Genomic DNA, 576,716 nt, shown 5'->3' with positions numbered 1-576,716 from the left:
GGCTCTACCATCTTAACAAAATAATATGAACATAATTTTAGGGTCTTAATAATGACTTTGAAACAATGTGTGGAAACTCCCATTTTAAAGATATTGCTGGATTAATTCCGAAACTTGTCTTAAATTCCGTGAGTCAACAATATTTCCAAAGCTGTGGAGAGTTTAATGTTGTTATTAAAACTTTATTAGTATTAATTCACCTGAGGCATTTGGGATTCAGCTGTATCTTTATAACGTTATCTTTGGTCTTTTAACGTTAGCTGAAGTACTTCACTTTTGAAAACATTCTTCATATTACTTGTTATGCTGCATCCTTCGCCAGTATATGATACATTTTGCAATTAGCAAAATGAACACTTCTCCCAATAAACCCATTATCTTACAGCGATATTTAGAATTTACATATGCTCATTTCATGGTAGCATTGTATAAAATAATACATTTATCTGTTTTCAACATTGGAAATACGGATTCCTTACAGGGATCTCAAATACGATTTAAGAGAGATTGTATGGTATCTATGAAATCAGCAATCAAACAACAATGTCGTGCTGTTGTTAAAAATGTGTGATATGTAACAAATAGAAATTGAGAATCATCCGAGTAGATGAGGATCATTGAGTCTGTTGCAATGTGGCGTGGTCAACCTTACTTCAGTAATGGATAATGGATTACTTCCAACATTTCTCAAGTCGTCGCAGATCGTTTCTGTCATATCAACAAAAATTAATGCCTCGGCTCGTTTAAATATTCATGGTGGCATGTTAGAAACATTAAGTGTAAAAACCACGTGGAATAATTATATTGCCAACAGGGCAACATTTACGTATTTAACTGTTGTGTCCGCCATTACTAGATGGTAACCAAGAGTCTCAAACTTACGCACGGTCGCTGCCTAGATGGTACTTACAACATGGAACACCACAAGACCCACATATAGACAGTTCTGTCAGCCTATAGCTGTCACTTGGCACAGAGAGCTCCTACAACGGGAACTACTCTGTGCTTCCAACAGACTTCCTGCGTCAGATTACTCCTACAATCACCGATAAATGGAGATGTGCTGCCAAACTCAGCCAGTTGCGTGTTTACTGTTGCCGTCGCAGTTCGCCCATCAGCCCTTCCTGAATGCAGTTATTATCAACTGAGATAGATCAAGTTTTGGTGCCTTAATAGCAAGCCGGTATTTACGAGTAATCGTCTCGCAATTAAACACTAAGTATCTAGTGAAATTCAGACTTAAGAACTTTACTTAATAACTGACAGAGGCAGAAGTCCAAACATACCTCTGTAGATTACACAGTTCCTTCCACTGTGTTATGTAGGAAGGGCAGATGACTTGGACACCAGCAACATGCACCTTTCAAAGCGAGGTTGGTAGTTATGTCAGTCGTAAATAATGTAGCGAAAGGTAACGATTTTGATGTAAAAAAGTTAGAAAAAGGAGGTTCTAAGCTATATATTACAGTCACCTACCACCAAGATTATGTTTGGTTATTTGTACTGCTTCATTACTAACGAATTAAAGTACCCCGAAGTGACAAAGGCCATGTGATAGCAATATGCACATATACAGATGGCTGTGGTTTGTACACACGAGGTATAAAGGGGCAGTGAATTGGCATAGCTTACATTTGTACTTAGATGCTTCATGTGAAATGTATCCCACGTGATTATAACAGCATAATGGGAATTAGAAAATTCTCAATGCGGAATGGTAGTAGGAGCTATACGCATGGGGCATTCCATTTAAAATATCGTTACAAAATTCAATATTCTGAGCAGATAATTTTAAAACTAGGGCAGCCATATAACTGACTGACCAATTCATACAGTATAACAGGAGTTAAAACTATTAAAATGTAACATTCAATGAAAAGTCCAATAGTCTGCAATAGCTGTTTTTAGTGAGTTGATTGGAGAGTCACGCAACCAATTTCGCATCTTGTAGGCTGCATCTTCTGGTATGTATCTGAACAGAAAATTTTTGTAAATCGGTACTTTGAACTGCGGAAATGAAGTTATCTGAAATATATTAAAGTACTGATCGAACAGACTTAAACAAGAAGAAAATCTTGTGCAATTAGTTAGAAAACTAGATGTGGATCACAATACCCCACAAACAACGGGGCTATTCGTATATAACAAATAAGATTTGTAATTTCGTGCCTAGAGAAGGTTATTTACAATGTTATGTCATATGATATAGACATATATTAGAGAATCCCGCAAAGTAGCAGTTGGCATGGCTACATAAAGTTCTCAATCTCCTTCAGTTTGTAAACCCAATCAATGATGAATGTCCCGTCTATGAAAGCGAAGGAATGGAATTAAGAATCCCATATAAAGTGGAATAACTGTCCTGTCTTGAAATCATTACTTGTCATCATGTCACTAGTTTAGTGGCTGATTTCGAATATCTGAAATTTTGATGTATACGTGTCTTAATAACTAACTTGTTCGTTAGCCTATTACAGTTTTTTTGTGTTAATAGACAAATTTACTCATAATGTCGGCCCACATGTAGGTCATATAATCCATTTAATGGTACACTGCTTTAACGTGGCAGAAATAAGTGGCAATCTTTAAAAAAATCACCTTATTAACATTAGTATATTTTTAGTGCCCACGTTCTGTTCTTATGTAATACGGATAGCCCAGCCAAATATTTTGTGTGGCTATCGCAATTTCTCAATGGAGCACTAGCAGCGACTTTGTCTTATATTCCGTGTTGTCGGTGTTACTTCTCTTTACTTAACAGTTTTAGTACCCGGATGACAGCCACAGCACACGCTCCGGTAACACACTGTGGACATCTCGTAGCTTGTGCTGTCAGCCGCTGTGATTACTGTTATGTTGGTGACAAAGACACATAAGCGTCCGGTAAGTTTGGCATTCAGCATAGTCTGCTTCCTTTCAGTCACTGCTGACCCCCAAACTACGTTAAAAACAATTTTTTCAGGGAATTTGTATACATTAATTTTACTAGTTTTCATCATTAACTTTATTTTTATTCTTCTATCAGTTCAGGGTCCAATACTTTCCTGGACAACGTTTACGAAGCTCATAGTCTGTACCTTGACATAGGCCCACAGCAACGTGTTTTAGTTCGTGAAGTGACGGCAGTTCGTAATTTTAACACAAGTTAGCTACGTTTATGGCAGTTGTTTCAAGTCCCCATCTCTTCTTTTCATTTTAGTTACTGCTTCACTGTTTTTAGTCAGTCATCAGTTTCTGATTCCTAAACCCATTCCTTAGCTTTTATAAATTGGACATTCATCATTGTTGCTGGTTTTACCGTTCCTCACAAGCATCTTCTAACCAAGCTGCGTGCCTATGGAATATCGTGTCAGCTGTGCGACAGGATTCGTGGTTAGTAGTAATAGACGGGAAGTCATCGAGTAAAACAGAAGTAATATCCTGGCGATCCCCAAGGAAGTTTTATAGGTCCCCAATTGTTCCTGATCTATATTAACGACATAGGATACAATATGAGTAGCCATCTTCGATTGTTTGCATATGATGCTGTCATTTACCGTCTTGTAAAGTCATCAGATGACCAAAACGAATTGGAAAATGATTTAGATAAGATATCTGCGTAGTGCAAAAAGAGGCAGTTGACGCTGAGTAAAGGAAAGTGTGAAGTTATTCACATGAATACTAAAAGAAATCGCCTAAATTTACGCGATACGTCAAACAAATCTGAAGGCTGTAAATTCAACTAACTACCTAGGGATTACAGTAGCAAATAACGTAAATTGGAATGTTCACGAAGATAATGTTGTGGGTAGAGGAAACCAAAGAATGCGATTCATTGGCAGAACATTTAGAATGTGCAACAGGTCTACTAAAGACACTGCTTATACCAAGCTTGTCCGCCCTATTCGGAGTATTGCTGTGCGGTGTGGGATCCGCATCGTGTGGGACAGACGGATGACATCGAAAAAGTACAAAGAAGGGCAGCTCGTACCACAGACGTGATACTTAAATTGGAATGGTACTCAATAAAGCAAATGTTGCGAAAGGAACCTCTCATGAAGTTTCATTCACCAGCTTTCTCCTCCGATTGCGAAAACATTCTGTTGGCACCCACCTACATAGAGAGAAATGGTCATCACGATAAAATAAGAGAAATCAGGCCTCGCACAGAAAAATTTAAGTGCTCGTTTTTCCCGCACCCCGTTAGAGAGTGGAACTGTAGAGAGACAGATTGAAGATGGTTCATTGCACTCTCTGCCAGGCACTTTACTGTGCATAGCAGAGTTATCACGTAGATGTAGATGTGGGTGGAGAAGGCAGAAAACTTTGCTTAGCCACAGCTCTGTGAGATTCTATAATAGCTTCCTATACCATAGCACTGTAAGTGGACATCTTTTGCATGAAATTACAGCCTTATTCTACTGCATACGAGTAGGCCCGTTCTTTCTGCGCAGTATGCCGTCCACGCCTGGTTTTCTAGCTAGAGGCATAATACTTTCTTCGTTGTTCAAGTCTGTTCACTCAGTACTGCGAGTTATCCCAGATAACTTCGTTTCCACGTCTTCAAAGTATTAATTTGTAAAACTATTATGTTCAGATATACACCAGAAGATGTTGTGCTTTTACCAAGGAGAAAGCAGTGTCCGACGGACTTTACTTAAATACCGAGAGCAGCGGCGTTGGCTCAGGGTTGTCAGTTCTAAAAGATAAGCAACACTGCGTGAAATAACCGCAGAAATTTACGTGGTAAGTACGACGAAGGAATCCGTTAGGACAGTGCGGCGAAATTTGCGTTAATGGGCTTTAATGGCATTACTAACAGCACGACATCACCTTCAACGAGTTTCCCGGACTCGTGACCATATCGTTTGGACACTAGGCGACAGGAAAACCTTCGCGTGGTCGGATGAGTCCCGAATTTTCATTGATAAGAGGTGGTGGCAAAGTTCGAATATGGCGCAGACGCCATGAAGCTACGGTCCCAACTAGTCAACAAGGCACTGTGCAAGTCAGCAGTGCCTCCATAATAGTGTGGGCTTTGTTTACATAGAATGTTTTTTGTCCTCTGGTTCGACTGAACTGAACACTGAATGGAAATTCTGATGTTGAGCTACTTGGAAACCATTTTCAGCCATTCATGGACTTCATGTTTCGAAACGATGGAATTTTTACGTATGACAATACGCCCTGTCACCAGGCCATAATTCTTCGCGATAGAATTGGAGAACATTATGGACAAGTAAAGCGACTGATTTGGCCACCCAGATCGCCAGACGTGAATCCCGTCACAATCAGTATCCTACAGTGGCACCTCTTTCGCATAGAGACAGTATAGCTCAGTATTTCTGCATCGGACTTTTGACTTGTTGCGTCCATGCCACGTCGAATAGCTGCATTGCGCCGATAACAAGGAGTTTAACATGATTTTAGGAAATATCTTCTGACTTTTGTGACTTCAGTGTAAATGTTTTAAAGGAAAACCCCCGTGAGAACATACGCTGTAAGTGTGCTAGCTAGCTACCTTGTACTGCAACAATTATTCTGTGGTAGGGTGTTTGCTTCCTACTACCTTGGATGTTGGGTGCTAGACAGGACAAAATAACGACGAGGTGAAACTACGTTTTCTAACACTACACCTCAAAATGGTGACGAGGGAGGCCTAGAAGAGGTGTCACAAATGGCGACGAGAAGAAACCAAGGATTCCAGCCGTTTTTGCGAGTGCGCAACTAAACAATTTTTGTGGCAATATGTTAGTATTTGCTCGATTGCTGTAAAGTATTTATGGACTACCAACTTCCTTTACCTGTCCAGACAGCAGTACATGTATAGGTGCCGCTTGCAGCTTTGGAAAATGTGCTGGCCTCGGATCGAATTCACTCGGTGGGCTAATGACGAGGGACTGGCCAGCCTGGGTGTGGTTTTTAGGAGGTTTGCCTCATCCGACTGGGTGAATATCACAGTGGTTCCAAAGTCCTGCCTCAGTTACATGATTCACAAACATTTATTATAAGTTCTGTGATCTGCCCAATCGTCTAGGAAACCTGCCTTCTCAGATCACTATACAACAATTCAAGCAAATCGTATTAATGAGATTCTATTACAGTAAGAAAACTCACAATACTTAACTTGAACCTTTTACAATGGTGTGTCGCAAGCAATTGGTGATAGTCAAATAAGAAGTCTCTTCAGTGTATACAGCTCCTAATACAAATGAAAAAAATACAGTTAATAAGCCACTGCTGTAGAGCTCGTAGAACTGCTAGTCTTCGAGTGGGCCGCGGCCAGGCGGCGCGGCGCTTACGTGCTCTTAGTGTAGATGGCGCTACAGTCTCGTCGTCCTAGAGAGGGGTCGGTCAGCGTGCTATTGTCTGACGTCGTCTCACAGCCCTCTCTGCTCTAACGTTCCTGGCCGACGTGCCGGCGTTTGACTTTACACCGGAACAATAAGTGTCGGACTTTTTCACATGTGCAGACAACTGGCGTACACATGTGTGCCAGGAGTAAGGCTACAGGAAGGGTATCTGGACATCCAGAAACCAATGGTAACCCGTGGGACAGCAGCCGGACAAGAAGTGTTTGAATAATAATAACTGAAACCAACAGCTGTATTGTAATCCAAAGTCATTTATTCAGAATATGCTAAGAATTTCGACACCGAAAATCTTCATCTTCAGGTCCTTGTATGTGAAAGCATAACGTCGCATCACAGTAAAGTATGAGAGTACTGACAACAAAAAATCACAGATTGTGATTAAAATAGGGATAAATCACATCATAAAATCACGCAATAAAATATACCAGTGCGAGTCTACAGTTATGATCAGCCAATACAGGGCAACATTTTCCACTGTAATAGCACGCCACTGCTTACGAGTGATCGTTGGGAAGTTAAGTGCCGAGTGTTTGGTGAACATGTGGTTCAAAGACTGAAGTTAGTAACTGTCATAGGCAGCAGTTCAGACAGAACTCTGTACTCATGGATTAACCTTTAGTGTGTTACATTAGGTAGCTTATAACTTAGACTTCACGGGGATGTACCTATTAAAGCTAAGTACTCTGTATAATTCTTCTTACAAGGATCTGTTGCATGTTTCACTCTGTGTCACACATGGTAATTGTTTCAGAGAAAACACCACGTGAATACATGCACTGCAAGCCAGATACCATAGACTACGTTGATTACTCTGGGGTCGGAGGTTCACTTCCTAGTACCTTTGATTTGGAAGCTAGACTTGGTTTAATGAATTCAACAACAATTTAGTTACAACGTGAATCTGTGTGGCTGTGTGCACACCCACACCCTCCCACCCACCCATACACACACACACACATTATTAATGTACGTAGTAATACATGTTCTGTTTCAAAAACTCAGTTAGTATCTTAGCTGAACTATCACATGTTTTATTGAGGTGTACAGGCAGAAGATTTAGACAGAGGCCATTTAGATCGAAAGATACAAAATCAGGGAAACCACGTGGTCAGGACATGGATAGCCCATCGCAGGATTAATTGCAAAAGGAAGTAAGACAGAATAATTTTAATTTCTGCTTTCTATCTTCGTGTAAAGCAGTTTACATGAAACACGTAATTGGCCAATTGTCTTGCACCCCAAAAATTCTTTTAGGATGTTTCAAATATGTTAAGTACAGATTAGTAGCATAAATAGTATGGGTTCGTCCTATGAACTAAGAACTGTTACCTACTGCGTGCTCTTGATTAATCAAAAGCAAAATGCGTTAAGAGAATTGATTTTGTCGTTTTTGCTTTACAGATCACTGATGGAGAAAAGTGCTTGCCATTTCACTTAACATGCAACCTTAGTTAGATGCAATACTAAATCACAGTCAGATTAAATATAAAACATTAGTCATTTACACGTGAGTGTACACTGTTAGTGAGTTGCACGTAATAGGCGGATGTGCCTGAATACTTGAGATCAGTCAGATGCTGCTTTCAACATTGCCAGATCTAAGAACAATACCCAAGAGCAGCTTACAGGCAACACACATGCATAAAAAATGTGTTGGCGTTCTCTTCGTAACTTTCAGTTATATTTTCGAAAATATGATTCCTAATCCTATATAACGGAATAGTGGGACAAAAATGAGAAGCACGGGAAAGGCCTCGTAACCCAGGAAGCCTGATTAACTATATTTTGTTGTTTTAGGTTCAGTAACGAGTAAGTGTGAACGACGTATTTCGAAGAATAGTAAGTAACCTTATCTTAGAGCTGCAATATTAAAATTTAAGTACTTTGTCGTTGAAGTTCTACTTTCTCGTTGTAACTACTGTATTATCAGTGAGAATTTTCAATTATTATTAAGGAATCGGTTCACAATAATAATTTTTACCAAGGAATGTCATATAAACTACCCCCAATTTTACATTCTATTATTACTTAGAAGAACATGCAGTAAATTACTTCATTAATTACTGAAGGCTGACAAGAATCTTTTCCAGCAATAAGGATCTACCTAGTGATTAACTGTTCAAATGTAAAGGACTGGAATACATCCGACAGATCGTTGGTACAAGAAGGAATGGAGGATGTTCCTACTTATAATTTGTTATACATGTTGGTTCCATGATGATGTAGGGGATGATGGAGAAGGGTAAATGTATCAGTTTATTAGATTTACAGAACCCTGGTCCAAAAAACTACCGAGCTGAAAGTGATAGGCGAAAATCGTTCTGGTACCTAATTATAATTTGTTATACATGTTGGTTCCATGATGATGTAGGGGATGATGGAGAAGGGTAAATGTATCAGTTTCTTAGATTTACAGAACCCTGGTCCAAAAAACTACCGAGCTGAAAGTGATAGGTGAAAATCGTTCTGGTACCTCTGACATTGGAATACATGGACCAGTAATTTTATTCCTAAGATTGTAGGCTACGCAACTTCCACATATGGTAGTATGAACAAAAACAAGAAAAAAAAGTCCGGGTAATATGGTCTCGAAAGCGCATACCTTAAGAGTTATCAGCAACTGTTCAGTAAAAGAGATGTGTTTCAAGTAGAGTAGATGAACACTCTCTTAAGATTTGAACTTTACAGCTCTTGTTTACTGGACACTTTCTTCTTGTTTTGGTGCCTACTATCACCTATGACAGCTACGCAGCCTAAAATCTTATCAACAACATTACCGGTCCAATTATTACCCTGTCAGAGGTATCAGAACGATTTTCGCTTGTAACTTTCGAGTCCGTCATTTCCAGACCATGGTCCCTTACCCCTAACTGATACATTTATTCTTCTCCTTAACATATTCGTGAGATCATCCTGTATAATGACAATGAAGTATGATAAGGACATAATTTCACTCAAATGACAAGTGCTTAAAGATGAATTGGCCATATAGCTCAATGTCCAGAAAGTTATGGTGAGAGACTGTGAGGTGGCCATACCTCAATCGAATTATCACTGTGGGTTAACAACCCTTGGACTGCCACACTGGCAAGCCTGAGTGTGGATTTTCAGCGACTTTTCAAGCTCGTTTAGACAAATTCTGTACTGGTGACCAATCTTTCCCTAAGTAAACGCGAAACACATACAGCTGAAACACAAATAAAAAAGAGATTAGTTCGGACGATTATCAGGCAGATACAACACACAGTGTCCCTCCCTTATGTGAGTATCTATTCTGAAGGTAGGAGGTGAATCCGGTGGCAAAGTGAAGTGGAATTAAATTTACTAAATCATGAGAAACAGCAGTCCCCATACGACGGGACAAACCATAAGAAAGACGTTGACTAATGAGAAGTAGATTAGAATAAGAGCACCAGTGGCACATGAAATTCAAGCATGGGAGAATATTCTTTGACGTCTTGTCACCTCATTTCAGATTAATATCTCGAGCTTTCGACTGACTTGTCAGGAACAACTGATAGCCTTGGTTGCTGCTGTGGAGGCCTTATGTAGATGGTGGACGACTTCTGATATATCGGTTATCAAATCGTGATGCCACAGACGTACCAACATCTACACTGGTGGTACCACTGCTCCTGCAGTAGTGTTAACATTGTGGTGAATTTCTCTGCTTCTGTGAAGTTCGCTTCCATGCACTTCTAAGATTATATTATATTCTCCCTCAGTCGAAGTTGTCCTCACAGCCCCCTGTTTCTATAGTCTTTTTAATAACAGAATCCCAGTATTTAGAACCGTAGGATAAAAATTTTGTTTCATCGAACAGTATTACGTGTTTATTTGTGAGACTGTTCTCAGCAGTTACAGATCTCTGATGTTCTCGATTTTCAATGTACTGTTGGTGTTCAGCACAGTGTTTGAGAACGGCGCAGATGGACTGACCGATATAGCTGCTTCCGCATTCACTTATAGATCCAATGGACCCTGAGGCCGAGAATATCCTCAACTGGGAGCAGCATCTCCATCTGCTTAGATCGTCGAAAAATAGATCTTACTCCTCGTCTTCGCAGGATCCTGCCAATGTTGCTGTAAAGAAAGGAACACAACCAGTTGCTCATTCACTTGTGTTTTCAATATCTTGACGTTTCCGTTTATTGTAGATTGCTGACTATATGTCACTTGAACCATAGCTATACTTTCGCAAGATGAACTACATATGATTATCTTCAGGATACAAGTGGTCCTCATCAGAAAGATTAACTGTAATTCTGTAGATCTATGTATTTTAAACGGTTCTCTTCTGGGCTTTATGGTGGAAACTCTGCGCACTGAGATACAAACGAGACTGCCAGAAGATCTAACAATGGAAACTTTCCTTCTCTCTCTTTCTCGAGAACGAAATGGGTGCACATTCTTCATATGTTCAAGGAACTGCCCAAGATCTTCGACGCTATGTGACCAGACCATAAATGTGTCGTCAAAATAAGAACAAAATGAATATGGGTGGAATGGAGCCAAATTTAAAGCGCATTGCTTGAAATGTTCCATTAAGAAGTTGACCACTGCTTCAAACGAGAAAGAGCCCGTAGCCATTTTGTCCATTTACCGCCATACAAGAAACACGAGGTGGGGCAAATAAAGTTGGCCAACACGAATGGATATGACAGGACGTGACAGTATGGATATATCGACACCTCATGAAATGCATACAACGTATAACACCGCCACGTGATCCACAGCGGTTCAGAGTGTAGTGCGGGCTGTGTCATCGTGAGTGTACGAGTGCAAAGGGGCTGATGGTAATCAAAGTTGAGTAACGGGTGTTCCTTGTGGGAACTTACGTGGCAACTAAGTCGTGGAAACGGTGTGGTGAGTTGTTTGCTGATAAGTTTAATGGCGTGAAAGTGCCAGCAAAGGCGTCAGACAGTATGCGTTGTGAACAAGTCAGAAAATATTCCGAAACGTGGCTGTACGTCGGAAAATGTGGCTGCAGTTTACCAGAAAACGCTCCAGGGTCCTACCACATCAACCCAACGCTTGACGCAAGACACCTTCATATCAAGTCAAACATGCAGACGAATACTCCACCTGGACCTGCACATGGATTCCTACGAGTGTCTCTTGAGTATGCGTTCAATGAGATAACAATGAATCGTTTGGACATGAATCTGTTCTTTATGTCCGATGAAGCGTGGTTTCACCTGAGTGGTTAGGTCAATTCACAGAATCACAGGTTCTGGGCAGCAGAGAACCCACACAATTTCCATGAAAAACCCCTGCGTGATGTAAAGGTTGAGCTTTGGTGTGCTGGGTCTGCATGCCGCATTGTAGGTCTCATATCCTTTCATCAGACGCTGACTTCAGCGCGTTGCATTGCCAACATTTTGAAACTATTTGTAGAAGCGAAGAAACGAAGAAGAAAAAGATCTACAGTTACTTCCAACAGGATGGTGCAAGTGCCCATACAACTGGCGAAACCGTGGAACACATTTACACAATCTCACTCCTGACAGAGTTGAATTGAGAGGTCCGTCTGGTCGTGGCCCTAGTGGCCACCAAGGTTACATGATCTCTGAGGGTGCAATTACTTTGTGTGGAGAGCATTAAAGTCTAAGGCGCATCGTAAAGAATATCATAGTCTTCAAAAACTACAGCAGAACATTACGGACGAGATTGCAGCAATTCCAGCTGTCCAGGTTCGATCCGTCTTCAACAAGTTGCTGACTAGCGCCCAAGCATGCCAAGGGATGAATGATGGTCATTTTCAACTTCTTCTGTATTTCCTTTCGTCTGCTGTGTTTCCCTGTACCCTGGAAATCGGTTCTCCAGGCCATTTCCATTTGCCCTACTCTATAGAAGGTCATCGTAGCATATCAGTACAAAGTTACTGTTTCAGGGCAAAGTGCTCTGGCAACAGTTTCGTTTTATTTTTATTTATTTATTTATTTATTGTTCCGTGGGACCAAATTAAGGAGAAGTCTCCATGGTCATGGAACGAGTCAATGCATGAAATTATAACACGATAGTACAAACAGATAAAATGAAATACGAAAAACGTATTCAGACGACAACTCGTAAGTTTAAATAAAGAAAATCAACAATGTAACACTGAAATTTGCTTAATTTTTCAGCTCTTCCAGGAGCTCCTCGACAGAATTGGAGCGAGCCATGAGGAAACTCTTCAGTTTAGACTTAAAAGCGTTTGGGCTACTGCTAAGATTTTTGAGTTCTTGTGGTAGCTTATTGAAAATGGATGCAGCAGAATACTGCACTCCTTTCCGAAAAAGAGTCAAGGAAGTGAATTCCACATGCAGATTTGATTTCTGCCTAGTATTAACTGAGTGGAAGCTGCTAACTCTTGGGAATAAGCTTATATTGCTAACTGCAAACGACATCAAAGAAAATATATACCGTGAGGGCAATGTTATAATTCCCAGACTATTGAATAGGGGTCGACAGGAGGTTCTCGAACTTACACCACATATAGCTCGAACAGCCCGTTTTTGAGCCAAAAATACACTTTTTGAATCAGAAGAATTACCCCAAAAAATAATACCATATGACATAAGCGTATAAAAATATGCGAAGTAGACTACTTTTCGTCTTGAACTCTCACTTATTTCAGATACTGTTCTAATGGTAAATAAAGCAGCATTTAGTTTCTGAACAATTTCCTGACATGCGCTTTCCACAACAGCTTACTTTCAATCCGAACGCCTAGGAACTTGAACTGTTCCGTCTCTCTTATAATATGCCCATTCTGTCTGATCAAAATATCAGTTCTTGTTGAATTGTGAGTTAGAAACTATAAAAACTGAGTCTTACTGTGATTTAGCATCAAATTATTTTCCACAAGCCTCGAACTTATTTCATGAACTACATTATTTGATAATGTTTCAATATTACACACAAGATCCTTCACTACCAAGCTGGTGTCATCAGCAAACAGAAATATTTTTGAATCACCTGTAATACTAGAAGGCATATGATTGATACAGGGTGTTACAAAAGGGTACGGCCAAACTTTCAGGAAACATTCCTCACACACAAATAAAGAAAATATGTTATGTGGACATGTGTCCGGAAACACTTACTTTCCATGTTAGAGCTCATTTTATTACTTCTCTTCAAATCACATTTATCATGGAATGGAAACACACAGCAACAGAACGTTCCAGAGTGACTTCAAACACTTTGTTACAGGAAATGTTCAAAATGTCCTCCGTTAGCGAGGACACATGCATCCTCCCTCCGTCGCATGGAATCCCTGATGCGGTGACGCAGCCCTGGAGGATGGGGTATTGTATCACAGCCGTCCACAATACGAGCACGAAGAGTCTCTACGTTTGGTACCGGGGTTGCGTAGACAAGAGCTTTCAAATGCCCCCATAAATGAAAGTCAAGAGGGTTGAGGTCAGGAGAGCGTGGAGCCCATGGAATTGGTCCGCCTCTACCAATCCATCGGTCACCGAATCTGTTGTTGAGAAGCGTACGAACACTTCGACTGAAATGTGCAGGAGCTCCATCGTGCATGAACCGCATGTTGTGTCGTACTTGTAAAGGCACATGTTCTAGCAGCACAGGTAGAGTATCCCGTATGAAATCATGATAACGTGCTCCATTGAGCGTAGGTGGAAGAACATGGGGCCCAATCAAGACATCACCAACAATGCCTGCCCAAACGTTCACAGAAAAAATGTGTTGATGAAGTGATTGCACAATTGCGTGCGGATTCTCGTCAGCCCACACATGTTGATTGTGAAAATTTACAATTTGATCACGTTGGAATGAAGCCTCATCCGTAAAGAGAACATTTCCACTGCAATGAGGATTGATACATTGTTGGATGAACCATTCGCAGAAGTGTACCCGTGGAGGCCAATCAGCTGCTGATAGTGCCAGCACACGCTGTACATGGTACGGAAACAACTGGTTCTCCAGTAGCACTCTCCATACAGTGACGTGGTCAACGTTACCTTGTACAGCAGCAACTTGTCTGACGCTGACATTAGGGTTATCGTCAACTGCACGAAGAACTGCCTCGTCCATTGGAGGTGTCCTCGTCGTTCTAGGTCTTCCCCAGTCGCCAGTCATAGGCTGGAATGTTCCGTGCTCCCTAAGACGCCGATCAATTGCTTCGAACGTCTTCCTGTCGGGACACCTTCGTTCTGGAAATCTGTCTCGATACAAACGTACCGCGCCGTGCTAATCCATACATCAAATGGGCATCTGCCAGCTCCGCATTTGTAAACACTGGAATGACTGCAAAACCACTATCGTGATGAACACTAACCCGTTGATGCTACGTACTGATGTGCTTGATGCTAGTACTGTAGAGCAATGAGTGACATGTCAACACAAGCACCGAAGTCAACAATACCTTCCTTCAGTTGGGCCAACTGGCGGTGAATCGAGGAAGTACAGTACATACTGACGAAACTAAAATGAGCTCTAACATGGAAATTAAGCGTTTCCGGACACATGTCCACATAACATCTTTTCTTTATTTGTGTGTGAGGAATGTTTCCTGAAAGTTTGGCCGTACTTTTTTGTAACACCCTGTATAAATGAGAAATAGCAGCGGCCCCAGCACCGACCATTGCGGAAGCCCCACTTAACAGTGCCCCATTGGGACTGAACATCACTACCACTCTCAGTATTGCGGAGAATTACCTTCTGCTTTCTGTTCTTAAAGTAAGAGGCGAACCAATTGTAAGCTACTCCCCTTACTCCATAATTACTTCACAGGAACATTTGTAAGTAGAGGTCCACATCAAGGCTGACTGACATATTCTTTGTGCCAAGCGTAATTAGAACTTTCAATAAACTTCTGAGAGTTTTTAACGCTACGATTCCAGCGGCCAACCATTGGAGGTATTAACTTGATTAGATATTTGGCTAGCCTCTAGATGGGAGAACCAATAGCGCGTATGATGGGACTCAGTTGCACGCCTCATTTGTGGATCTCAGGCAATCTGTACACCCTGGGAAGTGTAGATGCTCAAGCTATGGTGTTTTTCATGAGGTTCTCTTGTAGACCAAAATTCATCAGAAGCTCCACGGCTTTTCTGCAGTGTGATACAGTAGGTTCCCATTTTAACCATTTGTATGTCTTATCCTTTAATGACGATGACAATTCATTACGATATTAAGTACCGTTGAGCACAACAGTGGTATTTCCGTCGTCAGCCTGAAGTCCAACGAGATTTTCATTTCTCTGCAATGCTCGATGTCGCTCTAACTCTTGATTTACCGATTTTCACTTGGGAGACTTGGCTGTGGCTGAAATGCGACAGGTGGCAAGTCTTACATCATCAACGTCGTCCTATGAAATATCCTCCACTACCTGTTGCACTCCACTAATGATATCCAATATAAGTACAGCACCTAGTGTAAGAGCGAATCTCAATCCCCTTTTCAGGCTGAAACGGCTTCTTCGTGTTGGTTCCGATCCAACTGGCTGATAATAGAACATACATTTCAGTCAGTTTTCGTATAACGGCAAGATGCTCGAATTCTTTGTTTATTTTGCCGTTGTACTGTTGTGATGAACTCTGTGATGAGCTGCCGTCGAGATAACAAACCACTCCCAATCGAGGAGTAATGGAAACTTCACCCGAAGAAGCCCCTTAAGAGCCAACTGTACTGACTGACCGTCATATCATCCCCTGCCAATTGGAGTTATTGGATTCGGATATGGAAGGACATGTGGTCAGCACTCCATACACCTGGCTTTTGGTCAGTTTTAGTGAGCAGAGCCACTACTTCCCAATCAAGCAGCTCCTTAAGTGGCCTCACAAGGGCTGAGTGCACCCCGCTCGCTAACAGCGTTCGGCAGATCCGGACGGTCACCCATACAAGTGCTAGTCGAGTCCCAGAGCGCTTAAATTCGTAGATCTAACGGGAACCAGTATGACCACTACGGCAAGGCGGTTGGCAGAAGTAAGAGTACTGCAGATAAAAAGAGACGACAATTATATAAACCATGCATTATTATCCAGTTTGAACCTTGTGTGTCGTATCTTTTCCTGAACGATCGCCAAGCTAGTATTCCGCTAAATATTGTTCACTCCTTCCGATCTTAAGTGAAGTTTAACCACAGCAAACGTGGGCATGGTTTCGACATCTGGACAGAGTTGTAGGAACGCCAAGTGGTGCCCAATCCCAGACACTCAGAACCTGTCAATGGGCTATATAAGCGCACCAGAGAACCAGCCAAGACAGTCAGTCGCTCCTGACGAAAGATTGGGTGGCATTCGTCGAAAACTCGTGCTTTTATTCTGAATTGACGCGGCAAGAAGCTCGAGAATATTTTATACAAGAATGTCGTTGCGATAGACTTCTTTTTTGTGCGACATCACGTACTTAAACCAAGTTAGTATGACCAATGACTGCGCTGCATCTTGTGTGCTATATTCTTTCGTGGGTAACAGTCATCCTCCATACTGGTTACGTACGACCAATTAAAACTCTGTGGGACATCAGGAGTCGATCCCAAGTTTTTGTTTTTCGTGGGCAGTGCAACTAGATAAGCCCCACATCTCTCCTTGTAAACTGAGGTCGCCAGTTTTGTGCTCTGGTAACGCAATTAGTATCATAGTATCTGTGGAAGCCACGTACATAAGTTGCAGATGAAAGCATTCTGTTTTCATATAGTTTGGCCGTGTGTGCAACACCCACGATTAACATTTCACTAGTAGTCTTTCTACCATTTTCCTCTTTGTTGCATTATAATACAATATATGCTTATATATTTTATAAGATTGTGTTTCCATTTGTAATTTATTCGTGAAGGCCTTCGGTGCATCTCAAAGGTTTTATCCCGTTTGGCTGACTGCGATCACCCGACTCAATTAATTTTGTGACATTAATATCCGAATGAACTGGTAACTCAAATTAACTTCCAAGAGATTAATCCCTCTACAATCGATAAAATTATGGTTGAAGTAATAGATCTCTCCTGTATTTCCTAGATTTTTATTCACAGATTCCTAATTAATGACATTACGTACGATTTATATTAAAATGCTTTATCTTTCCACATGCAGCATAAGTTCTCATTGCCTCGTTTATTTCGCATTTTCATTAATTTACGACGGCAATTACTTTTAGTTATCTATCCGTTCTTCTCTCTTCTTTACTAGCTGTGCCGCTGTCTTTAGTTGGTTCCCTACACATTTTGTATTTCTTTTTTTTTTTGTTGTTAATCTGAATGACTTCTTTAAGTAACTGCCAGCTTTATATTTGCATACATCTTGAATATAATGGTTTTCTCTAGAACCACAAAATAATTTGTCCTAAAACGCTGCCCACATTACTTTTTCGTTCAAATACCAACTAATATTTCACGTTTTCGTAGTAATTAGGAAATAATCTGAATCTATTTGACTACGTTATAAAGATTTTAGGTTCACAAACTAGTTACTAAATTTTTTGGGCCTCTTAGATGATGTAGGCGTTGTATTTCTGTACCTCAGGATTATTTTTCTAGAATAAATCGGTACTTATGTGACACCATGCGCTACATAATACGTACCAACACGCCACACTCAAGAATAGTACTCTTGTTGGCCTCATACCTCGAGATCTACTGATGATAGCGAGGTAGGGTTAAGTGTTTCGGATAGCCCTTGTGCTAAGGACCACTTTTGTGCCAAAGAGAAGGATCGCTTTGGTGTCACTATCCTACAATACAAGGTCACAGTATGAATATTAAATACGTCCTCCTGCTTAGGCAAATGGAGCAAATCGGTTCGTTCTTTTCGCATTTGATGTGGTCTATGGTGAGCCTTAACGGGCTTATGGAGAAACCATTAATTGGAGAAAGCATTAATTAATGTGTGGTTCCTAAGAAATCCCTCGAAAAGATTTTTTACCATATTTTCATACCAAAACAGAGCCGTTGATTACAAGACGGCTATGCAAAGCAAATGGCTAAAAGTTTTACTATAAATTCCTAAGATCCAGACCCCGAAAAACTTTGGAAATGTTATTGACTTCCTTAGCCATTTCCGTGAAACATAGTTTCCAAATTACTTTATATGTACACGTAAGATATTCTAGTAAAATCCGGTGAGAGGTGAAATCTAAATAATAAATAAATGCAGTAAATTAATTAAATTTTAACGTTATATTCTCTAGGAATTTTTCAAAATGTAACATTTTTCCATTTTGAAAATTAGTTATTCATTATTGTGAAACATCCCAAATTCATTGCTTTTGGGTATCAAAACCGAGCCGCAGATTCCATGACGGATACGCACAGAAAATGAGTGTAATTTTGACGATGTATATCTGAGACCTCGATTTCGAAAATCCCCGAAAATTTTCTTGATGTCTTTACCCGTTTTCGAGATACAGAAGCTCAAAGTTACCATACTTCTACACGTAAAATACACATCTTGTAACCTCGCAACGAAAATGTGACTCATATATAACCTTTCAATTATTAACTGACTGCGAATCTAAAGTGGAAAATCTAGACGTCAGCAATGCTGCATCATGGCTCTGAAAAGTCACTCTTAATAAACTGAAGATTCTTACCTCAATAATGTCGCCGGATAACGTGTATATATCTGCTCCTATAAGAAATTTTTCTGTCACAGCCCAGTGCGATGCTGGCCGATAGATTTTGTTATGTATGAAAAACGACTGATTTTTTTTACGATAATTGCCATGACTATGCAGAGGAAAAATTAGTTAAAAACAAACTTTAAATTCAGGTGAATGACTGTCAAAAGTTATCATTATAAGAAAGAGCATTATTGAAAAATTATTTAAACGTGACTTTGATATAAAAATAGTAAAATATGAGTTGTTGCAAATCATCTATGCGCTTGGCAATAAATAATAATAATTTTTGCTTTTACCTCATACTACATCGCTCAGGTACCGCCCTCGTTCTTCACAACCGGCCTTGGTAATTCCACGCAGGGCACAAGTGCTCTCTGTGAGCTATACAGCTATACAACTTGACAACTGGTCTCTAAGAGCGACCTGACCCAACCGCCCGACTGCGAGCTACTACTCCTACTGCTGCTACCGACACTGCTCTCTGGTCTGCGATTCTATTGTAGCATTCATATCGCAGGCAGCGCGTGAGAAATCCATCGAAGTTACATCTGCTCGAGTGCGCCAGCAATAAATTCTTCAGTCATGGACCTCTTACAATGTAAAATTCGGTGTGAGGGGAAAATGTAACTTATAAAATGGTGTAGTATAAAAAATACGCTGCAAACGTGTCTCCATTATTATCAAAGGGTTTCGGTCACTCCACGTTGTAGTACAAGCAAAGATTTAGTACACTTGAAATCCGGTATGAGGTGTAAATTTAGTTTTGGTTATTTCAATTTCACTTAAACTATCAAAATTGTCGTGACTCGTATAGTTCTTTTAATATGAGTTAAATGGCATGCCGTTGCAAGGAAAAGAATGGAATCAGATGAAAAATTCTCCTATCAGAACACAAAAAAGGCGACCGTGCTCCTGTCTAAAAGACTAACTGAAACTGGAGTACCAGCAGCCTCTTTCTAACTTCCTCAGCACTTTTAAAAATTTTGGAATGCGAACATATTGGCTCTTTTAATGCAGAGACGAAAGACGACAGTGGCACTTAGAAAAAGACGGAAAAGTAATAAATACTGGGACATTGAAGATTGTGGTATTGGCAAAGAAACAGCGAAGTAGGCAATGACAGTATGAGGTGAAGAGAGGGACGCAATAGCAGTGGTACATAGCTGCCAGTGACAGAACACTGCTAGGAAAAGAGTAATGGAGACAGTGCCAGAGGGAGAGGAATAAAGAGAAGGAGAAAGTGAGTGAGAACCGGTGATAAAGAGTTGCAGAGTCTAATACAAGGACAATGAGGAAGAGAGAGACAGCGACAGAAAGAAGAGAAAGTAGTAGTAGCACAGAGCGAAGGAGACTGTGGCTGAGGAACAAGAGACAGTGGCCGCTTGAGAGACACAAAGAGATAACGGTAACGAATTGGGCTCAATGAATGAGTGTGAATGGGCAGAAGGAAGTGGATATAAACGAATGCGAGTAGCAGCGATAGACGAGTGGGTGTGGGCGAGGTACAGTTTGGGGAGCCTCCTGTGGGAGTGTTAAATGACCTGAGTTGCATCATCTTTAAAAAAAAAAAGAAAAAAAAAGGAAACCGTTCACATTTTCTGTGCTTACTATTTCATCTTCCATACATTTACAAGTAATATCATCTTCATGTACTTCCAGTCCCATGCACCCTCCTAATTATCAAATTATTATTTCGATTTAATCATTTAGTTAGGTCTAAAATGTGGTCGCATGTTATATACACTCCTGGAAATGGAAAAAAGAACACATTGACAGCGGTGTGTCAGACCCACCATACTTGCTCCGGACACTGCGAGAGGGCTGTTCAAGCAATGATCACACGCACGGCACAGCGGACACACCAGGAACCGCGGTGTTGGCCGTCGAATGGCGCTAGCTGCGCAGCATTTGTGCACCGCCGCCGTCAGTGTCAACCAGTTTTCCGTGGCATACGGAGCTCCATCGCAGTCTTTAACACTGGTAGCATGCCGCGACAGCGTGGACGTGAACCGTATGTGCAGTTGACGGACTTTGAGCGAGGGCGTATAGTGGGCATGCGGGAGGCCGGGTGGACGTACCGCCGAATTGCTCAACACGTGGGGCGTGAGGTCTCCACAGTACATCGATGTTGTCGCCAGTGGTCGGCGGAAGGTGCACGTGCCCGTCGACCTGGGACCGGACCGCAGCGACGCACGGATGCACGCCAAGACCGTAGGATCCTACGCAGTGCCGTAGGGGACCGCACCGCCACTTCCCAGCAAATTAGGGACACTGTTGCTCCTGGGGTATCGGCGAGGACCATTCGCAACCGTCTCCATGAAGCTGGGCTACGGTCCCGCACACCGTTAGGCCGTCTTCCGCTCACGCCCCAACATCGTGCAGCCCGCCTCCAGTGGTGTCGCGACAGGCGTGAATGGAGGGACGAATGGAGACGTGTCGTCTTCAGCGATGAGAGTCGCTTCTGCCTTGGTGCCAATGATGGTCGTATGCGTGTTTGGCGCCGTGCAGGAGAGCGCCACAATCAGGACTGCATACGACCGAGGCACACAGGGCCAACACCCGGCATCATGGTGTGGGGAGCGATCTCCTACACTGGCCGTACACCACTGGTGATCGTCGAGGGGACACTGAATAGTGCACGGTACATCCAAACCGTCATCGAACCCATCGTTCTACCATTCCTAGACCGGCAAGGGAACTTGCTGTTCCAACAGGACTAGGCACGTCCGCATGTATCCCGTGCCACCCAACGTGCTCTAGAAGGTGTAAGTCAACTACCCTGGCCAGCAAGATCTCCGGATCTGTCCCCCATTGAGCATGTTTGGGACTGGATGAAGCGTCGTCTCACGCGGTCTGCACGTCCAGCACGAACGCTGGTCCAACTGAGGCGCCAGGTGGAAATGGCATGGCAAGCCGTTCCACAGGACTACATCCAGCATCTCTACGATCGTCTCCATGGGAGAATAGCAGCCTGCATTGCTACGAAAGGTGGATATACACTGTACTAGTGCCGACATTGTGCATGCTCTGTTGCCTGTGTCTATGTGCCTGTGGTTCTGTCAGTGTGATCATGTGATGTATCTGACCCCAGGAATGTGTCAATAAAGTTTCCCCTTCCTGGGACAATGAATTCACGGTGTTCTTATTTCAATTTCCAGGAGTGTATTATAATTATTTAGCAACATCAGATATAAATCATACGAATCCGTCGTGCAACAGGTGTTTCGTCTTTTCATTCGCTCGTAAGTTTTCACGCCCTTCAGTTATTATGTAGCTATTTAACTCCTCTCTTGATAGCCCCATCTTAGACAGAAATTTCCCGGAATCAGTACTGAGGAATTAATTTTCCTCTTTTTAAGCCGCTGTCGGGAAAAGAGATGACGTTATACTCGAGAAGATTTTGGCCGACTGCAAACCAACGGTAATAAAAATAATGTGTTGAATTTTAGCTATGCATCTCAGATTTTCACAGTACCACAGTACGCTAATTCCCCTCCGAAGAATGTGGGAGACACAGCAGATGTCTTTACCCGTTGGCAATTCACGTTCTAAAATCCGCGTCCACGGTTAAAAGTCTTTTGCATTTAAAGCGTCAATGACACTGTTAACTCTCAGTCGTGACTACATTTTAGGATTATCAGAAGATGCTTTGTATTTCTTTCTACGAATACGTTTTGGAACCGCAGCACTTTCAGTTTTGTGCTGTAGGTTCACGTCCCCTGCTTAGTATGCAAATTTTGCAATCTGTTGCCGTCTCATCCGCAAAATGAGCAAGACGCGGAAGCCATAGCCAATGCGCAACAAACACGCCTCTTCACCTGGCATTACTTTCAAGGGTATTTCTTTCCTCGGCCATTCATTCTGTACTTTACTGAACTCGTTCAAGGACTCCGCTTTGTCGAATGCTATTTCACAGGCAGTTCCGTGGAAGCAAATGTGACTTTAAGTTCTCGTTCTACAAGTTAGAAGTTATGTTTCACTTGGTGTGGTTCGCTACGTTTTCAATGAATCATATGTTATACATTCATTATGATGTGGAATTCTGATGATATGAAGTAAGTGCGCCAATACATCTTTTAGGTAGCCACATGGCTACATGCTGGCTATTCACCTTATTATTATTATATTTATCCTACGGGTTTTTAACATTAAATTAATGCTAGATTTGACAGGTTAGGAAGAAACGAACACAAATTTATACAGCATATCTCCTAAAAAAAGTCTTACATGTAGCAGAATAAATTGCCACAGTGAGGATGAAAAATAGTTTCGACAATGCTTGTACAAATTTTACTTTTACTAGGTGCGGAGGTTTCTGATCTATGAGTGAAAGCTTCAACAAACATTCAGTGAAAAAAATAGTGCGAAGCTATATTAAATGTATCATCTATTCAGAGAGACATCACACATTATCTTTATTGCATGTCTCTGACCAATGAATGATTTCTTCATGAACTAAGACGATTTTCATCAAGGTATCAGACTACAAAAAACGAAGGAATACTCGTATTAATTGAGTATTGTAGCCCCAATTTCAGATTGCTCCCACAGTCGCTGCACTCAAACGTATGAAAACACGTAAGGCTTAATATAAAGGGTCAAACTAAACATTCTATGGATACAGTTCAATGACGTAACAACTAGCAGTCACGTTAATGTTTTCCGGTAACTTCATTAGCTAGGCTAAGTAGTACAAAAATATTATTTATCGAACTGTTAATGGTCACTCACAGATCACAGACTTCGTCGCTATCGTTGAAATTTATTTTGTTGAATTAAGTGGTGAACTGTCGTTGCAACTGCAGAAAACAACATTCAATAATGCATCGTGTCCTGACTGTTTATGTTTGTTCTGTAATATGATACACTGAACAGTAATATTCAAATGTTGTCTTACGCTATTTTTTATATTTATTTATCGGTGTTTGGTGGACATATCATGCATTGAAACTTCCAGCTCATTGCTCACTTACCTCCTCAAGTTCCAGCAATCCGTTGACTGATCTTGGACAACAAAATTTACTCAGTTCCTTCATCCTAAACGTTCTCACTAACAGTCGCACTCTGTATCGACAAAAAACCTAGTGATTTGAAATCGTGACAAAACCAGTGTACTAACAGTCTGGTGTTCGCTGAACTATTGTCTATATTTAAAGTCTGCATAATATCCCATTCAGTATTACAACTTTTACTAACAATGTCAATTCTCACCTTAGCTAACAAAAATTAAATAAATTAAATATATTGTGTATTAATGATAACGTCCGCTTTGTACAGTGTTGTATCGCATTGTTCCTGAACAAAAACCATTACTAAGTAGAGTATCTGAGTTTGTAGAGTTACTGGAGACACATCCTTACTCTATCAGAACTAGATCGTATTTGCTTCTCACTTTAGTCGAAGCAGTCCCCAGAATGCGATTGTCTCAGACAAATTATGGCCAGTGAGCGTTGTAGCCTATCCTTTATATCTAGGTACTTCACCTACTAGACCATTTCTAAGTCTTTGCTAAATACCCATAACCTACCAAAATACATTATCTAAAAATGCAGAACAAACTTTAACTAACTATATCGTTATTTGTCTAATGCTCTAAAATGAACATATTAGTTATTACTTGTTAACTAGATCGAAAAATGAAGCTGGAGTTGTGCCTAACGGAGAAGTGAGCGTCAATGACGATAATGCAAGCCTATTCCGCACTGAAGTATATGAGATGTCAAAACCGCTGACATGTTTCGCAGTAACTCCAACATACGTCATACCTCTGCCAACATTAAAATTAGGTCAAGAGCAACAGCGAAGAAGTAAAAGCACAGAAAGAGTAAGGCAACGATACTAATGTCGAGCCAAAAAAAATGAACTGTTAGAAGATAAGCTCAAAAAATGTAAGAAGGTCAACAACAGAAAAAGGGAACCAGTAGATATCGAAGGAGAAACTAAAAGGTCAAATTCTGTTGCAGTGAACAATAAGAAAACAAAGACCAACAACGAATGGAACTAGTAAAGTACAAGAAGCAGCTTTTTGGAGGATATAGTGAAAAAGACAAAGACACTTAATGTCTTATTGTAGCGAAACTCTCTCTAAGGACAACGAAGGATAAACTGGGTGCCCTAATAGCAAGGAGAAAGGTTGTGCTGGTTGTGCGGATGTTGATTACATGTTTCTGTGTAAACGTGGTATTAATGCGTGCTTTTTTAACCTAAATCGTCTTGGAACATATGATAATTGTGACTGTATAAATCTATTAACATTTTGCATAGTTTGGTAAATGATTTACATACTTTTTCTCAAATTTAAATCACTTCATTCTATAACTATGTATCCTCATTTCGCAATCTATTCCTATTCTACGTGTCCCAAAATCTTCCTCTGTGTATTAATTTTTTTCTTTTCTCTGTCTCTGGCGACTTTGTCCTTCCTATCGGCCGACGTGACCATTTTGCAGAGGTTCACTTTAATGCTACAGAAGAAGGATTTTAATAATAACAGAATTACTTCATACTTACGTATTCAGTTCATACAGACTTATTTCGTTCGCCTCTCTGTGGAATAAGTTAAGAGGAAAATAGAATTTTCCACAGGGAGGCCACTTTACCCACCCTTCCCTTATTTCACTATTCCCATGGATTTCATCAGTCAGTTTCGTCTTCTTCGCAGGTGACCTTCAGCGCGATTCGACATGCTGTCAACTGCTATCTCAGCTCCGACTTCCTAATTTTCTTGCATTGATTAAATTCATCGATTTACAAATGGTTCAAATGGCTCTGAGCACTATGGGACTTAACATCTGTGGTCATCAGTTCCCTAGAACTTAGAACTACTTAAACCTAACTAACCTAAGGACATCACACACATACATGCCCGAGGCAGGATTTGAACCTGCGACCGTAGCAGTCGCGCCTAGAACCGCTAGACCACCGCGGCCGGCCATCGATTTACAAGAAGACCATGACTAGGATTATTCGAAACCTCGAACAGTCACACACCCTGACTCTCCTTGAAGACAGCTGCCACCCGCCATGGCATGGAATCCATTTGGGGAGACTCATCGAGGACATGTTAGAGCTCGATCCATGAAAAATATCAATCGTTTTGTCTTGTAATAGATTCCAGTTTTGTTCAGTAGCGCAGAGGCGAATTGATCTAGGGTGGGGAGAGGGCGGTGGGGTTGAACACAAACCAGAACGCAGTCTTGTAGTGATCCTTAAACCATTCCAACACAGTGCGATGGGTTGGGGCATTGTCTTGCTGAAGTTACAAGCCACTGCGGTGTGCTGTAGTTGATGAATCGTAGTGCTGACTGGAGGTCATGCGTCACACGCGTGTGAAAAGTGACACTGGACGTCTTTGAGACCCACTTTTTGTCCGTACACACGTTTGTCATACCCATAGAGCGTCGTCAACATTCTCAGTTGTGCTTTGTTTGAAAGTGAAATATTTCTTGCCATATGGTTTTGACGTAACTCTGTACTGCTACTGACACTCCAAGACATTCTTCTCCACATTTTGAACATCCATTGACCTGCAACATGTGCTGCTAAGAGCAACGTCAGAGACGGTGCCTTCTCTGCCTCACAGTGATGAGTTGCCGTGTATGATAACTACTTGTGGCTGCACAGCATTAAAATGAAAAATGACAAGTGATTCTCCCGAATACTCCGTGATGCTCTACGATGTTAATGAGTTCCTGCCTACGGCAAATGATGCTGTCACTGGATGTATTCTTCGAATGGAGATATCAGCATCTGCATCTACACTCCTGGAAATGGAAAAAAGAACACATTGACACCGGTGTGTCAGACCCACCATACTTGCTCCGGACACTGCGAGAGGGCTGTACAAGCAATGATCACACGCACGGCACAGCGGACACACCAGGAACCGCGGTGTTGGCCGTCGAATGGCGCTAGCTGCGCAGCATTTGTGCACCGCCGCCGTCAGTGTCAGCCAGTTTGCCGTGGCATACGGAGCTCCATCGCAGTCTTTAACACTGGTAGCATGCCGCGACAGCGTGGACGTGAACCGTATGTGCAGTTGACGGACTTTGAGCGAGGGCGTATAGTGGGCATGCGGGAGGCCGGTTGGACGTACCGCCGAATTGCTCAACACGTGGGGCGTGAGGTCTCCACAGTACATCGATGTTGTCGCCAGTGGTCGGCGGAAGGTGCACGTGCCCGTCGACCTGGGACCGGACCGCAGCGACGCACGGATGCACGCCAAGACCGTAGGATCCTACGCAGTGCCGTAGGGGACCGCACCGCCACTTTCCAGCAAATTAGGGACACTGTTGCTCCTGGGGTATCAGCGAGGACCATTCGCAACCGTCTCCATGAAGCTGGGCTACGGTCCCGCACACCGTTAGGCCGTCTTCCGCTCACGCCCCAACATCGTGCAGCCCGCCTCCAGTGGTGTCGCGACAGGCGTGAATGGAGGGACGAATGGAGACGTGTCGTCTTCAGCGATGAGAGTCGCTTCTGCCTTGGTGCCAATGATGGTCGTATGCGTGTTTGGCGCCGTGCAGGTGAGCGCCACAATCAGGACTGTATACGACCGAGGCACACAGGGCCAACACCCGGCATCGTGGTGTGGGGAGCGATCTCCTACACTGGCCGTACACCACTGGTGATCGTCGAGGGGACACTGAATAGTGCACGGTACATCCAAACCGTCATCGAACCCATCGTTCTACCATTCCTAGACCGGCAAGGGAACTTGCTGTTCCAACAGGACAATGCACGTCCGCATGTATCCCATGCCACCCAACGTGCTCTAGAAGGTGTAAGTCAACTACCCTGGCCAGCAAGATCTCCGGATCTGTCCCCCATTGAGCATGTTTGGGACTGGATGAAGCGTCGTCTCACGCGGTCTGCACGTCCAACACGAACGCTGGTCCAACTGAGGCGCCAGGTGGAAATGGCATGGCAAGCCGTTCCACAGTACTACATCCAGAATCTCTACGATCGTCTCCATGGGAGAATAGCAGCCTGCATTGCTGCGAAAGGTGGATATACACTGTACTAGTGCCGACATTGTGCATGCTCTGTTGCCTGTGTCTATGTGCCTATGGTTCTGTCTGTGTGATCATGTGATGTATCTGACCCCAGGAATGTGTCAATAAAGTTTCCCCTTCCTGGGACAATGAATTCACGGTGTTCTTATTTCAATTTCCAGGAGTGTACATACATATTTCCCAAGCCACCATATGGTGCATGGTGGAGTGTACTATTTAGCACTACTAGTCACTACGTTTCCTGTTAAACCCGCAGGTTGAGCGAGGAAACAACGATAATCTATAATGCAATCCGCATGAGCCGTCATTTCTCCTATCTTGTTGTCACGGCAGCAGCAGTATAATCGCCATACAGTCTGTCGCAAATGCAGGTTCCAAAACGTTTCCAAACAGTAAAAGTTTTATTTTTTATTCTTATCAGAATCGACACCAAACCAACACCGACAACGTTAGTTCAGGTATACATGCCGATGTCGCAAGCTGAAGATGAAGAGACAGAGAAAGTGTATGAGGATATTGAAAGGTAACACAGTACGTAAAAGAGGATGAAAATCTAATAGTCATGGAGGACTGGAATGCAGTAGAAGAAAAGGTTACGGGAGAATATGGGCTTCGGACAAGGAATGAGACAGGAGAAAGACTAATTCTGCAACAGGTTTCAGCTAGTGATTGCAAATACCCTGTTCAAGAATAACCTTGGAAAAGGCCAGGTGATACGGGAAGGCTTCAGTTAGAATTACTCATGGTGAGACATGGATTCCGAAATCAGATACTAGATTGTAAGGCGTACCCAGGAGCAGACATAGACTCAGATGACAATATGGTAGTGATGAAGAGTAGACTGAAGTTTAAGGCATTAGTCAGAAAGAATCAGTAAGAGAAGAAGTGGAATACTGGAGTACTAAGGAATGACGGGATACGGTTGAAGTTCTCTAAGCCTATAGATACACCAATAAGGAATAGCTCAGTAGGCAGTAGAGGTGAAGAGGAATGGACATCCCTACAAGGGCCATCACAGAAGTTGGAAAGGAAAACATAGGTACAAAGAAGGTGACGGCGAAGAAACAATGAGTAACAAGAAATTCTTCAACTGATCGATGAAAGGAAGAAGTACAAAAATGTTCCGGGAAACTCAGGAATTCAGAAATACAAGTCGCTGAGGAATGAAATAAATAGGAAGGGCCAGGAAGCTAAGACGAAATGGCTGCAGGAAAAACGAGAAGACATCGAAACAGAAATGTGAGAGTCAAAACAACCTTCGGTGACATTAAAATCATGGGTGATAACAGTAAGAGTGCAACGGGAATTCCACTGTTAAATGCAGAGGAGAGAACGGATATGTAGAAATAATACATTTAAAGCCTCTATGAGAGGGAAGATTTGTCTGATGTGATAGAAACAGGAGTCGATTTAGAAGAGGTAGGGGATCCTGTATTAGAATCAGAATTTTAAAAAGATTCTGGAAGACTTAAGATGAAATAAGGCAGAAGGGACAGAAAACATTCCATCAGAATTTCTAAAATCACTGGTGTAAGTAGCAACAAAACGACTTATCACGTTGGTGTGTAGAATGTATGAGTCTGGCGACATACCATCTGACATTCGGAAAAATATAACCCTCACAGTTCCGAGGATTGCAAGAGCTGATAAGTGCGAGAATTATCGCACAATCAGTTTAACATCTCATGCATCCTAGTTGCTTACAAGAATAATATACAGAAGAACAGAAAAGAAAATTGAGGAAGCGCTAGATGACGATCAGTTTGGCCTTATAAAAGCTAAAGGCACTTGTGAGGCAATTCTGATGTTGCGGTTAAAAATGGAAGCAAGACTAAAGAAAAATCAGGTCACTTTCATAGGATTTGTCGACCTGTAAAAAGCATTCGACAACGTAAAATGGTGCAAGATGTTCGATATTCGGAAAAACGTAGGGGTAAGCTATAGGGAGAGACGGGTCATATACAATATATACGAGAGCCAACAGAGTAGGGGCGAAAGGCTACGTCCTTGTCTTACACCCTTTTTAATCTTCCTGGTCGTCCACTCTAATAAGAGTGGTGTGTATCTGTACATCGAGGAAGCAGTGATGGATATCAAAGGAAGGTTCAGCAGTGGAATTAAAATTCAAGGGCAAAGGATATCATTGGTACGATTTGCTGATGACATTGCTATCTTGAGTGAAAGTAAAGAAGAATTACATGATCTGCTGAACGGAATGAACGGTATAATGAGTACAGAGTTTGGATTGAGGGTAAATCGAAGAAAGATGAAGGTAATGAGAAGTAGCAGAAATGAGAACAACAAGAAACTTAAAGTCAGGAATGATGCTCACTAAGCAGATGAAATTATGGAATTCTGCTAGCTAGGCAGTAAAATGACCAGTGATGGACGGAGCAAGGAGGACACCAAAAGCAGGCTAGCATTGGCAAAGAGGGCACTCCTGGCCAAGAGAAGTCTACTAATATCAAATATCGGCCTTCAGGAAGAAATTTCTGAGAATGTACGTCTGGTGCATAGCTTTGTATGGTAGTGAAATATGGACTGTGGGAAAACCGGAACAGAAGTGAATCGAAGCATTTGAGATGTGGTGCTACAGACGAATGCTGAAAATTGGGTGGAATGATAAGGTAATGCATGAGGAGGCTTTGCGCAGAATCGGAGAGGAAAGGAACATTTGGAAACCACTGATAGGCAGAAGGGAGAAGATGATAGGACATCTGTTAAGACATGAGGGAATGACGTCCATATTACTAGAGGGAGCTGTAGAGGGCAAAAACTGGAGAGGAAGACAGAGATTGGAATACACCCAGCAAGTAAACGAGGACATAAGTTGCAAGTGTTACTCTGAGATGAAGAGGTTAGCACAGGAGAAGAATTCGTGGCGGGCCGCATCAAACCAGTCAGAAGACTGATCACAAAACAGAACAAAAATGCAACAATGCTGCTATAACGATAACTGTATTCATGTATAAGGGCAGTAACTCATCTTTGGTTATTGTTCAGTTTTAATTTTAGTACTAGCTGTTCCCAGTTACTCATAGCCGTATCTAATTCTGATTAAATGGATAAGAAGGAATGGAAATGAACGTTTGGCGTCATTGGCCGGAAGGCCCCTTACGGGGCAGGTCCGGCTGGCTTGGTGTAGGTCTTATTACATTCGACGCCACATTGGACGACCTGCGCGCCGGATGAGGATGAAATGATGATGAAGACAACACAACACCCAGTCCCTAAGCAGAGAAAATCCCCGTCCCAGCCGCGAATCGAACCCGGGCCTCTCAGGACGGTAGTCCATCACGCTGTCCATTCAGCTATCGGGGTGGACAGAAAGGAAAGAAAATGCGCATGTTTCTAATATGTATTGGAAGTAGGTATACCTTCTAATCTCCTCCTTCCCTCCTGCATCTCCTCCTCCTCCCCTTTCTTTCTGTCCGTCTCCTCCTCCCCCTCTCTCTCTATCTCCTCCTGCTCCCCCCTTCTCTGGCCTTGAGCCTTTCCACTATTATTGCTAATTCATATTTTGCGGCAGCAGTCTAATCATAAGCTTAGAAGCCACAAGTGCAATCTTTCTGTTTGCTGACAACGTTTCGCTATTAAATATTCTACATTTATTTAGATATTAAAAATTTTATAGCCTGTATTTGTCTATACCTTTATTACATCAATGTGTCAAAATTTAAATTACATTGGTTTGGTACTTTTTGAGAGTCTTGGCAGCAACGTTATCGCTTTGTATAACACATGTTTATTTATATGTACTACATAGTTAAAAATGTGGAATAAAACACATGAATTTTCGAATCCACTGTTGTGTCAAAATTTCAAAGCAATTGGCGAAGACCCTAGGGAAATTTACGATTGCTTACAAAGGTATATTTACATTTTTTTTATTTGTACACTACTGGCCATTAAAATTGTTACAGCAAGAAGAAATGCAGATGATAAACGGGTATTCATTGGACAAATATATATACTAGAACTGACATGTGATTACATTTTCACACAATTTGGGTGCATACATCCTGAGAAATCAGTACCCAGAACAACCACCTCTGGTCGTAATAACGGGCTTGATACGCCTGGGCATTCAGTCAAACAGAGCTCGGATGGCGTGTACAGGTTCAGCTGCCCATGCAGCTTCAACACGCTACCACAGTTAATCAACAGTAGTGACTGGCATATTGTGACGAGCCAGTTGCTCGGCCACCATTGACCAGACGTTTTCAGTTGGTGAGAGATCTGGAGAATGTGCTGGCCAGGGCAGCAATCGAACATTTTCTGTATCCAGAAAGGCCCATACAGGGCCTGCAACATGCGGTCGTGCATTATCCTGCTGAAATGTAGGGTTTCACAGAGATCGAATGAAGGGTAGAGCCACGGGTCGTAACACATCTGTAATGTAACGTCCACTGTTCAAAGTGCCGTCAATGCGATCAAGAAGTGACCGAGACGTGTAACCAATGTCACCCCATACCATCAACCCGGGTGATACGCCAGTATGGCGATGAAGAATACACGCTTCCAATGTGCGTTCACCGCGATGTCGCCAAAAACGGATGCGACCATCATTATGCTGAAAACAGAACCTGGATTCGTCCGAAAAAATGACGTTTTGCCTTCGTGCAACTAGGTTCGTCGTTGAGTACACCATCGCATGCGCTGCTGTCTGTGATGCAGCGTCAAGGGTAACCGCAGCCATTGTCTCCGAGCTGATAGTCCTTGCTACTGCAAACGTCGTCGTACTGTTCGTGCAGATGGTTGTTGTCTTGCAAACGTCCCCATCTGCTGACTCAGGGATCGAGACGTGGCTGCACTATCCGTTGGAGCCATGCGGATAAGATGGCTGTCATCTAGACTAATAGTGACACGAGGCCGTTGGGATCCAGCACGGCGTTCCGTATTACCCTCCTGAACCCACAGATTCCATATTCTGCTAACAGTCATTGGATCTCGACCAACGCGAGTAGCTATGTCGCGATACGATCAACTGCAATCGCGATAGGCTACAATCCGACGTTTATCAAAGTCGGAAACGTGATGGTACGCATTTCTCCTCCTTACACGAGGCATCACCAGGCAAAGCCGGTCAATTGCTGTTAGTGTATGAGAAATCGATCATGTCAGCACGTTGTAGGTGTAGCCAACGGCGCAAACCTTGTGTGAATGCTCTGAAAAGCTAATCATTTGAATATCACAGCATCTTATTCCTGTCGGTTACATTTCACGTCTGTAGCACGTCATCTTTGTGTAGCAATTTTTATGGCCAGTAGTGTATATTTGTTTATGAGTCTGGTTGTTGAAAATCTTAAATCTCCATAGGTTCTTCCCTGATTCTTTTGAAATTTTGATGCAAGATGTGTTTTTATATACCTGTGGGAGTGGAATATGGTATACGGTGTTTCAGTTCATATATAAAATACGAGTGTATGAAAATACAACAATGTGGCGAAATTTCAAAGCAATCGGTGAAGAACTTGCATAGTAATAGGATTTTGAACAAACGAATACTAACGTTTTTATTTATATGGATTATCGGTTTCAAGTTGCCTGGTGATTCATCATCAGAAGGTACACGCTTTTTAAAACTGTTTTTAGCATTGTTGGAGTCGTTGTATAAAGTTACTGTAGTAGCATCCATATATTCAATCCTGAACACATCACTTTCGAAATCAGACTTTATGTTTTCCAGTTATACAGCTCCAAGAGAAGTAAAACTTCTGCCCTACAAGACATGAACAAACTTGCACATTCCCTGCTTGACACACAATTACGCAATTATAATGTCTACCGATTAATCCGAAGGACATATGCGAGTGGCCGGTGACAAATGGAAAGAAAATAGGAAAGCGTGGAGCTACGTATCCGACTAGATGATGTGTCCGCTAACGGAGGGCAAGCCCCTGGCTGAGTGGTCGCCTGCTCTCACCGGCGACTCTCGCGGGCAGTTACGGCACCAGAGAACGCCGACCGCCGCTTCAAGCGAACCGTGGTACCCTCTCTCTCCGTTTCCCGGATTGCGTCCTTTTGAAACGACGTCTTGAGACGCTAAGACACTGCGAAACTAGTTCGGACTCTCACTTCCGCTATGTGCTGGTAAAGCGGTTCAGAAAGTTGGGGCTTCGACCGTTTTGTTCTTGTCAACTTGGTTTGTGTCGACATACGAAGCCACATAGACGTCTCTGGGGGAAAAAATCCGTAGCACTACTAAAAGCTCCACGATTTGATGATGCATGTAAGTAATTGTCAGTCTGCTGTACGAAATCTGTGTCACAGGACTACATTTTATTTGTTGCTTTCGTGACTGGAGCACTAGCGATAGGCATCTCTTGTCGCTCACTGGAGCTAAAAAACAAAAAACAGCCATAACCTAGAGAGAAGTGAGTTTGGCACTCTTCACACTTTCTTCGGAAAACCTGGGGCGTCTGCTAGTATAGTTAGTCTGCAAAAGTGCAAGGGCAACCATCTTTAAAGGCGCGCGTGACTCAGCGCTATTAGTGAAAGTGATGATGTAACAAAAACGTGTGCAACTTCTGATGTGTCTTACACAGCTGTAAAAATAAAAATGCGGAGTAATTTTGCAGGTGTGGAGAATAATTATCAGTTCTATAAATAAACATACCGTGTTCAGTAACTTTATATCAAATTATCATTCTGAAAACCTTTTTTTTTTTCATTCATGAAGGTAGGAAAAAGTTGTGCGTTTAACCGCACTCAACCCAGTTTAGTAGTAAAATACGCAGTAACAACTTTACAGATCTCAAATAAACTGCTGTCCGCAATGCCCCATAATATACGAGGAGACCTCAAAAAACATGTTGTAATGGTTCTTTGTTCACGTGACCATTACGGCACTCCAACCCCAGTTCTCGATACCAGTAATATCGTACTACTTTTCTGCGAAGTAACAGGCATATTTTTCTGACAATATTCACATTTGGTTTTATTGATGTATAGGTACTCCGATGTATCGCTATATATTACAGTGATATGGTTCTTGTGTGTATTCATTTCTGTGAGACTGTCGTAATCTTTGACTTACTTGTAACCGTTTTGGCGCGAATGCGCACAGAGCAATCTTTGTTTCACTTTGCAGAAGTTAAGTTGTTATTTCTCTTTGTAAAAGAACAGTCTTGTGTTTCGTTAAAGTGGAAATTAAATATATGAAGATTGATACAAAACTCTTTTCTTGATGATGTGACAAATAAGAAGAAGTATATGTGATTCACAAGAAGAGTAATAAAAATGTGGATCGTGAACACCAAGTCAAACGTTATTTCTACCATACCACTGTTCTGGTCTGGGATTGTTTGATCATTCAGAAATTCCTGAAAAACGCATTTGGTAGGTCTTCAAATATTGCTAAAATATAGATCTGGACCTTCTAGCAGTCAAAGTGGAATCACACTAGAATCAACAAGATGAGCCATAACAACTTCGACGAAATCTACGTGGGAATCCATTCAAGATAAGTGCCAAAATCAATTACTTTTTTACAGTGACGTCATTATTTCCATTCTCATGATACCATCCACAGTCAGTAACTTTATTGTTGCTCAAGAAAGTGAACATATGCTGCGTGAGCAACATTATTAATCTGATTTCTAACCTACTTTGCAAGTGGTGGTATTGTTAGAAAGTTACACATTATTACGCCAGCCCAAGTATCGGTTAACGATTGCTGCACGACATTTCAAAGTGGCAGAGATAGATAAAGTCACTGTAAACAACAATCAGAATCTGACACCAATAGTTCAATTATTCGATGATAGTAATCCGGGTTTTGATCACAGCGGCCGTGGAACAGCGGTGAGAGAACGTTTCTCGTCGGTGCAAAATCTATTTCCCTCAGGTCTTCTTTCAGCTTGCCGAATACATGGAAGAGGATGGTGCCAGACATGGACTGTATACGCATGCAAAAAACCTCCGACGAAAACATTGAAAAGTAATTTTAGATGTATAAGGCGTGTGGGGTGTTGCACTGTTGCGCAAGAGAACGATACATTCCTCAACTTTCCCCGCCTCTTCTTCTTTTTATGAGGTTGCGCAGCGATGTTAGTATGTCAGTGCTCCACGGCATAAGTCGGCTTTCAAGGTTATACGATTTTCCACTCTTTCACAGTTTTAGGTAATGGTGGCCATGACATTACCTACTGATGGCGCAACTTTGATTTTCTTCAGCGGAGGCGAAGAGATGTGTCTCCATTCCACAGACGTTCTCTTTGTTGGTGAGAAGTGATGAAATTATGTTTCATAGCCCGTTTGATGCGTCTTAAGATGCCGCTTTCTTTCACAGAGCAAAGTTAAATAAGTCCGGAGACGCCATAAGCCTCGCCTCTTTGTGTGTATTTAACAGTGATCGCAGAACCCAGCGCGAAAACAATTTCCGATACTGCAAACTATCTCGGACGATGGAATGAGCACCGCCTATTGAGATCCCCAGGTGCAGATCGTTGCCCGCGATAGTCACTATGCGAATGCTGCAAATCAGTTATTGAATTTGCTGGAAATTGTCGTCTCCGGAAGATGTCGATGGCCATCCTCCCAGAACAACTTCACCCACTTCTGCACAGCCCTGGTCAGATTGGTGGCACTGATTCTCTACGGCTGGACGGGGTATTGCGTTTGGTCCAGATACCAACAGAACTTCACGGTTGATCTGTGTGCAGTTTTGATGTTTCGTCTACAACGGTCTTACTGTCCCGCGAACTTTAGCTCTGCAGTTAGTTTCCAAATGCCGCGCCATTTCACTCGCCCACTGGCAAGGGAAACTGCTCATCGCAAACCCCTCAGATTTAGTGGTAAGATGTGCCAGTGGACAGCGTCAACAACTGAATACGGATCAAGCACGAAAACAGAAAGAAGGTGTACTGAGCTGTGAAAAAAGATGTAAAAACAAAAAAAAAAGAACAGCGAACGTTCCAAGCTTAAGATCGAGCAAACTGGAATAGCAGCCCGTCCGGTCATTGACGTGTCTGTGTCGTAGTGCAACGTCCGCTTGCAACAGCGAGGAGTAAGAGCGAGACGTCCAGACACACGTACCTCCTATTTATTTGTTTCACAGAAGTACCACATGTTAAGACTCTGGCATTCCGATTTGGAAGTTTTGTCTCTTGAATTCCTTTGGTGTATCATAGTTCGCCCATTTATTTGTTGTTTTCATTTCTGTGAGAGGTCTATGCGGCATTTCGCCTGCTCTCACTACCCATAACATTTACTTGAGACCGTAATATTTTCTTACCATATAAGTCGCATTCTATAACCAATATGTTGTATGACGATTGCTAAGACTGTAGAAGGAGAAGAGACACATCAATTACCCGACGGACAGTTCATAAATTTGTGAAAAAACAGAAGCCACCAGGGGAGGTTTGAACACAGACCTCCCTCGAGGCGGTCCCACACGGGGGCCATACAGCTATGACCCTGCCGTAGTTGCAGTTCGTTCGATGTTACACAACTTCAGATTCGACTCTTCACTGTTTCTATTTCGCATCTTTTTTCACGCTTCACTACACATTTTTCCAGTTTTCATGTGTGAACTGTGCTCGGTTTTTAACGGGCTACCCACAGGGCCAATTTAGCACTAAATCTGAGGAGTGTACGATGGCGACTCTCCCTTGTGAGATACACTTGCTATCATTACCGCAGCAGAATTGCATCAGCAGGGTGCCGCAAAAAGGTATACGCTTGTGACTCTGCACTACTCCTGTTGCATAACGGTCTTCGTGTTGGACAACACGTGTAACTTACTTTCTGAATTACCTATGTGTCAAAAATTATGTGTGTGATTAGGATTTCCCGTCCGGTACCGGTCGCTGGCGGTGTCTTTATAGTTGACACTACTTCCGCGATTTGCGTATTTCAACATCACTGCGTGTTGTTAATATTCTGATGTATAGTTTATATTTCTTGCTTTTTGCATTATGAGGGAACGCTTTCGTGACAGTATAGCTCAATGTTACAATCGGCACACGAAATATGTAAATGTAGACGTGCTTGACTTTGGTCGGTATGTTGTTTCCTCCACATTCTGCTGCGAGGTGTTGCATTACTTATGTCGAACATGGACCTCGACTCGGCATTATATGGGTGTGAATGACACAATTTTCGCGCATCCACTTCATGATGGGAACTAACGCTCTTATACTAGTTGTGAAATGAAGAAATCGAAATTCAATGGCAGAAGTAGAACATCTTTCTGTTTGTTATCATATTCATACCGTTCATTGCTCAGAAGGATATAGTCAGTATTGCTACGTCCTATTCTAGACCCTAAATGGTGTAGGTGGATTAGAGAATCAATCCAGTTTCAAATAGGGCTACTGCCGAAATAGGACTAATCGTTAATAAGTTAGTAGTAATGCAAGTGAATTACTGTGACCAACATAGCGAACAAATTTTCGTAGCCAAGATGGACACAAAGCCACCACACACCTCAGTAACACAAGTTGAGCTTGTGAATGTCTCATAGCTCCGCAGATGATAAAGGATACCGAGAAAAATGTATGATCAGGTCTCTCAGTTAAACGAAAATTTAATTGTGACGTTCAACTAGAATTCGACGGTAGGAGAAAGAGGAATACACGGTGTTTATAAATCAGTTATACAAAAGTAACCTTTCGTTGTCAAAATGTAAATAATTTACAGAAATGTTTCATACAGCACTGAAAGCAGTATATCTTCAACTTTTATTTACAAATATTCAATGTGGTTACCTTTTGTAACATGACAAATGTGTCCTCTGTAATCAATTTCTTGCCAAATCCCATGAAGCAAGTCTTGACATACGCTCATAACTACTTGTGTTATCTGTTGTCATAGCTCGTCCACGTTTCCCGGCAGAAAAGGAACAAACAGTCTGTCTTTAATGTAACCCCATACACAGAGGTCAAATGCGAATAAATACTGTGACCGTGGTGGCCAGGATATTGTTCCACCTCGTACAATCCAAGTCGGCACATTCCTATAGAGATATACGACAGCTTCACAATGATAAAGTGGTGGCGTGCCTTCTTGCTGGAAAATAAGTTCTGTGCCCAGATCCTGTTCTAATTAAAGCATTAGAAGATGCTCAAGTACGTCCAGATACGATACACAAGTTACAGTTGACTCGGCAAAAAAGAAAGGACTGTCAATCTTATTAAGCTAATATGACAAGGAACAATTTATGTTAGGAGAGTCCCGTACGTTTTCGTTCACGTGACATGAATTCTGTTCATCTCACATCGTAAGATTATGCCCAGTCTCATTACTGCAGGCGTGGAAGATGGCTTGGTCACAGAACACAATTTTATTAAAAACTCTACATTTTGTTAATAAATTCCACACGATACAGCCCGTTTTTCTTTGTATCTCTCTCTGAAAGCTTGCGACATTCCCAATTTGTAGGGACTGAATAACAGACGTTTCTGTAGTACCTTCCACACAGAAACACTATGTATATTCAATCCTAAGCTGCACATGTCGTTGATTTATTCTGAATACGAATCTAAGACTGCTGGCCAACCCTAACCCGGCATCCTATGTGACACACAGCCAGTTTCGGTCAAACGATCGTACCAATTAGTAGTAGTTCATCTCTGAGGTGGTGGCTCGCGATATTTAGTCCTGAATTGTCTCTGAAATGTAACAGCAGATTTGGATTCATGAAATCATAAACAACACTGCGTAAGCTCTGCACCATCATACGACTCCATGATGACTGCTGGAATAACTAACCCGTGCATGCTACCTAGCGGCAACGACGGGAACTAACAACGTTAGATGAGAACAAAATTTGAAAATTTACTGCATTCGGTGTTCTTAAACATTTCTGTTAGTTATTTACGCTTCTCACAATTAAAGGTTGCTTTTGTATAACCAATTTCTGAATACCTTACATTAGGAATATAATTACTATGGGAACTTTGTATAGAGTAGATTGCAAACAATTTGTTTAAGAATCACGACAGAAGATTGTACACGTGGTAGAGGCCTGAAGACGTCGTACAGTTTCTGATTCATTGTATAATGAAAAGAAAGAGATTTTGATAACATATTTTAAACTGAAAAACTTATACAGGGGCGGATATGAAGTGCAAACACAACTGAATTAATTAAAGAAATAGTGAAATAGGGAGATGGGACCCTGATAATTTGAAGAGCTTTGAAAATGGTGTGGTCAAGGCAACATAGAAGCCGTTGGAAAAAAGACGAATCCCGGTAGAAGTTCCTGATTGGCGGACCAATTTAAAAGCGCAGGAGACAGAGTAGGAAAAGGGAAAATTTTTGGGTCATCAGTTTTCTGTCTGTTGTGATGCGGCCCCCACGAATGCCTCTCCAGTGCAACCGTTTCATCTCAAACCAGAAATGAGAGTCCACAGTCTATAAAATTAGACTGACAGGAAAAGCAGACTGCAAAGTGGGAAAGACTAGAGGAGAGATAAAAATCTGTATAAGTATGCATTACTACCAGAAAGATATCTGCTGCTTGGAAAAGTATAGAAACCTTCGGGAAAAAAACTGGGTAAATGTATGATTGTTTAAAGCTTAGGTGGTGAGAGGAATCTGACAGCGCACTGAAGATATCTGAGACAGACGAAATACACCCAAACATGAAGAAAAGGTAATAAATCCAAATCCAAAGCAGGCAAGCGCTGACAAGACCGTGTATTACGAAACTGTCAGTTTAATAAAATACAGTTACGAGACACTGACACGAACTGTTTACAGGCGAAAAGAAAAATTAGTAGAAACCTACCATCAGTTTGGGTTCCGGAGAATTGGTCCTGAAATTCAGCTGTTCACAGAGAAATGATAAATTACTTCACCGAACAATGAATGCTGCTTTCATTTCAAGAAATTTCCACCATTTAACAGTTAACTGTTTGTTTATTTTACTCAATGATACCTTCGGTTTTGTAGCCATTCTCAAGTCCATGTTCAAAAGTTAAAATATGTCCTACCTGTCTGTTATATGTCATCACCGAAGGAACATTTTTCTGCTCTTATAGCCCAGTTGTCGTATTACAGGATACGAGTACATATCAAAGGTACGTAGTATTGCTGACATTGTGCACAGTGAGAAATCATTAACATGCAGTACGGTGCATTTAACAGCAAACACGTTCCTGTGACCTGTATTCATCACCTCTACTGATGTTCGTACATCTGTTTCTCCGAGGTGAAACATGATGAGGTTAAAAAAATGAATACGATACGTACTCTTACATTACAGCCACGACTTGTTCAAACGGTCACCGTAAGTAGTGGGTAATTTTTCTGATAAGAACGATAAAACCAAATTAAAGAAGCCGCCGTTTAACCAAAGGAGCCCTGCTAAAATAACACAACATTATCATCACACGTTTACCTGGACCCTGGGTGACGAAGTGCTCAGGTGCGCAAAAGCAGGACCGAAGAGTAAAACCAGAGCTGATTTCTGACGTAGCTACCAGTGTGGTACGTCTTATTGTCTTGTGTAACAACACAAGAAACTACGAAGTGGGTTGACTCTTTAATGCAGTTGTGACGTGAAATAGTGGTATTACGCAGTAGTAACGTATTTAGTACTTGGTTAGGAGTTGAAGAAATCTGGCTATTCGTGAATTTGCCGCCCTTTGGCACATAAATCATACTCTCCTACAGAATATCTGACGATTGATGAATAAATCATTCCATTTCGGAACTGTTGTTCGTATTTAGTAGTATGTGCCTAAAAGTTCGAGAAATCTGGAATAAATGTCGTTTGCTACAGCAAACTATAGGAATTTCCGTTTTGTATACATTTGAAGTATATGAAGCAATGCAGCCTGACGGTCTGTTCAGGTAGTGTAATCATCTTTCAGGTGTTCTTAAACACCTTGTAACTCACACAAAAGACCCGGGTAGAAAACAACCGTTGATAACTGGCATAATGGTATCCCATTTGCCAGAATTTTGATCGTCTTTAATTTGACTTTAGTGGGAGTATCACAAATAAATATACTGAAATTTCTGCTCAGTTCCTGCCAAATAAACACAGATACTTTGAATTCAAATTTTCTTGCTTTTACGAGACAAATGTGTATGTGGTTTTACGTTCCGGCGAAGTCTCACTGTTTAGTTCTACCTAATATAAACAATGCGAAGTAGTGACAACATCCATATCTCTAAAAATGTTACTTTTTACAACTTCACTGATGGAGGACTGGAAATGTGCTGACATCTATGCAAGATGTTTTGTGTTTGGCGCAAAACAAGAACATAACCCGTTGCTTTGCTGTATTTGTTAAATTGTTGCCCTTTTATCTCCTATGTTATTTACAAAATGAATACTAGTAACGTCACAAAGAAGAATATTTCTCAAAGAGCGTAAAACTAACATAGCATGGAAATAGTTATTAGGAACTTGGTGATAGCTACATATCTGACTGGATTAGTGAGAATGTAGTTGTTTCTGATTTATAGAGGAAATGAAGTACCACTCAGCCGCAGTACAAGCAGCAACGAAGACACGAGGACAACAGGGCTAGCATTGCAGAAACTGAAGTGACGTCACATCCGCCGTGGTACAGTGTTAAGCAGCGTTCTCAATATTGCCAGAGAAGTGTAACATGTTTCCCAACGTTGTGTGCATAAAATGTTTAGCGAAGTGTAGTATTTTAATGCAACAAAAGTTCTATGCTACAAATCTGAAACAGTGCGTACTAATTTAGATTCTTTTATATTTCAGGTAATAATTTCGGTGTCATTAAGTGCTTGTCAGTAAATGCCGTTTGTACCTGCGGGAGTAACATTTTCATAATTATATGGTTTTTTATCGATGAGCAATTGTTCTTATTGATTAAAATAAATATATTTTCAGATAAAATTCGTTGTTGCAGAAATATCATTTAAATAAAATACACGAACATGAAACGACATCGCTCAAGAGGATAATAGTAAAGAGAAAAGACAGATGGCCAAAGTTTGTAAGACCAGTCACTGGTTAGCTCAAAATCGAAATTTACTTCTGCATAAGGTACTCAAAAAGCACCAGACCAAAACGACATGAAATAAAATGTCGTAAAATTATCTCAGTCAGAGAGTAAATTCGCGGATAACAAAAGTCTGAGAGAAATAACGAAAGTGAAGAATCAGTTAGAGAGGACATTCACTTTGAAACTGAAGGGCTCAAAGAAATGCAGAAAGTCTTGGACATAATTGTAACGTATATGTAAATAGATTGGTCCATAGTGTACCAATGTGAATAAAGGTGAAATGACTAAAAACAGTAATTCTGTGACATCTCTCCATGGCCTTTCCCTGTTCCAGAACATCTAAGGATTGACTTCGGTAAAGTGGAGAGTGAAGTATTACAAAGCAAATATGGACATTTGTTTCTCCTAAGGATATGATGAAAGGTACTAATCGACAACTGACGTCTGACTGGTTCTATATCAATCAGCGAAATGGTCAGGAAATTCTGAGAACTTGGTAGCATACTCAGCGAAAAACCAAAGTTACATTGTTTTTGCTGTCCACAGGTTGCAACCGTGAAACCTCAGAGAAACATCAAGCTTGCTGTAAAACATGGAAAATCTTAAGAACAACTTTAACTGTCAACACAGCAGTCGATCATGTGTGACAGACATCATTTAAAACAGAAGGAAGAAAACGGAGATAAATTTTTAAAACACTATTCAACGTCAGTGAAAAAAAATCCTTCAATTCTGTGGCCACAGAGAGCATATTCTGGCGAAAATAAAAGAAATTTTCTGCAGATAATCAGCCACTTATCGAAATCTCACGCTGTACTAAAGAAAACTTGATCAAAATAGCTCTACTGAGTCACAATCGGACAAAATATTTACAAACTATTTATATCCTGTACACGAAACGAAATTATCTCACTTCTGAGCTGAATTGTTGAGAAAGAGATGGATGATTAATAAAAATTTTGAGTACTTTGTATCATCTTTGAAGTCACATCTGTCATAGACCAAATAATTGTAATCATTCGTTACGCTGAAGTAGAAGTAAAGGAATAATTTCTATGTTATCTTCAGCAAACTAGAAATGAATACATTACATAATGGAAGATATTTTACAAATTGATGGACAGGAGTGTCTCGATGTAGTAAGTCCCACGGACAAGGAAAAGACAACACTTCTACAGAGGTTGGAGTGCATTTGGGGGTTGGGGGTTCAAAAAGAATTTTTTTTTTTTTTTTTTTTTTTTTTTTTTTTTTTTTTTTTTTTTTTTTTTGTCATCAGTCTACTGACTGGTTTGATGCGGCCCGCCACGAATTCCTTTCCTGTGCTAACCTCTTCATCTCAGAGTAGCACTTGCAACCTACGTCCTCAATTATTTGCTTGACGTATTCCAATCTCTGTCTTCCACTACAGTTTTTGCCCTCTACAGCTCCCTCTAGCACCATGGAAGTCATTCCCTCATGTCTTAGCAGATGTCCTATCATCCTGTCCCTTCTCTTTATCAGTGTTTTCCACATATTCCTTTCCTCTCCGATTCTGCGTAGAACCTCCTCATTCCTTACCTTATCAGTCCACCTAATTTTCAACATTCGTCTAAAGCACCACATCTCAAATGCTTCGATTCTCTTCTGTTCCGTTTTTCCCACAGTCCATGTTTCTCTACCATACAATGCTGTACTCCAGACGTACATCCTCAGAAATTTCTTCCTCAAATTAAGGCCGGTATTTGATATTAGTAGATTTCTCTTGGCCAGAAATGCCTTTTGCCATAGCGAGTCTGCTTTTGATGTCCTCCTTCCTCCGTCCGTCATTGGTTATTTTACTGCCTAGGTAGTAGAATTCCTTAACTTCATTGACTTCGTGACCATCAATTCTGATGTTAAGTTTCTCGCTGTTCTCATTTCTACTACTTCTCATTACATTCGTCTTTCTCTCAAACCATACTGTGTACTCATTAGACAGTTCATTCCGTTCAGCAGATCATTTAATTCTTCTTCACTTTCACTCAGGATAGCAATGTCATCAGCAAATCGTATCATTGATATCCTTTCACTATGTATTTTAATTCCTCTCCTGAACCTTTCTTTTATTTCCATCATTGCTTCCTCGATGTACAGATTGAAGAGTAGGAGCGAAAGCCTACAGCCTTGTCTTACACCCTTCTTAATACGAGCACTTCGTTCTTGATCGTCCACTCTTATTATTCCCTCTTGGTTGTTGTACATATTGTATATGACCCGTCTCTCCCTATAGCTTACCCCTACATTTTTCAGAATCTCGAACAGCTTGCACCATTTTATATTGTCGAACGCTTTTTCCAGGTCGACAAATCCTATGAAAGTGTCTTGATTTTTCTTTAGCCTTGCTCCCATTATTAGCCGTAACGTCAGAATTGCCTCTCTCGTCCCTTTACTTTTCCTAAAGTTAAATTGATCGTCACCTAGCGCATTCTCAATTTTCTTTTCCATTCTTCTGTATATTATTCTTGTAAGCAGCTTCGATGCATGAGATGTTAAGCTGATTGTGCGATAATTCCCGCACTTGTGAGCTCTTGCCGTCTTCCGAATTGTGTGGATGATGCTTTTCCGAAAGTCAGATGGTATATCGCCAGACTCATATATTCTACACACCAACGTGAATAGTCGTTTTGTTGCCACTTCCCCCAATGATTTTAGAAATTCTGATGGAGTGTTATTTATACCTTTTGCCTTATTTGACCGTAAGTCCCCCAAAGCTCTTTTAAATTCCGATTCTAATACCGGATCCCCTATCTCTTCTAAATCGACTCCAGTTTCTTCTTCTATCACATCAGACAAATCTTCACCCTCATAGAGGCTTTCAATGTATTCTTTCCGCCTATCTGCTCTCTCCTCTGCATTTAACAGTGGAATTCCTGTTGCACTCTTAATGTTACCACCGTTGCTTTTAATGTTGCCAAAGGTTGTTTTGACTTTCCTGTATGCTGAGTCTGTCCTTCCGACAATCATATCTTTTTCGATGTCTTCACATTTTTCCTGCAGCCATTTCGCCTTAGCTTCCCTGCACTTCTTATTTATTTCATTCCTCAGCGACTTGTATTTCTGTATTCCTGATTTTCCCGGAACATGTTTGTACTTCCTCCTTTCATCAATCAACTGAAGTATTTCTTCTGTTACCCATGGTTTCTTCGCAGCAACCTTCTTTGTACCTATATTTTCCTTCCCAACTTCTGTGATGGCCCTTTTTAGAGATGTCCATTCCTCTTCAGCTGTACTGCCTACTGCGCTATTCCTTATTGCTGTATCTATAGCGTTAGAGAACTTCAAACGTATCTCGTCATTCCTTAGTACCTCCGTATCCGACTTCTTTGCATATTGATTCTTCCTGACTAATGTCTTGAACTTCAGCCTACTCTTCATCACTACTATATTGTGATCTGAGTCTATATCTGCTCCTGGGTACGCCTTACAATCCAGTATCTGATTTCGGAATTTCTGTCTGACCATGCTGTAATCTAATTGACATCTTCTCGTATCTCCCGGCCTATTCCAAGTATACCTCCTCCTCTTGTGATTCGTGAACAGGGTATTCGCTATTACTAGCTGAAACTTGTTACAGAACTCATTTAGTCTTTCTCCTCTTTCATTCCTTGTCCCAAGCCCATATTCTCCTGTAACCTTTTCTTCTACTCCTTCCCCTACAATTGCATTCCAGTCGCCCATGACTATTAGATTTTCGTCCCCCTTTACATGCTGCATTACCCTTTCAATAACCTCATACAGTTTCTCTATCTGTTCATCTTCAGCTTGCGACGTCGGCATGTATACCTGAACTATCGTTGTCGGTGTTGGTCTGCTGTCGATTCTGATTAGAACAACCCGGTCACTGAACTCATCTGACCAGAAATCCTTGTCTTCCTTCCACTTCACTTCACTGACCCCTACTGTATCTAGATTGAGCCTCTGCATTTCCCTTTTCAGATTTTCTAGTTTCCCTACTGAAGTGGACTGACAAGGCAGCCAGTCCACAGTGACGGGTAGCCGAAAGAAAGGCACGCGTACACACACACGCCGACGGGCGTCAAGTACTGGAACAGGCTACGTAATTAATGCTATGAAGAAAAGTACGTAGCTGGATTAATACTTATCTTTAATCAATCATTGTGGTACATCGCTCTTGACTATACACAGGAGACTTTAATTACAATCACTGTAAGGTTAATGGCGCCTTGCTAGTTCGTAGCCATTAACTTAGCTGAAGGCTATTCTGTCTCTCGGCTAATGAGAGTGAAAGGCTTCGTACATCTAGTCGCTAGCTAGGTCGTCCGTCCAACTGGGCGAGTGCTTGTTCGTATCACGAGACCTGCCTTGTGGTGGCGCTAGGTCTGCTATTACACTCTGGCGACACGCGGGTCCGACTTGTACTAAATGGACCGCGGCCGATTTAATCTACCACCTAGCAAGTGTGGTGTCTGGCGGTGACACCACACCTACCACGTTCAAGCTTCTGAAATTCCACGTCCCCCCACTCGTAGAACGTTATCCTTCCGTTGATTATTCAATCTTTTTCTCATGGTAACCTCCCCCTTGGCAGTCCCCTCCCAGAGATCCGAATGGGGGACTATTCCGGAATCTTTTGCCAATGGAGAGATCATCATGACACTTCTTCAATTACAGGCCACATGTCCTGTGGAGACATGTTACGTGTCTTTAATGCAGTGGTTTCCATTGCCTTCTGCATCCTCATGTCGTTGATCATTGCTGACTTTTCCGCCTTTAGGGGCAATTTCCCACCCCTAGGACAAGGGAGTGCCCTGAACCTCTATCCGCTCCTCCGCCCTCTTTGACAAGGCCGTTGGTTGAATGAGGCTGACTTCTTATGCCGAAAGTCTTCGGCCGCCAATGCTGATTATTTATCAAAATTTAGGCAGTGGCAGTGTTTTCCGGAAAGACAATTACCGGAACAGTTTACCTAGACATGCTCCAACAGTATTCGAAACCACAACTGCAGCAGGATTTGATAAAAGACCCTGTTGTTTGCCAACAAGATGGTGCACCTCCGCACTTCGAAATCCTCGCCAGGGATTACTTGGAGGAAACGCTTTCTGGTAGATGGACTGGCAGCGCATCACCTTGACTATGGGCTGCCCGCTCTCCTGGCCTCATCCCCTTGATCTTTTTGGTTTGGAGTTTTATAAAGTCAGAGATAAGGATTAATAGCTTAGAACATTTGATACAGCGAATAAACGATTCTGCAGTAGCAATAACACAACATGTTGGCGACTGTGTTTCTGCCACACAAGACAGATGGGAGTTGTGCGTAGATTTTCAGAGTCAGCACACTGAAATACATTGATGTGTGTTCCCCACGTGTTGTGTAACGCAGCTGTAACTTCCATTTTATGAATAAACCTGTGTTTAACCAAAATGCCTAGGGACTTTTGAATCATCCTCTGTAATGCTCCTTTATAGTTAGCCTATTGGTTAGTATTTTCAGTTTTGTAGCATTACGTTGCTAAAAAGAGTAGCCATATATTAATCAAGATAACTGTGCCGATAATTACAATTGATTCTTTACTGGTAACCCAGTCTTTCCTGTGATATGCTGAGGTTGACTTCAGTCTTGAACAGAGGGGAATGTAAACACACTTACTTTGGGACCGTTAACGTAATTTCCCATACAACTGGGCATACAACACTTACGTTGAATTTTGAAAAGACACTAAGTAATACTCCAAGGCGTGTGTTTCAACCGTGACCTACAATACTTCCACTACAAATGTTACAAACGTAACGACTACGAATCCTTGCTTTCAAACTGCCGCAGAACGATGATATCAGCGAGCTCTCAGACGTATACGTGTGTAGGCTTTCTCTAGAGAGGCGTTGCTGTAGATTGCGAGGCAATCGGAAGATTGAACACAACCCAAGATATCCCGAACTGTGACTTATACTGTTCGAACAGTTCGACTCGTGCTTAAACACGGCCATAGTTGTCTTTGCCCTTTCCAGAGATGTAGTGTAACACAAAGACGCACCTTCGTGCCGCGTCTACGTTGGAAGTTAGCTCTATGACGCTGCAATGATCTCTGAGTCTAGTGCTAAACCGCGAAAGATGGCAGTCGAACACAAAGAGGGATTTCTTCTTGCTGTATTGTAATTAATTACATATGAAAAACAGTTTTCGACCTTCGCAGGGAAAAGATGTTATTTTCGATATTCTGACCATGCCTCAGATTTCTGTAGCGGTATGAAGTATCAAGATGGAGATTTAAGGCTGAAATGCAGGTGAAACGGCGTGTATCTGGGCACGAGGTGTATAAGCCCGCATCCAGTTTGTTTTTCTTGGACGTGGATGTTCACGTAGTCTGTGGTCATAAACAAAATCTGCGAACGGCCCTTACAGTTTCTTTTGTAATGTTAACCTGCTGCTATCATGCTCTTAACCAATAATCGTTTGCATCTTCGATGTCCTACACCATGGTTCTGAAAGCCACGATTTATAGTCTAACGTTGTTCAAAACAGCTATGTCACCGGTCATAGTTCTCTTTTTCTCGTTCTACTAATTCGTTTTCTTCTTTTCTCATAATGCATATCTGTAATCTAAATTACCGATGTTGGTCTCCTTTAATAACGGAATGGTCTGCCATTTGCTGAACGATACGTTACAACAAATTGCGTTTCCATAGTGTTCAAATCGACTCCGTTCAACAGAATCATTTGCAACGATTATCTTGCGTGTCTTTCAAAATATTTCCCTGCACCTGTCAAGCCTTCACTTTAAATTCCCGCACCATGGAATTAAAGTTTTCGCAATTAGCGCGCGCCTTCTCACACATACGCCAGCAAGGCCACCAACAGTCTCTTGTTTTTACAGTCACCTTCAGCTGTAGTAAAATCTTAAAGACGTTACTGATGTGCCTAACTGGGCAACCGGGTAGCATTAAATAGAGAGCAGATTACTTACGTCATACGTTGATGTAACTATAACGGAAACTTAAACGAACACTGTCAATATTGTAAATATATTAAAATGAGATCAGAAATTAGTATGATACATAGATAGATACGCAGACAACTCGTTAATTTAACACAAATGCGCATAAAATGTCCTATATTAGTCACAGCAGCGATGTTTCTCGAACAGAAACCCCTTTTGGTTGACTTTTACGAAATTCATGGATTACGTAAGCATCAGTGCTATCAAATTTTGCGATCTTTTTGGGAAATATTTCCTCCAGGAAACTGATTAACAAAAGTTTAAGACTGAATTACTAGCGTAAGTAAGTTGTAACAAGCCTCGATTTGGAAATCTATGCCCTTTCATACACAAATTCAGGAGAATTTTATGCGAAGTTTGTGTGGTAGGTGATGGGGTACTAGTGGAACCACAGCTATGAGGCTGGTCGTAAGTCTTGGCTGGAGAACTGCGTCTGTAGAGTACATTTCCAGAGAAAGCAAAGGTTCCAGTGTATTCAGATTTATTATTTTTTTTGTACGCTTTGAAATTTAGCTACATTTCATGCGCAGCACTTACTAACCTAAAGAACAGCAACTGAAAAGTTGAAGCAGTACTAACTAAGTAGGTGGTTTATTGAGATTCTTAAAGAAGGAAACAGACATGTTCCGGATTTCCCTGACACCTCAAAAATAGTGGATGAAATGGAATTCAGAAATCCTAGTGGAAGACTAGAGAAAATTTCCAAAGACTTGTGCTAATGGTTAGGGGACACATTTCGAAAAAGAGAGGACAGTTTCAGACTGTCAATTTCCGCTTCCCTCACATTTGCAACCGCAATTCGTGCTCACAATTCACTGTACTTTCTTCGAATAATAGGAATTACATAACTTCGAAGTACGGTAAGCAAATTCGAGAGGACCTGCACAGCGAATTCTGTGGTTCTAATTTTTTATACAAGAAGTAAAACATTTTCGGAAAATTGCTTCAGCAATGGATGCACCTTTGATTCGTTTACATGACGAATGCTTTTTCAGAACCGTAGCAGATGACAGAACTTTCAGCTTTCTGACTCCCGCCAATCAAAGCGAAATGCAGACACGATTCTTCGCGTGATATGTTGAATAAGTCTGCCACAAGGTACCTGCGACAAAGAATTATGGCAATCATTCTGAACAATTAATCGATGAGTACGAAGATTTACGAGACGTGTGCTGTCACGGGGTACACATATACAACGGGCATGTTTCTTTCTGTTTTATTTTCTTTTATTTGTTGTCCACAGACATGATCCACTCAGCCACTCAGCCAGCCTCCAAATTCAAAGTCATATCTAATCAACACACTCACACGCACACATCCATGGAATTCACAGAACATTTACACTGGTAGTACACATGTTAAGTAAATCATTACTTGCTCCTATCTTTGCCACCAGTTTTCACTCCAAACGCGAATTACTAATGACGGGTATACTGAAAGAAGGAATTTATCGACGTTTACAAAGTTTGTGGGAAAAGGATTTTAAACATACAATTTTTCGTAGAACTTGTGTCTCTACAAAACATTCATGTGTCTTTATGCCAGGTGTTCCAGCAGGTTAATTGTAAACATGTAGAAAGATCTAAATTCAGCATAACACGAACGGCACAGATAATAAACAACTTTACACTGAGGCGCCGAAAGTCATAGGATAGCGATATGCACATATACAGATGACGCTAATATCTCGTACACAAGGTATAAAAGGGCAGTACAATGGCGGCGCTGTCTTTTATACTCAGGTGATTCATGTGAAAAGGTGACCAACGTGGTTATGACCGCACTGCAGGAATTACCAGACTTTGAATGCGGCATGGTATAGGTGAGCCAGACACATGGGACGTTTTATTTCGGAAATTGTTAGAAAATTCAGAATTCTGACATCCACAGTGTCATGAGTGTGCCCAGAACACCAAATTTACGACATTGCCTCTCACCACGGACAGCACAGTGGCAGACAGTCTTCACTTAACGACCGAAAGCAGCGGCGTTTGCGTAGAGATGCCACTGCTGACAGACTAGCAACACTGCGTGAAATAACAGCAGAAATCAGTGCGGTACGTACGACGAACGTAACCGTTAAGGGCAATGCTGCGAAACTTGGCGTTAATGGGAAATGGCAGCAGACGACCGTCGCGAGTGCCTTAGCTAACAGCACCTCGTCGTCTGCTTCGCTTTTTCTCGTCTTGTCATCATACTGGATGGACCCTGACGACTGGAAAATCACAGCCTGTTCAGACGAGTCTTGATCCCAACTGTTAAAAGCTGACGATATGGTTCGAGTGTGGCGCAGACCTCCACGAAGCCATGGACCGAAATAGTCAACAAGGCACTGTGCAGGGTGTTGGTGGCTCCATAGCCGTGTGGGCTGTGCTTACATGGGATGGACTGTGTCCTCTGGTCCAACTGAACCGATCATTGACTGGAAGTGATTGTGTTCGGCAACTTGGAGACCATTTTCAGCTACTCATGAACTTCACGTTCCCTAAACAACGGTGGAATGTTTATGGATGACAGTGCGCCGTGTCACTTGCCCTCAATTGTTCGCGACTGGTTTGAAGAACATTCTGGAGACTTCGAGCGAATTATTTGGTCACCCAGATCGACCAACGTAGATCCCATCGAACATTTGTAGGCCATAATCGAGAGGTAAGTTCGTGCACAAAATCCTGCACCGGCAACACTTTTGCAATTATGGATTCCTGTAGAGGCAGCAGCATGGCTCACTATTTGTGCAAGGGCTTCGTTGTGGAGTTCATGCCACGTCGGGCTGCTGCCCTACACCGGGCAGAAGGCGCTCAATATTAGAATGTATAGCATGGCGTTTGTCATCCCTGTGTATACTGATAACTGCACAATTTTATACCATAAAATGGCACGCTGCACAGTGTCATATTTCTTAATTCCTTCATCTTCACCTTAAATTGAAATAAGTTGATGTACTCGTTCTAAACCTTAAGTTTGTCTTGAAGAACCCTTAGTTAATTTTATTTTGTGGAAGATTTGAAAAATATTCGTATCCTTCCTCTCCACTAAATATAATTAACTGTTTCAGATCCCTGTACTTTTCATGAAAAATGGGACAGGCCCGAAAAAGAAATTACTTTATTAGACTGATTGCAAATGGCGCCCTTAAATTAGCTTGGGGGAATTTTGGTTTCACTTAAATGTATGAAATTTTTCGTGGTAATATCAGATAAGAAATAAAATTGCTGCCTTCATGCGCAAAATGAGGAAACTGTCCATCAAGAAGAGTGGAAGTAGCGCCTCTGTTTCGTGTTACTGATAAAGAATCACCCCCTAGAGTCACTGCAATCAGTCCGGAAGAATAACAGCGAATCCCTCTGAATTTTAATCTCTCTTACTGGTTGGGATGGAAAGGGTGACACTTTTTGCAATACCTCTTATCCAAGATTGTTGTCGAAACTCTAAACTTGCTGTGGTTAACAAATTCTAGATCGAAGGTTGAGGATTTCTGAAGGCCATCTTTGACAGCAGACATCCAGTGCTGTATTCTTTGCTGCAGATTTCTGTCATTTTAAGAAATGTATGTCCTTGTGTACGGAAGGTTATTTTGACTGCCTCTTGTTTTTTTTTTTTTTTTTTTCAACATTCTCCAAATCATAAATGAACCAGAAGAAAGTGAAGTTCTTCTGCTGCCCACTACATGAGTTGCAGAACATACTAAGAGGAGTTACATCGGAACTGAAAATGTTTTAAACAAAGTGATGCAACAAGGAGCAACTATCATCATTCAACATTTTCCTTTTATACTATTCATAGAATACACTTTGGAAAGTGAACAGGTACGTGGATACTGAATGCGAATCCGGATAGTTGACTTTTATCGTCGTATTAGGCATTTTTAAGTTTTTTAATCTAAGTAGATTGTTTCAGATTCTCTCAGTTTTTTCTATTTCTCCTTATCAGACCGTTTCCTCGAATAAATTACTAACTTTTTTCCTGTTCCAGATGTCGACGAACGTCAGTTTGTTTATTTGATAATACAAATTTATTTTTTCTTGGGTTGTCTTTAATTGCCTCTTTGCATCTAAACTTTTGACATTAGCATTTGGGTACCCAAATGATATGCTGAGGTTCCTAGAAAATATGTCCCTTTATATCTCGCAGCTCACTTTCTTTCAAGACATCCCTTGAAAGTTTGGAACATTTTAGTATTATTCAGTCCTTCCCACACATACAATTTTGAAGAATCATGTAAGCTATAGTGGCTTTGACGAGGAAGGAATTTGAATACTACCATATATATCTTAGTCTGATTATTACGTTTTTGGTGGTGATTGCCATGTTTCTCACGGATATAAGCTAGTCCACAGTCTGATCATTGTAGGCTCTTCACAAGATATTCAATTTTCTTTTTTTTTCCAAGAGTAGCCACAAGGGCTTTGCGACGTACCTGAAATTCTTTTACACATTCTGTCCTGTCGTCGTATGCAACTGACCCAAGAATTTTGTACAAATTACGATGCACCAAAATTCTGAGGAACTATTTCTTTTGAAAGTCTGTTTACTGGCAGCACAGAAAATAAACCGCAGAGGTAAAATAATATTCTGGTCATGATTTGATTCAAGGCAATTGAAGTAATTTAAAATCTCGTATCCCGTTTCTTTTGGTAGTGATTCAAAGCACTGCCTCGTACATTGACAGTTATCTCCCATGTAACTGCAGATTCAATTTTATTCGCTGCTGAAAATCATACGAACGAATTACATTTTTTACTTATTTTTTGTTTTAGTTTCCATAAATATAAAATAATTTATTCTCACCATCTCTGCCATACAAAGAGTGAATAATGAGCGCATGCAACTATGTAATGCTAGAGAACAGAATATAACAATGTGCTATTACCTCACCACATGTTATGACCGTTAGAAAGGAAAATTCAATCAGCCAAGAAATGTCGATTGGGCCAATTGTTCTCTCTATGGGTTTTTTCCCTATGTCATTTTCCCCGTAAGTAACCCCTTTTTTCACAATAATATTTGTCCATATTGAGGTAGACATTGACGTCAACACATGGTACTCAGATCGGCAATCCGGAAAAAAATATGTATGATCCCCTTCGTTGCGTGTTCTCCTCGTCTGGAACAGGTAACATTCCTGCTGCCTAAGAAGTTTTCTGGCGTGCTTTGCTTAGGTCGTTTCTGTTATATGTAACTAATGACATTCAGTTGCGTAGGCCTAATACTGTTGTCAGAATTTTATGCCCACCACAACGCAGCGTCCCTTAAACAAAAATATCTCTGACAGAGACGTCGCCCTTCCGTAGGTAGTTGACACTGGACTCGCATTCGGGAGGACGACGGTCCAATCCCGCGTCCGGCCATCCTGATTTCGGTTTTCCGCGATTTCCCTAAATCGCTCCAGGCGAATGCCGGGATGGTTCCTTTCAAAGGGCACGGCCGACTTCCTTCCCCGTCCTTCCCTAATCCGATGAGACCGGTGACCTCGCTGTCTGTTCTTCTTCCCCCAAAAACAACCCCAACCCCAACCACAACCGTAGGCAGTTGGAGCTACTCGTGCGAAGCCAGAGCCGGTCGCTAGTAACACACAAACACTGCACCACGTTTAAGAAAAGTTTCTTGGTGTCAAAAAACTTTTTATGTCAAATACACATTTCACTCACACTTAGATAAGAGACAAACGCAACGGATGCTGCTGCTAAAAGCCATCACTTATTTATCGCCAAGAAACCTTCCTTAAACCTGATCTGTAACTGGAGGATGGTCCCTTAAGCGAAAAAACTTTTCTGCAAATAAATATTCGGTACATTAGTTTTTGGTAGTTCCATGCTGATGTTATTTGTCATAAAACTACAATTTATGTTCTTTATAGTTTCAGAACATTATATATGTTGATGTGGTAATTACATAATAGTATTATCTTGTGTTTAGTGGCAGATCCAAAGCATTTAATTGTGCTTAAGAGACTTACCATCTTCACCAGAAACTTCAGCATTTATTGAATTCAAGTAGAGAGAGAGGGGTGGCAAATGTGCCTCTTTCAATCTTTAACTCACATGACATTTTTGCGTTAGAAAGTTGACTACTTATCCTCCCTGTAAATATAAAATGGACTGCACTTTCGTTTCTTGTACTCTGCTGCTGCACTTGGTAGAGCTTTGTTTCCTTGTTAAAGTCTTCCAAGCAATTTTACTACCGCCAGTCTTGTCTAATTTTTCTAGTGGCTCACTTCATTTCTTCTATCTTGCTCCCTTCACTTCATATGCCAGTGATTCTTGACACTCGATAGCCTTTTTAGTAGTAAAAGGATTCTTTTTAAGGCATTTCCCATACATTATTGAGTCTTTTATGTCATTATTCATACCGTTTAAGTACTGATACCTGTAGCTTCTACGAATGCTTCACTAAGGCAGTATTCTCAAAGTTTCAACGCAGGTACTGTACCTGAGTAGGTTCACGGTAATGTTAAATTTAAAAGTGCTTGTATCCAGGTATTGCCACCAAAACTGAAAATACTTACAGGTCAAAGTTCTGACTTGGGAATAGCGATAAATTTCTAATTATTTACATATTAACAATTTTAACGTGAAGATAATCTGAAATAAATTTTGTCTTAATGGGAAATACGTTGTTTTGCGCTTGAATTAACAAGGTGCTGTTGTCTACGTTTCATTACGAAATCACCTCTTAGTATAACAATGTGGTTTGCCTTCCATGGGCAACGTAATTAAAAAAAGTATCATACAGTCTGTCATAGAGCGGCTTTTCGAAAGCCTGTTACTCCTTTTATCACATAATGACGATCACATTACAGGGAAAGGCTCAGCACACTTAGAGTTGACGATGATGCCGATTGATGCTTTTAACCTCTAACGTGCTTCAACCAAGGCAACGACTATCTGACGACTGTCGTGTCACGAAAAGTCAAATAAATATTGTAAATGTCCTGTAGTGATTTATTTGGGCGGTAATAGCTACGGTCGTTACGTCCAATGTCGTCGATGCATGGTTTTGCCAAGTTATACTCGCGTGCCGAATTCACTCGCTATGCATTTAGTGATATAATGCACATTATCAATTATCGAGAAATTTTTTACTTACATTTTACTTACATTTTGCATATGTAGGAAGGAGAATTTTGCATTTTAATCCAAAAATATTTATATCCTTTTCGTTCTGGTATACATTGATTCACATCACCATCATCAGAGCAACAACATTATAAAGCGAATAATGTCAGTATACACTATCAATATAAAGTACACAAATTTTAGAGTGGTTCTTTTTCACACACCACTACTTAGCGCTACGACAATTTTTATTGGCAAGTTTTGTTATTATTTTGCATAGTGAAAGAAGATTACCAGCACGATTCTTGTTCTGCAATGTCTGTAATTTGCTGAATTCCCAGATATCCTAGCAACTACCAGCACTAGATCTGGAGATTAATATGTGTCCAAACTTTATGTAAATTTTTGTTAACGATTATCACAGTTCGTGTAAACTAATTTTGTTTACTGTTATTGTGAAGTCATATTTTTGTGCTTGGTTTGCGCAACATACGACATTCGTTGTTTATCAAAAATGCGCGCCCCTCAGATTGCCTTTTTCGTTGGTTCGTGGTGTCGGATTCTTCCCCCGTGAACAAATATACCACAATTTTAGACTTCCCACGTGTCGTTTCTTAATAATGCATTTCATCTTTTCTAGTTAATGATTTTACGTTTTTCTTTTTTGTTTGTCCACTGATTTATGTGACAATTGTGCAACACTATCTTCCAAACGCGCCCATCTACCACTTGTCAAACCAGGTAGTCCTCTATTCTTCATTTCGTGCAGGGCTGTACTCCATCAAAATTATGGACGCTGTTTCCTTATTCGGCTGAATTTCCCACTCAAGATCAACAGTTTAGTCCATACTTATTCATATTGTGTAACTGGAGTTCCCAACACACAAAATTACTTCTCTCATTTGCAGTAATATCGGCTCCTCCTGTGTCTTTGACCTTATTTCCTCATATTTTTCATTGCAATGAAATTGAAATCGGTTATATTGTTTCCAGAAGAAGAAAGTCGTCACTCCTCTCCCAACTGAGTCCGAAATAATGCACTCACAACTACAGAGAACAATTTGAAAGAAATACTCCGCGCTGGGTGGAGAATATTATTTATTAAAAGTCACAATCGGCTTCGTGTCACTATCAGCCTTAGACCCAGTCTTCACCATGCACGTCAGCAATATGTCCAAAATTATTTATGTATCGAAAGATTTAGTCCCATGTACAAAAACATTATAAGTAGACAATGAAAATGCAATGTATTATAAAAACTTGACTGATAATATGCAGTAAATTCTCTCTTTCACAAATAAAATTTATAAAATTTTGAAGTGCATAGTTAAAATTCAAGATATTACTAAAGCCTGAGTGGTAGTACCAATTCCCTCTTCCACAACTCAACAGCCTATTATTGGACAAGCGCAAAGGACTAGTCTGGGAAGCTTAAGTGCTATAGTGGGCTATAGGAGTAATGCCTAGACAGTCAAAATTTGCTAAGAGACCCTTACGCATTCAAGGTAAGATCAGGGAATGTTTTTAGAGTACGGCAAATCTCAACTTCTAAAAAAATAAGGCTATTGCCTTTGCTTTAGGGATGTAATACTCGCATATTGTTTCGGATATCGGTGACGAAGTGACCAATTTCGCACAAATGTGCGCTTAGTACCGACTGAGCTGGAATGGTTGACGAGCTCTCTAAAGCGTGTTCCGAAGTTTCTTCACATCTGACCTATATATTGAGCATTACAGTAGTCAATAGTGACACTGCCTCTCCCCGATGCCATAAAATTATCCCATGTTGCAGTCTCCCTGTGCCTGAATTTTTGACCATAATTCTTTCGGATGTAAAAAGCTGGAGTTGTGTCTTTCACAGTCAAACATCTGCCGATTCTGCTGGAAATATTACCGTAGAACGGTATCCTATGGGTTTTATTATTAGCAAACGATCTGCTATTTGCTGGGGCAAGGAGAGTCAAAGCTCCAGAACTCAGTGGAGCATGAACGGTATTATGCTTTGCATTCACCTGCTCTGATATATTTCTGTTGGTTTTACCGACAAAATTAGCGTCATATCCATTTGAATATGCTTTGAATTGTGTTGCAGTTGAACTTCCTGATAACGACACTGGTTAGAACGACAACTCGGCTATAACTTGGTGATTTCTGTGGTGCAGCTATATTCCTCGTACGGAACATACCTCTCACCCTTGTTTAATACAACAAATGTATATGCGTGTATGTCATTTTCAGCTTCAGTTAGCAGCAAGATTTTCCAAGAATCAGTGCAATGTGAAAGTAAGTATGTTGTTGTAATATGGCAACCTTGTATGTTCTGCTCTCTGCCCTTCAGTCAACAATAGATACACTATAGACTCGTCATCTCAGTCTTACCATAGCGCGCTCACACAACAGTAGCGGTGACATTCACAGAACTCGTCAACACTACACGCGATGTCAGTTTCGCAACAATTTGTTACGAAGTGCACACATTTTAGATCAGCAAGATTTTAACGCTCGAAGTAACAGTGAAAGTGATTCATGAAATCGAGGAGAATGGAGCTAAAATGCTGACTTGTGTTGTCAATCTGCACACGTAAATTGCACAAGACAAAATTGTTACTATGTTTGAACAAAATTGATCTCTAATTAAGTGGCTACAAATAGTTGAACGGAACGACACCGATGAAGGGCTGCTGAAGTGATTTAAACGATAGAGGAGCGAAAATATACACATTAGTGAACCTCTCCTTATGGCTAAAGCAGAAGAATTCGCCAAGATATTAAAATATGAGGAATTTACGTGGAGCAGTGCCTTGATTGACAGATCCAAGCAACAGCATGGCATTAGTTTCGGCAAAGTGAGCGCTGAAGCCATCAGTATGAATACCGAAACAGTCCAACAAATCGTGAAGCATTTGCAGCTTGTGTCATCTTTAATGTAGATGAGACAAGCGTTTTCGTTAAATTGCCACATGAGAAAACCCTGAAATTCAAGGGCAAAAAATTGGCTGGTCGCAAGTTATATAATGAACGAATAATAGTTCTGGCTCATGTTAACACATTTGGAACTGAGAAGAAAAAATTGCTCGTCGTAGGTAAATCAAAAAATTCTTGGTGATGTGCATGTAAAAACCTCCCAGCGCAATATAATGTTAATAAAAAGTCCTGGATGACCTCAGAACTCTTCGAAGCTGAAATAACGCGTTGAGATCGGGAGCTTAGAAGTCAGAAAAGGGAGATACTGGTTTTTGTTTCTGCAACTGTCCAGCACATCCTGCACTCTCTGGTGTTGAGAATATTAAGCTTGTTTTTCTTCTTGCAAATTCGACAATCTTAATGAAGCCCACGAATCAAGAAGAAATTAGGAGCCTGAAATGCCACTGCCGCAAGCTCATTTTACTGAAAACTATACAATGCATTGAGAAAAAGCAGGCTTAGTATATTACACTGATGGTTGCGATCAGATGCATACCAAACTTGGAGCCAGGTAACAGCTTAAACCATCAAGGACAGTCTCCGTCAAGCAGAAATCACAACTGTAGAAATAAATGTCGTAGAAGCTGAAGACACATTCGGTGACACTGATGATCTGCCGCTTTCAACATTTCTGCCAGAAATGAAATAAGAAGTTCTCCATCAGTGTGACTATGAAATGTATGCAACAACAGATGACGACCTTGTTACGACCGAAGCCGAAACTGAAGACGAAATTGCAAATGAAGTGAGGAATCAGGCCCACAGTGAGCATGAAGTGAGCGAGGGGAATAAAGAAGAAGAGGAAGAAGAAATAAATACAGTGCCTATCCCTATTGCGAGTGACGCTTTATAAGCCATTAGAATTGTGAACATGTTCCACAAAGCTAGGGAAGGGAACAATGAAATTGCAAAGCAAATAATGAACATAGAACGTAATTTACAAAGTGTATATTGAGCAAAGAGACAGGAGAATGAAATGAATGATCATTAAATGCGGAAAGAAAGTTGACACTCGGCGCGGTGTCTGATGGATGCCATTGTATACGGCAAATGGCTTTACAGATGCTCTCAGCAGCCTCCGGGCCGAGTGTCAACTTTGTTTGCAGATACAGTACTTCTAAGAAAAGAAGTTTGGTGAATACTCGACACACTGCTGTGTATACTGTATTCCTGTAAGCTTAGGAGTTAATACTGTACATAGAATGAGACAAGGCTAGATAAATTTGTTCTTTACCATTTGCCACCTCAATAGACTGATAATACGAATTTTGGTTACAAAGACACGTGTTTATAACAACACGATTTTCGACAGCCTTTGAATGCTTTTACAGCCAGGTTCCACTGTATTTTGAATCTCCGATTATGAGCTTCTCAGGATAATGTGACACTGCATAATCTGTGGACCACAGCCCTGAATGCTACCTTTTTGAATTGTTATGGGTGGTTAGATGTTTTGTGTATGACGACGTCAGAAGTGGTCGGCTTCTTAAAAAATATCGTAACTAATGGAACAACCGTCAATTTTGACAAATAGATCCAAAAAGAGGAGGGTACCATTATTACTTTGCACTTTAGCGAACTGGATCTTGTCATGCAACTCGTTCAGCTCAAGCAAAAAATATCACAGTCTTGAAACGAACGTTTGTATAGCAGAATGATGTCATCCACATATCTCACACAAAAAAGAAAATCTTACTAGAAAATCTGCTAACTTCTGCGTCATAATATGCTCGAAAAAAGTCATAAAAATGTTGGGAAGGCAGTAAGACGGAGGTGAGCCTCTTTCCAAACGCACTTTTTGTACATAATTGGTGTCCCCAAATATAGCGCGCTATTTGTTTATAGCTTGACATGAATAGTTGGGGCTGGCTAGGATGCAGTTACTTTTCGGTGATGACTTGTTAAACAGAATCCGTGTAAGTAATCTTCAAGCACAACTCTTTTATGTATCTCTTTATTCTTTACACCATTGTTATGAATTCGTTGTAAAATAACTTTTCCTTATTATTTGCGCAGAGCACCTGAGGATGCGTCCTCTAATGACACGAAACTGACAGTGACTTTTAATGAAAAGTATACCACAGACAGTGCGCATTCTTTCTTTCAAAAGGTGGAATTTGGCTGCGGTTTCCTGTAGTTTAAAATGAAATGCTCAAGACTGCCTAGCACAGCTAAACGGCTGATTTACAGAGTCTTAAATTTAAAGAAAAATGTAGTAGAGATATCCACTAACATCAGTTTAAAAAGCAACGTTTAAAAGAGAACTTTATTCCAGATTAAAATAACAAACAGCGAACACTATCCTGACCACGAATGGCACTCGCATCGTACCGAGGACTTTGTAAAGGAACCGTTCGTGTTCAAATACAGCAGCATAAGTTGCAGGCTTGAATAGAATCTGCATTTACGTTCAAACATGCACTTCTTGCAATGTTTCCATGTTGTTGTCCAACCTCTGTTAACATGTTAGCTTTTAGTTTTGAGGGTCGATTGCTCTCCCTGTCCCTGTCTCCTTCCCTCTCCATCTTTCTCTCTCTCTCTCACTCTCCCTATCAAACCATTCTCTTTCTCTGCCTCTGATATGTTTTGCTGTTCGTAGGAGTAAAGTCGGAGAAGACTTGAATACATTCTTAAAATTCCAAACCTTTGGAAGATCAATTGTAGCCATAGAAGCAGCAAAAAATATTTTTCTTCGTTAACATATTTCTGTTGCGTATTAATGGATAATTAAAAATTAAAGCGTATCTGAGTGTTTGAGTTTTTATTTTGTCGATAGAAGCAACTAACGTTGCTGAATCCAGTTGATATCTAGTAGATAACAAGAAACCTGCTTGTATAAACAACTGGCGGATATTGGCCTCCTTCCCTAACTTCTGCAATTATTCGAAATGTAGCATCGAACCCACAAGCTATCGAACGTTGCACAGCAGTCACACATGTCTTCCCATTTCGGTTACACGTCAGCGACAGAAACACATCATCGGTACGTTGCAGTCGTTATCAACAGATTTTATAGAATACGCATGGTATCAAGGCAGCAAATATTTAGCATTCTATTTTCATCCACTTGCAGCCTCTCTTAATTGTGCTTCCGATACTCTGTTACGTCAATATGACGCACTAGAAATATGCCTGACGCTGATACAGAGAAAATGTTCCACAAGAATAATAGCAGGAAGTTATGAAAGAACTGCGCGAAAAGATTTCACAACTGAATCACCGGAAGGACTTGCCCGTATTTCTGTTTCTCGCCTCCTGCCGTCGCAAGTCACTGATCAACTCGGAATTAGCAAACAATGACCATAACTCTTACACAGATGTTGGGAAAATTTCGCACCTCAGTTGCTCCTGTGGTTTTAACTACGAAACTCACAGGATTTCGTAGGACACCATACCTAATAACGTTACAACTCTCGGTCTCTGTTACTTCACGTTTCAGATTTTCCTCCGTTCGAGAGAACATGCTGCGCTCAGACGCCATCTGCAGGTCGAACTACGGAATATCTGCTGTCACGCTTCATTGATCTGCCCGATCGACTACAGATGGCAGCAGCATACTTCGGCCGCCTTCGCTGCTGAACGAGACGCGATCTTCCGATTGGCATTTCTTTACTAGCAATAGGCGTAGCTCTAAAAGGCGACGACTATGGAATAATCTCGGCTTTCACGGTTTTATAGAATCTACATGTGGCAATAAGATGGCATTCTCAATAAGCTAATAACATTTTAAAAAAGGGGGTAGAAGTACTGCCACAGGCAAACTGAATACAAATATGGTTGATTAGCTCAACTAACAAAACTTCAAGTTAACCCTCGTAAAATCTTCGGGTCTGTTTCAATTAACAAGGATTAGTGATGGTCTATAATTTTGAAAATATTTGTTTTTAACAAATTGCCTTCATTGACTTTGTTAGTGAAGTGTATTCCGGCAGAAAAAAAATTATTTTCGAGCTTTAGTTAAGCTTCCACAGAAACAGTACTTCTTAAGCAGTTAGAGTCTTTTTAGATTTTGTGTGTTTGAACCTTCATTATTAAAGCAACTCCGAAAATATACAAATTTGCCAGGAATGGAAAGTGTGGGTGCCGTGAGGTGGGTATAAAGAAGTGAAGCTATTATTCTTTTGAACAATAGAATGTCTATTTCTGTGAAAGGAGGGAAGAGGGAGTGTGATTCATTGTTTCTTCCCGTAACCAAATAAGTTTGTGAAGTGATTCACTTCTACTGAGGTCGCTAGATTCCTACCTTTACAGTTCATATATTTTGCAAGTTCCTTCTCAAGATAATGGCCTCTTCGCAAGGCGATGAAATAACAGACCTACTGATGAACATCTGGTACTGATGAAGTAGTTTCGAAGGATGAAGGTCATTTTCTGAACGTAGTTCTTCATCTTCACTAGAAGGCGCAAATGATATACCTGGACAGCAAATAGTGAGCTGTTTAATAATGATGTCAAAGGATAAGTTAAATGAATGGAAGGCAGAATCCCTTACTTCAACCGGAACGGCATGCAGCATGTAATATACTGCACCCGACTCCAGGGCCAACAAGGTATATTGTTCCTTCTTCCATCAACTGAACATATTACACTCGCCCATTATAATGCTAAAGGAACGCTTTTATATGGAGATTAGTGTAAAAAATGAGATATTCTTGACCTAGGTGAGTACATAGTTCCGTTGCTATTAGTAGGAGTTTATAAGTCACATAATGAGTCCACTTTGAGTTTATGGCGTGCGTTCCAAGGTCGCCCAGTTACCAGAGTTACAGTGTCACAAGAAACGTTCAAAAAGATACCAAGGGTTATTCTATTTAGTGACCGTGAGACAAGATTACAAAGACATGAACAAGATAAGTTTGCACCTATAATGAAAATTGGTAGAGATATTACCTAAATTATACAATCCCACCATGTTTTTTACAGTGGCCAAACAACTTGTTGCATTCAGGGGAAACTTCTCTTTCCACCAGTATGTGTTGTTGTTTGGCTTGATGTAGCTCTCCATGCTGCTCTACACTGTGCAAGACTCTTCATCTCCGAGTAACTACTGAAACAACATCCTTCTGAATCTGCTTTGTGTATTCATCTCCTCGTCTCTCTCTAAGATTCTTAAACTCCTATCATCCCTCCAAAACTAAATTGGGGATCCCTTGACATCTCAGAACGTGTCCCACCAACAGAGACTTTCTTCTAGTCAACGTCTCCCTAATTGTACTCAGTACCTCCTCATTAGTTACATGATCTCCAGCATTCTTCTGTAGCACCACGTTTCGAAAACTTATATTCTCTTCTTGCCTAAGCTATTTATCATCCATGTTTCACTTTCATACATAGCTACACTCCATATAAATACTTTCAGAAAGGACATCCTGACAGTGAAATCGATACTGGATGTGAACAAATTTCTCTTCTTTCCTTGCCATTGCCAGTCTACAGTGTATATCCTCTCTACTTCGACCATCTCAAGTTATTTTGCTTAACAGATAGAAAACTCATCTACTACGTTAAGTGTCTCATTTCCTAACCTAATTCTCTCAGCATCACCTGATTTAATTCGACTTCATTCCAGTATCCCCCTTTTGTTTTTATTGATGGTCATCTTATATCCTCCTCTCAAGACACTGTCCATTCCGTTTAACTGCTCTTCCAGGTCCTTTGCTGTCTTTGAAAGAATTAGAATATCGTCGGAAAACCTCAAAGTTTTAATTTCTGCTCCATGGGTTTTAATTCCTAATCTAAATTTTTCTTTTGTTTCCTTTACTGCTTGCTCAGTGTACAGACTGAATAACATCGAGGATAGGCTGCAAACCTGTCTCACTCACTTCTCAATCACTGCTTCCCTTTCGTGCCCCTCGACTCTTGTAACTGTCACCTGGTTTCTGTATAAATTGTAAATAGCCTTTCGCTCTCTATATTTGACGCCTGTCACCTTCAGAATTTTAAAGAGAGTATTCCAGTCAACATTGTCAAGAGCTTTCTCCAAGTCTGCAAATTCTAGAAACGTAGGTTTGCCTTTCCTTAATCTACCTTCTAAGGTAAGTCGTAGGGTCAGTGTAGGCTAGCGTGTTCTAACATTACTATCGAATCCAAACTGATCTTCCCCGAGGTCGGCTTCTACCAGATTTCCATTCGTCTGTAAAGAATTCATGTTCGCCTTTTGCCGCGATGACTTATTAACCTGATAGTTTGGTAATTTTCACACCTGTCGACACCTGCTGTCTTTGAGATTGGAATTATTATATTCTTCTTGCAGTCTGAGGGTATTTTGACTGTCTCATACATATTGCTCGTCAGATGGTAGATTCTTGTCATGGCTTGCTCTCACGACGCTATCAGTAGTACTAATGGAATGTTGTCTACGCTCGGGGCCTTTTTTGACTTAGGTCTTTCAGTGCTCTGTCAGATTCTTTACGATGTATCGTATCTCCCATTTCTTCTTCATCTACATCCTCTTCCATTGCCACAATACCTCTATATACTCCTTCTACCATATTCGTCCAGATTGTTCTCTTTTCTCCGAAAGTCTCTTTAAATTTCTTGCTGGCGGTATAGTGATGTATGCTTCTACAGCCTTTCATTTGTCCTCTAGCCATCCCTGATTAGCTATTTTGCACTTCCTGTAGATCTCTTTCTTGAGACGTTTGTATTCCTTTTCGCCTCCTTCATTTACTGCATTTTGATATTAGCTCCTTTCATGAATTGAAGTCAATATCTCTTCTGTTACCCAAGGATTTCTACTATTCCTCGGCTTTTAACCTACTTGATCCTCTGCTGCCTTCACTATTTCATCTCTGAAAGCTACCCCTTCTTCTTATACCGTACTTATTTCCCCTGTTTTGTCAATCGCTCCCTAATGCTCTCTCTGAAACAATCTACAACCTCTGGTTCTTTCAGTTTATCCTGCTCCCATCTTCTTAAATTCCTATCTTTTTGCAGTTCTTCAGTTTTAATCTACAGTTCATAACCAACAGACTTTGGTCAGAGTCCACATCTGTCCCTTGAAATGTCTTACAATTTTAACCTGGTTCCTAAATCTTTGTCTTACCATTATATAATCTGTCTGAAACCTTCCATTGTCTCCAGGCCTCTTTCACGTACACATTCTTCTTTCATAATTCTTAAAAGCAAGTGTTGGCTATGATTAATTTGTAACAGTAAAAAGGAAGAGAAACAGATGGCCTATTGTTTACTACTGAGTAAACTGTAAACTGTGCGCTACGATTTATTTCTGGACGTTCTAACAGAGATTTCGTTTGTTCAAAAGACGTATGTCGATCAGACGCTGTCGAAACAATTGCGTGTACACAATATCAGATTTGAACCTTACGAGGACTGCGCTTTGTGAAGTGAACAGGCTTTCAACTTTGTCATCTCACACAATGAACAGATACTGCTTCGCGGGTGACACGGTGTATGACATAGTACAGACAAATACAATCCGAAAAAGAAGTGTCGGTGCCCTCGAACTACAGCCCGCGACATCAACCTGCAGACGACAGCTGTGACCGTGCGTTACTACCTCGAACAGGTATATAACGAATCCGGAAACATTATTGTCAATGTAAAGTCGTAAAAAATAAATTTAGGCAACATCGTCCGTAGGAGAACAGTGATCTTGTGCTATCGTTTAGTTAAAATAACAGTCTAGAGTGCAATGATACCTCTTTCTTATTACCAGTCTTAACTTTAATAATTCATCTTCAGACGTGTACTCGACAAGGGTACGAACAGCAGAGTCACAGGGAGTACTAAAATGTATGCCTTTACAAGAAAATGCAGAAACTATCTATTATTTACCCTATGTTTGGTGCTGGCGACTTCTCAGCTGTTCTCGTGGCTGCACTATCGCCACTGTAACTGATAACAACTAGTTAAACAGCGGGCAATTACGCCTCTGAACATGGATAACGTCAGCACCAGCCAATGGAAAACGCTTCATAGAAAGTGAAATGTCCATGTTATATGAAATTTACAAACGCAGTTTTCATAGCCAGGTACAAATATGACGGCTTTCCAGAAACAAGTACAAAATTTCAGCTGGAGGACACGTTGGATATACACGGTTGTCCATTGATCGTGACCGGGCCAAATATCTCACGAAATAAGCGTCAAACGAAAAAACTACAAAGTATGAAACTTGTCTAGCTTGAAGGGGGAAACCAGATGGCGCTGTGGTTGGCCCGCTAGATGGCGCTGCCATAGGTCAAACGGATATCAACTGCGATTTACATATTCGTGTAGTCCGTAAAGAAATATGAATGTTTTAGTTGAACCACTTTTTTCGCTTTGTGATAGATGGCGCTTTAATACTCACAAACATATGGCTCACAATTTTATACGAACTGTTGCTAACAGGTAGGTTTTTTAAATTAAAATACAGAACGTAGGTACGTTTGAACAGTTTTTCAGTTGTTCCAATGTCAGACATGTACCTTTGTGAACTTAACATTTTTCTGAGAACGCATGCTGTTACAGCGTGAAGACCTGTTAATACCACATTAATGCAATAAATGCTCAAAATGATGTCCGTCAACCTCAATGCATTTGCCAATATGTGTAACGACATTCCTCTCAACAGCGAGTAGTTCGCCTTCCGTACAGTTCACATATGCATTGACAATGCGGTGACGCATGTTGTCAGGCGTTGTCGGTGGATCACGATAGCAAATAGAAATCAGGGGACGTCAGATCCGGTGAACGTGCGGGTCATGGAATGGTGCTTGGACGACCAATTCACCTGTCATGACATATGCTATTCAATACAGCTTCAACCGCACGCGAGCTATGCGCCGGACATCCATCATGTTGGAAGTACATCGCCATTCTGTCATGCAGTGAAACATGTTGTAGTAACATCGGTAGAACGTTACGTAGGAAATCAGCATACATTGCACCATTTAGATTTCCATCGTTAAAATGGGGGCCAATTATCCTTCCTCCCATAATGTCGCACCATACATTAACCCGCCATGGTCGCTGATCTTCCACTTGTCGCAGCCATCGTGGATTTTCCGTTACCCAATAGTGCATATTATGCCGGTTTACGTTACCGCTGTTGGTGAATGACACTTCGTCTCTAAATAGAACGCGTACAAAAAATCTGTCAGCGTCCCGTAATTTATGTTGTGCCCAGTGGCAAAATTGTACACGACGTTTAAAGTCGTCGCCATGCAATTCCTGGTGAATAGAAATATGGTACGGGGGCTATCGATGTTGATGTAGCATTCTCAACACCGACGTTTTTGAGATTCACGATTCTCGCGCAGTTTGTCTGCTACTGATGTGCGGATTAGCCGCGACAGCAGCTGAAAGACCTAGTTGGGCATCATCATTTGTTGCAGTTCGTGGTTGACGTTTCAAATGTGGCTGAATACTTCCTGTTTCCTTAAATAACGTAACTATCCGGCGAACGGTCCGGACACTTGGATGATGTCGTCCAGGATACCGAGCAGCATACATAGCACACGCCCGTTGGGCATTTTGATCACACTAGCCATTGATCAACACGATATCGATCATTTCCGCAGTTGGTAAACGGTCCATTTTAAGACTGGTAATGTATCGCGAAGCAAATACCGTCCGCACTGGCGGAATGTTACGTGATACCGCATACTTATACGTTTGTGACTATTACAGCACTATCTATCACAAAGCGAAAAGAGTGGTCCAACTAAAACATTCATATTTCTTTACGTACTACACGAATATGTAATAAAAATGGGAGTTCCTATTTAAAAACAGCGGTTGATATCGTCTGACGTAAGGCAGCGCCATCTAGCGGGCCAAACATAGCGCCATCTGGTTTCCCTCTTCAAGCTAGACGAGTTTTGTTCTTTTCAGTTTTTTCGTTTGATGCTTATTTCGTGAGATATTTGGCCCGGTCACTATCAATGGACCACCCAGTAGACAATCATTTTAAATATACGAATATGGGGTCACTGACTCGTAGTTAGTGCACCAGATAACCCCATAGTGCATTTGCTTTGCCTGGAGGAAACATCGCTCTACACTGTGATTACCGCAGTAAATTTTTAGAAGTGTGCGCCACCGACATGTTAGCATAACTAAAGTCGTTGAACCGCGGAACGGTGCACGTGGGGTAATGTTTCGTTGGCTGGGTCTCGGACCTTCCTGCAGCTACAGCAACTCCAGGTACGTGTTTGATACCCAAGAGCCTTAATGTGGCTACTAAGATAAACATCAAGTGGTGGTCGATCTGTGGATCTTGCAGGCCAGCGAACAGGTGCGTTACGTCCTATACAGCGTTCAGGGTATTATCTGTTCAAGAATCTTCTCACGCGGTTAATGAAATGGGGAGGTGCCCCATCATGCTAGAAGAAAATTTATCTTTTGGTTTGAAGCGGTACGTCTTCGACCAGACCTGGAAGTACGTGTTCGAGGAATGCGCGGTGTGGAAGAATGTACCGCCCTAGTACTTGGTTGTGAATAATTCCGGCACAAACATTAACTGAAAGTCGTTCCTAAAGATGGAGCGCAGCTGTATCTCGGGGATTTTCACGAGCACATAACATGGGAGTTGCGACTGTTGAACATTAATCCGCGGTTGAAAGCCGATTCATCAGTCAACGAACAAATGTTTGCGAAGTCGGGAGTTAGCATTCTTTGCTGTAAAAACCACACGAGACAGTCGTTAGGAATTTAGAAGGTCCTGTACTTTACAAAACATCCTTGTAGGGATGATGATGATTTTCAAACACTCCTGGAACTAGCATCTAAAGCATGAGCAACGCAGCTTACGCCTCCTGAAGGATTGTAGTCGATCATTTGTAGTACTCGTTTCTCGAAACTAGGATTGCGTATTCTGCTTGGTCGACCTAGATTATGGAAATTTCCCTCTAACGTGCCCCTTTCACTGAGATAACGATCCACTACAGAATGTGTTCTATGATTAGATATTCGTTTGTTTCGATAACGTTCTGAGTACAAACGCTGTGCTCCTCTCATAGTTTCTGCAGCACCAAAGGCCAAATGCTCGTCTGCAAGTTCATTGCACGTTAAAAATTCCATGTCCTGCCCATGATAACACAGATAAACAATCTTTTCACATTTGCAAGGGCATACCATTGTTCCATAATACACTTATCTCTGGTACAGCATTTGATTACGAATTACGTTGAGGTGGAAGCGTGGTATGCAAACGACATCTTACTTCGGGTAAACAGCACCGAATGAGGAGAAAGGAAACTGGCGCAGAGTTTCCTCGTTAGAGCACGGGTAGCAATGAAAGCAAATGACACTAGACATCCAAACTTATGGATACATGTAGTCAATTATCGCACCACCAGGCGGACCGATGACTTTCGCCTACCGTCGTAAATATGCGTCACAAATCCCATTTTCGTATACTTTAAGTTTTTTCTTATATCCAACCTACCATCCCACAAAAATTCTGTACTTATTTCTGAAACACCCGGTATAAACCATTACAAATCATCATACAGAATGAGCGAGAAATCAGTGTCAACTAGTGAAAGTGATATGAATGATAGAAACATCGTTTATGTCAATATTTTGCCGATAAACAAGTGAACTACAAAAAAGTAATATGCACACGAAGATATCACCTGAAAATATAATTAGGAAGTTAATTACACTAAAATGTACATCAATTAAAATACAGGATGTTCGGAAATTCCCGCTACATTCTTCTAGGAGTTATAGAGTGGAGTGAGTACATAATATTTTGAATAGGAACCCGTGTCCGGAAATGGGCCGTTTCCATTCTACGACGGTTTCAATTCACATGAGTGACGCATCCATGTCTGCAGAGGGAAAGAGAACCGTTCCAGAGTTCGTGTGTCCAGGTATCCAATAGGGTAGACAGGAAGACACGTACTACGTCAGACAGTCACCTGATGTCACGGAACCTCTGCGTTGCTGAGACCTGCTGTAATGTTATGTGAGCCTCACTGCCCTTTCTTTTTTTTTTTTGTTTTAACTAATTTGTGACTGATTTTATTCTGAGAAGCTCAGTAATGAATGTAAATACCGTAAATATAAATGTGATTCAAAAAGTACTTGAAATGAAGTGAAGCGCAGCTGGACAGCAAGAAACTCTTTAGCGTGCAATCCCCGCAATGATAGTAGCTGTCAATCGTTGAGTATGGACTCTAAAAAAAAAAGACTATTGATTTATTAAAAAAAGAGCACCGTTAATCTGTATCTTGTGGAAAGAGGACGTGTTGTTAGGCCGTCGCTCAGAACGTATTGTTACATTTAATGAACATAGATATTTTAGTGACAAAACGGAGTAAAGCATGTGTAAGAGTTACCATACATTTATGTATACAAATTTTCTGGAAGTGATGAATAGTCCATGCTCAAAGATTCACAACTACTTTCGTTTCGGGGATTGCGCGCTAAAGAGTTTCTTGCTGGCCAGCTGCGCTTCACTTCAGTTCAAGTACTTTTTGAATCACATTTAAATTTACGGTGTTTACATACATTACTGAGCTTCTCAGAATAAAATCAGGCACAAATTACTTTAAAAAAGCGCAGTGAGGCTCACATAACATTACACTGTTCAATGCTTATGCGACTCCGGTGCAGCAAACATGGTTCGGTACACATTTTCGGAATATACGGACATGCTCTTTGTGTGCGACGAAGCTCGAGGTAACGGAAGAGCTGCTAGTCTGACTGTATGACGAATGTTTTTCGCAGCGTAATACACCATCGCACAAATCCTTTGCCCAAGTTACGCAGCAGCTCCGAGGAACAAGTACCTTCTCATTGAGAAGGCAGGACTGTGGTGCTCCAGGGCGAAGTCGCATGCCCGAATTTGAAGAAAGTGTAGTTACGGCACCGACTTGAAGAGCACCCGTCGACGAGTACTCGAACAATTGCGCTTGCAGTGGGTGTTAATCACAGTATCGCCTACGGCGTTCTTCGTGAGCACCAATTAGATCCGTACCACTTAGAAAAAGTACACTTTACCGGTGCAGCTGAATTTCCACAACGCGCTTCTACTGCTCGTGGTTCCTACACCGCTGCATCGACAAGCCCCCGTTTTCACGTCGAGTTCTGTTCACAGTTGAATGTAAATTCACTAGGGACTGTGTTCCGAATTGTCGAAACAGACATGTATGGTCAGACGAAAAGCCTCTAGCCACGCATGTTCACGGATTTCAGCAGCGATTTGGTTTTAACGTGTGGGCAGGTATACTGGACGGTCATGTGATTGGGCCATACCTCCTTCCACTCAAACCAACTGGTCCTGCATACCTGTTCCTACAAAACGTACTGGACCCGCTCTTCTAAGCTGTGACACTACACGTCCTTCAGAAAATTTGGCTTTCAGTGCGATGTTGCACCACCTCGCTTCTCACGTGTAGTTCGGAGACATCTCCATTGGCAATATGGTCAAAGATGGATAGGCCGTGTGGGTCCAAATCCGCGGCCGCAGCGATCGCCGGATTTAACTCCTGCGGACTGCTTCTTGTGGAGTCGTATGCAAAATTTAATTTACGGGGCTCCTATAGAGACAGAGGAAGATCTCCTGGTGCGAGTTCTCGCCGATGCACTACGAATTGAAGAGACATCAGTTGGAATGGAGAGTGTGTACCAGAACAATGTCTATAACGACGCTGGTGGTCGCCACATCTGGCCTCTGCCGTAAAGCATCAGTGCTGTTCTGTACGTGCAATATATTGGGCTCGTTTTTGTTTTGGAATAATATAAACACCTATTGTTTAAGTAATGATAAAAAAATAGATGTTTTGTTATGTTTCGTTTCGAATGTTACCTAATAATTGTACTGCATTTTGCCTTGTCCAATTCGTCAAACAGAAGTTAAACATCTGAACTGTAACCGTGATAGAACGGAAACGGTACGTTTCCGGACATGGTTTCCTATCGATCCAGATCGATATCCTCAACGACGGTTTTGTGGACGACACATAACATAGTTGGTTGGTGGAACTGAAAATCATCGTTCCGGCATCATGACGTGTGGCTGATAGTTTGGCGTACTGTTACTCGAAAGTATAATGACAAACTAGGTACTAAAACGGAAAGAGATTACAGAAATCCTGTAAAATTGCCACATTGTGCATTCTAGTGATATACTGAGCACTAGACGAGATGCTGTTGACAGGATGCCATATTGACAGACAGGCAAAAAGAAAACTACGCTTAGTAATGCCGATTTTGGCAATTGTTACGGTAGAAAGTCCATATCCTCAATCACCTCTAAGTGGAAGTTTTCATGGCATGGGCTGCTAGGAATCTAAATACGAGTACGTTTTGGACGACGTGTCGTTAGTAATCTATCTGAAGTTAAAAAAAAATAAAAATACAAAGGTCGAACTGATCAAAATAGAATTACAGTAAGATAATGTTTTTTAGTAATTTGTTGTTGTTGTGGTCTTCAGTCCTGAGACTGGTTTGATGCAGCTCTCCATGCTACTCTATACAGTGCAGCTTCTTCATCTCCCAGTACCTACTGCAACCGACGTCCTTCTGAATCTGCTTAGTGTATTCATCTCTTGGTCTCCCTCTACGATTTTTACCCTCCACGCTGCCCTCCAATACTAAATTGGTGATCCCTTGATGCCTCAGAACATGACCTACCAACCGATCCCTTCTTCTGGTCAAGTTGTGCCACAAACTTCTCTTCTCCCCAATCCTATTCAACACCTCCTCATTGGTTATGTGATCTACCCATCGAATTTCAGCATTCTTCTGTAGCACCACATTTCTTCACTTCCATACATGGCTACACTCCATACAAATACTTTCAGAAATGACTTCCTGACACTTAAATCTATACTCGATGTCAACAAATTTCTCTTCTTCAGAAACGCTTTCCTTGCCATTGCCAGTCTACTTTTTATATCCTCTCTACTTCGACCATCATCAGTTATTTTCCTCCCCAAATAACAAAACTCCTTTACTACTTTAAGTGTCTCATTTCATAATCTAATTCCCTCAGCATCATCCGACTTAATTCGGCTACATTCCATGATCCTCGTTTTGCTTTTGTTGATGTTCATCTTATATCCTCCTTTAAAGACACTGTCCATTCCATTCAACTGCTCTTCCAAGTCCTTTGCTGTCTCTGACAGAACTACAATGCCATCGGCGAACCTCAAAGTTTTTATTTCTTCTCCATGGATTTTAATACTTACTCCGAATTTTTCTTTTGTCTCCTTCACTGTTTGCTCAATATACAGATTTAATAACATCGGGGAGAGACTACAACCCTGTCTCACTCCCTTCCCAGCTACTGCTTCCCTTTCATGTCCCTCTACTCTGATAACTGCCATCTGGTTTCTGTACAAATTGGAAATTGCCTTTCGCTCCCTGTATTTTACCCTTGCCACCTTCAGAATTTGAAAGAGATTATTCCAGTCAACATTGTCAAAAGCTTTCTCTAAGTCTACAAATGCTAGAAACATAGGTTTGCCCTTCCTTAATGTAGCTTCTAAGATACGTCTTAGGGTCAGTATTGCCACATGTGTTCCAGCATTCTACGAAGTCCAAAGTGATCTTCCCCGAGGTCGGCTTCTACAAGTTTTTCCACTCGTCTGTAAAGAATTCGCGTTAGGATTTGGCAGCCGTGACTTATTAAACTGGCAGTTCGGTAATTTTTGCATCTGTCAGCACCTGCTTTCTTTGGGATTGGAATTATTATATTCTTCTTGAAATCTGAGGGTATTTAGTAATTTACAGGAATGAAAAGATAAAGCATTAAGACGATAAATACATGCGCCAGTACATACTAACCTAGATGGTGCCAAAGTAAATGACAAAACGTGTATCTGAGACAGAAGACTTGTCTATTACAAAAAGTAGCGGTGAAGTACAGGTAAAATAAAAATATTATAATTTGATTTTCCTAAAACAAAAGTAAGATGAACGCAAGACAAGAGTTATAGACCAAAAGAGGTAAAGCAGCATAGAAAAAGCGGTATAGACAGCAGTATAGACATTCTCAAACAGCCGAAACGTGCTGTATCTCGGAATTGTACGCATTCACTGAGAAAGAGAGACAGGTCGTGCTTCTGGTCAACAAAATACTGAAATTTTTCCGCGGTATCTAACAGAAAGCATTTTTGGACCGTGTGTTGGATTTGCAGATTATGTTCTATATCACATTCTGAATGTTTACCCTCAGTCAGATGTTGCCCAAACACTGGCTTCTTATGTGATGAACCGACCATACGCTCTTTGAATCTTGTTTTAAATCTTCTACCGCCGGCCGGAGCGGCCGAGTGGTTCTAATCGCTTCAGTCTGGAACCACGCGACCGCTACGGTCGCAGGTTCGAATCCTTCCTCGGGCATGGGTGTGTGTGATGTCTTCAGGTTAGTTAGGTTTAAGTAGTTCTAAGTTCTAGGGGACTGATGACCTCAGGTGTTAAGTCCCACAGTGCTCAGAGCGATTTGAACCATTTGAAATCTTCTACCAGTCTGCCCGATGCATGTTCAAGGCAGTCCTTACAAGCTAAATTATGTAGCACGGCTATTGAGAATGGATATTTGGAGTTCTCAACAGTGTGTTTCAATTTATTTGGCAGGATATTTGTGGTAGGGCTGCTGATATATGTCAGTATATTTACGTATTGGCCACAGCACTCATAGTTAGGCCATCTTCTTGTAAAAATAGCGAGTCATTAAAAGGAAATAATTAATAATAATAGTATTAGTAATAATAATAATATTAGAAACAAAGTAAGTTTTCATTGACATCAATTGGTTTCCTAATTCTTGCTTGGAATTTTGGAAGTGGATCTTTATTTATTTCGTTGGTATTATTTTCTCAAAGAAGTGTTGTAACTTCCGAGGTATAATCATCCTCAGTACTTACAGCGAGGCTATTGTCTTCGTCTGCATTCTTTATTAAGACTGATATGTGGTAAGTTTGTTACTGATTGTTTTAAGCAATGATATCTGGTGATTATTTACAGTTTTTTTCCTTTTTCTTTTTCCACGATCTCTTTTGCTTTAAGAGCAACTTCATACACTGATAATGCAAAACATGACCACTTTCCACCTTGACGTTGGATGGCGCCTGGTGGCGTTGTGCGGACGTGACGCGGTAACAAAAGTATGCAATTGAAGCAGATACTGGCGGGGGATGACCCAAGCGAAGATATGGGTTGCAAATATGGAAATCTATTGCGACAAGCGACTTTGACAAAGAGCAGATTATTGTTACGCAGAGCCTGTGAACGAGGATCTCGAAAACGGAGAAGCTGGTCGATTGTTTACGTGCTACTGTCGTGAGCATCTACTGAAAGAGGTAGATGGACAGTGGAACTACCAGTTTGCGCTAAATGGTTGGACTGTCGCGACTCTTCACAGAACGTGGGGTTCGGGGGCTAGCCTGCTCTGTAAAGTAGGATAGAGGGTGGTCTGTGACACAGCGCTGGTGCACGTACAAGTGTTTGGGAGCACACCGCCGAGCCGAGGGGAGGCACCAGCAGTGGTAGCACCAGCATTTGTCTAACACACAGTAATTTAGATTAATTTCTGTTTCTTTTCTTTTTCTCACGTGGTTCTGAAAGAAGTGAACTACAACTGTGTATTTTACTGTGTAGAGTAGTGGTTAGCAAATTACTTAAAGTTTTCTTGTTTGCCTAATTCTTGGTGCATATCCTTGTGCAAAGCGGCTTCCTAGTGTAATTTTCCCGCCGCCAGAAGCTCCACGTCACGCCAGCAAGTTTAAATCTCGTGCTGGTACACAGCATATGTTTTAGATCAGTGCGTTCTATTTTGCATACTTCCTTCGCTTAGTAGCTTTCGGGTAAGTAGAGTTTATAGTGACTGGTGACTGTAGATACATCCACTTCAGGAGAGAAATTTATCTCCGCTTAAGATCTTGCCGTCTGAGGATATTGTGAGAAATCTGCAGATCAGTTTTTAGTGTTTCTTTGTTGTCCTCATTATATTCTGCGTACATTCAAATCTCAGCAGCGCCATTTGAGATGTTATATCCACTTTTACGCATTACATCTGGGATAGGGACTGTGCTTGATGTCTGCGGACACAAGGAGAATTGGCTGCTGTCGGTAAAAAGCTAGAACCTGTGTTGGCTACTTTCGGGTAAGTAGAGTTTCTAGTGACAGGTAACTGTAGATACATCCACTTGAGCAGACAAATTTATCTCTGCTTAAGAGCTTGCCGTCTGAGAATATAGTGAGAAATCTGTAGAGCAGTTTTTAATATTTCTTTGTTGTCCTTATTATATTCTGTGTACATTCCAAACTCAGCAGCGTCATTTGAGATTTTATATCCACTTTTACACATTACGACAGGGATAGGGACTGTGCTTGTGGTCTGCGGACACAAGGAGAATTGGCTGCTTTCGGTAAAAAGTTAGAGATCCTGCGTTGGCTACTGCCGACATGCTTCTGGCTTATGCTCAAAATTGCGGCGACAATGGGGTACTGGTGACGAGACCTGCTACACGTTTGGTGCCGTTGGAACCCCTTGATATCCCGGGTGTCGCTGCACCTTTTGATCGGTTTGTCCTCATTCGAGAATGGGTGGCAGATAGTGTGGGGATTCCCGCGTCACTGGGCGGAAGGCGGAAGAGGGAGCAGATCGCGCGGCTGGCTCTCAACGCCTTAGAAACCGGTACGAGGTGCTCCCAGTGTGGATGATATCTCTGAGTCAGCACGGGATGCCTCTCCCGTTGGGCCAACGGCCGATTTTCATGCCCAGTCCGCACAAGCGCAGAGGGTGGGTATGCTTGTCATTGGGAGCTCCAGTGTTAGGCGGGTGATGGAGCGCTTCAGGTAAATAATGGGCAAGGCGGGAAGAATACCAGAGTGAACTCGGTATGTTTCAAAGGGTTGAAATGACTAAGCACTACGGGACTTAACGTCTGAGTTTATCAGTCCCTTAGAACTACTTAAACCTAACTAATCTAAGGACATCACACACATTCATGCCCAAGGCAGGATTCGAACCTGCGACTGTAGCAGCAGCGCGGTTCCGGACTGAAGCGCCTAGAACCGCTAGGTCACAGTGGCCGGCTCTCGGTATGTTTGCCGGAAAGATCTCATCCGTGATGTGGAGGAGGCCCTGCTGGCAGCTATCGAGCGCACTGGGTGCGACCGGCTGCATAGTGGGACATGTCGGCATGAATGGCGCTTTCCGTTTGGGTTTTGCTGGCGCCCTCAGCTCGTTTCGGAGGGTGGTTGATTTGGTGAAGCCAAGCAGCATCCAACGCGGGGAGCACGATAAGCTGTCTATTTATAGCGTCGTACTGAGGGTCTATCACGGTCTTCTGGTTTGGAATAGAATGAAATGTCAGAGGCTCAGACGTGATCAGATGTAAATATCTCGGGTACAGAATTGTACGGTTACCCTTAATCGGTCAGGCATGCACTAGATGCAGGAAGAGGCTATTGGGTAGCAGAGTAGGCGTGGCGTGCACGTTGGGCTTTTTTAGGTTAGGGGAAGCGCTCTTTGGCACCAGAGACGTTTGCCTGGTAAATTAACCACAAAGACCTCAGACAATGTTCATCGTCCTGTATCAGAGATATAAATGGTTGATATGACTTTAGTAAACTGCAGCAGCATCCAAGGATAGGATCCAGAATTCGTATCGCTTACTGCAGGTTATTGTGCACATAGAGTATTAGAAGGAGAAAGTTGCTTGAAACTGGACATTAAAGACAACGAAGCTCAGACTGGAATATTTATCGTAAAAATAGGTTAGTTGCTAATGGTCGCGGCGTTATTGCAGTAATGAATTTGATAAAATCTAGCGAGGTCATCACCAATTCTGCTTTTGAATTAATGTGGTTTAAAATAAGTATCAAAAATCGGCCAAAAATACATGCTTTTAAGATCTCCTGGATCAGGGTCTCTAGTGGTAGAGCGCACGCATCAGACAACTGGCGCCAGGAAGAAGAAGTAATGTAACATCGTTCTCGATGTCTTGTCCGAAAATTGATTTGTGCAGGTAGTTAGAGAAACAATTCGTGAGAGTTACGTCTTAAACCTCCTGGCAATAATCATAAATAAATCTGAATTTATCAAACCAGTCAGCGGAGAGCGGGATATCAGTGATCATAAGGCTGTGATAGTATATGATGACAACGGGTCTTACAAAGAATACTAAGAAAGGTAGGAAGATACTTTTGCTTAGCAAGAGTTACAGGACATTAATTTCAGAATACTTGAGCAGTCAGCATCAGATATTCGAGGATGAGGACAAAGCTGTGAGAACAAATGTAAAAATTTGAAGTCATTGTGCAGTAGACCCTAGACAAGTATGTTGCAAGTAAGGTGTTAAGGGATGGGAAAGACCCACTATGGTTTAATAGCCATGTTAGGAAATTGCTACGTAAACAAACAGAACTTCATCTCAGATTCAAGAGATGTAAGAGCAGTAAGAGAAGCCATGTCTCCGCAATATCCTTTCTTTCAGGATAGCTAGTTCTGCTAGGTTCGCAGGAGAGCTTCTGTAAAGTTTGGAAGGTAGGAGACGAGATACTGGCAGAAGTAAAGCTGTGAGTACAGGGCGTGAGTCGTGCTTCGGTAGCTCAGTTGGTAGAGCACTTGCCCGCGAAAGGCAAAGGTCCCGAGTTCGAGTCTCGGTCGGGCACACAGTTTTAATCTGCCAGGAAGTTTCATATCAGCGCACACTCCGCTGCAGAGTGAAAATCTCATTCTGGAAACATCCCCCAGGCTGTGGCTAAGCCATGTCTCCGCAATATCCTTTCTTTCAGGAGAGCTAGTTCTGCTAGGTTCGCAGGAGAGCTTCTGTAAAGTTTGGAAGGTAGGAGACGAGGTACTGGCAGAAGTAAAGCTGTGAGTACAGGGCGTGAGTCGTGCTTCGGTAGCTCAGTTGGTAGAGCACTTGCCCGCGAAAGGCAAAGGTCCCGAGTTCGAGTCTCGGTTGGGCACACAGTTTTAATCTGCCAGGAAGTTTCAAACAGTGGGAATGTCAGAAACCAGATTCAGATTCATAGGAAGAATTTTGAGGAAATGTAACTCATCCACGAAGGAAGTGGCTTATAAGACGCCTGATTGACTGATTCTTGAGTATTGTTCATCTGTCTGGGATCCCTAACAAAAAGGACTGAGAGAAGAGGTAGAGAGGATGTAACGAAGAGTGCCGCGTTTCGTCACAGGACCGTTTAGGCGGAGCGAGTGCCCTTCGGTGATATTCAACAAACTCCATTGGCGGATGTTACAAGAGATGCGTTGTGCATCACTGAGAGCTTTACTGTTGAAATTTCGAGAGAGCACTTTCGGGAAGAGTCGGATAACATATTACTTCCTCCTACATACACATTCATTCTTGCCACGTGCTATTCGCTAGTGGAACAGGGTCGGAGGGTTCAGTTAGTGGTTTTCGGAGTAAGACGTAGATGTAGATGTATATTGTCGACCACGGAGCTCCGCAGTAAACCACTCCTACGTGTTCTCATGTCGACCAAATGATATCGTCGATTACGACTCCAGTAGGACTAGCGGGATTCGACAGTCGATCAATGGAATCGTGTCGGCCCTTCGAGTGACTCACATTTTTGCTACACCAGGTCGCTGGTCGTCTCTACAAACGCCGTCATCGAGGTGAACGGCGTTTCAAATCGTGCAGTGCGTCACGTCACGGACGCAGGCCGGTGAGGCAGTATTATGCTATGGCAGACATTCTCCTTCGTTTGCATGGGACGTGTAGCAGTAATCGAAGGCACGCCGGCAGTTGTGAACAACCTGCATCCCTCCATGTTTGATTTATTCCGCGACGGCGATGTCTTTTTTGATCGGTATAATTGTCTCGGAGACCAGACTGTGGTACAGTGGTTTGAGGAGCGTTATAGGGAACTCGCGATGTCTCGGTTACCAAATTCGCCAGATTTAAATCCCATGGAACCCATGTGGGTCGCTATCGGGTGCCATCACCGCGTCCGCAAATCAGAGACCCGTTATTTACGCGAATTACATGACCTGAGCGGACACATCTAGTGGTACATACCTCTACAAACCTATCAAAAAACTACCGGATCCCTGATACGCAGGATAAATAATGTATCTCTTTCCAAAGACGGAAAAACAACGTATTAAGCAGGTGGTCATAATGTTTTGGCTCATCAGTGCAGGTATCGTGTACTGAAGTTCAGCTCTTTCTGCTTCAACCATATACCAGCAACAATACGTTTAGTAATCATATCATTTAAAACAAACATTCACTCAGGAGTGCATTTCAGAGGCAGTGAGCTGAATACGGGTTAAATTAACAACCCGTGGATAAATGTTACGGTGCTGTTGATATGACTCTATTGGCGCATCTAGTTGCTCGTTAACAAGAGCATTAATTTTCTTTTGTCAAGTAATATTAATGCATTTATATATGTAATCTATTTTCTGGGCTACTATTATGTTAATAACAGTAGAAAAAATAACGGGTGATAGTGATTTAGTTAATGAGAGGTGTAATTTATACATCCTAGTGTTCACGAAATTTTTCTGTTTAAAGCCATCCCTAATTTAGCATCTGATTCAGAGGACACGGCTTTTCTTTTGTACGATTTTATTAACTTCAGATCTCATGTTACCTATCGTTTCGTATTTCTTTCAAATTTAAGCACTCTTTGTGAAAATTAATTTTAGAATTTAACATCATATTTTAGTTGTGATCTTCCTCAGTGTCTTTAGATCTCTTAGCAGCTGTCTCGGCGAATTGTTCATAAATGTAGACAATAGTGTCTAGGAGAACAGCTACCTGGTGCTATAATCTGGTTAAAATAAGTCTAGATTACAATAAACTTTATTTATTATGTTCAGTTACGACTTTAAGTTAAAGTAATCTTCATACTGTGGGGCCGGCAAGGGTAGGAACAGCAGAGTCACAGGGAGTATTAAAACGTATGGCGCTACAAGAAAATACAAAACCGATGTAGTATTTACCCTACGCCTGGTACTGACGGCTTCTCGGCTATTCTCGTGGCAGCACGATCGTAATTGCGACTGGCCGCATTTTTTTTTTCTTTATTGTATTTCAATTCCCCATTGGGGCGGGCTGGCAGCAGCATAAGCGCTGCTCTTCAGTGGAAAAACATAGAACAAACAATAGAAGATATTTAAAAAGAGCAAGGGAGAGAATATGGTGAACATAGATATAAAAAAGGGGGAACATCATGGAAGGCAATAGACAAAAAACGGGGTGACGGTAAAGTGGAGATAAAAAAACTGTTAAAACTGTTAAAAAGTAGCACACACAAAAAGCCACACACTGCGACAATTAAAACATCACAAGGCACAGTATGACTGGAGCATAAAAGGTATCGATGGATGGCGTAGCACATAACAAACACTGACGGCGAACCTCAAGGCAGTACACAATTAAAATCACACCTCTTGATGCACTGCAGAAACAGCACTAAACATAACACTGATGTGGCACACTGATGATGATCAAAACAGAGGATCTGCCAGGCGAAAGGAGATGAGGGAGACTGGAAGAAGGGAGGGAGGGGAAGAGATGGGGGAGATGAGGGGGGGGGGGCGTGCTGAAGAGGGCCAGGTAGGGAGGGATGTGGGAAGAAAAGAGGCAAGTATGGGGTGCAGGGTCTCAGGGGAGGGGGGGGGGGGAAGGAGGAAAATCCCCTCTGGGAGAAGGAGGGAAGAGGAAAAAAGTGGGCCCTGAGGAGGGGGGGGGGAACAAGGCCAGGTTGTAGTTGGAAGGAAGGGTAGATGTCACGGCGAAGTTCGTCATCCGGGACGGGGAGGCATTGGAATTTGCCCACATGAAGGAGATGGAGGATGTGGAGGTGGAGAGAGGGAGGGATACAGCGATAGATGCACGGCAATGGGCGGGGGGTGGAAAGGAAGGAGGAAACCAGAGGGTGGGGGGGACAAGCCTGTGGACAATGTAAAGGATGCAGAGATGTTGGAGGAACAGGAGGAGGTGGGGGATGGGGCTCAGTTCATACAGGAGCCGTGTGAGGGAAGGAAGGCGGATACGGAAGGCAAGGCAGAGCGCATGGTGTTCAAGGATTTGGAGGGCCTTGTAAAAGCGTGTGGGGGCGGAGATCCAGGCGACGCTGGCATAACAGAGGATAGGATGGATGAGGGATTTGTAGGTATGGAGGATGGTAGAAGGATGCAAACCCCATGTGCGGCCAGACAGGAGTTTCAGAAGGCGTAGGCGGGAATGGGCTTTCTGCTGGACGGTCTGGAGATGAGGGGTCCAGGTGAGGTGTGGGTCGAGGGTGTGGCCAAAGTATTTCAGGATGGGGGTGAGCTGGATGGGATGACCATAAAGGGTGAGGTAGAAATCATGGAGGCGAAAGGAGCGAGTGGTGTGGCCTATGATGATTGCCTGGGTTTTGGAGGGGTTGAGATGGAGGAACCAGTGGTTACACCAAGTGGTGAACTGGTTAAGGTGGGTTTTGAGGGTACGTTGAGGCCGTTGAAGGGTAGGATAGAGAGCCAGGAAGGCGGTGTCATCAGTATCCTGGAGAAGGTGGACTAGTGGGGGTGGCTTGGGCATATCAGCTGTGTACAAGAGATAAAGGAGAGGGGAGAGGATAGAACCCTGGGGGACGCCAGCCATGGGATAAAAGATACGGGAGTCGGTGTTGTGGAGGGTGACATAGGAAAGACGGTGCGAGAGGAAGGAAGCGACCAGATGGACAAAATTGATAGGCAGGGCGTAGCTTTGGAGTTTAAAGAGAAGACCTGGATGCCATACACGGTCATAGGCATTTTGGAGGTCAAGGGAAACAAAAATGGCGGAGCGACGAGAGTTGAGCTCGAGGGACAGAAGGTGAACAAGGTTGAGGAGTTGGTCGTCAGCAGAGAAGGAGGGTCAGAAGCCACACTGGGTAAGGGGAAGGGGGTGGTGTTGAGCAAGGTGCTGATGGATACAGTGGGAGAGGATGGATTCAGGGGCCTTATTGAAGACGGAGGTGAGGCAGATGGGACGATAGGAAGAGGTGGCAGAAGGGGGTTTGTTGGGTTTGAGGAATAAGAGGATGCGGGTGGTCTTTCACACGTCAGGGTAGAAGCCAGTAGAGAGGATGACATTATAGAGATGGGCGAGGACAGTCAGGAAGGAATAGGAGCTTTCTCGAAGGTGACGGCAGGTGACACAGTCGTGACCAGGGGCCATGTTGCGTTTGGACTGGAGGATAAGTTTAATGTCTTGTGTTGTGATGGGAGTGTTTATGTTGGAGGGGGGCAACTGCCCCACGTACTGGAGACTAGGATCAAGTGGAGCGACCGAGGTATCGGCACGTTCCATGACGGTGGGGAAAAGAGAATAATCAAAGTGGGGATCATCGGGGATGGAGAAGACCTCAGAAAGGTGGGAAGCGAAGTGGTTGGCCTTACTGAGGTTGTCAGGAAGGGGGCGATCGTTATGGAGAAGGGGGTAGTGGGGAGTGGTAAGGGAACCAGTAAGGCGATTGAAGGCGGACCAGTACTTGGAGGAGTTGATAGGGAGGGTGGCATTGACGACTGGCCGCCAGAGAGCCACGCGTTAGATAGCGTGCAAGTCCATAGCCGAATATGGATTACGTCAGCACCAGCCAATGGCAGACGCTTCACAGAGAATGTAATGCCATTCTAAATTTAAAAACTAACTTCTAAAACCGATAAACCGCAGGGACGAATTTCTGCCGGGAAACGGAGGAAAAAGTGTTCTATGAACATGTGTCCGAAATGCATCAGTGTCATGATAGATGGCGCTGACGAATGATACTTTCTCTGATCACATGCCGCGTATTCCTTGTATGTTACAGGCTGCGTTATTGATACAGCGTATTGTAAACTGCAGAATGGTCCTATATTCATGTCGCGAACAAGCCGAGATGGTGTTTGTGTATGACTAACCAAATGGAAACGATCGATAAGCAGCACTAATCTACCAGGACAAGTAGCCAATCACATCACACAACATTTGAAGCTCTTTTTTGCGGTAGTATGATCACAGGCGCTTTCAAACTGACGAACGTGCGGAGAGGCGGCAGAGTGTGCGGGGGGCCGCGTTCCACAGGATATTGAAGCGAACCCTGGTACAAGCTCCAGGCAAGCGACGGGCTAACATGGTATAGGCGAGAGTACGAATACGAGTAACCTGCATGACAATCGCTACTGTCCCTATCACCTGCAACGAGTGCAACGGTTATTAGCTGCGCAGTGGCTTCTTCGGAAAGGAATTTTTGATGGTATTTCCACCAAACCAGCACAATTATGGGATTTCTGTCGTCAGTCCTCTTTACCTACGAAGCAACCTTTACCAGAACTGGTATCACCACTCTGCATAATCATCAGGTGTGAGCTCGGGGAATGGCTAGGCGCTCATCAGCGTCGGTGCAGCAGCAATGTGTGGACAGGCAGTCTTGGCGACTACATATTTGGACCGACAGAGAAACGTACCAGGACTTTCTGCAGAAATTTCTTCCGAGAATGATTGAGAATGTGCCTTTGGCAAGATGGCAGATTGTGTAGTTTCCGCATGAAGGAGCACCACCCCACTTCAAAAAATGGTTCAAATGGCTGTAAGCACTATGGGACATAACATCTGAGGTCATCAGTCCCCTAGAACTTAGAACTACTTAAACCTAACTATCCTAAGGACATCACACACATCCGTGCCCGAGGCAGGATTCGAATTTGCGACCGTAGCAGCAGCGCGTTTCCGGGCTGAAGCGCCTAGAACCGCTAGGCCACAACTGCCGGCCTCACCCCACTTCCGCATTACAGTTCACCGACACCAAGTTATCTTCTCCAGACGTTGCGAAGGCCCTGTAGCATGGCGGATTTAAACCCCCTGGTACCTCAGGGGGTAACTGACAATTGTTGTGCCAGCCGTTGTGGCCGAGCGGTTCTAGGCGCTTCAGTCTGGATCCACGCGACAGCTACGGTCGCAGGTTCGAATCCTGCCTCGGCCATGGATGTGTGTGATGTCCTTAGTTAGGTTTAAGTTGTTCTAAGTTCTATGGGGACTGATGCCCTCAGTTGTTAGGTCCCATAGTGCTCAGAGCCATTTGAACCAATATTTGAAAATTGTTGTGTATGCTGAACTAGTTCCTGATGTGCAGCACCGTCCGTTTCCGAACACATGTTTATTGTGTTTTTTTCCTCCATTTCCAGTGAGGAATCCGTTCCTGCAGTTTTTCGGTTTTAGTGACGTTCACACTGTGTAAGAAGTTGAACCATTACAAATCATCAGACAAGTAGTTTTTCATGTTAAAAGTAGGCGAAATTACAGAATGAGCGAGATTGCAGTGTCACTTAGTGATACTAGTATGAATGACAGGAACATCGTCCTTATCAATATCTTGCCAGTAAGCATATGAACTAGAGAAACAAAATTATATGCAAGTGCAGATGTCATGTGAAAATACAATTAGGAAGTAAATTACATCAAAAGATATGCCCATTAGAATTTGTACTTGCCGTCTATTTGCTAGACAGTGCTTTCTATTCGAAGACGGCGTCCTTGTCAAGGCAACTCAGAGACGAAGATGGTAGCCCCGAAATCACAGAACAGTGTACTCAAAGGGACGCCTTTGTCATGATTACATGGAAACCAATATTGCAGCTCATAGTACACATGTACACATAGTACACATAGTACATATAGTACAAAGTACACATGGGGACGTCGATTGTGGTCGTGATAACGATCCCGGTCGACTTCTTCAACGATGATTCTGCGAACGACTTATAACAGAGTTTGCTGGGAGGTTGGACCGACAGAATTGTAGCTGACTGCCACAACATTACTAACATATAAATGCAGTTTTTACCACACGCCGCTCGCTACATTTTTCTGGTAATTTGTGACATAGTAATCACAAATGTTTCCACTCTTTTCGTATATAATAAATAATTTAAATTATAAATTGATGAGAACGGCAAACCGCGATTACACAGTGTGCGCACTATCCTATAACAAATGAGATTTATTCTGACACGTCGAGAGGCGCTGTAGTCGTTGCACTGAATTCTGACAGCTGCTGTACATGTGTTCGACGCTGGTCTGCTTGGAGTTAGACAAGATGCATGGCGTGGTCCTGTCAAGGTAGTTTGACCTACTGAGTGCATTTTGGGCTACGTACATAAGTCCACTTATTATTCAACAACTTCGGTAGCCTATACTTATGGGACCTCTATTTGATGAAAGAGAATGATGTTTATTGAATTTTCTTGATCCGCTATTTGCGAACTTGAGTAAAGGTACAGGACGAGTAGGTGAGTGCAGGTTTATTCGTTGTGAGTTGGATAGTAAATTTAATACCATTCTTTTCATCTCTGAATCCCAAACAAGGAATTAAGCACTTTTATTCAGTGTAACATGACGAGATTAGCCCACAATCTAATCACATGCTCATTTACACTACCAGTACTTGAATGTTGGTCGACCAAGCAAGGATACGGCTCTTAGAGGCAAATATCCAGTCTGAATTATGAGAACGCTGGATATTATTGGTTCGGTGCACAAGTTCGTAGCGTTTACGTTTTTCATGTGGTATTTCGGTTGATATGGGTTTATTTATCGATTATCATTTTATATTTACAATTAACTGTTGCATTTTGGGTTAATACATTGTCATTTTGTTATCTGGAGATAGTCAGTGGAGCTGTGGACACTAGAAAATGAAGTAGCAAGTGGAGAAATCTGAACATTCCCGACATATTCTTCTGTTTGAATTCAGTAGACGGGCAACAGCGGCGGAGGTATCCAGGAACATTTAGACCATGTGTGATGGCAGAGCACATCATGAAAATGGATTTCTCGTTTTAAGCAGTGTGGTTTTGACATCAGTGACTCCCCACGTTCAGGAAGAAATTCGAGGTTTGATGATGATCATTTAACGCATTAATCCAGAATCATCCGCGTCAGGGTACTCGAGAACTGGCAAATATCATGAACTGTGATCATCCTACCTTAGTGCGACATTTGCTGTCAGTGAGGAAACTTCAAAACTCCGGTGTATGGGTACAACGTGCTCAAAGGCAAAATCACAAAAATCAGCAGGTGCCCGTACGTGCAACTCTGCATACTCGACATCAACTGGTTTGTGAATTCACCTACCGTTCCTATCTTGTACCGTTCCTGGTGAGGAGAAATGGTGTCTTTACGCTAACATAAGGAAAGACAGAAATGGTTGAGTGCAAACAAAGGAGCAACTGCCCGTACAAAAACTGTCCGAATCCACAAAAGGTGCTTCTACGCATCTGATGGAATAGCGATAGATGGTTTACTATGAAGTGCTTTCCCTAGGTGTAAACATCACTCGTGACATTTGTTGTCAACAGCTGAGACGTTTTGCAGGCGAAATCCAAGAACAACGACCAGGAAGACTGGGGGAAGTGATGCTATTCCTCGATAACGACCACCTGCATTCTTCTAGACTAACAAAGACACGATACAGGGGTTGGGTTCGATTTTCAGCTTTTCCGTCCTCTGTCAAACAACCTTCAAGGAACTTCTGGATGAAAATCCGTTAAGAGCACAGGTAGACGTGTTCTTCGTCTCAAAACCATGTGGTTTCTACAGACGCGGAATCGAGAAGTTTCCCCAGCGTTCCCGGGTTCGATTCCCGGCGGGGTCAGGGATTTTCTCTGCCTCGTGATGACTGGGTGTTGTGTGATGTCCGTAGGTTAGTTAGGTTTAATTAGTTCTAAGTTCTAGGGGACTGATGACCATAGATGTTAAGTCCCATGGTGCTCAGAGCCATTTTTTTCCCTCAGCGTTGGCAGAGTGGTGTAAATAGTGAAGAAAAATATAATATTGATGACTAAAATCTCCGTTATGCGTATCTGTTGTGGAGGAAAACCGGTATGAACTTATACATCAACCTTATAGAATATGTTTTCAGAAGGTGGTGCTCCAAAGTTCGCAAATATTTGGAGAAAGTATGATTATCGCAAATTTGTGGTGACACAATGTCTTTATATGACAAGCATTTTCGGTCCACAGACCATTATCAGGTTCTTAGAAGAATTTACTACATCACGTTAGGAGTTATAATATCATGTTCCTAGCTCTATTGCTGACTGTTGATATAGCTTGAATAATTGCACTGTCTTGCACAGTTTATCCTTTTCATGGCCACATTTTTCTGCGGTTGTTGCAGGTGACAGTTGGTGGTTCAATCAGTTGCTATGAAACACTTATGCCATACCAAGGAAAACGATACTATAAATTTTTTAGGATCATTTTATTATAAAAATTGACACTGCAAAGCAAAAAAAAAAAAGTATATATATAATTGCTAGACAATCTTTCATTCACAAAATATTAAAGAAAATTTAATTAGTGGATGATACGGAACAGTCTGAAACATGGATATACACACAAAGCGCTATTGCAATTGGAACACATTATTTTTGTTCTTTTTTCTTATTGTCTTGTACTGCACATGCGACAGCGCCTATACTTCAGAATTTGCGGCAGAGTTTCACCCACATCTGAAATTGTGAGTTCATCAGGAACGCTATTGCTGTCTGCTTTTTTTTAAAATAAATACAGGTGGACGCCCACGTGGTTTCCGCAATGAGAATCCTGACAGTAATTCTTTTGCTAACTGTAAACTCTTTCAAATTCTGAAGGTGTCAGGAGTAAAATATAGGGAGCGAAAGGCTATTTACAATTTGTACAGAAACCAGATGGCAGTCATAAGAGTCGAGGGGTATGAAAGGGAAACAGTGGTTAGGAAGGGAGTGAGACGGGGTTGTAGCCTCTCCCCGATACTATTCAATCTGTATACTGAGCAAGCAGTAAAGGAAACAAAAGAAAAGTTCGGAGTAGGTATTAAAACCCATGGAGAAGAAATAAAAACTTTGAGATTCGCCGATGACATTGTAATTCTGTCAGAAACAGGAAAGGACTTGGGAGAGCAGTTGAACGGAATGGACAGTGTCTTGAAAGGAGGGAATAAGATGAACGTCAACAAAAGCAAAACAAGGATAATGGAATGTAGTCGAATTAAGTCGGGTGATGCTGAGGGAATTAGATTAGGAAATGAGACACTTAAAGTAGTAAAGGAGTTTTGCTATTTGGGGAGCAAAATAACTGATGATGGTCGAAGTAGAGAGGATATAAAATGTAGACTGGCAATGGCAAAGAATGCATTTCTGAAGAAGAGAAATTTGTTAACATCGAGTATTGATTCAAGTGTTAGGAAGTCGTTTCTGAAATTATTTGTATGGAGTGCAGCCATGTCGGAAGTGAAACGTGGATGATAAATAGTTTAGACAAAAAGAGAATAGAAGCTTTCGAAATGTGGTGCTACAGAAGAATGCTGAAGATTAGATGGGTAGATCACATAACTAATGAGGAGGTATTGAATAGAATTTGGGAGGAGTTTGTGGCACAACTTGACTAGAAGAAGGGATCGGTTGGTAGGACATGTTCTGAGGCATCAAGGGATCAGCAATTTAGTACTGGGGGGCAGTGTGGAGGGTAAAAATCGTAGAGGGTGATCAAGAGATGAATACACTAAGCAGATTCAGGAGGATGTAGGCTTCAGTAACTACTGGGTGATAAAGAAGCTCGCACAGGATAGAGTAGCATGGAGAGCTGCATCAAATCAGTCTCAGGACTGAAGTCCACAACAACAACAACAACAAACTGAGTGTTAGATACTCTCCATTTCCTGTGACTGCTACGTGCATTATAAACACATTCACAATGGCAGCATCAACTGTGCCACCATTTTAGTTATTGCCGTCGAACTTCATACCGTTCTCTCTTCTGATCGAAGAGTTCCACACCACCCCTTACATTGTTGTACAGATTTATGGTCCTTGGACAAGCTATGCTATACATGTGGCCATTTCTTCCTTATCTGCAAACGAATGTTACATCGTTGGGAGATGTCGCTGCAGACAAAACTATTACTCTTCTCGTGTCTTGCCACTTTATCGAAAATACTAAATCTTTGGTCTGCGTCTTGAACTCGCCTCGTAAAATTTCGTAATTTTTTTTTTTCATGTATTCTGGAAGACCTTCACGGTTGACTCTGACAGCACCTACAGAATATATTACATTATCCATATGTGTTTAATTAGGATTTACGAAGTGAAATAGTTGTCAAATGCAACAATATATTCACTACTTTTCAAGTTGAACGCAATTCAAGAACAACCCTTTCACACAATAGATCTGGAACTTCAGTGATATCCTACTTTAACGTCAGCCAGGCACCAGACCTTCTTCCCTCTTTTTTACAGGCTTCACGGGCATATATTGTTTTATGCTTATACTTCCCTAGAAAGACAGCCTCATCAATGGATAATCTGTCTGAATGATTATATGCCTCTAAGAACATACTGCATCAGTCAGTGGCCCCACTCTATATAATTTAACATATACAGGAGTACCCATCCCCAATGCCTTCGAATTATCGCTGAAATGAAGATTTTATATAAATTTTTTTAACCTTTTTTAGAGTCATCACTTTCGACACTGCTTCAACATGCTTAAGAGGATTTATGGATGCCTATATTGATGAGCAACCCAATAAATGTTCTGATGTGTCCACCCAGTTCCTTGTTGTGACAGGTGTTTCAGAGCTCATTTCATAATTTTGTCTCTCTTGGGATGCATACAAGTTTGTTTGTTCAACAATATTCTGAATTATGATATCATTGAAGATATAAAGAAAATTCTAGTATGGACGATTTTTTTTAGAGGATGATCTTTGGTAATGCTAAGCTTTCTCCAAGAGGCTCTATGTCTAAACACTGAGGCAAGGCTTCATCGCACTCAATTTCAGTTTTTGTCGACTCTGTGGAAAAACCTGCAGATACCGAACGTACTACATGGACTGAAACATTATGTACTATTGAGGGCTCTTGTTGTTGAAAAGTTGTAGGAAACTGTCGGTGGATGTTCAGTACATTATTTTCTTCATCTGCTCAAACATTGTCTATGTCGGAGAGTGACCCTTCCTTAGGAAGTAAGAAGAGATACCCCAACACATCTTCCTATCTGCCAAAGTAATTCTGTAATGAAATACCTCACATAAGTCAATGTGCCTAGTAACACCTCAATAGACAGGCATATTGTCTACACTAAAAGTGTGAAACAGTGCTAGATGTGTGACCAGCTTGGACAGTGGGAGCAAATATTCCCACACACGTTTACAAAAAAAGATGTGTTGGTATGACCTAGAAACTTTCTTTCATACCTCAACATCAAGAAAACTGCATTAAATACCGAATAAGTACCCAGGAGTTACTTACAAACGCCACTGTCTGCAGATTTTAAAAAAATAGAAAAAAAAACACAAAATGACACCAAAACGACGTCTTTCTCTCTCCAAACTGAGCACAACAGACAAGTAATGCTCCTTCAGTTGTAGCCAATGCGAGTGAGACATTGAAGTATGTGGGAAGATATCTTCGCATTGCCCATGAAAAAGTTATAATTGACGCTGTAATTTATATCATTATGTGACAACAGTGACGAACTCGAAAATTTTGTTTTATTATCTGATGCTGTTATGATACTGTAAATGCTTTTAGAACGTGATGAAGTTATGTGAAGCGAAGCCGGTTGTTCAATAAAGAAATTTTATCAGCTGGTCTTTGCGGTAATCATGATGTTCTTCAACGTATCTCACTTACAGCGCCGTTATTTTGACTGAAATGTAACTTAATACTTTGATCAAGACATCGGTCGCAACTGAAAAGGACCAGGCCATATAGCGAAAAATGCGACGAACATTATCTAGGCAAACAAGAAAAGAAATGAAGAAGAAAAGAAACGAAGAATGAAGTTTTCCAAAGTGTGGGCAGTGTCAGTTTTGGTGTACTGCTCACACACGAGGGTAACAAATGTGAAATACTGTATTAAGACACAGGGATCAAAAATGAGAGTCCAGACATCCGTGAAACACAGCACCCCCGGCGGAGATCCGTGTCCTCCCTCGGGCACGGGTGTGTGCGTTGTCCTTAGTGTAAGTTACGTCAAGTTAGATTAAATAGTAAGTGGTAAGTAGAACATACCACAAATTTCCAAAATTTCCATCCGTGAAATTCTGCACGACACTAGATAGATTAAAAACGATGACGTGTCAAGTAACTTAATATTTTTAAAACACAACTTAAAATCAAAGGAAATAAAAAAAGGATGCCTCAGTGTTTTGTGGTTTTGAAGGCTGAAATACAACATTTTAGGAGAGTTGTATCAATTAATTGTCACAATATATAGATTTTTAAGTGCATGCAAATCAATTTGTCACTTGCCTTACGTCATACCTAAAGAAGAAATATTTCACTGCAGAGGAACGCGCTTAACTACACCACGAAAGTCATTGACGAAACCAAAGATGTCTTTGAGTACTTTGAAATGTTCAACACCAGGCTGAAGAAAATAAGAAGAGGTTGCCACGTTACCTGACATGGCCACTGTAACTGTCTTCACCCTAGTGCTATTGACACCTTTTCTGAGCAACCAAGGTACTGGAGGACTACTGAAAAACTGTTAAATATGCTGCTAAACCTACTCCCATGAACCATGGACCTTGTCGTTGGTGGGGAGTCTTGCGTGCCTCAGCGATACAGATGGCCGTACAGTAGGTGCAACCACAACGGAGGGGTATCTGTTGAGAGGCCAGACAAACGTGTGGTTCCTGAAGAGGGGCAGGAGCCTTTTCAGTAGTTGCAGGGGCAACAGATGATTGACTGATCTGGCCTTGCAACACTAAACCAAAACGGCCTTGCTGTGCTGATACTGCGAATGGCTGAAAGCAAGGGGAAACTACAGCCGTAATTTGTCCCGAGGGCATGCAGCTTTACTGTATGGTTAAATGATGATGGGGTCCTCTTGGGTAAAATATTCCGGAGGTAAAATAGTCCCCCATTCGGATGTCCGGGCAGGGACTACTCAGGAGGACGTCGTTATCAGGAGAAAGAAAACTGGCGTTCTACGGGTCGGAGCGTGGAATGTCAGATCCCTTATTCGGGCAGGTAGGTTAGAAAATTTAAAAAGGGAAATGGATAGGCTGGAGTTAGATATAGTGGGAATTAGTAAGTTCGGTGGCAGGAGGAACAAGACTTTTGGTCAGGTGAATACAGGGTTATAATTACAAAATCAAATAGGGGTAATGTAGGAGTAGGTTTAATAATGAATAAAAAATAGGAGTGCGGGTAAGCTACTACCAACAGCATAGTGAACGCATTATTGTGGCCAAGATAGACACGAAGCCCATGCCTACTACAGTAGTACAAGTTTATATGCCAACTAGCTCTGCAGATGATGAAGAAATTGATGAAATGTATGATGAGATAAAAGAAATCATTCAGGTAGTGAAGGGAGACGAAAATTTAATAGTCATGGGTGACTGGTATTCGTCAGTAGGAAAAGGGAGAGAAGGAAACATAGTGGGTGAATATGGATTGGGGGAGAGAAATGAAAGACGAATCCGTCTGGTAGAATTTTGCACAGAGCATAACTTAATCATAACTAACACTTGGTTCAAGATTCATAAAAGAAGGTTGTATACATGGAAGAATCCTGGAGTTACTAAAAAGTATCACATTGATTATATAATGGTAAAACAGAGATTTAGGAACCAGGTTTTAAATTGTAAGACATTTCCAGGGGCAGATGTGGACTCTGACCACAATCTATTGGTTATGAACTGTAGATTAAAACTGAAGAAACTGCAAAAAGGTGGGAATTAAAGGAGATGGGACCTGGATAAACTGACTAAACCAGAGATTGTACAGAGTTTCAGGGAGAGCATAAGGGAACAATTGACAGCAATGGGGGAAAGAGGTACAGTAGAAGAAGAATGAGTAGCTCTGAGGGATGAAGTAGTGAAGGCAGCAGAAGATCAAATTGGTAAAACGACGAGGGCTAGTAGAAATCCTTGGGTAAAAGAAGAAATATTGAATTTAATTGATGAAAGGAGAAAATATAACAACGCACTAAATGAAGCAGGCAAAAAGGAATACAAACGTCTCAAAAATGAGATCGACAGGAAGTGCAAAATGGCTAAGCAGGAATGGCTACAGGACAAGTGTAAGGATGTAGAGGCTTATCTCACTAGAGGTAAGATACATACTGCCAACAGGAAAATTAAAGAGACCTTTGGAGAAAAGAGAGCCACTTGTATGAATATCAAGAGCTCAGAAGAAAACCCAGTTCTAAGCAAATAACGGAAAGCAGAAAGGTGGAAGGTGTATATAGAGGGTCTATACAAGGGCGATGTAATCGAGGACAATTTTATGGAAATGGAGGGGGATGTAGATGAAGATGAAATGGGAGATATGATACTGCGTGAAGAGTTTGACAGAGCACTGAAAGACCTGAGTCGAAACAAGGCCCCGGGAGTAGACAACATTCCATTGGTACTACTGACGGCCTTGGGAGAGCCAGTCCTGACAAAACTCTACCATCTGATGAGCAGGATGTATGAGACAGGCGAAATAACCTCAGACTTCAAGAAGAATATAATAATTCCAATCCCAAAGAAAGCAGGTGTTGACAGATGTGAAAATTACCAAACAATTTTGTTTAATAAGCCACAGCTGCAAAATACTAACGCGAATTCTTTACAGACGAATGGAAAAATTGGTTGAAGCCGATCTCGGGGAAGATCAGTTTGGATTCCGTAGAAATGTTGGAACTCGTGAGGCAATACTGCCCCTACGACTTATCTTAGAAAATAGATTAAGGAAAGGCAAACCTACATTTCTAGCATTTGTAGACTTAGAGAAAGCTTTTGACAATGTTGAATACTCTCTTTCAAATCCTGAAGGTGGCAGGGGTAGAATACAGGGAGCGAAAGGCTATTTACAATTTGTACAGAAACCAGATGGCAGTTATAAGAATCGAGGGTCATGAAAGGGAAACAGCGGCTGGGAAGGGAGTGAGACTGGTTTGTAGCCTGTCCCCGGTGTTATTCAATCTGTATATCGAGCAAGCAGTAAAGGAAACAAAAGAAAAATTCGGAGTAGGTATTAAAATCCATGGTGAAGAAATAAAAACTTTGAGATTCGCCGATGACATTGTAATTCTGTCAGAAACAGAAAAGGACTTGGAAGAGCAGTTGAACGGAATGGAAAGTGTCTTGAAAGGAGGGAATAAGAGGAACATCAACCAATCAAAACAAGGATAATGCAATGTAGTCGAATTAAGTCGGGTGACGCTGAGGGAATTAGATTAGGAAATGAGACACTCGAAGTAGTAAAGGAGTTTTGCTATTTGGGGAGCAAAATAACTGATGATGGTCGAAGTAGAGAGGATATAAAATGTAGACTGGCAATGGCAAGGAATCCGTTTCTGAAGAAGAGAAATTTGTTAACATCGAGTATTGATTCAAGTGTTAGGAGGTCGTTTCTGAAATTATTTGTATGGAGTGTAGCCATGTCGGAAGTGAAACGTGGACGATAAATAGTTAAGAAAAAAAGAGAATAGAAGCTTTTCAAATGTGGTGCTATAGAAGAATGCTGAAAATTAGATGGGTAGAACACATAACTAATGAGGAGGTATTGAATAGAATTGGGGAGAAAAGGAGTTTGTTTCACAACTTGACTAGAAGAAGGGATCGGTTGGTAGGACATGTTCTGAGGCATCAAGGGATCAGCAATTTAGTACTGGGAGGGGGGGGGGGGGCAGCGTGGAGGGTAAAAATCGTAGAGGGAGACCAAGAGATGAATACACTAAGCAGATTCAGAAGGATGTAGGTTGCAGTAGGTACTGGGAGATGAAGCAGCTTGCACGGGATAGAGTAGCATGGAGAGCTGCATCAAAGCAGTCTCAGGACTGAAGACAACAACAACAAAAACAACAATATGCTGCTAATGTCGAGCTGGAGAGGGAAAATAATTTTCTATGTCGAGGCATCAGTGTTCTGACTATGATGCGGCCCGCTCCGACTTCCTATCCTGTGTCAACTTCTTCATTTCAAATTAGTACTTGAACCAATGTCCTCAACTATTTTTCGATGCACTCTAGTCTCTATCTTCACCTACAGTTTTCATCTTTATAGCTCCCTTTTTCGCCATGCGAGTTATTCCTTGTCCTATCATACTGTCCAGTCTTTCCCGCGTGATCCTCTCCTCCCAAGGTCTTCAAAGATCCTCCACGTTTCGTATCCTATCAGTACATCCAGTTGTTAATAACCTTCAGTAGCACCTACACTCAAACGCTTAGATTTTCTCCTTTACGGGTTTTCCAACAGTCGATTATTTATTTCTATACTGTGTTCCGCTCCAAACGTACAGTCTCACGGGTTTCTCTCTCAAATGATAATCGATCTTTGATACTAGTAGATTTCTTTTGGCCATGAATTCCCCTTTTGTATGTGGTGGTCTGCATTTTATGTCCTCTTTACTTCGCCGGTGCTGTGTTATTTTGCTTGCGAGGTGCCGGGGCTAGCAGTGCATTTAACACTAAATTCTTCTAGAATCTTCATATGTAAATGATGCTCTAAATCCCCCCTATTCTAACTCCGACTTTTGCGGTTGCACATGGATTAAGAAGAAACGCGAACTGACTGTAATCGACCTTGCAAGTGGAGTAGAAAAGAGTTTGACACCTGCAATAATTTAATTTGATAGAAATTAATTAAATAAAGGAAAGTTTCATTAACATAGTGAGATATGATAGGGTTGCTCTACCGATTAACAGAATTAAAGTCCTGTCCAAAATAACAATATGATTTATTATGACTAAACTCAAAATAATAAACAAAACGCATGAAACGCTTACAATGCATCAAATTGGCTCAAATTGGATACTCAAAGATTAGATTAGATTAGATTAGATTAATACTAGTTCCATGGATCATGAATACGATATTTCGTAATGATGTGGAACGAGTCGAATTTTCCAATACATGACATAATTAGGTTAATTTAACAACATACTTAAGTTAATATAACTACTTTATTTTTTTATTTTTATTTTTTTATTTTTTTTTATTTTTTTAATATTTTTTTTCTTAATTTATATCTAAAAATTCCTCTATGGAGTAGATGCTGTGAAGGAAGTTGTCCCTAAACTAGATTGTTACATTTATGATGAAGTGGTATGTGGAGCCAATCCCTTGCAACTCAAATCTTAAGAGAAACACACAGCCAACCCAACATTAATTGCTGCTACAGTAGCGAGAATGAACACCCAAGACAGAACAAAGAAAAGACGAACAGGCGCGCTCTGCTGAGCTCTGATTATCACCTACCAAATCCCTAATCTGCTGTTGCTGCGGACATACATTACCAAGATGTTTTCTTAACTGCAAGATCACGATCTGGCGTACCGGAGGCCATGGCTGATTGCTTCGACGTCCCGTCGTGATGATGATAATGTTGCGAGTATAACCCGAAACAAATTATCCTGGTCTTGTTGTACTTCTTAACAATCCAAATGCCCCTCTGATGGAGACGAAGAAGGCTCACCACACAATCACTGACGGTACAGTGATTGATTTTAACAAACGAAGTCACACAGTAACCCCGATACAGTCAACGTTAGCCAAAACTGCTCAAGACAGACAAAATAGGCCGCTTGTACACAGAACGCACAAATACCAACTGTACTCGGAAAGTTACGTTGAAGTCGATACTTCAGTAACTTCGTCAAACAGTTACAATTAAATAAAAGTATATTAGACAGCCAACGGAAGGCAGGCTGTCCAGAGCAGCGAGAGCTCAGTCTTGTAACCTACTCCGACCGAAAGGCGAGAGCCGACCCTCTCAAGAGCACTCGTACAAGCCGAACACAGAACATTGCCGCCTCCACGACAGTGGTCGTGGTTAAACGTTCCAATCAGAAAATCGAAAACCGGCGGAAAATTCCCCTCTATTGCCGACGCAGTACTATTCCACTAATGGAGAGACTTGGCGCCAATTTCTGCGCCGATTTTGCTACCTCACGGAGCTATTCCCTGAGCAAGCCAATCACAGTTATGATTTTGCAGAAAACGCGGCAATTTACCCGCCAAGACTGCCTGGGAGCACAAGTCATTCCCACACGTCGCTGGTAGCGCGCCGGAAAGTGTTTTCACTAAGTTTCTGTGAAGTAACGGAATCTCTAGCCCAGCCGCCCCTTCTGGCTCCTCTGGGCGTGTCGCTCCCGCTCTTATGACAATGTCTGCATCTGGAAAGCATCCACTCGACTCCCTCACATCCGCCGGCTTAACGCTTTCACGTTCAGCAGAACTCGCCTGTCACCGGACCACCCAGGTGACGAGAGACGCTGCGTGGGAAGTCCGCGTGTGAAGGAATAGCGACTTTTCACCGCATGCAATTAAAGAGGAAAATCGAATTACTCAGAGTAAGATAGAAATATCAGAGGGGGCTCACACCACCTCTCATGCTTCCATTGTAGCAGAGTTCTTTCACATCGTCTCCTTCGCCGTTCTTCTCATGAATCTTATTTGCGGAGATTCTCATTACTATCTTCGGTTTACTTTCAGTCCATATTCTGTACTTATTATGTCCATCATTCCATGTAACAGGTCTGCAAATATTACATACTCTCATTGACGATAGCAATGTCATCAGTGAATGTCATTGGCATACTTTCACCCTGAATCCCACTCTTGAAGCTTTCTTTCATTTCAATCATTGCTTCTTCGGCTTTTAGATCGACAATAAACGCAAAAGACTGCACCCTGTCTTATAACACTTCGATCTTGGTTTTCCATTCGTATTGGTGCCCCTTCGTCATTGTACAGTCTGTATACTTCACGCCTATCCTACAGCTTATGCTTATTCTCCTGAGAATTTCGAAAATCTTGCAGCATTTTAAATAGATGAACGCTTTTTGTTGGTCGAAAAATCCTCTGAACGTCGTGACTTTTCTTAAGTCTAGCTTTCGTTATCAAGTGCGACATCATAACTGCCTCTCTGGAGCCTCTACGTTTCCTAAAGCCGTCATATAAGAAATTTTCAATTTTCTTTTCCATTCTTCTGTATATTGGACTTGTCAGCAACTGGGATGCACGAGCTGCTAAGGTGATTGTACAATAGTTCTCGCACTTATCTGCCCGAGCTTTTTGCTGAATTGTGTGGATGTCATTTTCAAGAAAGTCTGACTCACAGATTCTGCAAACTTGAATGGTTGTTTAGGTGCCACTTCCGAAAATACTTTTAAAAATTTCGAAAGAATATTATCGATGCCTTCCGTGTAGTCTGATACCATGCCAACCAGAGCTGTGTTGAACTCTAATACTGTATCCACTATGTCTTCCACATCGATTCATAAAACCGCTTAACGTCATCCTACGGTTCCTTTCCCACGTAGAGGCCTTCCATGTACTCTTTTCATCAATGGCCTCTCTCCTCAGAGTTTAACCGTGGAATTCGTCTTACATTCTTGATATTGCTTTCAATTTCGCCGCAGGTTGTTGTCAATTTCGAACGAATGTTATCGATGCTTCCGACAAAAATTTTATTGATTCTTACCCTTTATCGAGCTGCCGTTTCGCCTTGGATTCCATTCAGTTCCTATTTATTTATTTCCTAAATGACTTACTTCCTGTATTACTGTCCTTTTACAAACTACCTACTTCCTGTTTTTATCGATCAGTTGAAGTATTACTTATGTCATCCCCAAGTTACCTTACTTGTACTTAAATTTGTCTGTTCAACTTCCCAAAATATAGCAATATCTACACCCTTAGAAATCTTTAGACACCCCTCACCTTTCGTGATTACTTCAGTAGCTCATATCTTTGACTTTTAATGATGAGTCTTTTAAACTTCAGATTAAGATTTATAATTTAGTGATCCGAAAATCATATTCTTTATCGCGGAAATTTTCACGTTTATGACAGATCATTTCGTGACTGTTTTTTCTTACGAAGTAAGCAAAAGAGAGAACGATACGCTACACATTCCTTTGCATCTACAATCATAGTTAGCAATCCACTGTGAAACGCATGGCACTCAGCACCATGCTACAAGCTAGCGTTTTTCTTCTTTCCAAACGCGTATGGAGCGCTATAAGAATAAATGCTTAAATACGCCTGTACTCTCCATAACAGGTCCAATATTGTCCCCATTGCCCCTGTGGGATGGAAGCGTAGTCGGCTAAGTATATGTCTATATTCTTAATACTGGATCTCAAGAATTTGTTAGTAGGCTTTCACGTTACAAATGGCTTCTATTTTCAAGCGTCTGCCGATTTCAGGTAAGACAAGGAAACCAATCAAAATCCTGACACACCGTTCATTGAACACGTTCAGATCCGGGCTCCACGCATTTGAGCAATATTCTAAGATGGAGCTCATTGCGGTGTACCACTATCCAGCTACTGAATTCCAAATCTGTCACTGTCTTTGCCTATGAGTGAGCTCATTTCAGCACTCCACTTAGCGATCCTATAAATTTCACACCCAGATATCTGTATGCGTTTACTGATTCCAGCTGTGAATCACTGAGGGTTTGGTTGTGGGACGTTATTTTTGTGTGGTATATAAAGAAAACAATTTTACATTCCTGTATATATAGGGCAAGTTTTCATTCTTGAAACTAATCAGTATCTGACTGGGTATTTGTACAGTTTCTTTTCATATACTGCTTCGCTACAGATAACTACATCATCTGCAAAAACCTGTAGTTACCATTACATCTACATCTACATCTACATCCATACTCCGCAAGCCACCTGACGGTGTATGGCGGAGGTTACCTTGAGTTCCTTAATCGGTTTTCCCTTCTATTCCAGCCTCGTATTGTTCGTGGAAAGAAAGATTGTCGGTATACCTCAGTGTGGGCTCTAATCTCTCTGATTTTATCCTCATGGTCTCTTCGCGAGATGTACGTAGGAGGGAGCAATAGACTGCTTGACTCCACGGTGAATGCATGTTCTCGAAACTTCAACAAAAGACCGTACCGAGCTACTGAGCGTCCTTCATTCAGAGTCTTCCACTGGAGTTTATCTATCATAGCGATTTCAGGTCTGCCGCAGGGGATTTTCGTAGGGCCGTTGGTATTCACAATATATATAAATGCCCTTGTGGATAACACCGGAAGTTCACTGAGGCTTTTTGCGGATTATACCGTAGTGTAACAATGGAAAATTTTATTGAAACGCAGGAGGACCTGCAACGAATTGACGCATGGTGCAGGGAATGGCAATTGAATCTCAATGTAGGCAAGTGTAATGTGCTGCGAATACACAGAAAGAAAGATCCTTAATCATTTACCTAAAATATAGCAGTCAGCAACTGGAAGCAGTTAATTCCATAAATTATCTGGGAGTAGGCATTATGAGTGATTCAAAAAGGAATGACCATATAAAATTAATCGTCCGTAAAACAGATGCCAGACTGAGATTCATTGGAAGATTCCTAAGGAAATGCAGTCCGAAAACAACGGAAGTAGTTTACAGTACACTTGTTCGCCCACTGCTTGAGTGCTGCTCACCGATGTGGGATCCGTACCAGATAGGGTTGATCGAAGAACATACCTTCACCGAGGATTCAAGCAGTATATTGCTCCCTTCTACGTATATCTCGAGAAGAGACCATGAGGATATAATCAGAGTGATTAGAGCCCACACAGTGGCATACCGACAACCTACCTTGCCACGAACTACGAGACTGGGAAAGGGAAAACCTGTAGAGGTACTCAAGGTACCCTCTGCCTCACTCCGTCAAGTGGCTTGCGGAGTATGGGTGTAGATATAGATGTAGACTCGACCGACGCACGCCATTCTCTGCTGCTAAATGCTGGACTTGGAGCTGCACTTCCAAACCAGACAAGAAACTTTAATGCTTTGCGAGCCGGTGCTCTCAGTCAGAATCTTCAATCAGACTGGCTTCCAGTGTACACCCGTAAGTCGTCCTGAGACGCTTGACCTAAACCCAAGTGTACGTGGGTCCATTGCGACTGCCACACAATAAATTCCGACAGTCTGGCTACAGCTCCTCCCTGGTAGACCCATCTAGCCTTCCTCCTATCCTCATAAAATGCGAATCCTCGTCTTTTCCACGACTTCCAAACATGTGAATCCTCTTAGTCTGCTCTGTTAAGTGCCTTCTGAAACCATGTGCTTCATGCGGAGCTGCTGCCAAAAGCACAATCTACCAATGGGAGGGTGTGGACGGTCTTATCTGTGACTCACATATTTTTAATGCCTGGTACTGTTTCCCTCCAACAAAGGGGCAGATCCTTTTTGACCAGTCCTCTCCCTACCCCAACATTAAACACGAATCCTCTGGTACGTGCCTTGTCATCACGGTCAGTATGCCACACAGAACATCGCTTCTTAGTTAACATGGGAACAATGGTATGGGAGGCAGTGCATCTAAGAAGGAATAAATGGGTGAATTTTTGAAACACCTGGACGCTGGACGTCAAGCCAAACCAACTCATTATGGTGACATAAAAGAAAAGGGTTTCCTTTCATAGGTGAAAAGGGCGTTCTCGAAAAGGCTCACGGATAAAAAGCGTTGTCGGGGCTATCCGTGAAAGCTAAGGAGTGCTGTCTCCTTTGCAGACATCAATTATTATTGCCCGGTGCAAACGCGATTGTGTGAAGGTGCCGTAAAACCTCTGACGCCGGCCTCTGCACTGTACTGTCTCCTGTCCCGCTAAGTACATGTCCATGATGGGGGCGGGGAGTCATGTCTGTCCCCCACTGCTGGGACACACCTGGCACCGTTGGACTTGCAGGGGGAAGCTGTGACAGAGACTCTTTGCCCTGTCAGCATGCTTGCCTGAGCATAGCCCTTTGCAATTTCTAAATTGCTTGCGTAAATTGGTTATTTTGATATCTACACCTTCAGCGGCCACTTCTCCCAGCACCACCCTTAGCTGCCCACGAGGAAAATGCGTTTCCCACATGAGCACAGTTCATTCGCGTCACAATGCACCATACAAAACTACATTATAATCAACACCGTACTTAATCACTATCGGCCCTCCATACTGTTCATTGAATATATCACCTTAATGTGACATGAGAGTCCTAAATTGTATATAGACCATACCTGGTTAGCACACTGGACTCGTATTTGGGAGGACGATGGTTAAAGCCCGCGTCCGGCCATCTGAACGTTGATTTTCCATGATTGCCCTAAATCGCTTCGGTCAAATGGCAGGATCGTTCCTTTGAACGGGCACGGCCGATTTCCTTCCCCATCCTTCTCTAATCTGAGCTTGTGCCCTGTCTGTAATGACCTCATTGCCGATGGGACGTTACACACTAATCTCCTCCTCCTCGATCATAACCGAGATAAACTAGACGAAAGAGAAGCGAACTCAAAAGACTAGCCACTTTTCAACTGGATTTTCATTCGTGTGGAGGTCTGTTCTGATCTCGTCCGGCAATGCAATGCGCATTTCTATTTTTCATCCTGGCTTCGTTAAATCGATGAAGACGAATTACAAAATGATTAATTTGAAGACAGTCAAATAATCTTCTGGTTTTGTTCAGTCCACGCTCTTGCTCCTTCGCTAACGACCTCCTCCTTTTCTCTTCAGGATTATGGAGTGTCCATAGAAGATGTGCAGTCCATGCAGACATAGCAACATGATATATGACTTGACTCTACTGGCTCGTCGATATAGAGGACTGCACCTAAAATGCTCTCTGGCAATCACCATAAATTAGACGGCATAGAGTATTTTTCAAGGAGTCTCTTTCTGTTTCATTACCGAAAGCAGCGTGGAAATAATGATTTCTTTTACAGTTTACACACTTGCTACACACCGTTTTACATCATCATAACATTCACACGGTAGAAAAATATGTATAATTTTGCCCTTTGAATGTAGCTGCACGAAATGTGGAGGGAGTGGAGTGAGTAGATGTACACCCATTATTGTAGTACTTGATATATTTTTAAAAGTATTGCTTTTGAGTTGTGGGTAAGGACAACACATATAATAACACAGATTCATCATTATAAAATTTATTTTAAAATAAAAGAAGTAATGATCCAAATTACACTTTATTTTTCTTATGTATTATCTATTGAAAGTATAATGTGTAATCGATATACTCTAAAAATTTGTGAAATTTTCTTAAATATGTTTCACGTCAAACTTTGTTATTCATTGTTTGCTTATCACTATCCTGATTGTTTATTGTAGTTGGTTTTATTAAATAAATTTCATTTTAAAAAATATCATTAAATGGCGATACTTATTGCCTAGAATAATCACACTTTTCACAAAACCTACTTGTCTGAAAAGTTATTGATGACAAAACCTTTCGCGTTCTGGAATAGTGTATCCTAAATTTAGGACGATTTGAATAATTTCGTGAATCCTCAGTTCTCAGGTTTCTAGTAACTATACTTTTGCAAAAATTAACGCATTAATTATGATATTATTGCAATTAAATAGTTTTTGTTTCGATTACATTCTTGCTGGAAATGGGAAACCATAAATACGGACACTAGACGTAAATTCGGAGTGTCTTCGTTCAGGTTTTGACCTGAGAAAGTAAATGCCAGAGTCAGTCTGTGATTAACCTACTCTCTCACAGATATTAGGCCACTTGTCAGAAGATATTTGTCATTTGTATCACTTGTTTGTGGAAGTTGTGTCACGAACAGAAGATATGATTTTAATAAATGGCGAGAAAACAGAAAAAAAAGGGGTTTCAGTCATCGTATAAGAAACTTGACGTGAAATAACGGGCAGGCAGCAGGAGAGAAAAATGAGTAAAATATATTTTGTTTGTATTTTATTCTTCTCACCTAAAATTGAGGGCTGCACCCTCGTCTTCTATCAATTTTAATGAGAGAACTTTGTTCTTGCTCTTCCATTCTTACCGTTAGCTCTTAGTGCTTCTACATTTTATATATTATTCCCCTTTCCCTATAGCTTCCTCTTGTTTTTCTCAGACTTTCGAACTTCTTGTACTATTTTACAAATTTGAAAGCTTTTTCCAGGTCGACCAAACTTAAGGTTGACAAACCTTATAAAGGTGGCTTCATTGTCCTTGGTCTTCCTTCCATTATCAATACCCACGTCAGAACTACCTCCCTAGTGCCCTTAACTTTGCGAAAGCCAAACCAATCATCAATTTCACGTATCCTCAATTTTCTTTTCGAATCTTCTCAGCAACTTGGATTACTGAGTTGTTAAGTTACTAGTATCCCATCAATAAATACTACCCTTGCATTTTCTTTCCTTAGGAGTGAACTTCTGTCACCGTTCCTCTTCAAGTTTCTACTTATCGTTACTCTCAGTTACTTGGTTCATTCGAATGACGTAAGTTGTAGTCCTTTAATCGTACAGCGAAGTACATAACTTCCCGTTTCCGTAGACTAGAAGCACTTTTCAACTCTCTGTAACATGCTGGCATTTTTAGTCAATATCTAAGTGAATATTACTATACATTTTGCGTGCTGAAAATTCCTTACATATATCTGCATCGTCTCTGAAGTGTTTGAAGCGACTGTTTATGCTATCAATTAAATCACTAATGTGTAATATAACTAGCAATGGACGGAGTACAGTCCTTGAGGCATTCCAATTACAATATTCGTCTCCACGCGATCGCTTAGGATAACTTGCTGCTTAGACCTTCAACAAGTTTCCAGCCCAGTCGCAGACAAGTAGATATTCTCCACAAATATAGTCTCGTTAATCATGTGGTGCTAAGTAAAAAGCGTTTTGGACATTTAAGGACACCAAATTCACCCAGTTGGTCCGCGTCAAACGTCTGTGATAGATGATGGCATTTTTGGCTGCTTTAGCGTCGGTTTATGTACGTAGTGAAGGGAGAGAACGGCAGTTGTTATGATGGGACCAAGGAATCATTACGGCATACACATAGAGTGATTCAATCAAATGAATGAAAACTTTGATCACAATAGCGGAAGGATACTATAGCAGTGGATTTGTAAGTAGAAGAGGCAGGGATGTGGACTGTGCAAGATTGCAGTCGTGTGCTGTTTCGGTTCCTCACCACAAGACTAGTGCGGTATGTCTCCAGCTGCAAGGGCTTCATGTTCCTACTACGTTTACAAAAAACGCTGATTAAAAAAGAAACATGTAATCTTTTCTCATCAATACAGGATTCTCCTTTACTCGTGTTTGTCACAAAACGTGCACGTCAAGTCTTCATTCACACAAATATGCAGTGATGTGATATCGTATTCAGCTTAGTTTTTGCGCATTTCTAAACTTCATTTACTTTTTTTTTTCATTTTCTTTCTCGGATATCTCGGAACTTCGGAAAAGCCATCAGAATCTCATCAAACTCTCCTAACATAAAGTTTGCTTTAACTTTGATGAGGCTGCTCTCTGTTTCTTCCTCTGCCGCGTAATCTTTCCTTGGCGTGCTAACGCACTCGGATACGCACGCACATACAAGCATAATAGCTGTCGGCATTCATCAGTCAGTATGAACAATTAACAGCGAGTGACGAAAGACAATAATCAGAATTAAAATGGGAAGGTCATTATCTTTTCGTCTTTAACAAAACAAGATCCGCAGAAAACATATTTTACCACGCAGAATTTGAAGAACGTTGTGATAGGTTCACTTCACAAACTATAAGCTAGCCTCTTTTTTGAAAGTAACATCTTTATAAAATATGAGACCCTACCTTGCTACTTACATTTTAATTTTGTTATTGCTAAGAGGCTATGAATCCGATTTCTTATGCCCTGAAACATTACAGGTACTAATTTACACTAAATCTGACTTAAATGTGAATAAACACAGTCTTAATGAATTTAAGTTTCCTAATGGCAAGGATTAAATCAGAGTCCTCACCTTAGGCTATAAAGGAATTGCATCTGACAGATACAAATTGTGCAATGGAACTACTTTTCCAATTGGAAAACTTTGAGCTATTGTGACAGTGGTATTTATCTCGATGCCTCAGTCTGCATTGGCTTATGTCTCGAGGTTCAGTAACAACACAAACACAGATGAATAGCTGATAATTTTATTTAATCAAGCTGCCATCTCTGCTAATGGCTAGGTATTTCCTCAGAAATATGAATGTAATTAAAGTGAACGTGGTCTACTTCCATAACGTGGTGCTTGCATGAACACATGTGGGAATATGGAACATACGGTAGGTTGATTTGAACAAAGAACTTGGGGAGTGATAATAACCTCCTAAAAATACCAAATTATGTTGAACGTAATACAATGGCCGACATTTGAGTTCAATATAGCATTACGAATACAACTGAGCGGTACATCTGTCTCTACATTTGCATCCCCACACGTTCTAAACGAGCAGAAACACCAAACAAAGACCTAACGAGTCCCACATTATACGCTACTGCAAAACGTATCGCAGACAGAAAGCTAATTCTCCGTTTTCTGAAATCCCAAGTAATGTACAGCCACTTAAATGCAGTGCTAATGTGCACCATAATCTAGAACAAGGTCGAATGAATTGACCCGTTTCACTACCATAAGACAAACCGTCTATACGACTAGTCAGGTATGACGAATGTGCCACTGTGTGTCGGTCATGAGGCCTCGTAAGCCGCGCGGGATTAGCCGAGCGGTCTTACGCGCTGCAGTCATGGACTGTGCGGCTGGTCCCGGCGGAGGTTCGAGTCCTCCCTCGGTCGTGGGTGTGTGTGTTTGTCCTTAGGATAGTTTAGGTTAAGTAGTGTGTAAGCTTAATGACTGATGACCTTAGCAGTTAAGTCCCATAAGATTTCACACACTTTTTTTTTTTTTTTTTTTGATGCGTCGTAAAAACGAATTCTGCGTCTGCAGATGACATTGTTACAAATCTCCCACAAGGTCAACGTAAACCTCGCTCTCCACTCTATCTTCCCTCTCCCTCTCTTATCTAGGGCTACTGGTATAAGTGGCAGGAAATTCGAAATGGAAGCCAGATTTTCAGAAACCTTATAAACTAATTTATTACCCAATTAGTATAATTTATGACCCACATTTAATGTCTAATCAGTATACCTTATGATTCAAAAATGGCTGAAGGCAACCAAGATTTTGGATACGTAACGAGTTGTATGATGTCACATCTGAAAATTAGAGAAAAAAATAGTTTCTGTTGCAGCAGTATTACGTTAACAACCATGATGCCGACATCACCAGCGTTATGCTAATTGTAAAATGCTAGATCGTTACTCACTATGGAGGAGAATTTGAAAATAGAGGGAAAAGCCAAGATTTAAATGATAATTAGTTAAAACCCTCAGCTGCCGACAGCTGTTGTTGATATACCTCAATGGAGACAGCTGAAAATGTGTGCCCTCACCGGGACTCGAACCCTGCATCTCCTGCTTACATGGCAGACGCTCCACCAACCTGAGCCATCGAGGACACAGCTGAATAGCGCGACTGCAGGGATTTATTTCTTGCACGCTTCTCGTGAGACCACATTCCCAACAGTCTACAATCTAAATACGAAATGTTCGTAATGATCCAAGATTTGTTGCCTTTTTTAAGGCCAAATTCAAATTTCGTGTAGTCCACTTATGTTTGCTAGGCACAAGTTTTAGAAATGGTGGGATATTCTTAAGACTGAAGATACCTCAACGGTTTTATCTTTTAAAACAACGGTCTACTCTATTTTACGATCACCACTACCAGACATAAAGCAGGAGCTTTTACGCAGGGTGTCCCAGGAGGCATGGTTAGTATTCCAGAATATGACAGGAACAATCACCCAAAGCAAAATTGTTTGGTAAATATGGGCTCTAACATTCACGTCTCGTGTGCTATGTGCATTCTTTTTCTTCGATACTGTGAAACAAATCTCTTCTACTCCAAGCTTTTTGCTTTCCATATTTTGACAGGTGGTAGAATGGGCGAAACCTAGAAAAACAACGACTCTAATGCACATACCTTAAGAGTTAAGAGTATTTCTTCATCTTTTCGACTGTGAAACCCATTTCTTCTACTGAACAAGTGCTCATAGCCCTTAAGGGATGCAATTTAGATTCAATGCTTACTAGAATTTTTGTATCGAATGATAGTTCCTGTTATATCCCAAAACACTGACATTTCCTCTCGGGACAGCCTGTATACACGGAAATGGACCCAGCAATTGCAGTCACTTTAAAAAGGTGTATTTAACGTCACCCGACACCAGAGGTGCGTTGTCTAATATCTGAACCATTACGCAAAAGTCATACACGCTTCAGAAATCACCGTTAACACTTTCTTTATATAGTTCACGGCAGAGGCCGCGGCTGACCACGGCGCGCCCCGATAGCACCTGAGTCAGAGGAGACCAGAGCTGTAGACAGTCACCTGCTGTCACATCTGAAGGCTACATTCCAGTTTGTGGCTGCGCTGCTTAAGGAAGGATGTCGGCAGACATGGACGGATTTCTGAGAGGTGAGTGACTGGTGAGAACAGAGTGGAAAGGAAACGGGGTGCCAGAGAAATTGGAAGGAAATAATGATTTCCAGCCGCAGAGGGCATTGGGTCTATGCAACAGTGAAACTAGAAAATTTGTGACAGACCGGGACTCGAACTCAGATGCCACGCTTCTCTATAATAATTGCCTTAACCGCCTCATCCATCCGGACACGCTTTCCAACTACTCACTGTTCCGCATTCAGACAGAGCAGACACAGTTTACGGAGCAGATGGGACAAATACACTACGTGATCAAAAGTATCCGGACAGCTGGCTGAAAATAACATAGGAGTTCGTGGCGCTTTCCATCGGTATTGCTGGTATTCGAAACGGTGTTGGCCCACCCTTAGCCTTGATCACAGCTTCCACTCTCACAGGCATACGTTCAGTCAGGTGCTGGAAGGTTTCGTGGGCAATGGCAACCCATTCTTCACGGAGTGCTGCACTGAGGAGAGGTATCGATGTCGGTGGGTGAGGCCTGCCACGAAGTTGGTGTGCCAAAACATCCCAAAGGTGTTCAACAGGATACACGTCAGGTCTCTGTGCAGGCCAGTCCATTACAGGGATGTTGTTGTCATGTAACCACTCCGCCACAGGCCGTGCATTGTTAACAGCTGCTCGATCGTGTTGAAACATGCTATCGCCTTCCCCGAATTGCTCTTCAACAGTGGGAAGCAAGAAGGTGCTTAAGACATCAATTTAGGCCTGTGCTGCGATAGTGCCACGCAAAACAACGATGGGCGTAAGTCCCCTCAATGAAATACACGACCACACCATAACACCACCGCCTCTGAATTTTACTGTTGGCGCTACACACGCTAGCAGATGACGTTCAGCGGATATTCGCCATACCCACACCCTACCGCGTTTCGGCACTCCACACAACGTTTTTCCACTGTTCATCGTCCAATGTTTACGCTCCTTACAAGCGATGCATCGTTTGGCATTTACCGGCGTGATGTGTGGCTTATGAGCAACCGCTCGACCATGAAATCCAAATTTTCTCAAATCCCGCCTAACTGTGATAGTACTTGCAGTGGATACTGATGCAGTTTGGCATTCCTGTGTGATGGTCAGGATAGATGTCTGCCTATTACACATTACGACCCTCTGTCGGTGGTCTCCGGCAGTCAACGGACGAGGTCGGCTTGTACGCTTTTGTGCTGTATGAGTACCTTCTCGTTTCTACTTCACTATCAAATCGGAAACAGTGCACTTAGGGGTGTTTAGGAGTGTGGAAATCTCGCGTACAGGCGTATGACACAAGTGACACCCAATTATCTGACGACGTTCTGCTGTCTCACGATGTCTAATGACTACTGAGGTCGTTGTTGTGGAGTACTTGGCAGTAGGTGGCAGCACAATCCACCTAATATGAAAAATTTATATTTTAGGGGGTGTCCGGATACTTCTGATCACATAGTGTACATTCTCTGACCATATTATTAGACACACTTGTTTTTTTCACTGAAGTCATTTATTTCTGTGGATTGGTTTTGTAAACTGGGTCACCAATCGATATTTAATATGCTGAATATTATTAAGGAGCTACTGTTGAAGGAAATGAGCCCATTCGTTGTGCTGCATCATTCCTGTGAGGGCCGATTGTTGATGAACAGTTGGCAGTTACAGTTTTGAAAACAGCAGGACATCACATGTTTGAAGCGTGAGTGCTTTGTTAACATCTAATGTTGTTTGGTTTCCTAGTGTATTTGGCTTCTGTAGTGTATAATGACAAAGTTTGCCGATTACGGAGTAGTTTTAGATAGAAGAAGATACGAAAAAATGGGTAAAGTAAATGATCGGACACGTCCCAAGACTGCGGAGGTAAAAACACTGAATGACACCAATCGGAAGATTTCTGAAAGATTGGGCATACGTATCAGAACCATCCGCAACGAATGCATAGAAGAGCATTGATTTTGGAGAGGAATTAGTACCTCAAAGGAATAACAAGCGTGCCAGTAGACTAATATTTTCACGTAGGTCTGAGAGCTCTTTGAAAAAGATGTGCGTGAGAACGAGTTTGTTTATACTACAGAAATTTAAAATGAAGCTATAACACAGTGGTGTTATTGCTTCTGAAAGAACTGTAAGACTCAATGTTTCACAAACGAACTTCAAGGTTCGTATGGTTGCCCAAAAGCTAAAACTATCTGCGCTACGACGTTAAAACACTTTGCAAGGCCAGAAAAGCACAGGCATCGTGATTTGAACTTCTGGAAACCAATGAGTTATTTGCCTTCATACTGTAATGACAAATTTTCTGATGTCAAGGCTAATCCTAAAGCAAATTTTAATCGCTTTAGAGATGAGTCCACATTTGGAATTTTGGTAAATAAATCTCAGTCTGCACGAAGGTGCCCTGGTAACAAATAAATTTCCCGAGTTCAATCCTAAAGCAAATCTTAATGGCTTTTACATTTCGTTTCAGGTATGTTTTAGCGATGAGTTCACATCTGAAATTTTGGTAAATAGATCTCTGTATGAAGGCACCCTGGTGAAGAGAACCATCCCGACTGTATTGTGCAAACTGAAACATGCCACCAAAGTCATGATAATATCTGACATCAGTGGCAAAGGCGCTGTTCGTCTGTACTTGTTAAAGGGAACAATGTGACAAGACCAGCACAAGGAAGTTTTAAGAAGGAGGCTACTACCACAAGAATTGATCCCTATAGGAGAGCTCCCTGACATAAAACACGATCGGTAAAAACCGTTTCATATCTTGGCCAGAAAATTCGCCCGACATGAATTCAATTGAAACTGTTTTGGAGCATGAGAAAAGCCAAGTAGTTTAGGAAACAATAATCACAAAAATTTGTCTCACTGCAAAAATAGTATTCAACTCTGGTGTTCATCACTAACAGATGCAAGACAATGTCGAAGCCTGTATTAACAGCACGACAAGATGAAATGACGCATCAGCAGCTGTTGAATGCAGCGTGATAAAGTACGAGTATTAAGAATTTAGGCATCGTTTCGCCTACAAGATGCTCTTTTTTTATAAAAAACAGCTGTTTGATTTATGAGTAATTAATAATCTGTAATATTTAGAGAAATTAAATCACTTTCTTTAGACCGACCAAGATAATCTTTGCAGTTTCTTGTGCTTCCTAGACTCGTTTTATACTAAAAACGCAAGATGCGTCTGATAATGTGGCCACGGACGGTACATAAAAATTTTGGGGGAAAGGATTGGGAAGGACATGGGATGGGAAAGAGATAGATAGGAAATGACGACTTCCAACCACATAGAGCATTTTGCCTATGGAACGGCGATAGTTGAAAATTTGTTTCATAATTGGAGCTAAAACCGAATGCTTAGAATCTTTAGAACGCTTGTCTTAAATGCCTTGGTCGTCTGGACACGCTTTCCACCAGACGATATTCCAAACTTACCGCTCGTCGCACTGCAATGACCCCCGCTCTTTAACCCCTTACTGGAAGAATTTTGATTGCAACAGTACTTCGGATGTTGGTTGTGCATTCGTACTGTAACTTTTTTATCAGCCGTTACGTCCATAGAATTGTAAATATGAGTGGCGTCTGCAGCGTCGGACATGTCTGAAAGATCAGACACAATCCATATCTATATGTCTGAGGATTGCTGATATAGTACACGCCGCTGTGGTCTGCAGAACACGATGCCAGCCCACACTGGCACTTCCTTAAGCAGTTCGGCAACCCCCCCGCCCCCCCCACCACCTGACCCTGATCCTGGCCACCCACCTGCTTTCCCCCGCCACCGCCCCCCCCCCCTGCCCAACACTTAGTGTTAAGAATATAGCTGGATATTCGATAAGCATTAAGAGGCATGGAATATTACACTAGGCTTACTCGAAGCAACTCGCTTAAATACCGCAGAGGAGCATTTTGTTTCCATTTCTCGAGCCGTGTTATGTTGATCTAGTCTGCCGGCGATAGCGGGCTCTGTTGTTGCTGCCCTGCCCTCCCTGATTTTTCCCTGAGTTGTGAATTTGTACCTTCTTGTAAATTTGGATGCACCTTAGTGTGGTTTGTATCGCTTATAGAAACTGTTTGAGCCCGCCCATCTCGGTGTTCGTTGGGCGCCGTGTGTTGCTTTCTTGAAATGTAACTTAGTTGTGATCCGCAGGTGTGACGATTGTGGTTTTAATAGTGTTTCACCTTGGCAAATGATGACTAGCATTATTACTGCCACCGTCTGTACAAGCGGTGGAAATGTGACGGCATTCGCTAGGGCTTTTGGTGGTGTCATGGACATTTATGATTCAACATTTCGCGGCCCTGTCAGCAACTGTATAAACATTAATTTTTATTTTAATAATGAACAGCCTCAGTTGCACCGTTTACCTATAATTTACCTAGGTTTCAGTCGGGATAACCCAACCCTATTCAGAATAACGGTATCTATCGTTTGTCCATAGTGGACATCGTCCAGCTAAAACTACAAACGATAATTAATGGATTTGTAGTCTTGATGATGTCCACTATGGACAAACGATAGCCTGATTGGATCTGCAGGCCGTCTTGTAGTGGGGTGTGACCATTATATCATTAATAGAACCATGATTCCAACCCGGAAGGGAAGTTCAAAATTGTTATTTAAAATCTGTTGAAACATTGTTTGTAGCCTGGTTGAGTTAACATACTCATTCTCAGATCTCGCATGTGTTTAAACTGCATTGTTCTCGAAATTCTTACTTTAAGCTGTTAATCGCCATTGGTTGTACCATGTGGATTGCCCGTTCAGGCAGCTATTTGCTGAAAGTGTGTTATCGTACTAATTGACCTGTTGATACTTCTAGGCATATTATTGTCACATGGTGCTTATTTTACGAGTGTCCAGCTATTGCCTGATGGGTCAGCTACCGTTTCTGCAGTCTATGCGTGGAATTGGCCTGGCCAGACAAGTTTGAGCGTACCGGCGGCACACTATATCACAGACCGGCACTTGGGATTCGCCGCTGCCGTTACCGGCTGCGTGAAGCTGTTCTATGGCACGGAGACTGCTGCTAAGGTTTTCTTTCCTTGGCTCCCCTGGGCCTAAATATTTTCAGAGTTCGCGTATTTTTGTCTTATTGCTAGGATCTCTTTTTAGGTGTGATGTCCTTTCTATATCAAGTTTTTCCCTAGTCAGCCAGGCCATTTTCTGGCCCTGGTGTCGCTTAATGGGAGTTACAACGGAATTTTTTTTGACATTTGCGGCTTTTTATCCCATTATAAAATCTGCAAATATTTCGAATAAAATGATATATGTATGACTTGTAAACACACATGAGAAGTATTTTAATTTGGATCGGTGTAAAATTTTAAAATTTTTATGTGCATTACTTCAATATCTAATAAGCTTTTATATAGAAGGCTTTGGATTGCTGTGTTATAAAGGTAAAATAACGTGTTTGTATTGGTAGCACTGCCAAAAACAGCATCGTATCGTTTCATAGTAAAACACCAGTCGTACGTCGAAGTGCTAACGTTTCTCCGAGGAAAAGTGACGAATAGATTGGTAAATCTCACAAAAAGTAAAGTAGGACCCCAAAACGAAGTGTTTTTAAGAAACGTGGGTTTCATAATGATAGATTTTCGAATAAAGGGAAACATTGCGGTCAAAATGTGGCGTGTGAAGTTAAAGACAATGAAATACAGGCAAACTCGTTAGCATCCAGAGAAACAACCATTAGTGCTTCGAATATTAAAATAAAACGTTGTGATACACAGTTTTCTCAAAACGAATGTTATGTAAATGGTAGGTTATATTCTGGTAGATTTACACATCCTAAAAGAGGTGTTAGCTGAATGTGTGTGTTGTAAAATATGTGGAGGGTCAGTTAGTTGACATGGAGACGGTGAGGTATCAAATGGACTAGGCAGGAAACTTATCGTTCATTGTGCCAGTTGTAAACATACTCATTCATTTTGAAACTGTGATAAGTGTAAAGATAATTATTTTGAAGTAAATGTTGGGTGGTTTTATGGATTGAAATCTATTGGCAAAGGACACACTGCAGCAGAAATAATGTGTGTCGTGATGAATACGTCACGCCCCCATTGTAAAATCGACAAGTATGCAGGATTTATTGGATCTGCTGTGAGATTTGTTGCATGTAAGTCAATGAAGGGTGCTGCAAACGAAACTGTTGAAATTAATGATGGTATGACTGACATACAAGTAGCTTTTGATGGAACTGGGGAGAAGTGCTGCTACAATTCTAAGAATTATGTTGCTGCGGAGAACAGTGTGGATACTGGAAAGATTTTAACCAAGCATTGTTATTAGTGTAAATCAGGGAATAGAGGAGGGCATATCTGTGACAGAAATTATGAAGGAACAAGTGGTGGTATGGAGGCCTCTGCAGCTACTGAAATTTTCAGTTGATATGTGAACCGAAGGGGAGTGTGTTACACTAAGTTCTCAGGTGATGGATACTCACAAGCATATAACAGTGTAGCAGCCGCTCGGCCTGATGGTGAGAAGATTATTACAAAACTGGAATGTGTTGGTCACGTCCAGAAGAGGATGGGCACCAGATTGAGGAATCTGAAGCAAACTTTGAGAGACAAGAAACTTTCTGATGGTAAAACCATAAAGGGATGGCTGACATACAAAAGATTGATGAAGTAAAGTAGTATTATGGGATGGTCATTAAAAATAATACTGAGGACTTGTTGAAAATGAAGCAGGCAGTATGGGCTACCTTCTTCCACAGACTGTCAACTGATGAAAACCAGTACACCACCTTTGTCCTCCTGGACCTGATTCATGGCGCAATTTCCACAATTCCCAGTAGTCAAACAGTTCATACAGCAATAAACATTACATCCCAGCCTCAGGAACGGATTTCATAAAACCTATTTACAGAGACTTGTCGAATCCTGAATTACTGAAGAAATATCTGCATGATCTGTCTCAAAATCCCAATGAGTCGTTCAATAATGTTATATAGACTCGCTTACCAAAAAATGTTTTTGTTGGAATGAAGATACTAAAATGGGGAATCAGTGATGCTGTTATTGCTTTTAATGATGGCAACATTGGTACAGTGAAAGTACTACAACATATGGCAATTAACCCTGGAGCAAACTGCTTCAGAGAACTAGAACGGATGGACAAGTTTCGCATTGATAAAGCAGAGTATGCAGCACAGTTAGCCACTAAGCAGTCCAGAAATAAGAAAAGAAGAAAAAAACTTGGAAAAAGATCAAGATGATGATATGCAGTATGGTGCGGGGTGCTTCTGAGTGACTGCAAATTAAAAAAATAAGCATATATTAAGTTAGTTACAGTCTTTTGAAACTTTAGAAGCCGTTCCGGAAAATTTACATTTTCTGTTCCATTTTTCCCTAAATTTCAGAAAGCACTTCAAGTGGCGTATTCAAATTTTCAGGAAGCAATAACATACATGTCCTGAGTCTACTGAACAAAAGAATAACATAATGTTATGTATAATTAAAGTTATTTAAGATAATGTACAAAAAGTACACAAACTTTTAACTATGTAATTAAAAAGTTGTATTACCGATAACAGTGGCTAAAGTGCAATTATTGTAGCTCAGTAGACTTAGAACATACAGTTTAATGTCCTGTAAAAGTTTCATGTCAATGGTTACAGTGTTTCCTGAAATACAGGGAAGCCAAGTCAGTAACCTTAACATTGTCGGGATAGGGCGTTCCAACTCGTTTTAAATTCGCTAGTTTTCTCAAAGATTGTGTTAAATTTTGATGTGTAATTTAAAACCGTTCTGTTAGGTCGGACATTTAAATTTGGTCAAACATTTTACTTGTTACTAAATTTGTACTAGTCGCTGCTGCATTTGATTTTCAAAAAATTTGATCTGTAAATTAAAACCATTCTGTTAAGTTGGGGCATTTAAATTGTTTAAGCAATTGTGCTACTTGTTACATTTGATGTTCAAAAATCTTGCTCTTTAATTAAAACCATTCTCTTCGTTTGGGATACTTAAATTTGTTTAAACCTTTCACCTGTTACTAAATTTGTGCAAATCGTTGATATATCTGACCTCCAAAAATTTTGCTTAAATTGTTCAGGTCAGTTAAAGGGCCACGTTAAATCTTGGGTCCTTAACTTAAAACCGTTGTGTTAGCATGGTACCATTTCGCTACTGTTGTTAAATTGTTAAAGTCATGCTGCTCCTCTGAATTGAAAGCATTCCAATCATTGTCCTAAGAGCTGATGATTTCTAAAAGATTATTTCATTATGTTTTAGTACTAGTATTGTATTTTAAAACAAACTGTTTAAGAAATGCGAATCACTTTTCAAATAATAAGTTATGTCATAACCTGGGGCCTAGGCCTACCATGAGTTTCTGTACTCTGGCCTGCTGAAGTTCAGGAACACATTTAAGTTCATACAGAACTCTTTCAAGTTGAATGGTGTTAACACTGATGTAACTTACTGCTCAAATTCCACCTGTTCACAAGAATGGGATTTAGTTTTGGAATGAAGTAAATCAAAGTAATGCCATTTATAATGCTGAGATGAGAAACCAGCCTGTGAATTGCATATGCTGATGTCAGAAAATATTCTGCAATGTGTTTGTCTAACTACAAAACAAAGGTTGTAACACATTCAACTATCAAGCTTCAACCGCTTTTCAGCATTACGTAGTTATCGATTTCCATCAACCAAATCACACAAAACACACATGTAGATCATCATACATAGGAGACTTTTAGGATTTTTGGCAGGGTAACAAATGAGAAACAAATATTCTCATGCAAGTACGTTTATCGGTTTTTTCATACACATTTATACACAGAAACTAATACTTATTTATTTTTCTTCGACGTAGTTTTAATAGTATCTAGCTAAATTTTTAACTTCTAACTTAAATCTGCATCTTTTTCCAACTAGTAATTTCACTATATAAAGAATGTATAATTTCCATTTCTAATAGGTATCTAATTTTTTCCTGCAAAATATATTTTATGGCTTTTTACAGTTATCTCTGTCCCGTCTTGCAAATTTTCCACTTGTGAGCATTTAGGGATTTTAATTTCTCCTTTTATCTCCTACATGACACTATTGCTAAAGCATTTCACCTCTTCCTCAGTGTACACTACCAGCTCGTCTCCTCCACATTCTTTCAGAATTTCCATACAGAAGTTACAGTTAACAACTTGTGCAAATGAGCACCAATTCAATGTAGTTATACGTCCAGTTTTAAACTCAATAACTTGTTGTTATGTTCCTAGCTGCACGATGTTTAGTCCACCCAACTTAGATAGAATGTATTCATCCTTTTTAATTTGATCGAAGTGGGTGGGAAGGTATGTGTCTGAACAGATTTTTTGTGTATTCTTCAATACTGCAAACGTCCTTGGATCACAATTTTCTGCAAGTTCTCCAACATGTTACCACTTTCCACTGCTGTGTAAATTTGTAAGTCTGTACAGGGTGTTACAAAAAGGTACGGCCAAACTTTCAGGAAACATTCCTCACACACAAATAAAGAAAAATGTTATGTGGACATGTGTCCGGAAACGCTTAATTTCCATGTTAGAGCTCGTTTTAGTATCGTCAGTATGTACTGTGCTTCTTCGATTCACTGCCAGTTGTCCCAATTGAAGGAAGGTAATGTTGACTTCGGTGCTTGTGTTGACATGCGACTCATTGCTCTACAGTACTAGCATCAATCACATCAGTACGTAGCATCAACAGGTTAGTGTCCATCACGAACGTGGTTTTGCAGTCAGTGCAATGTTTACAAATGCGGAGTTGGCAGATGCCCATTTGATGTATGGATTAGCACGGGGCAATAGCCGTGACGCGGTACGTTTGTATCGAGACAGATTTCCAGAACGAATGTGTCCCGACAGGAAGACGTTCGAAGCAATTGATCGGCGTCTTAGGGGGCACGGAACATTTCAACCTATGACTGGCGAGTGGGGAAGACCTAGAACGACGAGGACACCTGCAATGGACGAGGCAATTCTTCGTGCAGTTGACGATAACCCTAATGTCAGCGCAGAGAAGTTGCTGCTGTTCAAGGTAACGCTGACCACGTCATTGTGCAGGAGAACCAGTAGTTTCCGTACCATGTACAGCGTGTGGAGGCACTATCAGCAGCTGATTGGCCTCCACGGGTACACTTCTGCGAATGGTTCATCCAACAGTGTGTCAATCCTCATTGCAGTGAAAATGTTCTCTTTACGGATGAGGCTTCATTCCAACGTGACGAAATTGTAAATTTTGACAGTCAACATGTGTGGGCTGACCAGAATCCGCACGCAATTGTGCAATCACTTCATCAACACAGATTTTCTGTGAACGTTTGGGCAGACATTGTTGGTGATGTCTTGATTGAGCCCCATGTTCTTCCACCTACGCTCAATGGAGCACGTTATCATGATTTCATACGGGATACTCTACCTGTGCCTTTACAAGTACGACACAACATGTGGTTCATGCACGATGGAACTCCTGCACATTTCAGTCGAAGTGTTCGTACGCTTCTCAACAACAGATTCGGTGACCGATGGATTGGTAGAGGCGGACCATGGCCTCCACGCTCTCCTGACCGCAACCCTCTTGACTTTCATTTATGGGGGCATTTGAAAGCTCTTGTGTACGCAACCCCGGTACCAAACGTAGAGACTCTTCGGGGTAGTATTGTGGACTGCTGTGATACAATATGCCGTTCTCCAAGGCTGCATCAGCGCATCAGGGATTTCATGCGACGGAGGGTGGATGCATGTATCCTCGCTAACGGAGGACATTTTGAACATTTCCTGTAACAAAGTGTTGGAAGTCAGGCTGGTACGATTAATGTGATTTGAAGATAAGTAATAACATGAGCTCTAAGATGGAAAGTAAGCGTTTCCGGACACATGTCCACATAACATATTTTATTACTTTGTGCGTTGGGAATGTTGCCTGAAAGTTTGGCCGTACCGTTTTGTAACACCCTGTATAGAGGGTGGCAGCTACTGAGGGAGTGTCAGCTAATGACTAACGTATAGAACAGCTGCTGTGGTGTTTAACAGAGATCTGTTGTGTTTCTACTGTGGCGATAAAAATACCCTCAAGCTGACTGGCGTACAACTAAACTTTCCAGATTATTAAGAGCAATAAAAGATTCTAAACTATGTTCTGTTTGCCTATAGTCTTAATTATGCACGTGTATGCTATGTTAGATTTTTAACACAGATTCCACAAGCACGATGGAAGTATTATACGGACGTGCTTTATTAAAGCAGGAGAAACATGTCTTTCTCAGTCCAAAACACTGTACTCTCCACTGCCATTTAATACAAATATTGCCAAATTAGGGATGGTTCCCAAAAACAAAATTATTCCTCAGGTATTACGAAAAGAACAATCTGGCCATGACTTGGTAATACAAGATATCAGCATTAGCTGTAAATGACAGTGGTAAGCGGTGACCTATTGGAGTATTCACAAAACTCAGCGGATTCATTGAAGTTTACTATATTAATGGATACATGAAAAGTCAGTTTACAGACTTCCATTCCCATTTGCATCGAGTTAAAAAGGGTGGTTCCGTTGTATTTGAACGTGGTGGAGTGGGCACTGCACATCTAGCAACAGAACAGCTATTTGCAGAGTTTAAAGCTGATGTAATAACTAAGTTTAATGGGAATTGATTTGCAAATGTTGTGAACTTGAAGCTCTATTCGGAAGATTTGCAAGAACGTGCTCCAGAAGAGTTTTCGGCATACACTCGCAAAGATGCGGAATGCTTTAAAATTGTGTTATTCGGAAATTAAACGCAAAATTGAAACTTACGAATGCTCTTGGCTAGAAGGGTTGTAAGAACAAACAAAGCTAATAGTTAAAGCCATAAAAGAGTTCAACGCAAAAAAATTAGATACATATGGAAATTCGAGAACATAACTTCTTTGTACTTCTCAAATTACTGGTGGGCGAAAGAATTAGTATTTCCTAAAACAGTTTTAAATTATAAGTTAAAATTAAAGTTGGATGTTATTAAATCAACACTAAACAAAAATAAAGGAAGAGATGTTTTCTGTGCGTAAATTTATATACAAAAATTAATAAAAGCTTTTGTAGCACAAGAATAGGGCAGGTGGCGGTAAACTTACACGTTGGGCAAGAGTAAAAATCAAGTTTTCAGGTCGGTAAAGCAAAAGTTCATCACTTTCCCACCAGGCAGAACATAATTCATCACCCCCTCAGTTCCCTTCCGAAACCTAGTGTTAGCTGGAAGCTTATAACTGGAGAAAATTCACTTTCATACGATTTTGACGAATAATTTGTATGGTTCTGATTGAGTGTTAGGTGGACCTAAATCTATTTAAAAATTAGACAAACTTGGGTAGCGGAACTGGCCACTATAATATTCCGTTATCCTTCTTTCCATTATCCTCCTTGATCTCCACAATTTTAGTTTTCGTGTTATCTGTAGACTGCCCAAAAAAATAACAGAACGGGGTTAAACTTCGCAGGTCCACTGGGGTACACATTCGCAGGATGTACTTTTACACCATCAAGAAACTATTTGCGAACTTTTATCCCGTTCCCTGTACTTCGACTTTTATGGTCCCTCCTAGAATATTCAAGCAATTTTGTTCTCTTTATTTACTGCAGACACCTCATTATTCATCTCAGACAATTTAAATTAAGTTCTCTTTTCTGTAGCTTTTCTATCTTTGGGTATTGTTCTTTCCAAACATGCTTAGCTCTCATACATAATTCGAATACAATAATTTTTTTCGTAGTAACACTTTTTTCCTAAAACCGACCAAAAACATTAACTCGACAGCCATTAACAGAGCACCTCTACAGTCAAGCTCTTGGCCTCAATGAAAATTGGAGCTTAATATGGCACGAATCCAAAGCTGCGTTTTCAGAGGTTGCCTTAAGATACGTCTTAAGACCGGCAAAGCTAGTGAGCACATCGGCCAATTCACAAAGACTTTTTCATTGGAGAAAGGGGAACCAATAGAGCAGCACCGAATTTCCCTCGATAAACTTACCGAAAAAAATGATCTAATTTGTTTTTCCATGAATTCTTTTCATTTTTTTCTGTTTGGTGGAAAAACATAAATTATAAATCGTTGGTCCAGACCCACATAGCTCTACCCGACAGCATAGGGTAAGAGTACACAAAATTACTTTTTAGGAAAGCTTTTGTTACTGATCTGCATCAAGACCATACGCCGCAAGCCACCTAATGGTGTGTGGCGAAGGCTACTTTTTGTACTATTAACTGAGCATCTGTATTTTCTCTAATTCCCGAAGTTTCTCCTCATCTACATCTACATTCTACATTTATACTCCGCAAGCCACCCAACGGTGTGTGGCGGAGGGCACTTTACGTGCCACTGTCATTACCTCCCTTTCCTGTTCCAGTCGCGTATGGTTCGCGGGAAGAACGACTGTCTGAAAGCCTCCGTGCGCGCTCTAATCTCTCTAATTTTACATTCGTGATCTCTTCGGGAGGTATAAGTAGGGGGAAGCAATATATTCGATACCTCATCCAGAAACGCACCCTCTCGAAACCTGGCGAGCAAGCTACACCGCGATGCAGTGCGCCTCTCTTGCAGAGTCTGCCACTTGAGTTTATTAAACATCTCCGTAACGCTATCACGGTTACCAAATAACCCTGTGACGAAACGCGCCGCTCTTCTTTGGATCTTATCTATCTCCTCCGTCAAACCGATCTGGTACGGATCCCACACTGATGAGCAATACTCAAGTATAGGTCGAACGAGTGTTTTGTAAGCCACCTCCTTTGTTGATGGACTACATTTTCCAAGCACTCTCCCAATGAATCTCAACCTGGTACCCGCCTTACCAACAATTAATTTTATATGATCATTCCACTTCAAATCGTTCCGCACGCATACTCCCAGATATTTAACAGAAGTAACTGCTACCAGTGTTTGTTCCGCTATCATATAATCATACAATAAAGGATCCTTCTTTCTATGTATTCGCAACACATTACATTTGTCTATGTTGAGGGTCAGTTGCCATTCCCTACACCAAGTGCCTATCCGCTGCAGATCTTCCTGCATTTCGCTACAATTTTCTAATGCTGCAACTTCTCTGTATATTACAGCATCATCCGCGAAAAGCCGCATGGAACTTCCGTCACTACGCGACTCGTAAGTGGGATGGGGACGGGGGAGGGGGGGAGAGTAATATGTTGAAATTGCTCTCTCAAAATTTCAATTGTAAATCTCTTCGTGATGCACACCGCCGCCGGTCGGTGTGGCCGAGCGGTTCTAGGAGCTTCAGCCTGGAACCGCTGGACCGCTACGGTCGCTGGTTCGAATCCAGCCTATGGCATGGATGTGTGTGACGTCCTTAGGTTAGTTAGGTTTAAGTAGTTCTAAGTTCTAGGGGACTGATGACCTCAGATGTTGAGTCCCATAGTGCACAGAGCAATTTTTTGCACTCCGCCTCTCTTGCAATTCCTGCCAATGGAGTTGTTTGAGTATCTCCATAACGCTATCGCACCAGGAAATCGATCCCGTAACGAAACTTGGCTATCGTCGTTGGATCCTCTCTATCTCTTCTATCGGTCCTACCAGGTAGGGATCCCAGAATACTCAAGAATCGATCGAACAGTTGCCTTATAAGCCACTTCCTTCGTGGATGAGTCACATTGCCTTGAGATTCTTCTTTGAATCTGAGTTTGGCATCTGAATTCTCCACGAACTGTTTTATGTGGTCATTCAGCTTAAGGCCGCTCTGGATAGTTACTACCAAATATTTTATGGTAGATACTGTTTCCAGCGGTTTGTCATCAACAGTGTAGCCTTGTAGTAGTGGATTTCTTTTGCTATTTATCCTCAATATGTTACATTTATTTGCGTTCAGTGTCAACTGCAAGAGCCTGCACCACACACCAATTCTCTGGAGGCCATTCTGCAAATCTTTACTATTTTCTGCGTTGCTACTTTCTTATAGACAACCGAATCCTCTGCGAATAGCCTTAGAGAGATCCGACGCTTTCTACTAGATCATTGCAAATGTCCTAACACACTGCCTTGGCGTACTTCGGAAATTGGGTTTATATCTGTCAATTTTGTTGCTTTAACAGCGATGTGTTGAGTTCTATCTGCAAGAAAGTCATGAATCCAGTCACAAATCTGCTCGATAAGACAATTTTTTTTTCGCTAACCGTCAGAGCGGAACGGTGTGAAATGCCCTCATGAACTCAAGGAACACGGCATCAACCTGAGCCCCATTGTCTACGTCATTGTGGAGCTCATGGAGGAACCGAGCGAGCTGAGTTTCGCAAGATCTCTGGTTGCGGAATCCATATTGATTTTTATAGAGGAGATTTTCGGTCTCCAAAAATGTCATACCGGTAATTCTTGTGTATAAATGTGTTCCATAATTCTACACCTGATTGACGTCAGTGATATATGTCTGTAATTGTTTGCAACTGACCTGCGGCCCTTCTTAGGAATGGGAATGACCTGCGATTTCTTGCTCAAAAGACCTACGATAAATTTCTGCTAGAAGGGCAGCAACTTCTTTCACACAGTACCTTATAGGTATCTGATCTGATCCTGACGCCTTTCCACTACTATGCAGAGATAGTTATTCTTGTAGTTATTTTTCTATTCTGCTATCGGTTATCTCAATATCTGCCATTTCGACGTTCGTACGCCGACTGAGAGCGGAGGCCGTGTTACGTTCTTCCGCGGTGAAACAATTTCGGAATACCCAATTCATTACGTCGCCCTTCTCTCTGTTATGTCCCGTTTCGGTGCCAGTATGATAACTGAATGAAAGAATAGATCATTTTACCGACATACTGATTTCCCATACGACCAATACCTCTTCGGGTTTTTACTAAGTTCGGTTCTTTCAAAGGCATTGAACGGTTCTCTCATTGCTCTCCTTACGCTCACTTTCGCTTCGTTCAGCTTTTGTTTGTCAGCTAGTCTTTACTTCTCTTCAATCTGAGACGAAGTTCTCTCTGTTTACGCAGCAAACTTCGAACGCGGCTATTAAACCATGGCGGATGTTTTCCATACCTTAAGACCTTACGCAGAACATACTTGTGTTGAGTATACTGCAGTATGTCTTTGAATTTTTTCTGTTTGTTTTTCACATCTTTGTTCTCATCACCGAATATTTAAAGCTGACTGCTCATATACTTTGAAATTTGTGTCCTGTCGCTCTTGCTAAACAAAAATATCTTCCTATCTTTGTTAACAATCTTTGCCAGACCCGTTGTCGTAGATCAAAACCTTATGATCACTGATACATTCCTCCACGTGAACTGACTCGCTAAGTGCAGGTCCGTTTGTTGCCCGGAGGTCTAAGACATTACCCTCACGAGTTGGTTCTTGAACTATCTGCTAGAAGCAACTTTATGACAAGACATCCAGAACAATCTTACAAATTCTTGTCCCTGATAGGAGTTTTTTAGTATGACACTCACAATCTCTATCTGGCAAGTTGAAGTCACCCCGTGTTACAAATGCAAGATCAGGAAACTTATTAACTATATTCTCTGAGTTCTGTCGGAAGTGATCTATCACCAGGGCTTCTGACCCAGTCAGTATATTAAAGCATCCGAATACCGTTTGTGACCTATGTTCGATACTCAACTTCCCCCAGATTAATTTGTAATCGAAATCCGTGATAACGTCGCTAGATTTTATCGAATTCCTTACTGCAATACACTCCCCGCCGCCATCGCGACTAACCTATTTTTACAATAAATATTCCAATCTAAACTTAGGATTTCGTTGTCATTAAAGGCCGGTTTCAACCGGTTTTCTCTTCCTGATACTATCTGTGCGCTAGAACACTCAGTAAGCGATGTTATTTATGGGACCTTCCCTTGGATGTTTCTGCAGTTTACTGTTCTGTCTCTGACCTGCGTCGATGAACATTCTCCACACTGTGGCTTATTTATCAGGCAAATCGTCTTGCATCCCAAGGAAGGGGTCCTCTAACCTTGAAAGGCCCCATCTGCACGCCTCAGGTAGTCTGCTAGCCTAGTACTCGTTTCCTGCGTGTAGTGCATGCCTACAATTCTGCTCCCGATATGGGAGGGTCTGAAATTAGCACCCGATACTGTCGCAGAGTCGCCTGAACCTCTGATTTAGAGCTTTCACTCTGCGCCAAACCAGAGGGCCGCGATCAACCCTGGGCACGATGCCACAAATAGACAGCTTAGCCTGCACCCCAAGTGGGATGCTACTTGTCTTTAAGAAATCAGCCATCCGCCGAAAGAAGCCGAGGATACCCTCAGATCCTTCCTCCTCCTGTAACAATAATGTGATGGCAGTGAAAATATTACACAGTGCTATCAAGATGTCAAAGTTTGTGTTGCATTCGCCATTGATATAATACTACTGCAATTTTTTTTTTAAATTTAATAAAACCAAAAATGTGCACTTTTACCCCCACCTACCTTACTTATTTTAACTTGCTACCTTATGTAAAATCCCAGGAAGAATACTCTATCTGTCTTCTGGATGCAGTAAGTAGGTAGTTGGGTGACCTTGAAAAGTGGTTGAAATTGGGTATTTGAAAGAGTAGCAATGCTCATTTCATATGTATTTGATAAGAGTCCTAGAAATCGACATGCAGCCTGGGCTGCAATGCCACGTTCCCCATTTAGAATTTCCCACCATTTATATCTCGCTCTGGGAAGGTGACCTTGATCTTGTGGGAGACTTGGGAACCATGCAGCGTGGACCTGGACCAGCTGTGTTACACTACTACAATAGAAGACACTCAGGTGCCTACAAATCTCCGAGGACAGACAAATGTCTATCGTTAGACACGTCAGTATGTAGCAGGAATATTAATTTGCGTAACAACAGACTCCTTTTGAATACGTCATACATAAACGCTGTTATACTAATTAATGTATCTGACGACCGTAAAATAGGCCATAGGAAACCACAAGCCACAACAATGACATTACTAGACTTTGTTGTTGTTGTGGTCTTCAGTCCTGAGACTGGTTTGATGCAGCTCTCCATGCTACTCTATCTAGACTTAGCATTTCATTTGTTCAACTTTGACATATAGCAAGCGAAAATGGGAAAACTTAAACTTTTATCTAGTGCATTGCTGTGCCTAGAAATCTACTTGACAGACAGACAGTTGCTTGTTTGTGAGAAATAAATGTCGCAGGAAGAAGGAGGCTTCTGAGAAGCATCACAGGGGCAAATTCTGGACCCACTATTGTTTCTTTGTATGTCAATGAAATGTAAAGAGCATACCTTAAAGCTAAGAGGGCTTGTTCATTTTCACTGTTGCGAAACGTCTCTTCTTCCGAAAAAGTGCTCGTAGCTCTTAATGTATGTAGTTTAGGACTCATATTCATCAGACAAGTTTCCCTTGTTTTTCTCTGTACTACTTCCTCCCAGAATATGGAAAGCAAAGAGCGCGCACAGGAAGGGATCTGTTTGAGAGCGTCGAAAATGAAGAAGCGCTCATAACTCTTATGGAATGAATTTTAGTACCCATGTTTACAAGACTTTTGCTTCGAATAACTGTTCGCGTTATTTCCCTGAACATTGGGCATTCCTCCTGGGACACCCCATGTAACCCAACATGGCGTGAGTAGAGATAACTCTAGAACTGGCAATGAATTTCTGGTTGTGTTACGACTGCTACAACAACTTGGTTACCATTCACTAACTCATACTCTCTGTTAAGACGGTTGCCATTGTACAAGTTCCGTGAGTCCCATACCGTGAGTCTACTTCATCGGCTGCACTGTGTGTAGAATCTCAAAGTGCAAATCAAGTGCATGTCATCTCATCATAGCTACAATATAATACCTCACTCACAAGCATCTGCCTCTTAAGACTTTACAAACGGCCACCAGATGGCACTATTGAGAAGAGACGTTATTATCACTTCAAATTTTCTCATTTGTTACTGTTTAAGTATTGGCAGCCAACATAATAACTCATAAATGAGCTCTTAGGAAGCGGTGCTGTGGAGAGATGGGAATTTCACCTACAGGTTTATGTGAGATGAGTTAGCATGATTTTCTTTACAGGTTCAGTTTCAGATCCACTCCTTTATATGCGTGAATGATAACTTTCATGAAGCAGAACTGGTACCTGAACAGCTAAGAACAGCATGCAGTATTCACCTGCGGTCGTCCTTTAGGTTTCAGGCATTTTAACTGGACCATCCACACACATACATTTTTAACTGAAATTTGTCGTAAATAATTTATCACACTTGGAAACGAACAGTGCTGGCCATTAAATTAAAGAAAAAAATTACCTTTATTATCGATGAATAAATCTGTTGCTGACTCAGAGAGGAGTTCAATTCGCAGCAGCAAAACATTTCCAGCATTTGTACCATAACATAAAATGTCTGTCTGACAGGTAGCTAAACAAATTTTAAATCTGGCTTAAAAACGTTTCCCCTGGACAACCCCTTTTATTCTGTGGACGAGGTTTTATTTAAAATTGTAACGCTAGTAGCCTGAAAAAAAAACTAGTTTTTATGTGTAGTTGCATCTGTAATGCTAAAAATAATACGTTCATTAATGTTAATACTAATCTTGCATACGTATCCCGTAAAGCGACTTATCCACATTATTTCGATGAACGAATCCTTCAAATGATCTATGGAAGATGTAACTAACTAACTGAAAACAGTGCTTCATTCAACGTGCGGTATTAATCAGTCCCCTTCAGAGAAAACTTTATAATTGGTGTCCGGAATTTCATCATGCTTCATCGACAACTACACGCAGAACTTCTGCATGTATCGATGTTTCACATAAAGAGTGTCGAATCATCCAAAGATCGCGGTGCCACATCGAAGTCGGCAATGCGAATCGATTACAGAGACATTGGTGAGGGATCGCTACTGTCCGCAACATACAATGGGAAGCAGTCTGGCACACCACGCCTCCCTCCCAGCACAGCAGCCCTCTCACGCTGAGGTCAGTTCATGACCTAATCTGAAGGAGTCAACATCATAGTGCTGGACCGACAAGTTGTTAAGGTTTCAGATCAAATAGTACTGCCGTAAATGTTACATTTTGTGCTGCAAGAGTACAGTTTGTTAATCTATGCATCAAGTGATCCTCGCACGGCCAGTGACAGTTGCTAATTATCAAACAAATCTGTGGCGAAGAACTGTGTGGAAGTTAAGTAAGTCTTTTGTCCATTAATGTGTAAAAGTAAACTAATATTTTCTATGTTGTAGTTACGAGCAACCTTCTCCCAGAGCAGTCAAAGAAATCACAGTTGGAGCCAGCTGGAATTAGTTTCGTCTTGTCACAATAAAGGCTATGAAGAATTTTACGTGTGCACGTCTGTTAGCTTTACCAGTTCCAGGACATTCAACGCCTTCAAGAAGGAGATGATCGGAATTTTATGGTTGGGTAATTGCTAATCGGTGGCCTGACGAAAACTCGCATGCCTTTTTGAAGATACATTATCCAGAACGCTTCTCTGTGGTATGACAGAGTATCAGTTGATTGGGCCCTTGTGTTGGTTTTACAGGACCCTGTTACCTTGATTTTCTTGATAAAGTACTTGCAGCGTTATTTGAAGAGATACCATTGGCTACAAGCAAAGGCATGTTCTTCCAACATGATGGTGACAAATCAAAATCTAACATCCGCCGACACATGGATAGGCAGAAGGGCTCACGTTTCATGGCCACCAAGTTCCACAGACATCATACCCTTCTGATTTCTGCCTGTAGGGTGGTTCAAAGTCGACATCTATATATAAAAAAAGAGAAGACAAGAGACGAATTAATCGGTTGTATTGTCAACTGCACTGCCCTCATAAAAGAATTCCAAGATGTCCTGGTGTTGTCAAGAGAAAGAGTGAGCGAATTAAAATCGATGGTGATATTCATAAAAATCATGTTTGAAGGTAATCATTTACAGCTCTTAAAAACTTCTGTGAGTATTTATTAGGTTACACTCTAACAGCAATATTTCTGTAACCAATGAAAGTGAATCAGATGTTCTGTGGCATATTTTATTAGAAATAGTATTAATACCACCTCTTGAAACAGTTTGTGTAGATAGCTGCAGGCGCATCTCGAGACAAGACTGTTACAAGATTACGCAGTCGTAAGTAGCATCGTTAGCATACAGCGGCCACAGTTGCTTACGTGCTCACTATAGGGGAATAGTTGTGCCTGAGAATCCATCACACTACCCGTTAGACAGTCTATATTACACATATTCCGAGCTGCTCAAGAATGACCTAGGTACTTAATAGAAACAGAAGGGCAAACGATCGAGATGGAATAAATTTGTAAATCGAGAAAGGTAGACGTTTGGTGGAAACTGGCTCGTTTCAAGTTTCATCGAACTCCTAGCAGGAGTCGCGTCACTGACAGCTCTCTACAGCCAGCCGTCAGTCGCAACCTAATTGGTGGAATGGGGGCGAAATAAACAAGTTGGAAACCCTGCCAGCAATTATTATGAACCTCGGCAGCAACTTGGCGAGACCAAAGGAGAGTCGTTTATCTCTTCCCGCAGTAATTAAATTCCGGCCAGCGCCACACAAAACAGTAATTTAGTGAGGGATTTATGGGGCCCTGGAGTCCGAACAGCAGACCCACCGCCGCCCAAAGGTGTGGATGAACCACTCGAGTCTCCCGTCTTGCGGAATATTTCTGGGGTGTGGGGGAAAAAGAGTGGGATGAACGGGGTTGGAGGGAGGGGGGAAGAAGGAATGGAGCCTGCTCCGTGGTCGCTGCAGAGGCAACTTTTATTTAATTATCACGTGGGAGAACTGTAGAAGATGTTAACTCTAACAACTGCCCTCAATGAAATTGCAAGTGCTGTACTTAAAATGTTTCAGCAGCTTATATGATAAATGAACTAAATATAACTCATCGAAATATTCTGTTAATAGCGAATTAGACCAGTCTTTTTCATTTGATACTTTGAAATCTCTCTCGTACCTTTAGATTTATGTCGTACAAGTAGTGAATGTCAAAAGCTTGAACGTGATATGGAAGCTAGAAAATCTAGAAAGAGCAATACAAAGACTCATTCTAGTTGCAGTAGGCGTCAGTGAAGTGAAATAGAAAGAAGACAAGGATTTCTGATCAGATGAATATAGGGCGATATCAACAGCAACAGAAAATATTATCAAGGAAGTAGGATTCGTTGTGAATAGAAAGGTAGTGCTGAGAATGTGTTACTGTGAAAAGTTCGGTTTTAGGGTTGTTATTCTCACAATCGACAGTGAACTCACACTGACAATGATAGTTCACGTATACATGCCGACCTCGCAAACTGAACATGAAGAGATGATGAGAGTACATGAGGATGCTGAAAGGGTAATTTAGTACGTAAGAGAGACGAAAATCTAATAGTCATGGGGGACTGGAATGCAGTTGTAGTTGAAGGAGTCGAAGAAAAGGTTGCAGGAATGAGCTAGGCACAATGAATGAGGGAGGAGAAAGACTAATTGAGTTCTGCAATGAATTTCATCACGTAATAGCGAATACTCTGTTCAAGAATAACAAGAGGTGAGTTATGGTCTGAAAAGGCGGGTGATACGGGGAGATTTCAATTAGACTATATATTAGTGAGACAGAGATTGAGAAATCAAATACTGGATTGTAAGACGTACTCAAGAGCAGATACAGCTTCAGATCATAATGTGGTAGTGATGAAGAGTCAGGAAGACTCAACATGCAAAGAATTGGAATACGGAAATACTAAGGAATAAAAAGATACCCTTGAAGTTCTGTAAGGCCATAGATACAGTAAAAAGGAATAGTTCAGTTGAAGACGAATGGACGTTTCTAAAAAGGGCAGTCACAGATGCTGGAAAGAAAAAGTAACTGCGAAGAAATCACGTGTAACAGAAGAAAAAATTCAGCTGATCGAAGAAAGAAGGAGGTACAAAAACGTTCAGGGAGCTTCAGGAATACAGAAATGCAAGTCACTGAAGAATGAAACAAATAGGAAGTGCAGGAAACTAAGACGAAATGGTTGGATGAAAAATTAGAAGAGGTCGAAAAAGAAATGACTGTCGGAACGATTGACTCAACATATAGGAAAGTCAGAACAACCTTCGGCGAAATTAAAAGCAAGGATAGTAACATTAAGAGTGCAACGGGAATTCCACCGTTAAATGCAGAGGAAAGAGCAGATACGTGGAAAGAGTTCTCTGAAGGCCTCTATGAGGGGAAAGATTTATCTGATGTGACAGAAGAAGAAGCAGGAGTAGATTTAGAAGAGAAAGGGGACCCAGTATTAGAATCAGAATTTAGGAGAGCTTTGGAGGACTTCCCAATAAGGTAGAAAGGATATACAACATTACATCAGAATTTCTAATATCGTATGTGAAAGTGGCAACAAAACGACTATTCACGTTGGTGTTTACGTAGAATGTTGAATCTGGCGACATACCATCTGACTTTCAGAAAAATATCATCCACACATTCTGAAGACTGCAAGGGATGGCAAGTGCGAGAATTATCGCACAATCAGCTTAGTAGCTCATGCATCGAAATACTTACAAGAATAATATACAACAGAAAGGAAAAGAAAATTGAGGATGCGTTGGATGACGATCAGTTTGACTTTAGGAAAGGTAAAGGCACGAGAGAGGAAATTCTGACGTTGCGGTTGATAATGGAGGCAACACTAAAGATAAATCAAGGCACTTCGTGGGATCTGTCGTCATGAAAAAGTATTCGACAATGCCAAATTGTGCAAGATGTTCGGAATTCTGAGAAAAATAGGGGTAAGCTGTAGGGAGAGGCGGGTAATATTCAATATGTACAAGAGCCAAGAGGGAATAATAAGAGTGTTCGGATTAAAAAGGGTGTAAGACAGGGATGTAGTCTTTCGCCCCTACTGTTTAATCTGTACAACGAAGAAGCAACTAGTCCAGAACTGTGATAATTGATTAATTCTCTGGATACTAGCGTTGTGATGAAGTTCACGTCCGAGTTGGTCCCACACGTGTTCTATAGGGGATTGATCTGAGGATGTTTCCCGCCGCGAGAGTACCTCAACATCACGTAGACACTTCTTCGAGACTCGTGTCACGTGTGGTCGAGCAATATGCTGTTGAAAAGTGGTACCACGGTACTGTTACAGAGAAGGTTACACTTGGGTTTCAGGATGTCCGCGATGTACCTCTGAGTTCAACATCTACATCTAAATGTACATCTATACCAGGGGCGGGCAGGAATCCTGCACATGTGCGGTGCACTTGCACGCGTGCAATTAACAGGTGTTCCGCGTGCACACAGGAGCAAGCTGGCCACCCGCTTATCTCCCATCAACACCATACCTTCTGTCCGCTCCTTCCTCTGTAATGCGTTTTGTTTCCTAGCTTACTTTATTGAGTGAATGAATAAGGTTAGTAGGAGCGCTTGAAAGAAATCATGGTTTGAAAGAGTACCTATTACCTACGATACGTTTTATTTAATTATCACAGGTGGACTTTACAATACGTTTAATATCTGGAACAAAATTTCTACATACAGACAAACAGAAACAGGTACGTAAATTTTCATCACTGATGTTTACTCTTAACCAAGACTTATTAATTCAGCAAACGGTTTTCCAGCTCTCGCTATATTAAGCGCAGTCTTATAACTTGAACATACCGCTGGGCTATTATTGTTGTCGTCCTGAAAACTTGAAAACAGTGCTCCATAAAATTTTAAATCAGTTAGATGAGAGACATGACGAGAGAAAGTCGCAGATCTCTCGTGACAACAGCAACTACGACAAATTCAAATGGCTCTGAGCACTATGGGACTTAACTGCTGTGGTCATCAGTCCCCTAGAACTTAGAACTACTTAAACCTAACTAACCTAAGGGCATCACACACATCCATGCCCGAGGCAGGATTCGAACCTGCGATCATAGCGGTCTCGCGGTTCCAGACTGTAGTGCCTAGAACCGCTCGGCCACTCCGGCCGGCCTACTACGACAGATTCATCTGGTATCGTCAGATCGCTCTTCTTAAGCTCAGTCAATTCCCCATCCGCTCAGAATCCGACAATAAATTGTACTCGTCCTTGTGAAATTTATTATAATGGCCTTCAATACTAAACTTCCGTTGACCAGCGAGAATACTGCCACATATTAAACATTTCGAATTTTAACGTTTTTGCACAAAGAAAAAATGATTCTCCCATTACTTTTTAAAAGATAGCAAATCTCCACTTCTCCGTTTCTTGAAATAGAACGTTCACTACATAGTGCTCGCTTCGCGTCAACGTCCGCAGCTTAGCCTGGCACTACACTGCCGCAACCTGCCGGCTGTCTCCACAGCCCCGGTCGACGCCTGCACGCGAGCAGGACACGTGCAGCGCTGTGCGCTCGTGAGCCGCGTGCAACGTTTGCCCGCCCCTGATCTATACTATGCAATCCACCTTTTGGCGCGTTTCTGCCCTCTGGGACATCCCGTACCATTATTAGTCATTTCCTTCTCCGTTCCACTCGCAAAAAGAACGAGGACGAAACGACTGTCTATGTACGAACCCTAATTTCTCGTCTCTTGTCTTCGTGGTTCTTACACGAACAACACAATCGTTCCACGGTCATCTGCCCTCAGTCACTACAAGCTATATAGCTATAGCTATATAGCCCCACATTACGACACCAGTAGCAACGCGACAACGCCTGTCCATGACATTGGAGGAATGGTACCTCTCGTCACATCGCGGAAAAAATCGCTGATGATGTTGATCCGGCATAGAGCAGAAACACGAGGCGCTGGTGAGTACAATGTGACGCCCTGTATCGGCAGACCATATTTCCCGGTCACGGCATCATTCCAAAAGCAGCAGTTTGTGTTGTATTGTTAACGGGAGCCTATGCAAGGGGCAGTGATCCCTCAATCGGTGTGGTACTAGTGGGTTTCGTCCCCAACGATCTGCAGTTGATACGATATTCACATTCCGGCAAATTCAGGAAAATTACCGAGAGCAGAAAACCCTTCTGTTCATTGCCTTTGTCGACCTAAACAAGGCTTTCGACACAGTTAGCAGAGATGGACTGTATGCAGTACTTTTGAATATAGGGTGCCCTCCAACGCTGTTAAAGATGATCAAGGCGTTTCACGAAGATATGCAAGATGCTGTAGTCCTCAACGGAATCACATCTGACTCGTTTACTGTGAAAAGAGAGGTTGTCAAGGCTGCGTATTGGCTCCCACTCTGCTCAATATTTTTTTCTCAGCGCTCCTCAAAGTAGCTTTTGGTGAAACTAACCTGGGCATTCATCTGCATACCAGAGCTGAGGGGAAGCTCTACAACATTTCTCTACTCAGATCTAAGCGATTCCGAGAAGACTTCCTTGTAAATAGCCTTTTATTTGCTGACGATGCTGCATTTGTAACGCATATTCAAGACGATCTGCAAGAGCTTGTGGATAAATTCCGTACTGCATGCAAGCTCTTTTCCTTGTCTATATACGTGAAGAAGACTGTTGTCATGGCACAGGGATACACAGATCCACCTGGCATCAAACTGGACGGCTCCTTGTTGAAGGTAGTCGATAAATTCTGCCATCTTGGTTCAAAAAATGACAGAAGATCTCTCCCTGGGTGACGAGATAAATGCAAGAATAGGAAAGGCTGTCTGCACTTTTGGAAAGTTCCGCACACGAGCATGTGACAACAAACATCTTACATTGTCGACAAAAACACTTATGTATCAATCATGTGTGGTGAGTACTCTCCTGTATGGAGCTGCGACTTGGACGTCGTATTCCAAACAGGAACGAACGCTCAACGCCTTTCACCTGCGGTGCTTACGGAACATCTTGGGAATATCATGGAAGGATCATGTGAAAAATGATATGGTTCTGAAAACTGCAAAACAACAGAGTATCACTGCCACGATCAAGCAACGACACCTGCATTTTATGGACCGCTTACGTCTGCCCCGGCGCACATTACTCAGTGAAATAGCAGGAGCAAAGAGACCGCATGGAAGACCTTCACTACGCTTTAGGGATTACGTCAAGCGTGATGTGTGCGCATTTAATATTGACAGTGACAAGTGGGAGCAACTCGCTGATGTTCACAGTAAATGGAGGAAACTGACTGCAGATGGAAGCAAGATGCATGACGAAGTATGGCTAAACAACTTAGCTGCAGAACGATCACGCAGACATGAGCAGATGGCTAATCCTCCTGCTGGAGTGACTCATATTTGCCTCGCTTGTGGGCGCCAAATCGGGCTTGTTGTCACCAGCAAAAATGTGTCCAGGATGCCACATGAATCTTCCGACAGGAAGCACCACGCCATAACATACTAGTGTTCGATCAGTGCTGCAGCTTGACACAGAATGTTGGAGGGAGTCTACTATCTGTCCTCGAATGGCAGGCAAAGAAGTGAAGTGGTTACAGGGCACGTGTTGCACAATATGGTGACCCTCTCTTGTGGTTTCCGAGTGGAACCTTGGCAGCGAGTATACGTGTCTACAAGTTCACATGCAATCCAAGATTGGGCCACTGTCACACCTGAACGCGGCATACATCTGGATGTTGCACGATCCGATCAGACGGCCAAGTGTACATCCATAACGCACCTCCTTTAAATTCTGCTAGGTGCTGGCAATGCACGAGTACGCGGCATCTTCGCGTCCTTAACAATCATCATTCCAGTGTGCTCCCTGCCGCCGTTGGATAAGCAGCTGCAGCAGCCAGTCGTATACTCCTAGCTCACTCATTTGTTACGTAGTTTAATTCTTAATTTCTTTGCGTGTTTTTGGTACTTGCATTGTTTAATTCATAAATTTCGGGCGTATTATAGTATTTGAGAGTTGTAGCATCGCGTTTTAGTACCTGAATAGTGTAAATTCGCGTAGTCTCTTTCCACCGCCAAGCAGTGTCAGCAGTGCGCAAGTAGCAGCATTACTGCATTTACTAGGCAATCTTGTATTTTAATAACCGTTTAAATTTTGTCGATTTGTTTGCGCTCTCTGTAGATTAGTTCAGACGTTCTTTTCAAAACAGTTTTTTAGCATGGATAGGGACTGCAACTGCTGTGTTCGGATGCAGGCTGAGTTGGCATCCCTTCGCTCCCAGCTTCAGGCAGTGTTGGCTTCGGTCACACAGCTTGAGGCTGTTGCCAATGGGCATCGCTGTGGGGGTCCGGATGGGGGTTTGTCGGGGACGGCCAGCTCGTCCCACGCATCCCCCGATCGGACTACGACTGTGGTTGCCCGGGATACTGCCCGCATTGAGGCTGATCCCTCACCTGTGGTAGAGTGGGAGGTCATCTCAAGGTGTGGCAAGGGGCGAAAGACATTCCGGAGGGCCGAACGGAAGGCCTCTCCAGTTTGTCTGACGAACCGGTTTCAGGCTCTGTCTCAGGCTGATACTGATCTTCGGCCTGACATGGCTGCTTGTCCTGTTCCAGAGGTTGCCCCTCAGTCTGCAAGATCCGGGCGGTCGCAGAGGGTGGGCTTACTGGTAGTTGGGAGCTCCAACGTCAGGCGCGTAATGGGGCCTCTTAGGGAAATGGCAGCAAGAGAGGCGAAGAAAACCAATGTGCACTCCGTGTGCATACCGGGGGGAGTCATTCCAGATGTGGAAAGGGTCCTTCCGGATGCCCATCTGCAGGTGATCGCTCATGTCGGCACCAATGATGTGTGTCGCAATGGATCGGAGGAAATCCTCTCTGGCTTCCGGCGGCTATCTGATTTGGTGAAGACTGCCAGTCTCGCTAGCGGGATGAAAGCAGAGCTCACCATCTGCAGCATCGTCGACAGGACTGACTGCGGACCTTTGGTACAGAGCCGAGTGGAGGGTCTGAATCAGAGGCTGAGACGGTTCTGCGACCGTGTGGGCTGCAGATTCCTCGACTTGCGCCATAGGGTGGTGGGGTTTCGGGTTCCGCTGGATAGGTCAGGAGTCCACTACGCGCAAAGAGCGACTACACGGGTAGCAGGGGTTGTGTGGCGTGGGCTGGGCGGTTTTTTAGGTTAGATGGCCTTGGGCAAGTACAGAAAGGGCAACAGCCTCAACAGGTGCGGGGCAACGTCAGGACATGCGGGGACCAAGCAGCAATCGGTATTGTAATTGTCAACTGTCGAAGCTGCGTTGGTAAAGTACTAAAACTTCAAGCGCTGATAGAAAGCACCGAAGCTGAAATCGTTATAGGTACAGAAAGCTGGCTTAAGCCAGAGATAAATTCTGCCGAAAGTTTTACAAAGGTACAGACGGTGTTTAGAAAGGATAGATTGCATGCAACCTGTGGTGGAGTGTTCGTCGCTGTTAGTAGTAGTTTATCCTGTAGTGAAGTAGAAGTGGATAGTTCCTGTGAATTATTATGGGTGCAGGTTACACTCAACAACCGAGCTAGGTTAATAATTGGCTCCTTTTACCGACCTCCCGACTCAGCAGCATTAGTGGCAGAACAACTGAGAGAAAATTTGGAATACATTTCACATAAATTTTCTCAGCATGTTATAGTCTTAGGTGGAGATTTCAATTTACCAGATATAGACTGGGACACTCAGATGTTTAGGACGGGTGGTAGGGACAGAGCATCAAGTGACATTATACTGAGTGCACTATCCGAAAATTACCTCGAGCAATTAAACAGAGAACCGACTAGTGGAGATAACATCTTGGACCTACTGATAACAAACAGACCCGAACTTTTCGACTCTTTAAGAGCAGAACAGGGAATCAGTGATCATAAGGCCGTTGCAGCATCCCTGAATATGGAATTTAATAGGAATATAAAAAAAAGGGAGGAAGGTTTATCTGTTTAGCAAGAGTAATAGAAGGCAGATTTCAGACTACCTAACAGATCAAAACGAAAATTTCTGTTCCGACACTGACAATGTTGAGTGTTTATGGAAAAAGTTCAAGGCAATCGTAAAATGCGTTTTAGACAGGTACATGCCGAGTAAAACTGTGAGGGACGGGAAAAACCCACTGTGGTACAACAACAAAGTTAGGAAACTACTGCGAAAGCAAAGAGAGCTTCACTCCAAGTTTAAACGCAGCCAAAACCTCTCAGACAAACAGAAGCTAAACGATGTCAAAGTAGGCGTAAGGAGGGCTATCCGTGAAGCGTTCAGTGAATTCGAAAGTAAAATTCTATGTACCGGCTTGACAGAAAATCCTAGGAAGTTCTGGTCTTACGTTAAATCAGTAAGTGGCTCGAAACAGCATATACAGACACTACGGGATGATGATGGCATTGAAACAGAGGATGACACGCGTAAAGCTGAAATACTAAACACCTTTTTCCAAAGCTGTTTCACAGAGGAAGACCGCACTGCAGTTCCTTCTCTAAATCCTCGCGCAAACGAAAAAATGGCTGACATCGAAATAAGTGTCCTAGGAATAGAAAAGCAACTGGAATCACTCAATAGAGGAAAATCCACTGGACGTGACGGGATACCAATTCGATTCTACACAGAGTACGCGAAAGAACTTGCCCCCCTTCTAACAGCCGTGTACCGCAAGTCTCTAGAGGAACGGAGGGTTCCAAATGATTGGAAAAGAGCACAGGTAGTACCAGTCTTCAAGAAGGATCGTCGAGCAGATGCGAAAAACTATAGACCTATATCTCTGACATCGATCCGTTGTAGAATTTTATAACATGTTTTTTGCTCGAGTATCATGTCGTTTTTGGAAACCCAGAATCTACTATGTAGGAATCAACATGGATTCCGGAAACAGCGATCGTGTGAGACCAACTCGCTTTATTTGTTCACGTGACCTAGAAAATATTAGATACAGGCTCCCAGGTAGATGCTATTTTTCTTGACTTCCGGAAGGCGTTCGATACAGTTCCGCACTGTCGCCTGATAAACAAAGTAAGAGCCTACGGAATATCGGACCAGCTGTGTGGCTGGATTGAAGAGTTTTTAGCAAACAGAACACAGCATGTTGTTATCAATGGAGAGACGTCTACAGACGTTAAAGTAACCTCTGGCGTGCCACAGGGGAGTGTTATGGGACCATTGCTTTTCACAATATATATAAATGACCTAGTAGATTGTGTCAGAATTTCCATGCGGCTTTTCGCGGATGATGCTGTAGTATACAGAGAAGTTGCAGCATTAGAAAATTGTAGCGAAATGCAGGAAGATCTGCAGCGGATAGGCACTTGGTGCAGGGAGTGGCAACTGTCCCTTAACATAGAAAAATGTAATATATTTCGAATGCATAGAAAGAAGGATCCTTTATTGTATGATTATATGATAGCGGAACAAACACTGGTAGCAGTTACTTCTGTAAAATATCTGGGAGTATGCGATTTGAAGTGGAATGATCATATAAAATTAATTGTTGGTAAGGCGGGTACCAGGTTGAGATTCATTGGGAGAGTGCTTAGAAAATGTAGTCCATCAACAAAGGAGGTGGCTTACAAAATACTCGTTCGACCTATACTTGAGTATTGCTCATCAGTGTGGGATCCGTACCAGGTCTGTTTGACGGAGGAGATAGAAAAAATCCAAAGAAGAGCGGCGCGTTTCGTCACAGGGTTATTTGGTAACCGTGATAGAGTTACGGAGATGTTTAATAAACTCAAGTGGTAGACTCTGCAAGAGAGGCGCTCTGCATCGCGGTGTAGATTGCTCGCCAGGTTTCGAGAGGGTACGTTTCTGGATGAGGTATCGAATATATTGCTTCCCCCTACTTATACCTCCCGAGGAGATCACGAATGTAAAATTAGAGAGATTAGAGCGCGCACGGAGGCTTTCAGACAGTCGTTCTTCCCGCGAACCATACGCGACTGGAACAGGAAAGGGAGGTAATGACAGTGGCACGTAAAGTGCCCTCCGCCACACACCAATGGGTGGCTTGCGGAGTATAAATGTAGATGTAGATGTAGATGTACTTCTGAGACTGTTGATACCTTTTATGTTCCGTACTGCCTCTGGTAACAACACCAAACATAAACAACGCTAAGGCACTGAGATGGCCATTCTGTGAGCCACAGAGTATTTCATTACCTCGTGGTGGATATTTGCAACAACCAATTTCGAAAAGGTTTGAAATGATGTTAAACCGAGCAGTAGTGTGTAGGTGTGTGGTATACCCCTTACGACGAATTTCTGTAATTAATTGCTTGCACTGCTTTGTGGTTCCATGTAGCTGCTACGAGATGTCAGCAGACTGGTACAGGGTGTTTTTGTAACTTCAGTTGAGAATAGGACTTCGTGAGATGCTGTTGAAGCAAGTTTGAGCAGGCTGGAGTTTTTGAAAGCCCAACACACCGCTCTCGTCTAAAAAGCAGAAAAAGTCAAGGTAGCTATTTTATTGCATTTTTGCGCGTATTTAGTATAAGGAACGATATCTGATCGTACAATTAGTAGCAGGGGCCATAAGTAGCAAATGGTGGGCATTGATTCATCAAGTATTTGACGAGGGGCTAATTGATTGCGATAATGGTGATGAACAGGATGCCGTTATTGTCAGTGACCGCAACACATTATCAGAATAGGAAGAAGACGAAAACGATGAAGATGAGGTCAGTGATAGTTACTGCCTGGGAAAAGAATTTTCACGACGTAATGTTTGAACAATGTCGTATATCTACCAGGCGTCGTTTGTCATGCAAAACAGTACGCTACATCATTAAAGTGCATTTTATACTTTCTTATATTATTGAAGAAATTGATTTGTTTACAAATAAAATCGCATAGAGAATCAGAGAGAGATGTATCACGAGAAAACTTACTAAAACTTCTAACGAAACAGGAACTCATCGCAGTGGGTGCCTCTAGTTAGTAGGAACCTACAACGCAAGTAAATTGAATCTGAAAGATATTTAGGCGTCTGATGGAACTACTATAAAGATTTTAAGGGCTACTGTCTCCCCCTCCAAATATTCAAATTACTTTCGCGCTGTGCTCGATACTCGAGCAGTCAGGGAGGAAGTAGAATCATTGGTTCCAATTAGAGGCGTCCTTGAACAGTTTCTGAGTAACTGTACGAAACATAACCGTCAGTGAATATGTTACATTGTATGAGAAATCAGAAGCATATGACTCAATATTTGTATCTGGTATCTGACTAATAATTAATAAATTACATTCGATTTTATTATTATCACTGTATCTTAATATTATACAACAATATTGATCCACAGTAGTAGCTTACAGTTGATTAAACCACTAATTTCAGGGTTACATTATTCTAAATGTGGAAAAAACTGGATGTACTACCCCTGACACACCACTAGCGTTAGAATTCCAGGCCACACCACTGCCTGGTTGAGACATGTTGCTCGATAAACATTGTCTGGATAATTTGAAGGGCCGTGATTTGCACCGCCTCACGGTATATACAGGAGTTTTAACTTTAATTATACTTCACTTATTGTGTTAAGCCTTCAGTGTACGATCACACTTTTTAATAAGTATGACGTCATTTTAAATTTTTAAATCGAGTCAGTAAATATATGTTATACTGACAGAAACGGGATGAGGGGACCATCATTTTAACCGATCAGTAATACATGTGTCATCCAACTCATTCGTTTTTGAAAAATGTTGGCTTTACTTCTGCCATACGTAGGTGGCCTTTTTGTTACTAATCCTTCATACACTGGGGTGATCAAGTAATGGGATAGCTCCTAACATCCTATCGGACTTCCTTTTGCCATGGTGTCGTGCAGCACCTCGACGTGGTTTGGTTTCAACGAGTCGTTGGAAGTCCCGTGAAGAAATTCTGAGTCAGGATGTCGCTATAATTGTCCATAACTGCAAAAGTGTCGTCGGTTCAGTATACTGTGAACCAACTGACGTCTCGACTATGTCCCATAAACGTTCGATGGAGTTCATGTCGGGCGATCTGAATGGCCAACTCATTCCCTCCTGTTGTCCAGAATGTTCTTCAAACCAATCGGGAACACTTGTAGCCTGGTGACATGGTGCATTGTCATCCACAAAACATGGTGTCGATAAATGACTGAAAATGGTCTGCAAGTAACCGATCAAACCATTCCCAGTTGATAATCGGTTCAGCCGGACCAGATGACCTACTCCATTCCATGTGAACACAGCCCACACCATTATGGAGACAGCACTAGCTTGCACAGATATCCATCTGCCCCATAAAACACGTCAGGCAGGTGACGGAGTGGCGTCGAATGTGGCAAATTTAATGTTTAATAATGTCAAAATAGGAGTTGGTAGGGTTCCTGCACATAAGTTAGGATCCACTTAGCAACTAATAAATACACGAAATCCTCCGTGGCCAAATTTACCTTTATTGTAATTTTAATTAACGTGGAAGCCATAAAAACACCAAACATGTAGGCAAAATGTACTCATCTAAAAGTTACTTTAAAAAGGAAGAAAATCACTTAAATTTGTTTCCACAAGAGGAGAATACAACGTCCCAATTCTGACCTCGCTAACACTTACGTTTTACTGACATTAATTATAACAAGATAAATAATCATACATGTGACGAGAACAAATGAATAGCACTGTCAATCTTTACAGATGAGAATACGACTATATCCACGAAGGTTCACGCCCTGGCAAGGGAGATACTTAACTTCAACATATAAGGTGATTACAGTAAGCCCTAATTCCATTCGACAAACGTAGTAACCATATAAGCGAGACAAATGTACTGAAGGAGGATAGCCGGATATGCCGTAGTAAAAAGGGCCACTATCAACCCCGTCAGGACGTGACCCACATGAACACGTCAGTTTCAACTACCTGCAACATACACAGAGTCATTTGCAGCTTCTTAAAAACAATTAACATGAAAAGGCACAACGCGTAACATACTAATAAAATATAAACGACTACTTCACAGAACTAGCTCCTCTTTAGACAAAGCAACCAGCAGAATATTAATAACACGTAAAATACTTCTAATCTACAACGAACTAAGGTACCTCGTAATAGAATATCGTTTTGAGCACATAGAATACTCAGTCTGACTTGCCTGTTTATAGGTCTTACAATTCAACAGTGTCAGCTTAAGCAAACCCGCGAATACAAAACTGAAAATATGACAGGAATAATGATTGAACCCACTGACAATGCTACGTTGCCACACAGAGGAGACAATAGTAATTTGCAGCGGCACACAACCGACCATACATCTCCAATTTAGTATAATCAGAATAAACAATTTTGTGTATAATAATTACCTACAGTACCATGACAACCTCGGAATTACACTTATTACCCAAGGTAGGTGCTGGTATCGAAAGACACCTTTAGTAATACAGAGTTCGAGTGTATTGACTTATTGGAAGGTTTTCAACTTTACATCCCTTTCCACATAGCTCTCTGTTTACATACTTCTATAACTTCTGCAACTAAAGAAGGGCATATAAATGCACATATAACTGACACAGATTTAAGCAGAATAAAACAGTACCTTAGTATGGCGCAAATGGCTTTGCTTTACACGTGGGATATCTTCACCATTCAGTAATTCCGAAATATATTCAACAACGCGTGAGAGCAAGACGTCGCCGTGGTATCAGCTATTTACTTCACATAATTTCCTGCACAGACACAAGGCAGACGAAGCATTTTCACATGCAACAGCGGCGGGCATCACACATTTCCTCCGTAACGCCATAGACACATCTCAATTTCAATGACCAGTAACAAGAACCTATACATTCCCTCGCAGCAGAAAAGCCCCAAAACACAACAGTGCACCAGCGCGATACCAAACCCGAGTTCCCATCAAGTCACTGCCGAGATCTCTCGCTGACGCTGCCCATAGCGCACAGGCGTCGTACCACAAGCCTCACGGTAAACGTTCAAAATGGTTCAAATGGCTCTGAGCACTATGGGACTTAACTTCTGAGGTCATTAGTCCCCTAGAACTTAGAACTACTTAAACCTAACCATCCGAAGGACATCACACACAACCATGCCCGAGGCAGGATTGGAACCTGCGACCGTAGCAGTCTCACGGTTCCAGACTGTAGCGTCTAGAGCCACTCGGCCACACCGGCTGGCCACGGTAAACCTCAGCAAGCCACCTCCGACACTGCGAATCCACTCCCCTGTCTCTTTTCTCTCTCCGTTAACCACCCGACCACCGACCTGAATCGCGGAAAGAAAAGATGGTGACCCTATAATCGATGGCAGCGATGCCATTCTAAGTGCGAGAACACTGCCGACAGCCGCGTCTCGGCTCAGCAGTAACTGGTTTATTTCACGATAGGGATAATCGATCTGGAAAATCGGTTGTATTAGGACTTCCTTTTGTTATTCTCTTCATTTCTCAATAGGGACAGATCGATGAGCCTAAAGTATGCCTTTCTTGTCTTCAGTATGATGACTGATTTAACGCAGCTCCCAATGTAAGCCGACACTGTGAAATCCTTCCATCCCTCCATAACAAATGCAGCTTACACCCACTCGAAACAGCTTCCCTCAACAGTTTTTCACCCTCCCTCTCCCAAAATTATGTACATTATGGAATTAACTATCCCATGATACGTCATCGTAGGCAAAAAATATCTTTCCTCTAAGATCCGACTGGACTCCAGTTCTATAGTTACCCAATCCACCCATCTAATTTCAGCATCTTTCTGTAACACCACATTGCAAACACTTTCCAGTCTCTTCTGCTAGTAACAATTTTCACTTTCTGACCAATACTTTCAGGATACACATAGTGAAATTTATATTTTCCTTCGATGTTAGGAATTTTTTCTTAGTATTGCTTATTTGCATATTATATCCTCTTCCCTTCTACCAGTATCTGTCATTTTGCTACCCCAATTGCAAAATATCTCCAATGATTTAAGTATCTAATCGCCTTAGAACAACCTAATTTAACTACTTTTCAAGCCTCTTCCATTTCGTTCAACTGATGTTCCCAGTCATTTGCCGTTCCTGATAGGATTTCAGTGTTATCAGCAAAATTTAATATTTCTATTTATTTTACTGAAGTTTAGTTTCTTTTCTGTTACTCTCTTTAGCTTCCATTAATGCTTGCTCAACGAGCAGACTGAATAACATGAAGTGCTAGGGTCAACAACCTTGTCTCTATCTCTTCTCAAATACTATTTACCATTCATGTCATTGGCGTTCTCAAACACTATACTGGCACATATAAAATTCGTTGAATTTCCCGGGCTCCATATACTTCTGCCCACCGAAAACTTCACATTGACAGATATTTAATTAAAATAAAGTTTTGGAAACATTTTCTTTGTCCATTCTGAAATGAAAATGGTTATCGAACAGATGTTGTTGCCATGTTGTGGTGATGAACTGATTAACACTGTGTTAGCCGCGATGTGCTGATAGATACAAACGCATTGCGATGGTAAAAACGTTAAAAAACGTAGGGATATGAAAACAACATGTGTATATGTTAGAAAATTTTTAGATGTTGACAAATTTGTACCACTTGACCATGGCCGCACGACCGAAATTGTAATAGCAGGTAAATAACTTTTTTTCTTTTGATGTGCAGTATAATAAATGTCGGCTCGCCCGGTTAGCCGTGCGGTCTAACACGCTGCTTTCCGGGCGGGAAGGCGTGCCGGTCCCCGGCACGAATCCGCCCGGCGGATTAGTGTCGAGGTCCGGTATGCCGGCCAGTCTGTGGATGGTTTTTAAGGCGGTTTTCCATCTGCATCGGCGAATGCGGATTGATTTCCCTTATTCCGTCTCAGTTACACTCTGTCGGTGATTGCTGCGCAAACACTTTCTCCACGTACGCGTACACAATAATTACTCTATTACACCTGTCCTGTGAGAGACGAGGGGAGGGAGACGGGGTCTGTACGATGTGACAGTAGTTTGACCGTTCCACTGTTGCGACGCTATAAGTTTCACATAATCTTTGTAGACATATGGCGTCGTAAGAGTGAAACTGTCAAACTATTGTCACATCGTAATTAACATTTTATTTTCAACATCTAAACATCTTCACCATCTTATTAAATGAGTGATAGTTGTAAGACAGTCCATTAACAACGGATTACGGACGTATCACCAATCCAGATGTACTTGAAAATGGCGATCAAGCCATTACAGTCTGTCGTAAATAAAGATTACTTATTGCAAGCAGCTATTTTGTGCATTTACTCTAACAAGCAAGTAAGTAACTATTATAGTCAATGCTGGATATGATACCTTCTACAAAATTTTATGACTTTAAAAACGAAACACGAGAAATTACAGAATTTTTCGTGAATATTTTGCTAGTTTTTTTTCCTAACTCGCTTGATAACCTGTACTTCATGATATTGTAATGTAATTTTAGATCATTGAATCAAAACCTAGTCATCTTATTCACTATACACTTCGTATATATTAATGTATACACTTGCCATTTAGATATGATACCAATCAACGTGAGAAATTCTAGATTAACGATTTACAATTCTTCGAGAAGAATATAAGAAGAATATAATTATTCCAATCCCAAAGAAATCAGGTGTTGATTGAGGTGAAAATTACCGAACTATCAGTTTAATAAGTCACAGTTACAAAATACTAACACGAATTCTTTACAGACGAATGGAAAAACTAGTAGAAGCTGACCTCGGGGAAGATCAGTTTGGATTCCGTAGAAACGTTGGAACACGTGAGGCAATACTGACCCTGAGACGTATCTTAGAAGCTACATTAAGGAAGGGCAAACCTATGTTTCTAGCATTTGTAGACTTAGAGAAAGCTTTTAACAATGTTGACTGGAATACTCTCTTTCAAATTCTGAAGGTGGCAGGGGTAAAATACAGGGAGCGAAAGGCTATTTCCAATTTGTACAGAAATCAGATGGCAGTTATAAGAGTCGAGGGACATGAAAGGGAAGCAGTAGTTGGGAAGGGAGTGAGACAGGGTTGTAGTCTCTCCCCGATGTTATTCAATCTATATATTGAGCAAACAGTGAAGGAGACAAAAGAAAAATTCGGAGTAAGTATTAAAATCCATGGAGAAGAAATAAAAACTTTGAGGTTCGCCGATGACATTGTAGTTCTGTCAGAGACAGCAAAGGACTTGGAAGAGCAGTTGAATGGAATGGACAGTGTCTTGAAAGGAGGATATAAGATGAACATCAACAAAAGCAAAACGAGGATATTGGAATGTAGTCGAATTAAGTCGGGTGATGCTGAGGGAATTAGATTAGGAAATGAGACACTTAAAGTAGTAAAGGAGTTTTGCTATTTGGGGAGCAAAATAACTGCTGACGGTCGAAGTAGAGAGGATATAAAATGTAGACTGGCAATGGCAAGGAAAGCGTTTCTGAAGAAGAGAAATTTGTTAACATCGAGTATAGATTGAAGTGTCAGGAAGTCATTTCTGAAAGTATTTGTATGGTGTAGCCATGTATGGAAGTGAAACATGGACGATAAATAGTTTGGACAAGAAGAGAATAGAAGCTTTCGAAATGAGGTGCTACAGAAGAATGCTCAAGCTTAGATGGGTAGATCACATAACTAATGAGGAAGTATTGAATAAGATTGGGGAGAAGAGAAGTTTGTGGCACAACTTGACCAGAAGAAGAGATCGGTTGGTAGAACATGTTCTGAGGCATCAAGGGATCACCAATTTAGTATTGGAGGTCAGCGTGGAGGGTAAAAATCGTAGAGGGAGACCAAGAGATGAATACACTAAGCAGATTCAGAAGGATGTAGGTTGCAGTAGGTACTGGGAGATGAAGAAGCTTGCACAGGATAGAGTAGCATGGAGAGCTGCATCAAACCAGTCTCAGGAGTGGAGACAACAACAACAACAACATCAACAACAACAATTCTTCGAGGTAGAACAAGTTTTGTGCACATTTCAAATTTGAATTTTCCGGGCGTTAGATCTACGTCGTCGAACCTATTAAAAAATTACCAGACGCTAGTAGGACTGAGAGTTCCGTGCAACACCTGTACTGTTAAACCTTGCTTCTTGCCAAATTTCACGATTCTATATCAAAGGGAAGCATCATATCGGTTTTAATGAGTGGGTTTGGGAGTATCAAACTATATGACATAAATCGCTGTATCTTTTGATTACAGTGATCTAAAAGCTTAAACTTCTTCCAGCACCAAAATACCATAGACCACAGTATGTGACTTAAATTTCTGCTCAATACGTCAACCCCTTCCTGAGGAAAAGGGCCTTAACAGACGGATGAACAATAGGCAGTCTGATAACAAGTGAAAAAAATTTTTGCTTGTGATATAAATACAAATTAACGATTTTCTGGTTTTTCCTCTCGTTTTACTGTGAAACCTTACTTAGTGCCAAATTCCAAGATTCTCAGTCGATCTGAAATACCTTATCGTTTTTGATGAGTGTGTTTTCGAGAGTCAAAATACGTGACATGAATGGGTTCATTGTCTTAGAAGCTTACCTTCTTTATACCGCCAAAGTCCTCTGGACCTTAGTATGTGACTTAAATTTCAACTTGATATCGACTACCTGTTCCTGAGAAAAAGGGTTTTTAACAAGAGTGCAGACAGTCAGAGAGACAGACAAGAAAGTGATCCTACAAGGTTCCGTTTTTAGAGACTATGGCACAGCGCCCTAAAAATGTCGGTTTTAGAATCTTACCTGTGTTGGACGAGTACCTCTAAAAGCCCATGTACGTAGGGCTTTAAAGGATATCGACGATTGTGCAACTACGTAAAAACATGAAACGGATCAGCTGGATCTGCTTCTTGAATGGTAGGCTCATTTGGTGTCCTAGCGTATTATTCCTCTAGATATTTCGCTCTGTGGTAGCTATACGTGATCTACGGAAATGGGAGGACCTATTTCGATTACTCACCTTTGAACAGCACGTTTGCTTCCCACTCAATCTAATAAATGTGTGTGCATTTGACACACAGAGTGTTTACGGCTACTACAAGCCACGCCACAAGTTGGGAAACGGGGCCAAATTTCTAGTAGTTTATTGTCGAGATTTTCACAAATGTTTTATTCGTATCTTACAGAAACTAGCAGTACGGCAATAGCCGGCCGGAGTGGCCGAGCGGTTCTAGGCGCTACAGTTTGGAGCCGCGCGACCGCTACGGTCGCAGGTTCGAATCCTGCCTCGGGTATGGATGTGTGTGATGTCCTTAGGTTAGTTAGGTTTAAGTAGTTCTAAGTTCTAGGGGACTGATGACCTCAGCAGTTAAGTCCCATAGTGCTCAGAGCCATTTTGAAGTACGGCAATAAACAGCATTTTAAACACGCCGCTAACGGCAATCAAGTAATTTATAGCAATACAATAATTTAAATATTTTTTTTAAAACAGGATACTAAAGTAAATACAGAACTTTGTTAATAAGGTACGGTGAGGTAGTGAAGCTACCAACACCGCCATTAAAAAAATTAAACAGGTCTTAGCAAACACACGATTAATGGCAATAAAAGGAATTTACAAACTTGGAGGAAGTTAAAAAAATTTTGAACAAAAGTGTCCTGGAATATCATTAGAACCTAACAGATAAGACGGACGCGTGTAAGGCGGCCACAAATCACCCACTCAGGGATGCTCAGGCTAGACAGAATACTGACCAATTTAAATACGCCCGTAAACACAACTGCCACTCTCAGGCTGGTCACTGCACCGACTTTTAGCCAGCGAAAACTTGTTATAAGATGGCTTAACTTGCTGACAGAATTAGAGCCAGGGACAGGAAACCCGGTCGCCGGAGGCCACAAGGCAGAAGAGACGCTGGTTACACAAAATTATTTATTAATGATTAAATCTTCCACGAACTTAAATTGCAACTATGCTCTAACAGGCAGTACACAACCTCTGATGGTTAAGGATCCACACATCCGACCGCGCACACGTCGCCAGCGTACCCAACACGCCACGGTCACGCGACAGCGCGCTCTGTCACCGGAGTTCACGTCTTCTCTGCATTATTGACGGGTAGTGACCACTCCTTCATCTTAGGTGTCTCCTTTTAAACTGTAGTGTTGACGGAGGATTTAAAGAAGCTTGTTAACGTCCCACCAAGGCGAAATGAACAGCAACTACTCGTGGGGCGATTCTGTATACAACCAACACGCGGGGAGCTCTTCCGTCAACTCGACCCGCTCATTACACACAAGCGACATACATCACGTGGCGACTCGGTACAACCGACCACGCCTGCTTTGCGCTGGAGAGCCACACTGCCCTCAGGTGTCCACCACACTCTCTCTGCGCGCAACGCCCCTACTTCCGCGCCACCACACGATGTTACAACCGGTCAAAGATCTCACTTCCTCCGTAGCAGTTTCTCGGAAGCAAAAACGCAGATATCGATAGCAGAGGGAAAAGACCATGGAGGTAAGAATAAGGGGAGATGGCGCTACGTATCCCAGCCGTACTACGTTTTGAAGCCATGGGGGCGTGGCTCGCTGCCATGACACTCTGACCAAAAGATTGCCAGTGTGCTATAGCGCTGCGTGTATTACAGTCGCTAGTTGCACCATATACGCATGTAACGTCATCAGATTGGTTGTTTCAAAGTTTTTGTTTAAAATAAAATCTCGTAAAGGCGAAATTCCGCGTTTCTTCTGATTAAAAATAGTTTTTAATGTAATATTACGAATAGCTAGCCTTCAATGTAAACTATACAATTTTGTTAATTCAGTAATAAATGTGTATCACAAACTAAATAATAGAAACTGAAAACTAAGTTAGCTATATCCTCCCTCCAAAGCGCCATAAATACATCTTGTTCGTAATACATACTGGGACATTTCAGTTACGTTACACTACTGGGAAACACTGTTCGTTACCACCAATATTTACTGAAATACGGTACATAGAATGGCAAATCTACACAGTGTCCTGTTTAGGCCTATACTTTACGCCAGTTAATGTAGTGTTAACTTTTAATTTGGTACATGTATTATACTGAAACGTGAACTTGAAAACTAAGAATTTAATTCTTTGAATTAACATACCTTTTGCAAATATTTTGGGTGTGTAGGGAAAACTGATGGTACAGCATTTTCTCGGAGCCTTACTGTTGAAAGGGAAGTTCGGTCTATGTCCTCTTCTCGGAAATGCTGAGAACATATAGTGCTCCATTTAGACGCACGCCAATTCTTCCTCCTCACGGCATTCTCCCACAGAGCTTTCCGACTTTCATTTTTAGGAAATCTAAAATCATACAGGAGAAAAACACGCTATAGTACAAGTACCGATGTAGCACACGTTCATTCACAATGAATTTGTAAAATCACACTTAACGAGACAACTTACACATGAAATGTTATTCCCTTCGATTTCACATCACAATCAAAACGATTCGTACGTCCGAACACCACACAAGTCACCATAATAGCGCAAAATCCTTCCAAAAGCGAGCGACAAGCCTATGCACACAAGCTTACAGCAGCAATGTTTTGGTCGGATTGAGATGGCTACCCTCGGCTTCACATAGCTTCACAGCTGTGACGTCACGGCGTCTCCCTCTATTCTTACCTCCATGGAAAAGACAACCAAGCAGCCACTTAATGACAGACAACATATCAAACAAACATGTCAGTGGAAGAAAAGGAAAACCATTGCAATCTAAACACGAGGTGTAGCACGAGTCGATACACGGCTCAGCATTAGTGAACGCGATGGTGAGAGTATTTTAAAGATGATTCCAGTAGGGTCTGTCTAGAGTTCGTAGAGCGGTGGGCTAGCGTTACCAACCTACAATTGTAAATGAGAAGTGCAGGGACCAGAGATTTGCAGTCAGCGGCAGGGGCGGAGGCTAGGCTACTACAATACAGGAACGTGGTAGGCAATCCGCCTTGAGAACATCTCCCACCACTGAACGCTGAGGCGACCGTTCGAGTGAGGGCATCTTTCAGCACTTTTTACTGTAAGGGCGTAGAGGTCGCTTGGCCCTCTGGTAGCGTGGATAAAGGTATTGGCATTGCTTAGTTCATCTCGAGGCTGTGATTAATTTAATTAATTTCGGTTTGCGATGCATAAGCAACGGTCTCGTGTCCCCCCTTTCTTTGCATTTTCACTTAATTACATGTACCTGTATGTAACAGTGAATGGAATGCTTTCTTCTGATGGAGAAGACACTGTGTGAGCATGTCTCCCATTCACCAAAACGTAAAAATACCTTCACCGATATTACTGCCGATTTGATTCTATTCTGTAGTGGTCAGTGCGCCCAGCTGAGAATTGTCATTTTCCATTATCTTGTTGGAGGTATCTTCTTGTATTGTGGTGTAACATTTGATCGTTGCCCCCACTTGGCTTAAGTTCGCTGCCGCTTTTAAACAGTGCTGTTCATTTTATGGATCTTAAAACAAAAAAACAATAAATATCTATATGCGTAAGGGACTATAGAGCAATTTCAATTTTACTATTTTTATCTGATTGTACACTTTAGCCAACCATGTGGTCTAAATTTAGTTACTAAGGCTATGTTTAACTTCGGACTTTACATTCTTATTTCATTTTACATAACGGTTCCGGACACACTTCCCCAGGCCCAACAAGTGTCCTAATCGCTCTTTGCTGAATTCTCTAAGCATCTGAATACAAATGAACTGAGCTTTCTCCTCTTCCCTGCCACGTCGTCTCTTACTTCTTGAAGCTGACCTGTGTTTGTTTATGTTTGCTGAATATCCTTGCCCGAGTGCATGTTAGGGGGTGACTGAAAGATCCATTTGGCAAAGTATTCATTTGTTGTTTTGGATGGTATATCCACCTTGATGTTGTAAGTGTATAAACATGTGTTATTCGATTCAGTGCTTGAGATATACAACGTTTGTTTGTTTAAAGTTTTATTGAATATAAATACACAGAGCTCTATATTAGCTGAGGTATAAGTCACACATAGACACAATTGTAAATAATATTCAAAATCAATAAATAATGTTTTCATTTAAAAGCACTACCCACTGATGCTGTACCACACGATTTGGTAAACATGCACTCTGTCAAGACTCCAAATTGGATTGGGGGGGGGGGGGGAGGGGGAGTGGAGTAGGTCTGTTTCTTCACAGAGTAGAAGGTTTTTTCTCGACAACTATGATTTTATTTTACCAATGGAAAATCTGAGAGTTCTTAACAGTTGTGGCCACTGCGAAATACCTCAACAGGTTTCGAAGTGCGGTTCACAATGGAGGTTTGTAGAAACAGATAATACTACTCGAGTATGAGAGGACGCCAGATTTACAAGGAGCAGAGATTTTGCCTGGCCAATTGGTAAACTACACGTCTCGCAGTGCGGTTCACAAAGAGGATTTTTAGGTCTCGATAATATTATTATTGCACATGAAGGCAACTGATCTGCGAGGCGCACAGATTTTGCCTGCACGTTTGTTAAAGTGACAAAAGATAAAGATAGTTATTTTTTAGTTTAGATCACGAAAGCTGGAAATTAATATTCTTGATAGAAAACATTATGTCCAATGTTATGCTCATCACATCAACTATTCTAAAACCTGTTTCACATTATTACCGACGTGACAATGAATTTTGATGCACAATCTTCAGAAACGGCAGCTATTCTTTGACAATTATATGGCTATTGAAAAAGTGATGATTTTTATTCTCAAAGGACAGAATTATAATCCCATTTGTGGGTGCTTGAGTGTGAAATAGAACACCATGACACTCAAAATAGCTCCACGTCAGTCTCACAGAATATCTGTAATTGACAGTAAAACAAGGAAGATTGTGTTCTAAACACACAAATAAATAATGAGGTACCATTATAGTGTATTCAACAGGAACTTCAAGAGGAGGTCCATAGCGAGATTCCCGAGGGCCTTCAAGATCGGTTTCAAGAGAGCGGTTCAAGACAGTGTACAAGAGGTTTTTGGTGCTTGAGTGTAAAATTGAACACTATGACGGTCAAAATATCCACATGCTAGGCTCACAGAATATCTGTAATTGGAATTAAAACTATATTCTAAACACACTAATAAATAATGTGGTACCATTTTAGTGTAATCTACAGGGACCTCAAGAAGGTTCTTCCATAAGAAGGTTCGTGAGGAAGTTCAAGATTGGCTTCAAGAGATAGGTTCATGACAGTATACAAGAGACTGCATAGGAGAACGTACAAGAAAGGATACAATAGAGGAGTTCAAGACATTGCTTCAACTTTTGGGTATCTAACACGATTTTGACACAGGGCTTCAACAGAGGGGTTGAAGAGAGTATTCGGGAGGATATCCATATTGAGATTCGTGACAGTGTTCAAGGGATGGTTCAAGAGATAGTACAAGCAAGAGAGGAGTTGAACGCAGAGGTTCAAAGGAGGGGTCAAGACAGGAATTCAGATGGGGGCTTAGAACTAGTTTCCGAGACGGTGATTCCCGAGGTATTGAAGACGTTGTAGTTCAAGAGACAGTACTATGGTGGGTACAAAAGCATGTGCAAGAGATGAATGTGTTACTTAGAAGTTCTATTAAAAAAGCAAAGCTGTAACCAAAATGCACAAAAATAGCCCAGAGAAAAATGGCGTGCGTCCAACAGCACAGCCACAGATGTGCTCGTCCCAACATGAACCCCAACAGAGCTGAAGGGGACCCAGGCGATATGGTCGCTCAGTGGACGAAGTCCCCCCAGGTGGTCCACGTGTTGTTCCAGCGCGCAGGGTCCGCATTATCGTCGGCGTCGACGTTGAGCGGCTGCCGGGCTGTCCGCCTGTAGAGGTCCAGCACCTCCTCGAAGCGGCGGCCGAAGCGGCCGTCCGGTCCCCTGTACAGGTTCCGCCTCTCGCAGGGGTCCGCCTCCACGTCGAACAGGCACGGCTCCACCAGCGGGTCGCACTCGACTGCCTGTCCGTCGTCACCAGGGCACTCCACCAGGGCGGCGCTGCGAGCGGCCGCCACAGTCTCCCCCGTCACCTGCCAAAGTCACGTAGTTGTTGCAGTGGTATCGTATGGCGCATAGGTAATGAACATGTTAACGCAGGACGAACATACACCAACGTAGTAAAAAGTAAATACATGACAGACATCAGAGAAAGTGATGGGACGATGACACCAAACGGTAATAAATAAGTCGCAGTAAACCACTTTCCAGCTCTTTACACACAAGAAGAGAAGAAACGAGGGGAGAGCAGTAACCGTGTGACATGAGGAATTCATAAATATTACAAAATTGGATGTGTATGTGTTTTTGTGTGTGTATGTTGGTATGTGTGTGTATGTGTGTTCCATGTCCACTGGACCGATTTCAACCAAACTTGATACACATATTTCTTACTGTTAGCCAATAATGGCTGCATTGGGAAGAACGAGCTACCTATGAGAGTCCTGGAGATATGACGTCATGAAAAAGGAGATGTGTGGAAAAACTGCCGCATCATGCATGACGTTTAAATTTATTACTCCTGCGTTACTCCATTCGCAATAAATTTCGCTGACAGTATCCGAACATGCCGCTAAATGCATCTACAAAATGCACGGTAAGACACATAGTTTAGGAGATACGATGTCTTCAACAATGAGATGCATGAAGCTCAAATATACCGAAGCGCTAAAGAAACTTGCATGGGCATGCATGTTCAGATACAGACAGAATTTGGCGCTGTGGTCGCCAACAGCTATATAAGACGACAAGTGTCTGTCACAGTTGTTAGATCTGTTACTGCTCCTACAATGGCAGGTTATGAAGATTTAAATGAGTTTGAACGTCGTGTTATAATCGGCCCATGAGCAATGGGACATAGAATCTCCGAGATAGCGATGAAGTTGGGATTTTCACGTACGACCGAGAGTACCGTGAAAATCTGGAATCCGTCAAAACATCATATCTCCGACATCGCTGCGGAAGGAAAAAGATCCTGCAAGAACGGGACCATCCCTTCCGCGAATTGCTCCTGCTTTCAATGCTGGGCCATCAACAAGAGTCATCGTGCTAACCATTCAACGAAGGCCCTCTTGTGTACCCTTGATGACTGTACGAAACAAAGCTTTACGCCTCGCCTGAGCCCGTCACCTCCTACATTGGACTGTTGGAAACATGTAGTCTAGTCCGATGAATCTGGTTTCAAATTGTATCGAGCGGATGGGCGTGTATGGGTGTGGAGGCAACATCGTGAACCCATGGGCCCTGCATGCCAGCAGAATAATGGTGTAGGGAATGTGCATTTGGAGTGATACGGAAATTTAAGCAGGACAATGCGACACCCAACATGTCCAGAATTGCTATAGAGTGGCTCCAGAAACACTGTTCTTAGTTTAAACGCTTCCACTAGCCACGAAACTTCCCAGACGTGAACGTTATTCACCACATCTGGCTCGCCTTGCAACGTGCTGTTCAGAAGAGATCTCCAGCCCCGCGTACTCTTACGGATTTATGAACAGCCCTGAGGATTCATGTTGTCAGTTCCCTCCAGCACTACTTCAGACATTAGTCGAGTCCATGAAACTTCCAGGCAGATTAAAACCGTGTGCCGGACCGAGACTCGAACTCGGGACCTTTGCCTTTCGCGGGCAAGTGCTCTACCAACTGAGCTACCCAAGCATGACTCACGCCCCGTCCTCACAGCTTTACTTCTGCCATTACCTCGTATCCTACCTTCCAAATTTTACAGAAGCTCTCCGGCGAACCTTGCAGAACTAGCACTCCTGAAAGAAAGGATATTGCGGAGACATGGCTTAGCCACAGCCTGGGGAATGTTTCTAGAATGAAATGGCAGAAGTAAAGCTGTGAGGACGGGCGTGAGTCGTGCTTGGGTAGCTCAGTTGGTAGAGCACTTACCCGCGAAAGGCAAAGGTCCCGAGTTCGAGTCTCGGTCCGGCACACAGTTTTAGTCTGCCAGGAAGTTTCATATCAGCGCACACTCCGCTGTAGAGTGGAAATTTCATTCTAGTCGAGTCCATGCCACGTCGTGTAGCGGCACTTCTGCTTGCTCGTGGGGGCCCTCCACGATGTTAGGCAGGTGTAAAAGTTTCCTTGGCTCTTCAGTGTACATGTGTTGTTCATTACATAGGCCAGTCAAATAGTAGCTTTCTCGTACCATAATTGCGGAAGTTTGTTGCTCGACGGTTCTACATCGTTTCAGGGGTGCTGAATCCCAATTTGATGTTTGTTGCGATGCAGGACTTTGGCTTGATGACGACAAACGAAAAGAAACCCAAAATATCTGCCCTTTTTGGGTTTTCCCTTATATCTATAAAATTCCGCCATGGTCGAAGATGATACAACATTAAAGGAGATAAAATGTCCTACAAAATGCACTATTCAGTGCTGATTGTCTGACGAGTGGTATCCGCGCTAGAGCGCGCTAAAAAGCGAAAAGCGAAAAGGCTAAAAACGCCAACTCCCACCCACTACAACTCGATTAATACACTTGTTCTCATCGAATACCTCTACACCACACGGGGCATCAAATTTCCTACAAGGGTGCAGGAAGCAAGGAGAGAAGAACGAAAAATACCGTCTGACCCCTGTAGCCACATGACTGTTTACACTCCGCTATCTTCATCGTTGCTGTACTTTCGATGTATTACGCAGAAAAGAGGTTATTTTCAATGACTGGAGATGAATGTGATGAATACATTACCAAATTTACAACATATTAGGTAACTGACACTGAATAGAAAAATGAAAATGAAAAGTGTACGTATTAGCATACATGTGTCATGGAACGAAGGCATTTTGAACTCAGAGATCGGTCATCACATCGAGTAGATTATATCGAAAACAAAAAAGCATTTAGTGATGGGGTGTGGATATAACAGATAGATAAGTTATATAGTGAAAGATCAATGTATGAAGAAATACCTATACTTATATGCACAGTTTGCTTGTCCCCGTTCCACTGTTGGTGGCCTATGCCATGTTTCTTGAGCACTAGAAGGTCCAGGTGAAGGTTCTTGGGTAATCGAAGGTGCAGGATAAGTAGCAGGGGTATGGAAACACCTGCATGAACAGTGAGTTTTTGGTGATCTTCCACCCAAGAAATTGTAATTGAATGATCGATGGTAATTTATTACGATAGAGAAAGATTGATTATTAGAGATGCAAAAATATTACACGAATTAATATCTTCAATCACCTTGGATGTTTCGGACAGTGGTACTGTAAGATGCTTATCCAGGTAATCTTCGTCTTCTGTATCGAGATTGTTGTTGATGTTGCAAAACGATCCTTCACTTTACTGCCACATTTCCGAGAAAACAGTTATGCTCGCCTATCCACATAACGACGTTGGGACTCTGATAGTACTCTCGGGAGAGAGGGTTTTCTGTTTGGAAATGGATGCCAACACATTTTTGGTCAACTCCGACCATAACGTGAAATGAAATCTCATCTCTGCAAGCTTGACTAATAAAAATTGGGCACATATTAAGTCAAGTGTTTCATTCAGTACTGCCACCTCCTGACATGTGTGCTACTCCTGCACACTGTAAGGATAAAAACATGAAAGAAGTAGAAAACGAAAGCTGATGTCGACGAGAAATTAGAAAGAACCATCCACACATGCAGGAAGTTGCCAAACCCAGATGGATTTTTATTGCTGTTAGGATACGCAGATGCTATTCTTCAAAGAAATGTGTCAGAATCTGAGACACCCGCTAAACCCCCTTGGCATAACAGCTGATTAGGATTTTGGAAAGGACCAAATAAGGTTTGAGTCAGTTTCACCTTAAAATTGTAATTTATTGTAATTTAATAACACATTTACAACCAAAGCGGCACATAGCCGAACTTTTACAAGTACGAGTTTTCACGGCTGAAGGCCCCCAAACAAGAAATCTTAAAAATCAACAAGGTAAATTTCAAGTGAGTGGAAACAGTCAGCTACAATTACAAATAAAGTAACACATATATATATATGCGATGAAAGCCTCAAGACAAGGGTGGAGAGATAAACATAAACAAGATGAAACATAAACGGCTGAAGGCCCACAGTAAAATTTTCAAGATTATAAAATAAATTACCATAACCTTTCAAAGACAGAAGGCCGCAATGTTTAAGCTTAAAAGGTAATTTTAAGCATAAGGTTCCAAGCCGTAATGTTTAAGCTTGAAAGGTACTTTTAAGAATAAGGTTCCAAGGCTGAAGGCCCACAATTAATTTTCCGAAATAAAAAAAATATATATATAACCACAAGCCTTAAGTTTTAAGCAGCTGAAACCGCACTGAAAGAAAAGACAACACAACGTCAATAACCTTTCAGCAAATATCCACTTGCCGGAATTAAAAATTATTTACATAAAACACTATAAAACCAAGAATTTTTCTTTTATTGGCTATGATAGATTATAAACACACAGTTAACACCGGTGAGAAAGACAGTAAAGACAACTGCACTCAGAAGCCCCCAAGGAGTTGGTCTGCCCTCATTCTCTTTGGTGAGACAGGTGGTGAGCCCAACTACACTTGATCCGTCGGAACCTAACCAAGCGACAGCCACGGACCGCCTGACAAACGACTTGCTTGACACCAATCGGTACATGAGAATTCAAACACAAAATGTTATGGGAGTGATTATCCACAGTCAAATATGTATATGTATTAAGCTGTCAAAATTACACACCGTGTTGGACTGCGACAACAGGTGAGGAAGGGACACTGCCTGAAATTAAGTTACTGGCCAGGGCAGGTAACTGTAACACTAACGGCAACAGGGCAGAAAATTCCGCTGGTGCACTTGAACTGCAATCAACCAATATAGTTAATTCCACCACATGGCGGCTAAATTTGAGCAATACCAACACTTGGTATTGCTCACAGGAAAACCTCCCCAACAGCGAACCACCGAAACGAACCACACAACACGAATAGACGTGGCTTGGGTACTTGAAACCACTACTCAACTTTGACGTCCTGGGTCGGTGAACCACGAAGCTCGTAGCGATCGGACAGCTCCACACACTTTCTGACATTGCGCAGGGACCGCCAGCGGATCCAGCTGACTGCACCTCGTGGAGGTAACTTCCCTGGTCCGCAGCAATCGACCGACTGCCCTCAGACCCCTAGCCGGAAACAATATGCACGATTCTAAAGGTGGTACACGGTGCAAATATCGATACACATCGCTGCTGCCACACATAGTAACAAGAAGAACCACAGCGTAACTGCAACAAGGGCGATATACCAAACACAGATAGTCAGCCAAATTCACGAAAACGCATAGTCGGCGAGCAAAAACTGATTTTCTTTTTCTTGCAGTGTCACGGCAATTAATTCACGCACTTGGTGATACCGGTCATTACGGGCCACCTTCAGATCATTTAAGCTTATTGTCGAGTGGCATAGCAACTTTGTACCTACGTACAACAATCCCAGAATTAGCGAACAGTGGCGGTAGAAAGAGTCTTCGTCACCATCATACGTCATATAAGCCTCTTCCAGACTTTTCGTTAGCTTTCCACTTCCAGAGTTGTCCTGTTTGTTCTTTATGTCGACAGTTTTGCTTCCGTCAGTTCATCCACTATGTCGTTTCTTATCACGTTGTAGTGACCACAGAATTCTCTTAGTTCATATCCAATCACCTCGTCTTGCTAAACGCCTATGCCCATTTCGCTATCATAATAGTGTAAGGGGTACGACTGTCGGTAGTGGTACGACATGATTACGCACCGCAGGTTCTCTGGAACCTTCAGAGCTTTGCACGCTTTTTCCGGCAGGGGGCGAGGCTATGGAATATTCCTTCAAATTTCGCGTTTCGCCTGGAACAGTGGTACGAAGCACAGCCTCACCAAATGTTATGGACAGGCCGACGGCGGAAATGCCACTTTATACGCGTGGTCACCGTAACAACTTCGGCCGTCCGTCTACGCTTCCCATCCGATCCAAATTCACAACCCGTTACACACTCGCCCACACTTAGGTTTTCCCTGATCTCGCGAAATCGCTCATGGCAAATGCCGGCGTGGTCCCTCTGAAAGGGCGCGGTAGCATTTCTTCCCCATTCTTCTACATCTACAGCTACATCATACTTCCACAAACCACCCAACGGGCTCTGGTGGAGGGTACTTCTGGGATCACTAACTCATTCTCGCTTTCGTGTACCACTCGCGAATGGCGTGTGGGAAGAATGATTGTCGGTAAGTCTCTGTATTAGCTCTAATTCCTCAGATTTTCTAGGGGTGGTCATTTCTCGAGATGTTTGTGGAAGGGCGTTACATGCTTTCCAACTCCACCCCAAAGTATTCTCTCCAAATTTCAATAGTAAATCCTTTGTGATGCTTAACTCCTCTCCTGTACCGTCTGCCACTGGAGCTTGTTGAGCATCTCGGTAACGCTATGGCGTCGACTAAACGCAATCCTGTGAAGGAACGCGCCGCTCTTCGTTGGATCTTTTCGGTTTCTTCTATTAGTCCTACCTGGTAAGGATTCCACACTGATCAACAATACTCGAGATGGGTCTAACAAACGCTTTGTAAGCCACTTCCTTATAGGTGATCAACATTTCTTTTTAATATTCTTCCTACGAATCTCTGTCTGACATTTTCTTTCCCTACTATTTTCTTTGTGTGATCATTCCACTTAAGATTGCTCTAGACAGTTAGGTTCAAATGGCTCTGAGCACTATGGGACTCAACTGCTGTGGTCATTAGTCCCCTGGAACCTAGAACTACTTAAACCTACCTAACCTAAGGACATCACACACATCCATGCCCGAGGCAGGATTCGAACCTGCGACCGTAGCAGTCGCACGGTTCCGGACTGCCCGCCTAGAACCGCGAGACCACCGCGGCCGGCTCTAGACAGTTAGTCTTGGATATACTACAGTAGATATAGTTTCAGTTAGATTCTCATCAACAGTGTTGTTTTACAGTAGTGCGTTTCTTTTCTTATGCATGCTCAATATATTACGTTCAGTGTCAACTGCTAGTGCCTACACCATCCATCTATCCTCTGCAGGTCGTTCTAGAAATCGATACCGTGTTCTGGAGTTGCAACTTGTTTATACACAACACCGTCCTCTGCGAACTGTGTTAAGGAGCTTCCGACTCTTTCTATTAGATCATTTATATACTGAGTAAACAGTAACACTGCTGTCACACTTTCTTAGCGTGCTCTTGAATTTACCTTTACATCCGTTGATTTTGTTCCGTTAAGAGTGACATATTGAATACTATCTGTAAGAAAGTCTTGTTTCCAGCGCAAATCTGGTCAGGTACTCCGTAAGCTCGTATTTTTTTCACCAATCGGTAATGTGCGTCGGTGTCAGATGCCTTCACGAAGTCATGGAACTCGTCGTCAAGCTGTGCGCCGTTGTCTACGGCATGCCTCGATGTGAAAGGAACGTTAATCTCCCTCCCTTCCTGTTGATTAGTCTTCATGCCTTTGCTCACATCCCTTCTGTCACCACCTCTACAGCACCCGTGCCTTAAGAGTTTGCCCACAGGAAACCGCTGACCTGAACACGTTATCCTCAACATGGCACTAAAAATAACGTGAATCATGGCTACGTTTGGTCAATGTGATAGTCGTGATGTTTGTCCGTCTTCACTGTTCCATCTGTCTGGTAACATTACATCCAAGAACTGACGAACCTTCGTGCTGCGGTTCACCATTTGGTGAATCATCACCCGTGGTAGAAAGCCTTGTAACCGCTGCAGCGTCTGCGACGGAAGAGATGTTCGCGGAGACGTGGAAGGAAACTGAGCGTCATCTAGACGTTTTACGGGCAGCAAACAGAACGTTGCACATCCATGAAAAACTTGGGAGCTAGCCTAAAATTTGCAACAAATCGGGTAGCTGCAGTTCCTTAGAAAAAGTTTTTTGTAGTCAGAGTAGGACTTTAGAGTCAACTGTAATGTACTTTAGGCGGCAGTGAACCGAATATTGTGACTGTTTAATATGAGTAGCGAAACAACAAAGGCAGATTTCGATGTGAAAGTGGAATTGAATTTAAATGTTTGTGTAAGCTTGGTTGCGTCTAGCTATTGCTACGCACAAATTCAATAAACGAAAAAAGTACACTCAGGTGACAAAAGTAATGTCGACATAATAGTTTTCTTTGTATGGCAGCGCGTCATAATGTATAAAATGACCCAGAACAAGGCCGCCGCAACCGTGGGCGAAACGCTGTTTTTTTTTTTTTTTTTTTTCTCCAGCAGCAGTAGTTTTATACATTATGACGCGGTACCATACCCAGAAAACTTTTATGTCGACTGACTCTGGCCGCGTGAGCATACGCAATTATAAAAGTTATGTAGCAGTGATATGAACATATTCAGACGGCCGTAGTACGGCATACTCAAGGTATAAAAGGACAGTGCATTGGCGGAACTGTCATTTGTACTCATATGATTTATGTGATCAGATTTCCGAAGTGATTATGGCCGGAAGACGGGAACTAACAGACCTTGAACGCGGAGTGGTAGTTGGAGCTAGACGCATAGGACATTCCATTTCGAAAATGGGGCGCTTGTCCTCGCTTGTTTGGTCCCTTTCCGCAAATCACCCAACCTATTTCGGAAATCGTTAGGGAATTCAATACTCCAGTATCCACTATGTCAAGAGTATGACGAGAATACCAAATTTTAGGCATTGTCTTTCACCACAGACGACGCAATGGCCGACGGCCTTCATATAACGACCGAGAGCAGCGGCGTTTCAATTGAGTTATCAGTGCTAACAGCTAAGCAACAATGGGTGAAATACCGGCAGATATCAATGTGGGCCTTACTACGAAAGTATTTGTTAGTGCAGCGCTGCGGAATTTGTTGTTAATGGGCTGTGGCAGCAGACGACCGACTCCAATACCAGTGCTGACAGCACGACATCGCCTGTAGCGTATCTTTGGGGCTCGTCACTTTATCAGTTGAACCCTCGACGATTGGGCACCCGTGGTCTGGTCAGCTGAGTCTCGATTTCAGGTTAGAACTGAAGCAAAGTTCGAGTGTGGCACAGATCCCACGAAGCCAAGAACCCAAGGCTCTGTGCAAGCTCGTGGTGACTCCATAAAGGTGTGGTCTGTGATTACATGGGATCTTGGTCCTCTCTTCTAAGTGGACCAATCATTGACTGGAAATATTTATGTTCGGCTAGTTTCAGACCACTGGCAGCTATTCATGGACTTCATGTTCCCAAAAAGCGATGAAATTTTTACAGATGAAAATGTGCCATGACACTCGGCCACAGTTGTTCGCTATTGGTTTGAAGAACTTTCTGGGCAGGTCGAGCAAATAATGTAGCCACCCATATCGCCCGTCATGAACCCCATCGAACATTTATGGGAGGTAATTTCGTGCATAAAATCAATCACTGGCAACACTTTCACAATAATGGATGACTATAATGGCAGCATGAATCAGTACTTCTGTAGAGGACCTCCAACGACTTTTGAGCACGTGCCATATCGACCTGTTGCGCTATACCTGGAAGAAAGAGGACTGACACGATATTAGGAGGTGTTCCATGACTTTTGTCGCTTCAGTACGTTATGAAATGTTATCATTTTCATTTAAATGGGAGAAGACTTCATGGTTCGTAAAGAAAAGAGACATGGTTTCTTTTGGTCAACACTGACGGGATTTACGCTGAGCTTGTTTTCTCTACGAGCCTCGCCTTACCCACGCCCGATCGCCACAAGGAAAACGGTTCCAGTTAAGAATCAGCAAAAATACAGGGCCAGGAATGTTACAACAGTCTCTATTACGTCGTCAGCTTCTCGATTTTGACTGATTAGTTCGTTTGTTTTTCTGCCCTTTCTTGTTATGGCCAGCATGCAGCACTCCATTCCTCGTTAAACTACCCTCGATTTTTGAACTGTCTGCGAATTTAACGTTCAAGTTTCAATTACAGTAGTAAGTCAGTACGGTATTGATAGTTCGTTGGCTATAGACATTTCGTTGGAGTCATATTGGGAATTTACAAACGAACACAGCGTTCAGTTTCCCATATGAAGTCCTAGCTATTCCTACGCTAATGTTTACTTGTTAAAGCATTCATCCGCTTATCGTTTTCACTTGTCTAAAGTATATTAATTCCTCAGCTGTGTCTATGGCATAATCAAGAATCTCTACTACTCCGTTATCGGTGTACCAATTACTGTTTTCCCAGCAGGACACCAATTGTTCATTATTTTGGTGTTATTGAAATTAATCTACAGGCTTGCTGTCATATCTACATCATTTATTTCCTCCATCCTCTGCTGGAGTTTTTATGGATCCTAAAAAATCGAAACAAAAGTCTTCAGCCAATCAGATCTCGCTTAGATAACAAATATTGATATATATAATCCTTCTTCGTCCCAGTACGATGATTTAAAGACGTCTTGTAAAAACTGCAAAAACTACTTTTGTTGCAATAAAGTCACTTTGGTTAGCTCCTTTGTCAATTCTCAACTTGTCATTCTCTTGATGTAAGTTATTGGAGGCTGCAGCCTCGCTGTTTTATACATTGCGCAACAAACTGACATGCATTTTCCTTCGGTTCTCAGACGCTAACAGCATATATTTCATTTTGATCATAGTTTATACATCCGATACAAAGTGGTAACTAATATTCGTGGCTTCTTTTTGTGACTTCGTTGACAGAAGAGGGTTGGTCTACTATGCTATACATACTTTTAAAGCAACAGCTCACGAATGGTTTGTGGAATCGAATTTCAAACCGGCACACGCATTTAATACAAAGAAAATTCATACACTGTTGCTGTTCCTACCATAGTCTATGGATTCATAGCGGGCAGTAGGGTCAAACAGGCCAGTGAAGTAGTTCCGAAAACATTTTCCAGAAATTCTCTTGAGCAGATGATTCGACAACCTGCTCGCAAAGGAAATATTTTGTACCTTGTAGCTACAAACAAGCCGGCAGTGACACTACAGTGAGAGAGATTAGTGGCTATGGTGTCATCGTAGGGACGATAGTTACTAGCTAATAAATCAGTCAGTTAGGCTGCAAGAGGTAAAAAATTTCAAGAATCATTGAGTTCAAATATGATTGATGTAGAGGCTTTATGGTCAAAGTTTATATCGACTGCAAATCGCGCTCTACAGTAGTATGAGCCGACCAAGTGGATTATAGTCGCAAAAAACCCACTGTGGTTTAATACAGAAACTCTGAAAGTGCTGAGTAAGCATATTGTTCCAATTTCGGTTAAAAAGACACAGAAATGTTGACAGACAAAAGTTAATACAAACCGGTGCGTCTATAAGAATATCGAAGAGCGAAACCACTGCATTGCCGACATATGTTAGCAAAAGATCTTGCTGACAACCCGAGAAAATTCTGGTCTTCTGAAAAATAAATAAACGAGTCAAAGGCTACTATTCAGTCACTCGTCGACCTGTCTGATGTTGCAACACAACGGAGTATACAGATAGCTCAAGTATTAAATCCTTCGACCGTCGCACAGAGGGCGTTCGGAGGACGTAGAAAAAGACATCTCTATCGTTAATAACTAATTGAAACAGTTGTAATTACGTAATTCATCTGGTAGGATGGAACACCGATTCACTTTCACACAGAGTACTGGACGATATTGGCTTCTTACTTTATCGCGAAGCTCTCGTCCAGCGCAAACTTCCAAGCGACTGGAAAAACGCAAAGGCGATTCCTGTGTATAAGAAGGGTAAAAGAACTGGCCCGAAAAATTGAACACCAGTACCTTTTAGCGTCGGTTTACTACAGAATTCTTGGCATTTCTGAATTCGAATACAATAAATTTCGTTGGGACAAATAATTTGTCCACAAATCAGCTCGGATTTAGAAAGCATCACTTGTGTGAAACTCAATTGACTTTTCCTCACACGGCACCGTATGCTGCGAACCATGGATGAAGGGCAACAGACTGATTCAAATTCCTAGATTTCTGGAAAGCAGACCACTGCACTACTGCTGACTATTTACGAAGGACAGAGTTAGGTTCTTGGATACGTGAGTGACTTTGAGACTACTTAAGTAATAAAAGCGAGTACGATATCCTGGAGTGAAAGTGTTCATCAGGGAAAAGGATATCGTCAGGCATGACCCAGGGGAGTGCGATATAGAACACTTTTGTTCTCTTTAAATACAAATTATCTGTTAGTGTGAGTTGAAATCAGCTACTGTCTGCTGATGACCCTGGGGCATACGGGAATGTGCCCTTTCTGAGCGATTGCAGGAGGATAAAGGACGCCTTAAGCAATTTCTATTTGGTGTGAAGAATAGGAGCTTGCTCTGAATGGAGAGAAAAATAAGTTAATGCAGATGAATAGCTAAAACAATCCTGTAATTTTCAAATTCTGTATTAGCGGTGTGGTGCTTGATACAGTCACGTTAGTTAAGTACCCGGGCGTAAGTTGCAGAACGATATGAAATACTAAGAGCTCGTAAGGCCGGTAGTAGGAAACGAGGATGATCGACATCCGTTTGTTGGCAGAATTCTGGGGATGTGTTGCTCATCTGTAAAGGAGTCCGGGATCAGAACACCAGTTAGAATCGTTTTTGAATACTGCTCGCGTGTTTGGGATCACCAGCAGGTCGGATTCAGGGAAAACATCGAAGCAATTAGGAGGTGTGCTGCTAGATTTGTTACCGGTGGGGTCAATTGACATGCGAGTGTTACCGAGATGCTTCGTGAACTCAAATGGGGATCCCTCGAGAGAGTACGACGCTCTTCTCGAGGAACACTATTGAAAATACTTAGAGAACCGGCATTTGCGCTGACAATAGAACGATTCTACTGCCACCGAAGTAGATATCGCGTAAGGACCATGTAGAAACGGTAAGTGGTACTGGAGATCGTACGGAGGCGTGTAGACCATCGTCTTTACTCTCACTCTCTCTGTCTCTCTCTCTTTCTCTCTCTTTGTCTCCATCTCTCCATTTGCGAGTAGATTAGGAAAGGGGATTACCGTCCGTGGTACAAGGTACCCTCCGTTATGCACCGCATAGTGGTTTGTTGAGTATGGACGTAGATATAGGAGTGAGTCACGATATTGCAGTCAACCTTCAATCATTGGAGTACCTTTATTATCTTTCATGTTTAGAAAACAGTGCAGAACAGTGTCTGAAATCTCCGCAACATGGCACAAATTTCACAAGATGCGAATGGAACAGTGACCCGAAAGTGTAGACTAAATTTCTTTTGCTTCACGTCTATCGTCACCAATTTGTAGATACTCAGACTCCCGGTTACGGTAGCAATAACCATCTGCAGATCTTTCATTACGTTACTTTTGATGTCAATTAGTTTTAAAATGTTCAAATGTGTGTGAAATCTTATGTGACTTAACTGCTAAGGTCATTAGTCCCTAAGCTTACACACTACTTAACCTAAATTATCTTAAGGACAAACACACACATCCATGCCCGAGGGAGGACTCGAACCTCCGCCGGGACCAGCCGCACAGTCCATGACTGCAGCGCCTGAGACCGCTCGGCTAATCCCACGAGGCTTAATTAGTTCTGCTTCTCGTCTCCATAAAGTCAATTCTTTAACAGTTTGGTACTAAAACACGTAATCGCTAGTAAACAAGGTGAGCGTATCGGAGCCGGCCGCGGTGGTCTCGCGGTTCTAGGCGCGCAGTCAGGAACCGTGCGACTGCTACGGTCGCAGGTTCGAATCCTGCCTCGGGCATGGATGTGTCTGATGTCCTTAGGCTGGTTAGGTTTAAGTAGTTCTAAGTTCTAGGGGACTGATGACCACAGCAGTTGAGTCCCATAGTGCTCAGAGACATTTTTTTTCTTTTGTGAGCGTATCGGTTACTAGCAACGAATTACATCTCTGACTTTTTATAGAGACGTGCTGCATAACTAATTAACGTCGAAAGTAAGGTGAGGAAAGATCTGCAGATGGTCATTGGTGACCCAAACCGGAAATCTGAAGACCTACAAGTATGTGACAATAGACGTGAAATAAAATAAATTTATTCTAAAAATCGCTACGAGTTATGTTTATGATTATGACCAATAAAGTCTTGTAGCGTGTGTGTACACCTTTCGTCAGCGATTAAGCTTTTGCGAATGAGAGAAACTCGTACATTTGAAATCATGAAAAGCCAGCATTTCTTGTGGCGTAAGCCATGCGAGCGTAAAGCGCGCTCCGTCCAGGTAACAAAACGTTTCCCCCGGAAACAGCTGCCAGGAGATCCCTGAGGCTGCCGTTAGGAGAGCGCGTGCAGATACGATCGCGGCACTTTGCAGATGGCATCGCGCTTGCGTAAGTACGCAAAGTGACGTGGCTGCGAGGCGAGCGTCTGCATGCAAAGCAGCCGACCGCACAATTGCTCGTTATCCTCGCTGTTTCCTACAACTGCCAGTTTGCCTCCTAATGATCGAGCTTCTGGAGGATTAACGATGCGTAATACCAACGCACCGAATGGAGTCTCACTCGTTACACTGGTGGGTCGTCTACTAATTAAAATAAAGCTAAGTAGACTATTTCAAGTGCACGTTTACATTGTATAAGTATAAACATATATTACGTACTTTGTACAGGGTGTTCCAAAATTTCTGTACTAAAATATAAGCCAAAAACTGTCTGCGCCGCTTGTTACTGTTATTCGTATTATCGGATTCCACTCTTACACGCAAGTCCGTCTTTGATGTCGAACTGCTATTCACAGTTTCTGCATAAGTAAGGTGACAGTAACTTTGGGAGCATCAGACATCATCACCTCACGTTTAACTCACATTTTATTAGTTCTTTCGAGACGTAAACTAATGTTTGAATTTGCCTTGAATTCAGTTCTCCCTATGATTTCATTTTTTTGTTTAAAACATTACTATGACAGAATTAAGCGTGCAGAAAGGTATTGTGCTCGTAAGTTTATCATGTAAGAAAGGATGTTATACTACTGTGGCATTTACGCGGTGTCCACGTGGTAAGAGTGTGACGTGCATGTTGAGACAAGGGACGTCAGTGGGGCGGTCGGATTGTGGGGATTGTCGCAAAGGGGCAGAAAGGAGAGACATGCGGGAGGACAACAGTGAATGTCGAGCGGTCACGATCGACAGTGTCTCCACGGAAACGACAAAAATTAACAGTTCTAAAAACCATGTGGAGGGTGCAAGAAGGCCTCGAGCTTTGTGAGTAAGTAATAGCTGCAGTACTGGATATATTACAGTGTCTGCCAAAGTATCTAACATGATTGAAGTAGATGCATTTGGTACTAACTCTGTAAAATAACTTTTGGTGCCGAGAACGTAGGTGATTAAAACTAATCTATAGTTGAAGAAGAAATACGGTTGTGGGATTCTTCTATAACGTAATCGACGAATTTTACGTCGTAAATTTATAGTGATGTCACCGTTATGGGAGCGATGCCCTAAAGCACGTTCTTTCAACATGAGTACAATGGACTCAGTACTCAAGAACAGACATGTTGCCGTGAATTAGTGATTCATTGCATAATTGAAGTTTTGCCACACATGACAGTTAGTACCAACGGTGGCGTTGCTTTCCTGGAGTGGTAGTGTGTGTCCCTACTACAGAACTGTCCAATGCAGGCACCCCCCCCCCCCCCCCCCACCGCACCACCGCCACCTTGCACAAATCCTAGACAATGATCAGCGTACAATGACAGCTGAAAGGAGTCGGTAGTGGAACAGCGAAGCGAAATCATATTAGATGGGAACTGGACAGTAGCAGGCCAAGACTCTGCGGGTGTCTGGGCCATGGCTGGCATGTCATCTGGTCTTGTATACGCCCCGCCATGGCAGGCACAGGGGTTTGGCGTGAGACCGGTGGCACCTGGAAGGATGGATGTTAAACAACATACTTCAGGTACTTCACATATAGCTTGTAAGGGGTTCACTAGCCTGCTGGAGCAAATGTAATTTCGTCAGACCAGGAATATATGAAGGGCTTATTTCAATAGTAGTGCAACGGACTTGCCGCAGTGGATACACCGGTTCCCGTGAGATCACCGAAGTGAAGCGCTCTTGGGCGTGGTCGGCACTTGGATGGGTGACCATCCAGGCCGTCATGCACTGTTGCCATTTTTCGGGGTGCACTCAGCTTCGTGATGCCAATTGCGGAGCTACTTGACCGAACAGTAGTGACTTCAGTCATGAATACCATCTTAACGGCCAAGAGAGCGGTGTGCTGACCCCACACCCCTCCTATGAGCATACTCCACTGAGGATGACACGGCGGTCGGATGATCCCGGTAGGCCACTCGTGGCCTGAATACGCAGTCCTTCGTACTTATTTCAATAGTGGTACAAGTCCATTGTTCTTCATTCTGAGATATAGAGTCTTAAATGAGCGCTGAAAAATCTGCAGTTGAGATATTCAAGTGGTCAAGGGAATTACCGTCCCATTCTACGTGGTAGTCGCGGCTAGAGTCTACTACTTTGGTTCAATGGGCTATGAGCACTATGGGACTTAACTTCTGAGGTCATCAGTCCCGTAGATCTTCAAACTACTTAAACCTAACTAAGCTAAGGACATCACACACATCTATGCCCGAGGCAGGATTCGAACCAGCCTAGAACCGCTCGGCCACAGCGGCCGTCTAATTAAAGTTATCAAGCGTTTCCTGACGGTTAGAAGATTTAACATGTTTAAAAATTTTCGCAAAAAATTAAAAAGAGAACATAATTCACTGAAGATTGATGAACAATTCTCATTCCGTATGTTTGTACATGGCTATATTCTTGCATCCAATTGACTATTATTTGATTATGAACTGTCCATCGCTGTAACTTTTACTGTTGTATTTTCAGCCACATTTATATCATTGTAATGTAGAGAACATATGGTATTTTGTAATAGTATTTTGCTGTGTACTGAAATGTAGTTTTGCATTTTCAAGGCATTTGTCAGGGCAAAGAAAATTAAACTGGAAGATGTATTTTAAAGAATGTTACACCGAAGGGGATCATCAGTATTCATCTAAAGGAAACAACTGATAAAAATTTTGGGACTTGCATGAGTGATACAAACAGAAAAGAAGAGTATACAGAAACTTTTACCCTCTTCTTGTAATGTAAGCATTACATAAATTTTTCCTTTAAATTGAATTTTTTTATGTCATGATATTTACTTTCAATATTATAAAATGACCTTGTGTAAATCAATTTGCCAATTAAAACTTTCTTTTAAGGTTACGTAATCTTTCCTCTTACACCAACAACATTTGATAAAAATGCAATTTAGGGACATAATGGATCTAGGTAAGCAATAGTGAGTGACAACATGAATCTCAAAAGCCGAAGATAGAACAGACAGGATGACTTTCGCTCTCCATTACTGTTAGTGTGATTGAGGAGTTTAATTTTCGGTTCAAAAATTGTTCAAATGGCTTAACTTCTGAGGTCATCAGTCCCATAGAACTTATAACTACTTGAACCTAACTAACGTAAGGACAGCACACACATCCATGCCCGAGGCAGGATTCGAACCTGCGACCGTAGCGGCCTCGCGGTTCCAGACTGCAGCGCCTAGAACCGAACGGCCATTTCGGCCGGCTAACAACTTTATGAAAAGGATAGTTGCTTCTCACCATGTAGCGAAGATGCTGAGTCACAGATAGGCACAACAAACAATGGGAAAGTGAGCTTTCGGCCAACAAAGCCTTTTTCGAAAAATACACACACACACACACACACACACACACACACACACACACACACAAGCAAACGCAAATCTCACGCACATGCAAGCACGAAGACAACCACTGATATTTTCCTGAAATCTAAGCCCAGGATGGAGACTAGCGAACCTCGTCTTATTGGTAGCCCACCAATGGAATGTCTCCAGACAGGTCTTCGGCTTGAAATCTCATTGATTGTGTTGAACCGTCTTCAGTGACGAGTCCCAGTCACAACTGAGCCCTGATGACCAGTGAATACTTGTCTTGAGGCTACTCGGTAGTAGTAGGCTAGCATCAGGACAGTCGTCCATCATATGTCCCAACAACCATGAGTGATGGTCTGTGGTGACACTTCACTACACTGGAGGAACCCTTCGGTTGTCATCTGCGGCATCATACAGCATAGCGGTACGTCGAAATTTTACATCCCGTTTTGTTGCCCCTCATGGTAAGCCATCTTGAGCTTACATTTCAGCAAGATAATGACCGCCTGCCCACGGTGAGAGTTTCAATTGGTTGTCTTCGTGCTTGCCAAACCCAACTTTGACAAGCAACGTGGCCGGATCTCCATCAAATTGAGAATGTTTGGAGCATTATGGGCAGGGTTCTTAAACCAGCTCGGGGTTTTGATGATGTAACGCGCCAGTCGGACTGATTTTGGCAAGATATCTCTTAATAGGACATCAAACAACTCTCTCAATTAATGCCAAGCCGAATAACTGCTTGCATGAAGGCCAGAGGTGAACTAATGCACCATTGTCTCGCTCAATTTATGAACGTCTCTCTCCTCTTGAATAAATCATCAATTTTTTCTGAAATAGTGTTTTTTTTTTTTTTTTTTAAATGTACATCACATCTATCAGATTCCCTCCCATTCGGTTAAATACTTCGTGGTGCGCTGTTATCTTTCAATGTGTGCACCTAAGGAATGAATACAAACATTAGGCGCCCGCATCTCGTGGTCGTGCGGTAGCGTTCTCGCTTCCCACGCCCGGGTTCCCGGGTTCGATTCCCGGCGGGGTCAGGGATTTTCTCTGCCTCGTGATGGCTGGGTGTTGTGTGATGTCCTTAGGTTAGTTAGGTTTAAGTAGTTCTAAGTTCTAGGGGACTGATGACCTAAGATGTTAAGTCCCATAGTGCTCAGAGCCATTTGAACCATTTGAACCAAACATTAGGCATCGGAGTATAGACGAAGGACATTTTGTAATTATTGTATGAGCCTACAACTAAGAAAAATAAATGTCAGTTATTTGTTGCTCAAATTGCAAGCTGTTGTAGTTCAGGCAGTGATTCAGGTGTAACAAATAATGTTAAACATCTCAAGAAACGTGAAATGAAATCTGTTTGGTTACAAGGCCAATAGCCTGAGTTCTAACTGCACCAGATGTTTTGAAACGAGGATTTAAGTTTAACATGAATGAAATTAAAGGTATTACGTTCAGCGTATTTTGGAATTGTGTATGTCGTACTCCATCCAATCCTTCATTATATTTGTAGTTTTGATGATAGATCACACTGCTTGATGTATGTACCGCTATCGTACTAGTTTTCCTTTTTCTTTTATGAGGCTTAATAAATGATTTTAAAAGACTTCAGATCAAAGTACTTTTTTCTAGGTGTTTAAAGCTACTTTGTTTTTTTGAAATACACGGAGCTGACGAAAGTCATGGAATACCTTCTAATGCCATGTCGATCCTCCTTTTGCCTCGCTTAGTGCATCAGTTCGAGTGGGGTGGACACGGGAAATAGTTGGAATCCACCTATAGATATAATGTTGCCGGTGCAGGTGTTTGTGCACGAACTGACCTCTTGATTACAACCCACAAATGTTCTCTAGGATTCGCATCGTGTGATATGGCTCGCCAAATCACTCCCTCAATTTGTCCAGAATGTTCTTCAAACAAATTGCGAACAATTGTGGCTCTGTGACATGGGGCACTGTTATTCAAAAAAATTCCATTGTTTCCAGAATGAGATTTTCACTCTGCAGCGGAGTGTGCGCTGATATGAAACTTCCTGGCAAATTAAAACTGTGTGCCCGACCGAGACTCGAACTCGGGACCTTTCCCTTTCGCGGGCAAGTGCTCTACCAACTGAGCTACCGAAGCACGACTCACGCCCGGTACTCACAGCTTTGCTTCTGCCAGTACCTCGTCTCCTACCTTCCAAACTTTACAGAAGCTCTCCTGCGAACCTAGCAGAACTAGCACTCCTGAAAGAAAGGATATTGCGGAGACATGGCTTAGCCACAGCCTGGGGGATGTTTCCAGAATGAGATTTTCACTCTGCAGCGGAGTGTGCGCTGATATGAAACTTCCTGGCAGATTAAAACTGTGTGCCCGACCGAGACTAGAACTCGGGACCTTTGCCTTTCGCGGGCAAGTGCTCTACCAACTGAGCTACCGAAGCACGACTCACGCCCGGTACTCACAGCTTTACTTCTGCCAGTACCTCGTTTCCTACCTGTTCTGCTAGGTTCGCAGGAGAGCTTCTGTAAAGTTTGGAAGGTAGGAGACGAGGTACTGGCAGAAGTAAAGCTGTGAGTACCGGGCGTGAGTCGTGCTTCGGTAGCTCAGTTGGTAGAGCACTTGCCCGCGAAAGGGAAAGGTCCCGAGTTCGAGTCTCGGTCGGGCACACAGTTTTAATCTGCCAGGAAGTTTCAATTCCATTGTTGTTTGGGAACATGAAATCCATGAATGGCTGCAAATGGTCTCCATGTGGTGGAACATACTCATTCTCAGTCAACATTCGTTCACTTGGACAAGAGGACCCAGTCCATCCCACGTAAACACAACCCACGCCATTATAAATCCACCACCAGCTTGCACCGTAACTTGTTGGCGACATGGGTACATATCTTCGAGGGATGTGCGCCACACCTCCTGCCAACTAATATCGGGACTCATCTGACCAGGCCAAGGTTTTCCAATCGTCTGGGATCCAACCGATAAGGCCACGAGCCCAGAAGAGGCGGTGCAGGCGATGTCGTGCTGTTAGCAAAGGCACTCGCATCGGACATCTGCTACCGAATAACATTGACATCAAATTTCGCACCACAGTCGTAACGGATAAGTTCGTTGTACGTCCCACATTGCTTTCTGCAGTTATTTCTCGAAGCATTGCATGTCTGTTAGCACGGACAACCCTACACAAATGCCGCTGATTTCTGTCGTTACGTGAAGGCTGCCGGCCACTGTGTTGTCTGCGGCGAGATGTAATGGTTGAAATTTGGCATTTTCGGCACACTCTTGACACTGTGAGTCCAGCAATACTGAATTACACTAAAGATTACCGAAATGGAATGTCCCATGCGCCTGGCTCTAACTACCATTCCGCGTTCAAAGGCTTTTAACTCCGGTCTAGCACTTTAATCACGTCGGAAACGTTTTCGCATTGTTCACCCGATAGCTTCGCCAATGCTCAGGCACTTTATACCTTGTGTATGCGATACTACCGCCATCTGTAAATGTGCATATCGCTATCCCATGACTTCTGTCACCTCGGTGTAATGTATCTTAAGACGTGCAGGATTGGCATCGTCTTCCCCAGGCGCGGTCAAGGCAGGCAGGGTTGCCTATCTTACCTTGCATTAAACATTCTCTTGGACCGTTTCAATTTGCCCACTCTGTATACCGATAAAGGACAAGGTGTAGATCGCCACCACACTCTCGACGGGTTGTGTGCTCTGACATTGTGCGCTGAGTGGCAGGGAGCCCTTATCGCAGCACAGTACCTTGGTGTAGCGGGACAGCGCCCTCCACGCCGGGCTGAGGTAGACGCTCGTGACGTTGTAGTGGCCGCGGCGTCCCGGCGACCCCTCCCAGCCGTCCAGGAACCCCAGAAACGCCGATCCTGAGGGCACGCACAACACCACAACACATACCGTCAGACGTCTGCAGCTGCTCTCACTACTGTGTCGCTGCTGTCCGTGAGGAAATTACTCGTGACAGAGACTGCAGCCTCATCATGACATACAGGATGCCAGTTATTCAAATATATGAAATACCCTCATAACTTCTAAGCGACTTGCGTTGTGACGTTCAAACTGCATGATTGGCCACGGGGCATTATGGGAATTAGTATGTGCAAGTATAGTTTGGTTTTGCGTTGATGCCCACATTCATTTGCATGGAGTCGTCAATAGGCAAAATGGGCACATTTGGGGGACTGAGAATCCGCATTTCGCGATCGAGAATTCTCTTCACCCTCAACGGGTGACTGTATGGTGTGCAGTGTCCAGTCACTAAATAATGACTGAAATATTCCATGATGGCTCACTGACTACCGAACGATACGTGAAAGGTTTGGAAGATAATTTCATCCCTATTATCCAGAGTGACCCTCATTTAGTCAAGATGAGGTTCACGCAAGATGAAGCTTTGCCCTATCGAAACAGATAGGAGGTTACAGCTAGGTGGTTTCTTATTCTATGACAACACAACTGTGTAAGCTGTAATGGCATTGCTTAATATTGCAATTTTTTCACGGAAATACACGCTCTATACAATTTACAAAGTGACAAGACTGTTGTCAAAATGACGCATCTCGGCCTCTGAAAGTGAACTAATCCTAAACACAACAATATTAAATTGTAGCACTCAGAAAGTTAAATAAACCTAAACACAGCTATATTAAATTCTAACTAGAAGTTTCTTTACAAAATTATTCTTACGATTATGTTACGATGTTGGCCAGTACTACGATAGATCATCCGATTCTGGTTCAAAGTTCGGTACTGTTTTTAGGATGACAATCAAGTCTGCGGAGGATCGTCAGTTTTGTGACAAGTTGACCAAAAGATTACCCAAGGTCGCTCGAATTACAGTGGACGCAAGCTGGTGAACGAATAAGTTTATGCCTCTGCACGCAGTATTTACCTTAGCTGCGATGAGTTGTTGTCTGCATGGCTTCTCTCGCCCACTGAAGTACCCATAAAATCCAGTTAAGCCTTTGCTGAATTTTCCAGCACAAACTCTCCCTATGTTTCTCGATATGCGAGAAGAACTCATCAATAGTCTCAAACTATGGTGATATACACACACATGGCGGGCGCAGCGTGTATATTATAATGCCTTGTCAGTTCTCGCAACAACAATTAACTACCTGGCTTTTTCGTTTCTCCACAGTTGGAGATCAACGATGCTACAGCTAATTTCTAGCTGGAGATCAGCTGCTGTGAACGCAGTGTTCACACAAATTTCTCCCCTGTGTCGTACAGTGCATTATGCATCCCTTTCTGCACTTGACGCCAGTTGAGAGAAGAGTCCCCGAAAATTTTCGTCTTGTCTTCCCCGTAGGTGAACTCTCCCCATCTGGGTTATTTTGCTCTCCACGTCACAGCTTCTTATCGACCAGTAGGAGCGTTCCTCTTATTTTGTGGAAAGTCTCTCTACCAATTACAAGGTCCTACTATTAAACTGCGTCGAAATATCGGCACTTCACTCCTTCCCGTTGCGTTTCAGCCAATTGAACGTTTTGTGTCGGCCCCAGATGATTAAAAAGTTACATGTGTCTATCACGTGTGTACCACTTGCTGTTCGCGTGATCGAATGCGTCACTGGTTTCGTTCATATCCCTTTGGCATTCTGTCCTACTACTTCTGGCGGCCCCATTCGTCGCCCTGCAGTATGCGTGGCCTGTCTGGTCGCTGACTCCCGCCACAGGACCCCCCCCCCCCCCCCCTTAAGAGCTTTCTGTAGTGCCTCCCGGGGTGCGGCCTCTGCGCCTGTCTGCACTGGCTTCCACTCAAAACGTTTCCTCTCGCTGCTTGTTTCACCTTCTGATCATTGGCATGCATTATGTAGGAGAGGTGTGTTAATACCATCGATTGAGTGTCATCCCTTTTGCATTACATACATATAGGCAAATCTGCACATTACCGCTAATACAAGTTAGGTGTCATATTCACCTTCCCGTTACGATGTATGAACTCGTATGGAAGGTGCGCAGTTGACCTTCATTTAATCTGCCAACTTACTCAGAAGAGAGTTTGTTGTCCTGGAGGAGCACATTGCGGACTGTATTGTGGCTCAGGGGTACCCAGAGGGGACTGGAATGGGCCTCGATTGGCCACCGGATCTGAACATATACGACTCCTTTTTATGGGACTGTATTAAAGACAAGGTGTACTTAAATAGCCCCAATACCATTACTGAGCTGAAGACAGTCATTGAGGAGATCAGTGACAGCATCGATGTTCTGACCCAGCGGGTCATGCAGAATTTCGCTATTCGTCTCCGCCACATCGTCGCCAGTGATGGCAGGTGTATCGAACATGTCATAACCCAAATCCGAATATCTGTAGTGACGTTCACATATTGAATAAAGTGTGTGCACGCCGTAGTTTGCAACTAATTCACGTTTCTTTACATAGCTGAATAATTGTCACCCAGTATTCACATATACAGAGAGTGGTAATAAGTAAACAGGTGGTCTTCCGAGTGCTGCTGTGCAGCACGCTCAAACATCGTCGATATGTTCATTAATCGGTGCGCTCGAGGAGTATGCTGAAAAATAATAGTTCCACTTTATGACACCAGGTGAAAATATGGCACTATTAGTACTGAGAATGTGGTGTGGATGCAGAAAGAGGGGAAGAATGATCGAACACATGAAAACGGCGCTTCTGGCACGTTTGTCAGTACGTATGCAAAAACATGCGCTACCTAATGTGTTACAAGACATAGCGCTTATAAACAGGGTTGTTCTGGAGCTCGTACCTAAGGTTCTATTGGTGGTAGAAAGGTAGCGTCGAGTGTTCTGGGTAGCTCTTGGGTTACAGACCATCTGTATATCCAACAGAAGTATACTCTTATTGTCACTATCCAACGGTACAGAGTAAAAAATATGAATATTCACTTTCTCCTGCTTAGGCTAATGGAGAAAATGATTTGGTTCCTTATTAAATTAGATGTGATCTACGGTGGGCCATGAGGGGCGTCTGGAGGCACCTTTAGTTCATCGGAGGATCCTTAGGAAAACGAAAAAACATGTTAATTTCAATTATAATAATCAACAGACTCAGTTGCACTGTTTACCTAGAATTTACATAGGTTTCAGTCGGGATAACCCAACCTTCTTCAGAATAACAGTAACTACCGTTCGTACATAGTGGACATCGCAAGCTAAAAGTACGAATCCATAAATTATCGTCAGACTGTAAAACGTATCTGGAACTGCGTAGGCGTAGGCCACACTTCACGACCGCGATGCGGCAGCCACGAGTGCTGTACTGAAACTCTTGATGATTCTGTTAGACAGCCCTTCTCTATAAATTCACCCATTAATGCGACGCACATTCCCCACCGATGGATGACTTGATGCGATCGAGCTCCATCGACTTCTACAGTATATACATAGTCCGCAAACCACCGTACGGCTTATGACGAAAGCTACCTGGTACCACTACCAGGCATACCCTTTACCATTTCACTCGCAAATATTTTTTTTTGGTCATCAGTCTACTGACTGGTTTGATGCGGCCCGCCACGAATTCCTTTCCTGTGCTAACCTCTTCATCTCAGAGTAGCACTTGCAACCTACGTCCTCAATTATTTGCTTGACGTATTCCAATCTCAGTCTTCCTCTACAGTTTTTGCCCTCTATAGCTCCCTCTAGTACCATGGAAGTCATTCCCTCATGTCTTAGCAGATGTCCTATCATCCTGTCCCTCCTCCTTATCAGTGTTTTCCACACATTCCTTTCCTCTCCGATTCTGCGTAGAACCTCCTCATTCTTTACCTTATCAGTCCACCTAATTTTCAACATTCGTCTATAGCACCATATCTCAAATGCTTCGATTCTCTTCTGTTCCGGTTTTCCCACAGTCCATGTTTCACTACCATACAATGCTGTACTCCAGACGTACATCCTCAGAAATTTCTTCCTCAAATTAAGGCCAGTATTTGATATTAGTAGACTTCCCTTGGCCAGAAATGCCTTTTTTGCCATAGCGAGTCTGCTTTTGATGTCCTCCTTGCTCCGTCCGTCATTGGTTATTTTACTGCCTAGGTAGCAGAATTCCTTAACTTCATTGACTTCGTGACCATCAATCCTGATGTTAAGTTTCTCGCTCTTCTCATTTCTACTACTTCTAATTACCTTCGTCTTCCTCCGATTTACCCTCAAACCATACTGTGTACTCATTAGACTGTTCATTCCGTTCACCAGATCATTTAATTCTTCTTCACTTTCACTCAGGATAGCAATGTCATCAGCGAATCGTATCATTGATATCCTTTCACCCTGTATTTTAATTCCACTCCTGAACCTTTCTTTTATTTCCACCATTGCATCCTCGATGTACAGATTGAAGAGTAGGGCGAAAGGCTACAGCCTTGTCTTACACCCTTCTTAATACGAGCACTTCGTTCTTGATCGTCCACTCTTATTATTCCCTCTTGGTTGTTGTAGATATTGTATATGACCCGTCTCTCCCTATAGCTTACCCCTACTTTTTTTAGAGTCTCGAACAGCTTGCACCATTTTATATTGTCGAACGCATTTTCCAGGTCGACAAATCCTATGAAAGTGTCTTGATTTTTCTTTAGCCTTGCTTCCATTACTAGCCGTAACGTCAGAATTGCCTCCCTCGTCCCTTTACTTTTCCTAAAGCCAAACTGATCGTCACCTAGCGCATTCTCAATTTTCTTTTCCATTCTTCTGTATTTTATTCTTGTAAGCAGCTTCGATGCATGAGCTGTTAAGCTGATTGTGCGATAATTCTCGCACTTGTCAGCTCTTGCCGTCTTCGGAATTGTGTGGATGATGCTTTTCCGAAAGTCAGATTGTATATCGCCAGACTACACACCAACGTGAATAGTCGTTTTGTTGCCACCTCCCCCTATGATTTTAGAAATTCTGATGGAATGTTATCTATCCCTTCTGCCTTATTTGACCGTAAGTCCTCCAAAGCTCTTTTAAATTCCGATTCCAATACTGGATCCCCTATCTTTTCTAAATCGACTCCTGTTTCTTCTTCTATAACATCAGACAAATCTTCACCCTCATAGAGGCTTTCAATGTATTCTTTCCACCTATCTGCTCTCTCCTCTGTATTTAACAGTGGAATTCCCGTTGCACTCTTAATGTTACCACCGTTGCTTTTAATGTCACCAAAGGTTGTTTTGACTTTCCTGTATGCTGAGCCTGTCCTTCCGACAATCATATCTTTTTCGATGTTTGCACATTTTTCCTGCAGCCATTTCGTCTTAGCTTCCCTGCACTTCCTATTTACTTCATTCCTCAGCGACTTGTATTTCTGTATTCCTGATTTTCCCGGAACATGTTTGTACTTCCTTCTTTCATCAATCAACCGAAGTACAGGGTGATTCAAAAAGAATACCACAACTTTAGGAATTTAAAACCCTACAACGACAAAAGGCAGAGCTAAGCACTATCTGTCGGCGAATTAAGGGAGCTATAAAGTTTCATTTAGTTGTACATTTGTTCGCTTGAGGCGCTGTTGACTAGGCGAAACAGATGAATCTTTCGTTTCAAAGATTGTGTTTAGTGATGAAGCAACTTTCCACACTAACGGGAAAGTCAACCGTCACAATGTCTGTATATGGGGCACTGAGTATCCGCGGGAAACAACCCAGTATGAACGTGACTCGCCTAAGGTGAACGTTTTCTGTGCCATTTCAGCCAATAAAGTTATTGGTCCCTTTTTCTTCGAAGGTGCTACTGTAACTGGGCTACAGTATCTGGAGATGTTAGAGAATTGGCTGTTCCCTCGGCTCGAACAAGAAGCACAACAATTCATATTTCAGCAGGATGGAGCGCCACCACATTGGCACTTATCTCTCCGTAACTACCTGAACGTCAACTACCCGAGGCGATGGATCGGCCGCCAGGCAGCCCGTGACAGAGCACTTCATCACTGGCCTCCAAGAAGCCCTGATCTTACCCCCTGCGATTTTTTCTTATGGGGGTATGTTAAGGATATGGTGTTTCGGCCACCTCTCCCAGCCACCATTGATGATTTGAAACGAGAAATAACAGCAGCTATCCAAACTGTTTCGCCTGATATGCTACAGAGAGTGTGGAATGAGTTGGAGTATCGGGTTGATATTGGTCGAGTGTCTGGAGGGGGCCATACTGAACATCTCTGAACTTGCTTTTGAGTGAAAAAAAACCTTTTTAAATACTCTTTGTAATGATGTAGAACAGAAGGTTATATTATGTTTCTTTCATTAAATACACATTTTTAAAGTTGTGGTATTCTTTTTCAATCACTCTGTATCTCTTCTGTTACCCATGGTTTCTTCGCAGCTACCTTCTTTGTACCTATGTTTCTTTTCCCAACTTCTGTGATGACCCTTTTTAGAGATGTCCATTCCTCGTCAACTGTGCTGCCTCTGCGCTATTCCTTATTGCTGTATCTATAGCGTTAGAGAACTTCAAACGTATCTCGTCATTTCTTAGTACTCCCGTATCCCACTTCTTTGCGTATTTATTCTTCCTGACTAATGTCTTGAACTTCAGCCTACTCTTCATCACTACTATATTGTGATCTGAGTCTATATCTGCTCCTGGGTGCGCCTTACAATCCAGTATCTGATTTCGGAATCTCTGTCTGACCATGATGTAATCTAATTGAAATCTTCCCGTATCTCCCGGCCTTTTCCAAGTATACCTCCTCCTCTTGTGATTCTTGAACAAGGTATTCGCTATTACTAGCTGAAACTTGTTACAGAACTCAATTAGTCTTTCTCCTCTTTCATTCCTTGTCCCAAGCCCATATTCTCCTGTAACCTTTTCTTCTACTCCTTCCCCTACAACTGCATTCCAGTCGCCCATGACTATTAGATTTTCGTCCCCCTTTACATACTACATTACTCTTTCAATATCCTCATACACTTTCTCTATCTGTTCATCTTCAGCTTGCGATGTCGGCACGTATACCTGAACTATCGTTGTCGGTGTTGGTCTGCTGTCGATTCTGATTAGAACAACCCGGTCACTGAACTGTTCACAGTAACACTCCCTCTCCCCTACCTTCCTATTCATAACGAATCCTACACCTGTTATACCATTTTCTGCTGCTGCCGATATAACCCGATACTCATTTGACCAGAAATCCTTGTCTTCCTTCCACTTCACTTCACTGACCCCTACTATATCTAGATTGAACCTTTGCATTTCCCTTTTCAGATTTTTTAGTTTCCCTACCACGTTCAAGCTTCTGACATTCCACGCCCCGACTCATAGAACGTTATCCTTTCGTTGATTTTTCAATCTATTTCTCATGGTAACCTCCCCCTTGGCAGTCCCCTCCCGGAGATCCGAATGGGGGACTATTCCGGAGTCTTTTGCCAATGGAGAGATCATCATGACACTTCTTCAATTACAGGCCACATGTCCTGTGGATACACGTTACGTGTCTTTAATGCAGTGGTTTCCATTGCCTTCTGCCTCCTCATGTCGTTGATCATTGCTGATTCTTCCGCCTTTAGGGGCAATTTCCCACCCCTAGGCAAGAGAGTGCCCTGAACCTCTATCGGCTCCTCCGCCCTCTTTGACAAGGCCGTTGGCAGAATGAGGCTGACTTCTTATGCCGGAAGTCTTCGGCCGCCAATGCTGATTATTTATCAAAATTTAGGCAGTGGCGGGGATCGAAACCAGGACCGAAGACGTTTTGATTATGAATCAAAGACGCTACCCCTAGACCACGGATCACGACCTTTCTAAATATACTGAGTGAAATATGATTGTCTAAAAGTCTCCATGTGAATCATAATTTCCTGCATCTTATCTTCATGATCCTTACGGAAATTATACGTTGGCGGCTGTAGAATCGTTCTGCAATCGGCCTGAAATTCCGTGTCTCCAAATCTGCGTAATAGTGCCTTCCGGAAAGAGTCTTCCCACCCATATGCGTTCACGGAGCATCCCCTTAATACTTGCGTACCGAAAGATCTCATTTTTTTTTCTTTTTTTTTTCACAAGTCCTCTGACTGATTTGAAACAGCACTCCATAAATTTATCTCCTGTGCCAACCCTTCCTTGAAATCAACATACTCAACTATTTCCTGGATGTACTCCCTTCTCTGTCTTTTCTATGGTATCTACACTCCTGGAAATGGAAAAAAGAACACATTGACACCGGTGTGTCAGACCCACCATACTTGCTCCGGACACTGCGAGAGGGCTGTACAAGCAATGATCACACGCACGGCACAGCGGACACACCAGGAACCGCGGTGTTGGCCGTCGAATGGCGCTAGCTGCGCAGCATTTCTGCACCGCCGTCGTCAGTGTCAGCCAGTTTGCCGTGGCATACGGAGCTCCATCGCAGTCTTTAACACTGGTAGCATGCCACGACAGCGTGGACGTGAACCGTATGTGCAGTTGACGGACTTTGAGCGAGGGCGTATAGTGGGCATGCGGGAGGCCGGGTGGACGTACCGCCGAATTGCTCAACACGTGGGGCGTGAGGTCTCCACAGTACATCGATGTTGTCGCCAGTGGTCGGCGGAAGGTGCACGTGCCCGTCGACCTGGGACCGGACCGCAGCGACGCACGGATGCACGCCAAGACCTTAGGATCCTACGCAGTGCCGTAGGGGACCGCACCGCCACTTCCCAGCAAATTAGGGACACTGTTGCTCCTGGGGTATCGGCGAGGACCACTCGCAACCGTCTCCATGAAGCTGGGCTACAGTCCCGCACACCGTTAGGCCGTCTTCCGCTCACGCCCCAACATCGTGCAGCCCGCCTCCAGTGGTGTCGCGACAGGCGTGAATGGAGGGACGAATGGAGACGTGTCGTCTTCAGCGATGAGAGTCGCTTCTGCCTTGGTGCCAATGATGGTCGTATGCGTGTTTGGCGCCGTGCAGGTGAGCGCCACAATCAGGAATGCATACGACCGAGGCACACAGGGCCAACACCCGGCATCATGGTGTGGGGAGCGATCTCCTACACTGGCTGTACACCACTGGTGATCGTCGAGGGGACACTGAATAGTGCACGGTACATCCAAACCGTCATCGAACCCATCGTTCTACCATTCCTAGACCGGCAAGGGAACTTGCTGTTCCAACAGGACAATGCACGTCCGCATGTATCCCGTGCCACCCAACGTGCTCTAGAAGGTGTAAGTCAACTACCCTGGCCAGCAAGATCTCCGGATCTGTCCCCCATTGAGCATGTTTGGGACTGGATGAAGCGTCGTCTCACGCGGTCTGCACGTCCAGCACGAACGCTGGTCCAACTGAGGCGCCAGGTGGAAATGGCATGGCAAGCCGTTCCACAGGACTACATCCAGCATCTCTACGATCGTCTCCATGGGAGAATAGCAGCCTGCACTGCTGCGAAAGGTGGATATACACTGTACTAGTGCCGACATTGTGCATGTTCTGTTACCTGTGTCTATGTGCCTGTGGTTCTGTCAGTGTGATCATGTGATGTATCTGACCACAGGAATATGTCAATAAAGTTTCCCCTTCCTGGGACAATGAATTCACGGTGTTCTTATTTCAATTTCCAGGAGTGTATTTTTCTCATCATAATGTCCCCTTTGTCATTCGCCTCACGGCGACCGAAATGGGGGGCGAGTCCGGAAAATGCTGCCAACGGTGAGATCATCATGACATTTTTAATTACAGGTCGCATTTCATATCGTGTCATGTCATGTCGTTACTCATTATTTGTCTTTAACTCCGTAACTACCATTGCCTTCGGCATCCTTATCCCATTGATCAATGCTGATCCTTCCTCGTACAGGTAACAAACCAAGGACCCCGCCTCTTAATTTGCACGACGTCTTCCATTAATCCCACCTGGCGGGATCCCAAACACTCGAACAGCGGTCAAGAACGGATCGTACTAGTGTTCCGTACGACGTCTCCTTCATAGATGAGCTCCAGTTTCCAAAATTTTCCCAATAAAACGAAGTTGACCATTCGCCTTCCCTGCTAGCAACCTGACGTCCTCATTCCATTTCATATCGCTTAGCTCTGGTACGTAATCGAAATGACTATGTGAAGCTGCATACTGCTAAAGCGATATTCAAAACTTACAAGACTGTTTTTGCTACGAATACGCATTAAATTCCTTTTCCTACATTTAGCGCAAGTTGCCATTCATCTCACCAACTAGACATTTTGTTTATGTGGTCTTGTATATTTCCACAGTCACTCAACGACGACATATTCCAGTACACTACAGCGTCATCAACAAACATCCATAAACTCTGCTCACGCCGTCCGTCAAGTCATACAGCTATAAAGAGAGTAAGTGGTCCTATCACACTTCCCTGGGGCACATCTGACCACACCCTTGTCTCTGATAAACACTCTCCTTCGCATCGTACGAGTTGAGTTCTATTACTTAAAAAGTCTTCAAGTAACTCAAATATCTGGGAACCTAAACCGTGTTCTTCGACCTTCGTCAACAACAGCAGTGGGGTACCGTGTCAGCTACGTTCTGGAAAACTAGGAATATGCAATCTGCTGTCGCCCTCCATCCACGTTTTGTAGGATATCACATGAGAGGAAGGCGAGCTGAATTCCGCATGAGCGATGCTTTCTAAATCCGGACTGTGGAATGAAGCTTTTGTGTCTCAAGGAAATGACATCACGGAGATTCTGGTCACGCATCTCTGCTTCTTGGCCGATCAGGAATCATTCTACTGGGAAAACCGCCTCGTCGCGTTTCTAAAAATGCCTGACACGCAATGATTCCTTCTTCTGAGGAATGAGGAAGAAGTCACTCGGTGCTATAAGAGCAGTACTAACGGAATGTTGACTGCACCCTGCTCATGTTGTGCTGACGCAGTGTCGTGTTGCAAAAACAGCCTCTTGGACAGCTTCCGCCTCTCTTCGTCTTGCAGCCGCCCGCATCGTCAGGAGTACGGTCCTGAGGCGGTTTGCTCCCTTCGAGTATCATCTGTCAGCACCACACTCTGGCAGCCCCAAACTCCACTGAGTATCACCGACTGTTTCCATGGTGGTGTGTCCACACGTTTTCACAGCTTGTTCGATGCTTCCTCTCGGGGTCACACCGTGCACCCAGCACTCTTCCATGATGATTAGGCGGATAAAGGAGTCATATGAATTGTCATGCAAAAGTTCCGCCTTATTTTTTGAATGGCGTGGGTGGCGATCTGTGTCGCGTTCCAAATGTCACGTAAGACGCTGAAAACTGACCCATAATTGATTTTCACTTTGTCCATTATCGCTTCCGTTGCGATACATCGTTCTTCGAGAGCGTAAAGTCTCCCCTTCCCACGACATTCACTGTTCGTCACAGTTGCTTGTCTTGCCACTGCCGTCTTCATGATTCACACTTCTTTGACCACGCTGGGAAAGTATGCACCACCTGACCACTGTGTCATGTTATGGCCCAAGATTGCTGTCCACTTCCAAAATGCGGCATACATGGGATGTAACAGGCATAAGTGCAATCTGAGTACCCGTCTTAGATTGTTTGCAGGTGATGCTGTTATTTACCGTCTTTTAAAATCATCAGATGATGAAAACGACTTGCAAAATGATTTAGATAAGATATCTGTATGCTACGAAACGTGGAAATTGACCCTGAATAAAGAAAAGTGTGAAGTTATTCACACGAGTACTAAAAGAAGTCAGCTAAATTTCGATTACGCGATAAGACACACAAATCTGAGGCCTGTAAATTCAACTAAATACTTTGCGATCACAATTACAAATAACCTTAATTGGAAGGATCACATAGGTAATGTTGTGGGTAGAGCAAACCAAAGATATAGTGGCAGAACACCTACAAGGTGCAACAGGTCTACCAAACAGTCTGCTTACACCACGCTTGTCCGCCCTATTCTGGAGTATTGCTGTGCGGTGTGGGATCCGCATCAGGTGGGACTGGCGGATGACATCGAAAAAGTACAAAGAAGGGCAGCTCGTTTTGTATTATCGCGAAATAGGGGAGATAGTGTCACAGACATGATACGTGAATTGGAGTGGCAATCATTAAAGCAAAGGCGTTTTTCGTTGCGACGGGATCTTCTCATGAAATTTCAATCACCAGTTTTCTCCTCCGATTGCGAAAACATTCTGTTGGCACCCACCTACACAGGGAAAAATGATCATCACTATGAAATAAGAGAAATCAGAGCTCGCACAGAAAAATTGAAGTGCTCGTTTCTCCCGCGTGCCGTTGGAGAGTGGAAGGGTAGAGAGACAGCATGAAGGTGGTTCATTGATCCCTCTGCCAGGCACTTTATTGTGAATAGCAGAGTAATCACGTAGATGTAGATGTATTTCTGTTGGTGACTGATGACGGGTACTAAACAACGTTGCAGCAGTATCTGCGTCATTTGCAAAGTAACATTAGGTTGGTGCATATGTTCGTGTTTTGCATGTTGGTATTCCGAATGCTACGGATGTACTAACAGATTGTCATTATTTATTTATAATTAACTGTAACCATTTGAGTTTAGACACCGTCAATTTGTTGTTTTGAGACAGTGACCAGTGCTGTGGACGCTAGAACAAGGTATACCAAGTGGAGAAATGGTAACATTTCCGACATATTTTTCTCTTTGAGTTCAATAAAGGGGTGACAGCAGCGAATGCAGCCAGAAACATTTGCTCTGTCTATGGAGATAATGGCATTGGACGGATCACAGCAAGAAAACGGTTTTCTCGGGTTGCGCAGGATCGTTTTGACATTAGTGACTCTCCACATAAAGGAGGACCTTTAGGGTTTCATGAAAATCGTTTAAACGCGTGAATACACGATGATCACTGAGGGTGCTGATGCAGTGTTTAGCACACTGGACTCGCATTCGGGAAAACGGCGGTACAAACCCACGTCCGGCCGTCCTGATTTAGGTTTTCCGTGATTTCCGTAAGTCGCTTCAGGAAAATGCCGAGATGGTTTCTTTGAAATGGCACGAGCGACTGCCTTCCCCATCCTTCCCCAAACCGATGGGACCGATGACCTCGCTGTTTCGTCCCCTCCCGCAAATCAACCAACCAACGATCCAACCAAACCACAACGATCTACGTCAGAGTTTTTGAAAACTGGCGAATGTGATGAACTGTGTTCGTTCCAGCATTGTGCGACATATGCATGCAATGGGGAACGTTAAAAAATCAGATGTATGGATACCGCATTTTCTAAGCCATAATCACAAAAATCAGAGGGTCATATGTGCATCTCGGCTTACTCATCATCACGTACCTCGTGAGCAACACCGACCATTCCTATCCTGCGTCGTTACTGGTGACGACAAACAGTGTCTTTATGCTCACATAAGGCAAAGAAAGGAAAGGTTAAGCCCAAACGAAGCAGCAACTCCCTGTAAACAGACGTCCGCAATCCAAAAATGGTAATGTTATCCATCTGGTTGAACAGCATCTACATCTAAATCTAAACCATAACCCGCAAACCACCTAATAGTGTTGGCGGAGGGTACATTTTCTACCATTAACTGAGCCCTCCAACCCTATTCCACTCGCGAATAGCACGTGGAAAGAATGATTGTCGGTAAGCCTGCGTACTGGCTCTAATTTCTCGAATTTTCTCCTCATGGTCATTACGCGAGACGTATGCAGGGGAAGTAATATGTTGTTCGACTCTTCCCGGAAAGTCCTATCTCGAAATTTCAATAATAAATATCTCCGTGATGCACAACGCCTCTCTTATAACGTCTACCAACGGAGTTTGTTGAGCTCCTCCGTAACGCTTTCGTGCCCACTAAACGATCCCGTGACGAAACGTGCCGCTTTTCTTAGGATCTTCTCTATGTCTTCTCTCACTCCTATCTGGTAGGGATCCCAGATAGATGAACAATACTCAAGAATCGGTTGAACAATCGCCTTATAAGCTACTTCCTTCGTGGAAGAGTTACATTTCCTTAAGATTCTTCCTAAGAATCGGAGTCTGAAATCTGATCTTCCATTATTTGTTTCATGTGACCTTTTCACTTATGGTCGCTCTGGTTGATTAGTCCAAGAAATTTTACGGTAGGCACTGTCTCCAGAGGTTTTTCATCAATAGTGTAGCTATACAGTACTGGATTTCTTTCCCGATGTATGCGCAATATGTTACATTTACTTACGTTCAGGATCAACTACCAGAGCCTGCACCATTCATTAATCCTCTGGAGGTCATACTGCAGATCGTTTCTATCTTCTGGCGTTGTCACTTTGTTATGGACAACCACATCATCTGGGAACAGCCTTAGAGAGCATCCTACGTTTTCTACTACGTCAGTTACCGAAAATCTGTCGATGTTGTTCCATTAAGAGCGACGTGTCGAGTTCTGTCTGCAAGGAATCGAGTCCTAAATCTGTTCCGATATTCGATATGCTCGGCATTGCGGGACGGAGTCAAATACCTTCCTGAAGTCGAGGAACACAGAGTCGCTCCTCGTGGAGAAACAGAGCGAGCTGAGTTCCGCAGGGTCTCTGCTTCCGGAGTCCATGTTGATTTTTATAGATTTTCTTTCTCCAAGAACGTCGCAATTCTTGAGCATTGCACGTGTTCCATAATTCTACAACAAATTCAAGTCAACGAAATAGGTCTATAATTGTGTGCATCTGTCCAACGGATCTTATGAAAAACAGAGTTGACCCGCGCTTTCGACCAGTCGCTAGAAACCTTTCGTTGCTCAAGCGACCTACGCTAAATTACTGCTAGAAGGGGAGCAAGTTCTTTCACATACCCTTCGTAGAATCTTACAGGTACCTCATCTGGTCCTGACTTCTTTCCACTACTAAGTGATTATAGTTGCTTTACTATTCCGCGATCGGTTTTCTCAATGTCTGTCATTTCTGCGTTCGTACGAGGACTGAAAGGTGGGACCTTGTTACAATCTTCTGCGATGACACAATTTCGGAGTACCGAATTCAGTATTTCGGCCTTCTGTTTGTTATCTTCCGTTTCGGTACCAGTATGGTCACTCGAATGAATGAATGATTTCTTAGGGTTTTCAATCAGATCGGTTGACAAAGTTTTACTTTCAAAGTCACTGAGCGCTTCTCTCATAGCTTTCCTTACGCTTATTTCCACTTCTTTCAGCTTTTGTTTCTCAGCTATGATTCTGCTTCTCTTGAATCTGTGATGAATTTGTCTTTGATTACTTACCAGATTTCTAAAACAGCTATTAAACCGTGGTGGGTCTTTCCCTACCCTCAACAGCTTGCTCGGAACAGATTTGTCTCGGGCACATTCCGTCGTTCCTTTGAATTTTTTCAATTTGTTTTCCACATTTTCCTTCTGGTTTCAACCAAATTTCTGTTCCTAACACGGCTGTGTACTACGCTTTGCTTTCCCGAGGTCTAACCATCACTGCAGACATTTATTGCCAACAAGTGAGACGTTTCGCAAACGCAATCCAATAACAATGACCAGGAAGTGATGCTAGTCCACGATAACGCCACCAACCTGACCAACCTGTCCCCCCCCCCCTCCAAAAAAAATCCCCGATTTCTGCTATAGTGATAAAAAACGCTATACAAGGGCTGGGTTGGGAAGCCATTCCGCAGCCACCTTATTCATCTGATCTTGCACCCTCTGATTTTCACCTTATCCGCTCTCTATCGAAAAACCTTCCAAGAACCCCATTCCGGATGAAAATGTGCTCTGGATATCGCTCAACGGGTCGTTTGCCTCAAGATCATTCTATTTCTGCAGCAGCGAAATCGAAAAGTTACCCCGCATCGCCAGGAAATATATTATTGATGACTAAAGTCTCTCTTATGTATATCTGTTGTGTTTATTGAAGTTACGGGAAAACACTACGAACTTACGAACCAGCCCAATAATTTTGTCTTCGTACATCAATAATTAAAACGGACGACTTGGGACGTCAGCTGGTGTAATATACCGGGTGATCAAAAAGTCGTTATAAATTTGAAAACTGAATAAACCACGGAATAATCTAGATAGAGAGGTACAAATTGACACACATGCTTTGAATGACATGAGGTTTTATTAGAACTAAAAAAATACAAAAGTTCAAAAAATTTCCGACAGATGGCGCTTCATCTGTTCAGAATAGCAATAATTAGCATAGCAAAGTAAGACAAAGCAAAGATGATGATATTTACAGGAAATGCTCAATATGTCCACCATCATTCCTCAACAATAGCTGTAGTCGAGGAATAATGTTGTGAACAGCAGTGTAAAGCATGTATGTAGTTATGGTGAGGCATTGGCGTCGGATGTTGTCTTTCAGCATCCCTAGAGATGTCGGTCGATCACGATACACTTGCGACTTTAGGTAGCCCCAAAGCCAATAATCGCACGGACAGAGGTCTGGGGACCTGGGAGGCCAAGCATGACGAAAGTGGCGGCTGAGCACACGATCATCACCAGACGAAGCGCGCTAGAGATCTTTCATGCGTCTAGTGATATGGGGTGGTTCTAATAAAACCCCACATCATTCCAAGTACGTGTGTCAATTTTTACCTCTATCTACATTATTCCGTGGTTGATTAAGGTTTCAGATTTATAGTGACTTTTTGATCACCCGGTACGTTAAAAAATGATGTAATTCCTCCAGCTGTATTAAGGTGTTGGTTTTGTTGGCAACTAGTTTCGATGTTGTTACAACATCTTCAGGCACATACTTGATAGTAACCGTATGTGTCTAACACTAGTAGTCAGTGGTGAGATAGGCGTGTTCCGTGCGCATGGAACACGCCTCTCACACCACTGACTACTAGTATTAGACACATACGGCTACTATCAACAAGTATGGGCCTCAAGATGTTGTAACAACATCGAAACTAGTTGCCAACAAAACCAACACCTTAATACAGCTGGAGGAATTACGTCATTTTAACAAAAATTTTGTGGTGGTGGTTAAGTTCCTATGGGACCAAACTGTTGAGGTCATCGGTCCCTAGGCTTTCACAGTACTTAATCTAACTTAAACTACCTTACGCTAAGGACAACACACACACACCCATGCTGGAGGGAGGACTCGAAGCTCCGACGGGGGCAGCCGCGTGAACCGTGGCAAACCGCCCTAAACCAGGCGACTACCCCGCGCAGGAATCCAATAATTATAGCCATTACAAGTAATATGTTTTTAGTTGGATTATTACCTCGAAGAACAAGTGGCAAGAGCAAGCCATTAACGCTTATTTTTCTCTGGGTAGTAGCTAAGGTGTCAAAGTGTGACAAGTGGACGCAAAACAGTCTATGCTAACAGGTATAGTCCACTTGATGGCACAATATAACCGTACAGAGAACATAATCCCGTAAATTTTGTGACATGTTTGTGGGAAGGCTGTTCCACGCAGAGAAAAAACAACCATCACAGTGAACTGTGTACATGTTAAGGTACCATGTATAAAAATAGCTACACTTGTAGTTGCAATGCTGTTTCCTAAAGTACAGAAAACGAATATCACACAATACTCTACTTTGTCAATGGGTATTTTGGCTCCTCTAACAGCGTACTATGGTGTTTGACTAAGGTTTTCATTGCACACCAATACATCAGATGATTATGACTGCATTTTTTTAAAGTGATAATTGATAGTTTATGAATGATCCTTGTATGGTGTTCGAAGCGCTTTAAAGGAATTTTTGAAGTTGTTTAGCCTCGCGATTTCGAGATTTTCTAGACTGTACAGAAAAAGCAAATTTTCATTACAAATGAAGCGTACAAGTTCAGTGACCTCTTGGCAACAGTCTGTAAGGCAAAGAGGCACTGAATGATCATTATTTAGAACGGATAGTATAGTGAGCAACTGCGTGTAACCTTCACAAAGAAACTCTTCATACAATGCTTCTCAAAGACCGTTTAATAAATAGGTCATGTTTTTGTCGATACAAATTTTAGTGCCGAGTATTTGACAATGTTCTGCTTCGATCCTAAGATGAAATACGTCATTCCCTACGTACACAAATGAAACCCTGGTGAAATCACTGAAAAACCATTATTGCCAGTAGAAAGGAGGATATAAAGCAAGGATGTCTGAAGAAAGACACTGGTTTAAAGTGAAAAAAGTCGGTCTGCCACAGATTTCTTGCCTCCCAATTTTTTTCAGTACCTCCTCTTTAGTTATATGATATTACCCACGTAAGGCCGGCCTGGGTGGACGAGCGGTCCTAGGTGCTACAGGCAGGAACCGCGCGACCGCTACGGTCGCAGGTTCGAATCTTGTCTCGGGCATGGATGTGTGTGATGTCCTTAGGTTGTTTAAGGTGACTGACGACCTCAGAAGTTAAGTCCCATAGTTCTCAGAGCCATTTGAATCATTACCCACGTAATCTTCAGAACGCCTCTGTAACACCACAATTCATAAGCTAAGTGGTTTATCGTCCATGGTTAATTTCCAAACATTACTACATCTCAGACAAAAACCCTCAGAAAAGACTGATAACAAATTTCTCTTCTTCACAAACTCTTTTCTAAACATTGCATCTATATTTTATATCCTCTGTACTACTTTGGCCAACATCAGTTATTTTGTTACACAAATAGCAAAGCTCATCCGGTACTTTAAGTGTCTCGTTTCCTAACCTAATTCCCTCAGAATCACTTGATTTACTTCGACCACATTACTTTATCTTTTTTTTTTGCGGTGAAAGGGGGGGGGGGGGGGGCTTTGTTAATGTTCATCTTCTATCTTCCTTTCTAGACATTCAACTGCTCTTCCAAGTCTCTAGCAGAACTACGTCATAGGCAAACCGCAATGTTCTTATTCTACCTGAACTTCAATTTCTACCACAAATTTTTATTTATTACCTGATCTGCTTCCTCCATGTATAGATTGAATAACATCAGGGATAGGTTACAATCCTATCTAACTCCCTTTTCGACCACTGCTTCCCCTTGGTGCCTCTAGACTCTTATAACTGCCGTTTGGTCTCTGTGCAAACTTTAAATAGCCTTTCGCTCCCTGCATGTTACGCCAATTATCTTCTAGATTCAAAGCGATTATTCCAGTCAACGTTATCAAAAGGTTTCTGTAAGTCTATGAATGCTATAAACGTGGTTTTTCCTTTTCTTAAGCTATCTTAGAAGATGTGGCGTCAGTATCACATGGCGTGTTGTAACCATTCTGTGTAATCTAAACTGATCTTCCCTGAGACTGGCTTCTACCAGTTTTCCCGTTCTTCTGTAAAGAATTCCTCTCATTGTTGTGCAATTGTTACCTTTTAAACTGATATTTCGAATCGGGCGCTAAAGGCTACACTGTTGAGCGCCCATAACACCATATCCATATCCTGATATTTCGATAGTATTCACACCCGTCAGCACCTGCTTTCTATGGAACTTGAATGATTATGTACATTTTTCTTGAAGTCTGAGGATAGCTCGCCTATCTCGTATATCTTGCACATGAGATATAATGCTTTTGTTATGGATGGCCCCTCCAAGGCCATCACTGGTTCTGACGGAATGTCTCCTAATCTCAGGGCCTTGTTTCAACTTAGGTCTTTCAGTGCTCTGTCAAATTCTTCTCACAGTATCATATTTGTCATCAGATCTTCATCTGCGTCATCTATTATATTTCGTCCAAGTTCATACCCTCTATATATTCCTTCCCTCTTTCAGGCTTCCCTTCTTTGCTTAGTACCGGTGTTGTATTTGAGCTCTTGATGTTCATGGAAAGCTGCTTGTCTTTTCTCCAAAGCTTTTAATTTCCCTGTAGGCAAGCTAGTAGGAATACGAGGGTTAATAAGGTAATCAAAAATGAATAATAACGAGCTAGTCAAATTAAAGTCTCAAACGTCTAGGGTTAGCAAAGAATTAAAATTTTAAGTGGCGCTGTACGAAAAAAAAAATAAATAAATAAATATTGAGGCTCTTGTGAATACATAGTGAGGATCCACAGACAGCCGACCACGTGATGCTGCGATACAGTGAGGTGAACTCCTGGAAACCCAGCGAGGATTGCACGACCGCGCAGATACAAAAATGATTCATAGCATAATTCATGATCAACTGTCAGCATAGCTGGCCAAGCGGTTCTAAACGCTGCAGTCTGGAACCGCGCGACCGCTTCGAATCCTGCCTCGGGCATGGATGTGGGTGATGTCCTTAGGTTAGTTAGGTTTAAGTAGTTCTAAGTTCTAGGGGACTGATGACCTCCCATAGTGCTCAGAGCCATTAGAAATGTCAGCATAGATTTTATACGCGATGAGATGCGTTTCCGAAAAGGAGTTTTTATTTATTTATTTATTTTTTTTTTAACTCAGCTGAGTCTGCTTTCCGCCAAATCCTCGGAAGGCACGATGTAGCAGATTGACGTTGCATTCATTATATTTTCTTGTTGCCACAAGTATTTTTTCTTCGAATATCTCTATGTCAAGTAGCACCCATCGAGTTGTTAGAAGGAAAGTGAGTACAGATTGAGTGAAAGAGCAATTGTAAGACATTCAGGATTCACCAGTATTGGGACTGATGGCCCTTGTAGTCTGGTCCCTTCAATCCCACACACCAAACAACCAACCATCGGCATCATTTTCTTTGGGCCTTTGTCCCACTTCTACGCGGGGTTGGCCGTGTTACTGTGGATGTGGCAATATTGGTGGCAGGGGGATGGTCGGATGCCCTTCCTGTCGCCATCCCTTATCCCCTGGGACGAAATAACGCGGGGTTGGCCGTTTTACTGTGGATGTGTCAATGTTGGTGGCAGGGGGTTGGTCAGATGGCCTTCCTGTCGCCATCCCTTATCCCCTGGGACGGAATAACGCGGGGTTGGCCGTGTTACTGTGGATGTGGCAATGTTGGTGGCAGGGGGTTGGTCGGATGCCCTTCCTGTCGCCATCCCTTATCCCCTGGGAGGGAAAAGCGCGGGGTTGGCCGTGTTACTGTGGATGTGTCAATGTTGGTGGCAGGGGGTTGGTCGGATGCCCCTCCTGTCGCCATCCCTTATCCCCAGGGACGGAATTAGTGTACGACAGCTGTCTATGTCTAGTGTAAACTGTGAAATAGTGCGAACATTTTCAAATGGCTGCGAGTTGTGTAATTGAGGCTTGACGTGGGGACCACCCCAGTATTCACCTAGTGGATGTGGAAAACCGCCTAAAACCCACATCCAGGCTGGCCGGCACAACGGTCTTCGTGGCTAATCCGCCTGGCGGATTCGATCTGGTGCCGGCGCGCCTACTTGAGTCCAGGAAGCAACGCTTTAGCGCTCTCGGCTAACCTGGCGGGTGTAAGACACTCAGGATTAAAATTTCAATTCTGTATTAATGCAAGTAGTTTGTTAAATTTATTTGACTGCTCGTTAATATTCCCTATTTACTACCTTATTAACCAACGTATTCATGCCAGCTTCGATACGGAAATAGCTTCAAACCTGATGAACGCGTTCGGGAATCGAAGTTCTCTCCTGGATAGTCAGCTGACTTGTACGCTACACGAGCGGCATTCTCTTTGGACTGTGTTTAACATACGGGTCTACATAAACAGCAGTCGTAACAGTTTCTTTCCTCCACTTCTAGGAAAATAAGCGTTTGCAAACCCCACATATGACGATCAAAAAATGCTCAGCTTTCAATCATCTATCAGTCCCGTCAATCCTGAATCGCTTGCGCTTCGTGACCGGAGGGGTATTGACCCAAAGCATTTTAGGGTCTTTCATTTTAGTTATTTAGCTGCTGTGGACATGTATACACTTCCTGCTACGCTGTTCCCCAGGTGTTGTGGACGTGTATACGTGCGCCGCTTGGATTTTCGTGTAGTGCCATGGAAGCCTGAATTCGTCCTGAGCTGCCGACCTCTCACTGCTGCGAACAAGTAACTTCCATATTTTGATGAACAAAATATTTCGAGCATTTCTCATGTAATATATGTGCTTCATTGCGTGTTATCAATTACAGAAAACCTTGTTTTGATACCTTGAAACGTTTATGAGATATGACGATTGTTATAACCATATGGTTCGCGATACGCATGGAAGTAAATTGGCGCGTCCCGGGCACCTGTCGGTCGGATGTAAAACACAATAAAGTTAGTGAAAAACAGTCTGGATCGCAGTGGTCATTTTAGTTAAAATGGCCTATTTCGGCCTAGTCTCTGGCCATCTTCAGAACAGCGCCATCAGCTGAAGGTGACGATGACCAGAACAGTCAGTAGACCTTAGTCGCTGAAATGCAGGTCTACTCACTGTTCTGGTCATCGTTACCTCCAGATGATGGTGCTATTCTGAAGATGGCCTAAAACTAGGCCGAAACCTGGCATTTTAACTAAAATCACCATAGCGACGTAGACCATTTTTGCTAATTTTATGTAGCTTACAACATTTCTCGTCTCCGAAAATAGTACGAAAAATTTTGAAAAAAAAAAATCCAGTAACTTGAGAACGAAATGAGATACCATTCTGATCTCAATTTCAAATAAAACTTAGGTATCTCATTTATATTTCGTACATTGTAAGCGTAACTAAAATCAACCTTGCGTACATTCTATGCGATTTCTCTTTGTGATCTCTTTACTTAATTTGATGCCGCGTTATAACTATGGTATACAACGAGAAGAAATTCGGTGCTTCATCAAGGAAAGATATCAGGCTGTAAGATTTTAGAAAATCAATTTTTTTCACCAAACAGTTTTCTTAAAAACGATTGATAAGTACTTCATAGCAGCCAGCAAGTCCACATGGACACAACTGAACGTTTCTCAGCCAACTGTCCGTCAGATAGAAAACCCAATAACTAGTGAACGAAATGAGATATCGTTCTGATCCCAATTTTAAACAAAATTGCAGTATCTTTTCTACATTTCATTCATTCCAACGTGTCAGCTAAAATCAACCATACACAAAGTTTTCACAATTCTTTTTTACCTCTGTAAACTCTTTAAAATTTCGTGCAATGTTTTACTTAACCCGATGCAGCCCAATAAATATGACGGGTAACGAAAAGAAATTCAGATCTTTATGGAGTGAAGACGTCTGACTGTAAGACTGACAAAAAACAAATTTTTCACGTGATAGTATGAGCCGAGTAAAATGACGGTGCCTGAGGCCTTCGTCTCCTGCGTGATTCTTTATCTGTTCTGATAACGCTAAAAAATTATAGGGTCTGTTCGAAAGAAAACTCTATTGTACAGATGGTTATCGAAGTGTAGGGAACGATGCTTGAAGAAGGCCATTCCGTTTACTTCGCTACTCTGTGGGATCTCTAACAACGAAGCACCTCTGACGGATTACCTACATATCCTACACTGAGCCAAAGACACACTGAAACGCTAAAAAAAATTGGTGTAGGTATGAGTATTCAAACACAGAGATATGTAAACAGGCAGAACAAGGCGCTGTGGTCGGAAACGCCTATATAAGGCAGGTGTCTGGCACAGTTGTTAGATCAGTTACTGCTGCTACAATGGCAGATTATCAAGATTTAAGTGGGTTTGAATATCGTGCTTTAGTCGGCGCACGAGCGATGGGACACAGCATTTCCGAGGTAGCGATGAAGTGGGGATGCCGGACAGTGTGGCCAAGTGGTTCAAGGCGCTTCAGTCCGGGACCGCGCTGCTGCTACGGTCGCAGGTTCGAATCCTGCCTCGGACATGGATGTGTGTGATGTCCTTCGGTTAGTTACGTTCAAGTAGTTTTAAGTCTAGGGGACTGATGACCTCAGATGTTAAGTCCCATAGCGATTAGAGCTATTTGAACCATTTGAAGTGGGGATTTTAATGTATGACCATTTCACGAGTGGACCGTGAATATCAGGAATCCGGTAAAACATCAAATCTCCGACATCGCTGCTGTCGGAAAAAGATACTGCAAGAACGCGACAAACGACGGCTGAAGGAATCGTTCAACGTGACAGAACTGCAGCCTTTCCTCAAACTGCTGCAGATTTCAATGCTGTGACCTCAACAAGTGTCAGCTTGCGAACCATTCAACGAAACATCATCGATATGGGCTTTCGGGGTCATACGCCCACTCGTCTACCCTTGATGACTGCACTACACAAAGCTTTATGCCTCACCTGGGCGCGGCAACAATGACATTGGACTGTTCAAGCTGGTGGAGGCTCTGTAATGGTGTGAAGCGTGTACAGTTGGAGTGATGTGGGACCCCTGATACGTCTAGATACGACTATGATAGATGACACGTGCGTAAGCGTGCTGTATTATCATGTCCATTGTGCATGCCGACGGACTTGGGCAATTCCAGCAGGACAATGCGCCACCCCAAACAACTAGAATTGCTTCAGAGTGGCTCCAGAAACACTCTTCTGAGTTTAAACATTTCCGCTGGCCAGCAAACTACCAAGACATGAACACTATTGAGCATGTCTGGGATGCCTTGCCACTTGCAGTTCAGAAGAGATCTCCAGCCCCTCGTGATCTCACGGATTTATGGGCAGCCCTGCAGGATTCATCGTGTCAGTTCCCTCCAGCACAACTACAGAGAGTAGAGCCCATGCCACATCGTCTTGCGGCTCTTCTGCGTGCTCGCAGGAACCCTACATGATATTATACAGGTGTACGAGTTGCTTTGGCTGTTCTGTGTTGAAGGTTGGCTACGGAGAAAGGAGGAAACAAAAAGACACAAAGGCGAGGACAATAACTCATTCGCCGTTCCCCCATTCCATGAACTCCCAACAGCATTCAGCGTTAAGGCACCTCGCCTAATAGCCAGACTCATCTTCAATCTCGGTTGTTTCCGTAAAGGTCTTAATAGACTGCACATTGTAGGGACTAATTTCTATTGTTGCAGAGAAGGAGAGGCAACGGCCTTTCCGCAGTGGTTACACCGGTTCCCGCGAGATCCCCTCCTATCTGCATCCTCCGCTGAGGATGACACGGCGGTCGGATGGACCCGATGGGCCACTTGTGGCCTGTAGACGGAGTGGTGAGAACCCAGACTACCTAGGAACACTGCAGTCCATCTGTGAGAGCTTGTGGAACGTAATCATCCGTTTGATGATATCACACGCCATATAAAAGTTTTCTCTAACATTTCAACTTGCTACCACTGTACTGTATTGATGTCTCTCTCTCTCTCTCTCTCTGTGTGCGTGCGTGTGTGTGTGTATGTGTGTGTGTGCGTGTGTGTGTGTTTGTGTTTGTGTTCGTGTTTGTGTCCATAAGTATGTGCGTGTTATTGCCTACAAAACAATTGTTCTTTCTAAGAGTAACGTTGTATGAGTAATGTTGTATCCCTATATACAGGGTGTCAGGAGGAAAGATATATGCTTGGAGGGATGATAGTATTAGTGATTCTGAACAAAAAACCTCTTATGGTCGTATGCCCTATTCTGAATGGTTTCCGAGGTAGAACACATTTAATATCCCTTTTGTAAGTATTTCTTGAATAACTCGAAAACCGCACCCTCCAGCGAAAACGTGTCGCAGCACAAAATTAAACTATATTAAATTTCCTACAAAGAAAAGGTCCTATTCATTTTTCTCTCTATAATTAATGGTTTGTGCAAAGAGAGCGCGAGAATGCTGAAAAACTCGCTCGACGCGGATGCGCTGTATCTTACGTAGTTATTGTGGGCCAATTTGAGGTAGCATACTGAGGTAGCAAGTTGAGATAAACAGTTTGATACGCGACACTTGTGGTCTATCAGGTCGGGAAACTACCTGCTGTACGGTATAAGCTAAAGGCCAATAATATTAATATGACCCCTGGAAGAAGGTCTGTCGGAATACAGGACGAGGCGATTATGCCGACATAGTTTATTCGAGGGTAAACTTAGAAATCAGGAACAGCACCACTGGCTAGAATCGAATCACTAATACGAGTAGGAACGTAGAACAATAGCTGGTTCCGATCTAATAAGCGACAGATCATTCCATATCACTTCTATCTCAGACTGTTACACAACGCGCTACATTTGACAGCAACGATCAGAGATAAGGCGAGAGGGCTCGCCGGCTGCACGAGCTGAAGGGTCAAGGACAGGTAGACCGTTCCGCGCCACCTGTCACGTCCTTCGGCGTCCCTAATGGTGGACGCTTGACCAACAAAGAGTAGCGCCTTACGTGAAAACATGGCCGTGATCATGTCTGCTCACTGGGAGGTCTGCAGAAAGTCTTACCGAGCGAGATGTCGCAGTGGTAAGACACTGAATTCACATTCGGTGGCATGGCGACCAAACCTTCCTCCAGGTTTACAGATTTATTTATATATTTCGTAAATCGCTTAACGCAAATTCTGCGTCGGCTCTCAACCGGCCTGAACCTGTTCTCCCTCTATAATGACCCCGTCGTCGATGGGTCATTAAAGTAAAATCATCCTTCCTTTCTTTTGTTCCAAGAATCGCTATGCGGTGTTTCAGATTTGATGGGCTCCCATTCTTACGTTTGTAGTTGGTGAAAGGACGCTGATGGACCGCTAGAAACTAATTACATATTACTTGTCTTCTAAGTTCTTGAAGCTGCACAGCGGACGGTGCACTGTTTTGAAATTTCCTGGGAGACCACGTAACTGTGTACTAGACAGACACGAATCCAGAATGTTGCCTATTGAAGAGAATGTCGTTACTCAGTGAGCAAGACTTAAGATTCCTGCTTATAGGTGCTGGAAGGTCTTGAGCAGTGAGAAATATCAGGAGCACTGATCGCGGAACGGAGGTTCCAGTTCCGATTTTTTGACCCATTCCAGTTACGATTCATTAACACTGTAGTCAAGGGAAATCGTTGTTCTGAGCAGTCCCGAAGACGAAACAATGTTTCAAGTTGGGTATAAAGTAAAGGAGATGATCTGGGAGTGGTATTTCAGTTTGAGATTCTGTTAGTTTAAGGATCCAAGCGTTATTTGCACGATTAATCACAATGACGTAGAACGAGTCATTTTACATTGACATCACACTTTTATATGTAAACTAGCGAAAAAATACTCCCATCGGTTCAAAAAGGGCTCTGAGCACTATGGGACTCAACTTCTGGGGTCATCAGTCCCCTAGAACTTAGAACTACTTAAACCTAAGGACATCACACACATCCATGCCCGAGGCAGGATTCGAACCTGCGACCGTAGCGGTCGCGCGGATCCAGACTGTAGCGCCTAGAACCACTCGGCGATTCCAGCCGGGTGCAGGATCTTTTTCCGGCCGTCGGAGATTTGATATTTTACCGGATTCCTGATATTCACGGTGCACTCGTGAAATGGTCGTACAGGAAAATCCCCACTTCATCGCTGCCTCAGACATGTTGTGTCTTATTGCTCGTATGCCGACTGTAACACCACGTTCAGACTCACATAAATCTTGGTAACCTGCCTTTCAACACCAGTAACCGATCTAACAACTGCGCCAGACACTTGTTGACTTAGATAGGCGCTGCTGACCGCAGCGCCGTATTCTGCCTGTTTACATAATTCTCTATTTGAATATGCATGCCTATAACAGTTTGTTTTGCGCTTCAGTGTAATATTACTGTATATTTCTCTGTTCTATGTCACTTTATGAACTACGTTTTCGCCTCACAGCTGATTTTACGTGCATATTCTACGAGTGCAACTAGGGTAAATATGAATCTCTGTACCAGTGAAACAGATGAAGATATCAATAAAATTCACATTTTGTTCGAGATCGGTATCTTAAGAATACATCGTAAATATTTCAATCATTTACTCTGAATGAATAAGAAATCTCTCTGTCTACATGCCGCGTCAGTTCAGGATAAAACTCCAAGCTTTCGACCACTACCTCCATGATCGTCGTCAGGGCTAAAACTGACTGTGTAACCATATTTAGTCTGAATAGCCGTCTTTGAATCTGCGGCTCGGTTTTGATACGAAAAAATGGTAAAAACACATTTTTGGGGATTTTCTAAGGAATCACCCATGAAGTAATGGTGCCTCAATAAGCATCTTAAGGTTCACCATAGACGACATCAAATTAAAAATGAGCCAACCGATTTTCTCCAATTGCCTAAGCGGTGGAAGGTATGGGCGTTCGTACTTTGACCGTGTATTGTAGGATAGTGACACTAAGATGGTTCTTCTGCTGGGTACAGGAATGATCCCTAGCTCAAGGGCTGTCCAAAAGATTAGATCCTACCGTCTGTCGCCAACAGAACACGACGTATGAGCCCTTGAAGAACCTCTCTTTTATGCACGACGTTTTGTAACATATATAGCGCATGTTGCCGCGTGCGTGCCGACATTGTTACATGATGACCATTTAAAAGCGTTTCCTTTCATCTTTTTAAAAATGTTTCTTAAGACAGTGGTGAATTAGTAATACCTACATACAATTTTTAGCAGATTACAGAAATAGAAATTCTTCTGCGGGACTGAAGGAGGTGTCAGGGAGAAACTTTCTCTGTTAGTTTTTATATTTAACTTTGCTTTTTGTTAGATATTTTGAGTTATTCGGTAAGTGATCAAAGGTTTTCGTGGCAGCATTGCGCACGCCTTTCAGTTCTAAAGGCAAAATTAATGTGGAATAACGACTCACTTTTTTCTTCTCGTATTGTAAATACGTAAGTTATTGTTACTTTTGATTTGTAATGGGTAATTGATAATACACTTCATGAGTGAATAAGACTGTGAAGCAGTATCGAAAATGCGTTCCTCCTGAAACGGGTGTCTACTAAATGAACGTGGATCAGCAGCATATAGTTTTCGTACAACACGTTTTTGAGTTTCCAAGATTTTGCTTCTTAGAATTATTCTTATTCCACATGACGGTATTGCTTGAATCTACACAAAATACGTTAACCTAGTAATTTGGCTCTTCCTAATAGCTGAATTGATTACAGACACGTTCCAAGGTATCAAATGGGAATTCCTGAAGGGAAGCGACGTTATTGTCAAGGGGTACAAGTTTCACATACAACTTGAAACGCTACATCTATGTGCAGTAAAGTCTCTTGAAAATATGATGGTGGATGAATTGCGAAACGCGTCATATAGGCAATAAAGTCGCTTCTTGCCTGATGTTTGACTTTTACCATTGCGACATGGTCAGCTTGAACGGAGAAATGCTGATTATTATATAAATTGTAGCCATCCTCCTGCATGAAATTATGCCACATTCATATTATTGAAATTAAGACGTTCTCACAAATCTTTGAATTCCTAGGGCCACTACCTCGTCCCTAGGGCCACTACCTTGCCACTATTAATAACAGCCAATAATGGTCTCCATTACCGGAAAGGATGAACTGTCTAATAAAAACGTCAAACTCCAGGGACGGATTCCTGACTGGAAATGGAAGAAAAAAGTTCTACGATCATGTGTCCGGAAATGTATCGTTGCCATGGCAGGTGGCGCTGACGAATGACGGTTCCTCTGACCACGTGCATTGCGTTACTTGTTTGTTGCGAGCTTTGTGATTGACGCAGCGTACTACAAACAGCAGAATGGTGCGTTATTTACGTCAGGAAGAAGCTGAGGTGTTTCTGCAAGGTGAAGCATATGGAAACCGTAGAGAGGCAGCACGGCTACACCAGAATAAGTACCGTCACAGACACCAAAGATATCGCAAAACATTATGGATCCTTTGAGACAGACGACCGTACAGGAGACGGAGGACCGTGCCTACACCAGATTTGGATGACTGGGTTCTATAAGATATTGAGACGAACCCTATAACAAGCTCCAGTCAAGTAAGTGGCTCACGAACATGGCGTTAGCCGAAGTACGATTATGTGTATCCTGCATGACAAACACTACAACCCCAGTCAGCTGCAGTCCGCTGGAGGCCACTTTGAACATCTGCTATGACGTAGAAGCGATGGAGCTCTATTCTGTTCCGGGACGGTTTGTTGTCGTTCTGCGCACACCCGTCCATTTCCAGACGCATGTTCGTGAAACGTTGTTCCTTCCATTTCCTATCAGGAATCCGTATCTGCAGTTTGTCGATTTTATTAATGTTCACCCTCTATAGATAATGAAGTTTGTAAGGAACTCTCCTTGCACAAGTACTTCTCGCACCTGGCCAATTTTTTGTGGTCGTTTCTAATAGAAAATTGGCAAGGTGAATGCCCGAGCAACGCCGCATTTGTAGGTAGTCATTCTTATAAATTTGGATAACCAGGCGGTGATTAGTTTTCCGACTCCACTATCTCAAGTAGCAAAAATTTTGATTATAACCACTTCGTATATTAATGTAGGACACGGCAGATAGCGTGAGAGAGTGAGTGAGTGAGCGAGCGAGCCTGTGACTGGTGACGTCAGAATCGAATGTAGTGTGTAGAGGTCACGGCGGGCATTGCTGGACGGTAGGCGCGCACCGTGTGGTGGTGTAGGGCGGTGCGGCGTTCCAGGCCGGCGCCCATGTGGGCCTCGCCGTTTTCCCAACCCGACAGCCCTGCCGGCTCGCAGCCGCCCCGCCGGTGTAGCGCCGCGTCGCCCTCACGCCAGCGCAGCCGCAGCCACGCAAGAGTGGCTCCGCCGCTGTCGGAAGAAATCCCCGGCTCCCGCGCCGTCCGTCGCCTTTGTGCAACCTCCGCACAAGTACCTCCCGTTGGCGAACCGCGACGGTGTCAACACGACTTCACTTCCGCTTTCGCCTACGGCACTGGCACAACAAAAAATTTCGTACTCTTCTTAACTTTCACATAGGCTAACGTTTCCTGTGCCGAAAATGTTAATTCTTGCTGTTCATCTGTCACGTGGATGTTTTCACATCTACCAACAAGAAATCCGTAGTTAATAATTCATAGACCGTACGCAGGGAAGATTCTCCTGAGTGCGGTGATATCGCGTAAGGAGTACCATAAGGTTCAATACCAGGGCCACTTTTGTTTCTCCCGTACGTAGTTAAATAGTGGAAACACTGCTGTGGAGACACTATCCAATGGAATCTGCTATTGTCGCTGATAGCACACGTTGTTGACATACCTACCTTACCTCCGAGCGAATGGACTCTCCCGTCCCACGTCACCGGCGTGCGCGCGATCGAGGGAAACACTGTCACTTGTGAGCGAGCGGTCTATCGTAACGGTGTCACTATGTTGGATCAAGATTGAACGCACCAGAGGTTGCACAGCACGACAGTATCATCAAAGTCTTCAATAGGCGTGCGGGGAATCCGCATTGTCGTACAGAGCAATGGCACGCTGGGTAAAAGCCTTCAACGAAGGTCGGCAAACTGTGGCACACATGCATCAGGCAGGTCGTCCTAGCGTCTCTGAAGAAGAAGTGCATGCTCTTGCCGCGTTAGTGGACAGTGATCGACGACATACGATTCGAGAGCTCGCATACGTCTGTGTTTCACATCGTGAAGGAACGCCTGGGCATTTGAAAAATTGCATCACGATGGGTTCCGAATGACTTGATGGAAATGCAGAAATGGATGCGTTACGACGTTGCTCAGACGCACTTGGAGCGCCATCAGCGCGAAGGAGAGGCTTTCTTACGCCGTATCGTAGCACTGGATGAAACGTGGGCCACATCATACGAGCTAAATCTGAGACGCCAATCCAACGAGTGACGTATTTGTGGGTCGCCGCGAAAGTCGAAAGTGCGTCAGAGCCCCAGTATGGTGAAAGTTATGGTGATTCTCGTATACGACTCTGATGGTATTATCCTAACGCATTACGTTCCTCCACGGCAGACCGTCAATGCATAGTATTAATTTTCGTTTTTGGAGCATCACCTGCGACCAGCTTTGCGAAAGAAGCGGCTACACTTTCTACGCAACCCACCCATCATTTTGCACGACATTGCTCTGTTCAGTCGATGAGAGTGGGATATAGCGTACCATCCGCCATACTGTCTGGACTTAAGTCCTTGTGACTTTGATTTGATTCCGAAGATGAGGCAACCACTTCGTGGCACTAACTTCAGAAGTGTTCCAGAGATTCGACAGGCAGTGGACCGCTCCATTCGCACCATCAAAAGAACAGGCTCTGCTAACAGTATGCTACGACTTCCACATCGCTGGCAACGGGTTCTACACAACGCATGTGACTACTTTGAAGGACAGTTATAGGTGCAAACATTTAGCTCTTTTGTATCGGTTGTGAATAAATACACTCCTGGAAATGAAAAAAAGAACACATTGACACCGGTGTGTCAGACCCACCATACTTGCTCCGGACACTGCGAGAGGGCTGTACAAGCAATGATCACACGCACGGCACAGCGGACACACCAGGAACCGCGGTGTTGGCCGTCGAATGGCGCTAGCTGCGCAGCATTTGTGCACCGCCGCCGTCAGTGTCAGCCAGTTTGCCGTGGCATACGGAGCTCCATCGCAGTCTTTAACACTGGTAGCATGCCGCGACAGCGTGGACGTGAACCGTATGTGCAGTTGACGGACTTTGAGCGAGGGCGTATAGTGGGCATGCGGGAGGCCGGGTGGACGTACCGCCGAATTCCTCAACACGTGGGGCGTGAGGTCTCCACAGTACATCGATGTTGTCGCCAGTGGTCGGCGGAAGGTGCACGTGCCCGTCGACCTGGGACCGGACCGCAGCGACGCACGGATGCACGCCAAGACCGTAGGATCCTACGCAGTGCCGTAGGGGACCGCACCGCCACTTCCCAGCAAATTAGGGACACTGTTGCTCCTGGGGTATCGGCGAGGACCATTCGCAACCGTCTCCATGAAGCTGGGCTACGGTCCCGCACACCGTCAGGCCGTCTACCGCTCACGCCCCAACATCGTGCAGCCCGCCTCCAGTGGTGTCGCGACAGGCGTGAATGGAGGGACGAATGGAGACGTGTCGTCTTCAGCGATGAGAGTCGCTTCTGCCTTGGTGCAAATGATGGTCGTATGCGTGTTTGGCGCCGTGCAGGTGAGCGCCACAATCAGGACTGCATACGACCGAGGCACACAGGGCCAACACCCGGCATCATGGTGTGGGGAGCGATCTCCTACACTGGCCGTACACCACTGGTGATCGTCGAGGGGACACTGAATAGTGCACGGTACATCCAAACCGTCATCGAACCCATCGTTCTACCATTCCTAGACCGGCAAGGGAACTTGCTGTTCCAACAGGACAATGCACGTCCGCATGTATCCCGTGCCACCCAACGTGCTCTAGAAGGTGTAAGTCAACTACCCTGGCCAGCAAGATCTCCGGATCTGTCCCCCATTGAGCATGTTTGGGACTGGATGAAGCGTCGTCTCACGCGGTCTGCACGTCCAGCACGAACGCTGGTCCAACTGAGGCGCCAGGTGGAAATGGCATGGCAAGCCGTTCCACAGGACTACATCCAGCATCTCTACGATCGTCTCCATGGGAGAATAGCAGCCTGCATTGCTGCGGAAGGTGGATATACACTGTACTAGTGCCGACATTGTGCATGCTCTGTTGCCTGTGTCTATGTGCCTGCGGTTCTGTCAGTGTGATCATGTGATGTATTTGACCCCAGGAATGTGTCAATAAAGTTTCCCCTTCCTGGGACAATGAATTCACGGTGTTCTTATTTCAATTTCCAGGAGTGTAGTTGCCACTATATAAGTTCCAACCCTCGTATGATACCGACCTTGCGATTAATATACAAAAAGCAGAATTAGTTCATTTTGGAGACGACGCTAGTAATGTAATCAATCTAAATAGCGATTCAAGAATTGATTTGACATCGAAATTCGGAAAATTTCTCAGGAATCAAAGGCTGTCGCACTCTTCGTTCAAAAGAGAACGAGAAAATGACCACAGGCAAAGTTTAGTAGAGATGCGCGAAGCATATAACTAGTACCACCGTCATACCTTAGCAAAAGATCTTACAGAGAAGCCGAAACAATTCTGGTCCTACGTAGTAAAATCACTAAGCGTGTCTAACCCGTCCATGCAGTCGCTTGTTGAGCAGTCTGGTATGGCATTTGAAGATAGCAAAACTAAAGTCTGAGTTTTAAATTTCGCGTTTAAGAAATCGTTCACGCAGGAGAATCGTACAAACACACCGTCGTTTTACCATCGAAGTGACTGACATGTGGACGACATGGTAATAAATACCCACAGCGTAGAGAAACAACTGACACAGTTGAACGCAAATGAGGTACCAGTTTCGGACAGAATCCCAGTTCTGTTTTACGAAGAGTGCTCTACGGCACTAGGTCCTTAATTAGCCTGCATTTACTGCGAAACTCTAGCCTGGTGGGAGGTCTCGACCGGCTGGAAAAAAGACGCAGGTGACTCCTGTATGTAAGAAGGGTGAAAGAACCGACCTGCTAAATTAGAGACTATTGTCCTTAACATCGGATGCTGTGGGATTCTTGAACATATTCTGGGTTCGAATGTAATAAATTTCCGTGAGACCGAACACCTGACGTTCACGAACGAGCACGGTTTAGTTAACATCTTCCCTTTTTCGTATGATGTACTGCGAACTATGGACGAAGGGCAACAGCAGAGTCCATATTTCTATATTTCCGAAATCATTTGACACGATTCCCCATTGTAGACTTTTAACGACGGTTCGAGCAACTGGAGTAGGTTCCCAGATGTGTATCGAAGGGAACAAGATGCACATAAATCACCTGGCGGACACGGTGGGCAGCGACGTGTGGTTGTGGGCTGATGATGCTGTGGTGCACGGGAAGGATGATACAAGATGACTTGGACAAAATTTGTGGTCGGTGTGATAACTGGACGCTAGCTCTAAATTTAAAAAAAATGTAAGTTAATGCGGATGAGTAGGAAAACCAATCCCGTAATGTTCGACTAGGGCATTAGCAGCGAGGTACTTGACACAGTCAGATCGATAAAATATCTGGACATTACGGTTTAAAGCGAAATGAAATGGAACGGGCAGGGTTGTAGTGTGGAAGGAGTAAGTCGACTTCGGTTTAGTGGGAGAATTTTGGGAAAGCGTGGTCCACATGTTAAGGAGAGTGCTTTATAGGACGCTGCTGTGACCAATTCTTGAGTACTTCTCGAGTATTTGGGATCCGCATTCGGTGGGTTTAAAGGAAGACGTCCAAGCGGATCAGACGCGGGCTGCTAGATTTGTTGCTCGCAGGTTCTAACAACACGCAAGTATTACGGAGATGCTTGGAAAACTCAAATGGGAATCCCTGGAGGGAAGGCGACCCTCTTTTTGACGAAGACTATTGAGAGAATTTAGGGAACCGGAATTTGAAACTGACTTTTCAAAATCATTCTGCTGCTTCCAATACACATCGCGCGTGTGGACCACGAACATAACATACGAGACATTAGCGCTCACATGGAGGCAGGTAGACAGTTGCTTTTCCTCTGCTCCGTTTACGAGTGGAGCAAGAAAGGAAATGAGTAGCAGTGGCACAGGGTACCCTCCGACTTCTGCGAATAGTTTCACTCTCAGTTTCAAAACGACACAACGTACTCAATTCTCCACATGTAGAGATACTATACTGGAAACTTCAAAATATGTGGGTGTTCACGCTGATGAGAATTTAAGCTATCCAAAATAACTAAGGTTTGCCATTCTTGCATTTTTATACCAGCATTTACATACATATTTCGCAAGCCAGCGTACGATGCATGGCGAAAGGTACTACGTGCCACCCCTACCCATTTCCTCTCCTGTTCCACCGCAAACAGATCGAGGGAAAAACGACTGCCTATGTATCTCCATACGAGCCTCAGTTTCGCTTATCTTCGTGACCCTTACGCGAAATGTGCATTAGAATTGTTTTGCAGTCGGCCTCAAATGCCTACGCTTGTTTTAGACTAGGCTGCTCCTGAATACCTGATGATGGATAACTTCCGAAACGCATCATATGAGCTATAAAATCATTCTTTGCCTGATGTTCGATTTTTACCATTGCGACCCAGTCAGGCTGAATGTGAAATTACTGACTGTATTTATTTCAAGTTTGACGTCACATAACAAATGAAGAAAGAATTTTTTTTTTTTACGTGATGCACTTACAGATCAACTATTTTCGAATTTTGTCCTTTAGTTCTACTGTGAAACTTTACTTCTTGCCAAATTTTACCATTATCGATCAACGGCAAGTACACCAATGGTTTTGATGAGTGAGTTTGCGAGTGTCAAAACATGTGTCATAAATGGCCCTACCTTTTGATTGCATTGACTTAGGAGCAAACGTTTATTACACCGCCAAGAGACCATACACTTTAGTATGTGACATAACTGTAAACTTGATACGTCGACCCGTCCCTGCGAAAAACAGACGCACGGAGAGACCGTCAGATTAGATATGACGAAACAATTCGTTTTTCGTGTGATATTATTAGAGATTTACAGTTTTCGGATTATTTCCTTTTGTTGTACTGTGAAGCTTTCCTTCTTGCCAAATTTCGTGATTCTAGGCTAGCGGGAAATACTCTGTAGGTTTTGATGAATTAGTTCTCGAGTATTAAAACATGTTACGTAAATGACCGTATCTTTTGAATACACTAAGAAGCTTCAAGCTTTTTCAACACTAAGGGGCCATTGACATCAGTATGTGACATTTCAATGCGTTATATCTACGCGTTCCTGAGAATAAACTGTTTTTATCAGACAGACAACATAGGCATCCTATGAGCGTTCCGTTTGAATCGACTGAGGTGTGAAACACTAAAAATTAACTGCCGTGAAATATGGAAGAAATTTCATTTCCATGTATTCGTGAAAACACCATTGAAATTATGCAGTAGGCTCCCTGTGTGTGATGATTCCAGAGGGTTTCTGTAAGGTGGGCGCAGCTCCAGCGCGTGTCTGCAATGCGGCTTTGTAAACATCTCTAAGGCAAAGTCTCTTCGTGGCTCTATACACGGCTATCGTTAATCACCTGTAGCCGTTTGTGCTTCCTAGCTGAAACCTCTCAAATGCGCTGCCAGATGTCAGGGATTCCCTTAAGTTAACTCCACTGTAAGAATGTCTTAGCGCAATTTTTTTTCACAGATATGTGTTTATATCGTCATAATTGTCCCTCTTTGTGCCAGACGATGATGTATTTACGTTGATACATTCAGCAGCATATGTGAATACTGTCTGCGAAATACATTGCTGATAGACTTAGTAGCAAAAAGTATTAATCTTAAACGTCACGTGCAATGCCACAGTTTTTCACACATCTCACTTTTTATGACGTTGTATCTCCTGATCTATGTGTGAGACAATGATATAATTTTGCTGGTCATTGAGCTACACGTGTGGGTACTCTCTGCAAAATATGTTTCGAATGAAATTAGTAGCAAAGAAGTAATAAACTTATCGCCATGCACAATATGACAATTTTTCACAAATCTCAGTGTTTATAGCGTCATATCTCCTGAACAATGACAGTTAGGTGGTTCTTACGCCGACAGCAATTGTTGTCTAGCAGTAAGGGTTATGTGCACCAAGCGTGGTTGAAGTAGATCCAGTGGCTTAGGAGGTAATGTGGGACACATACACACTCATACATACATCCTATTTTATAATATGTTTGGATGTTCAGAGTGTGTGCTGCAGGATTTGTGTTTTTAGGAGTGTTAATTTCATGACTTGCAATTAGGCGCCGGCACAGCTACGGTGACGTACGGTTGAGACATAGAGACAGTGTGCATTGCAGTTGCAGGCCGTCAACATGGGTCTCCGCATTGTCGAAACAACAGCTGCAGCTGTTTGCGAGTGTCGGCGGATTAAAGGAATATCGACCAATCCTCTTTCTGCGGTGGGATTGAGGAACGTGATTCCGATGTTCGAATTAACTGGCGATTTGGGAATCGCTCCTGGAAGAAGCCGAAGGCAAACTACGCCACAAACTGTTGAAGAAGTTACTGTTGCCATGGCTGACAATGCTAGACGCAATGTACTGTCTTCAAGCAGTGCACGAGATGTACGACCTCATCTGAACGTTCTATTGTCCATCATTCGAAACATGCTACGAACAGTTGTGAAACGGAGTCTGTGGTACGGTTCCAGACTGTCTCGGATACAGATTGTCGTTACACCGAGGAACGTTTGTAACCTTGGAAGTAAACACGGTACGCAATGAACAAACTTTTCCCGTGTAAGTAGGCTGTTTAGGTTTTTATGTCGGTAACGCCACGTAGTGCTCTGTATGAAAATCGCTGACTGCGCTGTGTGTAGTCTGTGGCTGGTTGGACTCATTGTTGAAATATTCACTAGTGTAGTGTTGGGCAGTTGGCTGTTAACCGCGCGTAGCGTTGTGCAGGTGGAGGTGAGCCGCCAGCAGTGGTGGATGTGGGGAGAGAGATGCCAGAGTTTTGAGAGGCTACGATAAGTGGATGATCTGGACGTGTGTACGCCAGAAAAAGGAAATATATATATATATATATATATATATATATATATATATATATATATATATATATATATATATATATATAATATGATGATGACTTTTGAACATTATTAAGGTAAATACATTGTTTGTTCTCTATCAAAATCTTTCTTTGGCTAACTATGCCTATCAGTAGTTAGTACCTTCAGTAATTAGAATCTTTTATTTACCTGCCAGTATTGGCGCTCGCTGTATTGCAGTAGTTCGCGTAACGAAGATTTTTGTGAGGTAAGTGATTCTTGAAAGGTGTAGTTCATTATTAGTCAGGGCCATTCTTTTGTATTGATTATTGAAAGTCAGATTGCGTTGCGCTAAAAATATTGTGTATCAGTTTGGTGATGATCAGAATTAGTAAAGAGAAAACTGTTTGAGTACGTTGAGTTTTGCTCATCTGTTTTATAATCAAATAACGTAGAAGTTTACCAACACAGTCATTCGTAATTATTCAAGGGGATGTTCCACCCGCTCATGAGGAAATTAAAATGAGTTTCTTCCAATGGTTTATACGTTATACAAATGTTTCCAGGAAGTTTCATTGCACCACGATCGCTCGTTTACCATGGGTGTCCTCTCAAGTTCTATTATGTAACGTATGCCTACCCTGATTCAAGCTGCGGACAAGAATAATTTACAGACGAATGAGAGGATGTGTCAGATGGTTATCAGTTTGGCTTTAGGAAAGGTAAAGGCACAGCCTAGGCAGTTCTGACGTTGTACTCGATAATGGATGCAAGACTTAAGGAATATCGTAATACGTTCATTGAACCCCTCGATCTAGGTAAACATTCGGCTATGGAAAAAGGGCGCTAGACATTTCAAATCCCGAGAAAAATAGGAGTTACCTGTGGATAGAAATGGGTGATGGACAATATGTACAACAACCAAAAGGGAACAATAAGACCAAGAACAGGGTGCTCGTACTTAGGAGGATGTATAACGGGGATGCAGTCTTTCCTCCCTACTGTTCAATTTACATAGCGAAGAAACGATGACGGAAATAACAGAAAAGTTCAGAAGTATGACTAAAATTAGGGTGAACCTATATAAATGATAAGATTCGCTTATGCCGTCAGTGAAATTGAAGAAGAGTTATAGGAATGAAAGCAATTACCAGTTTATTCAGTTCAAAATATGTATTCAGAATAAACTGAGAGGTAACAGAAATGACAACGGCGAGAAACGTAACGTCTAAAATGGGGAGCACGCACTAAATAAAGTTAGAGATTCTGCTGTCTTGGAAGAAGAATAACATTTCATGGTCAACAACGTGTACATAAATAACGGATCAGCACAGGGAAACGGAGAGTTCCTGGCCCGAAGTATTCTGCTGGTATCAAACATAAGCCCCAATTTGAGGAACAAGGTTCTCAGAACGTATGTCTGGTACACAGCAGACTGTACAGTAGTGAATCATGGTCTTTTGGGAAACAGGAATGGAATTGAGAAATTGTGATACAGGAGGATGTTGAAAATTAGATGTAGTGATAAGGAATGAGGAGGTTCTCCGCAGTATCAGCGAAGAAAAAAGAAAAGGAAAACACTGACAAGACGTAAGGTGGTAATAGGACATGAGATATGTAAGTGTAAATGCCGTGTGGCTAGGGCCTCCCGTCGGTGGACCGTTCTCCTGGTGCAAGTCTTTCGACTTGACGCCACTTCCGTGGCTTGTGTTGCGATGTGGATGAAATGATGATAAGGACTACACAACATCCAGTCGCTGAGCGGAGAATATCTCCGACCCAGCCGGGAATTGAACCCGGGCCATTAGGTATGACATTTCGTCCCGCTGACCACTCAGCTACCAGGGGCGGACATGAGATGTGTTAGGTATCCGGAAATAGCTTCCAGGGTACTTAAGGGAGTGGCAGAGTATAAAACCTGTATGGGATGACAGAAGCCAAAATACGTCAACAAATAATCTAGACAATAATGTCGAAGTGACACTCAGAGCCGGCCGCAGTGACCTAGCGGTTCTAGACACTTCAGTCTGGAACCGAGTGACCATTATGGTCGCAGGTTCGAATCCTGCCTCAGGCATGGATGTGTGTGATGTCCTTAGGTTAGTTAGGTTTAAGTAGTTCTAAGTTCTAGGGGACTGATGACCTCAGATGTTAAGTCCCATAGTGCTCAGAACCATTTGAACCATTTGATAATCTGAAATGAAGAGTTTGGCACAAAAGAGGAATTCTTCGTGGGACACGTTAAACGAGTCAAAAGGCTGATGGCTCAATAAATCGAAAATGTTCACCAAAACATCTATATTTTCTCATCTGGCCTTATTGACTGTTTTATTTATTGGCACAGATGTAAGCAGCAATGCATTACACTGTGGAAGTGCGGTCAGTAATCGACTGAAGTGGTTGAAAGTGGATGTTGGATCAGGGAAGAAGATACATGATTTTTCTGAATTATTTTCATACTCTAAAGTATGTTGAGGAGGAACCTTGCTAAATTATGTTCCTGTGCAGAAAATTCCATAGAGAATCTACTGAAAGCATGATACATGTACATTTCTTGAACATAGTTAGAATATTTGTGTCCATAACTCAGTAATTTCAAGCTTTGGAAATACTGAGTAACGAGTCTAAGTTCTTTCTCATTTCTAACCTGACCAATTGAAGTAATTCTATAAAAGTTTCTTAGCTAGTGTTGACAGATAAAATAGAAGTTCTGAAGTTAATTTTATCACAGAATCATTATGTATTGTACAGCATATAGCGAGTCAGTGACCACGGCGACTTTTCGTTTAAGTGGCAATGCACTTCTGACCGCTACAGAAGACGACTGGCTCTTTCCTTTTCGGTGTAAGAAACAAATAGGTAATTTTTATGACAAAGATGATTCTCATTTGTAATTTTTATTGTGGTATACGTTGTTTACACCCAGAAATATTTCTGCTTAGATATTGTTTTATTTTTCTCTTTGAGTGTTGTTTGTAACTTTGTTTTAGTTGTTTTTTTTTAAATTAGGTGATTCGTGCAGGAGCATAATTGCAGTAATAGGGTAGACACTGCATACGTTTGGGAAGAATGGTGATTTCTTCGTAAGTTTTTTGCGGAATATTAGGTATTGGATAGTATGTTTGAACTAACCCCTAGGCTTTCACTTAGGCGAAATGACCTATTCCAATCAGTTTCATTTAATTAGAGAAACACTGGAAAACTGGGAAAATATAAAAGGAAGACGTGCAACTGGACTATATCAGAAGCTTGTTCCTTATCTACACGGATGTCTATTAATACTGTTCAATACGCCATACTATCGAAGTGTCACTTGGTCTCTGCTGTGTAACATCAGTACATGTAAAGTTTTAAATTGCAACATGAAGTTGATACGCTAGCATGGGGTCACCGTAATGTTTGGCTTAATGTGTAATGTGTATAAGTTCCAAAATTCCTTTTTGTTTGTTTGTCTTTTTGACATGTTGTGTGTTCTTATACTTAGATTCTTGTATTTCAATTCGGTTTTCTATGCTATTTTGTAGTTGATAATTTTAAATACAAATTCAGAGAGCCTTGGCACCACATTTCCAGATGGTAAAGATTGCAGATTTTTCAGAAGTTAGTTTTGCACATTATTTCTACTAGACACAGTGCAAATGCAAATAAAAATTAGAATGTTGATTGCATTCTGTAGTGTAACTCGGTATCTTCATAGCGTATGAAATAGTGCTCACGAAGGTGAAACGTTATTGAAAATTTGAGAAAGGGACAGATAGTAATCGTCTGTATTACGAAGCACCAATAACATTAGATGTGGAGATATCATTGTAACACTTTAAAAGCTTCAGAGAACAATTTAGATGTGCAAATATTTGATAGGTATTTTAGATGTGGAGATATGATTGTAACAATTGACAAGCATCAGAGAAAAATTTAGATGTGTAGATATTTGATATGAGGCGACATTATGCATTACACCAAATTTAAACCTACAACTAGCATTAATTACTTCCTTCCACTACATGGGATAAATCTAGGTTGCCTATTTATGTACTTTCCTATATTGTGTAGTATTTTAAAAAATGGTTCAAATGGTTCTGAGCACTATGGGACTTAACATCTCAAGTCATCAGTCCCCTAGAACTTAGAGCTACTTAATCCTAACTAACCTAAGGACATCACACACCTAAGGACATCATGCCCAAGGCAGGATTCGAACCTGTGACCATAGCGGTCGCGCGGTTCCAGACTGAAGCGCCTAGAACCGCTCGGCCACCAGCCGCCGGCCGTAGTATTTTTCCCAACATGTGTTTTCCACAGTTACAGGGTTGGTCATGTGCCACATCACTAATTTAGGTCTAAAAATGAAAGCCGGTTCGTAACGAACACTTAACTAAATTGGAACATTAACACTGTGTATCCATGTTATTGATATGTCAATGTTCCTCCAAAGTACTAAAAATGAAGTGTAACTGCCTGTTTAGCGTGTTATTTATTGACCACATGTCTTTGGGCATGAAAATGGCCTTGGGACACTTAATATGAAAGTTCACAATCACGTCTTACCGACTGATTTGTCTGATTTGTGTTTGTGTGTTTTAGACGTCGAATTAATACTGTGACAATTTAGGTGAGAAAAACAATCACTAGTCTTCAGTCTAAGTGAGGAGGAATTACAGGACATCCTGAGTGGAATGAGCAGTCTGCTGAGCACAGAATATGCAGTAAACTGAAGAAATATGAAACTAATGAGGACTGACAGAAATTAGATTAGTGAGAATTTTAACATCAAAATTGGAGACTACAAAGGTGACAAAGTGAAGGAATGATGCAACCTTGGAAGTAAAATAACATATGACAAGACGAAGAAAGGCGGTCGCAAAAAGAGGACTAAAACTAAACTAAACTAAACTCATCCCGGACAGGCCATGATGGCCGAAAGGTACCGACTGGCCGCCGTGTCATCCTCAGCCCACAGGCGTCACTGGATGCGGATATGGAGGGGCATGTGGTCAGCACACCGCTCTCCCGGCCGTATGTCAGTTCTGAGACTGGAACCGCTACTTCTCAATCAAGTAGCTCCTCAGTTTGCCTCACAAGGGCTGAGTGCATCCGGCTTGCAAACAGCTCTCGACAGCCCGGATGGTCACCCATCCAAGTGCTAGCCCTGCCCGACAGCGCTTAACTTCGGTGATACGATGGGAAACGGTGTTATTACTGCGGCAAGGCCGTTGGCAAAAAAAGAGCAAACAGAGGACTAGCACAGACAAAGAGGACATCTTTTCCGGAAAGAAGTCTACCAGTACCAATCTGGTTTTAATAAGACAAAAAAAGTTTTCGAGTACACAGTATTGAAAGGAAGTGACAGGACAAAGCCGATGCCTGGTATCGGTGTGCACTGTAAAGCAGTGAAAATAATTCGCGAACGTGTTCTGTGTCATAAACTTTCGCAACCAGATAAGGCAGCGTTCTGTTTTCTAGGTCGCAGACATGGAAATGGAAATGGAAATGTCGTGTGGCTAGGGCCTCCCGTCGGGTAGACCGTTCGCCTGGTGCAGGTCTTTCGATTTGCCGCCACTTCGGCGACCTGCGTGTCGATGGGGATGAAATGATGATTATTAGGACAACACAACACCCAGTCCCTGAGCGGAGAAAATCTCCGACCCAGCCGGGAATCGAACCCGGGCCCTTAGGATTGACAGTCTGTCACGCTGACCACTCAGCTACCGGGGCGGACGGTCGTTGTCGTATTCATACATTACTGGCCATTACAATTTCTACACCAAGAAGAAATGCAGATGATAAACGGGTACTGATAGGACAAATATATTATACTAGAACTGATATTTTCACGCAGTTTGGGTGGATGGATCCTCAGAAATCAGTACCCAGAACAACAACCTCTGGCCGTAATAACGGGCTTGATACGCCTGGGCATTGAGTCAAACAGAGCTTGGATGGCGTGGACAGGTACAACTGCCCATGCAGCTTCAACACGATTCCACAGTTCGTCAAGAGTAGTGATTGACGTATTGCGACGAGCCAGTTGCTGGGCCATCATTGACCAGACGTTTTCAATTGGTGAGAGATCTGGAGAATGTGCTGGCCAGGGCAGCAGATCATTTTCTGCATCTAGAGAGGCCCGTACATGACCTGAAACATGCGGTCGTGCATTATCCTGCTGAAATGTAGGGTTTCGCAGGGATCGAATGAAGGGTAGGGCCAAGGGTCGTAACACATCTGAAATGTAACGTCCACTGTTCAAAGTACCGTCAATGCGAACAAGAGGTGACCGAGACGTGTAAACAATGGCACCCCATACCATCACGCCGGGTGATAGCCAGTATGGCGATGACGAATACACGCTTCCAATGTGCGTTCACCGCGATGTCGCCAAACACGGATGCGACCGTCATGATGCTGTAAACAGAACCTGGATTCATCCGAAAAAATGACGTTTTGCCATTCCTGCACCCAAGTTCGTCGTTGAGTAGACCATCGCAGGTGCTCCTTTCTGTGATGCAGCGTCAAAGGTAACCTCAGCCACGGTCTCCGAGCTGATAGTCCATGCTTCTGGAGACGTTGTCGAACTGTTCGTGCAGATGGTTGTTGTCTTGCAAACGTCCCCATCTGTTGACTCAGACGTGGTTGCACGCTCCGTAACAGCCATGCGGATAAGATGCCTGTCATCTCGACTGCTAGTGATACGAGGCCGTTGGGATTCAGCACGGCGTTCCGTATTACCCTCCTCAGCCCACCGATTCCATATTCTGCTAACAGTCATTGGATCTCGACCAACGCGAGCAGCAATGTCTCGATATGATAAACCGCAATCCCGATAGGCTACAATCCGACCTTTATCAAAGTCGGAAACGTGATGGTACGCATTGCTCCTTCTTACACGAGGCATCACAACAACGTTTCACCAGGTAACGCCGGTCAACTGCTGCTTGTGTATGAGACATCGGTTGGAAACTTTCCTCATGTCAGCACTCTGTAGGTGTCGCCATCTTCGCCAACCTTGTGTGAATGCTCTGAAAAGCTAATCATCTGCATATCGCATCATCTTCTTCCTGTCGGTTAAATTTCGCGTCTGTAGCACGTCATCTTCGTGGTGCAGCAATTTTAATGGCCAGTAGTGTATATAGCGCTAAGTACCTTCCAGAGCTGGATGTCGCTTCAAGGGTCATTCATTCCTCAGAAGTGTCAACATAGTGTAATATAATCACACGTCCACCAACAAGAGCAGGCAAATTGCCCGTTGAACAAATAAGTTCACACACTAAGCAACAGTGCATTAGCGCAAGCCTTACCGTTAACGTATTTTAAGTTTCCGACGCGCAGAGCGGCGTAGCCCTCGCGGTCGTCGATGTTGATGAGCACGTGACGACGCGGGGAGCTGGTGCCACCACGTAGTAGCGATGGCCACATGTCCACTCCGTCCAGGCGGCCTAGAGACCGCACGTCACCCCCTGTGAAACGAGAGTGCGTGACACATTACCCTAGTATTTCATTGCAGCAGTTGCAAATAAGGCACTCCGTCTTCACAATTGGCCCATCGGGACCATCCGACCGCCGTGTCATCCGCAGCGGAGGACGTGGATAGGAGGGGCGTGTGGTCAGCACACCGCTCTACCGGTCGTTATGATGGTATTCTTGACCGGAGCCGCTACTGTTCGGTCGAGTAGCTCCTCAACTGGCATCACGAGGCTGAGTGCACCCCGAAAAATGGCAACAGCGCATGTCGGCCCGAATGGTCACCCATCCAAGTGCCGCCTACTCCCGACAGTGCTTAAATTCGGTGAAGTTGCAAATACATAGTCCAGTATTTGGGCAGTCCATTGGTGGAGACAGATTCAGAGAGTATGGGCTGGCTTGTTCGTAAGTACGGGACACTTCAGAGAAAGGGGAAATTTGGAAATTTGTACTGACAGTCCTATGTGGTTGTAGACATCAAGTAATATACACTATCCGATGAAAACTATCCGGCCACATATTAGTGGACATCAATATGGGATGTGTCTAGCCTTCTTCTTTATGATGGGTTGAATTCTGCTGGGGACAGTTTCGGTGAGGTGTGAGAGTGGTGTGCAGGAATGGCAGGCACTCTTCTTCAAGAGTAGTGATGTTGGACGCTGGAGTTTTGACCGAAGACAATGTTTTAACTCACCCCGAAACTGTTCCATAGTGTCACATCAGGACTGTAGGCAGGCCAATCCATTTCAGGACTGTTGTTAGTCACAAAAAATTGCCTTACAGATGCTACTTTATGCAAAGGTAGACTAACGTGCTGTTCTTCAAGCAATCGTCATCTGCGAACTGTTCTTATACTACATGCAGTACACATTACCGTAAAATGTGTTGACATCCTTCCACATTTTCTTGAGCGCAGTGATGAGACCACGAAAAACTACCCTATAACTTAACACCAACCCCTCCGCACTTCGTTGACAGACTATAGATAATGGTAGGTAAAGTTCAACAGGCATTCAAGAAACCAAAGTCCTTCCCCCGGACTGCCAAATGGCGTGATTCATCATTCCAAATCACTCGTCTCCAGTTATTGCCATGTACCAATCCAGACCGTCACTAAGCATTTACTACAGAAATCTGTGGCTTACGACGAGCTTTTCGAACTTTGTAACCCACTCTTTCCAATTAGATGCGCGCAGTCTTCGTGCTAGATTGACTACTGGTAGCCGGCCGGTGTGGCCGAGCGGTTCTAGGCGCTTTAGTCTGGATCCGCGCTACCGTAACGGTCGCAGGTTCGAGTCCTCTCTCGGGCATGGATGTGTGTGACGTCCTTAGGTTAGTTAGGTTTAAGTAGTTCTAAGTTCTACGGGACTGATGACCGCAGATGTTAGGTCCCATAGTGCTCAGAGCCATTTGAACCATTTGACTACTGGTAACACTTTGGAACGCAGGAGCGACTCTTTCCACCTATTACATGCGATTTTTTACAGCCATGATCCTCAGTTCTCTCTGGTCCCTGTCCGTCAGCACTTGAGCACTGGCTGCTCTTGGTTTAGTTGCGCTTGTTCCGCCACGTTTCAACTTCACTATCACCTCTCCAATAGTTGACTTGAGCAGCTTTAGAAGGGTTGAAACGTCCCTGATGAATTTGTTACTCAGGTGACATCTAGTGAGTAGTCAACATTGGATTCAGTGAGCCCTCCTGACTCGCTTATTCTGCTGTTACTACTTCTCTACTGACAACACAGTACTTGATGGTAAATTTCACATTACGTTCATATGTACGAGTACTTTTATTCTGATAGTTTGTATGCACAGCGTTCTTAGTCTGTACAACTAATGTTTTTTCTGTGTTAGAACTAATCTCGCACAACGATGAAATTTTAATTACCACTGTACATTGCCATGGACATATTGGAGTACGAGATTGGTAAGGTTAGGGCAAGATCTTCATGGTGTGACACTCCCCATTTCCATCTGTGTGAAGGGAACAGACAGAGACTATTCAAGAATGAGATTTTCACTTTGCAACGGAGTGTGCGCTGATATGAAACTTCCTGGCAGATTACAACTGTGTGCCGCACTGAGCCGAAGTGGCCGTGCGGTTCTAGGCGCTGCAGTCTGGAACCGCTTGACCGCTACGGTTGCAGGTTCGAATCCTGCCTCGGGCATGGATGTGTGTGACGTCCTTAGTTTAGTTAGGTTTAACTAGTTCTAAGCTCTAGGGGACTAATGACCCCAGAAGTTGAGTCCCATAGTGCTCAGAGCCATTTGAACCATTTTTGCCGCACCGAGATTCGAACTCGGGGCCTTTGTCTTTCGCGGGCAAGTGCTCTACCATCTGAGCTACCCAAGCACGACTCACGACCCTTCTTCACAGCATCAATTCTGCCAGTACCTCGTCTTATACCTTCCAAACTTCATAGAAGCTGAAACTTCCTGACAGATTAAAACTGTGTGCCCGACCGCGACTCGAACTCGGGACCTTTGCCTTTCGCGGGCAAGTGCTCTACCATCTGAGCTACCGAAGCACGACTCACGCCCCTTCATAGAAGCTCTTCTGCTTGCCCACGAAAGGCAAAGGTCTCGAGTTCGAGTCTCCGTCCGGCACACAGTTTTAATCTGCCAGGAAGTTTCAGACAAAGACTAGATTATGAAAAACAGATTGTAGGTGACTTAGTGAATAGTTCCCATGTAGATAAAAACATATTAGCAAAAGTTAAGAATAAAATAATGCTATGAGACCAGTCGGTTATCTCATCATGTGAAACAAAAATTCTTTTGTCTGAGTTTACGGTTTCACGGAGATATAACCTGATAAAATTTTCTCGAACTTCCACCCACGTATTTATCCTCGAGCTTTCTGGCGAGTGCTCATCTGCCTTTGTCATGTGGTAACAGTTGTATATTCGTCGATGCTGTTGTCATTATATGGCCATGCCACTCTCTGTGACGTCAGTAGTACGCCTTCCAGAGCCACATAAGCTAGATAGGTAAAGATCCTGTTACGCGCCTGTTTCAACTTTCCGAAGGCAGGGTCCCAAACTATGCTTAGCTGTAGGCCTACTACTTTATTGACGGTCTTGTCAAGCATTCTTATTCCCTTAAATTTACCGAAAGTGGGGGCTCGACTGAGGGGGATCCTAATTCCTGTCCAGCTGTTGTCGATCGTTGGCATTTTTCCCTGTAAGCTTGTAACCGACTACTTTCTCCAGTATCCTCTAGCTGAATTCTATGTTCAAAATTACTTCAGGACTGACTCTTCCTCAGGAAAACGCGGAGGCTAGGAGCAGAGCTGCCACGCCCTGCACATAAGGCACACGTAATCGTGCATTTAATCCGTTCGCTCAAACTCACGAACTTTCCTATGTACAAAGATGGAACGGGCATCAATATTTTCTGGAATAGCTGTACTACCGGTATGTTTTTATTTTACCTTTATGTGAGGTAATCAATTTTTAAAGTGGTAAACGAGAAATTTACGAAAATCCAATTCCTAGTGACGTTAGCGAATTTTCAAAATGAAGGAGCTTTTTAGTTACTAAGTTTAGGCGAATACATTAAGCAAACGTAATGTTGAGAAAACCGCACATCATATTTTCATGTGCCGTAAACCGGAACTCTGTCATGATTCTCTACCATGAGATAGTTTAAGTTATATGTGACGCAGGTTGCTGCAGTAGCGCGTGAAGGCCACAGCGATCGCCCGATCGCTTTCATTGCAAGAAACAGAGCGATAGTTTTGTAGTTAACCTGTCATTACGTTTTATTATCAAACTTCCTAATTATTTGTATCACAACAAAATTGATATGCTATTTAATCGAGGTGGGAAACTTTATCTTGTTGCTTTGGAAGCAAAAAACATCTAACAATAAAATTTACTACCTTAGGATGGAGACATAAATGCAAACTGTGAGACAGTTCCCATTTGTGCGATCGACACTAGGATCCTAAGATGATTTTCACTCTACAACTTCATTTACAAACATATTTCGCAAGCCGCAGTACTGTGCGTAGTTGCACCATTTCTTGTCATTTCCTTTCTTGTTCAGCTCGCAAGCACAGCGAAGAAAATACGACCATCTATACTCTCTCTCCTCAGGCTCCACCAGCTGGTACCACCGTTGTCTTCCACTTTACCCAGTAGGAATGCACAGTGATTACTGACTGTGTAGGGGCGAGTTATTAGTTCACTACCTTGAGGAGCCAGTTATGAAGTTTTAATGTTTTGCATCCATCTAGTTGCTTTCACTATGCGCTTTGGCGATCTTACTGGTGCGCAAACCTGTTCTTCCGCGTATATATATGTAAGAGTGTTGTGGACTGGCAAGATAGCCAATCCACTATGACAGGAAGCCGAAAGGCACGCGTTTAAGCTCACGCAGGCTGGCGTGAGGTCTGGAAAATGACAAGGAATTGAGACTAGCAAAAAAGGTACGTAGCTTCTGGAATACTTAACTTTAATCCATAATTGGTGAACATCGGTCTGACGGTACATGCATCACATGATAAATAGCAAATGATAATGGCTCCTGCTAGGTCGTAGCAAATGACGTAGCTGAAGGCTATGCTAACTATAGTCTCGGCAATTGTGAGCATAATTTGTCAGTGAACCATCGCTAGCAAAGTCGGCTGTACAACTGGGGCGAGTGCTAGGAAGTCTCTCTAGACCTGCCGTGTGTCGGCGCTCGGTCTGCAATCACTGATAGTGGCGACACGCGGGTCCGACGTATACTACCGGACAGCGGCCGATTTAAAGGCTACTACGTAGCAAGTGTGGTGTCTGGCGGTGACACCACACAGAGCAAGAATTTCGGGCACAAGTGATGGCAGACATTGCGAGTTCCATTCAGTAAAATTGAAGTGATGGCAGACATTGCGAGTTCCATTCAGTAAAATTGAAGTAAAAATATTAAACACTGTCCTACTCTTTCGGATTTACGCTGTGTTTAACGGAGACAGTCTGAAGATCTCTTCATTCCACGGTAGAGTTTTGAAGCAGACATATGACATGAGCCAGCACATTGGTACAAGCAAAAAAGTGCATGCTCCACAGAAAATAACAGTAAAAACCAAATAGGACGCTGGATTCTGATTTTTAAACTTAACGTTATAAACTTAAGCGCCAAAGAAACTAGTACAGGCAAGCGTATTCAAATGCAGAGATATGTAAACAGGCAGAATTCGGCGCTGCCGCCAGCTACGCCTATATAAGACAACAATAGTCTGGCGCAGGTATTAGATCAGTTACTGCTGCTACAGTGGCAGATTATCAAGTTGGGGGGAGGGGGTGGTGTTATAGTGGGTGCACGAGCGATGGGACACAGCATCTCCGAGGTAAAGATAAAATGATGATTTTTCCGGTAAGACCATTTCACGGTAAAACATCAAATCTCCGAGATTGCTGCGGCCGGGAAAGGATCCTGCGAGAACGAGACCAACGACGGCTGAAGAGAATCGTTCAACGTGACAGAAGTGCAACCCTTCCGCAAATTGCTGGAGACTTCAATGCTGGTCGTCAACAAGTGTCAGCGTGCGAACGATTCGACAAAACATCATGGCTACGGGCTTTCGGAGAAGAAGGCCCACTCGTGTACCCTTCATGACGGCACTACACAAAGCTTTACGCCTACCCTGGGCCCGTCAACACCGACAATGGACTGTTGATGTGTGGAAACATGTTGCCTGGTCGGAAGAATCTCGTTTCAAATTGTATCGAACGTGTACAGGTATGGAGACAAAGTAATGAATCCGTGGACTCTGCATGTCGACAGGGGACTGTCCAAGCTGGTGGACTCTGCAATGGTGTGGGGCGTGTGCAGTTGAAGTGATATGGGATCCCTGATACGTCTAGATACGACTGTGACAGGTGACACGTACGTAAGCATGCTGTCAGATGACCTGCATCCATTCACGCCCATTCCGACAGACGGGCAATTCCAGCAGGACAATGCGACACCCCTCACGTTCATAACTGATACAGAGTGGTTCCACGAACATTCTTCTGAGTTTAAACACTTCCGCTAGCCACCAGACTCCAACAGACGTGAAAATTATTGAGCATGTCTTTGCTGCAACATGCTGTTCAGAAGAGGTCAGCCCTGCATGATTCATGGCCTCAGTTACATCCAGCACTACTTCAGACATTGGTCGAGTCCACGCCTCGTCCTCGCGGGGGCCGTACACTATAATAGGCAGGTGTACAAGTTTCTTTAGCTCTTCAATGTATTATGGTGTGACTTCTGAGGGAAATGGATGTCCTCATGTGAACCTCTGGATAGTGACAGCTGATTAGGGCTTCCTTATCTTTCTAAACGACTGTACGAACAGTGCTACCGTTTTTTCGGCAAACGCTGTCCCGTGTCCCCCCCGGAGATGCGAGCTGGAGGATTTGAATGCCGTGCCGGTTAATTGGGCCTTGGACTCTTGCACGTGTCTTACCTGTCTCTTCCCAGCTAACATGAATGCTTTCAATTTTTGCGGTCCTCCGTCGAGGTGAAAGGATGGGAAAAGCAATCCATAAACGATACAGCCACTGGTGGTATTGACTCTTGATTGCAATTATTATTCTGCGTCAGAATCGACTACTTGTTCAAAGCAACGAGCAAACAAGTATTCTCAAATATGTTACGTGACAATTACAGAGAAACCTGGTCACTTAACAAAAGAAGAGGAGGAGGATATACAGAGCTTGTCCAACTATTCTTGAAGCAATTCTTCTAGTGCTGATAGGAATTCGACGACAGAATTCGGAAGTTTACGTGATGCTAGCCACTATACTTGCCGACCTACACAAGCTGCCACAAAGTGGCACTGCACTAGCTATTATGCAATGGACCGCTTGACCTTGAGTTGTGGTATTAATTTGCTTTCACATTCATAACTGCAGATAAGTAGCACAGGTGAAAATGAACGTCTCGGTAAGGCCTTGCGTTATTACCGTCGCAGCAAATCGTTAGGTTGTAGTGCGAGCTGCAAATGTTAGCACTAGTGGAGTTTCCTCCCAGCAACGTTACTCTGACTGTGGCGGCCGTTGTGCTTATGATTTCCTTCCACGCGCGCTTCGTTGAGACGACGCAAGAAAAGATGAGCTAGCTATAATTCTGTTGGCTTATGGCATAAAAACAAGTTCTACCACAGTGGCGTATTGGTTGTGAATTAATGATGCAAAAGTCTCATTTGCTGTAATGTAACGTTACCAGTATTACAAATCAGTATGGGTTCAAATGGCTCTGAGCACTATAAAGTATTAAAATCCTTCAAGTTTTTGATAATCACTGTATTGTTCAAGGCAGGTTTGTTTTCTTTCAAGTCTTTGTGATCTCAAATACCATCATTCTACTCGGTAGATATCGATAAAATCGACGTATATTGTATGTGCTAACAAGGGAAATTTCCCATCGCACCCTCCCTCCCCACCCCCCCACCCCCCATCCTCAGATTTAGTCGTAAGAGGGACCAGTGAACATCATCTCAAAAAGTGGTCACTGATAAAGCATAAAAACAGGAAGATGGTGTACTGAACTGTGAAAAAAAGATAAAAACAGAGTGAAATGTCCAAGAACATGTAGTCAATATAGAGGAGCCTAAAGCAGCAATGGCGTTGTGGTTAAGTGGTAACGGTGTTGGACTGCTAAGCGGGCGAGCCGTGCTAATCCCTCCCTCATCCCAAGGTTTTTTCCTTCTTTTTGTTTTCGCTGTTCGCTGTATTCAAATTTGTGTCTGTGTCGTAGTGTAATGTCCGTTTGCAACATCGAGTTGTAAGGACTGTTTGCCGCTGATGCTGTAGTCTACAGGAAAGTATTATCACACGAAAGCTGTGAACAAATCAATCAGGATTTGCAGAAAATAAATGCATGGTGTAATGACTGGCAGTTATCTCTCAATATAAGTTAAGTGTAACCTACTGCGTCTAACAAGGCGAAAATCCCCATTAATGTACAAGTACAAAATAAATGCCCAGTTTTTGGAAGCGGTAGCGTCCGTCAAGTATCTGGGTGTGACTATTCGAAACGATCTCAAATGGAATGATCAGTAACACAAGTAACGGGCAAGGCGAACTCTATATTGCGGTTTATTGGTAGAAGCCTGAAGCGATGCAGTCCTCAACAAAGGAAATAGCTTACAATATGTTAGTCCATGCAGTCTTGGAGTATTGTTCGTCTGTATGGGACCCTCACCAGTTGGGTCTGATTCAAGAGATTGAGGAGGTCCAAAGAAGAGCGGCAAGATTCGTGACCGGTAGTTTTAGCCATCTCGAGAGCGCTGAATAGGACACACTTGCAGATAGACCGCGCGCTAAACGGGAGGGGCTGCTCACTAAATTCCGAAATCCGGTCTTCACCGAGGATTTAGAGAATATATTATTACCACCAGTTTCCAATTCGCGCAATGACCACCATTAAAGATAAGGGAAATAAGAGTTCGTACTAAGGCATTCAGTCGTTTTTCCCTCGCGCGATCCGGGAGTGGAACAGACGGGGGGAAATATGACTTTGGCGCGAATTGTGCCCTCCTCCACACACCGCTTGGTGACTAGCCGAGTATATACGTAGATGTAGATGTAGAAGGGGCCTATAATGAAAGTTGGTGCTTCAGAACTACGTTATTAGCAGCCGAAGAGACGTGGCCTTCGAATGGAACCCGCAAACGTTTCCTGACAAGGCGACAAGACAACCGAATCCTCCACCGAAAAATACGTCTGGTGTGCCATATACGGCACTAGCGACAGTACGTGTGTCATATGGCAGGAATCTCTTATCGACGCACCTAATTTGAACGCCTGGTGAGTGAGTGAGATATATGCCTCCTGGGCCGATTTAGGCGTTCGTATGAATTTGAATGTGATCACTCCCAAGGATATGATGAAAACATAATAGTTTGACACATAAGCTCCAACAAACGACCACAACAGTTTCACAATCACACAGTTTCTCTGTTGTCTTTCACAACATACGTTTTTAACGTTTTTGAAATTGTGTTCCGTTTAGGAAATATTAACTCTTGAATTCGCTTGTTGTAACGTAGTGCACACCCGTTTATTTGTTGTTTTCGTTTCTGTAAGACGTCTGTGCGGTATCTAGGCTGCTGTCACTGTTCATCACATTTGCTAGTGACGGTAATGTATGCTTACAGCATGATTCATGTATACATTGTATGCCGGCTGCCTAGAGTGCAGGAAGAAAACCAACTTTTGAATGACAGGACGGATAGTTCATAATGTTGGGGAAAAAAAGAAATCGCACAAGGGAGTTTCGAACCTAGCTAGTGCCTTTCTCAGTCCAACACCGTGACCACTTAAACACTCGTTCACTTTATTCGACCTCGCATTTGTTAAGCTTGGATGGTTCACCTTCTTCCTCGTTTGAAAGGCTAACCAATGGGTCGTCTTACCACTAGATCTGAGGGGAAGCAATGGGAAGTTTCCCTCGTAAGTTAAACTTCGACCTAAATTGAGTATTAGGTGCAGAGAACGTAGAAAGGAGAACTTTTTCCGTACGTTGAGGAAAGACATAAGAGGGAGAATTTTATCTGCCTGTTATACAATTATGACACTTTAGGTATGCGTGTGCGCATATCATTGGCAATTACAGTATAAATTACGGACCGAAGTTATAAGGTTTTGTGAAAGAAAATCATAGAGTTTTTCGTGTTCGAACTCATTCGTTATCTTCATTTTTCAGTTGACGCACATTACACGAGTTCGTGTGTTGCTGTAGTGTTACAGGTGTTAAATCATTGAAGATGGTAGTAGTTGTGAACACAAGGTGATAGACACAACAAGTACCGACATGTTCCTTATAACAAGGAGCGATCCGGATATCTACTTAGCTTCGACAACTTGTAGACCTTCATTGTACGTCTTCAACACGCAAAACTGAATCTTATGTTCATCCAAAATAATTATTGAAACAATTCCACGTGAGCGATGTTACACCGAAAAAAAAATCTTCAGATTCTTCATAGACGTGTGGGGGGTGGGGGTTACATGAGCCTCCTTGCGCTCTCGTATCTAAGCCTCTGACATTATCTATGTAATCGTTCCAGTTTAAGCTGTACGTAATTGTGACTTATGAGCACTTAGTCAAATTGACAGTTTTCAGATTTGTGTCTTTCATCATGTAACTGTAACTTAATGGATTCCATTTAGCACTCATGTAGTGGATAGCCTCAAACTTTTACTTATTTAATTTCAACTGCCACTTTCGCAATATAGAGATAACTTGTCTAAATCGTTTTGTAATTTGTTTTGATTTTCGCTTGACATTACTGGTCTGTAAATGACATCGTCATCTCCCAACACCGAGCGAGGTGGCGCAGTGGTTAGCACACTGGACTCGCATTCGGGAGGACGACGGTTCAATCCCGTCTCCGGCCATCCTGATTTAGGTTTTCCGTGATTTCCCTAAATCGTTTCAGGCAAATGCCGGGATGGTTCCTTTGAAAGGGCACGGCCGATTTCCTCCCCCATCCTTCCCTCACCCGAGCTTGCGCTCCGTCTCTAATGACCTCGTTGTCGACGGGACGTTAAACACTAATATCCTCCTCCTCCTCCATCTGCCAACAATCTATGAGGGTTGCTCAGATTGTCTCCGAAACAGTTTATACAGATTAGACACAGCAGAGGGCCTGTAACACTACTTTGGGGAACGCTAGGTGTCACTTCTGTTTTACTCGATCACTTTCCAACAGGAAAACAGAAATCCAGAGGGCAACTGAAATGATACTGCTTAGTCACGCAGTTTGATTATAAGCCGATTTGTGAGCATGAGTGTCAAAAGCCTTTTGGAAGTCTACCAGCCATGGAATCAGTTTGAGATCCTTTGCCGACAACGCTAATTACTTCATGAGAATAAAGAGCTAGTTGTGTTTCACAGGAACGATATTTTCTAAATCTTTGTTCGTCAGCTGATCGTTTTCCTCGAGGTAATCTTCGAACACAGTATATGTTCCAAAATCCTACTGCGAATCGACGTCAGTGATATGGGTCTGTAGATCTTACGATTACTGCTTTCCTTGAGTATTGTTGTGACCTGTGCAACTTTACAGTCTGTAGGTACGCATCTTCCGTCGAGCGAGCAGTTGTATGCGATTATTAAATACAGATTGATAATGACAACATACCCTGCAAGAAATCTGAAAGGCATACAGTCTGGATCGGAGGATATGCCTTTATCAAACATTTTAAGCTGCTTTGCTATACCGAGGACATCTTTCTCTAATTTATGTTGGCAGGAGATCTTTATTCGAATATATACTTCGACTTGTTTGGTGAAGGAATTTCAGAAAATTGCATTTAGTGACTTTTGGGTATTGGAGGCACTGTCATGGGTAACATTTCCTTCTCTAACGCGCAGTGAAGGTATTGTGTCCTGCCGATGGTGTGCTTCACGTACGACGAGAATCTCTTTGGATTTTATACCAGATTTCGAGACAAAGATTCGTTGTGGAAGCTATTAAAGGCGTCTCGCGCTGGAGTTCATCCTATATTTCGAGGTTCTGTAAAACATTGACAGTCTTGATGACTAGGCATTCTTTGAAATATGTCAAGCTTTTCGTTCGTCTTCATTTTCGCTTGCTTTCATCCGTTCACAGTACCAGCACAGCGAAGCTTTTTTGGTTGATGCTCGTTTACGTATGCTTATTGCACTGGTTTATTCCCCTTTCCCATCTTTTGTGGAGCATACGATGTCCAAATACAACAAATGGTGGTGCATTGTCATCTTAAAAATATTGTTTGTATGTTATTATGTATGTTATTTTGTAAACATACTCTGCCTTTTTGAAGTATGTCTTAATATGCATTTTAATGAAGCTTGTATGTCTTCCACTTGGCAACAGTGTCAATGGTATGCAGATTTATAATTGTAATAAAAATTCTTAAAGTCACATATAGAGGACACTGGTATGTAGCGCTGGTAGTACCACGAGAAGCTATGTACAGATTATGTGAAGCAGTTAGCATGGCAGCAGATGTAATGTGCATTAGGTTTACCGTAAACTGATCCTTGAGTGTGGACTATTTGTTGTATGTTATGTAATTTTTAAGTACTCTTGATCGAGTATGAGTGATATATTTTCAAATTCGGCTTTGTAATTTAGTTTTTACGTTTTCGACTGCAGTTTCTGAAGATCCGGTCATAGGTAAGAACTTTGTGATTGCGTCTGTCAGAAAATAAATTATGATCACTTTCGATTGCAAAAAGATTGAAGATACAGTGGTTGTTCGACCATCATCAGACCTCCTCATCAGTAGTTCTTATACAGTAAAACGCCACGTAGAGGCCCTTAGTTCTTCGGCCTGCCGGGAAAGTTGCAGAGCTCGGAGAGGGGAAATAGTGGATCCTGCAGCGAACTTTTCTGGATGAAAATTTCACTGGGCTCGGTACTCAGGACAGCGGTTGCTGCATCTGCATGACTCTTGGCTGAATGCGTGCTGTGCCAGCGTCGTGAGTCTGAAGCAACTGCTTCCTCCGTAACTATCAATCCTAAAGTAACCAGCGGAAAAGCGCTCCTATCGGAGCACAAAAACTAAGAAGATGTTCCTGTTTATTTAAATGAGTCTGACTGAAAAGTGGCGTGCCAGCCGGCTCATTCTACTTTCCTCAGCACCTTTCCATTTTTTTCCCAAAAACGTCAGCACGCGAACATATTCGGGCTTTTTTTAACATGTAGACCACTTCAAACTCCCACAAGCTCCCCTAACTGTAACTCACTTACACCAGCTAGTCTATCCCTGTAACTCGCCCATGCCCACCTATTGCCAGCTGCCCCTTCTCACTAACTCATTCAGCCCGACTCATTGTCATTATTTCTTTGTGTCTCTCTCACACTGTCGCAGCCCCAGCCCCAGCCCCTTCGTTCAGTTCTACTACTACTACTGTCTCCTCTCCCTGTCACTGTCTTCCTCTCTCTTACATAACATGGCATTCATTCCTTCCTACTGCTGCTGTCTGTTCTCACTGTCACTATATCTATCTTCCTCGTTATCATTGTGACAGACTCCGTCTCTCATCACTAGCTCTCACCAATTTACACTTTCTCTGTCTCGTTATTACCCCCCCTCCCGGTCCCCGTCCCGGTATTGTATCCCTCACATTTTCTCCTTCGCACTTTCTGTAACACAACCATTGTCTACTAACTTGCGCTACTTATTACTTTTCCGTATCTTTGCCACTGCCATTGCCTACCTCTCTGTCAGCATAAGAAAGCGCGAATATGTTCACATGCCAAAATTTTTGGGAAACATAATTAAAGGTGCTGAGGAAGAACGAGGCAGCTGGTATCCCACTTTTCAGTCAGAGTCTTTCAAATAAACAAGTAACATATTTGCATTTTTTGTGCTACGTCAGGACAATTTTTCCCCCCGATTCCCTTCTCTTCCCTGCTGCAGGAAGACAGGTAGCTCATGAGAAAAAAATGTGTTGGTCAGTAAGATTTAGATAGAAATAAAGCAAAACTACTTTTACACATCATGCCGGATTCTACGTCGAAAAAAAATAATAGTAAAAAAAATGGAAATTGAATGTGCTTCAGTAGTGCACGCAAACTATAACGGAGTGACTCTGCAGCATATTTCTCCCTCTACGCCACTTAATAAATACTTTTTCGTCTCACACCTCATTTTATGTGTACAAGTTGGGTAACTTTGAGCCTATATATTTATATAGCAAACGGATACACGTATGAGGAAAATTTTCAAGGGATTTTCGAGAATGGGATCTTAGGAATACATCGTAAAAATTACTGCCATTTGCTGCGCGTAGCCGTCCAGGTGTACAAAAAACAAATGTGTGAGGTCTTTCTCGTTAACGGATAAAGAGTTTTTGAAAACGAGGCGATGACACTTTTAGATAAATGCCTATATAATATACCGTTAAAATCTGAGAAACTTATTGCGGTTATTTATTATTTAGATTTCATCTCATACCGGATTTTATGTGCAGAGGTAGGGTAAATTTGAACTTCTGTATCTTGGAAACGGACAATGGTGTCACGGAAATTTTCAAAACTTTTCGAAATGCGGACCGTAGCAACGCATCACAAAAATTTCAGCCGTTTGGTGTTCATAGCCATCTTCGAATTCTCACCTGGGTTTTGGGGGCCGCTGGTGACGGTGGAAATGTAGCAAAAAAAAAAAAAAAACCGTTTTCTGAGATTTTCCGTATAAATGCCCATGAACTAAGGGTTCCTCCGTAAGTCCTACCAAGCCCACCGTAGACAGCATCAGTTGTGAAAAGAAGCATTCGATTTGCTCTGTATGCCTAACCAGAAGGAAGTGCGTAATATTCTTTGATACTATACTGTGGGATAGTGGCACTAGACGCTTCTGTTAGGTATACAAATGGTCCCTAGCTCAAGGGCTATCCAAAAAACGTGACCCCCACCTCTTCATAACCAATAGAACCCACGGTATAAGCACCAGAAAATCCCGTTTTCTTGCCCGGCGTTTTGAAGCGTTTTAGCTACTCATGCCGTCGCCAGGCAGCGAGGAAGGGCGCGACTGCGGTATTGTGACCGGTCTCCCGGCCTTGGCCTTGTCCTTGGGCGGTGGTCGTGACTGCCGTACTCTGCCCTCCAGTCGCCTAACCTCAGCGTACGACGCCCGGCGGGCAGAACACGACCGCCGCTCCGGAGAACGGCCAGTCAGCCATGCATCTGATAGCAGACCAGCCGGCGCGGGGCTGCGCTGGTAGCACACCGCCCTTCACCGACGCCCGGCGCAGGTTCCCAGCAGAACAGCCACGCTGTAGGTGAGCAGGAGCCGTGGAGAAGGGGATCGGAATTGGCACAGGCATAGCGCTCCCTTCAGCATTTTCAAGGCTACCACAGGCAAGCCAACAGCGTCTGGTTTGTAATTTCCATGGATTAAATGTGTGACTCGGCTCAATATCCGTCGTACATGTTTACTAGCATCCAGCGGTAATTAACTCCACACTCAGTTCTCTTGTTGCACAGTAAGACAATGTGCAACACTCCTGGAAAATTTCTTGAGACTGAAGAGCTTATGTCCACGAATCAGCATGGTTTTAGAAAGCATCACTTTTGCGGAACTACTGTAGGTTGTCCTTTTCTCACATGATATGCTGCGAACTATGAATGAAAGGCAGCAGACGGATTCCATGTTCCTAGATTTCCGGAAAACATTTGACATGGTGTCCCAATGCAGGCTGTTAATGAAATTACGAGCATATGGAATAAGTTCACAAATATGTGAGTGGCTCGAAGACTTCTCTAGTAATAGAACCCAGCATGTTGTTCTCGACAGCGAATGTTCTGAAGAGACAAGGATTGAAGGACGACAACGAAACAATTTCTGAGGCGAGCTGATAGATTTGTTAGCGGTAGATCCGAAAACAAATAAGTCTTACGCAGATGCTTCGAGAACTCAGATGGGAATCAATGGAGGGAAGGTGACGTTCTCTTCAAGGCACGCTACTGAGTAACTTTCGAGCACCGGCATTTGAAATTGACTACTGGGCGATTCTACTGCCGCCAACATACACTGCCCGTAAGGGCCACAAAGATAAGATTCTAAAAATTTAGGCTCATACGGAGGCATATGTTGTTGTTGTGGTCTTCAGTTCAGAGACTGATTTGATGCAGCTCTCCAAGCTACTCTATCCTGTGCAAGCTTCTTCATCTCCCAGTACCTACTGCAACCTACATCCTTCTGAATCTGCTTGGTGTATTCATCTCTTGGTCTCCCTCTACGGGTTTTTACCCTGCACGCTGCCCTACACTTCTAAATTGGTGATCCCTTCATGCCTCTGAATATGCCCTACCAACCGATCCCTTCTTCTAGTCAAGTTGTGCCTCAAATTTCTCTTCAATTATATTCAGTACCTCCTCATCAGTCATGTGATCTACCCATCTAATCTTCTGCATTATTTTGTTCCACCACATATCGAAAGCTTCTATTCTCTTCTTTTCTAAACTACTTATCGTCCACGTTTCACTTCCATACATGGCTATACTCCACACAAATACTTTCAGTAAAGGAGACAACTAGTAGTGGTACAGGGTACCCTCCACTACGCTTTATTTGTGTAGGTGTTCTAAAAGCCTGTGGCTAAGGGTCTCATGCAATATTGTTTGTATTATTTGGCCTCTATAGATTGTAACCTATTCAGCAATCGTTTACATAGAATAAATTGAGAGATTCACGGAGAAAATGCGTGAACGCATATTTAGAGAATCGGAAGCACAAGCCTTCAGTTTTTTTTTTCTTCCATAGATATTTAACAAATACAATGCTCAGTAAAGAAGACATATTTATGTTAGCAATATGCACTATTTCTTAAATTTAATAATAACTCATAGAGGAAAGGTGCCTAATATGAGACACACTTTTGTAAACCTATTTGAAACACCTAAAAGAAAGTGCAATTGTATTTTTTATGATGATAAAAATTTCTTTCATTATTTAATTTTATCATACAATTCTCGCATTTGCAATGATAAACAATTTTTCAGAGTAGTTATTAAATCTTCACAAAGAAGGCATTTCGTAGAAATGAGATCAAGGTTTTCTAATATGAGACAGTAATAATATTTTGCTTTAATTATTTTATTACAGAATAATGACATATTAATATACAATTTTTACATGTTCATTCATTTATGTTATCCTTCACTTATTTCATACTACTTAGCTTTATATTAACGACATCCGGGACAAACAAAATTGTCTTCTGTGACACCGCAATCTTCATGAGTCCAGCGATAACATTTCGTACACTGTGCCCATTTCTCCGCGTGTTTGCCTTCAGAAAAGCGCCCAATACAGAACAGACGCTCAGCGTCATCGTCATCACTGCTGTCTGAATCCACACTGTCATCAAGATGGACATCGGATGCCGATTAACTAGGCGTTTCTTCTGCTTTAGGTCTACGATTGGAAGATTTTCCACTCTTCTCCCCAAATAACTTTCTGGCTACTTTCTTGGCTTCAGCCTCTGATTTCTTCTGTTTACATTCTTGCAATTGCTTCACATAAGAAGATGAAGTTAGTAACGCAACAGAGCATGAACGCGATGTTTGACCTTTTTGACTATCTACAAGTGGTTTTTCGATGTGTGGGAGAGGTCTGATGTCTGCCGGGCTGACAGCTTGACCATCACCGTCAGTAGTTTCATTTTAGTTTTTGGCATCTCTTTCTTGAAGAGCGTCAGCATGGCGATGAACTGAAAATTCATGTTCCCTAAAGATATTTTTGTTGCATGGGATGAGACCTGTTTTTGGGGGTGAAGACATTCGCAGATGCTTCCATTGTTGCTGTTCGGCTCTAAGCTGCCCAAATAACCTGACTGTCAATAATGGGGTGATAACACGAACTGGGTTACTTGCCAACCCCCTTTCAATCTCTTGAGCATAGTAGATTTTCAAAGGCCCTATAAATCCGACGTCAAGTGGCTGCATTTTATGCGTTGAGTGAAGTGGCAAACATAAAATATGAACATTGTTTCCACGTGCTTTATCTTTGTGTGGGAATAATGCCCATCAAGAATCAAAATGACAGGGTAATTTGAAAATGGGTTTACATGACTCACAAAATGATCAAACCACTGAGTAAATATGTGAGTTTGTATTCAGCCACTTGGACGACAAGCTGATATTGATCCTGCAGGTGCGCCGTCCATCAATTCCTGCTTGATATTCTTCGTTGGGAAGACGATTAGCGGTGGAACATAAGTGCCAGCTACGTTCATAGGCGTTACAACTGTGATGAGATTTCCCCTTTCTGCTGAAGTCAAGGCAGCTACTTGTCTCTTCCCTTTCATAGCAATAACCTTGCTGTGTTTGTGCTGCACAGACGTCACCCCAGTTTCGTCAGCATTGAAGACTCAGCCCTTCAGTCCGGAACCGCGTGACTGCTACTGTCGCAGGTTCGAATTCTGTCTCGGGCTTGGATGAGTGTGATGTCCTTAGGTTAGTTAGGTTTAAGCAGTTCTAAGTTCTAGGGGACTGATGACCTCAGATGTTGAGTCCCATAGTGCACAGAGCCGTTTTTGAAGACTCGATGCGGGTTATGGTTGACTTTAGATAGCACAGATTGGTAAATATCAAAAATTCTCCCTACATTTTCTGGAGTGAAAACTTTCACTCTTGCTGCTGCAAGACCCTGAGGAGTTCTCATTGACAAAATGCGATGTCTCTTAAGGAAATCTCGGAGCGGTTTATTTGCTGTTGAAACGTTTTCTGAATTGAAGGGAATCTTCAGCCTATTGCTGACACCTAACTGGAAGGCTATGCTTCGTATGTCCTTAAACTTAAGAGCATAAAATCGCTCTTCCATTGCAAGGCAATATTTCCCTAGTTCATCTTCCAGTTGAGATGAGAGAACACTCCTTCTGCCAAGATTAACACCAACCAGCTTCTCGGGTGTACGAGTTTTATTCTTCACATACCTCTCCAAACTACATTTTGGTAGAGCAAAAACTTTTGAGGCTTTTAAGTACCCCATCTCGCCATTTCTCACACATGTAATGGCACAAACCATGGTGTCTTTATCCCACGTTTTCCTTTTAGGTGCCAATGTCATCTACAAAGAATAAATACAATAACCAGACATACGTCTTAAAGGACTTCAACTTCTATGTGAACGGAGTACTTTGAATTTGCAGTAATATTGATCAAATTCTGAGAAAAATACTGCCTTGCAGAAAAGTTCCAGAAAACATTCCAATTTCTGATTATAAGACTAGTCAAAGTAATCCCTGTTCATGATAATTTAATCGAATTAAAATAAACGCAGTTGCCAAAATTTTACTACAATAAATGATAAAATATTGTTATCGCATGATAGTATAGTGTAAATTACATATAACAAATCGTGAGAGAAGGAGTTCCCCCAATATGCGATAGGTGTCGTAATATGCGACACTGTCGCGTATTTGGATCCATATACTATGGCATATTAGGAATTTCGACATCTTACAAAAGAATCACGCACTTGCTAACAACGTTCGTTGGAAAGTGAACCTAATTGTCAATAATTATAGGTAATACCGTCACAAATAACAACAATAAAAGAGTGCAGTAATATCCACTCAGCTTTAAGCTGAAATTTTGTCTTAACACCGATGTCGCAAAAACTCCAAACACAAGAAATTTTGTATCAACCTCTACGTACTGTGTCCGGCTCAACTATGGCGTCCTAGTCGCTGTGTCGTCGTCTGGCACGCAATAGACGTGTTTAAGAAACTCTCCACCAGAGTGCAACCCCTAACATGAGCTCAGTTGGGGTGTCTTATATTAGGGAAGTATCACATAATAGGCACCTTTCCTCTACAGATAAATGAAAATAGCAGTTGTTTTCAATCGACAGATTTTTTCCCTATACTCTTAAGGAAATTGACAATCACTTTATAAAGGTGAATGTCTTCATAAACCAAAAGAGAAGACCTTGATTGAGGGATGAGGTAACCCAACCAACTGTAGTGGACTTTCTACTTTGAAGGTTGTACCGGGCAGAGTGCACACTAGGTGACATCCGATGCCCTTCATGCTTCCAAAACTGTCGCTACTGTTAAGGGATACAGGAATAATGGTACCACAAAACCAGAGCCAAGAAGGACACCAAACTGTGTGAATTACCGTCTGCGAAGAATCAATATTCGCTGTCACGAATGACGAGACTTCAATAAGCTCTCGAAAGTAATACACAAATAGCAGCTGCTCTACCACTCTCGCACACCAAGAGCTTTAATTGTTGCTGGTATCTGACCTCGCGTCGTGTTAAACCAATTAGTGTTGCAGCACCTTAAGGGTGATCCTCACATCCCCTCGCGTGTGCTTTTCACGGATGTAGCCTATTTCATCAGAGATGCAGTTATTAGTCCCCGGCAGTTTCTGATCATGAGGGTCCGCAGCAAAGTATATGCCTTGCAGAGAAATTTTAAGTAGTTAAATCCATATCGTTCCTATATTTAAACTATGTAGTGCTTTATTGTTTGGTTTTAGCTAGGCCTGCTTCGGCTGCACTGCCGTTATAGAGAATGATAATAAATGGTGTGCGTTACCTGTAACGAAGTTATTGTTATGCATCAAAAATACAATATTCCTCGCTAAAACGAAAAAAAAAAACATGGGGCACAGTTTTATAAATTAAGGGACAAGGTACGCGAATATAAATTCAAAACATGGGAATATGGACTTGGTTTTCATCAAAACATTTTTGAGAAACATGTTCAGAAAAGTGAAACATTATGATAGTAAGTTTACGAATGTGATTACATAAATAGAGCTGCATTCTGACGAAATCGAACAACGTAAAGCAGTTCTTCTTTCAAGAAATACAAGTGGCGCGTTGAGCTGAAGGTACTTTTAGTGCTCATAAAACGACTTTTCGTACCGCAGAGAGCAGAATAAAAACAGCCATGAAATACGAAAAGGAACACAGCATCTGTTAAATCTGCCACTGAAGATATCTTGCAAATAATAGAACCGAAACGCTTATGGTAAGAAAAATTTCTTTCCTTTGGATGTGATTAGAAGGATCTAAAATACAGTAGTAATAATAGTAATAATTACACGGATCTGAAGATAGCATAATAATTAATATTTAAGAATGATATTGTCTGTGATTTATCAAATCGTTAGAAGAAGAGACGTTTTTGTTTGCTTGATGCTGAATAGCCCTGGACGAATCTATCGAGAGATCTGATAATGCTCATGTCCTGCTTCTTTATTTTTATTTTTTATTTTTGTGCGAAGTAATCACACGTTAAAAATGAAAGTTGTTACGGCGTAAAGTCAAGCGCCGGCATGCCAGTCGGGAACGATAGAGCAGAGAAGGCTGTGAGAAGACGTCAGGCAATCGCACGCTGACCGACCACTCTCCAGGACGACAACGCGACAGCAGCGGCCCCTATGGCGAAGAGGACATAAGCGCCGCATCCGACGGGTCGCGGCCCTGTTCTACAGCAGCTTCACGACTAGCAGCTTGGATAGAAGCATCAACTCTAATCGCTTGCTTGCAATGTCTGTGTAACACGGACTTGGCAGTTTTGTTATACTGAAGAGATTTGTTATTTTTTTCTGTCGCCCTTTGCTTGCGACACAACTATGTAATCCGGAGTTAAATAATGCATTGTTTCATTTTGTAATAAAACTCATTAACACTCTTAGCGCCAAGCCCGTAGGTTCAACGGGCCAACGTATTTTGTTGATTAGAAAGCACTGTGTGGTGTTTGTGCACCTCTGACTATTGATTACAACGTTTATACTATCAGTTATTAGTTTCATAGATAAATGGTGTAAATGTGCGTCTTGTTTACAAAGTATGTCATTCCTTATGGGTCGTTGTTTTCACCTGTGGAAAGAGCACATTATTAGTATTCTGTGTAAGAGAAATGGCACGCAACGGTATATCCAATGAAGGAACTACTGATTTGCTGTATTTTGGAGACATTCACGATACTCTAGACAGTGAATAAGATGATTTGGGTGACATAGGTGTCTTTGAAGGGGACTACAGTAAAATCTGTTTAGGCATAGAGCTGTCAAAATGACAGAAGCTGGTTATTCGTTTGCTCCCACTGGGAGTATCGAGGGCATTTTTGATCACACAGTTAACTTCAGACCAAGAAAATGACAACAGCTGATTTCATTATGAATCTTGCTATGCTGGTGGCTCAAGATCATATACCAACAGCTCCAAATAACCAGAATGGACCTGTAGGCAGATTAACACAGAGACATTATCTGCAACATTTACCACCTGTAAGCAAAAAATATGCCTCTCGTGTACATTACGTTTGTTCCTCAAACTCAAAGAAAGAAAGCGGGAAAGCATCTCTCAAGGAGACACGTTATCAGTGTGAACATTTTTGTGTGGCATTGTGTATGGAACCCTGTTTTAAAATATTCCATACGAAAAAGCAATATGAATCCATGCAGAAAGTGCTACTGTAATACAATACCCAGCACTGGTTATTAGGTATTTATGAACTCATTTACTCATATGAATATACATATGACTTTTTACGAAAACAATGTCATGTGTAATATGTAATAACATAATTTACCCTCATTATACCACACAGGATTTTGTTGGTAGTTGCATATTAAAAAAGACAAAATGGGCTCGAAATAGTGTTAATTTCATACTTAAATGTTCAGAATTCTCCAAGATAAAAATTTTCAAACGTAGCTAAAATTGCCTCAATCTGCAGATGTAGACAAGTATTGGGCTGGTACTGAGAGTGTTAATATGTTTGTTTCAGAGTTAAATATTGCATTGTTTCATTTTGTAATAAAACTCATTAATATGATTTGTTTGAATTTTGTCTAGCGATCCGAGAAAGCAGGCTTGCTAGACGCCCGACGATAGGCTGGGTTTAACAGAAGTCATTGATCTGCAAGTTGATGCAACGATGAAGTTTCTTCCAGAAAAATCAAACATTTTGCAGCAGCTTTGTTACTTGTATTTGGCACTTCCTACAGGCGTGAACAAACATTTCCTTTATTGATATGATTCTTCAATTTCTCCAGCCGTATTTTATGACTAAATAAATCTCGGGTGAACAGCCTGGTAAGAGTGTGCATAGGACACAATATTTTGACAATCGACCACGTTGCTGGGCCACAGTGTGTATAGGAAGAAGACGCACACCCATTTGTACCTGCAATCGGATAGCTGCCACCACCCGGCACAATCGAATGGTGTGCCCAAAACTCTTGTACACAAAGATCACACCATCTCCGACACGGACAGTCTCCAACAAGAATTGGACCATCTGAAGACCGTGTTTCGGAGGAACGGTTACAAGGAAGACAAATTCGGAAGGCTCTACATCCCACACCTGCAACACCGGCGGAAACTGAGGATGAACCTCAGGAGGAGGCGGCCTTGGCTATTATTCCGTTTTTTGGGGCCTTATCCGGAAATGTTGGACGCACTTTACGTAAACACTGAGTGAAAACCATCTTCCGTCCTCCAAGCAAAACCAAGAGCCTTCTTGGTAGTGTCAATGACAACCTTGGTCTACGTAAATCAGGGGTTTATCAGATACCTTGCCAGTGCGGTAATGTATACATAGGGCAGACAATTCGTACCATTGAGGGAGGATAACGAGAACATCAACGGCACACTAGACTGCAATAGCCCAGTAAGTCTGCAAACGCTGAGCATTGCCTGTCGGAACTCCACAGCATGGATTATGACCAAACCAAAGTCCTGACACAGACTTCCAAATACTGAGTCATGAAAGAAGCCATAGAGATCAGAGTAAGGGAGTCACAACTAAATCGTGACAGCGGTTACATCCTTAGCAAGGCGTGGGAACCCGCAATCACCCGGGTTAAGAAGAAAAAGGATATTTCCCAGAGTGTACCGACTTCGGGGGAGGAGGGAAGAATAACGAGAGCGGTGCCGGCAGACGCTCCTGAACGAGAAGACCTAGGACGCAGCGCCCAGACGGCGGGAGAACGGACGCTGTACCTGGACCGCGCGCGGGGCGCGGACCGCACCGACTCGTAGGAAGCGCCTGAGGGAGCAGCGGCAGGGGGTTGTCCTATATATACTTGGCGCCGGCCCACCGCCGGTCAGTACATCAGCGAACCTGATTATAGCAACGTGGTCAATTGCCGAAATATTGTGTCCTAGGCGCACTCCTACTAGGCTATTCACCCGAGATTTATTTCGTCATTTTATTTATTAAAATTTAAAAATTACATGAATATGTGGTATCTGCTCTTTCGGACATGTCCGAAAGAACATACACCACACAGAATCCACAGCTGTTATACGTTATATGTAAATCGAAGGTGGAGAGGGGAAGAAAGGAAAGAAAAGGCAGGGGATCACTTCTGTCAGCTGCTACAGGACATCAAGCGGATTCAGCGGCGACGAGTGCGACTGTGCGGATGCACAGATGTGTCCGACCTCCTGTGGGAATCTCGGAAGAGCGAACACGGACAGGTGATGTGGATAGGTGGCGCTCTGTGGTGATGTGGATCGGCCGTGAGGCGACGAGATAGCCCGTGCAGCAGCGATAACGCTCTGTCCCTGAAAGCGCAGTGGCTACCGCGCTTGCCTGCGAACTGGGAGATCTCGGGTTCGATCCCAGTCCAATCCACATTTATGTCCCAATGGAGCTGGCAGCAGTGATCCCCCTCCCTTTCCTTTCTTCCGCTCTCCACCCTCAATTTGCATGTAATGAAATTTTAAAAAATCTATATGGAGAAGTAGTGTCAGAGATGAAAGTTAACAAGATATTTTACTCTTGCAGCAGACAATTAGAGACAGAGATAATTTTGTATTGAAAAGAAAAAATTTCTCACAGCTTCCTAGATACATTAAGGAGTAATATAGTGTACATGAGATTTTCCAGCAAAGAAAATTTTTTATAATTTTATTCTTTAATTTCTGAAAAAATGTGTTAACGGCCCCCAGTGCGGCCCTCATAATCAAGCAGGTTGGGGATCTCTGATTTATAAGAACGCCTTTTGAAAATCATCAGTGGCCAGAGGAAGCAAGTGTGGTTCTGTTCAAATAATTTCCGGGTTTGCTGCAGGGTGACGTCGTCGACCACCGCCGATATTTCGGCAGGAGCACACCCTGCCATTCTCAAGGCAAACCCGTAAATTATTTGATCATTCGATTCGCCGAGAAAAGTTAAGGTCTCACAACTGTGGTTATGCTGTTTAATACTCTATCGACGTAGTAACTGCTTCAGTGGTTCACGGGCGTTACGTCGGGTAATGTTGAGGAAGCTGCACAATATTGCGACGAAACAACTGTCAGCTTACACAACGTTCTCCGACGTGACGCCCCAGAACCAGTGAAACAAGTGTGGATCTCACAAAGACCAGCTGCATCCGAGACTTCCTCGTTTGTATTGACCAACCGTGCCACATTCATACACGGTATTGTGTCCCACATTTGTCTGGTCATACTCCCCGAGAAGCTCTGTCCACCATGAACACAGGACGTACAGTGTTTCCAGAGACAATGTCCTTTTCAGAGTTAGGACCCTTTCCAAAGTTAAGTAGTTAGGAAACTTTCCGAAGTTAGGACCGTCTTTACCTACAGAAACTTTCCCGCATTTTGTGACCAGAATCCTTCGTTTGGACAAAACAGCTGCAGGAAATGTTTATAATGGATTGTTTTACAGAATGTCAGTATTCATGTTCTTCCAACTTGGTCTTCTTGAGATATCTGGAAGTAGCGACAGCTCTACATATAGTGGTTTGCGTGAATAATGGTGCGTAGGTTCTTGGGACATTTCAACGTTGTCTGCACAACGCCTGATTTTACGTACACCCCCCACGTTCTTTGTTCGGTCCGTCTGGCGCATCGCAGCGCGTGTTTTTGTAACTTCACAGCTCCAAATGAGACCGCACCGCGCAAATTGCGACGCGACGTGACTGGGACGCGACTCGCGCCTGCGTCAGGTCGCGCGGCATGTCGTTGCGGCACAGTTTCTCGCACCGAGCGTCAGGAGAGCACCGCGAAAGGTGGGGCGGGGGGGTGGGTGGGGGCGGGAAGGCAGTCCTGCTATGTGCTCACATCGGCATGGCACATATGGGCAGCGAAAGTATTGCCCATCCAAAAAAAAATGGTTCAAATGGCTCTGAACACTATGGGACTCAACTGCTGAAGTCATAAGTCCCCTAGAACCTAAAACTACTTAAACCTAACCAACCTAAGGACATCACACACATCAATGCCCGAGGAAGGATTCGAACCTGCGACCGTCGCGGTCGCGCGGTTCCAGACTGTAGCGCCAGAACCGCTCGGCCACCAGCGGCCGGCTCCCATCCAAAAAATCGGCCTTGCGGTGTATTGAGTTTTGTTGTCACTGATTAGTGTTTCGTTTTTCGCCGTTTAAGCGCTCCATGTCTTTTCGTTAGTTCATAATAGTTTTCAGTTACATTGTAAATAGCATGTTTAGGTTTTTATGTTGGTAACGTCACGTAGCGCTCTGTATGAAAATCAGTGGTTGTGCTGTGTGCAGTCTGTGGCTGGTTGGCATTGTCGGAATATTCGGTATTGTAGTGTTGGGCAGTTGGATGTGAACAGCGCGTAGCGTTGTGCAGTTGGAGGTGAGCCGCCAGCAGTGGTGGATGTGGGGAGAGAGATGGCGGAGTTTTGAGAGCGGATGATCTGGACGTGTGTCCATCACAGAGAGTAAATTTGTAAGACTGGATTTCATAAACTGATATATATATATATATATATATATATATATATATATATATAATGATTTTGGAACACATACTACGTTCATGTGGACATTTCCACTGCAAGCTCTAGAAACTGTCAAGAAGCAATCACGAATAACGATGCTTTAATCGGCTCGTCGTGACGAAAACAGCATTTCACTGCTTGCATGCACGCTATCAGCTTTAATAAACTAATTACACAAAAGGCTACACAAATGAAGCAGTGATCGGTATTATTTAAGAAGTATGAGTATCATGAAAGAGCGTCGTGATTTGATATATTTATTTTGTTGAAATGTATTTCTGACAAAGGCAGATCTGTTTTCATGACAATTTTTTTCCGAACGACGTGAACTCTTCCTCTCACGAAGCACACTTGACTAGCTTCCGCATTCCTGTCGTGCGCATTATCCTCAACTGCTGACGATACACTGACCATTGTGTTGTGCCACGTATCAGTTGTTTACTTTTATAAATGAGAGCTATTTTATTCGCGAACTACGCATTGTCAGTTTGACAAGGTGTAGCTGAGTAACCGGCATCAGGCATGTTGCGTGTCATTCCGCCTGAAGGGTGCGATCGTCACTACTTTGATGCTGCTCAGATGAGTAAAAGGAATATAATCCTTTGCTAAGTTTCCATTCCAGTCGCTCACTGTTAAAAGTACTATAGGTTAAGGGTTTCAACCAAAATTCCAACAGTATTGGCGACTTACTTTTGTGTGAATTGTTAACCTTTTCTCATTCGAAGAAGCATCAACATTTACGAGTAACGGCCAGATTTCTCCTTTTAGCAGATTTGAGAGTACTTATTTTGCCAAAGCACAGTATAATTTGCACAAACTTATTTTTGCAGCAGCTATTGTGACTGACGTCTGAAATATTTTCTCATTAAACAAATAACTGGCGACCAGAGCCGACCGGGGTAGCCGAGCAGTTCTAGGCACTACAGTCTGGAACTGCGCGACCGCTACGGTTGCAGGTTCGAATCCTGCCTCGGTCTTGGATGTGTGTGATGTCCTTAGGTTATTAAGGTTTAAGGAGTTCTAAGTTCTACAGGACTGATGATCTCAGAAGCTAAGTCCCATAGTGCTCAGAGCCATTTTTGGCGACCAGAGAATCAATAGCTCACGAAAAACCTCATTGTCTCGGTTTGTGGTAACATAAGGGAAGAAACTTCATGTTTATTTTCATAGTAGGAAACTATTGTCTCACTAGCTGTCGATACCTCTTAAAGAATTACAGTCACTGGAATGAAAAAATAAGATAGGAGTTTCTGATAATCGTCATAGATAAGAAAGTTCAATGTGTTTACGAACTCGCAAACTACTCTGCTCTTTGTGTGCCATCATTTACCAAAATCTGGCTTCGTTGTCTCGAGCGGCTTAAGAGCTGTGAAGGATGTAAGAATATTTCATTCACCTGGGCGTGAGATCGGGAGTGAATGTGTTACATAGGATCCATTTTCTCGAGATCAGAGACAGATGGAGACCTCCACCCAAGTCTAAACAAAAATTCAATATGTTATCTAAATTTCATGCGCAACAACATATGGTGTAATACACACCAAACGCAAAATCATAGCGACCCCTACTTTTCATTGCAAACTTTTTGAGTTGTGCGTAGTGTCGTACTAAAATGTGTATATCACAATAAGCATGACAATTAGCGAGATTATGGGCACGAAGCTGACATACAACGCTACAAGTAAGGCAAAAATCTAATATTTGCAGTGAATAGTTTCTGTAAAATCGTTTGAGAAAGATATCAAGGTGCGCTCGCTTGGTTCTGTGAGCGAAGAGCGTCGTCAAACGGTGCGTGCGAAGTACAGTCGCACCAAAAAGTATTGGCACACTTGGGTATTTATCATTGCTGGTTAGAAACGCCGCACCTTCCGGTACACAGCACATGTACGTGCTACCTCACATACCAGACATTACAGTTCTGCCCACAGTACCTACCATTAACAAAGAAATGCAGTGTTAAGGGTAAACATGTATCTCCTCTGCACACAAAAAGTATTGGCACAGAGCGTGGCTTCTCGGTATACTGCTGGGTTTTCAGGTACCGGAACGCAATCTGCTGATGCAATAGACACTGCGTGTCGTTGATTTTTTTTTTTTTAAATATAGTGTATAGTGTGGACTGAAGGGATCATCCTTGATGACTTACTCTTCTAGGATGGGATGTAAGGATAAAAGGAAAACACTTTATTTATTACACATTCAGTTAGGCTTGGGCACGCAGTGGGTCGTTTAGCCTGCTGTCTTTGGTGATGTCTATCTCCTGTGGAGGGTGAAATGTGTCGAGGCTGTTGTGTGACTGCTTCCTCGTGTTATGACAGATTGCCTATGGGGGGTGAAACGTTATTGACTTCGGTACTCTATACTTGTGCCATCTTGCAGGGTTTACCGTTCCTACCGATTCTAATTGTCAAACTTCATCCCTAAGGGCATCGATCTTGTCAAAAACTCGTAGAGCCTTGTCATGGACCTTCTCTTGTATAGTGGTCTCGTGGAGTGCGGTGCGGATGTCGACGTTTCTGGAGGTTCGTCTCAATATTTTTGATGATAGCAATATCTAGGACGTCTGCTTATTGCCGATCGACGTAAGGAATCCGTGTGGGCTCTCGTGGGCCATGGACTGTGATGCCCAGTTCTTCTTCGATGGCAATCAAAGTTCGTCCACGAGGGTTCGTACGCCGGGAATTCCACGCAACGTGCTTGCTGTTAAGGTCATCTTCTAGGAAGATTTTGTCAAAATTGGTGGAGATACTCCTTAGGTCGTCAGGCGCCAGGTTTTTACCGGGGCTGTTGTACGCCGCAATGAAAGTGATGTTGCCTGCCGCCGATCGAACCATTACTGCTGTTGCCTCCAGATGTTGGAGGTGTGGTAGCGTTTCATGATGGTGCCGCAGTTCCCTTTTAAGCAGAACTGCGGTCCCTCCACCTCGTTGGCCTTGTCTGTACGTTCTATAGGCGTACATGTTACGAAATCTGAGCTCAGTTGTTGGACAAAGGTGCGTCTCCGATACAAGTGCGATGTCGATTTTGTGGCGTTGTAAAAATTCAGTGAATTCTGTTTTCTTGTGTTTCATTCCGTTGGCGTTCCATATACAGATTTTCAGGTTTCTCGAGGTCCAAGGGCGATCCATCTTAAGGTGTTCCAAATGCCTTCAATACACTTTCGATTAAAGAAAGTATCCCCACTAGTTGTTGCTGCACGGCGGTGAGAAGTTTCGCGACATCAGAGAGCGCTGGAGCTATGGATTCCATCAAATGAGCTGGTGAGACGTAGTTTTCCGGTTCCGGACGGCGTGGGCGTATGAATAGTGCTGGCGGTGCTGTCGAGGTGGAAGTGCTTCAGGAGGAGGCTGTGTTACTGGCTGCCGCGTCGCCAACGGCAGTTCTTGTGGCGTTGGCTGACGGTGGGGCGGAGGGTGTGTCGTCAGGTTGGAGTTCCGTATTGCACGAGTCCTCCGTTGAGAGGGCTGCGGGGAAGATCGCGGTCTATATTTCCTTAGAAGTTCCTGGTACTTCTGGCAGCCACGCCATGTGTCAGGATGGTCCTTTTCACAGTTAGCACATTTCGGCGGAGCCCCTCGGGGATAAGTACATGCTGAAGATCGGTGTTGCACTCCACATCGAACGCAGCGAGCAGGCAAGCTGCAATAATTAGCCGTATGTTTGAATCACTGGCAGTGGCGACATTGAACAGGTCCTTCTTGTCTGTTGTAGGTTTCGATAACGACTTTAGTATATAGAAGGTATTTGATGTCGTAAATCTTGTAGTTTTCCTTTTGGGCTGGCAACGTGACACAGTAAGCATCTTGAGGTCGTAATTCATTCGTGTGGTTGTCTCGATTTTTAAACTGGTGGACGTTGATGACAGGGAAACCCTTCTCTATCAGAGTGGCTTTCAGTTCATCCTCCGTAACTTCGGAAAGTAGACGTTTGACAACCACTTTGAGGTCCTTGTCGTCTGCGGCCTGATGTGTATTTTATCATTCGACAAAAAGAAATTGATGGCCCGCCGTTGATCTTCATAGGTGTCAAAGTGATATTTGATCCTGTCTCGTTGGTAGATGGCCTTAAGACTGCCGTCAATATTTGCTTTCAGCGCCTTGTTGAGTTCCATGTATTTCTTGGTATGGTAAATACACTCCTGGAAATGGAAAAAAGAACACATTGACACCGGTGTGTCAGACCCACCATACTTGCTCCGGACACTGCGAGAGGACTGTACAAGCAATGATCACACGCACGGCACAGCGGACACACCAGGAACCGCGGTGTTGGCCGTCGAATGGCGCTAGCTGCGCAGCATTTGTGCACCGCCGCCGCCGTCAGTGTCAGCCAGTTTGCCGTGGCATACGGAGCTCCATCGCAGTCTTTAACACTGGTAGCATGCCGCGACAGCGTGGACGTGAACCGTATGTGCAGTTGACGGACTTTGAGCGAGGGCATATAGTGGGCATGCGGGAGGCCGGGTGGACGTACCGCCGAATTGCTCAACACGTGGGGCGTGAAGTCTCCACAGTACATCGATGTTGTCGCCAGTGGTCGGCGGAAGGTGCACGTGCCCGTCGACCTGGGACCGGACCGCAGCGACGCACGGATGCACGCCAAGACCGTAGGATCCTACGCAGTGCCGTAGGGGACCGCACCGCCACTTCCTAGCAAATTAGGGACACTGTTGCTCCTGGGGTATCGGCGAGGACCATTCGCAACCGTCTCCATGAAGCTGGGCTATGGTCCCGCACACCGTTAGGCCGTCTTCCGCTCACGCCCCAACATCGTGCAGCCCGCCTCCAGTGGTGACGCGACAGGCGTGAATGGAGGGACGAATGGAGACGTGTCGTCTTCAGCGATGAGAGTCGCTTCTGCCTTGGTGCCAATGATGGTCGTATGCGTGTTTGGCGCCATGCAGGTGAGCGCCACAATCAGGACTGCATACGACCGAGGCACACAGGGGCAACACCCGGCATCATGGTGTGGGGGGCGATCTCCTACACTGGCCGTACACCACTGGTGATCGTCGAGGGGACACTGAATAGTGCACGGTACATCCAGACCGTCATCGAACCCATCGTTCTACCATTCCTAGACCGGCAAGGGAACTTGCTGTTCCAACACGACAATGCACGTCCGCATGCATCCCCTGGCCAGCAAGATCGCCGGATCTGTCCCCCATTGAGCATGTTTGGGACTGGATGAAGCGTCGTCCCACGCGGTCTGCACGTCCAGCACGAACGCTGGTCCAACTGAGGCGCCAGGTGGAAATGGCATGGCAAGCCGTTCCACAGGACTACATCCAGCATCTCTACGATCGTCTCCATGGGAGAATAGCAGCCTGCATTGCTGCGAAAGGTGGATATACACTGTACTAGTGCCGACATTGTGCATGCTCTGTTGCCTGTGTCTATGTGCCTGTGGTTCTTTCAGTGTGATCATGTGATGTATCTGACCCCAGGAATGTGTCAATAAAGTTTCCCCTTCCTGGGACATTGAGTTCACGGTGTTCTTATTTCTATTTCCAGGAGTGTAGCAACGGGCGGGACTTTGCGTTGTAAGTTCCGGCCAGAGCCATCTGTCCCCTCTTTATCTGCTTCGAGATTGACATCACCCGTCTGGTCCATACGTTCTGGAGCATCCGTATTATCTTTCGTCGGAATAGCCGCATAACGGTTGGAAGGTTTCAGTTCTTCTGGACGTTGTCGCTTCCGAGAGTTGTTCTGGTTAGGAGAAACGTTGAGTCGTTTTCTTTGGCGAACTAGTGTAAAATAGCCCTCTCCGTCTTTGGGCTGCATGATCCAAACTTCTTCAGAGGACATTCCCTCCATTTCGTCGTCGTCTTCTGGAGGAGAAAATTGTTCCACGTCGTCTACTTGTTCTTCAGGCTGTGAAGTAGGAACTGTACTAGTGCGGTTGTCGTATACTTCCTGACTTTGCAGAATCATGTGTTGTATTTCACGTCTTAGTTCCCGTTGTTGCCGATCGTTGTGTGTTATCTGATGTCTCTCGTCATAGGGGTTGGACATGTGTTGTCCTCCGCTCTGCATTCGCGTATCGCTCGTCGTGGTCCTGTCCTCGTTACGTTGCCTTTCAGAATCCGTTGTCGGTGCAGGGGTCGTCGCCGTTGTATCCGTCCTGTGGGGAGCGGCCGGCGGGGCAGGCCCCACCGACCGGCCAGCGGCCGGCCCCGGCGCGACCCAGCCGGCTGGCTGGGACGCGCGCGTTCCGTTGTCCGCACTCATCGGCATCGCTCGCTCAACTGCGTATTGTTGACGGCCCAGTTGCTAGTATGTTGCTGTACTGCGCGATAGTGGTCAGCATGGGGCCGAAGAAGGAGGAACATTCAGTGGCATTGAGTGAGAGAGTGGCATTGCTCCATTCACAAGGGAGACAAATCGGAGCAAAGGTGTCTGTTAGCTACACCACGGTACAAGCCATCATTCATAAATATAAAGAGACTGGAAGAACAGTGTATAAATGCCGTCGTGGACGTCCAAAAGTGCTTACAACCCGAGGGCGTCGCCATATCATCACACTTTCTCGGAAGGAACCTGCTGCAAGTGGAGCAACTATTGGTGAGGTTGTTCAGACAACGTCCGACAAGACGGTTAGTGTCCAAACTATACGAAATGTGTTGAATGAGGCTGACATGCACGGACCTTCTCCCAGGAAAAAGCCATTCATATCGGAAGTAACCGGCAGAAACTCCTGCAGTTTGCCAAGGACTACATCAGCAAGTCGATGGAGTTTCGGAACACTGTGATATTCAGCGACGAATCGAAGTTGTATGTGTTCGGATTTGATGCAAGAAAGAAAGTTTGGCGCAAGTCGAATACGCACCTCGACATCAAACACGTGCATCCGACAGTCACACACGTTGGGGGTGATATCATGGTCTGGGGCTGTATGGCGGCGTCCGGCGTTGGATATCTAGCTGTAGTCCACGGTACAATGGATCATATGAGATACATCGACGTGTTGCGAGGTAATTTACATGCTGGTGCACAGACATTGCGCCTTACTGGGGTGTTTCATTTCCAGCGAGACAACGACCCAAAACATACCGCCATGAAAACCCAGGAGTGGTTACTGTACAATGCCCCAAGAAGGGTTCTAACACCACCTCAGAACCCTGATTTGAACCCCCTTGAGAACCTGTGGGCTCATCTTGCCACACAAGTCAGAAAAAGGCGTCCGTCCTGTAAAAACGACTTGGAGAAAGTGCTCCTGCAGGAATGGCGGAAAATTACTCCTGATATCACTCGGAATTTAATACAAAGCATTCCTAGGCGTTTACGTGCTGCTATAGATGCTAAAGGGATGCAGACTAGCTATCAGAAGGTGAACATTAATTAAGAAAACGAACACACTGAACGATTCATACGCGTGTGCCAATAGTTTTTTGGATGCAGAAGAGCGATGTTTATTTTCACAACATTGTGTGTTACTTTACGAACAGGTGATTTGGACATATTTGTAACCTATGTAACGTAAGGTGGCACGTGTCTCGGTTCTGTTCTGAAATATATATCTCGTTTAACCTACAACCACTAAAATGTAACTGTGCCAATACTTATTGGTGCAAATGTATGTGTACGCGTCGCAATATGCATTGGGCCCACGCGACATATGCGGAAGGTGCGTGTCGCGCTGTAGTGTCGTGTCACGTCACACGTGCTATACGCGTCTCAATTTGCGCTTATTGGTACCCTAGAACGGTAGCTGCCTCAGAGCGCTGGCACTCGCGCGGCTTTGCCCTGGAGGCTCTCGGCAGGACGCGGCTAGCCGCCGCCGGCTGGAGAAGAGGATGCTGCGTCATAAAGCGAAGAGCAGACAGACCTACCAGAGCAGGCGCTGGCGTCCGGTGGGGCCAACCGGGTCTCCACTGTACCTGCCACGGTGCTCTGACGTCATTCCGGGAAAGCAGCCCTAATTGCCGGCAATTGTCAGGTGGCTGCACTTCCGCCCAGCTCCAACAGGCTCCTCTCGACCCAGGTTCTGCTCTCCCCCGTTCTCGGTTTCCTACTCCCCAACTGTACCACGTGTATTAAAAACCAGTTGGAATTTTGCAGTTTCGTGTGATGTATTACCCCGATGTTCGGCAATTTTTCATTGTATTGGTAAATATGTCTGAGAAGTATCTGTATAATATTGTTGTTGTTGTGGTCTAGTCCTGAGACTGGTTTGATGCAGCTCTCCATGCTATACTCTATACTGTGCAAGCTTCATCATCTCCCAATACGTATTGCAGCCTACATCCTTCTCAATCTGCTTAGTGTATTCATCTCTTGGTCTCCCTCTTCGATTTTTACCCTCCACCCTGCCCTCCAATACTAAATTGGTGATCCCTCACGTGTTCCAATATTTCTACGGAATCCAAACTGATCTTCCCCGAGGTCGGCTTCTACAAGTTTTTCCATTCGTAACTGTAGAGTATTAGCCGTAGCAAATACTTAGGCTGTTGTCAGCTGTCACTAGGGAGTTAAATGTGTCTTGGTAATACGGGCGATAATTTATTTTGTATAGAAATGGAACATAAAATTTAATGTACATTTTTCTATAACAGCGGAAAATGACACATTGAGTGACACGATGTGGAGGATAATGGCAATGTGTGGGATATCGGACAAGCTCATAAGGCTAACTAAAATGTGTGTGATAGAATCAAAGTGCGTAGCGAAAGTACAGCGGGAGTTCTCAGAAACATTTGAGGTAAAAACAGGACTGAGACAGGGTGATATTATATCACCAACTGTCTTAAATTTGGCACTCATCAACACGCTTAGGAGAGTAACACAAGAATGTGCAGGAGTCACCATAGGGGAAAAGATAAATGTTCTGGCTTTTGGAGATGGTAGTGTGGTGATAGGAAAGAGCATGAAGACATGGACAAAATGGGAACTTATCCGAAGAAAGGAGCTAATAAAACAGGTCTAAGTATAAACGAAGTTAAAACAAAGTTCATGGTAATAGGAAGAAGGGCTCAGTTAGGACCAAACCATCTAACAATCCGACAGACGTATTGACCTACTTCGGTGTCAACATCGACCAACAAAACGTTATAGGGGAAGGGATCGTTACAAGAATTAAAGCTGAGGGAAGATGGCTTGGAGGTATACATAACATCATAAGATGTGAGTTACCATCCAGGCGGACAAAAATAACAATATACCAGACCATCGTCAAACAGCAGTATATTAAAAAAAGAGAGATGAACTCATTTTTTTTTTAAATAAAGTACTGTGAAAATCAGGCGAAGTACAGGTAACCCAGATATAGCTTTTGATACTTTATTCTTTGAACAAATACAGTGGCTCGTCGAACTGAAACTACATTTCCTTAGTGTTGTGAAAATGAAATTTCGTATGGCAGAAAGAGGAACAACAGCTATAAAACAGGAAAATACCATGTCATAATACCATCAGAGACATGCAGATATGGGTCTGGGAGATAAAGATGCAGCTAACAGGACGGTGTGGCAGGCTGGAATGAGTCAGGCTAAGGACTACCCGCGGTTTGTTTGGCCAGTATGGGAAGATGAAAAACGGAATATAGTATAGCTAAGATACAGAAATTTTAAATATAGCTTCCGGTGATTCTTCTGTGACTAAAACGAATGTTTATAAATAGGGTAAGTTCTTCGAAGAATGACGTGAATACTATGAACATGATGAGAACCCTGTGTGCCCCTCCACATCTTCTATCGAAAAATAATGGGAAAAGTGTAAAAAGAGTTTTTTTTGTAAATAAAACCGCCTTTTCTTGCTGAAACCGTACTTTATTTTTCCCAGACGCGTAATTCACATAAAAAACGCGACGTGAACTGTTTTACTATCTAAAAATATAAGGCGTGTCCGAAAAGTAAGTTGCGATCGGCCGCGAAATGGAAACCACTGTGAAAGTCAAAAATGTTTTAACTGCAGCAGTTAACTAAAACTTCCAGCTGTACGTATCTACATAGTCGCCGCTGTGACTTAGACATTTGTCATAGCATTGTACCAACTTTTCAATACCCCCGTTATAGAAGGCTGCCACCAATGCTTTCCGCCAATTCTCTATGCTGATCTATAGCTCTTTGTCTGTGACAAAAGGTTATCTTCATAGCCAGCGACTCATGTGAGCGGAGATGAAACTCAAAGGGAGCCAATTACGGGCTGTATTGTGGGTGATCGAACGCTTCCCATCGAAAACGCTGCAGGAGCATCTTCATTGCCCCTGCAGAGTGCGGCCAAGCATTGTCCTGTAGAACGAACCGCATGACAGGTATGTGGACTACACCGCTTCAGCCGAAATCTGTCTCTAGGCCCTCTTTCTAGGCAGGCGACACAATTTTCTAGGCATTTTTCTGTGTCCACTGTGGGCTCAGAACTGAAAAGAGCGACCTGACGCTATAGACGGGCATAGTAGTGACGCTGCCCAACATATCTGTGCGAAGCTTCAGCGGAGTTTCACTGTGGTTTCCATTTCGCGACCGATCGGAACTTGCTTTCCGAACAGCCCTCGTAACAAAACATTATCATTCCATAACCCACTGAAGATGCCTTAGACTAAGAAAAAGGCGAAACGTGTCTGGGAAAAATAAAGTACAGTTGGAGCAAGAAAAGGCGGTTTTATGTAAAGAACCTATTTTTTCTGTGTTTGCTGCTGAGGATGGCCACGCAAACAAACTTATCGTAAAAAGAGTGTATGACAGTAGACGAATCATAGAGAATTATCTCATGATGAAGACGGCACTCCAACTGGCTCACGCCACGCATTTTTTTTCAGATGTTTTGAGTATGAAAAGCCTACCTGATCACTTTGCGCTCTGAACTGAAAAGAGGGACGTGAAGCGATCGACAGGTACACTAGAGACACTATCCAACACATCTGTGCGAAGTTTCATCCGATTTTCACAGTGGTTTCCATTTCGCACTTAATGGGGCCTTACTTTCCGAATATGCCCCGTACAAGGTGTAACAAGTATAAGCCCAGAGAATTTTTATTGGTGACTGAGGACGATGTACTGAACAACGTGGCATCAGTGTGTACATCATTTTCAGATTAATAATTATAGCTATTAGGGGTACTATGTTATTAGGTTGGTTAGTTCCTCCAAGTGCGTGTGGCAAGAGCAAGCTATTTACACTTATTTCGCCCTTGGTGGCATTCAGCTGTTGATGTGTGGACGTGGAAACGCCGAACGGTTACTCTTTACCGACAGGCTAGTCCACTTAATTGTGCAATTACGACCATGCAGAAAACATCAGTTTGTACAAATTGAGACTTGTCTGTGGCAAGACTGTTCGACGCAGAGATTAAAGAAGCAACATAATGATGTTTGTACATCCTAACGTACCACATATAAAAGTATCTTCACTTATGCACATTGATCCCCAAATTTTACATTCTATCCCGTATGGAGCCAGGTCACATCACATCGAATTCATCAGTCACTATGTGACACTAGGGAGGAGGCCGTATTACACTCTACCACACTATTCTGGAGGTGCCGATCTCCGTGACTGCCATAAATGCAAATATGGATGGTACGAAGTTTTCCTCGCCAGTTCGTTATACTATCAATTAATGTCTACATGTTCGTCACGTCACTTACTGCCAGTGCTGTAGGAGAAACTATTAAATTTTATACCTTATGCATTCAGTTTTCTCGAGATACTTGTTCGTTATAAAATATTCGTTAAACTTTACTTTCCTTACTACATATCATTTCTTATAAATATTTCTTTAACTCTGTTATAGACCCTCAAGAGACCGAATATGACTGTCGACAGAAAGTGCGCTTTGCTGTATATAAAAAAATGTACTGAATTATCATTAGAATTGTAAAATACGATTGATTTCTCCACTCACCAATGGTTTCTATTTAATTTTACAGTCGAACTGAGTACTTCGTAAGATACGTAGTTAGTTCGAAGTAATTGGTGTTGGAGACACACAGTTACCGCAAAAATGATTCACGCCCCCATTGTTTTCACACGATGTTCGAATTCGCAGGACGAACGGAAGGAACGCGGTAGTAAGGAAATGTAGATTTGCGAATACTGCCCACTCGATCCGATGCGGACCTAACTGCATTCGGGAAAGGAAACATGGCGAGTGGCAAAATGTTTCCTGTACATCATGTCATTACCAATTTGTGATGCTGAGAATAAGAAACTGAAGGAATTCCAAAAACTACCGAGCTAGCACCAAGACTTTGCTGATGAACAGGAGAGTAACGAAAAGTTTCCGTCAGTTCGACAGTGCTGGAGGTATAGAAAAATTACCGACCCTGACCGAATCAGGCACAAACCGGGTGCGGGGAATTAAACGTGCGAGTAAAGAAACGTTTAAGGAACTAACGAAACGGTAATTCAAAACTCAGTAACCAATACGAGATACGAGTTCCAACAGCTCTACTTATCGTCGTACGGTTCATTTGCATGGGATTTTTGTAATCATTTCTTGCATAATCTCAGACTTGCTACAGCGCACGCAATTGAGAAACATGATAACAGTCAAGTACTTGGCTGTGAAATAACGATCAGGTACTTGTCTGTCAACGACATTTGGAATAGATTCCAATACCTGGCTATTTCCAAGGAAAGTCAATGGAACTGCTTCTACCAAGGTTATTCCCATATATGTAATTTTATGTTTATTGAATAAAAAGACGACAGCCCAGTTTCAGTTCCATAAGCCTTTCTTGAGTCGTAATTACTCTATGACGAGAGTCAAAGTAATTTTGAAACACTGATACTTAAACCGACATACTGAACGGATATTCGAAGTGCCACTATATCCAGTGTACAGAGAGATAACACGACATAAATCCTCTGCAGCTCTTCCTGGCTTTCACTACAATTTTATGGAGTCGGGAATTTGCATTATAATTATTACAATCTCATGGAATTTTCGATGTTATTCATTATCAGCTTTATGTGCAATATCGCTCAAAAGTATTTTGTAGAGGTAATGCAATCTGAATTGTAGTCCTTGCATCAATAATAAAACATAAATGAACAAATTTCATAGGCTCAAAATTACTTTGTTTGAACTAAAGAGAAAAAAAGAAAACAATCGCGGATTGATACGTGATGTTCTTGGCTCAATACCTGGTTTCATAACTCTTTGTTTGTAGTACTGCAGTGCATCTGGACGGCATAGAATCCACAAGTTTGGCTAATGGCGCTTGAGGTATCTTCTTCCTTTGCTCACACAATTCTCTATAGAAAGCTTCCTTCTTGGTGTAGTTTTGTTGGCGAACACGTCAGTCCAGCTCAATCCAAAGATATTATATCGGGTTTAAGTCTGGACTTCGGCTTGGCCATTCTGAAGCCTCCCTTTCGTGCTGTTTGATAATTGTTTTCACTTGGCTAAACGTGTGCTTCTGATCGTTGTCATGCTGGAATCGCCAATTAAGAGGCATCATACGGTCTGTTAACATTTCACCTTACTTGGAACTGTACATTACCCCACGAGTTTCGATGAGAGGACGTACACCATTTCGTGATAAACAGTCCTACACCGTGGTACTTCCTCCGTGTTTCAGGGTTGGTACTTGGTACTTTTCTGACATTCCTCTTTTTTTCGGCAGTCGAGCGGCTGTATCCTGTACGAGCAGAAGATACTAAACTTGCTTTCATCACTCCATAGAATTTTTGACCACTCTTCCGCGGTTCATGACGCATACTCCGTAACGAACTGTAGTCTGACCTTCCTACGAGGCGTGTTTTTTAAGTATGTACCGTTTTGAAATTAAAAAAAGACGTGCTAAGGTATCTCAATAATTTTATTTTTACGTGAAAGCCTGTACCTTAATCTACTTTTCTACATAATTTCCGTCAATATTGAGGCACTTGTCATAACGTTGTACCAGTTTTTGAATACCCTACTCATAGAAGTCTGCCGCCTGACTTGTTTTTCGCTACCCAACGTGCGCACGATTTTCGGTAATCCAAGTGCTCGGTCACAATGTCATACAAAACACTACGAGGAACATTATGAAAGTCATCCCGCAAGGAGGAAATCGTAAAGCATCTGTTTTCACCTTACTTTCCACTTCCTGCACCAGACTTTCATTAACCACCGAAGGACGCCCACTCCGTTGTTCATCGTGCACATTTGTGCGGCCATCTTTAAATGCTCTCACCCACTTTCTTACCATTCCGTCACTCATAATGTTTTCTCCGTAAACTGCACAGATCTCACGATGAATATCGATCGCTTTTAGGCCTTTAGCACGAAGAAAACTTATAACAGCCCGTACTTCACAGTCGGCGGGACTCACGATTATCGGAGGCACCTTAACCACTCAGTACACAACGTAAACAAGGAACAATCAGACTGTAATGGCGTCAGTGCATAGATTAAGGTACAGGCTTTAATGTAAAAATAAAATTATTGAGATATCTTAGCAATTCTTTTTTTAATTTCAAAACGGTACTTACTTACACGCCTCGTATTTTTCGCACTTATCAAAGGTTTACGAGAATATCGCCTGCCATTCAGATCTATAGCTACTAAGCGACGTTCAACTGTCGAAACACGGACCCTCATACCGGGTTTAACCTGCAGATCGTCACGTATTGCCCGGTCAGATTTTCTGGGGTTAGTCATCTATTGCCTTCGGATGCTCCTATCTTCGTTTACGGTGGTGTTTCGGGGGCAACCGCTTTGTGCATTGTTGTCTATCGTTCCCCTTCTTTTCTGACGCCAGGCCCAACACGCACAAGCTGTTGTGACATGTCAAACGCCATCGCAGCGAAAGAACGAGTTTTGCCTTGAATCAGTCATGTTACGACAGCTTGTCTGAAATCTGAACGATATTCTTTAGTTTAAGGCGCAGTTGTATGTAGATAAAAGTATTAGAATTAGATTTGTTTTATGTAGTTAAGTTTGTTGTAGTCTTCCCATTCCATAAAATACTTATGAACCCTTTGGAAACACTGTTTACGGCTAAAGTCCATGCTTACCTGCGCTCAGCAATGAATACATATAGCCGCGTAAAAGCCAAACAGTATTTAGTCTCAACAGCCGGTTCGTTTTCATTCCGCGTATAGATAAACACGTCTACCAAGCTACTAGTTCGACTACAAAATACTGTTGAGAGTTGCTGCATATTGTTAAAGATAACAGTCGTGGAACATGTGTGGTGCGCGCAGACTTACTTTGTCTGACGGTTTTCCTCTCTTACGAATGACTTGTTGCACTCTGTTTTCTAGAAACTCTCCAGTAAAGTCACACATTTGGTCTGTTACGCTGTACGCACATATGTTGCTCATCAGGTGACATGACGGAAGTCTACTGAACGGTTCTCCAGAAGTCAGGGAACATGACATCAACCTAGGTGGCAGTACTCACCCCTTTGTGGGTCTAGTGGACGAACAGTTCGAAATGGGTCTCACGTGATCCTTGTTTTGCAACCGTTGTTCTGGAGAGATGTTCGGCCTCCAGAAACTTCGTAATAAGGTAGCGTAAAACATATTCCGGAATTCTACAGCAGACCGACGTCAGCGATTAGATTTACAATTTTGTACGTCTGTGCGAGGACCCTTCTTGAAAACGGTAATGACCTGAGCAGTTTTCCAGTCGCTAGGAAGGTTTCGATCCTCCAGGGATCTATAGTACAATGTTTCTAGGAGAGGGATAACGTATTTCGTATACTTTGCGTAGCGTCATGTTAGTGAACTTGTTCTGCTTAGATGCATTATGTCTGCTATCCATGTGGCGTTCAGTTCCCATTTTGATACATGTCAATATGCGATGTTTATCTTCTTATATGATCTATTTTTGATTATCTTTGAGGAAAGCACAAGACTGGCTACTTATGGAGGAGGGTTTCAGTCTGCCTTTGTGCAAAGCGAGCAGGCTGAGTGACCACATAGCAATTCCGGCCGGATCACAGGAGGTCTATCTGCGGTACTCTGATGGAAGGAGGCCGGATTCATGGGTGCTGCTTTCCGCAGAAGTGTCTGTAGGAAGCCCCTGGCTGTCCATTTCGGCTACGAATGCGGCTTTTTCCTTTGAAAGGAGTTGCCGTCCAGCCCCCAGAGAATTGCCATGTGTGACGAATTCATCTTCCGGTACACACAAAACGCAGAAGAAAACAGTATGGCACCGCTAGCCTACTGCGGGAAAACTCGTTGGTCTGCCTCCAAAATATGGTTATCCAGTCTTGTGAATCTTGTCCGCCACCGTGCTTCAACACGAAGGACTCGACTAATGAGCGGAACCAAGCTAGGAGTCAACCTTCGGCATACTAAAATGCGTTCAGACAGCCATTAATTGTGCATTTGTGCAGAATTACCGAATATTCTGGAGAAGAAAGCGAAATTCTCGCTTATCACTGTGTCAATGCCTGAAGATCTAACCCCCCCCCCCCCCCCCCAAATTTAATTTTTGTAGAATATCATGAAGAGACGACGATTCGTTTCGGGACCTGTTGTAAAGAGGATGTCTGGACCCGTCCTGACGTCTATGGCAGCTATTCTCGGCCACCAACTGATTCACTTTCCATCCGGCGCCAAATTGTGCGTTGTGGCGTACTTCGCTGAGTTTTAAGTAATTTTCGCATTTCGAAATTGGCGCTGTCCGTTATCTGAGCAGGATTTGCAGTGCAGCTTCGATTGCATGATTGCTTGTCATATTTCGCTAGTCTTGCTTTCGATTATTTCACATTTGCGAGCAGTGCAGTTACAAAACAAAAGTAATCTGCGCTTCCCAAGTAGTCTTCTAATTATATTTGACGTGCCCTCCAATGTGGTAGTGGTACATTGAGTTGCAATTAAGCATCTAGTGAGCCACTGTTTGCCGTTAATGTTCAGAGAACTGGGATATCCTCACGACAGTAACTGCTTAAAAGTTATTTTCTTTGGTTCGTACAGAAATTCGTTCAAAACAAACCGATATTGTTCAATGAATTGTTACGAGGGGCGTTTGAAAAGTCCGTGCAAAAATGAAAACTATTTACGTGTTTTGGGGTAAACTTTTATTTTTCAACATAGACTCCTTTTAGACCTATAAACTTAGTCCAACTCTGTTCTAATTTGTTGATCCCTCCCGAATAATAGGAATTGTCCAAGTCTGCAAAAACGGCTGCTGCAATCACCTCGTTTGAATAAAATCTTCGTCCCTCCAGCCATTTCCTCAAATTGGGGAACAAATAGTAGTCCGAGGGAGCCAAGTCTGGAGAATAGGCGGGGATGTAAAAAGAGTTGGAATCCTATTTCCATTATTTTTGCGAGCACAACTGCTGAGGTGTGCGCTGGTGCATTATCGTGATGGATAAGGACTCTTTTGCGGTCCAATCGCCGGCGTTTTTCTTGCAGCTCTATTTTCAAACGGTCCAATAACGATGAATAATATGCACCTGTAATAGTTTTACTCTTTTCCAGATAGTCGATGAGGATTATCCGTTGCGAATCCCCAAAGACAGTCGCCATAACCTTTCCGGCCGAAGGAATGGTCTTTGCCGTTTTTGGTGCAGATTCTCACTTGGTAACCCATTGTTTAGATTGTTGTTTGGTCTCAGGAGTATAGTAATGTATCCATGTTTCATTCACACTGACAGTTTTTGCTGAATCCTGCGGATTCTTCCTGAACAGCAGCAAACAATCCTTGCAACACTTCACACGATTCCGTTTTTGGTCAAGCGTGAGCAATCGTGGAACCCATCTTGCGGATACCTATCTCATGTCCAAATTTTTATGCAAAATATTATTTATCCGTTCATTCGTGATGCCCACCCCACTAGCAATCTCACGCACCTTAATTATTCTTTCATCCATCACCATATCATCGATTTTATCAATGATTTCTGGAGTCGTAACCTCCACAGAGCGTCCAGAAAATTCAGCATCACTTGTGCCCATATGGCGCAGTTATAAACCCGATTGTCCGATAACTAGTCCTAACTAGACGACCTATAAATAATAAACATCGTTAGCTACTTGCATTTCTAATTTCTTGTCTCACTGTGACTTTATAGGTTGCAAAACAGTTGCCCACGCATCGGACATTTTGATTAATTGGTTTAAATTAACGTATAGCGATCACTGCATGTGTTCGTCTAGCATTTCGATGTTGAAGTCTTAAATGAGGTAGGAAGAGAGCACCGACAACTGCCGAGCCCCAGCGCGACTGTAGTAGAAGTGCAAAGGAACTCTCCACAGGCTATCGTGATTTTCAGAACAGCCTCAACAGTAACTTGTGAACAGCTCGCTGTACTCACCGGCGGCCGAGTACAGAGTGGGCATCCAGTCCGTGATGTGCATCAGTTGTCGGGAAACCCTGGGCTTCAGCCGCGGACTCCAGACTGCGGCGACGCCGCGCACGCCACCCTCCCAGGGTGTGCCCTTCATCTGCAAAAAACACGCAGCACACTGAAAAAAATAGCAGAGGCAGAGTGTCGACATATGGGAATTCAACAACAGCGACATCAGGTCAGAGAACAAAAGTCACACGTTGGTCCTTACCGTGCTTAAGAATCAGTTCACACGTGCAAAGTAACCAGACTTTCAGCCCGGTCTGTCGGTTTATCCGTAGACTGTGATTTACTACCGTCAGGAAATGTCACAGTGAACAAAATAGGAGTGATGAAACCTATTGTAGTGCAGTGGATCAGAGCTATAAGTAATGTCTCCTTGCCTGCAGGAGACAGTCTCTAACAACTATGGCTCGTGTGTCCTCATTGCTTTAGTGTCAGTCAAGCAAGCATCCTGAACAATGCAGCAGACAGCCTCCGTCGTGGGAAAGTGTTTATCGGTGATTGCGACCATGGAAAGCAGCGTTACTTTTTATTTGCTAAACAAAACGTAAAAGAGGAATTTTTGTAAGTACACTACTGGCCATTAAAATTGCTACACCAAGAGGAACCGCAGACGATAAACGGATATTCATTGGACAAATATTTTATAATAGAACTGACATGTGATTACATTTTCACGCAATTTGGGTGCATAGATCCTGAGAAATAGATACCCAGAGCAACCACCTCTGGCCGTAATAACGGCCCCGATACGCCTGGGCATTGAGTTAAACAGAGCTTGGATGGCGTGTACAGGTACAGCTGCCTATGCAGCTTCAACACCACAGTTCATCAATAGTAGTGACTGACGTATTGTGACGAGCCAGTTGCTCGGCCACCATTGACCAGGCGATTTCAGTTGGTGAGAGATCTGGAGAATGTGCTGGCCAGGGGAGCAGTCGAACATTTTCTGTATCCAGAAAGGCCCGCACAGGACCTGCAACATGCGGTCGTGCATTATCCTGCTGAAATGTAAGGTTTCGCAGGGATCGGATGAAGGATAGAGCCACGGGTCGTAACACATCTGAAATGTAGCGTCCACTGTTCAAAGTGCCGTCTATGTGAACAAGAGGTGACCGAGACGCGTAACCAACGGCACCCCATACCATCACGCCAGGTGATACGCCAGTATGGCGATGACGAATACACGCTTCCAATGTGCGTTCACCGCGATGTCACCAACCACGGATGCGACCATCATGACGCTGTAATCAGAACCTGGACACACCGGAAAAAATGTTTTGCCATTCGTGCACCCAGGTTCGTCGTTGAGTACATCATCGCAGGCGCTCCTGTCTGTGATGCAGCGTCAAGGGTAACCGCAGCCACGATGATCTGATAGTCCATGCTGCTGCAAACGTCGTTGAACTGTTCGTGCAGATGGTTGTTGTCTTGCAAACGTCCCCATCTGTTGACTCAGGGATCGAGACGTGGCTGCACGATCCGCTACAACCATGCGGATAAGATGCCTGTCATCTCGACTGCTAGTGATACGAGGCCGTTGGGATCCAGTACGGCATTCTTATTATCCTCATGAATCCACCGATTCCATATTCTGCTAACAGTCATTGGATCTCGCCCAACGCGAGCAGCAATGTTGCGATACGATAAACCGAATCGCGATAGGCTACAATCCGATCTTTATCAAAGTGGGAAAGGTGATGGTACGCATTTCTCCTCCTTATACGAGGTATCACAACAACGTTTCACCAGGCAGCGCCGGTAAACTGCTGTTTATATATGAGAAATCGGTTGGAAACTTTCCTCATGTCAGCACGTTGTGGGCGTCGCGACCGGTGCCAACCTTGTGTGAATGCTCTGAAAAGCTAATCATTTGCATATCACAGCATCTTCTTACTGTCGGTTAAATTTCGCGTCTGTAGGACGTCATGTTAGTGGTGTAGCAACTTTAATGGCCAGTAGTGTATATTGGGTATGTTACATCTCAGTGTAGGCATTAGCAAGCAGGCCATTACTAACAAGAGTTATCTCATAGTAAAATTTAAAACCAAAGAAAAGTACTGAATAGCTCCATTGTCGTGTTGCTATGAATAGCCCCTCGTGGAACAGATCTGCGCTGGCAGTTAGCGGAGTTCAAGCCTTGCCGGCAGTCAGTACAGTTGAGTGTTGGTAGGCTAGGAAGATTTTAGATTTGCCCATAAATCTGAAGGAATGTGTTTCCTGCACTGAGTCTGAGACCGATGCAGACTAGTTAGATATTGGGAAAATTTTTATCTGCTACTCAATAGTGTATGAAAAGCCTATGAATTACATTAATGGATTGTTTTCACGTGTGGATGGGGATTTGCAAGATCGCTTATCGATCGGAGCGCACGACTTAATACCGACAGTGGTTTTGTCATGCTAACTTCGCGAATATAATAATAGGCAACCACTTTAAAATCTCTACTGCTAATAGTCTGACTCTAAAGGTCGGAGTCCCATATAGCAGCAATGGACTTTTACCAATGATAGCACGTGATGAAAACCCAACAGCTCTCCTTCCCTTGCACTGGGACAACTACCAGGGGCCGGCCGGAGTAGCCGAGCGGTTCTACGCGCTTCAGTCTGGAACCGCGCGACCGCTACGGTCGCAGGTTCGAATCCTGCCTCGGGCATGGACGTGTGTGATGTCTTTAGGTTAGTTAGGTTTAAGTAGTTCTAAGTTCTAGGGGACTGATGACCTCAGATGTTAAGTCCCATAGTGCTCAGAGCCATTTGAACTAACTACGAGGAATGAATACACCAGGTCAGCACAAATTTCAAAAATTTGCGATCTTGTTCCGACACGTAAAATCCCAACTACAACTCCTACACAGAGTGTTGTCTCAGTACCAATGGGGATAGTATAGTGTAGATGGTGATAACATTTTTAGGGGGGCGGGGAGTCTAACTATATTTAAGAATAAAACCGTCGCAACTTCACATTATCTTACGCCATTCTGACAGTTTTTCCTGTTACAAAAGCCAGAAATGAAATCTGGAGATACAGGAATGGAAGGAATATAAAGCTGTAATCTCCTGTTGGCGACGAGGTTTTTAGTGTAGAAGGAGAAACTAGGAGGGGGGTGGAAACTAGGCTGTGCCCTGCAAAGAAACAATCTGGGCATTCGTGTTCAGCAGTTTAGAGAAATCGTCACAAAGACGTATCTGAATGAGCTGGCGTAGTTTCGAACCGGTGTATTCCAGAATACGGCTCCAGTGTCTCAATCATTGCGCCACCTTGCTGGGTCGATACAATGAGTGATCCCTATTACTCTTGCATGGTCCAGCTGATATTCATAAAGTTATGCAGTACCTCAAGGTGTAGTACATTATCCTCCAAGTCTCTTACTTGTAAAACCGTACAGTGACCGTAGTTATAAACTTACATTATGCATTCACAATGTATACGGAACTGCAGCATGTAACTACTTCACATAGCAACCTAAGATGAAGCAATAGGATTCAAGTTACATTGTGCGAAAAAGAAAATATATAACCAACTGACTTTTTACTAATAGATGCAGTATAGAAAAAACCATGTATATGGATTGATATGTATCGGTCCATTGTTATCAGGAAAGTAGACTAGAATCAACAACTTCATAAAAAATCCATTTTTATGCAAGTCATTTCGGGACTCAAAATTTTAATCTTTCATTAATATTACTTCACCATGCTACACGGCTTTTAGTGGCTTTGTTATATAATTTTGGTTCAGTGTTGTGTTTTAGTCCTTTGTCTAATACATCCTTCTGACGCTAGAACAATCAGCAATACAGAAAGAAGTATCTACACTCCAATACGTAGCCTGCAAAGTCAATTTCACCCAAACATACAAAACTCAAAAATGGTTAAATGGCTCTGAGCACTATGGGACTTAACTTCTGAGGTCATTAGTCCCCTAGAACTTAGAACTACTTAAACCTAACTAACCTAAGGACATCACACGCATCCATGCCCGAGGCAGGACTCTAACCTGCGACCGTAGCGGTCGCCCGGTTCCAGACTGTAGCGCCTAGAACTGCTCGGCCACCCCGGCCGGCTACAAAACTCAAATACCAGTCAATACACCGTAATACAATAGGGTGATGGGATACGTCCTAAAATCGTGTCGGACCTCCTTTTGCCCGGTGTACGGGGGTTGCAGTTGTTTCCTCCGAACCTGTCCCTAATTTGCGCAGCTCAGAGTCTAATTTGTGCATGGCCGCTGTCGCATGAAAATCCGCGTCTTCACGTATTTTCGTGTCGATGCACTGCTCCGCGACATTTTGTCGCTTTTCCACGCTTTCGACCTTCATCTTCAAATTAATCACCGCCTCTCGTCCTTGCTGTTCTGTGCGTTTACTCATTTTCGCTGCTTCTGCTGCTACACGTCTTGCGAAACTTTATGATACTGTCTTGGTGCTCTCTGCCGTCTCCTTAGCACCATGTGCAATATTTAAACCTTTCGTAGCTTTACGTAGTTTTTCCTGGAGTTTATTTACCAATGACTTGTGTTCCTCTCGCATCTGATTCACCTGAGCACCGATATTTTTGATGTCCGTCCTCGTCTCATTATTATCTCGTGCTATCACATTAATTTTCTCCTCCAATTTCTTCTCCATGTCCATTAAAAATACCACCAGATTTAAGTCATCTCCATTTTCCTCAGTATCGTGATCTCCGACCTGCGTTGTTGTATCCACAATACTGTGTTCCGATATCGCCCTGTTTTCTCTGTCCGGGTTTCTAACAAGCGCCGCTGCTTCAATATGTTGTGATACGCTCACATCTTCTATGTGGCACCGACTCAACAAGGCCATGGAAGTCCGCTGCAGAAGTATTGGGTCATGTTGCCTCTGTAGCTGTCCATCATTACGGAAGTGCTGCCAGTCCAGGACTTTGTGCACGAACCGCCCTCTCGATTATGTCCCATAAATGTTCGACGCGATTCGTGTCGGGCGATCGGGGTGGCCAAACCAGTCGCTCGAATTGTTCAGAATTTTCTTCAAACCAATAGCCAACAACTGTGGCCCGGTGACATGGCGCTTTGTCATCCTTAAAATTTGCATCGTTGTTTGGGAACATGAAGTTCATGAATGGTTTCAGACGGTTTCTAAGTAGTTCAGATGGACCAGCGGACCCACGTCATTCTATGTAAACACATCCAACACCGCTATGGAGCCACCAACAGCTCGCACAGTGCCTTGTTGGCAACTTGTTAGGTCCATGGCTTCGTGGGGTTTGCGCAACACTCGACCTCTACTATTAGCTCTCAGTAACTGAAATCTAACCTGGCCATGACTTTCCAGTCGGCTTGTCTCCAATCGAAATGGTCACGAGCCGAGGAGAGGCGCTGCAGGCGTTGTCGTGTTGCCACGAAAGGCAATCGCGTCAGTCACCTGCTGCCACAGCTAACTATTGCCAAATTTACTTAAAGAATACGTTCGTCGCACGTCCCACACTGATTCCTGTGGTTTTTTCAATGTTGCTTGTTTGTTAGCACTGATAACCTTACGCAAACACCGCTGCTCTCGGGTGTTAAGTGAAGGCACTGCGTAGTCCGTGGCAGAGGTAATGTCTAAAATTTGGCATTCTCGGTACATTCGTGACACTGTGGATCTTGGTATACTCAATGCCCTAATGATTTCCGAACTGGAAAGTCCCATGCTGCTAACTCCAATTACCAATGCGCGTTCAGAGTCTGTTGATTCCCGTCAGAAGCCTTTTCGCATGAATCACCAGAGTACAAATGACAACTCCGCCAAATAATTGCCCTATTATACCTTGTGCACTAGATATTACTTCCACCTGAATGCATGTATATCGGTATCCCATGACTTTAGTCACCTTAGTGTATAAAATTAACAAAAGAAACCCTAACCAAACGAAAAGCCTCATACGTACCAGAGGAATACATGCGAAAACTGTCAAACAAGATGAACAATTTATTAAAAAATGCACCTATAAAACTAGCATTCAGAACCATTAACAACCTTAACACGAGATGATGATGATGTTTGGTTTTTGGGGCGCTAAACTGCGCGGTCATCAGCGCCCGTACAAATGGTTCAAATGGCTCTGAGCACTATGGGACTCGACGTCTGAGGTCATCAGTCCCCTAGACATAGAACTAAATAAACCTAACTAACCTAAGGACATCACACACATCCATGCCTGAGGCAGGATTCGAACCTGCGACCGTAGCAGCCACGTGGTTCTGGACTGAAGCGCCTAGAACCGCTTGCCCACAGCGGCCGGCTGCGCCCGTACAAGGTCTCAGTTCTTACACAGTCCAATTTCTTCACAGTCCAATATAGTCACCGTCGCAATTGATGATGATGATGAAATGATGAGGAAAACACAAACACCCAATCCCCGGGCAGAGAAAATCCCCAATCCGGCCGGGAATCGAACCCGGGACCTCGTGATCCAGATGCAGCAACGCTAGCCAACCTTAACACGAGAAATTCCACTCTGGAAGAACAAAAAATACCAGGATACGCTAATTACTACACCTTTTCTCAAACGGCCATGAAGCCGAATGTGTTTGTGGACTGCGACAATTTTTACGACGTCAGAGTGTGTGAATTCGGTCATGGAACATTATCGAGCTTGAATAGCAATATGATACTCAGTTGATTTTGTGAATATGCTGCGAAGTGTGACATAATGCGATGCACGATTCAGTTCCACTTTATAGACCGAACCTGACAGTTTCGATGTTTGAACCAGTTATTCTGAAAGTAATACGTTGTATCTGCTGATGTATTTAGTAGAACTTTCATATTATGAAAATACGCCTTTTAGTCCCATTAATGGTTGATCAAAACCTGAGGGTTTTTGTTATGATTTGCTATTATAACATGCCATCAAGGCCACCAAACGTCTAAATCCAAAAGTACAAATGTAAATGTGTACAAGTACTTTTGCTTATCAAATGTCTATAAGCAATACTGTGTATATGAAGAAGTGAAAGTTTTGTGTAAGATAAATTTGTATGATCGATAAGAATGAAAAAGTACAGACTAGGACGTGTTTCGTATAGCGTGTTATGCTCGAATATGTGCATTTGGTAGCGTACTGCCTTCGTAATTCAGAGAACCATCCACTGTTCCCGGTCGGAAACTTTTCATTTTCACAGCTGTTGTCAAAGAAGTTTGTCTTTAGGAGGAGAGGGAATATTTTCTATGGCTCCGTTTTCATGTTGAGCGTACCCGTATGTCTTCAGGATTTCGCATTGTTTCTCTAGCTTTCATCCTTATATTTTCGAGAAGTGGTAATGAACAGCTATTTTAAGCATAACTACTGATAGAAATAAAATCTGTGATGCAGGCGTGGCAAATGCAGATGAAAAAATCCCTGTAGAGCAGCCGTGCAGTTGCATTTAAACCTGACATGTTTCATGCACTTCACGTGGTTTGCAATGTATTGATGTAGATATAGGTAACGATAGATGACATCGTTTCTCTGGCAAATGTCCATTATTTGTCATAGGTGAAAAGGGGTCTCATCCGTTTCGTGTGCGAGGAGTTGATTGTAATTAAGGACAGATATTGAGCCTCTATTCATATGTGTACTTGCACCGCATGTTCACACTGACCAACAGAAAGCGGCACAAACCGAAACTGCTGGAAGCTAAACTGACCACTGTGACTAACTTCGTTACAAACTATCACCTCAGTAATGAGTTCTACAAACGTTGTAGAAATTGTGTTGTGGGCCAGCGACACTAATATGGAAGTAAATAAAAAAATTCGATTGTATCTTCTATTTTATTTGAACATATTTTAATAATCAAAATATCCACGGGTGTGCTGCGGTCTATAGTGTCCAACGGGCACAATATTTCGGCGATCATACATGTCGCCATCATCAGGTGAACTGACGAACTGAGCTCCTGCGACGTGCCGGCACGCAGATCCGTACGCTATGGCTGCTCAGAGGGAACTGGGTTCAGTCGCGGCGGCGGCCGATTTAAATACCCTCTGCCCGCGGCGCGCTCCCTCCGCCGTCCGCGCCCCGCGCCACGGTCGCGCGGTGGAACAGATTGCGACGGCGTCTGAGATGACGTCGGTGTGATGGCTCTGTCCGCCGTGGTCGTCACAACTATACGTTTGCTCGATTTACTCTTGATTAACCCAATCGCTGGTTCCCAAGCCTTGCTAAGATTATAGCCACAGTCACGGTTTATGAGGTCGTCAATGGTGCGAATTTCGATGGCCTCTCTAACAACGCTGTCCCAGTATCTCGACGTCTGTACCAGAATCCTCGTGCGGTCATACTCCATTGCGTGATTTTCCGACAAACAATGTTCAGCGACCGCCGACTTGCTCGGATACATCAGTCGAGTGTGCCTCTGGCGTTCACGGCATCGATCCTCGACGGTACGCATCGTCTGACCAATATACGACTTGCCACATTGACACGGAATCTGGTACACGCCGGCCTTCCTCAAACCGAGGTCATCTTTGGCGCTCCCCACCAGTGCACGAGTTTTATTTGGAGGACAAAACACAGTTCCGACCCGGTGTTTCTTCAGAATGCGGGCGATTTTCCCCGAGAGTGCGCCTGTGTATGGAATAAATGCAGTGTCTACCTCCTCCCTCGTGACTGTATTTCGAAAAAATGGGTACTCAGAGTGGCAGATTCAACGTGCTCTCCGCCCAACCGCTGCAGCTCAACCTGTTGAGATAGATGAAGACACGAGGGAGGAGGTAGGTACTGCATTTATTCCATACACAGGCGCACTCTCGGGGAAAATCGCCCGCATTCTGAAGAAACACCGGGTCGGAACTGTGTTTTGTCCTCCAAATAAAACTCGTGCACTGGTGGGGAGCGCCAAAGATGACCTCGGTGTGAGGAAGGCCGGCGTGTACCAGATTCCGTGTCAATGTGGTAAGTCGTATATTGGTCAGACGATGCGTACCGTCGAGGATCGATGCCGTGAACGCCAGAGGCACACTCGACTGATGTATCCGAGCAAGTCGGCGGTCGCTGAACATTGTTTGTCGGAAAATCACGCCATGGAGTATGACCGCACGAGGATTCTGGTACAGACGTCGAGATACTGGGACAGCGTTGTTAGAGAGGCCATCGAAATTCGCACCATTGACGACCTCATAAACCGTGACTGTGGCTATAATCTTAGCAAGGCTTGGGAACCAGCCATTGGGTTAATCAAGAGTAAATCGAGCAAACGTATAGTTGTGACGACCACGGCGGACAGAGCCATCACACCGACGTCATCTCAGACGCCGTCGCAATCTGTTCCACCGCGCGACCATGGCGCGGGGCGCGGACGGCGGAGGGAGCGCGCCGCGGGCAGAGGGTATTTAAATCGGCCGCCGCCCCGACTGAACCCAGTTCCCTCTGAGCAGCCATAGCGTACGGATCTCCGTGCCGGCACGTTCACAGGAGCTCAGTCCGTCAGTTCACCTGATGATGGCGACATGTATGATCGCCGAAATATTGTGCCTGTTGGACACTATAGACCGGCAGCACACCCGTGGATATTTTGATTATCAAATACGCCGGGAAAAACTCAAGAATCACATATTTTAATAACATCTTGTATTTCTTCTAAGATATGATCATTTCCGTTTTAAATGACTCTCTCACAATAAAATTATTCTGAAACTAACGACTAATGGAAACATCCACTCACTACCCTGTGGTAACTTTACCAGGAAAAACGAGGCAACCGCGAAGAACAAGATTTGGGTAAGACTCGTCTTCACAAATCGCTCATTTGGAATCGCCTGTTTTGTTGATATTTTGTGTTCTTTTCGGTTACGTAGCCCCGGATCTACGATATTTCCGCACCGGTGCAAAAGCTTTATAGTAGAACCCCCTCTCACTCCTCTCGAGCGTTTGATCTAGGACGTCAAAAATTAAAAATTAAAGATTTTTCATAAACATGTTTATTTTGTAGCGCACATCCTTCTAAATATTTCTAAAGAGTTTGATATATAAAACATATATATGAGGAAATGTAAGACACGTTATTTCTTCTTAAGTGTGCCAAAGTGCAGTGTCACGACTCATCACACTGCATTGTTCAGCATCCTTGTATCGTACGTCAAGTGTGTATTTTGTAATGTAAACCATCAAACCTATATTCAAGAAAGTAGAAATTAAAATGTCTCCTACTACCAGTCAGCCAATTTGACATCCTATCCCCCTTAAGGAAAAAAACTCACAGTTAATAGTGATTCCGATTATTTGGGACTGGGAGAATAAGAACTCTTCAGAAAATCTGTACTCTTCATTGCCTGTTAGCTAATAACATTCTCTTTTTTTGTGTGACCTAAAATTAAACAGAAGAAACATAAGTAAAAACTAGAGACAAGCAAGACTACACATTTCTTCAATCCTTAGGTCCCAACAGTTTTTTCCTCTCCGATCTTGCTACAGCTTTACACTGCGTGCCTTACTTTCTGCGGTAGAATGTATTACCTCATCAAAGTTCGTCAAACGTTTTGCTACATGGAAAATCAAAACGTCGTACACTAGTGCTGAAAGAGCTGTTAATACGAGTAGTACCGAAAAGAGATTTCGTTTCTGTGTCTTATTAGGTCTATTTTGTGACTGTCTTCTAGATAAAACGAAATACGCCGTACTGATAGTGCAGCAATTATAACATACGCCAAGTGAGCGAGGCAGTTTTGTCTCAAGTGGTCACTTTTATGTACCTCATTTACATAAATATCACGACGGAATATATTTCAAGAAGTAACAATATCAAGTGGCTATTAGGCCTACTACAAGTTTTATGTTAGGAAATAGTTCCAAATTTCATTCATACGCTCCAGTTTCTCAAGCATAAGATGAAAAAGTAGTAGTACGTAATTTTTATATAAATTTGGAATCGTCGTATTCTTCGATATAATTTGTGTGATGCCCCGTTTCTTCTTCTTCTTCCTCGTTCCTACAAACAATCTTGTTGTAACTAATTCTGTAAATATTCCTACCAGTGTCAAAACTTGTTCTCCTGTTAACTTAACCAACCCCGCCAGAATGATCGGTTTAGTTATCCCGCGTTTATTCTCCGGTTAGGCTTTATTATGCTTTCATAAAGCGCGTTTTCCGTGCTGTTCCGAGAATAGAACTTACACGGCTGACAAGCGGGCAATGTGCAACTGGCACTCAGTAGTTTAGCGATCTGTCACAAACTTTCTGTCAAGATTTAATTTTCTAGGATACACTGCGAAGATAGTATGTAATATTTGTTACCACTTATTTCTGTTTGTCGTTTATTTCCACTCTGGTAGTCTGAATCTATGGATTTCGCTAATAGTTACACTTCACATTCGCACACACAATCATCAGCATAAAAACCAGAGATTGGTATTCACTCGTTCGCGTTTATTCGGGTCAGCTCTTATAACCCCATTCCCGTCTCTGGAAAAGTTATTTGATTCTTGATGTGTCGGAGATTCCCATGCAAAAACATCACGTACACTACGCACGTATTCAAAAATCAACTTATGAATCATTCAGAAATGAACTTATGATTCATTCAGAAATCAGCTTAGAATGTGTTGAAAAATGTTCAAAAACCAACGGCGATGCGTTTCAAACTTGTATGAATAATCGATGGACCAACGTGCGCTGGATGCTAGGCGCTCTGTGAGACATGGGTTTTTTCTTCAAGCATATGAACCGCCTCCACCTTTCCTCTTTAGATACGGGCCTGCGGTTATGCTGGAACTGACCCACCAGCAGCTGTACAGCGTGGAAGCTGTTACGAGGGTCGTCAACGCAGCAGGCGGTGAGCGAACGGGTTCTTCCGCAGCTGCGGTTTGTCGGGGATTTCCAGGAGCCGAGCGGCCGTTGACACACACACACACACACACACACACACACACACACGCACTGGCAGAACTCTTCTTACAAAGAGGGGCCACATCCTGCGATGCAGGGATTTCGTTGAGCCTCGACATACAACCCAGGGGCCACTCGATACGTTACTAACTGAAGCTGGGCTGGAAACAAAATTGTTTCTTTGCTGGCCCTCATGTAAGTATGTCAAGCAGATGAAGCGCTGCGAGGCAGATTACATAGCCCACGTTGATGAAGTTCGTGGTATCGTGGAAGAGGATCGTCTATTAAATAACTGTGAGAGTTTAGGTGACAGGTATCTAAACGACGCATGCACAGTGAGCCCTACGAATTTCTGGGTATGAACGAGTCGCTACAGGAAAGACATTTAAAAATATTGTTTCGAAATGCTGAAGGTTCAAATGGCTCTGAGCACTATAAGACTTAACATCTGAGGTCATCAGCCCCTAGAACTTAGAATTACTTAAACCTAACTAACCTAAGGAACCTCCGACCGTAGCGGTCGCGCGGTTCCAGACTGAAGCGCCTAGAACCACTCGGCCACACCGGACGGCTCAATGCTGAAGTATAATCCTATGATATTGTTGTGAATATTTACATCCAATCCTCCTCAACTGCTACTTAAATCATGTTTATTGTGCAAATAAGAGTAAACATTATTTACCTACTGCAACTGAATGTTTGCTTTGTTTTTAGCCTAATATAATTACTGCGCTAGTTATACTGAGTAACATCAGTGGCCTATAATAGAAAGAAAATTATTTAATTATGCTTATTGTGTTAGGAAATATGTAGTGTTCCCTGGCAGCATATTTATAATCTTACTATTTACAATAATGGAGTTGTGATTTATCACTTACTTACATGTGTTGTAATTTTCGTGTGTCCATTGGTTCTTCTGTAGGCCCTAGATGCACGCAGTATAGGTTTACAATCGTTGGTACGTCACACTTAAACATTTCGCTACACATAACGTTTCCTGTAGCACTCATGCTGTAGGATTGATTACACTTTGTGCATTTACCGCCAACACAAGAATCAATGGGCATGTTAAAGCAAAAGGAAAATGACTGTACGCGGGAAATCACTACTATACGATAGTAAATGAATATGCACAACACATGAAAGCATAGTTTGTCCGTAGATGGCGCCCTAGCTCCACTGCTGCAGCCCCCTGAGGGTTATATGGCATCGCATGGTATGATACGGCATCCGTGAAAAAAGTATCGGTTTGGAACTCTAGAGTTGGCTTCGAAGATATGAATGACAAAAGAGGGCATCACGCCAATGGACTTCGTACGGGAAGTCGATGAAGCACCTGGGAATCCATTGCAAAGTAGTCGAGATTAGCAAGAATGTTTCCAATGTCGTAGAAGTTTCCACAACGTTCTATAATGTTCGGCAATGTTATGCAATGTTCGAAAATTTTGGAGAATGTGGTAGAACGTTCCAAAACGTTATAGAATCTTCAATAAGATTCGAGAAAAATCTAGAAAGTTCAATAAAATTTCCAAAACGTTCTATAATTTCCCAGGGTGTTCGAGAACGTTATCGAATCTTCCATTGTCCTTTTTGCAGTGGAAATACGTCCTAGCTCAAAACTCTACGAAACAGATTTCAACAAATGAAGAAAATTTGAAAGTGACAGAGATTTTACTGAAGTGGATTTAAGAGTATTTAAAAGTATTCCCCAGCATTCTACTGTATTTTTGAGCAAGAAATACTTATACTCTTACGATTTTTAAAGCTCCTTTTTACGATCTCGTTGTATGTATTCGAGTGACTTAGAATACTGTGAAAAAAATGGTTTAAATGGCTCTGAGCACTATGGGACTTAAGATCTGAACTCATCAGTCCCCTAGAACGCAGAACTACTTAAACCTAACTAACCTAAGGACACCACACACATCCATGCCCGAGGTAGGATTCACACCTGCGACCGTAGTGGTCGCGCGGTTCCAGACTGAAGCGCCTAGAACCACTGGGCCACAGCGGCCAGTATTTTGAAAAAAAAATAAAAAATATGAAGCGAAGTGGGTCTTTCTCAACTAATAGTTAAATATTTTAAATCTGCTGTCGGGAAACGCTAGAGGCCTACTAACAAAATATGTATAAACAAATAATTTTGTTTATATTATAGATCACTGACCATGCTCATTATGAATAAGCGAAGAATAATTTGTTTCAAAAATTAACATTCAGGTGCAAAAGACAGATTTCTTCTTGCCTACATGATTAACCCAATTGCTGGCACTATTTTGTCACTGTAGACAAGACATTAACCTAACACTGTACCCGGAAAATAAAAAAGCTGTCAAATGAGTGCCTTGTCCAGTGGGTAACTAAGCTGCGAAAAAGAAGGAAAATCGTTTTCGTGCTGCGAGAAGTGTTGCTGACAGTTAATAAGAATTCATGGAATATCAGAATACTAGACTAGTTAGCAACAGGTGAAAACTGTACCTCACTCTTACAGCGCAATCTTATAGGCTCGTTTGCATAGCGATTTGAAGCAGAAGGCTAACTAACACGCTGGAATATGCCCCTGTCCATGTACAAAGTGTCTGCTTACTCAGTGCGCACTACCAATTGCTAAATTCAATGAGCAGGTATTCAGAATTACCAGTGACACCCTCTATTCCCCACATTTTGTCCCATGGAACTTCTTTTTCTTTCTTCGATAGAAGTGACATGAATAACGATTTTGTGTTTTTCGTCACGGCATGGTACGTACAGCAACGATTGCAGTTAGAAACTAGTAAATGATATTGAACCACATAGAAGGATAATGCTACTTTGTGAAGAAACGTCATAGCTGGAAGCGAAATCAATAGTTAGAAGCCCGCATCTCGTGGTGGTGCGGTAGCGTTCTCGCTTCCCACGCCCGGGTTCCCGGGTTCGATTCCCGGCGGGGTCAGGGATTTTCTCTGCCTCATGATGGCTGGGTGTTGTGCGCTGTCCTTAGGTTAGTTAGGTTTAAGTAGTTCTAAGTTCTAGGGGACTGATGACCATAGATGTTAAGTCCCATAGTGCTCAGAGCCATTTGAACCATTTGAATAGTTAGCAACAAAACAGTGTGCCTTCTACGACAGAATTACAAAATACGTAGAGCAATGGATGGTACGCAATGAAAACCTCGTAATGCCATGTTGCTAAATTTTACATGGGAGAAAAAAACGGTTTCTTAAGAATGATATAAAGTGATATAGATAAAGCTGCTACGTGTGTAACCATATAGTAGAAGCCCGCCCGGCTAGCCGCGCGGTCTAACGCGGTGCTTCCCGGTAAGTATCCGCCCGGCAGATTAACGTCGAGGTCCGGTGTGCGGACCAGCCTGTGATTGATGGTTTTTAAGGCGGTTTTCCATCTACCTCGGCGAATGCGGGCTGGTTCGCCTTATTCCGCCTCAGTTACACTATGTCGGCGATTGCAGAGCAAACACTGGCTCCACGTACACGTACACCATAGTTACTCTACCACGCAAACATTTGGTTTTACACTCATCTGGTGTGAGACGTTCCAGAGGGGGGGGAGGGGGCACTGGGGCCGAACAGCACAGTAACCCTGGGTTCTGTGAGGACCGGCGGTGGGGTAGGTAGACTGTTGTAGGGTTGCAGCCACTGAGGACTAAGGCGGGACGAAGCCTCTCCGTCATTTCTCGGTCCCTGGTTTAATACACAAAATGGTAGAAGCCTAGTAACTGATAGATTAGATCCACGGACTTTCAAATCCCTCTTTCATAATGGAGCTACTAACTAATGGAGGCATGCGCGCCTCAGCGATACAGATAGCTGTACCATATGTGCAGGCACAACTGAGGGGTATCTGTTGAGAGGCCAGACAAACGGGTGGTTCCTGAAGAGGGGCAGCAGCCTTTTCAGTATTTGCAGGGGCAACAGTCTGGATGATTGACTGATCTGGCCCTGTCATATTAACCAAAACGGCCATGCTGTGGTGATACTACAAACAGTTGAAAGCAAGGGGAAACTAAAGCTGTAACTTTTGCCGAGGGCATGCAGCTTTACTGTATGGTTAAACGAAGATGGCGTCCTCTTGGGTAAAATATTCCGGAGGGAAAATAGTCTCCCTTTCGGATTAAAGAGACCTTTGGAGAAAAGAGAACCCCTTTAATGAATATCAAGAGCTCATGGAAAACCTGTGCTAACCAAAAAAATGGAATGCAGAAAGGTGGAAGGAGTACATAGAGGGAATATACAAGGGTGATGTACTGGAGGACAATTTTATGGAACTGGAAGAGGACGTAGATGAAGATGAAATACGAGATATAATACTGCGTGACGACTTTGACAGAGCACTGAAAGACCTGAGTAGAAGCAAGGCCCAGGAGTAGACAACATTCCTTTAGAACTACTGATAGCTTTGGAAGAGCCAGCCCTGACAAAATTCTCCCATCTGCTGAGCAAGATGTATGAGACAGGCGAAATATCCTCAGACATTAAGAAGAATATAATAATTCCAATCCCAAAGAAAGCAGGTAGTGACAGGTGTGGAAATTACCGAACTATCAGTTTAATAAGTCACGGCTGCAAAATATTAACACGAATTCTTTACAGACGAATGGAAAGATTGATGGAAGCCGACCTTGGGGAAGACCAGTTTGGATTTCGTAGAAATGCTAATACACATAAGGCAATACTGAACCTACGACCTATCTTAGAATGTAGATTAAGGAAAGGCAAACCTACGTTTCTAGCATTTATAGACATAGAGAAAGGTTTTGACAATGTTGACTGGAATACTCTCTTTCAAATTCTGAAGGTGGTAGGTGTCAAATACAGGGAAGGAAAGGCTATTTACAATTTGTGTAGAAACCAGATGACAGTTATAAGAGCCGACGGCATGAAATGGAAGCAGTGTTTGGGAAGGTTGTAAGACAGGGTTGTAGGACATCATCGATGTTATTCGATCTGTACATTGAGCAAGCAGTAATGGAAACAAAAGAAAAATTTGGAGTAGGAATTAAAATCCATCGAGAAGAAATAAAAACTTTGAGGTCTGCTGATGACATTGTAATTAAGACAGAGACAGCCAAGGACCTGGAAGACCAGTTGAACGGAATGGACAGTGTCTTGAAAGAAGGATAATGGAATGTAGTCGAATTAAATGAGGTGATGCTGAGCGAATTAGGTTATGAAATGAGACACTTAAAGTAGTAGATGAGTTTTGCTGTTTGGGGAGCAAAATAACTGATGGTGGTCGAAGTAGAGAGGATATAAAATGTAGACTGGCTATGGTAAGAAAAGCGTTTCTGAAGAAGAGAAATTTGTTAACATCCAGAATAGATTTAAGTGTCAGGAAGTCTTTTCTGAAACTGTTTGTATGGAGTGTAGCCATGCATGGAGGTGAAACGTGTACGATGAAATGGAATGATCGTGTGGCATTGTCGACCGGGAGGCCCCATTCGGTGGAGTTCGGCCGCCGTATTGCAAGCCCTTTTTAGGTGACGCTACATCGGCGACTGGCGAGTCAATGGTGATGAAGATGATGATGATGATGATGATGATGATGATGGACACACAACATCCAGTGCCCTACCTCTTGCGTGGTAGGCGGTAACGCTACCGCTATGCTACGGAGGCGGACACGTGTACGATAAAGAGTTTTGACAAAAAGAGAATAGAGGCTTTGGAAATGTGGTACTACAGAAGAATGCCGAGGGTTAGATGGATAGATCACATAACTAATGAGGAGGTATTGAATCGAATTAGGAAGAAGAAAAATTTGTGGCACAACTTGACAAGAAGAAGGGATCGGTTGATAGGACATGTTCTGAGGCATCAAGGGATCACAAATTTAGTTTTGGAGGTTAGCGTGGAAGGTAAAAATCGGTGAGGGAGATCAAGAGATGAGCACACTAAGCATATTCAGAAGGATGTAGGTTGCAGTAGGTACTTGGGGATGTAGCAGCTTGCGCAGGATAGAGTAGCATGGAGAGCCGCATCAAACCAGTCTTTGGACTGAAGACTACGACAGCAACAACAACAACTAATGGAATTTAGGGTTTTCACAGACTGGTGGAGTTACGTAGTTTTCATTGCCATCGAAATGCCTGCCTGGGTGCCTGAGCTGTTCTAGACGCTACGGTCTGGAAACGCGCGACCACTACGTTCGCAGGTTCGAATCCTGCCTCGGGCATGGATGTGTGTGATGTCCTTAGGTTAGTTAGGTTTAAGTAATTCTAAGTTCTAGGGGACTGATGACCTCAGATGTTAAGTTCCATAGTGCTCAGAGCCATTTGAACCATTTGAGCCATCGAAATATAGTTTTTAGTCAAGTCAACTAACGCACCTCCTTGTTAGGATGCGCTCTTGTGTTTACGTATCTAATACATATTTCATTCCAGATATGTCTGTTGTGTTTTACATTATTGTCTGTTGATAAAGACAGTATTGCTTTTGTTAATACAGAATCTGAGATATAATGGCAGCAAATTAGTAACTAAGTCGTAGGAAACCTGCTAAAATAGTTCCGACAAACGACTTCACCAAAACGTACGTGTTGATTTCCGTTTTCTAGCGATGTTGTCTATTCCTGGAGGAGAGTGATGAAGGAAACACTGAAACAACTGTAAACATTTTGTTACAGAAGGGTGGCAGAATTCAGTAGGCAGGTGCACTACCGAAGTGAATAGATGTTAGGGCCAGAGCTGAAATACGCTCTTGCTGAAACATAGGAGGAACAAACGGAGCAACACCGAATAATCCTTGTCAGCTCTTGTCATATGTTACGAACGTACCAGTCCAGTTTGAACGACAGGACTAGACTTTTTTTGGTTTACAATCTCTGATGTGCAAATAGAGCTTCTCTCCGTCCGAGCAGGCCTTGAAGGCGCAACGGTACCGACAGACCGCCATGTCACATTGAGCCCACAGACGTTACTGGATGCCGATATGGAGGGGCATGAAGTCAGCACACCCCTCTCTCGACCGGTGTCAGTTTTCGTGACTGAAGAAGCCGTTACTTCCTCATCACGTAGCTCCTCAATTGGCCTCACAGAGGCTGAATACACCCCACTTGCCAACAGTGCTCGGCAGACCGAACGGTCACCCATCAAAGTGCTAACCAAGCCCGACAGAGCTTAACCTCAGTGATCTAACCGGAACCGGTGTTACCACTGCGGCAAACAGTGCTTCTAAGAAACTGAAAGTTAATATTTCTGTGTCCATTATGCTGAATGACTACATTTATCTATTAACTCCACAGCGCACAGTTCTCAGAGTAATTCTATTACATCTAGGGTAAATCAGGGTGATATGGTGAACAACAAATTTGGGACTCGTAGAAGACAAGAAATTATTTATTTAAACAAAATAAAAACACACTCCTTTCACAAAATACATACGTAACACATTAACAGTACCACATCCTCTTTAAGGCACTACAAAAGTTAAAAAGAGAACAATACTTATTTTTATTAATTTCACCATTTCACCCATGTACATGGGTGAAATGGGGAATGCCCTTTGGGTGAAATGGTGAACTTATTTCCCCCACTTTTTGCCACATACGTCACACATAGATTCATATTTTGAACAGTCTCCATGCAGCCAACAATGGCAGCTAATACATTTGATCCAATCCACATTATTTTTAGTGCAACTGCACAGTTCACCGCACCCTACACAACACTCTTCATCATCCGCGTCGTCATCATCGTCTAGCAATTGGATATCCAACGACAAGTCGGATTCGGTGTCAGTGGTAGACGCTTTTCGTTTCTTAGGCTGCTTATTTTTTTATAATTCCGTTGGTGGTCTCATTGGTTAAGGTTTTCCCTTTGGTTACGGATTCTCCTTTGGTTACGGTTTCTCCTCTTTTAGCATTTGCTCTACTCTTCACAGACTCATTTCGTCATTTTCTGTTTCGCAGGATGTCGATGTTTTCTGGAGAAGTCAAAACCTCAGGTAAAGCTCTGGACTTCTTCCTTGCAGATGCAACTTTAATCTAGGATAGGTATCGGCGAAATATGGTCCAAGAGTTTGCCAGGGGTTATTTGAGATTCTTCTGTTGCCACTGTCGAGGTCATACCTGTTGCTTCTGATAAAGACTGCAGGTTTTCCTGTGGACTTTCCGCCCGTTGCGAACAGCCCAGTTGTGGTGAAGCTTCTATGTGTTCAAGTCCCTGATCACTATGTACGTCTGCAGTTGCTTCTTCCGAGGGATTAGGTGTCTCCTGCCAGTGTGAACAACTTGGTCGACGTGAAGTAGGTCTGTTTTCATGTCGTTCGTTGTTTTCCTGATGTTGATCTGAAGCTGATGTTAAAGACGCGTATTCGGGGATAACATCAGGATTAAACGGGATGATCCCTGTGCTCCTGGACTCCGATATTGCATTTTCTGTCGCAGCTGCTTGTACCCATGCCTTTGTAAGCAGTCCTCCAAACACTAGTCTGGAAATTTTTCTATTTGGATTAATTTTAATGTACGAGTTGCAAGCAGTGTAATAATAGGACTTCAGAGCTTTAAAAAATGCTCTTTCTAGCGGCTGCTGATAGTGTGTGGTGTGGCTGGGCAGACAGAGCAAAATTATGTTTTTTTCTTCTGCAAACTCTAATGTATCCACGCTGCTGCAATGAGAGCTATGTCCATCCAAAATAAGCACGACTCTTCCCTCAGCCTTTCTCGGTGCAAAATGGTTCCTTAGCCACAGAAGAAAAATATCAGTTGTTACGTACGCCGACTTTTGTGACCTGAAAATCGTGGAACCCGGCGGCATACCGTCCTTGTACCCGGCCTTTTCAATTTTTCCCTTCAAAACACAAGCTGGGAGTAAAAACTTGTTCCCTCCATTGCAGCAAGCGATTACAGATATGGTTTCATCCTTTTCACCGGATGTTAGCGCTGGAACGCTCTTAAACCCCTTTTCTGCCAACACGTAACGTGGTCTATTATTCAGCTGAAGTCCGGATTCATCTACGTTGAATATATTTCCCCGCTTATCAAGGAGATTGTGCTCTACCAAGAAGTTCTGCAGCAATGAAAAATAGTCTGAAACGTTTTTCGTACTTAAACCCCTTGACCGTGCCTGTGAAACTCCTTCCGATTTGCGGATTGAGAGTTACGGATTTCTTTTTAAGAATATATGTAGCCAGTCCATTCCAGAAATTTCCTTTTCTCGCTTAAATTTGTGATGTAGGTTATATTTTTGAGCTAGTTTATATGCCATGGTACATACGTCTGTCCTTGTCGGTGCACATCCAAAGTTTTCTAATTTTATGATATGTTTTACCAACTTTTTTCTTACATTCTTGTGTTAGTACAGGCGGCTCACCCAAAGGCTTTTTCGTAAAGCACCGTTTGCTAATCGTCTCTTCAGCGTTGACCACGGAACGTGAAACTCCTTTGAGGCTTTATTCAGGCCCATTCCATTTTGCACCGCTCTTACGGCATCGTTAAGTTGCTCCTCTGTCCAATCAGCACGGCAGGATCCTTTTTGTCTTTTGTAAAGTGTAGGCACATTTGCCTCGAACAATGGCGGTAGTTAGAACATTTACTTTTTTAATCACTGATAAACCAAGCTGTACTCACAAAGAATATGTAAAAAATAATTTTGAAATTAGCGATTGTGTTGAGACGTCGGATAAAACAGAATGTAACTCTCGCATGGGATAGGAAACGCTAACATTTCATGACTTGTCAAAAACCCTATTTGGAATGTACCTAAATAAAAGCTTTACGCTTTACACATAAGAAAAGTCCTTCACCGTATCACCCCTGCCCGTTTCTCCCAATTGCTATGGGTGAAACGGTGAATTGCACGGCAAGAAGTTCAAAACACTAGACGCAACGATTTCTAGGTTATGTAGTACATAAGCAGTATAAGAAGGCAGAATATCTCAAAAAATACCCGCGGACTACGCTACCCGAAGTAACATCTACAAATGCATGCAGCATACAAAAATTATTTAGCATCGGAATCAGTTTTGTACAAAGTACTTATGGTTTTTAAAACGGAACTGGTTTTCAACACGTGCACACTGCTCAGATGATCAGAGACTGTTGGCATGCAGACATACAGAGACATCTGTTTAACCAGTAAAGAATTAAAGCAATTCACCATTTCACCCGATTCACCATATGACCCTGACTTACACTACATCTTCGTCTATGCTCCACAAACCGCCACATAGTGTGAAGTGGAGTTTACATTTTGACACCACTATCCTTTCCGCCCCGTTCCTGTTCTACTCACAAATGAAGACTGATTATCGATAAAGCTCGGTATGCTCTCATGGTATTCATTTCGCGAGACGTATGTGGGAGGAAATAATATGTGTTCCGACTGTTACCAGAACGGGGTCTCTCGGAATTTCAATAGCAAACCTCTAAGCGACCCAAAAACTCTTGTGTCATAGCGACTACCACTGGTGTGCGTCGAACATCCGAAAAAAGCTATATCTGCCACTAAACGGTCCCGTGACGGGACGCACCGCTCTTCGTTGAATGTACCCTGTCACTTCTATTAATCTTACTTAGTAAGTGTCAGAGACTAATAAAGGATGCTCAAGAATCGATAAAACGTGTATTCCGTAAGCCACTTGTTTCGTTGGTGGACTACATTTCACGACGATTTTGCAAATGAAACTTACACTGGCATATGCTCTGCCTCCAATTTGGTTTATTTCTCTTTCAGGCCGCTACGGAAGACTACACATTCTGGGCCCATAACCCAGAGGTCCGTGGATCGTAACCACTCTCTGCTACCAGTTGAGACGTGGGACGTACGCTAAACTTTAGTTCAATAAAGACTTTGCAATAACTACCAATAAAACACAAACTCTTGCTTGTAATTTCCAACAGATTTTATTTAATAATTGCATGACAACCGCAAACTGCTGTTACCCCAGAATAATATGTATAATTGCCCTAGAATTTGAAGCATTATAAACAGACAAAATGTCTACGGGCGTCAAAGCCCATCCTCTTTACATAAATCTTAAGAGTCTTACAAACAATAAATGTTTTACTGAGAAAAACTCCCACCTTTTAAAACATAACAGCAGAAACAGCTCACAATTTCTCTTTCTGAATAAGATATTAAGATCCAATTCAATGAAAGGCATCTTTCAGGTATTAAAAAATTTCAGTGACAAGTAATGTGTTGCCAACACTGTAACGGAACAGCGGTCGATGTCTCCGCGCATTAAATTAATTTATGTTCAGGACGAACTGCCAGTATTTGTATCAATCGTAGATATTGTTCAGGTCTTTCTGCACTTCCCAACAGACGTCTGGCGTTGAAATTCTCCTATAAACCACAGCATCGTCGATGAATAGTCTCACTGAACCTCGAGAGTTAGCTACCAGATCTTTGATATAAACAGTGAGCATTAAGCACCCTATAACACCCCGTGGCTGTACACTTGAAATTACCTTTACGTCTGTCGATTCTATTCCGTTAAGAGCGATGTGTTGAGTCCCATCTTCAAGAAAGTCCTGCACCCATTCACAAATCTGATCCGATACTCGGTAAGCTAGTATTATGCGCGCCCTGCGGCAGTGTGAAACTGTATCGAATGCCTACCTAAAGTCAACAAACACAGCATCAACCCGAGCCCTTTTGTTGATGGATTCGTAAATTTCGTGGACGAACAGAACCTGTTTACGGAATCGATCTTAAGCAATGGCTAACAACGAATAAAACCAGCGTTACATTATGTATTTCGGTAGTAGTAAACACATTTTTCTGTTCCTATCTTGGTACTGAGTTGGAGCGCTGTGGCATTCTCGTAACTTTCAACTGAAAGGTTGTGACGTATTACTATGTTTACGACGTTTCTCATCGAGCCACATACGTTATCTCGCATTTCTAGCTGCTTCTCTCACACAAATAATGATAGAAATTCAGAAATTCAGGTTCGCGACCAGCCCAAGCCCTTCCTAATCATTTAGAAAAAAACGGAGCTGGATATTTATTAGTTTAATTACTTTAATAATTTAATTACAAGTACGCAAATTTCTTTAAGCAGCCAGACAAATAGCACTCCATGTCGATCATGAAGCAACTTGATTAATTCAGGAATGGAAATCAGAGTAAGGGGGTAAGATTGACACCAAGGAATTTATCTTTCACGTAAATTATTTATTGTAACTAAATATTTTGTTGCACATCCTAACTACACATAACTGGTGCCTGACTCGAAATATTTAAGTAAGAATTACGTGAGAATGAAACAGAGCACAATTTAACTACAGCAAGAAGAAACACAGAAGACGGGGGTGAGAGACAATTATACTATCATTGTATTAATGCCATAAATATATCTCAGTGAGATTTGCATTGCGATTCTACGCATGCTCTATTCTGGACAGAGGTTTAACCAATACACAAGGCTGTACGATAATTATTTAACATACTAACAGCGTCTGCTACTTCCAAACGGCGGAACTAGAGTACGTGGTGGATTCTGACTCAAACTGTTGTGCTGCTTTGTAGAAAGCGCACGAAAGAACAGATATTCTTGCAGAAATTGTAGCTCATTAAACAAGCAAACTGTTAAAATAAAGCCTATTGCGGTGCCGTGGTGAATCAGAAGGTTCACTGATTACCAAACACGTGGCACAAAATCGACACACAAAGACAAAAGCAATTTCCACAAAATATAAAATTAAAAATCATGAAAAAAAATTAACTCGCTTCACACGCTTCAGATAAGCTAAAGTTCTTAAGTATTTCACCAGTTAAAGATAACTAAGTCTTATCTCAACCTGATTCCTATCACCTGAAACCCCCCTTAAGAGCTACGATCCGTACTCACCAAGCGTTCACCGAAGAGTGCCCCTTTCTCTCACGAGATTACCTAGCTTCCCGTGCAGCGGAAGCTACCAGAGGGGTAGCCCTCCGTCACCAACCTCACACACAAAAACAGTCATCGACTAAGATGGGTAAACCTCCCTGTTCAGGTATTGGAAACCTAAGATGGTCATCCTGTGCTCTCCTTCGAACAAGAAGCAACATCGTCTGCTCCCAGCAAACGATGACCAACTCAGCGTTTCCCACAAAACAAAACCAAAACCCCACATTAAAACACACACATAATAATCAACAGGCCTTATTTGAATGCTCAGTCTTTCTGGAAGAGTTAATGAATTGAGCTAAAATCAGGCAGTAAAATTAATAGGTTGTACAGAATTCGACAAGCGTCTTATGAAACGACTTCACACAGACGTTTCTGGGTAAAATGAAATGTTCACGAGTGTTCGGCGACGACCGGAAAAATCTCCACTTGAAAAAAATGAGAATGTAACAGGTTTTTAAATGCGATAGCCACGTCAATATGAGAAAAATGTAGCAAAAGTAATAGTGTGTCAGATCTGGTAAGTTTGCTGCGTAGAACGAGGTGCTGACGGATACAAAGAAATGGATGGAGGTGTCGTCAGACCTGCTGAATGAGAAAAAGTACAAATGAAAAGTTACATACTGGTTTAGAAAAGCTGGCTCTCTTAACCACAAATATTTCGCGGCAATGTGCGTCAGGGCTTTTTACGGCTGCCGCGCTGCTGCCTGCTCCCCGGCGTATGCGTGTAGTTTCGCAGAAGAAGCACAGAACCGGCGGGGCTTCCCCCCACTACTTGAGCAGAACAGGTCTGGCGGGTCCGCCATATGTGGTCGAGACGCCCAGCCGGTCGGGATCCCCCTCTCAGAGTAAAACAGGGCCCAGTTCATGTCTATTTCGAGAAAAACTGATATAATAATATATTTAGTTGCTGATGACGGATGAAACATATTTTTAAAAAAAAAATTTTAAACCGATATAGAACAAATACCAGCTAAGGTAACATATAATATGCACAAATATTTTCATCAATATAAAAGTTTTTTTTTTTCTGGACGTGGTTCAATAGTCATCAGCAAACAATAATACTTGCAGGCGTTCTTCATTTATTAGCTTAACTCATTTGTTTATTTTACATTTCGCCAAAAATGAAGTTATTGTAAAGGTAGGCAATAGCCCATACCATGGCTAATAATCGATTCTTCTAATCGATTCCTGCCTATGTTCATTACAGTGCATGTATTTTTGTGAAGAGCTATAACCTGTAATAGGTGATAAGAATATCCACATTCGTATATAATCTTTCAAATGTCAGTATACCAGCTAAAGAAATATGCAAGAAGTACCACCCTAAAGTTCATAATAATGAAACAAAAATAATGGCATTCCGAGGAAAATCAGAAACTGTTTTTGGATAAGTCAGTTGTAGAACAAGTCTCTCAAATCTCTTATGTTGGCTGCGCTATAGGTTTTGATATTGACTCTGGTGCTGAAAATAAAACACACATATTGCAAGCTTTCTGTGGTTACATTACCAGAACATTCCGCCACAAAGAACAAAACAAGATCACTATAAAATTCTGTAAAGTTATGGCGGTATCTGTGTCATCCCATGGAAACGAAATCTGGGTTACCACAAAAAGAAAATCCAAAAGCAGAGACGAGTTTCTTAAGCAAGACGAATTGCTGCACAACAAGAGACTTAATTGGGGAATAAGAAAAGAATAAAATATTTTCCACTTGAATGAAAAAATCCAAAAATATCATGAGGGTTGGAGACAACAACCGATGACAATTCCCTAGAAGATCCTGAACAACAAGCCGAATGGGAAAAAAGTATATTGAAAGACCTCAAAAATATGAGAACGATTTTGTTTGTGAGTGCGGGACAGGCAACAGCCTTATCCTTGAAGACGATGATGATGATGGTTCACCAATTCGCTTGTGGTTTCATATATATTTAATCTAGCGTCTCATTTTCTTTCCGTATTTTAATGTGCCCTCTGAAATTATTTTTTCTTCCAATTAATTGCGTAAACTGCAAGCCGATGAAAATTCTGTTAACATTGCTTCTTCTCTTTCTTCTCTTCTTCTTCTTCGTCTTCACACAAACACCATTTATCGAATCGTCATGTTAACGGCCCTCATGCTTGATACTCTTGTGATCTTCCTCTTGTAGCCACACCTGCGGCTAGAACACTCTTGTAACATGCATGATATAATGGTGGAGTCAGATTCATTAAATTAGGTCTATCCTTTTTTTCATTTGTAACTGACCTCTCATTCTGACTAGAGAGATAAGTTTATTTCCTTTTTGTTCTACGTAGAAGTTAAGTAACTGAATTTCACCAAATCACTTAGAGTCACTTTAAATCTCACTGCAAAAGCATCATCGAATGCTTAACCAGTCTGCTTCATAGCCATCAACAGTTCGTTTTCTGTTTGTAGTTGCCTATTCTAATTATTTGGTATTTACAACTTCTTTGCTTTGATTACAAAAATGGCTCTGAGCACTATGGGACTCAACTGCTGAGGTTATTAGTCCCCTAGGACTTAGAACTAGTTAAACCTAACTAACCTAAGGACATCACAGACATCCATGCCCGAGGCAGGATTCGAACCTGCGACCGTAGCGGTCTTGCGGTTCCAGACTGCAGCCCCTTTAACCGCACGGCCACTTCGGCCGGCTTTTGATTACATTTGCTTCAAAACTTTGTAGGTATACTGCATGTTACTTGCAGCTTTCCCTATTATACAGAAGCCATCATCATTCGGTAAAAATGAATCACCCGATAGCGTAAATTTGTGGTCAATGATTTCCACCTGCTTTTCTTCATCACTGATTTGTTTTCACAACGGCAGACCCATCTTATTGTTTCAGTTCTGTCCATAACACGCATCATAGTAAAAAGAGATGTGTTTGTGGCTTGATGAGTATATTTTTCATTACATTCTGATACAGCTGTCTATTTCTTGAAATCCTCTGCGTTCGTCTATGTCATCCGATACATACACAAAGCCCGTCGACTGATTGAAGAACTGAACGCGAAAATTGCACACATACATATTTATTTTACAGTATGCTGTGGACATAGGTAGTTTAGGACGTCAAATATAGCCACATCCATTTCATTGCCTGCATTTTCTAGACTAGATCGCACGGACCACCTAACTTACTTCGGACTTGCTAAATGCAGGAGCCTTAAGAGCCTTAACGTCATTATATTCACTAGAAATTTTCATTTGTGACTCAGTCGGCAAGTATCTATTTACGACTGTTTGAAATGTAAATTAAGCCCTGTACCGAAAGCATTGTAATAGAAGTGTTATTTCACAGAGGTCTTTTTTCCTGTTAACATTTTACTACGTACAGAGGATACATTAGGATTCAGATATTTTCTCCCAGGACTGTGTCTTCACGAGAACTGGCTTTAAAAATCACAAAAATATCGTATGTGTTAACTAACTTCACTGTCATCAATTTTCTTCACAGAGCTGGTTCCCAACGACTGTCTGTCAAAGCAATTATTTCTATTTTTACTTTACAGTGTCTCTTCCTTCAAACACGAGCCCGCATCTCGTGGTCGTGGGGTAGCGTTCTCGCTTCCCACGCCCGGGTTCCCGGGTTCGATTCCCGGCGGGGTCAGGGATTTTCTCTGCCTCGTGATGGCTGGGTGTTGTGTGCTGTCCTTAGGTTAGTTAGGTTTAAGTAGTTCTAAGTTCTAGGGGACTTATGACCACAGCAGTTGAGTCCCATAGTGCTCAGAGCCATTTGAACCATTTGAACCTTCAAACACGCATGCATATCTGAAGGAACAGACATTTTAAAATTAGCGTTACAAGCCTAGATGGCAATAACGCCGATACTAACGTTGATCACCTTGCGTGAATCTCCCCATTGCCGGAATCCAAATAACGTTTCAAGCATTTGGGGACGTAGACAGTGTGGAAGTTGGAGGTGGGGACTGGGTCCGGGACCGTTCACAGATAGCCGAAATGGTTAAAAACCGGGTTCGAGTCTCCCACCCGTCCTTCTGGACGTCAGATAAATAGCTCCGTTTCCGAATTACGACCACAAGTGCACTGTTTTCCGCGTCCCCGCGCCATGCTCTACATGCCCACCACTGCTACTGCTGCCACAGACGGAGACTGGTCATCTCACGATGACGTATAACATTATCGATGCTCACATTAGTGTGACTGGACCGTGTATGTATACACATGGCTTTGTGCCACATGTACAGCGTACCTATAAGCCATTTAACGTGCATTTCCTTACCTGTGCAAAACATTAGTTTCATGTGCAGGGTTTCCCATTTATGTTGGCCACCCTAAATAACTGTTTGTCCAGATGGAAATTACAAAATGTTTCAAGCAAATGTTCTTCAGCCGTCAGGAGGACATCAATCAGCATGATTGATTGCCTTTGTTGTAGCGTTTTTTCTGTTTTTTTTTTTTTTGTACAAAGAAATGAGCAGCGGATGACTTTTTTAAATGGAACTCTGTATTTTTTATTCCTTAATTCATTTACTATCTTAAAGACACATTCAAAAATGTATCACAGTGTACCATTCACTGTAACACAACGTTATTAAGTACATAAAACAACATTGACTTTGAGCCCGGGATCACAAACTCGTCCACTTGCCGGAGTTGTCATAAAACAAATGAAAAGCAAGTAAAAACGTAACCCAAAACTGACTTTGACTCTCCTGCACCGTTGCCCAGGAGCAGAACATTCAATGGTGCTCAAAGTGGTGTCCCTAGACACCGATACACTGGCGCACTCGTTGAAAGAAAGAATTATTTACTACTTCCAGTTTTGCCTGCTGAAGAGAATTACAAGCAAGCACGATACGTTCCTGCATCTCCTTTGGAGTTGTTGGAATATCCCGATAGACAACGTCTTTAATGCTTCCCCAAAGAAAAACGTCCAGAGGATTTAAAGCATGAGACCTAGCAGGCCAATTAACTGTTCCTCCTAGACCAATACATCTGGCAGGATACCTTCGGTTCAGAACATGACGTGCCCGCAAGGCATATGTGCTGGACATCCATCGTGTTGCTGCCACATAAGCATTCTGGTTCTTAGCGGCACTTCATCCAGAAGAGGAGGAAGAATACGTCTGAGGAAGTTGGCACACGCTGGGCCGTTTAGACTACCATTGATGAAATAAGGGCCAATAATTGTAGTATCAAGCATCCCACACCAGACGTTAAGTCTACACTGACGCTGATGTTCCGCCTTTCTAAGCCACCGTGGGTCGTCGCTGGACCAATAATGCAGGTTCCTTTTATTTACTTGCCCTTTGTTTAGGAAGGAAAATTCATCGGTAAATAGAACAGTGGAGAAGAAGTTTGGGTTGGCGAGGATTTGCTGCTGTGCCCACTGACAGAACTGTACACGATTCTGGGAATCGGTGACGTGTAAGAATACGATGTACACTGGTTTTTGGTCCCGGCGGAAGTTCGAGTCGTCCATCTGGCATGGGTGTGTGTGTTTGTCCTTAGGATAATGTAGGTTAAGTAGTGTGTAAGCTTTGTGACTGATGACCTTAGCAGTTAAGTCCCATAAGATTTCACACACATTTGAACATTTTTTTACACTGGTTTTAGGAATTCCAATCTCGTGTACAAGCTATCGTGTGCTCACATGTGAATTCATAGCAACGGAAGCGACAACAGTAACTCAGAGAGCTTCGTCTGTGCAAGCGCTACGACGATTGCGTTGTCGTGAGTTGAAACTTCTCGTTTCCTGAAGCGCCGCAGCAAGGCAAGGAAACATCCGTCGGGAAGGTGGGTTCTTGTCAGGATACCATTCTCTGTACAGTTCGCTGCCTGTGTGGCATTTCGCCTACTTTCAACAACAACAATAAAAGAAACATTATGTCGATGCAGTTTGTAGGAAGCACAGCCTTTACTGTATGTCTACTCAACAAAACAGTATTTAAAAGGACTAATACACTGTACTAAAGGTAACCGTACATAAGAAAACAGTATTGCAATTACTGTTCTGCTAACTTACATTCCCCATAGATGAGTAGACTTTCTACATCCTCTTCGTTGGTGTACAATCTACTCACACGACTCTTCAACTGACGATGGTTGACGGAATGACGGGTGTGCATTCTACTTATGTTTGCATTTGACCTCTGTCAACGTCAGCACGTGTATGTGTTCCAATACCCCAAGTACCTGCACTAAGCGCTGGGAGCGTCAACGTCAATGTTGTGCTATGTAAGTAATAACGTTGTGTTTTAGTGAATGGTACACCGTGATACATTTTTGAATAGGTCTTTAGGTGAGCAAATGAATTACCGAATAAAAAATACAGGGCGCCATCTAAGAAAGTCATACCACTGTTCACATCATAGTAAAAAAGAAAGCTACAACGAAGGCAATCATGCTGATTGATATCCCACTGACAGCAGAAGAACAATTGCTTGAAACATTTTGCAATATGCATCTGGACAAATAGTTATTTAGGGTGGTCAACATAAATGGGACACCCTGTATATTAGAATGGTGTTATATAGACTAAATCGAGTAAAACACTTCATTTAACATGTGTCCAAGTTTTATTGGTTACAGAGCTACAACTCTTTACAGATAGACTTCTAAGTTTTTATTTCGCATGTCTGTAGTCCAATAGTTTTGGGTTTATTTAACGATTGACATTTTTGCATTGTACACTACTGCCACATTAAAATTGCTACACCAAGACGAAATGCAGATGATAAACGGGTATTCATTGAACAAATATACTGGAACTGACATGTGATAACATTTTCACCAAATTTGGATGCATAGATCCTGAGAAATCAGTGACCAGAACAACCACCTCTGGACGTAATAACGGCCTTGATACGCCTGGCCAATGAGTCAAACAGGGATCGATGGCGTGTACAGGTACAGCTGCCCATGAAGCTTCAACACGATTCCACAGTTAATCAAGAATAGTGACTGGCGTATTGTGACGAGCCAGTTGCTCGGCCACCATTGACCAGGGGTTTACAATTGGTGAGAGATCTGGAGAATGTGCTGGCCAGGGCAGCAGTCGAACATTTTCTGTATCCAGAAAGGCCCGCACAGGACCTGCAACATGCGGTCGTGCATTATCCTGCTGAAATGTAGGGTTTCGCAGGGATCGAATGAAGGATAGAGCCACGGGTCGTAACAAATCTGAAATGTAACGTCCACTGTTCAAAGTGCGGTCATTGCGAACAATAGGTGACCGGGACGTGTAACCCCATACCATCACGCCGGGTGAGACGCTAGTACGGCGATGACGAATACACGCTTCCAATGTGCGTTCACCGCAATGTCACCAAACACGGATGCGACCATCATGACGCTGTAAACTGAACCTGGATTCATCCGAAAAAATTACGTTTTGCCATTCGTGCGCCCAGGTTCGTCGTTGAGTACACTATCGCAGGCGCTCCTGTCTGTGATGCAGCGTCAAGGGTAGCCGCAGCCATGGTCTCCGATCTGATCATGCTACTGCAAACGTCGTGTAAATGGTCGTGCAGATGGTTATTGTCTTGCAAACGTCCCCATCTGTTAGGGATCGGGACGTGGCTGCACGATCCGTTACAGCCATGCGGATAAGATGCCTGTCATCTCGACTGCTAGTAATACGAGGCCATTGAGATCCAGCACGGCGTTCCGTATTACCATCCTGAACCCACCGATTCCATATTCTGCTAACAGCCATTTGATCTCGACCAATGCGTGGTGTAGCAATTTTAATGGCCAGTAGTGTATATAGAAGACAGTAGTATCGCGTATACCGGGGCAGTGAATTGGCTGAGTTATCACTTGTATTCATTTGAAAAAGCATGTGACGGGAATAAACAGACTTTCTATTTCGAAAATGGTTAGGGAATTCAATATTCAGAGATCCTTAGTTTCAAGAATGTACCGAGAATACCAAATTTCAGGCATTACCTCTCGTCACGGACAACACATTGGCCGACGGCCTTTACTTAACGAACGAGAGCAGAGGCGCTTCTTCGAGTTGATAGTGCTAACAGACAATCGAACTGCGTGAGATTGCCGCAAAAGTCAATTTCGGACGCACGATGAACGCATCCGTTAGCACAGTGCGGGGAAATTTTATGCCAACTGGGTATGGGACCAGACGACGATGGGAATACCTCGCTAATAGCACGATACCGCCTGCTGCGCCACTCCTAGGCCCGCGAGCAAATCGGCTGGAATTAGACGACTGAAAAACTGTGACCTAGTGAAATGTGTCGTGATTTCAGTTGGTAACAGGTGATGGTACGACTCGAGTGTGGTCCAGACCCAACTCAGCTGTGGTCCCAAGTTGTCAACACGGTACTGTGCACGCTGGTGCTGGCTCCGTAATGCTGTGGCCTGGGTCCTCTGGTACATCTGAATCGATCATTGACTGTAAATGGTTATGTTATGATATTTGGAGACCATTTTCAGGAATTCCTGTACTTCATGTTCCCAGACAACGATGGCATTTTTTGGATGTCTGTGCGCCACGTCACCGGACCTCAATTTTTCACTATTGGCTTAAAGAACTTTCTGGACCGTCAGAGTGGATGGCTTGGCCACCCATATCGCCTGATAAGAATCTCATCGAACATTTCTAGGATATAATCGAGAGATCAGATTGTGCAGAAAATCCTGCACCGGAATCACATTCGCAGTTACGCACGGCTATAGACGCAGCATGGCTATGTATTTCTGCTGGGGACTAGCAACTATTTGCGTCCATATCACGTCGAGTTGCTCCACTACGCCGCTCAGACGAAGGTCCGACATAATATTAGGAGGCATCCCATGCCATTTCTCACCTCAGTGTATTTTCCATATTCAGTTCACCTCACATATCAACATCATTTCTCGTTTTATCTATCAATATATATCCAGCGACGTACTCGTACGTGAGGAAAATTATTTCACGTGCTTATATTCTCCTTTCGTCTCCCTTCTTAAGAGTCCAGTTTTAACATCCACACAGCAAGGCGAGTATAGCTATAACATTATAGAACTTCAGTAGAGTATCTCTGTGGACTTTCTTTCCCACTCTTCTACGTTAAGTTTCCCAGAAATAGTGAAATTGGTCTAACTTGTTTTGCATTTCATTGTTTCCTCCGTACGTAATACTGCACCTGAAGTATTTGCTCTGTGATCTGCGTGTCAGTTTGAATCTTAACTTGCGTGAGCTGGTGTCCTAAAAATACCATTTATTTTGTCTTTGTGATGGAGATGTTCAGATTGTATTCTCTGCCTAGCCCGGCTAGTTTACTTAAATTAAAGACAGCTTCTTGTAAGTCATTCTCATTCTGACCAACTATTATTTGTCAGTCAGTAAAAAGTAGTGTATTAACATTCAAATTGGTAATTTTAAAATGTTTTATTGTCTGTGCCTGGGATTTGGTTATATCGTCGATATATACATATATTAAAACGAGTAGGTGAGAGGAGACGTCCTTGCCTAAGTTCTTGGTTTATTTCAGTCATATTATGTATGCTGCCTACTATTTTTATTTTTATTTTGCTATTCACATATAAACCCTATACAGTTTTTATGAGTTAGGATTCCTCTGTTTCTTAAAATTTCTCACCGTTTCTTTCGATTTACTTTCAAAAAATGGTTCAAATGGCTCTGAGCACTATGGGACTTAACATCTAAGATCATCCGTCCCCTAGAACTTAGAACTACTTAAACCTAACTAACCTAAGGACATCACACACACCATGCCCGAGGCAGTTTTCGGACCTGTGACCGTAGCAGTTGCGCGTTTCGGGACTGAAGCGCCTAGAACCGCTCGGCCACCGTGGCCGTCTCGATTTACTTTATCAAACGTCTTTTCATAAGAAATGTAGGCACGAAATATTGGTAAATTGAATTCACAGTGTTTTTCTAGTAGTTGTGTCATGGTAAAGACACAGTCCGAGCATGATCTGCCTTTTCAAAAACTATGTTGGACGTCAAAAGATACAGTCCCAGCGATTAACGATAGTCGTTTTATTAAAATTCTAGCATAAAATCTATGACATCAGTGCAGAAACGTTCGCAGCTCGTGGTCTAGTGGCAGAGGATTTGGTGGTGTTGGATTGCTGATAGATTCATATACCCATGGTCTGGGTTCCATTCCGACTTCTGCCGATGATTTTAGTGTCGCCTTGCGCGTCGAGCGAGCAGGTTGTCGTTAACTTCCGCCTGTGCCGCAGCGCCGCTTGTGTCGAAGCTACACAGTCTTGTTGGTGTATCGGCCGGAGTCACATCGTAGTTTCGTGGCGGAGTTTGTTGTCGTTTTCCTCTTGGCGGCGGTGTTTTCTGCCCGCTCCTTGGTGTCTGTTGAGTCTCCTAAATCTGTTCCTCGTCGAGCTACTGTTCGTTTCAGTTTTGACAAGAGTACGCGTCGTGTTCAACCCGGCTGCTTAGAAATTCACGATTGGTTGGCTGATGTTACACCTGATCAGGTAGATATGCTTACTTTGATTCTGATTTGTATTCATTCTTTGTGAAGTTTTATGATCCCGTTCAAGTAGAAGGACTTCTCTCCCGGGTTGGTTCTAAAGTGTTGTTTACATATCGCGATGGTTCTGTCAGTCAAGTCATCCTTAAATATGCGGCACTCGAGTATACTCCGGTTAGGATTTATAACCTTCCTCCTGAAGTGGACGATTCATTTCTTAAAACAGCGTTGCTTCCGTGTGGACTCATACGGCATATTCGATGGGAACGCTGGTCAGCACAACATCGCTTCCAGTGTTATAATGGTATCCTGACTGTGGCCATGTGCGTTAAAAAGAATATTCCTTCCCACTCAACTATTTGTGGTTACCGTATCCATGTTACGTATACAGGGCAACAAGGAACTTGTTTTCTCTGTAACGAAAGCGGTCGTCTCAGATCTGACTGCTCGCGCCGTACTACTGTTCTGACGTCGTCTTATCAAAAACGTCTTCCTTTAACGTTAGCAGACATAGTAACTTCGCAGTCAGCTGTCAGTCAGTCTCCAGCTTTAATCGATGTAGGGGCAACATTACCCCCTACTCCTCGCGAATTTCCACCGTTACCGACGCGTACCAGTGCGGCTTCTGTCCACGAGGGGACGACGGTTCCTGCAGCTTACTTGAAACGCCGGCGGACAGGACGGTACAGATTTCGAGGACGCCCCTCTCCAGTCTCTTTCTTCTGACACGGCGTTGACAGAAAGTGCACTTTCTGGCGGTAATGCGTTGTCTACTGATGTTTGATTCCCGTATTACCAGAGAGGTTGTAGCTGCTCCTGTTGATGTTGAAATGTGCGTTCAATCTGTGTCCCCCACTGCACCCGTCGACGTGACAGTTCCCTTGGGTTCCATTGTTCCCGCAGAGACATCGCCTGCTGGCCAGCCTTTACAGTGTTCTAGTGCAGTACCACCCCTCCTCCATGCTGAGACGGTCGAACAACATGATTCTACGGGTTCTCTTCCTGATGTTCGGGAGATGCCACCAGACACCGGCACTGCATTACCTGTCTCTTCTCTACCTGATGTTGCTGTTGGTCGTTCTGAGATGTGTTCCCTGATTTCTGATAAGTGCGGTGACGATGGCTCCTCTGTCAAATCGGAGCTTGACGTGCCCCCAACCTCTCCACATAAAGAGTGTATATTTTCACGAAGTGGTGTGAAACAGCGTTTTCAACCTGCCCGTGCCGCGGCGCGTCGTAAAAAGAAAAGCGAGGATTCCTCGGCGTCAGGTGAGGAGTACCAGCATTATACCTTCTTTTCCCCGCCTCCGGACTTTGCGGAGAGACGGACGTGATAGTGCTTTTTCCTTAATGTTGTTTTATTGACCTTTCATGTGTTAACGGTTGCAGGCGTATACATTTCTAATCCTCAATGTTAATAGGATACGTTCCCAATTACGGCTTGCTCCGTTACGCCAGTTTATTTACGATTCCCAAGCTGATATCGTGTGTTTACAAGAGGTATTATTTGATATGTTTTGTCGTCCTGGATATTCTATCTTTTTTAATGTCGCACCTGAAAATTCTACCGGTATGGCTTTGCTTTATTGAGATGGAATCCCGCTGACGGACATCAAAACGCTAGATGATGGTCGCGGTATAGGCTGTAGTTTTAACGACCTCGCCTTAATTTTTCTTTACGCTCCGTCTGAATCCGGTAGTTCATCCGATCGCGCGCGGTTCTATAAGGAAGAAGTTGTTTATTTACTCCGACGGAACCGCACAAGGTTTTGTTAGGGGACGATTTTTAAATGCGTCTTACGCCGTGTTGATCAGACCCCAATTATACATTTTGTCGTGACGTCCTTGCATCTCCAGGATGCTTCGGTTTGCAGATATCCTACATTGGTGCGGTTTACGTTTTTTCACGTACTTCAAGTAGCCGATTGGACCGCTTTTATTTATGTGTCCCCATATGTAGTCAGCTTCTCTCGACTGATGTAATTCCTACCAGTTTCACTGATCACTGTGCTGTTTCAGTGACTTTCAACCACGTCCCGCAGCGGGTCCATCTCTCGCGCCCTTTATGGCAGCTAAACACTCTACATCTCACGGACGCCTCTCTGGAAGGCGTCATCGCAGACGCATGGCGGCGGACAACCCAGTCCCAGACGCGTTATTCCTCACCTCTCGAATGGTGGGTTACCTTTGCTAAACCCCGGATTCGAAATACACCCAAGCATTTTAGCGCTGAAAAAGCGGCTGAAATAAGGCGCGCTAGGGAAATTTATTATGCAGTCCTTCGCGATCTTTACGATAATGCTTGTGATGCCCTCTTTAGGGTCGTCGACGTCCACCGTGTGAAGGCAAAACTTCTCCAACTCGAACGTAGGCAAATGGATGGGGTCCGACTGCGTTCCCAGCCACGTTCAATCGTACAGGATGAGTTGACCTCTCTGTATCATCTTCTCCGGCTTCACAAGCGATCTCAAAGGACGTGTCTTTCTGCCATTCGTTCGCCAGATGAGCGTGAGTGGTCCTACCAATCTGATATCATGCGTGAACTTTACCAGTACTATTCCGTGCTTTATGCTGAAGTGGATTCAGACGATCCACCGTCTGTTGATTTCACCACCCTCCTTGATCGTGTTGTTACACCAGTTCTCCTGGAAGAGTTTTTCTCTGTACTCGATCGCGATGATATACTTGATATTGTGGCTCGTTCTCCCTCCCACAGATCACCTGGCCTTCCGAAAGAATTTTATATTCGATTTTGGCCCTTAATAGGAGATACGATAACTTCCATGGTGAATGAAGTGTTCCAGGGAGGCCTTCTCCCGCCCAGCTTTAAGGTTGCTAAAATCTGATTCCCATAAAGCCGGGACGTTTGCGTGTGGACCAGGTCCGCCCAACAACCCTCTTCCACTATAAAATAGTGGCTCGAGCGGTCAATAGCCGATTATCGGTATTTTTTGCTATAATCATCGCGAGTCATCAAAGTTGTCTTCCGGGTCGTACTCTCCTGACTCCCGTTGCTGAATGTGGAGATTTAATTTCGATTGCTTCCACCATTCCCGTGCCAAGCGCTTTGCTTTTCATTGATTTTCACCAAGCGTTAGACAGCGTCAATCATGGATTCCTTATGCGAGTATTGACGGCTGTTGGTTTTAACAATGCTGCACGACGGCTGTTTAGCTCTCTAACCACTGGTATTCGGGCGTCCATCGCGGTGCATCAGGGCGTCCTTCAAGGGAGTCCATTATCAATGTCGCTCTACGTGCTGTTTCTGGAGCCATTATTGCGAACTATAGCTGCTCATTTGAGTGGCTGGTCGCTGCTGGGAGAAAGGTTTCATCTACACCTACATCTACATTTATACTCCGCAAGCCACCCAACGGTGTGTGGCGGAGGCCACTTTACGTGCCACTGTCATTACCTCCCTTTCCTGTTCCGGTCGCGTATGGTTCGCGGGAAGAACGACTGTCTGAAAGCCTCCGTGCGCGCTCGAATCTCTCTAATTTTACGTTCGTGATCTCCTCGGGAGGTATAAGTAGGGGGAAGCAATATATTCGATACCTCATCCAGAAACACACCCTCTCGAAACCTGGCGAGCAAGCTACACCGCGATGCAGAGCGCCTCTCTTGCAGAGTCTGCCACTTGAGTTTGTTAAGCATCTCCGTAACGCTATCACGGTTACCAAATAACCCTGTGACGAAACGCGCCGCTCTTCTTTGGATCTTCTCTATCACCTCCGTCAACTCGATCTGGTACGGATCGCACACTGATGAGCAATACTCAAGTATAGGTCGAACGAGTGTAAGCCACCTCCTTTGTTGATGGACTACATTTTCTAATGACTCTCCCAATGAATCTCAACCTGGTACCCGCCTTACCAACAATTAATTTTATATGATCATTCCACTTCAAATCGTTCCGCACGCATACTCCCAGATATTTTACAGAAGTAACTGCTACCAGTGTTTGTTCCGCTATCATATAATCATACAATAAAGGATCCTTTTTTCTATATATTCTCAATACATTACATTTGTCTATGTTAAGGATCAGTTGCCACTTCCTGCATCAAGTGCCTATCCGCTGCAGATCTTCGTGCATTTCGCTACAGTTTTGTAATGCTGCAACTTCTCTGTATACTACTACATCATCCGCGAAAAGCCGCATGGAACTTCCGACACTATCTACTAGGTCATTTATATATATTGTGAAAATCAATGGTCCCATAACACTCCCCTGTGGCACGCCAGAGGTTACTTTAACGTCTGTAGACGTCTTTCCATTGATAACAACATACTGTGTTCTGTCTGCTAAAAACTCTTCAATCCAGTCACACGGCTGGTCTGATATTCCGTAGGCTCTTACTTTATCAGGCGACAGTGCGGAACTGTATCGAACGCCTTCCGGAAGTCAAGGAAAATAGCATCTACCTGGGAGCCTTTATGTAATGTTTTCTGGGTCTCATGAACAAATAAAGCGAGTTGGATCTCAAACGATCGCTGTTTCCGGAATCTATGTTAATTCCTACAGAGTAGATTCTGGGTTTCCAAAAACGACACGATACGCGAGCAAAAAACATGTTCTAAAATTCTACAACAGATCGACGTGAGAGATATAGGTGTATAGTTTTGCGCATCTGCTCGACGACCCTTCTTGAAGACTGGGACTACCTGTGCTCTTTTCCAATCATTTGGGACCTTCCGTTCATCTAGAGACTTGCGGTATACGGCTGTTAGAAGGGGGGCAAGTTCTTTCGCGTACTCTGTGTAGAATCGAACTGGTATCCCGTCAGGTCCAGTGGCCTTTCCTCTGTTGAGTGATTCCGGTTGCTTTTCTATTCCTTGGACACTTATTTCGATGTCAGCTATTTTTTCGTTTGTGTGAGGATTTAGAGAAGGAACTGCAGTGCGGTCTTCCTCTGTGAAACAGCTTTGGAAAAAGGTGTTTAGTATTTCAGCTTTACCCGTGTCATCCTCTGTTTGAATGCCATCATCTTCCCGGAGTGTCTGGATATGTTGTTTCGAGGCACTTACTGATTTAACGTAAGACCAGGACTTCCTAGGATTTTCTGTCAAGTCGGTACATAGAATTTTACTTTCGAATTCACTGAACGCTTCACGCATAGCCCTCCTTACGCCAACTTTGACATCGTTTAGCTTCTGTTTGTCTGAGTGGTTTTGGCTGCGTTTACACTTGGAGTGAAGCTCTCTTTGCTTTCGCAGTAGTTTCCTAACTTTGTTGTTGAACCACGGTGGGTTTTTCCCGTCCCTCACAATTTTACTCGGCACGTACCTGTCTAAAACGCATTTTACGATTGCCTTGAACTTTTTCCACAAACACTCAACATTGTCAGTGTCGGAACAGAAATTTTCGTTTTGATCTGTTAGGTAGTCTGAAATCTGCCTTCTATTACTCTTGCTAAACAGATAAACCTTCCTCCCTTTTTTTATATTCCTATTAACTTCCATATTCAGGCATGCTGCAACGGCCTTATGATCACTGATTCCCTGTTCTGCACTTACACAGTCGAAAAGTTCGGGTCTGTTTGTTATCAGTAGCTCCAAGATGTTATCTCCACGAGTCGGTTCTCTGTTTAATTGCTCGAGGCAATTTTCGGATAGAGCACTCAGTATAACGTCACTCGATGCTCTGTCCCTACCACCCGTCCTAAACATCTGAGTGTCCCAGTCCATATCTGGTAAACTGAAATCTCCACCTAAGATTATAACATGCTGAGAAAATTTATGTGAAATGTATTCCAAATTTTCTCTCAGTTGTTCTGCCACTAATGCTGCTGAGTCGGGAGGTCGGTAAAAGGAGCCAACTATTAACCTAGCTCGGTTGTTGAGTGTAACCTCCACCCATAATAATTCACAGGAACTATCCACTTCTACTTCAGTACAGGATAAACTACTACTAACAGCGACAAGCACGCCACCACTGGTTGCATGCAATCTATCCTTTCTAAACACCGTCTGTGCCTTTGTAAAAATTTCGGCAGAATTTATCTCTGGCTTGAACCAGCTTTCTGTACCTATAACGATTTCAGCTTCGGCGGTTTCTAACAGCGCTTGAAGTTCCGGTACTTTACCAATGCAGCTTCGACAGTTTACAATTACAATACCGACTGCTGCTTGGCCTCCGCATGTCCTGACTTTGCCCCGCACCCTTTGAGGCTGTTGCCCTTTCTGTACTTGCCCGAGGCCATCAAACCTAAAAAACCGCCCAGTCCACGCCACACAACCCCTGCTACCCGTGTAGCCGCTTGTTGCGTGTAGTGGACTCCTGACCTATCCAGCGGAACGCGAAATCCCACCACCCTATGGCGCAAGTCAAGGAATCATGTTCATGCATGTGCTGATGACGTTATGGTTCTTCTCCGTACCCATGATGATACACCACTGCTGGAAGAAGTTTGGGATGCCTTTTGTCGTCTTACGGGAGCGCGGGTTAATGACCAGAAATGTCGTTTACTCAATTTGCGAGGATTTGACGTTGTTGAAATTCCATGGGCTTCGAAGGTCACCCGATATCGATCGTTGGATGTTATAGTTGACAGCTGTCCGGTAAAGATGGCTACGATAAAGTGGAAGTCTGTCACGGATAAGAATCAGTAAGCATTCATTGAACACGAGCGTCGCTCTCTCTCACTTCTTCATAACGTCCGGGCCATGGAAACGTATGTGTTAAATAAGGCTGATTTTATTGCCCAAATCTTTCCTCTTCCTGCGATGATGTATCGCAATTTGCAAAGTTCAACTGGCAGGTTTATCTGGTGCTGCCGTCTACTGAGAGGCTTGGGCCTCCCTGACAATCGGGTTAAGGCTTCTGCCTTATTCATCCGTCGCTCCGTTTTAATATGTCTAGCCCCCCCCCCCCCCCCCCCCGCACCCTTCTCCGTCCCAATCACTTACAGTTCGCCTTCATGAGTGTATCCGACCGGCGAGTTTAACATCTCCAGTAGATATTGGTAGGATTAGTTGTAAACTATGTTAAGGAATTTTTTCCTGAAGTCAGTTATTTAGGAGTAAATATCCTTTCCCAAGCCAATCTCTCCCTAAAAATGCTGTTATGCCGCTGGCTAGTTTCTCATAGTATTCCCTCTGTGGAAGCCCTGTCGCCAGAAACGAATTGGAAGATTGTTTGGTCTAACGTTAGCCTCCCGATTTTCCCGATGGAAGTGGCGTCCTCGAGGTACCAAGTTGTTTATGATATTGTACCTGTAGTGTTGGCAGAAGAGCCAACACTGTGTTTCTAGAGGAGGCCGAAATGCACGCGTTTAATTACACGCTGACGGGCGTGAGGTCTGGAACAGGACAATATCTTGAGAATTGCAAATAAAGTCCGTAGATGATGTAATACTTAACTTTAATCCACAATTGTAGAACATCTCTCTTGATGATACATGCTTCACATAGTAAATATCAATTGAATACGGCGCCTCGCTAGGTCGTAGCAAATGACGTAGCTGAAGGCTATGCTAACTATCGTCTCGGCAAATGAGAGCGTATCGGTCAGTGTAGCTTCGCCAGCAAAGTCGGCTGTACAACTGGGGCGAGTGCTAGTACGTCTCTCTAGACCTGCCGTGTGGTGGCGCTCGGTCTGCTATCACTGACAGTGGCGACACGCGGGTCCGGCGTATACTAATGGACCGCGGCCGATTTAAAGGCTACCACTTAGCAAGTATGGTGTCTGGCGGTAACACCACAGTACCTACCCATGTGCGACTTCTTATTGGCCTCAGTGCAACGGATCGTTGCAATCGTTGCCATGAAATGTGATACATTATATCACGGTTGGTCTCCTACGATCATGGCCATTGGAGATGGCCTCGCCGACCACTGGCTTTTCTCCTCAGGACGTCGGAGACGGTTATCTCGGGGGAGATTCTCGTGCGTCCCGATTCAACATTCTTTCCCTGATTGAAGAACAATGCCATCATGTGGCTTGTTGTACATTATGTAACTGCGTGATGGTGAGAGGATATGACGCAATCCGAGTGACTTTTTCCAATATATGGCCACAGCGCATTACACGTGGCTCAGGATGCCACGTTATCGAGAGCTTTTTTCTAATGTGCTGTATCTTGTTTTTGATCGACAAGGAGTTTGATGAGTTGAATTCACCCCCCCCCCCCCTTTTCGTGGACGCCCTTGTTTGGAATAAAATGTTACACGAAGTAGAAGTGACGGAGGAAAAAAGGCGTGGGCGCGTTAAAATTAACGCCGTATTTCTTCATATACGTTTTTCTGATTTAACCCTTTTGTACTTGTCGAAATGACTTCTTTTGTTTTATTTTTAATTGAGTGCCTTAAATTTAAAAAAAAATTGGTCCTATGGAGTTTCCCAAGTGTCCCGACAACCAGCCGAAGTCTGACACCTGCCTTACTATCGGTTGAGCCTATGTGATCATTTTATTTGTTGTCCCCACAAATTCGTCTTAAAAATCGCTCAGTCGGATAAAAAAAATACAACAAAAAAGGGGTTAGCGTTGCTGCCTCTGGATCACGGGGTCATGTGTTCAATTCCCGGTCCGGTCAGGGATTTTATCCTCTTGGGGACTGGGAGTTTATGTTGTCTTCATCATCATATAGGAAAATGGCAAGACTGGAAAGTGAAAAGTTTGGGTATTTGTACGGCCGCTGATACCCACTCCATTGAGTGCCAGAAAAACCAAAGTCATGATCAGTTCAGAAGTCTCATACCTCCGTGGTTCGGGCATTCGCGTCTGCTTCCTTTCCATTCTTATTACTAACCGATATTGTCGTCTTATCACATTTGCCCAGCTTTAATCATCTTCTACATTCATCGTAAGCTTAATATTTACTGATGTTGAACAAACGCCAGTCCTCTAGCTCTGATCACCTGAAACGGCATGTTAAGAAATGCAAGAGCTGACTGATCATCTGAAATGAGTGAAAGAAAAGCAAGGAAACTGAACACTTCATGAGTGGTGGCGAAGCATGGTTATGTGGCCAAACGTCACCGAGAAGACGAGACTCGACTAGCAGTGACCATAGGTTACGTGTGCAAGAGCAAATGAAAGCAACGCAAGTGAAGGCAGAGGTGACCCGCCGTATCTGCGAGCCTATCGAGTGGAGTCATTCCGCTTCGTCATTGTGACAGGGTGAAGGTGGGGCGTTCAAAGTGTTCTGATGAGGCAGATAAAAGGAGAGATCCTGTTGTCGTCGGTGCTGACGCTGTGAAGCCCTTTTGACTGCTCCCCAGTGCCGCGCAGGTACATCAACTGCATTAGCGCTCACGCCGATTAAGGTCACGAACTGCACAGCACGACAAGGCGATCGCGTAAACATCCGGCTGACCGGCGTTCTCGAGCGTTACCTGACTTACTGCAATTCTGTCCTCCAGAGTAGGGAATGTAATCGGACTCTTAAATGAAATACACCTGGTGGTTATAATTAACCTTCCGATAGGAGTGCCTTCTAGTCTGACAAGGGCGATCGCGCGTATCTCGCAGATATCACTTGTTGCTAATAAACTTTATGTCTTTTTAAAATATTAAATTTTTATCATAAAAGTAATATTAGGTGTTATTCATGTGTTATACGAACAAAAGCAAGGCAAAAAATTTATTTTTTTGATAAAGTTTTCTTTCAAAACACACATTTTCTTCCCACAGCGTCTCGAGGTACTGATACTTACTTTCTGTCTACGAATGTCAAATTCATACAATATAATGCTTGAAATTTTGGTTTCTCAATATACGAAAGTTATATAGAAGTTCAAATACAATCAATGCAAGCATTTCTTGAATGCCGTAAACAAATAAACTATCCACATATTTCACATTTGAAAGGGGTGACTCTCGTTTCCTTACTAATTATACATGGCCCACATCTTTTCTCCAGAGGCTCCTGTGGTTGATCTTCTTCTCCTCTTCCTTGTTGCTGTTGGTGTACATCTTCTGTGTGCGACACATTTAAAACTTTTGTGTGGATGTATCCAGTTACTTTAGTGCTTCTCCCTTTTACATGTTCCTGCAAAAGTTCGTTCGATAGATATGTGAGATATTTTCTTCTCTTGAGATTATTGCTGGTGTTTCCTTTCCAGATAGCCGGCCGCGGTGGTCTCGCGGTTCTAGGCGCTCAGTCCGGAACCGGGCGACTGCTACGGTCGCAGATTCGAAGCCTGCCTTGGGCATGGATGTGTGTGATATCCTTCGGTTAGTTAGGTTTAAGTAGTTCTAAGTTCTAGGGGACTGATGACCGTAGATGTTAAGTCGCATGGCCCTCAGAGCCATTTGAACCATCCTTTCCAGATTATAAATGCATTTACGGCAGCAACGTTCATCATCGAAAAAAAAAAAACACCTGCAAAGTCCATTGCTTTATGTTTCTCGCAACACTGAAAGACCCACAAAGGTTGTAGACAGTATCAACGCTTTTTTTGTGTGATTGTAAAAAGCTATAATTTATGGTGTCTTCAGATCACCTGTTGCTTCATCGATTTTTCCAACGTTGTGACGGCTGGATATCAAAAAAACATTCTTTTACTTTTTTGGCACGTACGAAACCGTGGTATCGATAGCTACGGTGCCACGGCGTAGGTGCAATATCGCGGGTTGGCACTACGACACCGACACAGACGACAGCGCTCTCTAGCCGGCGCTCTACGAGCACTGCTCCAGATTCAGCCTATTTGATTCCGAGTAGACGACCAAGCAACATTGCTTCTATTTCATAGTGGGCGAGCCACTACAGATTTGACCTTTGTAACTTCTACTGGCTGTTACACTTGATTGATGAACGGCTTGGCACCTACGGGATCATCTGTACACAAAGTTAAGTAAAAGAGTTATAACCCATGCGCAGTATCGAAGCATTTCACCTTTTCCTGCTGCTACTCACTTTCTACATTCGGCGTACACTTCAGTTTACAGGAGCAGACCCACGTGCCGCCTTCCAGGAGGGATACAAAAGAAACATGTGTTGCTTCTTTGCGAAAACCAGACAGACTTCAGTAGTCTCTCGCTTTCTGGTTGCCGTGAATACTGGAGGAATCTGCGACTTATTTTTCCGTAACGTGCCAACGTATGAAATCTTTTTTGTGCCAATTCCTTTACCAAATCGTAATCCGTAAATCAATTGTCGGTCATGATATTTCTCCCACTGTAGAAAATGGGTGCTGCTAGCTTTTTCACAACGTCGGATGGTTTACTGCTTACTGCTTACTCTGGTTGGGTTCTAGGGTATATTTCCATATTATATGTATAATATAGCCGAGAGTCAACCAAAGCATACGTTTTTATGCCATATTAGCTTCTTTTTTTAGCATATATTGTGTGAAACCGCATCTACCTCGAAAAGCCTCGAGTTTTTCTATCGGTTGTGAGATTTTCACCAAGTGAATAGCATTTTTGGCAGTTCACAACGAATCTTCAAAAATAATTCTTATAGGAGCTAGGCGGTCAGTTTTTCCTCGTCCTCGTCATCAAAACGAACATATTGCATAAAAAACTGATATCTTTTTATCATCATGGCGGTTAGGAAGTCATCCATCCGCCATCAGTCGTCGAGATTCAGACGATTTGCGTGGTACGCCCCAGCGAGATAAAGCAGCCCGAATAAGGCTTTCCTTTCCACTACGCCAGTCTGTTGAGCGTCCCTTGAACGATAATAGTTATCTTGTATTGTAAGAATAAATTTGTTCGTCTTTTCTACAATACGTTGAATCATAATGTCAGAGATGAGGCATTTCCGTGAATCTAGATTATTAGTCACGTTTTTCGCAGGTCCGATTAGTCCAGGCAGATAAAGTGAAATATTTTGTTTACCTCGTCTTTGGCTGTTCCTTGGCTTTTCAGCCATGACTAAACCTCGATTTGTTTTCCCTTTGAACTGCTTGAAATGTCGCTTTTGGTGCTCGCATCTTCGTCGTCTTCTGAACTGGACTGAGCACACATTTCCGTATCAGAATCTCCATCTCTTTCCGATACGTGCTCTTCTTCATCAGTGTCACTGTCCTACATAAAACTTGTCCTCACCATCCTCATCGTCGCAGAATTCAGTTTATCACAGATTCAACATCCAAAGGATTGTTTGAATTATACGTCTCTTTGTCCCCCACAGTACCAAAGAAACACATATGAATCGAAACTGGACAAATAACATGAAGCAAGCGTTGAAGGTGGCGCATATCTGACACATACAATTTAATTTAATTTAATTGTCGATTCGAGACACATGTAAATTCACCAAGTACACTACTTTAAATTACAAATATGTATTAAACATTTACAATAAATAATGGAAAATGAAAAGTTAAAAACTTACACGGAGAGTCGTGCGTATTCCTCAGATGCGAAACACATGTTACTAACTTGTTGTTTACCGTAGCGTGCAGCGTCCAGTACTGAAGTAGGGTGGGGTCGAAAGAGGAGGCTAAAACAAACGGGAAATTTCCCTCCCTTCCGCTTTCCAAGAAAAGGTAACGAACATTGTCGCTGCGTATCTGACACACACACGCGCGCCTATCGGAAGGTTAAAGTGTAGTTACTCACCGAGGTGTGGGCTGTAATTATTGTATAGCAGCGAAACTCTGTAGATATCCTAATGCGTTGTCGCAGAACCGATTTACGCAGGGAAGAACGTTAGTTGCAATTTTGGCACGCATGTGCGAATCTGGTGCTGTGAATGCAAGAAAAGAGTAAAGAAATGTTTCCATTTGTAATGGGTTAGGAACGGGACGTGCGCAGGAAAGGTGAAACAAGCGAGAAAGGTATAATGTTGATTTTTATTATCAATCACCGCTCACACTATTTTTTCAATAGGAGCATCGGAGACGTCGACGAGATTGACATTCCGTAAAACGACGTTATCAACAGTTGCAGTTCCGGTTGAAACTGAGTAGCGTGTTCTTTCTGGTCAGTTAGAGAAGGAACATGTCACTGGTGAAAATGTTATTCCCAGAGCCAAAAGGCACGTCGATTCAGAACTTGGAGGCCATACATCTGCATAAACTTTGGAGATATTACGTTTGTGGAAGGTTGCATTAACCCTTTCGTGAGCCGTGGGAAACATGCTTCCCACTACAATGAACTCGCTCCTAGTTCCGTGGGATTCACAGTTCCCACTTCTGTACGGTGATACTACCAAGTGAACAGTATAGGGTACTACTTCCAATTGGAAGTTCCGGAAGTTCCCGCCGTTTTTGCTGTACCTTCGCGCAGAGGCATTGTATAGTTGAGCGTTGCTCTGTAGAGGGGCCTTTCAGTGCTGTTTGCGTGACATTTTATGATTTTGTTCCTCAAAGCTATAGTATAAGGTAAATACTTTTGATTTACCCAAATTTGTGAAGGAAAACGTAAAACTGGAACGAGGGGAATTCCAGTTTAAAACAAAAGGAGCCATTTATGCAGTGAAATGGATGCATAACCGTCCAGTCACTTTCCTGTCCTCAATGCATGGCCCATGAGAAACAGCCACAGTGAAAAGGAAAAACAAGGATGGTACTACTACAGAGATTTCTTGTCCTGGAGTTGTGGCAGAATACAACAAAATAATGGGTGGTGTCGATAAGTTTGATCAATTACGAGAAAGGTATGCTATTGGCAGACGTTCTGTAAAATGGTGGCACAGAATATTTTTTTTCTTGGTCGACGTTGCTGCAGTGGACAGTTTTATCCTGCGGAAAATAAGTAAAAGAGAAAGTGGACAGCATGATCAGGTCACATACAGGATCCATCTAGCCAGAAAACTGATCGCTGGTTTCTCATCCCAAAAAAGGCGTGGACAAAAACCTGTCTTTCTGGCAAAAAGGGGTAAAGTACCTGAAGATTTTCGTCATGTGACTGTAGGGGAGCATCAACCCATTTTAGGAGAAACCTACTGGACGTGCCGTCATTATAGTACCAAAGCTGCGGAAAAGAGCACTCGCTGTGTTTGTACATATTGTCAAATACCCCTTTGCATAGACCCATGTTTCAGAAAATATCATGGCACGTAATTGTGAACAATATTGTAACAAGAGAAGTAAATTTATCAAATAAATATGACATATATTGAAAAAGTTGTTTTTCTCATTTAACTCCAAGGAAGGGCAGTGGGAAGAATACTTTCCACCTTGTTGTGTGACCTCACTTTGACAGTTGGAGCAAATTTGATATTCTGTATGATAAATATACCTATCTGTTAACTACTATCTGCTCTCCATCCATTAAAAAAAAAAAACTGCTCAATAATTTTGCCCACGAAAGGGCATCCACTGGGCGAGCGACATCTTGCATGAAACCGGTGGTTTCCACACAGTTACGCTGTTCCAAACGGGGAGCCACATGTTGTACAAGAAGGTCTCGACAACGTGCAGACGTCACGGCGTACCTGACAGGCCCTCTCGAGTACTCTCTTCAAAGAAGAACGGGCCGGCGGTAAAGTTTCTTCTGGATCCACGCCACACAGTCACATACAGCGAATGCAGTGGTTCTACGTGCACAACACACGGCTTAGCAGTACCCCAGATTCGGCAGCTCTGTGTATTTACTGCGCCCTGCAGTGTAAAATGTGCCTCGGTACTCCACAAATACTACCTCGCTCCATTTCTTTAGCTTCGATCCATGGCAGAAACCTAAGAGCAAATTCAGATCGCACCTGTGGATCATGATGTTTCAGGTGCTGCACCGTCTGGATCTTGTACTGGCACCAGTGCAATACAGACCGCAAATTTTTCCCTACTGTTGACCATGGGATGGACAATTCTTGTGACTCTGCAGAGTACTACAACTACTTGAGGCACGTGAAGCATGATGAGTTACAGCAGCAGCAACCTCGTCAGTAACTTCCAACGGGATAGTTAGCCTTCCTCTTCCTAGTGCCATCCACAGCTCGTGGTCTCGCGGTCGTGTTCTCGCTTCCCGAGCACGGGGTCCCGGGCTCGATTCCCAGCGGGGTCAGGCATTTCCACCTGCCTCGAGATGACCGGGTATTTGTGTTGTCCTCATCATTTCATCATCATTCATGAAAGTGGCGAGTTTGGACTGAGCAGAGGTTGGGAATTTGTACGGGCGCTGATATGCGCGTAGTTGAGCGCCCCACAAACAAATCATCATCATCATCAACATCTTCCTAGTGCCATACCAAGTTCACCGGTGTTTTAAAATTTCACTATTACCTGTACAACATTTAAAGACAACGGGCCTCTCCTGAGACTTTTCAGTCGGCGATACTCACTCAATGCAGCACTATAGTTGCTGCAGTTCACATTGCACAGTTTCACTAACAGCGCACGGCCTATCTTCTCGATAGCCATACAGTTCACTCACGTTATTAGTTGTCAAATGACAGGGTGTATGTCATACCATTATAGAAACAGTGGACAGCGCCAGATTTATATCTCATTGTAGCAACTGGAACTAATTTGTTTTCCAGCGTATGATGGTTCCGCGTTAACGCATGAACGTACCTACCAAGTTTTGTTACCATACGATAACTAAAGCTCTCGCTAGAACTCCGCGAGCAGCTGCACCTTAATTATAACCACTCGATAGAAATCTTCATTCCGTGAATCATTGGCGAATGGTACAGAAACGGAGGAACTGATAATGGAATCAGAAGTACCCTCTGCCACACATTCTAAAGCAGCTTGTAGAATGTAGATGAAGCTGTAGACAAATGCCTTAAAAGGTTTCAGATACTATTAGTGTACGTAAATGCTGTGCGCGAAATTGGAAGGAGTTTACATGTATGGAGCGATATGTAAAGCTCATTTGCACGCGTTCACTAGAGTACATGGAGAGCGATTTGTTACTCTGATCGATTGCATTGGCGCAAATGTTACGATTCTGGATTAAATTTATGTATGGGATTCCAATCCCTACCGGGCCATCCAGATCTTGATTTTTTTTGTTGCGTCCTTAATGCGCTTTTCCCGGTATGTTGATGATTTCGTAAATATATGTTCACTCAGTTCCCTTCCATTCATTCAGCAGGAGGGACGCTCTAGATTCTATACCAGAAAAACTTTAACTCGCTCTCCCTTTCACAAATTACAACTTGGTACTAACACTTACACATCCTACCAAGTATAGTTCTGGCGCTACCACACCCCTCACTTCAAGGTACTTGTGAGGAAGTGACGATCACGCATGACGATATCCTTCCCCCCAGACGCATCATCACTCCCAACGTCACAGCACTAAGCCTGTTATCATTAGACACGGTCCACCCACATTAATGTGAACGCTGTCTATGTTCGACGTCAACGTGCAATAATGGTTCAAATGGCTTTGACCACTATGGGACTTAACATCGATGGTCATCAGTCCCCTAGAACTTAGAACTACTTAAACCTAACTAACCTAAGGACATCACACAACACCCAGTCATCACGAGGCAGAGAAAATCTCTGGTGCCGGGAATCGAAGCCGGGAACCCGGGCACGGGAAGCGAGAACGCTACCGCACGACCACGAGCCAACGTGCAATAACCGACCACAGCGACAGGTGGCAGCGCTAGCAGTGGAGGGTATATATAAAGTGGGAGGGGGACGGGGGGACCTGGAAAACACTGCAGTCATGATCGTTAAGGGGAAACGGAATGATTTATGTGACGTCTAAAAGGGCTGATCACTGGCTGTCGGGCCAATGATGGGAGGATTTCCAAAATGGCTAAGTATGCAATCAGTTGGTGTGTCGCCATGGTTAAAGTATACCGTCCATGGCAATGTGGCACTATGCAAAATCGGTATCGAGGCAACTGTGGTATAACACAGGCCATAGATGGCACAGGCGAATGACGGCTGTGGATATGTGTACGTGCGAACGGACGTTCAGCTGCTGAGCTGCGACAAATAAACAAAGGGGGCTTTGAACAGTGTCTCCTCAATGTGGAACCTGTAGTCACGACAGCTGCCATTTCATACTACGTGACACACCATACAGTTCCTTAGGAAGCCAGCTCGACTACCAAAACACGAGGAGTTTTTCATTGTTCTGCCAAAACGAGCTCTAATTTGTCGCTAAACAGTTTGTTAATGGTCGGACCAACGATTCAAAAAGATTTGTGCTCCATAATCTTACACCTCCGCATGCATTGCATCGCATTGCTGACATATAAAAGATGTATCGACAAGTTCTGGTATCGGATGAACATAGCGCTTATCAACTGGAGGAGTGACAGATCTGCGCCACTGCAGCAATACCAATTAATGATAGCCACGTATGGAATGGTTTGTGCACCTTTTCTTGCAGTAAGCTGTCTGTTACAATTAGCTCGTGACGAGTGTGAGCGGAGCGAGGCAGCAAACATTCTTGCTAATCATTTCTACGTCGACGATTGTATCTCAGGCTGCGATATGGTATAGGCTGCAATCAAGGTCCAGCAAGATCTCACGAAGCTCTTGAAGAAAGATGGGTTCTCATTACGGAAATGGTGCAGTAACAGTGCGGAATACTCGAAAATATGCCCTCGGAGTTGCGAGAAACACAACATTTATAAAGAGGATGTTGAAACTTTAAGTTTATTCTGGCATCCACCTGCTGATCATTTTCAAACGGTGAACAACGTCAAACTAGCACGTAATGTTTACAGCTTCACTAAACTTGCTATACTGTTTGTCATGGTATTTGTTTTTGATCCGTCTGGATTAATTAGTCCCATTGTGATCACATTCAAGATATTTTTTTGCAACGTCTGTGGCAGCATTAGTTGACGTGGGAAGAGCTCTTGCCTTCAGAGTTACACTGCTTGTGGAAGACACTATACAGCGAAATTCGTATGACAGACAACGTTTGTGTTGATCTTAGAGTCATTGTAGGAGGGACATATGTCAGCATACAACTGCATGGATTCTGTGACGCCTCGGAGAAAGCCTATAGCTGTTGTATATACGCATGACCAAATGATCAGCAATGAATCACATCTGTGGTAACTGTTGAGCTTCCTAACACGAGTGGCCCCATTGGAAAAACTGTCGTTACCTCGGTTGGAGCTCTGTGGGGCGCTCTTGCTTTGTTCGCTCCCTGGGTATAGACATCGAACGAATTTACATGTGGACTGACTTATCCATTACGCTAGCATGACTCGCGGATCCACCCATGCGGTTGAAATCGTTCGTGTGGAACCGTGTTTCCAAGATACAGGACACCACAGAAGCTGCAGTATGGAGCCATGTACCTACAATGGAATACCCAGCTGAACTGACCTCGAGAAGAGTTTCTCCAGCAGACCTGCTATAAAACAACCTGCAGTTGGGGGGAGGATCAGCCTAGTCTAAGGAAGACGTCACTTCATGGCCTGTATTAGATGTCTCGCGGTTATGCACCTCAGGAGTTGCCAGAAGAAAGGGCTAATGTCTTCTCTATCACACCAGCATGGTAATTCTCATCTGTCGATTCTCGAAGATGTCATGTTAGCAGCGGATGATGTAATCTGTATAAGATTGTGTAATAACTGTAAGATACAAGGGAAAAAAGAGTAATTGCTGACTAGCCTCTGAATGAAGTGCAGGATGGCTTGCCACGGTGCGTCAGAATAGCACAAGAAGCAGCATATGCGACAGAAATATACCACTACTAGACAGGAATAGCAAGATCAAATCATTGCATCCTATCCTCCATGACACGAGATCACTACGAGTTGGTGGAAGGCTATCAAATGCTAATCTGTCACATAAGAATAACCATCATCTCCTACTGCCGCCTGATCATCATGTCACAAGACTAATAGTGAAAAGTGAACAGCGGGTGTTTCCTGCGCTGGGTGTCGATAGCTGTTTACATCTCTCAGAAAGCAATACTGGATACCTAACAAACGAAACGCAACCACGCGTGTTCCTCATCAGTGCTTGACTTGTCAGCGGTTATAGGGTGAAACCTAAGATTCGGCTCATGTGGAACTTATCACGACCACGTCTAGCTGTGAGACCTTCTTCAACTGCGGGGTTGATTACACAGGACCCTTCTGTATCAAAACTGACTTACAACAAAATGTTGCAAAGTTTGTGTGCCTGCTGGCACTTGGTTTAAATGGCACTGAACTACTTAAACCTAAGCCTGAGGACATCACACACATCCATGCCTGAGGCAGGATTCGAACATTCTAAAGGGCGAATATGTATATTTATACAGGAGGGACATTGGTCAGGAAGCCACGCGTACAAGGGGGCTAACGAGACACTCGCCACGGCAAGAGAGAGAACAGTTGTGAAAGAGCACTCGATTGGGTGGATGTCGTATGTCTGGGCCAAGGTGTCTCGTATTCTAAAGGGCGAATACGTATATTTATACCCAAGGGATCTTGGTCAGGAAGCCACGCGTCCAAGGGGACTGACGGGACACTCGCCATGGCAAGAGAGAGAACAGTTGTGAAAGAGCACTCGATTGGGTGAGTGTCGTATGTCTGGGCCAAGGTGTCTCGTATTCTAAAGGGCGAATATGTATATTTATACCCGAGGGACATTGGTCAGGAAGCCACGCGTCCAAGGGGGCTAACGGGACACTCGCCACGGCAAGAGAGAGAACAGTTGTGAAAGAGCACTCGATTGGGTGGATGTCGTATGTCTGGGCCAAGGTGTCTCGTATTCTAAAGGGCGAATATGTATATTTATACCCGAGGGACATTGGTCAGGAAGCCACGCGTCCAAGTGGGATAACGGGACACTCGCCACAGCAAGAGAAAGAACAGTTGTGAAAGAGCGCTCGATTGGGTGGATGTCGTATGTCTGGGCCAAGATGTGTCATATTCTAAAGAGCGAATATGTATATTTACACCCGAGGGATCTTGGTTAGGAAGCCACACGTCCAAGGGGGCTATTGAAACACTCGCCACGGCAAGATAGAGAACAGTTGTGAAAGAGCACTCAATTGGATGGATGTCGTATGTCTGGGCCAAGGTGTCTCGTATTCTAAAGGGCGAATATGTATATTTATACCCGAGGGACATTGATCAGGAAGCCATGCGGCCAAGGGGGCTAACTGGACACTCGCCACGGCAAGAGAGAGAACAGTTGTGAAAGAGCACTCGATTGGGTGGATGTCGTATGTCTGGGCCAAGGTGTCTCGTATTCTAAAGGGGGGATATGTATATTTATACCCGAGGGACATTCGTCAGGAAGCCATGCGCCCAAGGGGGCTAACGGGACACTCGCCACGGCAAGAGAGAGAACAGTTGTGAAAGAGCACTCGATTGGGTGGATGTCGTATGTCTGGGCCAAGGTGTCTCGTATTCTAAAGGGCGAATATGTATATTTATACCCGAGGGACATTGGTCAGGAAGCCACGCGTCCAAGTGGGATAACGGGACACTCGCCACAGCAAGAGAAAGAACAGTTGTGAAAGAGCGCTCGATTGGGTGGATGTCGTATGTCTGGGCCAAGATGTGTCATATTCTAAAGAGCGAATATGTATATTTACACCCGAGGGATCTTGGTTAGGAAGCCACACGTCCAAGGGGGCTATTGAAACACTCGCCACGGCAAGATAGAGAACAGTTGTGAAAGAGCACTCAATTGGATGGATGTCGTATGTCTGGGCCAAGGTGTCTCGTATTCTAAAGGGCGAATATGTATATTTATACCCGAGGGACATTGATCAGGAAGCCATGCGGCCAAGGGGGCTAACTGGACACTCGCCACGGCAAGAGAGAGAACAGTTGTGAAAGAGCACTCGATTGGGTGGATGTCGTATGTCTGGGCCAAGGTGTCTCGTATTCTAAAGGGGGGATATGTATATTTATACCCGAGGGACATTCGTCAGGAAGCCATGCGCCCAAGGGGGCTAACGGGACACTCGCCACGGCAAGAGAGAGAACAGTTGTGAAAGAGCACTCGATTGGTTGTATGTCGTATGTCTGGGCCAAGGTGTCTCATTTTCTAAAGGCCGAATATGTATATTTATACCCGAGGTACATTGGTCAGGAAGCCATGCGTCCAAAGGGGCTAACGAGACACTCGCCACGGCAAGAGAGAGAACAGTTGTGAAAGAGCACTCGAATGGGTGGTTGTCGTATGTCTGGGCCAAGGTGACTCGTATTCTAAAGGGCGAATATGTATATTTATACCTGAGGGACATTGGTCTGGAAGCCACGCGTCCAAGGGGGCTAACGGGACACTCGCTACGGCAAGAGAGAGAACAGTTGTGAAAGAGCACTCAATTTGGTGGATGTCGTATGTCTGGGCCAAGGTGGCTCGTATTCTAAAGGACGAATATGTATATTTTCAGCTGTGTGTGTTAATCGTCAACAATAAGTGATTCTCAACTTACGTTGTCATTTATTTGAATCTGAATGGATTCAAACCATTATACAGTCCACTAAATTCCTGGTACTCTGGTAAAACTGACGATTCAAATATCCGGCTACGGAAGTGGAACAACCGTTCACTCTGCTGCTTACAGGTCTCCGCAACAGGTGCTTGGTTCATACACCAACGCTGACTGGAGTTAATTGGCGACGAAGGTTGGAATTTGCACGCTAATACCTTAACGGGTTGTTCACTGATTGGGACAGGTGGCATTCTCTGATAAAACACGTTTGATGCTCTGTCAGCGTGAAACTTCTACAAGCATACACTCTAAAATAATCGCCAGAAGAATCCAGGCCGGAGGAGGAGCGTTATGATCTGTGGTGGCATTCAATGGATGGTCTCGTCATTCTGGAAGGCACAAGTGGTTAACGCAAGTGCGGATGTGTCCTTGGGGACCATGTCCAGCCGCACAAGCAGTTTGTTTTACCTCGACAAAATAGCATCTACCAGTTGGACAATACAACGTGTCACACAGCTCATAGTGTACATGCATGATTCAAACAGAACCGGGATGGGTTTACAGTAACCACCCAGCCACCAGAAGCCCCAGATTTAAGCCCAATGGAGAATCTGTGGGACCACCACTGTTGGGCTCCTTGGCCATGGATCCCCAGCCGAGAAATCTAATGCAACTGGCCACAGCACTAGATTCAGCATGGCTCCACATCCCTACCAGTACCTATCAGAAGCTCACTGACTTTCTTCGTGCATGATTTGCAGAGGTCTGGCCGTTTATTCAGCTTTCTGACGGGTGGTCACATGAGAGTAATTGGAGAGTATATTTAAAATAAGAGTAAACTACGAACGTAATACTTCTGTAAGTTATCTCTGTAAGTAAATCGTCATATGGCAAATTTGAGGCGGCAGTCAAGTGAACATTGAGCTAATACCTAATGGTATATATCACGTAGTGTGTAGATGTCTCATTGTTGTTGTGGTCTTCAGTCCTGAGACTGGTTTGATGCAGCTCTCCATGCTACTCTAACCTGTGCAAGCTTCTTCATCTCCCAAAACGTACTGCAGCCTACATCCTTATGAATCTGTTTAGTGTATTCATCTCTTGGTCTCCCTCTACGATTTTTACCCTCCACGCTGCCCTCCAATACTAAATTGGTGATCCATTGGTGCCTCAGAACGTGTCCTACCAACCGATCCCTTCTTCTTGTCAAGTTGTGCCACAAACTCCCCTTCTCCCCAATCCTATTCAATACTTCCTCATTAGTTTCGTGATCTACCCATCTAATCTTCAGCATTCTTCTGTAGCACCACATTTCAAAGGCTTCTATTCTCATCTTGTCCAAACTATTTATCGTCCACGTTTCACTTCCATACATGGCTACACTCCATACAAATACTTTCAGAAACGACTACCTGACATTTCAATCTATACCCGATGTTAACAAAGTTTTTTTCTTCAGAAACGCTTTCCTTGCCATTGCCAGTCTACATTTTATATCCTCTCTACTTCGACCATCATCAGTTACTTTGCTCCCCAAATAGCAAAACTCCTTTACTACTTTAAGTGTCTCATTTCTTAATCTAATTCCCTCAGCATCGCCCGACTTAATTCGACTACATTCCATTATCCTCGTTTTGCTTTTGTTGATGTTCATCTTATATCCTCCCTTCAAGACACTGTCCATTCCGTTCAACTGCTCTTCCAAGTCCTCTGATGCCTCTGACAGAATTAGAATGTCATCGGCGAACCTCAAAGTTTTTATTTCTTCTCCATGGATTTTAATACCTACTCCGAATTTTTCTTTTGTATCCTTTACAGCTTGCTCAATATAAAGATTGAATAACATCGGGGAGAGGCTACAACACTGTCTCACTCCCTTCCCAACCACTACTTCCCTTTCATGTCCCTCGACTCTTATAACTCCCATCTGGTTTCTGTACAAATTGTAAATAGCTTTTCGCTCCCTGTATTTTACCCCTGCCACCTTCAGAAGTTGAAAGAGATTATTCCAGTCAACATTATCAAAAGCTTTCTCCAAGTCTACAAATGCTAGAAACGTAGGTTTGCCTTTTCTTAATCTAGCATCTAAGATAAGTCGTAGGGTCAGTATTGTCTCACGTGTTCCCATATTTCTACGGAATCCAAACTGATCTTCCCCGAGGTCCGCTTCTACCAGTTTTTCCATTCGTCTGTACAGAATTCGCGTTAATATTTTGCAGCCGTGATTTATTAAACTGACAGTATGGTAATTTTCACATCTGTCAACGCCTGCTTTCTTTGGGTTTGGAATTATTATATTCTTCTTGAAGTCTGAGGGTATTTCGCCTGTCTCATACATTTTGCTCACCAGATGGTAGAGTTTTGTAAGGACTGGCTCTCCCAAGGCTGTCAGTAGTTCTAATGGAATGTTGTCTACTCCCGGGGCCCTGTTTCGACTTAGGTCTTTCAGTGCTCTATCAAATTCTTCACGCAGTATCATATCTCCCATTTCATCTTCATCTACATCCTCTTGCGTTTCCATAATACTGTCCTCAAGAACATCGCCCTTGTATAGTCCCTCTATATACTCCTTCCACTTTCTGCTTTCCCTTCTTTGCTTAGAACTGGATTCCCATCTGAGCCCTTGATATTCATACAAGTGGTTCTCTTTTCTCCAAAGGTCTCTTTAATTTTTCTGTAGGCAGTATCTATCTCACCCCTAGTGCGATAAGCCTCTATATCCTTACATTTGTCCTCTAGCGATGCCTGCTTAGCCAATTTGCACTTCCTGTCGATCTCATTTTTGAGACGTTTGTATTCCTTTCTGCCTGCTTCATTTACTGCATTTTTATATTTTCTCCTTTCATCAATTAAGTACAGTATTTCTTCTGTCACCCAAGGATTTCTACTAGCCCTCGTCTTTTTACTTACTTTATCCTCTGCTGCCTTCACCACTTCATCCCTCAAAGGTATCCATTCTTTTTCTACTGTTCTTCTTTCCCCCATTCTTGTCAATTGTTCCTTTATGCCCTTCCTGAAACTCTCTACAACCTCTGGTTCTTTCAGTTTATCCAGGTCCCATCTCCCCAAATTCCCACATTTTTGCAGGATCTTCAGTTTTAATCTACAGTTCATAACCAATAGATTGTGGTCAGAGTCCACATCTGCCCCTGGAAATGTCTTACAATTTAAAACCTGGTTCCAAAATCTCTGTCTTACCATAATATAATCTATCTGATGTCTTCTAGTATCTCCAGGGTTCTTCCATGTATACAACCATCTTTCATCATTCTTGAACGAAGTGTTAGCTATGATTAAGTTTTGCTCTGCGCAAAATTCTACCAGGCGGCTTCCTCTTTCATTTCTTAGCCCCAATCCATACTCACCTACTATGTTTCCTTCTCTCCCTTTTCTTATTCTCGAATTCCAGTCACCGATCACTATTAAATTTTCGTCTCCCTTCACTACCTGAATAACTTCTTTTATCTCATCATACATTTCATTAATTTCCTCTTCATCTGCAGAGCTAGTTGGCATATAGACTTGTGCTACTGTTCTAGGCGTGGGCTTCGTGTCTATCTTGGCCACAATAATGCGTTCACTATGTTGTTTGTAGTATATTAACCGAACTCCTATTTTTGTATTCATTATTAAACCTACTCCTGCATTACCCGTATTTGATTTTGTATTTATAACCCTGTATTCACCTGACCAAATGTCTTGTTCCTCCTGCCACCGAACTTCGCTAATTCCCACTATATCTAACATTAACCTATCCATTTCCCTTTTTAAATTTTCTAATCTACCTGCCCGATTAAGGGATCTGACATTCCACGCTCCGATCCGTAGAATGCCAGTTTTCTTTCTCCTGATAACGACGTCCTCTTGAGTAGTCCCCGCCCGGAGATCCGAATGGGGGACTATTTTACCTCCGGAAAATTTTACCCAAGAGGACGCCATCATCATTTATCCATACAGTAAAGCTGCATGCCCTCGGGAAAAATTACGGCCGTAGTTTCCCCTTGATTTCAGCCGTTCGCACTACCAGCACAGCAAAGCCGTTTTCGTTAATGTTACAAGGCCAGATCAGTCAATCATCCAGACTGTTGCCCCTGCAACTACTGAAAAGGCTGCTTCCCCTCTTCAGGAACCATACGTTTGTCTGGCCTCTCAGCAGATACCCCTCCGTTGTGGTTGCACCTACGGTACAGCTATCTGTGCCGCTGAGGCACGCAAGCCTCCCCACCAACGGCAAGGTCTATGGTTCATGGGGAACCAGAAAATAATTCATGCAGTTGAGTTAGGCGGTCCAACTTCTCCACACACACTCGAGGAACGCGACGTAATTAGGATTGCCCACCATAAGTCCATGAAATGTTTTCTGGTTGTATTTGAACTCCATATACACCCATTCTGGCACGATAAGCCATTGCCCTTCAGCGCCTCGTTTCTCCAGTATCATTGGACACGGTAGTTGAACCTCTGGTGCCGGTATTCTGAAATGATAGATGGAAACAACATTGACAACGAAAGTTCAAGTCAGCACTTCAGTTGCGTTCCGGTAGCGCAGCGGTTAAGACTACTGCTCCGGAAAAAGCCGACTATTGGACTTCACATCACGGTGTGGCAATCACAACACCCAGAAATGATCATAATCATTTTAAAACGGATGATTTTTTGAGCGGTTAACCACAATAAGCATATAAGATTGCGAAGAGATCGAATGCATGTAGGTCCGGCATGGACCTCATTTGTGTGACCGGACAGGAGAGCAATAAGCCACACTCAATAGGTACAGAGCAGGTAGACAAAGTGGGAACGTAGAAGCAAGTGCCACAACGCCACTTAGACGGCAAAGCCATAGAATCAGCAAGAGAGTGAGTTGGAAATGAAGAAAATGATTGGTCTCCGTGTATGGATTTAGAGTTCTTCTTCCTGCGACAGTGATGCATGCGGAGAAATCGTTATATATTAGATTGTTGTATACAATGACAAGAGGATATTAGATGTGACTATAGCGCAGGACGACAACAATTTTGTTTGCACGGCCATAGCCTGCATTTATTGCGAATCCCTTCCCCAGCAAAAGGTCCGACGCTCCTGTAAAAAAGCGCAGATGACTCAGTGTGCACTGCGAACGTTAATAAAACCGACAAACTAGAGGGACGGATTGCTGACGGGAAATGGAGGGAGGAAGGTCCTATGAACATGCGTCCAGAAACGCGTCGTTGCCGCGACAGATGACGTTGGTGAATAAAACTTCCTCTGACAATGTGCCGTGTGTTCCTTCTGTGTTGCAGGCTGTGTGATTGACGCAGCGTACTGTAGACAGCAGAATCGTCCGGTGTTCATGTTAGGAGAAAGCAGGGATGGTGTTTATGTATGGCTAAGCAGATGGAAACGGTCGACTGGCAGCAGAGAATACCCTCACAGACACCGACCACATCAGACAAATTTTAAAGCCCTTTGGGGGCAATTGTGTTATCATAGGGCGTTTCAGTTATACGAACGTGTAGGGACGTGGCGGACTGTGTTTGTGTATACCAGATTTGGATGGCCAGGATCTATAGAATGTGGAGATGGAGTCTACTACAAGCTCCAATAAAGTGGCCCACCAACATGATGTAAGCCAATGTAGCATTATGTGTATCCTACCAGACAACCACAGCTGTCCCTATCACCTGCAACGAGTGCAAAGATTATCAACAGCGTATTTCCATCTACGGGAAGGATTTTGTCGACGGTTTTTGTACCAGTCCATCACAATTGTGGGATTGATGTCGTAAGTCCTCTTTACGGACGACTCAGCCTTTAACAGAATTGGCGTCATTAATCTGCATAAATGTCATCTGTCAGTTAGAGACTATCCTCGGGGGAAGGTTGAGGCGTCTCACCAGCGTCGGTTCAGCATCAATGTGTGATCAGGGATTGTTGGCGACCATATAATTCGTCCAGTTATTATTCCACAACATCCCGAGGGAGGAACCAACCTGAACTTCCAGCAGAATACTCTGCTGGGCTGCTTTAGGCACTGCCTTTGGCAATATGACAGGTAATGTGGTTTCTGCGTGGTGATACACCACTACACTTCCACATTACAGTTCGCCATCAGTTCAATAACATCTTTCCCAGATGTTTGGTAAAACGTAGAGGCGCTGTGGCATGGATCTTCGGACTTCCTGGATTTTTACGTCAGGAGGCACCTAAAAAGTGTTGGGTAACCTGAACTAGTTCCTGATATGCAGACCCTTCAACCGCGTGTCCATGACGCCTGTGTTTGGAGAAAGGATGAAATGTGCAAGAGCGCGGAAATCCACGATTCGATGTGCGAACGCTTGCATTGTATTCCATGGAGGCCACTTTGAACATCTGTTTGTGACATGGGTGTGACGTAGCTCTATATTGAGTTCCATGACGACTCGTTGTTACACGCACACCATCCACCTCCAGACCCAAGTTCGTAGCACCTTTTTCCCTCCACTTCCACTCAGGAACCCGTCCTTGCAGTTTATCGGTTTTTTTAATGTTCACCCTGCATAAGAAAGGCAAAGGAACTGACCCACGTAATTGCAGACCAATGTCCTTAACATCGGTTTGTTGCAGTGTTATTGAACGCATTCAGAGTTCGAATATGATAAATTTCATCGAGACAAAAAAGCTTCTGTCCAGGAATCAGCACGAAATTAGAAATCATCGCACGTACGAAACTCAGCTTGCCCTTTTCTCACATGGTAACCTACAGACCACGGCAGGAGGATAACAGATAGATTCTGTACATCCTAGATTACCGGGAAAAATTTTTCACGGCACCCTGTTGCAGGCTGTTGACGAAGGTCCGAGCATATGGTTTAGATTCCTAGATATTTGAGTGGCTCGAAGAGTTTTGAAGTAATAGAGCCAAGTACGTGGTCCACGACGGTGAACGTCTAAAGCGTCCGAGGGAAGAGCGGTAGGATCGTATTTATTCTCTATATACCTAAATGACCTGACAGACAGATTGAGTAGCAATTTACGGCTATTTTCTGATGACACGATGGTTTATGTGAATGTGACGTCGTTGAGTGTCTGCAGAAAAACGCAGAGTGAATTAGACAAAATTTCTAGTCAGTGTGATGAATGGCAGCTTGCTCTAAATATAGTTAGTGCGGATAAGTGGGAAAAACAGTCCTGTAACGTTCCAATACAGCACCAGTAGTAGGGTGCAGCTTGACATAGTCAGTTGGATTAAATATCTGGGCATAACGGTGTAAGCGATATGAAATGGAATGAGGGTACAATGTTGGTAGCAGGAAAGAAAAATACTCGACTTCGCTGTATTGGGAGAATTTTGGTAAAGTGTAACTCACCCAAAAACATGACGAAGTTTAGAATGGTGGTGCCACTGATTCTTGAGTACTGTTCGGTTGTTTAGGATCCCCACTGGGCCGGATTAAAGGAAGACACTGAGGCGATTCAGAGGAGGGTTTCTGCATTTTGTTACCGGAAGGTTAGATCAGCTCGTGAGTGTTATGAGATCCTTCGATGGTCTTTCTGCAAGGCACTATTGCGGAAATTCAGAGAACTGGCATCTGAACAGTTCTACTGTTGCCATCGTAAATTCTGTGCAAGGAACATGAAAGGCTCGTACGTACGCTTTTAGACAATTGTTTTCCCCTTGTTGTATGATAAGTAATACTGCAAGGTACTCTCCGCCATGCACAGTGTTGTCTTCACGTTGGAGATCTGTAGCGGTTGGCTGCTGAGGGCTGGACAATGGCACTAATGCCAACGCTTAGGGTTCCATTTACCGGAAATCCCTAGCGCTTGAGACTGCAGTGGGTACGTGAACGCCGTCACTGGCGTACTGAGTGACAAACTGTACTGTTGTAGGGTCGGTCTCGTGTAATAATTTGCTACAGTAATTGGCGCGAACGTGTCAAATGCTGCCGTGTTGAGGTCGGACGGGCTGTGTTGTTGAGCAACACATTGGGAAAACCTCAAGTGTGATGGTTCGGGGATTCACTGGCTATAGAATGCGATGTCAGCTCCTATGTACTGAGTGTAACCTGAACAGCAACCGCTATATCAAACCGGTTCTGGAGCCCGAGGCACTGCCCCTGCAGGCAGCTCTCCATATGGCGTGTTTCGACTGGACAACGACTTGACACTCGTGGTGACAAATGTGCGAGCTTTGCTCGAAGAAAGGCGGGTGTCAGTACCTCTCTGGTGTGCACGTCCGCCTGACACGTCACCCACTGAACAAGTCTGGTATCTGGTCTGTCGGCAGCTTGTTCGTTCTGGTTCTCCTGAAATCACTGTCGATGCTTTGCGGACGCTCCTACAAACCGTGTGAAGGTGTGTTCTCCAGCAGCATATCCAGGGCATGTTTGATTCCGTTCCAAGACGTCTGGAGACTCTGACTGCCGCACGTAGCGGTTTCACACCATGCTTGCTTCTCATGGTCAAAGTGCATCCAGAATTCTCTAATTATAATTGTTTGTGTAACGTCATGCCCCTAAATAGACTAATAAATTTCATTGTAATCAAATGCCTTATCATCTGTGTAGCTCGTTTCATAAGCAGCAGTATATTCCAGTATTATGGTACAAAGTATACGTATTTCATGAAAATATAATGAATATAATAAGATGAACATCAACAAAAGCAAAACGAGAATAATGGAATGTAGTCGAATTAAGTCGGGTGATGCTGAGGGAATTAGATTAGGAAATCAGACGCTTAAAGTAGTAAAAGAGTTTTGCTATTTGGGGAGCAAAATAACTGATGATGGTCGAAGTAGAGAGGATATAAAATGTAGACTGGTAATGGCAAGGAAAGCGTTTCTGAAGAAGAGGAATTTGTTAACATCGAGTATAGATTTAAGTGTCAGGAAGTCGTTTCTGAAAGTATTTGTATGGAGTGTAGTCATGTATGGAAGTGAAACGTGGATGATAAATAGATTGGACAAGAAGAATATAGAAGCTTTTGAAATGTGGTGCTACAGAAGAATGCTGAAGATTAGATGGGTAGATGACGTAACTAATGAGGAGGTATTAAATAGAATTGGGGAGAAGAGGAGTTTTTGGCACAACTTGACAAGAAGAAGGGACCGGTTGGTAGGGCATGTTCTGAGGCATCAAGGGATCACAAATTTAGCATTGGAGGGCAACGTGGAGGGTAAAAACCGTAGAGGGAGACCAAGAGATGAATACACTAAGCAGATTCAGAAGGATGTAGGCTGCAGTAAGTACTGGGAGATGAAGAAGTTTGCACAGGGTAGAGTAGCATGGAGAGCTGCATCAAACCAGTCTCAGGACTGAAGACCACAACAACAACTACAACATAATGAAATCTAATGATGATTTTTGGAGCTGGTGTATCTAAACCGTTTCAGTGACTGCAAATGCTGCGCTTATATGCATTAACTGTACCTAATATCCACAATCAACGTAATATAGGATCTCAAGTTGTATAGTATTTAAGTCTATCAACACACCAGTCAGCTTCCCACTATGGGGCTAACTAAATGAGCACTTCCTAACTGGTGCCATCTCCACAGTGGAGATGTACATCACTCTCGACGGCCTAATGAATATGTCCAAAACATGACCCGACACACGTTTTTAATCAGTCAATTAAGTTTCGTAGATACAGCTACAGAGAGATAAGTTCCTGGGTTCACAGTCGTAAGTTCCAGCGAGTGAGCAGACAAATGCAGCCTGTGCCAAGTACTGCGGCTCACAGCAGGTATTCTGCCAGTGTGACGGGTTGGGTGCTCTTTATCGCCACAAAGCATCGAGCGAGGCGGCGCGTAGCGCGGTTGCTTCTACAAACGGGTCTGACACTCGTTTCCCGGGCAACGGAGGCGTGAAGGCCGTGGGCCTTCACAACGGGGCCTCCTGCTGCTCGAAAGAGTAGGGCTTCCTGTGGCCCTATCCTACCACTGTGCCTGCGTCAAATTAATTCTGAGTGTTTCACAAGTGAAGGCGCGTGCCGGGAGCAGCTTACTCAACTGAGAACTCCAGGAGCACCGTCTCGGCACATGGCGAGTAACGCAATGGGGAATACTGAAGAATGGGATACAACCCGTCGCCTCTGAAAAATGACAGGTTTCCACAGATTGATGCATTGCAAAGACAAAGATGAATGTTGACTAACAGAGAAATGTAGTACGGAGCAAACAGATCGTGGATGCAGACCACGTATATCCATATTTCGAACATAATGTTACATACCGGGTGATCAAAAAGTCAGTATAAATTTGAAAACTTAATAAACCACATAATAATGTAGATAGAGAGGTCAAAATTGACACACATGCTTGGAATGACATGCGGTTTTATTAAAACAAAAAAAAAAGTTCACAAAATGTTTGGCAGATGGCGCAGGACAGCAAATCGTCAGTGAGTGCGCATGACAATCGTGTATAAAGGGAGCTGTGATGAGAGAGAGAATCAGATGCGCCTGCAGTCGCAGCATGTTGTTACCTAAAAAGGCGCTTTTAGTGAAACTGTATTATCAGAATGTGGAATGTGCTAGTTCAGCGTTACGATCCTATCGCCACAGGAAGGGGATTTGAACGGGTAAAGGTCCGTTGACAAATGCAGCTGTGGCGAGAATGATTTCGAAGTTTGAAGCCATGGGTTGTTTAGACGATAGACCCCGTAGTGGCCGACCGAGCAGAAGGAGTAATGCTGCTGAGACAGTTCACGTTGAAATGGAGACTGTAGTGGGTTCGTCTATGCACGGGGAATTCAGCGCTCGTGCAGTCGCACGTCGCACCGGCATTCCATACACTACTGTTTGGTTGGCACTTAGGCTTAACCTCCGATGCTATCCGTACAAAATCCATCGGCATCATGAACTGTTACCTGGCTATTTAGTGAAGCGGAGGGCATTTGCGGTGTGGGCGTTCCAAAAGATGGCGGAAGATGGCGACTGGTTGAGTAACGTGTTGTGGACCGACGAAGCTAATTTCACGCTCCGAGGGTCTGTCAACGCCATTGCACGACGAGAAAGTCACGGTATGGGTTATATTTACCACATCTACCGTTATCAGGCCTTTTTTCTTCGAGGAAATGCGTGATTCTGGATTTGTAACTGCTACCGTGACGGGTGAAAGGTACGCCGATACGTTACAAAAAAATGGGTCAAATGGCTCTGAGCACTATGGGACTCAACTGCTGAGGTCATTAGTCCCCTAGAACTTAGAACTAGTTAAACCTAACTAACCTAAGGACATCACACACATCCATGTCCGAGGCAGGATTCGAACCTGCGACCGTAGCGGTCTCGCGGTTCCAGACTGCAGCGCCTAGAACCGCACGGCCACTTCGGCCGGCGATACGTTACAGAATCGAATAATCCCCAGCCTGGCTGATAAACACATGCTGGAACGTACAACGTTTATGTAGGATGGCGCTTCACCCCATATTGCTAGACGCGTGAAAGATCTCTGGCGCGCGTCGTTTGGTGATGATCGTGTGCTCAGCCGCCACTTTCATGCTTGGCCTCCCAGGTCCCGAGACCTCAGTCTGTGCGATTATTGGCTTTGGGGTTACCTCAAGTCGCAAGTGCACCGTGATCGACCGACATCTCTAGGGATGCTGAAAGACAACATCCGACGCCAATGCCTCACCATAACTCCGGACATGCTTTACGGTGCTGTTCACATTATTCCTCGACTACAGCTATTGTTGAGGAATGATGGCGGACATATTGAGCATTTCCTGTAAAGAACATCATCTTTGCTTTGTCTTACTTTGTTATGCTAATTATTGCTATTCTGACCAGATGAAGCACCATCTGTCGGACATTTTTTGAACTTTTGTATTTTTTCGGTTCTAATGAAAACCCATGTCATTCCAAGCATGTGTGTCAATTTGTACTTCTCTATTTACATTATTCCGTTATTTATTCAGTTTTCAAATTTATACTGACTTTTTTATCACCCGGTATATCGCTTTTTTCGCAGCAGAAAGTCCTAGTAACCTGTTCGTCTGTTGACCTATGCAGGTAAACTGAATGATAGGTTACTAGTACTAGTGCAGACGAAAAAAGCGTCAAAAGTCAAATTTATATCCCGTACTTCAACTGATCTATGTAGGTCACCTGAAGAAGGATACTAGCACTACCTAAAGCGAAGATAGCGACAATAGTAACATTTGTGTCCCGTACTTCAGTTGACCTATATCTCGTAGGTCAACTAACGAATATGATACTAGCAGGACCTAAGGCAAAAAATGCGACAAACGTACAATTTGTGTCCTGTACTTCAGCTGACCAGCATAGGTCAACTGAAGAATAGGATACAGCACTAGAGAAGTCGAAAAAAGGGTCAAAAGTAAAATTTGTATCCTGTACTTCGCTTGACCTATATAGGCCAACTGGAGGTTGAAATCTTCGTCACTTAACTTTAGTGCAAGAGGTCTGTACTATGTACTCGTACGTCGCTTGTTTTGCTTTCGCTAGTACTAGTATCCTATTCTTAGTTGACCCGCATACTATACGGTACGAATCAATTGTACAGGAAACAGAAATTGGACTGACCCACTACCAGACAAAGCTGTAATTCAAAATGTGTACACCAATAATTTAAAATTACGACAAGCGACAAAAAGCATACGGAATATATAACCCTTTACAACACATTCATTTACTTTTGTTTACGATTGTGACGCTTTGCCAGAGAGGATGACCGATTTGTTATCTACAGCACGAAAATAAACAAACTAATACCTATGACTAAAATATGACGTCATTGGTCAAAGCCGACTAGTTGTATCCCATTCTTCAGTTGACAAACGCTGCGGATGTCGAGACGCCAACCGATGTGAAGATGACCTGTAATCACACGCAGCTGATAGAATCTGATAGGGATTTCACTGTGTAATTCAACTCTCTTAATGTAAGCTGCATGATGAACGGCGTTTATACTCTTCTTCTTCTTCAGTGCTCATCTTTGAGATTGGTTTGCCGCAGTACACGGTTGCCTTTCACTTCCGTCCCAACTATGTAGAAAAATTGTACTCGCAATTACTATCAGGTTCAAATGGCTCTGAGCACTACGCGACTTAACTTCTCAGGTCATCAGTCGCCTAGAACTTAGAACTAATTAAACCTAACTAACCTAAGGACATCACACACATCCATGCCCGAGACTGGATTCAAACCTGCGACCGTAGCGGTCGCTCGGCTCCAGAAATTACTATCAGTCTTGCACACATAAGGTAGTGAGGTTTGATAACCTAAGCCTTTAATTTGGCAATGAAATACTTTGTTACGTTGGCACTGATTCTGTGAAGTTAGCAACAGTCGCTTTAGAATAGTTGTTCTGCGTTGAATCTGATATACACTGGGAATACTTTGTTAATCTGAGCAATTGCGAGGAACTTATTCTTTAGAATTATAAGTGGAGGGGAGCCCACCTGCGTGCTAGGTCGGCTCATTGCATGGAGGTTGAAATGGTAGCTTTCATAGTGTAGTACTTAATATGGGAGTTCATGTTTAGGAAATCCTTACGCAAATGAGCGTTGACCGTAGTGCAGAATCGTACTGCCCAGTCATCCTGCACACATCCTATGGCTTATGAAACGTCGAATACAGACATGAAACATTAGGGATCGAGTAAATTGATGAAAATGTGTGAAACGAGCCTTATATAATATGGAGATATTGTGGTGTCACCGCCAGACACCACACTTGCTAGGTGGTAGCCTTTAAATCGGCCGCGGTCCGGTAGTATACGTCGGACCCGCGTGTCGCCACTATCAGTGATTGCAGCCCGAGCGCCACCACACGGCAGGTCTAGAGAGACGTCCTAGCACTCGCCCCAGTTGTACAGCCGACTTTACTAGCGATGGTTCACTGACAAATTACGCTCTCATTTGCCGAGACGATAGCCTTCAGCTACGTCATTTGCTACGACCTTGCAAGGCGCCATTATCATTTGCTATTTATCTTGTGATGCATGTACCGTCAGACCGATGTTCACCAATTATGGATTAAAGTTAAGTATTCCAGATGCTACGTACTTTTTTTACTAGACTCAACTCCTTTAACTGTTCCAGACCTCACGCCAACCTGCGTGAGCTTAAACGCGTGCCTTTCGGCTATCTCATAGTGGCTTGGCTGTCTTGCCAAGTCACTACAGATATATTCTATTTACAGTGATGTAAATGCTCCCTTATCACTGGAACATGAATATTAGATTCATCCACAGGAGAGCGTCTGTATTCGCAATCGTCGCCTCAATAGTCAACGATTTTGACAGATCAAATAATTTCTGCTCCAATCTCACTTGTTGCTTTCACAAAAGGTTGTCCGTATCATCCTCCCTCTTCCACAAAATTAATACAAAGCATAATCTATCCCGTTCTCATAGAACGCATAGTGCTGCTACTCATCATTCTCTGATCTCAGCAGCCGGCAGCGGTGGTCTTGCGGTTCTAGGCGCTCAGTCCGGAACCGCGAGACTGCTGCGGTCGCAGTTTCGAATCCGGCCTCCGGCATGGATGTGTGTGATGTCCTTAGGTTAGTTAGGTTTAAGTAGTTCTAAGTTCTAGGGGACTGATGAGCATAGATGTTAAGTCCCATAGTGCTCAGAGCCATTTGAACCATTTTTTTGATCTCAGCATAAAGCGCTGTGGAAGGTTGTTTGCAACGGTGGCCGAAACATGGGACAATTTTATACATTGAAAATGTGGTCAGCAGCCCAGAAGAATTTTATTGACAACACAGCCTCACTTTCTCCTCTAAATTTCACTTCAAAATAACAAGAGGAAACGGGGATGGCAAGGAGCAGGGCATAGCACAGGTGCACACCCTACATTACTCGTAATCTTCTCCAGGTGTGACATCCTCGGTCGCCCACAGTGATTCCAGTGATATTGCATCTTAAAATGTGTCCAGGATGTTCATCCTGAGCGTTCTAGTTTCCTATATTCTCCTCAAAACCTCTTCATTGGTGATCTTCAATAGTCTTCTGTAGTTAGCATCAACATTCCAGGGCTTCTAGCCGTCTTCCTTCTTGTTTCATTACCGTCCACATTACACACCCTTATAGGGCCACACTCCAAGAAAATGCTTTCATGATCCGCTTCCTTGTTGTCAGATTGTTGTTCTTACTGGTGAGTACGTTCTTTCTCAAATAAAATGCAAGTTTGGTCTGCCTTATTCTGTTCTAAATTTCATTTAGACTTCAACGATCCCTTGCAATCATGCTTTCCAATTCCTTTATCACTTCTATATTCTGTCTTTCAGTTGTCCGTCTTCGAAGTTCATGTCCATTTTCACAACTGCATACCATCACTTTAGTCTCCTTTTGTTTGTTTTCATATCATACTGGTTATGAAAAATAATTTCATTATGCTAGAGACATTGCGCAGCAGTCCCCGTGACCACAGAAATATCGTGAGACATATCGTAGCTGGTCTCTCTTCTGTCCATTAATTTCTAGTCGCCGTATTTTTCCCTACAGCATCTCATGACTACATAGAAAAAAATAAAACTCTTCTGCAACTCCACGTCGAAGATTAACAAACACCTTAATATGTTCTCCTACCAATCAACATCGTTAGTTTAGAGCACTTTTTTGTGTCTCTGGTCTGGTCACAAGTGGATTATGATCACATAATTCAATTACCTGCTTTTTGGGAGGCGCTTTAGCCACATTGAAGTTGCGTGACTCGTTTAGCGTACTGTAGTATAATTTTTTCAGTAATTTCAAGACTTACACAGTTTTGCGTAATTACAAACACCACGCGTTATTCATACAGCTGAGTCATTTTTGAGATCCGGCGTTTCAAACTATGAATTATATACAAAGTGAAAATATCTTACAAAGACAGGCAGCATTTCGAGTATTTTGGGAAGTGTAGTGTTTAAAAGGTAAAAAGACGAGAGCTAGTAGAAATCCTTGGGTAACAGAAGAGATATTGAATTTAATTGATGAAAGGAGAAAATATAAAAATGCAGTAAATGAAGCAGGCAAAAAGGAATACAAACGTCTCAAAAATGAGATCGACAGGAAGTGCAAAATGGCTAAGCAGGGATGGCTAGAGGACGAATGTAAGGATGTAGAGGCTTATCTCACTAGGGGTAAGATAGATACTGCCTACAGGAAAATTAAAGAGACCTTTGGAGACAAGAGAACCACTTGTATGAACATCAAGAGCTCAGATGGAAACCCAGTTCTAAGCAAAGAAGGGAAAGCAGAAAGGTGGAAGGAGTATATAGAGGATCTATACAAGGGCGATGTACTTGAGGACAATATTATGGAAATGGAAGAGGATGTAGATGAAGATGAAATGGGAGATACGATACTGCGTGGAGAGTTTGACAGAGCACTGAAAGACCTGAGTCGAAACAAGGCCCCCGGAGTAGACAACATTCCATTGGAACTACTGACGCCATTGGGAGAGCCAGTCCTGACAAAACTCTACCCTCTCGTGAGGAAGATGTATGAAACAGGCGAAATACCATCAGACTTCAAGAAGAATATAATAATTCCAATCCCAAAGAAAGCAGGTGTTGACAGATGTGAAAATTACCGAACTATCAGTTTAATAAGCCACAGCTGCAAAATACTAACACGAATTCTTTACAGACGAATGGAAAAACTAGTAGAAGCCGACCTCGGGGAAGATCAGTTTGGATTTCGTAGAAATACTGGAACACGTGAAGCAATACTGACCTTACGACTTATCTTAGAAGAAAGATTAAGGAAAGGCAAACCTACGTTTCTAGCATTTGTAGACTTAGAGAAAGCTTTTGATAACGTTAACTGGAATACTCTCTTTCAAATTATTCTGAAGGTGGCAGGGGTAAAATACAGGGAGCGAAAGGCTATTTACATTTTGTATAGAAACCAGATAGCAGTTTTAAGAGTCGAGGGGAATGAAAGGGAAACAGTGGTTGGGAAGGGAGTAAGACAGGGTTGTAGCCTCTCCCCGATGTTATTCAATCTGTATATTGAGCAAGCAGTAAAGGAAACAAAAGAAAAATTCGGGGTAGGTATTAAAATCCATGGAGAAGAAATAAAAACTTTGAGGTTCGCCGATGACATTCTAATTCTGTCAGAGACAGCAAAGGACTTGGAAGAGCAGTTGAATGGAATGGACAGTGTCTTGAGAGGAGTATATGAGATGAACATCAACAAAAGCAAAACTAGGATAATGGAATGTGGTAGAATTAAGTCGGGTGATGCTGAGGGAATTAGATTAGGAAATGAGACACTTAAAGTAGTAAAGGAGTTTTGCTATTTGGGGAGCAAAATAACTGATGATGGTCGAAGTAGAGAGGGTATAAAATATAGATTGGCAATGGCAAGGAAAGCGTTTCTGAAGAAGAGAAATTTGTTAACATCGAGTATAGATTTAAGTGTCAGGAAGTCTTTTCTGAAAGTATTTGTATGGAGTGTAGCCATGTATGAAAGTGAAACATGGACGATAAATAGTTTGGACAAGAAGAGAATAGAAGCTTTCGAAATGTGGTGCTACAGAAGAATGCTGAAGATTAGATGGGTAGATCACATAACTAATGAGGAAGTATTGAATAGGATTGGGGAGAAGAGAAGTTTGTGGCACAACTTGACCAGAAGAAGGGATCGGTTGGTAGGACATGTTCTGAGGCATCAAGGGATCACCAGTTTAGTATTGACGGGCAGCGTGGAGGGTAAAAATCGTAGAGGGAGGCCAAGAGATGAATACACTAAGCAGATTCAGAAGGATGTAGGTTGCAGTAGGTACTGGGAGATGAAGAAGCTTGCACAGGATAGAGTAGCATGGAGAGCTGCATCAAACCAGTCTCAGGACTGAAGACCACAACAACAACAACAGTGTTTAAAGTCATTAGTGATAACATTAAACGAAACAGTGTCATCTCTATTTAATCGTTTTAAAATGACATTGCATCGATGGGCACGACCGAAAGTTGGACCAGATACAGTGCGCGAATAAAGCATTTAATTCTCTCTGATTCACACAATACAGTGTCAGATCATTGTTTTACGGTGCAGTCGGTTCTGTAGGCATACAGTTAAACAACTTTTTAATTCATGAAAGTGGACATTTATTGCACCCAGGGGAAGTTCGGTTGTGATACGTTCTCAGGTAAAATGAATAAATGAATGAAACGAAACCATTATTAAAATACCTTGATGCTGAAGCTAACTATATGTCGGTCGTATTGTTTTTGTAATAAATAGCTTTCCAAAAGGGTTGTATCATGAATAATCCCAATTTCCTTGTTTTTCACGCATTAATGTAATGATTTTATGAAGCATCACCATCGTCAGCTGCTTCATTTTAGTTCACTAATAGCGCAGCTAAATGAACAGTATGTGCTATGAGTGCCGGCCTGAGTGGCCGAGCGGTAGTACGCGCTACAGTCCGGAGTTGCGCGACCGCTACGGTCGCAGGTTCTAATCCTGCCTCGGGCATGGATGTGTGTGATGTCCTTAGGTTAGTTAGGTTTAAGTAGTTCTAAGTTCTAGGGGACTGATGACCTCAGATGTTAAGTCCCATAGTGCTCAGAGCCATTTGAACCATGTGAACTATGAGTAACTCAAAATAAGTCCACACAAGATGGCGAAACTTCACAGGAACATGAGTGGGTGAAGAAGTAGAAAATTGTGGTTGCCGACGGCAGAACCTTTTTCACAACTTTGTGACAGAGGAACAATGTTTATATTCTTCGACTACCTCTAGAGGTTGCGTCGTTCCGAAAATTCCAGTGGAATCATTCAGCAGGGTTTTGGAGCGTTTACTGTGTTGCTGCCTGATGAAAAACCTCGTAGAAAACGATCTATTGGCACACAATCTGCACTCCTCCATAAAAATATCGCTCTTGTGAAGCACAATTGGTTCTTTATCTACAGGAAGTAATGAGTGCTATCGACAAGACATCTGTTAGATTCCGTATTTATAGACCTCCAAAAGGCTTTAGACGCCGTTCTTCGTAAATGGTTTCTAGACAGATTTCGTGCCCATGGAGTCAACTGTGCGACTAGATTCGCACTTTAAATAGGTCACAGTTCATAGTAACTAACAGGAATTTTTCGGTTGGAACAGAAGCGATATCTGGTCTTCCCGAAGGAAGTGTTATACACTCTGTTATGTTTTTAATCTATACACACAATTAAGAAGACTGTTCGAGCAGTCGTCTTCATTGATGATAATGCCGTTGTCAGTCGTTTAGTAAAGTTATCATAAGATCAAAACTAATTACAAACTGATTTAGACAAGATACCTGTATGATGTGAAAAGTGTCTATTAGACCTAAACAATAAAAGTTAGTTCTCATCCACATAATTATTTTTTAAATGCGAACATTTTAGGTTAGGCTTTACCGTGACTGTTATTGATATTATATGAAACAACAAGTTTACTGTTCCCAGTCACTGTATATATAAAAGCTGTTTATTCAGCTAAATACCTAGAGACTACCATTACAAATGACTTGCGTTCCCAGCATCACACTGAAAACGTTGTAGAAAAGCCGAACCAAAGACTACATTTTTTTGTCACTTAGAATAAGCAACAAACGTACTAAAGAGATATGCTTGTATATGTACAGGATATGCTTGTCCGTCCACATCGGGAGTATTTCCGAGCACTATGAGAAGATTCTTGCCCAGTAGGGCTGACGAACAGCAAAAACGTTAGAAACACGGTAGGCGAAGTGGGTGAGAGAGATGATTCGGGGCGGCAGTCATCAAAACGAAGGCGTTTTTCCATGCGGCGGTATCGTTTCACTTAATTGCGATCTCTAACTTTCTCCTCCAAATGAGAAAATACTTGTTTGACCCTCACAAAGATAGGGAGGTATCACGATCTTAATAGAATAAAAGGGATCAAAGATCGTATGGAAAGATTTCGCAGTTGATTTTTTTCCATCTACTGTTCGAGAGTGGAGCGCTCGGAAAATAACCTGCAAGAGTTTCTATGATCGCTCCGTCAAACACTTAGGCATGAATTGCAGAGTGGTGATGTAGATGTAGATGCGGACTGTATAGATCGCGCAGGATACTGTGGCCGATGCACAGTGACCAGTTTCCGACGGAAGCTCTGGGTGAGTTCATTAGTTTGTTCGGAAGCGGAGGCCGGTAAGTGCTCCCCACCTTTCGACCAGACAGCGATGACAGAATCGAGGCACACATCCTGCAGTCTTTCTCAAACGATTTTACAGAAACTATTTGGTAAAAATATTTCAGTTTTGATTTACTTATGGCTTTATATGCCAGGTTCATTTAGTTATTGGTCGTAGTTATTGTGATATTTACGTGAAAGTAAGACATTTCGTGAAATTTGGAAAAAGTGTGCAATTAAAAACAGAGATCGCTATGTCTTTGCGTTTGGTGCACATCAGAGAATATGTTGTTGAGTATGAAATTTAGCTAACGTAATCCGAGAAAACTGATCTGATATAGCACACTCATTTACGATCGCGGCGCGACTGAGATATTTTACCACATGACTGTTATCTAAAACTTCTTTATCTACCGTATTATTCAAACATTTACAGACCTTTTCGGAGAAAGAATGTAATTTTTTAGGGCCATCGATATCCAATGAAACTGAAAATACTGTGGATTTTGGGATAACATATACAAAGACATTACAAGTTTTTTTATTCTGAGGATGTGATTTTTCATAAGCTACTGACGCGTTTCCTCAGTTCCTCACTTAATAAACTTAATAAACCACTGTTTCAGAATTATTTCCCAATTGTGTCTGCACAAGATGTTAGTGAACTTAGACAGTGTAAACTCCGCTGTGGTTTGTCGAAAGAAGCGAATCTTGATATGGAAACCAGAGAAATGTGTAGGTTTTACTTAAAATTCGACACTCATGACGCCTCCCTGAAAGTTACAAATCGTTAACAAACCAGACTAAAATAAATCGCTTACTTTTGGTGGAATTCATTTTAGATCTCTTTGAATGGTCGTCATGCAAGTGTGGGCTTCGAGCGGTTCACTTAGTATTTACAAAAAATGTGAGTGTAGGCTTCAGTTTAGAACGGCACTTTGCCCTACAGCGCTCTGAGCACGTATCATTAGCGCTAGGGTTTCACCCGGAACAAGTCCCGCCCATTCACCCCCTTCCACGCCTATCCATAGTGTAAGGCCCTTCCAAAACAGCTGCCAGTTCCACAAACTGGAAGCTACATCAATGTTGTTATCGTTACACTGTGATGAGATTCAGTTATGATTAGAAATTTAAGTTTTTCTCGATAGTAATATAATATGAATGTGCATTATTAACGAAATAAAAGTATTTATAGAGAATTGAAAGCATCGCCAGCAATAGAAGCAAAAAATAACATGACGTTATTTAAGGGCAATAAGGACAAATTTTCATTAACTAATTCACTTATTATAATACGTTTATTTGAGGGAAACAGCAGAGCAAACATACAGTGCAAAAACAATGGTCTTGAATCTGTTATGTCGGTAGTAAAGCCACGGATGCAGTCGTCTAACTCTGTTGTCTAAAATAACGTGTTATAGAAATAAGTGAAAGTCGTTTTGATTATGTAGGCCCTCATAGTAGCTCACGAAAATTAAAAATTATAAGAATGCCGTAAAGTAGAAATGCCTAATGAAAGCGGTAAGATATTTGCTTATATGCCATATTTCGTTAGTATTTGCATGGATAATGGGTGAATTTTAACTTGTAAATTCTTCCAATGCCATACCTGTGCATTATAAACGAGGCTATGAAGAATTGTGGCTGTTTCTGTGTGATTAGTGTCCTATATGCTGTTGCAAACGTCTCAGGAAAATAATCTGTCGTTATTCTTTAACCTGTCTGTTTTTAACCAAAAGATTTATTAATTTCGTAAATGTCATTCAGACCATTTTTCAAAAATAATAGTGATGATGTGTATGTTTGTCACAGAGCAGTTGTGGAGGAAATAAATGCTGCAGTGTTTCACGGCCGTAAAACAATCTTTCTTGCTGTGTTACTTCTTCCAGCCCTAAAACTTTTCAGCAAAACTATTCAGTGAATAACACGCAAAAACAGCTTGGATCGATCTAGCAAGAACAAAGTACTTTTGACGCCATCTGGAAGTATAGTGAACATAGGTGCTTGTTTCACATATACTGTCTGAGTTCTGAAACTTAAGTGTCAAGTATACTGTGGTTGCTCTTTCTCCAACCAAATTATTCTTTGAGGGTAGGTTTTTTCTGTTGTAGCTTTGGGTGCTTTTTCTCACATAGAAGTATGTTTCTTCATAGGCTATTCATCTGAATACTAAGTTCACGTATTTAAACAATTCAGTGCTAAATCGTTTTCTCTTATGTTTGCTGTGGAAGTACCTAGCACAGCTGAGGCCAATTGTGCACGTTTTTTGTAACGTGTCTTTTAACTATCTGGCAAAATTTAAGACCTAGCAAGATATTAATTTAAAATTCACTCCAAGTGCAGCTGAACGCCGTAAACCACGTGGGTCAACTGAAACGATGTCCAGGCGCCGAACAAGAAGATCGGTAAAACCGGGGGCGAGAGGGCGGGAATTTTTCCGGGTGAAATCCTAGCGCTAACGATTCTTCTCTGAGCGGCCCCCCACCACAGCCGTTCGCCCCACTCTTCCCTAGCCTACTGCACATCTAGCGGTCACTGCATTTTGCGCACACTATATCGCTACTTTCCCTTGCGGCGCCTGTCCCAGGGAGGAATGCCGGACATTTGCCACGACGGACATTAGCCACACTTGCCCCTTCGCCAGGTAGCGAACCCTCAGGTAAGAGACGCCCTTCCTCGTGCTTCTGTCCGCTTTCAAACCGCCGTCTCCACATCTTCCTCGATACAATCAGTACGTAAGGGACGCTCTTCTTCGACATCTTAGCGAAATACAGAGCTTCTTTTCCGAAATCGAGATATTTATATCTTTTGGGAAACGAAAGCAATTCCGACGATTATGTCAGTATGTAATTAGTTTTGACAAGTATAAATATAGATCCCTCAGTCTGTACGGTAGCTTCCTTTCACGCTTACTGATTGCGATAGAAACAGTCCATCGCCATGGGAGCAACAAGAAAGTAACGCTATAAAGAGAATGCGAATGTACGCTAATCATTTCTTTTTGATCGCTGCATTTGTGCGTACTTTAATTACTACAATTTCATGCCCAAAAGACAATAAGGAAAGAAGAAATGGGTATGTGAATGTTTGAAAAGAAGAACGAGATACTCCATATTAATTTACTATCTAAAATCCGGTATCTCTTGCGGCGAAACATTGGTTAATAAAGTGTAGCGGGACAATGTTCACAACATGACTGAAAGTACGTTCATAAACAGAAATAAGAGCATTTATGACTGACACGTCATCTAAAGTCAACGTACAATTTTAAAATGTTAGAAATAATGAAATGCTTGTAACCTACGTTGTTGTTCTGCATTGCTTAGCTCTGGTATTTACAGGGTCACAGAGAAAGCACCCTAGGTTTTGGAGGGAAAAACCGTAATTGTAATGATCTCCACTACAACAGAAACAAGAAGCACAACTTAAGGAAAAATAATGTAATGTGTGTTCCAGATCGCAAGCGACATTGAAGCAGATGGTTCCTGTGACTTAGTATGGACAGAGGTTATATTCGACAACCGGAATAAATTAATAACTGGCACTTTTTACCGACCCCCGGTCTCAGATGAAACAGCTGGGGAACATTTCAAAGAAAACTCGAGTCACATCACAAATATGTACGCTACTCATACAATTAAAGTTGGCAGTGACTTCAATCTACCTTCCGTATGTTGACAAAAGTACATTTTCAGACCATACAGTAGATAGAAAAAACTTCCACAATTGTTCTAAATGCTTTTTATAAAATGATTTTGAACAATTAGTTCACTAGGCCATTCAAATTGTAAATGGTTACGAAAACACACTTGACCTCTTAGCCACAAATAATCCCTAGCATCACGACGGGTGCAGGAATTAGTGAACACACAGTCGTAGCGAAGCTCAATTCCGTGACAAAAAAATTCACCAAAACTAAACGCGGAATATGTATATATATTTATAAATGCGACAAAAATTCGGTTGACGTCTTTCTAAGAGACAGTCTCCAATCCTTCCAAACTATGTAAGTGAAGACCTATGTGGCTTAAGTTCAAAGAAATAGTATCAACAGCTCAAGAGATTCATACCAAATAAATTAATATCAGACGGAACTGATCCCCCACGGTACACAAAACACGACAGAAAGCTGCAGCAGGTGCACAGAAAAAGGCAAGTATAATTTAGACGAGTGCAAAATCTCCAAGAATGGCGAAGTTTTACTGTGGCTCGAAATTTGGTGCGGATTTCAATGTGAGATGCATTTAATAGTTTCCACAACTAAACACTCTAGAAATGTGGCGGAAAATCCATAGAGATTGTGGTCGTGTGTTAAGAAAACCAGCGGAAAGGCTCAGTAAGTACCTTCACTGCGGGTCGGGCGATGGGTGAGGAGGAGGAGGAGGAGGAGGAGGAGGAGGAGGGGAGGGGGAGACAAGGGACCCAACCCTTTGGAGCAGGTAAAATCGCGGCAAATGTCCGCACACCGCAGGGAGGGCTACTCACCCCCCTGAGGGGCCAGTTGGAGCCGTGGTTGGCGTGCACGCCGCTCGTGGCCGCCCCGTTGTCCGAGGCGAACACCAGCAGAGAGTTCTCCAGCAGGCCGCGCCTCTCCAGGGCGGACACCACGCGGCCCACGGACTCGTCCAGTCGCCACACCATCGCTGCAACAAAACAACGAAGAACGTCAGTAGCTGGCACGAGTAATTCTTTTATTCCGAGAAATATAGGAGAACACAACGCAGAAATTGCCAGTGACAGCCACAATTTTCTACCTGCTATAGCCCACGCAAACCTCCTCACGATGATATCTTTCAGCATCTGAAAATGTACTGCAATAAAATTTAGCATGAAGACGCCGCGCTGTACAATGCACTTTAGATGTGAGACAGTCACACCTGTTGAAATCCGTCGTGTGTGACCTCTGGGCTACCAGCATGCACTGCAGACCTGCGCCCGCGGATAAATACCCCGAGATACCCAAAAGACGAAAGGACGTAGGCTCCGGGAAGATCTAAGAGACTAGATCCGTCAAGCAGGGTCTGCGCGTTAGTGGGAAATGCCAGTCCTGACATCGGCACACCGGCGCCGTCAAAAATATCCGTGCAAATGGCTCGCTGCTGCACATTTGAAAATTGATAAAAGTTAGTATGAAGAAGTCTCCAAATTTGTTTTCTGCTTGCATTCAGGTTTTGTACCATACGCGTCAGGCGCTCACCTCGTTGTGCTGAAGCGCTCACAGCCGCAGCTGTGTTCTCGGAATTTTCTCCAAGGCAACTACGGGGGGATGAGCCAGAGCATACGAGTTGATCCGGAGCTTGTCTTGCTGATAATGGTTCTTCAACGTTGCCGGACGTGTTGATTACATTGCACGTAATCGAACTTTTGAATGGGGACTCCATCAAAAGTAGCGTGCACCATGGCCTCCGCACCAGCATTAACAACAAAAAGGGGGCGGGTGGTCACCATTGGTTGTTGGAGTAGAAATCTTTATTTCTGTTGCAAATCGACTTCAACCACTGCGTGACAATCATCAGTGCCGTAGACCTCGAAGAAGGTACTAGACATAATACATATACGTTCCTTTGTATATGTAGCATGTTCGGAAATTCCCATTACAAACTTCTAGGACTTGCATGGGGGAAAGAGTACATAATATTTTGAATAGGAACCCTTATCCAGAAAAAAACCATTTCAGTTCTGCGACAGTTTCAGTTAAGATACTTAACTCATCAACTTGTGATTGACGAACTAAATTAGACGTGACGCAGTACCATTATTAAGTAACAGTCCGAAAGGAAACATAGCGAAACATCCATTTATCACTGAAGCATACCTAAAGATTATGATCTGTATGCAGAGTATTGTGGTTTCTGTGGTTAAATGATAAATCCATGTTTCGTTACGTTTCCTGTCGGACTGTTACCTAACAATTGTACTGCGTCACGCCTAATTACCTAATTATATTCCTCAAACAGAAGTGGATGAGTTAAATATCTGAACTGAAACCGTCGTAGAACAGAAAACGTACGTTTCGCGACATTGGTTCCAGTCCAAAGTATTTTGTACTCACTCCACTCGTCACATCGTAGTAGCTTGTAAAGGGAATTTCCGAACATCCAGTGTATATTCATTTGCTTTAATTATACTAGTATTTTATTCTTTGCCTAACGGAGGTTACTTTCTGAACAGCCTCATACAACCAGCACACATTTCCAGTGCTTTGTGTCTTCAGCTGGCAGAAGTGGGAAGGTTTAGGAACGATGAAGTTAACACTCCTCTTGGTGCCAATCTCTGCAGTTTAATAACAAGACAGTGTTGTCATAGCCATTGGTATGTCCTGTCGTGCTTTTTTTTCCTTTTTTGTGTGCCTTTTACAACAGGTCAACGTATAGACTGCTTTCAGTTTCGATTATAGGATTATCTACATCTACATCCACACTCCGCAAGCCACCTGACGGTTTGTGGCGGAGGGTACGCTGAGCACCTCTATCGGTTCTCCCTTTTATTCCAGTCTAGTATTGTTCGTGGATAGAAGGATTACCGGTATGCTTCTGTGTGGGCTCTAATCTCTCTGATTTTATCTCCATGGTCTCTTCGCGAGATATACGTAGGAGGGAGCAATATAATGCTTGACTCTTCGGTGAAGGTATGTTCTCGAAACTTTAACAATTTTCCATTGTTACAACCTCTCGATACACAGCATCATCTGCAAAAAGCCTTAGTGAACTTCCGATGTCATCCACAAGGTACCGAGCTACTGAGCGTCTCTCCTGCAGAGCCTTCCACTGGAGTTTATCTATCATCTCTGTAACGCTTTCGCGATTACTAAATGATCTTGTAACGAAGCGCGCTGCTCTCCGTTGGATCTTCTCTATCTCTTCTATCAACCCTATCTGGTACGGATCCCACACTGCTGAGCAGTATTCAAGCAGTGAGCGAACAAGCGTACTGTAACCTACTTCCTTTGTTTTCGGATTGCATTTCCTTAGGATTCTTCCAGTGAATCTCAGTCTGGCATCTGCTTTACCGACGATCAACTTTATATGATCAATCCATTTTAAATCACTCCTAATGCGTACTCCCAGATAATTTATGGAATTAACTGCTTCCAGTTGCTGACCTGCTATTTTGTAGCTAAATGGTAACGGATCTATCTTTCTATGTATTCGCAGCACATTACACTTGTCTACATTGAGATTCAATGGCCATTCCCTTCACCATGCGTCAATTCGCTGCAGATCCTCCAGCATTTCAGTACAATTTTCCATTGTTACAACCTCTCGATACACCACAGCATCATCTGCAAAAAGCCTTAGTGAACTTCCGATGTCATCCACAAGGTCATTTATGTATATTGTGAATAGCAACAGTCCTATGACACTACCCTGCGGTACTTCGGAAGACTTCTCTCCATTGAGAATGACATGCTGCGTTCTGTTATCTAGGAACTCTTCAATCCAATCTCACAATTGGTCTGATAGTCCATATGCTCTTAGTTTGTTCATTAAACGACTGTGGGGGACTGTATCGAACGCCTTGCGGAAGTCCAGAAACACGGCATCTACCTGTGAACCCGTGTCTATAGTCCTCTGAGTCTCGTGGACGAATAGCACGAGCTGGGTTTCACACGACCGTCTTTTTCGAAAGCCGTGCTGATTCCTACAGAGTAGAGTCTCCAGAAAAGTCATTACACTCGAACATAATACGAATTGAATTATTCGTTCCTATTATCTTTATATGTAATTGGTACAAATTATTGAACCTGTTATATCTATGTTGTGGTACTGGAAGAGCGATGAGAACCATTTGAAGACCAATTCCGTGTGCTATACATTATATAGGTATTTCTATGTTAATGCGCTTTTTGTATACTACAATGTATAGCTACACAACACTTATTATGTTATGCCACACAGATTTAGTCACCATATTGACCATCTAGGATAATCTTACAACTTCAGTGTCTCCTGTTACTTAGTTCTTTCTGTCTTTCGAGTAGAGTTTCATCTTCTGCTCACAATGCCTTTGCTTTCCTTCTGTCCACGTTATTCCCAATTTTTTATTTCTTATGCCTTAAAAGCCTTCTAAATTTAGAACTTAATTCTTAAAAGTGTTTCCTTCTGTTATGTATGTATCTTTGCTACTGTTTCTTTGTTGTTATTTTCTTATCTCAACAATGCTCACCCCCAACCGTACCATTTCTTCTGCCCATGCTGCTGCCGATTTCTTTTCCAGAAATACCAGGATATTTATTTCGTTAGCCAGTTCTCGTTCATTCTGTAGAGGTACCCAGAGAAGTTTAATTTGCCATTAATTCTGATATTTTTCTATACTTGTATAGATTGCATCATTAGTCCTGATTTTCCAACCAGCAGCGATTCGTTTTCTAAATGATATGTTAACAAAACATCCTCTATTGTGACCAGCGTATAGTTCATCGTTTTAAGCCGTGCGTGGCTCTTGTTCGTGCCATCTCTCTCCTTTTTACAGTCTGTTTTTACTGTACTTCCAGCTCGTTTTGTTAATTCAATTACTGGTGTTGCTGAGTTGCTGCCTTGCCTGCCCGTGAGAGGCAGGAGCAGCGCTTATCGATATATGCCCCGCCGTATTATCTCTGTTGGACTCCTATTACTTCCCGGTTGTCGTGTGTTGAGAGGCAGTTCGTATCTGGCAGTGAGTTGCAACACGCCAGCAGTAGAGTTCGGAACTGGCAGTCGGACGTTTGGGACGCGGCAGGAGTCGGTCGGGTTGGAGTGGCAGTGAGGTTCGGATAGCCATGACGAGCCCGACCGTTGCCGGCACACATGGTTTCAACAGGGACGGTCATGGTTGACTGCCGGTTGGTCGTCTTACTAGACGACGTGATTACTCGCCGATCGTTCATATGTTGGCGATGTGTGTGTCTAAACTCTTGGTTCGTCCTCTTCACTGCATAGTCACTGTTTCTACCATTAATCGCGTTCTTCGTCCAAGTGTTTGTGATATTGTGTGTAGCTTGTGATGTCGACTGCCCAGTTATTGTAGTGCTGTTTCCATGCTGATGTGTAGCAGTTGGTCGGTTGGTGCAGTCACGACGTAGCACCAGTGGGGCATGCAGGGTCCGGAAGATGTGGATAGCTATCAATTGCCCGATGAATGCCGACACACATGGTTTGGTAGACCGTCGGTCGGTCGTCTTGTTAGAAGACGTGTATTTGGCCGGCGATTGCCTATGGGTTGGCTGTGTGCGCCGACTCGTGATTCGTCCTCGTTATTGCACAGTCACAGCCGCCCCCCCAGGGGGTCCACAACTCTTTTGTGGACACGTGCGTAGCGAGCACGGGACCCCGAGCTAATGTGGCACTCCTTCCTTTCCGGGCTGCATACCTTCCCTTCCCTCTCCGCATCCCTCCCCGTCCCCCATCTTCGCCCCCCCCCTCGCCTCTGTCTCTTTCCTTCCCTTTCTCCCCCTCTGGGAGTATGGTTTGTGCCTACGTCTTGAGACGGACGCTCGAAACTGTTCAAATTCCTTGCTTTTACACTTGCAAGTCCTTGTCCTTCCTCTGTCCTTCTTTTCCTTCCCTCTTCTCCTTGCCCTTTTCTCCGCTGCGGCGTTTGAGACCCCCTTTTCTTTCCTTTCCCTTTCTCTTTTTTCCTCCCTGTGCGTGTCTGAAGGCCGACCCACGCACTTCCATGCGTAGCCGGTGACGGGGTTACGCGTAATTCCCCGCCCCGGGTAGACAGGTAGGACACGTACGTACCCCCTGGTAACGGCCAGGCCCAGGGAGGGGTGATTACCCGAGCTGATACCTTCCAAAAGTGCCGATTGGTCCCTCCGTCCGTTTGTCGGGAGGTGTGACCTGAGGTGTGAACAATCACCTAATGCGGGTGTGCCCTCAGTGAGGGCCCCCACAAGGGAGGAGCGCGCCATCGGAGACGCCGGTAATCATGGGGGATTCTTCCGCAATGGTTTCCTCACCTTCCACTATGTCTGCTCACAAACGTAAGTTCACTGAGTCTCAGCCACAGACGGTTCTTCCATCGTTGCCACAGTTCCTTGTTGTTTCTCGGTCTGACGAAGGTCACGACTTTTCCACGATCAACCCTTTCATTATTCAGAAAGGTGTCGACGCAATTGCGGGTCCTGTAAAGTCTTGTTCCAGATTACGGAATGGTACCCTGTTGTTAGAAACACACAGTGCCCTCCAGGCTCAAAAATTGCTGCGTACTTCTCTGCTCCACACCTTCCCTGTCCGGGTGGAACCGCACCGTACCTTAAATTCCTCGCGTGGAGTCGTTTATACACGCTCCCTCGATGGATTGTCTGACGAAGAAATTCAGCACTACCTGTCTGACCAGGGCGTCACCGCTGTTCATCGGGTTGTGAAAAGGGTTGACTCGAACATCATTCCAACCTGCACTGTCTTCTTGACATTTGACAAAGTTCAACTCCCATCAAAAATCAAAGCAGGCTATGAGATAATTTCCGTTCGCCCTTATGTCCCAAACCCTACGCGTTGCTATCGATGTCAGCGGTTCAATCACACCAGCCAGTCCTGTTCCAATCCGGCCAAATGTGTTACGTGTGGCAAGGATGCCCATGAGGGTGCTTGTCCACCTCCATCCCCTCACTGCATCAACTGTATGGGTGACCACGCTGCTTCCTCTCGAGATTGCCCCGTTTTTAAGGACGAAAAACTCATCCAGGAAATAAGAGTGAAGGAAAAGGTGTCGACCTTTGCTGCTCGAAAGTTACTCGCCAGTCGACAGCCCACCGTGCCTCAGAAAGGAAAATACAGCACTGTCCTTGCTTCTCCTCGGCCAACAAAGGAGGCGGCCACGCAGACTTGCGACCTCACATTTAGTACCACGGTCGTCAGATCGGCCAGCGCAAAGATCGCCCGTTCAACCTCACCACTTTCGCCTGCCCACTCTCTGGCTCACCCTTCGTCGGGTTCTGCTAAATCTCGAGCCCAAAAGTCAGACGCCAAGTCTTCGAAAAAAGAGCATTCTCGTGAAGAGTTTTTACGTACTGCAACTTCACAACCATCGGTTCCTCCTTCATCTAAACATCATACCTCCAAGAAGGCTACGAAGAAACACAGTTCCTCTCCTTCTCCGCCAAGGCGTGTCCCATCTACAGCACCACCTGGCGGAAATCGCCCTCGGCCATCTTCTGTGTCGCCGAGGCGCACTGCTGGTGGCCGGTCAACTGGCCGATCGTTGGTGGCAGGAGCTGCTCCTGACCAACCTATGGATCAGGATCTTCTGCCTTCGACTGAATGCCATTCCATGCTGTCGGTCGCAAGCTCTGAGCAGTCGTTGAGTTGACAGCACCCTTGGTCACGTTTCTCCATTTTCTGTTCACCCTATGTCCATTATCCACTGGAATATCCGCGGCATTCGCGCCAATCGGGATGAATTGTCGATCCTCTTACGATCCTACTCGCCAGTCATCTTCTGTTTTCAGGAAACAAAGCTGCGTCCCCATGACCGCTTTGTTCTCCCTCATTTTCAGTCCGTCCGATATGACCTCCCCTCTGTTGAAGGCACTCCAGCCCATGGAGGACTCATGATTCTGCTCCATGATACTCTCCATTATCACCCAATCCCCTTAAACACTTCCTTCCAAGCTGTCGCCGTCCGTCTTTCCCTTTCTGGATACACGTTCTCTCTTTGTACGGTATACATTCCATCGTCTCCACCACTGGCACGAGCTGATCTCCTTCATCTTCTTGATCAGCTTCCACCCCCCTATTTGCTGGTTGGGGACTTCAATGCCCACCACCCGCTTTGGGGATCTCCACATCCTTGTCCACGTGGCTCACTATTGCTAGACGTCTTCCACCAAGCGGATCTAGTCTGCCTCAACACTGGGGTCCCCACATTTTTGTCTGCCTCCACGGCAAATTTATCTCATTTGGACCTTGCGGTCGGTACTGTTCCGCTAGCTCGGCGCTTCGAATGGTTCGCCCTTGATGATACACACTTGAGTGACCACTTTCCATGTGTTCTTCGACTGCAGCCTCAACTGCCATATATGCGCTCGCGACGCTGGAAGTTTGCCCAAGCCGATTGGACACTTTTTTCGTCTCTAGCGACATTCGATGACCGTCGCTTTCCCAGCGTCGACGATGAGGTCACACATTTTACCGACGTTATTCTCACAGCTGCGGAACGTTCAATACCACGCACCTCCGAATTGCCCCGGCGCCCCCCAGTTCCTTGGTGGAACGAGGCATGCCGTGACGCAATACGTGAGCGGCGACGTGCTCTTCGCATTTTCCGTCACCATCCAACCTTGGCCAACCGTATCCGATATAAGCAGCTCCGTGCGCGATGCCGTCGCGTCATCCGCGATAGCAAGAAGGCAAGCTGGAAATTCTTTACTAGCTCATTTAACACCTTCACTCCCTCGTCGGAAGTTTGGAGTCGGCTTCGACGGTTCTCAGGCGCGCCTAGTTTCTCCCCGGTCTCTGGGCTCACTGTCGCGCATGATACCTTCGTGGACCCCGTCGCAATTTCTAACTCATTGGGTCAGCACTTTGCTGAGATTTCGAGCTCTTCAAATTACCCGCCAGCGTTTCTCCCGAAGAAACGTGCAGCGGAAGTGCGACATCTTGCTTTCTCCTCTCAAAATCGCGAAAGTTACAATACTGTTTTCTCCATGCGCGAACTCCAACATGCACTCTCTTCTTCTCGCTCCTCCGCCCCAGGACCAGATGGTATCCATGTCCAAATGTTGCTGCATTTATCCACCCATAGCCTGCGTTACCTCCTTCGCCTTTATAATCGAATTTGGACCGACAGTACCTTTCCCAGGCGATGGCGGGAAGCTATTGTCGTTCCCGTTCCGAAACCTGGAAAGGACAAACATCTCCCCTCTAGCTATCGCCCCATTTCTCTCACGAGTAGTGTCTGTAAAGTTTTGGAGCGTATGGTGAATTACCGTTTAGCTTGGTGGCTGGAATCCCGCAGTCTTCTAACACCAGCCCAATGCGGATTCCGACAGCATCGTTCTGCCGTTGACCATCTTGTTGCTCTCTCCACTTATATCATGAACAATTTCCTCCGGAAACGCCAAACGGTAGCAATATTTTTTGATCTGGAGAGAGCATACGATACCTGTTGGAGGACAGGCATCCTCCGCACACTGTTCTCTTGGAGCTTTCGAGGCCGGCTGCCCCTTTTTCTTCGCGAATTTATGGCAGAGCGCACATTTAGGGTGCGGGTGAACACTACTCTCTCCCGTACTTTCTCCCAAGAAAACGGGGTACCCCAGGGCTCCGTGCTGAGTGTTGTACTGTTTGCCATCGCCATTAATCCAATTATGGATTGTCTCCTTCCTGATGTCTCGGGCTCCCTCTTTGTGGACGATTTTGCGATCTACTACAGCTCTCAACGGACCAGCCTTCTTGAAAGACGTCTTCAAGGATGTCTCGATCGCCTCCACTCGTGGAGCATCGAAACCGGCTTCCGTTTCTCACCCAGTAAGACCGTTTGTGTTAATTTTTGGCGACGTAAGGAGTTTCTTCCGCCCTCCTTACATCTAGGTCCTGTCAACCTTCCGTTTTCCGACGTCGCTAAATTCTTGGGTCTTATGTTTGACAGAAAACTGTGCTGGTCCTCCCACGTTTCCTATCTTTCGGCTCGCTGTCTGCGTTCCCTTAACACCCTCCGTGTCCTGAATGGTACCTCTTGGGGAGCGGACCGAGTGGTCCTTCTCCGCCTCTATCGCGCCTTAGTGCGCTCGAAATTGGATTATGGAAGCATGGTCTACTCCTCTGCTCGGCCGTCTATTCTTCGGCGTCTCGACTCTATCCACCACCGTGGATTACGTTTAGTGTCTGGAGCTTTTTACACCAGCCCTGTGGAAAGCCTTTATGCTGAGACTGCTGAACCTCCGCTGTCCAATCGGCGGGCAGTCCTTCTGAGTCGTTATGCTAGCCATCTGTCTTCCATGCCTGCTAATCCAGCCCATGACTTTTTTTTCGACGCCTCCTTTGATGTCGGGTACGCAGGCCGCTCCTCCTCCCTACTACCCCCGGGAGTCCGCTTCCGTCAACTGCTCCATTCTCTTTCCTTCCGCTTTCCTAAAACCTTCTTGACAACTTGGGGTACAGCACCGCCTTGGCTCCGTCCCCGGATCGACTTGCTCAGAGACCTATGTCAATTTCCCAAGGATGGTACCCCTACATTTGTTTACCATCGGGCATTTGCTGCTCTATGTGCACAAATGACGGAAGCCACATTTATTTACACCGATGGCTCGAAAACATCGTTAGGTGTAGGGAGTGCCTATATTGTTGGCGACACCCCAAATCACTTTCGGCTTCCTGACCAGTGTTCGGTTTATACTGCGGAGCTTTACGCTATTCTCCAGGCTGTCCACTACATCCGCCGCCATCAGCGGATACAGTACGTAATCTGCTCAGATTCTCTCAGCTCTCTCCTAAGTCTCCAAGCTCTTTACCCTGTGCACCCTCTGGTCCACCGGATTCAGGACTGTCTGCGCTTGCTCCACCTGGGGGGCGTCTCAGTGGCGTTCCTCTGGCTCCCGGGACACGCTGGTATCTGTGGAAATGAGGCGGCCGATATAGCGGCCAAGGCTGCAGTCTCTCTTCCTCGGCCAGCTATTCAGTCTCTTCCGTTTACCGATCTACGGAGCGGTTTATGTCGCCAAGTTGCTCATTTATGGCATGCGCATTGGTCAACACTTCCCCATAATAAATTGCGGGAAGTGAAAGCCCTTCCTTGCGCTTGGACCTCTTCCTCCCGAACGCGTCGTCGGGAGGAGGTAATTTTAGCTAGACTCCGGATAGGGCACTGTCTTTTTAGTCATCGACATCTTTTAAGCGGTGATCCTCCCCCACTCTTTCCCCACTGCTCTCAGCTGTGGACGGTCAGACACCTTTTAATTGAATGCCCCTATTTTAATCCGTTACGCTCCCGTCTACAGCTATCGCCTGATCTATCGTCGATTTTAGCAGATGACACGCGCTCAGCTGACTGCGTTCTACAGTTTATTAGTGACAGTGAAATGACGTCAGTCATTTGAAGCTTTTTTTGGGGGACAACCAACCCCTTTCTATAGTGGATTTTTAAGCATTCCTTCTGCCTTTAGTTTCTCCAATTTTATGACTTTGTTCCCATTGCTGCTGATTTTAAATTTCGTTTTTTTCCTGTTTTCTACGTCACGGGTTGGGCGCTAATGACCATAGAAGTTTTGCGCCCTAAAACCACAAAAAAAAAGTCACAGCCGTGAGCATCGTCTAATCCTCGAGCAGCTGTGTGTAGTTATGTGATTTTCACTGACAAGTTATTTAAGCGTTCTCGGCGTACTGCCTCTTAGTCAGTCAGTCGTTTGATTAAACAACGTGGGTTTTTGGGTCGTCCACCCATTATGGGTTGTCTGGGATCCGTTTGTTTGGTTCCACAGACTCTGCTGTCAGCGTCGGTGGAATTTTGGTACAAGTGCTGAGTGGAACCTTGGTGCAAGTGTGGAGCGGGTTCGAGGGTAAGAATAGGGCCGTGGTACTCCTGCCTGTCGTAAGAGGTGACTAAAAGGAGTCTCAAATGTTTCCGCCTTTAATGTGATGGTCCCCATTGTGGTTTGACCTTCATTTTTCCAAATTCAACAGAAGTACGAGGCTTTTGGGGAATGACACCTTACGTGGTGCACCATCAGTCCTCTGTGCCCTAAGACCTTGGTACACTTTATCGCCTTGGCGTCGTAACTGCACCCTCCATCCCTTATTTTGAGCATACACACCTGATGGGTTGCGTAAGTTACACCATTAGTGCATCACCATCTGCACCCACGATTACTATGGACTTCCCATGGCACCCAAAATCCAGCACGGTAGCCAGCCCGTTGTGGTGGTGGTGTCGTCATGTACCCTCTAGGTTGTAGCCCCCTGACAGGGATCATACTGCCAATGCCTGAGCTGCCACCTCCCCACGTAAGCCAAGGAGTCGATGCCCGTCTCTCTGGGGCATCGGGACTCCCGGCAACGGCCATCCTGCCAGGTGGCCTTTGCAGTGGCTGGGTGGCGCCCGTGGAGAGCCCCTGGTCGGAGTGGGTGGCATCGGGGCGGATGCCCCGCAATGAAGCGGGTGAAATCTTAATCCGGTGGTCGCACGACCACCAACGTCTCTAAGCGTGGTAAGGTGCAATTAAATGCTGTGACATATAACCTCAACTCGCTCCCTTCCCTAGCCACGCCATGGGAGGGACGTATGGCTGCAGACAGACAGGAGCCGTACTCACCACGATACCTTGTGTGCAGCAGAACTGATAGGGATTCGTTTTTGCGGACTAAGCCTCTCTTCTTTGTGAACAATCTCGAAGATAAGTTTGGAGAAGTGGCGTCTCTTTCCAAATTGAGGAGCTGATACAAGCAGCTTCATCTGCACAGTCACAGGCATTACTCGCCTGTGAGAAGCTCGGTGACATCCCCGTTAACGCCACTCCCCGTAAGTTCTTAAATTTGGTCTAGGGGATTATCTTTCATGAAGATCTTCTGCTACAGTCTGATGACGAGCTACGGGGGAACCTGGCACGACAAGGTGTGCACTTTGTCCGTCGTGTCTTTAGGGGGCCCATGAATAATAGGGCCCCTACCTTATCTTCATCCTGGTCTTTGAGGGTGACTGCTTACCTGAGAAAGTCAAGTCATGACCTACTGGTGCGATGTAAAGCCCTATGTCCCGCCCCCTATGCGATGCTTCCAGTGCTGAAAGTTCAGACACATGTCCTCCAGATGCACTGCCAGCCCCAAGTGTCGAGACTGTGGACAACCTTTGCATCCCAATGCTCCATGTGCTCCGCCTCCCACCTGCATTAACTTTGGGGAGCATCATTCCCCCTCCTCACCAGATTGTGCAGTCTACCAACGAGAGGGGAAGATACAAGAAATTAAGACCCTGGACCGTTTAAGTTACCAAGATGCAAAGAAGAAGCTAGAATGACTCAACCCCACACCTATGTTGAGGAGTTATGCTACTGTAACACTGCTGCCACTAGTTCCTGCAAAGACTCCCTTCCCAGTTGGACCACAGAGCAATCACTGGGAAGGGCCACTCTCTTTTCCACTACTCCCGAGAACACCCAGTTTTGGAGCAATGCGCCCCGATCAACCGGGGACGTCAGTCAGTCCCCACCTCTCAGCCGGAGAAGCGACAGTCCTCTCCGGCTACTAAGCCGGAGAAGCGACAGCCTCCTCTGGCCTCACTCATTCGGAAGGGGTCCCTTGGGGGAATCCCTTCCAAGGACTTTACCAGTGTCTCACAAGACACTAGCCAGTGGCTCTTCCTCTGTTCCTCCCAAAGAGAAGAGAGAGAAAAGGAAGCTCTCTAAGAAGACTAAGGACCCAGTGGTTCCTGCGCCACCGCTTCCTGTCAGCTCTGAGGATGCCGGAATGCTGATGGAGTAAACGTACAAAGCCATACATCCCACTGGATGTATCAAACGAAATCATGGAGAATAAAGAATATTCGATTACAGTCATAAGACGTCAAGGTGAACATATGTAATATTTATATGTCACAATATTGGACTGACCTCGATAAAATTACCCATTACACGGCGAACAAGCAATTAACTCAAGAAAAAGTGAATAAATTCTCCTATCCGGGTGCATAAATTACATTACCTCTAATTACGTCGTGATTGATTCGTGAATGGAGTTTTTGATTGAAATCGAATGGGGTAGATTAATCTGATAAAATGACGTGCATTAGGTAATCGTACAGCTGAAATTAAAGTGAATGTATCTTCTATATTGAGAAACGAATAAGGAAGTGAAATAAAACAGAACAGAGAAAACAGTGGAATGGTAATGGACTGTAACTAACTTATTTGTGTTTATCACTAGTTATGCAAATTTCAAACACAAATTTAACAACAAATTAAAATCTTTGTCGACTTTACAACACACTTCAGGTGTTTAATTAAACGTTCGTCAGTAAGGTAGGAAAAGTATTGTGCAGAGCAAAGTATTTAAGATCAGATTTCATATTTGCATCTCAGTGCCTAATTACACTGCCACTCATTAAAATTGTGACACCATGCAGGTGACTAGATAACGAAGGTTTACTTACTGTGCGCGTACACTGTACCACCATTTTTCTATACTGTAAGATAATTCCTATCGTATATTCATCATATTCCAAGAATTGAATCTCAAGCATACACATGTAACATTCAAATGGATACTGACTATCATATTTTGAAAGAAACAATCCGCACAGCATGTATAATACTTTTTATTAAAAAATCACGACCGGTTTCGCGTCGTTAGAAAACGCATCCTCACGTGATCGGTACAAATAATAAGTAAAAATTCTTTTACAAGAAATCCTTAACAATGGTGTAAAGAATAAATGGATGCTGAAAAGCAGTATTACGGAGTTGGTCTTGAAGAGTAGGCCTACTCCCAAAGAATCTCTTTAACAAGTCATTGGCGAAATGTAACTACCTTAGAGCCACCTCCCACCATTCCCATTTAAGTTGTAAACAAAAAGCGCACTAAAAGCCGTAGTCCATATTTAAAATGAAATATAGATAAAACTAAACGAGCCAAATGAAGCTGTAGGCTAGTAATGCAACCGAGACAACTTGTATGAACCTAGTAAACGCGAAGAGCTTTACCGCAACTTAAAATAAAATGGTTATCATATTGTCCAATGTGACAGGATGATAGAATTTGTAGATAACTATCAGTTTATCCAAATAAACGGCACGATACCCGTTATGCTTGTGATGATATTAATGGTTCATGAGTACATTGGAGCTGATTTCGTGCTATAAAGGATCGAGGGCGGCCACGGCCGTAACCCAGATGCGCCTCGGGGGGAACTGAGCTCGCATGACAATTACACGTACGTAACTCCATGCTACACTGCTGGCCATTAAAATTGCTACACCACGAAGATGACGTGCTACAGACGCGAAATTTAACCGACAGGAAGAAGATACAGTGATATGAAAATGATTAGCTTTTCCTTCACACAGGATTGGCGCCCGTGGCGACACCTACAACGTGCTGACGTGAGAAAAGTTTCCAACCGATTTCTCATACACAAACAGCAGTTGACCGGCGTTTCCTGGTGAAACGTGGTTGGGGATGTCTCGTGTAAGGATGAGAAATACACACCATCACGTTTCCGACTTTGATAAAGGTCGGATTGTGGCCTATCGCGATTGCTGTTTAGCATATCACGACATTGCTGCTCGCGTTGTTCGAGATCCAATGACTGTTAGCAGAATATGGAATCGGTGGGTTCAGGAGGGTAATACGGAACGCCGTGCTGGATCCCAAAGGCCTCGTATCACTAGCAGTCGAGATGACAGGCATCTTATTCGTATCGCTCTAACGGATCCACTAGCTGTCGAGATGACAGGCATCTTGTCCGCATCGCTGTAACGGATCGTGCAGCCTGGTCTCGATCCCTGAGTCAGCAGATGGGGACGTTTGCGAGACAACAACCATCTGAAAGACAGTTCGACGACGTTTGCAGCAGTATGGACTGTCAGCTCGGAGACCATGGATGCGGTAACCCTTGACGCTGCATCACAGACAGGAGGGCCTGCGACGGTGTACTCGACGACGAACCTGGGTGCACGAATGGCAAAACGTCATTTTTTCGGATGAATCCGGGTTATGTTTACAGCATCATTATGGTCGCATCCGTGTTTGGCGACATCGCGGTGAACGTTGGAAGCGTGATTTCGTCACCGCCATACACCACGGCGTATCACCTGGCGTGATGGTATGGGGTGCCATTGTTTACACGTCTCGGTCACCTCTTGTTCGCATTGACGGCACTTTGAACAGTGGACGTTACATTTCAGATGTGTTACGACCCGTGGCTCTACCCTTCATTCGATCCCTGCGAAACCCTACATTTCAGCGGGATTATGCACGACCGCATCCTCTCTGGATGCAGAAAATGTTCGACTGCTGCCCTGGCCAGCACATTCTCCAGATCTCTCACCAATTGAAAACCTCTGGTCAATGGTGGCCAAGCAACTGGCTCGTGACAATACGCCAGTCACTACTCGTGATGAACTGTGGTATCGTGCTGAAGCTGCATGGGCAGCTGTAGCTGTACACGCCATCCAAGCTCTGTTTGAGTCAATGCCCAGGCGTCTCAAGGCTGTTATTACGGTCAGAGGTGGTTGTTCTGGGTACTGATTTCTCAGGATCTATGCACCCAAATTGTCCGAAAATGTAATCACATGTCAGTTTTAGTATGATATATTTGTCCAAGGTATACCCGTTTATCATCTGCATTTCTTCTTGGTGTAGCAGTTTTAATGGCCATTAGTGTACATCATAGGGATAACCAGGAGGGATGTGCCAGTCTCGTAGGACCACGTGACCTATTGTTTTAGCGGATTAGCGATCTGAAGTATTTGTTCGCCAGTCAAACACCTACTCTATCTAGCTACGTCAGTGTAGAACGGGGAATAAGCGGTGTAGTGTTACCTCGTTGAAATAATGGTTCAGTAAATACGAGGAGCGTTCAGTTAGTAATGCAACACATTTGTTTCGACCAATTTCGGTCGAAAAATCGCAAAATTTGCTACGGGACATCGTGGAATGTCTCCGGTTCGGCCCCTAGAGTTTCATAAAGTTTCGATAGGTAGCGGCGCTATACGTAACCTTCAAAATGGTGTCCCTAACGAAGGTGCATTCCAGACAGGGAGCTCTCATTGAGTTTCTTTCGGTGGAAAACCACAGCATCGCCGATATTCGTAGGCGGCTGCAGAATGTCTACGGAGAGCTGGCAGTAAACAAAAGAGTGTTGAGTTGTTGGCCGAGGTGTCTGTCATCATCGCAACAGGTTCGGGCAGACCTGTGCACCTCACGCGCGCTGACCGGCTGTACACGTATGTGACTCCTGCGATGTTGGAACATGCTGACACTCTCATTCTTAGGTGACCGCCAGATCACCGTCAAACTCCTCGCTGTACAACCAGAAATATCTGTTGGTACTGCTGACACACTCCTCCAACACTTTTGGAGTACTCAAAAGTGTGTGCCAGCTGGGTTCCCCGCTGCCTAACAGAGGATCATAAAGAGAAACGACGGACCATCTGTGTGGAATTACTTGCGTATTCCCGAGAAAATTTTTTGTCAGACATACTGACAGGCGATGAAACATGGGTTTATCACTTCGAACGGGAAACAAAATTTCAATCCACGGATTGGCGCCATACCACCTTTCCTCTGAAAAAAACTTCAAAGCCGCACACCCAGCCGGTGAAGTCACGGCGACGGCCTTTTTTTATTCTGAAGGTGTTGCTCTGTTTGATGTCCTCCCTCGCGATGCAAAGATAAACTCTCCCTCATCCATCCTCCAGACAGGGTATCCCACCTTCCGAATTCCATCTGTTTACTCCAGTGAAATATGCACTCCGCGGGAAGTAGTACATGGATATGCGGAGATTATTTGTGCTGCAAGATGTTGACTCCTACGTCGACCAACGGAGTGGTACCATGCGGGCACACGAACTCTCCTAGTAAGGTGGGGAAAGGCCGTCGACAAAACGGTGATTATGTTGAAAAATACTATTTTGCAGCCCAAAGATATGGGAATAATATGGCGTGTTGGAATCCTTAATGAAACCAACTTGCTTTCAGAAAAAAAATGTACATACAGGAAAACGTCAATTTAGGTGCTTCAACTTCTTCTGCACGTGTTGCAGGTTCCTATAGATGGCAGAGTCCTAGCGAACCACCAAAAGTACGTCTACGCGAGACATTAGTTACAAGCAACGCGCTGAAATTGAATTCTTCATTGCGGAAGAAGAAACGGTGCTGAGCGTCCATAAACGCTTGTGTACTGTGTATGGCAATGATGCAGTTGTTAGTGGTACTTTTGGGCGTTGGGTTCAGAGAACTGAAACGACAGGAAGTGGAGAAACTGAGCTCCAAATTAGGTTGGACAGCAGAATCTCATACACTCAATTTCCCGGATTAGCAGCTCCCGAACTTCCACCTGTTTGGGCCAATCAGTGACTTTCTACGTGGGATACATTTTGAACATGTTGACAACGTAACTCATGCAGTGAAAACGTGGCTACGAGCACAGAACAACGGCTTTTAAGAAACGGGGAATACATGTTCTTACGCAACGCTAGCATGAGACTAAAGACGCAACGGAGGGTAAGTACAAGAAAAGTACATGTAAATGAAATGTTGATAGATATTGCCACCGAATTTTAACTTATGAGAATAAACGCATTCTGTGAAAAAACTGTGGTGTATTATTCATTGAACGACGCTCGTATATCAGTTTTTCAAAAATTTGGATCATGGTGGTACACTGACCTGTAGCGTATCTTGAGCTATATATGTGGTTCATAGATGATGATTTATGAGTTCAACAAGCAGACAATTGCGATGACAAGATGACAAATGTAGTTATAGTTATCGCACGTACTCCACACATATTTGATTTCTATGACGGTTTGTGTACGCCATTTTTGTGGCGTCATGGGTATGGACATTTCTATTATTTACGTGCGAGTTTCCTATGTTCTACGGTTCCACACCCTCATCAATACAGAAGTAGTATGGCTTGCACGAGCTGATGCACAACAGAACGATAAACCAATTTCTCAATGACCTGCATTGTGTCCCCCCCCCCCCCCCCCAAAAAAAAAGGTTCAAATGGCTCTGAGCACTATGGTACACAATTTTTTTTTTTCACTAGCTGCTTATATTTTATGACCCACCGTCTAATTTCTTATGGTGGGTCGTATATTGCCACTTAGCCTCTGTGTCTGGGTCCGGGGTCCGCAGTGACTGAAAGTATCACCACACCGGCTCCCGTCCCCACTCACACCGTTGCCCATGTCCCGCCACGTGGAGGCGGGCTCTGTTTAGATCCATTTGATATCTTTTTTTGTGCAGCATTAGAAAAACTTATAACTAATACAAAATCAAGTAATATATTAATAAACAAAACGAAATTAAATATTTAGAAAGAAGGAAGGAAGAGAACTGAATGGAGAAGTTATGGGTGTAATATTCCCCGTCACCTGGTTGTGGGCGGCGGCCCGGGTCTTGGAATGACCCTCAAGACGCTGGCCGTTGCTCACCATGCCTTTAACATCTACCATCCTAAAAACTACCTTAACTAGAAGAGATTAGGGTACGTTAAAGCTAGAAACTAAGACTAAGACCTCCATGTCCAGCCTGCTAAACTATTTACGATATACAATAGAGAGGTAACTGATTTTGTGCTTGGCTCAAAGTTGCTAATGAAAGGGTACTCGTGGTAAAAGTAATAAGGTAATGACGCTAACGGTTTGTGTTGAGCCTACAAGGCTCCTAGTAGAGTACATCAGGCGCAAGCACCTCCCGGCCCCGCCGACAACACGACCTGAACGGTGGTTTTCCCCGATCTACCATAGGTATCCGTCGGGTTGGGCTCAAAAGAGAGGAACCACAATTAAGATCCTTCCATCCAGGACGTGCGCCGCCTCTTACCAGGGGGTCGTAGGTCCCTTGAAGAGGTGCCCAACTTTAAGCTTCAGATGAGAGGTTCTTAGTATAGTGGAGGTTGAGGTATAGGCTGTGTAGGTTGGTTGTACAAACAGTTCACACTGAGCCAATGAGACTTACAATGATACGTGGTGTGGCAGTTAGCACCTTCCGGCCCCGCCAGCAACACAGCCTGAGCGGTGGTTTTCCCCGATCTACCATAGGTATCCGTCGGGTTGGGCTCAAAAGAGAGGGACCACAGTCAAGATCCTTCCATACAGACTGTGCGCTGCCTCTTTACGGAAGGCGTAGGTCCCTTGAAGAGGTACCTAGCTTTAAGCTCTTATTGGACATGCAGATGCTGTTAACTATTTATATATAAGGTGCAATCTGTTTTTAGGATTGTGTGTGACTTGTGCACCTCTTGTCGGTTGTTCCACTCTGTTCTTTGAATTTGACTTGGTTGACACTATGGATCATCCGCGCTGGACGCTTCAATATCTGTGTTGGTGCCCTGGTCTGTATCTGTTTCTTCTTCATCACTCGTGGTGCTAATCATATCTGTGTCCCCCTGGGCATCGTGACGTCTGTTTGGACCGACTTGCCTTCGGTAGGGTCTGTTGCGCAAGTATTCTATTTGTTGGATCTTCGAAATTTCGTCTGTTAGTTTGTTGAGTTCAGTCCACATTTCCGGGTCGCGTATTATGGCATGTAGTTCGTTCTGTGTGTTCAGGCGATTTATGTGTACTGTGTGTCTTATGTTCGTGCGTTGTCCGCAGAAGAAGACAGTATGTTCAGGGGAATCGTCTTCCCCGCATGTGCATCTATTAGTCTGCTGCAGACTCACCCGGTACAGGTGCGTGGGATAAGGGCCATGTCCTGTGCGGAAATGTACCATACCGCGGCTGGGATCAATATGTTTTAGTTTTAGTCTTTCCCGGATGTCAGGGAAGAAGTTGTATACACGGCGGCCCTTATCGCTGTTAGCCCACTCGCTCTGCCAGGTATCCACTCGCCATGCTTTGAGTTGGCGTGTTGTCTCAATCGGTACCCCAGTGATCTGCCGAACCTGGTCTATTCTCCCTATCCTAAGTCAGTACATTGCTGCGCGGTAGCTGATGGTGATATCTATGGGGAAAATTCCCGTGACGACACATAGTGCGTCATTTGATGTCGTGTTGAATGCCCCTGTTAGTCGAAGTAGAACACTTCTTTCGCCTCGACGTACAATGGTTCTGTTGGTTGAGAGAGTTAACCTGTGGGCCCACGTACTGGCAGCAAAGCATAGTACTGACTCGAAGAGAGTGCAATGGTATGTTCGTGTCACCGACAGGGGTAGTCTCAATTGTTCCGAATTTAGCCTAGCTAGTTTGTGTAGTATCTTTTCTGCTTTGTTTGTGCATATTCGCATGTGTTCGTGGAAGTTCAATCGTTCATCAATGTATACTCCTAGATAGCGTGTGACTGCTAGTCTTTTTATGTTTGTGTCCCCGATTTTGACTATTGGGTTCCTGCGCAGGATACCCTTTAGCAATGTATAAGTTGTTTTGTTTCCTGCTACCTTTAATTTATTATCTGTGCACCATTGGGTTATTGTCCTAAGTGTTCCATTGGCTCTGTCTTCTAGCTGGGCACGGTTATTTGCTGAAACTACGACGAGTAGATCATCAGCATAAGCGACAGCTCCATCTGTCAAGATGTGCTCCTCTAGTAACTGTAGGAGCGGTTCTATAACTATGTCCCAGAAGATGGGGCCGCAGATCGACCCTTGTGGACAGCCTTTTCTAATTCGTTTAATCACTTTCTGGTTGTCCATTTGCCAAACGACCGTTCTGTCTCTGCAGTAGTCCATGAAACTATTATACAGAGACTCCGGTACCTGCAGGTGTCTGAGCCTCTTGAACAAGGGCGGCCACCAGAGGTTGTCGAAGGCACCTGAGATGTCTACCATAATTGCAAGTGTGTATTTGGATGGTGTGTCGTGTACTATTTGGAGTGCTCTGTTAATTGCGTCGTCTATAGATTTCCCTTCCCTGAAGCCGTATTGGTGTGGTGTCAGTCCCCGTAGTGTTCGGTGTGCTTGTAGTCTTTTGCAGAGTAGATTTTCTTGTACTTTACCGAGTGTATTGATAAGGAAAATTGATCTGTATGACTTGGGGTCTGATGGGTCTTTGTCTGGAGCCTTTTTGATGATAACCGCCTTCGAGGTCTTCCACACTGCAGGCACTCGGCTGAGCCTTAATGCATCGTTTAACAACGTTGTGAGAAACGGGGTGATCTGCGGTGCAATTTGTTTCAGTACCTCAGAGTGGATACCATCCGGTCCAGGCGCCTTTTTGGTTTTGAGTTCTGAGATCGCTGTCGCCACTTCTTCCTGCGCAAATGGACAGGTGACGGTTGGTGTGGTGTATAATGTGTCTACTTCGCGTCTCAGTGCTGTCTCAGTGGTGTGTCTGTGTCTGCGATGTTGTCGGGCAGGGGTTTGCTCAGCAGGAACTCCGCTGTGCGTCTCCAGCCCTTAGTCATCTCACCATCCTCCTGTCGCAGCGTTCCCAGAACCAGTGGGCTCTTAATTTTCTCTGTCACGATTTTGTATGGTTCCCCCCAAATGTTTAGTTGTGTTTGTGCTGCTACATGGCTGTTCCAATGGTCTTTCCTGGTCTTATTCAGCTCAAGTTTATATTTATCCTTGGCAAGCCGGTAGTCGTGTAGTCGTAATTGTCTTTCTCTATCTGAAATTGCTCGTTGGTAAAGTTTACGTTTACGTTTTGAGTCTTGTTTGAGTCGTGTTAATTGTGTAGTCCAAGGAATATTTTGGTGTTTTGTCATTCTTTGTGTGGGTATGCAGGTGTTCTGTGTGTGTGTGTGATGATATCTGTCAGCATGTGTGCTCTGTAATCAACACTGCCGGTGATGTCTTGCGGTATGTGCTCATGTATTTTTTGTCTGACCCTGTCCCAGTCTGTTTTGTCAAATAATAGTCTTTTTGGTAGTGTTTCTGTGTTGACGTTTGGTGTGCCACTTAAGGTTAGTGTGATGATGTTGTGGTCGCTAGCAGTGAGCTGGTCATGTACGGTCCAGTCTCGTACGTGGTTGATGGCGGCATTATTAACGAGGGTGATGTCTATGTTTGATGAATGACCGTTGTGTCCGATGTGAGTCGGGTGATGTCCTTCCTTGTTGAGTACGTGTAGTCTGTTTTCTTGGATGATGTCATTTATTATTCTACCTTTGTTATCAGTTCATTCTGAATGCCACAGGGTTGATCTGGCATTTATGTCTGCACAGATGAGAAGTTTTTTGTTGCCAGCGTATTCCGCAACATCTCTGATAAGGTCTGCGTATGGTTTGATGCAATGACAGAATTGGGCGTACAGCGACGCGATGATCCAAGTATCCCCCTTGTGTGTGACTTCAACTGTAACTAGGTGCTCGGAACAGAGTTCTGTAATTTTGACTGGATGTATTTCTTTGTTTAGGATTATGACAGATGCCATGCAGCCTGTCCCCTCCGCAACTGTCACCGCACTTGGAGGGAAGTTGTGGATATGCCCTTGTCTAGTGTAGGGCTCCTGTATGCACAGAATGTCACTTTTTAGTTCACGTAGGACCCGTGGGAGCTTCGAATTTACAAGTATACTCCGCATAGCATTAATCTGTGCTATTAGCAGTTTGGGTGTTTAACTATGGCGTAGCACTTGCTGCCAGTTTGACTGTAATCGAAGTATGTTCTCCCATGAGCCCTTACGTGATCCTTGTAAAGCTTGTCCATATCGAATGGTTCCTCCCTGCGGGCGCACACCTGCATGAGCAGGTCTAGTAGGCTGTCTGGATCTTTTGGGATGTTCTCCGTTTTGAGAATCAGTCTATCGGTTTGCTCTGATGTACGGAAACAAACAGATTGGCCGTACGGGTGTAGGGTGCAGATGAGCATCCGCTGTGCCGTCTCTAAACCACAGCATCGCCGATATTCGTAGGCGGCTGCAGAATGTCTACGGAGAGCTGGCAGTAAACAAAAGAGTGTTGAGTTGTTGGCCGAGGCGTCTATCGTCATCGCAACAGGTTCGGGCAGACCTGTGCACCTCACGCGCGCTGACCGGCTGTACACGTATGTGACTCCTGCGATGTTGGAACATGCTGACACTCTCATTCTTAGGTGACCGCCACATCACCGTCAAACTCCTCGCTGTACAACCAGAAATATCTGTTGGTACTGCTGACACACTCCTCCAACAGTCTTGGAGTACTCAAAAGTGTGTGCCAGCTGGGTACATGTAAATGAAATGTTGATACACTCCTCGAAATTGAAATAAGAACAACGTGAATTCATTGTCCCAGGAAGGGGAAACTTTATTGACACATTCCTGGGGTCAGATACATCACATGATCACACTGACAGAACCACAGCCACATAGACACAGGCAACAGAGCATGCACAATGTCGGCACTAGTACAGTGTATATCCACCTTTCGCAGCAATGCAGGCTGCTATTCTCCCATGGAGACGATCGTAGAGATGCTGGATGTAGTCCTGTGGAACGGCTTGCCATGCCATTTCCACCTGGCGCCTCAGTTGGACCAGCGTTCGTGCTGGACGTGCAGACCGCGTGAGACGACGCTTCATCCAGTCCCAAACATGCTCAATGGGGGACAGATCCGGAGATCTTGCTGGCCAGGGTAGTTGACTTACACCTTCTAGAGCACGTTGGGTGGCACGGGATACATGCGGACGTGCATTGTCCTGTTGGAACAGCAAGTTCCCTTGCCGGTCTAGGAATGGTAGAACGATGGGTTCGATGACGGTTTGGATGTACCGTGCACTATTCGGTGTCCCCTCGACGATCACCAGTGGTGTACGGCCAGTGTAGGAGATCGCTCCCCACACCATGATGCCGGGTGTTGGCCCTGTGTGCCTCGGTCGTATGCAGTCCTGATTGTGGCGCTCACCTGCACGGCGCCAAACACGCATACGACCATCATTGGCACCAAGGCAGAAGCGACTCTCATCGCTGAAGACGACACGACTCCATTCGTCCCTCCATTCACGCCTGTCGCGACACCACTGGAGGCGGGCTGCACGATGTTGGGGCGTGAGCGGAAGACGGCCTAACGGTGTGCGGGACCGTAGCCCAGCTTCATGGAGACGGTTGCGAATGGTCCTCGCCGATACCCCAGGAGCAACAGTGTCCCTAATTTGCTGGGAAGCGGCGGTGCGGTCCCCTACGGCACTGCGTAGGATCCTACGGTCTTGGCGTGCATCCGTGCGTCGCTGCGGTCCGGTCCCAGGTCGACGGGCACGTGCACCTTCCGCCGACCACTGGCGACAACATCGATGTACTGTGGAGACCTCACGCCCCACGTGTTGAGCAATTCGGCGGTACGTCCACACGGCCTCCCGCATACCCACTATACGCCGTCGCTCAAAGTCCGTCAACTGCACATACGGTTCACGTCCACGCTGTCGCGGCATGCTACCAGTGTTAAAGACTGCGATGGAGCTCCGTATGCCACGGCAAACTGGCTGACACTGACGGCGGCGGTGCACAAATGCTGCGCAGCTAGCGCCATTCGACGGCCAACACCGCGGTTCCTGGTGTGTCCGCTGTGCCGTGCGTGTGATCATTGCTTGTACAGCCCTCTCGCAGTGTCCGGAGCAAGTATGGTGGGTCTGACACACCGGTGTCAATATGTTCTTTTTTCCATTTCCAGGAGTGTAGATATTGCCACCGAATTTTAACTTATGAGAATAAACGCATTCTGTGAAAAAGAGAAACGACGGACCATCTGTGTGGAATTACTTGCGTATTCCCGAGAAAATTTTTTGTCAGACATACTGACAGGCGATGAAACATGGGTTTATCACTTCGAACGGGAAACAAAATTTCAATCCACGGATTGGCGCCATACCACCTTTCCTCTGAAAAAAACTTCAAAGCCGCACACCCAGCCGGTGAAGTCACGGCGACGGCCTTTTTTTATTCTGAAGGTGTTGCTCTGTTTGATGTCCTCCCTCGCGATGCAAAGATAAACTCTCCCTCATCCATCCTCCAGACAGGGTATCCCACAATCCGAATTCCATCTGTTTACTCCAGTGAAATATGCACTCCGCGGGAAGTAGTACATGGATATGCGGAGATTATTTGTGCTGCAAGATGTTGACTCCTACGTCGACCAACGGAGTGGTACCATGCGGGCACACGAACTCTCCTAGTAAGGTGGGGAAAGGCCGTCGACAAAACGGTGATTATGTTGAAAAATACTATTTTGCAGCCCAAAGATATGGGAATAATATGGCGTGTTGGAATCCTTAATGAAACCAACTTGCTTTCAGAAAAAAAAATGTACATACAGGAAAACGTCAATTTAGGTGCTTCAACTTCTTCTGCACGTGTTGCAGGTTCCTATAGATGGCAGAGTCCTAGCGAACCACCAAAAGTACGTCTACGCGAGACATTAGTTACAAGCAACGCACTGAAATTGAATTCTTCATTGCGGAAGAAGAAACGGTGCTGAGCGTCCATAAACGCTTGTGTACTGTGTATGGCAATGATGCAGTTGTTAGTGGTACTTTTGGGCGTTGGGTTAAGAGAACTGAAACGACAGGAAGTGGAGAAACTGAGCTCCAAATTAGGTTGGACAGCAGAATCTCATACACTCAATTTCCCGAATTAGCAGCTCCCGAACTTCCACCTGTTTGGGCCAATCAGTGACTTTCTGCGTGGGATACATTTTGAACATGTTGACAACGTAACTCATGCAGTGAAAACGTGGCTACGAGCACTGAACAACGGCTTTTAAGAAACAGGGAATACATGTTCTTACGCAACGCTAGCATGAGACTAAAGACGCAACGGAGGGTAAGTACAAGAAAAGTACATGTAAATGAAATGTTGATAGATATTGCCACCGAATTTTAACTTATGAGAATAAACGCATTCTGTGAAAAAACTGTGGTGTATTATTCATTGAACGACGCTCGTATATCAGTTTTTCAAAAATTTGGATCATGGTGGTACACTGACCTGTAGCGTATCTTGAGCTATATATGTGGTTCATAGATGATGATTTATGAGTTCAATAAGCAGACGATTGCGATGACATGATGACAAATGTAGTTATAGTTATCGGACGTACTCCACACATATTTGATTTCTATGACGGTTTGTGTACGCCATTTTTGGGCATCATGGGTATGGACATATCTATTATTTCCGTGCGAGTTTCCTATGTGTGGTGTCACCGCCAGACACCACACTTGCTAGGTGGTAGTTTTAAATCGGCCGCGGTCCTTTAGTACATGTCGGACCCGCGTGTCGCCACTGGCAGTGATCGCAGACCGAGCGCCACCACAAGGCAGGTCTCGAGAGACGGACTAGCACTCGCCCCAGTTGTACGGACGACTTTGCTAGCGACTACACTGACGAAGGCTCGCTCCTTTGCCGAGCAGATAGTTAGAATAGCCTTCAGCTAAGTCCATGGCTACGACCTAGCAATGCGCCATTAGCCTTACATAGCAACTGATACTTATCATATAAAGCATGTCTCATCAAGAACGATGTATACAACAAGGATGGATTAAAGTTAAGTATTCCAGCAGCTATGTACTTTTCTTTATAGCATTCATTACGTATCCTGTTTCAGACCTCACGCCATCCTTCGTGTGTTTATAGCGTGCATTGCGGTCCCCTCAAATCACACTGTGTCGGCACTTCTGTCGACACATCACTATGTTCTATGGTTCCACACCCTCATCAATACAGAAGTGGTATGGCTTGCACGAGCTGATGAACAACAGAACGATAAACCAGTTTCTCAATGACCTGCATTCTGTCCCCCTCCCCCCCCCCCCCCCCAAAAAAAAGGTTCAAATGGCTCTGAGCACTATGGTACATCTGAGGTCATCAGTCCCCTCATCAGTCCCCTAGGACTTAGAACTACTTAAACCTAACTAACGTAAGGACATCACACACATCCATGCCGGAGGCAGGATTCGAACCTGCGACCGTAGCGGTCGCGCAGTTCCAGACTGAAGCGCCTAGAACCGCTCGGCCACACCAGCCGGCTCATTCTGTCCCGTTTGAGCTTACTTATAGTACATGGTGATACTTCAGGAGTTACTTTCCACTCTCCAATTAATTTCAATGACCTTTACTTACCATTTGGGTTTAACACCAACGTTCCCCATAAGACTATGAGAACACTATAGGATCTACGTAGAAGCCTTATTATACTATTTTATGCTGATGGAATAACGCTAGCCAGACCGTCTACAGTCCATTGCTTAACTGACCGCATAACTGCTGCTGACTGCTCGAAGCTGTGTGTTCTACAATACGTTACATATCAGGACCAATCCATACAACTAACATTCTGTAACCAGTGATGTTACTAAAATCAGTAACGCTCTTTAGCATTACGAAAGAGGGACAGGATGCCACCCAGGGCATCTACACGACAAAGTGCTGCGTTGTGGCATGTACAGATAGTGGCCACCCACTCGGCAAATGGCGTCGAGTTGACGTCTGCTATTGAGTAAGCAACCATCATGGCGACCGGAGAAGCACTGTCTCAGTCACCATCTTCTGGTTGCAGTCAGTAGCACCAGTCAGCATCGTTCCACAAGACTCCTTGCCATTTGATCCTGTATTTAGCACCGATGGGCATGAGGGTCTAACGAAGATCCTAACTGGTACTGCCCACTTTCTGACTCCTACCACTGGCAACACTATCCAGAAATCATGGATAGGCCAGACTTTGCTCCCTGGATGACACTGTCTTTGCCATAAGCCACTGCCGGACTGGTCAGCTCTCTCACTCAGATGTCATTTGACAGTGAGGCATCACCATCAGCGCCAGATGCCGTCGGATGCCCGGTCAGCGACAAAGTTCTGCTCCAAGCCACTCTGAGTTATTTACCGCTGTGGTTGCGATCCGGACGATACACTACCACTAAGGAACATGGATTCGTCGCCCAGCCTGCCCGCAGGATACGGAACTAGAGCATCATTGTACCATCATTTACGGTATGAAAAGTGTATGGTTTCGACATCAACTTCGCTGGACCTTTTGTTCTCCCCACTTGACGATCTGCAAACTCGGGTCAAAGAGATTGAAGCCCACAACTGTTCCCACCCTCCAACATGGCTGACACTATCTCTGCCGACACCATTATACTGGTATAGAGTTGCTAGTTATGCTCCGAGTTGGAGTTTACGTACATCATTGTTCTCTACATGAGAATTCAGGCTTCTTTAGAAAATGCTGTTGATGAAATCTTCTCAGACTGTCAACCGAGTCGTGATTCTAGTAGTCGGAATATTTCGATGACTTTAGGGTCTGTTGGTTGTCTTACAGCCGCTGAAGAGCATACGTTCTGTAGAAGGTCCAACTGGTGGGCCAGTCACGTGCCTCCAGAAGAGATTTCTTGGCCGTTGTGGAGGATAGGGTAGAGGGTTTTTCTGGGGGCTTCACATCCTGGTTTATTCCTCCCACTGTCTTTGCCTCTTTGACATCACAGTGGTCATATCGTATTTTTATATAAATGCCACATCCAACACGGAGCACAACTGGGATTTGACGTTAGCAAAAATACGTCAATGACGCTATAAAGTTAAGAACCAGAGGGAGCTAGTGTAATAAATAGCACCTGGGTTCGAGGCGTAGAACACCCTCCACTCTACCCTCCATCACCAGTAGCGACATCTCTTCTGGCGACACCGATTGGTACCAACCGCCTTGTCCCTCTGCAGAGGAGTCTCTGATCCTGCAGCTACAAATGAATTAAATGAACCTCTAACCGACACTTCGCCTGAGGATAATGACTAGGAAGCCTGTCGAAACACGCCGATAGAAAGACGCCTCATCACCTCTGGTGACCCAAGAAGATATCATTATATAAGTTTGCACGCTTTTGAAGCTCTTGCCTTTGATGATAAAATCTTCTGGTTCGTTACGATGCGGCATATTCCTCTTAGTCGGCCAGTGTGGGCGAGCGGTTCTAGTCGCTACAGTCTGGAACTGCCCGACCGCTACATGGATGTGTGTGATGTCCTTAGGTTAGTTAGGTTTAAGTAGTTCTAAGTTCTAGGGGACTGATGACCTCATAAGTTAAGTGCTCAGAGCCATTTGAACCATATTCCTCTTCATCTTTCTTCACTGCTCCAAGTGCCAATCGCTCTGCTGGGATCTTCTTCAAGATTGGATTGGTGCACCTGTATGGCTGAACCCATCCAGGGGCACCAATGAAATTCTGAAGAAGATGTCAGTAGAGAGATCGAAACTTCGAGCACTGAAGAAGTTGAAGAGGAATATGGAGCAGCCTAATGACTTAGCAGATTTTATCATCAGATTCCGCCACTTTCCTCTATGTTGAGATTTTCATAAACATCAGTGCACCGGTACTTAAAAAGAACTGTGAGAACTCGTGCGCTGCAGCCTTTACTGCAGAGTGGCGCAAGTACCTGCGTAGGCCCTCCTGGCGGGGTCGCCAATGTGGCGGAGGTCCGGCAGCGGCCCCGGCGGCGGCTGCAGCGGCTGCGCCGGGTTGGCGGCGTGCGGCGCCAGGTGCGACAGGTAGAGGAAGAGCGGCCGCGAGGCGTCGTGGCGCGCTATGACGCGCTCCGCCTCTTCGCTGAAGGCGTCGGTCGAGTAGTGGCCCGCGCTGTCATAGTCCACCTCCAACCCGCGGCGCATGTCGTAGCCTCTGAACGGCGAGAACTGTGGCACACATAACACTGTCTCAGTTCGTGGTGTCCTCAACAGCACAAATTTTCTGAATGATGAGAATCTGCGGCAGTGGCAGCTATTGGTTTGAATGAAATATCTCTCAATACGTACATCCGGCTCTGTAGACGAGCTGTTTTTTTTCCGTTTTCTGCACACTGTTTCGACGACCGGCCCAATCGTCTTCTTCGGGTGCCACGCGTTGTGGTGTTACCTGTACTCGTCGCCTGGACTCCGACCAGACTGTGACCTATTGTTGGTATTGCACCGCTGTTTATAGTTGAATGCGCGTTTGCCTCCTGAGGCCCCCTATTTCCTTTGCTTGAAAGGTATTTGCCAAGTTCAAACCAATGTTTCTCTGTCAATACGTGGTCGACATGTATGTGTTGTGGCAGCATGGAACGAAAGAACTTGAGGAGTTTCTGGAATATTTAAATGGTTTTAATTCGAAGATGAAAATTCAAGATCCACCTGCAGAAGACAGCTGGGGTCGGTAGTTGGTGTATTGGGCGTGAAATGCAAACATCAACACGGCTCTACATGCCGAGGAAACCGGAGAGGCAAAAATATCGCTTCATCCAGCGTTGACTACCGAGCGATCGAGCCAAGTGGCGCAGTGAGGATACAGTGTGTACTCGTATTCGACAGGACGACGGTTCAGATTTCCGTGCGGGCATCCACGTTTCGGTTTTCACTGATAATTGCAAATCGTTTAAAGCAAATACCGGGATGGTTCCTTGTGAACGTCACGCGTGCTCTCCTCCCGTACCCTACACCATTCCGAGTCTCTAATGACAACACAGGAGAGGAAGTGTTAAACTATAAACACCCTTCTTCTTTTGCTACAGAAAATGTTGACCGTGAACCAGTTCTTGAGTGGCTGCGTTGTAACGGGTGGTTAGATTACAGTTTAGCCACTCGCGGGGGTCCATTGTTACCTGTAATTACCATACGGCGGCGAAAATTGGTAGATATTCTAATACGTTAATGCGGAACCGAAGTGTGACCACCAGTTCTTAATCTGGCGCTGTAAAGTGTTTGTATGACGGCATGACATCCACGCTTTCGTTGGCAACCCGAGAAGTGAATTAACAGCATGGCTGCGGAGAAGAGACACCGTGTGCTGTTAGTTAAACTGTTTTTTGTGAATGGCAGCAATTACAATGCTGCATTGAGAGAATATCGCTGACTGAAAGGTCTCAGGAGGGGCCCGATATCATTAAATAGTTTAAAGAAGGTGATAACGAAATTCGAAAATATGCGTGAACTTGGTGTGCTACTGGAGGAGGAAGGTGTCCTATCCCGATTAAAGCTACTGACGAAGTTGCTGTTGTAACTGGCCATGCAGTATGTGTCCAGGGTAGTGGTGCTGCTCGTGGGGTGACGTGAGAATCGTCCATCCCATAGTCAAATGTACCGAAAGCTTTGTGGTCTATTTTGCACTGATCCAGATGGTCCAGCAGCTGATACCTCGCGATCCCCAGCAGCGTTCTGAAATTTCTCTTCCGTCTGTGGCACGGATCGAAGTCCATGACGTGTGGCCGGGAAATATTCTGTGGAATGGCGAGGCGCATTGTACACTACATGGTGCAGTGGATACACAGAATTCCCGAATTTCGGGTAATGTTAAACCGCGTGTTGCGGAGGAAGAGCCAATGCACCCGCCGTACGTGACTGATGTGACTGCATTGTATGGATTCTCAAACCCTTTACTCTCGATCCGTTCTTCTTTGAAGACTATACACACAGGGCTGCTGTCAGCTGTACGTGAGGTCTGCACCCCCTTGTACAGCGTGGAAACCGTGGTTTGGAAGGGCGGAACTGTATGAAAACCACTGTTCCCATGCAAGACGTGGCAACACCTTATGTCGCTTTCACAGTGAAAGATCTGCTTAATGTTATCTTCCACGAACGTGTTATCTCCACAGGTTTTCCAGATGCACGGCCTGCGAGATGTCCTGATCTGAACCCATGTTACTTCGGCTCTGGGGATATCTAAATAAACACCATTACCAGGGACACCTTCACGCTCTGCCTGATCTGAAGGACTCTATACAGGATCACGTTGCTCAGATTCCACCGGAACTGCTGTGAAGAACTGTTGATCACATAGTTTTACGGATCTAGCACCTCGCTGACGTCTTCAACAAACTGTGTTGAAATGGTTCATAATAAAATCAAGATATCGCTTTTCTGAATTGTGTGACCTTTTCCACCCACATCATGTCCCTAATCCGTTATATACGGAACGGTTCTATACGTCTGTCTTGCATTCACAACGCCAGATTTCCACCTAGTGCACGAACGCATTATAGAGTATCTACCAAGGTTTGCTGCCATAGAATACGTACAACCCACAGTGAATCTCTGTGAGTAGCTCCACTTTAATTATAACCAACTGGTATATCAAATGAAATTACCCAAGTTGAGCTCCAGGCGAAGAATTACTCAGTGACACTTTTTAAAAGTCGTGGGAGGTAGATTGCACTTTATACTTAAGCCCTTCATGTGTGTGTCTTAGTGTCCCTCTGAACTGATGTGTAATTACTGCTGACACAGGCTGGCAGAGTCACACTGCATACCTTGCTCACTTGCCAAAACTAGCCTTCATTCTTTACAATTTACGGACCAAAACTAAAGTTACTTGGGAGCAAATGTATGCATTAAAGAAGGGAACTGACGTCATTACACATCGTTACCATAGTGCCTTAAGGGGAGCAATACAGTCCGCAGGCCAATAACATGCCTTTCTTCGATGGGCTACTCTCGTGCGTACACCCCGTTGTTCCTTTTTTCTTCATTGTTTTAGGCAAAAATTCTGCAGAGTGTCTGGATGTAAGACGAGTCGCTTTTGGTATTCCAGGTTGGCCTTAAACTGATGACACATAAGGCTAATAATGAATTCAAAAATGGCTCTGAGCACTATGGGACTCAACTGCTGTGGTCATAAGTCCACTAGAACTTAGAACTACTTAAACCTAACTAACCTAAGGACGTCACACAACACCCAGTCATCACGAGGCAGAGAAAATCCCTGACCCCGCCGGGAATCGAACCCGGGAACCCGGGCGCGGGAAGCGAGAACGCTACCGCACGACCACGAGCGGGCGCACCACAGGAAATAACAGACTCTGAACGCGGAATGGTAGTTGGAGTTAGGCGCATTGAACACTCCATTTCCAAAATCGTTAGGGAATTAAATATCCCGAGATGCATAGTGTCATGTGCGTGCCGAGAATACCAAATTTTAGGCATTATTTCTCATCACGGATAACACTCACTTAACAACCGAGAACAGCGGTGTTTTCAGTGCTAACAGGCAAGCAACGAAACCACTGAAATGAATCTGGGACGTACGGCTAACGTGTCCGTTAGGAAAGTGCGGCGAAATTCGGCGTTATTGCCCTCGCTGACAGCACGACGTCACCTGCAGCGCCTTTCCTGGGCTCATGGCCGTATTGGTTGGACCCTAGGCGACTGGAAAACCGTGGCCTGGTCACACGAGTCCAGATTTCAGCTGTTGAGAGCTGATGGTAGGATTCGAGTGTGGCGCGGATGCCACGAAGGCATGGACCGAGGTTGTCAAGCCGGCCGCTGTGGACGAGCGGTTCAGTCCGGAACCGCGCTGCTGCTACGGTCACATGTTCTAATCCTGCCTCGGGCATGGATGTGTGTGATGTCCTTAGTTAGGTTTAAGTAGTTCTAAGTCTAGGGGACTGATGACCGCATATGTTAAGTCCCGTAGTGCTTTGAGTCATCTGAACCATTTTTTGAGGTTGTCAACAAGGCACTGTGGAAGCGAGTGGTGAGGGCTGTGTTTACAGGGGTTGGGCAGGATCCTCTGGTTCAACTGCACAAGTCAATGACTGCGGATAGCTATGTTCGGCTACATGAAGACCATTCACAGCCATTCGTAGACTTAATGTTCCTAATGAACTATGTGCCATGTCATCACAAGTGTACGAAATTGATTTGAATGACATTCTGGACAATGCGAGCAAATGATTTCGCCACCCCAGATCGTCCGATATGAATCCCACAGAACAATTATGGGAAATAGTCGAGGAGAAGTTCGTTCACAAAATCCTGCGTCGGCAACATTTTATCGATTTGGGACGGCTACAGGGGCATCATTGCTTGGTATTTCTGCAAAGGCCTTCCAACGATTTCTTGAGTTTATGCCACGACATGTTGCTGCACTACACTAGCCAAAAAGAGCCCCGACACATTATGAGGAGGTATCAGCTGATAATTGTCATCTCACTGTATCTGTCATGCCCATTTCAACTTTTAAAGACATTACACCAAATGGTTCTTAAACAGCAGTGGCCCATGTGGATGCATAGTGTAATCCGACAAATGACCGCTGTCCATGTACATAGATGAGCGATCAGTGCGTATGACTGTGATGTGGTGGACCTGGATTCAGTACCTGGTACTTTACGTACGAAGGAGAGGACTGGATTGGGATGCGATCAGCTTTTTTAGGCCAACTGCGGACCTGCATCAGTGAGATGTAACAGCCCCAACATCTGCGAAACCGACAACAGCTGGGAGAGTTTTGTGCTATTCTGCGACACTGTATACACCATCTAAATAATGCCATAGGGCAGAGGATGAGAAGGCGGCCGGTCAGCATCGCATTGTCCTCTGGGCTTCATCGTGGAGTTACTTTACTTCGTTTTACCCAACGACAGACAATAACGAACCATTCAAACAACAGTACAGACACTCACTCGATTCGGATGTGACCAGAAACTAATTCTCGGTTCTCATAAAAAAGTTACAGAGTGAAGCGATTAAAAAAGTAAAACAAGAGTGACAGTAAACTTCGCCTTATGTTAAGAACTTGTAAATATTACTCTTCAGTCAGGAATCCGTACCAAATAGCATGACGAAAGAATCAGAGAAGGTCGAAAGGAAACCAAAACCTTTCTGTGGTGTGCGTATTGTAAGACCTTAAGTAGGTGTGCGTATTGTAAGACCTTAAGTACACACACCATCAGATTAATTGACTTGTCGCTCTAACGAAGTAGGCGAGTGTCAGCAATATGTCTCGTGGTCTTATCGTGGCGTGTTTATCTTCTGTCGTTAGGTCAGACGATAGAAATGCCAGCCGGCCGCGGTGGTCTCGTGGTTCTAGGCGCGCAGTCCGGAACCGTGCGACTGCTACGGTCGCAGGTTCGAATCCTGCCTCGGGCATGGATGTGTGCGATGTCCTTCGGTTAGTTAGGTTTAAGTAGTTCTAAGTTCTAGGGGACTGATGACCACAGCAGTTGAGTCCCATAGTGCTCAGAGCCATTTGAACCATTTAGAAATGCCACTTGCACGCTTAGAGTAGCAGATTGACGGTGACTAACTTTAAACAGAACTTTATTAATTTTTACACACATTTATTAAAATAATAACAAGCATAAAAACTGCTTAACTTGGTTCTGGATGCTCTTTTCAATTGAAAATCTGAAGTTCCTTTGGTATTGGTACGTTAATCTTATTCTCACATGTATCTCTGATACTTGACAAAAGTGTCTATACATTTATCTTCATGGCTATGTACAGGGATATGGTAATCTTATTAGGCTCAGACTGAAACTTGACTACAGACTGGTACAGACAAATGTAGAACTCGTACAGACTGGTACGGACTAATGCAGGCTGGTACAGACTGGTGCCGACAAATGCAGACTGACTAATCGGAAGTCTGTACACTCGTTATAATACCTCACATGTTCATGTATCACTGCGCGAGTGTGATCCGTGAGGAGAAATGGTTCTACGTTAGCAGCAATCTCATTGGCTGTGTTACATATTAATAAGCGGATCGGCAGAAGCAGAATTTGGTCCGTCTCTATGGAAGCGCCATCTCGTAGTGCGGAGACGAACGAGCACTGCGCCTGCGCTGTTGTGCTTAGTGAGGCGCGCTCTAGTGGGAAAGTTGTGTACACGCTGACTACGTGGAACTATGTACACAACACTTTCGTTGCAGGATCTCTTAGTAAGCGCGAAAACCTCATGCAGATAATTGCAAAAGAAGTGTTCTTCATCATGGTATGGTAAATTGTTCAGGTACTGAGAGCGTATTTTCCTAAAGGAATCAACCATTATGTAGCTTCCTCCAGCCTATATTTCGCGATTATAGCACAATGGTAAAATCTCAGTGATTCGAACTCACACAGAAGCTTAGCAACAATTGTTCTTCCTTCGTGACTGGAACAGTAAAAGAAAGAAGTACCCCCACCACACTATAATGTGGTTTACGAAGTATAGCTGTAGATGTAGGGACAGTGCCAGCCAGGGCAGATTTCGTCTACAGGCTCACAGATGCAATGCTTCTGTTTCGCATTGCCGATGGCGGCGTGCTGGAAATCAACGAGAAATGAGGTAAGATTCTATGCTCCGAAACTGATAACATATTACTCGTCGTAATGTAGGATCATCACAGGTCGACTTAAACACCCACTGCCACCACTCCCATACCTTCTTCTAAGTCTTTGGAGTGAAGGTTGTGCGGAAAGACTGGGTAACGTACCCTGACGGCTGGGTTACCTTGGAACGTTATAGTATGGTTGTGGTACTGAAGTGTTCTAAATGTATTAAGTGGCCAGGAGAGGGTATTTAAAATGAGGGAAAACACCCGGACACCAGAAATATGTACAGATTTGACGCAAGCAGTAGTTACCTAATGAGCCAAATAGGCACTGTCAGCGAAATAGTTTCAAAATCTACTCATCATGTTGTAGAAATTACTGGTATGAGTGTAGGAATAATCGCTGATCTTAGTGCGTGTAAGTAGGTATCTAAATCTAATACTGATGAAAAATTGTTTCATATTGGCGGTGCCCCGCAGCTTGTAAAATTTTGAAGAGCAACATCTTTAATTTGTCACGGATGAAACGTGTTTCGATCATCAACAGATATCATAAAATGTCACTCCAACACACTCAACATAAATGATATTGTATTGCCAATAATACAACACACTCTGTGCCTTCTGCTACAGTCACAACCTTTGATGAAAGGTCGCTCTTCTAAAGGGTCACTCACTTATATTCTCTGCGTTGTTGAGGAGTTTCCTGCTGGTTGTTTTACTTGGTTTGCCCCTCTGTACAGATGGCAACTAGCCCTTATTTACGAGAGGCAGAGATAATGGGTCGCATACCGTTCAACTACAAGCTGATCGTTTTACTGGAATCTGTAGTGTCTAGCTCAGTAGTTGTTCCAAATAATGAATACTACCCAAAAGTTTGGATTAATTCACGTTAATTGGATGACTTGTAACTGTAGATATTGAACAGATTATTTTCAGCGCCATCAGTGGCGTCTGATTTGTTCAAAGTTTGGTACAAACAACAATGAACTGCTCGCTTTGCTTTCCACCGTCTACTTCTTTCTCTTTTCATGATAACTGGAACTGAGGCAGCAGCAGAGTCATAACTGTTCAAGTGGTTTTCTAATCGAAAGAGAAAGACACCAAGACGGAAAATTCAAACGATGCTGTGAATCTCGAAACTAAACGGATTGATTATGGTTGCAGGTGTAATGTGACGCAGTCCATCCCGGGTACGATAGTCACAAATCATCAACAACGGGGCTCAACTTGTATACACAGAGTGTTCGTACGACACTGTAAATCCGTTCATGAGACGTTTGTATACGCTATATGTACGAAATTTGATCCTTATATTCATTTTGTAGCTGACGCCATGTGATTTTCGTCGCTGCGATGTCTGATGATTAGTGGATATATTTTATCATTGAATAAATACTTTTATCTATGTTAAGTATGCGAGATAGGTATTTTATGAGACAATCTGTACGCTGTCTGATATTCTGTGATAGCCCATGGTGATGGTAAATAGTTTTTTTCTTCAGTCAGCAGTCTATCTTGGTGTATAATACGCCCTTAAAAAATATCATTCTTCCAGAAGACAAAGATGCAAAGTGACCGTATTAGAAAGCAACTAAATATTAAGGAATGTACTCCTAATTCTCAGTATAATTTAAATATACTTCTTGATCTACGATAATTTTCGATAGTTAGTTTTCCGGTGCGAAGTATACACCAAACATCTATCAAGAACACAGACGGCACATTTTAATGACGTATGTTCACACGAAGCCAGTTCCGACTTTGTCAGCCTTTTTTGATGATGACGCCAACGGCTGGGAAAACGAAGCTGTTATAGATGTGAACAGCTGCCCGTCTGCCTCTCCGTGAACGGAATTCTGACGCAGCGTATTTCATGTAAGCCGAAAAGTGATTCACAATGGACGTCACATGAACTCTGGAGCGTCCGTTAAGTACGTCACTTTCTCACCGCACGTCATCTTATTCCATTAGCTACCATTTTCTGTATTATAAAGCAGACGATTTTTTAAATTATATTCTAGGAAAATCTGTGAAAATAGGCGTCTAGAAATGAAGGTCCTAGACGTCATTTGTAGGGTTTTTATCATTTAGTGCTACTCCTGAGTGATTCTAAAGTGATTACATTGGAGCAAAAAAAAATATCTATGCTAGCATCACGGCAATTCTACGAAGCTTTGATCCGTTATATACTTAAGTGGGGATGGTGGAGCAAGCCAATGTCGTTTCTCAGGCAGTGAAAAACGTTCCCTTGACTACAAAAACGCAGTAATTTCACACTGGATGTGCCGTGTTTATTAATATCTTTTATATCGATGTCTCAGGATATCTGTTATCACTTAAAATATGCAACTACTCGAAGCTTGCATTAAATATCTGAATACTTTAAAAGATGAATCTGAAACAACGATAGTTAGTAATCAAGGTAATTACAATTCACATTATGTGCATCAAGATATTCGTGGTATGAAGTAAGTAAAATGTGTTTGGAAATAAACGTGTTTCAAGAACAGTTAATAAAGTTGCAAGAACGACAATGCAAACAATCTTTACAAAATTATTCACAGAATCTCAGTCAAATGTCACTTATGTAAAACTTGAACTATATTCTTACTGTTGCGCTTCACTAGAAAGGAGACTGCCTAGGTTTAAAAACTGTAAACCATTTACCCTCCTCTTCGTAACACAGAGTTTGTTCGTGATAAGTGCTATCGTCCAGTAGAACATGCGTAAAAGGTGATCAAAAGTAACACCAGAACGACGGAGGACAGAAAATGCGTATCTCCGAGTGACAGTTTTGTAGATCTTGAGAGGGTGAGTTGCTAGCGTGTGAGCTCCTCCTACCAAAGGTCACTTGTTCAAACCGTAGTGATCACAATTTGTTGCAACTCTTTACTAATGAAACTGTTATATATGGGAGTATATTTTCCTGACATGTAAAAGGACCTCTCAGAGCTTGTAGCAATGTTCATTTGGCTGTCTGCTTTCGTTTCGTTAGCTGAAAATAGCAAACCTACAGAGTACACTTGTACAGATAGATGTGGTGTTTTGTTGGACATGTGCGACAGAACAGACACCACTAGCGATGAAGCAGCAGAACTAGATCTGTATACAGTAAGAAAAAAAGTTGATCCTATTGGGGTTTGAACTCAGAGCCCTCGGTACGATTATCTGACGCTCCCACGGAAACTACACGTGTTAGTTGCGCACGGTTATGCTTTTCTTGTGCTCCGTAATTTTGTGTTACTTTTGATTAACGTTTACGCCCGTTCTGCTGGACACAGGACACGGCACGAACTAAATCTGTGTTTTGGTTGGTACTCTGTCGGCATACAACGTTTGATACTGACCTGAGTGTCTGACATCTGGAGATCTGGATGTAAGCAACAAGCTGGTTTTAGAAATATTAGTGGATATAGTACAATCGTCGATTTGCAAGTCGTGGTTGAAGTACCACTTTGCATGGATTCATATGATCGTATTTAGACAAAGCTTTTGACAAATTTCAACAAAATATTCCACCATCCCTTGAGAAAAACACATTGACTGAACAAAATCTCAGTCATATAAATTCCCCTCTCTCACTTTACAAACACTACAGGAGATATCGTAGATGTCGTTTATACCTTGCTTCACTGGAGGTGTGTACATGTAAGAAGGTGGGTCCGGAATATATACAGAACCACAACACGTTATCTCTTCTCGCCGCTGGCTACAAAGGAGCAACTTTCACAGGCAAAGAAACCTTCATGCTTCATGCGCTCGCGAAGCACTCCTTCACATAAAACACTCTCACTCTTACTTGACCATTTGTATTTTTAAATTAATTAAATGCCCTCAAATGAACTGATTAGGTCGATGGGGATGAGACAATTGAAGACAAGTGGCATGAGATGGCATCAGTGAAATCCGTTCAGAATTCCTAACTGATTATGGTGACTACATACAGGTTCGAGCTACGGTTTGCCGTAAATTTTCTATTGTCATAAGATATTCAGTAGATTTAAAGTTTCTTTTACCTCTTTTGTGACAGTATGAGGAATATTTCAGTAGTCAATATTCATATACCGTGTCTGGTTGCAAAGATATTTGAAACGTACGTTTGAATAACTCTGTATCCCACATATTGCCAAATTTAGAGAACTGGAAAAATGTTTCCGGTTCGGAAAAAATATGGCAATGAAATTGTTTAGCAATTCTATCTAATTGTTTTATATACGTTGTAGAAATAGAGTTAACAATGAACACTAAGGGCTTTCTCTCAAGATTTTTGTCTCATGCCGTGGTATGTTGCTACACAGCCTTGATGTGGACTTTACCTGTATCTGCATAAGCACTACGGTAGCAGGGGGCAACAGTATTGGTGCGGGTCGTTGCATGTGGCCATCCCACGCCAGGGGAAGAGCAGGTCGACAGTTGAAGCCTATCCACAGCTAGCGTGTCTGCAAATGAATGTATTAACAGATCATGCCAGTACCATCAATAGTTCGACAAGTCGGTAATCAGTAAGCAGAATACCGAATAAAGAAATAGGAAATCAGCACGCAAACAACGCTGGTAATGGGCGAAGCACACAGCTGAACGGACGCCAGCAAATTATGACATTCGCCTCTTCGGAACGGAGCTAACGAAACACACGGGCCTTGCGGCGTACGTCACAGCACGTGACACTGCAGGCCTTCCGGGTGCCAGCTGCCGTTCTGGCGGGGAGGGAGTTACTATTTCAGACGAGTTTAATAATTCTTAACAGTGCGTTTAAACACTTGGTAGGCTAGATAACACATAGCAAAGTTAAAACCTTTAGTGGGTACCTTTTCATTGACATATACAGGGTGTTACAAAAAGGTACGGCCAAACTTTCGAGAAACATTCCTCACACACAAAGAACGAATATATATGTGGACATGTGTCCGGAAACGCTTACTTTCCATGTTAGAGCTCATTTTATTACTTCTCTCCGAATCACATTATTCATGGAATGGAAACACACAGCAACAGAACGTACCAGCGTGACTTCAAACACTTTGTTACAGGAAATGTTGAAAATGTCCTCCGTTAGCGAGGATACATGCATCCACCCTACGTCGCATGGAATCCCTGATGCGCTGATGCAGCCCTGGAGAATGGCGTATTGTATCACAGCCGTCCTCAATACGAGCACGAAGAGTCTCTACATTTGGTACCGGGGTTGCGTTGACAAGACGTTTCAAATGCCCCCATATATGAAAGTCAAGAGGTTTGAGGTCAGGAGACGTGGAGGCCACGGAATTGGTCCGCCTCTACCAATCCATCGGTCACCGAATCTGTTGTTGAGAAGCGTACGAACACTTCGACTGAAATGTGCAGGAGCTCCATCGTGCATGAACCACATGTTGTGTCGTACTTGTAAAGGCACATGTTCTAGCAGCACAGGTAGAGTATCCCGTATGAAATCATGATAACGTGCTCCATTGAGCGTAGGTGGAAGAACATGGGGCCCAATCAAGACATCACCAACAATGCCTGCCGAAACGTTCACAGAAAATCTGTGTTGATGACGTGATTGCACAATTGCGTGTGGATTCTCGTCAGCCCACACATGTTGATTGAGAAAATTTACGATTTGATCACATTGGAATGAAGCCTCATCCGTAAAGACAACATTTGCACTGAAATGAGGATTGACACACTGTTGGATGAACCATTCGCAGAAGTGTACCCGTGGAGGCCAATCAGCTGCTGATAGTGCCTGCACACGCTGTACATGGTACGGAAACAACTGGTTCTCCCGTAGCACTCTGCATACAGTGACGTGGTCAACGTTACCTTGTACAGCAGAAACTTCTCTGACGCTGACATTAGGGTTATCGTCAACTGCACCAAGAACTGCCTCGTCCATTGCAGGTGTCCCTTCGTTCTAGGTCTTCCCCAGTCGCGAGTCATAGACTGGAATGTTCCGTGCACCGTAAGACTAAATTGTGCTCTAACATGGAAATTAAGCGTTTATGGACACATGTCCACATAACATCTTTTCTTTATTTGTGTGTGAGGAATGTTTCCTGAAAGTTTGGCCGTACCTTTTTGTAACACCCTGTATATTTCCTACTGGGCCTGCAAGGGGCCGAGCGTTCGCGACGTATGGTGGGCAAGACAAATGTGTGAAGCCACAAGTCCGTTGTGGAGGCCCATTTTCTCGTGGGTCTCGCTATAGAACAAGCGCTGAGAACGCTAATGGGTTTCTGCGTGGGTGCGATGTGATTTTGCGCGAATTTTCTTTACTCAAACATTTTAGTTTCTGCTAACGGTAAGTTGGTAACAACTGACCCAAATGAACACAAAATAAACGTCACCCATTATTTGCTACGAAAAAACTTATGATCATGCTCTTTACGCAGTGATGATGTTTAAAGCGGTTATTAGGAGTACAGACTCCTGTAAGAAGAAATTAAATATTTTTTCCATATAGTTTTGAAACGGGTCTAAGTTGTCTCCTTCGCTTTCTCGCGTACAGTGACATTCAGGCAATCTTATACACCGTTGTCAACCGTAAAATATTTTATTCGTTAATCATTGTTTTATTACACGTCTGTATCTCGGCTAGTTTCGAGTTAGTGGCCTACTGTCTTATCTTGACGGAGCTGCGCGGGGTAGCCGCGTGGTCTGAGGTGCCTTGTCACGGTCCGCGCTGCTTCTCCCCGCCGGAGGTTCCAGTCCTCTCTCAGGTATGAGTGTGTGTTGTCAGCGTAAGTTGGCTTACGTTAGCTTAAGTAGTGTGTAAGCTTAGGGACTGATGACCTCAACAGTTTGGTTCCACAGGATCGTACCACAGATTTCCAAAAGTTTCCAATCTCGAGGGATAGCCTGCTTCTTGACAAGGTATATAGGAATAACTATTGCGGAATGTGTAAATCTTTCAAACAATATTTTATTGTATGACATAAGCGCACACCGACACATTTGCGTGAAACGTTGACGTCTATCTAATGTGTTTATTTAGAAACATGAAACCGAATGTCAGTAAAAAATGTTTTCTTTGTGGTGATACAAACTATCTGGGAAGACAAGAAGGAGCAAATTTAACAATTTGATGCAAGTGAAATCCATTCTGAATCACTACCTGAGTGCGATGACTGGTCACGAAAATCAGAAAACCTGATGGAATAGAGAGTTACGAATCACGGTGTGTTGAATGACGACTCTACCAGAGAAATACTACGAGGTATGAAATGTTTTACTTTCGTAATGACACTTCCCATCACCGGAAAGGATTTTATGCAAATTAACACTCGCCGTGGGAGACTGTGCTATACTTCTTTGTGTGATGTAATAAAATGGTAATATTATTTAGTTGTCCGCGCCTCGTGGTCTTGCGGTAGCGTTCTCGCTTCCCGCGGACGGGGTCCCGGGTTCGATTCCCGGCGGGGTCAGGGATTTTCTCTGCCTCGAGATGACTGGGTGTTGTATGTCTTTCATCATCATTTCATCCTCATTCACTCGCAAGTCACCGTAGTGGCGACCCCCGCGAGGGGTCTCCCGGCCACCAATGCCATACGCTCATTATTATTTAGTTGCTAACAATGAAGGGCAGGTAGCCGCTACCAACTTACAGGTGTACTTCGTAAGTATTGGACGCCGGAAACACCAGTAATGCACCATAGATGGCGCAATGTATGCACTGACGTGCTTATTCCTGATGATAAAGGTGTGTAACACTGCAGTAAGTGCTAATGTTCTCACGTTTATTGTCACTTACCTCTAGTGAAATGGCGTTAACTTGGCCATGCAATTAGTAGACAAAATATTCACGTATGCACAAGTAAACGGGAGTTGTAGGGAAGGTGACAGCTTGTACCTGACCACGTAGCCGCGTAGGAGACACTTTCCGCACGCCCTATTTCCAAGACTACTCCAGTGGTTAACAGTAACAGGAGTGCTGTAGTGAGTCCCTTGGAAAACGGAACTGGCTCCTCACGTGCGTTAGGAGCCTTAAATCAACGCTCGGTCAATCGCAGGCGACATGGGTGTTCTGCACAGTACTTTGCAATAGTTAGACATAATACGTAAACAGCAGCTACGCACCTATAATTCACAAAACGCGCGTGCCTGGGCTCCCTCCGACTTCGCAGTTCGCTCCATATTGAGGAAATGGGTGCTATAGCGCTGGTCGCACCCTTTTTTTTTTAATGGACCTTTTTCTTTTTTCTTTTTGTTATGGGAGTAGCCAGTTTCACCAGAGGGAGAATGCTCAGTTGTCTCAACAGTCCTGTTTCTGTTGTACTACTGTGAAGAGCCATCAACTCACTTCTGCAGTGAACGTATGGACTGACGCTGCCAGTAATTGTATGCATCTAAGAAACAATGGCGGAAATAAAAGGAAGCTTCAGGAGTGAGATTAGACTCCAGTGTGAAAAGTTATTAATAATTGAGGCATATCGATGACATTGCCCTGCTCAGTGAATGCGAAGAAGTGTAGCCTGGAGTTAGCCGTCTAATGAGTACAGAATGTGGATTGAGAGTAAACCGAAGGAACCAGACAGTGATGACAAATAGCAGAAGTTAGATGAGTTATAAACGTAACTTCAGTGAATAAATGGACGTATGGAAAACTGTGACAGGAAGGTTGGTCAGAATAGAGGGATATACTATGCTAAAACGTCAGGGAATGACTACCATGATGCAGACCTCTAGCGGAAGGAGAGATTGGAGTACATCCACCAAATAATTCAGGTCGTAGGGCGCAAGTCAGATGTTGGCACAAGAGAGAAATTACTGTCTTGTCACATCTAACCAACAGATGGTTCAAAAAGTAAATAAATATATAAATTCCTTCCTCGCCTGATTGGACTAGTTTAAACTGTGATTGTGACACCTACACACACACACACACACACACACACACACACACACACACACACACAAGCACAGACAAATACCACGTTGTTGGCAGGTATCTCACTCGGTCATCGTGTACGTATGTGGTTCAAATATTACGCATTCACAGGAAATATTTCACATCTCTGCCGTGAACACCCGAGTACCGTACTGGGTATCAACACAGCTAATTTACATATACCTAGTCCAGTGGATGGAAAATTAGTACCTTTACTATAGTTCATCATATCTTCTGATTATCGGTTTAAATGATGTGAACAGCTGTGGATTAAACCATTCAGGTTATGGCCACGCAATTCCACAATTACTGAAAGCAGTGAAATGCTCAAATTAGAAGCGACGGACCTACTTCTTAAGATGTCTGTACCAATGACATTCGCCACTAACATTGTATTAAATTTTAGAGCTGCCTACATTGCCCAAGATTTTACATTTAAATATGACAGAATCCTCATTTTTCTATTCCTTTTTTTAACTGTGTCTTCGAACAACCATGTAGAGTTTTTCGTGAATTTCTGAAAATAAAAACGTATAATTAGAATGCCCCGCATAAAAAATGGCAGATGTCAAATGATAGCCGGCTGGAGTGGCTAAGCGGTTCTAGGCCTTACAGTGTGGAACTGCGCGACCGCTATAGTCGCAGGTTCGAATCCTGTCTCGGGCATGGATGTGTGTGATGTCCTTAGGTTAGTTAGGTTTAAGTAGTTCTAAGTTCTAGGGGACTGATGACCTTAGCAGTTAAGACCCATAGTGCTCAGAGCCATTTGAACCATTTGTCAAATGATAAACCACGTCCTAGCATCGCATAATTTCCTAAACGAGTAAACAAATATGCCAACCAAATGTCTTGAGTAGAATTTCGCGTTAAATTTACGCTATGTTACACTTCAGAGAGACCAAAATTCTACAAAGTCTTATAATCGTTAGCAGCTTCACAATCTAAACTTGGAACTTCGCATTCATAAAATGCTTCGATGACAGAACTGTTTAATATTCACTAAGCAGTGTCTTTACGTACGTCGGATACCTTACGACACAGTATTACAAAATTTTGAAGAACAAATTTCCGTTGTCGTTACAATAGTTTCCTTGCACATACACATCACTCATACCGAAAGTTACAGCGAAGAGGTAAAACAGTACTCATATTTAACCGAAATTCACTTCTAACACCTGTGCGGTTATAACGTTGGTTTTAGCCATAAAAACTGTCTCTTAGGACGATTCTTCAATGAGACCACGGCAATTTTCTTAGAAAGATATTAACCTGCTGTGTTACCGTTCGATGCTGAACTATACGAGACAGAAAAAAAAACTACAAGTCACTCTCATTTCCTCTTCCGAGTGAAGAGAGCAAAATCTTCTCCGACTGCAACTTCCACGATAGCACTGACGGGCATTATGGTCGGTGTGATGGCACAATCACGGAAGAAAAGATGTAGCTATCAGATCAATAAGACTAACCAAGCATTATCAAGTGGTGTTTACCATAAGTAGAGTGGATATTATTATAACGTTTTAAGAGAAGATTTTTTTCAATCTTTTGTTCAAAGCCACATGAGTTATCTCCTGCCACACATCAACATTACAGATTTCAGTGCTGAGGGTTTTTTATTTTTTTTAAATTTTTTTTATTTATTTATTTTTTGCGGACACCTGGGTCACATATTTCATGCCCTGTATGGTAATAGAAGAATCCAGACAGACGAAACTAGCCTTAAAAAAATATTTTTAAACAAATTTTTCATTATCGTAAATCACGACCCAATTGGCACGTACCTAGCCTCGGTGTTTCCTCGTCAGAGCTATGTAACTTTCTGATTTGTGGCGGTCAGAAGACACAGGAGTGTCTATTACTTGCAGCGCAATAATTCTAAAACTCAGCAACTATGTGAACAAAATTACGTGCACTTCTCAAGTGGCAACTTTGCTTTGGGGGAAAAACTTGTCCCTGATGTATTAAAACCGGTGTTTTAAACATCGGTACGGATAAAAATCTGTAACCATGTGGTTGCTAGCTTCTACTCGTGTTAACATACACTCCAATAGCCTTTCAGACTTGGAAACGACAGCCAAAGGCAATCAGGCATGGGGTTTGTGACAAGAAGAAGTAACAAGTATCATAACCGCCACCACTAAACGCTACACAGGTGATAATTATTAATATTATTCATACCCGAAAATCATGGCAGCCTCCCTCTTTTTCAGAAACGAAATGAGACAGGGAAACACTCGATAGTTTTGTGGTGAAAGTGATGCAGAACATGAGGTTTTCGTCTCTCGCCTCAATCCTTATGCTCAGCGTTCAATACTCAGTTATTCATGCTAACATACTGAAATTGATTCAGCAGAGAATTGCTTAGCTTTAAGTTTAAGAAGTTATAGAATTCCGAATAACTGCATTTCAAATTTTCTTTTGCCATCATTATTGCTTTCAGATTCCCTACTTTCATTTGAGTTTTGATGTCCGTATCTTATTCATCAATGAAACTACACCCTCGATTTCTGCGTTTGTTCCGAGAATGCATAACACAAACTCCACAATGATATATATGTTTTCATAAGATATATGTTTGAATGTGAAGTGCTGGAACATTTGTACCCAACCCATTTCAGTGACAATTTTTTGTGCGCTCAGTTCCTCAGTTTGCCGAAATGTGACAAACTGCTACATATTAACACGTTCTAGAATCAAGCCATTATCATTAATTTTTCATTTTTGTACCTTATTCCACGTAGAAACATTGTGAAACAGAACCCATATGTAGTCTGAAAAATTATTAAGTGATCCGCTCAGTGTTCGGTGTATTGTGCACTGCTGTAATAAAATTTACACTTGGTTTCAATTAACATAATAAATTTTATATCCCTCTCAGATTCGTTTGCTTAAATCACTTGTCATAACGGGTTGCACGAATTTGGTGATTTGTTCTTCTGTCTTATACATTCTTAAATCTTGAAATGCACCTGCAACCTCTAAGACTGTAACATACTGTCCCACCTTCAGTACTGCCGCATGAAAATCCCTAACTACTCATGCTAACGATCGTGAAGGCATTATGGTTACCGCTAAGCGAATGTAGCTCAGTAATGCCAACTTCAGCGCAAGTATTATTGAAAATTTCGAACGCGTCATCAAGTAGGCCGTGTGATCGCTTTTCGTAATACAGTGCGTCATGGCGTGCTAGACTTTCTAGAAATATACGGGGCGACAATTATTGAACTATATGAAATAAAGTTGTCACAACTTCTGATCGATTTGCTTAGGATGTCAAACTGCACTGTTGCCTGCGGGTCATGATGGGAATTAGTATCGTTTGCTTTAGCGACGAAGCCCACTTTCATTTCAATGGGATCGTCAATAAGCAAATTTGGCGCATTTGGGGGACTGAGAGTCCGCATTTCGCAAGCGAGAAGTCTCTGCACGCTCAACGGGTGACTGTGTCGTGTGCACTGTCCAGTCCCGAAATAATCGGTGCGACGTTCCTTGATGGTATGGTGACTACCGAACGGTACGTGAAGGTTTTGGGAGATGATTTCATCTCCATTATCCAAAGTGTCCCTGATTTCGAAAAGATATGGTTCATGCAAGACGGAGCTCAGCCCCAGAGAAGGAAGAGTGTGTTTGATGTCTTGGAGGAGCGCTTTGGGTGCCGCATTCTGACTCTGGGGTACCCAGAGGCCACTGGCATTGGCCTCGATTGGTCGCCATATTCCCTGGATCTGAACACATGCGACTCCTCTTTTGTGGGGCTATATTAAGATAAGGTGTACAGCAATAAGCACAAAATACTGAGTTGAAAACAGCCCTTCAGGAGGTCATCGACAGCGTCGATGTTCCTACACCGGCGGGTTCAGCAGAATTTCGCTATCCGTCTGCACCATATCATCGCCTATGATGGCAGGCATATCGAACATGTCATAACCTAAATCCGGATATCTGTAATGACGTTTACATGTTCGATGAAGTGTGTGCACGCCATAGTTTGTTAACTAAAAAAATGGTTCAAATGGCTCTGAGCACTATGGGACTTAACTGCTGAGGTCATCAGTCCCCTAGAACTTAGAACTACTTGAACCTAACTAACCTAAGGACATCACACACGTCCATGCCCGAGGCAGGATTCGAACCTGCGACCGTAGCGGTCGCGCGGTTCCAGACTGTAGCGCCTAGAACCGCTCGGCCACCACTGCCGGCAGCAATTATGTATTCTGAGTCAAAATTATATGCGGTCCACGATCTCGTACAAGCTGAAAATGATCTGATTACCAAATGAAGAGAATTTAAACAATTCATGCTACGCTGAGCCAACGCATTTTTATTACAACAGTCCCCATCTACCCAGTTCCCCATACCATCACCTTAACCCTTCCACCCTCTGCACACGCTTGGGCTGGTGGTGGGGGGTTTAGGTGTTGGGGGCTGGGGTTCGTGTGACGTGGTGTCTAAGATGTGTAACAGGTATCGAAATTACGACGAGATCATTCACTCAACTACCGGGGTACTGGGAACAAGGAATACTGACGTTTTAAGCTGCGTTGACGATTAAGTTGTAACGTCCCAGCGACTTTGAACGAGTACGAAGAAAACAGCGGGGTGTGTTCATATGACGTATCGGGAAAGGGTGAATGATGCTGAAACCACTGATAGACGCGAATGTCTTCGGCGCTCATTACCGTTCATCTTGGATTCATCATGGTTCGCTTTCCTTCAGTATAGAGGTTAATAAATCTTGAGGCAGTGAGGCAACTTACAAAGTGAATATGCAGTGTTTAAAAATTTTTACTGATTCTAATGTCCCGTCGCTCCAGCAATATGAAAACGAACTGAAACAGGATCGCCGATAGTGTCTGTTTAGCAGGTAATCCCGTATACGCAAAGTGCCAGTCCAGAGATCGCGGCAAACACGTCACATCTGGAAGCTCATCGATATCCTACAGGGAAACAAAAAACCGGCTCTGCGGCTGGATCAGCACTTCGTATGTTGCTGTGGAAACGTGCGTACCTGCATCATAAATTACATCAGTATACATCGGTTTTCGGATCTGGTTTTTGATGTTTTGTGTTTAAGACGATCCTTCCTTTTTTCATCGGTACTGATTTGATCTCGCGTTACTCGCTCTCTACTACTGCTTCGATAATCGACTTGGCGTCGATTCTACTATCCACACGCTACGTAGTTCGCGGCATTGATCTGCCTTCTCTGTGTCAGACTACGGCGCAAAATAAGTGAGATTCCATGGAGGACTACCTCAACGACATTATGAGCTACGGTAATAATGAACACTAGAACGTTGTGACTCGGGCGTGAAACAGCTGTAACAATATAGCAGAAAAATAGCCACCCCTTGTCGTTCCACATCCCAATAACGTGTCCCTTATATATGTGACCGCTCGGTAAGCAAATTTCTTTCGATGCCAGCTGCGTGAGTAGTTTGTCAAGGGAATATTCACGAGTAACTTCTTGCGACTTGCATTTTCTTAACCTGCCTAGTATTTTCACATTATCCCTTTAATTACTCTATGGCTGAAAACCAAGGCAAGTCGAATTTTACAGCCGGGTAAACCTCAAGGCTTGTCACGTCGTGCAAAAATTGGAAAACAGCAGTCTAGTGTTACAGACGAGGAGATGACACACAAACTCATGCATGTCCACAATTCAACGAGATAAAAAATGGAACGGTACGTACACGATGAGCAGAAACTAAATATACAACGCATTTTAAACGAATTCGAACATGTCCCAGGATACAAACCTGTGAAAATACATGGTTCAGAGCAGTCACGAAGATGTCCACACATTAATTCCGTGCAAAGAAGCACTAGTCCACTACGGTCAATAAGAGGCGCTGATCCGGGATTTATTCCAGTCATGGCTGGACGTTCCCGTGCAGAGGAGCTGTTAGCATCAGTTCGTGCTTCCATGCTCCCTCGTTTTAATACTGCAGAGAACTAAGCAGTAGTGGCTTCAGTCTTGTTACATTTTTTAAAATCTATTGATTTTAACAATAATACTGTGGTAAAACTTCACAGTGATGGCTGTGAGCACGAGAATATGTCGTGCATCATACACCCATATGTATTTTTTGGGACACATTATCTTTGTGTTAAGTTACTTACCTGCTACAGAAGGATATAGAAACGTACATGAAAAAGGCCAGCAACTGTTACTAAAGACGAATGTAATGAGGTCCAACAACCAGTAGGTGAAGTAAGAAAACTTGGTGAAGACTGGAGACTGATAGACGTGAAATACCAGCTTAAAATCATACGAAATTTGCATCACATAAGTGACATGAAATGAAGTTTTATACACAAATGCGAAACTATGAGAAACCTAATATTGATGTGGAGGCAACAGGATTCTACTGGTGCTAGCAAGATGTACCATAATTGTCTTATGACACACGGATGGACCATTACGAAGCTCCTTCCTCGTTCGCGAGCTGAAGTAATTCTCAGCCATTCAGTGCAGTTGACAGGAAGCAAAAAGTTGATGGTTTAGACGAGTGGCGAAACTAGAACACCTCAGCTGGTATACATCCACCATCTACGGTATAGCCACGTTGTTCAACACAGAGGTAGCAGAAAAATGCTAATGGTTGTTTGAAAGATGGGTATGGGTTGAGTGTAACAGTTACCGCAAAGAACACTTCTAATAATAGGTAATGCCATTGTACGTCATTGTACTCTTTCTTGGTGGCGTGAAATACATTAAGTAATGGTGAATCAACAATAAAGTCAGGTCTTTTGTTACAACATTAAAGAAGAATATCAGTGTTGCAGTTGCAGTGTTGTTTAAGATTCATAATATAATATAATATAGCAAGCATTATACAGTAAGAGGTATGTTATTTTTTTAAAGAAAAGAACTTATTTGCTTTAGAAAATCATCCGAAGCCACACACGTCCAAATTTCTATTTTCACACACCGTTCCCTTTCTAGTGAAACAAAAGCAGATTACAGATATTCAGAATGCTCTCCGTTGGTCCATTGTACTCCACCGTCCACTTCTAATTAACTGTCTTTGTTTCTTTCTAGTTTTTTGGAACCTCTTGCCCCTGAAGAACTACAGTTGCTGTGTGGTTTTATGCAGTGATTATAAGAAAAATCTCATCATCATTTGAACAGTCAGCTTTTCGCTGCTCTACCGTCCTCCAGTCTCGCAGCGCCTGTGTAAGAACTTGGACATCCCACGAGCACTCGCAACCACCTCTGAGGCTTGCATCAGACAGACCCAGAGTAACAGTTCAAATGAAGTTGCGAGCGGACCTTGACCTGGAGGCGGGACGCATGACCGGAACGAATGACTCCATTCTTTAAATGTCAGACACTACTCTGAAGTTACGTACATTCTCTCGCAATCACAGAGCACACTGCGAACACCCATCTACGTACTGCAGGAAGTTCCGTGTGAGATAGACCGCACGTAATAATTATCAACAATATTAAAGGTTGACAACAATTTAGTAGTGGTGAACAACAGGCTAAAGTATGAGAATATTGTCCAGAAGTATCAATATGGAAAGCTGTGGGATACTGAAATACTGTGGAATCATGAGATATGCTTAAAGTTTACTGAGATTGGAGATAGTGCTGTTATTATGGATACTGCAGTTGCTACTTTACTTGAAGGCGAATGAATATATATCTAAAGAAGGCTATCACATAAAACTGAGGAAACAAATATAGGTACAAAGAAAGTAACTGCGAAATAATCTTGGGCAATGGGAAACGTACTTAGCTGATCAACAAAAGGACTCAGAAAAATGCTCAGAGAAAGACAAGAGCACAGAAATATCAGAAATGAAATAAACAGAAAGTACAGGGAACTAAAGTGAAACGTCTGCAGGAAAAATGTGAAGTAATCGAAAAAGAAATGTCTGACGGAAAGACAGAGAAACTCAAGAACTGATCCAGAACATAGAAAAGTTATTTTAACCAGCGGTGAAACTGAAGCAAAAGTGACAACATCAAGAGTGCGAAACAAAATCCACTATTAAATGCCGAGAAGAGATCGTATTGATGAAAATACTACACTGAAGGCCCCTGGGAGAGGGAGAAGCTGTCTGATGACATGATAGAAGAAGGAGTGGAAGTCCATTTGGAAGACGTAGACGATTCGGCATTACAGTCAGAATTTGACAGAATTATGTAGTACTTGCAGTCCAGTAAGGTAAAAAACATACGAGGGTTGGAGAGTTAATAGTGGCATCTATTTATTTACAGTTCGTACAAAGCAGAAACGTGTTTCAAAGTTTTACTGACCTTCAAAGTAATCACCAGTATTGTGTATAGCCCGTTGCCAGAGATGTGGAAGTCGTGAGACTCTTAGCAGTGCCAGTTGTGTTGACAGTTCGAGCAGCGCGATCTATTGCCCGACGAATTTGTAGCTGTTCTGAAGCTAATGCCGTGAATTGTTTCCTTCAGCTTAGAAATCAAGTTGAACTTACGAGGGCTTAAGTCAGGGGAGTGCAGTAGGTGGTATAGCACTTAGCAGCCCCATCAGTCAAACAAATCAGTAACAGCTCGCACTGTACGTTCTTGAGAAATGTCCTGCAAAATGATGGTCAGGTCCTGCAGAAAGTGTCATCACTTCTGTCTCTATGCTGTTCATTTTTGGAACACAACCTACCAACAGCTTAGGGACAGAAGTGATGACACTTTCTGCAGGACCTGACCATCTTTTTGCAGGACAATGCTCAAGCACGTACACTGCAAGCTGTCACTGGTATGTTTGACCGATGGGGCTGTGCTCCCCTGACTTAAGTCGAGTTCAACTCGATTTTAAACTGAAGGAAACACTTCATGGCATTCGCTTCGGAGCTGCTGCAAATTCGTCGGACAATAGACCGCGCCGCTCGAACTGTCAACACAACTGGCACTGCTAAGAATACCCTACGACTTAAACATCGCTGGCAACGGGCTATAGACAATGATGGTGGCTACTTTCAAGCTCAGTAAAACTTTGAAACACGTATCTACTATGAACGAGCTGTAAATAAATAGTTGCCACCATTAAAGTTCCAACCCTCGTAGATAACATTCCTACAGAATTTCTAAAATCATCGAGCGAAATAGTAATCTATTATTGAGCTGGTGCATAGGATCTATGAGACTAGAGATATACTGCCAGATATCCAGAGAAATATCATCCACGTAATGCAAAAGACAGCAAAGACATATAAGCGAGAGACTTACCGATCAAGTTAACAGGTCATTCATCCACAAAGGTGACAAGATAAATTTACGGAAGACTGTAAAAGAAAACTGTCGATCAGCTTGGCTGTAGGAAAGATAAAGATACCACAGAGTCAGTTCTGACGGTGTGCTTGATAATGGAACTTTAGTCAAATGAAGACACGTTCGTAGCATTTGTCGACCTGGAATAAATGCTCATCATTGTAAAATCGTGAAAGATGTTAGAAATTCTCATAGAAATAGATGTAAATTATAGGGAAATATGGATAATATGTACAAGAACTAGCAAGGATCAATAAGAACTGAAGACTAAGATCTAAGTACTCGGACTAGCACTGGTTGAAGACAGGGGAGCAGTCTTCCTCCCCTACTGTTCATTATGTGCAGCGAAGAAGTAATGAGGGAGAGAAAAGATAGGTTCAGGTGGGGATTTAAAATAAAGGGTGAAAACATATCAATAATAAGATTAGCTAATGATTTTCCTGTTTAGTGAATGAGAAGATGAATTACAGCACTCATTGAACTAAATTAGCAGTCTGCTGAACACGCAGTATGGTTCGAGAGTAAACCGAAAAAAGACGAATTTAATGAGTAGTAGGAAAAAAATTAGAGATACATTTAACATCAAAATTGGAAACCACGAAGTAGATGGAGCAAAGGAATTATGCCACTTCGGAAGTATAACAACACATGCTGCAGGATCCAAGGGGAACATAAAGACTAGATTAGTACGGGAAAAGAGGGCATCCCAGGTCAAATGAAGTCTACTAGTATGAAACGTTGGCTTACACATGAGAAAGAAATTTCTGAAACGGTACATCTGGAGGACACCATTATATGGAAGTGAATAATAGACTGCAGGGAAGGTGGAAAAGATGAGAATCGAAGCGTTTGTGGTGTGTTGACGGAGAAGGTTGCTGAAAATTTGTTGGGCAGATAGCATAAGAAATGAGGTTATCCATGTAATCGGCGAGGAACGGTATCTGAAGGACGCCGACAAGAAGAAAGAATAGTATGGTAGGACATGTGTGAATACTTCAGGCACCAACTTCGATGGTACCATCAAACGGCGTGAAATTGACCGATTTTGTACTTTTAACTTAAATATTTCTGAAACAAGAAAAATTTACATATTAGGTTCTCTTTCAGAGCATGAGTACTGATGTGTCGTAATAAAATGCTTGGTCTCTTCTACCGTTTTCTCTAACAGAATCTTCAATTTTTTAAAGAATTGGATCGGTCAACATCACCGCAACTCGGGATGAATTTGACTGATTACCTGTATGTGCTGATTGTGGATTGTTTATAACTATAGGATGACTTAATTGTTCTGAAGCACCATCAATGAGGAAAAAATAAATCCGACATAATAATTAAACGTTAATACTAATTTCGTAATATCATATAAAGGAACTTTAAGGCCAAAGAGTGGAGGCACAAATTTGCTTTATGGGATTCTGAAGAAACACACACACACAAAAGTGTTCACTGTACATTGAACCTCGACATGTCAACTTCAAAAGAGAAAAAAATCCGCTCTTCTTGGAATTGTTACGTTTGCCAATGTGTCACAACATCTGAAACCTCTGCTGTGTTTGTATCATTAACTAAAGGCCACAGAAAATGACTCATTTCTACGAGGTAATGTAACATCTAGCTGCATTCGTTATTTTGGGCCGCGCGGGATTAGCCGAGCGATCTAAGGCACTGCAGTCACGGACTGTGCGGCTGATCCCGGCGGAGGTTCGAGTCCTCCCTCGGGCATGGGTGTGTGTGTGTGTGTGTGTTTGTCCTTAGGATAATTTAGGTTATGTAGTGTATAAGGTTAGGGACTGATGACCTTAGCAGTTAAGTCCCATAAGATTTCACACACATTTGAACATTTTTGTTATTTTGAAACAATTATACTCACATAGTTTTCACTGTTTTCACACTGATAATTCTTACGATCACAGTTGTATGCTGGAACAAACAAAACTGTGCCATTCGTGAAGAATTCTTAAGTTAACATACAAACACCTGCAACAATAATTTCCTCACTCCACCACTAAGACTGTTAAAGACAATTGATGCTACCCCCTGTGTGACGCAGTTGCTCAGTTCATTAGGCCACATTATTGCCACATTCAAGAATTTTTGTTCATATAACAACGACTTGAGATAAAACGGATTTCTCACGCTATAAACTTCACCCCGAAGCCATCAAAAATTTACAAAATTTTATTTATGAGTACATAAATGGGAAAGTAAAAAAGATTAATTTTGTTATTGTTCTAGTTATTGACGTGTAAGGTCAAAGCACAACATAAATAGGACCAACACACGTGAGCTGTTTTATATCAGTCGCATAAATCAAGCTTTCAGCTTAGTGAAATAATTAGAAAGATTCATTCCTTCTGGAAACTATTAGCAATCAGGCAGAGATTCAGCTATTGATACGAATTACGAAGTTTTGAACGAAAAATGTAATAAATAAAATAAAAGAATTTTCATCATCAATATGTGCTTATTTAACAAACAAGATTTTGGAATGTTTTGGCGGACTTAACCTCAGTGGTCAACTTCACCCAGTGTGACGGTGCGAGATTTGGATGTAGAGGATAGGAATTTGGATGTAGAGGATAGGAACTGCAGGAAAAGACACAGATAGGAATATATGGATAATTGAAGTCACTGAGGTGAGGAGATTGGCAGGAGAGGTGGTCTGAGTGGGCCACATGAAAGTAGGCGAAGACAAATGGACGCAGCCAAAAATATTATCGCATCTACTGAAGGAAAGGTATATGTCTACACTGAAAGGAGCTGGCTGGAGAAAGTCTGGTGATAATTTTGGTGAGTTATAGAATTTTCCGAAGTGAATAGCAAGACCTGATAAGTTGACGAATAGTGGTTCAAGATACTTCTATTACAAACTACACCAATGTAGATTGTAAATGGCACATTGTGAGGAATAGTTCACACATTGACACTCAAACACTGGTCAGAACAAGGAGGTCTTGATATTCGATCGTCATCAGTATGAACAGGCCATAGGAGTGGTTGCAGTTCTGTGTATTATTTTCCAGCGTAAGAGATGTCATCAGTGGCAGTGCTATAGCGACTCTGGGCCACTTTCTTATATTGAGAATTATGGGACACATCGTTCACGTCACGTGACTGACATCATGGACCTAGTGACGTCACCACTTTGCTGCTGATTTATGTCCCAGTTCATTACTATCACCAACAGAGACCTCCACTACCAAAACGTTCATTGTTCATTCAAAGTACCATGCTTGCTTCAAGGCGCAACAGAAACTAAAATTAATAATTTTCCGCATGTACAGTGCTTGTGAAGTATCTCAAATCTATCCAAGTCAAAAATATCCGCAAAATCATTTCAGCACTGAAAAAAAGTGAAAACTTTATGTCAAGTATTGCAATATTATTTCTCATATACATAGACATTCGTCAAGTTAGTGCTTAAATATGTTTGTCAAATTTAATGTAAGTACCCCACGACTAAACAGTTACAAATAACAAGGTAAGTTATCAGTTGTTATTAGAAGTTAGGCCTTAGGAATCGGTATCATAAAGAAAACCTGTACATGCTTATAACTCCAAATAATACACGTGAGTTAAAATACTACGCTAAGCACAATAATAAACAGTCTGATTTATTGGACGAATGTAATTATTTAGCCTACTTTTGATGTAAATCACAATACATCTTTAGATAAAATATTTCCACATCTAAATTGTTCTCAAGCACCATTTTAAGAGGCCTGCAGGTATTGCATAATACAATAAACTATAAAAATATCGTCGATGAAACTGGTTGACAATTACTGCTTTTATTACAAAAGACTTGGGCCTACTAGATTTTGTGTACAAATAACAACATTCGACGAAGTTTGCAATATTTATCAAACAGAACAACAGTGCCAAGTCTCTCTAAACTTGTATAGACTGTGTCTCCTATAATCAACTATTTAATAACACCATCGGCCAATAAATGTATGTGATGTACAGTCGTGCTCAAAAGTATCCGAACGACCTGAATTGCATTTCGCCTGATTCGCATGCAACCGGCATAACGCAGCTGTCTAGCAGGTCCTCTAATCGCTCCTTGGTACAGTCGTTTGACTATTGAAAATGGTTCCAACAAGTCACCACTAGAAAACACTGCTCTGTATCGCAATAACTCAAGATGTAAAGTAGTACCACGATGCTACAAATATCAGGGAACACCTTATCACAGATAAGACTGTCCTTAAAGCTTGTAACCTCATATTTATTACAATAAATGACATACCTGAAATGTTACCACTCTCATTATTACGTCAGATAGGTAATGCACGTAGTAAGTTCGTCGTATTCATGATTTACTCTTGGAAGTAACATACCATACTTATTATTTAACACAAAATGACATTAAAAACTTAAGTTATTTACGAGCAGCTAGTTGAGAATATGTATGAACTTCAAATGACACGACGAACCGTCTCGTTCTGCATATGGATTCAAACCTAGGTCATGCAGACTAAGCAAAGATTTAGTGACTGACAAAAACTAACTGTCATTCCTGATTAGGCGTACAGAGAGTGATATACCTCGCTTTTAGACAGTATCAGTTAACAAATATCAACTTTAAATTACATAATGCAGACATTTTTAACGGACGCGAATTCCTACCCAGCATCTACTGTCCCTGTTGACGAACTACGAGAGATGTTAAATAGTGCTTCTTAACAAGTAACTTACTTGAAATGCCGTGAGGTAAAGCTTTGTGCTGGACAGTTATTCGAACCCAGAACCTAATCGGATTGATATCGAAGCACAATCAACAGTGACATATGGATTTTCTCGGCAGTAGCTAGATGTTTTAACTGAAATGATGAGACGAAACATTAATTTTTTCCTTCCCAGGACTCCAACCCGGCACCTATCGCTGTTATATTCTAGAGAAAAGAAACGTTAAATATGTTTTTTTGTGTGTAGTCAACAACGATATGTGTGGGTCTCTATTCCTAGTCAGCATTAAACCCTTTGTCGTATTATTTCTAGTTCAAACATGCTCACATGTCGCTGCTGTTGCAACAAACCCATTTTCAAAAACCGCCATCCCCGATTTCGACCCCTTATGGCGGGAATTTGGAAAAATAACTTCTTAAATGATGCCTACAGTAAAAGATCAACACCCTCTGCAAATATTAAGTTTCTATGCTTTGTGATTTGGACTGGGTGATGGTGAATCAGTGATTGAGTAACTCAATCAGGGCATTGTCGTTTATGTACAGAGATTATAGAGTTATCCCTACCAGTAACTGCCACCATCAGGTGTTTGAATACTATTTATAAACCATTAACATTACAACATATTACAGAGGGAGTACAGCTCTCTCTCTCCACCAATTGGCTGCCATCTGGTGCAGGAATCCTATTCAAGTCCCAGTAACACAAAATATTAATGACTAATGCCTCATACCTAACAGCTAACACCTACTTCCAATTGCCTAATGCCTAATACCCAACTCCTAATGCCTAAATGTAATGCCTAGCAGCTACTGACTGATGCACAGTGGCTAACACCTAACCTATAATGCCCAACGTCTCACAGCCAGCACTGCAAATTTCTCTTTAGAATGTAAGTAGCATAAACATCATTCACATAATTATTCAATGTTGATAGTAGTAATTATACTAGATACTAGTCTCAAGGTTGACAGTGTCTACATGCAGCGAATGTCAGCTATTAGAGAGGGAAATTTTATTCACTGTGTAATATGATGTTATCACTTGGAAGTGTTCTGGGTTATATGTATGCCATTACATGTTATGTGTTACTAGGTCTGAAGTATTATGCTAAGATCAAGTGGATGTGTCAGTTAAGGGAAGGGAAAAATAGTACCCCCTCTGTAATACACAGGGTGAGTTTCTCCACTGTGTACAAACTCTAGGGACTGTTCGATGACAGGATATAGAACAAAAAAGGTCCAATAAACTTATGTCTCGAAATTCATAGTTTCCGTGCTAGAGACCGTATATTCAGTCCTACTTTGTTACAGAAGCTATGGTCTAGGACGTGCTATACCATGCAACCACAGTTACAGTAAGTGTAGAAAATGGCTTCCAAGGGCTGGAAGAAGTGCTGTTGACGATTTGAAGGGTTATATGTCTACTGCATGATGGTGTTCCAGCCTTCTTCACCACAAACATCTGGATGCATCTCAGTTGTATTTTCCCTGGTTGATGGATCAGAAGAGGGTGTCAAGTTGCATGGCCTGCTCGTTCATCAGACTCAACATGTGCAATTTCTGGTTGTAGGGCTATCATGTAAGCAGAGCCCATTACAGATGTGGAGACAATGGAGCAGTATATTTATTCTGCCTTTGACAACTGTTTGGATGCAGCGTGGTCAGTGTGAACTTGTAAGACAGAACATGCTACAATGTGAACACACATGCATTCAGTCACATGGAAATCATTTTCAGCACATACTGTAACTGTGGCTCCATTGTACACTGTGGAAAAGCTCACCCTGTGTTATAATGTTATTTTCAGGAGGCATTTTGAATGATACAATATGCAGCAGCCACTAGGCATTAGGTGTCACTGGGTCTTCAATAGTACTCTAACAGCAGAAAGATTTCAGTCACTCAAGGGAGAAAACTGTATTCCATCTGTAATAGCATTGTGTGTTATTTGTTACACATTAGGTGTTGCTGGGTTTTAAACAGTATTCTAATACCAGACAGATATCAGCTGTTGCGTTTTAAATAGTAATGTATCACTGGAATCTGTAAGTTAGTTCTGAGTACTCCTGTAAATGAATGTGCTTTTATGTGTATTTTAATTTAGTAAAACAGACAATTTATATGGGGAATAATCTGTACGCAAAGTATACAGAATCTTACATGTAATACAGCTCATGGATTTCAGTAGAGGTCTTCTATATTACAGCGAATGTGCAACTTTCATGTATTTCACTATGTCATGCAGAAAGTTTAGAAGTTGGAATATTTAATATTAAGATATATTCTCCATGCAGAGTGTGAATGATCTTACATATCTATTATATTTACATGAAGCAGAGTATATGTGTGTTTCTCGAGGATCTCCTCACAAACCCCCTGGATTGATTTTAATAAAATTTAGCACAGAAACAGGGATCCTCATTAGTATCAGATCTCCTTGTGGAGTACTGGCAGAACCGTGTTTTTTCTTCAACCTATGGCAAATAGACTGCCCTGCACAAAGAGCATGTTGCAAGTGAGTGGTATCGGCTCACAAAATCAACCTGCTTCGCAGGGCAGCCTACATATCGTGGGTAAGAAACAGACTTCCAAGCCCTAACATATAGGCTGCCCTGCATTACAAGTATGTTGTGTTGTAGTAGTTAGGGACCACTATCAACCTGATTTGGATGGCAGCCTGTACATCAGGGGCAAATAAATGATTTTCAAGCCCCTGATGCGTTGCCTACCCTACATGAGAGGCATTTTGTGCCAGTAAAAAGAAAGAGACTAAAATATGTGTAGGTGGCAGGATGAGGTGGACAGGCATGGGGAGGAAGAGTTGGACAGAAAGAAGGGTTGAAAGACGTCTGTTCAATATATGTGTCAGATGCACATGAAGTCAAAGCTGTTGGGGAAAAGCTGGTAATGTAACAAATGATAATTGTATCAACGACTTATATTTTCTAGATATGGACTCTGCCATTTTCTTTGGAGATATCACATCTCTCTGCTTCTGACTTTGCTCAGCTCGTGATTGTGTGTATACAAAACATGTCATTTTACAGTTTAAGTCATCTTACGAAATATAACACTTTCTTCCATCCTACATTCAATCTGATAGAAGCACCTTCTTCCTACCTAATACGGTACTTATTCAGTTTTCTTGTCTTCTGGCTGTGTTGTGCATGTCTTCACATTGCATTTTTATTACATGATGGTGATATTTATTAGCTACTACTACTACTACTACTACTACTACTACTACTGGCTGATTATAGGAGATATAGTGTATAAACGTTTAGAGAGCATTGGTACCATAGTTCCGACTGGTAAAAATTGCAAACTCTTTGGAAGTTGTTATTGTATATAAGCTCTAGTAAGTCTAAGTCATTTGCAATAAGAGCAATCATCGCCATTCAGTATCAAATAAAAGAAAGGATCAAGAGTGAGATTAAAACTAGGGGAGAAAGGATGTCAATGGCAAGAATGGCTAAAGACATTACCATCCTCAGTAAAAGTGGGTAAGAATTACAGGATCTATTGAACGGAGCCTGCCTTTGTGACAGAGCGGTTCTAGGCGCTTCAGTTAGGAACGGCGCTGCTGCTACGGTCGCAGGTTCGAATCCTGCCTCAGGCATGGATGTGTGTGATGTTCCTAGGTTAGTTAGGTTTAAGTGGTTCTAAGTCTAGGGGACTGATGACCTCAGCTGTTAAGTGCCATAGTGCTTAGGGACATTTGAACCATCTGTTGAATGGAATTTGCACTTCAATTAGTATAGTATATGGATTCAGAGTAAATTGGAGAAATATGGAAGCAATGAGAATTTGCAGAAATTAACAAATTTAAATCCTAATTAGGGATCACAAAGTAGATGAAGGAGCTGTGTTACATAGGCAGCAAAATGTCCCATGACGAACAGAGCAAGGAGGTTATAAAATGCAGACTAGCACTGACCAAAAAGGAAAGTCATGCCCAAGACAAGTCTGCTAGTATCAAACGTAGGTCCTAATATGAGGAAGAAATTTCTGGGAATGTGCGACTGGAGCACAGCATTGTATTTTAGAGTGACGTGGACTCTGAGAAAATCAGAACAGAAGAGACTCAAACCCTTCTAGATTCGGTGCTACAGAAGAATGTGAAAAATTAGATGGACTGGGAAGGGAAGGAATGAGGAGGTTCTCTGCAGAATCGGCAAGGAAAGGAACGTAAGAAAAACTTGTCAAGAAGAAGGGACAATATGATAGGACATCTGTTAAGACATCAATGAATAACTGCCATGGTACTATAGGAAGCTGTAGAGGGTAAAAGTTGTAGAGCAAGACAGAGTGAATTACATCGAGTAACTAACTGAGATCACAGGATGTAAGTGCTGATCTGAGACGAAGGGGTTGGTACAAGAGAGGAACTCATGGTAGGATGCGTCAAACCAGTGAGAAAATTGATGACTCAAAAATAGGTGTGATGTGATGCGTTATCTTTATCCTTCCTAAAATGGAGACTGAGCACAATTTAGATGTGGAAATTGTTGTGACTTGGCAAGACAGCCAAGTCACTATGAGAGGAAGCCGAAAGGCACGCGCTTAAGCTCACGCAGGCTGGCGCGAGGTCTGGAACAGTTAAGGGAATTAATAGTAGCAAATAAAGTACGTAGTTGATATAATACTTAACTTTAATCCACAATTGGTGTACATCGCTCTTGACGGTACATGTTATAATCTCAATATCAAATGCTATGGCGCCTTGCTAGGTCGTAGCAAATGACGTAGCTGAAGGCTATGCTAACTATCGTCTCGGCAAATGAGGGCGTAGTTGTCAGTGATCCATCTCTGGCAAAGTTGGCTGTACAACTGGGGCGAGTGCTAGTAAGTCTCTCTAGACCTGCCGTGTGGTGGCGCTCGGTCTGCAATCACTGACAGTGGCGACACACGGGTCCGACGTATACTAATGGACCGCGGCCGATTTAAAGGCAACCACCTAGCAAGTGTGGTGTCTGACGGTGACACCACAGAAATATTTAATCTCAGGCTGTATTGTAATTTACATCAAGAGTAGGCATTATTAACTACATCCCTCAGTAACTCAGACTGTCTATTTGATCTCCTTGCCTGCTTAGTGCAGTATTTTAACTAACATATGTTGTCTATAGTTAAAGACCCAGTCAGGTTAGTATATAATATCCTTAGGCCTAAATTCGTACGGCAACTGTTAGTTTATCATGTTACTTATAAGTATTTAGTCATGGAAATAGCACTGGAGAACATAATTTAGAGTTGGTAGTCATGTTTAGGGCACTAACGTGATGAACATGTGTTCATGTGAGAAATAATATTGCACTACATTTCACTTGCATTGCTGACGTCTTTTTGCAGGCTTTTATACTTGGAAAGAACGTTGTGACACTTGACAAGCACTGGAGATTTGACAAATTATTAATTTTAGCGTCACTGCGTTTTAAATCATTTGTGTTACTTAGACTGAACAATGAACAATTTTGCCAGTGGTGGTACCAATAATCAACTGGAGCACAAATCAGTGGTTGACGTTATTTTGCCTTTTTCATGGTTTTCAGAACAATGTTTAAAATAAAACTCATCTTTAGGAAGTACTTATTACTAATTTGTGTATTTCACAGTGTAAGAATATGTCATATACAAGTTGGTGTATTCCGTAGCGAAAGATATATAGCTTTCGATTAAATTTACCATCGCAACTTGTGAGCCGAATCATAAACGATTTTCTGAAGATAGTAATGAAAACATAACTGACAACTCCGTCATCGTTTTAAGCAGTTCAGAAAATTTATTAAATTTGTGAGGCAGTTTCTTTTTACAAATAATTCAGTTCATTCGGATATTTGTGTCCACAGCCAAGACAAGGCTATCCTGTAATTGAATCTTTCATTATAATGGAGGCTAAAATACAATCCTCTGATTGGAGCAAAGTTGAGGGAGATAGAGCATTATGCAGTGTGTCTTTGAATAAATATTATGGAATAATGCGACTTGGTGTCATTTGTATGCCCCATTTTAATATTATTGCGTCACTGTGACCTTGGCACCATTTTAATATTATGTCAAGGGTGTGCTTATGTGCACAGTACTCTTTAACTTCAACAGGAGTTATGTAGATCGACACCACTTTTATGCATCATAATAATAATGTTACCCTAACTGAATACAGAGGTGTGTAAATGTCATTTTGGATATAACTAATATCTGGCACCATATTTGCGCATAATTTGACACAACACTGTCACAGGTTGCACAGAATGTGAAGGGGATATGAAGCACAGCTGATGTTGTTACCCCAACTTGGATTCATGACTGCATGTTTCATTTTCATACTGGATTACGATTAGTGTGAGATAGGGGGGATGAGGAGTGAAGGTTTTATTTTCTCACTATAACAACTGAGTTAGTTCTGATAGAACGTTTCATTTAGATTGTTTGTAGACATTAGGGAAGAGAAGTGACGGAGGAAGGTGGTATGGCTTCTGACTGATAAGGAGGATGACAGCCCTGGTTCTGACACTGATACAATTGATTACATGTCTAGGTCAACGACCTCAGTCACGTGAACAAAGCGTGCCAGGTTCCCCAATGCAAACAATAGGGCCCAGAATCGCCTTGGACGTTACTGCTTTTCACATTGTTATGTTACATAATAAGACCATTCTTCAGAAACCATCCTCTACAATATAGGGGCGTTCAACAATTAATGCGAAATATGCGGAACTTGTTGTGGGACATCGTACAACATTCCTGCTGCAGCCCCCATAGTTTCCTGAAGTTCCTATGCGTGGCAGTGCTATACGTACCCTTAAAAATGGTGGTGATCAAAAGGACGTTGACTTGTTGGGTGAGCTCTGTCATAATCGCAGCAAGATCGCGGAAACTTTCCCAATCTTCCACACGCTGGTCATCTGCACACAGCTTTGACTCTTGTAATGTTGGCAAGTGCGGATACTTTCATTCGAGGTGATCGACGGATCATAACCAGACACCTCGCTAGACATCTCTGCTGGTAATGCTGACACAAGCATCCGCCAGTTGGGGTATTTATAGTTGTGTGCCCACTGTGTTTCCTACCCCCTAACACAACATCGCGAAGAGCAACGAAGGATCATCTGCGTGGAATTGCTTGAGTGTTACCAGGCTGATCCTGACAATTTTGCGTCGAACATCCTCACATACAATGAATCAAGCTTTCATCACTTCATACCGAAAACAAAACGCCAACGCATGGAGTGGTGCCATGCCACCTCTCCTAGGAAAAGAAGTATCAACATCGCATCCTCAGCCCGTGCAATGACGGGAACGGTCTTCTGTGACTCTGAAGGGGTTTTCTGTTTGATGTCCTCCCTCATGGTGCAACGATCAAGTCTGATGTTTATTAAGTTACCTCCAGGAAATTGAAGAAATTGCTGCAGCGTTTACGTCGCCACAAAAATGCAAACGAACTTCTCCTACACAACTCAAGGGCTCACACATCGGCGCAGCCAAGCCTCCGATGGAAGCTGAGGTGAGGGAAGTGGTGCATTATGCAGTGTGCCTTTACTGTGTTTTACGTAAATATCACGGAGATCATGCGAACTGCAGTCATTTTTACGCACCATTTTAATATTATTGTCTTGGACTGTTCTTCCTCAATTCACCCTACAGTCCGGATGTTGCACTTTCCGAATTCCATCTGTTGGCCCCAATGAGAAACAGTGCGTCGATTATGGGAGGTTATTGATGCAAAAAGACGTTGACTCCGACGTCGACTATTATAGTGGTACCATGCAGGCATACAAATCCTCCTAGTAAGTTGGTGTAAGCACTCGTCACATTGAATGGAGATTATGTCTAAAAATACGTGCGGATTTGTAGCCGAAAGAGCGGGGACAATAAGGTGTATTGGAATCCTGACTAGAAGCACGTTAAGTGAATCTTACGTCGGTTCTCGGTAGAACAACATTATAATAAACAAAAAGCGCTAGTTTGCTTTTGTTGTACAGTATTACTTTTATTGTGTTAACCGGTTTTCGGCTTACAAGGTCATCTTCAGACATTTTCTGACTATTGTCACCAAAGAAGTTACAATGACTGTAAACAACATTGGAAGAAGAGTAGCACGTCTAGATTGAATCAGAAATGTACAGTAGATAACATCTTTGACAGAGTGCTTGTAATGCAATGCAAAAAGTAAAAATTGAACAGTAAATAAATAAAAACGGAGTAAACAGGAAAAGTCTTTAACACAAAACAGGAACAGCAAGCCTACGTAACAGTTTATATTAATAAACAAAACCAATAAAATAAAATTAGTTCTTGGTGAGGCTACTTCAGGAAATATAAAAAGTGGAGTGCGATACACAAACCAGTTAAAAGAAGATAGAATTATCAATGTATCTACAGAATATATAAGGATTTTTAACAATATAAATAAGGTAAATAAATTAATAAATTCAGGGAAATGGTGGAGTATTGGGGTACATACAGTAAATGCAATCTTTGAGAGTGTGGTGGCACTGCATTTTAAAAGGTAAAGAAGGTTGAACAATACACAAATACAAAAGGAGCACAAAGAAAAACGTTCACATCATACTCAAAACTGTGTCTGAGTAACAGTTTGCATTAAATAAATGAACAGAGTAAAGTAAAAGCAATACTTGATGAGACCACTGCAAGAGAAAACATGGACAGTAATACAAGTGATAGTTAAAAGAAAGCTTTAATAATTGAAACTACGCTCCATATGGAAGACATAGACAGTTTGAATAAAATGAAATAAATCGATGAATACAGAAGAATGGGAATATGTAAGAAGAGACATTGTGGGACATAATGAAAAACAGAGAGGATTATGTGAAGTTTTAGGAGAGGGGATGTGTTGAGCTGTGTCTGGTCATTCAGGATTAAATCTGGACTGTGACTTAGATGTTTGTTGATTTCCAGAGCTTCCAGCAGGTTGAGTTTATGGCCATTGTTTGCTAAGTGAAGTACACGGGATTCTCACTGGTAGTTGTGACTCTCACTCAGTATATGCTCAGCAAATGCGGAGTCAGATTACTGACACCTCAAGCTGCGTTCAAGTTCAGCCAGCCTAGTTGATATGTCTCTGCCTGAATGATCAATGTAATACTTGTCGCAGTCAGAACACCCCACTGTTGGCCTTTCTGTAACCAGAAAGGCCCATACAGGATCTGCAACATGCGGTCGTGCATTATCCTGCCGAAATGTAGTGCTTCGCAGGGATCGAAACACATCTGAAATGTAACGTCCACCGTTCAAAGTGCCGTCAATGCGAACAAGAGGTTACCAAGACGTGTAACCAATGGCACCCCATACCATCACGCCGGGTGATACGCCAGTATGGTGATGACGAATAAACGCTTCCAATATGAGTTCACCGCGATGTCGCCAAATACAGATGCGACCATCATGATACTGCAAACAGAACCTGGATTCATCCGAAAAAATGACGTTTTCCCATTCGTGCACCGAGGTTCGTCGTTGAGTACACCATCGCAGGCGCTCCTGTCTGTGATGCAGCGTCAAGGGTATCCGCAGCCATGGTCTCCGAGCTGATAGTCCATGCTGCTGCAAACGTCGTGGAACTGTTCCTGCAGATGGTTGTTGTCTTCCAAACGTCCCCATCTGTTGACTCAGGGATCGAGACGTGGCTGCACGATCCGTTACAGCCATGCGGATAAGATGCCTGTCATTTCGACTGCTTGTGGTACGAGGCCGTTGGGATCCAGCACGGCGTCCCGTATTACTCTCCTGAACCCATAGATTCCATATTCTGCTAACAGTCATTGGATCTCGGTCAAAGCGAGCAGCAATGTCGCGATACGATAAACCGCAATCGCGATAGGCTACAATCCGACCTTTATCAAAGTATTTATTTACTGTTTCATTTTTACTTTTTATACTGAATTACCACCACACTGTCTAGCGGAAACGTACAGTAAACATACTGTACGTTTCTGCTTCAATCTAGACGTGTAACGTTTCTTCGAATGTTGTTTGCAAACATTGCAACATCTTTGGTGACTAGAAGCAATATGCCTCCAGGAAAAAAATCTCGTGCATTACTTACTGAACGCCTCTCGTATGAAAATATTTAATACATATTGATCATAGCAAGGAAAACGATTGCATGTTGATCTAGAATACCGTCACAGAAATTTATTAATTTATTCACTTGCTGTTGCAAAAACGGAATTGCATGCCCCCAACTCAAGATTTTCAATCACTGGCGACTGACACAGCGTTCCTCCTGGAACAAGATAGAGAGTGGTTGCTTCCAAGTTTCTAACAAGGGAACCTCCCCATCGCACCCCCCTCAGATTTAGTTATAAGTTGGCACAGTGGATAGGCCTTGAAAAACTGAACACAGATCAATCCAGAAAACAGGAAGAAGTTGTGTGGAACTATGAAAAAAATAAGCAAAATATACAAACTGAGTAGTCCATGCGCAAGATAGGCAACAATAAGGAAAATGTAAGTTCAGGAGCGCCGTGGTCCAGCGGGTAGCGGGAGTAACTGCGGAAAGAGAGGTCCTAGGTTCAAGTCTACCCTCAACTCAATATTTTACTTTCTTTATTTTCGCAAGGTTATGATTTGTCCGTTCGTTCATTGACGTCTCTGTTCAATGTAATAAGTTAGGTGTCTGTGTTTTGCGACCGCACCGCAAAACCGTGCGATTAGTAGACGAAAGGACGTGCCTCTCCAATGGGAACCGAAAACATTTGATCGCAAGGTCATAAGTCAAGCGATTCCTCCACAGGAAATCACGTCTGATACATTCTATACGACACTGGTGACGGCATATGCGTCACATGACAGGAATATGTTGTCGACGCACCAATGTAGGTGCGAATGGGTAAAAAGATTCTTCTACCTTGCCCGATTTAGGTTTTCTTGTGGATGTGATAATCACTCCCAAAAAAGTGATGAAAACATAAGAGTTTGTCACATAAACCAAAAATAAAAACTTTAACTTTTCGTCCGAGGGAAGACTTGAACCTAGGACCTCTCGTTGCGTAGCTGCTCTCGCTAACCACGGGACCACGGCGCCCCTTAACTTTCATTCTCCTTGATGTTGCATATCTTCGCATGGACTACTCAGTTTGTATATTTTACTTATTTTCTTCATAGTTCCACACAACTTCTTCCTGTTTTCTCGATTGATCTGTGTTCAGTTTTTCATCCACTGTGCCAACTTATAACTAAATCTGAGGGGGGTGCGATGGTGAGGTTTCCTTGTAAGTGATAGCACCGGGAGAGTGTTCCGTCGAATCATGGAGGAATAGGTCGCGAGCAACCCTTTTCCAACTTCTATCACGAATGAGCTCCACTCGAGCATTGCGGGTTGTATAAGTCATTCCAAATACGGGAGAATACTACAGTGTCATGACCAGTCCGTTGGTCTCAGAGTATTTGTAGATTTTGCCGTCCTTGGGCGCAGCGGGCGTCGCTGGCGAACTGGTACCGACCTCGGGACGTGCCGGCCGCACAATTGCCCACGGGCCAAGGAAGAACAATGGCCGAGTGGCGGAGCCCACCCGCAGGTAATTGCTGGCGCATAAATAACGCGGTTGCGGAACCGTGGACGGATCAGCTGTCTCACTTAGTCGCGGCTGCCCGTCACGCCGTCAGCTGACGTCGCGCCGTCTCTCCAGCACAGCGAAGAGACCCCCCCCCCCCCGCCCCCTCCCCCCCCCCAACACACACACAAGATTCGTGCGTAAGTTTGTAGCGTTTCGGTCTTACGTGTTGTTATTCGATTTGCTTCCCTTTGTAGTTCACTGTTGTTTTTATGTTTACACATCATCCTTTTGTCATCTGGTGACGGTGAGTGCAGCTGTGAGCGCTAGAAAATACAGTGCAAACTGCAAAAATCGCAACACTTCCGAACTACTCTTCTGTATGAGTTCAGCAGAGCGGAGGCAACCAAAAGAACTTACGCCGTGTATGAGGATAATGCCATTGGACAGAGGACATCAAGAAGTGGTATTCTCGTCTTAAGAAGAGTCACTTTGACGCTAGTGAATATCCACATTCAGGAAGTTCTTCAGGGTTTGATGAAGACAGTTTCAAAGCATTGACTCACATTGATCCACGTCAGTATATTCGAGAGCTGGGAAATGTGATCAACTGTGACCACTCCACCATCATGCAATGGGAACAGTTCAAAAATCGGTTGTATGTTTATTGCATGCTCTAAGCCAATATCTGAAAAATCGTCGGTTCGCCATCTGTAGATCTCTGTGTAATCGTCATCAATCGGTTCATGAACAGCACCGATCGTTCCTGTCCTGTATCATAACTGGGGGAGAGAAATGGTGTATTTATGTTAACATAAGGAAAAGATAGAAATGATTGAGCCCAATCAAAGCAGTAACCGTCGAAGAGCTGAGTGCATTAAAAAAAATGAGTCATGCACCTCGTGGAACAGCGACAATGTGTGGTGTGCTAGTACTCACATCAAAAGAGTTCTAGGAATAAATAGAGATCCAGTAGCTATTAAAAATACATGTTAAGCCTAAGGAGTGTTGTCAATTAAGAACAAGAACAAGGAATCTTTTATTATATTCTTGAAATGGAAAAGCAGTTTTATGGCTTTACAGTCAATCAACTACAGAGTTTGGCATTTCAATTGGCACAGTGGAACAACTGTCACATCATTCTTTTTCTAATAACCTGTACGTAAAAGTGGCATGGTTCTGGTCACTAGGTTATCAAGAGAAAAGTCACCACTATGTAAGCATTGTGAAAATGCATATAGTTCCTATTTATTAATATCTTTTCCATTTTAAATCATTCTTATGATACCTTACAATATGTAGATTCAGAACTTGTAAACTAAAAGATTCTATCAATAACTGTAGTTTGGTGAAAATTTGTTTGTAGAGTATCCACTTAACTTTAGTTCACCTTCCCATAATTGCTACCGTAGTAGGGTTGAAAAAGAGAAAACACTTGAAGAACTACGACTAACAAACATGAAACATTGTTCTAGTCTCAGTCTAGTACACCTGCAATCATGTATAAATATGATGAATATAAATTGCATACACCGACGGTGGATAGTTATTGTAAAATTATGAGGATATGAGTAACCACTTAAAAAAATTGCACATTACCAAAATCACCTGATAGTGCGAAAATTTGAGACACGTAACAATAAAATCTCTTTCTAAAATGAAACTGTATTGTTTTATTTACAATTTTTTGAGTCCGTTCATGGAGGAGAAAGGACGGGCACATCGAGACCCTAGTGCCTCATGGAACCACGTTAAGAGATTTTGCAATTTTCAACATCTCCAGAATACTGAACTTTTTTTTAACACAAAGACGTACACATATACACATGGTCTACCAGAGGATTTAGAACCATAAGTGACTACTTCATAGCAAACCAAAAAAAACAGCTGTTCTGTTTCAGGATGTGCGTGTATATAGAGCGTACGATATTAACACAGACGATTTCCTGCTACAAGGAAAAGTTTCCCTAAAGCAGAGATGGCATAAAACACGCAAAAAATACCAAGAATAACCAAGGGAGGTATATAAAGTCTACTTACTAGAACAAGAGTCAATCAAGAATCTTTATCACAGACGCATAGACACAATAATGGGCACAGTTCCAGAATCAGACAGTATTGAAAATGAGTGGTAACAGGTTAAGAACGTATTTAGAACTGCAGCCAGTGAAGCGTTAGATAAAACTAAACATAGGAAGAAGAAAGAAGGCCAGATGATTTGAACAAAAGGATCTGAGGAGGCTATTGAAATAAAGAGAAAACTATAAAAAAAAATCTACAACACCCAACTCTGGAGAATCCCCACAGAATACATACAAGAATCAGACAGCACAAGTGAAAAAACTTAGCAGGGAGCTCCATCAAGACGGCTGGGATAACTCTGATGCCAGGGTAGAAAACGATGTCCTTGGGAGACAAACACTTTCATATAGAATGGTAAGACACTTGAACAACAGCGAAAAGGATGTGGCAGATATCAATGTAATAAAGAACGAAGACTAGCTGCATTATTACAAAGAAATATAGACTGATGAAATGAACACAGAAAATGATGAAGATCTTGAAACAAATCCATATCATCTTGAGTTCCAAGAATTAGGAAAACTCTGTTGCCAGGATCGAAAACGATGTCCTTGGGAAACAGACACTTTCATATAGAATGGTAAGACACTTTAACAACAGCGAAAAGCAATGTAATAAAGAACAAAGACTGGCTGCAATATTACAAGGAAATATAGACTGATCAAATGAACACAGAAAATAATGAAGATCTTGAAACAAATCCATATCATCTTGAATTAGGACATGCTCCCAGATATACAAAGACCCGAAAGGCAGTAGGAAGTGATGGCTTTCACAGCGAATTAATAAAATATTCTTCAGTAGCGTTTAAAAATGATTCCTCGGATTTTTGAATCTTTGCTGCATAACAAAGGAAATACCAAAAGAATAGAAGATCTCACAAAACCAATATCTAAAACAGATCAATACCCAAAAATTACTGAGGCATATCAATATTAAATACAGCATATAAAATCCATGTTGGAATAATAACCGAAAGACTGAAACCCATAATGGAGTGCCTGCTGTCAGAAGAACAAAACGGATTCAGAAAAGGGGAGAAGCTGTATAGAAAACATATTTATGCTACAGCAAATTATAGAAAAACACAAGGAATTCAATAAAGAAACACCCATCCTTTTCGTCAATTATGTAAAGGCTTTGGATAAAGTAACTAGACAGCTTTAATGGGAAATTTTAATATGCAGACGTATACCGATGCCCATTTTACAGGTAGTTCAAAAGATCTATGCAAATACAACAATCCAAGTAATTGGGGACAATGAAGAAACAATAAAGGTTATTAATTTAAGAGTTCAACAAGGTTTCATCCTCTTTCCACTCGTTTCTAATATATACATTATACGGCATGAAAAATGAAACTGAAGAACTATACATATAACTTCAACCAAAATGATTACATTGTTGTTGTTGTTGTTGTTGTTGTGGTCTTCAGTCCAGAGACTGGTTTGAAGCAGTTCTCTATAATACTTTATCCTGTGCAAGCTTCTTCATCTCCCCACGCCTACTGCAACCTACATCCTTCTGAATCTGTTTACTGTATTCATCTCTTAGGCTCCATGTACGATTTTTGACCTCCACGCTGCCCTGCAGTACTAAATTGGTGATCCCCTGAAGCCTCAGAAGATGTCCTACCAACCGATCCCTTCTTCTAGTCAAGCTGTGCCACAAATTTTTCTTCTCCCCAATTCTATTCAATACCTCCTCATTTGTTATGTGATCTACCCGTCTAATCTTCAGCATTCTTCTGTAGCACCACATTTCGAAACCTTCTATTCTCTTCTTGTCCAAACTATTTATCGTCCATGTTTCACTTAAATACATGTCTACACTCCATACAAATACTTTCAGAAATGACTTACTGGCACTTAAATCTATACTCAATGTCTACGTTTTCTATCCTCCCCACTTCGACCATCATTAGTTGTTTTCCTCCACATTTTAATTGTCTCATTTCCTAATCTAATTCCCTCAGCATCACCCGAGTTAATTCTACAACATTCTATTATCCTCCTTTTGCTTTTGTTGATGTTCATCTTATATCCTCCTTTCAAGACACAATCCATTCCATCCTTTGCTATCTCTGACAGAATTACAATGTCATCAGTGAACCTCAAAGTTTTTGTTTCTTCTGCATGGCTCTTAATTCCTACTCCGAATTTTTCTTTTATTTCCTTTACTGCTTGCTCAATATACAGACTGAATAACATCTAGGATAGGCTACAACCCAGTCCTACTCCCTCCCCAACCACTGCTTCACTTTTATGCCCCTCGGCTCTTGTAACTGCCATCTGGTTTCTGTACAAATTGAAATAGCCTTCCGTTCCCTGTATGTTATACCTGCCACCTTCAGAATTTGAAAGAGAATATTCCAGTCAATATTATCAAAAGCTTTCTCTAATTCTACAAATGCTAGAAACGTAGGTTGGCCTTTCCTTAAACTTTCTTCTAAGATAAGTCTAAGTTCAGTATTGCCTCACGTGTTGCAACATTTCTACGGAATCCAAACTGATCTTCCTCGAGGCCGGCTTCTACCAGTTTTTCCATTCTTCTGTAAAGAATTCACGTTAGTATTTTGCAGTCGTGGCTTATTAAACTGATAGTTCGGTCATTTTCACATCTGTCAACACCTACTTTCTTTGGGATTGGAATTATAATATTCTTCTTGAAGTCGGAGGGTATTTCGCCTGTCTCATACATTTTGCTCACTAGATGGTACAGTTTTGTCAGGACTGGCTCTCCCAAGGCCGTCAGTAGTCCTAATGGCATGTTGTCTCCTCCCGGGGCCTTGTTTCGACTCCGGTCTTTCAGTGCTCTGTCAGACTCTTCACGCAGAATCGTATCTCCCATTTCATCTTCATCTACATCCTCTTCCATTTCCATAATATTGTCCTCAACTACATCGCCATTGTGTAGACCCTCTATGTATTCCTTCCAGCTTTCTGCTTTCCCTTCTTTGCTTAGAACTGGGTTTCCATATGAGCTCTTGATATTCTTACGAGTGGATTTTTTTTTTTTCCAAAGGCCTCTTTAATTTTCCTGTAGGCAGTATCTATCTCAACCCTAGTGATATGTGCCTCTACATCCTTACATTTGTCCTCTATCCATCCCCGCTTAGCCATTTTGCACTTTCTGTCGATCTTATTTTTGAGACGTTTGTATTCCTTTTTGCCTGCTTCGTTTACTGCATTTTTATATTTTCTCCGTTCATCAATTAAATTCAATATTTCCTGTGTTATCCAAGGATTTCTACTAGCCCTCGTCTTTTTACCTACTTAATCCTCTGCTTCCTTCACTACTTCATCCCTCAGAGCTACCCATTCTTCTTCTATTGTATTTCTTTCCCCCATTCCTGTCAGTTGTTCCCTTATGCTCTCCCTGAAAATCTCTACAACCTCTGATTTATCCAGGTCCCATCTGCTTAAATTCCCACCTTTTTGCAGTTTCTTCAGTTTTAACCTACAGTTCATAACCGGTAGATTGTGGTCAGAGTCCACATCTGCCCCTGGAAATGTCTTACAATTTAAAACATGGTTCCTAAATCTGTGTCTTACCATTATCTAATCTATGTGATAACTTTTAGTATCTCCAGGATTCTTCCATGTGCACACCCTTCTCTTATGATTCTTGAACCAAGTGTTAGCTATGATTAAGTTATGCTCTGTGCCAAATTCTACCAGACGGCTTCCTCTTTCATTTCTTAGCCCCAATCCATATTCACCTACTATGTTTCCTTCTCTCCCCTTTTCCTACTCTCGAATTCCAGTCACCCATGACTATTAAATTTTCGTCTCCCTTCACTACCTGAATAATTTCTTTTATCTCATCATACATTTCATCAATTTCTGTATCATCTGCAGAGCTAGTTGGCATATAAACTTGTACTACTGTAGTAGGCGTGGGCTTCGTGTCTATCGTGGCCACAATAATGCGTTCACTATGCTGTTTGTAGTAGCTTACCCGCACTCCTATTTTTTTATTCATTATTAAACGTACTCATGCTCAACCCATATTTGATTTTGTATTTATAACCCTGTATTCACCTGACAAAAAGTCTTGTCCTCCTGCCACCGAACTTCACTAATTCCCACTATATCTAACTTTAACCTATCCATTTCCCTTTCTAAATTTTCTAACCTACCTGCCCCATTGAAGGATGTGACTTTCCTCGCTCCGATCCGTAGAACGCGAGTTTTCTTTCTCCTGATAATATTTATTAAATTCACAAAATATAAAATACATCTTTAAGTTCTGCCACGTAACCATATATGCATTTTTTTTCAGTGAGGTTGATTGGTATATGTCCGTCGAAGTGCAGCTGAAAATCCATCTTTGAACTTTTGCAGGGAATTTTATTTACTTCTGGGAGGAATGAATTCTAAAGTTTGCGTGAAGGTTGAGAAATTTTATCTTAGGTTATCTATGTGTGCTTTGAATGTCTGGTGTATTTGTGTGTTAATGCTTGTTTGTGTTGGGGATTAGCACGGATTACTAGAGCGAAGGTGACAAGTTTAGCATAGATGAGGGAAACAGAGATGGAAATTGCAAATAATTCAGAAATATTGAAAGGACATTCAGTCACGGAAGTGCATCAGAAAACGATCGGGAAATAAGTAATAGCGAGCCGTGTGAAGTAGCATAGCAGGAAGGACCAAATAAAGTTAAGGAACAAGAACAAGAACAAAGTAGTGTAGAAATACCTGAGATCGAAGTTAGGAGAGCAGAGGAGTGAGCAACTTCACCTGCAGCAGAAAACAAACTGCATGAAGTGAAAGTGCAGAACAGGAAGATGCGTATCGCGATTCCACACCATCCCCTCCAGAAATTTTCGATGTGTGGACCTTTCTACTCGAGCAGTTTAAGCAGGGCGACAAAAGAAATGGTTCGAGATGTAAAAGAAAATATCTACTGAAAACAAGCGAGGAAGAGAATGACGCACAATTGAAAAAAACTAGGACAGTGGTTTGAGAAATGAGAAGAAGGTGAAGAAAAGTGAAGAAACTAGGTACGTACATTTTGAAGAAGATGAAACGCGGTTACAAAACTTAAACAAAAAACTAGATTAGCAGGTAAAAGACGTTAACCAAAAATTTGGTGCTCACATCAAGAAACGCGAAGAGCAAGGAAAAACATTAAATAAGAAAGTAGATGACGAGAAAGAGGAAGTGACTTGAAAGTGGATACATTAGCGGAAGATGCTAGGAAGAGCATTAACACTTAAGTTATTTAAACGAGAGTCATGAAGAGAAGAGAACATCAGTTTGCAAAAGTTATGGAGAGAGCACTGCATTCGTTCACAAAACTATGTGCTACTGAAGGTACTAAAACTAAATGTAAGTGCTAATATCCGCCATGGAACTGTTCTCAAACCAGAACGAAGCAGCATCTTATGGGGTGGTACCAATAAATATATTACAGAATGCCAAAATAAGAGCTCTCCTACAGTTAAAAAATGTGCAGAACATGGACACATTAGATGCACTTACGAAAGGAAAGGAGAGCTATACAGGGTGGTCCATTGATCGTGACCGGGGAAAATATCGCACTAAATAAGCGTCAAACGAAAAAACTACAAAGAACGAAACTTGTCTAGTTTGAAGGGGGAAAGCAGATGGCGCTATGGTTGGCCCGCTAGATGGCGCTGCCATAGGTCAAACGAATATCAACAGCATTTTTTTTAAATAGGAACCCCCATTTTTATTACATATTCGTGTAGTACGTAAAGAAATATGAATGTTTTAGTTGGGCCACTTTTTTCGCTTTGTGATAGATGGCGCTGTAATAGTCACAAACATATTGCTCACAATTTTAGACGAACAGTTGGTAACAGGTAGGTTTTTTAAATTAAAATACAGAAAGTAGGTACGTTAGAACATTTTACTTCGGTTGTTCCAATGTGATACATGTACTTTTGTGAACTTATCACTTCTAAGAATGCATGCTATACAGAGTGATTAACTGTAAATACCACATTAATGCAATAAATGCTCCAAATGATGTCTGTGAACCTCAATGCATTTGGCAATACGTGTGACGACATTCCTCTCAACAACGAGTAGTTCGCCTTCCATAATGTTCGCACATGCATTGACGATGCGCTGACGCATGTTGTCATGCGTTGTCGGTGGATCACGATAGCAAATATCCTTCAACTTTCCCCACAGAAAGAAATCCGGGGACGTCAGATCCGGTGAACGTGCAGGCCATGGTATGGTGCTTCGACGACCAATCCACCTGTCATGGAATATGCTATTCAATACCGCTTCAACCGCACGCTAGCTATGTGCCGGACTTCCATCATGTTGGAAGTACATCGCCATTCTGTCATGCAGTGAAACATCTTGTAGTAACATCGGTAGAACATTACGTAGAAAATCAGCATACATTGCACCATTTAGATTGTCATCGATAAAATGGGGGCCAATTATCCTTTTGCCCATTATGCCGCACCATACATTAACCGCCAAGGTCGCTGATGTTCCACTTGTCGCAGCCATCGTGGATTTTTCGTTGCCCGATAGTGCATATTATTCCGGTTTACACTACCGCTGTTGGTGAATGACGCTTCGTCACTAAATAGAACGCGTTCAAAAAATCTGTCATCGTCCCGTAATTTATCTTGTGCCCAGTGGCAGAACTGTACACGACGTTCAAAGACGTCGCCATGAAATTCCTGGTGCATAGAAATATGGTACGGGTGGAATCGATGTTGATGTAGCATTCGCAGCACCGACGTTTTCGAGATGCCCGATTCTCGCGCAATTTGTCTGCTACTGATGTGCGGATTAGCCGCGACAGCAGCTAAAACACGTACTTGGGCATCATCATTTGTTGCAGGTCGTGGCTGACGTTTCACATGTGGCTGAATACTTCCTGTTTCCTTAAAGAACGTAACTGTCCGGCGAACGGTCCGGACACTTGGATGATGTCGTCCACGATACCGAGCAGCATACATAGCACACGCCCGTTGGGAATTTTGATCACAATAGCCATGCATTAACACGATATCAACCTTTTCCGCAATTGGTAAACGGTTCATTTTAACACGGGTAATGTATCACGAAACAAATACCGTCCGCACTGGCGGAATGTTACGTGATACTACGTACTTATACGTTTGTGACTATTACAGCGCCATCTGTAACAAAGCGAAAAACTAAAACATTCATATTTATTTACGTACTACACGAATATGTAATAAAAATGGGGGTTCCTATTTAAAAAAACTCAGTTGATATCCGTTTGACATATGGCAGCGCCATCTAGCGGGCCAAACATAGCGCCATCTGCTTTCCCCCTTCAAGCTAGACGAGTTTCGTTTGATGCTTATTTCGTGAGAGATTTGGCCCGGTCACTATCAATGGGCCACACTCTATACTTCCAGCAAGCAATAACGAAAGAGAAAACATGTTGATTCATAGCAAAGAAGCATGTAGCAGGAGTAATAAGGGATTTGCGAATTCACTGAATGATTATGCCGCATCGAGGAGAGGCATATCGCTTTGATCCGCCAGTAATTTTCACAGTAACAATCCATTCAGTGTCTTGCGACATGGACAAAGACGAGTTTCTCACTATTTCTGGACACCGCAACCCGACTACATCTACAGTTATGGATCGAAGAATTCCTTGAAATGCTACCAATGTCGTGGCCACATTTTTTTCAAAATTATATTTGTATGTGCACTTCTTCAGAGAGGAAGCAGCGACGGAAATGATTAAAAACGCTGGCCAGACCAACACGTACGACTAGATAACGTGTGTCTTTTCAGAAGAACATGGGTTCAAAGGAAAACACTACATACAATTCTAATACACTTCGTCTAACTTGAATGGCACTTCTTTATTCGTACTTGAGTATGCCACTTCTTTGAGCACAGATTATTCCTGACTAGTCTCTTAAACTTCAGCCTAGTCTTCGTCATTGCTAAATTGTGATCCGAGCCTGCATCCAGTAGTATGTGCGCCTTACAATCCAATTCCTGATTTCGGAATCTCTGCCTGACCGTGATGTAATGTAACTGAAATCTTCCTGTATCTGCGGGTCTTTTGCAACTATACCTCCTTCTCTTATGATTCCTGAACAGAGTATTCGCTCTTCCTAGATAAAATTGGTGCAGAACTCAATTAGTCTTTCCTCTCTTTGATTCTGACTAGGTTCTTACTACCAAGCTCATATTCTCCTGTAATCCCCTTTTCTGCTCCTTCCCCTACAACTGCATTTCAGTTCTCTATGACTATCAGATTTTCTTCCACCAATACGTAGTGAACTGTACATTAAATACCCTCATATACTTTCTCCATGTCTTCATCTTCTGCCTGCGGCATGAGCATGCACAGCTGAGCTATTTTGCCGGTGTTGTCTTGCTGTTGATTCTGATAAGAACAACCCTATCATTGAACCGCTGCCCAGCCTTCCTACTCATAAGGAATCCTACTACCATTAAACAATTTTTTGCTGCTGTTGATGCTAACCTATATTTGTCTAGCCAGAAACCCTTGTTATCTCTCCATTTCAATTCACAGACCCTCACTATATCTAGTTGAACTTAATCATCCCCCTTTTCAGATTTACTAGGTTTCCTATCATGTTAAAACTTTTGACATTCCACTCCCCGACTCGTACAACGTTCCCCTTTCGTTCGTTATTCAATCTTTTTCTCATGGTCATCTCTCTATTTGCAGTAGCATATCGGAGATCCGTATGAGGGCTAGTCCGGAATTTTTTCCCAACGGAGAGATTATCATGACACTTTTTCTATCACGGGCCACATGCCCTTTGGATACATATTACGTGTCTTTAGTGCAGTGGTTTCCATTGCCTTCTGCATCCTCATGCCGTTGATCATTTCTGATCCCTCCGCCTTTAGGGTAATTTCTCACCCCGAGGACAAGAGACTGCCCTGAAACTCTGTCCTCTTCTCCGTCCTCTTGTCAAAAGGCCGTTGGCAGAAAAAGGGTAATTTGTTATGCTAGAAGTCTTCGGCCGCGGGACCCAGAACGTTTTGAGTACAACTCAAAGATGCAACACCTAGACTATACAGGTAAAAGTTAAAAAATTGTACGTAGCGTAATGAAGAATTTCTGTACGCAGTCCCGACTACATGAAACTGTGATTCATGTTGTATGAACAGTCCGACACCACATGTCACACCAGTGAACTTGTAACTGTGTTATATGAGACGTCCTGCTGAAACATTTTTTCCTTGCAGTAACAGTGGTCTACACCCATAACACTGAAGGTCGGAGGACATCAATCCTTCAATGACAAAAGACATACCTCCTAACATCTGCAGTTTAAAATTTCTGTGAACCCAGTTGTCATCTAATCATAGACTTGAACTGAGACAGCTTAAGGTCACTAATGCTGTGAGCAGTTGAGCTTCGAACACTGTGTGCGTGTTTCTTTGTTTGTGTGTGTGTGTGTGTGTGTGTGTGTGTTTGTGTTTGTGTGTGCAACAGACTACGGAGAAACTTCGTAATGTGGATAATCCCGTATCACAATCAGGTTGCTTTTGTCAAGTTGCAACCCCACCACAGCGTTGAAAATGAACGCACTCTTACGGTCATTGACAGTATTATCCCTGTTGCTCTTCGGACTGTGATTGTGATTCTCGTGTGATTAACCTGTCTGGCTCGAATAAATGCTTGTTTCTGTTGTATAGTGATTTTTCAGGGTCGTTACATGACCCTGAAGCTAGTACAGTAATGTAAAGGACAAATTCCATGTTCGCCATGAAATATGTTGAATGAATGAGTGATAATTTGGTAGGATAAGTAAGAATGAAATAATAAAAAACTAAAATATGTTACCTAAGCAGTCCTAAGCATAAATTTAAAAACCAGAAGGAGGGGATGATGTGAAGCGACCGTTTTTCCAGAAACAATCGTGTATCGTAGGTAAATTCATAATGAACGACCCATTTGATGAGAACATTTACTCTACGTCGAAGGATATGATAAACTAGAGTTTCTAGTGACTGTTGGTAACTGACTAATCTAACCTTTTTCATTCATACTTCATGCAGCTTTGCAGGTCTTATATTCAACCGTGGCCCTTGCCGTTGGTGCGGTGGCTTTCATGTCTCAACGATGTACGTAGCTATAACATAAGTGTAACCACAATGGAGGGATATCTGTTGAAAGGCTAGACAACCGTCTGGTTCGCAAAATGGGGCAGCAACCTTGTCAGTAGTTTCAGGCGAAATAGTAAGGGTGATAGACTGACCTGGCTTTGTAACACGAACGAAAATGGCCTAACTGTGCTGGTACTGTGAATTAGAGCAAGGGAAAACTTCAGCCTTAATGATTTCCCAGGGCATGCAACTCTACTGTATGATTAAATAACGAAATGGTCCACCACTCAGACCCCCAGCTGGGGCAGCTCAGGAGGATGTCACTCTCAGAAGAAACAAAACTGCTGTTCTTCAGGTTGGAGCGTGGGATGTTAAGTCCCTTAACTAGGAGTGGGTTAGTAAATTTAGAAAGGAAAATGGAGAGGCTGAAATTAGATATAGTGGAAATTAGTGGAGTTCAATGACAGGAGAAACAAGACTTTGGTCACGTGAATACAGAGCTATAAATACAAAACTAATACGGTATGCAGGAGTAAGTTGGTAATGAATTAGAAAACAGGAATGAGGATAAACTAATGTAAACAGCATAGTGAAGGCATTATCATACACAAGACAGATACTAAGACTAATCCACCGAACTAGTACAAGCTTTATTTGCCTACTAGGTCTGCAGATGAATAAGAGATTGAAGAAATGTATGATGAGGTAACAGAAATTGCATAGGTTGTTAAGGGAGACGAAAATTTAAATGTGATAGGGGACTGGAATTTAGCTATAGGTAAAGGAAAAGAAAGAAAAAATAATAGGTGAATGTGGAGCGGAGGAAAGGAATGAAAGAGGAAACCGACTGGCAGAATATTATACAGAGCGTTATTTAATCATCACTAACACTTGATTTAAGAATCATGAACGAATGTTGTATAGGTGGGAGATTTTCGGATTAATCATGTCATGACAGATAGATATTTCGCAACCAGATTTTAAATTGCAAGACATTTACAGGGTATCTGTGGAACTGACCACAACCTTATTGGTTTTGACCTGTATATTGAAACTGAAGAAATTTCAAAATGGTGGGAAATTAAGGAAATGGGACGTAGATAAGTTGAGGGTTTCAGAGGACCATTAGTCAACGATAAACGAGAACAGGGGAAAGAAGTGCAGGAGAAGATGAATGGGTAGCCTTGAGAGATGAACTAATGAAGGCATCAGAGTATCAAACAGACAAAAACCAAGTCCTAGTGTAAATCGTTTGGGGAACAAGTAACAAAACGACTATTCACAATGGTGTGTAGAAGTGTGAGTCTGGCGACATTCCACCTATCTTTCGGAAAAATATCGACCACAAAATTCCGAAGACTGCAAGAGCTGGCAAGTGACAGAATTACAGCGCAATCAGCTTAACGGCTGACGCATCCAAGTTACTGACAAGAATAACATAGGGAAGAATGGAAAAGAAAACTGGTGATGTGTTAGATGCCACTCAGTTTGGCTTTAAGTAAGGTAAAGTTACCAGGAAAGTAGTTTGGACGTTGCGGTTGATAATGGAAGCAAGACTAAAGGAAAGTTAAGACACGTTCATGAAATTGGTAGACCTGGAAAAAGCGTACAACAATTAAAAATAGTGCAAGTTATTCGAAATTCTCAGGAAAACTGTGGTATGTTACGGGGAGCGACGGGTGATATACAACATAAGAGCCAAGACGAAATAATAAGAATGTACGACCAAGAACGAAGTGCTCGGATTAAAAAGGGTGTAAGACAGGTACGTAGTTCTTCGCCCCTACTGTCCAATCTGTACACCGAAGAAGCAATGATGGAAATAAAAGAAAGGATTACCAGCGGAATTAAATTTCTAGGTGAAAGGATATCAATGATACGATTCGCTGATGACATTGCTATTCTCAGTGAAAGTGAACAACAATTACAGGATCTGCAGAATGGGATGAACAGTGTAATGAGTATACAACATGGATTGAGAGTAAATTGAAGAAAGACGAATGTAATGAGAAGTAGCAGAAATGAAAACAGTGAGAAACTTAACATCAGGATTGATGGTCACGAAATAGGTGAAGTTAAGGGATTCTACTACCTAGGCAGCAAAATAATCAGTGACGGACTGAGCAAGGAGGATATCATAAGCAGACTTGTATTGATGAAAATGGTATTCTTGGCCAAGAGAAGTCTACTGGTATCCAACATAGGCCTTAGTTTGGGGGAACAAATTTCTGAGAATGTACGTGTGAACACAGTGAAACATGGACTGTGAGAAAAACGAAACAGATGAGAATCGAAGCGTTTGATATGCCGTGCTACAGACGAACGTTGAAAATTTGGTGGACTGGTAAGTTAAAGAATGGCGAGGTTCTGCGCAGAATCGGTGAGAAAAGGGACACACTGAAAACACTGACAAAAAGAAGCTACATTACGACAGTACATCTGTTACGGCGTCGGGCGATAACTTCCGTGGTTCTAGAGGGAGCTGGAGAGCGTAAAAACGGTAGAGGAAAAGAGAGATTGGAATTAATCCAGCTAATATTTGAGGACGTAGATTGCAAGTGCTCCTCGAGTTGTAGAGTTGACACAGGAGAGAATTCGTGACGGGCCGCATGAAACCAGTCAGAGAACTGAGGACTAAAAAAAAAAAAAGGACTTAAAAATAATGGGGGTTCAATGGTCACGCAGATCGTCACAAGCCATACCACATTCGGTAGCCAATGGTAACCGACGCTTGAGGTGGGGTAAAGAGCGATGCTACGCGACAGTGGGTGACTGCTAATGAGAGATCTGGAGGGATCAGTCACGCCATAGCTCGTGGCAGTCCAGTGGAAATGTTTCTATTTGGCGATTACGTGGAGCGTGGAGAACGTTACCTAGGATCATGTGTAGTGCCGACAGTGAAGCATGGAGGAGGTCGTGTTAGGGTGCGTGGGTGTTTCTCCTGCTTAGGTTGTGGCCGCCTACTGCTCTTTAAGGAAATTCTAAATGCGGAAGCAACAAAAAAGGCATGGCAAATTTAAAAGAACGCAAAATCTACAAGACTGACAAAATGTTGCATGAGGTCGAAAGATAGCATAAACTTCAGTGTCAGATGCTTTTAGTAGCTTCCACGACGAAATCTGACACAAAACGAAGTGCTCGGATTAAAAATGGTATAAGATTTGCATGTAATCCTTCACCCCTACTGTTCAATCTATACATCGAAGAAGAAATGATGGAAATAAAAGAAAGGTTTACGGGCGGAATTAATTTTCTAGGATATCAATGATACGATGCAAGTACAATCGTGACAAGATGCAATCAATACCTTCCCTGCGTGGTAGCATTAGTGATGTTATTGATGACATTGACACTAAAGCAGACTTGCTAAACATAGTTTTCCGAAATTCCTTCACGAAAGAAGACGAAATAAATATTCTAGAATACGAGTCAGGAATAACTGCACATGAGTAATTAGAAGTAGATATCCTCAGTCTATTGCAGCAGCTTAAAACACTACCTCCCATCCATACTGTATACCAGTCAGATTCCTTTCTGCGCGTGCTGAGATAATATCTCCAAAGACTGGAATGTTACACAAGTCACACCAAAACCCAATAAAGGAGACAGAAGTAGTCTGCTGTATAACAGACCTATATTCCTAACGTCAATTTACAGTAGGATTTTGAAGCACATATTGTGTCTAAACATTATGAATTACCGCGAAGAAAACGATTTATTAATAGCCAACACGGATTCAGAAAATATAGTTCTTGTGAAAGAAAAGTGACTCCTTATTCTCGCTAAATAATGAGTGCTACCGATAGGGAATGTCAGATGAATTCCATATTTCTAGATTTCCAGAAGTCTTTTGACACCGTTGCTCACAAGCGAGCTATGGAGTATCGTCTTAGTAGTGCGACTGGATTCATGATTTCCTGTCTGAAAGATCACATTTCGTAATAACTGTCGGAAAGTCGTCGAATGACACAGAAGTAATATTTGGAGTTCCCTGAGGAAGTGTTGTAGGCCCTCTGCTGATCTCGGTCTACATAAAGAGTTTGTGAGACATTATGAGCAGTCCTCTTAGATCGTTTATAGATGATACTGTCATTTACCGTCATGTAAATTCATCAGACTGTCAACGCGAATTGCAAAATGATTTAGACAAGACATCTGTTTGGTGCAAAAAGTGGCGATTAACTCTAAATAATGAAAAGTGTGAAGTCATCCTCATGAGTACTAAACGGAATTTGCTAAATTTCGGTTACACGATAAATCACACAAATCTAATGGCTGTGAACTCGGCAAAATTTTTATGAATTACAATTATGAATAGCTTAAAATTGAACTATCACGCTGATAAAGTTTTCAGAACACTTAGAAAATGTAGCTGGTCTACTAAAGAGACTCTTTATTCTACGCTTGTCCGCCCTCTTCTTGTGTATTACTGTGGGGTGTGGGATTCTCATCAGATAGGACTGACGGACAACACCGAAAAAGTTCAAAGCAGGGCAGCTCGTTTTGTGTTATCACAAATGGCGGAGATGTTGCAACGGATACGATACAGCCATTACAAAGAAGGCGGTTTTAGTTGCGGCAGGGTCATCTCATGAAAATAAATAATAGAAATAAGAGCTCGCACGGGAAGATATAAGGGTTCGGTTTTCCCTCGCGCACTTAATTGTAAATAGCACATAAATCATGTAGATGTAAATGTAAATGTAGATGTAGATAGCAACACATTTTACAGCTCTGTGCGCAGTGTAAACTAGAGGAACCGTTCGGAGAAGATGATTTTCGTTTCAGCATGAAAATGAATCCTGCAGTAACGCAGCATGTATCGGGCAATGTTTTGTGGACAGCAACCATTTCTGAAACGGACTGATCAGCCTAGAGTCCCGACCTGGTCCCACTGTAACACCTTTAGTGTGACTCCACCGCCCGAAATCACTACCTTCTGAGATTTCGGTTCCTGCGGGGGACTAAGCTGCCATTCCATGGCGGACATTCAGACGGCTAATGTCCCCAGCAGAGATCATGTCATCATAATAGCGAGGTGTGGACATACATAATTTTAATGCCTACGAATAGGTGGCCTGTAACTTTTGATCAGATACGCACGTTCTGGGACTTATTTTCTCGGAAAGATATTAAGTACACTACTGGCCATTAAAATTGCTACACCACGAACATGACGTGCTACAGACGCGAAAATAAACCGACAGAAAGAAGATGCTGTTATATGCAAATAATTAGCTTTTCAGAGCATTCACACAAGGTCGGCGCCGGTGGCGACACTTACAACGCACTGACATGAGGAAAGTTTCCAACCGATTTCTCATACACAAACAGCAGTTGACCGGCGTTGCCTGGTGAAACGTTGTTGTGATGCCTCATGTAAGGAGGAGAAATGCGTACCATCACGTTTCCGACTTTGATAAAGGTCGGATTGTAGACTATCGCGACTGCAGTTTATATTATTTTGACACTGATGTTCGCGTTGGTCGAGATCCAATGACTGTTAACAGAATATGGAATCGGTGGCTTCAGGAGGGTAATACGGAACGCCGTGCTGGATCCCAACGGCCTCGTATCACTAGCAGTCGAGAAGACAGGCATCTTATCCGCATGGCTGTAACGGATCGTGCAGCCACGATCCCTGAGTCAACAGATGGGGACGTTTGCAAGACAACAACCATCTGCACGAACTGTTGGACGACATTTGCAGCAGCATGGACTGTCAGCTCGGAGACCATGGCTGCAGTTACCCTTGACGCTGCATCACAGAAAGGAGTGCCTGCGATGGTGTACTCAACGACGAACCTGGGTGCACGAATGGCCAGATGTTATTTTTTCGAATGAATCCAGGTTTTGTTTGCAGCATCATGATGGCCGCATCCGTGTTTGGCGACATCGCGGAGAACGTACATTAGATACTGGCGTATCACCCGGAGTGATTGAATAGGGTGCCATTGGTTACACGTCTCGGTCACCTCTTGTTCGCATTGGTTCTAACCTTAATTCGATCCCTGCGAAACCCTAAATTTCAGCAGGATAATGCATGACCGCATGTTGCAGGTCCTGTACGGGCCTTTCTGGATACAGAAAATGTTCGACTGCTGCCTTGGCCAGCACATTCTCCAGATCTCTCACCAATTGAAAACGTCTGGTCAATGGTAGCCGAGCAACTGGCTCGTCACAATACGCCAGTCACTACTCTAGGTGAACTGTGGTATCGTGTTGAAGCTGCATGGGCAGCTATACCTGTACACGCCATCCAAGCTCTTTTTGACTCAATGCCCAGGCGTATGAAGGCCGTTAGTACGGCCAGAGGTGGTTGCTCGGGTTATTGATTTTCAGGATCTATGCATTCAAATTGCGTAAAAATGTAATCACATGTCAGTTCTAGTATAATTTATTTGTCCAATGAATACCCGTTTGTCATCTGCATTTCTTCTTGGTTTAGCAATTTTAATGGCGAGTAGTATAACAGCTCCTGTCCCGTGGTTGTAACCGAGACTTTTGAGACATTCCTCTTTTTTGCGGCATCAGCCTTATGACTGTTTTGATGCGATCCACCACGAAATGCATTCCTGTGCCAGCGTGTCAGAGTAACACTAACGTCCTCAATTATTTGTTGGACGAATTCCAATCACTGTCTTCTCCTATAGGTTTTATCCTCTACAGCCCCCTCTTGTACCGTGGAAGTTATACCCTGATGTCTCAAGACGGGCCCTTCCGTCCCGTTCTTTCTTATTGTCAGTGTTTTCCACATGTTCCTTTCTTCACCGAATCTGCGTAAATTCTTTATCTTATCAGTCCACTTAATTTGCAACATCTTTCTATAGCTCCAAATCTCAAACGCTTTGATTCTCATCTTTTCCAATTTTCTCCTTGTCGATAAGTCACTACCGCACAGTGCTGTCCTCCAAGTTTGCATTCTCAATAATTTATTTCTCAAATTAAGGCTTATGTTTGATACTAGTGATCCTTTAAACAGAAATTTCCTCCTCACCTGTGCTATTAAGTTTTTGTCATCCTTATTTCGTCCGCCATATATTTTGCGGCTGAGGTGGCTTTGTGTACTTCGTGGTTAGCATTTTCGAATTTCTTCGGTTTACTCTCAAACCATATACTGTGTTCATCAAACTGTTCGTTGCATTCAACGGATCCAGTAATTCTTCACTTTCACTGAAAATAGTCATATCATCAGGCACTCTTATCTTTGATATCCTTGCAGCCTGAATTTTAATTCTACTCTTCATCCTTTCTTCTCTATCTGTCATTGCTTCTTCCATGTAGAGTTTGAACAGTGGGAGTGAACGATGACATCCCCGTCTTGCACACTTGGTTATAAAGAACTGCAAATTCCCTCACAAATATCACAAATATTCTCACTGAGCAGCCTCGTCTCTCAAACAGTTATCCTAGGTCGGGCGGAAAAAATGCGAGTTCTGTAATTGTTTCCTCTGAAGGAAAGAAATGAAACACATAAATATAGAAAGCATCAGACAATAGAAGTAGTATGAGTTAGAAGACACAGTGCTGTAACCGATAATGAGCAGACCGACCTGGTGGCAGTTTATAATGGATTATGTCTTGATAACAGGCTTACATATCAAGAATATTATATGTGCCTGACGTCGAAAACTGCGACCAGGCGGAAATAACGATGGAACACGATGAACACGACAAAACCCGTTAGACGAAGGTGCAGCCTGTCATCTCTACAGTTTACAGAATGCGGTCTGGGCGTGGATATTTCCAGTCGCACCTGCAGAGAATAAAAGTCAATGCAACGTCATTTTGTGACTTTGACAATGAGTTGGCCCTCTATCTACACTATCCTCCGTCCACCAAGTATGAAGTTGCGACGTAAAAATTTACATTTTCCATTCGAACAGAACATTATTTCAGTTTTAAATGAGAAAAATGTGCAAGTTCTTACAGCAACATTGAATTCATGTTGCAATGAAACTCTTCTATTGAATTTAGGTGCAATTGATTAATAGCTGTAGCGCTTTGATGAATGATATTCTGTACTGTACTAGTACACGTTTCAAATGATCTTTGTTATTTACATGTACTATTGCCCATTGAGAATTCTAGCTAGTTCACTGAAAGAACTATTTTAAACACTATGACGATAGCTGTAATGCGCAGCGCTCAGTTACCAAATTAGGTTGACTATAAGGTCTTATGGACGAAATACTAACAAATCAAGAAAGCAGATAAAACAAAGTAAGAAATAAAGGCAGAAAATGTTAAATATATCTAATGTTATTAAAGTGTTGTGGAAATTTCTGGGAATACTTTCGAATGTTCGAAAAATTTCGGCAACATTCTAGAAATTTTAGGACAGTTCCTGAATGTTATAGAATTTCTGGGAATATTTTCGTGTTCTCTGTAAATTTCTGTAGTTTTATAGACTGTTCTGCAGTAACGCTTAATGATCGATGTGTCGGCCGGGGAAAACATCGTTCACCTGACCACTGGACGCATATTCCTGGTTTTACTTCCTTTGGCGTACCACACACCCATTGACAGATTACATCTCTTAGGGGGAAGTTTGTTCCATCTAACAGCCCAAAGCAGAAGCAGCCACGGGAAGATATCGGAGCTGCGAGGAAGGCTTCCAGAATCTCCTATCGAAATTTCTGAAGGAGCTCGAGGGTCTTTCTTGGTCTAGGGCTGGAGAAGGATTTTTTTTTTATTCGAGAGCTCGTCCCTGCGCTTGTTCTCGATGGCCTGTTTGAGCATCAGGAACGTGTTATAGTACTGCTCAGCGCTAACTGTTGCAACTTGTGGCTGTTAGTTGCTGGACAGCGGCGCTTCTTCGTTGAAAAAGAAACTGGGCGTAACTTTTCCGGCTTCCTCTTTGAGGAGCCGGGATTCCGCCACTCAACGCTAATCAGTTTGGAGGCGGGGTCGGAGTGGTGACACCACGTTTCATCACATGCCAGAATCTGAGCAACGAAATCCTTTCCTTTCTCCGCCTATCTCAACAAAATGGTTCAAATGGCTCTGAGCACTATGGGACTCAACTGCTGTGGTCATCAGTCCCCTAGAACTTAGAACTACTTAAACCTAACTAACCTAAGGACATCACACACATCCATGCCCGAGGCAGGATTCGAACCTGTGACCGTAGCGGTCGCGCGGATCCTGACTGAGGCGCCTAGAACCGCTTGGCCACAAGAAATAATGGTTGGTTAACATTTTACAAGGAGTAGGTATTCGAAATAGAGTAACGCAAAGTGGTACAAAGGGAATCCAAGGAAGACATAAGAGAACTGCATTCTTAGAACTGGATAACACATTGGAGTGGTGGAGAATAGATTATTTTGGCATAAATTCAGAGACGGAGTCAATTAGAGGTGAGTGGGTGTACGAACATTGATATTCAAGCGAATGGTGATTTTACGTGTCAAACGAAACGCTACGATCGTATACTTACGATTGTGAAGAGATTTATTGACAATACGGAAACTTTTGTACTGAATTGGGACTTTATTCGCTGTATGCTAATAATTAAAGTGTATTGGGACCGAAAATAGTTTGGACCTTATCACAGTAGTATCTTTGCCGCTCGTTGTCAAGGTGATTCCTCTAATAAACGAGAAGTGGAAAATTGTGTCCGTTAAAAGAGTAAACTTGCGCTGAACAGACATTGAAAGGTTTCGCGCCCATAATTAGTATCGTGTAGTGAGAATTGAGAAGCTTAGACATTGTAAGGCCCAGAGACATATTTATAATTTATCAGACATTAATGGCAAAGGACAGTTTCATAGGAAATAATATCTTTGGTGACAGGTACACGAAGGAATGTGGTATTGACTGACTGTTATCATACCGAAACAATAGACATTAGGATCAACTCTCCTTTCATTGATCCCACAGTGCCATCTCTCATTAATTTAAGAACTTAATTGTGTCGATAAATCAGAAATATACGAGACATTCACAGTATTTACCAAATTCCATAATCACCTACTACATAGACAATAAGATCTGTGAACATTCAAGGGTTATTAAAGAAATCTCATAAACATTTTTACAAACAGATTTAATAGGATTCAACGAATGCATACAGACTGCTAAAGTAACTAAATCAAATTACTCAGGGAAACAAATTAGTAAAAACAGACTGGAATTCAATTGATATCTTACTCCAGAGTAATAAAAAACAAAACTATCTTTGGATCAATCGTGGTGGAAAGTGCATGAATTATCTCTGGACAAACGCGATCAATTTTCAACTGCTGGTTCACACTACTAGATTCACAACGTGATTCAGAGATGTTTTATGGCCGACCCACACTGCAGGGAATAGTTCTTAACTAGCCGGGACAATAAATACACAAACTTTTGAGATCAGCTCCGCTGCCGGTGGGGAAACGGCGAAGCGATATCTGTGCAGTCGCGACGACTGTGGGTGTGGGGGCATACACTGTGCACAGAATTTGCCACAACGGATCTTTCCGTGGACTACCTCATGCACAGTAACTTTGCTTATCGACAGTTCAGCAGGAATGTAACGTGTGGTGGTGTGAAGATATTCGATAACCATCTTTGTGTTGATCAGGAGGAAGCCATGATGCTGCACCATTTCTCGGTGGACACATTCACAGACTGCGATTACATACAACGCCTCCGCACAGAAGGTCTCCATTTCAGTTATTTCAATTGGAGATAGCTTACATATTTATAGGGCCTTTTTTAAACTTTTCCCCAGTACTATCTCATGTAACAGTATCAGACACTAAATGGGAGCATGTTTAAGTGACAGAAAGCGCGAAAGGACTGATGTCATTACACTACTGGCCATTAAAATTGCTACACAAAGAAGAAATGCAGATGATAAACGGGTATTCATTGGACAAATATATCATACTAGAACTACCATGTGATTACATTTTCACGCAATTTGGGTGCATAGATCCTGAGAAATCAGTACCCAGAACAACCACCTCTGGCAGTAACAACGGCCTTGATACGCCTGAGCATTGAGTGAAACAGAGCTTGGATAGCGTGTACAGATAAAGCTGCCAATACAGTTTCAATACATTACCACAGTTCATCAAGAGTAGTGACTGGCGGATTGTGACGAGCCAGTTGCTCGGCCACCATTGCATTGACCAGACCATTCAATTGGTGAGACATCTGGAGAATGTGCTGGCCAGGGCAGCAGTCGAACATTTTCTGTATGCAGAAAGGCACATACAGGTCCTGCAACATGCGGTCGTGCATTATCCTGCTGAAATGTAGGGTTTCACAGGGATCGAATGAAGGGTAGAGCCACAAGTCGTAACACATCTGAAATCTAACGTCCACTGTTCAAAGTGCCGTCAATGCGAACAAGAGGTGATCGAGACGTGTATCCAATGACACCCCATACCATCACGCCGGGTGATACGCCAGTATGGCGATGACGAATACACGCTTCCAATGTGCGTTCACCGCGATGTCGCAAACACGGATGCGACCATCAGGATGCTGTAAACCGAACCTGGATTCATCGGAAAAAATTAACGTTTGGCCATTCGTGCACCCAGGTTCGTCGTTGAGTACACCATCGCACGCGCTCCTGTCTGTGATGCAGCATTAAGGGTAATCGCAGCAATGATCTTCGAGCTGATAGTCCATGCTGCTGCAAACGTCGTCGAACTGTTCGTGCAGATGGTTGTTGTCTTTCAAACGTCCCCATCTGTTGACTCAGGGATCGAGACGTGGCTGCACGACCCGTTACAGCCATGCGGACAAGATGTGTGTCATCTCGACTGCTGGTGATATGAGGCCGTTGGGATCCAGCACGGCGTTACGTATTACGCTCCTGAACCCACCGATTCCGTATTCTGTTAACAGTCATTGGATCCAATCCAATGCGAGCAGCAATGTCGCGATACGATGAACCGCAATCGCGATAGGCTACAATCCGACCTTTATCAAACTCGGAAACGTGATGGTACGCATTTCTGCTCCTTACGCGAGGCATCTCAACAACGTTTCACCAGACAACGCCGGTCAACTGCTGTTTGTTATGACAAACCGGTTGGAGACTTTCCTCATGTCAGCACGTTGTAGGTGTCGCCACCGGCGCCAACCTTGTGTGAATGCTGTGAGAAGCTAATCGTTTGCATATCACAGCATCTTCTTCCTGTCGATTAAATTTCGCATCTGTAGCACGTCGTCTTCGTGGTGTAACAATTTTAATGGCCAGTAGTGTAAAATAATTTCCATTAAAATGTTAGTGTCCGTAGGAAGAAGGCCGACAGGTGAGGATTGAACGCATCTTGGTTTGGCAGATGAAGCAGAGTCAGATGAGCACAGTTCTCGAGGAGGCGGCGTGTTGAGCTGTGTGTCTCACCAGAAGACGCCACGTAAACATCTGCTGTACGACATGTGATGACTATCAAGTAAGCCGGCTGTAATAAAGGCAGCAGAGAGACTGCTAGGTTAGCGTGAATGCATTTTCCCGAGTAAGCAGCTACTGTGTACCGCTCGTGGTGTGACGATCATGCCATGGCGCAAACACGTATGCTAGAAATTACTTCACAGCTGCCACGTAAGTAAAGTGCATAGTAACAAAGGTGCAAGATAAGCAGTGTCGTCACGTGGAAAATGAATACGAGACGACGATGCACAGCTAAGCAGCCTGTCTGCAGATATGCACACCGAGGTGACGAAAACTTAATGAGACTGAGATTGTGCATATACAGAAGGCGGCAGTATCGTGTACACGGCGTTATAAAAGGACCGTTGCCGTAGCTGTAATTTGCACTTAGGTGATTGAAGTGGAAAGCTTTCCGACGTGATTATGGCCCCACGACAGGAATTAACAGTCTCCAATCGCGGGATGGTAATTCGAGCTAGACGCATGGGACATTACATTTCGAAAACAGTTAGGGAAATTCAGTTTTCCGAGATCCACAGTGTCAAGAGTGTGCCGAGAGTTACCAAATTTCAGGCACTGCCTCTTGCCACGGACAGCAAACTTGCCAATGGTCTTCACTAAACGACCGAGGACAGTGGCGTTTGTGCCGAGCTATCAGTGCTGACAGACAAGCAGCACTGCGTAAAATAACCGCAGAAATCAATATGGGACGTACGCCGAATGTAACCGTTAGGACAGAGCTGCGAAATTTGGCTTTAATGGGCTACGGCAGCAGACGGTAGATGTGAGTGCTGCGGCGCCTATTCTGGACTCGGCCCTAGATGACTGGAAAACCGTGGTCTGGTAAAAAAAAGACGAGTCCCGATTTTATTTAGCGAGAGCTGATGGTAAGGTTCGAGTATGGTGCAGATCCTACGAAGCCATGGGCCCAGGTTATTAAGAAGGCACAGTGAAAGATGGTGGTGGTTCCATAATAGTGTGGGCTGTGTTTACGTGGCCATTGACTGGAAATGGCTATTTTGGGCTGCTTGAAGACCGTCTGCACCCATTCATGGACTTCATGTTCGCAAACAACAGTGGAATATGTATGGGCAACGGTGCACCATGTCACTGGGCCACAACTGTTGCTTGTAGTTTGAAGAACATTCTGGACACTTAGATCGAGTATTTCGGCCAACCACATCGCCCGACATGAATCCCTTCGAATATTCATGGGACAGAATGGAGATGTCAGTTCGTGCACAAAATTCTGCACCGGCAATACTTGCGCAATTATGGACGGCTATAAAAGTAGCATGGCTCAGTATTTCTGCAGGGGCTTCCAATGGCTTGTTGAGTCTATGCCAAATCGAGTTGCTGCACTACACAGCGCCAAGGATGGTCCGACGGATGTTGGAAGCTATCCGATGCCCTATCATCTCAGTGTGACAGTACTTGTCTTACTACCCGAGCCCCCATCCAACTCTGTTACTCGCTCCTGTGAACGGGAACGCGTTATGCAGATCTTGGTGCAACTCGCATCCATCTAGAAAAGATATCCTGAAGATGCCAAAATAAGGCGAAACGCGTCGTTGGAAACTAAAAAACTAAAATTGCATCCAAGACTGTTTTTAACCAAAACTGTTGAGCACTGGTTTGCTGTATGCTACATATGGATTGGAAGAGTTTCTATAGTACTTTAAATATTGTCGATGCAATACAGCAATACATGTGTCCACTCATATTATAAAAAGGCATGTATGTGCGTATGGGTGTGTATATGTTCCAAATCTCCTTCTAATCCACTGGACCGATTTGAGCCGAACTTGGTACACACATACATACCTTACTTTCAGACAAGAATCGCTGTGGGGTAAGAACCACATATCTATCATACTTCAGGAGATATTTCGCCATGAACATTGAAAATCGTGAAAAACTGCCGCATCATGCATGACTTTCCAATTTATTATTTCTGTGCTAATCGCAACTACAAAATCATATCATGGTACTTCTCATAGTTCAGGCTATATGACGTCAAAAACACTAAGGTGCGTGAAAAACTGCTGAATTTTGCATGACATTTAAATCCGTGAGCTCTTTGCTACCGACTGCAGTCACTGTGGCTTCTGGAAATTTATCAAAAATGTTGTGTACAATCACATTCTGAGTTAAACAGACACTACAGAGAATTTGTCTTTTGCATACTGTGTTTCTTAATTTGGGAACTGTAGTTACACATCTGTACACTACACATTTTTCCCTGGACGACTGTATCATAATTTCGAAGGTTTTTTCACTAATAAACTAATCCTGAGTTAATAACGAGCATCAAAACGGATACAGGGATTAGTGGACACAGTGTTGTTGTAGCGAGACTGAATATTGTAGGCCCAAAATCATCCAAAAATAAACGAAAAATATACCTATTCAAAAAAGTGGGTAAAAATTCACTTGACGCCTTCCTGAGAGACAATCTCCACTCCATCCAAATTAATGATATAAGTGTAGACAAGATGTGGCTTCAATACAGAGAAATAGTATCGGCAGATATTGAGAGATTTGTACCAAATAAATTAAGAAACGACGGAGATGACCCTCCTTCGTACACTAAACGGGTTAGAACACTGTTGCGGAAACAACGAAACAAACATGTGAAATTTAAACAGACGCAAAATCCCAAAGATTGGCTATCTTTTATAAAAGCTCGAAATTTAGCGCGGACTTCAATGCGGGATGCTTATAACAGTTTCCATAACGAAACTTTGACTCGAAACCTGGCAGAAAATCCAAGGAGATTCTGGTCTTATGTGAAGTATGTCAGCGGCAAGTAACCATCAATGCCTTCTCTGCGCGATAGCAAAGAAGACGCTATAGAAGACACTGCTGCCAAAGCAGAGTTACTAAACTGACCCTTCCGAAATGCCTTCACAAAAGAAGACGAAATAAATATACCAGAATTCGAATCAAGAACAGCTGCCAACGTAAGTAACGTAGAAGTAAATATCCTCGGAGTAGTGAAGCAACTTCAATCACTTAATAAAAGCAATCTTCTGGTCCAGAGTGTATACCAATTAGGTTCCTTTCAGAGCATGCTAATGCATTAGCTCCATACTTGACAATCATATACAACCGTTCGCTCGACGAAAGATCCGTACCCAAAGACTGGGAAGTTGCACAGGTCACACCAATATTCACGAAAGTTAGTAGGAGTAATCCACTTAATTACAGGCCGATATCATTAACGTCGATATGCAGCAGAATTCTGGAACATATATTTCCTCGAAGGAAACTGTCGATTGACACACAGTTAATATGAGCTTAGAAAACATCGTTCTTGTGAAACACAACTAGCTCTTTATTCGCATGAAGTGCTGAGTGTTATAGACAAGGGATTTCAGATAGATTCCGTAATTTCTGGATTTCCAGAAGGATTTTTACACTGTACCATACAAGCGGCTTATAGTGAAATTGCGTGCTTGTGGAATGTCGTCTCAGTTATGTGACTGGATTTGTGACTTCCTGTCAGAGAGGTTACAGTTCGTACTAAATGACGGAAAGTCATCGATTGAAACAGAAGTGATTTCTGGCGTTCCGCAAGGTAGTATCATAGGTCCTTTGCTGTTCCTTATCTACATAAACGATTTGGGAGACAATCTGAGCAGCCGTCTTGAGTTGTTTGCAGATGACGCTGTCGTTTAGCAGGCTAATAAAGTCATCAGAAGATCAAAACAAGCTGCTTAATGGTTTACAAAAGATATCTGAATGCTGCGAAAGTTGGTAGTTGACGCTAAATAACGATAAGTGTTAGATCATCCACATGTGCTAAATGGAATCCGTTGAACTTCGGTTACACGATAAATCGGTCAAATATAAAGGCCGTAAATTCAACTAAATAACTAGGAATTACAATTACGAACACCTTAAATTGTAAGGAACACATAGAAAATGTTGTGGGGAAGGCTAACCAGAGACTGCGTTTTATTGGCAGAACACTTAGAAAATGTAACAGACCTACTAAGGAGACTGCCTACGTTACGCTTGTCCGTCCTATTTTAGAATAGAGCTGCGCGGTGTGGGATTCTTACCAAACAGGGCTGACGGAATACATGGAAAAAGTTCAAAGAAGGGCAGCACGTTTTGTATTATCGTGGAATATGGGAGAGAGTGGCACTGAAATGATATGGGGACTGGGCTGGACATCACTGAAAGAAAGGCATTTTTCGTTGCGACGGGATCTTCTCACGAAATTCAAATCACCAACTTTCTCCTCCGAATGCAAAAATGTTTTGTTGACACCGGCCTATATAGGGCGGAAAGATCATCGCGATAAAATAAGGGAAATCAGATCTCGTACGGATAGATACGGGTGTTCGTTCGTTCCGCTCGCTATAAGAGATTGGAATAACAGAGAATTGTGAAAGTGGTTCGATGAACCCTCTGCCAGGAACTTAAATGTGATTTGCAGAATATCCATGTAGATGTAGATGTAGATGAAATGACAGTTTTTCAATACTTCACTACAATCACAGTTCATTTTTGTCTGTGTTTCTAATAGGAAATTAGGAAAATGAATACCCGAGTGTCGTGTTAACAAAGTTGTAAAATTTCAGTATTTTATCTAAAACGGAATTTTTAAACTAACTATCAACAGGAGCGTAGTGCGCTAGATATACTAGATTATTGCTCTATTTCACAAACTAATCCGCCGTTGCACTAATAGTAGTAGACAACAGATGAATAAATTTGTGTTGAGGGCATTTATTCACTTCACCAACCATAATACTGCCTGTAATTTACCAACGTTATGGGAAGTTAAGACAGCAATGACAAGATGATGCGAGAGGTATTTGGCCGCCCTCCAATCCCATACGAAGTCAGTGAACTGTAGAAATCGTCCATGCACTTCGTAAATCCCTTTGACATACAGAGAGAAGGCGAGGAAAGACTTGGTTACGTCGCATCCACAATCAAAAATTTGAATGATTTGGCGACTTCCTCCCCATACTCGTCTTGCTTAGGTCACAGAAAAGTGAAGAGGTGTTCGAAAAAGCTGACCCATTTCAGTGAGTAAAATAATAACAATAAGATAAGTTTCCTTCAATTTACGTCTATGGTCACAAACTTTTTGTTAACAGATTACCGGTTTCGGTCTTTAATGATCATCATCAGATCACTTTCACAAAAACAAAGTCCTAATGTACTGGAGCCATAGTGCCATCGTAGAATCAATTCCAACATCGTCAAGTACATATAAATAACATCACATGCATTTATATGTACTTGACGATGCTGGTGCTGATTCCGCATTTAACATTTGACGATGACACTATGGGTGCAGTACGTTAGGACTTTGTTTTTATGAAACAGGTCTGATGATGGTCATTAAAGACCGAAACTGGTAATCTGTTAACAAAAAGTTTGTGATCATAGAAGTAAATTAAAAGAAACTTTTTACATATACGGGTAACTATTTTTTCGCGACGATGTCGCAGCTTGTGAAAATAACAATAAGAGATACCTGTTCAGCGTTGTGGCTGCTGAAATATGCTGTAAGAAATGTGTGGGAGTACTCACGGAGGCCTGTACGGTGTGATCGTAGTAGTCCTGAAAGCCGTTCCAGAAGCCGAAGTGGGAGTCGAAGCCGCGGTAGGTGGGCGTGTACTCCTTCTTGAAGAAACCCAGGTGCCACTTGCCGACGGCGTGCGTCACGTAGCCGAGCCCCCGCAGGCGCTGTGGGAGCAGCGTCTCGTTCAGAGGAAGGCCCCACGGTTCCGGCTCCAGGATCACCAGGTGCTGCATGCCTGGAAAGCGCCGTGGCGTCATTTAAACAACGGCTCAGCAGGTACACTGAAGGAAGAAGAACATCGCAACACCAAAAAGCACTTAAGGGGGGTAGGACGTCAAATGGGCCGACTTGGAGCAGGAGAGGCACCACAGGAAGTCGGCCAGTTTGACGTCCTGCTCCCCCGTAACATAGCAAGATCTTAGGTAATGTAAACGCGAAATAAGCTATTTCAGATGCGAAGTGGCGGTATCATAATAACCGGCGTAAGTGTCAGGCTGTTGAATGGAAGCATGCAAACGTACATGCATTGTGTTGTACAGGTGGCGATATCAGTTTGTAGGACGAATTTGCATGCCTGTTGCACTTGGTCGGTCGATACAGGGACGGTTAATGCTGTCTGTCAATGACGCTAAAGTTATGGCACGACGATGTCCATTACGTGCGCGACTGGAGACCTGCTGATCGAGCAGGCCAAGGCAGAGCATGTTGGATTATAACAGCAGTATATGGCCGAGCATTATCCTGTTGGAAAACGCCCACTGAAATGCAGTTCGTGAATGGTAGCACAACAGGTCGAATCACCAGACTGACGTACGAATTTGCAGTGAAGGTGCTTGGCGTAACAACGAGATTGCTCCTCCTGTCATAGATAGTCGCACTACACACCATTATTCCTAGTCTAGGTCCAGTGTGTCTAGCACGCATACAAGGTGGATGCAGGTCCTCAACTGGCCTACTTCTAATCAATAGACGGCCATAACTGACAACGAGGCAAAACCAGATTTCATCACAAAACAGAACGGACCTCTACTCTGTCCTCCAATGGGCTCTCGCTTGACACCATTGAAGTCGCCAATGGCGGTTGTTTGGAGTCAGTGGAATGCCCGGTACAGGACGTCCGGCTTGGAGCTGTCCTTAGAGTAACCTATTTGTAACAGTTCGCTGTGTCACTGTGGAGCCAACCGCTGCTCTAATAGCCGCTACAGATGGGTCAGAGCGACTGCCAAACACGACGGTCTTCGCTCCCGGTAGCCCGGAGCCCTGTCTTCTTGCGACCATTCCTTCTTATGACCACCACTGCCGACAGTCACGTAAAGTGGCTATGTACCTGTTACGTCTTTCTGTAACATCGCAGAAGGAACGTCCAGCATCTCTTAGCCCGACCTCGTTTATGCTCATTGAGGTACTGGTAATGCGTCTTTGTCGCTTAAAGGTATATTTGGCTAATATCAAAGGTAACTAACGCTCAAGACCATTACAGCGTTTATTTAAAGAAAATCTGATTTGCATCCTCACAGTGGCGCTACTAGAACCATCCTTATGCGACACCCGCTGAATCTGAACACATATCATCTTTCCGACGTAGAAACACGCCGACCAACTTTCTTTTATGTCGCAAAACTCCTTTTTAGTGTTGTGATTTTCTTTCCGTAAGTGCATAATAGATCTGGATAGCACATGGGAGAACAGATTTAGTAACAGTTAGTTTGTTTGGAATATCATCTACCGCATCAGTTGTTACAGCCATTACTCGATTTTTTGCTGCTTAGGCGTGCTCCAGTTTGATAGTTACAACAAACCCCACTTTGCCATTACTGTCAAAGCATCATCATTCGTGATTCTATAAGTACAGGATAAATAAAAGCCGGCCGAAGTGGCCGTGCGGTTAAAGGCGCTGCAGCCTGGAATTGCAAGACCTCTACGGTCGCAGGTTCGAATCCTGCCTCGGGCATGAATGTTTGTGATGTCCTTAGGTTAGTTAGGTTTAACTAGTTCTAAGTTCTAGGGGACTAATGACCTCAGCAGTTGAGTCCCATAGTGCTCAGAGCCATTTGAACCATTTTTTTGATAAATAAAAATTGCTGCGCCTGGATTCTCATTTTCACGTATTTCGGAACAGGCAGACTTAAAAAAAAAAAAAATAAATAAAAAATAAAAAAATAAATAAAAAAAAATCGAATGCAACCTCTGAGACACTCTAGTTGCCTGCTGGGAATGGACGATAGAACTTTATTCCACGATCATCAAGATTCGAACAGGCTACTTCCGAGCTGAGCGCCATCACACGGGCTCGTGTTAATAACCTCGGCTAGAATTTTTCTTATTTAGCCAAGTTTATTATGTTTTCTTGCTTTCGGCTAGTCAGTTACATTCGTGTTACGACTCTCCACTGTTAGCTGTTATGAAGCTTCTGTCATGGAGAGGAATAAGTAACATTATGAAACTCCCTGGCAGATTAAAACTGTGTGCCGGACCGAGACTAGAACTCGGGACCTTTGCCTTTCGCGGGCAAGTGCTCTACCAACTGAGCTACCCAAGCACGACTCACACCCAGTCCTCAAAGCTTTACTTCTGCCAGTACCTCGTCTCCTACCTTCCAAATTTTACAGAAGCTCTGCTGCGAACCTTCCAGAACTAGCACTCTTGAAAGAAGGGATATTGCGGAGACATGGCCAGGAAGTTTCATATCAGCGCACACTCCACTGCAGAGTAAAAATCTCATTCAAGTAACCTTACGATGCCTTCTCAGAAATTATGTACACGATAACAATAAATCTACAGAGAAGTTGCAGTAACTTAAGGTGTGCCGCAGGAAAGAGTGTTGGGATCTTGCTGTTCATGTTGTATAGCAATGACCCTGCAGGCAATATTAATAGCAGCGTCCGGACTTTCGAAGATGTTGCTGTTATCTATAAAGAAATAATAACTGGAAAATGGTGCACTGATACTAAGTCAGATGTCGATAAGATTTTAAAGTGATCCAAAAATTGGCAACTTTCTTTAAACTTTCATAAACGTAAAATTTTGTAGTTCACAAAGCGGAAAACGTAATATGCTGTAACTACAATATCCATCAGTCACAATTGTGATCGGTCAACTGACACAAAAACCTAGCTGAAAGTGAAGAAGATCTTGTAGTCCTACTGAATAGAATGGATAAAGCTATGGGGGAAGAGTATAATGAGAATTAATAAAGCAAAAACAAAAGTAATGGTATGCGACTAAATAGATCAAGTGAATGTCCAAGTACATGTAGGCAATGAACTTCTAGAAACAAGTTGATAAATTTACTTATCTGGGCAGTAATGTTACCAGGGATGGAAGGAGCAAGGCAGAAGTGAGAAGTAGAATTGCTCAAGCAAAGGCTGCTTTTAACAAGAAGAAAACCATCTTAACATCTAAGAGCATCAGCCTTGAAATCAGGAAAAGATTTTTGAAATCATATGTGTGGAATGTGGCATGCTATGGGTGTGAAACGTGAACTCTCGGGACAGAGGAAAACCAGAAGCTAAATACTTTTGAAATGTGGTGCTATAGACGCATGCTCAAAATAAAATGTACCGACAAGGTCCCAAACGAAGTGGTTCTGGAAAGAGCGGTTGAGAGGAGAAGTTTCCGGAGTTTCATTGTTAAAAGAAGAGTGCAATTTACAGGCTATCTATTAAGACGTAAAGGACTCCTGAACACAATCATAGAGGGATATGTCGAGGGAAAAAGACCAAGAGGAAGACCACGACTGAGGTACATGGATCAAATCGTGAGCTGCCATTGTAGCTGTTGCAAACCTATCCTTGGATTGACCACTACAGAAGAAGAATAACCTGTAGGAACATGAAATTCGAAGGTCGTATGGACTGAGTCATAGTTAAAACAGGTTGCAGACTTCCGTCTGTTTGTAGAAAACTAGTGAAATGCTATTAGCCTGCAAAAGACTTTGTTTGCAAAACACCTGTGCGACCTGTCCTGGAATAAAGCTTAATTGTGTAGGAACCACAAGACTAAGAGGGTATACTAATCGTGTATAAAGATGGACAGGACGAGTGGTCAGGGAGATGCGGAAGAAGCTAAACTGGAAAATGTTTAAAAACAGACGGGAACTATTCTATGAATGCCTAGTTAGGAGAAGTTTGAAGAACCAACTTTATATGATGAATCTAGGAATATATTACACGCCCCCTAACGATACGTATCCCTGCCGTTGGGTTCGTGAAGACAAGACTGTGGTAATTACAGCGAGCAATGATTCTTGCCGTATTCCCCACGAGAATGGAGCGGAGGGAAGTCCTAATAACAGGTACAACGTCAAGTACCCCCCGACGCGTACTTGACAGTGGGTTACACAGCGTGGATGTAGGTGTATGTTTCTGTCTCTCGTCATCAGCTAGGTGGCAAAACTTACAGGTTGGTGTAAATCAGAAAGAAATTAACTGTCATGTGTAGTGGTGTAAAATGCCTGGGTATTTTAAAGTTGGGACAAACGCACCAGATAAATGCCCGAGTATTTACTCATTTTAAAGACTAATTAATAAGTGGTGCTCATAAAAAGAATTTTAAGATGCTATTTTGTGTAGAAAAGTGTGTTTTGTAGCAGTACTTAGTGGTTGAGTAATCAAGCTGAAAAAGTTACTTGAGAGTTAGGGAAGAGTTCTTAGGGGAAATAATTTGGACTGCTAACACAACTTTTTACATCCTTAATAAGGTCAACTTTTTCTTGACAGCACTGTGGTCATACGGAAGTAGATAAAGGAAGAATCAGAGTAAAAAATGATTCAAATGGCTCTGAGCACTATGGGTCTTAACATCTGAGGTCATCAGTCCCGTAGAACTTAGAACAACTTAAATCTAACTAACCTAAGGACATGACACACATTCAAGTTCGAGGCAGGATTCGAACCAGCAACCGTAGCAGTCCTGTGGTTCCGGACTGAAGCGCCTAGAACCGCTCGAAGGATCAGAGTAGAAAACTATAGTCTTATACAAATATTGACACATGTGACAATAAATCACGTTTTTTTTCTTGACCCAAAACAGTTTAACATTTAATAAAACCATGTATCATCAAGTGTGTGTGTGTGTGTGTGTGTGTGTGTGTGTGTGTGTGTATGAGGGAGAGAAAGAGAGAGAGAGAGAGAGAGAGAGAGAGAGAGAGAGGGGGGGGGGGGGGGAGAGAGAGAGAGACTGAGAATGAAGAGTAGAACTGGTAAAAAGAAAAAGGAGATTATAAATGATAAGCAGCTGTCAGAATCTTGATATCGCATGTTGGAATACTAGTAAAAAATGTGCTTCCGCTTCTTTCCTTTCATTCTTAGTAATAACAGCAATGAATGATACATGTAGGTTTAAGTGTAAACACTTAGTAACTTTCAGTATCGGCGGTGTCGTCACCTGCCTTATTTTAATTGGCAAATTATACAGTCTTGCAGTAACACTTTAAAACGACCGGCCCACATCACTAGTCGTGTGGCACTGTTTGCAAGAGCACCCCGACGGGTAATTCATCAGCGTCGGACTACAATGAGGCGACAAACATCATGGGATAGCGATATGCACATATACATACGGCAGCTGTATCACGTACACGAGGTATAAAAGGGCAGTGCAAATGTTCAAATGTGTGTGAATTCCTAAGGGACCAAACTGCTGAAGTCATCGGTCCCTAAACTAGCAGACTACTTAAACTACGAGGTGCATTCAAGTTCTAAGGCCTCCGATTTTTTTTCTGTTTAACTACTCACCCGAAATCGATGAAACTGGCGTTACTTCTTGACGTAATCGCCCTGCAGACATTTTTCACAACGCTGACGCCATGATTCCATGGCAGCGGCGAAGGCTTCTTTAGGAGTCTGTTTTGACCACTGGAAAATCGCTGGGGCAATAGCAGCACGGCTGGTGAATGTGCGGCCACGGAGAGTGTCTTTCATTGTTGGAAAAAGCCAAAAGTCACTAGGAGCCAGGTCAGGTGAGTAGGGAGCATGAGGAATCACTTCAAAGTTGTTATCACGAAGAAACTATTGCGTAACGTTAGCTCGATGTGCTGGTGCGTTGTCTTGGTGAAACAGCACACGCGCAGCCCTTCCCGGACGTTTTTGTTGCAGTGCAGAAAGGAATTTGTTCTTCAAAACATTTTCGTAGGATGCACCTGTTACCGTAGTGCCCTTTGGAACGCAGTGGGTAAGGATTACGCCCTCGCTGTCCCAGAACATAGACACCATCATTTTTTAGCACTGGCGGTTACCCGAAATTTTGTTGGTGGAGGTGAATCTGTGTGCTTCCATTGAGCTGACTGGCGCTTTGTTTCTGGATTGAAAAATGGCATCCACGTCTCATGCATTGTCACAACCCACTAAAAGAAAGTCCCATTCATGCTGTCGTTGCGCGTCAACATTGCTCGGCAACATGTCACACGGGCAGCCATGTGGTCGTCTGTCAGCATTTGTGGCACCCACCTGGATGACACTTTTCGCATTTTCAGGTCGTCATGCAGGATTGTGTGTACAGAACCCACAGAAATGCCAACTCTCGAGGTGATTTGTTCAACAGTCGTTCGGCGATCCCCCAAAACAATTCTCTCCACTTTCTCGATCATGTCGTCAGACCAGCTTGTGCGAGCCCGAGGTTGTTTCGGTTTGTTGTCACATGATGTTCTGCCTTCATTAAACTGTCGCACCCACGAAAGCACTTTCGACACATCCATAACTCCATCACCACATGTCTCCTTCAACTGTAGATGATTTTCAATTGGTTTCACACCACGAAAATTCAGAAAACGAATGATTGCACACTGTTCAAGTAAGGAAAACGTCGCCATTTTAAGTATTTAAAACAGTTCTCATTCTCGCCGCTGGCGGTAAAATTCCATCTTCCGTACGGTGCTGCCATCTCTGGGACGTATTGATAATGAACGCGGCCTCATTTTAAAACAATGCGCATGTTTCTATCTCTTTCCAGTCCGGAGAAAAAAAATCGGAGGCCTTAGAACTTGAAGGCACCTCGTAACTTACACTAAGGACAACACACACACACACACCCATGCCCGAGGGAGGACTCGAAGCTCCGTTGGGAGGAGCCGCGCAATTCGTGACATGGCGCCTCTAGCCGCGCGGCCACTCCGCGCGGCGGGGCAGTGCATTGGCGGAGCTGTCATATGTACACATGTGATCCATGTAATTATGGTCGCACGACTGGAATTAACAGATGTGTAGCGTGTATTGATAGCTGGAGCTAGATGCATGGGACATCCCATTTCGGGAATCGTTAGAGAATCCGATATTCTGAGATGCACAGTGTCAAGAGTGTCGCCGAGAATGCGAACATTTCACGCATTCCCTCTGACTAAGGCGGATGCAGTGGCCGACGACCGACGCTTCACGACGGGGAGCAGCCGTGTCTGCGTAAAGTTGTCAGTGCTAACTGTGGGCTCCTGCCCACTCGTCTCTTGTAGGGTGCGTAAAGGAAATCTGAGAAAGACGAAGGTGATGAGAAGTAGCAGAAATGAGAACAGCGAGAAACTTAACATCAGGGTTGATGGTCACGAAGTACATGAAGGTAAGGAATTCTGCTACCCAGGCAGTAAAATAACCAATGACGGACGGAGCAAGGAGGACATCAAAAGCAGACTCGCTATGGCAAAAAAGGCATTTCTGGCCAAGAGAAGTCCATTAATATCAAATATCGGCCTTAATTTGAGGAAGAAATTTCTGAGGATGTACGTCTGGAGTACAGCATTGTATGGTTCAAATGGCTCTGAGCACTATGGGACTCAACTGCTGAGGACATTAGTCCCCTAGAACTTAGAACTAGTTAAACCTAACCAACCTAAGGACATCACAAACATCCATGCCCGAGGCAGGATTCGAACCTGCGACCGTAGCGGTCTTGCGGTTCCAGACTGCAGCGCCTTTAACCGCACGGCCACTTCGGCCGGCCAGCATTGTATGGTAGTGAAACATGGACTGTGGGAAAACCGGAACAGAAGGGAATCGAAGCATTTGAGATGTGGTGCTATAGACGAATGTTGAAAATTAGGTGGACTGATAAGGTAAGGAATGAGGAGGTTCTACGCAGAATCGGAGAGGAAAGGAATATGTGGAAAACACTGATAAGGAGAAGGGACAGGATGATAGGACATCTGCTAAGACGTGAGGGAGTGACTTCCATGGTACTAGAGGGAGCTGTAGAGGGCAAAAACTGTAGAGGAAGACAGAGATTGGAATACGTCAAGCAAATAATTGAGGACGTAGATTGCAAGTGGAACTCTGAGATGAAGAAGTTAGCACAGGAAAGGAATTCGTGGCGGGCCGCATAAAAAAAAAGAATGCTCCTATCTAGCTATAAAACAATACAAGCAAATCACGTTAATGCTTTTTATTACAATAAAGTAGATTGACAGTACTTTGGTTTACAAGAACGTGTCGCGAGCTACTGGTGACGTGCAAATAGTGTCCTTCGTTATATTCAAAGTCTATGTAAGTTATTCACACTCGCTCATGAGTCAGTGCTATCGTTAATATCAAATGGTTCAAATGGCTCTGAGCACTGTGCGACTTAACTTCTGAGGTCATCAGTCGCCTCGAACTTAGAACTAATTAAACCTAACTAACCTAAGGAAATCACACACACATCCATGCCCGAGGCAGGATTCGAACCTGCAACCGGAGCGGTCGCTCGGCTCCAGACTGTAGCGCCTAGAACCGCATGGCCACTCCGGCCGGCTATCGTTAATATCACTGCTCCTCAATGCCTCTCTGCTTGTGTCCGTCTTCTCTCCGAGGCTGGCAGGAGCGGCGCTTATGTTCTCTTCTTGTAGAGGCCGCTCCTGTCGTGGTGCGGTCCTAGTCAGCGGTCCACTGGCTGACGTCGTCTCACAGCCTTCTCTGCTCTAGCATTCTTCATCTTCGTGTTGGCGCTTTTCGTTACGCCGAAACAGTAACAGACAAAAAACACTGCATGAAACGGCCAGAGACATCAATGTAGGACGTACTACTAACTTATACATTAGGATAGTGCGACGAAATCTGGCGTTAATGTCCTGTAGGAGTGTTTGCCTTTGTTGACATTGCGACACCGCCTTCAGCGCCTCCCCTGGGCTCGTGACATGGGTGGAACCTAGACGACTGGTAAGCCGTAGCCTGTTAGATGAGTGCCTATTTCAGTTGGTAAGATCTAATGGTAAGTTTCGAGTGTGGTGAGGAGACCTCGAAGCCACGGACCAAAGTTGTCAACAAGGCACTGTAGAAGCTGATTCCGGACGCTGTGGCCGAGCGGTTCTAGGCGCTTCAGTCCGAAACCGCGCTGCTGCTACGGTCAAAGGTTCAAATCCTGCCTCGGGTATGTGTGTGATGTCCTTAGGTTAGTTAGGTTTAAGTGAGCCGGTTCGAATCCTCCCTTGGGCGTAGATGTGTGTGATGTCTTTAGGTTAGTTAGGTTTAAGTAGTTCTAAATGTAGGGAACTGATGACCTCAGATGTTCAGCCCAATAGTGCTTACAGCCATTTCAACCAAGCAAGCTGCTGATGGCTCCATAATGGTATGGGCTGTGCTTACATGGAACGGACTGCGTCACTGACTACAATTTGTAATGTTCACCAACTTGGAGATCATTTGTAGGCATTCATGGACTTCAAGTCCCAAACAACGATGGGATTTTTATGGATGACAATAGATCATGTCACTGGGCCACAAATGTTCAAGACTGATTTGAAGGATATTCTGCACAATTCGAGCAAATGATTTAGCCAACCAGGTCGCCCGACATGAATCGTGTCGAACTTTTATGTGACTTTTTCGATAAGTCATTTTGTGCACAAAACCCTAATGGACGCGCGGAAAATGCTGAATACCTATTGGCCAAAATGTTAAGCAGCCAATCAGATCATCTCGAGCACTTCTACATTCGCGGTATTTCTAATATCAGCCAATCACTTTACCACAAGTAACTTACACTAGAAATCTCGTAATTCCGAAACTAAATAAAATAAAATAAAACAAAATACTATCCTTTTCCACAAAATAAATTACTAACACATGAATCCATGAACCATGGACCTTGCCGTTGGTGGGGAGGCTTGCGCGACTCAGCGATACAGATGGCCGTACCGTAGGTGCAACCACAACGGAGGGGTATCTGTTGAGAGACCAGACAAACGTGTGGTTCCTGAAGAGGGGCAGCAGCCTTTTCAGTAGTTGCAGGGGCAACAGTCTGGATGATTGATGGGTCTGGCCCTGTAACACTAACCAAAACGGTCTTGCTGTGCTGGTACTGCGATCGGCTGAAAGCAAGGGGAAACTACAGCCGTTATTTTTCCCGAGGGCATGCAACTTTACTGTATGGTTAAATGACGATGGCGTCCTCTTGGGTAAAATATTCGGGAGATAAAATAGTCCCCCATTCGGATCTCCGGGCGGGGACTGCTCAAGAGGACGTGGTTATCAGGAGAAAGAAAACTGGCGTTCTACGGATTAGAGCGTGGAATGTCAGATCCCTTAGTCGGGCAGGTAGGTTACAAAATTTAAAAAGGGGAATGGGTAAGTTAAAGTTAGATATAGCTGGAAACAGTGAAATTCGGTGGCAGGGGGAACAAGACTTTTGGTCAGGTGAATACAGGGTTATAAATACTAAATCAAATAGGGGTAAGGAGTAGGTTTAATAATGAATAAGAAATAGGAGTGCGGGTAAGCTACTACAAACAGCATAGTGAACGCATTATTGTGGCCAAGATAGACACGAAGCCCATGCCTACTACAGTAGTACTAGTTTATATGCCAACTTGCACTGCAGATGATGAAGAAATTGATGAAATGTATGATGAGATAAAAGAAATTATTCAGGTAGTGAAGGGAGACGAAAATTTAATAGTCATGCGTGACTGGAATTCGAGAGTAGGAAAATGGAGAGAAGGAAACGTAGTGGGTGAATATGGATTGGGGCTAAGAAATGAAAGAGGAAGCCGTCTGGTAGAATTTTGCACAGAGCATAACTTAGTCATAGCTAACACTTGGTTCAAGAATCATAAGAGAAGTTTGTATACCTGGAAGTATCCTCTAGATACTAGAAGGTATCAGATAGATTATATAATGGTAAGACAGAGATTTAGGAACCAGGTTTTAAATTTTAAGACATTTCCAGGGGCAGATGTGGACTCTGATCACAATCTATTGGTTACGAACTGTAGACTATGTTGTGGATTGGCAAGACACCCAACCCACTATGAGAGGAAGCCAAAAGGCACGCGTTTTAGCTCACGCAGGCTGGCGTGACGTCTGTAACAGGACAAGGAAATGAGACTAGCAAAAAAAGGACGTAGCTGTGGAATACTTAACTTTAATCCATAAATGATGAACATCGCTCTTGACAGTACATGTTTTACAGCATCAATAGTAACTGGTAATGGCGCCTTGCTAGGTCGTAGCCAATGACGTAGCTGAAGGCTCTGCTAACTATCGTCTCGGCAAATAGCGTATTTTGTCAGTGAACCATCGCTAGCAAAGTCGGCTGTACAACTGGGGCGAGTGCTAGGAAGTCTCTCTAGACCTGCCGTGTGGCGGCGCTCGGTCTGCAATCACTGATAGTGGCGACACGCGGGTCCGACGTATACTAACGGACCGAGGCCGATTTAAAGGCTACCACCTAGCAAGTGTGGTGTCTGGCGGTGACACCACAGACTAAAACTGAAGAAACTGCAAAAAGGTGGGAATTTAAGGAGATGGGACCTGGATAAACTGACTAAACCAGATGTTGTACAGAGTTTCAGGGAGAGCATAAGGGAACGAATGACAGGAATGGGGGAAACAAATACAGTAGAAGAAGAATGGGTATCTCTGAGGGATGAAGTAGTGAAGGCAGCAGAGGATCAAGTGGGTAAAAAGACGAGGGCTAGTAGAAATCGTTAGTTAACAGAAGAAATATTGAATTTATTTGATGAAAGGAGAAAATGTAAAAATGCAGTAAATGAAGCAGGCAAAAAGGAATACAAAAGTCTCAAAAATGATATCGACAGGAAGTGCAAAATGGCTAAGCGGGGATGGCTAGAGGACAAATGTAAAGATGTAGAGGCTTATCTCACTGGGGGTAAGATAGATACTGCCTACAGGAAAATTAAAGAGGCCTTTGGAGAAAAGAGAGACTCTTGCATGAATATCAATTCGAATAATACGAATTCTTTACAGACGAATGGAAAAACTGGTAGAAGCCGACCTCGGGGAAGATCAGTTTGGATTCCGTATAAATACTGGAACACGTGAGGTAATACTGACCTTACGGCTTATCTTAGAAGAAAAATTAAGGAAAGGCAAACCTACGTTTTTAGCATTTGTAGACTTAGAGAAAGATTTTGACAATGTTGACTTGAATACTCACTTTCAAATTCTAAAGGTGGCAGGGGTAAAATACTGGGAGCGAAAGGCTATTTACAATTTGCACAGAAACCAGATGGCAGTTATAAGGGTCGAGGGACATGAAAGGGAAGCAGTGGTTGGGAAGGGAGCGAGACAGGGTCGTAGCATCTCCCCGATGTTATTCAATCTGTATATTGAGCCAGCAGTAAAGTAAACAAAAGAAAAATTAGGAGCAGGAATTAAGATCCGTGGAGAAGAAATAAAAACTTTCAGGTTCGCCGATGACATTGTAATTCTGTCAGAGACAGCAGAGGACTTGGAAGAGCTGTTGAACGGAATGGACAGTGTTTTGAAAGGAGGATATAAGATGAACATCAACAAAAGCAAAACGAGGATAATGGAATGTAGTCGAATTAAGTCAGGGAATGCTGAGGGAATTAGATTAGGAAATGAGACACTTAAAGTAGTAAAGGAGTCTTGTTATTTGGGGAGCCAAATAACTGATGATGGTCCAAGTAGAGAGGATATAAAATGTAGACTGGTAACGGCAAGGAAGCGTTTCTGAAGAAGAGAAATTTGTTAACATCGGGTATAGATTTAAATGTCAGGAAATCGTTTCTGAAAGTATTTGGATGGAGTGTAGCCATGTATGGAAGTGAAACATGGACAATAAATAGTTTGGACAAGAAGAGAGTAGAAGCTTTCAAAATGTGGTACTACAGAAGAAGGCTGAAGATTAGATGGGTAGATCACATAACTAATGAGGAGGTATTGAATAGAATTAGGGAGAAGAGGTGTTTGTGGCACAACTTTACAAGATGAAAGGACCGGTTGGTAGGACATGTTCTGAGGCATCAAGGAATCACAAATTTAGCATTGGAGGGCAGAATGAAGGGTAAAAATCGTAGAAGGAGACCAAGAGATGAATACACTAAGCAAATTCAGAAGGATGTAGGTTGCAGTAGGTACTGGGAGATGAAGAAGCTTGCACAGGATAGAATAGCATGGAGAGTTGCATCACACCAGTCTCAGGACTGAAAACCACAATAACAACAACAATAATACATTTAATACTCAACGTCAACTCTGACTGACATTTACAAAATCAAGCTCACTCGGACGTACGTCACCAATTTCCCTATTGCACAACAGCTTTGTCAGTCATACATTTACATAGTTTTAGTAAAATCTTACTTTCTCACTTGATGTACGTCCGCCATTCACTCTCTGTCTCTCCAAAACACTGAAACGACTAAAACACGATGAAACAATAATGATTTTCCAAAGTACTTTTTGTTAGGTTGGGTATCCTTGGTGAGGAAGCTAAAGTAAATTCCACAACATTAGATTATTTGAACTTATCCTCGTGATTGTAGCTTCAATTGATACTATAGATGAATGAAGTAAAGTTCCTAACTTCGTTTCACAATCCAGCATGGTTATCATGTGTTTTGGGTAAAAATTTATGTCTCCGAAAGTATTGAAGTTATTGATTTGAAATTTTAACAGTGTGGTTGTATTATCCATACAATTTGATATGAAAAGTATGAAAAAGATCGATTAATATTTAAAAGTAGTTTATCAGATTCGTAGAGAGTGCGTGTAGCGTATGGCACGCAGCGTTAAGCAAGTACAGCGTTCGGACGGCCCAGTAGCCAGCGTTAGTTATGCCAGCGTGAGAACCAACGTCTGCTCTCCTCCCGGCTAAGCGGCAAGCGGCGCTTTCAGTGCAAGACGACGAAACGAGACTACGAAAAATAAATGTAACTCCATCTTGGGCTCAGGAGCATGGGATAGCGGCTGGTAGAGTAAATGTATCAATACTGTACCATCAGTCGTTATTTTGATGTTTTATTATAAGGATAACAGTTTCGATATTCCATACACGTCATCTTCAGCCCTGTCGCATGTAAGAGACAAGGGCAGGTGCTGTCAAATGTGTAAAGAGCACACCTGCTCATGATCTTCGGATGCCTACAGCACTAGACACGAATGTTTTTGCCATGTCTTATACATGCACCAGTGGTATTTGGTGTCGTTCATGCGACACGCCTGAAGATAACGTTACTGGAACGTCGAAACTACTATCCTAGTAAAACATGAGCAAAATAACAGCTGTAGGTACACTGGCCGAAAAATACGTTTCCCGTCTTCCATTGGCTGTCCAGAACACTCCCTCATAAGTAAGTGTTGCATTTTTTGGCCTCTGATTAGCTGCCTTTGAAGAATCGAGACTCCAGAACGTCCTGACGCGACGTGGTGGCCAGGTAGGCTGAGGAAGAACGTGGATGAAGAAAGACATTGACTATCTTATCAAAAGTGTTGGACAGCTATAAGTGGACATTAATATGGGTATGTCCACTCTTCGCCTTTACGACGTTTCTTTTACGACGGTTTAGCCGGCCGGAGTGGCCGAGCGGTTAAAGGCGCTACAGTCTGGAACCGCACGACCGCTACGGTCGCAGATTCGAATCCTGCCTCGGGCATGGATGTGTGTGATGTCCTTAGGTTAGTTAGGTTTAAGTAGTTCTAAGTTCTAGGGGACTTATGACCACAGCAGTTGAGTCCCATAGTGCTCAGAGCCATTTTTTTTTTTACGACGGTTTGAAAGTGTGATGCTTGTGTGCCTTTCGACAAGAGCCGAAACCACAGAAAGTAGTGATGTTGAACGATGAGGTCTGGAGCGAAGACTACGTTGTAACCCTTCGCGAAGGTGTTCCATTGGGTGCAGGTCGGGACTCTCTGCAGGCTAGTCCATTTCAGGGACTTGCACTATCCACTTTGCTCCAAAAATGCTGCTTTATGACAGGGTGTGTTGTATCCACGGACCCAACCAACCAACCAACTTGCGCACGCGCGCCCTGACCGTGACATCGCTGGCCACAGTTCCTGCCGCGGCCGTCGGCGTCTCAGGGCGTTACCGCCGACGGAAGAGGTCGCGCCACGGCTGAGCTCGGGTCCGCAGTGCCCTCTGCCTTTTGCATATGAGGAGCAGCGCTGGCCCCGAGACGGAAAGTCTATTGTCGATTGTCTATTGCTAGCCTTTCGTGGAGTTTATAGTGGAGCCCTTGCAGTGTGATATTTGCTATTGTATTCGACTAGGCTCAGTACACGGATTACTCTCGGATATTACTTGGACTTCGTCAGAAATAAAGATAAGTTATCTCTTCATTCTAGCTGGCGCAATTCTTATCATTAATTACTTTTCGGCCAACAGACGTAGCTACATCTTGGTCACTACCCACGCTTTATACAATTTGTAGTGGCTGCCCCAAAAGTACCGCCGAGGACCTTCGGTTTGGGAGCCGTCACAAAAGGGTGCATTCCCATACTGATTGAAACAATCACTAAACAGTCACAGTCTCTCATCTGCTCCTCCACTGTACCCAATATATAACGTGTTCACGTCCTCGGAATTTAGCTTCCTGTTAATTGCAATAATGGGATTAGAAAGTAGCGACGAAAAATACTTCCATACCATAGCACCAGACACTACGTATTACAGCGGTAATACCCTTCAAGCTTTCACCAAACCCAAACCATTCGGCAGGACTGCCACTGTATACAGTGTGATTCGTCACTCCACTGTCTTAACGCCACCTGAAGCGTCGCTTAGCATTGACAACGGAAATCTGTGGCTTAGGAGGAGTTACTCGACTATTGTACCCAATTATTTTTACCTCAGTACGCGCAGTCATTGTACTAACTGGACTGCTGGAACTCACGAGTGATTCCTTCCGCTGATTTCATGGAATTTTTTAAAACCACCCTCAGCAATCTATGAGAGTCCCAGTCCCTCAGTACATGAGGTCTGTCTGGTCTTGATTTAGCTGCGGTTGTCCCTTCACGTTTCAGTTTAACAGTCATATCACCGACAAACGACCTGCGCAGTTTTAGAAGGTTTCAAAAGCCCGTGATGGATTAGTCACTCATTTGACGTCAGATGACTAGCCCATGTTCTACGTCACTGATCCGTCCTGGTCAACCATTTCCGCTGTTACTGCTGCCCTACTGATAACACAATAATTCTTTTATAATGGCGTGTATGCCACCCGTGACAGCTACAGATCAATTGTACAGTACATTGCGGTATCCGATTACATCCTGTTAGATGATATACGAGGCCTATTTCGTTTTCAAACTCCGTTCGGCCGCAAGTTAAAAACACAGTGAAAATCCTGGTGAAGCTGTGTGCAGATACACTGTGTAGTGTCCCTAGTATGCCTGTCTACCGCGCGACGTACCACTGTTCGGTTCTGAGTGCACAGTGAGCACGTAAAGATGCCCAGAAAGTAGTGTCTCTCCACAAGCGTGAAGTCCTGCTGAGGGGTTTCGCTGGTTTCATAACCCAACTCTCATACGTTTCCTTCTCCATGACAGTTCTCGACCGCACATTGCAGGGGCAAAGAAGACGCTCCAGCAGCGTTTCCGATGAAAAGTGTTTGATTACCAGCCGTATTGCCCGGACGTGGCTCCGTATAACTTTATTCATTCGCTCACACAAACCACTGGCTATGAGGACAGCTTTTGGCACAGACAACGAGCTACAGACAATGTAGGAAAGTGGTGCAAATCACAGGCCGCTGCCTCCTGTGACTGATTTTAGTTATGTATTAGTACAGTCATATGTAATTCATCTACATCTACCTCTACATAGATACTCTGCAAATCACATTTAAGTGCTTGGCAGAGGGTTCATCGAACCACCTTCACAATTCTCTATTATTCCAATCTCATATAGCGCGCGGAAAGAATGAACACCTATATCTTTCCGTACGACATCTGATTTCCCTTATTTTATCGTGATCGTTCCTCCCCATGTAGGTCGGTGTCAACAAAATATTTTCACATTCGGAGGAAAAAGTTAGTGATTGGAATTTCGTGAGAAGATTCCATCGCAACGAAAAACGACTTTCTTTTAATGCTTTCCAGCCCAAATCCTGTATTTCGTGATAATACAAAACGTGCTGCCCTTCATTGAACTTTTTCGATGTACTCTATCAGTCCTATCTGGCGCACAAGTATTCTAAACGAGGTCGGACAAGCGTTGTGTAGGCAGTAACCTTAGTGGATCTGTTACATTTTCTAAGTGTCCTGCCAATATAACGCAGTCTTTGCTTAGCCTTCCCCACAACACTTTCTATGTGTTCCTTCCAATTTATGTTGTTCGTAATTGTAAAACCTAGGTAATTAGTTGAATTTACGGCTTTTAGATTAGACTGATTTGTCGTGTAACCGTTTTAGCACTCTTGTGGATGACCTCACACTTTTCGTGATTTAGGGTCAACTGCAACTTTTGGCACCATTCAGATATCTTTTCTAAATCGTTTTGCAATTTGGTTTGATCTTCCGATGGCTTTATAAGTTGATAAACGACAACGTCATCAGCAAACAAACCGAAGACGGCTGCTCAGATTGTCTCCCAAATCGTTTAGATAGATAAGAAACAGCAAAGGGTCCATTACACTGCCTTGGGGAACGCCAGAAATCACTTCTGTTTTACTCGATGACTTTCCGTCAATTACTACAAACTGTGACCTCTCTGACAGGAAATCACAAATCCAGTGACATAACTGAGACGATAGTCCATGAGCGCGCAATTTCACTACTAGCCGCTTGTGTGGTACAGTGTCAAAATCCTTCTGGAAATCCAGACATACGGAATCGATCTGAAATCCCTTGTCAATAGCACTCAATATTTCAAGTAAATAAAGAGATAGTTGTATTTCACAAGAACGATGTTTTTTAAACCCATCTTGACTGCGTGTCAGTAGACCGTTTTCCTCGAGGTAATTCATAATGTTCGAACACACTATATGTTCCAAAATGCTGCTGCATATCGACGTTACGATATGGCCCTAAAATTTAGTGTATTACTACTACTACCTTTCTTGAATATTGGTGTGACTTGTGCACCTTTCCAGTCTTTGGGTTCGGATCTTTCACCGAGCGATCGGTTGTATATGACTGTTAAGTATGGAGCTGATGCATCAGCATACTCCGAAAGGAACCTAATTGGTATACAGTCTCGAACAGAAGACTTGCTTTTGTTAAGTGATTGAAGTTGCTTCACTACTCCGAGGATATTTACTTCTACGTTACTCATGTTGGCAGCTGTTCTAGATTCGAATTCTGGAATATTTACTTCGTCTTCTTTTGTGAAGGCATTTCGGAAGGCTGTGTTTAGTAACTCTGCTTTGGCAGCACTGTCTTCCGTAGCATCTGCATTGCTATCCCGCAGAGAAGGCATTGATTGTTTCTTGCCGCTAAGATATTTCACATACGATCAAAATCTCTTTGGATTTTCTGCCAGGTTTCGAGACAAAGTTTCATTGTTCCAACTGTTATAAGCATCTCGCATTGAAGGTCCCGCTAAATTTCGAGCTTCTGTAAAAGATCGCCAATCTTGGGGATTTTGCATCTGTTTAAATATGGCATGCTGGTTTCGTTGTTTCTCCAACAGCGTTCTAACCCGTTTTGTGTACCAAGGATTATGATTTAAAGTGATCGTGAGAGCGAGGGATACATACTTAAAATGTATAATTCTCAGGATAAATGAAGGTATGACGGCATCTCTAAAAATGTTTGGATACTCGTTGCCAAGAGCCAAGCAGCCTACAGTCGTTTGTAGCTATCCTAGTTACAGTCCAGATGAATGCCACCAATGGACTTAAGGACGTGCAGTTTCTTGGGATACGTAGGACGTTTATAGAAGACTCAGGGTGAGTCGAAAGGAATTCACGACGTGTGGCTAACTTCACGTGTTCAGCCGCAATGCCCATGTGAAATGTCTGGCTCTTACAACCGGCTCACATTTCCATGTTTTCGGCAGTAACGATGAGTGGAAATGTTGTTGTTGTCCAGGAAAGCAATCACGACAACATTTCACCCCAATCAATCAAAAAATGGTTCAAATGGCTCTGAGCACTATGGGACTTAACATCTGAGGTCATCAGTCCCCTAGAACTTAGAACTACTTAAACCTAACTAACTTAAGGACATCACACACATCCATGCCCGAGGCAGGATTCGAAACTGCGACCGTAGTAGTCGCGCGGTTCCAGATTGAAGCGTCTAGAAACGCTCGGCACACCGGCCGGCCCCCAATCAATCACGTGAGACTTGTAAAATATTGGAAATCTTCACTGATAGGTTTTCATATCAGCTGATGAACTTATAATATTATTGTCTACAATTATTTGCCAGCTGTGGGGCAACAGGTGGTGAAACCCAAGCACTTATTTACGCCTGGCAAGCAAATGATTTGGGGAATACCGGAAACCAATATATATATTAATCAAAGTTAGTAGAAATAACGCCGTGTTATAAGTTCTTAGTTGATTTCACTTTCTACGAAACACTTCACGAAATATTTTCATTTTCGTTTTCTTCACTATGAGATTTACCATTTTCTCTTTATCTTCGAACTCATTTTGGAGCTTTTTCACTTCTTTGTGCACATATAACACTGAGGTGTCAAGAGTCATGGGATAGCGATTTGGTGGTATCGCGCACCGAAGTTATAAAAAGGGAGTGCATTTGCGGAGCTGTCGTTTGTACTCTGCTGATAAATTAAAACGGTTTCCGACGTGATTGTAGCCGCACGGGACTTAACAGTCTCTGAATGAGGGATGGTAGTAGGAGCTAGACACATGCCACATTCCATTTCGGAAAACGTTACGAAATTCAATGTCCCGCTATCCGCGGTGTCAAGAGTGTACCGAGAATACCACAGTGGGCGACGGCCTTCACTTATCGACTAAGAGCAGTGGCATTTTTGTGGAGCTGTCACTGATAACAGACAGGCAACACTGCATGACATAATCGAAGAAATTAGTGTGGAATGTACGACCGGACAGTGGGGCCAAATTTCACGTTAGTGGGCTGTGGCAGCAGAAGACCGACGCGACTGCCTTTGCCAACAGCATTACATCCTACAGCGTTTCTTGTGGGATGGTGACCATACCGCTTGGACCCTAGACACTGGAAAACCGTGGTCTGATCAGATGAGTCCCGATGTCGGTTGGTAACAGCTGGTGGTAGGGTTCGAGTCTCGTGTAGCCATGAATCCAAGTCGTCAACAAAAAAAGCACTGTGGAATCTGATGGAGACTCCATAATGGTATGGGCTGTGTTTGCATGGAATCGACTGGGCCCTCAGGATGTTCAGCTACTCGGAGACCATTTGCAGCTATTTATGGACGTGATGTTCCCAAATAAAGATGGAATTTTTTTATATAACAATGCGCCGTGGTACTGGGCCACAGTTGTTCTCGATTTGTTTGAAGAACATTCTGTACAATTCGAGTGAATGATTTGGCCATCCAGATTACAGGACATGAATCCTATCGAACATTCAGGGGACGTAATCGAGAAGTCAGCTCGTGCACAAAATCCTGCACCGGCAACGCTTTCGCAGTTTTGGACGTCTATAGAGGCAGATGACTCAATAATTCGGCAGAGGACTTCCAGCGACTTGTTGGGTCAATGCCATGTCGAATTGCTACAAAACGCTGGGCAAGAGGAGGTCCGACCACCTATTAGGGAGAATCCCATGACTTCTGACCACTGTAGAGCAGAGAAAACATTAACAAGATAGTTTACAAATTAGTCGTCTGGCATTGTTTACTTGAGCAGATTGTTCACTGCACAGCTTGATTCCTTAGCATTTAGGCTTTTTCTAATACAACTGTCTATTGAAATATGGTTGTTTATTAAGTTTATATCACAAGTCTTCACGAACATTCCATGTTTGTTACGTATTTCTGCCTATCTTCGCATCTTGATGAAGGTCAAGATTGTTTTGTTGTCCCTGCTCATGACTTACGTTCCACTGGAATGCAGTTAATTTAAAATGTCGCCACATGTGAGAAGAACGTCAGCCATTATTGCAACTTTCTTTTTATATTGTGACGTGTCGTTCACGGAAATGTACTTCATTTGTCGTCAGAATTTCACACAAATTACTGCTAAGACTTTTTTCTCGTGTGTACAGGCACCAATTAACTTCTTGTTAATGACGTACAACGATCGATCTCCAGGAAAATCCCCTCAAAGATGCCGTGCAATCAGTATCGACACACTAGCATTGAAAATGAATTAGAACGTATGTGGAGCATGTGGTGCAATTCTTAACCAGTAGCTTCGTGTTTAGCCGTCCTGTTACGTCATTTAGTGCGTACTGGAAAAAGATTCGAGACTTCCACAAACACAAGTTTTTCCTTGGTGCTCGCTAAATAATGAAATTGTCGCAATTCTTCTAATCACGAGTATTTGCGACGGTACATACCATCTACAGCAAATGGCACAGAGGCTGTCTAGTCAAGGCTAACTTCCGTCTACTGCAGAGCTATGAGATTTACTAGGTTTTCTCCTGCTTCAGCTTGCTTTTTGTATTGTGAGGTTCAAGATAACAACGTGGTCCTTCTTGGACCACTACACTGTAGGAGTTTCTGCAGTGTCGCATGGGACCCTCAAATGAGCCACCGCGAGACACAAAAGACAATGAAATACATCCCTTTGTTCCATTTCATTAGATGAACTGAACACTGCGTTTACGGAACATTCCACCAAAATATGACCTTATCGAGTACCTAATTTCGGAGTACCGAAAACAGGTGCACTTTGACCGCCGTGGTTGCTTTGACCACTCATACACCAAAAGTTCAACATCTCTCTTTTGGCACTCAGTTGGATGATTACTACATTGTATGGTGGTAACGTTCTATCATTATACGCTACATGAAACCATGTAGTGCCGATTTTCTTGTGCAAAAGTTGGCTAACCTGTTGCGGCTTATAATTGCGTTTGAAAAATGTGTTAAAATCCCGTTCTGCAAATTCCGCCGATGTCGTTTAACCGAAAAGCCATCGGTGTTTTCAGTTATATCATATATATCACTCAATTAGTTCTCGAAACAGACCACTGATTAGTTTTTACTCACATCGAGGTATCAACCAGTATATTTTGGTTTCTGAGATCATGTGAATAATTTTTTTGTTTCGGCGCTACTTTGGCCAATGGTCATTGTCACTCCAAGATTACAGGTTAACAGTTAATTGAACAGTGTTGATGCCAGTTACAGTGTGGAACTAAGAAATTATTATCGTTATACAGTCGTAGGCTCATTTGTAATTGTTAACGTGCCTGCAGCTAAGAAAAACAAATGTCACTCATATTTTGATGAAGTACCTAGCTTCTGTGGTTCAGGTAATATCAGACAACTCCAGAAACAAGGAATGAAGTTCGACTTTGACAAAAAGTGCCAGATATTTACTTGATAAAAGAGGAACAGATAACCTTAGATGTAACTGCACCACATGTTTCGAAACGACGATTCAGGCTGAACATGGATGAAACTGTAGGTATTGTCTTCAACGGAGTTTGGAGTTACGAGTGAGATACTTTACCCGAGTATCTTTCATTATATTTGTAATTGAGGTGCTGGATCACATTGCTTGATTTATGTACCGCTAGTGCAGTAGTGTTTTTTCTTTTATGAGGCTCAATAAAGCACTAAAGAAAACTTTAGGTCAATGTATTTATTTCTGAGAGGCCAGAGCTTCATTTTGTTTTTGAAATATTGACCACAAATGGAACTATAGTTAACAGTTGTGGTGGAATTATAGGCTAGTCAATGTATCTCTAAATCCATGCTACCTTTGACCCCCTCAAATTTTTTCCATTAGTGCCCATGAATATTAGAAAATGTGATGTGCTAATTAGTATGTAATCCTTTCATATAAGCCTCTTTATTCACCAACATATATATCACAGAAGGTAAGGAACAGTCATGATAATCATGTTTGACTCTGAAAATCTGTCAAAGTTTATCTGGTTAACAGTACCTTAAGAGAGTGTTACGGGATGGCTGTGTTACACTGGCCTAATATCGTGTAGGGCTCCTTGAGCACGCAGAAGTGCCACAACACAACGTGGCTTTGACTCGACTAATGTCTGAAGTAGTGCTGGAGGAATTGACACTATGAATCGTGCAGGGTTGCCCATAAATCCGTAAGAGTACGAGGAGGTGGAGATCTCTTCTGAACAGCACGCTGCAAGGCATCCCTCATGTGGTCAACAATGCTCATGTCTGGGAAGTTTGATCGCCAGCGGAAGCGTTTAAACTCATAAGAGTGTTCCTGGGGCCCCTCTGTAGCAATTATGGACGTATGGGTGTCTCATTGTCCTTCTGGAATTGCCCAAGTCCATCGGAATGCACAGTGGACATGAATGGATGGAGGTGATCAGACAGGATGCTTACGTATGAGTCACCTATCAGAGTCGTTTCTAGACGTATCAGGTATCTCATATCACTCCAACTGCACACGCCCAACACCATTACAGAGCCTTCACCAGCTTGAACAGTCTCCTGCTGCTGTGCAGTATCCGTCAAATCCTGAGGTTGTCAACATATCCGTACACGTCCATCCGCTCGATATAATTTGAAGCGAGACTCGTCCCACCACGCAACATGTTTCCAGTCATCAACAGTCCAGTGTCGGTTTTGACAGGCCCAGGCCAGGCGTAAAGCTTTGTGTCATGCAGTCATCACGAGCGGGCCTTCCGCTCCGAGAGCCCATATCAATGATGTTTCGTTGTGTGGTTCGCACGCTGACACTTGTTGATGGCCCAGCATTGATATCTGCCACAATTTGCGGAAGGGTTGCACTTCTGTCACGGTGAATGATTCTCTTCACTCGTCGTTGGTCCCGTTCTTGCAGGATCTTTTACCGGCCGCAGTGATGTCGGAGACTTCATGTTTTACCGGATTACTGACATTCGCACGTGAAATGGTCTTATGGGAAAATCCCCACTTCATCGCTACGTCGGAAATGCTGTGTCCCATCGCTAGTGTGCCGTCTATAACACCACGTTAAAAATCTCTTAAATCCTGATAACCTGCCATTGTAGCAGCAGTAACTGATCTAATAACTGTGCCAGACACTTGTTGTCTTACATATGCGTTGCCGACCGCAGCGCCGTATTCTGCCCGTTTACATATTTCTGTATTTGAATACGCATGCCTGTATCAGTTCCTTTGGCGCTTCAGTGTACATAGTCGACTGGATATCAGTGAAAGCTTTGTCACCAGATGACACCAGTTTATAGGAAGGCTGAGAAGGGCAGCGAAATGCAGAAAGCCGTAGAGAAATAGGGAAGATTAGACTCCAACTTCCTGTAAACAGCGCGGTCATTAGGAACGGAGCAAGAGCTCAGACTACGAAAGTATGAGGAACGATATCTGAAGTGCCCTGTTCAAAGAAGCTGTCCTGGGATTTCCCTGAAGCGGTTTAGGAAAATCGCAGAGAACCTAAATTTGGATAGCCCGCCCCGGATTTTAAGTGCAGTCCTCTCGAGTGCGAGTCCAGTGTTTTATCCGCAACGCAACGGTAAGGTCTGGAGATAATCGCCGCCGGCCGGAGTGGCCGAGCGGTTCTAGGCGCTACAGTCTGGAACCGCGCGACCGCTACGGTCGCAGGTTCGAACCCCGCCTCGGGCATGGATGTGTGTGATGTCCTTAGTTTAGTTAGGTTTACGTAGTTCTAAGTTCTAGGGGACTGATGACCACAGCAGTTAAGTCCCATAGTGGTCAGGGCCATTTAAACCATTTTTTTAATCATCACCGATTGGTACCGATCTGGTGGTTGACACTACACCGAAATGGATGTATCATAATGGAATAGAGGTCCGTTACTGCCCGATCATACCATTGGCACTAAATCACCGAAACAGTAATTACCGTAAAATATGTAGGAATAATTGTCCAGAGTGATCTAATGTGGAATTACCACATAAAGTTAGCTATAAAGAAAGCAATAGTCAGGTTAAAACTGATAGTAACAATGTTAGACAAATGTAACTCATAAACGAAAGAAGAGGATTACAAAAGACTCGTTCGACTCATTTTTAGTACTGTACTTTAACCTGGGACCCTTACCAAATCGGATTAATAGGTGAGAGAAAGACGATGCAACGAAGAACAGTATATTTCATCACTAAGTCGTTTACTCGGAGCGAGAAAGTTGTGGAAACGCTCAACAAACTCCAGTGACAGACGCTACGAGAAAGGCATCGTGCATCACGGAGAGACCTTCTGTTTAAGTTCAGATGATGTAAGTTTCAAGAAGTGCTCGTACAGAATATTACATCTTCCCAAATACGTCTAGGGAAATGTACAGATATCAGAGAAATTCTATGTTATGCTCATATTCGTCGAAAATTTGCAATCGGAAGAGGAATGGAGGCAACGGCTCTTTCCACAACTACCCTCCACCAGACACTGTACAGTAGCTTGCCGTGTGTAGATGCAGATATAATTGTGTATTAGAAAGATTATAAAAATGATGTGTTCATATTATTAAAACTAGTAATTAAATAATTAATATGTTGATGCAAGAATGGTGTTTATTCATTAAAACAACACTTACCATTAATCTTATCTCTTGTCAAAGTACCCCTATTTGTCTATTTATTGTTCAGATAATTCAACCTATACAAGATGTAGCCTCTTTAAGTTATTAAATACAGTTTAAAGAGGTTTTTCCACGCATCTCTGTCCGCTGCTGTCTTCCACCTGTTGAAGCACGCAGCTTTCCTGAGTTCCTTATCCTAGCGATCATTGGTGGTCTTCGTTTTTCTCTGGGACTCCACACTGAAACTGATTTTGTCCATCTTCCATCCTTCGTTAGTGCAATATGTCCTGCCCACTGCCATTTTAGAGTCTTAACCCATTCTGTAATATCTGTTACTCCTGTTATTGCTCGAATGTCTTCACTTTTCTGTCGGTCTTTCTTAGTGAGACCTAAGATTGACCTTTCCATAGCTCTTTGGGCAGTTCTAAGTTTCATTTTGAAAAGTTCATTTAAAGTCCAAGTTTCACACCCGTACTTTAAAACCGGTAGGACACATCGATCAAAAACTGTCTTCTTTAAGTAGGCTGGTATGTTAGAATTGAAAACTGTTGCATTCCTTCCGTAAGCACTCCAACCCAGTTTAATTCGACGAAAAATTTCAGGTTTCAAATCCTCTTTTGTATGAATTAATTGTTGCCCCAGATAAACGTATTCTGTACCATTGATTAGGATGTTGTCGTTCAGTGTTACTTGCCCTGCAGCTACTCACTCATTATGAATAACCCCTATATTTCGTAGAAAACGTCACCGTTGCCAATTTCCACTCATCATCATCATCATCATCATTTAAGTCTGTTTATGCCTTTCAGCGTTCAGTCTGGAGCATAGTCCCCTTTACAAAATTCTTCCATGATCCCCTGTTCCGTGCTAACATTGGTGCCACTTCTGATGTTAAGCCTATTACCTCAAAATAATTCTTAACCGAATCCAGGTACCTTCTCCTTGGTCTGCCCCGACTCCTCCTACCCTCTACTGCTGAACCCATGAGTCTCTTGGGTAACCTTGCTCCTCCCATGCGTGTAACATGACCCCACCATCTAAGCCTGTTCGCCCTGACTGCTACATCTATAGAGTTCACTCCCAGTTTTTCTTTGATTTCCTCATTGTGGACACCCTCCTGCCATTGTTCCCATCTACTAGTACCTGCAATCGTCCTAGCTACTTTCATATCCGTAGCCTCAACCTTGTTGATAAGGTAACCTGAATCCACCCAGATTTCGCTCTCATACAACAAAGTTGGTCGAAAGATCGAACGGTGCACAGAAAACTTAGTCTTGGTACTGACTTCCTTCTTGCAGAAGAGAGTAGATCTAGCTGAGCGCTCACTGCATTAGCTTTGCTACACCTCGCTTCCAGTTCTTTCACTATGTTGCCATCCTGTGAGAATATGCATCCTAAGTACTTGACACTGTCCACCTGTTCTAACTTTGTTCTTCCTATTTGGCACTCAGTCAATTTATATCTCTTTCCAACTGACATTACTTTCGTTTTGGAGATGCTAATCTTCATACCATAGTCCTTACATTTCTGATCTAGCTCTGAAATATTACTTTGCAAACTTTCAATCGAATCTACCATCACAACTAAGTCATCCGCATATGCAAGACTGCTTATTTTGTGTTCACACATCTTAATCTCACCCAGCCAGTCTATTGTGTTCAACATATGATCCATATATAATATGAACAACAGTGGAGACAGCTTGCAGCCTTGTCTTACCCCTGAAACTACTCTGAACCATGAACTCAATTTACCGTCAACTCTAACTGCTGCCTGACTATCCATGTAAAGACCTTTAATTGCTTGCAAAAGTTTTCCTCCTATTCCATAATCTCGTAGAACAGACAATAACTTCCTCCTAGGAACCCGGTCAAATGCCTTTTCTAGATCTATAAAGCATAGACACAATTCCCTGTTCCATTCATAACACTTCTCCATTATTTGCAGTAAGCTAAAGATCTGGTCCTGACAACCTCTAAGAGGCCTAAACCCACACTGATTTTCATCCAATTGGTCCTCAACTAATACTCGCACTTTCCTTTCAACAATATCTCAGAAGATTTTACCCACAACGCTGATTAAAGAGATTGTAGTTGTTACAATCTTTTCTGTTTCCATGTTTAAAGATTGGTGTGATTACTGCTTTTGTCCAGTCTGATGGAACCTGTCCCGACTCCCAGGCCATTTCAGTTATCCTGTGTAGCCATTTAAGACATGACATTCCACTGTATTTGATGAGTTCCGACTTAATTTCATCCACCCCAGCTGCTTTATTGCACTGCAATCTATTGACCATTTTCACCACTTCCTCAAATGTGATCCTATTTCCATCCTCATTCCTATCCCATTGTACATCGAAATCTGAAACATTGAAACGTCCCCTTTGAACAATTATACATGACTGTGTTTAAACTGACACACAATATTTTTAGCGCGACGCAATCTGACTTTCAGAAATCCCTACAAAAGAATGGCCCTGACTAACATTAACCTATACCTTTCACAAATCACTAACCTCACAAAAATCTTCGCTACTCGAACTACTGCAATATAGCTAGCGCCACTACTGCCAGCTAAATAAAAGATTCTAACTACTGAAGGCACTAACTACTGATAGGCATAGTTAGCAAATGAAAGATTTTGATAGAGAACAAATGATGTATTTACCTTAATAGTCATAATATACACTCCTGGAAATGGAAAAAAGAACACATTGACACCGGTGTGTCAGACCCACCATACTTGCTCCGGACACTGCGAGAGGGCTGTACAAGCAATGATCACGCGCACGGCACAGCGGACACACCAGGAACCGCGGTGTTGGCCGTCGAATGGCGCTAGCTGCGCAGCATTTGTGCACCGCCGCCGTCAGTGTCAGCCAGTTTGCCGTGGCATACGGAGCTCCATCGCAGTCTTCAACACTGGTAGCATGCCGCGACAGCGTGGACGTGAACCGTATGTGCAGTTGACGGACTTTGAGCGAGGGCGTATAGTGGGCATGCGGGAGGCCGGGTGGACGTACCGCCGAATTGCTCAACACGTGGGGCGTGAGGTCTCCACAGTACATCGATGTTGTCGCCAGTGGTCGGCGGAAGGTGCACGTTCCCGTCGACCTGGGACCGGACCGCAGCGACGCACGGATGCACGCCAAGACCGTAGGATCCTACGCAGTGCCGTAGGGGACCGCACCGCCACTTCCCAGCAAATTAGGGACACTGTTGCTCCTGGGGTATCGGCGAGGACCATTCGCAACCGTCTCCATGAAGCTGGGCTACGGTCCCGCACACCGTTAGGCCGTCTTCCGCTCACGCCCCAACATCGTGCAACCCGCCTCCAGTGGTGTCGCGACAGGCGTGAATGGAGGGACGAATGGAGACGTGTCGTCTTCAGCGATGAGAGTCGCTTCTGCCTTGGTGCCAATGATGGTCGTATGCGTGTTTGGCGCCGTGCAGGTGAGCGCCGCAATCAGGACTGCATACGACCGAGGCACACAGGGCCAACACCCGGCATCATGGTGTGTTGAGCGATCTCCTACACTGGCCGTACACCACTGGTGATCGTCGAGGGGACACTGAATAGTGCACGGTACATCCAAACCGTCGTCGAACCCATCGTTCTACCATTCCTAGACCGGCAAGGGAACTTGCTGTTCCAACAGGACAATGCACGTCCGCATGTATCCCGTGCCACCCAACGTGCTCTAGAAGGTGTAAGTCAACTACCCTGGCCAGCAAGATCTCCGGATCTGTCCCCCATTGAGCATGTTTGGGACTGGATGAAGCGTCGTCTCACGCGGTCTGCACGTCCAGCACGAACGCTGGTCCAACTGAGGCGCCAGGTGGAAATGGCATGGCAAGCCGTTCCACAGGACTACATCCAGCATCTCTACGATCGTCTCCATGGGAGAATAGCAGCCTGCATTGCTGCGAAAGGTGGATATACACTGTACTAGTGCCGACATTGTGCATGCTCTGTTGCCTGTGTCTATGTCCCTGTGGTTCTGTCAGTGTGATCATGTGATGTATCTGACCCCAGGAATGTGTCAATAAAGTTTCCCCTTCCTGGGACAATGAATTCACGGTGTTCTTATTTCAATTTCCAGGAGTGTATATAGCAGTTCATGACATCCAGTCTTACAAATTTCAAAACTCCGCCATTTCTCTCCCCACATCCACCACTGCTGGCGGCTCACCTCCAATTGCGCAGCGCTACGCGCTCATCACAGCCAACTGCCCAACGCTACAATGGCAGACAACAATGCAAACAAGCCACAGACTGCACACAGCACAGCTAGTGATTTTCATACAGAGCGCTACGTAACGTTGCCAATAAGAAAACATAAACAGCCTACTTACAACATTACTGGTCGTATTTTCACCTACATTGAGCAACTCTTCAAAATATTCCCTCCATCTGCCCAAGGAATCCACAGGATTCACAAGCAGTTTTCCTGACCTGTCCAAAATACTTGTCATTTTCTTCTTACCTCCCTTTCGAAGACTGCTAATTACACTCCAGAATGGTTTTCCAGCAGCTTGACCCAAAGTCTCCAACCTGTTTCCAAAGTCTTCCCAAGATTTCTTCTTGGATGCTGCAATTATCTGCTTGGCTTTGTTTCTTTCTTCAACATAACTTTCTCTGTCTACCTGAGTTCTAGTATGTAGCCATTTTTGATACAACTTCTTTTTCCTTTTACAGGCTGCCTTGACTGTGTCGTTCCACCAAGCTGTTTGCTTCATCCTAGCTTTACGCACTACTGTTCCAAGACATTCTTTAGCCACTTCTAGTACTGTGTCCCTGTACCTTGTCCATTCCTTTTCCAATGACTGTAATTGACTACATTCAACTAATTGGTAACTTTCTGAGATCATTGTTATGTACTTGTGCCTGATTTCCTTATCCTGAAGTTTCTCCACTCTTATCCTCCTACATATGGACCTGACCTCCTGCACTTTCGGTCTCACAATAACAATTTCGCTGCAGATTAAATAATGATCAGTGTCATCAAAGAATCCCCTGAATACACGTGTGTCCCTCACAGCCTTCCTGAATTCCTGATCTGTTATTATATAGTCAATGACAGATCTGGTTCCCCTGCCTTCCCAAGTATACCGGTGAATGTTCTTATGTTTAAAAAAGGAGTTTGTGATTACTAAGCCCATACTGGCACAGAAATCCAAGAGTTGTTTCCCGTTCCTGTTGGCCTCCATATCCTCTCCAAATTTACCCATACCTTTTCATACCCTTCTGTTCGATTTCCAATCCTGGCATTAAAATCACCCATGAGCAGAACACTGTTCTTGTCCTTTACTCTAACAACTACACCACTGAGTGTATCATGAAAACTATCCATCTTATCTTGATGTGTCCCTTCACAATGCGAATATACTGACACAATCCTAATTTTCTTGCTAGACACTGTCCACTCTATCCACATCAGTCGTTTGTTTACATACCTTATTGCAACTACACTGGGTTCCATTTCTTTCCTGCCGTACACCCCATTATACTATTTCTGCTTTGACTCCCGACAGGTAGACCTTGTATTCTCCCACTTCCTCTTCTTTCTCACACATTACCCGAATGTCACTAACAGCTAAAACATCCAGCCCCATCTTAGTTGCAGCCTCTGCCAGCTCTACCTTCTTTCCAGAGTAGCCCCCATTGATATTAATAGCTCCCCATCTCATTACCATTTGTTTGCCGAGTCGTATCTTAGGATTCCCTGGCTTGTCAGTTAGACGTGGGACTCCGTCACCTTTAAAGGTCCGAGGCATTTTGATCCGATTGTTGCCAGCATCATATTTAAAGTACCGGGGAAGCAGGTTGCTAGCCTTACTTGCCCCGAGTCCCATTGAGTTTTACCCCTAACGGTTGAGGGACTAACCGGTGGATTTGGTAGTCTTTGCCGTATGAGCACAGAGGTGACCACAACTCAGAATATGTCCGAGATGCTCAGCCTTATTCCAAAGTAACTGGTATCCCGACTGTCGGGACCATTTACTTGGCCACTCATACGTTGCCCGTGGTTCATGAACTAGGACATGACTACAGGAACCCACACCATGAACCACGCCAATTTCCACTTGTAACAAAAAATAAGTAGCTGGTCAGGGGTGATTTCTAGGTGAAAACAGTACCAGTGGGACCGACTTGAAACACCACTAAACTGGACCTCGCTTTCTACAACTGTATCAGTTCATTGCAACCGACTGTACAGAGTGTGGTAGACTGTCCTGCCTTTCTCATTTCACTTCTAAATCACAAGGATTTGTCCCTTCTAACAGCAATCAACAAAAATTATTCGTAAAAGTCTGCATTAGTGTGTAGTAGTTGTTTTTGGAGGTTAAACAATCTGAAGTATACAAAACTTTGCAGATTTGTGGTAAGTTCCTACGGGACCAAACTTCTGAGGTCATCGATTCCTCGCCTTACATACTACTTAATATAACTTTTACTTACGCCAAGGGCAACACACACACACACACACACACACACACACACACACACACACACACACACACACATACACACCAATGCCCGAGGGAGGACTCGACCTGCGACGGGGGAAACGGCGCGAACCGTGGCAAAGCACCTGAGACTGCGCTGTTACCCAGCGCGGCGAAGTGTACAAAAGGAACAATCCATGCAGAACAGTAACGAATACAAACATATTGAATATATGTCCGTAGAGATAAAATCCCTTAAAGGAGGTGTCTGACACGTTTGCTCTCAAACCTCCTTAAGCAGGCGAGTTTGCCTGTTTCGAAACTGCTCTTTCAAGTCTCGAATCGACGTATCTGGTGACACTAACATAAATTGCACGTACAACAGGCTTACCAAAGTGTAATTTAATCGGGCGCCTCCTTCTTCAAACGTGTCGCTACCTCAGCTTGCTCCTACCCATCATACAAACAGTAGTCCATCCTCATACATCTATATGGAACGTCATCCCTGGAGAGTAATTCGTACCTCTCAAATATCCACACCTTTCGTGTCCACACATGACATAATTTTCATGACGTACTCGCCAGAATGTCCCAGAAAGAAATGTCAACTTACTGCATACTGAGACTTCAAATGCATTAATTTATCTGAACTTGCAACTGAGGCGCAAGGAGTAGTTTGGATGACTTCTTCTGTTCCCTTCACGAACATGACCGGAAAACATCACAGGTCTACTAAAAAACTTACTCAACTATATGACAAATATGGTGCCATAAAGACCAGAAAAGCAAAGAGGAAATGCACCTGCGGTAAGTGAAAAATTGGAACAGCTCTTGAATCTCAGAGACGCTCCAGCCAGAAAACCAAATTGCTTACGAACAGAAGTGGAACAGTAAGTCAAGTTGTAAGAAACGCAAATTTTCAGCATGTCAACTGTGTGGTCTTGGTATAGGCAAAGTGAAAGCTGGAGCTGATCCCAGTGTCCCAGGTGAAGAACTGAACTGGAATTTCACATTACATACAATCTCGTAATAGAACCGCAAAAGAAACAGAGTCTCACTGATTTCCTCATGAAGTAAACGACTGTAGCCCTGAAAAATTCTATCTAAGGCATATTACTTGCAATACCGTCAAAAAACGATTATGCGTATCAGATTAGCATCCACTGGACGTGATGACATCACAGTTCAAATGATGAAGCTTATTATTGACCCACACTGCCCACTATAACAGATATCTTAACTACAAGCACAAATATTTTCCTTGTGGCCTCGAAACAGTGACTAGTTAAGCCACTACGTAGAAAGGACAATGCCACAGCACCATCTGATTACCGACCTCTTTGCTCTTTTGTTGAACTTTCCAAGACCTTACCGTATATAGTTCATGATCAGCTAACAACCTACATAACTAACGAACAACCATTCAGGTCTCCGTAAACATCACAGAACAGCATCCGACATGATAAACTGGTGTCATGGGATACGCCGTAATATCGTGTCGGAACTCTTTATGTCTGGCGAAGTGCTGCAGTTCAAAGTGGCATGCATTCAATAAGTCCTTCCAAGTCACTGCGAACGTATTGAGCCAGCTGCCTCTAGAACTATCCTTAACTGTTAATGAGTTACCGGTGTAGGTCTTTGTGCACGAAGTGACCTCTCCATTACGCCCCACAAATTCCGCCAACGTTCATGTCGGGCGATCTTGGTGGCCAAATCATTCGCTCGAATTCTTCAGAATATTCTTCAAACCAGTTGCGAATAACTGTGACCCATGACATAGTGCATTGCCATCTAAAGAAATTCCGACGTTGTTTGGGAACATGAAGTCCATGAATTGCTGCGAACGGTCTCCAAGTAGCCGAACATAACCATGTCAATGATCTGTTCACCTGGACCAGAGGACCCAGTCCCTTCCATGTAAACACAGTCCATACCTTTAAAGAGTCACCACCAGCTTGCACAGTGCATTACTGACAAGTTAGATACAAGGTTTCGTGGGATCTGCACCACATTCGAACTCCACCATCAGATCTTACCAATTGAAATCGGGGCTCATCTACCAGGCCACGGTTTTCCTATCGTCTGGGGCCAACCCATATGGTCGTGAGGCCAGGGGGAGGAACTGCAGGCAATGTCGTGCTGTTAGCAAAGGCAGCTGAGTCGGTCGTCTGCTGCAGTAGTCCGTTAACGCCAAATTCCGTCGCACTGCCCTAACGAAAACGTTCGTCGTACGTTTAACATTGGTTTCTGTGATTGTTTCACGCAGTACTGATTGTCCTTTAGCACTGCAAACTCTACGCAAAAGTCGGTAGTTAAGCAAAGGCAGTCGACCACTGCCTTGTCCGTTGTGCAAGTGATGCCTGAAATTTGGTATTCTCGGCACACTCTTGACACAGTGGATCTCGGAATATTGAATTCCCTAACGATTTCGGGAATAGGATTTCCCATGCGTCTAGCTCCAATTACCGTTTCACGTTCAAAGTGTGTTAATACCATTCGTGCAGCCGTAAACACGTCTGAAACCTTTTCATGTGAATTACCTGAGTAAACCTGAGAGCTCCGCCAATGCACTGCCCTTTTACACCATGTGTACGCGAAACTATCGCCATTTATGACTTTGTCACCTCATTGTTATGGAAACAAATGACGTCAAACTTCCCATGGACACATAACAAGCATATACCATGTGCTTCTTAGATTTCAGAAAAGCCTTTGATCTGTGGACTTCGACATTTTACTTGCAATGCCTAGCAGCTTAAAGTTATCGCCATGTGAAATGCAATGGTTTCGCTCATACCTTACGTATCGCCAGCAGTCGTCATGTCCGGCGTCGTAAAGTACAATGAAGGCAGGCAGCATCAGCCGTTCCCCGGGTTTCGGTATTAGGTCCTGTACTCTTTTCATTGTAAGTAAAAGATGTGCCATCCGTTTTGTCCTACTACAAATACCGCGTGTACGCAACAACCTCCAGTCCTACCTAAGTGCAAAACCAATAAACCTGAAGACAGCTATCGTTAACACCAATACCGACATATGTCCACTATCAAAAAGGGAGCAGGATATATTGTTAAAGCTCAACCCAACCAAAACCCAAGCAGTACTGGTTATCCTAGGCCTATTAGCCCAAGACCCTCTACCATCTTCAAACTAAGTGGGACACATAAAAACTTCTCTCCTTCAACAAAGAGTATAGGACTCATAATAGATGAAAATCTAAATTGTACTGAGCATGTAACTCCAATGTGGAAGAAGGCATCATCAGGTCTCCATGAGCTACGAAAATGTAAAAAGCTGTTACCCCTTGATGGGAAAAAGAAACTTGTATAAACATACACACATCAAAAACAGTTTTGCACCACCCCGGTTCCCAGAACTCCTGAAGATAGACTTTGACTCTGGATTTTGTATTACAGACACAGTCGCTTTGATTGTTCAGATATGTCACTAAATCCGCCCAAAGATGTAAACAACCATGCTTGAGCAGCGCCTATTAGATGGAGGGGGTCCGACAGCCGATCAGTTCAGATATTCCTTCAGGAAGGAGGTACACGGCTCGTGTTGTCTCTAGTTTAACCACGCCTAGATGGTCACTACCGCGGTTCGATCGCCTCCGTATCGTTACTTTGTGCCAGGAAGCTTTCTCAACAACAGAAGTGTCCAGACGTCTTGGAGTGAACAAAAGCGATGTTATTATAACATGGAGGAGACACAGAGAGACAGTAACTGTCGATGACATGCATCGCTGAGGCCTCCCAAGGGCTACTACTGCAGTGGATGACCGCTGCCTACGGATTATGGCTTGGAGAAACCCTGACAGCAACGCCACCATGTTCAATAATGCTTTTCGTGCAGCTACAGGACGTCATGTTACGACTCAAACTGTGCGCAATAGGCTGCACGATGCGCAACTTCACTCCTGACGTCCATGGCGAGATCCTTCTTTGCAAACACGACACCATGCCGCGCAGTACAGGTGGGCCCAACAACATGTCGAATGGACCGCTCAGGACTGGCATCACGTTCTCTAAACCGATAAGTGTCGCATATGCCTTCAACTAGACAATCGTCGGAGACGTGTTTGGAGGCAACCCGGTCAGGCTGAATGCCTTAGACACACTGTTCAGCGAGAGCACAGAGGTGGAGGTTCCCTGCTGTTTTGGGGTGTTACACATGAGGTCGACGTACGCCGCTGGTGGTCATGGAAGGCGCCATAACGACTGTACGTGAATGCCATCCTCCGACCGATAGTGCAACCATATCGGCAGCATATCGGCGAGGCATTCGTCTTCATCGACGACAATTCTCGCCCCCATTATGCACATCTTCTGAATGACTTCCTTCAGGATAACGACATCGCTCGACTATAGTGGCCAGCATGTTCTCCATACATGAACCCTATAGAACATGCCTGGGATAGATTCAGAAGGGCTGTTTATGGACGACGCGACCCATCAACCACTCTGAGGGATCTACGCCGAACTGCCGTTGAGGAGTGGGACAATATGTACCGACAGTGCCTTGATGAACTTGGGGATACTTTGCCACGACGAATACAGACAAGCATCAATGCAAAAGGACGTGCTACTGGGTATCAGAGGTATCGGTGTGTACAGCAATCTGGACTCTCACCTCTGAAGGTCTCGCTGTATGGTGGTACAACATGCAATGTGTGGTTTTCATTAGCAATAAACAGGGCGGAAATTATGTTTATGTTGATCTCTATTCCAATTTTCTGTTCAGGATCAGGAACTCTCGGAACCGAGGTGATGCAAAACTTTTTTGTTGTGTGTATTTCCAGTTATTGATGACAGCGATGTTATCCTGGATGGTCTTCCTCAGGAGAGCCCACGACGCCTGGAACTAGTTATGAACTCCTGTCTTTGTTGTACCTGTTATGTTCGACTCATTTATAGTATTGTACCATGATACGAACAGCTATCCTGACTGCATGTAGACAAGCGCAGAGATTTCCATGGCCTATGTCTTCTCTAATCTCTTGTCAGCGAAATGTCCCTTACATCTCTCGTTGACTTTAACGCTCTTATCTGAACACCCAATCCCATCAGAAAAAAATCATTTCCGTCCTTCTCCGTAGTTCAGTACTTCTCAGTAGCAGGAACCCGGCTCTGAAATAACCTCCCTCATTATATTTGAGAACTGAGTAACATCTCCAGCTTCAGAAGACACATAATGACAAACAACAACAATGATTATAATTTTCCTGTACGTACTCGTTACTCTTGTACATCATTCTGTCCACAGTTGATACCGAATCCTTAAATTTCCTTATCCTCTCCATCGTTATTATTCATCTACATCTACATCTACATCTATACTCCGCGAGCCACCTTACGGTGTGTGGCGGAGGGTACTTATTGTACCACTATCTGATCCCCCCTTCCCTGTTCCATTCACGAATTGTGCGTGGGAAGAACGACTGCTTGTAAGTCTCCGTATTTGCTCTAATTTCTCGGATCTTTTCGTTGTGATCATTACGCGAGATATATGTGGGCGGTAGTAATATGTTGCCCATCTCTTCCCGGAATGTGCTCTCTCGTAATTTCGATAATAAACCTCTCCGTATTGCGTAACGCCTTTCTTGAAGTGTCCGCCACTGGAGCTTGTTCAGCATCTCCGTAACGCTCTCGCGCTGACTAAATGTCCCCATGACGAATCGCGCTGCTTTTCGCTGGATCATGTCTATCTCTTCTATTAATCCAACCTGGTAAGGGTCCCATACTGATGAGCAATACTCAAGAATCGGACGAACAAGCGTTTTGTAAGCTACTTCTTTCGTCGATGAGTCACATTTTCTTAGAATTCTTCCTATGAATCTCAACCTGGCGCCTGCTTTTCCCACTATTTGTTTTATGTGATCATTCCACTTCAGATCGCTCCGGATAGTAACTCCTAAGTATTTTACGGTCGTTACCGCTTCCAATGATTTACCACCTATGGCATAATCGTACTGGAATGGATTTCTGCCCCTATGTATGCGCATTATATTACATTTATCTACGTTTAGGGAAAGCTGCCAGCTGTCGCACCATGCTTTAATCCTCTGCAGGTCCTCCTGGAGTACGTACGAGTCTTCTGATGTTGCTACTTTCTTGTAGACAACCGTGTCATCTGCAAATAGCCTCACGGAGCTACCGATGTTGTCAACTAAGTCATTTATGTATATTGTAAACAATAAAGGTCCTATCACGCTTCCCTGCGGTACTTCCGAAATTACCGCTACATCTGCAGATTTTGAACCGTTAAGAATGACATGTTGTGTTCTTTCTTCTAGGAAATCCTGAATCCAATCACAAACCTGGTCCGATATTCCGTAAGCTCGTATTTTTTTCACTAAACGTAAGTGCGGAACCGTATCAAATGCCTTCCTGAAGTCCAGGAATACGGCATCAATCTGCTCGCCAGTGTCTACGGCACTGTGAATTTCTTGGGCAAATAGGGCGAGCTGAGTTTCACATGATCTCTGTTTGCGGAATCCATGTTGATTATGATGAAGGAGATTTGTATTATCTAAGAACGTCATAATACGAGAACACAAAACATGTTCCATTATTCTACAACAGATTGACGTAAGCGAAATAGGCCTATAATTATTCGCATCTGATTTATGACCCTTCTTGAAAATGGGAACGACCTGCGCTTTCTTCCAGTCGCTAGGTACTTTACGTTCTTCCAGCGATCTACGATAAATTGCTGATAGAAAGGGGGCAAGTTCTTTAGCATAATCACTGTAGAATCTTAAGGGTATCTCGTCTGGTCCGGATGCTTTTCCGCTACTAAGTGATAGCAGTTGTTTTTCAATTCCGATATCGTTTATTTCAATATTTTCCATTTTGGCGTCCGTGCGACGGCTGAAGTCAGGGACCGTGTTACGATTTTCCGCAGTGAAACAGTTTCGGAACACTGAATTCAGTATTTCTGCCTTTCTTCGGTCGTCCTCTGTTTCGGTGCCATCGTGGTCAACGAGTGACTGAATAGGGGATTATTATTATTATTATTATTATTATTATCACTATTAGTGGCAACAACCTAAGTAGCACAAGTACTACCAGTGTGAACTCACATTGCTACGCTAGACACACAAATCATTTAATACTCATTGTCATACTACTGTTTTTTCTTGGTAAACTACGATGTGAAAAAGGGACGGTATGTGTGAAACCCGGGCTCGATGTAAGAGAGGGCTTTATGGCCATTATCAAATCAGGAGAGAGATGATGACGTTTGGTTTGTGAAGAGCTCAACTGCGCGGGTATCAGCGTCGGTATAATTTCCCAGTTTTGTATGAAGCATTTTCGCTATAGATGGCGCTGTAATCGGAGCAGTATAAATGGGTATTGGATCGTAATATACGACATGCTACTCAATGGCTCTGAAATATCCAGTGGCACTTGGAACCACATCTCCAAGCTGCGAGGGTAAGACATACCAGCATTTCATAACTCCTTTGGCAACGTCGAAATCCTCCGATATATCGAACAGGGGATTACTCGAGGCCCTATTGTGGCTGAGGCTCGAGGCGAACGCTAATCTGCTTTTCCAATTAGAGTAAATGTTCAAAGACTTAATGATCAGCTGTTCAAATGAACGTGAGTCGTGCTTCGGTAGCTCAGTTGGTAGAGCACTTGCCCGCGAAAGGCAAAGGTCCCGAGTTCGAGTCTCGGACGGGCACACAGTTTTAATCTGCCAGGAAGTTTCAGCTCCTACATTATCCGTAAACGAGGATCATTTCAATTTTTGTCTTCTATGGCTGCAACATTCATCGACCACTTGCACGTCTTCTCTCCGAATAATAGGTAGGTGTGCTGGCAATAAACACTGCGCAAGTACTGTAATGATGGGAGCCGCTGTCTGTTCTACGTCTGCACGATACATATGATCCGGTCGCAGTGTACTGCCTGTTACGATACATCGTAGTTCGCTACATGGCCACGGTGGCGCTACGAGAAGTGCCTGTTCCATATGTCGAAGGAATACAACGTCGCAAATGGGGTATCCAATTAGAAGTTGGGAAATACTGGACTGTCCTACCCTTGGATGTGGGGACCACATAGTTAAGGATCATTTACTATCATGTCATAAATTGCTATTGTTTACGCATTTCAATTCCTCCTATAACAGCACCATCTGTGGGAATACGAAGAAAATACTTCAGACAAAAAGTATGTAGATTCTGCCATAGAATCGTACTCCGCAATTAAAAACGGGGACTCCCACTGAAGAGTTCAAAGTTGCCCTCGCCACACACTCGAGGTGTGTGGTCGCGGGTCGAGTGTAGTATCGTTGGATGTCCTCCTTCGAGGCAAACTAATTGGAATCGTAACTTTTTTGATCCGCTGTGTAGTTCTCGAGATATTTCAGTGTGTTCAGTTTAAATGTGCACTGACATGTAGGCGCTGTAGTAGAACATCGTGCAAATGCCATACTATTACACCCAAACCTTATACGTAACTTATTCCGCGTGTAATACTAAATTTGTTTGGCAAAAGATATGTAGACTAGCAATGGCAAGAAAAGCGTTTCTGAAGAAGAGAAATTTGTAAACATCGAGTGTAGATTTAAGCGTCAGGAAGTCTTTTCCGAAAGTATTTGTATGGAGTGTAGCCATGTATGGAAATGAAACATGGACGATAAATAGTTTAGACAAGAAGAGAATAGAAGCTTTCGAAATATGGTGCTGAAGATTAAATGGGTAGATCACGTAACTAATGAGGAGGTACTGAAGAGAATTGGGGAGAAGAGGAATTTGTGCCACAACTTGACTAGAAGAAGGGTTCGGTAAGTAGGACATGTTCTGAGGCATCAAGGGATCACCACATCTACATCTACTACTACACCTACGTGATTACTCTGGTGTTCAGAATAAACAGCCTGGCAGAGCTTTCAATGAACCACCTTCAAGCTGTCTCTCTGCCGCTCCATTTTCGAACAGCGTGCGGGAAAAAATACCACCTAAATTTTTCTGTGCGAGCCCTGATTTCTCTTACTTTATCGTAATGATAATTTCTCCCTATGTTGGTGGGTGCCAACAGAGAGTTTTCGCATTCAGAGGAATAAACTGGTTATTGAAATTTCACGAGAAGATCCCGTCGCAACGAAAAACGCCTTTGTTTTAATGATTGCCACTGCATCTCACGTATCATGTCTGTGACACTACCTCCCAGATTTCGCGATAGTACAAAATGAGCCGCCATGGTGTTTACATATTCCATGTCATCCGTCAGTCCTATCTTGGCTAAATCGCTCTGAGCACTATGGGACTCAACTTCTGAGGTCATTAGTCCCCTAGAACTTAGAACTAGTTAAACCTAACTAACCTAAGGACATCACAAACATCCATGCCCGAGGCAGGATTCGAACCTGCAACCGTAGCGGTCTTGCGGTTCCAGACTGCAGCGCCTTTAACCGCACGGCCACTTCGGCCGGCCAGTCCTATCTGTTGTGGATCCCAGACCGCACAGCAATACTATAGAATAGGGCGGATAAGCGTAATGTAAGCAGTCTCTTTGGTAGAGCTGTTGCACCTTCTAAGTGTTCTGTCAATGAATAGCAGTATTTGGTTTGCTCTACCCACAGTATTATCCATGTGATCGTTCCAATTCAGGTTATTTGTAATTGTAATCCCTAAGTATTTAGTTGAATTTACAGCCTTCAGATTTGTGTGACTTATCATGTAATCGAAATTTAGTAGATTTCTTTTAGTACTCATGTGAATAACTCCACACTTTTCTTTATTCAGGGTCAATTGCGACGTTTCGCACCATACAGATATCTTACCTAAATCCTTTTGCAACTCGTTTTCGTCACCTGATGACTTTACAAGACGGTAAATGACAGCATCATCTCCAAACAATCTAAGATGGATACTAAGATTGTCTCCTACATCGTGAATATAGATCAGGAACAATAAAGAGCCTATAACACTTCCTTGGGGAAATCCGGGTATTACTTCTGTTTTAGGCGATGACTTTCGGTCAATTACTACGAACTGTGACCTTTCCGACAGGAAATCACGAATCCAGTCGCACAAATGAGGCGATATTCCGTAGGCAGGCAGTTTGGTTAGAAGACTTTTGTGAGGAACGGTGTCGAAGGCCTTCTGGAAATCTATAAATATGGAATCAATTTGACATTCCCTGTGGATAGCACGCATTACTTCATGAGTATAAAGAGCTAGTTGTGTTTCGCAAGAACGATATTTTCCGAATCCGTGCCGATTATGTGTCAATAAATCGTTTTCTTCGGGGTACTTCATAATGTTGAATACAGTATGTGTTCCAAAATTCTACTCCAAATCAACCTTAGTGATTTAGGCCTGTAATTCAGTGGATTACTCCTACTTCCCATTCTGGGTATTGGTGTGACTTGAGCAATTTGTCAGTCTCTAGGTACGGATCTTTCTGTGAGCGAGTGGTTGTATATAATTGCTACATATGGAGCCCTTTTATCAGCATAATCTGAGACGAACCTGACTGGTATACAATCTGGACCGGAGGCCTTGCCCTTATTAAGTGATTTAAGCTGCTACGTTACTCCGAGGATATCTATGTTTCTCATCTTGGCAGTTGTTCTTGACTGGAATTCAGGAATATTTACTTCGTCTTCTTTGGTGAAGGAGTTTCGGAAAACCGTGTTTAATAACTCTGCTTTAGTGGCACTGTCATCAGTGACTTCACCGCTGTTATTGCGCAGTGAAGGTATTGATTGCGTCTTGCCACTAGTGTGCTTTGTGTATGACCAGAATCTGTTTGGGTTTTCTGCCAGATTGCGAGACAGTGTTTCGTTATGGAAATTATTAAAAGCATCTCGCACTGAAGTACGCGCTATTTTTCGAACTTCTGTAAAACTTTCCCAGTCTTGGGGATTTCGCGTTCTTTTAAATTTGGCGTCCTTTTTTCGCTGCTTCTGCTACAGCGATCTGACCCGTTCTGTGTACCATGGGGGATCAGTACCACACTTATTAATTTATGTGGTACATATCTCTCAACTGCTGTCGATACTGTCTCTTTGAAACCATTCCACAACTTTTCTACGCTTACATGATCAGATCGGAAGGAGTGAAGACTGCCTCTTGAAACAGCGTTAAGAGCATTTTTATCAGATTTTTAAACAGATATACTTTGCTCTTCTTTTTGATGGTTGTAGGTGTTACGACATTCAGCCCAGCAGCAACTTCCTTGAGGTTGCTAATCCCTGTATTCGTCACGATACTCATATATGTCCAGGATTATTTGTTGCTAAGAGGTCAAGTATGCTTTCGCAACCATTTACGCTTCGAGTGGGCTCATGAACTAACTTTCGAAAATAATTTTCTGAGAAAGCATTCAGTACAATTTGCGATGACGTTTTATGCCTGCCGCTGGCTTTAAACGTATAATTTTTCCAGCATATCGAGGGTAGATTGAAGTCATCACCGTCTATAACTGTATGACTGCGGTATCTATTTGAAATTTGAAATGAGACTAGTTTTCTTTGAATTGTTCAGCAACTACTATATCTCCGGAGCCCCGGGGGGGGGGGCGGGGGGGGAGGGAATCGATAAAACGATCCAATTAATAGTTTAATCCTATTTTCAAGTATAACCTCTACCTATACTATTTCACAGGAACTATCTACTTCAATTTCGCCGGCCGAGGTGGCCGAGCGGTTCTAGGCGCTACAGTCTGGAACCGCGCGACCGCCACGATCGCAGGCTCGAATCCTGCCTCGAACATGGATGGGTGTGATGTCCTTAGGTTAGTTAGATTTAAGTAGTTCTAAGTTCTAGGGGACTGGTGACCTCAGACGTTAAGTCCCAAAGCGCTCAGAGCCATTTGAACTTCAATTTCATTACAAAGCAAAATACTTCTGACAGCAATAAATACTCCACCACCAGCCATATTTAATTTATCCTTTCTAAACGCTGTTAGATCGTTTGAAAAATTTCGGCTGAACTTAATTCCGGCTTTAGGCAGCTTTCTGTACTTATAAACTATTTGAGGTTTAGTCCTTTCTATTAGGGCTTGGAGCTGTGGTTCTTTCCCAACACAGCTACGACAATTTACAACTACAATACTGGTCATTTCTACAACTATCTTACTGTGTTTTACCTGTCCTCCTTTAGACTGCAGCCCTTTCTGTGGTTTCCTGGACCCTCTTACCTAAAAACGGCCCTCTCCCTTCCACACAGCCACCGCTACCCGTGTAGCCGCTTCCTGTGTGTAGTGGACTCCTGATCTATTAGCGGAACCCAGAAACCCACCACCCTATGGCGCAAGACAAGGAATCTGCAGCCTACACGGTCACAGAACCGCCAGAGCCTCTGATTCAGACCCTCCGCTCGGCTCTGCATCAAAGCACCACAGTCTGTTCTATCGACGATGCTGCAGATGGTGAGCTCCACCTTAATCTCACAAGCAAGACTGACAATCTTTACCACTTCCGCTAGCCGCCTGGAACCAGAGAGAATCTCCTCTGATCCAAAGCGACATTCGTCATTGGTACCGACATGAGCCACCGACATGAGAGTACCCTGTACTCTTCATGGCATCTGGAAGAATCCTTCCACATCTGGAATGACTCCCCCCGGTATGCACACGGAGTGCACACTGGCTTCCCTCCCCTCCTTGGCAACAGTGTTACTAAAGGGCCCAATTACGCTACTAACGTTGGAGATCCCAACTACCAGAAAACCCACCCTCTGTGAATGCCCAGACCTTGCGAGCCGAGAAGCTTCCTCTGGAAAATGGTGGACGTCTGCATCCGGCTCAGAGACTTCGTCAGCCACAGATAATCCATGAAACCTGTGTGTCAAATAAACTGGATTGGCCCTATGATCGGCCCCTCAGAAAGCCTTTCGCTGCTTGCCAGACCTTGGAATGATCTCCCACTCGACCACGGGGTCAACCTCAGTGCAGTGAGTACCCAGTTCAACAACAGTAGTGGACCGATTGGGGGACACGTGGGACGTGCTCGACGTCGCTCGCATACTCGAATCGCCCCCCCCCCCCACCACCCACCCCAGAGTGATGTCCCTTGGCAGCAGCCTCAAGCTGTGTGACGGAAGCCAATGCAGCCTGGAGCTGTGAGCAAAGGTTCGCCAACTCAGCTCGCATCTGTACACTGCTATCACAGTTCCTATCCATTACTGCAGTCGCTCCTGTCTGAAGCTCGTAAAAATATGTAACAAACGAACGGTGTACTCAGCTTATTAGCAGCAGGAATTCGAAGTGCTCTCTCACACAGTCGACAACAATGGCCGTACTGTACACTACACTGTTATTAAAATAAAAGCTTGTGCCTAGTAACCACTTGAACAAGCAAGAAATTACAAAAATAATCTAGTTACTACACAAGTAATTGTAAATAAATCGCTCCTGTTGAAAGCTCATAAAATATATAACAAAGGAACAGTGTACTTGCCTTATTAGCAGCAGGAGCACGAGGTGCTCTGTCTCCGACAGGCTATCTGACACTGAGCTATACTAACCAAAAAAAGGGTTAAAATCGTAGATGGAGAACAAGAGATGATTACACTAAGCAGATTCAGACGGAGGTAGGCTGCAGTAGTAGTGGTAGATGAAGAAGTTTGTAACCGCGATATGTAATGAATTAGCATCGCTATCCAGCGGCGAGATAGATAACTTCGTAGCGGGACTGCCATCTTTATGTCAGCACTCCGCCGGTAGCATGGGAATGGCTCTCATGGACGATCTCCACACATTCGTTTTCTCCTTGATAGCACGTAATTTATTTGGTATAATGAGGGTGCGCCATTCAATATCCCAGATGCCAAAAGCTTCACGGCGTAAGACCGATCGGAGATCAGTCTCCGGTGTGGCGATCTCTAGGATCGGTTTACCGGTAGCCTACTTCACCAGCCTGTCAGCAAGTTCATTGCCCGGAATCCCAACATGTTCTGGGGTGAAAATGAAGAACACTGAACGTCCAGTGTTTTGAGGGCATAAAGAGAGTTCTGGATAGTGATTACCGAAATATGGTGAGGGGAACACTGGTGGAGCTTGTAGGCTGCTTAAGGAGTCACTTCTGAATGTTATTTGTTTGTGAGAAGGATATGTTGAGCCTTGTGCAATAAGCAGAAACTTAAGCAAGCAGGTATCGGAACTCGAAGCTAGTTGGAAGGTTGACTACTGAGACTGGGGTTTGTCATTCCTTGCTATTGCTGCTCCAGATCTTCGGGATCCCAATACTGCTACGATACCGCAACTTGCCCACACAACTACACTCGATGGAGACTCACGTGGACCGTCGAGCATTATGGAACATGTTCATAAAACAGTCGCATGAAAACAGCTGAATGAATTAATCACGTCCTTCGAAGTGTTACCATAAATCCAAATGTTACAATGACTATGCGTAGGGATTTAAAAAGAGTGGAGTACAATTGTCGAGCTACCCCTCATAAGTCACGCATTTGCGTAGTCAGTGTTAAGCAACACCGGTAGTACAGTAAAAAGTTACGGTCATGTGTAGTGCCAACACTGAAGTACAGGTGTAGTGGTGTTACTGTATAGGCCTTTCGAGGTCTGGGTGTGATCCCCTTGAAAAGGTAAATGCACAATGATATGAACACATTTTACACCAGTTCTAGAATACACAGTAGATGAAAATTCCGGAGATGATAAAGCAACTTGCCGTAATGCAGCATATGTGTGGTAGACAACAAAATTTCTGAAATGGACTGTCCATGCCAGATTCGCACCCTGAAATCAATGGAACACATTGAGGATTAGTTAGAATCTCGACGTCGCTCCAGACACTAGCGTCCAACATCACGACCTTCTCTGGTGTCGGCTGTTGATGAAGAATGAACGGCCATTCCTCCAAACAGATTTGGACACGTCACTGAAAGTGCGCTCAGTCGTTCGACGGATTATAAAATCGAAGGGTGGACATGACCCATAATTTTGTCCACTGAGTGTTTTCCAGAAAAGACGTGAGCGCGTTAGAAGTAAAATTTCGTTATTTACCATGCTTTCTGGTGCTGAATTTTGTGTGGTCAGCTGTGTATGTTAACATTTCCAGTACTTACAGAATCATATTTCCGTAAACATAAGTTGCTGTTGGTTCGTACGTTTATCCTCTATCCACCATCGAGGTTGACTTGAGGAGGTTCAATGAAGCGTTTAAAATGCAACGCAGTGGCATTGCATGCATACCTTACATAGGCAATATGTGGACATTCTACATACTTCGGTGTATTCCCACAGCGAAATCCTTCACTGAAGTTTCACTTTCATATCACGATGATGACTGACGAATAAAGAAAGAATTTATAAAACAGTGACTTGCATTTCTTGAATATGGTTCTGTAACTAATACAATTATTAACAGATATTGTTTCGAGCTGACGTTTAGCTTTTTAGCTAAATACCGCCCTATTTATGACTCTTGTAAATCTGCCGATCATAACTATCTTTCACACTAATCACACTAATTCAACGAAGTCTGCTTGTGCAGTGCTTATATCAGATAACTTTGAAATATCGATTTTATACAAATGCACTTTTTTCCAGATAACTTACCTTCATGGATGGTAGAAAAGACACGTTTCTCTTTTCAAAAGCAATTTCATTCTCAAGATGTGACGTAGTCGCGAATTGAACAGTGACCCGAACATAGAACAAATTTCCTTTACTTTACGTCTGTGGTCACAAAATTTGTGTCATCAGACTAACGTCTTCAGTCTATAATTACCATCTTCAGATCTGTTTTACACTGGAGCCCCCTATGCCTGCAGCACATTGCGACATGTTTTTATAAAGCAGATCTGAAGATGGTTATTATAGACCGAAACCGGTAGTCTAAAGACAAAAAATTTGTGGCCATAGACCTAAAGTAAAGACAGCAATTTCATTCGGTTTCAGCGGAACAAGCTGAAGTAATTCTATTATGATATTGTTACTGCAGAACGGGATCAGATGGCAGTCAGTATCCGAACAATATTTAGCACCTAACTATACTTCAGATATAAAACTAAAGAAAAGAACCTACTTTTTATATGATGAAAAACAAATAATATTTAGTTAACGTCCAAACAAGAAAAAATCAAATTGGAGGTATTTTAGAGACCAAGAAGTAGCGACTACGTTCGATACTGCTAATATCTATTCTTTTTAGTACTTTGTATCCGAGGTGGCCGAGCGGTTCTAGGCGCTACAGTCTGGAACCGCGCGACCACTACGGTCGGAGGTTCGAATCCTGCCTCGGGCATGGATGTGTGTGAAGTCCTTAGGTTAGTTAGGTTTAAGTAGTTCTACGTTCTAGGGGACCGATGACCTCAGCAGTTCAGTCCCATAGTGCTCAGAGCCATTTGAACCATTTGAACCTCTCAGCCATTGTACATCAGTGAAATGTCCACTTTTACGTCTATAAGTTGCGACAAACGAATTTATCTCTCCAGTAACGGACATTCGTTATCAGCTTTTCCGCTAATGTATCCATTGTTCACTAATTTCTAGCATTCTGCAAAATATGGCGTCAGCAACTGTATGGCTTATCAGATAATGCAGCAAACTGCAGACTACAGTCGAAGTTAATGTATGTTATTCCATAGCACATTGAACGATTTGATAATGAGCGCAGGCTCGAATCCAGTCGCCAAGTAATAAAAAAACCTAATATTAAAACTTCGACTGTTCTCTCCAATTTATTGCATAATTTAGTAATGTATCCCCTTATAAGAAAATATATTTTCGGTGTTTTGTCTTCGTGTTGCTAACAAATTTTGCTTTGAATCGAATTTTACTCTTTGAATCTGTTGAAATGTATCAAAATTGGTAAATAGTTGCAGAGATAATTTACTACTGATGGCAGATGCTCGTTTCTTTCGCCTGGGACTGAGGACTTTTCGTTTCTTACCTCTAACATGCAAACTCTTTCTGCCAGAGATGTCACACTCATTAAAATATACGAGGTTGTCATGCCGTGGTCGGATGAGCTCCTTTGAAAAACCAAACATTCGTCCGTATCTGCGTGTAACACATCCAAGGAGGGGTTCTAGCTTCTGTCAAACTGCGATACATGTCTTTGAAGATTTCCTTCGCAGGTAGTGACGAAACGTAGGCTTGCCACTTTGGGTAGACAGGGTTTGCATGGAACCTTCACAGAAGCAATAATGCCCCTGTAATACGTTCATTCTTAAATTAATTTACTTATCCTCAGTTGTTTCATGTTGATACTTTCTCGTATATTCCTATTTCCGTTATCCGTGCTATTGTTGATTTTCTTTTCCAAAAATACAGAAATCCTTTTTTTATAAGTGTGTTTTCAAAAGGTTCGTAGAGCTGATCTGAGAAGATTAGCTTTTGGGTGGGTAATACTTCCGATATCGTCTATATATTGTGGAGGGTCTCCTGAATACTTCTCTTCTTCCAAGTCTCTCTGGTCTGTGGTGTATTTATTATTTAAGTAATAATTCGTTTACCAGGCATCTCTCTTCTCTCTCACTTATAGTTCTTTGCCAAGCAATCAAAAGCATATGTACATTTAGATTTCACAACAGTGATTCAGAGTTTTGGTTTTGTATTTCAAGGGATGCATTAATTGGTTGATGTCTCTTCTTAAAACGTATGCCCTTTCCATTTCACACATTCCTAATCTATTGCTAATTTTTGTAGACCAGTCTGATGTACGAATGGTGATGATCTTACGGCGCGTCCTGAATTATTTCCATTATACTTCGTTAAACACTAAGAGGTTATTTTTATCACCGTTGTGTGGCTATGGTCAGTTTGACTTATGGTAGGACACGTTAGTGGATTCCGAGTAGGATTTCCAAGGAAGAATTTTATTGTTACGTTCCTTGCAGCTGATAAGCCACTATGATAATGTAATACTGCTAACAACATTACACGGAAAAGAGAATACGAGTCAAGGCATTATAACATAGCGACTGGGAACGCCAATCAATGTCTACAAACGGTGCAGAGAAAAGACTTTATCTTGCTATAGCAGTACTCGGTCGAGGAGCAAGAATCATAGGGGAAACAAAAAAGAAGCTACAGTTATGTAGGTAACCATCTGCACCTCGCATATGCTTGTGACCAGTTGCAAAGGATGGACGTAGGAAAACTAACGTGGAAAATACTTCATGCGCCTTACCGTAGGCAACCCAACTTCAGTCCTTCACAACCAGGCAGAACCGCCTGAAGAAGGCTTTCACCTGGCTCGGAGTGTGTAAGTTGACTTGCCTATCTTAAGGAGCATGAGGCATTCATTGGACCAGTTTCATTTTTCTCACCCTGATCTACTTTGTCACAATTAGTACTTCACTTGCTGAACGGAAACACTGGTTAAATTCACTCAGTTTAAGTGCGTGGTAAATGGAATTTCTGAGGCTTTATTTCCTATGTGTCTGAGAAGGAAAGGGTAAATGTGGATTACAAATTTGATATGTGACAGAGAGACGTGAACTTAAATGCGGAAACAACGCAAAAACCGAGGACTGTTCATTAAACCGTGGCGTCATACGTGTTAGAAAAATAATGAGGGAGCTGGCAGCGTAAGAAGGTTTCATTGCGACTGTAACGAAAAGGAAATGAAGATCGCCGAGAAATGTAAGGAGGCGAATAGGTGATTGGTGCATCTGATAAGTGTGGTACTGCATTTCAAGAGATAAGACAAGGCAAAAACACCGAAGCAACTGAAGACGGGTGTATGACAGTGCTAAACATGAGTGAGGAGACTCTGCCTGATTGTGAGTCTCAGATTACTGATAATGACAAATTCTGTAAGCTGAGCAGTCAAAGCTAGGCAAACTTTAGACTCGTGTCCAAGCTGGTGCCTTCTCGAAAAGATGCTCTGGGGTTCTTACCGAGTAAAACTGACTGGTATTCTGTCTGTACCGTAACGTCATTGTGTATGTTACTAAGCAGCACTGCAGAAGGAGCAAACAGCATTAACACGGTCTTCCTGATATAACTTGTTTCAAGTTCCCTCTCGGCCACACCAGCCAACTTCAACATCACACATCATAATCCTACTACTGCGGATAGTTAATAAAAGATTCATCAGGGATGTAAGTCGATGTTCTTACTTTCCATTTGTCGGATAAGCAACACTTCATTGCAATGAGTGCCTTATTTACAACAAACAACTATGTAGTCTCAGGTGTTCATAATGGCGTTATCTAGTTTTAGTTAGCGTACTATTTCTACCCAATTCCTTTTGTACAATCATAATTACTGTACAGTACTAAGTACTGTAACAGACTCACCGGTGTGCACGGGGTACTTTCCGGTGAGGAGAGCGGCCCTGGACGGCGTGCACAGAGGTTGCACGTAGTGGCTGTTGAGGATCACCCCGTGGTACGCCAGAGCGTCGATGTTGGGTGTCGGAATCTCGTCAGACCCATGGAAGCCGACGTCATTCCAGCCCTGAAACAGAGGAGTACATGCGCGTCCTAAGCGATGATTCGTCATGCATTGAGTCACCTAGAATACTGCCGCCACGTCAGTCTATGGGTCGAGCTGGCACTGAGCGGTAACCTCCAGAAAGTGGTTTCTACCTGGTGCCCACATTTGCAAACATAGGATATGTCGTGGTCCACTATGTTTATTCATTTCTTTTATTTACTGATTAATTTTTTTTTTTTTTTGCTTATTTCGGAAAACGTTATTTGACAAAATTTGCAATCCACATTTTGGCAAAAGAGGAATATCCAGAGTAATAGAAACCTATACTGTTGCAAAGGATTTGACATAAGAAACAGAAATGTCTTTGTGTCTTACTTAAATACTAAATTATGTTGTTTTCACTTGAACAAAACTTTATTTATTTTACTTCTACAGAGCACAACAGCCATAACACTAAGTTAAAAAATGCAGAGCGCAGACTGAAAAACAGGTTGTGTCATCAATAACATGTTGATGAGTGAGAAAAATCTGATACTGTTATCTCTACAAGAAATGCACTCGCTAATTATAATGAGAATATAAAATTTATGACTTGTACGACCGCATGTTTCTGTTCACGTCTAAGCAGTGCTGTTTTTCTGGAGGAACGCTGGGGGATGCGCACCCCTAATCTTTTTCGTCGACAAAGTAATTTTTTTACGATGTTGAGAACTTGGAAGAGTGCCAAAGATTTATTTCACGGACGTAAATTATTTATTTCATTTTCTCGTGTTCGTAATTGCAATTCGAACGATACCAGTGCAGTTTTTGGTGGGAAAAGGTTAAAATATGTGTTCGGTAATATTTCGTTGTATTGTTTTTTATGTCGGAGTGTTGATTGGACTCATCTGTTTCATTTGAGGTGTACGATACCATTTTCTTTTATTGTTCAGGGGTTGATGGCAATCGCATGCTTCATTTGAGGTTATGTAAACTGAAGTGTTCGATACCACATTTTTTGCATGTTTGGGTATTTCTCGGTACCGCCTGGTTCATTTGAGCTGTAAGTCAAATGAAGAGTCTGATACCATTCTTTTTGTAGTTTGGTAAGTTGATGACGTCATGGATAAAAGCAGATGGGTGGTATCCCATCCTTCAGTTATAAGTAATTTTCGCTCCATTATATCCAATATCGGAGTACCCACAATTTTTTCAGACAAGAAGCACTGCTTCTAAGATGTCGCTCCCAGTTTTAGAGTGTTTTAAGGTGTGTTATCGATTTTATAGACAGTTTATATGCACAAGAGATGTGTGATAGGTTATTACATACATCAGATGTATTGTTTAGAGCTCCGACCTCGGCGGTTTGCTCATCCGTCATCAACAATAACATCGTAGAGAGAGTTCGTAGATTTACTCAGTTGGATGTTATCAAATAATGAGGAAGGAGAGGATACGAATGGTAGCTTCCTGTCAGGTGTAAAAATGACTGGTTTTTCCCCGTCGTGTGCAGAGATAACTAGAAAGCTACTGTTCTGTATTGATATGTGTGCATCTGAAATATATGTAATTCAAACATGAATGACAATCTGTTTCCAAGGCTATCAGAGCCCGCTGGCTAAGGGGTACACGACACAGATCTGTAAGTCCACGGTGTTGGTGATTAATTGAGAAAACCGCCCCGAAACACACGTGCTACAAAATGACCACCATGCACACGTACACAGGCCGCACAACGGGTTGGCATACTCTGGATCAGGTGGTCGAGCAGCTGCTGGGGTACAGCCTCGCATTCTTGCATCAGTGCCCGTCAGAGCCCGTGAAGTGCCCTAGGGGCTAGAAGACATGCAGCGATACGTCGACCGAGAGCATCCCAGACGTACTCGATGAGGTTTAGGTCTGAAGAACGGGCAGGCCACACCATTCGCCTGATATCTTCTGTTTCAAGGTACTCCTCGACGATGGCAGCTCGGTGGGGCCGTGCATTATCATCCGTCAGGAGGAAGGCGAGACCCACTGCACCCCTGGAAAGGCGGACATACTAGTGCAAAATGACATCCTGATACACCTGAACTGTTCAGTTCCTCTGTCAAAGACATGCAGGGATGTACGTGCACCAATCATAATCCTACCCCACACCATCAAACCACGACCTCCATACAGGTCCCTTTCAAGGACATTAAGGGGTTGGTATCTGGATCCTGGTTCACGCCAGATGAAAACCCGGCGAGAATCACAGTTCAGACTACATCTGGACTCGTTTTGAACATAACCTGGGATCAGCGGTTAATGGAATGCACCTTGCAGTTCCCCGGGTGAATAAACCATGTCTGTCCAGTCGTCTGTAGACTGTGTGTCTGGAGACAACTGTTCCAGTGGCTGCGGTAAGATCCCGAGCAAGGCTACCTGCAGTACTCCGTGGCCGTCTGCGGGCACGGATGGTAAGATATCGTTCTTCGTGTGGTGTTGTACACTGTGGACGTCCCGTACTGTAGCGCCTGGACACGTTTCCTGTCTGCTGGAATCGTTGCCATAATCGTGTGATCACATGCTGTGGCACGCGAAGGGCCCGTGCTACGACCTGCTGTGTTTGTCCAGCCTCCAGTCGCCCTAGTATTCTACTCCTCATAACGTCATCCATATGTGTTCTTTGAGCCATTTTCAACTCACAGTTACCATGAGCACTCTTGAAAACGTCTGCACACTTACTCGCTGCACTCTACTCTCACATGCACCAACACACCTCTGCGTATGTGGAGTGTTGCTAGCGGCACCGTGCGACGACAGCAAGTGAAATGCACCGTATGGTCATACCCCGAGGTGCTTTAAACCCTCAAACCCACCACCAGAGCGTTGTTCACCATGTATCAGCATTATCCTTAATTTGTGAGCATGAGTGTAATACATCTTTGTCAAATCAATACCAACCAAAGCAGAGCACCTGCAGGCGATGGACTTCCTGTGTACCATTATTGACAGGTTAGAACAGGCCTGGAACCAGTGCCCCTACCGAAGTGGAGGAGGAGATGAATGGAGGAGGGGAGTTAAGACTTGTTCTAAGCTGCTTAGTCTGTATCCACATATCGAGGTGAAGACACATTCACTGTTCTGTTCTAGGGGAAGGTTTTTTTCCCTATACTTGTCTGATGTTTTTACAGTGTTTCGTCTTCATGTAGAACCAGAGCTGGGATACACACATAATGTAACATAGTCGTTGCTGTTGGTGTTTTTCCTAACAGCTGCTCGCATACAAGAGGATTTCACGTCTCTCCTTCTAAGACACACTGGTATCACTCGCAAGAAAAACACGTCCATCTGTCCAGGAATATTCGCCCAATATTAGTTATCATGTTGTTGTTTGGTCCTACTAGCATAATATTAATGATGAAGTTTTCTGCTCACCATAGGGTGCGTAATTTGCTATCTGAATGTATGCTTAACGACTGTTGGATAGTGCTCAGTACTTATTTTGTGGTATATTCAACACCAAATCTAATGTTCTTGGTTTAATAGTCGTTGTAGAAAGCATAATTTTATACCACAAGAGTGAATTTACAGTTATTTAGCTGGAGATTTCATTATTTTTTAGTACTGTATTCATTATTTGCACTGTCACAGTATTCGTTTCAAAAGTGTAAGAGTACAACCTCCACACGATGTGAGTTGAGGCATGTCGGTATAATATCCATTGTAGCAAGCTTAATGATTACAAATTGAAAATACATGCAGATAATAGTTCATGCAGCAAATAAGTGTTCCTTTTTATTCAGTCACTTTTCTCAAATAAATGAGCTGACGTTACAGCAGATGAGCTGTCAAGAATGGCAACAGTTTAGGCAGACACGCGGTGTGTTACACCACGAGGAGCAAGTGACCTGTGTACAGTTCCGCCACCCAGATTAAGACTGTATGCCGGACCGAGACACCGAACTCAAGACCTTTGCCTTTCGCAGGCAAGTGCTCTACCCACTGAGAAACCCAAGCACGATTCACGAGACGTCCTCATAGACTGACTTCAGCCAGTATCTCGTCTCCTGCCTTCCAAACCTAACAGAAGCTCTTCTGCAAAACCTGTGGAGTAGCAGTTCTGGAAGAGAGGATGTTGTGGAGACATGATTTAGCCACAGCCTGGGGGATGTTACCAGAATGCGAAAGGAGACTACGTACTGGCGGAAGTGAAATAGTGAGGACCAGTCGTGAAGAGCTCTTGCATAGCTCAGGTGGTAGAGCATTTGGCCACGAAAGCAAAGTTCCTGAATTCGAGTCTCGGTCCAAAGCACAGTTTTAATCTGTCAGGAAGTTACATATTAGCGCACACTCCCCTGCAGAGTGAAAATTTCATTCTGAATTCCTTCGACGTCTATTCCTCCACTGTCTGTACAGCAGGAATCTCATCCTTCCACAGTATACAAGAACACACAAAAAGCTGTCAGTTGGCACAGTGGAGCGTCTGAAACCTCTACGATATAGCTGTATGACAGTTTACTTGAAGAAGTAGAGCAAACGCAGGCGATGACAGCTTATAACTGGATGCACTAGCGGAGACTAGCGAGTGTGGACACTGCTTTTCACCAGTTAGGAGCAGAGTGGGTGGATCAGTGCACTGTAACTACTACAAAGATCATTATTTCAATTCTTTTCGTACATGCGACTGACTCTACTTAGCTGAGGAGCATTTTTAGACAGCGTCAGCGAATCCACAACGTTTGAAATCAATCTGCTGTTGACTGTTCAGTTCTTCATCCATAATGGATAGTCAGGTATTTCGCTATTGTGCCAGGGGGTCAGTGTTTCCGAGAAATACGTTTAACAATTTGCAGGAAGCGTCCTGTTCATGAGGACCTTACCCACCTGTGAATGATTTCCGCAGATTAGAAACAGTGTATCACTGCCAGTAGATAAATCTCTTCATGCACCATCAGGGATGGGTTAGAACAGTACTAGAAAACAAGCATGCCTTTTTACAGGGTGGAGGTGGAAGGAGAGGTAATGAGAAGGGGAGGTAGGAGGGAAGGTAAGACTGGTTCTAAGCTGCTTAATCTGTGTTCGCAAATCTAGGTGAACATACATACAGCTGCAACAAATCTCTGCTGGCGAGATCTTTTGGGGTTGGTTTGTGTGGTAGTTGTGTTATACAGTCATTGTCCTCAATCCGCTGTGTGTGTTTTACTTTATGATCCATCTTTAGTGAGTGGTGCTGTTTCAACACAATTTCGATGTGTAATTCGAATAGTGAAGCATGTTGCATCAGTTGTTGTAGTGTATGTTGACCTTCCTATACTTCAGTGATAGTTTGCTGCCCTATCCCTTCTTACAATATACCTGTGTACAAATTCCTCGTCGGCCATTGTGCCCGAGCAGTTCTAAGTGATTCCGTCTGGAACTGCGCTGCTGCTACAGTCGCAGATTTGAATCCTTCCTCGGGCATGGATGTGTGTGCTGTCCTTAGGTTTAAATAGTTCTAAGTCTAGGGGACTGATGACCTCAGATGTTAAGTCCCATAGTGCTCAGAGCCATCTGAACCATTTTTTACAAATTCCTCAGCTGATATACACTTGTAGGTCTGTAGGAGACAACTCTTTCCACATTTCAGTTATAGCTTGCTGTGCTGTCTCTTCATGCCGTGTATCTGTGTACAACTTCTCCAGCAACTACACACTTGCAGATCTGTAGGGGCAGTTTTTCTGGCAGCATCTGTAGGACAGTTTTCCACAAATTTCCAGTGATATTGTGGCCTAGCGGACACAGAAAGGTGAACATATACATGCACGTGAACGGAAAAAGTGTAACCTTTGGCGGGTGGGGCTGTGGAAAGTGGGGGTAGGTGGGGAGTGGCTGTAAGACAGTTTCAAGCACCCTCTGGTGGCAGTGTTGTGCATTAGAGCAGTTTGCCTTCAGACTTCAAGGCGTACATACCACACACACACACACACACACACACACACACACACACACACACGCACACGAATAGAAAAGGTGGTGTTGGGTGGTGGAAATTCGGTGTGGGAGTGACAGAGTATGGAGGCAGATGGAGGGCAATCCAGCGATGAGATATCAACCTTAAAAATAAATAATCTAAATAAATAAAGACAGTACCTTCCATCCTTCCTCACCAGCAGGTCAGCACATAATGAGTCTTTTCCCACAATTGCTCAAGTGGGGGAGGGGAGGGCTCGTGGTGCCGTGGGAGACAGTGGAGGGGAGGAAGCTGGGGAGGGAGAGGAGGTCCAGACATCAAGAATGCAACGTCGCCACATCTACCTTCCTCACAGAGGAGGTGGGGACCACCCAGGGAGAGTCGTCAGCTTCAATAAATTTGGTAAAAATGCAAACTGTGCTCAGACGGAATTATCCCTCTACTACCTTACACGGTCATCATGACCAATCAGATACACTGCTGGCAGTTTAACTGATTTTCCGAAGGTCGTCAAAATATTAACGAAGAAGAATTCAACACAGTGACAAACTGATAAATCAAGTGCAGTAGCGGATTATGAATCGTGGACTACCTGTGAAGTGAATTTAGTATTCCGAGAGTCACAGTGTCAAGAGTGTGCCGAGAATACCAAATTTCAGGTATTACCTCTCACCAGGCACAACGCAGTGGCCGATGGCCTTCACTTAACAATCGAGAGCAACTGTGTTTGCTTTTGCTGGTGCTAACAGACAAGCAACACTGCGTGGAATAACCGCAGAAATCAGTGTGCGACATTCGACGAACGTATCTGTTAGGACAGTACGGCGAATTTTGGCGTTAACTATGGCAGCAGACGACCGACGCGAGTGCGTTTGCTAACAGCATCACATTGCCCGCAGCGGCTTTACTGGGCTTGTGATTAAAGGCGCTGCAGTCTGGAACCGCAAGACCACTACGGTCGCAGGTTCGAATCCTGCCTCGGGCATGGATGTGTGTAATGTCCTTAGGTTAGTTAGGTTTAAGTAGTTCTAAGTTCTAGAGGACTGATGACCTCAGCAGTTGAGTCCCATAGTGCTCAGAGCAATTTGAACCATTTTTTTTTTTGGGCTTGTGACCATATCTGCTGGACGTTAGACACTTGCCAAACCGTAGCTTGGTCCGATGAGTCCCAATTTCAGTTGGTAAGAGCTGATGGTAGGATTCGAGTGTGACGCAGACCCCACAAACCCATGGACCCAGCCGACCGGAGTGGCCGTGCGGTTCTAGGCGCTACAGTCTGGAGGCGCGTGACAGCTATGGTCGCAGGTTCGAATCCTGCCTTGGGCATGGATGTGTGTGATGTCCTTAGGTTAGTTAGGTTTAAGTAGTTCTAAGTTCTAGGGGACTCATGACCACAGCAGTTAAGTCCAATAGTGCTCAGAGCCATTTGAATCATTTTTTGAACCCAAGGACCCAAGTTGTCAATAAGGCACTGTACAAATTCGTGTTGGCTCCATAATGGTGTGGGCTGTGTTTGCATGGAATGTACTGTGCCCTCTCGTCCAGCTGAAGCAATCACTGACCGGCTATGGCAACCCAGAGAACATTTCCAGCCGTTCATCCACTTGATATTCCCGAATAAAGATGGAATCCTTATGGGTGACAGTGTGCCGTGTCATCGGAGCACAATTGCTCGTAATCGCTTTGAGGAATACAAGTATTCTGGACAGATTTAAGGGAATGATTTGGCCACCCAGATCGAATATTTGTGGGACATCATCGAGAGGTTGATTCGTGCACAATATTCTCCACTGGCAACTTTTTAGTAATAACGAACGGATATGGAGGCAACATGAATCCGTATTTCTGCTGGAGACTTCCAAGACTTGAGTCCATGCCAAACGGACTCCCGGCGCCATACAAGGAGGAATCTCATGACTTTTGTCAGTTCAGTGTATGAAGCACTAAAGTTGACAACATGTTTAATTTCAGTCTTTACTATCTGTTAAAGTTGTTCTTGTGTTTCTGAATTTATATACCCTCTCTGTGCTTGCTGGCGTTGTGATGACAGTATCTCGATTGGACTATAGTACCGGATAATCTAATTCAGTGGTTCTCTGGTCTCAGTCATAGTCAGCTAATACCAATTTATCAGTGTTGCGCTTCTTTTTTCATCTTTCTTTCGGCTGATTTGAAGTGGACCGCTGCAAGTTTCACTCCAGTGGCAAACTCCTTTTCTCAGAGTAGCACTTGCATCCAACGCCCTCAGTAAATTGCTTTCTAGTACATTTTTCCCTCGTGGAGGTTATTTCTTGATGTCGTAATGGGTGAGATGTCATTCTATATCTTCTTCATGCCGATGTTTCACACATTTTCCTTTCCTCCCTGATTCTGCGAAGAACTTCAACATTTCTCCTCTTATCAGGCCATCTAATTTTCAACGTACTTCTGTAGTACCACATGTGAAAAGGTCCGTGTCACACAGCCCATGATTCACTTCTATACAATGCTGTGCTCCGGTCGTACATTCTCAGAAATTTCTTCCTCAAATTAAGTCCGATGTTTGATACTGGTAGTGATCTTACTACCAGAAATGAAATGCCCTCTTTACGTGATGTAGTATTCTTTGCGTGTCTCCCTTCATGTAATATTTTGCTTTTTCTTCCGTTGTTCTAGTTCTTGGTCCCAAATTTAGATACTAAGTTTATGGCTAATCCAATTTCTGACACTCCTCATCATTTCCAGTTCGTTCATGCTCTTCCACTCCTATCCCCAATTTCGTTTCCTATTCTTCTTTATATTATCAGCACCTCGGGGGCATTAACAAATTGTTCTCGCTCTTTTTTGCCCTTCCGATCTTCGCGGATGTGTTTAGTCTTGGATTCCCTGAACGTTCCTAAATGACTTACGTCGCTGTATTCTTGTCATTTCCTGTCTATTTTTCTACCTTCCTTCTTCGTCGATAAGTTGTATTATTTTTTGTGTTAACCAATATTCATTTGTAGTTGTCTTCTTTCTATGTATTTTTGTTCGACTTGTGCTGTTGCGCGGTGCTCGTGAGAGAATTACATTAGGAAAAGAGAAGCTAAAAGTGGTTCTTTTGTTTTGCTATTTGCGCAGAAAAAAGTTAACTGATGATGGCCCAAGTAGAGAGAATACAGAATACAGAGTGGTATTAGCATGCAGAGCTTCTTTTGAAAATGACAAGTATGCTAATGCCAAATATAAATTTATGTGATACTTTTCTGAAAATATTGGACTGTAGTATAGCTTTATATACACAAACTTAGATTACTTCAAACACACCAAATGGTTCTTCGGTACTTCGCTATCTCAGACCCTTCCACATTGATATCATCTTCTTGAATACGCTGTATTACCCGATCAGCATCCCCATACACTTTTTCTGTCTCTTCATCCTTTGCCTGTGTCGTCATCATGTATACCTGAACCACTATCGTGGGCAGTGATTTGCTGTCTTCTCTGATGAGAACAACCTTTTTACCGAATTGTTCGTAGTAACCTGCTCTCTGCTTTCCCTTCCCATCCATGACGACTTCTACAGCCGTTAGAAAGTTTCCTTCTGCTGGTGGTACAGCAATATATTCCTATGTCTAGAAAGTGTTATCTTCTTTCCGTTTCTCTTTACTAACCCGTTCTGTACCTAGACTGAGCCCTCATCTTGAGTTGCAGTGCGTTCCTGAAAATCAGATGACTGTCGGTCCCAACGACTTAATTGTTCTGCTGTCGATTCTGGGACAGCTTTTTGGTGAGATTCCTTGTTGCACAATACACTCAAATAAATTATATGATGGTGTTTTACACCTACAATTACTTTGACACAGTTTTCCTTGATCAATTTATTTTCCTTTTTCTTGCTATTAATGCACTGGCAAATCTTTCTGTACATTATACTTGCCACCAGAGTGAGGATGCTATCTCAGTCAATAATGACACGAGCGTGGCATCCCTTTCCCGATACCTTCCTTCATGACTTCGTTGAACCTAGGCATGTACCCAGGTGGTCTGCCATCAGGCAGCTACATCAGTCATAGTAAAATAAACGCAGTCTTGCGCTGTTGTTGCTGCCACGTGGAACGTAGGTAGATGCGCTGCTAATTGCTGCAGTTCTGTCCTCTCACTCTGGCCCAAACAATAGGGGTTACTGATGCAGATACTTAGATCTGAAGATGATCCAGAGAGATCGACACGTGTCATGTAGCTCCAAATTTAAAATCTGCAGCTGTAACTAAAGAATAAATAAGACTTGTTTCAGACACGTGAATTTAAGTTGACAAGACGGAAGAAAGCATTTTTTCGCGAAGCACTCTTGCGAAAGTTTAGATGGCTCTGAGCACTATGGGACTTAAATGCTGTGGTCATCAGTCCCCTAGAACTTAGAACTACTTAAACCTAAGGACATCATACACATCCATGCCCGAGGCAGGATTCGAACCTGCGACCGTAGCGGTCACGCGGTTCCAGACTGGAGCGCCTAGAAAGTTTAGAGAACCGGCGTTTGTGACTGACTGCAGAATAATTACACTGCCTCCTACACACATCTTGCGTTAGCACTGTGAAGACAAGAAAAGAGAAATGAGTGCTCGTAGAGAAGTGTACATGATCCGTAGTAAAAAATTGCTGTATTGAAGAGCGCGCCGCAGCGCGTAGTGTGAAGCAGTCGCCCTCCGTTTCTGGCGGTGGCGCCGCTGTGGCAATCGCAGCTTTGGTGTCTCCCTCTGGTGGGAAAGGGGAAAGGTTGCCTGTTGACACGCATTTAAGTGGGCTAAGAGCTCCCGAGAGGCGGTTAGTCAGTCGGACGCAGTTGGTCAGCCAAGTCAGTCTGTCAGTCTGGGCGAGTCTGGTCAGTTGGTCAGCCAAGTTAGTCTGGGTCTGTCTCTCGTCCGCATTGGTGAGACGGTTCGTGTCTGGCTGTCGTCTGCAGTGCTTGTATATGTTAGGCCACCAGTCTGCTCGAGTTTGTTCAGGCAATGGTCACTGGCGGTTGGATCGATCGGTTTGTCGGTCGCGCACTGTGACACAAGATGACTTGTCCGCCTGCAACGTCGGCGCATGTGTGGTCGCCACGTTAGTCCAGTGTCCGCGCCGTATAGCGAGGCGTAGTGGCTTCGCGGCCGACACGAGAGCAACAGGAGTCAACCCACGACATCGGTCTGGGCGGGGCGAGCTGCGACGCCGTGAGACGAGAGATCGGCGCGCCTTTCTGCGTCCTGAAGCGGTTGGCAGCGGACGGTTCGGGAGAGCGTTTTGGGGGTGCTGCGTCAGGTCTTCGCCAGACATCGCAGTTAATTAGAAGTTAAGTGATTCGTGATATGTTGTTTCATTTACTTGTTAAATTCTACATGTTTTCTTGGTCAGTCTCTCGTCCCCAGCTTGCTCGTCTGTCTCTCGCCCGCATTTGGTTGGCAGTTAGTGTCTGTCTGTCTGTCTGTCGGTCTGCCATACGTTAATAGCTGCCTCTGTCATGTTTGTCGGATTCGGTGTTAACGAATTTATTGCTTAGGGTGTAAAGGCCGATTTCCTGAAATATGTTTTTATCTTGTCAATCATCTTGAGAGGCGGTATATGCGTAATGTAGAGCATGTTTGTACATTTTATGTAAGACTGCATTTCATGAGTTTTATTTAAAAGGGTCAGTTTAGGATATAAATTTGCCATCCTTTCACCGTAAGAGTTTTCTTTTAAAAACAAGTTGCACTTTCGGTGGCAAGTACCTTTTAATGTGAGTGTTTTGTACCATTTCCATCCCTCCTATGGGGTGCATAGTTTATGTGTTTTGTGAGTATTTAAAATTTTTAGTTTAAAGTAATCTGATGTGTTGTAGATTTGCACCAGTGTAGTCTTTCAGAGGTTGTTGTGAGCGGTCGTGACTAAAAAAAAAAAATTGTTATTTCTGCCTCTGAATAAATTTTAACTTGATATTTATTTACAGGGTGCTTTCTGAGTGTAATTTTAAATCTGTTTAAAAAAGAGGGTTTTTAGGAATAAAATTTCCATTTATTAAAAAAAAATTAATTTGTTTTATCAGTTACCATTGGCAACTACTTCCACGCTCACATAGTGTGATTAGATGCGTTAATGTTCTTGATGAGTCGCTAGTAAATAAAGGAAATTCCTTAAGAAAAGATTTTGAAAGTAAATCCACGGTTCAGTACACAAAATGTTCCCTCACTCCATTTACGAGTAGAACAGGAAATGGTATGGCTAGCAGTAAAAGGTAACGTTCGGCACGCATCCTATGATAGCTTGCCCGGTGTGCATGTGGATGTAGATGTTTTTTGGTAGTTTCCATGCTGGTATTTCATTCTTTAAACTCCTACCCTAGAATAGGAACAGTTTTGGGTACCCTCGCCGTATAAAATTTTAGTCTAGCTGCAAATGGAACGTACTTTCACTTCGTTGCCACCATGGACGCACAAATATCGTCACCATGAAAGGTTCTCTCTAATAGATGCACCTGCCTTTTCTGAAATTCCTGTCCACATTCTCCTTCACTATCAAGGTCGTCATCCCCCTGACGGAGGTTTCACATCCAGCTAATCCTGAGAAGTGAATGAGACAGTACTGTAGCCTATACCTGCCTATTATTCAATCTGTACATCGAGGAAGCTACTAAAGAAACCAAAGAAAAATTATGAAAATGAATTAAAGTCCAGGAAGTAAACAATAAATCGTTAAGGTTTGATGGCGAAATTGTAATCTTGCTATAGCGGGCAAACAAATTGGAAAAGCTGATGAAAGGAAATTATGATTTCTTGAAAGGAATATCAACAAAAGAAAGACAGCTGTAGTGGAGTGTAGTCCATTTGAGAGGTGACGCGGTACAAATAAAATGAGCAAGTGAAATGCTAAAAGTAATAGATGGGTTTTGCTATATGAGCAGCAGAATAAATTATAATAGCAGGAGAGGCAATGAAATTCAGATTCGGAATAACAAGGAAAGCTATTCGAAAGAGAGAAATACACTGGGAAAAAAAAATCTCTTCTTCAAAACCACATAATTGTCTGCCTTTGCGAAGCATACGTGTGAAATGTGACTTTTAGCCTACTACCTTCGTCTGTAATGGTGCAAAAGCATGACGCTCTGCAACATCATCCATTGGAGGCACACCTAAAGGGTGTCAAAGGGGTTGCCTGCCATGAGGCGCTAGAGCAGCAACGACGCACCACTGAGCAGAATGAGTGTCGATGTGTCTGACAGACACCAAAGTGTTCAACCATGGCACTGAGGATCTTAGAGAGACACTGTCATTTTATTCGAGCATTTATCAATGCTGAACACTCCCATGATCATTCCACAGGTCGGTGCAAAGCAAGAGGTCTGAAAAAGCATCAACACCATTTTTTGTTTCCTGTTACGATCAGATTTGGTCGAATGGTTTTGTATGCCCCCTAGTGGATCACACTGTACAGGGTGTTACAAAAACGTAAGGCCAAACTTTCAGGAAACATTCTTCACACACAAAGAAAGAAAATATGTTATGTGGACATGTGCTCGGAAACGCTTACTTTCCATGTTAGAGCTCATTTTATTACTTCTCTTCAAATCAAATTAATCATGGAATGGAAACACACAGTAACAGAACGTACCAGCGTGACTTCAAACACTTTGTTACAGGAAATGTTCAAAATGTCCTCCGTTAGCGAGGATACATGCATCCACCCTCCGTCGCATGGAATCCCTGATGCGCTGATGCAGCTCTGGAGAATGGCGTATTGTATCACAGCCGTCCACAATACGAGCACGAAGAGTCTGTACATTTGGTACTGGGGCTGCGTGGACAAGAGCTTTCAAATGCCCCCATAAATGAAAGTCAAGAGGGTTGAGGTCAGGAGAGCGTGGAGGCCATGGAATTGGTTCGCCTCTACCAATCCATCGGTCACCTAATCTATTTTGAGAAGCGTACTAATACTTCGACTGAAATGTGCAGGAGCTCCATCGTGCATGAACCACATGTTGTGTCGTAATTGTAAAGGCACATGTTGTAGCAGCACAGGTAGAGTATCCCGTATGAAATCATGATGAGGTGCTCCATTGAGCGTAGGTGGAAGAAAATCGGGCCCAATCAAGACATCACCAACAATGCCTGCCCAAATGTTCACAGAAAATCTGTTTTGATGACGTGATTGCACAATTGCGTGCGGATTCTCGTCAGACCACCCATGTTGATTGTGAAAATTTACAATTTGATCACATTGGAACGAAGCCTCATCCATAAAGAGAACATATGTACTGAAATGAGGATTGACACATTGTTGGATGAACCATTCGCAGAAGTGTACCTGTGGAGGCCAATCAGCTGCTCATAGTGCCTACACACGCTGTACATGGTACGGAAACAACTGGTTCTCCCGTAGCACTCTCCATACAGTGACGTGGTCAACGTTACCTTGTACAGCAGCACCTTCTCTGACGCTGACATTAGGGTTATTGTCAACTGCACTAAGAATTGCCTCGTCCATTGCAGGTGTCCTCGTCGTTCTAGGTCTTCCCCAGTCGCGAGTCATAGGGTGGAATGTTCCGTGCTCTCTAAGACGCCGACCAATTGCTTCGAACGTCTTCCTGTCGGGACCTCTTCGTTCTGGAAATCTGTCTCGATACAAACGTCCGCGCCACGGCTATTGCCCCGTGCTAATCCATACATCAAATGGGCATCTGTCAACTCCGCATTTGTAAACATTGCACTGACTGCAAAACCACGTTCGTGATGAACACTAACCTGTTGATGCTACGTACTGATGTGCTTGATGCTAGTACTGTAGAGCAATGAGTCGCATGTCAACACTAGCACCGAAGTCAACATTACCTTCCTTCAATTGGGCCAACTGGCGGTGAATCGAGGAAGTACAGTACATACTGACGAAACTAAAATGAGCTATAATATGGAAATCAAGCGTTTCCGGACACATGTCCATATAAAATCTTTTCTTTATTTGTGTGTGAGGAATGTTTCCTGAAAGTTTGGCCGTACCTTTTTGTAACACCCTGTATACCGGAACAAAAACTGCGATCGCGCTGCACTGCAAGGGGTCAGATCATGTTCAGCGTGGTTGACGACCTGTGGCGTCCTTACAGTAAGGCTGAATCATCAGCGGCCTTCAGGAGTGTCGAACGTTGTCAAGAACATTCTCTTGTTGCTGATCGCACTGCGAACTGTTGTTTTCGGCTGCATAATGTGTGCGAATCGTGCTCCAATGGAAGCGGTTGTTGAATCGTCCACCTTTGTGCCACCTCCTGAGGGTTTTTCGTATCTGTTCCAAGTGGAGGTGTGTCTGAATTGTTTCTCTCTGCCACCAATAAGAAAATCGCAGAGGCGACAAAAGACCTCAGCAGTTTGGTCCCATAGTTCTTACCACAAATTTCCAAATTTCTACTTTCCTGAAAATTATGGTTACCTGACGTCGTCAACAAGAGGACGATTTCTTATTATAAAAGTTATAATCTCGTGGTTGGAGAAGTTTCATTTAGCACAGGTCACGTGAAAAACATATACATGTGAACGTCTACTTTCGGCCAAGTTTGACTGTCCTCTTCAAATTCTTATCATACATTAATTTAGTGCCTCTGTATGCGGTGCACTGTCATCTAGAACTGAGTACACAGGAACTAACTGGATCAGACGAATTAGTGTCGCGCCATGCAGCAAATGATAAAACCGTGGATGTAGTACACAATCATAAAAGACCGATGACCTCGCTGTCTGGTCTCTTCCACCAAACAACCCAACCCCAACAATCATAAACATTTGTGGTAGAATACATTTTGTATAAAAAATGTTGTTTGCTCTGTCCGTGCTAACAGCTGACGGCAGGATTTGAAGATGTCAATTAAAGTAACTTCGCCGAAACTACTCTTCTACAAAAGTATTTCATGAAAATATTTGTGTTGAGACTAGCCTTACGCGTATAAACAGGGTACAGAGGACAAGTATAGAAACTTTTGAAATCTGGAGTTACAGAAGAATGCTGAAGATGAGATCGATAGGACAACCTGTGAAGAGGTGCTGAATCAAGTCCGTGGTGAAACATCTTTATGGCACAAACACACGAAAAGAGGAGATAGTCTATCAAAATGGTAATAAACGTAGGGGTTAAAACTGTAAGGGGAGTCAAGGTTTGACAACAGTAAGCAGGTTTAGATTGATGTAGGCAGCAGTTATTATGGACAGATGAATAACCTTGAGAGCTTCATAACACCAGTCTACGCTTCAGGACCATACGACTGACTTTAACAACCAGTCTATAGATCACTGGTTTCCTCCTTGTCTTCTTTCTACAACCCTTATACACTTGGCTGCATGTGAACACCATTTTCTGTCACGCTTCACGCTTTCCGCAAACGAATAGTTACGCATCGTTAGGGAAGCAATGAGATAGACGACTGCCTGCAACGGAAAAGCAAAGTTTCGTTCAGGCACATGGAGAGTGGACCGATGGTCGTAAAACTTCATGTCTCTAGGTACCAATGCTGAACACACAGCAAATGGAACAGAGAAGAGAGCTCTGATACTATAAAGGAGAAGGCTAGCTTTCAAGTGAAACAGATTTCTTTTTGGAAGGAGATGTGGTGTCACCGCCAGACACCACACTTGCTAGGTGGTAGCCTTTAAATCGGCCGCGGTCCGTTAGTATACGTCGGACCCGCGTGTCGCCACTATCAGTGATTGCAGACCGAGCGCCGCCACACGGCAGGTCTAGAGAGACTTCCTAGCACTCGCCCTAGTTGTACAACCGACTTTGCTAGCGATGGTTCACTGATAAAATACGCTCTCATTTGCCGAGACGATAGTTAGCATAGCCTTCAGCTACGTCATTTGCTACGACCTAGCAAGGCGCCATTATCAGTTGCTATTGATCTTCTAATTCATGTACCGTCAGACCGACGTTCACCATTAATGGATTAAAGTTAAGTATTCCACCAGCTACGTCCGTTTTTTCTAAAGTCTAATTACCCTGTCCTGTTTCAGACCTCACGCCAGCCTGCGTGAGCTAAAACGCGTGCCTTTCGGCTTCCTCTATTAATACGGGTTCCTGCCAATCCACAACAGGAGAATGCATATTTAGAGCAATCTACAAGCCATTTGTGTAACGTCATTGATATCTAGCACTAATACTTAAAGTATCAGACGAAAGTTACGCGACAGCCAACCGGAATCATGAGATTTCTGGCACTCTTGTGGAAACGAGGAAGGATTATTTCTGCAGTAAAATCTGATTAATAATTCATTTAGACATTAGGCACACAGTAATGAACGACGTGAATTAACGAAACAATTACCATTTTGTCTCTGAATTTAAAATTTCATACACAACAATCGCGTGAGTTCGACATACTTAAAAGCAAAACCTGAGGGGCAAATTTTAATCTTTATAATATTTGCAATACCAACCGTGGAAAGTGCTGAGGCAATGTAATTTGATGTTTGCTGAGACATAAATGTTAAAAATTACTTAAAAAATACTTTCCTTTTCTTTGATGTATCCATGTTGCTAAATTTTAAGCTCATACGATTTTGTTCCGTGTTTTGAGGAATATTTTATAAGTCTCTGTTTAATTTTTTACCCATAAATCATCATCATTTGGTTTTTTGTACTGTAGAAGTGGCAGCCATGTTTTTACATTAATTATGGGAAGAGTGCTCCGCCTATAAACACAACTTATCTTCCCTCTGCTTAAACATGTTTGGGTCCGTCATCACTGGGTCTGTTTCATTCAAGTATGGAAAATACAAGATGTTTTACGTAGTAATTATTGAAAGGAAAATTGGGGCCGAAAAATTTTGTGTCTATTGTGATCATTGCCTCGACTATTGGTCAAAGCTCTTCAAGGAAATAACACGTACCGTATATTTGTGCCTACTTCACCAACAGAGGGAGATTCAAAAGAAGCCAATAACCATGAGAAAACTGTATGCAATCACAAAATATTGTCGCGAAATATTTTCGTTCAACAAAATAAGGCTAAATAAAAAGTGATTTCGGCAACTGGTCATGCAGTTTCACAAAAATATCACGTTGTTGCTGGTGAGAATCTATATGATCACTTAAAGAAGATCCTGCAAAGTCTAACCGCCTAGATAAGAAGGTAATGATAACAATAAATATGAACTGCTGTAGGCTTAATTTTCATTCTAATAAGTATTACCTATCACTTGTATTTCCAATATATTATGATGCACTGATAGTGGCATTAAAGTGATGAAACATGTTTGGGTACTTGTTTTCTGATCAAACTAATCCTAATTCCCATTATTTTTTTATTCAGATATGTTTTATTCTTCAAGCGTATTATTTAAAATGCTGACATCTTGTGCCAGATTTTATAACCTGACAGCAAGACATGCTGTTAGTGGTACCGCGCTACCACAGTGTTTTGTTTCATATAATCTCAGTAAAAATAATAGCGCATCACTTACCCTTCCACTACTCTCTCGCTTCATAAGCTATAAACAGTAAAATGTGAGTAGATGATGGACGACATACTTAGAGGGTAAAGACAACACATACGTTTTGCAACATATTTGAGTGTCAAAAAGGAAAGAAATGTTTCCGCTATTATGCGGAATATGGTGTTAAATAAAACATTTTATTAAAATAAATTGCGAATCTAATCAGTATTTTAATGTGCTATCGACATAATCATGGACATACTTTGAACTGTTGTAATTTAGTGAAGGCACTCTCTGTGGTAGTTATGAGTCACACAGTGAGTACAGGGCTAGCTGGACAGAGCATGCGGAGTACCAGTTCTGTTTTCATTTTGTCCTTTTTGTTTCTTATATATTTATTCTCACACGTGAGTCGCATATGTAAGTGACCTAAAGGTTGTTTTAATAAATTTTGTTGAGTGGAACATATCCTTTTCCCTAAGCCATGAATATCAATTAGAAATTTGATTTCAAACTCAAATATATGATCGTAATTATTTAGGACTGAGTGCTGCTAGTACTGTAAACCCATAACATTCGGTTAAGAACAGAACTCGTTGTTGCATGGATGCAGGATTATCAGTTCAAAACCAAAAAAAGGGGGTTGGAAGGTCAATGGAGCAACATGGATAGTGTCTTGAATATTGATAGTGAGGTGAGCATCACCAAAAGGGAGCAGGAGCAACTGAATGTAGTTTGGGTGATGTAGTTTATGAATTGAGACACTGAAAGCACTAGACGAGTTTTTTCTGTTCAGAAAGGAAAATAATTCACAATGGTCGAAGTGGAGAATATATCAAACATGAGCTAGCAACAGCTAGTAAAACTCTTCTGAATAGGAGATATTCTTATTCGTAACATAAATTTAAATGTTGGGAGGTCTTTCGTGAAATTTTTTGTCTATAGTGCTAACTCGTGCGTAATGGATTTATGAACAATAAACAGTTCTGACAAGAACAGAGAATAAGTATATGAAATGTGAAGCTACAGGCGAATGCCGAAGATCAGAACGGGTTCTGAATTCAATAAAAAGGAGAAAACTAAATTAACGATTCAACGTCTCTAATAGAAGGAATCGTTTGATAGAACAAATTCTGGGGCATCAAGAAATAGTTTTATAATAGTGGGAAGAATTTGTATGGGGGGGGGGGGGGGGGAAAGGTGTTATGGAGGGGGAGTTGAGGTTAAACAAGTAGAGGTAGACCAAAGCTTGCCTACATTTAGACGGAAAGAAGATTAGAGTTTAAAGTTCCATTGTTAGTGCAGACGTTAGAGGGTCCTGGCTAGGAGGGATTTAGGATTATTACGAAAAACCAGAACTTGGGTGGTCAGACACGTATTTGAACCGCCATGCACCCTAATGTGAGTCCAGTGCGCCAACCACTACGCCGCCTAACGTGGTACATATAGTTAGCAGGTTCTGGTTGATGTAATTTCAAGGGTTTATGCACAGACAGTGAGCTTTTCACAGGATCTATTTCCATAGAGACTTGCATCAAATCATTCTGAATGAAGAAAACCTTCAACATTTGGTGTTTGTAGATCGTGCTACTGTAAGTGTTTGAAGTGAATATTGGGGCAGGTAGTACTAATAGTAACCAGAGACAATTGAGAGCAGACACATATCAATAAGCACTAGATTACCTCTACATCAGGGCAGACGGATGTCTGAAACTGGGGTGGTCTGAAAGCTGCTCGTACGATTGACCTAACCATCTGCACTCACTGGTCTGCGTCCAACGATTGCTGCACGAGCTTCGGTTTGCGAAGTTTTACTAGTAGAAAATCATCAGAACACATCATTGACGTCAGGTCGTAATTTGTAAAACTTGATACTTATTTTTGTTAGTACAAGCAAGTCCGTACAGTTCACGAAAATTGCGCCTTATTAGTGTTTGTTAATATTTCGATAATTTCAAGTGTAACAGTCATTTTCTGAGCATTGCTGGTGAATTAAAGAAAAGCTTAGTTTCCACTGAGAATGATATCACTCTCTTGAAAAATGCCTTCCTAGACTGATGTATGAAGTACTCCTATTTTTTACTGAGAAGGAGGAGATTGAGTCAATAATTAAATCGCTGAAGACTAAGGGCCCTCGCGGATATGACGTAATAACTACGGGAATATTACTGTGCTGCACATGTTAGCCCTGTACTTAGCACATTTGTAATTTTTCCTTTAAAAATGGTCAGTTTCCTGAACGATTGAAATACTCAGTAGTAAAGCAGCTTTTTAAAAACGGAAAAATTGATGATGTAGACACTTTTAGACCTGTTTTTATGCCATTAGTGTTTGCTTAACTTCCTTAAGAGGCTGTGTACGTAAGGATAATTAAATGAACAGCTGGGCTTTAGTAGTGGTTTAACAACTGGAACTGCTACTTTATCTTTTCTCTGTGTGGTATTGTATGGATTAAAGCAAAGGTTTTGAACGGTAGGAATACAATTTAACTAAGGCTTTTGATTGTGTTGGTCACAAAATATTGCTCCAGAAGCTGAACCATTATGGAATACGGGGAGTAGCTCACAACTGGTTCACCTATTGTATTAACAACAGAAAGCAAAAGGTGGTTCTCCACAGTGTTGAGAATGGCTATGATGTGGGATCTGAGTAGGGCATGGTTAAATAAATGGAAGGTGCCCCAGGGATCAGTGCTGGGGCCCTTCTGTTCCTAATTTATGTACATGATATACACACTAGTATTACAAGCCATTCTAAACTCTTTCTGTTTGCTGTTGACACTAGCTTGATCTAAGGAATGTTGTGTGAAACTTTGGCACTATTTCAAATAGTGCAGTTCACGACTTCACTAAATCACAGTAAGAATCTGTTTTTACAGTTACTGACACACAGTTCAACAAACCCAGACGTTTTACTTTCATAGAATGGGCATATAATTTAATGAATCTGAAGAGTGAAAATTTTTAGGCATCCGGATAGGTTGTAAAAGGTCGTGGAAAGACCACGTCTGCTATCTCATTCAAAGACTTAATGCTGCCAGTTTTACTATTTGAACGGTATCTAAAGTCAGTGATCGTTCAACAAGAAAAGTAGTCTACTTTGCTTATTTTCATTTGATCATGACGTATGGTATTGTGTTTTGGGGTAACTCTTGGCGTTCTCAACTGTGCTTTTGGCTCAGAAACGAACGGTTTGGGCAATAAGTGGTATAAGTTCGGGAATCTCTTGTCGACTTCCGTTCATTAGTCTGGATACTCTGACATTGCTCTATATACTTTACAGTCTTTTGTTGATAACAATAACAGCTTATTCCCAAGAATTAGCAGCTTTCACTCAATTAATATTAGGGAGAAATCCAATCTGCAAATGCATCGTACTTCCTTAACTCTTGTGCAGTAAGGTGGGCAGTATACCGCTACCATAAAAGTTCAAAATTCTTAGTAGTAATACATGCATTTCCAAATCTAAATTGAAGGGTTTCTCATGAGTCATTCCTTCTGTCGAGGATTTCCTTGAAAAAAAATTGTGTCCTGTGCAATAAGGCTTGTCTGTTTTTGGGTTCATAATCATTTTACTGTATTTGTTATTATTTTTATTTTGTAGTTTCATGTACTGACACATTCCATGAACTTGGAGATTTGCTCCTACGGAACTAGACGTGTAAAATAAAAAAAATAAAAAAAAGGAGAGTAGGAATGCAGCTTGTGCCCCTGTCTTGATACGTGTGCATGAGTGAATGATTTCTATTTGAAATGACGTAGCTTATCTGTGCTGTAGAATATGGCTTTGACTTGAAACAAAAGAAATAGCAAACAAAACGAATGAAACAAATATTCGTAAGAATTAAAAAAATGTGCGTGGTCCACAGTTGGCAGGAAAAAAGGTAATCTAGAAAGAAGTAGTTATCAATACCTCTCTAATGACAATACAGTTGAATTAATTAAGTACAAGAGGTTCTGCTGGGTATACTAAAGTGATACGTGACATGTTAAAATACTACGCACCAGGTCGTCGGCGAGGATGAACACGATGTGTGGACGCTCGAGGGGCTGTGCTGCAGCCACAACCGACATCCCGAACATCAGTATTGGCATGAGCAGCAGCAGCAGCAGCAGCCGATGCAGGTGCGGCAGTGTGTGGGTGTGCCGGCTTGGGTGGAGGCGCCCACGGGCAAACCGCATCCTCTGATCCGCTCCTGCCAACACCACGCACAAAGCGTCAGCCAACAGTCCCGCCACCTGACAACACGACAGCGACTTCCAAGTCTCCTAGCTTCCCCTACAGTAGCAGTCTTCAAACAGCGTGAGGCGCACACACAGAGCGAATGCCGAAACTCCTGACGTCGCACCGTAGTTAAAATAGGATTCCTCAGTGCAGTTACAGTTCATACATTTCTCAGAAGGACCATGGTACTCCTTGTATGGTACATCAGTTTTGATACGTGTGGAACCTATGCTCTTAATGCATAGCTTGAGAAATTCGCTTTCAATGTATGTAACAGCGCAAGTCATTCGCCAACTATCGTGTATGTTAGGCACTACTTAGGTTAGTTAGGTTTAATTAGTTATAAGCGCTGATGATTTCAGAAGTTAAGTCCCATAGTGGTCAGAGCCATATGAACCATTTTTGTTAATTGTAGACGTTGTTTTCAACCAAGCACATTGAACGCGACATTTTAATATGGTGCACGTTTCAAGAGCAGTCTGTTTGATCCAAGAAGAATGTATATTCCGTCATGTTGCCGGAGATGATAACATTTAAAGACAGTTTTATCCATGATACTTCCTGGCACCTAGCTGCGACTACCCTGTTTTTTACCGCACGCGCCCAGCTCTCTTAACCATCAACGATCCTCCTACTCAAAGGTATTATACTCATTCTACCTTGCGGTTGGCAACTACTGGCTTTATTTTCTGAATCTACTCTGATCAGACCTTAGCATATACCTTTCAACATGTCCCCAGCTGTCATCCGTTGTTTCTGTTTCGTTTTCGATACCTGTCGGAATTTTAAGTTCTTGTTATGCAAATAAACGATGATGTAATGATCCTTTTTTTCTTAAACTTAATTTGAGAAAGTTAGAAGTATAATTTAGTAACATACCCAGTCCTAAAAGATTGTTCAACGAAGTATAGCAGACGTCCAAATAGACCTTCCGCTAGTAATTTTGAGCAGTATAGTTGGATATTTTAATCTTACTTGTTAGCAAAGATATTAGATAGTTCAGTACTGCCTATAAAGATACAGAGTGCCAATCAGTTCAGTTATTCACTGCCTAACAATAGAAGGTCCTTAGTCTTCACTGATTTAATTACTGACTCAATCTCCTTGTTCTCAGAATGACATGGTCCAATGTCAGTATCATCTCGAACATGCATACACTACCCGGGGATATGTAAATGATTAGAGTTGAAATTCCCTGTGACAGAACGGCGGCGAAAGTGCATTGGGTTTATTTGTGTTTGTTAGCTTCACCACATCTGGAGGGTATACAAAGGGCGTGGACTACAACAGATGCCGAATTACCACTCTGACGAAGACAGACATCTCGTGTACTCGTATGAGACAGCGTTATCATCATGTGAAAGGGCCTCGTTGTGGGTCTCCATTTGCCTGCTTGGTCATAACGTCCGGATTTATGGGGTTTTCGGTTGTGGCGGTGGTTCGATATTGGACTGCATGAGAAATTGAGGTCAAGTAGACTCGTCATGAAGATTCCGCTAGATCACGTCTGACCACCACAGGGAAGGTCGCCGTATTGTGCACCAGTCACATTGTCACAGCTTCACTTCTGTGCTTGCCACCGGAGGACAAACTTCTCGCAAAGACGTTCTACAGCATTGGTTGGAGACTTACCAGCAAGTGGACTAGGGAATTACCGTCCCATTCTGCGAGGTAGGAACGACTAGTGCCTACTACTTTGGTTCAAATGGCTCTGAGCACCATGGGACTTTACATTTAAGGTCATCAGTCCCCTACAACTTAGAACTACTTAAACCTAACTAACCTAAGGACACCACACACATTAATGCCCGAGACAGGATTCGAACCTGGGACCGTAGCAGTCGCGCGGTTCCCGACTGAAGCGCCTATAACCGCTCGGCCACCGACGCCGGCTCTACTACGTTTCTGAAGCCCACTACCACTGGGAAACGAATTTCGACAAAGATTACAATGTTGGATAAGGAGAGAACTAGCAATTATTTTATTTTGTAGTTGAGCTTGTCATCGTCCCAATTTAAAAATGATTCGAATTTGGTACCAAAATGGACATTTTTTCTATACACAACGACACCATACATTTTAATGTTTAGCCTAACATATACGGATAATTCTCTGTATTCTGTATGTCGTTAATTCTTGTTTATGTTGCATGTGAATGTAAATGAAAATTAATATATATTGAAAATAGTTGGTGTGTTCTGTCTACTGTGACTGTATGCATGTGTATATAGGAACGCTTCGGTCCGGCAGGAAAAAGTTTATCTGTGCTAAGTTATTGCTAACGAATAAGTGACAAGTGAAACGGGTCAGTATGTGGTGGGACTTGGTAGTATAAAAACCTATGGGCGGTGACGTGTCATTTAATGAGAGTAAATAGTGGTAGTTTTGGGGAAAGGGTAGTGGTTTTCGTTGTGAAAGGAAGATGGTTTTAGGTAGTTAAGAGAATTGTGGTACTGAGTCAGAGGATGCATTTTGAGCGTGCGGAGGCGGGCACAGTGCTGAGTCGCCATGCAAATTATTGTATTAACGTTCTTAAATTAAAGTCCGACGAAGAGACACGATTTTGATATTTCAACGAGGAAGACCAGTCGCTAAAGGGGAAGCGTACAAGAAAGAAGGAAGAAAGAGCCATGACTTTCACGAACTTAAAATTCAGCTGGAGGCGTACGCAGAAAGACAGAAGAATCAAGACACGGAAAGAGAGAAGCAGTCTTCATCATAAAACATGAGGACACGGTGAAGTGGATGAGGCAGCCCACTGAACAATTATCTTCTTTATTTTAGCCGAGGAAAGATTGTGAAATACACTTGTAGAAAGGGCTGTGTTTCGAAGAGTGTCAGTTTATAAATATTTCGTATATAATTAATTAAACTGTGAACAAATTCTCTAACCGTTAATTTATTTGATGCGCGGACCAAAGTGTGCCCCGGTTTTGACAGCAAAGGTATTAATAAAATTGACGTCACGATAGTGGAATACATTCATTAAGAGGGCTTGGATTGTTGCGTGCCTAAAACAATGTTTTTAACTCAGTCCTAGCAATCCTCAGTCCCGTATCCTATATAAAAAATTGCCACAAGTTTCAATAGCAAATTCTACACCCAATGCACCAGAGTGGTTGTGAGAATTATTTAACATTTTTTAAATTAATTTTTCATTCATAAGATAGAATTCCGCCATCTTCTTCTTTTTCTGTGTATCGCCAAACATTTGCTATGCGACGACATCAGCGTTTTCAGCTACAAATGGTTCAAATGGCTCTAAACACTATGGGACTTAGGTCATCAGTCCCCTAGACCTACAACTACTTAAACCTAACTAAGGTCATCACACACATCCATGCCCGAGGCAGGATTCGAACCTGCAACCGCAGCATCAGCGCGGTTCCGGACTGAAGCGCCTAGAACCGCTCGACCACAGCAGCTGGCAATCAGCTACAGTAGCAGCACAGTCTAAGATGACAGTCGCGACATTCCTTCTGTTTTTTTGTTGTTACCCACTGCGATGGCAGCGCGCCAAGCGGTCAGCAAGGGACAATTCTAATTGCAATATCGCTTGAGTGCTACTACCAGCATTTATATTGATTCATAACATAGTTTATACAGTAGGGAGCGTATATCGAGCAATAAAAATCGACGATAACTAAAAAATGACCGCGTATAAGTCGTTCTTTAGTTTCCTACGGACACTGGGGAGTATGAAACGGCACCTTACAGGACAGTTTGTTTCCGACTCTGTTGTAACATACAGATATTTACTGCCGAACGACATTCTTCTTTAATAACAAAATGTTGTGAGTAAACACTAGAAGAAAGGAACTTTTGCAGACAAATGTCGTGTATTTAACAAACAAAGGAAGTTTTGTTCCGCTACACTTTCATCAGAATCTGTATGTGGAACACAGGAGGGCTATACGCAATGTACAGTAAAGAGCCAAAGAAACTGGTACACCTGCCTGATGTCGTGCGGGGTTCCCGCAAGCACACAGAATTGCCGCTGCACGACGTGGCATGGACACGACTAATATCTGAAGTAGTGCTCAAGGGCTTTGACCCATGAATCCTGCAGAGCTCTCCATAAACCCGCAACAGAACGAGGGGATGGAGATCTCTTCTCAACAGCACGTTCCAAGGCATTCCAGATATACTCAGTAACGTTCCTGTCTGGGGAGCATGGTGGCCAGCGGGAGTATTTAAACTCGGAAGAGTGTTCTTGGAGCACCCATGTAGCAATTCTGAACGTTTAGGGTGTCGCATTATCCTGCTGGAATTGCCCAAGTCCGTCGGAATGCACAATGTGCACGGAGGCATGCAGGTGATCACACAAGATGTTTACGCACGTGTTACCTGTCAGAGACGTATCTAGACATATCAGAGGTCCCATATCACTCCGACAGCCACGCCACCGTTACAGAGCCCCTACCAGCTTGAACATTCTCCTGCTGGCATGCAGGGTCCATGGGTTCATGTGGTTATATCCATACCCGTACACGTCCACCCGCTCGATACAATTTGAAACGAGATCCGTCCGCCCGGGGTCTCCAGTTTCCAGTCATCAACAGTCCAATGTCGGTGTTGATGGGATCAGACGAGGCGTAATGCTATGTGTCGTGCAATCATCAAGAGCACACGAGTGGCCTTGGTCTCCGAAAGCCCATATCGATGATGTTTCGTTGAATGGTTTGCACGCTGACACTTGTTGATGGCCCAGCATTGAAATCTGCAGCAATCTGCGGAAGGATTACACTTCTGTCGCGTTGAAGGATTCACTTGTGTCGTCGTTGGTCCCATACTTGCTGGATCTTTATCCGGTCGCAGCGATGTCGGAGATTTCATGTTTTAATGGATTCCTGATACTCACCGTAGACTCATGAAATGATCGTGCTGGAAAATCCCACTTCATCGCTACCTCGGAGATGCTGTGTCCCATCGCTAGTGCGCCGATTATAACACTACGTACAAACTCATTTCAATCTTGCTAAATTGCCATTGTAGCCGAAGTAACTGATCTAACAACTGCGCCAGCCTCTTGTTTCTTATATAGGCATTGCCTACAGCAGCGCCGTATTCTGCCTGTTTACATATCTATGTATTTGAATACGTGTACTTATAACAGTTTATTTGGAGCTTTACTGTAATATCTGCATTTTGTAACGTACGAAATAAGCCACCACACATGTATTTGAAGGAAAATCCATACAGATGTGATAACAAAACGTCATAGGAAATAGAACTGGCTCCCATTACAGAAAAAATCAGTTCCACAATAGTCGCTACATCTCAACCACAAACATCAAGAATGTACAACATATACGCTTTTGAAGCAAAAGTAATTACATTTACAGAAATATTCATGTATCAGAAATCCGAGAGAAACGTACGAATGGGCGAATCAATAAAATACATAAAATATGTTGTATGTTGCGGAAAGTTCGTATCATAATATGTACAGACTACAACAGAAATAATCCTTCTCGAGTGTGAAATACGTGATTATATTCTCTTACTTTCATTGGAGTAAGCTGCACGTTTACACGTATTTGAAAGTATTTCTTCATGAGTATCTTGTAGTTTATGTCACCGAATCAGTGAGATGTAGCTGTTTTCACATTGTGTCAGTCATCCAGCAATATTTTGTTAATTAATTAGAAAAGTAATTAGAAACATACATTGTCCTTACATCGTGGGTACCTGTCTGCCTTATCAGAGCTTGGCATGCTAGCACCGCCCCAGCAATCAAACGTTAACAACTTTCTCACCAGAGAATGTCCATACTGCGTGTAATAATTGCGGCCCAGGATCCAAGCCGGATCAAGAAAGTATTGCAGTTATTCGTCTCTGGTGCATTGTTTTTACATCCTGATAAACATTTATCTTATCGTAGACTCTCCATGTGAACATTAACTAACGTTACATGAATGGAAACCAAAGTGACGATTAAAAACAGTTATCCAAAGGATAGTAGTTAACATTAACATACTTGGTTTCAGTTCAGATTTAAATTCTCTGGCAGTTAACTGTTATGCGACGTAAATTCACTTTGCAGTTGTTTATGCTTCACTCTAAACTATGAAGTCGAGCAATAAATTTAGCTGAGGACCGGACATAAATTTAACAAAACAAAGTTTGACTAATCTACAACCACAGGCAGTTAATACCGTACAGTAAAAAACCCGATAAGTACGAGGATAGTGCATTTGCAGTAGACTGCAGAACGAATCTACGGCCACCAACGTACAGAGGGTGGACAAAAACACGGAAACGTAAACAGAAACGACAACTTCTTACGCCTAATACGATGAAGGAAAGCCGTTGGCTTTCAGAACAGCTTACAGTCGTCTCGGTTTGGATAAATTTAAGGCCTGTAAAATAGTGGCAAGTTCATGTAAAGGTGATAAGCTGGATAGCGTTCACACACGGTTTTCTGCAAAGTAGACACTAAGGGCTCAATAATATTCAGATACTGTGATTGTGGTGGCTAGGAGAGATCGAAAAAGGCAGTCCTGGACAACGCTGTGTGAATGGGGGCCCTGTCGTGTTGACAGTGTCGCCACAAGGAAACAGATATTGTACCATGGGGTGGAACTGATCAGTCAGAATGGTCACATAATTCTTGGCAGTAGTGCGACCTTGTAACCATAGGACGACGGAAAACCGCTATATGGCAGCCCAAATCATCACAGAACCCCGCTATGAATCACTCTTGGGACGCAGACGCGGCGGCCAGCAGTTGGAACCGGTGAGGTACAAACAACATCCTTCCATTGCCTCATAGTCCAGGTTTTATGGAATTGCTAAAATTCATGGCGAATACTTCAGCTGTCCTTTATTTTGCAGAATTCGCTACTAGTTTCGGTCAAATGACAATTATCAATCCAAGCTGGCTTAAACGGCGGGAAAGTTATAACGTAATTTGAACGAAAGTAATTTGTTCTTTTGAGCTCGTCAGAGTACGATAAAGTTTTTGCAAAAACAGCTGTGTACACTTTCCGTCAAAAAGCAAACTCCACATCAACGGCTAATAATACACTGGCTAAATATCCCCACCTGAAAACATACATAAATTTTATGGAATTGGTATCATGGTTTACTGTTACGGGCATTTGCCTCGCATATGAGTGGTTTTGGAATTCCAAAAATGGTTCAAATGGCTCTAAGCACTGTGGGACTTAACATCTGAGCTCATCAGTCCCCTAGACTTAGAACTAGTTAAACGAAACTAACCTAAGGACATCACACACATCCATGTCCGACGCAGGATTCGACCCTGCGACCGTAGCAGCAGCGCGGTTCCGGACTGAAGCGCCTAGAACAGCTCGGTCACAGCGGCCGGCTTGGAATTTCAGCTCGCCTTGCAGTTCCCTGCTTGTGGAGCTCTCTTCGTGTTGTTTTTGTGCTATAAGGGTCGCGAATGCGACATTTAGTTCTGTAATGACTTTTGCAGCTGTTGTTCTTTTAATTTCTCCTCACAATCCCCTACAAAGGCCGCCCAGTCACGATCGCTCAACCCACACTTTGTTCCACGTTGTGACTTAGCAGTTCATTTCTCGCTTCCTCTGCAAGCAGTATAAATCTTCGATACGGTGAATCTTGAAATACCATACACTTCGGCTACCTTGGCTATGGAAGCATTCTCAGTACGAGCACTGACTATTTGGCAACGTTCAAATTCCCTTAGACCTCACGTAAAGCACTTAGGACAACACAAAACGTTGGTTTGACCTCGACTGACACTTGATGCGTACTGGGGACGCTGCACAGGTTCCATTCAGATGCAAATACGCTTTTGGCGGCATGTATTTCTCAGGGTTTTTCCACAATTTAGTACGACTGCTGTAGCTATCGTGCAACGATCGCGAAGAATAGAAGCATGTAGCTAGGCGCTTTTCACCCGGTCCATTTGCGACTGGAACACGAAAGGGAATGACTAGCAGTAGTAAAAGGCACCCTGCGCCATGTACAGTATGTGCACTACTGGCCATTAAAATTGCTACACCGGGAAGAACACGTAATATAGACGCGAAATTTAACCGACAGGAAGAAATTGCTGTGGTATGCAAATGATTAGCTTTTCAGAGCATTCACACAAGCTTGGCGCCGGTGGCGACACCTACAATGTGCTGACATGAGGAATGTTTCCAACCGATTTCTCGTACACAAACAGCAGATGACCAGCGTTGCCTGGTGAAACGTTGTTGTGATGCCTCGTGTAAGGAGGAGAAATAAGTACCATCACGTTTCCGACTTTGAAAAAGATCGGATTGTAGCCTATCGCTATTGCGGTTTATCGTATCGCGACATTGCTGCTCGCTTTGGTCGAGATCCAATGACTGTTAGCAGAATATGGAATCGGTGGGTCCAGGAGGGTAATAAGGAACGCCGTGCTGGACTCCAACGGCCTCGCATCACTAGCAGTGCAGCCACGTCTCGATACCTGAGTCAACAGATGGGGACGTTTGCAAGACAACAAACATCTGCATGAACAGTTCGACGACGTTTACAGCAGCATGGACTATCAGCTCGGAGACCATGGCTGTGGTTACCCTTGACGCTGCATCACAGGCAGGAGCACCTGCGATGTTCTACTAAACGACGAACCTGGGTGCACGAATTGCAAAACATGTTTTCGGATGGATCCAGGTTCTGTTTACAGCATCATGATGGTCGCATCCGTGTTTGGCGACTTCACGGTGAACGCACATTGGACGCGTGTATTCGTCATCGCCATACTGGCGTATCATCCGGCGTGATGACATGGTGTGCCATTGGTTACACGTCTCGGTCACCTCTTGTTCGCACTGACAGCACTTTGAACTGTGGACGTTAGCTTTCAGAACTGTTACGAAACGTGGCTCTACTCTTCATTTGATCCCTGCGAAACCCTACATTTCAGCAGGATAATGCACGACTGCATGTCGCAGGTCCTGTAAGGGCCTTTCTGGATACAGAAAGTGTTCGACTGCTGCCGTGGCCAGTACATTCTCCAGATCTCTCACCAATTGAAATGGTGGGAGAGCAACTGGCTCGTCACAATACGCCAGTCACTGCTCTTGATGATCTGTGGTATCTTGTTGAAGCTGCATGGGCAGCTGTACCTGTACACGCCATCCAAGCTCTGTTTGACTCAATTCCCGGGCGTATCAAGGCCGTTGTCACGGCCAGAGGTGGTTGTTTTGGGTGCTGTTTTCTCAGGATCTATGCACCCAAATTGCGTGAAAATGTGATCACTTGTCAGTTCGAGTATAATATATTTGTCCAAAGAATACCCGTTTATCATCCGCTTTTCTTCTTGGTGTAGCAATTTTAATGGCCAGTAGTGAAATATACTGCTCGGCCGTTAGAATGCCGTCTCGAAACTGACAATATTGCATATCGCGTCCTTGCCTCTTTGATACACTAAAAACATCAATATGATATAAAATATCTCAGTGACTTACCTGTGTTCTTACCAACCGCCACAGCTCGGCAAAGACTTTTTCCGTTGCAACAGGAGGATTATCTGACGTAATTAAAATCCGTAAGAGATTCACAAAAGCAAAATAAAACCGAACTCGGAGCAATGAGTGTCGACGACGATAAACTCGTGGCGGTCACCAGGCGACTAGCGGTGGGGAACGCGCCGCCGCACAGTGGAAGAGCTACCCCCGCCGGCCACTTTCGCCGGGTGACGGGCGTTACTCTCACTGTTGCACAAATAGACGCGGTAAGGGGCTCGGCTGTCTACTGACTAATGCCGTCGGCCACTTTCCACAACTGCAGGTAGCCGACCGTGTTCCAAAACACCTGTCGTTTGTAACAGTAGTCAACGAGCGAAAGCTGTAACGCAGTTTGCTAGAAATGAGATATGAAATTTCTTTATGGTTAAGAAACCTCCACAATAGTTACGTGGAGACCTGTCTACCTCCACGGTGATTTCGTTACTATGGTGGTCGGCGATGCACAAGTTTCAATACTGTTTACTGTAATCTCCCCCCCCCCCTCCCTCCTTCCTACCCCCATTATTGTTCACGTTAAACAATGTCAGTCCAAGTTGTTAATAAGCAAAGTCTTTTACGAAGATTTGAGAGGAGCGAAGATTACAATAACCTTTCTAGTTAACTTAGCTTCTCATGTTGAGATGACTCCAGTTCTTCTTGTCTAGGAGTCTGATTCTTGAAGCTGAAAACTTCATATCAGGTCCTCACGGTTGGTTGGAACTCGAAAAATCTGAAGGGCGTTAATGTAGCATTTTTTTACTTAAATATATTTCCGCACATCTGTTATTATAGGTTATCTGTCTTGAGCTGACTGCAATGTAATTAAAAAATTTACACCAGACGCGTTTAGCCTTTATTTACAAAGCATCTTCTGTGGTATTCTGTAAATAGGATACACACGTTTGTACATTTATATTTTGATTCTTTTAGGTTAGAAACAGCGTTTCCTTTATGAAGTTGGTCTGCAAGCTACTTACGGTGTTTCTTTACATAGTCTGCACCTTCCCCTCTTACTAGCAGTGTTTGGTGTCGACAGGCTTCGTTTCACATTTGCAGTTTTTGGAATTTTGCGTTATTTCCTCCGCTGCAATATTTATAATTGATTTTCTTAACTGCCAAAAACTAAATGTACAAACGTGTGCATGCAATTTACAGAACACCACAGAAGATGCTTTGAAAATAAAAGCGAAATGCGGCTGGTAACCTATAGCAACAGATGTTAACAGCTGCTGCGGAAGATAGCCACACAAACAAACGTATTATATTTTCTCACATTTTAGTATATCATACAGTATTTAGATTTGTCACGTTAACAAAGCCGAAATTACATTGTTTTCACAGAAGTACTAAAAGAAGTCCGATCACATCAGAGACGAGCTTATGACTCCCACACTCTGCGGAAATAACAATATGCCAAAGGGTTTAAAATTGTTCTTAACATATGAATTTCTATTAGTTTTCATTACATTATTAATTTCGAGTGTTATTTCATAAATGAATCCAGAAATAAACATAGTAAACAGTACAGGATTGCGTAATTGATAATATAAATATTAAGTGTGCCAATAATTCTTAATTTCAAATTTTCTAAAAATAATAATTTTAATTGTACATTTGCAACTAGTACTTGTCGATTATAACATCGAGACTAAAAATTTGTAAAGTAATTCCATTCCATAAATTTTCTTTTGAAATATAATATACTGTCTATAAAATTATATCAAAGTTTCAGAAAAGCAACTGAGATAATATTGACTTCTCCAAAACTCGAAAAATGATACTGGTCTCGACAACTACTCTTGCTGAAAAGTAATGCTAGAGGAGGATGTCCCGTCACATGATGCAAAAGAACTTTGTTGCCCGTGTTTGGTGGGGAAGAAGTTGCAAGCTGAACTAAATCAGTGGTAGTCGACCTCGTCCCTACCGCTTATTAATGGACGTTCCAGTTTTCACGATGGGCTATCGGAGTTTTAGAAACATTTTCATTGGGTTTTTATACTAAATTAACATGAAGTATTTGTTAAGTAACTATTACTGTACTTCGCTGTAATTTTCAGCAACTGTACTATATGATTTTTCCGAATGAAAATTTATTTTCAGTTGACGACTGAGTTTTATTCCGAAAAATGTTATAATATATATTTCAAGTTGTTGTAATTCTAAATTATAAATTTTATGAACTTAAATTACTTCTCAACGTTATGAATGACCATTACTGTGAAAACTGGTGGACGGCTAGAAAATTTTATTTCTAACAGAATTAATAGTTGACTACCCCTGACCTGAACTTACGTCTACATCTATACTCTGCAAATCTGCGATGACCTAGTAAAGTCATCGGAAGATGAAATCAACTCTGAAGTGGCTTTGACATGGTATCTGAATGGTGCGAAAAGTGGCAATTCTCTCAGTAAGGAAAAATGTAAGCTCATCCACTTGAATGCAAAAAGAAACCCGTAAATTTCGATTACACGATAAATCACACAAATTTAAAGTCTGTCAATGCGCCTAAATGCCTGTGAATAACGACTGCGAACGACTTAAGTTGGATCGATCGCACAGATAAGGCGAACAAAATATTACGTTTTAGTGACAGAACAATTTGGAGATGCAACAGATGTATTAAAGAGACTACTTACGGTACGCTTCTCCGTCATCTGCTAGATATTACTCTAGATATTACTGTGCTGTAGGGGTCTTTAGCCGATGGGATTAACGGAGGACATCGAAGAAGTCAAACAAGAGCAGCTCGTTTTGTACTTACCGCGAAATAGGGGGGAGAGTGTGGCGCCAGCACAGTGGTCATATACAACTGCACAGACTACCCAAGAACGCCCCCCCCCCCCCCCCCTCTCCTTCCATTTCCCACTAGCCCCTTTTCCTCTTTTTTGCTCTTCGGATCACGCGAATTCCTGCAGGAGGTCGGGCGAAGAGTGCTTTCCACTGAATGATCATACCAGCCTTCACGGCTCATATATATCAATATCAGTGGTGTCTGTTGTTTCGGACATTTCCGAAGGAAGAAGTTGGATATATGTTTGGGTGAGCATCTCATCTGGCAAGAGAATACTGCTGCAATGTTTCGGACGGCTTTCGCTTGCCTCTGTGCCCTCATTTTCGAAACATATTTCGACAGAATATGAAACGTGTTAGTCGACCACAGTATTATTGCATCAGGGAGTGAAGGAGCTTCGGTCGGTTTGGCGTGACACTTTATCGTGATATTTCACGAGGATTCACTGAATCACTTGACGTATACAGCATGTTTCCGTAAGAGGTGCAAAATTTAACAGGGCATAGAGGATGCTCCACGGAACAATTTGAGGTGGGGAACATACGGTCGGAGAAGCCAGCTTAAGGAGATAATAGGAATAAAATCACATTACTGTGTACTTTTTTATTACAATAGTTAACTGCAAACCATCAGTGGCCCAATGAATGTACCATTTGTACTGTATCTTACAAAATGTGCCGGAACTGACGGCCATCAACCTCAATGCAAGCATGACATCGTCGAACAAGTTTATGACACACCCTGACAAATATCATTGGTGTGTTTCGAATCACATCACAGGCAGTTACAATTCTGGCAACTAATTCCATGTCTGTTTCCACTGGGGTAAAAAATGGTTCAAATGGCTCTGAGTACTATGGGACTTAACATCTGAGGTCATCAGTCCCCTAGAACTTAGAACTACTTAAACCTAACTAACCGAAGGACATCACACACATCCATGCCCGGGGCAGGATTCGAACCTGCGACCGTAAGAGCGGATCCGGACTGAAGCGCCTAGAACCGCATGGTCACCGCGGCCGGCACTGCGGTCACATTGACAAGTTAGTTTAGATATTCCCATTGGAAATAATCAACGGTATTATGGTCAGTCGACGTCGCAGTCCATGGAATAGGACCTCCCCTTCCGATCCAACGACCAGGAAATACTCTACCGGTACTGCTCCATCGCACTGTACTGTCCGCCGCCCGGTAGCTGAATGATCAGCGTGACGGATTGTCAGTCCTCTGGGCCCGGGTTCGATTCCCGGCTGGGTCGGGGAATTTTCTCCGCTCAGGGACTGGGTGTTGTACTGTCCTCATTATCCTATCATCCTCATCGACTGCAGGTCACCGAACTGGCGTCAAATTGAATGACCGGCACCCGGCGAACGGTCTGCCCGACTCGGGACCCTAGCCATATGATTAAAAAAAACTAAATGGGTCAATGTAAATACGATAAACCAGAGCCACCTTTTGGACGAATAAGGCTCGTCCTCCCTGTTTCTTTGCTGGAAGTAAAGAACGTTCATGTAAATAAACGCTACGGTTTACTTCCATGTCTCATTAAACAGGCTTCTCCGACGCCAGGTTCCCGATCTTAAATTGTTCAGTGGAGCATTCCCTATGTCCTGTTTCATTTTTGCACGTTCTTACGGGAACACAGTGTATGCGTAGCTGACCTGAAAACACTGACCGGGCGATGCGCTTTCCTCAGTCACCACTGCACTTGTTTACTGTAACGCAGGGCCGGCCAGAAATTCTGCACGGGTGCGGTGCTCCTGCACATGTGCAACTTCCGGGTCACAGCGTGCACGCCGCAGCCGTCAGCGTTCATGTAGTGCGTGTTTCTACGCACAGATGTCGCTTTATCCACTTGCTGGGATACTCTGTACCGGTGCATTCTAGTGTTCTTTCCACAGCTTGCAAGCCAACCATGGGAAGGTACTTCGCGAATTAAACATTTAAAATACTGTCACAGTCTACTCGTTGAGACGTCTACTTTTATGTTAACAGTTTAACACAGTAAGACAAGTAATACAGTTAACAACCGTGGGTTTTTATTAAGGCATCTTCACTGACGGAACGTAAATACGAGTAATGTTTTTTTCTAGTATTTAAGAAAGAGAGCACTTTGCGATTTCCAACGAACCTTATTCATGATTTCAAATAACATTAAACTAATGCAAGGTTTCCTATAACTAATTCTCGGTGCCCTCAGTTACACCCATATAATTTCTGTCTCACTGACCTCTGAACCGAATGATAACCGCAGACCTCTCGATGATCACCTGTTATATCAATACCATTATTGCTACATCTTTCATCAGCTCCGTCTGAAATCTGCATAATAACCGACAATTAGATGAATGTTACGTTTTATCGACTTTAGCTAAGAGTAGCCCTTCACACATTAAAAAAAAAAACCCTTAATGTTAGTATGCATTGGAACAATCGGTTTAATGTCCAACTTTCCTGATAATAATGTAACATGGAGCAGAATGAGGCATTAATGCACAGTTAGTAAACAATAATTTTTAATTATGAAAGGAATAAGTCCAAACACGTTTATCACTGGTCATGAGAAATGATAATCGAGTTGATGTGTCTCATCCATTTTCTTAAGGACATTTAATTTTGCTTGCCGTTCTTCACTCTTGAGTACACTATACTCCTCTTTGTGACATGTATTGTAGTGTCTTTCAATTGAAATCTTACGCTGCCGCCTATTATTCGGCGGCATATCAAAAACTGAGCTTTCACCAGCGGCTCCAAAAAAGAATTGCAGTTCCCAGTCATTTTTAAACGACTGAGAACATAGATCTCCCGTCCTTTGCTTTTTCACAGTACCTGCCATTTCTCAGTACTTCTCTGTTAAGGTTACGGTTACCAGGGGCAAACGAGACTGGGTATGTTGCGCTCTTGCTTGTACCACATAAACAGGGAAGTGGAGCCGCCGCCGTTCATTTAGGACACATGTCTTATAACAGATGTCGCTGTCGCACACGTGCGCACGTGTGCAGCACTTCCGCACGTCTGCACACTGTGCAGCGTTTGGCCGGCCCTGCTGTAACGTCACCGTGTGTTTTCAATAAAGGCCATGGGAGGCCAAGTGCAATAATATCGTCGTCGGCTAATAAGCTCTTGCAAGCACTCGTTCTAGCGAACCTCCGCTATTGGTATGTAATGGAACATGGTACAAGCATTGAAAACACAAGACGGGTAGAACTAACCATTAACGATCGTGTGCGTTACATCAACATCCGTCGATATAACCATGTCATTGCTGTAGCCCTGTTAGGGTGAGTGTTGCGGCCAAACGGGAGTGCCATATGTCACACTCTATGCCTACCTCACCGGATCCTCAGTGCCCAAGTGCCCCACTACCTCATCTCAAAGACTGAACACCTTTCGTCCAATCGCAATCGAAAGGCGAGGTCCCATTTATACAAGCTGTGCTCACTAAAAAAACAGAAACATTCGTTAATTCCACTTCTATTCCCGCCGTCCGCCTCAGGAAGAAGCTGCCCTCCACTACGCACACAGCTCAGAGTCCTGGCGCTTTTATTACGTTTTCCTTGAACATTAGCCTCTATATCCAACTTCGCCTCTGTCAAATAGTAAAGCCAGTGCTTCTATCTTCTCCCATCTGTAATGCATCCCCTTTTCCTTTCCCTGCGAGACACGTCATCTTCCTTTCCCTTGTCTTCCTTAACTGTGTGCCGCCAGTTCCTCTTGCCCCCCTTTTCCACCCCTTTCTCTCATCTTTATTACTGCTAGGACTCAGAAGTAAAAAATCACTTTCCGAAATTTCTAATTGCTGCACTTATGACGTTCGAATATAAAGTGTGTGCGTAATTTTTAGTTGCTAAATGTAGTATAACAGCCGGCTGGAGTGGCCGAGCGGTTCTAGGCGCTACAGTCTGGAACCGCGCGACCGCTATGGTCGCAGGTTCGATTCCTGCCTCGGGCATGGATGTGTGTGATGTCCTTAGGTTAGTTAGGTTTAAGTAGTTCTAAGTTCTAGGGGACTGATGACCTCACGGAAAACAAATTGTTTTGAACTGCGTAGTGCAGAGATTGCAGTGGCGGAAGATTATCATGGTGAAGGTAATTATTCTCCTCACAAGAAAATGGAGCAGTGGGACTTCCAAAAGCGTTCGTTCGTCCAAGGAGTTGTCACGAGTCGTAATATAATCCTCAGATGGGTGAAACACGTCAGATCAACCGGAAACAAAATTTATAAAATGTGTACAGGGTCCAGAATGCAGTGTAACGACGCTAGAAAATGTTGCAAGGCTAAGAAAAGCGAGAGTCAGAAGAACAGGACTGTCAGCTAGATGTCATGCTAGTGAGCTAGCAGTCAATCGTGAAGTGGTTACACGAATCTTGTACACACTAAAATTCCAGTTGATACAAACGTCTTACTGTGCAACAACTGAAGCAAACTGAGTTTGCTATACGCGAAGATTTGCTTGCAGAATGCAATTTTACGGGTGGGCAATAAAACTTATTTTCATTTAAACGGGATCATCAGTAGGCAAAGCCTGTGTTACTGGGCACTTTGAGTATCCCCACCTTATCCAACAGCGTCCTTTACATTCCGAAAAAGTCATTGCCTGGTGTGTTCATGGATCTTTCGACATTATTGGACTTTTTTTGTTTTTTCAAAGAAAATGGGTTGCAGATGCTATTAATTTGGCTCGGTACATCCATATGCTGGAAACGTTCATGAAACCAGGACTGAAAAGACGAAGAATCCCTTTAAAAGATGTTTGGTTCGAGCAGGATGGCGTTGCATCACACTTCAATGGCAATATTTCGACGCCGTTTTGCTGGACAGATTATGTCACGTCTTAGTCCTTGGCCTTCTAGATCTCCAGACTTACTAGTGTGTGACTTTTTATCTGTGGGACCACCTCAAGAGCCGCGTCTACAATCATAAACCGCGAAATTTGAACCAGTTGAAGAATACAATCATTGTCTACAGAGGCATGGGGGATTTGGAGAAAACATTTGAATCCTGCATTCGAAATGATGGGCATCATCTCGACGACATTATTTTTTTTTATGATTAAGTGTGGCCTACATTAAATGGCAAGCAACGAGCTTTGATTTAATGTCAATAAACGTACATTAATTTCAAAACTGAACAAGTATTCTTTACTTAATATCCGCCCGCACCCGTGCGTCATCCTGTCCATATAACACAAAATATGTAGAAAGCCGCCGGCTGCGGTGGCCGAGCGGTTCTAGGCGTTTCAGTCCGGAATCGCGCGACTGCTATGATCGCAGGTTCGAATCCTGCCTCGGGAATGGATATGTGTGCTGTCCTTAGGTTAGTTAGGTGTAAGTAGTTTTAAGTTCTAGGCGAGTGATGACCTCAGATGTACCATTGTGCTCACAGCCATTTGAACCATGTACAACGCCTGGTCAGATATAACAGTGTAGCCAAGTTGAACAAACAAATAAATAAATAAATGAAATAAATATTTTTCATTTGATCATAAAAGGATAGCATATTGTAAATGTGTGACACAGTTACAATTTATGTGAAAACTCTAGCTTTTCTAACAGACTTCATATATCACCACTAAAAGGATGCCGGTTACTCGACTACGGAGGAAATAAAACAATGAATATGCCAAGAAGTTTCCAGCTGAAGTTTATAAGCACACTTGTGCGTATTATGCGCATGCGTTATGACCGTGATGTACTGGCCACACTACGCAGCGGGAAGCGCCATCACTGACGGAGTTGATTCCGCGAAAGGCAACTGGCAGGTGACCAATCGACATTTCGTGCAACGACGTGAGGGAGGACCGGCTGAAAGTCTGAAACACCTTTAAATGAACAGAAGTGTAAAGTCCTGCGCAAGTTTTTCACAAGGAACATTAACGAGTTCTCACTGCTGATTTACCTCTACCGGTAATCGTACTATGGACACTAGGTTACGAGAATCGCTTTTGTATGACATTTCACGGGGGTGAGTAATTACAATGGCCACTCACTAAAGATACAGATCCGAAGGACCAGTCAGCTCGTTCATTAATTCAATGAATATTAATTTATTCCACATAATTTAACTTAATTAATTCTTGAATTTCCTACTTTTTTTTTAAATTCTGGATCACAACCATCACCTACCTTAACAAACGACACTGCCTTGACAACTTTTGTTAAGCAGTAATTTGCATCGTTTAGCCATCATTAACCTCGAAACGATGCGTAGGCCATTGTCAATGCCAACCGCAATTTTAATATTGGAGCTGTGGTAAATGTCTTCAAGCGTTTACAACCAATCACATGATACTAATTGCGTGATAGCCCATGGAATTCTATCAGAAAACCGACAAAATTGGATAAATTGTTACGAAATAAACGTAACCGGGACGGACTACCCTGATACTAACTAAGCGATGTGTAGTTAACTATGCAGAAGTCTTAGAGAGAAAGTACCTTAGCCTATAGTGTTTGAGACATAGCTAAAGTACTTTTTTCTAATATCGTATCGGCAAAGAGTCCTCTTCTGAAAAATGTTTTGTCACTCGATAAGCGATAAAGGCGGAGGCAGAATATATGGTCCCATCCCTACAACTTTCTCCCAAAGTGTCCCTTCCCTTCGTCTCTGGTACCAGGACTGCAAAGTATGAAGTACTGTCGGTTTTCCCGCCCGGTTAACCGTACGGTCTAACACACGGCTTCCCGGATTGGGAAGGAGCGCCTGGTCCCCGGCACGAATCCACCTGGCGGACTTGTGTCGAGGTCCGGTGAGCCGGCCAGTCTGTGGATGGTTTTTAGGCGGTTTTCCATCTGCCTCGGCGAATGCGGGCCGGTTCCCCTTATTACGCCTCGGCTACACTATATCGGCGATTGCTGCGCAAACAAGTTCTCCACGTACGTGTACGCCACCATTACTCTACCACGCAAACATAGGGGTTAGAGGTTACACTCGTCTGGTGTGGGACGTTCACTGCGGGGGGGGTGGGGGGGGGGGGGGGGAGACCACCTGGGGCCTAACAGCACAATAACCCTGAAAGAGCGGTTCCGTGAGTGGCGGCGGAGGGATGAAGTGGACTGTTGTAGTCGTCGTGGGGTTGAGGACCACTGCGGCTGCGGCGGGGACCGAGCCTCTCCGTCGTTTCTAGGTCCCCGGTTAAAATACAATACAATACAATACTGTTGGTTTTCTTGCCGCGTCAAGAATGGTCGCGACACGGACACAGGACAAAGTTCAAAAAATGGCTCTGAACACTATGGGACTCAACTGCTGAGGTCATTAGTCCCGTAGAACTTAGAACTAGTTAAACCTAACTAACCTAAGGACATTACAAACATCCATGCCCGAGGCAGGATTCGAACCTGCGACCGTAGCGGTCTTGCGGTTCCAGAATGCAGCGCCTTTAACCGCACGGCCACTTCGGCGGGCCACAGAACAAAGTAACCTAGGGTAAAGTTCACTGATGAAAACAACAGAAATGGAGCATTTTATACCTCTGTGAGGAGGATCAGCAGTAACAGCACTAAATCTTTATTACGAAGAACAAATACTTCAGGAAAAACATAGTCGGACGAAATTTGTTTGAAAGCTTCCAAGTGTGAAGGATGCATCAAAAACTGGAATGAAACTGAATGTAGTCGAGAGTGAATAGTCTGTGCAGTTAGCGTCCTGTGAATTCCATTGTCTGGATAACTACAGATTACACCCGGCTGTCCACATTTGAAGGGTCAGGGGAAGGAACCACGTAAATCAGTTCTTATGAAACTCGAGAAAAATGATTTTAATGTTTTAACTTTCAGTATATCTATATATATGTATATGCAACACTTTTTATTTCATAGATTGAAAGTCTTCTGTGCATCGAATGTGGTAATTGTGTTATAAGCACCCAGAGTGTTTGCAGAATGAAGTAATTTGCCAAAATTCAGTCAAACGATTGCAAGGCGAAAGAAACAGGTAAGTCAACAGACGCAATAATTCCCTAATTATCACGACTAAACGGATTTCTGGTTGTGGAAGTACAGCGACGATACTCAGATCACGTATATTTAGCTGTGGGGCAGGTGACTGAAGAAAATCACAGCACCATGGGCGGTAATATTTAATCAGGCTTTGCAAATCTTTATACTTTAGCTTGAAAATGGGAAGGAGATCTACAATAAGGAACGTAACTGTTCGAGTTAGATTACGGCCAACAGCATATAACGGCACTATCCAAGTAAGGAATTCTGAGGTTAAACGTACCACTACGAGCTGTTCAAACAGCCCATCCATTTGTTGACATTGTCATGGTGTCCTTATGATGTCGTTTTGCGTTCTTCCATGACAAATCGTTTGATATTTCAGCATACGGTAATGGTTGCATACGAATGATATTATCCTAATAGGCTGAGTTTTGAAAAGGCATTTTGCAGCATATTTTGACTCGGTGTTTTCATTTCTTGATTTGCACTGACCGCAACAGAGCTACACGTCGATGCTTCTATCATATCCTTCAAATCTTCAGGTGTTTCTATGGCCACGCACAGGAAATGCGAATTGATTTTCTTCAGGCCGTTTATTTCATTGAGAGTTACGCGAAGAACGAAGGGGGAAGACGGTCAAGTTTCTATTTTGACCACCAGCAGAATCACAAAAACTACAGGATATCCCATGAGGAATGGTCAGTATTCATGTATATGACAGGAACGATCATTCGAAGCAATAATGTCGAATAAACATGGGTTCTAAAGCACAAACCTTAAGAGATGCGAACGCTTGTTCATCTTTGCTACTGGGAAACACACCTCTCCTACTGATAAGTAGTCATACTGCTTATGATAAATATTTTAGAGTCCATGTTTACTAAACTGTTTTTTCTTGCTTGCGTCCATACTATTTCCTCAAAAAATATGGAAAGCAAAGAGACTGCACTAGAAGATATTTGTTTCAGATTCTGGAACACGAAGAATTGCTAATAGTTCTTAAGGCAGGCATTTTAGAGCCGATGTTTACTACACTCTTTTGCTTCCCTGAATACCCCTGAATATAGACCATCCCCAGGCAACACCGTTTACAGAGCTCTTCAGTGTCCTCATCCAAAGTTATGAAATGAAAAAGGAATGACATCACTTCATTTTTGCTCTTTCTCGCAATGCATTCAGCATAACAATAGAAAAAAGATTTGCCTCTTGCAAGAACATGCATACTGAACGGATATATAGAAAACTACCGCTAAAGTAAAAGTCACTGGGTGCTGTATTTGTCAGTGAATGTCTAAGCACCGTTCCTTTCGTATTTCCATGCTTCCAGGTTACCGTGTGGGGAGGGAGGGCGGGGGAGGGGGGGGGGGGAGATATTGCATAAGAATCCTGCCTGCCCTCCCGTGAGTACGACTGACTTGCCTGCTTCTTTTCCTTGAAAAGCTGACTTACCTGATTCTTTCCACTTACAATAAGACTTTGAATGTTAATGTCTTTAGACTCGCTTGGCTTTCTTTTCTCCCAGTTTTTTGCCTCTCACCAGATGTGTATAACCACTCTGACTCGAGCTTTAGTAATAACTCAGTTTAGATGAAAAGTGACTTAACTGGTTTTTCCCCTAAGCCTGCATTTGCACTGTGACTGCAGAACCAGCTCGGGTCCAAGTTGTCCACTACTGTATGATGGTAGAACGCAGAGTTTTGTTTCTGAGACCTCTGCGCAGAAGCAGCAACCAGGTCGTAGGTACTTGTTTCTTGATGTACGTCCTCAACTAATTTACTACACCATAGACCAAAGCTCTCAACAATACTAAGGCAGCCAAATTTCAGCGCGATAGTCTTATCAATAGCTTTTATTCTTAAAAACGAGACATACAGTACTTTGCAGTGAGAGCTGTAGAATTGCTAACGAGTGATGTACTAAAGAGAAACTTACAACGTCACGCTTAGTGCAGTTCAACTTCGTAATAATCAGAATCTTTGTTCATAAACTACTTCACATCAGTTCCAATCATACATGATAACAGACGTCCTATTTACACAATCGACCTTACACTGCTCACAGAGACACAATTATTCAAGATAATTACATAGATGTCAGGAGATGAATGAAGGTGTTGAATACGCAGCCTACCGCCTACAACTGTACCTTGAAGCCGGTCTACACTGGTGCACTCACTCGACTCCCCAAACTCGACTGGTGAGTCTGAAACACTTAACTCGATGCGCTGTGTCGGCACGAACTGAAGGCGCACAAAGTGCTTCGTCTGCGTTTTTAATACCAAAGTTGTTAAGGAAAAATGCTAGTGAAAAGAATATAAAGACAGTGAAAGGTCTCTGTTGGATTCCTTTCATTTGTCATTTACGGCATGCATTCCACTTCTAAATTTACAGTGGTGTTTCTGACTATCTGGGAGGAGACTGAGCAGTGGAACGTGTTACTTTTACACATAATAAAGAACGATCTGTCACACTACTACACTTTAAAACACAGTTTATATGTAATTCACGTCACACAGTCTCATACGGAACCTACATCCGCTTTCTTTTAAATACTGTATATGATAAGATACTGTCATCCTCCTTCCCTTCTGTGTGAAAGGATGAATGAGCAAATGTATATCTAGTTGCGTGCTTGATGGTAGCAGACAACCCTGTCTGCTAGAGAACAGTAGGACAAACGTCGCAACAGGTAGCTACGCTTTCTAAAAGCAAAGAGGTTTCTATTCTTAGTATGGTCCTGTCTCTCCCTTGTCATGTTGGTATAGGAAGCTGCCTCTCTGGTCACTTCCGGTTTGTATCTGGAAGCACCCTTGGTAGGGGCCCACGGCAGTCTGTCCGTGGCGAGCGTCTGAAGTGGTAAGATCTCCGGCTAAGCGCGTCCCTGCTAAGTCCGTAGGTCAATGGATTTCTTAAGTTCAGCCTAACTGAAAATTTTATCACCTTTATTTCAGGTTTAGATCTAAAATATCTAATGCTATCTTAAATTGCAACGCAGTGTAATTCGAGTGTGAAGTTCAGAATATCTTCCAGTAGTTGCATTGTCACTACTTTGGGAGTAAAGTGGAACCAGGTGTGGATGATCCGTAACTCTAATTAAGATCATCAATTTTAAATGCGAATGTGCGTGAGATTATAACGTCTCTCCTTGACAATATTTTTCAGTATAGCAACTTTATGTTCAACCCACGTGGGGTGTACTTTTTGAGACCAGTACCACGTGCTTATACAATTGTTTGCCCCATCAGGTTAATAGTAAGACGATAGTAACCAGTTCCAGGTTTTACTTTTGTAATTTGTGTTTCGATGTAATTTATTTTAATTATCAAAATTATCGAGGAGTTACACTCTGTGTAAACAAAGTTGACCACGTGAAGCATGTAGTGTAATCATCAAAGTAGCCCTCAGCTATTCTTTTCGGGAAGATTTCACAGAGAGTTAGTATGAATTTAGTATACCAGTGTGTGCTAATTTCATGACGGACAGGATTGCGCTACGAACGTAACTTCATTGGGTGAAAATTGAATCGGTTGGTTGTGGTTAATTTCCTCTTGCATATGTTTCAATGTTCTTCGTGTGTTATTTTATGAATGCAGTGTTGTATGCAGTCTCCCAATCTTGGCTCCATATTTGATGTGTTCCGTAAGATTACATACTCACAATTTCACAATCCTAAATAAGGCACCAGTTTAGTTATGTTGTTGTTGTGGTCTTCAGTCCTGAGACTGGTTTGATGCAGCTCTCCATGCTACTCTATCCTGTGCAAGCTTTTTCATCTCCCAGTACCTACTGCAACCTACATCCTTCTGAATCTGCTTAGTGTATTCATCTCTTGGTCTCCCTCTACGATTTTTACCCTCCACGCTGCCCTCCAATACTAAATTGGTGATCCCTTGATGCCTCAGAACATGTCCTACCAACCGATCCCTTCTTCTGGTCAAGTTGTGCCACAAACTTCTCTTCTCCCCAATCCTAATACAGTTTAGTTATGAATATGCTGAAATTTTAACGGAACAATGATCAATGTTAAAATAAATGTCCAAATATAAACTGATTTATTTCTTTTTATTTAAATTGTCTCTCTCTCTCTCCCTCTCTCCCTCTCTCTCTCTCTCTCTCTCTCTCTATATATATATATATATATATATATATATATATAAATGTCCAAATATAAACTGATTTATTTCTTTTTATTTAAATTGTCTCTCTCTCTCTCCCTCTCTCCCTCTCTCTCTCTCTCTCTCTCTCTCTCTCTCTCTCTATATATATATATATATATATATATATATATATATATATATATATATAGAGAGAGAGAGAGAGAGAGAGACAATTTAAATAAAAAGAAATAAATCAGTTTATATTTGGACATTTATTTTAACATTGATCATTGTTCCGTTAAAATTTATATATATATATATATATATCACCGGTTATCGTAAGATGAGTACTAAAAGATTAAAATTAATGTTAGTCTGGTTGGGAATTTGGTAAGCTAGACTGGATGCCTGGTGAAACAGTTGCTCAGTAATGCAAGTTTAACTTCCCCAGATAGCTCACAGCTTTTAACCCACTTTTATTGTCTTGAATATCAGCACCGCTTTCAGAACAAATTAATGCATCAACATTACAACAGTTTACAGCACCTTGCTATTGTGAGGCTGCTGCTGTGATTGTGGATCAAATCTGATATACTTATAATACCTTCTTTCTCAAAAGCGGCGGTTTGGATGTGAATACTATGGCTCCCAGATCAAGAAACGTTACACATCTCCTACGTTGCACAGTTTCTAAGTAGAAACGTTCTCGTTGGCAACAAAATATTATGAAAATAGTGCGGTATCGGCCGCCATCCGGTCGGCCGCACTTTCAACACGCGAGCCGCCTGCTACGTGGACGCGTTTCCGGCAGTCGCCACCGCGGCACGAGGGCGCTGCCACGAGCGATTGCGCCGCTGCCAACGAGATGCTAGCATCCCCTCTCCAGAGTTCCAGCGGTAAATGCGCTTAAGTTCAAATGTCCACGTACATGGCCCATTTTGTGTGATTGCCATTTCATAACATTTACAGATTTTCATAGCGGTCGGGACTCGTCCTCATTGTAAACCTTTGTTTCTGTATGTGTTTCAGCATTCAGATCTACTGTTAGTAACTGACACTATAACTACAGCAAAAAAGATCTGAAATCAGATGTACACTACTGGCCATTAAAACTGCTACACCAAGAAGAAATGCAGATGATAAACGGGTATTCATTGGGCAAATATATTATACTAGAACTGACATGTGATTACATTTTCACGCAGTTTGGGTGCATAGATCCCGCGAAATCAGTACACTGAACAACCACCTCTGGCCGTAATAACGGCCTTGATACGCCTGGGCATTGAGTCTAACAGAGCTTGGATGGCGTGTACAGGTACAGCTCCCCATGCAGCTTCAACACGATACCACACTTCATCAAGAGTAGTGACTGGCGTATTGTGGCAAGCCAGTTGCTCGGCCACCATTGACCAGACGTTTTCAGTTAGTGAGAGATTTGGAGAATGTGCTGGCCAGGGCAGCAGTCGAACATTTTCTATATCCAGAAAGGCCCGTACACGACCTGCAACATGCGGTCGTGCATTATCCTGCTGACATGTCGGGTTTCCCAGCGATCGAATGAAGGGTAGAGCCACGGGTCGTAACAAATCTGAAATGTAACGTCCACTGTTCAAAGTGCCGAGAATGCGAACAGGAGTTGACCTAGACGTGTAACCAATGGCACCCCATACCATCACGCCGGGTGATACGCCAGTATGTCGATGACGAATACACGCTTCCAATGTGCGTTCACAGCGATGTCGCTAAACACCGATGCGACCATCATGATGCTGTAAACAGAACCTGGATTCATCCGAAAAAATGACGTTTTGCCATTCGTGCACCCAGGTTCGTCGTTGAGTACACCATCGCTGTCGCTCCTGTCTGTGATGCAGCGTCGAGGGTAACCGCAACCATGGTCTCCGTAGTGATAGTCCATGCTGCTCCAAACGTCGTCGAACTGTTCGTGCAGATGGTTGTTGTCTTGCAGACGTCCCCAACTGTTGACTCCGGGATCGAGACGTGGCTGTATGACCCCTTACAGCCATGCGGATAAGATGCCTGTTATCTCGATTGCTAGTGATACGAGGCGGTTGGGATCCAGCACGGCGTTCCGTATTACCCTCCTGAACCCACCGATTCCATATTCTGCTAACAGTCATTGGATCTCGACCAACGCGAGCAGCAATGTCGTGATACGATAAACCGCAATCAAAAACCTTTATCAAAGTCGGAAACGTGATGGTACGCATTTCTCCTCCTTACTCGAGGCATCACAACAACGTTACACCTGCCAACGCCGGTCAACTGCTTTTTGTGTATTAGAAATCGGTTGGAAACTTTCCTCATGTCAGCACGTCGGTTAAATTTCACGTCTGTAGCACTTCATCTTCGTGGTGTAGCAATTTTAATGGTCAGTACTTTAGAATAAATTATGATCTTAATTCTGATCATAAACCGCATCTGTTCCCCGCTCCTGTATCCGCTATAAAAGCACCAACACATAACAAACGTTTATCCCATCTTGACTGATGACTAGGGGTTGGGATAGGTATTCCAGCAATGGGTGAATGTTACTCATCCATCTGTTGTGTGACCTTATATTGCGTGACTTCAGCCTTTCCTGAAGGTGTGACTACTGTTTCTCCCTTCTTTCGTCTCCTTTGGCAGCATACTAGACAGATTCACATTTAGGCTACATGCAAAACACAAGAAATGGCATCAATTAGTAATTCATTTTACATAGGCAAAGTATGAAATATTTCATCATAAATCCTATTTACACTCATTGGTTGTCAAGCTCTCCATAAATATGTATGTTATTTTCATAATTTAACATATTAACTGTGACAATGTATCACAGAGTTTTATAAAATTTCTAGTAAATACTGGTACATACTTATAGGTGAAATAATTTTGATGATATGCTTGCATTAGAGAAAAAGAAATATACACCCTTAACCGGTCGTTGCCTTCACTTGTTAGTCAGCGGCACATTCCTTTTGCTGTAGCATTATCAGTTATCTATAACTGATCTCAAACCGATAATGTATTAGCCGTCTTGTCTTTGTTTTAAGAAATGTGGATGAGTCTTTGTGAAACACGCATAATCTTCATGTATACACGTAGCTCAATATAAGAAAAAATAACATCCATCTTATCCATGCTAGTGTGTCTCAGTTTCATAAAGTATTTCTGTATGTAAAAGTGCATTATGGGTCATGTGGCTAGGTACATATCCTGCCACCTATTTAATCCTTTGTATGATGTGAACATATATTTCGTCAGTGCATGGCAGTTCCTATAATAGTCATGTGTTGTAGTACCGTTTCTGACATTTTATGTACTGTTTTGTGCCTTCAGGTTGGTGTGTCTAATACTTAGCAAGTGTATAGGTGCTCCTCAATACTTAGTCTTGAGGAAACCACATCAATTGCCCAATCTGCGTTAATTAACTGTCCCAGTGACCTGTTGCCTGAAATAATCTCCATCTTATCTCCTCTGTCTGTGGCCGACTTGCTGGTTGCCTGACAAATCTTCTAACTACCACAATAACCACATTGGCAGGACCTTCCCTTGCCTATAAATATCAACACATTTCACAATGGCGAAACACACATCGCCCTGTTAACTCTCACTATAATAGCTTACTATTGTCCATACTTCGTACAACCTTTAAATTATTATGACCACGAGTCAGTGTAGTAGATGTAACACTTCCTGTTACCACCTCTGTGGATTACGACACTGCTTTGTCACTTCGTCACGATCACTTACCTTGATCTGCATCATACATTTCTCCTACTGCAATACATCGTGTATTTCGTGTTATTTGTTTCTTTCTAGCCTATTACTGTGAATTAAGTCTCTTCACCTCTTTGATGTACTTAACGGAAAAGCGTACGCTCATAAACTGCTGTCAGAACTTTACACAGCTGAAGCCATTGTATACCCATTTATTACAAAATGCAGTTCTGCAGTGTTGTTTGAGTAATAAATGTTTCAACCATATTTCAGTCAACTGACAAGTCTGCTTACTGTTAATGCAAAAGTAAATATGTGCTCCCTTCATCAAGAAGTTGTTCCACTAGTTGTTTTTCAGTGTTATCTAGTCCAGATATACTGTTTCAAAAATTTGGCACATTATGCTTGCCCACTGCAGAACATCGTCTATTGTAATACAACACTGTCTCATATTGATAATATCATGTCATTTTCAAATAGTGTTTACGTATGCCAACCACATAACGTCATATCAGACCAAAATATCTTACCCGTTACTCACTTCAACTTACTTTGCTAACTTCTCTTGAACTTAGCCAATAGGTTTTACTCCCTTATTTGTCTCCGATAATGAACAGTACTACGGATGATAGGCATAGTTCTCATTGAAAGAGAAGGAAGGATTCACAATATGAAATGAAACTGAAGTAATAGATTCAATTGACCTGGGCAACTTACTTGCCATTGCAAAGAGTACATACCCCCTGAGGTCTGTTTAATGTCACTTTTTTATCAGCAACACTTTTTATTCCTTTCCTTAAACCAATTCTTCCTTTTGCAGCCTCTACTACATACGGATGGGCTGTTACAGTAATCCTGTAAGTAACTTCATAGGTCGTGTAAAATTCATATATTTGCAAGATGAACTTTGATGACTGATCTTGACCTAATAAGAAACTGTTCATAAAGTTGATAATTCATTTTCTTATTCCCCTGAATGCATTTACCCCTTCTCCTAGCAGCCCTTGATATTATTCTGTTCAACACTAATTTTCTTTTTTCATCCAGTGAGGTGTCTTCTCTATCTCGGAAATGTGTTAAAATTTGAATCACAATGGGTACTTCCCCTCACGTTAGCAACTCTTGTGGCATTTCATTGTTGAATGTGGTAACGCGATAATGATTGTCTATAATTCTTATATGTGGTCTACTCATGCCTATTGGTTCTTCATGCAGTAAGTTGTGACACAACCGTCACATCTCACTGAAAGATTTTGATTACTTTTCTGGCATTATCTTTTCTGTTTTTGAGTACATTTTTGCTAACTCTGAAGAACGGCTTCACATTATTTTGTTAAGAGACGAGCGGGCCAGGTGCCCTTCCCACGGTTTAGCTGGTTCACGGCAGATGACTCACAGAGCTCTGGAGAAAGGAAGAAAGCCCCAGGGCACTGCAGTTTGTAGATGCGAATGCGATAAGCCGCTGCACGCAACATTCGTGCCGAATGCGGCTTCCTCCTTTAAATGCAGCAGCCGATAACACACTGCCAGTTTCTAGAGTACAGCTGTGCATGACAAATTCACTTCCCAGTTTTTTTTTTTTGGTCATCAGTCTACTGACTGGTTTGATGCGGCCCGCCACGAATTCCTTTCCTGTGCTAACCTCTTCATCTCAGAGTAGCACTTGCAACCTACGTCCCCAATTATTTGATTGACGTATTCCAATCTCTGTCTTCCTCTACAGTTTTTGCCCTCAACAGCTCCCTCTAGTACCACGGAAGTCATTCCCTCATGTCTTAGCAGATGTCCTATCATCCTGTCCCTTCTCCTTATCAGTGTTTTCCACATATTCCTTTCTCTCCGATTCTGGGTAGAACCTCCTCATTCCTTACCTTATCAGTCCACCTAATTTTCAACATTCGTCTATAGCACCACATCTCAAATGCTTCGATTCTCTTCCGTTCCGGTTTTCCCACAGTCCATGTTTCACTACCATACAATGCTGTACACCAGACGTACATCCTCAGAAATTTCTTGCTCAAATTAAGGCCGGTATTTGATATTAGTAGACTTCTCTTGGCCAGAAATGCCTTTTTCGCCATAGCGAGTCTGCTTTTGATGTCCTCCTTGCTCAGACCGTCATTTGTTATTTTACTGCCTAAGTAGCAGAATTCCTTAACTTCATTGACTTCGTGACCATCAATCCTGATGTTAAGTTTCTCGCTGTTCTCATTTCTACTACTTCTCATTACCTTCGTCTTTCTCCGATTTGCTCTCAAACCATACAGTGCACTCATTAGACTGTTCATTCCGTTCAGAAGATCATTTAATTCTTCTTCACTTTCACTCAGGATAGCAATGTCATCAGCGAGTCGTATCATTGATATCCTTTTACCTTGTATTTTAATTCCTCGCCAGAACCATTCTTTTATATCCATCATTGCTTCCTCGATGTACAGATTGAAGAGTAGGGGCGAAAGGCTACAGCCTTGTCTTACACCCTTCTTAATACGAGCACTTCGTTCTTGATTGTCCACTCTTATTATTCCCTCTTGGTTGTTGTACATATTGTATATGACCCGTCTCTCCCTATAGCTTACCCCTACTTTTTTCAGAATCTCGAACAGCTTGCACCATTTTATATTGTCGAACGCTTTTTCCAGGTCGACAAATCCCATGAATGTGTCTTGATTTTTCTTTAGCCTTGCTTCCATTACTAACCGTAACGTCAGAATTGCCTCTCTCGTCCCTATACTTTTCCTAAAGCCAAACTGATCGTCACCTAGCGCATTCTAAATTTTCTTTTCCATTCTTCTGTATATTATTCTTGTAAGCACCTTCGATGCATGAGCTGTTAAGCTGATTGTGGATAATTCTCGCACTTGTCAGCTCTTGCCGTCTTCGGATGATGCTTTTCCGAAAGTCAGATGGTATGTCGCCAGACTCATATATTCTACACACCAACGTGAATAGTCGTTTTGTTGCCACTTCCCCCAATGATTTTAGAAATTCTGATGGAATGTTATCTATCCCTTCTGCCTTATTTGACCGTAAGTCCTCCAAAGCTCTTTTAAATTCCGATTCTAATACTGGATCTATCTCTTCTAAATCGACTCCTGTTTCTTCTTCTATCACATCAGACATATCTTCACCCTCATAGAGGCTTTCAATGTATTCTTTCCACCTATCTGCTCTCTCCTCTGCATTTAACAGTGGAATTCCCGTTGCACTCTTAATGTTACCACCGTTGCTTTTAATGTCACCAGAGGTTGTTTTGACTTTCCTGTATGCTGAGTCTGTCCTTTCAACAATCATATCTTTCTCGATGTCTTCACATTTTTCCTGCAGCCATTTCGTCTTAGCTTCCCAGCACTTCCAATTTATTTCATTCCTCAGCGACTTGTATTTCTGTATTCCTGATTTTCCCGGAACATGTTTGTACTTCCTCCTTTCATCAATCAACTGAAGTATTTCTTCTGTTACCCATGGATTCTTCGCAGCTACCTTCTTTGTACCTATATTTTCCTTCCCAACTTCTATGATAGCCCTTTTCAGAGATGTCCATTCCTCTTCAACTGTACTGCCTACTGCGCTATTCCTTATTTCTGTATCTATAGCGTTAGAGAACTTCAAACGTATCTCGTCATTCCTTAGTACTTCTGTATCCTACTTCTTTGCTTATTGATTCTTCCTGACTAATGTCTTGAACTTCAGCCTACTCTTCATCACAACTATATTGTGATCTGAGTCTATATCTGCTCCTGGGTACGCCTTACAGTCCAGTATCTGATTTCGGAATCTCTGTCTGACCATGATGTAATCTAATTGAAATCTTCCCATATCTCTCGGCCTTTTCTAAGTATACCTCCTCCTCTTCTGATTCTTGAACATGGTATTCGCTATTACTAGCTGAAACTTGTTACAGAACTCAATTAGTCTTTCTCCTCTTTCATTCCTTGTCCCAAGCCCATATTCTCCTGTAACCTTTTCTTCTACTCCTTCCCCTACAACTGCATTCCAGTCGCCCATGACTATTAGATTTTCGTGCCCCTTTACATACTGCATTACCCTTTCAATATCCTCATACACTTTCTCTATCTGTTCTGCGACGTCGGCATGTATACCTGAACTATCGTTGTCGGTGTTGGTCTACTGTCGATTCTGATTAGAACAACCCAGTCACTGAACTGTTCACAGTAGCACACCCTCTGCCCTACCTTCCTATTCATAACGAATCCTACACCTGTTATACCATTTTCTGCTGCTGTCGATATTACCCGATACTCACCTGACCAGAAATCCTTGTCTTCCTTCCACATCACTTCACGGACCCCTACTATATCTAGATTGAGCCTTTGCATTTCCCTTTTCAGATTTTCTAGTTTCCCTACCATGTTCAAGCTTCTGACATTCCACGCCGCGACTCGTAGAACGTTATCCTTTCGTTTATTATTCAATCTTTTTTTCATGGTAACCTCCCGTTTGGCAGTCCCCTCCCGGAGATCCGAATGGGGGACTATTCCGGAATCTTTTGCCAATGGAGAGATCATCATGACACTTCTTCAATTACAGGCCACATGTCCTGTGGATACACGTTACGTGTCTTTAATGCAGTGGTTTCCATTGCCTTCTGCATCCTCATGTTGTTGATCATTGCTGATTCTTCCGCCTTTAGGGGCAGTTTCCCACCCCTAGGACAAGAGAGTGCACTGAACATCTATCGGCTCCTCCGCCCTCTTTGACAAGGCCGTTGGCAGAATGAGGCTGACTTCTTATGCCGGAAGTCTTCGGCCGCCAATGCTGATTATTTATCAAAATTTAGGCAGTGGCGGGGATCGAACCTGGGACCGAAGACGTTTTGATTATGAATCAAAGACGCTACCCCTAGACGCAGATCTAAGGGGCCAGTCAGACGACTTGAGAAAATTCGTTGCGTTTTGTCTCCAAATATTGTTATCCAATTACTGAGCCTTTCCCAGCACTGTACCGAGGCGCGATATACCGGCCGTGTGGCCGAGCGGTTCTAGGTGCGTCAGTTCGGAACCGCGCTGTTGCTGCGGTCGCAGGCTCGAATCCTGCCTCGGACATGGATGTGTGTGATGTTCTTAGGTTAGTTAGGTTTAAGTAGTTCTAAGTCTAGGGGACTGATGACCTCAGATTTTAAGTCCCGTAGTCCTTAGAGCCATTTTGAGCCTAGGCGCGATGGGCTTGACAAATGAGTGGAGTATGGCTAGCAGTTGATATCAAGCCCTTGCATGTTAATATGTATTCAGTTCGCCAAAAATGCGAAATTTCTGCAGCATTCTCCTGAATTTATGTAAATAAGGGAAATTTTCGCTGGTCACTGTGACGATGGCTGGGTGCGCTCCCCTCCATTTAGAGTTCTTCGAAAAGCTGGGAGTGAAATATAGAAGACAGTTCTGAACGTCAGTAGTAGGGAAGCCATGTGGGGCACTTATAGTCCATACGACGTCGGTGGCACCAATTATCTGCTGCTGTCTCAGCCCATTTGCTGATTCAGCCCAGTACTGACTTGGCCCTGTGCTGACTGGTGCATTCTGATGCACGTTTGCTAAATACTGAGTAATTTTCAGATTTCGTGTTAGCACCGCCTGCTATTTAAGAATCTAACCATCTATAGGATATGCAATGCAACTTTAGTTGCCTGATCAGTTGTATTATTTCGTGGGTGTTGAAATCATTTCTTAGGTTCTGAGAGCTGCATAGAATAAGAAGGAAGATTCGTAGCGTTTACCAAGCAGTCTTCCATGTACCTTCCCGAAATTAGTGGGAGATTCATGATAAAATTGAGCCTCTAGAGGGCTTTGTGTTTCAGCGTTTCTGACGACTTTATGCTCTTTTCGTCCACTCGTTTGCTGCGGTCGCAATTTCGAATCCTGTCTCGGGCATTGGTGTGTGTGATGTCCTTAGGTTAGTTAGGTTTACGTAGTTCCAAGGGACTGATGACCTCAGATGTTAATTCCCATAGTGCTTAGAGCCCTTTGAACATTTGCTCTTTTCGTTGGAGCAATATCTCAGTCAATATTGCAAGACTTTAATATGGTATACGTTGAGATATGGAATTTATAAATGATGTATTAAATTCAGACTTGCGTATATGTCGTGTCTGTTCTTTGGGATATGTCCGAAAGAATAAACACCACTTTATGTAAACTGATGGGGGATAACTGCTGTTGGCTGCAGCGAGAAATTTAGCGGCGACGAGCGAAAATGCATACCGGACTGGGATCCGAATCCGGGATCTACTGTTTACTAGGCAGGTGCGGTAACCACTCCGCCGTCAGTGACACAGCGTTATTCCAACTGCACAGACGATCTCAGTACACCTCACGGCCGACCCACACTCCCACCGACCGCCACGTGTCCGCAGTCCCTGTCATTTAATGATATAAACAGCATTTAGATCCACCATCCACTACGAATTACGACAAAAGGGATTACAGACACTGGCTGCAAGTAAACATTGATGTAAATCAATGGTGAAAGGTGAAAATTCATAAATTCATGGTTGAATATCTGCCAAGAGAAAATAATACGTTAGTGGACAGAATATATAGACTCGCTGTGGTCATGGATAATGTTAAAATTAACGGTACAGAACAGAGCAAGTCTGTATACTATATTGAACCAGAGTTAAATGTGAATACATGGTGAAAGGACGTTTCATTATACCATTTAATGACATTAGGCCTCTACTCAGACCTTTCAGTCGGTGACAGACCTTCATTGCTGCTCTGTAATTGCTGCCGTTCACATAATGCAGATACTCTAACAGCATACGGTCTCTCTTCTCGATAGCTATGCTGTTCGCACATGTCAACGATAGCGTGGATATCGTACTTTCAAACAAACAGTGTAGAGCGCCAGATCTGCAGCAGTTGGCCACAATTGGAACTATTTGTTTTTCCAGCGTAAACCGGTTAAAAATGATTAAGGAAGAATATAATGCGAAAAAAAATAATAAAATAAGAAAATACTATTTAATGCACAAAGGGGCACGTACTGAAGGACGAATCCTGGTAAGAGTAGCGGAAAATCTATTTAATAGTGCGAAAAAATTTAGAATGCTGTAGCGTGTGTCAGGAAACTCAAGCTTCACACATGAGGAGTAAGGTGGAAATTCACTGAATTATACCGACGAAAATGTTGGGGTGGGTGCCGGTAGACTTGTACATCGCCGTCCCGACGATACAGCTATAAGCACATTTTTGTAGTTCTGGATCTACACTCCTGGTAATGGAAAAAAGAACACATTGACACCGGTGTGTCAGACCCACCATACTTGCTCCGGACACTGCGAGAGGGCTGTACAAGCAATGATCACACGCACGGCACAGCGGACACACCAGGAACCGCGGTGTTGGCCGTCGAATGGCGCTAGCTGAGCAGCATTTGTGCACCGCCGCCGTCAGTGTCAGTCAGTTTGCCGTGGCATACGAAGCTCCATCGCAGTCTTTAACACTGGTAGCATGCCGCGACAGCGTGGACGTGAACCGTATGTGCAGTTGACGGACTTTGAGCGAGGGCGTATAGTGGGCATGCGGGAGGCCGGGTGGACGTACCGCCGAATTGCTCAACACGTGGGGCGTGAGGTCTCCACAGTACATCGATGTTGTCGCCCGTGGTCGGCGGAAGGTGCACGTGCCCGTCGACCTGGGACCGGACCGCAGCGACGCACGGATGCACGCCAAGACCGTAGGATCCTACGCAGTGCCGTAGGGGACCGCACCGCCACTTCCCAGCAAATTAGGGACACTGTTGCTCCAGGGGTATCGGCGAGGACCATTCGCAATCGTCTCCATGAAGCTGGGCTACGGTCCCGCACACCGTTAGGCCGTCTTCCGCTCACGCCCCAACATCGTGCAGCCCGCCTCCAGTGGTGTCGCGACAGGAGTGAATGGAGGGACGAATGGAGACGTGTCGTCTTCAGCGATGAGAGTCGCTTCTGCCTTGGTGCCAATGATGGTCGTATGCGTGTTTGGCGCCGTGCAGGTGAGCGCCACAATCAGGACTGCATACGACCGAGGCACACAGGGCCAACACCCGGCATCATGGTGTGGGGAGCGATCTCCTACACTGGCCGTACACAACTGGTGATCGTCGAGGGGACACTGAATAGTGCACGGTACATCGAAACCGTCATCGAACCCATCGTTCTACCATTCCTAGACCGGCAAGGGAACTTGCTGTTCCAACAGGACAATGCACGTCCGCATGTATCCCGTGCCACCCAACGTGCTCTAGAAGGTGTAAGTCAACTACCCTGGCCAGCAAGATCTCCGGATCTGTCCCCCATTGAGCATGTTTGGGACTGGATGAAGCGTCGTCTCACGCGGTCTGCACGTCCAGCACGAACGCTGGTCCAACTGAGGCGCCAGGTGGAAATGGCATGGCAAGCCGTTCCACAGGACTACATCCAGCATCTCTACGATCGTCTCCATGGGAGAATAGCAGCCTGCATTGCTGCGAAAGGTGGATATACACTGTACTAGTGCCGACATTGTGCATGGTCTGTTGCCTGTGTCTATGTGCCTGTGGTTCTGTCAGTGTGATCATGTGATGTATCTGACCCCAGGAATGTGTCAATAAAGTTTCCCCTTCCTGGGACAATGAATTCACGGTGTTCTTATTTCAATTTCCAGGAGTGTATTATCAAAGCATGTGCAATTATATGCAGCGAAACGGAGTACAGGTAAAACAGTTTCGAAGGAAATTAAGAAAAATTATGCAATTAAAGTAAGGAAACCAGAAAGGGCTATTAGCCATAACGGTACACAGTTCACATCAGAGTACTGCAAAGACTTGCTACAAGAAGTTTGTTCAAAACCGATTCGCAAGTATCCTCATAGTCAAATCCGTTGGGAAGAACTAGAAGAGAAAGGAACATCCTATTTAAAACTTTGAAAAGTGAGCGTTTTGCTATCTTCACTGGCTCTCTGGAACGTGCATTTGGCATATCTAAGAGTAGCTCAGTGTAAAGCTTCTAAATCATAAGTCATAATCACATCAAAACACCCCCATATGTAATGATTAAACAAAAATGTTGGCACCTGCTTTGCAATGGAGCATCATCACAGTGAGATTAACAAATTAGGAATGCAAGTGTTATACTTATTTTTGTGATTCTCCTAACCAGGATCAGTTGCAGGGCACTAGTTTACTGGTGATATGCAAATCAAGCCTGAATTAAGGCACAGAGGAATTACAGACACTGATTGCAAGTGAATTTTGATTTAAATGGTGGGCAAAGTTGAAAATTTGGGCCGGACCACGATGTTAAGGCGGGTATGCTTATTAGGCAGTCGCTGTGACCGATTAGGCATCCGGACACAGAGGTCATCGCAGCTGCATGACTACCCGAGCACACTCCCCGTCGGACCCAAATGTGTCCGAAAGAACAGACACGACATACATGAAAATAAACAGAGCTACTGTTAGACGTGCTAAAGACAGATCCCAGGGAGACCCAGTAAAGGTCGCAGGCGCTCACTTTTCGAAGTTTTCATTAGACGGTTCGGTTCTCTCATGGCCCTTGCCAACGGATTTGACTGTGAATGATACTTGGAGATGGGAATCGGTTTAATACCCAGTTCTTGCAGTATGTTTTCGCAGTACTCTTACGTAAACTGTGTACCTTTATGGACGGCGGTTCTTGGCGCTACAGTCTGGAACTGCGAGACCGCTACGATCGCAGGTTCGAATCCTGCTTCGGGCATGGATGTGTGTGATGTCCTTAGGTTAGTTAGATTTAAGTAGTTCTAAGTTCTAGGTGACTGATGACCTCAGAAGTTGAGTCCCATAGTGCTCAGAACCATTTTGTACCTTTATGGCCTCTCTGGTTTGCTGTCTTTAATTAAATATTCTTTCTTAATTTCGTTGAAAACAGTTTTCCCTGTACTTCTTCTCGTTGCATATAACGGAAAATGCTTTGACGATAAATCCAGAACTGCAAAAATGTACTTGTATCCTCTCTGGGTCGTTGGGATGGAGCTGTACAAGTCTACTGCTATAAGGCTACTGCCACCTGCTCCAATATTTTCGTCGGTATAATTTAGTGTATTTTCACTTTACTACTCATGTTTAATGCTTTAGTTACCTGACACACGCTTCGTGATTCCAAAATGTTGCTCACTCTCTTCTCCAAATTGTTAAGGTAATAGCTCTTTTCTAAAAAAAAGTTACTGTTTGTGTGCCATACCAGTATTTAAACTCTGTGATCCAGCCAGTAGACTTTCCACTGATTTTTATAGGGATTCGCTCTGTAGTATAGAACTCCTTTGTGTCTTAAATGGCATTTTCTTGTTTTGTTATTTGTCCTCCTATTCCACAAAATGTGCATAGGTGTAGTGTCTGTACCACACAATTATTTTAACTGTGTCGGCCAGCCAATAAACTTTCCACTGCTGTTCAGTGCTTTTCCATCAGCAGCATAATACTCCTTTTCGTATTAAATATTATTTTCTTATTTCATTAATTTTATTCCTATTCCACTCTGCCTTAAGGTCACTTGCTGGTGAATCTGCTTCAGATATTCGATTTTTTCCGTATTAAACCAATATTTAGAGTTTTGTAAACTAAATGGTAGTTAAATGAATCGATTCGGACACCGGGAACATCTTTAAAATCAAATTTAAATATGTGTTGGTATGCGGCCTTGGACTATAAACGGTTTGCAAATGTTTTGGAAAACATGCCTTATTGAAGAACTGTAAAAATTGAAAAGTTAGAGTGTGTTGGTCATGTCCAAAAGAGGATGGGCACATGATTACGTAAGCTAATAAAAGATATGAAGAGGAAACTCAGTGATGGCAAACCAATTGGTGGTCGGGGCCGTCTTACTAAGGAAGACGTGGACAACCTGCAGCTTTGTTATGGTTTAGCCATAAGAAGGAATAGAGACAATATTGAGGCCATGAAGAAAGCAGTATGGACTACCTTTTTCCATAAAGCTTCTACGGTTGACCATCCACAGCATGCCACAGTGGTGCAGACATGTGGTGTGGATACAAAAAAGCAATAGCAAATGGTGAGACACATGCATACCATCACTCCCTGCCATTTGAGATATTGGAAGCAATTAAGCCATTATAAAGGGACCTAAGTGAAATTAAACTATTGTCACAGTGCTTACATGGAAAGACATACAATGTTCATGAATATTTCATCCATGTGGTATGGGAACGCCTGCTTAAAACTGTGTTTGTTGGTTTCAATACGATGAGATTAGGTGTATTAGATGCAGTTATTTGCTTTAATGACTGGGCAGTTAGCAGATGTGATGCTTCAAGAGTTGTTGGGACTAACTTCTGGTTTAAATATGAGACAAGCACTGATGGCAACTGATTCCTTGAGAGTGGCTGAAGGTGAAAAATGGGTTCTTGAGGCAACTAAAGAGACCAGAATAGCAAAGAGGAGCAAGAAAAGGAAGAGAGAAGATGAGGAACACACAAACCAAGAATATTATGCAACTGAAGGGTTTTAAGAACAACAGAGGTGAGTAACAGACGAAATGCATCTTCATACTGAATTTCCCAAGAATCAAATTTTCTGACATGTTTATTTTATGCAAAAAAACTATTTGATCTAGAGATCTGAAATTTTTTGTTGTAATTCAGGCTACTATTTGGAGAAAAGTAGACAACAGACACCAGATTACTATCACAAGGGGAATAATATACCCTTATTAATTACAAAAAATTACCTTAACTTTGATTGTCTAATTTGTGTATTTCTAGTATAAAAACTATTGATAGAAATCATTTGATTGTAGTCTACATTTTGGATTACAATGTCATAAATTTGTGCGCAAAGTTTTAAGCATCTAAGAAAAGTAGTTAATAAGGCTATAGACTTCAAACATAGGCTGGCAGAAAAAAATTTTAAATTACTGACCGACATAAATGTTTATATAATAAAGTTTATATCAAAGCTATTCTGGTTATTCTTATACCAAAATCTTCATCCTGAAAACACTTTCATTGTCCTAAAATTTCTTTTGTATTCAGAGTTCACATTATGTAGTTAGATCCTAATAAATTTTATGAAAATTCTTACTGTTTTTCCAGCCATTCACCGGCAAGTTACCTTAACCACTTTTAGCATGACATCACCATTCTATTCCGTCCTCATGTTTCAGAACTTGCTTCTGTCGTTAAATTTAACGTTATCTATGGCCACTGGGAGTCTTGGGAGTGTGTCCACAACTGTAGTATTTTCTCCTGGCAGATGTTCAGTCATGAGGTCACATTCCTGCACATCCACTACCCAACACGATAATCTTCTATATGTTAATCTGGAATATAACAAGAACACCAAGGCCCTATGGTCGCATTTTTACTTTTCTTCCCATATCACAGCAACTATTTTTCTTGAAATCCCATACAATCATCAACAATCCTTGTACATTACTGAACATCCACTTTCCCACTTATTCACTACATGATAGACAAAACTGGTAGCTGGCGCTGGAGGAAATGTCAGTCAGCCTACGAGGGTGCTAAGGTTGTCTACACATTTGTGATGAACACTGTGTTCGGATGGCGCAGTGTTTAACGCTGCTGTCCAGTAGGCAAGAGATGCTGGGTTTGAGTCCAGGCCTGGCATACACTTTCGCTCACCGCCGCTGATTCCACACAAGGTCCTGATGCAACTGACATCATTACTTCCTTCCCTTTACTTTCAATTCTTTCCTCCCTCTCTCTTCAGTTTACACAAAACAGGAATAACATTGGCGTTGGCGGAGCTTGTATATCACGCTTTTCTGCCGCTAAATGTGTATAGCACAACTCATTGCCAGTTCAGTGCCGCCTGTGTTGTCGACCTGGCCCTTTCTGTTCATCTGCAGCGATTATTTTTGCTAGCGCTGTTTTGTTCTTGTTTTGTTTTTTATGATGGCGATTTTAAGTGAACGACGAGCAGCTGTGAAATTTAGTTTTCTACTCGGTAAACATGGTGCTGAAACAATTTTAATGTTGAAAACAACTTACTAAGATGACGCTATGGGAAAAACTCAAGTGTACGAGTGGTTTGCTCGATTTAAAAACGGCGACATGTCGATTTATGGCAAACCTCGTTCTGCACGCCCATCAAATGCCGGGAACCGATGAAAATATTGAAAACATTCAAGAGCTTGTGCTCACAGGCCGTCGACAGACAACTGATCAACTGTCAGAGATTAGTGGGTTATCTTGGAGCTCGAACAGCGACTTTTAACGGGAGATTTGGGAATGAGAAAGGTTGCTGCCAAGTCTGTTCCTCGAGTGACAGTCAAAAGGAACGTCGAATTGAAACATGTCGTTTTTTGAAACACTAGCTTGAAACTGATCCACATTTTTCTGTCAAATTAATAATGACTCATGATGCTATGGTTGCGAACCGCAAACAAAGCAACAGCGACACCAATGGAAGACTTCATCGCCACACCGTCCAAAAAAATATCGTCAAGTCAAACATCAGCCACAGGTCAGACCGTCACGCAAGCCTTTTATTTGGAAGTTGTAAGAAGGACGCGCAACAAAAAACACCTGATTTGTTTCAGACAGGAAACTGGTTCTTGAACCACGACAACGCACCTGCACATATAACCATCTCTCTTAGTTTTTGGCTAAAAACGGCATGGTGCCGTTGTTCCACGCACCTTACTCGCCCGACCTATCTCTCTGCGACTTCTTCTTATTTCGACGCATGCAAAGGGCATGAAAGGTCACCGATTTGACAACATGGAAGAAGTTAAGAGAAAAACAAGGAAGAAACTGTCAGCCATTTCTAAAGATCATTACCGAAAATGTTTCGAACAGTGGAAACACAGGTGGGGCAAATGTATTAGTTGAATTGTAGAGTATTTTGAAGGAAATAAGGTTGCCTTGTAAGCGATTGGAATACTTGTAACTTTTACTTGTAGCTTTTAAAAAATAATTCCGTTTTTTTGTGTATCCTCCTCCTAACATTCCTTGGTCCCTATCCATGTTTCTCTTCGTAAATACCAGCACAGGCCTCACATTAAGTGCTTCATTCGTCACAAATTTGCTATAGAATCCTGTTAAACCGAATATGATTTGATTTTCTTGTTTTTTGATTCTGGGAAACTAATGTCTTCTAATTTATTTGGTGGAATGCCAGCTAGCTGATACTATGTATACTAAACTTTAATTGCTCTTAATCATCATTCTCGTTTGTCTAGGTTTGGTCTAATATTTCTGTCTTCTAAGGCTAGCAATACCTCTCCCGATATCTCATTATATTATGTAGCTCTGCTACCCAGTTTTACTGAAATTAAGAAACTGTATGAAAGCCATCGTGGAGTCCTGCAGTAGCAACTGCGGGGTAGTAGCCGCAGTGTGGTTCAGAACAACACCTATGCAGAAAGACTGCATAACGAGCTAAATGCCCTGAGACGAAAAATGCACCACACAGTGGTAATGGCCGTAGTGGGCAGGATGATGTCACCATAGGACAATTGTTAAGGGCTATGTGACGACATGCCAGGTTTTGGTGTAACAAATGAGCAACAGAGGCATATAAACTGATCTGAGTTTTTTGGCGTAAGTACTTCTTCTTTGGAGCGCTGCAACACCACCATGATGCCAAGACCATGCCAGACGATGACACGATGACGATGACGACGACGATGATGATGATGTTTGGTTTGAGGGCGCTCAACCGCGGGGTCGTCAGCGTCTGTGCAAAGTCTCAATTTTTACACAGTTCAATGTAGCCACTATCACGAACGATGATGATGATGAAATGATGAGTACAACACAAAAATCCAGTCCCCAGGCAGAGAAAATTCCCAACCCGGCCGGGAATCGAACTCAGGACCCCGTGATCCAGAGGCAGCAACGCTAGACACTTTTTTATGTATGTATTTTTATACATGATTACATTTAGGAAACGTGTACAAATGAGAATTCTAGTAACTAAGTGTTGCAACAACAAAGGTGGCATTCGAAGAGTAAATAAAAAAATAAAAATATAAATCACTGATGCAATTCTAGCTAAAAGGTTCTTCAATAAATGTAACTGGTTCCACTTGGTGCTTCGCCATCGTTATCTGATATTTCCAACAGCGCCTTTGAAGGGTATCTGCAACGGAGGCATTCTGCTTCGTTTGTGCGTCAAGGAAAACAGCATCCTTGCAGTAGCCTGTCTCTTCCTTCTCTCATGGCTGATAAGGCAGGACATTCGGCCGTTAGTGTGATGCGGCACAGAACATTAACAGCAGCTTGGCACTCCCCAGCTGAGTGGGGGGTTAACGAAAACGCTGCGTAAACAATTTGCGAAGAGCGTATGGTACTTCGGTGTGCGTTCAAGGGCATTGTGAGCATTTTGCAGGAACCACCAGTAATCAAGCTGCTCTTTCTCTCCGTCGCTAAAGATATAGGCAACGGTAATTACTTTGAACCATGTAAGCGCGTGATATTTTGCGGCAGGAAAGTAAGATTCATCTGGACAGAGTAGGGTCTGAGTGTCAATCATATCAGGTGTGACTCGGAGGTAACAAGCCAAACTCTGGACGATGATGCGCATGTAAAACGATGTTCATCGGTATCCAAGAGGTGACAATCTGGGGAATAAGATGAATCTGCCAGTCCAATAGCGTGACGTCGCTGTCGTGAGGCATATTTTTTGCTGGCGATCTGATACCATTTCGAACGCACCGTGGATGACAGAAAGTTGTGGTGTATCGTTTTCCACACTCTTGGCCAGTGAACCGTAGGGTACTTGCATTTCATCACGTTATGGGGAACAGCCCGCAGAAGGTTGGTACAAAAATCTTTCGCCTTTGGTGGACGTGTGGCGGTGAGATTCGAGCTGACATAGCTGTAATCAAGAATGAAGGTCGACACATGGGAGAGCTGTGGTGCGTCGTGCGCCACCGACACCGGCGGGACGTTAGAGGCTGGCATCAGAACCTGTAGTAAACGACCCGTGAGAGAGGTATGTTGACTTTTACATCGTTTCCTCATGTTGCTCATGTAAAGGGCAGCTGCTCTCGCCCTGACGTTGACCAATCCCAGCCCTCCTTTGTGCACTGGGAGGGTAAGAGTGTCGTATCGCATTTTAAATATATGACCTGCGGAAACGTAGAAACTGAAGGCCGCCTGAAGCCGGCGACCTATCTGCATCGGTAGTGGGAGGACTTGTACCACGTGGTTGAGTTTTGAAGCGACGTAGAGGTTCAAGTATTCAACACGTTGTAGCAGTTTCAAGTCCCGTAACAGATTCTGACGCTCCATCGCGCGTATGATCTGTAGTAACCGTCAATAGTTTGCTGCAGCTGTTTTGCGTACATACTTCGTGAACGTGATCCCCAAATATCGCAGATCAGAGACTGATGGGAGGGGAGCGAGGACTTCCGGTCCGAGACCACTACCAATATCCAACACCGCCGACTTGTTGATGTTCAGAAGACTGCCTGCGGCCTGTGCGTATCGCTCGATACAGGTTAGTACGCTTTGAACTTCGTCATTGGAACGTACCAGCAGTAGTAGGTCGTCAGTGTATGCCATATAGCGAAGATGATGTCCCGCAGCGTGACACCTGATAGCCGATGGTTAAGGCCCCCGAGGAGTGGGTCGAGTACGATTGCATAAAGGTAGGTAGAAAGGGGACAACATTGTCGTAGAGACTTCTTAATGGGAACTGGTCCTCCTGTCCTTCCATTGACCTGGACGTGTGAGTTGGCTGCGTCCAAAGACGCTGTAGCGTGTCAATGAGGCCCGGTGGAAATCTCATACGGTCCATCACTCGTAGGAGGAAGTTATGGTGCACTGTATCAAAGGCGCTATTGAAATCGATGGAGACGATCGCCGCTCTCAGACGGCACGCAGAGGCCAACGCTATTATGCCCCTGCAGTCAGCGGTAGCCATGTGTATGTTGGCTTCTCCCCCCTGCGACGTCTGCTGTGGAGCGAGAATCATCGGCAAAGTCGTCTTAATACGGCCCGCCATAAGCCTGGCGAAAATCTTGTAGTCGGCCGTTTCAGCATTGTGAGCGGCCTATAGTCGTTAACAGATCGCCCTCCACCTGGCTTTTGTACCGATATGAGAAGTCTTTCTACAAACGCTGGCGGCACAACACAGTCTGGAGACATACGTTCTTGGAACATTATAACCTAGTGAGGCATCATAATGTGACGAAAGGTCCGGTAAAATTCGACGGGCAATCCATCAGGCACCTTTGTCCAGGCGTCTTCGACATCTTCGAGTGAGATTTTCTCCGTTAGTGCATTCACGATAGCGTCATCGATAGTACGTGTTACCTGCTATAACACTTCAGTAGTGGCCTCGTCATCTACGGTTCTTTCCTGGTAAAGATGACGAAAATGATCCTCTACTGCCTTTACTATGGTTGCTTGGGTCGTACAGAAGCGACCGTCTTGTGTCCTGAGTTGTGTGATTAAGTGTTGGCGATGCCGGCACTTATCCGCCACAACGTGGTGCACAGTGGATTCCTCTGCGGCCGTTCGGTCGTGCCGGCGCGAGCGAACTACGGCACCTTCTACTCATTGCTTCGTCAGTGGTAGTATGTGAGGCTTGATTCTGCATTGGTCGTCTCTCCGGGGAGGGGGGTAAGGAGTCGAGGTCCCTAAGTGCCGCGTAGTAAAAATCGAGGGTCTGTCTATGCCACGCAGCCACATCCTTGGAAAACTGCATAAGTGTCCTGCGGATTGCTGGTTTGGTCGAGGTGTATCGGGGATGACGGCGTTCACAGTCAGTCCACGTTGCTTCAACTTGCCGACGGTAATTCAGGTCCTGGAGTTAAGTTATATTAAGCTTCCAAAAGCCATTGCTACTCCAGATTTGTTGGGAGAGGAGATGTATAGTGCAGATATAAGCACTACGATCTGAATAGGTCTGAGGCCATAGTTCGGCGGCCACCACTCCTTGTGTTAGGCCTTGTGACACATATATGCGATCAAGTCGGCTGACCGAATGATTAGTAAGATGAGTATGGCCAGAGCGATTACCGTGGACTTTTTCCCACGTGTCGCACAAGTGAAGTTCTTGGATCAACGCACCCAGTTCCGGACAGGGTATGTAGTGTGGGATTTGGTCCTTGGGGTGAAGCACATAATTAAAACAGCCGGCGAAGACGCTGTTTTTGTACCGTCCGAGGAAAAGGGGGGCGACATCCGTGAAGTGGAATCTCGCGCGGTCGTGACGTCGGTGGTAACCGATACAGCGTAAACATTAATGAATCGGGTGTTGAGCGCCGTAAGTGCTATTCCTCGAGCAGAGGGAAGATACCTGACGTCAGTAACTTCAATAGCATGAAGTACTAATATTGCCACTACGGTATCTGCAGGGCCACCGGGAGTCACATATGTGTCGTAACCAGAAAAGTTTGGGAGTGCGGTCGTTTTCATTTCTTGTAGGAAAGCAAAATCAACCGCCATGGCTCGTATTGTTTCTTTCAAAAGTTGGATCTTGACGGGAGAACTTATCATGTTGATATTCGTTGTCACCAGGCGGTAAGCCTAGCAACGCGTTGGTTGGGCGAGGTTATCCATGTATGTGTTGGAGAGAAGCGAACATCGGAAGTGATGTCAATCCCCCCCGCCCAGCGCAGTTCTCCTTGTGCTGCATATGCTGCACGATCCGGCGGCGCCTCAGCTGGCCGCGGATCGGGGCTTGACTCTCGACGTCCTCGGACCACGAAGTGGGCGCTGATGTCTGTTCATGTTCCATAGGCTCGGAGTGTTTGACAGTAAGGCACTGGGCGACTTCGCTGCATGCACTGGTACCTTCCTGCTGCCCGGTTGGTAGTCGAACGTTGCATGTTTCTCCGTCTATTCTGCAAGGGTGCAGTCAGTGTAAACGGCCGCAGCCTCGCGGTTAGCTTCTTGAGTGGTCAGTTGTTCTTCCCCGGCCGCATGTGAACCGCCATGTTCCGACACGATCCGACGACGGCGCTTTCGGCGTTTCGGTGATCGCTGTTTCCGTACGTGGTCTTCATTGTCAGAAGACGGCACTGAATCACGCCCCGCAGGGACAAATGATCCAGTCAGTACAATAAGGGAATCAAGTGTCATCTTGCTGTTGTCAATGTCTGTCGCGTTCGGTAGCTCCAGCGTCATCGGATTATTTTCCACCATTGTCCAAGCCGGATGATCACCCATGTTTCTGTCCGTGGAAGGTGATTCCTGTACCGCTGAATCGGTCGGCTGTGTCTGTTTTGTGGAGAACGTCGTGATCGCCGCCGCGTAAGTCACGGGGAGAATAGTCTTCGTCGGTGGAGGTGCAACCTCCGCCGGTGGGAGTTGTGTGATCCGACGTTTGACGCACTCGGAACGAAGGTGACCTCCTTTGCCGCATTCGGAACACGTCTTCGTCTGCCCGTCATAAATAACTGTGGACCGGCAGCCTCCTATCTGTAGGTACGGTGGCACGTGTCTTTGGAGGTCAATGCGCACTTGGTGTACTCCATTGAGCACTGGATACGTCTTAAACCGGGTCCGTTTTTCAGCCACGTGTTCGTGTACTGTGCCGTAGAGGCGGAGCGTTCAAATGGTTCAAATGGCTCTGAGCACTATGGGACTTAACATCTGAGGTCATCAGTCCCCTAGAACTTAGAACTACTTAAACCTAACTAACCATGCCCGAGGCAGGATTCGAACATGCGACCGGTTCCAGATTGTAGCGCCTAGAACCGCTCGGCCACCCCGGCCGGCTGCCAAAACGTCTGCCGCAGGGAGTTCAAATGGAATATGCGTATAGTCCGCAGTCCCATTGCGGCGTGGCCGACCTCAACGTTGCCAATATTTGTGTCTGCGTGGCAGAAGCGGAGTTCTTGTTTCATCTCACGAAGCACCTTGGTGCACGTAGCTTCGTTTATGAGTCTTACATAAACCGTGCTGCTGACGATCGAAAAGTGGACGCCGACAAAGTCGGCAGCAGGGATCTTGGTTTCCTCCTTTAAAAAGCGTTCGACTTTGAGCGCCTTAGGTTGGGTAAAATCTTTCCGAAATTAGAAGTTCAAGGTTGATCTTCTGTATTGGTCTGCCATGAACTTCTAGCGCTACGACGGCACTTTAGTGTCGGCCGAAGGAAGTAAACAACGCGCGCGAGCCCGCGCTGCTGGCGTAGAGCACAAACTGCACGTCTGCTTCGCTCGGCTGCGAGAACCGGACTGTGCCATCTGAGCTACCCAAGCACGGCTCACGCCCCGTCTTCACATTCTAAGGACAATCTGTTTGAATGTTGATATTTATGTAGGCGATATTTGTGAAAAAAAATTCTTGTCCTGGCAAATATTTGACAGCGTGTTGTTCCACTCTGGGACTCTCTTTGATTCATGTCGGAGTGTAAGGTGCGTTTGTGAATTCTGCTGTTGGCTAACAATGAACAGTATGTGGCTCCTCCCTGCGCCCTCCAGCATGCACGTATCCTCGATGATCGAGGTGGTGAAGACGTTGTTGCACAATCCCGTAGGCCAGACAGATAATACGGCCACGTTTGTATATTGTCTTCAACGTGTGCCTAGACTAACCACGATGTTGGTAAGGATAAGGAGCTATTGTGGTTGGGCTTTCCACCCTTCGAGCAGTGCAGTTGACAATTGTGGAAGTGTTCCAATAGTCTTTGCAAAGCAATCCATACCTGTTGCATGGATTTATGTTGGAGGAACGATCACGCCTCTCCAATCGCCGAATAGCCTCTCGTTCTAAGAGCATCTCCATCTTCGGAGTTCGATGTGGTTGCGTATTGACATCCATAAAAATGAAGTCAGGCCCGAATGTACTCTTGAAAAGACGCCCTTCGCGAACCACTAAAGAGTCACAATAATGTTGACCAATCAGTATACTGTGTTCGAAGACTTGGATGTCAGTACACCCATGCAACATTATTACTTGCTCCCACCGTAACAAATGGACCACCAAAACGACCACGTTCGACAATGCTGGACGTACCCCAATATTGAGGCAGGTGGGAACAAGTATGGCAACGAGGAATAGCTACTTGAGAATTTATTCTGTGGTGCCACGTGTTGGCCTTTTTGATAACACGTTGAAATATGTTCGTTTCAGGTTTTTTTTAAATCACAATATTCAGATTTTGTTTAACAATCATCCATTTGTCATAAAAATGCAATGTAATGAAATCTTTTACATTGGAAAATATTTGTAAACGATACTAATTTTGCGAATGGTCAATAGAACCCTGCAGCAGTTTTGAAGTAACTGCTTGTTATGCGACACACACGTTGCAGTAGGAATGTGGGTAGCTGTAAATATGAGATCGAATGCTCAGCAACTCCAAATGGCTTTTAGCAAGAGGAATGTACATTGTCCAGTCACATCAATGTGACAAAAGTCTTAATAACTACCTTTCGCAGCACGAACCACTGCAAGACGTGCAGGAAAAAGAGTCTATGAGTCTAAGAGTCTAACGGTATTGACAGGGATGTGGAGCCACGCTGACTCCAGTTCCGCAGCCAGTTGCTCTAGGTTCATCGGTTGAGGACCCATGGGGCGAACAGTCCAGTCGACGTGCTTCCACAGATTCTCGACTGAGTTTAAATCCGGGAAGATTGGTGGCCCGTGGACTACAGTAAACTCATCCTGCTCCTCTTCGAACCACCCACCTATACTGCCAGCTGTGTGACACGTTGCATTGTCCAGCTGGTAGAAGAAGAGATTGCATGTCGGAGTGGACATGGGATTGATGCATACTTGTGTTGATTCATTGTGCCTCTCTGAATTACAAGCTCACCCAGGGAATAACTCTAGAACATTTCCTAGACCATAATGAAACGCCCGCTAATCCCTCTGGGCAGAATATGTGATTAGGATTGTGGAATGGGCCAAATAAAGTGTCGGTCAGTTTCGCTCAAAATTGTAATTTATTGTAATTTAATAACACCTTTAAACCAAAACGGCACATAGCCGAATTTTAAAAAAAATGTTCAAATGTGTGTGAAATCTTATGGGACTTAACTGCTAAGGTCATCAGTCCCTAAGCTTACACACTACTTAACCTAAATTATCCTAAGGACAAACACACACACCCATGCCCGAGGGAGGACTCGAACCTCCGCTGGGACCAACCGCACAGTCGTGTAGCCGAATCTTTAGAACTACTAGTTTCAAAACGCAATTCTTTCACGGCTGAAGGTCTCCAAAGAAGATATCTTAAAAATCAACAATATAAAAATACAGTTAAAATAGTAAATAATATATATATATATATATATATATATATATATATATATATATATATATATCACAGCTAGGTGGAAAGCCTCAAGGCAAAAGTAGATAGAACAAACATACGCAAGGTGTAATACAAACGGCTGAAGGACATAATTAAATTTCAAAATTTTAAAATATATTACCATAATCTTTTAAGGCGGAAGGCTGCAAGGTTTTCGCATAAGGAGAAATTTTGGGAATAAGGCTTTAAGCGGCTGAAGGCCCACAGTTGATTTGCCAAAATTTCAAAAAATACTTTAACCTTCAAATTTTCAATGGCCGAATTTACACTCAATGAAAAAGCAACGCAACGACAGTAAATAAATTTAAGAATAAGGTTTTAAGCGGCTGAAGGCCCACAATTGATTTACATAAAAAAACCAATAAAAAATTCTCTTAAAATATTGGCTACAATAGATTATCAACAGACCATTAAACACCCGTGAAAGGGACAGTAGAGACAACGGCACTCAAACGCCTCCAGGGGGGGGGGGGGGGGGGGGGGAGAGTTAGCGTGCCCTCGAAACTTTAACGTTCACTTAGGTGAGACAGGTAGTGTGCCCAACTACACTTGACCCGTCGGTAACCCAACTAAGAGACAGTCACAGACTCACCGACGAAACGACTTGCTCGCCACCAATTGGTACACAAAACACAAAGACCAAACTCTTATGGACGTAATTATGCACATTGAAATATGTATTAATCTGTCAAAACTACACACAGCGACAACAGGTGAGGAAAGGGCGCTGCCTAAAATTACGTTAGTGGCCAGGGCAGGTAACCAGAACACTAACGGCCACAAGGCAGAAAATTCCGCTGGTGCACTTGAATTGTAGTGAACCAATATAGTTAATTCCACCGCCCGGCGGCTCGGTTTCAGCACTATAAACACTCGGTGTTGCCCACAGGAAAAGCTCCCCAACAGCGAATCACCGAAACGAACGACACAACATGAACGGTCGTGGATTGGATACTTAACACACCACTCAACTCAACTTTGACGTCCTGGGTCGGGGAGCCACGAAGCTCGTAGCGATCAGACAGCTCCACAAGACCCAGCCGACAGCACCACACGGAGATCCTCCCTGGTCCGCAACAGCCGACCGACTCCTGCAGACCCCGTAGCCGGAACTATATGCACAAGACCAAAGATGGTACACGGAGCAAATATCGATCGATACACATCGCTGCTGCCACACGTAGAAGGGGGAAGAACCACGGCATCAACGCAACAACGGTGGGAAACCAAACACAGATAGACAGCCAAGTTCAAGAAAACGCGTAGTTCGGAGTAAGGGCGGCTGACTCAGGGTGTAGAACATTTCCTAGACCATAACATTCCTTGCTCTGGCCTGGACACTTACCACTATGTTGCAGGATATTTGATTTCAGTCTGGAGCACAAACCGTGATTCACCTGGAAAACCACCTGTTGCCACTCAACAGATGTCCAGTTTCTGTAACGGCGCACAAATTCCAGTGTTAATCGCCATTGAGCAGCACTTAGCACGGGTGCATGAACCAGGCGCCCGATGCGGAGACCATTACGCAGCAATTTCCCCTAGACGATCGCCGAGGAGACATTGTTGGTGTTGGCCCCTGCTTCATCTCGACGTCAGTTGCTCAGCAGTTGCCCCTGTATTCACCAGTACGCACCTCCACAGCCGCCGTTCGCCCCTGTTATCTATGGCTCGTGGTGCACCGAAACTGTCTTGACGCCAGTTTTGCGTAGCGCCATTTTCCCACTGACGGCGTACGTTAACCACAGCTGCACAGGAACAGTTTACAAATTTAACCGTTTCAGAAATGCTTCCACCTTT

At 43.2% G+C, this 576,716-nt stretch overlaps 1 protein-coding gene across 1 annotated transcript; it reads right to left on the bottom strand.

The window, feature by feature from the left end:
• Window positions 1–157,475: 157,475 nt before the first annotated feature.
• LOC126474832 (arylsulfatase B-like) lies at window positions 157,476–524,622 on the bottom strand. The gene is made up of 12 exons (XM_050102309.1): window positions 524,446–524,622; window positions 502,018–502,177; window positions 450,596–450,822; window positions 379,548–379,803; window positions 350,114–350,271; window positions 269,235–269,364; window positions 224,675–224,833; window positions 209,474–209,700; window positions 206,265–206,280; window positions 193,752–193,768; window positions 179,105–179,293; window positions 157,476–157,778 (listed from the first exon to the last, which is right to left on the bottom strand). The coding sequence occupies exons 1-12, from the start codon at window positions 524,620–524,622 to the stop codon at window positions 157,476–157,478; spliced, it is 2,019 nt and encodes a 672-aa protein (XP_049958266.1).
• Between the last annotated feature and the right edge of the window lie 52,094 nt (window positions 524,623–576,716).

This window comes from Schistocerca serialis, chromosome 4, assembly GCF_023864345.2.
Source record: "Schistocerca serialis cubense isolate TAMUIC-IGC-003099 chromosome 4, iqSchSeri2.2, whole genome shotgun sequence".
Classification (NCBI taxonomy): Eukaryota; Metazoa; Arthropoda; class Insecta; order Orthoptera; family Acrididae; genus Schistocerca; species Schistocerca serialis.
This window is presented reverse-complemented; position numbering and strand designations above follow the sequence as displayed.

Bases quoted from the DNA above. Each gene is read 5' to 3' on its own strand.
- LOC126474832 (XM_050102309.1), bottom strand. From the start codon at position 524,622: ATGCGGTTTGCCCGTGGGCGCCTCCACCCAAGCCGGCACACCCACACA. The intron at 379,804-450,595 runs GTGAGTACTCCC...TGTGTGCCACAG, and splicing joins ATCACACCGTACAGGCCTCC to TTCTCGCCGTTCAGAGGCTA. The intron at 269,365-350,113 runs GTGAGTAGCCCT...TGTTTTTTGCAG, and splicing joins CCAACTGGCCCCTCAGGGGG to ATGAAGGGCACACCCTGGGA.